This window comes from Perna viridis, chromosome 3 (assembly GCF_037379345.1).
Source record: "Perna viridis isolate PV_CMFRI_1.1 ecotype Kerala chromosome 3, ASM3737934v1, whole genome shotgun sequence".
Classification (NCBI taxonomy): Eukaryota; Metazoa; Mollusca; class Bivalvia; order Mytilida; family Mytilidae; genus Perna; species Perna viridis.
The window spans coordinates 27,738,316-28,254,349 of NC_142447.1; the positions used below are offsets into that span (position 1 = coordinate 27,738,316).

The following is a 516,034-nucleotide window of genomic DNA, read 5'->3' on the forward strand; positions in this document are numbered from 1 at the left end:
GGAACCAAGATTCTTGCGGAAATCAAAAGAAAGTAATTCAGGGACAAAGACCAGACATGCAAAACAGACACAAAAAAACAAAGAACATAAAATAACCAAAATAACCAAAATAATACATACAAAGTAACAGAAGTAAATGAACAACTCCACTAAAAACTGGTAGCATGAACTTAGATGAAACGGTAGGGTAAGCGTCCTCTGCTTTTCTAGAAACACCCGCTGAGTTGCTCATAAAAAGTCAAGTCTGGGTAGACTAAAGAGGAAAGGAAAACTATGTCACATTGAACAAATCAGTTTTCATGGTGCAGATGGATACACCGATCAACGAGTTCATGATGACGACCATAACTTCTGTAATGATGACTTCAGTCGTGTAGCATCATCGGGTGCTGAAGGATGTTGCCACAGAAAAAAAGGAAAGAGTAATCAAGGGAACCAAGGTTATAGTGGTGATCAAAAGAATGTAATCCAGGGACAAAGACCAGACATGGAAAACAGACATACACAACAAAGACAAAGTAACCAAAATCATACATACAAAGTAACAAAAACAAATGAAAATGAGCAACTAGGACTCCACTAAAAACTGGGAGCATGGACCAGGTGCACCGGTAGGGTAAGTGTCCTCTGCTTTTCTAGAAACACCCGCCGAGTTGTTCATAAAAAGTTAACAATTCTTTATTCTTTATCTCAAGTTCTTTGGGGTAAATGCAATGCATAAAATCCCCGAAACTAAGATTGTTTAACAATAATAGAAGTATGAAGAATTGAAAAATCATAGGTTTTAATGCTATTGTATTTTAATAATAACAATAATAATTTGAATAAGGGTAACAACAAAATTACTGAACACTAATCTGATTCATAATCAAGTCAAGCCAAAAATAAATCTTGCAAAATAGAGCAGCTGGTACCGCAATGGTCCTGACTTGGTACAGACACTTCAAACGAAATGGTTGGTTAAATCTAGGTGTTAAAGCGCGCTAAACCTCCCTCTTCCATTTCGGCTTGACTATACCAGTGGTGATTAAAAAGCATTTGCATGCTATTTTCATAATAGGTAAATCAGCGGTCACACCATGGCCAGCACAAAGAACATTTACAAAAACAATCATTACTCATTGTTTTAGAAGAAACTGAGTATTTTTCAACCAAGGACTGATATCTAGAAAAGAATTTGGTGAGAGACCTTTTGGTAGAATTTATTGCCCATGGACCAAATGCTAAACAAACGATTAAACTTCTGTTTAAGTCCTAGATACATATCCCTATGAGTAATGAATATATGACACTGATGTTTCTTTGACTTTTAAAGCGGGAGTATTTTAAAATTAAAAAACAGGGATGTAATCAATTGCAGCATCTGTGATCACAAAATTAGAGTGAAAACATCAGCCAAAATATAATGCTTACTACCATACTTTAATTGAACAATCACAAAAAGAGTATACTTCTGAAACAAAGATAACGAGGAAACGTAATTAAAGAAAAAAAAAAACAGATACGAGTTTTCCATGTTTCTGAAATAATTTTGCTATAGTTAGCTTCAACATAAAACGCAGCAATATATCTATAGAATAAAATTACAAATTCATAAATGCATTACCAAATTATCGTGAGTATATTTGAGTATACAACTTGTATAATTATTTCTTCCGAGAAAAAAAACAAAACAAAAATGCTCGTGCAAGGTTGTCAGAATCCATACCGTTGCTACCATGTCTACTTTAAAGCAATAAAATAGAGAATCATAATTGTTGAAAAGATATACTTTCTACAAAAACAAAGAAAGGTGTCGTGCAGAAAGTGGACAAAATATACTCAGCAGGAGGGAAAATGCAACACTTCCGTTAATTACGTTCAGATACCCATATCTCAGTTGATTTGAATAAAACAATGACTGAAATAAACCGAATATTTGACATTTGATTAGTGGAGCTCGTTCTGTGAAAATGAAGACTTTCCATTTTTTCTTTTTTGTTTGTTAAAAACTGACATTTTTTACCCAAAATGTCAAAATAGAACAACCTTTACTTTCACGTGACATTGGAGCAATGAAATTAACATACATTTTTCAAGTAGTAATTTCTAAGCAGCTTCATAAATTTTGATATGTAGGTATTTTGAATAATCCGATCCAATATCCTATTTATAGAGACATAACTAAAACTAAAGCTCGTCCGTAGGTTGGGAAGTAATTAGATGTGAAGTAAAAATATTACTTCAATAGCGATCACCGCGGTTTCCCCAGTACGGTTTCCCCAGTACACTATCGAAAAAAAAGTCATGTCCCGGAAGTAACAGAAAATGACTGTCCATACGGAGAAAATTCATCGTTTCCTTACCACAACCAATCTTATTAAAAGCCGACCTTCCAGCTCCGGGTTTTCTGTTATGTCGCGTGTGAAATAACAGAAAACCGGGAGCTGCGAGATCGGCTTTTAATTAGATTGTACGACAACGGGAAGGCCAGGAGCTAGACTTCGGTTGTCAGAGGCTTTGTATTGCGCTTGCCGTAAGGAGTATTTATTTTGGTGCTGGGAGCTTATCTCCAGCACTATTCCCAGGTATAAAAACTTTCTGGAACCAATTTTACTTATTAAAAGAAGTGAATATATGATCTCTCTTTAAAAATTCGGAAAAAAAACGTGGATGTAAATATGTGTATCTCCGCTGCTCCACTGTTGCTGTTGTCAAAAACCTAACCGCCTCGGAAAAAATATATAACTCCGATTGTTTTATCGAAATCAAAGCATAACTTTTCGAAGATAGGAAAGGAAATTGTCTTCTTCTTGGAATTTACAACTGTCAGTTGCGTCTGAATTTTGTAGTATACCCCATCCGTGGAGAACAGTATAAAAATAAAAATATTATTTTAATATGAAGTGTTCAGATTTTTGTCACAATATGACATGGGGTGATGTCAAGACTAATGAAAGTAGTATTTATGAATTCCAAGGGCTATACATTACATACTTATTGGGATTAAATATTACTCCCAGATGCTAAGTACTAACTTTGCGTATCCAGATTCAAGGCTGATGGTTTAACCCCCACCTTTTCGTACATGGGATTCGGTCCGTTTTAAAAGCGTGCGCAATACGCCGGCATGCAAGTACCAAAGGGATTTCTTAAATTGGATTCGGACGCCGAGTTGTGAATCGTACGGTAGTCTCACCGTCATTTTTAAAGCTTACGCTGGACTCTATGGCAAGCAAAACTGGACAAAAATGCTGATTATTAATATTAATATTTTGTTATAATTATTTCTAATTCATTTTTTAATATTTATAATTCAATTATAAATATTAATAAATTATAAATATTTAAAATTCAAGAAAGTAAACAAAAATGCCTATTTATAAATATTTATACATAATTATAAATATATACTATTGAATTATAAATATTTATAATTAAATAACTCTATATAACAATAAAGTTGAAAATGATAGCACTTTCCGGGTATCCTTTACACCCTTCATTCCGTGCGTTGTAAAGCTAGGATATCGTGGCTTCGGCAGGCAACTCGGCGGGTTTTTCTAGAAAAGCAGAGGACGCTTACCCTACCGGTGCACCTGGTCCATGCTCCCAGTTTTTAGTGAAATCCGAGTTGTTGATTTGCTTCTGTTACTTTGTACGTCTGGTTTTAGTTACTTTATGTTCTTTGTTGTGTATGTCTGTTTTCCATGTCTGATCTTTGTCCCTGGATTACATTCTTTCGATTACCGCTATAGGTGTAATACCACTATTTCGGAAATCAGTCACCTGCACATATAGTAGTTCGTAATGACACGAAGTAGTCCCAATATTGCACCCTATCATTCTCCTTGTTTAGTAGAGGTATACAAACTTGGTGTCATCTGAAAGGTGAATTAATCAGCAATACTCTAAAAGCTTCATTTTCTTTATTCAGTGTAGGGTAAAACAATTCTGAACAAAAACTTTAGGCCCCTTGATATGGCTAAATTTCAAAACGAAAGTTGTGATTTCTGCACTTGTCTACTTTCACTTTACCATTCTTTCTTAGAAGGCACATGAGGCATGTTGATATTTTTATGAGAGTTAAGGTAAAGGGTGACCATCATAAAGATACCCCTATAGCACCATCTGTACTGATGTGAAAAAAATATTGAGCCTTATAAAAAGCTGAATTTAACATAGAAGGTAATGGAGACCAGAAATAGTGGTATGACACTTATAACCTTGGTTCCCTTGATAACTCTTTCGAGCAGATAATTTGACTGTCTTTTTAGATGTAAACCACTAAAATCCCCAAAAATCTTTCGTAACACAGTGTTAACCAATCAACTGCACTATAGGAGTGACGCTGACAATCACCTGACTATTGCTATATTTGTTTAATTGGTGGTTTTCGCGCTAACATATGTACTCAATACTGATAGACCCGGTTTGCGCTTATAAGTGGTACTTGTTATACACGACGGACTGAGGGGTTTCATAAAGTCATTGACTCTCATTTACGGTCCCTCACGGACGGTGCGCTAACATATGTAATCAATACTGATAGACCCGGTTTGCGCTTATAAGTGGTACTTGTTATACACGACGGACTGAGGGGTTTCTTAAAGTCATTGACTCTCATTTACGGTCCCTCACGGACGGTGTAAAGCAGCAAAGCGTTTACACAGTCCCCCGGCATAGTCATGCCGGTGAATGTGGGTCATGGTGTATTCGGGGAAATTAGTTGTCATGTGACCACGTTCATTCATTGAATTCATTAAAAGCATCAGACGTGATTTTATGTCGATCCGTGACCTAGTAATCCAATTTGTGATCTGCACGCTGTACAGCCTGCAGCATTTGCTGAATCTTTGACCCAGCGAAATACTATTTGGAATAAAATCAACTTTCCAGTGCAAAAAAATAACGTTATGTTTCCGATAATCATTCTAAAATTTTGTAGAGTCGGAAAGAAGGGATTTATTTTCATTTTTATTTAAATTTTGAAATAAGTCGTAGTCAGGTGCGTAGCTCAGGCCAAATTGAAGTGTAGGCAAAATTACGGCAGGGGGGTCTGGGGGCCGCTTAAGGCCTCCAGCAGGTCCAGGGCGGAGTCCTGGTAGGGGGTCCAGGGGGGGGGGCACCGAAGCTCTGTCCTGGATTTATTTTATCTCAAAAAAAGAAAGAAAAATTGGCAAAATTAAGTACAGGCAAAAGCTTTTTTGCCTAACGGCAGCTACGCGCCTGGTAGTGCCACCAAATCAGAATACAATGAAAACCAAATCCTTTTGTGATTCGGCGCTTGAGATATTTTTTTGTTTTGACGGTGTTGGTCAAAACAAACATTTTTTTTTATTTCGATGGGGTAAAAAAATTATACCGGCATGTGTGTTTACAATCAATTAGAAACATAAACAACCAGTATTTCTAACTTTTTGTTTCCATCTAGGATAGAAAAAATCTTTGGGTTTATTTTCTTCTTCAAAGTTGCATTTTATTAAGTTGAAAATGGTCCATATTTCTTCACATTTTGCTGGAGGAAAAACTTGGGGTCCAAGGTTAAATAGGACCTTCCTTTTACATATCTTTCATTTATGTTCCATACACGTACGCGTATATCATGCATATGAGCTTTTTGACGTTTTGTTGCAAAACACATGGCATTGAGGAATCTGTTAATTTGGAGGTAGTTCAATTAGCTGTCCATTACTGTAACTTGAAGTTTCGGGTACTCTACATTATACATTTAGAGGTTATGTACACGTAAAAGTAAAGTGTACATGTAAATACATTCCCAAGGAGCTCCAATGATTTTAATTTTGCTATATATGTACATGTCAGACTGCATGTACTAACAAATCTTTATATGATTTTTAATTTAACCATTTTCTGTTTAAGACTTCATGCCAATACAGTAAAGTTTGTACATGTACATAAAAATATAATTTAGTCTCCTTCATACTTAAATATTGTACACGTAAAAATATTTTTTTTTTAAGTTTTGTTAAATTGTGAAGAAGATTTACAGGATATAATGAAATGGAGGTTCTAAATGAAAGTTAATGACAGTGTTGTGAAGTGCTGAGTGTACATACATGTTATTATAGTGAAGGAAAAATGTATTATAGTGAAGGAAAAATAGACAAAATATGGAAATTTTATATTTCCATTAAAAGAAATAGAAAGAATGCTTAATTTGAATAAAAGGAAATATTATAGATTTTATAAGAAAGTGAAATTATAATGCTTAATTTATAAAGAAAATTCATACTAGAAGAATTGAATAAAATTAATGTAACCCTATAAAACGGATTTATGTTGAAGAATATAATTTTAAATATTAACTGAAGTTGGAAACTTGTAAATAGAATTAAAAGTTAATTATATACTTTCACAGATATTTTGTACATAGTATTACGTAAAGTTTTATATCAAAGAGCATGTTAATTAAGTCTCTTTTGTAGGTACTAGATGTCAAATACTTTTAGCTAATAAAGACTTTTATAAAGTAAATAGATAAATCCAAGTAAAAAAATTTCAATTGTATTTGGGAAGTATTTTAATTTAAAGGAACAAAGGGAATTATTTATCTTCTTTGTTTATAGGTAAAAGTTCGATAATCCGTTTACTAGGGACGCTAAGAATTAAGTCAAAATGATTGACAAAAGCTTAAATGGTCAGCAGGTAATTGATGACCAATGAAATTAATTATGGGAAGTCGTTTTAATTACTATTTGGCATTTCATTGGAGAAAATAGAAGAAGTTCTTAAATCCAAAGGTCATGTGACTAAAATTTCGAATATCCAAAATTATGTTTTAGCGTCACTTGATCTTTGGAACCTGAAAATAAAACATCATTTTACAGAACTTCTGTCTATTTTAGGTAAGTTAAAGTAATATTTAATTTAACATATGATTTTGAATTAAATAAGTTAATACTAAATTTATAATTAATTTGAGTCAAGATTTATTAATATCTGTTGTACTTTAAGGACAAATTGTATATAATATTTTAAATACAAAATGGACTCTTGAATAGGTCTTATAATGTTAAAGTTATCTGTAAATAAGTTTTATGTTAAATGTGAGTTATTATAAGTTTTTAAGATATTAGTTTTAAAAGTTGTTAAAAGGTTAAATGTTTAAAAAGAGAACATTACTGAATTACGGAACTTATCATATTTACTCCGGAATAAGTTTTATAATTACTTAGTTCATGGGAGATAATTTTGAGTGTAAATTTATATTGCTAAATATTCTGAACAAGCACAATCTTCAAAACCCTAATTTTAATGAATACTTGAATAAGTTTAACTTACAGAAATTGCAGAAATGTTTGAAGCCTGGAGACTAAGGTATTCATTATATAATGTAGCTATATTGTTATTTAATATGTTAATATTTTGAATGCTTAGAATTTAGATTGATCCAGATAGTAAAAATACATATCATTACTTTTATGTTATTAGCAAGTCTTACATACAACATTTTAATTATTAGAAATATAAAGTCCCTTTTTCAATTTAGAGTTTTAAGTACATGTACCTCTTTTGATTAATGAGATAACTTTAATTTAGGAAAAAGGCAATTATTAAGAAACTACATTGATTTAGTATTGTGAATTATCTGGCATGTTGAAAGAAATATATTTAGTTATGCAATTAATGAAAATATGCGAGTTAAGCTCTTGAGTTAGGTCCACCCCTTTTTAATGAAATATTACTATTGAAAGTTACAGAGTTAATTCCCCTGATGAGTTATTCCCCTTTGAAATAAGTTGTATGTGAGGCTGTAAAGGTTGATAATTGTTTATTGATTTACTGATGCATGATTTATTCATAATTGATTGTAATTGTTTATTGAATATATAATGTAGACTTGATCTTTGGAACCTGAAAATAAAACATCATTTTACAGAACTTCTGTCTATTTTAGTAACTTACAATACAGAAAAGAAAAACCCCCCTACAATCAGCACAACAGTTTATGGTGGAGACAAAAGGGAACGATCCAGTACCTCATAGATAAATACACATGAGTAAGCCATCAAACTATTTACTCAGATCAGCAGGATTAATTCCAGAGGAAACAGCAGAAGAATTACTAGTAGTCGATCTTGGAGGAGAACAGAACCAAATACCCGTTAGAATCAACATGCCTGGTAATGATGAGGTAAATATTGTTCAATCAATACCAGTACAGCCAAACAAATTTAGTGGCAACATAAAATCAGACAATTGGGTGAGACAGTTTATAAGATGGAAAAATCTTCAAAAAATATCCGATGAGCAAGCTTGTTATGCTTTACCCTTCTATCTTGAAGGAGCCGCTAAGACATGGTTTGAAGGATTGGCTGAACCAATTCAATCTAACTTTGATCAACTTACAACAGCATTGAAGAATAGGTTTAAGAATACATATGAAGATGACGATATTCTTCTTGCACAGCTACCAACAGAAAAGGCCGTAGAATTTCTAGATAGATTGCAAATAAAAGCAAACAATCAAAACATTCCAGAACACTTATTACTAAGAATTGCAAAGAAAGGATTACAAGCCTCGTTAAAATCCATTATAGTTCAAAGAGACCCTAAAACAATTGATGAGTTAAGGACAGCAGCAATAATTGCTGAAAAATGTCACCAAGAAAAAGAAAACGAGAAAACACAAGTCAGTGCTATATCAAATGAAAACTTTCAATTTTTACAAGACACTATAAATGTTCTGACTAAGAAGGTAGAAAATTTAGATGTACTAGGGGAAAATAAGCGGCAACAACCCAACAACAACTTTGGCAATAGTTATCAAAATTGGGACAATCAGGGCAGTAGTATGAATAATCAAAATTGGGTCCCAAGACAAAGTAGAAATTGGGGTCAACAAAATAGAAGTCGTGGTCAGCAAAGTAGAAATTGGGGTCAACAAAGTAGAAATTTTGACAGGAAGCCATTTCAATCTAATTCTGGTCAACAAACCCAATATTCAGGTCAAAATAAAGCTTCCTGTACAATGTGTGGTATGTACAAATGTTCAGGCAATCCAGACAATTGTTTTGCTAGGGATAAACAATGTGATCAATGTAAGAAAATAGGTCATTTTGCTAAGATGTGTAGAAGTATATATAACAAGTATGGTGAAAAGATAAGGTATTAGGGACGCGCGCCCATTTTTAGGCGCTCGTCTAGAAGTGGGCATAGTGGCAGGAAACATATCAATCTGATAACACCAATGGATAGAAATAGGATTAATATACAAATTTTAGATGTTAAAACTAATGGACTTGTAGATACAGGTGCTGCAGTATCTTGTGTTTCTTATGATTTAGTTCAAAAGTTTGAAAACAAACTAAGATTAGATAGAGCAGATATTCCTAACATTTATGGAGTTGGTGGTGAAAAACATAAAGTTAAGGGCAAGGTCATGCTTCCTTTAAATTTTAAGGGATTAATCATAGATTATTCATTTTTAGTCATTGAAGACCTGCAACATCCCTTAATCTTAGGAGATGATTTTTTATTAGCAAACAAAGCAAATATTCATTATCCCACTCGTACTCTGTATTTGCATGAAGGAACTGTCCAAGTCGCTTTAATCAATACACAAGTTGGCAATGCCAGAATGGCAAAAACAATAACAATACCAGGTTCAAATATGTGTGAATTGCCTGTTATTATTCCAAGAAAATATTTAAACAAGCCTGTTATATTAGAGCCAGTTTCATATTTGGAAAACAATCAACTTATGGGTGCCTGTTGTTTAGTTCAAGCTAATAGGTCAAGTTCAGCCTATGTGAAAATGCAAATTATTAATCCTAATAGAGATCCTGTCACTATCCCCAGAAACCAAGTTGTTGCTATGGTATCGCATGTTGATATAAAGACTTTACAAAATCTTTCAGATGTTGAAACGCAAAATATAAATACAAATAGTGTTTCTAATTTAGAAACTAAACAAAGAGAAAAATCAAAGAAAAAAAGTAAACTTGATTTTGATCTGTCATCTGCAGAGTTGACAGACGTTGAAAAGCAAAAATTGAAGAAATTTTTAGACAATAATAGAAATGTCTTTGCTACTGATTTGTCAGAATTAGGCCAAACAAATATATATCAACATGAGATACAAACAACACACGAGATACCAGTAAGAACACCTCCTGATAGGACTACTCCAGTTATGAAAGAAGAAATTCAAAAACAAGTAGATAAATTATTAGAAAATAATATAATTAAACCTTCTACATCCCCTTATAATAGTTCAGTAGTACTTGTCAAGAAGAAAGATAACTCTTTTAGGTTCACAATAGATTTTAGAAAGGTCAATGCAATTTCTAAAGCCATGTTTTATCCATTGCCGAATCTAAATGATGTTTTTGATACTATAGGTGCTGTTAAACCCAAAATCTGGTCTAGTCTTGATATGGCCCAGGGGTATTGGCAAATAGAATTACACCCAAATTCAAGACATAAATCTGCCTTTGTAACTCATAATGGGGTATATGAATGGAATAGAATGCCCAATGGGTTGAAAAATAGTAGTTTTACCTTTCAAATGGTAATGTCTCAAATTTTACAAGGCTTAAATTGGAAAAATGTTTTAGTGTATGTAGATGATATTTTGATTTTTTCTGAAAACTTTGAAGAACATTTGACACACTTAAATCAAGTTTTTGACAGATTAAGGAAAGCAAATCTAACATTGAAACCTTCAAAATGCCATTTTGGTGTTTCAAAAGTCAAATATCTTGGTCATATTTTGTCCAAAAATGGAATTCAAGTTGATGAAGCCAAAATTAAATTAGTTAAAGAACATCCAATCCCTAAAACTCAACAATATGTTAGACAATTCCTAGGATTGTGTAATTATTATAGGAAATTTGTGAAAAATTACTCTAAAATTGCAGTTCCAATGAATGCTCTATTACAAAAAGATAAGCCCTTTTTATGGACTGCTGATTGCCAAAAATCATTTGAAACACTTCAAAATGCTCTTACTACAGCTCCAATTTTGGCCTTCCCTGATCTATCAAAATCATTTACCTTGACATGTGATGCCTCAGGGTCTGCTATTGGATATATTTTAGGACAAGTTGATGAAAATAAATGTGAACGTGTTATTTCATATGGTGGGAGAGCTTTGAAAAATGAAGAAAAAAATTGGACTATTAGTGAAAAAGAATGTTTGGCAGTTTTAGAAGGGATCAAACAACATAAAGTTTATTTATTAAACAATAAATTTACAGTTTTTACAGACCACAAGGCATTAATATGGCTTCACAAATCAAAAGATACAAATTCTAAACTAGGTCGTTGGGCTTTACAATTACAGGACTTTGATTTTGAAATTATTTATAAAGAAGGGAAAAATAATCAGAATGCTGATGCAATTTCTAGAATTCCATACCCACCCCAATCCCCTGAACCGAAGGACGTGAATGAGCAAGATAATAATGACTTAGGAGAAAATCCTTATCCGATTATTAATTCAATGTCACAAAAATGTTCTCAAAATGAAAATAAAAAAATTAGTGAGGGATACATTGAAATGAGATTTGAATATGGACATGATGATCCAATAGTTGCTTCAATTGTTGAAAATAAACTTGATAATTTATCAGATGTTGCAAAATTACAAAGAGAATGCCCAGAATTAACTGACATCATTACATTTTTAGAAAATGGCACTTTACCAAAAGATGAAAAGAAAGCTAAAACTGTTTATTTTGATAAAGATAACTATAGACTTGGCCAAGATGGTGAATTAATTCATCAATGGTGGCCTAGAACTAAAGGTGTACCTAGAATAGAAGCAATGATAGAACAACTGGTTTTGCCTAAAATATTAAGGGAGGATGCTTTATTATCCTATCATGACTGTAAAGCTGGAGGTGGCCATGCAGGTATTAAGAAAACTTATGCTGCTTTACATTTGAAATATTATTGGCCAGGAATGTATCAACAAGTTTACTCTTATGTAATATCTTGTGATAAATGTCAAAGAGCAAAGAGACCAGCACATAAACAACCAGCTCCTCTAATGCCGTTGCCTGTAACTGATACTTTTGATCGTTGGCATATGGATATTTTGACTACACTTCCCACTACAAAAGAAAACTATAAACATATTTTATTGATAGTTGATAGTTTTTCAAAATGGTCAGAGGCATTCCCCCTTAAAACTCAAGAAGCTACAGAAATAGCCCATATTCTTTACAATCAAGTGTTTACCAGATTTGGTTGCCCATCTAGCCTGACAAGTGATAGAGGTCAAAATTTTTGCTCAAAACTTATTCAAGCCTTGTGCGAGCTTTTTCAAGTTACCCGACACCATACTAGTTCATACCATCCCCAGTCAAACTCAACATGTGAACGTATGAACAGTACTATAGGTCAAATTTTAAGAACTTACTGTGATCAAAATCAAATGAATTGGGCAGACTTAATCCCTAGTGTTATGATGGCTATAAGAATGTCACCAAATACTGAATCTACAGGGTTCTCCCCTTATCATATGGTTTTTGGAAAAGAGATGAATATTCCTTTTGATATTTCTGTACTTCCAAAAGACAACATGTCTAAATCTGCTAAGGAACATTTGCATCAATTGATAGATCACTTGAAAATAGTTAAAAAAAGTTTGTAAGCAAAACTTACATAAATCTCAAGAAAAATCCAAACAGTACTATGACAAACGGTCAAAGGAACCAAATTTTAGAGTAGGTGATAGGGTCCTACTTCAATGTATGAAAGTTCCAAAAGGACTTTCACCAAAATTACATCCAAAATGGATAGGTCCATATTACATTACAAATGTAGGTCAAAATAATACTTATAAGCTAAGAAGAATGTCAGATCATAAAATTGTTAAGTCCAGAATCCATGCAAATAGGATAAAACCATATGAAGACCCAAGAAATGTTAGGGAACCAGTTAGACAAAATAATGATGATTTAAATGATAACAGTTCTCAAAATGATGATAGCATAGACATAAAAAAAAATGATGATGAAACTCAATTGTCAAATAATGTAGATGATCCAAATTTAGGGCAAGATAACCAAAATGATATTGATGACAATGATCAAACACAAAGTGAAACTGATAATGATAGTGAATTTTTAGCAGAAAAATTGGTTGCCAAAAAGAAAAGAAATGGTAAAAATTATTATAGAGTTAAGTGGGTTGGTTATAAAAAGACCACATGGGTCGCAGAAGAAGATATAGGTGAAGGCTTACTAGTAGAATTTTATACAAAATACACTAAAAGTGGCAAATTAAGAAAAAAGAAACAAAGCAGTTGTTTTACAAAAGCAAATACGGAATAAATAAAAATAGGATGTATAAAAAAAAAAAAAGCAAATGAAATAAGCTATATATGGCATAAATAGAATATGATGTAGAATTATATTGGATAAAAGCAAATAAATGGAAATATGAAGTAATTCGAGAAATTAATTGCAATTTACTAGCTAGTAGGTAAAAAAAAAAAAAATAATACCATCTCAATACAGTGAATAAAAACATAAGATTTGAAATTGATAAGAATTATGTGCGCACATAAATATCAAGTATAATAAGAAACCAATTTAAAGAATGGAGCAATTAAATAAAAAAAAAAAAAAAAAAAAAAAAGACAAACATCTTAATGATTTGATAAATCAACCTTATTTTATTTGAATGTAAAATGCCTTAATCTAATGTGTGTTATAACTTCAATAACAACTTAAATGCTCACATATATATAACAAAGTAATTTGAACTAGTTAAAACCATAAGAATTTAAGTTCCTTAAATTAGTGCTAAATGAAGCTGATCAATTCATTCTAACTTGGCTTTAACAAACTTTAAATTTTATGTTGTAGGTGACCAGACAGGTGCTACCAAGCTTTAGACCATTTGTTATAACATTGAAAGTTATTTTCATGCTGGCATTTCTTTTGAACATACCTCAATCTAAGGCAAATTCAATATTACGGTTGAACTATGGAATCCTATTTGAAAAACAAGCTAATGTGCATTTTAGCAATGATGTCTGGATGCATACATTTCAAATAAGATTACCCGTTAAAAAAGGGATGAAATTGATAAGTCCCTGTAAAGGAAAAGACTTTTGCAAAAATTTTAATAAGCTAGCAAATGAATTGAATATACTCCAACTGCAAACAACAAGAGAACTTAACCAAACAATAACCACTTTGAAGAACATAATTCCAACTAAAAGCAAAAACAGTAATGAAAAAAGAAGGCAATCTTAGGATTTATTGGAGAATTATCGAAATCAATATTTGGTACAGCTACTGTTTCTGATGTAAAACTCCTAGCTCAGCATATCAATGCCCTAACAACAAGAACTGTAAAATTAACCAAAGAAATGGCTATTCATTCAGATCACCAATCATCATTTATGTCAATAATAAATAAAAGAATTTCAAACATTGTTAATGAAATGAAAGACACTCATGATGAAATAGATTTGTTGCAAACTGTTATAAGAAATAACACAAAGGCACTTGAGAAATTATTTTTTACTATATCTAACACAATTTTAAATACAATTACTCTAAATACAGAAGTTAAACAAAAATTAAATGATTTGAAACTAGGAATTTTCAGTTTAGTTGAAGGAAAATTATCTCCCTTGTTGATTAAACCAGCAACTTTAAGAAAATCTTTAAAACAAATTGAAATGCAATTGCATCAAAAATATCCAGGATTTTATATTGTTCAAAAAAATGTAAACTATTATTATTCATCCCAAGATTTTGTATACTCAAAAAAAGGATCAGATATTTTTATTATGATAAAAATCCCAATAGCATATAAAATGGCAAAATTTGAATTATTTTCAGTCACTGCTCTTCCAGTCCCACTAAACACATCCTTGCATGCTACCCAATTAATGGATGCCCCTGAATACTTAGCTTTGTCCAATGATAAGAAGACATATTTACCCCTTTCAAGTCAACAAATTATGAAATGCAAGAATTACAATAACAATATATACTGTCCATTATTACAATCATTTTCTGGAAGTGGAGATTCATGTATAGTATCTATTTTTAATAATGATAAAGATAAAGTACAGTCATTGTGTGATTTTAGATTTTTACACAACAAAATAATGCCGAAAATTATGTATTTGAAATCTTCTGCAATAGTTGTATATAAAATCCCACAAATTTCAATAGATTGTTCAGGAAAACAAATTTTTCATGAAGGTTGTGATTTTTGCATAATGAATATTCCTTGTCAATGTTCAATTGCCACAAAATTATTAAGTTATCCCCCCTCAATTACTTCATGCAAAAAGTCAAATAATATTACAGTTGTCCATCCCATAAATCTAGCATTGTTACAACAATTTTTCACTGCAAAACAATTGATACAAATAAATGGTAGTTCTACTTTTGTAGAAAAGATGAGTATTAATGTTCCAGACTTTAAAATTTATAATCATTCCTATTCTTCATTTTTGGTAAAAGATCAACAAGATCATCTTAGTCTAAAGAAAATGGCTAAAGTTTCTAAAAAGGAAGGAATTATTTTTCAAGATTTGGCAGAGCCTTTATTAGATGGTCAGATAGATATAGAAAGTAATTGGCCAAATCTTAATGGTACACTTGGTTTAATTGGAACTTCTTTAGCCAGCATTATATTTATTTATTGTATTTGGTCATTTTTCAAAATTAGAACATTAACAACAACAATTTTGATTTTAGAAAGAACAATTAATGCTCATTCTGCTTCTATACCACCTTTTATTTTTAAACCAGAAACCACAACTTCTAACTCTGTAATATCTCACATGTTTGATCAGGAATTTAATATGAATTATGTTTTATTAATAATAATTGGTATTTTGATTGTATTTATTGGACTTATATTATTTAAAAGAAGAAATTCAAAATCACATTTTACGTATTTAATGATGGAGATTACAACTGGTACTGCTTGTCTTCAAGTTCCCCTTATTAAGATGCCACTATGTCCTGCTTATTGGGAAATTAATATGCCCCCTTCTGTAGAGTCACTAGAGGTTGTTGGTACTTTTCAACCAACTTTATTAATTACATGGGATGAATTTTTGATCAAAAACAAAATAAATGAGAAATCATTAACTGTTCCTAAAATAATCAGATTACCACTCTTTCAAAGTTTACAGCTAAAACAAATTTTGAAACAACCATACTGTGTGTATATTCTTCTAGTTCATCAAAACCTATTTAAAGTCTTAAATCATGAATAAGGTCTTTTTTGCCTGACAAATTTTCTACCTTATTTTTTTCTTCTCTCAATATTGTTAAGTTTTATAGTGATAGGACATCAAAACATGACTTGTGCCGTATATATTCAAAAAGGACATGGAAGGAATCATCAATATTTTGGACGACAACAATATCTATATTCGTACATAATGGAGGACACCGTGTGCTATTTCGTTCAAAAAAAAAAAAATATCATGGATTATGTGTTACACAGATTATCAGCATTGTGATTATATTATATATCAAAAAGTGAATTTGTGATGTGATAACAAAAAGTGAAAAGGTGATCGTCACCATACCATATTCAAAAGGATTAGTTAGTATTCATTTAATAAAAATGAAATACAAATTGCATGAATGATTGACTCTAACCAAACAAAAATGATACTATATTCTAAATTCATCCCAAGGTAACTAGTTGAATTCTTAACAAATCTTGTATTAGGTATATCTATAGTATTATTTTTGTTTGCTCTTTGCATGCTTAATTAACAAATACAATTATGATCATTTATTAATCCAAATATGTATGTATATTTTTATTATTATTATTTTTGTTTTGTTTCTATAGATGTTCAACCACACATATTTCTTCTCTTCAAGCCGGGGAAAATGTTTTAAAGAACACCTAAGATGCAAAGAAATTTTTGTTAAGCCAGGAGCTAAATTAGAAGAATTGGCAAATTTTGCTTACCAAAGACTTCAGGCAGTTCAACAACCCAAAATAGTGTACATAATGGCAGGAATACCAGATATCTGCACGAAATCTAAGGCCCCAGCATATGAAGAAAGTTTTTACAATTTAGATGACAATGATAAATTATTATCTATGCAAAATATTTTAAGTCAAACAAGAACCAAATTAGAATCCATCAATTGTAAGGTAGTTTTCGTAACTATAACAACCATGAGTTTTCATGACTGGAATATACATAGACTTAAATGTCACAATACTTCAAAATTATTATATTTAACTCAATATGTTGACATGCAAAAGCAACTTAATTCAGTTCTTCACCAACTGAACAAATTCATTACAGCTTCAAATGAAGATAATAATCTAGTTACACCATTTCTTCATACTTATGTACATAAAATTATGGGAGAAAGACATTATTATAGCTACTCAAAATTGGTTGATGGTGTCCATCCATCTGCAGCCTTAGCAGAAAAATGGCGAAAATATTTAAAAAGAATTATGAAGATCAATGAAAGACTTGTAATCGAATAATCAAATTATAGTGGAAGCATCTATAGAACAAACATTGTATATAATTCATTTATAAAACATTATATATTTTTTCTAACACATATATGTATATATATAACTTTGTAGGAACAAAGTCTTCAGTTCCATAGGGTATTATAGTGAAGGAAAAATGTATTATAGTGAAGGAAAAATAGACAAAATATGGAAATTTTATATTTCCATTAAAAGAAATAGAAAGAATGCTTAATTTGAATAAAAGGAAATATTATAGATTTTATAAGAAAGTGAAATTATAATGCTTAATTTATAAAGAAAATTCATACTAGAAGAATTGAATAAAATTAATGTAACCCTATAAAACGGATTTATGTTGAAGAATATAATTTTAAATATTAACTGAAGTTGGAAACTTGTAAATAGAATTAAAAGTTAATTATATACTTTCACAGATATTTTGTACATAGTATTACGTAAAGTTTTATATCAAAGAGCATGTTAATTAAGTCTCTTTTGTAGGTACTAGATGTCAAATACTTTTAGCTAATAAAGACTTTTATAAAGTAAATAGATAAATCCAAGTAAAAAAATTTCAATTGTATTTGGGAAGTATTTTAATTTAAAGGAACAAAGGGAATTATTTATCTTCTTTGTTTATAGGTAAAAGTTCGATAATCCGTTTACTAGGGACGCTAAGAATTAAGTCAAAATGATTGACAAAAGCTTAAATGGTCAGCAGGTAATTGATGACCAATGAAATTAATTATGGGAAGTCGTTTTAATTACTATTTGGCATTTCATTGGAGAAAATAGAAGAAGTTCTTAAATCCAAAGGTCATGTGACTAAAATTTCGAATATCCAAAATTATGTTTTAGCGTCACTTGATCTTTGGAACCTGAAAATAAAACATCATTTTACAGAACTTCTGTCTATTTTAGGTAAGTTAAAGTAATATTTAATTTAACATATGATTTTGAATTAAATAAGTTAATACTAAATTTATAATTAATTTGAGTCAAGATTTATTAATATCTGTTGTACTTTAAGGACAAATTGTATATAATATTTTAAATACAAAATGGACTCTTGAATAGGTCTTATAATGTTAAAGTTATCTGTAAATAAGTTTTATGTTAAATGTGAGTTATTATAAGTTTTTAAGATATTAGTTTTAAAAGTTGTTAAAAGGTTAAATGTTTAAAAAGAGAACATTACTGAATTACGGAACTTATCATATTTACTCCGGAATAAGTTTTATAATTACTTAGTTCATGGGAGATAATTTTGAGTGTAAATTTATATTGCTAAATATTCTGAACAAGCACAATCTTCAAAACCCTAATTTTAATGAATACTTGAATAAGTTTAACTTACAGAAATTGCAGAAATGTTTGAAGCCTGGAGACTAAGGTATTCATTATATAATGTAGCTATATTGTTATTTAATATGTTAATATTTTGAATGCTTAGAATTTAGATTGATCCAGATAGTAAAAATACATATCATTACTTTTATGTTATTAGCAAGTCTTACATACAACATTTTAATTATTAGAAATATAAAGTCCCTTTTTCAATTTAGAGTTTTAAGTACATGTACCTCTTTTGATTAATGAGATAACTTTAATTTAGGAAAAAGGCAATTATTAAGAAACTACATTGATTTAGTATTGTGAATTATCTGGCATGTTGAAAGAAATATATTTAGTTATGCAATTAATGAAAATATGCGAGTTAAGCTCTTGAGTTAGGTCCACCCCTTTTTAATGAAATATAACTATTGAAAGTTACAGAGTTAATTCCCCTGATGAGTTATTCCCCTTTGAAATAAGTTGTATGTGAGGCTGTAAAGGTTGATAATTGTTTATTGATTTACTGATGCATGATTTATTCATAATTGATTGTAATTGTTTATTGAATATATAATGTAGACTTGATCTTTGGAACCTGAAAATAAAACATCATTTTACAGAACTTCTGTCTATTTTAGTAACTTACAATACAGAAAAGAAAAACCCCCCTACAATCAGCACAACATTATGTTGGTTCTGAAACCAAATAATACTGGCAGTGCCTCTGGATATATTGTATACAGCTGCAAAACAAGTACTATAGTATACAGTTTTTGTACAAGGAAACATTTTTCAGGCTACAAATGTATAAAACTATTTAGAAGTTGATGAAACTGTTTTATACAAGATTTAGTTGAAATATTGATTTTGAAGCGTTAGCTGTGAGCCTGAGTTTCGATGGATTTAGCCTTGAAGTCCTTCGTATACCGGTATTGTTGTAATGTATTAAAATAAGCCGATTGTGTGAGAGATGGGCGGAATTTGTTTTGCATGCTACACGTGCATTTATGTCTAAGTCTGAATTATGTATCTTAAGTTATAGATTAGATTTGATAGCCAAAACAATGCGTTTAGTTCCCAGGCCATAAAATAACACCAATACGATATTGCATTGGCGACAAGGATGGTGATTTTCTCTATAAAAAATCCAAATAGAGGATGAGGATTTAATTCCGATAGAACTTTTAGTGAAGATTAAATTCTGATATATACCTGATAGGATTAAATTCCGATTTCACATTAAAACAATGGCTGGACATTTGGACTTGCATGCACCAGAACCGTTCAAAGTTATTGGTGAAACAAATTTTGCGAAATCCTGGAAACAGTATTTAAAACGGTTCGAGTATTACGTAAAAGTAACCGGAGTGTCTAAAGAAAAGAGCTGTGCTACTACATATAGCTGGACATGAAGTACAAGACATTTTCGAAACATTTCCAGATCCGGGAACCAAATATAATCAAACTGTTACGGCACTGAACAATTATTATGAACCAAAGAAACAAACAGTTTGAGAGACGTATGTTTAGGAAAGCTAAGCAACACGACAGAGAAACACTAGATGATTTTATTGTGAGAATTTCAATACTCTGTGTCACTTGTGACTTTAGGCCAGGCCAACGTGAAGATATGATTCGAGACCAAACTGTTGATGGGTGTAAATCAACCGAATTAAGGAGGAAACTATTAGCAGCGCAAGGAATAACGTTAGAAAAAGTTCAAAGACTTGATAGAACATTTGAATTAGCTGTAACACACTTAGAGAAGATGGAAAATAGCAACAAACCCGAGCCGTGTATGGAAAGATCTAGAGATAAACAAAATCGGACAAAAGCCGAAGCAATTCAAACCTCGAGGTGCTCCGAAATCGTATCCGGAAAACAACAGGAAAAACTGCTCAATGTTACAGATGTGGAAATACGGGACATTACGGTAGAGATTGCAGAATATCTCGAAATATTAAATGTAGTAAATGTGGAAAAAAATTGCAAGATAAAATCAACAAAAAAGTTCACGCGATTGAGGACGAAGAATTGCAAATATTCACATTGTATAGGAAAAAAACAATGCTGTCGTTCCGTTTTCTATTGAAGGTAAAGTTGTCGATTTTCTCATGATTCAGGGGCTTCTATTAACGTAATAGACAGGAAAACATTTGAGAAGTTAAAGGTATCAAAATCTCAAGCTCAGAAATGTGCAGTCAATGTATTTCCGTACGGCAGCAAAACACCTTTAGAAATGTTTGGCAATATGAAATTAAGCATATCAAAGATAGCAAGCATGATGTAGAATTTCACATAATTAAAGGAGATGGAAGGCCGTTAATTGGCTATAAAACTGCTACTGATTTATGGATTGCTCCACATCGAAATGTTAAATAGTGTCAACAACCTTTCTAACTCCAACACAAGACACGATAATCAGTTCATTTGAGGACAGATTCCAATGTCTTGGTAAACTTAAAGACTTCAAATTGAAATTACACATAGACAAATCAATAAAACCTGTTGCTCAGCCAGTACGAAAAATTCCGTTCAAAATGAGAAAACAAGTAGAAATAAAAATAAAAGAACTGGAGGATTCCGACGTAACAGAGAAATTCAGTGGTCCGACACCATGGGTTTCAGGCTTGGTACTAGTGCCTTAGAAAAACAATGAAGTCCGTCTTTGCGTAGACATGCGACAAGCAAACGTAGCTATTCAGAGAGGACGTTTTCCGATTCCATATATACAGGGTGCTCTGCAGCAAATGAATGGATCTGCGATATTTTCTCGACTAGATCTAAACCAATCTTTTCATCAGATAGAACTAGAAGAGGAGTCGCGTTATATCACCACATTCGTATGTCACAAAGGCCTGTACAGGTACAAGAGACTAATGTTTGGAATTAATTCTGCACCCGAGTTACACCAACGTGTTATTGAGCAGACAATACAAGACATACCAGGTTGTAAAAATATTGCCGACGATATAATCATTTATGCACAAAACCAAGAAGAACATGGTGAAACACTTCGTGCCTTGCTTACCCGATTCCGTGAAAAGATTCTAACCTTGAACCGAGGCAAATGCGAGTTCAACAATTGAAATTCACGGGACATTTATTATCAAAGGATGGTGTCCAACCTGATACAAACTTGATCGAAGCATTGCATAATTTCGAGATGCCAACGACACCAGCAAGTGTCAAATCTTTCTTGGGATTAGTTATTTTTTGTGCTAAATATATTCCAAATTTCGCAACAATTGCTGAACCGCTTCGCAAGTTGACAAGAAAAGAAGATGAATGGCATTGGACTGCCGAACAAAAAACGGCATTTGAAACACTAAAACAATTACTCACAAGTGCCGAAGTAATGGCATACTACAACCAAAATGCCGAAACAAGTATCATTGTGAATGCGTCTCCTTTTGGTATAGGACCGATCTTCACACAAAAGCAAACAAATGGTGACTATAGGCCAGTGGCCTACGCAAGTCGAACATTAAGCCCGGTCGATAGAAGGTATTCACAAACAGAGAGTTTACTGGGGAATCCGTCGTTTCTATGTGTATTTGTATGGAATGGAGTTTATGGTATTTACTTACCACAAACCTTTAGAACGAATTTTTACCGCAGCACATGAAGCGCCGCCACGCATTCAAAAATGGGTTCTAAACCTACAAAATCACAAGTTCACAGTGAAATACCGACCAGAATATTTAAATGCAGCTGATATGTTGTCATGTTCGGCAATGAAAGGCAGTGTAGGAGGTGATGGTAATGAAACAGAGAATTACGTTAATTATATTGCAGTCGGTGCATGTCCGAAAGCGACGACTTTGAAAGAAATTAAAAATGCATCCGCACGAGACAAAACAATGAATCAAATTCGAAATTGTATTGCGAAAAACAAGTGATCTAAACCAGGACAGATGAAGCCATTTTACCTTGTCCGCAAGGAACTAACAGTGCAGAACTCTATAATCCTCAAAGGGGCAAAAATAGTGGTCCCAAGTAATCAGCGAAAACACGTTCTTCGTCTTGCTCACGAGTCGCATCTGGGGGTAGTAAAAACAAATCAGTTACTGCGTGAAAAAGTTTGGTGGCCAAATATTGACTCCGATGTAGAATCAATGATTCAAAGTTGCCATACTTACCAGTTAGTATCAAATCCGCCGCGACCGCCAACTGTTACAATGTCAGAGTTACCTGATGGTCATTGGGAAAAAATAGCAATCGATTTAAGCGGTCCGTATTCAAACAACGTATATCTGTTAGTAGTTAACGATTATTATTCCAGATTTCCAGAGGTTGACATTATAAAATCCATTTTGAGTGCTACAATCATTAACAAATTGCGCCGAATATTCTCAGTCCATGGATTATGTGCAGAAATAGTTTCTGATAATGGCAGTCAGTTTGTGTCGGACGAATTAAAGCGTTTCTTAATGATAATGGTAAAGAACACACCCATGTCACACCGTATTGGCCACGTGCTAACGGTCTTGTAGAGATTAAAGAAAACTATACGCGCCGCATGTGCTGAAGGAAAAAACTGGCATGACGAATTGTACGATCCTATTATTGTACCGTGCACGCCTCATTCAACGACTGGATATGCTCCCTCATCTCTACTATTTAACAGAACTGTAAAGGTCAAATTACCTTGCTTGATCAAAAACAATGTGCACAAAAGACTGAAAGAACGAGATGCTAAAAAGAAAGCTGCCGAGAAACACTATGCCGATAAGACAAAAGCAATGAACTACAAGAAATTCATGAAGGAGAAAATGTAATTCTTACAAAGAGAGGTGGAGATAAACTTTCAGCAAAGTTTGAAAATAAAGTGTACAAAGCTGTAAAGCAATGTGGAACAAGTGTCCATATGAGGTCAGATAACGGTCCAACTTTCTATAGAAACGTCTTGCATGTCAGACCGTATTACGGACAATTTACAAACAGACAAAATCGGGATGACTATTCCGCTAATGATTGACCATCAAGATATAAGAAGAGACCTCGACGATTTTTAATGACTTTGTGTCCGCTTAATAGACACTGCAGTGGGACTTGAACAAATGATTAGCGTTAGTTTTGTTGTGTGTGAGGGGAAAAGTGATAGATTTATTGACTCATTTGGGTAATTAAAATTTCTTTAATTTGAAATGAGCATGTACAAACCCGAAATCTGCCGACATGTATGTATATATTTAATATAGTAGTGTCACCTTAAAAAAATGCGATCGTACATGTATATTAGTATTGTGCTGACAGCGATGTCCGCGTCGTCGTCGTTAATATTCACTTGTTTTTCATGCGATGACTATTATTGTTGATCAATTTTTTAATGATTTTTTATAACTACGTTGTACTAAAGGAAGGCTCATATTTAATTTGGAGTCATGGGTCAACACATGCAAGAACACCTTCAAGAAAGAAGCATTGTAATATGTATGTGACTTGTCTTGTGGTTATTGTAAGCCATTGTGGAGTTTATTCCCCATTTATTGATATCAGTAGATATAGTATTATATGTTAATGGATATTTATCAACATGTGTATAATTCAGTTATTGATAAGAATAAATGGGGGAGTTTTCTAAACAATGCAAACACGTTCAATACAAAACGTATGTATGTTCAAATCTGCTCTTTAGGCAATACCAGTCTGTGTCCATACTTGTTCATGTATAAATATTTATAAAGATTTTAATCTTTTTAAGAAATAACGCTGGAATTTTACATGACAAAATAAAAAAAAAAACAGAATGTCTCGTTTAGTTTCATGTTTATATTTTCGCGCTCTGAAACTTTTTTGAAAATTAGGCATTTTTAGTCCGGAAACGATCCAATTTTTAGATTCTTCATTCGGCTTTCTCTTTCGCCGGCTGTGTTTCTTCACGTGCAGATCTTCAAAAGACTTGACAAACAGCGCATTTAGCGTTATATATATGTTTATAAGAAATCTTCGAAGGCTATTGATTAATAAGCATCAGCATTTCTTAAACCGAAAAAGCACCACCGATTTCCCGAACCACGTCAAAGACAATAGATATTTTCAACCACTCGTATTTCATTGTAGGCATTTGGTGATTTCAACCAGTTGTCTACCTTGCATTAAAAACAATTCAAAACACAGACCACTGAGTACATTTAAAATGCCTGAATCTAAACCATTTGAGAGACTGCCTTTAACGGTCACTCCAGTTAACTACAACATAAGACTGAAGCCAAATTTGAAGTCCTTTACATTTGAAGGATCTGAAGATATTGACGTTGAGGTATGACAATCACACAATGTCATGATTTGTATTTAACAAAAATAGAAAGTGTTATATACTGGGGTACCCCCATTCCGTTGGTCAAAATAATATTCTTCCGATCGAGTGACTGCTTTAATCAGAATGTCAAATGTGGATCATCTCCCATTATTGTTGTCGTACCCCAAATCTGTGCATTTTCGGTTCAGAGATTAACAAGTATGGGGAGCTATATGGGATACAATACATTTCCACTAAATAAATAGAAATATGCTAGTATTGGATTTATTGAAACAAATATAGTAGTGGACAAAAATAACTATAGAATATATTTTGTAGTCTATTTAAAGAGAAATATTTATATGTGAGAATTTAAACACTTCATCATTTAAGGCAAATTATTTCAAAATGATGTTTATCTTATTTCAATTCCTATTCAAATAATCATTTTATTGAAATTGATTAGGAACTGAAATCATTTAGAATATTTTAGATTACTCTAAATTGATATACTAGGTGATCTCAATCATTAGATTATTGAAACTTGCTAATTTTTAATTAATAAATATTTAAATATTCTTATATAAGTATATCAATTACCATTTTTGTGCAACTTATTTTTCATTTGATAATTCTAACTTAGAAAATTAAATCATTTAAACATTTGAACAACTTTAACAAAATCATCAGCAGCAAAAAAAAACTGAAAAACAAAAAAATATCCATTCAGTACTACATTGAATGCAGATTTCTAAGCATCAGGGTGATACTGTTTTTCTTCATTTTTTTTATATATCGGTAAATAAAAAAAATATCTCAAATTAGCTTAAATTTGTTAATTGTGAAATTTTTTTGGTGTTAAATACTGCTTAAATATTAAATTCCATTGAATTTTTGTAAGCAGAATGTATTTAGGATGAGGGAAAGTATGTTTGATATTTTAATTTGTCAGATCCTCAGAAAATGTTCATTTTTTGTAATTCTGGCTATTCATAGTTAATTCGTATGACACATGATGTATTTTGGTCACGTGATTGTTGTTTGAGAAGCTTTGTAAATGGCAGACGATAAATCAGTATGGATTGATTGGTTTCATGCATATTTTCTACATTTCTAAAAGGGATTAAATAATATGGCATACTTAGGAAATACTCTGTGTTGAACTTAAAACTTGAAAATTACCTGGAATACCGGCAATCTGATCTTTCTTGTTGTTTTCATGAAACAGGCCAGGTTCAGTATCTGCAACCTCTGACCTCTGACCCAAGCACGTGCAATCAGTTTCGTATAAAAAGGGATATTAATAATACATTGGAACTAGGTATACATCGGAAAGAGGGTACAGCAGTATATTGTTCATGTGTGAAACAAGAAAAGAATTATTATGAATCAAGTTAAGTTACTATAAATGATTAATTTGAGGTAGGCTTGTGCGTTCAGTGCGAGCAACCATTTATTAGCAAGTTCCTTTTTAAATAAAGTTGATTTCATGTCATTAGCCACTTTTGCTAAGTTGGATATAGGATATTTTCGTCAGCAAATTTCTTGTAATTATATTGGTAAAAAATGTTTGGTTTAACCACAACCAGAAATGGGTTTTAGGAAAAATGTCTGTGGACTTCCCATTAAATAACTTTTAAGTCTTAGAAATGTTTTGACTACATTTCAGAGCTTCAATAGATAGAGATGTAGCATTCTGCTTTGACAAAAGCTTCTCAAATGGTTAATGTGATAAATTTTTAAACAAATTTCCTAACATTAAAGAGCTAGCAGCTTCGCTCCCTTATTAGCATTGTAGATATTACAGAGCTCAGACCATCCAAATTTTATATATATTGAATTAAATACTGGAGAAATTTTGTCTGACATATCAAAAGAGTTTTCTGGACTTTTCCTAACTTGATAAAAGGAAGTTTTTTATAGAACTGAAAGGATTGTAGTCTTATACAATGTACGTTACATTGTTTTTGTACATATACTTGTCAATGTAGGGCTTTTGGGTTGCTTTAGGTAGTGTTGTGAGTTTTTTTCTTGATAGGTTTCTTATTATCTTATTACTATAAAGTTAACCAAAATTTAGAAATAAGAACTGTTGTATTTTTAGCTGACCTGGCCGAAAGCCATGTGAGCTATTGCCATCATTTGGTGTCCGTCGTCATCAACAATTTTTCAAAACTCTCCTCCTCTGACACTACTCGACCAATTTTAACCAAACTTGGTATGAATGTTCCTTGGGGTATCCTGCAAAAAGCTGATGTGGGGATTTTTGATCTGTTGAAAAACATGACCACCATTACTAAAAATAGAATATAGGGGTCAGACATTAGTTTTTGGCATATATCTCCAAAACTGTTACGTTTAACTAAATTCTGACTGGGTAAAAGTGTTCAGCATGATGAGATCTATCGGTGGTCAGATTTTCATTTTAATCCGTTAAGCCATGTTAGAGTTATTGCCCTTTTTCAACATTTTTTGCCATTTTTTATGTTATTTCTTTCAAAAATCTTCTCCTCTGACACTACATGACCAATTTGAACCAAACTTGGTATGAATGTTCCTTGGGGTTTCCCGCATAGAACTGATGTGGAGATTTTTGATCTGTCGAAAAACATGGCCACTGTTACTAAAATTATAACATAGGGTCAGACATTAGTTTTTCGCATATAATATCCCCAATACCGTTAGGTTTAGCCAAATTCTTTCAATAGCTGAAATGATCCATATTAGGACTACAAAAGTCTTCAGGGAAAAAAGTTGTCAGACAATTCTTTGTAAGATTTATTGCTCTTGAAAAGGGAAAATGACAGGTTTTTTTTTTGTTTTTTTTTTTTTACAGTTTTCAGCTAATATCTTGAAAACTATGGTAGATAGAAATTTGTCTTAAATTTACTGCCCTTGAAAGACAAAATTCAACCAAGTGGGCTATTTAGAATCCTGGGAGCCTCTTATTAAATTTCAGGATGCATGGAAAACCCTGAATGCTTTATTATTTTTAACTTGTGATGTCAGTTTGAATATGTACATGTAGGATCATGATTTATTAGTGTTACAGTCTATGTTCAAATGGGTTCAAGGTCTGTATCGTGTTCTAGCAGTAATTTTCCTACAAAAAAAAACTAATGACAGTTTAATGCTAGCAAAAACTTATAAGTTTTTCTACTTCAGGTTGTAAAGGCTACAAAGGAAGTCACTGTCAATTCAGTTGAAATAGAAATTCAGGAAGCTTGCTATGTTGCCTCTGGTAATGTATTTTATTGTATTCTCATAACACAAATTCTCTCAGGATTATAACATACATAGTTGATTTGTCTAAGCAATCAATAAAGATTATTGAATAGAACATTCTTTAACTTAAAACAAACAAGAAAAAGTGAAAGAAATAGAAGAGAAAGTTGTAGTTTTTGTTTTTGATTAAAACGAAGGAGGAAGTAAAAAAGCTAAGGGAGGTAATTAAGCATACATATACATAGAAGATACTGATGTGTGCATGATACATACTTGTTGGTGTACATATTAAAAGAAATATGTCGTGTTTAATTGTGCTAATGAGGTTTTAGAAAAGCAAAATTATTCCTCTAACTTCATAAATTTCAATCTTGATTGTCTGATAATAACTTAAACATGTATTAGACCAGTTGTCATGGATATTGACCTAACTGTAACTTCTCTAAATGGTCAATTACACATAGATGTATGCTATTTTTCTTTCTTATTAAGTTTTGGCCCATTGTTTTTTTATACTTTTAAGATTCTAGTGATACAGTGAAAGCTATAGTTTCTTTCAATAAAGAAGATGAAAAAGTTTCTTTTACATTCCCTACAGAATTACAGGTAAAATATTGTTTTCATGTTTACCTATAAAACTTTGTTGAAAGTCAAGAAATAGTGGTAAGTTATTTATCACAACAAATAATTTTCATGGCTCTTGAGAGTTTGCCTTTTTCATGAAATTATCAGTTGTCTAGAGATTTTTAAAGTGGTTAAAGATATTGACTTGATATTTTCAATGTAGTTATTTGTAAATGAATCTACAATTGATTCCAGTTTGATGAGAAATATATTTACAGTTATGGCTCTTCAATTTTGTATGATTGTTCAGAGACGATTCATTGCTAGGTGGCAATACTCTGAGAATCTTGTTTCTATATTGTTATAACAAGTTGTTTGAAAAAAAACTATTTTTCATTCCAGAAACAAAATAAATCACCAGACATTTTGTAAGAGTATGTGCAGACTCCAAAAAGTTGTTTAAAAGCTATCCATTGTATTGTACTGTATGCTGACAAGGGAAATTAATATTTTTTTTAGCCTGGAAAAGGAAGACTCAGTGTAAAATTTACAGGAATTTTGAATGACAAAATGAAAGGATTTTACAGAAGTAAATACACATCACCAGATGGTGAAGAGAGATATGCTGCTGTGACACAATTTGAGGTTAGTGGATTTTTTTTGTTTCAGTATCAGTAGTTTTTACTATTTTCATATAAATTGATTCTATTGGAGAAAAATTATAACTTAATGACAGTGCTTATTGAAAAAAGCCCTCCCCCCTCCATCAAAAGAAACAAAAAAAATACACTGGGTAGGTAGGGTAATTGGAAACACATAACTTTCTTAATGTGGCCTAATCTGTCAAATATATTGAAAAAAAAGGAACTTTCATATTTTATGAGCATTTCTAATGAAACTTTATTAATTACATCCACTTTTCTGTATTTAGGCTACAGATGCCAGGAGGTCTTTTCCTTGTTGGGATGAACCTGCTGTGAAAGCGACTTTTGATGTTACATTGATTGTCCCAAAGGATAAAGTTGCACTGTCCAACATGGTAAGATTTATATGAATTATAATCTCTTTAATTTTCTACAAATAGAACAATGTACTAGCATATGTGTATAAAGAGGTAATGTGATGTTATGATTAGGTATTTCTTAGCAATAAATATCAAATATCATATCCTGTGACTCAAGGATTGGGAAGGCAACACGCCATGCCCAATTAGAGCATTTAAAGTTATTCTGGCGTATTGAAGTCCATTATTTCTGTGCCCTAGTGTGCCCCTTGTAAAATCTTGCATTTACTGTTCAATTGGGAAAAGGAGATTAATCATGAATTATGCTACCATTAGCTGAATTAAAGTTTGCTTTCATAACATTCTGTAATAAACTTCACAGATTCCTCATTTCCGTTTTAGGTTGAGTTATTTGTATCCTCCAATCAGATGCTGCAATTGGCTCATACAATTCTAATTTTAAATATTTTGTCCTTGCATTCAATTTCCACTTGATTACCCGTAACTTAAGAGGATTTTTTAATCTTTAAATTAAAAAAAAGCATTAACTTTTATTTAATAACATTAAATAATCCATCAATCGTTTTATTAGTGACATTTGTGTTTTATAAACCAATCTAATTGTAGACAACAAACCGGAACCATGTGCATGGTGCAACTAATAACCAAAAAGAGTGAAAACATACAAATACAACACACTGTTACTGACCCAAAAACATTATTATGGAGTATTTTAATGATATTTTTGTATAATTTTAAAATCACAATAATTAACAATGAAAAATAAATAGTTGATGTTAGTATACAAGTGATTGTCCCCCCAAATTCTTTTCAGTAGTTGGTTGAAATTAAGTTTGTAAAGGGCACCAAATTTGAAAACAGATGACCCATAATGTTTCCATTTAGACTCTTGTTAATTTGACTTGTTATGTCTAAAGTTTAAAAATGTGAAATGAAATCTTTTATGTAATCTTACCGGTATTTCATTAATTTATTACAAGATATCCTGGTCCCAATGGAAAAGAAAAGGTGCATTCAATATTAATACTTTGCTCAATACTGTATAATTTGCAAGTTTCCAATACCTATGTGGTAACAAGGTCCGCTTCATGCATTTAGATAATTGTTTTTTGAAGTGGGCAGCTAAAGGGACTCAGTCATATTGTCAAAAAATTCTTCCCAATTCTTTGTGATTGGAAAGTCAGGCTAAGTCTAGCAATCATTGAAATATACACATTAATGACTTGTATGAATATGTAGATTAATAATTTAGAAATCTGTTCTTTTTTTTACAAAATGGGTTATACTGAAGAAATCCTCAGGGTACCAGTATAAATGTTTAGCAAAGACTTCTTTTATTAAGTCAATTATGCACATTATGTAAACTGCCCTTTCCTGCTATTTGTGCCATTTTACATAGTTTTCAAAAAGATTGGGTGCTAAGACATGTATTGTCCTTCATCAATCAACTTTATTAAAATAGTGTGGTTCTGATGGGATAATGCCAAACAGGGCAACAGTCCTCCTGCTTTGTTGAATAGAATTAGTATGAAATTTTACATGTATAATTCTAACAGAGTTTCAATTATTGATACAATTTTGTGGAATTTTAACATTTGTCTGTGTGTTGCCTAATTTCGTGATTTTTGTTTTTTTGAATTTCAAATTTTTAAATGAAATGTAAATTTGTGATTTGTAACTTTCATGCTCTAATAAAATGAAAAAAATAAATTTTCCATGTATTGAGAAATTGATACTTATGAATATTATTACCTTAGTTTATTTTTCTGCTTACTAACTTTTGTATTTTTTAAATAAACAACTGTCTTTGCTTTTATATTTTTCAGCCTGTAAAGTCTGAACAAGTGTATGAGGGTGATGACAAATGGAAAGTCATGACTTATGAACGATCACCAATAATGTCGACTTACTTATTGGCTTTTGTTGTTGGAGAATTTGACTATGTTGAAGGCAAGGATGCTGATGGAGTTTTGGTTAGAGTTTACACTCCTGTTGGTAAAAAACAGGAGGGAGAGTTTGCCTTAGATGTGAGTAAATTTCACATCTTTTCTGCGACGCTTTTCAGTATAAGTAGATTAATGACTTTAGAATGTTTTTCATTTTATAATGCATTATTTCATGATGTTAATATTACAATATAACTTCTGTCCACAGTGTAAATTGAAGACTTTAGTTTATTTTTGCTTTATAGGTACATGTAGCTGCTTATGATTACTGGTTTTTGTTATTTTCATATACATTTGAGAAATGGTAGCTGTAATTAGATAAGGCCAAATAAAGATGATGTTTGTTTTCTTTTACCTTACCCACCTTACTTTTCCAGCTAAAAATATTGTATCCTAAAGTTCTTTTTTTTGTAATATTTCTGTAACACTGTTAAAGAATACTTCTTCCATAGACTGATAATAAAATAGTTAAAAAAATCTCTACCTTCCTAACCTATTTTTTTTTCAAAGGTGTAATAGGAAACACACATATTATCTTTTGTTTGCCTAAGTGCTTTAATAAGAATGAATTTGTTATAAATAATTTATCTAGAAGTGGATTTTGGTTTTGTTTATGTAACCTCACTTATAGTCTCATTCTGTCATTTTAGGTAGCAGTCAAAACTTTACCATTTTACAAAGATTACTTTCAGATTGCATATCCATTGCCCAAAATGGATCTTATCGCTCTGGCTGATTTTGCTGCAGGTAATCCTCTATGCATAAGTTAATTCATAGAAAGCATACTTTTTTCCGGCAAGATTTTTTCCATTTTAAAACTCCCTTTTTCATTCAGGATTTCACTGTTACTGTCACTTGCATAGAATGGGGTATATAGTATTAGGGGTGTCCTCCTGTCTGTCTGCCCTTCTTTCTGTTATGCAGAGGGAAACCTTTCTTTATCCATTACTCCTACATCACTGAATGGAATTAAATGAAACTAGAAATCTTTATTACATGATCCCATTGTGCACCTCCTATTTTACATTTCAATCCAAATCAGTTTAAGGGTTTCACACAAATCTTGACTTTGTCATCTATGAATACATGGAAATTGGGGACCCATCTCTTATCCCTTACTCCTCCTACACCCAATGAATGGAATTGAATTGAGGTCAAAAGGTGCATATTATGTATAATCAATTATCAACAAAAAATGCTGAAATGTCAGCAGTGGATTAAGTATGGAAATTGTGGAAAATCATTGAAAAAAAAAAAAAAAATTAAATTAAGATAATAAAAAAATCACCATTAAACATACATCATATATTTAAAAACACCAGGATTTAATCTTGAACTTGATATAATATAGCAATAAATTATGCGATAAAAATTAATATGGTGCCAAAAACTTACTTGAAGATTTCAACAGAAATGAAATTTACCTCTGTAATTTCAACCCACTCTCACAATAGCGTAACACTTCCATTTAGATGAAATGAGTTTTATTGAAAAAAGTTATATTTATGTTAGCTGTACCTGCATGGATATTCTTGTACCTTGAATATATAGGAATATAGGACATACTTTCATAACATTATTTAATTCTGTATTGAAAATCAAAGTTAAATATGTTTTTAAAATGACAAGCCAAGGCATTGTTACAAGAGCACATTCATTATCATATTTTAGTGTACTATGATTAAAAAAAACAATAGAAACCATCCATTTGTAGTAAAGGATTAACTAAATCAGATTTTATTCAGAGTTTGGTTCAGACAGGTTTAAATATGATTCATTGCTGATTCCTCAGCTACCAATACGTTGTGAAACACATTTTTTAAATCACACTGGAAAATTAAGATATGTGAAAAACCTGAAAAATAAAAGTAATAATTAAATCTGAAATTCAAATTGGTTTGCATTATGGGAATTATATACTTTACAGATAACTTGAAAATGAACTGGCATTTTATATAGAATGTGAAAGTAACAACAATAACTTCACAATGCAGTTGATAAAATGGATTTCTGATTATTAGATGTCCAGAAAACTCATAAAATGAGACTATTAAGGCTGCCACTTTGAAGCTAATTCAGGGAGGTCTTGAAATATAGAAAATCTTTTCACTCAATGAACACAGGTGTCAGTACTTTATTACACAAGCATAAATTTATGAGTTATGGCTTTACAGGTGCCATGGAGAATTGGGGATTAGTGACTTACAGAGAATCAGCATTGTTGGTAGATCCCAAGAAATCCTCGGCCAAAACAAAACAGTGGGTGGCATTGGTTGTAGGTCATGAATTGGCTCATCAGTGGTTTGGAAATCTTGTCACCATGGTAAGATATTTTCAAATGTCTTCTCTTAAACTACTGGACAGATTTTAATGAAAATATTCCTTAGGATCTCCTGCACAAAAATGTGTTTGAATTTATGATCCTTTTAAGAAATGGCAGCTATGTCTATTTATATGTCATTTGGGGTGGGGGGAGTAAAGCCATTTATTTCTTGTTATATCTCAAAAACGATGATGAGGGATAGCAAAAAATGAAGGTAACCTCTGTCTTTGGCTTAAAGAGCTCTAAAAAGTCTTTATTGGGTCAAAATTGTTGGAGGTTTTAATCTTGAAAGTCGAAAAATGTTTTTTTGCAGTTTTTAGCTAATATCTTTAAAACTATCATAGATATAACAAAACACTTCCAATTGATGAAATGATCCCTAATATGAAGTCTACAAAGTCTGTAGAACAACACCCTGTTAGAGTTATTGCCCTTGAAAGTTGAAAAATGAACAAGGTAGAAATTCAGACTCCTGGGAGCTTCCAGTTGGTTTGTGCCTTAAGCAGTATTGTCAGTAAAGTATCAGTCATAATTACAAAAAAAAATAAAATGTAGTGAAAGCATTTTTCACTATCCCATGGTTACACACTCTTTTCAGAAAACATATATTTTGCCCTACAAATTGGGGAGGGGGGGGGGGGGCAGGGGGGATCTGAAATTTAAGTCGTTGCCTCAATTTGTTTGGCTGTCACTCATTTCATCTGTTTGCTTTCATGGAATAAGAAAAATGTTACAAGAGAGCTTTTTTATTAAATATTAGACCCCCCAAAAAAAAGAAATGTCTGTCTTACCTTTCACTAGTTTTTTTTTGGTACTTAATGCCCGAAAGCTTTTATGGCAATTTTGGCTCTATCACTATTAAAGTTTTGATTGTTTCCACATCAATTCAATGTGAAATGTTTTCAAGAGATAAAATGAAAAAATGACCTACCTGCTCAATTTTGTTTTGCTGGTGACAGGAAATAAGACAATTTTTTTTTGGACGGGGGAGGAGGGGGTCATTTAAAAGAAAATATGTATTGTTACTCAAAGTTTTGAATTGAGTTTTGAGGGCACATTTTGTTGTGTTGTCATTGCAGACAATAGTCTCAACATTTAGTTTATTAGAATGCATAGCTAAAATTTTATGCAGTTGACACCACTGCATCAATGATAGTCTCTCATCAGCCATAGTAAACAATACCATATGTATTGTATTTATCTTACAGGAATGGTGGACCCATCTTTGGCTTAATGAAGGTTTTGCATCCTGGATAGAGTACCTGTGTATTGATTTCTGTTTCCCAGAGTTTGATTCCTGGACACAGTTTGTAAAGAATGATTTAGGCCGTGCTCTAGAGCTTGATGCCTTAACTAACAGCCATCCTATAGAGGTATTTCATTTCTTCACTTTTCTTTATCAGTATTTCAATGGCCTCGGACAAATGAGTGTTTGTACAAGTTAAAGTTGTTTTACCCCACAAACAAATTTTTTAGGGTAAAAAGAAATCTCCATGTTTGTCCTACGAACTTGTAATAAATCTTTCAATTGGGTTTAATAAGACATTATCTGAAGGTTTGGCATCAAACATGTACACATATTGTATGTATAAGTGCATATAGTGAAATTATGATTATGCACCCATCAATTTTGATGTGACATATTATGGTATACAAGTGAATAATGCCACGGAACTTAAGTATCCATGGTTATAGGCTCCTTTTGTTTTCTATATAAAGTTTTGATCTCACATTTTCCACTTTTGGCACTTTTTCAAGATGAAGGTGGGGTGGTTTTTCCTTTTTCATGCTTTAACTGAACAACAATTTTAGCAAATGCTATGAAACTTTGAGGTATTCTTTGTATTCTTGGTCATATGCTCCGTTTCATTTTTTATAAAATTTCAATTTCATGTTTTCGATTTTTTGGCACTTTTTCCTAAAAAAAATTACAAATTAAAACATAAAAAATTGGCCAGTGTGAGATATTTGCCATCATTATGTATCAGTCATCTTTAAATTATAAAAGTATTGAAAAGGTTTTGAAGGTTCAAGTGTTAATGGCTTTGTAGGTCCAACAAATATTGTCCCAAAATGAAAAATATAGGGACATAGAAATGCATAATGTTTGGTATATGAGACATCAGACTTACATGTGTCATGTGCTCATAGTGCAGCTCTTTATTATTAGATGTTTTGCAAATGGAATCATCCAACTTAAGGGTTTAACCAGTTTTAAGTATTACACTTTTATAGTGAGGTCACCTACAGTTTTAATTTTACTTCTGCTTCATTCCGCAAAGAAAGAAATTAAGATCAGAAATTTAACAACGCAACTTTCTGTAGTACATGTATAACTGTTTTATAACTTTTTTTTGGGGGGGGTATCAATTTCTTGGATTGTGTAATTTCATTAAAGAACAAATTCAATTTCCAGATGAAATGTAAAATACCCAATAAACACTGTAATGCACTAAGGAATCCACAAAAAAGGTCCTTAAAATATATACCAAGTTTTAAAAATCAATGAAAAAATGGTACCAATGAATAAATGAGTAATATACAGTCATTAGTAAAATTGGTTGTAAGTCATGTTTAGACCAAATCAGACCATCAGCCATTTTGTATCTAACAGCATTTCTTAATTATAAACTATAAAAAGACTACAGTATTTCTTAATGTTCTCATCTTACTGGTAATTGATTAAGGATTTATTTAATTTGAAAAATAGTATGTTCAAAAGTTGTACAAGACATATTCTAAAGTTTTTTGCACCTGCCTTAGTGGAGAAATGATAACTTGTTTTTTGTAGGTACCAGTTGGACATCCATCAGAAGTAGATGAGATATTTGATGCCATATCTTACAGTAAAGGTGCATCTGTCATCAGAATGTTACATGATTATATAGGAGATGCGGTAAGATTTGGTATGGTGAAATAGATGTGTATCCAGCTTAAGTTAAATTGTCTTGTTCAAATCATGAACTGATAGTGAATTATTTTTTAGCTAGTTATTTATTTATTGACATCTTAAGTAGCAGTCTTTATAAAGATCAGACAGGAGGTGATTCACGGATGTCAAAACACCATCAAACTCAGTTTTATTTCTTGTTCAGAAACAGTTATAGATCATATAACCAGTCTTAGTTTTGGGGGTTGCAATTTTGAGGTAAAATTTATATAGATTTTACATGAAATTAGGTCTCACTAACCACTTCCAGGTCAAATGGCCACCCCCTATGTAGTACCAAAAACACTGAACCTAGACATATGCATTGTAAATGCATTATTTGTGTGTATTATGATTAAAAGTAGTCAAAATAAAGCTGAGAATGTGTACTTTAAAATCATATATGTAATTAACTACAAATGTGTATGAATATTGTTTACATGTGTGAGTAATTTGCCTCCATGCTGTCAGTTAGCAGAACAGGTAAAATGTGGATTTTCAGTATTATTTATTCAAGTAAATTTTGTGAAGAATTTCTACTATCATTGTACCATTAGCATAATGATTTTGGAAGCCTTATTTTCCAAGCTTCGCAACAGTATGCAACTTTAAGGTGTCATTTGTTCTGGGAATTCACTTTGAAAATTACTTTTTTAACATGTTAAGTAATGGAAACGTTAGAAGTGGTTAGTGAGACCTTAGGACTTTGCAAGAGTTATTGGTCTTGATTTGGTTGATTTTAGTGGGAAGTTAAAGTGTAGTTGTCTGAAAGTAAAGATCAAAATACAGAGAGGACAATTGTAACATCGAAATATAGCATATGTACACCAAAAAAGCATCATCTGATCCATGAGTTTTTCTACACTATAAATTACTTTACCATGGGCAGTGTCTGAATTTTATATGGACTGGTACTTAAAAATGTTTATACTGTGTTACTTGAGCAGTCAAAATGAATTTGCCACACACACACGCACACACACATCATGTATGGTCACTGACTGAATATGATTTTTCTATTGTGATGTCACAAACTTTATATTGTTTTGAAGTTATCAGTTTGCTGCCAGCTTTGAAAAAAAAAACCAAAACATTGTTTTCTTTGTTTAAATCATCATTTTTTGTTTAAAATTTTGTTGCAATTTAAAGACAATAACAGTGCTCTGACAATAACTTTTAGGCACAAATTCAGTTTGAACTAGTGAAAAGGCTCAGCACATCCTTGCATTTTCCAGCTTTTTTAAGCCTCAACCTTATATCAGATTTGTGTCAAGTCGGTGCACTATTATTTTCTATATTTAATTCATGTTTTTTGCAAGTATTTTTAGCAAAAGGAAAATTTGAACTAGATTTTACTTTTATTCTTCTCTTCCAAATAGAAAAATTAAGTAAGTTAAATTTACAGTATATTTTATTAATTCCAGGATTTCCGAGTTGGCATGAATGACTATCTGACGAAGTTTAAGTATAACAATGCCTTCACAGAGGATCTATGGGAAGCTCTGGGTAAGGCCAGTGGAAAACCAGTTTCTGATGTAATGACAACATGGACAAAGCAAATGGGTTACCCTGTTATCAAGGTATTGACACTTCTTTAATTGTTCTCAAAATGATGTTGATGTCAAAGGGATTGAAGGACAATCATTGCTTATTTAGTTAAGAATTCTTAAAGTTGAAAAATGGGACAGGGATTCTTATATATAAAAAGAGATGGGTTAAGAATCAAATATGATATTTAACTTGCCTATTATAAAGTTAGATACATGTATGCATATAATAGTATATAATATTGTGATTTTTGTCAGGTTACAGAGACACAAGATGGAAATAAAAGAGTTTTGTCCCTTACTCAAGAAAAATTCTGTGCTGATGGAAAGAAACCTGAAGGTGAATTATTGTAGTTTTTGTAATTTTTCTTGACAGATGATTTTTTTTCGATAGGATCTTTTGTAATTACCCTATGTCTGTCGTACTCACTTACTATTGACTTTTCTTGAATAATCTTCTCTGAAATCATTCAGTCAATTATTTCAAATTGGTCACCAGTGTCATTGGGTATCTACTTTAAAATATATAGATCAAGCATAAAATGGTCCATATTGCTATCTTAAGATAATATTTGTTGAGTCACCAATTTCTAAATAGATCTCTAAATCTTTTAAGAGGTACTTAAATAAATGTGATGTTCCTTCTTTAGCTTGCAGAACTCTACTTATGATACAGTAAGGTCAAAGTTGTATGATGACTCCTTATGAGAGTAATTGCCCTTAAAAGGCACAAAAAGATACTTTTTTTTTTATTTGTGTTTTTTAGTTTAAAATTTGATAATCTTAATAGATAAAAAGAAACTTTCCATTGTTGTAATGATCTTTGTAATCAGACCTACAAAAGTCTGCATTGGGAAAATGGCAAATTGAGTAAATTCAACCAAACTGTCATTAATTACTTAACTTCATGACATGTGCAGGAAATATTTGCCACACATGTTTAGAACTTAATTATTGATCTTAGAAGGTCTAGTGAGTCCAGACAACTTTTGACAAATTATTTAGTCTGTTTACCAATCTGGTCAATACTTCCACATCCACCTTCAGGAGGTAGACCTAGGGTAGAGGACATAACTCTTGAAATCAGGGATATGTTTGTACCATATTCATTTCACAAAAACCTATCAAGCTTTCTTTTGAAACAGAATGAAATAAATCCAAGTTACTTTGATGCTTACCTGTGATTGATGTCAAATGCTGAGTACAAATATTCCAATGATTTGTAAGAGTTGTGTCCCTTACCCTAGGTCCAGCTTCTTAAAACCTCATATTTTGAAAGAATATATATATATATATATATAAAGGTCTGAAAAATTTCCAACGATGTTAGAACTGTCAAATTTGCGATGCAAATTTTGGTCGTTCCCTCCGTGGGACTCGAACTCGTACCACTGTGAGATCTATGGCAACACCGCCTGCACAAAGTCCAGCGCCATAGACCACTCGGCCAGGTAGGCTATATAAAAATATAGCTTTCGCTGACCGGGTCATTCCTCCTTGTAGGATTTATCTAGGGCTCTAACTTAGTACATGATGTATGGTAGTACGGGACAGTTCATCTAGATGTTATTATGTACAATAGAGGATCAAATTAATGATGCATGTCGCAACAAATCAATATTATACAAACGTTTCAGAATGTGACGACTCTATTTGCTACACTGTTCCATCTAACATCGTTGGGAATTTTTCAGACCTTTCTATACGTTTACATATCTTCCCTGTATCAATTTGATCAGTGTAGCAAATAGAGTCGTCACATATACATATATATATATATATAGAAAGGTCTGAAAAATTCCCAACGATGTTAGAACTGTCTAGCCTAGCTGGCCGAGTGGTCTAGGGCGCTGGACTTTGTGCAGGCGGTGTTGCCATAGATGTCACAGCAGTACGAGTACGAGTCCCGCGGAGGGAACGACCAAAATTTGCATCGCAAATTTGACAGTTCTAACATCGTTGGGAATTTTTCAAATAGAGTATATATATATATATATGGGCAAAATTTTCAGTCAACAAATGACCTTCTTCAGTGCCTTAAATAAACTGAGTGTGTATGAAATGAAAGTAAATGGTCTGTGAACACAACTCACTACCTAATCAGGTGAATACCAGTGACGTATAAAATTTTACCGACAGTATCAAAGATCTTGAACATTGTGCTATAGACACACGTTGTGTGTTGATCTTGAATACTGAACTATAAACTAAAAATACACTGTTATAAGAAACTATACAAAATAGGAAGAACTTAATGTTTTTTGTTAATTCCGTGTGGGTGTAAAACACGGAGTTCTTTTATCCAAAATCCCTCCCGATTCACTCTCTGGAGATCGCTCCAGATCGTGTTTTGTTCCACGATGAAGATTTTCATTTTGTTAAAATCATCAAGGCAGTGGTTAGGTAATCTGAAGTGTTGACTCACTGGGAGTAAAGGCTTTTTTGTTAGGTCGCTCCTGTGTCCGTTCAAGCGCTTGTGAAAAGGCTGTTTAGATTCACCAACATATTGAAGGCCACATATATATATATATTCTTTAATATAATATATATATATAAAAGCATTACCTTATGGTTTTTCTGATCATGAATGCATTTATGTGTTGAAAATTTGAATTGTCTGGGTTAAGCCATCCTTTCAATGAAAAGGTTTATTTTTACCTAAGCAAAAACTTGCACTCAATAAGAGGGCTGGAAACTGGTAAAAAGTCAGTATATCCTATTTGTCCTAGTATCTTAACATTTTTTAATTTTGGTTGCCTTAAGTTAGCAAGTGAATGGAAAGATAAAGGTATTAATACTTGGTGCACCTGGTCCATGCTCCCAGTTTTTAGTGGAGTCCGAGTTGCTCATTTACTTTTGTTACTTTGTATGTATGATTTCAGTTACTTTATGTTCTTTGTTGTATATGTCTGTTTTCCATGTCTAGTCTTTGTCCCTGGATTACATTCTTTTGATTACCACTATAACCTTGATTCCCTTGATTACTCTTTTGATTACCGCTATAACCTTGGTTCCCTTGATTACTCTTTGATTACCACTATAACCTTGGTTCCCTTGATTACCGCTATAACCTTGGTTCCCTTGATTACTATTTGATTACCACTATAACTTTGGTTCCCTTGATTACCACTATAAACTTGGTTCCCTTGATTTCTCTTTGATTACCACTATAACCTTGGTTCCCTTGATTACTCTTTGATTACCACTATAACCTTGGTTCCCTTTATTACTCTTTGATTACCGCTGTAACCTTGGTTCCCTTGATTACTCTTTGATTACCACTATAACTATGGTTCCCTTGATTACTCTTTCATTACCGGTATAACCTTGGTTCCCTTGATTACTCTTTGATTACTGCTATAACCTTGGTTCCCTTGATTACTCTTTGAAATACATTTGAGAAGGAAAATCAGGACATTTTCACGTAATAAAATAATCTTCTATAATTGCTTTTCCAGCGGAATACAAGTGGATGGTACCAATTTCATTTTGTACTGCATCAAGTCCTGAGAAACCTGTGAAAAAAATCCTTTTGGACAGTTTGTCAACTGAAGTCACCTTAGAAGATGTCAAACCAGGAGAATGGGTGAAGGTATTTATATATATAAAAGAAAAGTTCAAAATATGTAAGGGCTATATAAATAATATACATGGTTTATTATGATTGTAGTTTTAGCCAAAGTCATTTTATAAGACGAACAGACTTTTTATCTTATAAAACTGTTAATCTGAGTCTGAATTTAACTTTATTGGACCATAAAGGAAGGCGTGTTACCTCAGTAGGACTTATTATTTTGACAGACTGTGATTATATGGAAGATCTGATGGAAGTTGTATAATGGAAAAACAAACTCTGTCATATTTGAATGTTTTAAAGCTTCTGGTAACAGCTGATGTCACATAAAGCTAGAGTAGCCTTACCCTACATTAAATTTTATCACACAGTCTTCGTTTGTTTTTAATTATTTAAACAATAATACAGCAAATACCAGGTAAAAAAGGATCTTTTTAAATAGCACTAACTGAGAGTTATTATAACACCTGTTAACTACATTGGGGGTGGGACTTCCACAGAAAAAATGTAAGATTTAGTAGGAGGTTTTTAGTTATTACAACTATGTTTTCTGTGAAAAATACTACCAAATACGAATTTTTACATGACAAAATTGTTTAACGTAAATTATTCAACTTTTTTGCAGCTTAACTGGGGTACTATTGGAATGTACAGAGTACAGTATTCATCAGAGATGCTGAAATCCTTGATAACTGGCATCAAAGACTGTAGTATTGCACCTAGAGATAGACTTGGGATACAGAGTGATCTTTTTGCTTTGGTAAGAAATCACATATTCATACATGTATGCATATAATCAGTACTTGATAATTTTTTTTTTGAAAGGTCTTTTTAAAACATATAGCCCTGACATTATGTTGTGTAGTTGATTCAGATAATATAATACTTTTACAGGTCTTTAGTCTCTTTTAAAGCAAGCTGAAGGATGCTACTTTCAAAGTTTGACTATTAATTACAATTTCAGCATCATCAATAATTTCTGTATTTTTTTGGTGGTTTGGGGGGGTGGAGGTAGCATCAGTTTCTTTAAGTCTAGGCTGCATTTTATTTTTATATCAGTGAAATCCATTCATTCATAGATTATTTGTTTTAGGCTAGAGCAGGGCTTGTTTCAGCTGTTGATGTGTTGAATGTTGCTGAAGCATATACCAATGAAACAGATTACACTGTATGGAGTGATCTGTCACTCAGTCTTGGTACACAAGGATTACTGATACAACACACTGATGCTGCTGAAGAAATGAAGGCATATAATCGTAACCTGTATAGTACTGTGTTTCAGAAAGTTGGATGGGAGGCTAAGGATGATGAAGGTAACTGTAGGAAATATGATGCAGAAGGATTTGTGAAACTTAAGTTGTATGTCAACTTGGTCATTTCAATTTTATAGTTAGAATTATATGTTTCCTTTATTTTACTTCTATTTTTTCCTTAGAAATACATAGAAAATAGACAATTCACAGTGATTAATAAAAATAGTCCCTTAATCGTGGGCAGGGCCTATATAAATAGCTAGATTATTCAGTAATATTTGCTCCTTCTTAAAAGATATTTTGCAAGATTTTCAGTTGTTTAAGGTACTTCAAGGCTTAATGAGGTTATTATATGAGGAAGGCACTGCCGCCATCTGAAATGCCAGTGAAAAATTCACAATTGCACAATAAAAATGAGTGCTGTTGTCTTGTGACGAACAAGAATTTCTGTTTATGCAATAGGTTTTGCACATTAAAGGCATAACATTTTTACTGTTTCAGTAGACATTATTGATTTCAAATAATTGAATCTTATCTTAACAGTGAAATCATTTTGTTGGCTTCAGGACAATTGATTTGTTATATGGTGCTTTTGAAATAAATCTACTTCTGTTTACTTTCCCTTATAAAATAAATACAAAGTCTTATAAATCCTCATTTATGGCTCTTTTTTCAGTCTAACAGGGATCGAAATTAGTCTAGATATTTTTCTAGACCACAGGTCTAGTAGACAAAAAAAATACCTAGACCTGCAAACAAGCCACTAGGCCTGATTTCAGTCTTGATCAAAACCTGAAATGAATAACACAAGGTGGTTTGTTTTTAATTAAAGTGGCATTTCATTCATTTTTGTTGTGTGTTTTTTTTTATTGATTTGAAGTCAGGTTCTTTTAGGAAGGTAATTTTCAAAATAAATGTATAGAAATGATGCCAACTAATGGGCATTGGAACTTAGAAGACAACATAAAATATTATCTTAGAACTTGAAAGGCAGCAAACTTTCAATTGATTAACTTGCTATGACACAACAATTTTAATTGCAACAGTGAACACAATTTTATTTATCATCTGGGTCTAGCTGAAAGTCAATGTTAGGTTCAAATTCAGACTCAGAGCTTGCATGGCATGGTGAATATCACTAGCATTTATGTGTTGTTTAGTCTATTCATGCCAGTCAAATGTATCCTATTTAAAATTTTTTGTTTCGGTTATAAGTTTGCCGTCACCATTCCTAATAGTGTTATCACGACAATATTTACAATACATCTATTCCTTTTGCGATTTGTATTGAAGCCTGAAACATTTGGAGCCTCCTCGTCGAGTCATACACTTTATTTTGTTCCCCTATTTCATAGGAAAATCGTTTTTGAGGGGTAGGTTTTGATACCCCTTCAAAGTGTCGCCACTTGTTTACTTTCTTTTGGAACTACTCAGTTAATTTCCTAAACTTCAAATACCTACCTTTGTGAGAAAGTCTGAGAAGTTCCTACTTGGTTTACCTTGACATTAATTAATTGCGATGTATTTTTGAAGTATGCCTCTCAAATTCCTTAAGCGTTAAAAGAATGGAATTATGAAATTAATACTAATTCTGGGTACATTTCTGGAAAATTCTTCTAGACCACCGGACAGGTACGGTAAAGCATTTTGCTAGACAGTGACTGATTTTACTGGACACAGGCTAGCGAACCAATAGTAATTTCGAACCCTGGTCTAAGTACATTACCTAATATTTTGTAAATAATTCACATTGACAGTAGAACAAAACCGCATTCTGTTTGGTACATAAAAAAATGAGAGGCAATGGAATGTTACACAATTAAAGTAGCCGTCTTTTAAAAATCAGACAGGTGATTCATGCATGTCAGAAACCTATTAAAGTCAATTTTTTTTTTAATTCAGAAACAGTTACTGATCACATTACCAGTCATTAATTGCCAGTTGGTTGTTGCACTTTTGATGTAAAAGTTACATAGTTTGTGTATAAAAATTGGCACTTAGCAGGAGTTATTGTTCTCGATTTAGTTTGATTAGGTTGACTTTCGTGGGAAATTAATGTAGCATTTTCTAAAAAATATACATAAAAAAATATAGAAAGGATTACAACAAAAACAATAACAACTGACGATGTATGGCTTAAAGAAAAAATGATAATGTATGGCTTATAGGCTTGCCGTTCTGTTTGACATATTTTGATAAAATTGCTAATTGTCCTTGTGAATAGTGCACATTTCAAATTAAACCTTTTGCTCTGCTTTGAGATTAATTAGTCATTTTTGTTTCATTATAATTAAGTGGATTTTTATGTAGAAGTATACAGAAATGTACAATTGTATACTGCATGTGAAACAAGTTGGAGTGTGTTTTTCCCACAGCCTTCAAGCAGCACTATATTTCCTATAAAATCCCTGTTTTTGACAAGCCCATATAATCCACATATTTTTGCCTGAAAAAGCCTTTTTCTCTATATTAACCCTATAAATTCAATTAAATTTGTCAAAAGTTGATTATTTATTGCTGTAGGAAAATATAACAAGAATATTATAATAATGCACCACCAAATCAGATGATGAGATTTGTACATGTGGCATATCAGATGGGATAGATGTTTTTGTCTACATACTGTTAGGACATTGTGTATGAATGAATAAATTATGGTATAGATTCTGGTAATAATGTTTACATTCATATTTTTCTCTGTAAATCATATGTATTGTTATTTTGAATTATAAATGTGTATTAAACTACAGGTCCCTTAACTGCAATGCTGAGAGATTTAGTCCTTACTAAGTTAGGTCGTAGTGAAGAACCATCTGTTGTTGCTGAGTCTAAGAAAAGATTTCTAGACTTTTATAATGGACAGACTTTGACTGCTGATTTGAAGGACTCTGTAAGTATTTAACAGCAGAATTTTGTCCTTTCCACTTTGAAGTACCTGTACATGTTTTCAGGCTAGTTTGACATAATGTATTTTTGCTCTTTGGATGTCAGGTCCATGCAGTTGAATATCGTCCTACTAACATAGGTTAAACATGATGTAAGGTCACTTGAAGCAAGGGTAATATTCTCTTTGTGAGCTTGCTCACGATATTTCTAATTAGTTTAGTTCTCATTGATTGTGAATAACAGCTATCATGCAATCTTTTATATAAAGTCCTAGTAATCATTTCATTGTTATTTATAGGTTTTTATAACAACAATGTCCAATGGCAATGAAGATCTGTTTAACAAAATGTTGGAGGTAAGGTGATGTTAATAGAGAAACAAAAAAAAAATTAGAAATCATTGTAAGCAGAATATAAGATACAGTGCTTTCCATCAACTGTGCACTGGCGTCATATTGTGAAATAGATAATAGACAAGCACTTGTTTTCTGCATACTAAAAATATCAACAAAGAATAGAAGACATATTTGGCAAGTTTCATCGGATATTTACTACTAATTTAAAGTCCAATCATTAAAAAGAATTCCCTTAGAATAAGGTAAAATCCAATTAATTGACTTGTTTCGCAGGGATTCCTTAATGTGTAATGATCCATGACATGACGACCAGTGTAAACAAAACAGTACATGTGATTCAGAATATCTTACCTGTTACCAATTTGCATATGTTAGCACAAAACCATATTCCTAGTTTAATAAACCTTCAATGAAATGATTCATTATATGCAAATATATCTATATATAGAAAAAGCAAATTTGTATCTTCCATGACCACACTCAAAAGCATCTGCTTGAATTTGACATAGAAATTAGTGCTTCCTACTAATTGGCTAGAATGTTTTCTAAAGTTGTAAATAAAGGGAAGACTTTATATTGAGAACTTGACATTTTGACTGAAATGTAGAGACATTTACAGGAAAATAGTTAAATATTAAAACATATTACTGCCCAATCAGTTTATTTAATTAAGTACCAGTCCATATAAAATTCAGACTCTACCAATGGTAAAGTTATTCATAGTGTAGAAAAACCCACCAAATAAGATGAAAAACTAATAAGACTGGTTATGTGATCAGTTACTGTTTCTAAACAAGAAATTAAACTGAATTCGGTGGGTTTTTGACATGCATGAACCACCTTCTGTCTGATTTTTATAAAGACTTCTACTTAAATAAAACTTGCAGGGTTAAAAATCACATTTTTTTTTAAGACATTACAACAACTACAATTCAAACCCTATTTTTCTTCTTTTGATGATGGAAAGTAACTAAAACATTTTGCTTTATTCAATGAAGGTTCTGATATTTTTTTCCGCCAAAGTATAATTTGAAGTTTCAAAATCATTCCTTTATCCTTATACAGGTGTTTATTCTAGGCATTCACATAGTTATTGGAATTTGATTGTTTACAAAAAATACAGCATGTGTTTTCTAAAGACAAAAAATAAATCAAACTGCTTATGCCAGTGATAACATAGAATTGTTTCCTAGAAAGGAACAGATATCCATGAGGTTAGATATATAAAAGACTGCATGTCTTAGGTGTACAGATATTCCTCTCTGCTCTGTAACATTGATACCCTCATGAAAGAGGTTCAACCTTCAACATTCATGTATGTGTCATTTTTTCAATCACTTGTTCCTACTCATAAAGAAGGTTACAGCCTTTTTTTACTGTATAACGTATATCTTCAGATAATATTCTATTTTTGCTACATACTTTGCATACTGAGTTTTTCAGACTTGCATATATTGTGAAGTCAGAATTCAGTCAGATGTTGTTTTTTTTTTTTTTTATTTCTGTAATTTATTCATTAGTACATATTTTCCAGTTAAAAGTTTTATTGCAACATGTAACAATTGCATGTTAATGAAGCCCTGAATTAAGTTAACCTTGATAGTTAGTACTGGTAGGTTTGCCATCACTTCCGTCCACCTTGATAGTAAGTACTGGTAGGTTTGTTATTACTTCATTTCACCTTGATAGAAAGTACTGGTAGGTTTGTCATCACTTCATTTCACCTTGATAGAAAGTACTGGTAGGTTTGCCATCACTTCAGTCCACCTTGATAGAAAGTACTGGTAGTTTTGCCATCATTTCAGTCCACCTTGATATTAAGAACTGGTAGGTTTGCCATCACTAAAAATCCACCTTGATAGGTAGTACTTATAGTTTGCCATTACTTCATTCCACCTTGATAGGAAATACTGCTAGTTTTGCAGTCACTTTAGTCTACCGTAATAATGAATGTGTTTGCGATCACTTAGGTTCACCTTGATTATGAGTATGCTTCAAGCATACAATCAAAGTGGACCTAAGAGATCGCAAGCATACTCAAAACAGCTATCACTTCAATGAAATGTTTATCTATCGTCATAAACATCTTATATGTGCCCCTGAAACTAATAGTTTGGGGCATATTGTGTTACCCTCATCCATAGGTCCCTCCTATAAATCTTCCTATGATAATTGAAAAAAATGAAAGATAAGTAAAGTATTAAACTCCCTTTTAACATTTTGAAAAATTAAAATAACAGAAATTTACTCATGAAAAAGGGTGATATTTTCTACTTTTTGCACATGAAAACTAAAAAAAACACTTGCCCCAATTAAAATGAAACTTTAGGAAAGTATATATATATCCGTAGTGGTAAGCTCCCTCTTGTTTTTGAAAAATTCTAATTTTTTATTTTTGAAGTACAGAAATTTATTCAAATAAAAGGAATTACGTTCTTAGTTTTTGCACAATAAACTGAAAAATGCTTGGATCAATTTAATTGAAACAATTGGAAAGTGAGTATATCCATAGTGGTAAGCTCCCTTTGAAAAATTCCCATTTTTGTTTGAAAAAACTTGCAATAACTCCTGTGATACGCTCAAATTTTGGTGTAATATTAGATCTGTATCTTCTGAGTCTCTGAGACAGTAAGATGTTTCTTGGGTTGTCCTTCATTGAGTATTTTGGCAGAACAACTCTGTCCATGTGGAGTGTGGGGACATCACTTTGTCTAATTAGATACTGCTTTCTTCTAAAACTTATGAGAATTGAAATAAATTTATTCTGAGCATTTTATTTTATAATGTCTGTCTTTAGTTTGATGTTGATTATAGCTATCCTGTCTGAATTGTGTATGTGTAGTTTGTTAAATTTTTCACACCACACTCTTGACAGAATAATGTATATAGCATAATCATAACTATAAACTTTCTTTTTATTGTGGTACTTCAGTTAATGAAATTGAGTGGAAAAAAAAAACAACTGCTATATCATGAGCACTAACTTCATCTAGCATGTACTGGTATTTTGTTTATTTTTAGTTGTATGATAAAGCTGAAAGTCAAGAAGAAAAGAACAGAATTGGTAGATCTTTAGGTGCAGTAAAAGATGAAGCATTAATCAAAAAAGTCTTGGACTTTGCTATGTCAGTAAGTCTTTTTTCACACATTTCACTATTTTTTTATTTGTTCAGTCTTTGATTCTGTTCATTATTAACCTGGGAGATAATTTAATTCAAGGGTTATTATATTTAACTCCATTTGTAGGGGGGGGCAATCTCTTTGTATGCTATGTTCACAGTATTTCTAATTGTTCTAAAGCATTGCAACAGTGGAGCATAGTAATGATGTTGGTCCTTCAGTCTTACACTTGTCTTTCAGGGCCTAAAATAAAATAAATTGTTTATTCGCTGTTGCCACCTGACCCAATAAAAACATTGCCACTTAAATATTTCAATGGCAGTTTGCCAACGAAATTTTTTTTCCCGGAATATTTTTCATGCCCGTACCCGACTCTGGTCTTTTAGACTGTTGTCTAAGCACTGGTACGGCAAGTGAAATTGATCATGCTGTCAAGCCTGGAAGTGACCAGAACATGTGCAAACAGCATGGTTGACAATGTCAACATTCTGTATGGAAGGAAAACGAAAGGAAAGGGATGAATCCCTATTTATTCTTTGTTGTATGAACATTCGTTTAACATTACATTGCAGGAGATATTGAAAGAATTTTGGGGTAAAAGTCCATTATTTTACATGTATACCTGCCTAGTAAAGTCGGGCATGGTGAAATCAACCTGTCTGGTAGAATCAGACAGTCATTGCCTGACACAGCAGTCCCAAAAACAACTTGCTTTTTTGTAAGATATTTAAAAAATAGTTTATAGAAGCTTATCAAATTTCTCCCATTTATATTTCAGTCAGGCCCTTGCATTATCCTCTCAAAAGAAATATTTAGCTGTCATACAGATATTTAAAAAAGACTTTACAATATTTGTATTTAGTCTTAGATGTTCTGAGTCCCTCTGTCTGCCCAAGGTTCATAGAAGATTTCAGAACAAAATAATTTTTGTACCCCTTTTGAACATATCTACTGGTTAGGTAATGCATATTTATGATGGCCCAAAACATTTCCAGTTGTCAGAGTGCCCCATCCTGGTGTCCAACTGTACGTCCATCTGTCTCTGGGGTATAGTACGTATTCTATCTAGATATGTATGCAATAAGTAGAGTACTTGCTAGCACCCAAATTCAAGCAAATAATTTGCAAAGGCTAGATTTTTTATGACCAACGTATATAAACAAAAAACACTCTGAGATGCATTGTATTTAATACATGTTGCTAAGGAAGCTACTATTTAGCATATAAACAGATGGTGACTAAGGACCAGGAGGTGCATAATTTGATACATACAAGATTGTGTTAAATGCATAGGAAAGTAAACAAATAAGATAGATTAACACAAATTTATTAAAAAAAAAACACAACATATATATATTCTGCAATGCTGTTTTAAGCTGATGGAAGAAAACATATGCAGCATATTTAATTTGACATGCAGAAAAAGAAAGATATTTTTAGGCTTAGCCCAACTCTTCTGAAACTGCTGAAAATATTTTGTGCAAATTTTGTAGGATTGTTAGGCACCATACCTTGCTGATTACACTGTACCACCATTTCAATTCAAGTAATTTTAAAGGAGTTGTGAGACTCGGATCATTTTCCTGCATTGCACACTACAGTAACACTTTATAGATGTAACTCCATTGAAACTGCCTGTTAGATTTTGTTTAGATCTTTTTGGATTGATTGAAACCATACTAAGTTGATAAAACTGCACCACCAATATGCATTTTAATTCGACAAATTTATGGGAGTTATGGGACTTGGATCTTTTTTTTGCATTGTACATTATATTGATACTTTGTGGACACAAATCCAGTGGTCCTTTTCACAAAATATTGTAAGTGTAAAATTAGTTGTAATTTATGTCGTCATAGTATACCAAAGAGTTGTGACATTATAATTATTTTGATCTTACAATTTTTAGCTCACCTGGCCGAAGGCCATGTGAGCTATTGCCATCACTTGGCATCTGTCGTCGTTGTCATTAACAATTTTTCAAAACTCTTCTTCTCTGAAACTACTTGACCAGTTCGAACCAAACATGGTATGAATGTTTCTTGGGATATCCTGCATAGAACTGGTGTGGGGATTTTTGATCCATCGAAAAACATGGCCACCGTTACTAAAAATAGAACATAGGGGTCAGACAGTAGTTTTTCGCATATATCTCCAAAACGGTTAGGTTTAGCCAAATTCTGACCGGGTAAAAGTGTTCGACATGATGAGATCTATCTGCGGTCAAATTTTCATTTTAATCTATTAAGCCATGTTGGAGTTATTGCCCTTTTTCAATGTTTTTTTGCTATTTTTAGCTCACCTAGCCAAAGCCCAAGTGAGCTTATGCCATCACTTGGCATCCGTTGTCGTCTTCATCATGGACAAATTTTAAAAAATCTTCTCTGAAACTACTTGACTGATAGGTTTTAAATTTGGCATGATTGGTCCTTAGGGTGATCTGCACAAAATGACCGTTAGGATTTTTGATCCATGAAAAAACATGGCCACTGTTACTAAAAATAGAACATAGGCGTCAGATTGCAGTTTTTTGCAAATAACTCAAAAACCGTTGCCTTTAGCAAATTTTTGGCACGGGTAATATTGTTCATTATCATGAGATGGACCTGTACCAAAATTTTCAAAACGATTGGTCAACTGATGTAGGTGTTACGACCCCTGAAACAGTTTTTTTGCATTTTTTGCATGTGCAACTTTGAAAATCTTCTTCTCAAAGTCCATTGCACAGAATGCAATGAAAGTTGGCATTTATGTTCCTTAGGGTCCCCCACACAAAATGAATGTTGGGATTGTTGATTCATGAAAAAACATGGCTGCCATTACTAAAAAATAGAACATAGGGGTCAGATGGCAGTTTTTTGCAAATAACTCAAAAACTGTTGAAAAACATGGCTGCTGTTACTAAAAATAGAACATAGGGGTCAGACAGTATTTTTTCGCATATATCTCCAAAACGGTTAGGTTTAGCCAAATTTTGACAGGGATAAAAGTGTTTAGCATGATGAGATCTATCTCCAGTCAAATTTTCATTGTAATCTGTTCAGCCATGTTGGAGTTATTGCCCTTTTCTAAGTGTTTTGCTATTTTTAATGTTATTTCTTTCAAAAATCTTCTCTTCTGACACTATTTTACTAACTGGAACAAAACTCGGTATAAGTGCTCCTTGAGGTATACTGCATAGAATTGAAGTGGGGTTTCTTACAAGAGTTATTGTCCTTTACAGGGGAAAATGACAGGTTGTTTTTTTTTTTTTTTTTTACAGTTTTCAGCCAATGACTTGAAAACTATGATAGATTTAGACTTTCATTTACTTAAATGATCCTTATGATAAGTCCTATCAAAGTTTTCTAGAGTCAAAATTGTTGGACAACTTCTTGTTTAATTTATTGCTCTTGAAAGGCAAAATTCAACCAGGTGAGTGATTCCGGCTCCTGGGAGCCTCTTGTTTGTGATAAAGACCACTGGCATTTCCTTTCTTGTAAATACTCTTACTATTGCAGGAATTGTACATGAAAAACGAAAACATTGATAGGTCAAATATAATGGTATTTCCAATTCACAGAGAGTTATGAGTACATGTAATGTATAAGATAGTGACAACATTTTTTGGTTTTTTAAAGGACAAAGTGAGATCTCAGGACACTGTATTTGTGATAGGAGCAGTGACAGGATCTGTCAAAGGGAGAGAATTAGCTTGGCAGTTTACAAAAGACAACTGGGACACACTTCACAACAGATATGAAGGAGGATTTCTTCTATCCAGATTAGTCAAGGTATTATTTAAGTTATAGTTAAAGTAGTCATAAATGAGTAATTATTTTGTCATGGGATAGGCTTATCCATTAGAGTTTTATCCCTGGGGATTGCTGGTACACATATAATGACCATGAGTTATTTTTATTTTAATAGGACAACGGCCATAACTTTGTTACCTTGCAGAGCCATTTAATGCACTATGTTTAGGCTGATATCCTCAAACATTTTTTTCTTAATGTCATGAAATCAGTTGTAGAATCAACACAAATGAAATTCCTCTATACTTTTAAATTGGTAAAGCACCAAATAAATCATCAATACTAATAGTTGGGTATAGAAAATTTCAAAATTGACCTAATTGTGTCAGCCTTCGAGGGTATATTTCTGGAATGATGAAGTTTGTGTCTTAGATTCTCTTAATTTTCCAAGGATTTTCAACTTGTAGCAACATTTTTGTAGTAATGCACAAATTTTGATATAAATGGGAATAAAATATGGAAACTGTTATTAATGCTGCTATTAGAATTTTATGTAATGCTACAAATTACCCCAATAAGAGATTTCAACGATGTCATTAATTATATTTCTTACTGTTTAATAACATTAAGCAATCTATTAATTGTAGTGTACAACAGAAAACTTTGTAACAGAGGACAAGTACAATGAAGTTGAGGTAACTATATATTTTATTCAAAGAATCTTTTTTAGAAGGTAGAAGGTTGCGGAGTTTTTTTGGTAAGAAAAAGCCTAAAAGAAACTTTGAACCTTCTATTCACAAGACCAAATGTCCCATTATTTGATGTCATTAAATGAAATTGAATTATAGCACATTCCTAGAACATGCAATCAAATTAAGACATGACAGCAAACATCACATTTTATAAGGTAATTGTTTCATTTGAGCAACCAAATTACATTTATTGATGATATATGGTTATTGACAGTTTATAGCAATTTAGCAATTTATAACAATTTAGCTCTGGCTACTTTTGGACCATTGCATGAACTTCCTGTTGAATTTGATCATGATTATGGGGTACAGAACAGTAATAAACATTTTATGTACAGTGAAAACTCTAAACCGAACACTGAGAAAACCGAATTTCACTCTAGACCGAACTAATTTCAAAGTCCCATAGAATTTCCTATTCAAACTGTAGTAATTTTACTTGACTACACCAAATCCTGTCGATTCTGAATTCCGAACTCTTTCTGTATTTCTTCCCTCAATTTATAAGTATTTAATTAACTGTATAAACTGACCCCTGCCAATCAAAAGTTAATTATTTCGTTAATTGATCCTTGACACCTTTGAAGTCAAATTATAACTGATCACTCACCTGTAATTAATATAATGCCAACAGGTAAGTACATTATGGTTAAATGAATGAATTCAAACATTAATTAAAAGTGAAATCGTTTATAAAATTGATTTTAATTCATCTGAATTGTCATCATGAGTATCATGTTTTTTTTTCTGTCTTGGACATGTGATTGATTGATTACGCATGCGTATTTTTGCTGTATCTCTCTGCCTTTTAATACAGTTAAAATAGCATTTCAATCTTTTCATTTCATCTTCTTACATGTCTTATCTGTCATGTACTGCCAATTCAGTTTACAATCTGAACAAAGTGGCTGGAAAATCTATTTTACTTTTTCACCGTTACACCTGTCTGTCATAATATTATATTAGAATCTTTTGCAAATTCCATTTTAATAAGCAGACCAATTTTCGACACAAATTGTCAATAAATTCTTCATAAAATATCTTAAGGGGAACAGTTTGACTTTGTCATAACATTATAAACAAAATAGATGAATATTGGTCAATTTTCAATATGAATTTACTGCCAGTTACTGCTTTTAAGTCTTAAAGAAGATGGAAACTGTCTGGTTGTAAATGACACTGAGAAAACCAAACACCTGTCTAAACAGGACAAAACCTTAAGTCCCTTTGCTTTTCAGTTTGGACAGGTTTCACTGTAAAAGTAAACTTGATAAAAAAAAATGAGAAGGATTGCAGCGTAAAAACAATAGCTATGTATCAACTAGAAATAAAAAAAATACTGCAAATATGGCATGAACCTTCATTTTATCCCTATTATCAGCTTCATCCATAAACTGATTATTGTTCATGTACGTGAACAATCTTTTTGGCTTGTGAAGTTTACTTTTTTACTTGTGAAATTGTACGTACATGATTTTGTATGCGAAAAAAGTTCTGCAGTATGAGTAATGGCATGCTGAGAATAAGATGAAACTTTCAGAAAATCTTTATCACATGATGTCATTGTGCACCTCCTATTTTGTTTCTCCATCTAAACAAATTTTCGGGTTTCTTATACATGTATGGTTTCCATGGAAGGGGTACCACCAAGTAAGCATTGCTTACAGTTCTTCTAGTTAATTATTATACCCCAAATTAAAGAGAGGGGCTTAACTGCCTTCACTGTGTGTTTATTACCCTTCTCACTTTTAACTCAATTTCTACTGGATGAAATGTTTGTTTTATTTGTTGTATGACTGTGAGACTTGGTACAATTAAATGGGGTAGTGTGTACAACTGCTTCTTTGAAAAAAAAACTGAATTAATCCCTTCAGATTGTCATGAAACTTATACACAATCTTTACTTTACAATGAAGATGATGCATATTAGCTGAGAGTACTTGTAAAATAGGTTTTTTTTCTTGAGTCCTATTCTCTGTTTTTATTCAAATTGAACTATTTGAATTTCTGATGCTGCCATAATGTAGTAGTTAAGTTATTTTTGGAAGTCTTCATCTTTTTTGTGTGAAAGGAAATTTTCCCTAATTTGTACTTTTTACCTGCATTGCCAAAGGCAGAAGCATGTTTAGGAGTTGGGGTAACTCAGTTTGTTTGTATATAACACTTCAGCTTGTCAAGCAACTCTTCTGAAAGTACTCAACAGAAATTCCTGAAACTTGATATGTAGCAATAACACTTTATGTAGTTGTGCATATTTAATCTCTAATTTTTATGGGAGTTATGCCCTTGAACTTTACCATAGATCAAAATGTCTCATCCTGTTATCACAACTCCTCTGAAACTACTCAACAGAAATTCCTGAAACTTGGTATGTAACAAGATCATATTTACATATTTATAAATTTTATTCTCTACACTTTTGTCCCCCGTGACATGTCGCGCCATCCGTCCGTCCCCGTTTTCCGCACTTTTTATTGTTATGAAGAGTTACAGATCAAGTTCAACTTTGGTTACGGTTGAATGATTTTTATGGAAGTTACGGCCCTTGGACTTAGAAAATTTCAGTAAATTTAAAGTTTTCTGCACTTTTTTTTTTGCAGGGGACATTGGAACTCTATTCTTTTATTTCTCTAAATTTAATCGGAGGTATGCCTCTTTGAACTTAGAAATTTAACATAAATCATTATGTATCAGCTTATCATCACAACCTCTCTGAAACTACCATACAGAATTTCATTAACGTTGGTATGTAGCAAGAACACCACATGTAGTTGTGCATATAATCAGGAATTTGGATTCTCTAATTTTAATGTGAGTTATGCCCCTTTGAATTAAAAAGAAATACCAAAAATCATCATATATATATGCTTGTCATTCACTTCTAGTCAACTACATAACTGAATTTCTTGAAACTTGGTATGTAGGAAGAACATCATATGAAGTTGTACATATTATCACGAAATTTTGATTCTTTAATTTTATAAGGATTTATGCCCCTTTGAAATTAGATGTTTACTGAAAAGCATTTTCTTCAACTGTAAATCACAGGTGCAGACATTGATTTGTCTAGCTTGTTTCCTTTGATCTTGTTGACAGATATTTTTCTGTCTCATGTACATGACAAGATGTTCAAAAATATCTTTCAAAACATTGGGACTGATTGTGCCTTCATTAGGCTTTCTTAAGAATTTTCAATGAAAATGACATTACACACTAACAGTTTCTAGTTGCAGTACTAGATTTGTTGCTGAAAGTACATTAAAATGATCAAAAATTCAATTATTAGATTACTAGTCAACTTTCCATTTTGATACTGACAATATCCTGTGGAATATCTTGATGAGGGTGTGAATCAAAATCGAAAGTTACTATTATTTTATGTATAATCACCTAGTCAGGATGTTAAATGCATTAATGGAAAACTTTGAATTTCTCGTGTTTATTATTTATGTTTTGTCATCTTGCAGAATTTTTTCAAAGACCATCCAGCACCAGCAGCAGAGAGAACAATAAAGCAGTCCTTAGAAAATATTGGCCTTAACTTGGAATGGATGAAAAGAGATAAAGATGCTGTTACAGCTTTTTTAAAAAGCAGAGTAAAATGAGACATTCACTCTTGAAATGCAGAATCTGAAAAAAAGATTGGACTTATTTTATTCTGGAATTGAAACTTTGCAAATTTAAAAGCATTTTTTTTTATTATTATTAATAACATTCCCAACTACTTTAACCCATTTTTTTGTAATGATCATTTACCAATGCTGTTCTTTAACTGGAATATTTATATGGGCTGAAGTGCTATATACATGTATCAGATCTCATGATTATCAAGGACAGTTATATTTAGAATTGATTATTTGATTGACATATTGTAACAGATAGTTGTCTTATTTTACATTGATCACTTTTGTTGATGGTGTTTGAATCATAATGTGTGTGTATTGTTATGCATCAACTAGAAATATAGAAGTAACCAACTTACATTGGAACTCTTTTTGTTGGGTGGTGCACCACAATCTAACATGTAACATCTTTAAAATTCTTAGATGCACATAGTTTAGGTGATACTGAAAAAAAATCCAAAGTAAAAATCTCTACAGCAGTTTGTAGGATATACATTGAAAACAGTCTAAATTGAACCCTAAATACCCATGAAACTTGCCTAAACTGAACCCTAAATTTTCTTAAAACTTGTCGTAACTGAACCCTGAATATCCCTAAAACCTGTCTACATTGAACCCTGAATATCCCTAAATTCTGTCTAAACTGAACCCTTAATATCCCTAAAACCTGTCGAAAATGAACCCTGAAAATCCCTAAAACCTGTCGAAACTGAACCCGGAATTCCCCAAAACCTGTCTAAAGTGAACCCTGAATACCCTAAAACCTGTCTAAACTGAACTTTGAATAACTCTAAAACCTGTCTTTACTGAACCCTGAATACCTCTAAAACCTGTCTAAACTGAACCATGAATACCTTAAAACATGTCTAAACTGAACACTGAATATCCCTAAAACCTGTCTGAACTGAACCCTGAATATTCCTAAAACCTGTCTAAACTGAACCCTGAATATCCCTAAAACCTGTATAAACAACCTGAATATCCCTTAAACCAGTCTAAAATGAACCCTGGATATCCCTAAAACCTGTTCAAACTGAACCTGAATATCCCTAAAACCTGTGTAAACTGAACCCTGAATATCTCTAAAAACCTGTTTAAACTGAAACCTGAATAACCCTAAAAACTTATCTAAAACAAACACTTTTTTGAAGTCGCCTTAATATCAATTAAAATGCATTATGATCCTTGGTATACTGGACACCCATCGAAACCAAGCAAAATTAACAGTCTAAAATGGGTTGTTTCAGACAGTTTTTGCTCTAAAAAAAAAGGATGAACTTGTATTATTTCTATACTGAAGTTTTTAATAAATGACAGAAACTTTAATACAGTATTGGAAGTCAATTCTATATAAACACAATTTTTTTATAAATATTTTCAGGAAATCAAGTTGTCATGTGACATTCTCAAAACTGATTCTTTAAACTGATGTATATAAATCAATATTGGCACCATTTTTATTAGGATAGAGGACCCTTCAGTTTCAGTACATGGATGATCTGCTTATTTAAATAAATTTAGATAAATTCTGATTACGAAAATTGCCAAAATTCATCAAAGGAACCCCAGAATTATTAATTGGGATAATACTAAACAGAAAATACCAATTTTTTACAGAAGCGTAAATACACTTTGGGTTTTGACATGGCAAAATATGTCAATTTAAGCGATTTGTCAGTGGGGTAGGGATACTTTTTTTAAGTTTACCTCCAAAACCCTAAGTGTTACGGTAACTTTCCTGGTACCATTGTAAAGCTGAGACATTGGGCTACATTACGATACCTTAACGTCTTTAGTTTGTTCTCACATGCTGTCCCAGGAAGAGTTAGACGCTCAAACAAAAACAATCGAGTCAATAAAATCTTGGCTTTTTGACCCAGTGGGGTACAAATATATGCTTATACTGAAAAAGAATCCGAAAATATTCTTTGGCGACAAATTGATTCGGTAATGAGAGGTATAAAGGTACCTAAAATCCCCATGAAGTTGATGAGTGGGGGTGCATGGTGGACCCTCCCACTCCATGGACTATAATATTGTTCAGCATCATCAGATCGACCTATGCCTGAATTTTCGAAATGAAAACTACTGATGTAGGAGTTGTGGGTCCTGAAACATTTCTTAATTTTTTTCGACCTACAATAAATGGGGAACAAATTCCACAATGGTTTGCCATAACCATAAGACAAGTCATATACATAACAATGCTTCTTTCTTGAAGGTATACGTGCATGGATGTGTTGAACTTGGTATGTCATGTTAAGAATTGACCATGTCACTTTATGTACTTTAGCTTGGTAAAATTCTGGACTCTCAGTTTTTTTAATTAACAGAAACCAACAGTGTGGTATCTGTTTAACATGGATGGCCCCAATTTGAAAACGGTAGGGGTCATAAACTCAAAATTAAATAGGAACATTCCTTTAGTAGTTAGTAAAATCATATCAAAATTTCATTACAATTAATCAACCATAACTAAAGCCACGGCACGAAAAGCAAGTGAATATGGACGCCGACTATGACACCGCAGTCAGCACCATACCAATATACGAGCGCATTTTTTTTTTACATATATAAGGTCTTTGTTTTTACACAGTCCTAGTTAAACAGTTCTCTATCAAAAGAGAATATAACTGCAAAACTGTAAAGTTTTCCCACCTGCAGTCATGTACTCAACAGAAAACATTCAAAATTCTTATGAATCAAAATTACAATGCCGGTATACGAAGGACTTTAAGGCTAAATTAATCGATACTGGCTCACAGTTAACACTTCAAAATCAATATTTCAACTAAATCTTGCATCAAACAATTTTATCAACTTCTAAATAGCCTGAAAATTGTTTTCTATACTATAAGTACTTATTTTGCAGCTGTATAAAATATATCCAGAGGCACTGCCAGTATTATTTGGTTTCAAAACCAACATAACGCGTATGTACATTCAGTACTTCACAACACTGTCATTAACTTTAGAATCTCTATTTCATTAAATTATGTAAATTTTCTTCACAATTTAACAAAACTTAGTTATTTTTACGTGTGTAGTATTAATGCCTTGATACTTAATAAAATCCCCACCCTTTTAACAAATGTTTAAGTATGAATGTGACTAAAATTGTATTTTTATGTACATGTGCAAACTTTACTTTATTGGCATGAAGTCAGTTTATTTTAACTTCGCCTGCCTCATTCCTCAAGTTTTTTTAAAAAAAGCAAATGGAAAACTTTGTGGGCGATTCAGGCTTTCTTGAGCTTCTAGTTAATGTTGTTTCTTTTAAAAATCTTCTCTGAAACTACTAGACCAGTAAGAACCAAACTTGGTATGAATGTTTCTTGGGATGTTCTGCATAGAACTGCAAAGGTTTTTTTATCTGTCGAAAAACATGGCGACCATTACAGAAAATAGAACATGTGGGCCAGGCAGAAGTTTATGGCATATATCACCGAAACCGTTAGCTTTTACCAAATTGTAGTACAATGTAATTGCCGAAATGATCTTCATTTTAAAGGCTTACAAAAGTCTGCATTGGGTCAAAGTTGTTGGATGACTCCTTGTTAGAGTTACTGCCCTTTAAAGGTGAACAAAGTTAGTTTTTTTTTAATGTTTTCAGCCAATATCTTTAAAACTGTTGGTATAGAAAGTAACTTTTAATTACTGAAATTAGTTTAAACAATATTTTATTCGGTATTAAGCTGAAATGGATTAGTGAAATGATCCTTATGACAAGGCCTACAAAAGTGTGTGGAGATCCAAGTTGTCGGATGACTTCTTATTCGAGTTATTACCCTTGAAAGGCTAAAAATTATGTTTTTAGCAGTTTTCAGCCAATATCTTGAAAACTATGAGAGATAGAAAGAAACTTTCAATTGATGATATGATCCTTATGATTAGTCCTACCAAAATCTTCTTTGAGTCAAAATTGTCTCACAACTCCTTGTTTGAGTTACTGCATTTGAAAGGCAAAAATTTAACCAAACAAGTTATTCAGACTTCTTGGAGCCTCTTGTTTCTATGATAATAAAAACTTGCAATAATCAACGAAAAGACCGCTTTACATTGTGATACAAGTTTCATGTAACTTGTATCATGCAACATAAAATACCATGTACACAGTAACTTTTTGGTGCATCATGCAACTTTTCTAATATTGGAATGGAGCATTCTGTGATACAAGTTTCATCCAACTTTGTATCACTGACCAATCAAAAATCAGTTTAAGTTCTTATAGGTCACAATACCACCAGTAAATCACATGATAAATACAACCAAGAAGAAAAAGAAGGACAAGGTGTAGAAACAGTTTAGAATAAAGAACAAATGGAGACTTACTTCTGTTATTTATATGAACAGAACACAGGTTTGCGGGACACTTTAAGTCCTGATGCAATGCTTCCACAATTAGAATAATACATCCTTTCAAGGATCTCCATATTGGCGGGAATGAAAAGTACACAAATTGTAGCTTGCAACTTTAAATTTGAAATACCATGTAAAAGTGTTTGTATCATTATACAAATGTTGCATGTAACAAAAGGGCCTATACATCATACAGAATACATTGTAACATAAATTATCATAAGCATCTAGCGTGTTGTATTACAGTAGGTAGTGTCATTTACTCTTGTCTTTATTTTTTAAAGATTTTAAGGTTGATGTACAAGTAAATGATAGTTTTGTAGACTATTGATCTAACTTGTATCTTGTTCTTTCTTAATGATTGTTTCAGCAGCTCTTATTCCAGTCTCATAAGCACCATGAGTTGTTGAGTAGTAGTTATAACTTGTGGCTTCACCAGCAAACAGGACTCTAGGATTCTACAAAAACATTCCAATAAACTGTATGACACACCGTATTTGTATTTATTCCAATTTATACATATCTTAAAAAATCAGTGGATATCTTCTTTATTATCTTTGTTATGAAATATTTGATAAATGATATGATTTAGCTTATATAATTTTGTTAATAAGATATCTTATATAGTTTAAGAAATCTTATAATCTTTATGAGATATTTTTAAGGCAAGCCAAAGTGGACAAAAATCAATATTTTGTAATATCAGAAAATGAATTTTTAATATTACAAAATCATTTTTTAAATATTAGAATTTTTTTAATATTAGAAATTCATTTTGTTATATTCAAATTCTTTTTTCTAATATTACAAATTCCTCATATAGTTATATTATAAAATATCACACATTTTGTAACTTAAATTAATATATTTAATCAGTTTATTATATACATGTAAGTGATCAAACTAAATTATCCCTTTTACATCCGGGGAAGTGGATATTAACTGTACCTTGTTTGAAGGAAGTGATTCACACAAGGCTTCATAATCACATTCATTGTTACGCACTGAAACGTAGCTATATCCTCCACGTATGTACTGATTGCTTTCCCATCTAGATCTGAAAGTGAACATCGTATAGTAAAACATATATTCTGTCATCATAATCAAATCCAGCTATCACTGACAAATAATAAAAAAGTAGTAAAACTCGAAGAATCCATGTCAAAATTTACAGGTGTTCCATTAAATTACCACAAAAACCATAAAACAAGTAATAGCAATATAAAAAACCATCCTTGTATCTATTATCGAGTCCTTTCACTCGATTTTATTTCATTCTTTAATTTCTTGTTGTTCATAAAAAAAGCCTAATAAGTCAGTTTTCAGTTCTTCAATCAATGAAAGTATTATTTTTACAATCATTTTGTTTAAACATGTGCAGCTTGAGGTCAAACATATAAAAACATGTATAATGGGCGGGTACCTAATTGTACAAAAGTCAGTATGTCAAAGGCAAAGAATAGGATCTCTGCTTTTTAATAGATTTATCACATAGAGCTACAACGCATGCACACCTGTGGACCATTTCTGGTTCTGGTATCCTGCTGTTTTTACAAAATTTTCTTAAAAGCGCAGTTCCTATTCTGGACAATTCGTAATCACTTATATTGGCCGAGAGTGTTGCACCTTCACCAGCGATCCAACAGCTTAAAACATTCGGGCGACCTTCGCTTTTTTCAAATCCGGTCAGATCTAGGTACCATGGATTTCCGTCTGCCTGTAAAAATGCATGCTTAAGTCAGTAGGATGATGTAATTTTGCATCTCGCTTGCCCCGAGTGTCCACAAACTATTGCACTTGAAGATGTGCAATATATTGGATGTTGTTTACTTAAAACCATCGTTTTGAATGCGATACAAAAGCATTAACTCTATTATATCTGTATGGATGATTTTTCGTTACCGGGGCGGATTCGAAAACTTATAAAAGGAGGATTCCAATCCAGAAATTTATAAAAGGAGGTTCCAGGCTATCGTTTGGCCATTTTAATTTTGCCGAAATTTTCCAACAAAAGGAGTTTCTACCTTACCCCATCCTTGAATCCGCTTGTGTTTTACGAGCAGCACGGATGATGTCTTGCAGGAAGCAGGTATAACCACACCTCCGGACCACCCAAGCTCACACCTGGTATTTATGGGATTTGTTTTGTGTGTGTGTGTGTGTGTGTGTGTGTGTTTTGTGTGTGTGTGTGTGTGTGTGTCTGTGGACTTCTTAGTTGTTGGGTGTTGTCCGAATTGTACTTTGTTGTCTTTTTGGTACCCTTTCGTGGCTTTATTCATTTGATGTCCCTCTTGTTTGCAAGTTCGATATTGCTACTTCTTGAAACAGATACTAGTATATAAGAGATTTTGAACAGAGGAATCCATGCTTTTGTCTGTTATTTTTGTCTGATGGTACACAAGATCATCACAAATTTCTAACAAAAAGGCGGGGTCCACGCGTGCATCAACTATACCTTCAACATTGTTGTTGTTTGATTTTCTTCTATCTCCTTTCGAACTTCTCCGCTAACTGTGTTGTTAAGCCAAACAAACTGAACACCGCTGAAAAGATCATTCCAAAAGGGGGTCTGCCATATGAAGAATAGTTTGACAGTAGTTGCAAAACCAAAGTTCCGAATAGATATCGATTTCCGCTCTGGTAGAGGAGGGGAAAACATCGAAGTCATGTTTTCCTTCAGGTAACCAATAGGCACCGTCACTATAACATATCTGGCATTGAAAAGAGATCCATCATAACATTCTACAGAACTAATACGTTGATTCCATTTTATTAATTTTACTGGTTTGGACAATCTGATGTTTTTCTCTGGTATATCTAATCTAAGCACGTCAATCACCGTCTGAAATCCCGCCTTTAAGTCAACTTCGCCATGTCCTTCATACACCGAGTAACGACCGGGAAATGCAACATCATCTAATGATTCACAGCAATTATCGGTCAGTTCCCACTTCAAGCGCCACCTATATAGGGCGCGCTTTATTCTTGCGTTAGTTTCATCGTCATCACATCTTTTTAAATACTGATCAAATCCTTCGGCAAAGTGTGAAGCGAATGACTTTACTTCATTTGATTTCGTCATATTTTTCTTCTTCATAGCTTCGGGTAAAAGTTCAACACCAATCTTTTTAGTTGACGCTTCAGCAAGCGACAATTCATATAAGTCTTCCATTACATTAGAAACTTTGGTGACCGTATCTCTGTTGACTATGTTACCATTTTCTGTGCGAAATTCTTGTTCGTCAAGCAAGCTTGCTGATGAATGGCTGATGTATAAACTCTGTCTTTGTCTCAGAATCAGTTTATGACTTGCTGCTAGGTCGTACAATGGATTCCCTTGTTGACCGTGAATCCATTCTGCACCTAAGTCGATGTGTCCATAATCTAAATAGATTAATATGTGTAAAATATATATATTGGTGGTAATTGCTAAGAATGCTTGCCATACTAGTATGTATAGATGCAGTTCACTGAAGTCAACACATATCAGATGTATCATTATTTAGCGTTAAAGGTTTGTCATTGAACAGAAAAAGACAGTGCAAACTATTTTGATATAACCATTTTCTAGAAACATACACGAACAAACTTCAGATAAATACTGAATATTTAATGTCAAAATCTTATTTAACTCTATATCACATGCTGTATCAACCCAATACTCCTATAACACACCAAGGGCCACCGGCCCGCGGGGTGATATAGGTCGAGGATTGATAAAGAAAGTGTTACAGATTTAAACATGTTATGTTCATTATATCCTATATTTTAACCATACTTCACGTCTGGTCTGTAACGGGTTGGAATATTACATGTCAAAATCAGTATCACATGCTGTATCAACCCGAGATAGGTCATGGGTTGATACAGTATATGATACAGAATTTAACATGTCATGTTCATTATATCATATATTATAACCATACTTTAAGTATAGTCTGTGTAGGGGTGTGATATTTTGTATGCGATATAGGTCTAGGGTGTAATATGAAGTATGTGATATAGGGTTCAAGCAAACACTTATAATTGAATACAAAAAGGTTGTATTTTAATTTAAATAAATGATATACATGATTTTACCTGTATATAGTGTTTTAATACGGCCACCGAGGTAGTCTTGAGCCTCTAGTATCAGTATCTTATCAACAACGTCGCCCGATAGAAGATGTCGAGCTGCAGAAATGCCTGCTATTCCACCACCGACGATAATAACATCAAAGCTATTGTTTTCCTCTGTGCTTTCCATGAAATCAGTTGTAGCTGCAATACGAGAAGAGTGGTAGTGTTGCGATTTTCTTTATGATGATTAGTTAGATCAGTTTAAAGTCTAGATTATCTTAACTCATATTAAAAAATAACCATCGTGAATCGCGTTAACAATAATGCCACTCTTTAGATGTGGAGTATGGTATCTTGTTCTTCTTTCTCCTCTATGGTAAACACTCATATCTGAAATTCACATATTCCGTAATAGGTGCATAGACAAAATTTGCATTTACCGAAAATTTTCAGATTTTAAAATTTGTGATTAATGTTGACCTTTATGAATAAATCTAAACCATATTTTATAAAGGTTACGTTAAGGGAATTCAATTGACGAATTTGGCAATTTTAAGAAAAGAAAGAAATTGTCTCTTAATACATATGGCACAAAACACAATGAATGTTCGTTATGATATCATACGAACATGGCGAAAAACATATAAAAATAAATGAAGTGGGTACTTACCAGAAATAAACGCTGATGACCAGGGTCAAATAAGGATTTTAAGGACCTTGTTTATGCATACGTGTACAAGCATTTCCTGATTGACCTTAAGGTAACAAGTACTTGATTATGCAAGAAACCATAACATATTGTTTACCTGTGTAACAAACAATATGTTTGTTTTAGTATTTGATACACAGCAAGAGCTTTCAACAAAACCGAGAAAAGGCACACGTGTTTTAGCTCTAAGTTGTTTACAAATGTTTTCTCTATTATTGGGGGATAAGTAACAATTAACTTTGCCTATGGTGTATGAATTAGTTTTTATACCATATAACTATTAGTATTGATTCTCAGGAGGGCTAGAAAATTGGAAATAAATCTTGTTGAGAAAAGTCTACGAAAAGCAATAGCTGTAATTAGAACACACAGTCAGAAAATATACTTCTGATGTGGAATGATAAAAAAATTATAATAATAATAAAGAATGCTTCGCTTAATACAACTTGATACAACCGCGAATGTCGAATCCTGCATTGAAAAACACTTCCACCACACTGGACAAATATGTTGTCGATTAAAAATCCAGCATTTTGTAAACATCTTCCTCTGTATATTTGGAAGATGATTTGGAATTATTTCTTACAAAGTATGAGGAATCTCTACCAAGAACTATATATTTGTATCTAGGTGTACCATCTTTTTTGGAAAAACAACAATGTATAATGTTTTTAAGACGGAATTTTAACTGAGTATGGGGAATAGAAGTATACAGTGTTGAAAAATCATAGGTTTTAATGCTATTATATTCAGATAATAGTCTTGAACTGATTGTCTCCAAAAGATCTTTCGAATTTTTCAGGATTCACATTGAATTAATACCACTACAGGAGTAACAAGTGTTGTGGTAAGACTGCAGACCCTCTTTGACAGTTGTGAGTATAGAAGTTAAAAGTTTTGAAAGAGGTTTGGTAGTACATTTTGCAGATCCAGCTATGAAACGTTTGTATGGATTCTTATGGAGTTTAGGAATCCAGTACATAGACGGTAAATCACAATCATCGTCCTTGGTAGAGAGACCAAAAGAGATAGCACATATTTATGGTTTTTCACAATCTCTTCTTTGGAGAGAGTGGTAGCAGTATAGGTCTTATCACTGCTATTATTTTCTACGTCTACCTCTGATAATAAACATTGGACGCAGAACGTTTTGCAGACAAAAACAATGTTGTTTTGGACTTTGTCTGCTGGTACGACAACATATTTGTCATGTATAGTAGACAATGTTTTGCTACATCGGTGTTTTTGAAAACTGATGTAGCCTTGGCACTCATTGGCCTATTTAAAACTTTCATTCGTTTCAAAATTAAATACCTCACGGCCTTTAACCACTCTGACAGAGAATCAATGTCTTCTTCTTCTCGTTTTATCCATTTTCTTGAATAGTTCTGGACGGCATCCATAAGAACTTTAAAGTTATAATTCCAATTTATGGAGCGTGGTTCACGGTACTTGGGACCTTTAGAAAGGATATTACGCAGAGATTCGTTTTCGATAATGGTTAGGTCTCCCGTAATGACGTGACCAGAGGAACTATATTTGAATGGAGAGGTTTTGCAAGAACAGTCAGGTGGTTTAGCCTTGAAGTCCTCAATCTCGAGGTTCTGCAATAGCCTTTTATAATTGAAAATTTTGGATGCAATGGGTGAAGTATAGGAATTTTTTGAAATATGGGGGAATTTTGTTGGTAACGTTTTTGTGATGGAGGATGTTAGCCAAATTAATTGCATTTATACCTTTGTTGACAAACGGTAGTGGAAGAAATGATCGTTTTTCTTCATCTTGACTTTTCACACAAACTGGTTTAAGGAGTCTGTGTAAACCAATATCCAAAATGATGGCAACAAGTCTGTATAATGATGAGGTGGGGTCAGAAACAGGAGTGTAAAGACTTGTTTTGTAAAGGGAGTGTAGTAGAGTGAGAGGTATAGAATAAAGTTTGGTTCTAATGTGATGAAGTCCAAGAGGTTTTTGTAGGAAAGGAAGGAGACCATCTTTGGAGACATCATGCAACTTAGGTGACGTATAGTGACGATGACCATGACTCCTTTCCCGTCTTGGATTTTTGTCAAATAAATTCATCACATTTATGCTATTGTTATATTGGCTAGAAAAGTTTCCGATACTTTTGATGTTGTCATTACATCCGTAATGTATTGCAGTACCTAGTCTGCGTACCCAGTATTCGTCTCTTTCCCTATGATAGTTTTTACTTAGAACGGGACTGTTCGTATGATGGTAAAGTCTTCAGTCTTTGATTTTCTATATCGAAGAAAGATATTTTTTATGTAGAATCTGCCTTTGTTGTTGAAAGATAACACAACTAACAGCAATAGGTAAGGAATAAAAATAAAATCTATACCATCGAGGTGACTGTTTTAGTGAGGGAAACCTTTACATTCAGATTTTATATCAACTTATGTTTTTGAGAGCTTTAGAGGGATTAGAAGTTACTGTCCGGAAAAAGACCGAAAGAGCAAGCTAGCTGATTAATGCAATATGTCAACTATATTGACCTTATATATATATGTTTGTTACATCTCAGGAGCGGGTCCAAAAATTTATGAAGAAGGGAGGACAGGCGGGGCGGTTCCGATCCATACATGCAATTTAGACCATTTTAGCACCAAATTTGGGGGTGTCCCATGTGCTTTTATATTGCTGTATAATTATGCCTTCGTGTATTTCATTTCAACGTTCAGCTGCTGTTTTTGACTTAAATATTATCAAAATAACATATAAAATAGAATATCGTCGATACTCATAAAAAAACATTCTTTTACATCATTTATAGATAGAAGAGTGTCAATAAATATATATATATATAAAGAAACTGTTGTATTTACACAATGAAACTTACCGCTTGAGAAAACTATACCACTTTAACTTTTTAAAGGTCATTTTCTATTATAATATATATCTCCACCAAACTTGATTTCCGGTTTTCTCTAATTCTATGTTTATTTTTGCTAATCCTTCTTAGGATTACTTTACTATGTATATATGTTGCATAGCACATTAATTTTGTCAATTAACTACATTTTTTTTCAGAGGTGTAAATGCTTTAATTGTCTGCATTGTGTTGACATAGAAATAATAAGTCCGATTCAGATAATTTACTACACCAGAAAAGCAAAGCGTGATGTGTCTGTATGACAATCTTTTAAGAACGCCAAATTTTTATTACTTATGATCAGAAATTCTACCTCTTCGTGAAATACTAGTGGATGGCCAATTTACTTACACGATCGTCGACCCCTCTAGCTCTTTTCTATATACTTTTTATTGAGAAAAAAAAATGCATCGATCACGGGGAAACATAAATTAAACAAAACAAAAAAAGAAATAAATTTTATGAAATCAATTAAGAATTATCCACCTGCACTTGGGTCCAGGACTTATTTTTTGTATTTTATTTAACCTTTTTCCCAAAAATGTCGAAAATTCATCAATTAACCATGGTCAGCAAGTTCTGACGAAAATTTTGCCATTTTTCGCAATTTTGACCCCCTCCCCGAAATTCATATAAATACGTTACCATACAGGTTAAAAATGATGAATTTTCGACTTTTTGGGGGAAATATAAAAAAAAACAAAAATCCTGGAAACTGTGGAATTATCGTTTAAAAATTCTGTCACGGATTGATGAAGATCCCTCGTAATAGTCTTCATCAATCAGTGACAGATTGGACATCATGAAAATACAAGTCTCTGGCCTCTATAATTCCTGAATGGTTCAAATAGCCCCCAATATTCCTTTTGTGGTATGTGCCAGATCCAAAGATTCTCAAAAGAGGGGCCCGGATCTGTTTGGGAGCAACCATATGGGGCTTTTATGGGGCTAGGAACAAATTTTTCGTCCTGGATATTTTTATTTTGAGTTAAGACTATCCTGACTTTTTATTTTTGATTCCTGCCTGTCCTGGATTTTTTTCATGATACATGTATACAAATATGAGAATTAAGTGTTTACAAATAAGAGGCTCACTGGAGCCTGAATCACTCCCCTGAATAAATTTTTGCCTTTCAAGGGCAATAATTTAAACAAAGATTTGTCCATCAATTTTGACTCAAGAAGACTTTAGTAGGATTTATCATAAGGATCATTTCAGCAATTAAAAGTTCATTTCTTTCTATCATAATTTGCAAGACACTGGCTGAAAACTAAAAAAAAACGCCATTTTTCACCATTCAAGCGAAAAAACTCTCACAAGGAGTTCTCCGACAACTTTGATCACAAATTCTGACATAGGGTGATAATGTTCAGCATGATGAGATATACATTGTATCTGAGGTCCAATTTATGTTTTAATCTGTTAAGCCATGTTGAAGTAATTGCCCTTTTACCACATTTTTTTGCTATTTTTCATGTTAATTCTTTTCAAAATCTCTGACACTACTTGATCAATTGGAGCCAAACTTGGTAAGAATGTTCCTTGGGGTGTCCTGCATAGAACTGATTTGGGGATTTTTGATCCATCAAAAAACATTGTGGCTGTGACTAAAAATAGAACATAGGGGTCAGACAGTAGTTGTTTGCATATTATATCTCCAAAACTGTTAGGTTTAGCCAAATTCTTTCAATTGCTGAAATGATCCCTTGAAAGGCAAAAATTTAACCAGGTGAGCATTCACGCTCCTGGGAGCCTCTTGTTATGAATAAAGTCTCAAAGCTCTAAATTGCAAATCGCTTATAAAAATCAAAAGGGAGCTAACATCAATTAAAATAAACAATTCCACAGTGTTTCACACAAATTGGTGGCAGTACAAATGTATTTTTTAGTTCTTATGCCAAGTGTGAACGACAGATGGACAAACTCCAGTATACCTTAATAAGTCCTGTCTTAAAAGACAGGCATATAAAAAAAAATGATTACAGAAGTGTGAGAGGCAGAATTGGCATCACAGTGGATCTGGAGGAAGTGGGAAATTTTGGAATGCAATTTAACTATAAACATTTAAGTAAAAGGAAAACAGATTTAAAATTTTAAATAAACAACATTCAGCAAAGTGAGGGCAGCAATTTAAATGTACATCAGCTGAAACATCAGGGCCATGTTGGCTAGTGTTGGGAATGGGAATCGATTAAAATTTATGGATTGATGATCGTTGCATCAACATCAACCAATGATAAGTATTTGGGAGTTTGATTAAGATGACCCTTCAAAACTATATTGCCAGAATGCCTCCATAACGTACATGTAAGTTGAAAATTATCATAAATTGTACATGTATCTTATGTACTTGTAAATGTGTGAAACCATCATCAATAAAGCCACATGTTGATTTGAGGCCTGTCCACCCTGCCGATAGAAAACAAATAGAATTGTCTAATGTTACGGTTAAAAATAGAAAAAAATTGTCTGTCAACATAAAGATGAAGCCAAAGAATAGAAAAGATGACCTCAAAAGAAGGATAAAGACAAAATCTTAAGACATGAACAAATCAATCTAAAAATCTTGAAATCGATCATTGAATCGACATTCCCCAAATGACCAATACATGCAACTCAATGTTCCTGATGACTGGTGCACCACTAACGTTAGCCAACCAATTCAAGACTTATCAACTGAGCTGCTGCACTTCCGGTGGTTGTTATTGAATAGTGCCAAAGAAGGACTCTACCCTGCTGTTGAATTGATGATGGAACTTGATTAGCAACCCTTTGATGTTTACAGGGTAATATGTACATATACATGTACATGTATTTCTAAAACATTTTAAATTTTAAGTACCAAGTTTTTTATGTCTACATGTGTACATACAAGTACACTCCTACACCATACTAATACATATGCAGTTTCTTTTACACTGAAAAAAAAAAACAACTGATGTTTATCTTTTAAAAGCATTTATCAAAATAGAATATCCATGAACTTCGAAGAAAATTTGCATTGACAACCAAGTTTCATCCAGAATCATGCTTTATGCATCAGAACTTTAATTCAAAATCTAATTACAGAATAGCAATATCAACATCACATTGCATCTCTCATGACTGTCATTTCTATCCTATTGAGAAAATAAATATCACAAAGGATGGCTCACTCTGCTTCTTTGTTTTGAGTCATTCTCCTTTCATGCCTTTTTTCAATTAACTGTTGAACCTCCTTGTCCATTTTCATATATGATGTCTTTCTGTAAAGTTTGTTTCCTATGAAGATGGAAGCAGGAATCGCTACAACAGCAGCACATACCATAGCCATTGGAGAAATCGGAGGGAAAATGGCTTTCATGCTGTGTCTATCCTTCAAAGTTCACCTTTAAATGTTAACGATCAAATATTTAAGCTTTAAGTCTCATTAGATTGAATATGTGCGTTAGCTTACTCATTAACAGTTTTGACTCCAGTATCAACAGTCTATTCCGAGTTATCCGACTCTGCAACAACCTCAACAAGTTTGTTGTTTTTGTTTAAATGTTCCTGAATCAATGGTTTCCAAACGTAATTACCACCAATCACACCTAAAACGACAGCTACCACGATGTCTAGTTTTCGGAGTCCTGTCCTAGGTCTCAACATTAGTAACAAATATCGATACTAAATCCCTGGTGTAGCACCGACCTTGGTCTTGGTGAAGAAATACAATCGGAAATGTAAGAATCCGACTAAAATCAGTTTCGACTTCGGTATTACACGACAATTTTCCGTATTATTCCATCATTATCCACTTTGCGACGAACCTTGCATTTTCTTTAGAATAGTTAATTCAATTTTAGAATGGGAAAAGGAAGGAAATGGACAAAAAAAAAATAAATAATAATAATAATAAAAAAAAAATAAATAAATAAAAATAAATAAAAAAATTCTATTTGCTAATTTAACACCCTTCATGACAGTGCAGTGCCCAGGATCGAAATTAATGCAGTTCACAACAATCCCCAACAGATAGAAATTGGGGATTTTAATGGAGTTTTCATATCATAACTCATACGTTATGCCAGAGCTTACCGTAATTACGCTGACTTTTTGTACCGCGCTAGCTTTCTTACAATTAAGCTACTGGAACATGCTTATGCTGTTACACGATTGAAAGTTTTATGGTCGTCATCGTGAGAATCACTCCGCTAAATACTAGGAGCGTGGTACACCGGTAGGGTAAGCGTCCTATGTTTTTTGGAGAGTGGTGGTGGTGGAATAACCCTTTTCAGACAGAATCCAGCGTAGAGTCTTAATTTTCGACCGAGTCCCATTTTTTTTCACAACTCTTGCGTCCGGTACTCGCACACGAGAGTACGGGTGCTAGTTAAAATGGCACTTGGTCAAAATGGCATCTGGTTAAAATGGCACTTGGTTTAAATGGCACCTCATATAGAATCTCGCCTACGGAAAAGGGGTTATGTCCTCTTCCCAGTTGCTCATAATAGGCCAAGTCGGACCCAGTGTAGACGAAAGAGGATGAGGAAAACTACGACATGTTGAAAAAATCGGCTCTCATGGTGCAGATGGATAAACTGTAACGATCTACGAGTTCACGATGACGACCATAAAACTTTCAATCGTGTAACAGCATAAGCATGTTCCAGTAGCTTAATTGTAAGAAAGCTAGCGCGGTACAAAAAGTCAGCGTAATTACGGTAAGCTCTGGCATAACGTATGAGTTATGATATGAAAACTCCATTAATTTAAACTCATGCACTGGAGGGATGTTGACACCGATGAAAGGAAAGTTGACAATACGGAATGAAAAGGCATCGCGTTTGTAGTATAATTTGTCAATAGATTTCCTTTTCCATCAATATCTAAGTGTGCGTCGAGATATGAGGCTGCCTTCAAAGTGTCTGTCAGTTAATCTCAGTTAAGTTCTTTGGGATAGATGCAATGTATAAAATCCCCGAAACAAGGATTGTTTAATGATAATACGTCACCTTTATAGCCGAAACTGAGATCAAGGGTTCTGGATCGATGTTCCTTCCTTCGGATCAGATTAACTATAAAGTCAGCTTCATTAGAGTGAAGGAATAGGTCAGCGAATAAAGGAGCACAATCTGTTCTAATTAGAATGCCGACCATTTGTTGAGAAACGCGTCACTGGGCAAATATGTTGTAAACAAAAAAATTCCAGCATTTTGAAAACATTTCCCTTGGTATATTTGGAAGATGATTTGGAATAATTTTTTAACAAAAAAATGAGGAATCTCTACCAAGTACTACATATCTATATCTAGGTGTACCGTCTTTTTTTTTTTAGCAACAGCGATGCATTATGTTTTTGAGTCGGGATTTTAACTGGGTATGGGAAATAGTAGTGCATGAAGAATGAAAGGTTTTAATGCTATTATATTCTGATAATAATCTTGCATTGAGTGTTTCTAGAAGATCGTTCCAATTTTTCAGGATCCAAATTGAATTAATACCACTACGGTAGTAACAAGTTTCGTGGTAGGACTAGAGACCCTCTTTGACAACTGTGAGTACTAGTATATAGAAGTTGAAATTACTTTTCAATGATCCTAAAAAGTGAAATGGTGTTTCACAAACACGGTTACCACAACTTAAGTTATAAATAAAGGCAGAGCAGTTTATTTATTATCTAAGTGTAATATGATGTGGACACGCTATTAGTATTTAGTGATTTATTTTTTATATATGAAAAAGTAATTATAATGATACATAATAAAACTGACGATGTTATTTACTCATATTAAAGAGTTCAAATTAATAATTAAACCATGAATTTGTTGGTATTCATAAATGTCTTCAGCAGACACGAGCCAAATGAATAATCCTTTATCATTCAACTTTGTTAACTTATCCAAGATATATTTCTAATAGTGGAATTTCTTAAGTGACTGTAGTTTTATGGCATTTAAGTAAGAAATGGATTTCATCCTCGACGGCATTTTTGCCTAGATCACATATTCTTCGCAGTTAGTATATTTTATACCATCCTCTCTCGATTTTGATATTATGGGCACTTATTCTAAATTTAGTGGTAATTTTTCTTTAACTATATACGCCCCACGTACAGTTTTAATAATATTTATCAATATACTTAGTCAGATTTTTAAGGGGGAGGTTGTGATCATGCCAAAGTACTTGAACCCCGTCGCATTTTTTTTAGCGCCTGTCCCAAGTCAGGAATTTCTGGCCTCTGTATGTCGTGTTTGGTTTTCACCTTTAGTTCATTTCTTATATTACTTGAGTATACAAGAGCAACTCTTTCGCTGTACCCATGTATAATGTTTTGGGACCAGCTGCAGTCTGTCCTGTGGTATGAAAATTTCCGCGTCGTTCATTCTAGTCCGATGGGTGGCCTTGGGCTGACATTTTCATCCCGGTCAGGTTGTTGTAGTCGGAATTCAGTGAAAAACGGAGCCAGACGCGATCCTTATGTCTATGTTTTGTGACAGTACGTGATTTTATCAAACTTTTTTGATAATCTACTCGTTCAATTAAGGTATTAAATTAAATAAAAATATAAAAAAGTGTTTGTTATATTTTTTTCTTGCTAGTTGAAATAACCCCAAATTGACGCCCGTGGTCTTGAAAATAACCTGTAAAAGATGTCCTCCATTTTCTTAAAGCTAGCCAAATAGATTTGGTTTTAATACGCAAAACTAATACTTATAACATTAAAAAACAATTTCACATGTTTGGATCTTGGCAATAAAAAAAACTAATGATATTTGGTGATGATTCTCATTGACGTCCCAGCTTCGTAAAAAGAATTACGGTCTCTCAAATGAGTTGGCAAGTTAATCGTCGGATAAAGATGAATGTGGTTATTAAAAAGCTTTCCGAAAATTGAAGTGGTTCCGAAAAAGTACTTAATTTTTTGGTATTCTTTTGCATAAAATTTCTATTTTTTATTACCATCATCTGTTACAAGAAAGATCAACAAACTTGGATTTTGTTCTACTACAATTTTGGATTTGACAACATGGATCAGGGACCTTATAATACTAATAATGTTATTCCCTGCATGGGTATTACAAGAGGTTAATTTGTTAACTTCGTTCATCTTTGAAACAAAAGGACATATTGTCTGTTATCAGTATGAGAAAGGAGGTAAGCTTTTAGTCAGATTATTGATTCATTGGGATGAATAAAATGTTGATCTGAGGATTCAGTCAAAATCATCAGCACATTATTTATTGTATTTTGTATATTGCCCTGTATCTTCCAATGATCCCCCTATATCTCAAAGAAGATACTCAGTTTTGACAGTCAGATATGCTTTCAGATTGGATTAAAAATGTACAAGATAGTTACTAGACTAATATTTCACTTTCTCTAATATTTTGGGATTAAAAGAGTGGTTATTTTTATTATTTTTGTTAATGCTTTCTACGTAAAGCATTCTATGTTTGTGTGTATGAATGAGGATGACTTTTTTCTATTTCCAGGAAAAGCAACTAATCTAACTGAAAAGTTTTACAATGTTAAATGATTTAAGCACCTCCTAACTCGCTCCATGAATTTGATGAAAACACAGGAAAGTCATGGACTTCATGTAGATGTGCATGAATGAAAATAATTTGTCATGTCAGAGCAAGGGGAAATTATCTACATTGTAGCTTAGGTTTTAACTTATGTATTTACATGTGGCCATTTTTATTTTTTGAGGGACCAGTATTTTAAGATATGACACCCAAATTCTTTTATGAAAATAATAGAAATTCAAAAATATGCCTAAAATTTTTTGCTCTCAAATTTTCAAGACATACCCCTAACAATTTTTTGTGCATTTTATAGGGAAGAGATAGAAAAAAATTTGCAGTCAAATGTTTAAAAAGGAGCATAAAAATTCAACTCTGCATCATAGTTCATTTCTCACTTTTGGTCAAGTCTACAATGAATTATTCCAAACTCTGTATAAATTCTCTCCAACAAACAAAATAACACATTGAGTAATATTTATTTACATGGACACTACCATACTTATATTTAAGTTACTAATAATAACAATACACAGGCAAATTTATTTCACTTGATTTTCACCTGAATTGAGCAAATAAAATAAGTGACAGAGTTCACGTGAAATTCAGGTGAATGGAGCATTCATGTGAAATTCACACAAAAAGTTCACATGAAATTCATGTTAATTTCATGTGAATTTCACATGAATTTCTTGTGAAGCTCAATTAACATGAATTTCATGTGAAAAATATTTGCCTGTGTACACATCTTTAAATCATAACAAAGTATGTTAAATTTTAGTTGTGTTTAGTAAAGCCTTGTTGGTCAACAAAGACCGCAGATTGGAAGATGGTTCTGGTAATTTGGAGCCTGGAAAATAAAAGAATTTATAAAGGTATTAATATGAAAGTAATGATTCCTTTATATTAATACGGATTCCCAACATAACAGTGACCATATAAACTATAGAACTCTCTGTTGATGTACGGTATTAAAATTAGAGTAACGTAAAATGTGAAGAAAAACGTTTTTTTTTTTAAATGTCTAACATATTGGATAATTCTTTTAACAAGTGAAGGAATTATGGTTTACTACCGGTAGTCTTAACAGGGTAGGAAACTGACTCAAATTCTAGCCAGTCCTGAATACAATTTTTCAATATACTTACTATATGGCTATATAGATTTTTGCTAAAATTGGCCAGCCCTACCAAAAAATAGCCAGTGTTGGGCTGGCGGTCAGGCTACAAATTCTAACTCTGCGGAAGTACAATATTGTAGGGTAATTTACTCTTGTAATCAGCTTTTTGTTGATTATTTTATCAAACTTCAACCCATTGAAGACACTGTAAACAAATCTGACATATTAATTTCTATTAAATGTTAAAGTAATATATTTTATAAGGGGCTTATCTTAACTTTGTGTTAAACAGTACCAAGTGGTTTGGTTTTAGCTCTAGGAATATAAAACATATCAAACATTTAGTGCCCTGTCTGATGTCAGAAATGGTTTGTTTGTTTGTTTGTTGGGGTTTAACGTCCGAGCAGCAATATTTCAGCTATATTCAGATGATGAACATGAAATGGATGATAAAATGAACATGGAATGAAAAAAAAAAAAAAAAAAAAGGATGGGACACAAGGACAGTAGGGTCGACAAATTTTGATTGCCACTGGAAAAAGGGGGGGGATGGGTAAGGTCGGGCAATTTAGCCTCCTGTGGCGGAGCGCAAAGGTTCCTACTCCTATCGAATACCACAGCAGGGTTCTTTAACGTGCGAGGAACGTGGCATCTTTCCCAACACGGTGCACCACTATGGTTTGCGGTCAGGTTTTCCGTATTATAGCCTGACAACCCCAGCATTTAACACGCCAGGGGTACCCCATTCCACCACCTGGGGCACACATCCCAGTTGCTCTGTGGGCAGAGCGCCTAGCCCCCGGCTAGGTTTCTGAGAACTATTTAGTCGCCTTATACGACAAGCTTAGCGCTGCTGCATGCCTATTCTTTTAACACCCGGACCTGGTTAGAAGTAGTCTTCTACCAGTAATTTGTTTAGAATAGAAATATTTATATGTGAAATGAAGCACATATTTATTTCCCAATAGCTGATATTTTGCAGTTAACTAAAATCAGCTATCCATGAACATACTAACCATTATGTATAAAAAGTTTTAGCCCAGTGTGACTTGTTGTAGGGTCAAGGGTATCTAAATCAACAGCATCTACACTTTTATTGAATTCAAACTTGGCCCATCTGTAACCAGTACATCTCTTAGCACCAGGACAGCTCTGAATCAAGTTCTGGATAACTGGATGTGACAGACCAAAAAACTCAGCACCTTTTCCTGTCTGTTCTAGGTATTCAAGTTTCCTGCAAATAAAGTGTAAAATAAGTAAATACTTTAACACTTCTATATAAAGTATACATTCTATGAGTTATTACCATGATTCTCTAAATAAAACAATTATTCTTCACTGATCCTATTATTAATCATATTAAGAAGAAAAAAAATGACTCATATCCCATATTTTACAACAGTATTAAAGGTCTTTGTGTTTTCATGGAGGTAGTTGCACTTCTTTTCTTCCTCTGACCTCATTACATTATAAGACCTTTTGTGCTATTCTTCTTTGCTGGCTCAGACACCACTTTCTGTGAAATAAATGCAACATTTTCCTACAAAACCTCAGAGTTCCACAATTTTTTTTTTTGGGGGGGGGGGGAAGCAGAGGTTCAAACTAACATTCAGGAGTGGAACATCCTGGACTTTTTGAAGATTCTTACCAATGGTCCATTTGAGAGAAATCAGGAGTCAACGAAAAGTGTCAATTAAAACTGTTATAGGTCAAAGACCCAAGTAAATGAAATTTCAAAGATCAAAGGTCAGAAAACCTTGGGACTACCAGTGTCCACCACTAATTTGAATCCCTAGAAAGTACTGCTACCTAGTGGAAGTACTGAATGAGCTTGCTCAGAAATGGTATTTACTCTAATAACCTGTTCCGGTTCTGCCCAAGTTGACAAGGAGTATTTTTCACTGAAGTTTTAATGGGCTGTATTTACCTTTCCCTCAAAACAAGAAAAAAAAAACAAAACAAAACAAACAAAAAACAACCAAACAGTGTATTGACACATGTATATAGGACTTACTTGGTCTTCTTCAAAGCCTTAACTAACTGATTATGGCAGTCTGAGATTGATTTGCTACAAAATACAATGTTAGGGTTCTCCTCTGAAGCAATCTCAAACTGAAATGGAAAAATATTGTTCATTACAAATTTTTAAAGTAGTATGATATTTTCAAGTTTAAAACAGAAACTTCACAAATTCATCATAGACCACCTTGGACTTCAGTCCAGTATAAACTCCAGTTTCACAGGACCAATTTGGACAGAATACAGACTTGAAGGATTCAAAGAGACAACAGGGAAGTGGAGATTGGTCAAAATTGAAAATAAGGACATTGTAAAGTCAAAGACATTGAGGTAAAATCCAAATGTCCACAAAAAATGTGAAAGAAAATCAGAGACTAAAGAGAACCATCCTGGAAAATCATCAAAAACTATTAAATGTAAATACTATTTTAATCTGATGTATCTGCCAGATCAAAATATGTAAGTGATAATGGGGGATGATATTTGCTATATTAGAACAAAAGTACAAGACAACTTGAACTACAAGGGAGACAACTTTCAAAATAGTCATCAACATAGCTTAGAAAAACTTGTTTTGTTTTGCTTCATAGAGGGTAAATAACAAGTATGGCAGGTTACTTTATGCTGTTCAAGATACATACATGTATTCTTAACAAAAAATCAGGGACAGGATTTCTAATCAAAAACAATAGTCAGAAGTACTATGAAACTAATGTGAGATTTTTATTTAAGCAAAATGTGACTAAGGTGTAATTGCAATAAAAAATAATGTGTGTTTTGAAAAATTTGTCCTTCAGTAATTTTTTTCACAGAATCATAAATGTTAAATTATTGTGCATGTTATAATTTTCAGTGACCAAAGCAAACAAAACAAATAATACCTAAAAAAAAATGTATTTTGTCATTTTTTTAACACAGAACAAGGCCCTCAGAACAGTAAGGCAGCATAATGAAAGCCTATGTGTGGCATATGACAACATGATAAATGCTTTGCAAGGCATAGCTTGAAACAATTGCAGATTGAACCCAGAACAGGTGGGGCAAGTATTGACACACCATTCAAACTTGATAATCTTGATTTTTGATTGTGATTAGAAATTTGACACAGAATAAGAATATGATCACTAAATTCTACATGGTTCCAGCCCCAACCTCCAAAATCAATCCTAACTTTCTTTTGGGATAGAATTTCAAAGAGATCCATTCCCTTTTACCAAAAGTTATTATCAAGAAATCAGAAAACATTCTGGTCCCTTTGTGACCCCTAATTCTTGTTTGACTCATGTTATTCAACCATACATCAATCCCAGCCTACTTTTAAGGTACAATTTAATTCACTTTATTGTCTTACATCAGTAAAAAGCTTGTTTTAGTCACATAATTCCTAATTGTTTCAAGTCAAAGTCCCAAAAATGAAGCCTTCCATTGGTGGTATGACACTTAGTGGTACAATTTTAAAATGATCCAATTACTACTGTGAAAGTACTTTTATTTTTGGATATCCATGTTCATGGTTTAGGAAAAAACGTTAGTTTGCAGATTCTTGAATTCATGGATTTGACAACTCCATCTCACAGACGTATTAGAAATTTTCTTTCCGTTGGTTTATCAAAGCCACGAAAAACCTCAAAAATTAATACCACACAAACAATAATATAGTCAAGTTATTGTCTGGAAATCAGGCAAATGCAAGTTTTTGGCCCCTCCTTCAAAAAGGGTTAGGGTCACAACCCCTTAACCCCAGTTACCAACTTACCTTTTAAGGTTTAGAGCCTTGTCATAAAATTTTATAAAGACAAACAAACTAACATTTATGCTATGGCATGAAACCTAGTGTAGAGAGACAATGACATGGGCAACAACAGTCCCATACCATCTTCCATTAAAAAAATTGTGTTGTCATATAAGAATTTTGAATAATTTCTACTTGAGGTACTTTTTGTGGTTTTCATTATGAAAATAACATCACACAAAAATTTAAAAAAATTTGCCTTAGCTTATACAATGTATACATTAAGAAAGGATAGTCACATATTAACAAAGGAATGTACAACAAATCTACCTGGACAAGTCATGATTTTCTCTGCAAAAAAAAATAAGAAATCTACAATTGGAACACAATCTACAAGAGTAATAACTGTTACAGTAAAATCCTTAATGAAAAAAAAGCAGAATTCCTTTTTAAATCTAAAGAAAAATCTTGTCTGCCTGACTTCTGTTTACCTATCTACAGTGAATTGACCAATAATGATACTTACAATTGGTCCTTTTCCACCATCAGATATTTTACATGTGTACAGACATCTATTGTCTGGGTTGTTAACATCAACATAAACCCTGGTACTGCAGAAACCTTCAGGGTATATATTGGCTACTGAATGAAATCCAGGTCTGTCATATACAATCTGTAGATAAAATAAAGACATATGTATTGCCATAAATCAGTGGACTACAATTATATAAACATGAAGTTGCACGTGTTGCCATTCTAGTTATAACCCCACTTGTACAGAAATTTGATATCAGACAGCAACCAAAATCCCTTACAACATATGCCCCATCTCTATGAAGCAACAAACCAAATCTATCAGATATCCATCCATTGGAAACCTTGATTTTTGTGTTGAAAATTTTCTCTATCATTCCACTTAATGAAAAATTGCAAAGTTCCAAAAAACAAGAAGTTAATATCTGACAGCACCAAAAATCACTTACATGATATGCCCCATTTACTGAAGCCACACACCAAATTTGAAATCAGTTTTTCCATTGGAGCCAAGATAATTGTAACAATATTTGGATGGAAGGAATGATGGACTGACAGAAAAGGTGATTCAAATATCTGATGGTGGAAAAAGACCAACATGATAAGTGGAAGTATGAAAAAGTTGGGATGAATGCTATGTAAAGAACGGAAATCAAAACCCTATTAAAAAAGCAATCAAAGTGCTGATAGCACTGGGGGCTTCTGATTCTTGTGAAAATTGTAGCATGAACAAAAAATATGTGATGTTATATAAAATTATGATCATACATTGCATTTTAAATACTATTAAGAACTGTCCTTTGTTTAATATGCATAAATTGAAAGTCAATCCATACTACTGATCCTTCACACACGTTTACAAATTTTGTTCCATTTCACCTTTTTCCACATTTTTAAATCTATCCAAAAGTTATACTAACAGAGTATTTATCTTACAATATGATTAAACTTTAACAAAACCAATTTCAGCTTAAGAAAATAACATCCTTAACACAAATTTTCAAGAACTAAACACTTTTAACAATTTGAATTTTCCCACCAAGTTTACTTGGTCAAAATCACTGCTCTTCACTTCCTGCTTATAAATGGTAAAATATTAATGATAGGATGGAGAATATGACTTATAACTGTGTTAAAATGAAAATACTTCACACATTTTATGCTTCCAGACACATAACTGCAAGAAATAAATTTCCTTTTAAAATGCAAATTTATTACTAAATATCTAAAGGCCAAAAAGGAGTCCCTCAAATCTTGAGTTGATATGAAGATTAGATCTAATTTTATATGCAGAAATAATAGAATATTATTGAGCTGATTAATCGAAAGAAACATATTTACTGGTTATCAGAGAGGTATTGAATGATATAAAAGGAATTACATTTGGACTAAATTTTTGTGTAGTTTTCAGAAATAGTAGGGAAGTTCCAGTGATGGACTGGTGACATAAGGTATTTCAATCCTGAAGGATCAAAAACCCAAAAAGTAGGTTACATGTAAATGTTTTATATTGGCTTGACATGTATCCTAACATACCCAATGTTTATTAAAAAGAGGTCATTTCTATCTGCGCTAATCAATGAAACAAGTTAAAAGATGTCAGTATCAACTAAAAATTAAAGTCAACTATCATAAGGGTTAAAATAACATAACATACTTGAATACTATTGGACTTGATATGAGGCAGGTGTAACTTGTAGGAGGGCAAACTCATGAGCTTAACAGGCAATCTAAAAAGTTCATAACTTGATGTTTACATCTAGTCTCTGGTCCAAAAAATAAAAGCAAATATTGATGTATTACAATATGGCAAATTAAATATTAACCTCTCCTATACTGTGAATAGTCAGATCTCCAATGTATAATGGGAATACAGGTCTACCAAGGTTATCTAACTGTAGTGGTGGTATCACTTTCTTTGTGGATTGATTCTTAGAACCTTTCTTTACTGGTTTAGGTGGTGGAAGTCCTTCTGTAAAAATAGAAGTAACTGAATAGTCTACAGAGGAGACTCAATTTGAATGATATGTCACAATATAACTCAGTATCACATACCAGTTAATGGTTAAGCAGATGCTATTGATTTCATGTTGCAGGTAATTAATGTTTTATCTTATTTCTTTTTGCATGTATTACAAAATGTTTGAAAAAGTAAGTAGTTTCAATATTTTTATCCATTTAAACTAACTTATACATGTGTATATTGAGTTATACCTTTATTTCCTAAGTAACATGTTTTTTTTTATTAGATAAGAAATTTCATTACCATCTCATTGACAAAACTCTGTTATGTGACTGTGATGTCATTAACTTTCAATATGGTCTACTTGTTAAATTTTGATTCTAAAAAATTAAAACTATAAGTAATTTTCTGTCCATTTGAAATAACTTCTATATCTGTGGTGCACACTTAAAAATAATCTGTGATGCAGTAATTGATATATCAGGTAGTTGATTTTTTTTAATAAAAATTTTAAAATCTGCTACCAGACAGTTAATTTTCCCTTAATAATGTGTTATCTAGTACAGTCTACATGGTACTGGTCCTTATCAATTATATATATTCTTTTTTTCAGTATACCATGTGCAAAAAATTCAGATTTCTACCTAATATCTGTTTTGTTGTGGGTGGTCTTTTCTTCTCCTGCTTTTTCTTTGGCTTAGCTTTACCCTGTACCACCTCAGGTTCTTCCTTAACCTTGACAACAGTGGGTGGAGTCTTAATGACTGGCATATCAGACTGGGACTGGTAATGCAACACTTTTCTCAACAGAAATCTGGAATTTGTAAACAAATGTTTGCTACATTATTAATACTGTTAAAATTTTGCGCCGATTTCACATCATTTTTTATTGGATATTATTGAAATTGTGTTTTAAAATCAAATACACATGTAAGTTTCTTTTGGCAGTCAAAAACATTCATACAGATCTTAAACAATTCACAATAAGCTGAGTCCATGGTAAAACAAATGGATAATTGTTCTGGTATAATGCACTTTTGCTATCCTTCAGAAAATACAGTAAATCAATACAGCTTCTGTTCAAAACAACTAAGGTTGAATTTTGAATAGTAGACAAAACAAACTGTATTTAGACACAATTTGTGTCTTACAATGCAAATCAGAAACCTCAAGGTGGATAATTTCTTCCATTAGAAATATATGTAATACCTCCTCTCCTCTTTGACTTTTGCCACCTTTTCTTCAACTCGAACAACCTCATCACATATAGCTGCATTCACCTAAAATAACAACGTACAAAATGTTGTCTTTATGAAATTTACCGTACATTTATTCTTGTAATATCCCTCTAAATACATATATCAATTAGATACCGGTATATTTTCTCTTTAATTTCTGACATTGATTTTAATTTTAATACCCTTCTTCAACTAGAAATATTCATAAACAGACAGATTTTAAAAAATATTAGTGCAGTTTAATGCTTATTTTTCAAAATCTTACCTAAAATGCATGTACATAGCAAAATAACAGTGATAGTTCTTTGAGGTTAGGTAAGGATGAGAACAAATAATGGAATTTCAGAGAAAATAAACCTACAAATATCAAATCTTTGATGACTTTCTTCAACCTTTTGAATTTTCTGTAATACTGTTTCTGTTGCAAGGATCTTGCAGATGGTCCATGGGTCTGCCTGGAATTATAATTGCATAATGTTCTATTTAAGTATTTCAAAAAATATCTGAATTAGTACATTACACATGTAAGCTATGTGTACAAATGTATGTAACATGAACAAAAACTCAAACAATTCACAAAGTTTAAGAGTATGTAATTTAGACAGTCCAGACAATACTGTGTATTTATTATACCTGTAATTCTGTATACAACAACAAGAGGTTAGGTGCTACATGCTACTGGTATATATTACAAACAAAACTGTCAAAAAATACATATTTGTGTAAAATTGTACCTTAGAATTATTAATTATGCTATTTTCATGGCAAACAAAAAAGGCATGAATATCAAGCATTCTGAGAGTATTGCATGGTAATGCAAAGTCCCCAACCAGAAGAAAAATCTGTCGATGAGAATAGCATATAAACTTCATGCATATTTGTTAACAAAAAAGTGTGGAAAACTGAGTTTTTGCATTAATTTTCTAAATCCAAGGACCATAATGCAGCAAAAAAAAAAAAAAAAAAAATCAACAAATTGGGGCAAATTTCAATCTTGATCTGTAACTTGTCTAATAAAACATAAAGAGGTAGACCTAGGATAAGGGACACAACTCTTACAAATCATTGGAACGTTTGTATTCAGCATTCTCCATCAATCCAATGAAAGCATCAAGGTAACTAGGACTGATTTCATTCTGTTTTAAACGAAAGCTTGATAGGCTTTGGCGAAATTGAATATGATACAAACATATCACTGATTTCAAGAGTTATGCCCTTTACTCTAGGTCTACAAATGTACCTCTTTTAACACTACAACAAACTTAGTATTTCAAAACAATGAAAATTAAAACCTGTGAATATGTCTATTTGACAAAATCTGTGAAAATAAATATGTTTACTAATCTAGTGAATCTTATATCACTCTGTAAACATAAATTGTACAGTTTAACTTCAAAAATGTAATAAAATCATACTGAATTAGTTTTACACTTTTAACAAATACATGTACCTTGAAGGTTGTTGTTGCAGTAAGCTTTTTCCAGCACTTTGGCCTGATATTTGACCACCAATCTGAAGTAAAATACAAAATGTTTATGAACAATTTTGTTTTCACACATTTACTGTGTGATATATACAGTGCTTTTCCTGTAGCTATGAAAGAAGAAGCACTCTTTAAATGTCTTTCATAATGGCCAAATAATCAATAAGGTGGTTGTGGTCATTGTAAAACGGTATAGAAGTCGAAAAATTGTAAAATGAAAATTAAGGATTGTATGCCACAACAGAAGATAAAGTCAGACCATACAGCTCTGTGATTTTTATGCAATATAAATGTCCCTCTAAGAGGCTGGTAAATTTTGTAGGGTCAAAATATAACCAGAAAACGTATGGTGAATATGTCAAAGAGACAAAAACCCTAACTGAATAAAAATATCAGCCCAACTGGCAAGGCCACCCATTGGTCTTCAATAAACAACGAGGACACTCTCACACCACAGGGCAGGCTGCAGCTGGCCCTAAAACATCATTATACACAGGTACAGCAAAAAAGTTGACCCTATATGCTCAAGTAATATAAAAATAAACTACAGGTGAAAACCAAACAAGACATAGAGAGGCCAGAAACTTCTGACTTGGTACAAGTGCAATGTGTTGGTCTTAAAATACTTTTGCGTGATCACAACCCTCCCCCTTCAAAACCTGGCCACTGTGGAAAAACTGTTTTATTTATTTTTTAATCTTTGGAGGTCAGAAAAGTCAATGGAGAAATGAACAAATCATTGATCTTATTATACAGATACAAAAATGTACAAAATGTACCTTTGTCTTTGAAACACTGTAGATAAGTCAATGATTTCTTCTGTCACCTTGTGTTAAGTAAATATAGAGTGCAGTGTTCCAGCTTGGGTCTGAGGGCAGAAGGGTGCTGGTTCATCAGGAGGGCACTTTATCAAACATGTGTACGCTTGGAAGAGCGTTTATCAGCTGTACTTCCAATGCCCATTTAATGTTACTTAGGGGTAACTAGGCAGCCATCAATCAATCAACTAACTATTCAGTCAAAAATACATTGCTTGAGTTGACATATTCCCCATTTCTTTTCTTATTCATATATTTACATGAATATGCTATTTATTTGATAGAAATAAATGTTTTCCAATACTTATTTGTCTTTTCATTTTTGTGTTTGTAAATGCTGGTAGGTAGTTGCTATCTACAAGTAATAACTGGAAATAAAAACTTAAGTGTTCATTTTCTTATACTTTTATTTTATTGGTAAGACAAATTACATCATAGTAATGTAGACAATATTAAGATGTAACAATAGATGAGTAAGTAAACCTTCATGTTGAAAAACTGATAAGCACTAGAACATAAAACAAAGCAAAAAAAACAATGTTAATAAGTTATCCATTCAAAGTGAAAGTATATAAGCATAAAACAATACAATACAAAGTTAAACATACAAAAAAGACAAGTAATGGAAAGCACAAGCACAAAGCATATCAATTCAAAACCCTACTGAAGTGAACTATACAATGTCAATACAATCTAACATGAAGTACAAAAGTAAAGCACTATAAATAAGCACAAGAACTCAAAACTTAGACATGATAAGCAACAAAACACTATTATAGTTGACATTGTACAAAACATCTAACAATAAAGTCTTTATAAGAACTGATAAGACAAAACATTTTACAAAAGTCAATATCACAAGTTCATATAATTCACTGGACTATCTGTTGGAGTCTCCGATTTTTAACCTTAAAGAACTGAAGTGTCACAGTGTCTATTAGATCTTTGAACATTTCACCAGTACAGTTCATCTTGATTTTAAGTAGGCAGTTCAATGTTGATGTCTTCATATTGCTGCGGTGACTGGTCTTTATGAGCTTTACCTGTGAAAACACCCATTCAAACTCTGCTGTGCTCAGTGGTAAAGTTGCAGCAACTGAGTAGAGTCTGGAGGTCAGCAACAATGGGTTGGTAGGATCATACAACTGAAGTAACTGCTTGGTTGTGGGAAAGCCATCTGTGGTGTTTTGCTTGTTTGATAGTAACAGGTGCCTGGTTGAATGCAATCTGTACGGCTTTAAGACTGGTTAAATTCAGAAATTTCCATACATGACTGGTTTCATTTGCATAAAAATTTTTTAAAAATCATCACAGAAATTCATAAACAAAACGTGATAAGATTGAATAAAAATTTGAAATTGAATCGTATGCATATCAGCAGTCAACTTTCTATTCTGAAAATAAAAAATCTACTTGCAAGTTCACAATTTGTGACATATTTTAGGTAAATTTTATTCAGTAGAAATAGCAAGTACCGAGTGGAATCTCTGTTGAAGAACGAGGTTATAGAACAATTCTGCTTTGCAACTTTCTGGTTTTCACTCTGAAGTTGAGCAAGACGTCTCTTGTAAGAAGGCATTGCTATCGAATTACGATTACGAAACTTTATCAAAAAGACTCGCATTTTATTAGTATCTTCGGCTTGGTTGACATTTTGAGTGAGAAGCACGCTCGAAAAAACCGTTAAAATGTGATCAAGAAATTAATCCTAAGACCATTAACAGTGATTGTACAAACAGCGACATCAAAGGATTAAATTAGTTAAATTGTAATTTTACCTCACTAAATGATAATTGATTAACGACCCAAGCCATAAAATCAGTCAATGATTGACCGGATATATGCACCTGTTGAGATGTCAATATTGCCGACGGCCTATTCATAAAACGGATCATCTTTATCATATTGGAGGCACATGGGACCGATGCACATAAGGGGGAATTTTATATTTTACAAAAAAGGCATCAAGGGCGGCTGAGAGGGCACAGAGGGTGGTGGGAAGGGCACCAAGGGCGGTGCCCTTCTAAAAAGGGCAGGCTGGAACACTGAAGTGATTCACTGTACCCTTGTGCAACATCAGCTTTACATTAGAAACTCGTCCAGTAGAAATGACCATCAAATTATCTGTATCCACATACAAGTAACTTTGATAACACCATATTACAGTTGTAAAATACTAATAAGCTTAAATGTATAGAATTTGTGTAAAAATTCATCATACTGAATTCGTCAAGGCAAAACACTATATCCAGTGTGGGAAACCATTTTTTCCCCCAACTTGCCATACTGGCTAGTGGAATATTGATCATGCTAGCCAAATTCAACTAGCCAAATTGTTTTGTTTTTTTTTGTCTGTATTATCATCTGTTTTCCGTTGGATTTGACTGTCTTCTGCCTTTCTATTTCTTTCTTCAACTATCCATTTCTGAACTCATATTTTAAAAATAAAATTATATTTCAATAGATTCATCATTATGAAGCAAGAAAACGTTTATGATTTGCCTCTTGTTCATTTTTATTTTGACAATAAACAACTAATTTGCAAGGTAAAATTTCATAAATTACCAAGACAATTTCGTTTGACTACTAATATGAGATCAGGACATCGTAGGTTTTGGCACATCCCGTTTACCGGAAACCAAAATGGCTGATCGTAAACAATGCTTTACAAGTCAATAAAATTGTGCAAAATTCACTTGACATATTCAAGCTAAACTTGTTAATATGTAGGGAACATATTTTTAATGTATGATGTTAAGGGATGTTTAACTGAATAAGCTATTGGCTGGTTAACTTTCCTTGGAACTCGCCAACAAATGACGGTCGCCATATTGACGAGTGTAAGCTAATGAGAAATTGCCAAATTACACATCTACTTGTATTTGGCGAGCGGTGGTTTCCCTCACTGTATATCACGATCCATTGAAGCTTAAGAAACTGGCAAATTGCCATCTTATACAAAAATGGTTTAAAGAGGTCAATGGTATTTGATTGGAACTACTCTGATAATTAAAAAAAAAACTTCTGGTTGAAGAGATTGTGTTAAAACCCTACTCTATGCCAAACCCTAAATTGTTTGACCATTAATTTTACAATCATCTGGAGTGTCTGTGACCAGCTCAAACTTGGGAAAAATCATAAATGGCATGAAGCCTAGATTGTATTTCTTGAAAAGGAAAATTAGCCCTTTACGCTTCGATCCTCACTCCCCCAGGCTATATGTTCCCCGTGTTATTTTACTTATAAATTTAAATTAAAACTGGTAATCCCGCCATTGTACACAACACTACTTCTCTAGAAGCATATAAATACATATGAAACTTGTAAAGAAATTTCAGCAAGATGACCAAAAAATTGGCAGATTGGCTCTAAAATTTGGTTTCTTGTAGGGAGGTCGGTAGTGCGTTTATCGATTTTCTTGCGAGGGCAAAATTCTCAATTTTGAGTCAACTTTAACACGTTAGAAAATGGTCAAAAATCCATTGCATGACAATAAAAAATATATGTAATTGAAGTTGAGACATTTCTCTTTCTAAATATACAACTTTCATTGTTATTGGAGTTGATGGTCATTTGGTACAAACGTTTGAAGTGACAATACTTAGAGAAAATGGCCGCCTGAAAAACTATGTGTCAAAGATCATACCTATTTCAAAATTCATTCCGCAAGCTATTACTAGACCGATTTTCTTCATTTATGGCTTAAATTTGTGGAAATATCTTCAATTTTGATAATCCGGTTGTCAGGCTAATTTTTTTGTTCAAAAACATATTTTTGTACACAACACTACTTCTCTAGAAGCATATAAATAAATATGAAACTTGTAAAGAAATTTCAGCATGATGACCAAAAAATTGGCAGATTTGCTCTAAAATTTGGTTTCTTCTTGTGCTGAGAGTGTGCATGGAATTACAACCAAACATGTGAAACCTCTAAAGATTTGATCAGACAAAGAAGCTCCAAGACTTAAAATTAGGGTATGAACTTATGTCTTTTTTGGGGGGGAGCGTTTCAGAATTTAAGACAATTGACTGTTTTGACATACATCATTACATGTCTTACTAATGATCTGGTAACGGTAAATCCTTTTCTACGCTATTACCTTTCCAGACAACAAACTTATTTGCTGTGCTGCAGATTTTTGTAAGGATTGTTTGTATAAATTTGCCTGGTATTCGTTCAGAAACACAGAATTTTCGCTAAAAAGACGTTTTTCCTGAGCCATTTTCCTTTCTTGTTGACATCTGTGTTAATTTAGTGCTTGAAAACTCTTAATCCGAATAACGCTTGAAAACCTAAAATTATGAGTGCATATACGAACCTAAACCCAGTATGAAACACAAATTTACTAAACGATTTTTTTTAAACAATAATATATGTTAAAAATTTTAAATACCAGAAAAAACTTTATGTACAAGGGAAGTTCAATGTTTAAATTTCCTATGCACTTGGATTACCATAGTCATTTTTTATTAGATAATAGTATATTATAGAAGTATAATATAGGAGAGTTTTTCGTGATGTCATCACTTACCTGTGACTTGGTTTTGGTTGGCAAAAAATTCATTGAGTGGCATGGGACATCAACTTTAAATCGTCATAACTGAAAACATTCTTTTGGTTACTTTCACTGCCAATAAAACTCTTTTTATCCATGGAATATTTTAAATAAATATTCAATTATTAGACTATATGAGCATAAAATTTTTAAAATAATTTTATATGAAAATAGTGGTTTACATATAAATATCATATCAAATTCATTTTTAAAGTAAAAGTTATGAATTCACATACAAAATATGAATTATATTATCTAAATTTTACTGAACCAAAATTGGATATAAAATAACAAAGTTACAGTTTTGAAAATTGGGATTCTTATCATGAAATTGTCAATTGTTTATTAACTTATTAAGTCAGGAAAACTCAGTTTTACTTAAACTTTGTTTTAGAAAAACAATCATTAAAAAAAATCTTTTTAAAACTAGCAAATCAAAAAGGCTACTTTGTTTTCAGCCTAAGACATTTTTGTGTTTAAACCAAATTTGTGTTTCATACATGTAAAAATGACTATAAAACATTGACCAACCTAAACAAGTTCTGACGAGAACAATAAAAAATGTTTAGTAATCATACCTATCTACATTCCCAATTTTGTGGGAGACTCCTGTAATTGAAATCTGTCTCCTACAAGGAAAATGTCTTCTGCACGGAAAACAATATCAAGACTTGGCATGAACAATTAATCAGCATAATCAGTATTATCTTATCAAAGTTTTGATGTAAAGTTGAACCATCACATTTTGAAAAAAATATACTAGTATACTGTGGAAAAGTGTGTCCCACAAAGTCTTCCACATAAAACAGTTGACTTGTGAAAGATCTTCCACATACCCGGTACCCAGTTTCTGAAGTTAACAGGTGTGTTAGTAATGTATAGCTCATTTAGCCACTATTTTGCCATTATTTTAAATATCATTTCGAACAATGCAATTGCATTATACAGTGTAATGATATTGTCTTACTATAGAAATACACAATATATCTGTCTGGCTATAATTTTTGCTACACGATTACAAAAAAAACTTATAATAAAATAAAAGCTTGTTTGAACTATACATTTTATTATAAATATAACAAAATCAATATCACAGATATTATATACTGAGGAGCCAAAACAGTTCTTGTTGTCCATAGTCCTCAAAATATTGTAATCATAAAATTTATCACCAGCTTTCTCTTACAAATTCTGTATTTTATTAACATGTTCATCAGCATTTATTTACACAATTTCAGAAAAGATGATATGCTATCAATGATTACTGCTTTAACACAATTATTTCATTTTTCCCAATGGAAACACCACAAAAAAGTTGACAGTATGAAGAAAATGAAAGAAATATACATTAAGCAAATTTTATTTAATTATTTTGCTTCATATTCCATGGTATCTGAAATTGGTATAACTGATTACAAAAGACCTTCTCAAACCTAATCACAATTCATTAAATTTAATACAAAATTATTGCACACAGAGAATCTACCAGAAGTACCCTGATTTAACTACAGATGAAAAAGAATTACTGTAAATGTACCTGTTACAGGGCAAATTGGAATCCAGAAGGATTCGGAATCCTCCTAGGGCAAATCAGAATTTCAATTTGTCCTAGTCCTAGCAGAAATTGAGATATCCCGATTTATACTAGGGGGATCCGGATCCCACTGAATTTCTCGTAGGATCTAGAATCGGACTAGAAATTTAAGTTAGTAAGATTCTGGACTGTCCTGGCATTTTAAACTATAAAATTTTTTGAACACTGAATTCAAACTACATTTAATAATATTTTATTCAATCGAGCTACAATATGTGATCAAGTTAAAACAATAAAAACACAACTTTTTCAATATTTTGAACAATTTTAAAATTTTCTTAAGAAACACTTTACTTATTGCAACACTTAGTAGTAAGATTCTGTTTGTGGCATTTAGTTGAACATATTAGCTTTGATTTCCGACACAAACATCTCAAAGAGTTACATTTGCCATTGCAATTGCACATGGATGAAAGTTGACAGTCCTTGTGGCAAATTATCCTCATATTCCGCTAGTTTTTCATAAAACAATCTTTTATGGTCTTCCATGTTATCACTTACCATTTAATGATAATAAATGACCACAATTTTAAACAGAGTTCAAAGGATTAAAAGTCAGGTCACGGGGATTATCCAATTTGGGATCAATAAAATATCTTAAATACTTTTTTAATAAAAGATGATTAGACAATTATTTTATCATTGTACATGTATAACCAAGACATTTTCAGTTTTTTTCTTTATTTACATGTATTATAAGTTTTTAATGTACACTCATTTAAGTCAGGACAATCCGGAATCCTCCAAAGGCAAATTGGGATATCTCAATTTGTCCTAGTAGAAATTGGAATTCTGATTTGTACTGGATTTAAACCAGTGCAAATCAGAATTCCAATTTCTACTAGGACAAATTGGAATTCCGATTTGCCCTAAGAGGATTATGGATCATCCTAGATTCCAATTTGCCCTGTAACATACACATGTACTTCAGTAAAATTATAAATGCATATCATGCCAACAAAGTACTTTGAGTTGTTGCACCACTAGGGTAGGTCATACCTTATATTTCTGCTCATTAGAATTTCCATCTTTTCAGGAAGGTTCTTTGACAAACTTGAAAATTTCAATAAAAAAATAGGTCACCAACTTGATTCTGAGATAACTTATTTTGTATTTATCATGTTTTCAGGCAAATTATTTCTGCTTGAAATGGACTTTTAAAAATCTTTACATTATTTTTTTTTGGTCAAAATATCTTTTCAAAATACTTAAAAATGGGAAACCTGTCTAAACCAAGCCATGAAGACATAGAAAATCTTTTTTAACAGATATTGCTTTATGTCCAATTAAGTTATTTTCAATGCATTTTACCGGTAAACTTGTATAAACTGAAAATCTGTCTAAACAACAAAAATCTTTCAATAAAAAAGGATTGAATCAGACAGGTTTCAATGTATCAAACACTAAAAAGAAACCAAAACATATATCTGCACAAGTTTGAAAGATGACCAAAAAATTCTTTATGTAATAGGTTAAATCTACCTTTTTAATTGATTCCATCAAAATTTCAGTCATACATGATTGCTCTTTTAAACAGTTCTAAGTTAAGCAAATTTCTCTTTCAAAAATATACTTTCTATCTCCTAAATACACAAATAGCACCATTATAAAAAATGTATTGCACACAAAACATGACCTAAACACTAGTTCATGAAAATTTCCTCTCTATATCGTGGGGTAAGAACATATGACAAAAAAACTTGGCTATATGTTTACTGGTAATGACTAGTTTTGTCATTTATTCAGCAAATTCTTCTAAAGAATTAAAAAAAAAACAACCCTGAGTTTTCTTTAACCAGACTAAATAGTAATATCTTTGTAAGAAGAAAACAATTAACATTAAAATGTGAATTAGAATGTATTATCCAATAATTCCAACAGTTTTAGCTTTGGTCCCATGTGGCAGAGATCAATAAAACCCAAGTACCATTTCACTCTGAGACATTCTGTACTATTCTGACCAGTAGATATATGTCTGTATAGAAAACGGTGGGATCTTTTGGTTTATATATCCATTATCATCATCTGCTATGGTCATCATTGCTTCTTTATAATCACTGAAAAAAACTGTTCATGTTACACCAAGAATTATAGTTTATATACTCTATTTTTAAAACTTATAACACAATAAACTAGCTCTAATTGTTGTTTCTCTGCATTCTTATCAATGCATTACCGGAAAAAATTCTATTTGAAAAATATAAAAACTGTGATAGTCAGTGCACAATAAATATAATGTAGAGCAGTGATTTATCAAATGTTCCCTGTGTAATAAATATTTATAATTCACATGAGAAATATTTTCATTAATTTCACACTCAGACTTTCTCCTGCCAAAACATCACAGCACAAATATCAATCAGCTGATCACAAATTAATTTTTTGTTGCTGAAAAGGGCAATAAATAATGGAGAATATCTATATAATAAAAAGAGAAATCAATTGGCTATTGTGAATAACCCAAATATATTTACTCATGCCAAGACTGCTTGAAGAATGAACTTGTGATCATACATGTATTTACTCATGCCAAGACTGCTTGAAGGATTAACTTGTGATCATAAATTGTATTTTGGTTTAATATTTAATCTTTCCAATAATTTATCCAACTATAAACAGCTTCTCTGAACACGTTCTTTAGACCTTTTCCCTTATTCTATCTTCAATGATACAGTTCATTGCTTACCTATTTAAAACTATGACAACATATCCATCATCAGGACGTTTAAACGCTACACATTCTAATACTCCACAGGATGCTTCTATCCTGATAGAACCCTCTGGTAAAAATTTACTGAAAGCATACATAATTAACGTACCATGAAATATTAATGTACAAGTATAAATTAGGTTAAATCAAAAGGTAGTACTAAATAAACCAGAGGCTCCGAGGAGTCTTACCTGGTTCATTTTTTGCCTTTCAAAGGTAAAGAGAAGTGCTCCTACAACTTTGACACAATGAAGATGTTTTAGGCTTTATTGTAAAGATTGTTTTGTCAACTGAAATTTTTTATCTATCTACTGTTTAGCAGGTAATTTCTGCAAGGTCCTATTTTAGCATGTCTTAATGGTCTGTCAAAAAAAAAAACACCAAAATAAATTCCGAAAAATATTTACTCTGAGCTTAAGTACACAGTGCACCACTCAACAGTCGCTAGATATGCAAAAAATATGTTTACTTTTTTACTTCATAGTTACCTAGTTTTACATCCACCAAAATAACCCACCAAGTGGTATTATACTTTTCAAGATAATAGCAAAAAAAACTGTAACTGGAGACTAAAAAATGCATGAATCATTCACCTGACTTGATCAGCAACATTCAATTTTCATAAAGCAGCCATGTTCATCTTGGATAAAAATTAACCCTGTCAGAGAGTAACCCAAGGCAACCAAGATTCTAACGGAAATCAAAAGAATGTGTTTCAGGGATGGAGACCAGACATGGAATAATAGACACACACACAACAAAGAACATAAAATTACCAAAGTAATACATACAAGGCAACAAAAGTGACTGAGGGACTCAGATTCCACTAAATACTGCGAGCCTGAACCAGGTGCACCAGTAGGATAAGCATTCTATGCTTTTCTAGAAACATCCACTGAGTTAATTATAAAAAAGTAAAGTCCAGGGTAGACGAAACAGGAAAGGAAAACTATGACAGGTTGAACAAATTAGAATTAGATACAGCTTAACATCTATTAAGTAGTCATCTTTGGGCAATGGAAAAAAAATAGCTGTCAATAGAGGTGACCTTTCAAAAGAGGTTTGGTCAAATGCTATAATTTTCAAAGTTCAAAGTGAACAGTTGAATTGATGCATATATATACTTTGTGTCAAACTGATTTAACATTATTTTATTACTTATTACCTATCAGTAAGTAGATTTCAACATCATTTGACAATTCCATTTACTTTACACATGCATTTGTTTTTATTAGCAATATCAATCAGGCCAATCAATCATTAAATCACTGACACTTAGGCAACCTCATTTAAACAATTGTAATACTATTTGTAATTCTCAGGTTTTTTACAGTGAACGAGCTGTAGATTTAAATCGTTCCAAATGTATGACTGTTATAAACAAACAAAATGTCTTTTTTGGACTAAAATGGATGACCACTAACCATGTTCAAAAGGAGGCTGCTGAATGGAGATAGAATTTATAGGGCTAAATTGAAAATGAAGGTTCAATTAAGTTAACTGCTTGTTTGAGGTGACTTGACTGTAACGGCAGGGGTGACTGTATATGCAAAAAAAAACCTTCTGTCTGACCTCTATGTTCTATTTTTAGAAACTGCTGCCATGTTTGTCGACGAATCAAAAATCCCCACATCAGTTCTATGCACAAAGCCCTAAGGAACATTCATATTAAGTTTGGTTGTAATTGGTTCAGTATTACTAGAAGAGAAGGGTTTTGAAAAAGTAAAAATGACAATGACAACTACAGATGGCAAGTGATGGCAATAACTCACATGGCCCTTTGAGCTAGGTGAGCTAAACAAAGTATTATTTGGCTTTCAAGGGCAATAACTCTAACAAGGAGTCATCCTACAACTTTGAATGAATTGAGACTTTTTGAAAGACTTATTGTGAAGATCATTTCATCAATCAAAAGGTTTTTTTTTATCTGTATCTTTTATTGTTTCAAGCATTATATTGACTAAAAACTGCAAAAAAATATGATTTTTTGCCTTTCAAGGGCAATATAACTCTAACAAAGAATTCTACAACTTTGACCAATGAAGACATTTATAGGGTTATTCAAGATAATGAATGTGGGTCACCTTCATTTTTCTCTATACCTCATAGTCTTTGAGATAACCTTAAAATAAGGGGCTTTATGCCTAAGTTCTATAAATGGATATTGGGGCCATTTTTTAACAGATCAAAAATCCAAACAAAACTTTTGTACAGGACACCCTAAGGACCATTCATGCAATCTTTCATTAAAATCAGTGAAGTAGTTTCAGAGATGATGTTTGAAGTAAAAAGTTTACTGACAATGACAACAGATGCCAAGTGATAGCAAGAGCTCACAAGGCCAGGTGAGCTAAAAAGTAGCAAGAGGCTGTCAGGAGCCTGAATTGCTCACCTGGTTAAACTTTTGCCTTTTAAGGGCAATAACTCTTAACAAGAAGTTGTCTGACAATTATGACTCCATGAAGACTTTGGTAGGACTTATCATGAGGATCATTTCATCAATTGAAGGTTTCATTCTATCTATTATAGTTTTCAAGATATTGACTGAAAACTGTAAAAAACGTAATTTTTTGCCTTTCAAGGGTAATAACTCTTATATAGAGTCGTCTGACAACTTTGATCCCTGGACACATTTGTAGGCCTTATAATAAGAATAATTTCAGAAATTGAAAGTTTCATTCTATTTATCATAGTTTACATATAGACTGAAAACTGTAAAAAAAAAAAGTCATTTTTCACCTCTCAAGGGCAATAACCCTTACATGTAGTCGGCTGACAACTTTGATCCCTCAAAGACTTTTGTCAGCCTTATAATAAGGATATTTCAGCAATTGAAAGATATTGGCCAAACCTAACGAATTTGGAGATATATGCAAAAAACTATTGTACGACCTCTATGTTCTATTTTTAGTAAAGGCGGTCATGTTTTTTTAACCGATCAAAAATCCAAACAGTCATTTTGTTAAGGATACCCTAAAAAACAAAAATACCAACTTTCATTGAATTCTGTATACTGGGTTCATACACCTTTTTTTGTTCCAATTTTCCAGGACTTTACTGGGACTTTTCAAGGATTTTTAAAAAATATTCCATACCCAAAAACCACAAACACTTGTGGATCTTTTTTCAATTAGTTTTTCAACTATTGTAAGCATATTTATGTATGGCAAATATTTTGAATACATTCATAAAGCTGGTATGTGTTACCATGACTTCTAACAGGAGCAAAATCTAAGCTTCTTAAGTTCCAGCTTTACCCAGATTAGACTGCTTTGACCTATAAAAAACTTAGCACCAATTTTGTGAATATTTCGGCCCTTCAATATGTTTTGGCCAACGTAGCTGATTCCCCCACGTTTGAAATGTCAATGTCTTTTGCACAGATTGTGCACCTAGCCTTTCCTGCACCACCTCCCCTCTGAAGCTTACACTTGTATTCTTTTTCAACCCACTTGGGTTGAAAATTAGTTTTCTGGCATTTTTTTTTTAAGGTCATGATGTTTTGACACCGATTAAATATGGCTCCCTTTATGACATTCACAAACGGAAACTAGTCCTTGAACACTTACAGATTATTCCTTCTTGACTTAACTTCCTGAACCTGAGATACAGAAGACTGTAGATTGCTTATTTCAACAACTAATAAAACAATATGTCATTTGAATAAAATTCTATGACTTTTCAAGGACTTTTAGCAAAAATACAGGAATCAATGACTTTTCAAGGCCTTTAATTTTCAAAATGAAATTCCATGACTTTCCAAGGATTCAAGGACCCATATAAACCCTGTGTATAGTGGTTTCAAAAATGTCCAAAAATGACAATAACTCCAAAATGGGTCAACAGATTTTCACCAAAATTTGACTGCAGATTGATCTCATCATGCTGAATACTTTTTCCCAATGTCAGAATTTGGCTAAACCTAAAGGTTTTGGAGATATATGCAAAAATCTGCTGTCTGAACACTATGTTCTATTTTTAGTAACAGCGGCCATGTTTTGAACCAATCCAAAATCCAAATGGTCATTTTGTTAAGGATACCCTAGAAAACAAAAATACCAACTTTCATTGAATTCTGTATGGTAGTTTTTGAAGAAGATTTTTGAAAGTAACAACATTAAAAATAGAAAAAAACAACCAAAAAGGGCAATAACTCCAACATGGGTCAACAGATATCACCAAAATTTGAACGCAGATAGATCACATTATGCTGAATACTTTTATCCATGTCAGAATTTGGTTAAACTTAACAGTTTTGCAGATATATGCAAAAATCTGCTGTCTGACCCATATGTTCTATTTTTAGTAATAGCAGCCATGTTTTTTTTATCGATCAAAAATCCAAACAGTCGTTTTGTGCAGGATACTCTAAGGAACAGTCATTATAAATTTCATGCAAATCTATTCTGCAGTTTCAGAGCAGAAGATGTTTGAAGAAATTGTTAATGACAACAATGACGACGTCGACAACGGACACCAAGTGATGGCAATAGCTCACATAGCCTACAGCCAGGTGAGTTAAAATGAGTTCTTCTAAAGAGATTTATTGTTTGCTTTTCTTCACTGTATGGACAGATTAACTTTCTAATTAAAGGTTCCTTTTCTATAGACAAAGCAGTACCTAGAAAAGCAGAGGGTAGGTTACTCAATAGATGCCCACGGGCCAAGATGCTCACAGGCTTTGATAGAAATCAGGGTGCATGTTGACTCATTCGGGTAGTTTCAGTGTTTTTTCCTTTTTTTTTTTTTGATTCTACCTCAACTTTCTTTAGTTGGTTGAAGTTTCTTAAATCAAGCACATGATCTTACAATCTTATCAAAAAATGCTGAATAAATCTCTAAATTATAAGAATTGATTTTTGCTTTAAACCTGCATTTCTTTGGATTTTTGTTCTTGACATATCAATTCATATTGTATGTGAGACGTGCATCTTCCCAAATTTTTCCAAGTTTAAATTAACAAGTACAAACCTATACAACAGCAATTAAATAACTGAAAAACATTTTAGTGTTTTCAATGGAAATGCTCTTGCAATTTCCTTATTGGTATACCTAAAATGTCCCATTGCATAGAACATCGGCTGTTTATAAAACTCATCATTGGCTGCATTTACTATGATAGGACTGTCCACAAAATTTTTAACCCAGTTTGGTCCACCTTTCATATCTAAGGCTAAATTCCAGTCTGTCCAACCAGTTACCCAATGATTCAAATCCTAGAAGAGAGAATGTTTTATTGTGAGAAGTCCATACCTTTGTTAGTGTCTGTTTTTAACTTGTCTATTTATACAATGTAACTACATACAGTATCCACAAGCTATAAGATAAAGATAAGAAATCAAGTATAGAGGAAAAGACAAACTTAAAAAGAGACAACAAAATGCATTTATACAATTGTGGGCTATGGTTGCTCACATACATTCACTACTGTTCAGAGTGCATAAATTACAAATTTATGCCTAATGTAAAATAGTAAAATCCTTCTATTTTTGGATTGAGATCTTCCTAAATATTTGATTCTAATGCTGCTAATTAGAGATAACTCCTTGAAACACATTTACAGCAAGCATATCAAAATATGCAATATATATGATTCATATTTTTCCTTTTAATAATGTTCAGTTTTGTTTGAAAGATGAACAAAGTAATGACAGTATTGCCAATAACCATGTACATGTACTCCCTATATCATAAGGAATTAATATTGTAAACTTATTTCACACAACTGTTCTCCACTGTATTAAAGTTTTTGAAGACAAATTATACATTCATAGAGGGAAATGCATAATACTTTATATCAGGAAGTCTTCCTATTTACAATTGTACATAAATTTCCTAGCTTGAATTAAAAAGAAATCCAGAAATAGAAAGTAACTTCACACTGAACATTGAACCATGACATATGTGAAAAATAATTGGGTATTTTGGGGCACTGCAAGGGGTATTTAAATTAATCTAACGTACATACATGATATATATAAGTAATTCTAGATGTTATCTTGGTAAGGAAAGACATATAACTAAAATCCTTTATAAATTGACAAGTGTGATGCCACATGCTTTCTTTCAATCTATTTTGATGATCAGCACCCAAGCTGACAGATTTAATACATTGTACTGGCATTCTTTCATGTGTCAAATTGATTCCTTATTAGGGTGTCAAAATATACTACTAAGTAAAACAATTTTACCTGTAATTGGCCTTTTGAAGTATACTTTATGAAAAAAAAAGACCAGAAGGGAAGGGGGACATTATATTTTAACACCAATTTCTCTCTTTTTTTTTAAGATCTAATACTTTAACTTTTCAGGGAAATATTTGCTGTGTCTTTTCTTAAAATTCTTTATGTAGCTGCAAACTCAGTGAAAATTAGACACACAAGAAAAAATCTGATAAGCGGAAAGAAACAATACAACAACCCTTGACAAGCTTTGGAAAACTTGTAAAGCCAGACCGGTACAACTGGAATCATAATCCCTTTTCACATAATAGGGAGAATTCCTTAAAAGGACAAGTTATGTGTATGTATACCGGGTAATCATTCTACATGCATTAGTATGCCAAAAAATAGGCAACAACAATTAAAAAAAAACTGCAATGAGGTGGACACCAGCAGGAAAAAGGAATAGAGGTCATCCAAAAGAAACTTGTAGAAAACCAGTGGAGAAGAAGATGGCAGAGTGTGATTGGAGTTGGAGCCATATCAACACAATGGCAACTGACAGACAGAAACAGCAATCCTAAGTAAAGCCTAATGTACAATCCAAAATGAAGAGGATTGGGTAGGTATTAATAAAAAATAAAAAAAAAACTTTTAAATAAGTTAAATAAGCATTTAATACTCAATCAAAATTTGGAGTACAAAACGGGTGCATCAGGTAGGGTAAAGACATTATTTCTAGAAAACTACTTTAAAATTTAACAGATGTACAATCTAACTTTCTAACATACCTGAATGATATCATGAGCATATCTCTGAGCTCTTCCCCAATCCCCAAGAGAAACTACAGGTAGAGGCAGCAATGGTATATGTTCTACACAGGCCTCTGTACCAAAAATAAAGAAACCTGGGTTGTTCTTATGAGTCAGATCCAAAGATGATATTGGAGCAAGTCCATCCAGATACCAGTGTACTGCAACACCTGATACGTACTGCCTAGCTTCTTCATCTTCATATATCTGAAAAAAAATATTTTCTTTTTTATTTTATTAATATAACACACCATTCTTCAAATGTACAAGGGCACTGTAGAGATACTGGTAATTCAAAATGACAAGATGGTGCTAAGAATACCCCACTTCACCATTTCTGTCAAACCTGGAAAGGGCAGACATGATACAAGTCATCATGTAAAACCAATATACAAAATATCTAAGCATTCCCTATGACAGAAGCAGAAAAAATCTGTTACAGAAAAGTGTGATAGATGGAAAACATGATTGCATAAATGTGGATATGATAATACATAAGATAAGAACACATTGAATCAATAATTTACAAATTTCACAAAAAGTTGTGTAAAATCAGTAGTAAGTAATGAAGAAAACAGAAATAACAGGGGAATGCCGGGATGGAGGAATGGACTGACTTACATCTACTTAAAAGTAGGGGTAAAACAATCATCCCTCTACCCTGTCACGTTTTCCCACACCTTATTGAGCATACACTTATGCTATACTTACTATATCTGCCCAGTAAGGCAGTAATAACCTCTGATCATCCAGAACCATTAGTTTGACATCTTTATATCCTGCTTCATGTAAGGCAGGACCAAGATCCTTTTTTATAAAGTCCCTTTGAGTCTGTGCTGTCCATCCCATGGCTTGGAATGTAAAGTTTGCAATATTGCCATCAGTGGGTTCATTCTGGGCAGTTATTCCCCATAGCCTTAAACCTTCCTTAGCATATGCATCTAAAAATCTATACAAAATACAAGGTAGGTAGAACTGTGAAATGTATTTTAAAAAAGCTTCAAAATACACCAAGGACACACAATTTTCAAATCTGGACTAAATACTGAGTGGCATTTTCACAATCTAACAATGACACCCTTAAAACATTTTTTTTTTTAAATGCTTGACAATGAATTGCCAAAAGGCCAAATTAAAGCAAAAAAATCCAAATCTGATAGATCAGTTATTAATGCTTAAAGCAGCAATATCCAGCGAAACTAAAAATACAAAACAACTCACATTGCACCAATACACACCAAACATGAAATCATCTTATGTAGGAGCAGAAAAGTAGGCAATTAAAATTCCTATATACATATTTCTATAAACCAAAGAAAAGTGTAATTGAAAGTGTGACAGACAGAAGACAGAAGGTCGGGCTAAAACTGCAAGAGTTTTCCTGCCATTTTAAATTTTCAAGTTTTCTACAGATTTCAAGGAAGAAACCAATTCCCCTTTGGTCTATTCCTGATTTAAATTATTTCTCAACTCTCTAAGGTAAAAATTAAGAATTTATCATGCTAGCTAAACCTCACATGTTGAAAATTTTAAATTTACCATCTTGAGTGGAGATATAAATTAAACCATTCATTACTGAAGGAGAATCTGTATATAGATCCTTCCTTCCTAGTGGAGATAAACAAAAACCTTGTAAGATTTTCTGCACCTCATATTGACATTCAGCACATATCTATTACCTACTTTACATAGTATTGTGCCCAAGCCTTATAAAACTGCCCTCCAGGTTGCCCTTTTAATGTGCCCTGTCCTGTCATATTGTCATTTGTTTTCATCCAAGCTGGGGCACTCCATGGGCTTCCAAATATCAGTAATGTTCTGTTACTTAGTTCTTTTGCTCTTTTCAAGTATGGCACCTGCAAAATAAATAGCATGTAGAAACTAAACAGAATTGAGAAAAAAGCAAGGGACAAAACTACAGTAAATTCATGTTATTAATGAGATCAACTGATTTCAACAAAAGGGTATAAATATCACAAACTGTAAGTTATATAAAACAACTATTCATCAATTTAAGCAGTGTTTTACAACAGTTTAAAGGACACAGTCTTGAGAGTGATAGGATAAAAGTTATCTTACATATGAATTATTAAAAATCATTACACTGGAAAAATTCAACTGTCTTACTTTCAACTGATATATAGTTAAAAAAAAAAATTAACCTTATATTTTACATCCTCCATGGCCAAAGAAAACTTGGTTTGATTGAAATCCTTGTCATTATCATTGTAGGAGTATGGGTGAGTTGAAAAGTCACAACTTGCCATAGGAATTCTGGCAACATTATATTCTAGTCCTGAAATTACGATTTAAATTTAAGGCAGAAGTATAAAAAATAGAACAAGTTATTGCATGTATAAAGCAGGGGGCAATTACACTATACCACAAGTTGATTTTCCCATTTTCTCTTTCTGTGGTAGACATTTCACATTATTATCATTTTCAACTTTTTAGATGACTGATACAACATAAAAGTTTAAATATTTGTTTCTTTCAGGAAGGACATGTTGCCTGGAACAGAAATTATAGAAGTAAACAGAATAATTGTTTTCAGCAAATTAGATAATAAAATGCAGGTCAAACCCTAAACAGTTGGATTATCAAGAAAATACTTGTTTTTGGCCCCCTTTGTGGCCCTTATTCTTACTTGGCTCATATCACAACCCCAAATATCAATCACAGTCTTCCTTTTGTGGTATGGGACCTTGTAATAAAATGTATATGATATCCATACATTTTTACTCAAGTTTTTATTTTGACATAAGGAAAATGCTTGTTTAAGGCTTTTTTTGGCCCCTTATTCCTCCAAGGTCCAAGTCAACCCCCAAAATCAATCCCAGTCTTCCTTTCCTGATATTGTAACTGGAAACACAATTTCAAAGAGATTCATTTACTAATAGTCAAGTTATTGTAAAGACATGTTTTATAAAGATCTCCTGACTAAAGCTAAAATTATTGCACAAAAACCAAGCGTCCATGGCCAACAACAGAGCCACACCAATATACGACCGCAAATTGTTCATAGTAGTATATAAACTGTGTGCCTTATAATGGTTAAAACACAGTAATTTTCTTGCGTCTTAGTTTTTTCACTTACATGCAGAAGGTCATTAAGAAACCCAACACATTTCCTCTTTGTTACTAACCATCATGTGAATAGTATGCTTTTATGAGATTATCAGCTGTTCCACTAGAAAGACTTGCAATATTGATCCCAGCAGCATCTGTCATTGCTCCACCAAACCCAAACACTTTCTGGTAGGTTACATTCTTATTCAACTTTATTACTACAGAAAGTATTGTGCATAATGTATATAGGTAAGTAAAAATAAAATGAACTATCTCTAAGTATTGAAATACTTGGAAACCAAATAAGATCAAGTTTATTGCATGTACTAGTACAACTCCCAATTGATCCAGTTTTAAGAGGTCACAGCTTTCAATTATCATCCACAAATCAACTTTTCATTTTTCAATAAAATAAAATTAAAAAGAGGGATTGCAAATAACTGTAAAATATTTATGTGCTAAAATTCTACACAAAAATCCATAAAAGAAAGATTATAAACTAAATTACATAGTACTCACAGTTGGTATCAACAGCTGCCATTTGTTCAAAATAATATATAATTTGAGTGAGTCGTCCCCCTTGAGCTGCAGACTGGTATTGGGCATAGACAGACTTCCCTCGTTTATACACCTGCTCAGGGTAATCACAGTAAGTAGAATTACAGGCACAAACAAAAGAACTGGACACTCCAAATGTCTTCTTGTTACAAAAAGTCGGTAGACCAAGTACTGAAAGGTAAAATCTTTCCTAAAATCAATCATGCTTTCTTGTTGTTAAAAAACAAATCAACATTCTTCATCTTAGTACTTTACATACTTTTCTCAAGGTTATTCAAAAAATGGAAAAAAATCGTAGTTAAAACTAATTCTCAAATCCATTTATTTTCATTTGAAAAAAATATGATTTTTTTAAATCATCTAATTTCAACCAATATTAGATCTAGCTGTGTAGTATTTGGTAATTGTTTATATTTTGTAAAATGTTCTGAAGAGATATATTATCAAAAATACATAGTTTGTAAACTTCTCTGTTAATCATTAATGTATCACCTTCGTACATTTTGTCCCAATAAAATAATATGAAAATGTTCAAAACTTTGCTATGATATGCACTCTTATTTTCTCACAATTTGTCATTGGAATTTATAGTAAACATTAAAACATGTTCAATAATGGAAACACTTCAAGTGATTAGTAAGACCTATGGGGAATTTCAGTTCTTCAAGGATTGTTTTTGACCAAGTTATTCGAAATAACCAACTTGAAGGCAATTCATGCTCCAAGAACCGCAAAGTGGTTTACGAACAAGTGTAAACTGCCCTTAAGTTTGTTGTGCAGGCACAACTTGGTCAAGATAAAAAACAATCCTTACAATTTAATTTCCAATCGATCTTGTTAAAATTAAGACTTGCCTTTGCATGAAAGCCTTATCTGGTTTGACATTATTTGAATTGTGGAATGTGGACTGTTCAAAGTTAAAGGCTTCACAGTACCAAGGTTATGGAAAATATGTGTGTATCTTGCCCAGGTGAGAAATAAACAATCAAAATAAATAATTAGTAAATAGCAGGAAAATAGTTAAGAGCACTAAAGTGTCCTTTTCACTATCATACAATTTGCACCATTTGATGTATAAGAATAGTACAAGGATAGGATACAAGGATACAAATACCTTTTTCACAAAACTAGAGTTTCATCTGAAGTATCTTCCCAGCAGAATTCACCAGGTGAAGATGCAAATAATGGTGCAGTCAGTTCATGTCCAGTACAAGTACTGAACAAAATGCTGACTGGCCACCTTTGCCCGGCCTTTCAATTAAAAGGTAATTCACTATTTTCTCAAAAAACATCTTTAATTGAAAATGGTGCATTCTTTCCAGGAAACTATGCTAAAAGTGTGACAACATTCCTGTCATCTCAGGTTCCAGATGTTAACACAGCATGCTGCATTTAAATGAAAATTGCATTTGTACAATGTATGTTCCCCTATTATTATTTTTTCCATAAAACTGACCCTAATTACCTGTCAATGGAAATAAATAATGTGTGTGGTCAAGTGAACATGAGTTTTAACTCAACAGGTAAGAGCCAGGTATTGTTCATTTGAACAGGAACATACTGACCCTGTTTGAATACTTGATCATCATTATTGAAGGTCAATGAAACAGTTGATACAAAATAAATATGGTTCGAGAAATGCAGCATGCTTCCACAAAAAGAAAATACTTTTTAGCTCAGTAAGGGTCATATATTGGGTTTGTTTTGAAAAGTGATGCACAGTTCTCACACAAAGATTTAATTTTGAAAACAGTTAATAAAACATCAATTGGTCTATCCTTGTATATGTCAATTAGTGGTTCTCCCTGACCTGCATAATGTACACTACACTCAGCGACATTTGTTTCTCTAACACTCAGGTCCGACCTGAGTGAAACTTGGTGTTACACCAACATATTGAGTGTTTACCACCCAGATTCCACCTAGCCAACACCACCTGTTTGTATATTGCAATAGGCGTAAAATTAAATATGGCATAACAGGGAATTAATTGTAAGATATGATGTATATTGTGTTTCTGTTTCTCATGTAATTCATAGCACTCCAGTTCAGATAAAAAATATTGCCATGTCATTAAAAATTTGGCATCATCTTTTTTTTATATTTTGTACAGATTTATTATTTGTTGATGTGTTGCTTTTTTATTTACAGCTACATCCAATGAGTAGAAACATTACTTCATATTTTTATCAAGTAATAATGCAATCTTTTGTTATTTTAATTTTGTGTTTGTAAATTGATAATTACTATTTATAAATATAAATAAAACCCTTTGAAAGTATTTGTTATTGTAATTTGATTTGAGTGACAGACTTGTAAAAACAGTCTAGTGACGCTTTTAGTTTCTGATAGTTTTAGTCAGATCAATGGTAAAGGAAAACTATTGACCAAACTTTACAACAAGCCTAATGACTTTTCATTCAGAATAGTCAACTTTCCTTTCATCTGAGGCAACATCCCTTCAGCACCTGCGTTTGGAGAGTTTATATCACAATTCATATGTTGTGCCAGAGCTTGCCAAAACTATGCAGACTTTTTGTATCATGCTAGAATTCTAACAAATAGGCTTCTGGAACTGGGTTATGTTGCTACAAGAATGAAGTCATCACTACAGAAGTTTTATGGCCTTCATCATGAACTCGTGGATCGTTATGGTGTATCCATCTGCGCCATGAAAACTGATTTATTCAACATGCCATAGTTTTCCTTTCCTCGATTGTCTACCCGGACTTGACTTTTATGAGCAACTTGGTAGGTGTTTCTCGAAAAGCAGAGGACGCTCACCCTACCGGTGCACCTGGTCTATGCTTCCAGTTTTCAGTGGAGTCCAAGTTGCTCATTTGCTTTTGTTACTTTGTATGTATGATTTTAGTTACTTCATGTTCTTTTGTTGTGTATGTCTGTTTTCCATGTATGGTCTTTGTCCCTGGATTACATTCTTTTGATTACCACTATAACCTTGGTTCCCTTGATTATTCTTTAAAAATTGACAAGCTTTTCCAGAAATAAAGATACTAATTACAAGTCCCAAGACATCTATATAATGCGTACACAAGAATTGTTAAGTAGAAGCCCTATATAAGGACTGGGAACATAGTCAGTAACAATTATTAATAGCTTATATATAAGTTACAAGATGTTGATGCTGACCTGTGTTTACTCCCGTATAAAAATAATCCCTTGACGAACCTCACACATATATAGTTGTCCATTTTTAGAAATTTAAATGAACACATTGTTTACTATGTCTCCGATGTCTGTCTGGTCATCACATGGACTGCAATTAGTTATAACAAAATACAGGACAGTTATGAAGTGTGTATCAACAATAAATAACTTATTTTTTTTACAATTTTCATGGTATAAATATATGTCAATCTTTAATACCACATGCTAATCATCTCAACCGCTGTTTTATTGTGTCTTGGATTAAACCTGGACAAATCAACTAGTATCGATTTCAGCGATTTGATTAAGAATTTTCACATGTCCTCCAGACTCCCTAGTGATTTTCAGCGGTCCTAAATGAATTTTGGAGAATCAATGACCTGGGAGCTCGGGTACTAACGTCCATATTGACCGCAGAGATCAATTAGATTAACTTCACTGTGCTGGGCGATTTCACATCCAGGTCATTGATTCTCCATACACAATAAACAACCTGAATATATGATGTCCAAGATGGGTAGATGTAACACTTAATTACACACTGTGAAAAAAATATGACTGCCTGGTACGAGATCACAATTAATACCCCTTGACTGTGGAAGTTGTGATTTGGTCCTATGGAAGAAGGTAAAAATTTAGGACATTTGGCAGTGGTCACTTTTCGTGTCTATGGGGTCTCCGAAGCAAAGTTGCTAAAAATAAAAAATGATGGTGAATTTTTCTGGCACTCTTATAGAAATCTGCTTTTATACTTGTTTCCATATAGGTGAAGTTTTATTGAGTTTGTAGCGGTGGAATTTTTTTTATATGTCAAGATGAGTCTGTTGAAATGCACTACGAAATTAATGGTGTCCTCGTACCTGACACTGTGTTTAACCAACTCACATGGATTTAAAACTCCAACTTGAGTGTTAGAGAAACACAAGTCACTGAGTGTAGTGTAGTCTGGAAGATAGGTAGGTCTAATCAAAGAGCATCCTTGATATCATACTCATAGGACACATGTCATGTACATGAAAACATGCATATAGTGTAGACCATTTCTTCACATGCACTTATAACGTGATAACTAATGATAACACAAGGGGCTCGAATTTTTTTTTCTGGGACAAGCGAGATAAGCCACAAGTCTAATCCCTTTTCGGATTCGGCGCTGGATTTATTTTTTGTATTGACCACCTCGGGCTCGGTGATCACAAGTCCAAACCAATGGCAATGCTCACGAAAATTCAGAGCGACCTGATAGTCACGAATTATAAACATAAGAACCTGTTACTATAACTGAAAATACATAAGTATTATATGAGAATCAACCATGTACCGATTGGAAATATGCAGTTCAAAATAAACAGAATATCTTTTCCACCCATCTTGTCATCTGCTAGGGACTACCTAACTTGTCCTAAGTCATGGATTGCACAATACACAAAATGACTTGATGATATAATTTATTTGATTTACTCTTCAATAACCTTTTTTCTTGGACGTCTTTTTCCTATATTTAACAATTAACAAAGGAATTTGATAAAAGATTTTTTTCTATAATATTGGGGAAAAGATTGAACGGAATATTGAATTCTGAATTTAGCAACATCAAAATTTATTTTGTCATGTGACCATTCGAAAATGGCGGAAGATACGAATCATTCATCATTTAGCTGTAATGGAAAAGCCCTTTTTGAAGCCTTAAATTCAGACAATTTTGAGTATGAATACAATGAATTATACCCATTAAACCTGCTCATTTATTATATCAATATATTAATTTACTCATTCTGACGTGATATTTCATCAAATGTTTACATGTTGTTCGTTTCAATGTTTGGCTGAACAAACTGTTAAATTTTCTCCTCAGTGACAGTCACCTTTTTGTCACTTTTGGGGCAAGACTTTATTTGTTTCGGTATATTGGGGAACATTAAACCCTTTATTTCTTATTTTCAAGCTTTTCTGCTTCAGTTTAAAACATTTGTATGAATGCTTCTTTGAAAGGTTTAAAAATATTACGATTCGAATGGACACATCTCTGGTCGCCATACTTGAAAATGAATATTTTCTGTTTTAAATTTTAAATAAAATCAGTTTGGGGGTTTCACCTAGCATAACATGGACTTCATCAATTGTTAATATGGGGACAAGGGGGCCCAATCTCTTCCTTATTCCTGCTTTACCACTTAATGGAATTGAATAACTTTCTCAGAATCCTTTTTACAGATTCCCGTTGTGCACCTTCTATATTAGGTTTTGATCAAATCAATTTGGGGGTTTTACATAGCATAACACAGACTTTGTCATTCAGGGATAAATATTAGCAGTAGCCTATGGCTACTAGATTTTGAGCTCGGCTACCAAACTTTTGGGTAAAATTTTGTTGAACGTATAGAAAATATTAAACAAAAATATGGTCTGGGCTACCAGCTTGTATTTCCTAATCTTCACCCCTGTAATTTGTGATTATGGGGACAAGAGGGTACCCATGCTCTTTTCTGTTACTCCACTGGATGGAATTGAATAATTTACAGAATCATTTAATGATTCTAGCTAGGATTTGAAAATAGTGGGATGCAGGGAAGAGGGCACTTTAACGTGTAGCATGTTTTTTTTTCAACAAAAAAGGGGCATTGATTTTGTATGTTTGTGTTAAGTCAGTAATTTGTATGATTATTACCTGTTCCATTTTCCACCTCCTATTTTAGATTTTGGTCCAAATTAAAATTGAGGTTAATGATGTTAAAAGGTGCATGTTATCAATTGGGGGAGTGGGGGTTAGTTTTGTCAAGTTGGTGAGCATTGCTCCCATTTTTCTAGTTAGAGGTGTGATGGGCCCTGCCTAAAATTGACAAACTTGAGTTTTCAATGATAGAAAAATAGTTGAAAGCAATGCAGAAATTGATTTTTGTAACACATGAACTAGCAAGTCCTGTACAAACAATCATACTTTAAATAAGTAAGGCAAATAATCAAGAAATGCACCTTAAATTTGTATTGTTCTGTTCAATGAGCTGCACTCCCTCTAATTTTATGTCCTTGGTCTACCCTGATTCTTATCAGTGCACGATGTTATTTCAACCATGGATGATGCTCTAAAATTTAATATTCAGACAAGACATTTTTCCTGTCACATGCCTGTCCTGTAGATGTATAGAAAAAGCCATTATGCTCAATGTCAGTATGGTAAACTTGCATGATGATAAAAATGTATTTTAAAAGCATTGCCATTTTTTTCTGTAGTTGTTTTCTTTAATTTGTTGAACAGTGGCTTGATGAGATAACCCTCAATTGTACTGCCTTAGACCTTGCCCACATCATAATCATAAATAATTACATGTGTATGTTAATATTTACTGTTTCTTATTTAATTGTACCATTTTATCATTCAGTTAAATAAATTTACATTTTCTGTTCTACCAATCATTGTGTGTATTAGTTTCACTGTGGTGACATACACATCCTTTCCTAAGAGTTATGCCCAAGGAATCTTATATGACATTGAAAGGTATTGATTTTTCAAAACTTAATAAGAGTTAAAAAGTCTTTATGGGTTATGTGTACATGTATATTGAAAGTTTTTATGGTCATACTTGTAAGCTTTACATGTACATATACATACCAATTTAATTCCTATTTTCAAACTGTATGTTGTAGGTTGGCAGAAATTTTGTTACGGAGAGGGGCCAATCCAAATGAAATACTCATTGTTGAGGGAGTTGCACCTATGCATATTGCTGCTGGCTTGGGTGAAGCTTTTGTGAAATTACTACTTTTTCATGGTGGAAATCCTAATGTTAGGTAGATACCAGTCTATGATATTGTTTGCAACACAGTCTATCTGTTTTTTTTTTTTTAACTTAAAAAAGTGAAGAACATGTGCCACTTTAAATATTTGTAGTGAAATATTTCTGGAATCTGAGAGGCACAAATTATCAATACATGTATGCCATTATACATGTATTAACATCTTTCAGAAAAGTATGCATTTTGATTGAGTTTAATGAACTCATTTCAATTGCTAAACTCTCTACACACTTAAAGTACAAATGTTTAACATATAACTATCAATGTAAAAAAAACAGGATAGATTGTCGGATATTTGGTTGTTACAGACTTTGTAGTCTGGCAACTTTTTTGTTATGTGGATGTTTATATCCACAACACATAAACATCCAAATAAAAAAATGTCTTCACTACTACGACATATAATGTTACATGACTACTTTATGGAACAGTTTAGGAGTTACTGATCCTTTAGTGTAGTCATATAAGTAGCATGTGGCTTTTGCAATTAATTAATTGAATTTTTCTAACATTCAATATATATTTTCTTTCAGATCTGCAGATGGAATAACTCCATTACATGTTGCCGCAAGTTGGGGAGATATTGAATGTTTACGGCTGTTATTATTGAGTGGTGGGAACCCATACATCAGGGATAGGGTAAGAAGAGGAAAATATTATTAATTCAATCAGTGTCACTCAGGCAATACAGGTATTTGCATGGTACATTTTTGCAGGTATATGGTCTAGACCATATGCTTTACCTATTTGGTCTGGTCATACACTTTCTGCCCAAACCTACATACAATGTATAAGTTTGGGGGTCATCAAGCTGGACCTTACAAATATTTAGACCTTATACAGTACTTATGATTTGACAAAATTTGTAGATTGACTCATTATTGTCTTCAAAAGATAGAATTTTTTGAAAATAATAACACATTAATTTCACCAAAGCAAATATCAATATGTTTCATGGATGTATGTTGATAGCATTGATAGCAAATTCCTTAGATTTTTACATTTGTAAAATAGGCTTTTAAATGTATTTTTAATTTGTTGAATTCTCTATTTATAGATACATATTATTGAAACACAAAATGTTTATGCTTTAATTAATATTGGAAAATTGTTAAAGTGAATGATAATGTTACTTTTAGATTTCTATAATAATTGATTACCCAGTTGGGAAGTAACGATGCATCTATTCACCAGTGCATCAGGATCTTTTCAGAATTCTGTGCCTGGGATATTGATATCAAAACCAATTTTGTCATTTTGATCTACCAGTAATTCCTCAATGAATTAAATTTAAGAAGAAACCAGAGTAATGACAACTGGAAATAATTGTGTTTAATCTGTGGTTTGAAAACACTGTTAAGAATAAAAACTAGTCATTACCAGTAGAAGTTACAATATGCCATTTTTAATAGTTGGATAAAATTTCATACAAAGAATACAAACATGAAATATCCTGATACAAATCAGATCTTCCTTCAAGACACATGATATGCACCATGTTATGACATAATAGAATTGTTACAACTCTATTTCCCAGACCATATATTCACAGTATGATCATGATACAAATATTAAAGAATGAAATGGATCCAGACTGAAGACACACATGCCACTAAAATAATCCTCCTGATATTCACTGTTGTATGCTTTTTTATGTCAGGATGGAGCCAGTGTGATAGACTCAGCCAAAACTTACCACCATCATGGTTGTGTGGCTTTATTAGAATATTTCTGCCTTCTACTCAATATGGATGAAGACAATATCTCAGCTGCTCCAAAATTTACATATCAATTCAGTAAGTTAACTTAACTAACCCACAATTATTAAGTTAAAGTACTTTTACTTTTTTCCCGATGTTATAGTTGACCATGATTTTAACTTGCTGGACAAGCCAAGTTTAAACATTGTGTGTCCACGGGACGCATCTTCACAATATCAGCTGTATCCTTACATCAGTAATTTATTTAAAATCATTAAAACTATCCTAAAAATCATTGAAAAGGGCTGTTTTTTGACAACCTGGACAACCATAAGTTTACAAAGTTAATTACACATGATGTTCATCATACCATTTTTTACAAAACAAAATTATATTACGAAGTATATGATAAAAAAATGTGACAAATAATTTCAATCTCATTTCTTTAACAAATGTGACAAATGTGTTAATTGCTGTCTAAATAGGTAAGGGTACATTTATGACAAGTAAATAATCTCTGAAGAGCAATCAGTTAGTGTTTGACAGTTAGAAAATGAATCATGATTGAATATACTACTATTTTGTGATCATCCAATCATTTTCTAAAGATAATTTCTACTCCTACTCCACAATTAATTTGAAAGTACTGTCATTTTAACAGGTCTCAAATTTGTACAACCACATGTGTAAACAAATTTTAAAGTTATCACTGTTTATGCAAAATGAGTAACCTCCCTTCACATTTCCTGTAATTTCAACAGTGCATTATTTTTCCTATAAGATTTGTTTGCAAAAATTAAAAAAAAATACTATTCCTCTAAAATTGTGATGATTTTGGAAATTCATTATCAACAATCTTGAATATTTGTTACATTTCCTAATATACTGCACCTCACAGTATGCATTTAATGAAATGTAAGAGTTTCCCAAGTCTTCTTCTACCTATTCTCTAGAAACTATACAGCTTCACACCATCACAAAAATCCAAGTTAGGCTAATTTGGACAAATAAACTTGCTGTACTGTAAATCTTCAATTTCAAAACTTGAATCCTAACCCCCTGTCAACTGACAACACTGGGAAGAAGTAAATATTTGCTCAATGTATTCTCAAATAGTAGAAATGAATTTGAATGTAAATAAAAGTTTTCTCTCTTTTTTTTTTATTTGATAAAACTTAGGAAATTGAATTAGGTTTGGAGGAATCCAACACGTAAAAGTCACTTACAAACTTCAATTTATTATAGTGCATGCACCTGTAGTTCAACAGAAAAAGGCACTATAATACTGTAGTTATTGTTTCATTCATACATTACTACAGTAAAACCCTTGCAATTTGCAAAATATGTCCGGAAAATGTCAGTTCACACATTGTCCTGCGTAAAAAAAACAACCCATGTGGATTTTCAAAAGTTGGCTGGTATGTTAGTATTATAAATGTAGTTACATGTAGGTACATTGACCTAAATACACATTATCTTAGTTTATGATAATTCTTGCATTAAATGGACAGAAAAATCTGTCAAATTTTGTACTTTTTGATAACTTTGCGGTCATATTGGTGTCCATACCTAAGAAACAACTACATATTTAGTAATGCATTGTCTTGCTCTTTTTGGCACAAAATACATGTATTATCAATACAACAGATAATTATGTATAAGACTCTACTGACTTTGATATTACAGGGAAAAATTCTAAATAGGATTGTATTTAGTCTCTTGGATGTAATATTTTATATTTGCATTTCAGAAGGCCCATTGTCTCATAAAAGTGAACATAGATTCAAAGAGCAAGAACCTAAATATCTTAACAGTTTTTATAAGTCTAAATTGACATCCAATGGGGATTATATTGGTGAATTTCAGAAGTGTTTGAATCGTCTTGCTAACATGGAAATTTTCTCAGCCAACAGTAATGCCTGTCTCAATGTAACTTCTCCAGGCAAGTATTTACATGATAATGAATGATAAAGAATGTCAATGGGAGGTAATTCTGATTTTGAAATGTATAGGTCTCACTAACCACTTCCGGGTCAAATGGCCATCCCCCCTATGTAGTACCAAAAACACACTGAACCTAGACATATGCATTGTAAGTGCATTATTTGTGTGTATTATGATTAAAAGTAGTCAAAATGAAGCTGAGAATGTGTACTTTAAAATCATATATGTAATTAACTGCAAAAGTGTATGAATATTGTTTACATGTGTGAGTAATTTGCCTCCATGCTATCAGTTAGCAGAACAGGTAAAAATGTGGATTTTCAGTATTATTTATTCAAGTAAAGTTTGTGAAGAATTTCTACAATCATCGTACCATTAGCATAATGATTTTGGAAGCCTTATTTTCCAAGCTTCGCAACGGTATGCAGCTTTAAGATGTCATTTGTCCTGGGAATTCACAGTGAGACTTTGAAAATTACTTTTTTAACATGTAAAGTAATGGAAACGTTAGAAATGGTTAGTGAGACCATAACCTGAACCGCAAATCAAATATTTATTTCTATAGAAATCTGCAACAAGAGAAGTGTTTTAAAGGTACATATATATGAAGATAAATGTAATTTAGGTATGATGATGTTGATTACAATTTTGTCATTTTCTTTAGGCTTCTTGAAAATCCCTGCCTGCATTTGCTATCCGATTTCAAATATTTCATAAGTTTTTGAGTTATGTAATGTGTAAGTAGTCAAAATCAATTGCCATCACTTTACATCTGTCGTGGCTGTCATCTTTCGTCGTCATTGTTAACAATTTTTTAAAACTCTTTTTGCTCTGACACTACTGAACCAATTGGAACTCAACTTAGTATGAATATTCCTTGGGGTATCCTGCATAGAACTGATGTGGGGATTTTTAATCTTTTCAAAACATGGCTGCCATTACTAAAATTAGAAGATAGGGGTCAGACAGTAGCTATTGCCATCACTTGGTGTCCATCGTCGTCATGGTTAACAATTATACAAACTCTTCTCCTCTGAAACTACTGGACTAATTTGAACCAAACTTGTTATGAATGTTCGCATATATCTCCAAAACCGTTAAGTTTAGCTAAATTTCAAAATCATTATGCTAATGGTACAATGATGATAGAAATTCTTCACAAAATTTACTTGAATAAATAATACTGAAAATCCACATTTTTACCTTTTCTGCTAACTGACATCATGGAGACAAATTACACACACATGTAAACAATATTCATACACTTTTGTAGTAAATTATGTATGTGGTTTTTAAGTACTGATTCTCAGCTTTATTGTGACTACTTTTCATCAGAATGCACACGAATTATGCAATTACAATGCATAGGTCTAGGTTCAGTGTGTTTTTGGTACTACATAGGGGGGTGGCCATTTGACTCGGAAGTGGTTAGTGAGACCTTAGCCATGTTGGAGTTTCTGCCCTTTTTTGACGTTTTTTGCTATTTTTTTTGTTATTTCTTTTAAAAATCTTCTCTGACATAATTTTATCAATTTAAACCAAACCTGGTATGAATGTTCCTTGATGTATCCTGCATAGAACTTTGGTGGGGATTTTTGATCCATCAAAAAACATGGCTGTTCGTACTAAAAATAGAACATAGGGGTCAGACAGTAGTTTTTTGGCATATATCTTAAAATTTGTAGGTTTAGCCTAATTCTTTCAATAGCTGAAATGATCCTCAATATTAGGACTACAATAGTCTTTAGGGATAAAAGTTGTCAGATGAATCCTTGTACCCCGTGCAGGTCCGGGTGTTAAAAGAATAGGCTTGCAGCAGCGCTAAGCTTGTCGTAAAAGGCGACTAAATAGTGCTCAGAACCCTAGCCGGGGGCTAGGGCGCTTTGCCCACAGAGCAACTGGGATGTGTGCCCCAGGTGGTGGAATGGGGTACCCCTTGTGTGTTACATGCTGGGGTTGTCAGGCTATAATATGGAAAATCTGACCGCAAACCATAGTGGTGCACCGTGTTGGGAAAGATGCCGCGTTCCTCGCACGTAAAAGAACCCTACTCCCGGAGTAGGAACCATAGGGCTCCGCCACAGGAGGCTAAATTGCCTGACCCTACCCACCTCTCCCTATTTCCAGTGGCAGTCAAAATTTGTCGACTCAATTGTCCTTGTGTCCCATCCCTTTTTCATTTCATCAACATTTCATGTTCATGTTATCATCAATTTCATGTTCATGGTCTGAATATAGCTGAAATATTGCTGCTCGGACGTTAAACCCCAACAAACAAACAAACAAACAAACAAATCCTTGTAAGAGCTATTGCCCTTGAAAAATGACTTTTTTTTTACAGTTTCCAATCAATATCTTGAAAACTATAATAGATTTAAAGAAACTTTTAGTTGTTGAAATGATATTTATAAGTCCTACCAAGGACTTCTTCAGTCAGAATTGTTGGACAACTTCTTGTTAAATTTATTGCCTTTGAAAGGCAAAATAAAAGTGATTCAGGCTCCTGGGAGCCTCTTGTTTGTGAATGTCTCCAAAACCTTTAGGTTTAGCCAAATTCTGATGTGGGAATAAGTGTTCTGCATGATCAGATCTATCTGTTGTCAAATTTTCATTTTCATCTGTCAAGCCATGTTGGAGTTATTGCCCTTAATCGACATTTTTTGCTATTTTTAATGTTATTTCTTTCAAAAATCTTCTTCTCTGACACTACTTGACCAATTGGAACCAAACTTGGTATGGATGTTTCTTGGGGTACACAAAAGATGTGGGGAGTTTTGATCCATTGAAAAACATGGCTACCGTTACTAAAAATTGAACATAGGGGCAGGATAAGAAACTCACTCAAATTCTAGCGTCCTGAATACAACTTTTCAATACATTTACTATATGGCTGTATAGATTTTTGCTCAAATTAGCGAGCCCTAACAAAAAATAGCCAGTCTCAGGCTGGCAGGCAGGCTACTATTTCTAACTTTTCGCATATTATATCTTAAAAAGTGTTAGGTTTAGCCAAATTATTTCAATTCCTGAAATAATCCTTATTATAAGGCCTACAAAATTTTTCATGTATAGAAGTTGTCAGATGACATCCTTGTAAGTGTTATTGCCCTTGAAAGGTAAAAAATGACATTTTTTTGTTTTTTTTTTTTACAGCTTTCAGCCAATATCATGAAAACTATGATAGATAGAAAGAAATTTTCAGTCGCTGAAATGATTCTTATGATAAGTCCTACCAAAGTCTTCTTGAGTCAAAATTGTTGGACAACATCTTGTTAAATTTATTGCCCTTGAAAGGCAGAATTTAACGAGGTGAGCGATTCAGGCTCCAGGGGGCCTCTTGTTTAATTTATGGTCAAATTTTGAAATTTTATCTCATTGGTTTCAGCAACCCTAAAGGCAGAACATCTTTCAACTTCTATTTAAGTTTGAATTGTGTGCATTATTGTGTCCAAACCGGTTGTTGCGTCCATAATGAACTACATGTATAAGTCCATATAGTTTATGTGTATCAAACATTTATATTGTGTCCATACATTAACTTGCCCCAAGTTAGCAGAGTTCAACATGTTGCAGTCATATTATGCTGTACTTTGTAAAGCTTATTTTAGATGGTAAATGAAGAATGAATTAGAACTTTTAAATATGTACTTTGTAATGTAATTTGCAGATCATCCAGTTATCTCAACAAAAAGAGAATCAAGCCCTGAAGTTTCCATGCATGTGCGGTGGGCGGAAAAACTTACAGAAACATTACCGTATATTAGAGAGAGGTCATGTGACATTTCATCATCATCATCTGATACTTTTATTACCTGTTCTGGTGACGAAAAAGACCATGGAGATAAGTTTTTTCCAGATTTCCTGAAATCGTATGAAGATCATAATACTTATACACTATCAGACCCTGGTAGTATAGAAACACAGTGTATGAATGATCTACCTGTCATTTCAGAAAAAAATAACGAAATGACTCCAAAGTGCACAAAAATGAGAAGAATTGGTGACAATATGAATTGCCAACCTGAGAATTCACATTGTTTTAGAAAAGATAGTGTATCAAAAAAACACTCTTGCGGCAAACCACAAACCATTGAACCTGATCTTAATGATAGTCTTATATCATCTGATGTCAGTTTTCTGTACAGGGATAACAAACAAAAGATGTCAAATTCTGCTGGAAATATGAGAATACATGAAGAGGATTTTGATACAAGTAGTGTATTTTCAGATTTTAAGTTCGAAGAATTTGACTCACTGCTCACAGATGATGATAGAAAAGACCATGTGGTATCAAAGAAAAGAGTTAGCTTTGCTGACAAGGTTTTTTCCACTGAACCTAATTCTTATTCGAATAAAATTTTACTTAATCAAAATGTGGACAAAACTGTATTGATGGATCGATTACTCCGACCATCATTGAATTCTGAAAATTCAACTTCAAATGATTTCCTGAACAATAGTTTCTGTATTCCCTGTATGCCAAGAGAGTCTTTAAATTCTACTGTGAGTGATGCCAGTACTGTCGATTATATATACACTGACACTGATAATGGCGTACAGTTAATAGAGAGACATTTACCAAGTCTTCAAGGCAGTGCAGGGAGTGGGCGACAGTCTCTTGACAGTGTCTGTACTGTTGACTCTCAACAGACAATTTTGTATGATTGGAAGGCTTATTCAAATTCTTCATCATACTCTGATAATGTTATAGTTCCTGGCTCTGTTGACTCTAACATTCTTACTGAGATCGAAAAACTTTCAAATTTACAATTACGAACAGAACTGCTTAGCAGGGGAGATGACCCAGGACCAATTACTGACCAGACACGACAAGTTTATCAACTTAGGTTGAAGAAGGCATGTTCAGATCCTAACTACCTCAAGTTATGCAAATGTCAACCAGGTTTGTATATTAATATTTTGCATTTAGTTTCCATGGTTTGACTCTTACTGCTCTTGCTAGATAGCTGAAAGGACTTTCTGGTTAATAAATTTGGTAGTCCTCAAAATTATTTCATGGTCCTGTCTTTAGGTCTAATAAAGTTTTAAAAGTTAATTTAGGTAGCCCAAAGGCTTACCAATTAAAATTTGATAATAGTTTTCTCTAAAATAAGGTAGACACAGGACTACCAGACCTTTTTTAGTGTCGAAACCTGGATTTCATTGAGTGATATTGGGATTTACATCATGTACATGACATGTACATGTACAAATAGAGATTTTTAGCCTTAGAAAATAGTTAAAATGCAATTATATACTATATTCTAGTTTTTAGAAGTCAAACCACACATTGATACAGTGAAACTGGTCTAAACCCAATCCTAGGAACAGGCACTTTTAAAACCCATTCATATTAGTTTAAATATATATTTAACCTACTGGTAGGTAAACCAAACACTTGTCTGAACCGAATAAAGTATAAAGTCTAAAATGGGTGTTTTTGTCAAGGACATACATTGTGTATGTGTATCCCACTGAACTTTCTATAATGTGTGTAGAACAGTATTCCACAGACCATTGTCATAAATTGTGTTTCAGAGTATTCCAGTGAACTATCCAAGGCATTTATTTGTTGGGATCCATCTGGTTTGAGAGAATTAGAACAACAGTTGATTGCATCATATGATAAAAGTGATAGAATATGGAGGGAAGGAAAATTAAAATCTTCATTCAATTACTTACTGTTGGACCCAAGGGTAACATTGAATTTACCTAACAGGATTCATTCTTTAGGTACATAATATTTACTGGTATACCTTAGAAATGTATAAATATGTAGAAATATCTAATTTTGCTTTATATTTCATACACCATAGGACCATTTCCTTGACTGAAAGTGAAAGTTGTGAAAATATTATATTCATTGTTGGCCACTCAATTCATTTTTATCTCCACAAATGCCTATGTTTCAGACTCATACACTTTTTAGTGCAGTGGAGGGCTAAGTATTTTTTAAAACTTGAATAGGCTTGGAGGATGTACAACTATATTAAATACAACTATATTACCGGTATATATCAATGTAAAGAAGAATTAATGTTGTTTTTGAACATCATACTTATGCAAAAAGAAAATATGCCTGTTTCCTGCTACCTACACTAATTTTTTGTGCCTACCCTACACATTTAATGGCCATTTTGACCCAAGCACTGTTCAAGTCTAGATTATTTCCCCTTCAATTCAATGTAAAATGTCTTGAAAAATAAAATAATTTCCCTACCTACCTACCCTTTTTTTATTGCTGGTAGCAGGAAACAAGACTTTTATTTTGTTTGGCCTAATCTAAGTGAATCTGCAACAATTAGTGATTAAAATATGTGAAAATTTGCACCTTCTCATTTTGCTATTGTTGAAGATTGAATTAAAAATGTGTATGTTTTGTTTCTTATTCAGTTCTTTTGCTTTTGGGCATTTAAAAAAAAAAATTTACACACATGGTCTTTACATGTCACCTGTTCCCCGATACCTTAAATGTGCGATTTCACTAAAATTACCAATCAAAGACAAAGTGTATGTGGGTTGATAGTTCTTTGACCCCACCTCTAATTAAACAAAATAGCAGAAAATTTACTGTTTCTGACTGAGGTAAGTACATGCATGATATCAAAAAAAACTACATTTATTTATCTTTCCGTTGATATATGATATAGCAGTATTGAGTTAAGCCTCAATACTCAAGGGAGTTAACTTGTAAACAAAAACACTTTTCCATACTTTTTGGCAGCACTATAGCCTTCTAACAATAGTGATCTTTAAGCTAGTTAAGTTAATTGCATATTTTTTGCCACTGTACTATCAAAGGGAGAATAGGGCATGATTTAGTGGCTTGGAGGCTATTATTGATTTTTTTATATAATGCTCATATGTTAAGTAGCTGTCTTTATAAGAATCATGCAACATCTTAAAAATGTGGTACACCCCAAAAAAAGGCTACATATTTTTATTTTTGATAGTAAGTTGTTTTATGGGTCTATACAATGTATTATGGAGGTGATAATCAACATTGAAAATTTGATAGATTCTATTGTATTTGAGTGTTTATTTACAGAGTTATCTCCCTTAATTTTGAAATCTACAGTGTATTCTATACAATTTTAATCTCTTAGGAGCACAGGTTATATGAAAAACCGAATGTTAATTTCTGTTTACTATGGCAATTTAAACAAAATATCAAAAATAATATGTAGGCTTTCAAACCATGAATCACATTTTGCATGATTCTTAGCTGGAGTGCTACTTAATTCTTGTATACATGTACTTGTTTAATACCTATATAATGATCTACATTTATTGTATAGATTGCAGTGAATTGTTGAATGTTCCTTGTGTAACCAATTTCGATAAATCACATGTGAAATAAATTCTGTAATTTTACTTTTGTACTTAACAACCCTTTTCTCTTGTGGAGTTATTTGATGTAGCTGATGATTTTAAGAATCAAATCTGCCTATCACAAATTTAAAATTCATTTGAAAATAAGAATAGATTACTGGTAAAATCTTTATTAAAAGAGATAAGTATTTGGTTATTGTGAATAACCAAAAAATAGTTACTCATGCTGAGAATGCTTGGAAATTTACCTTACAGGTTCATGTACTTGTTATGTTAAATTTTAGTATACTTTGGCACTCATGATCATATTTTTGTTATTTTTTCTTCCCAATGAATTATTCTTTTATTAACATTACTTGTTGTTTGTTTTAGGAGATGCAGAAGCTTTTAAGGTGTTTGTTGCAGCCATATTTTACATTGGTAAAGGAAAGAGATCAAGGCCATATTGTCACTTGTATGAGGCTATAAAACAGATAGAAAACCCTAAACCTGATGTAGGAAACACATTAAATCTGCTCTTATGATGATTGCTATAATGATTATACTTTTATTTATTGTCCCTGTTCCAACAAAGTTATGGAAATGTATATAGTATGCTACCAATGGTTTAAAGTGAATTTCCTTCAATAGATCATAGGTCAACGGCCAAGCTCACAGTCACGATTTTACATGATAAAAAAATCCATTCCAGTGTTTAAAATTTCTTACTTTGAAGTTCAATTATTTTCATTAAAACTCCATAACATTTTTTTTCACAATTTATAGTTATCAGTTTATCATATTTTAATTTATATGTAGTTCTTCCATGTTTATCTTCTATATTAATTTTTTCTAGGTTTGTCCAAAAGTGAAGCACATCCTAGAGATCTGGAAAGAAAATATGGGTGTAGTATCCTTGCACTGTTTCCAGAATGTCATAGCTGCTGAAGCTTATACAAGGGAGGCTGCAATGATTGATGCTATTAGTGAGTGAATAGTTTTTTTTAGAACAATAGCAAGCAGATATCTTGTAATAGGCTTATGTGCTCAATTGCTGCAAAGTGCAACTTTATTAAAGAAAAATATCCTCATCCTAATTTTCCCCTGCCATTTTGAAACGACCATAACAGCTGTTTTTACTGTTATCAGGTTTATCACAGTTGTCTATAACACATTGAGTAAATACAGTATTAGGTCTGAATTTGGTGGAAATAAAAGAACAATCAATATTCGTATGAATTAAAATATTTTATCTGTTTTTCACTATTGAACCTAAGTAGTTATTCCATCCATGGGCCTCCAGTTAACACGATAAACTTCAGACGGACCAATTTTATTTCAGAATTTAAGTCTACCCTCCCATGAAGTGTGTCCTTAAAATATTTTTCATTGTAGTGTCCAGAGATGGGGTAATTGTAATTGTACCCAGTAATCAGCTGTAGTCAATTACATTTCTTTGAGTAATCATTGTAATCATTAATCAGTCAAATACCAGATTACATGTAATTTAATTTAATCAATTACTTTTCAAAATACCCTGTAATTCTGATTACTTTATGATTACATTATAATTAGAATGGAAATATTAAAGCCTCAAATAGTATCTATGGATAATGCATTATGTCAATAACAAATAAAGAGTAATATGATTGTTAATCATTCAATGCTTCTTTGTGTAAATTTTATTATTTGTTTTTTTTTCTTTTTTTTTTTTTGTGAAGATATTACAAAATGTTAATTCAATACCAACAAGTAAAAAAAAATCTCAATTATTATAATGGAAAAAATGTTTGCAAGAGTTATCAGAAGATCTTATACAATTGTTTTAATGAACCCTATCCCCTAAAATTTCTAGCCTGGAGTTTTTCTCTCTATAAATAGTTACCCTAGCAATACAAAAAGGTCAACACAGTTTCTACAATAGTACAATGCAGATTTTATACATGACAAAGTTAACATTATGATTTGAATTGTTTGTTTTTCTAGGCATAAACAGACTAACCAACAAAAAGAGAGGAGATTATTATGGACTAGCTACAACATGGTCCCAGAAAAATAAAAGACGACTTGGGGTCTACTTCTTAAAGAAGGCTCTCACTATATTCCAAGGGGAAGGGGAGCGTCAGATTCTCCCAATGGATATCAAAGTTGGACAGTAAATTGTTACCAAACAGTCTTTATGTCATATCATTCAAGGTTGTCAACTTTGTAATAGCAGGTCATTTTTGTTGCACTGTCTTTACAGTTATATCTTTGAAATCCTTTCATGAACTTAACCAAAGTTTTGTGTCTGTAAGTAATAATGAGGAGAAATGTTTAACAAATTAAATGTAATATTATTTTTGTGCAAGTGTAAATAGAAGTAGAAATTTGCACTGTGAACTCGTTTTATTTTTGCTTTTGGGCATCATTTCCATGTTTTCATTGATTTGTCAAAGAAAATAATGAAAACTGGATCTAACAGTCAAAATAAAACACACATGTAAAACTTTTTCTACAAACTTTAATAGGTGGTCAATTAATATCTATGAATTTAAAAATTCTTAAAGTAATAAAGTTTCATTAAACAAAATGATTGATTTCACAAATAAATGCAAGCTCTTTCTTAGTATAATCAGACAGAAAAAAATGCTGAAGTTAGGTTATGGTTCAATCTTTGAATTATGCAAATTATTCTTTTAAAAAGCAACACAGGTAGGTTATATCTTAAACCAGCTTTGAGCTTAGATCTTTGATTGTGTTTACTGAAATTGTGATGAGTGACATAATATCTTTTGAATACTAGGAGTAAGCATACTTAATCAAACTTTTAGTGAGATATGTAAGGTCAGAATAATCATGGTGAAATCCAAACTTGTATCAGTATGCAGTATTCAAACTCAAGCAATATTGAGGAATTTATGGTGAAACTTGTCTTAACAAAACCCAGAATGAACCAAAAACCTGTCTAAACAAGACAAGTTTTGAATGCCAGTTTAAATGATTTCAAAAAGGGGTTTGGTTTGGCCACATTTTTTGGATTATTGAGGGTTCGGCTTAGACAGATATCACTGTAATTAATGAAGCCACTTTGGACCAATTGATCAAGCAATAATACTTTGTGTATATGTAATTATTTTGTGTACAGAACACTTTTTTGTTGGTCACCTTGATCATAGTTTATATTGTTGGTAAATAGAGTTTTTGCATGGTTTTAAAAGTATATTTCATTTATATCTCTTGTGCTAATTGTATTGCAATATGACCTTCCTGGTGCTTTTGTTGTGTGTGGTTTTTTTTTCATGCTGATAAAATTGTTATTAGACTGTGACTGAATCATTTGTTTAATCTGTGTATATTTTTATATTTTAAGTCAGAACTTATTGTCTGTTTTTGCATTACTACTTCCCCCACTTTGCAGGTTGTATATAGTGCTATCCCCCAGTAGAAAATTTCTAGGAATGTGATTGGCTAGGAACAAGTGTTTACAAATCCCATATTCCCGAGTATTGGTAGGCAATACCCAGATATTACTAGCCATTTCCTTGTAAAAAGTCACCCGCTATTTAGAACTAACTCAATTTAAAAGATTTCAGTGAGATTTATGTTTTATGTTGACTTTTGGGTAGAAAAGAAGAAAAAAAACGTGTAGAAATTTTTCTAGCAAAATGAAAACCATATTTTCAAAATTTCTCTACTTAAATCTGCTGTTACACTAGATGTAGTTGTTTTGCTTTTGTCCCTGAACTGCATATATTTTTATCCCATTATTTGCAAATTAACTTTATTGATGTCATGTAGCTATGTTGGCATTTACAGAGAAATACATGTATAGCTCTAAAATCAAAATTGTTAAATTCCTAAGAAACATTTCTGAAAACCTCATATTTTCATAACCTGCAAAAGGTAGATCCCTACATTTTAATAAAAACAAATGATTTTCTTAAATTTGTGACAATATCAAATTTTAACCAAAGAAAACATTACTTACATTGTATATTTGGTTTCATTCTGCCATCTGAGAATAAAAAAATACATTATTGGACTAGAATTGAAGATAAACTTGTAACAAGTTCATATTTGTACCTTCAGTACCCTACACCCTTCAGCTATGCCTCAGGACATACTTTGGTACTTCACGTGAAACAAATCTTCATATCTACCTTTAAGAACGTTTTTGATGTCTTTTCATCGAAACGTTTGTCTGTAAACAACTTTTTTGTTTAAGTTTTCTCTTTTTGCAAATCTACTTAGCACAGCCACTTAATATTGTGACAGGTGCTTTATATAGGCATGCCATATCAGGAGATTCCATTTCAGACTGAAGTGAGATCAACTTCCTGTGTAATGACTTTGTTTACATTTTGACCTAATGATAACCTTGGTTGGGAGTTTTTCTAGTTTTTTAAATTTTTTTTGTTTAGAAATATATGATTTCTTTTGTAACAAGAAAATGTTCAAAAATATCATTTGCGCATATCAAAACTGACTTTGATAGAATCATCTGAAGAATTACTTAACTTGTAAGGATTTTTTTCTAATGTTAGGAACTTTTAGAATTAAATTGTATATTTTACTTTCGTCTTACATATTTTTGACAGTTGTATTTTGATGTATGTGTGTTCTTCATTCCACACATTATATGAAAACTAAAAAATAGTATGGTTATCAATGAAATTTGTCAAAAAAAAGTTGTCTCACATTTCAATTAGGTTTTAGATTAGCAACAAATTGTTGCCAAAAAAGTTACCAAATCTAGATATTGGGCTCTAGACTTGAAATAATGAAATGTCAAAATCATTTCCATGGAATTTTTTGTTCGTTTATTAAATAAATGTTATAGTGTTGATTTATGGTTAGTTCATTGTAATAATACATTATTTACAGTCCATTTATATGTTCTCTACACTATAGTTTGAACTTAATGTATATCAAAATATACTAACTGTATTGCTACAAGTAGCCATTTGCCCTCACCGCTTGTCAAATTTTAGGTTACCTATATCCCATTATTCCTGTACAATTTATCAAGCAAAATGACAGTGTTAAGATTATCAAGTATATATTGTGGCAAGCTGGTTTTCTGAATACAAGCAAAATCATATCGCCATTCCTTTAGTTACTTAATGTAATTTAAAAAAAAAAAGCAAGCTATCTTTTATATGCTAGGTTATGGTACTACAACTGTTCCAGAAGCTATTTTTTTTATTATTTAAGGAGGTAGACTTAGGGTAAAGAACATAATTCTTGAAATCAGTGATATGTTTGTATCATATTCAGTATAATCAAAGCATATCAAGCTTTTGTTTGAAACAGAATGAAATCAGTCAGAGTTACTTTGATGTTTGCATGATATTGATGTGAAATGCTAAATACAAACGTTCCAATGATTTTTAAAAGTTGTGTCCCTTACCCCAGGTCTACCTCCTTAAGATACCTTATAGTGCAGTATTCCCGTCTACTATTTTTCATATATGACTATTGAAATGGCAAGTTTGCAGAATATAACCTTGAGTCCTTGAAGTTTGCAAAATATAACCTTGACAGTAGTATACATATATTATTGCATGTTATGCTTATTCAATAGATAATTATCAAACTTCAATAAAGTAGATAGATAGTTTAATTTTCATATTTTTAAATGTGTGGCAATGAACCATTTTTCATATTTTTAATTTCTTTACTTTTTTGTTATTTTGATTTGTTGTAGATATATCTTTATTGTTTGTTTCTCCTTGGCCCAGATCATGTATAAATTAGTGTATTTTTACACATCATCATTCTTGTTAAACCAATTATCATGCCCCAGCTCAACAAGTGGGTGATATATTGGAATCACTTAGGTAATCCGTCTGTCTGTCTGTCATTCTGTTTGTCAAAATTTTGTTACAGTTATATTGACTCCAAATGGATGGATTGATTTCAAATTTTGGTATGTTGTAAGTGATTTTGGTCGTTGTCTGATATCAGCTGTCTGTTTGGTGGGACTTTTTGAGTGGATCGATTGGGGGTGTATCTAACACAGCACCACATGGTACTTAATGTTTTGAGTTATAATTATCTTCATATTTGATATTGCATAAAGAATGATTAAATTTTATGTCTGTATGATGTGATCTTTTGTAAATGGAATGTCAAAGGTGTACTTTTCCATTTATAGAAGTCTGATATATAATCATATAATATTAAACAAGTCTTTAAAAATAAAAATAGCTGACGCTGTAAAATTTGTTCTTTTTATAATTTTCTACATTTCATTCAAGAAATAACATATTGCATGCAATTCTAATTTTCAATACAGTTTTTTTTTCCTAACGCAACTAAGTTATCAGTATTTGGCCAATACGGAAACAGAATTGCGATCAGGTGATTTCCGTTTCCATGGAAGAATGTCTTTAGGGTCAAAGGGTAAAAAGCGAAACTATACTGACTGCGTTGGAAAAAAAATATGTTGTGAATTGAAGATTATGGGGTTTTTTTTTGTTTGAAATTTATTTAAAATTATTTTGGAATAGTTTAAGGGCTGTGTGCTGATTTTACATATATTTTCTTATATTCAAGTGAGGAAAAAAAGTAAGGTTGACACTTTTTGTTTGCTAAATGTGTGCATAGTGCGTAATTTCTTTTTATTGAAAAGGAGTATTATATTCCATGCAATCTCTGCCTTTTTGTTTTTATAAAAACAGGTACTTAAAGCCATTCTAGTAACTTAAAAAAATATGATTTTTTATTGAAAATTAATGTAATTGCGAATAAAGTGTAATCTAGAATTGTTATACAATTGATCTACGTATTTGTAACTTTTTAAATAATTGCCATGCTTAGTGATTGTAAGAATTAAAATTGCATGATTGGTTTTTTTATGTAATTTAAGTTGTTTTTTTTCAATATTGGAAAATAATTTTGTCATACTTTGGTCTAAAATGATAAAATTGCAATAATAAATGCATGCTATGGTTTCTGATATTTGCAGTAAATTATCTTTTCTGTAATTCATAAAGCCATCATTTAGAAATGTTATCATGAGCTCATTCCAGTAATTCAAATGTTTTCATGGTATTGAAATGTTTTTTTATATAAAGGCAGCAAACCATGAACTTGTTATTGATAATACTCTCATTGACCTTTATTGTACTTTTATTTGATAATACACCCATCTTTTGGGTCTTTTGAGTTTAATGGGGTATATTCACTAATTCAAGTTATCCTACCCTGTTATTCAGTGAAAAATTTTCCATACCCACAAATAAGACTAATTTACATCAAAAGAATTAATTTAATATTTTTGGAGATGTAACAGCATTTGTGCATCTGCAGGATATGATAAGTCTGAATATAGCTGAAATATTGCTGCTCGGGCGTTAAACCCCAACAATCAATCACTAAAATTGATAAAAAATGTATCCAAAAAAATTTTGTCCCCCACTAATTTTGAAAAAAAAAGTTGGATGAGAATCTATGATTTTTTTTATGGCCTTAACTTGAATCTTTCCTACCCTACACACCATTTGAAGCATGGGGACTGAAGTGCTAAGCAAGGTTGATAAATACTCCTCTAATAGAAATATCTGGTATAAAATTATCTTATTTTTGGCATGAACTATTTATATTCTATATACTACATGGCATTCCAAGTCATTTTTCTTTGTAATATCTTTATCTTTTTCACTACTCAAGTCTTGTAGTGAGAAATTTGCAGCTCAAAAATTATAATAGTTTGGTTTATTTTGTTACATTATAAGATTTCTTTTATTGTTAGTTATGGCTTTTTATGTTGTTTTTGTTTTGTTTGTATAAAGTTGCAATGTACAATAAAAGAATTTTAATCTGGAGTATCCTTTCATTTTGTCTCATAATCCAATTACATATATACCTGTCTCAAGCCAGGAACTTGCCCTGTGATAGTCTTTCAAGGGGAGATAATTGGCAGAAGAAATAGAAATGTAATGTGAATTTCAGTTTATTGTAGTATCACAAGATAAGTCATATATTGGTGATATACACTTTTCTTTTTGAAATATGGAAGAATGTCAGTTAGTTTATATACCTTTTTTTTTTTAATAGATTGCATAATAATCAAATTCCCTACAAAATCCATACAAAATCTATTAATTAAAGGCCCCAATGCAGAAAGTGTAACTCAAAACAAATTTGAATTTCCCGCTAAAAATAGATTTATCTCCCCTGTTTTATTACATATGCTTCCTTTAAAATGTAAACAAAAACAACTGAGAGATTCCTTTTCACAGTTTATTTTATTTTAGGGACGGTATTAATAATTCCATGCTTTTAAAGTATTGTGAAGCAGTATATAATGTACATGGTGTATGCTAAAATGTTAAATTCTGAGCTCTTTCTTCCTTAGTTACATGTATAGTATATCTGTATTATGATGATCAGAGTGAGCTCATAAGTATTATATTGTTTTATAACTAAAAAGATTCATGGTGTTTATTTTTGTTTGTTTTTTTTTTTTTTAAATAGCCTTAAATTAAAAATCCATATTAAAGTAAGAAACATAACAGAGGGTTTAACACCCCCCCCCCCTTTTTCACATTCCTTTTTCTGCTCATTTTTAAAATGTATGCAGCTACTCCCACATATGGGAACTGGACGCAAGAGATTTTTTAAATTGGACTTGGACGCAGAGTTGTGAATTGTAAGCTGGACTCTGTCTGAATATAGGTCGTTTACTAGACTTGTCACTATTTTTAGAGCATGTCTGGAATCAAGGGACAAGGGGCCCAGGCATTTGCTTCATGTAAAAAAATTGGTGGTCACCTCCTCTTCCTCACTTATAGGAAGAGGAGGTGACCACCATTTTTTTATATGAAACAAATGCCTGTGGCAAGGGGGTTACACCCACATAACTTTAAATAATTTCGATAGAATTCTGGCTAATATGAAAAGGAAAACACAATATTATATAACTTAACATCATGAGAAAAAAATTATATACGACAGACAAGAACCAGACAAAGTATATTGTTTCCATAAAATATGTTGCAGACTTGTTTATTTATTGAAGGGGAGGTAACTCAGTGTACATTTTGTATTGAGCTTCATTATTCAAGCTAACATTAATCAATATTATCTTTAGAGTTTTATCAGTCTATAATCCAAAATCATTGGCTTGTTAAGGGCACTCATACTTTTGACCCAACAAATCTGATAAGCATAATATAAGCTAGCAAATATTTACTCCTACAACTAGTCTCCTACAGCATAAGAGGTAGGAATCTTTTTCCTCTATACTCTAAATCAGAAAATACCTGCCTCTAACATATGTGGAGTTCAAACTAAAGATACAATTTTTTCTCTTCTGACTTTTTCAATGGAGTACTGTAAATTTTAAATATTTCGAAAAATGCTACTTCATTATATGGATAAAATAAAAATATTTAGTTTTTCCTGCTTGAAAAAAAATCATTGATTTATTGGTAGTTTAAATGTGTCTAGATAATTAGAAACAAAATTAAAAAAAAATGATATTAAATATATTTTGCTTTCCATACTTTGCATAATTCAAATTTTATGTTTATTATTAGCTACTGAATTGAAGGCCAAATTAGAGCAGCAATGAAGAACTTGCTATTGCTTGCTTTCCTATACTTTCTGCAAGGATTGCCATATGGGATACAGTCACGCTTTTTACCAATTTACTTCAGATCACATGGCATGTCTTTGACAGACATCAGCATGTTTAAACTTTTATTGATACCATGGATGTGCAAAGCTTTATGGGCACCTTTTGTTGACAACTATGGCACAAAGAAACTATGGCTGACTTTGAGTATGGCTGGTCTTATTGTGACTTGTGTTTTAGGTGTTTTCACTTCACCAGACAACATTTTAGAACTTGCCATTGTATTCTTTCTATTTAATCTTATAACCTCAACTCAGGATATAGCAGTTGATGGGATAGCAATACAAGTTTTATCCTCTTCTGAACTGGCATATGGGAATATAGGACAAGTTGTCGGATACAAGTTTGGAGCAGTATTTGGAGGTGGTGTCCTTTCCTGGTTAAGTGACTATCTAGAATGGAGTTTCTTATTTATATCTTTAACAACTGTGTATGTTTTATCATTACTGTTTGTACAAGTGTTTATTCATCCACCTAAAGCTGTGAAATCTGAGGATCAAACTCAACCATCAATCTCACAAAATTCAAATAAAAGATGGCTTCCAGATATAAAATGTACCATACATCAGATATACAATACTCCTGGTACATTGTGGATTATGATTTTTGTTTTGATTTATAAATTAGGTGAGGAAACCACACAAATTAATGATTCTATATAACTCATCATATCAGCCACATCCTTTGAAATACTTAACACCAGATTATGTATGAATAGTTATCACATGTGTGAAAATGCAACCTTATTTGAAAAGTGCATGCACTTCAAAAGAATATTGAGCACTGAGGAACTGTAAATCTGTGGTAAATGTAATATTGTTTTGTAATTAGCATTACTTTAAAAAAAAAGTTTTCTTGGGAGGAAAGCCTGTATTGGAGGTAAACCATGGTAACAAAAATTATAAAAAAAAAAATTCATACAAGAATTGATGACATAATTTAAACGAAAATGAGTTAAGAATAGGTCCATGTTTTTATTCATTTGCTCCGTTCACACTAACCTTTTAAACTTTTATCAGATGAAGTTACTAAATCTTCTGGTAAAAAAAATATGAAGGTAGAGAGGAGATAATTCATATTTTTTCGCTTCGCATAACAGGTGAACAAGGAGCCCTGAGCATGGTGCCCTTATTCCTGATAGATAAGAAAATCCCTGCATCTTGGGTAGGATTTTGGACTGGTATGGTTGGACAAGGTGTTTCTATTTGTGGATCTGTAGTAGGAGGATGGGCTATATCACATTTAGGGTAAAAGTGAAAATATTATCATTGAATTGTAACACAAAGACTTTTGTCCAAGTTTTCTTGTTAAGAATATAAAGAAATTATATGTGGCATACATATTCATGCATAGAAAAATGGAAAAATAAACATTATTAGTAATTTTACCCCTCTGAAGATAGGCTTAGTTAGAAATTTTACCAATATTGGATTCACAAGCTGGTATATTATTTCTTTACTCAGAGAAGGAGTGTTTTATAATCTCTCATTTGTAATTTATTTCTCATGTTTGATTCAAGTCATTAGGTTTTTGATTTATCAAAGTACCTTATATCGCCGGTCTATCACTGGAACTTCCCTACTATTTTGAACACTACACAAAAATATAAACCGAATGTAATTCCTTTAAGATCATTCAATACCTCTTTTATAACCAGTAAATATGTTTCTTGCAATTATTCAGCTCAATAATAGTCTATTTCTGCAAATAGAATTGAGATCTAGTCTTTATATCAACTGAAGATTTGAGGGACTCGTCTTTAGGCCTTGAAAGATATTAAGTAATAAAATTGCATTTATGAAATTTAGTTCTTGCATTAATGTGTCAAGAAGCATTAAATGTGTTAAGCATGTTCCATTTAACACACTTATCAGTCAATTTCTCCATCCTTTCTTCAATAGTTTTCCATTAATGAACAGGAAGTGAAGAGCAGTGATTTTAACCAAGCAAAATTGGCAGGAAAATTCAAATTGATAAAAGTGTCAAGGAAAGTGTATTCTTAAGCTGAAATTAGTTTTATTTTAGTGCATTGTATAATAATAATATGTTACTTTAGTTTTTTGAACAGTTTTAAAAATTTAGGAAAAAGGTGAAATAGAACAAAATTTGTATTTGTGTGTGATTAGTTGGATCAGAAGTATGGATTGACATTCAGTTTATACATATTAGGGAATAAACAGTTCTTGATATTAGATATGAAAAATGCAAGTGTATGATCACAATTTTATTTTACATCATGTAATCTTCAAAATTTTGTCCATGCCACAATTTTCACAAGAATCAAAAACCTCCAGTGCTGACGGTACTTTGTTTTCTGTATGTCCATAACTTTCAATATATATAATGCTTGATGTCACTATTTCTTGAACATTCAGTGCAAAATTTGTATTTAAGGATTGCAAGTGACTTCCTCTTCTATTCTTTTTTTAAGCATTACATACTTACATTAATTAATTTTTTGAAGCTGCACAACATTCAAGACACTGAAGTTGACATGTCTACTTCGAACAGTACCATTAACATTACAGTTACTAGTAGTATGGACATGGACAGAAGAAAACAGCTCATTCTTGTCGAGTAAGTTGGTATATGATTGTAAGTACTAGATTCTATAAAGCAGTTTGATTGGTTAATAATGTCTAATTAATGTCTTATAAATTCTTGAGTTTGATGAAGCTTCAAAACTAAAACCTCCATTTTCAAGAAAAACACATTTCGCAAATAAGAAAATAGCCAAATAAATTACTAGGACTTAATCTCTTCATTATGGAATTCATGTCAAACACAGTATTAAGCAGGACAATAAATAGTAACAAAATCAAGTATATATGCTAAAGCATGAAAATAAGTTTGTAAGCAGTAAATTGTAATCCTATATGTGGTGATTTATTTCAGTGGTTTCTGTACTCTCTATGGCAGCCATGTTGTTGATAAGTGGGACAGTTACTACAGCATTATTCACACTAATGATGCAATGTTCACAGAGAGCACCACCTACAGTACAAGCTACTCACTACACAGTCTTGGCCACTCTTGAGGTCATGGGAAAATTGACTTTCTCTGTATTACTTGGGCCATTTACTGAAGTTTTAGGATATCAATTCATCTTTGTAGTATTTATAGTGTTGACAATTTCTGTATTGTTTTTATTTAGGGATTTTCCAAATGTTGGTGTTAATGAGTCTATTGTTGTTGATAAAAATAGTTGACAAATGTAAAATTTAGTAAATAAAAATTTGACTCATATTAATACTATCTTGTTGAATCCTTACTCTTACACAAATGTATATTACAAGTTTCAACTGGTGATAGATTTAACTTGAGCTGCATGTTGTTTGAAGATAAATTAACAAAATTTTAATACTCCTAATATTGTTTCTGGACACGTACACTATGCATTTCAAATTATTAGGACCCTCTTTCTTTCATGTCAGTCACTATAATCTTATTTCAACCATTTCAGGCCAAAATGATACATTTGATCAATTCAACCCAGCATAATACTGGACAAAAACTGAACCAAATTTTTAATGTGTTAGGTGAGTGAAGTAACACTCTTAAATGCAGAAATCACCCTATCTCCAAAATTATTGATGGATTCAGCTACCAATTGTAAATTCCTTTGCCTGACATCAGATGAAAAAAAAAAAAAACACAACAATTTTGATTTATTTATTTATTAATAACAAAAACTTTAAAGGGTGTACAAAGATTCATAAAATACAATTTCAATAGAACTTTTTAAACTCTAACAACAACATATATAAACAACGGATGGAATAAAAACAATTACTTAGGAGTACTGAAAGACAAAATGTGTTAAGAGTTGATGGGTTAGAGTGAATCAGGAGTAGATAGGTCAGAGAAAATCGTGAGTGGATAGGTCAAAGTTAATCAGGAGCAGATGGGTAAGAGTAGAATAGGAAAAGATGGGATAGAATGAATAAGGAGTAGATGGGTCAGAGTAATGATGCACAACCTTATTGTCATTTAGATTGGTCATTAAGTAACCAAACACACTTCTAGTGATTAGGAAAGGGGTTTTAGGAAAAATTTTACTCTTTCTGTCAAAACTTTACAAGTTTTCCAACAAAAGTGGAGCAGTCAAACCTCTGTACCCCTACTTTGATCCACCACTGGTTACATACTCTTAAAACACCACTCCTAAAAATTACTTGCCCTCTATTCAAGTGTTCTTGGAACCCAGTTAAAAAAGAAAATCTAAATCAAAATTTTGATAAAATATTGTAAAATTAAAATTGTAAAGTAAGGCCTGTGATTTCCATACTTCACTTTAATTTTTTTTCCACTTTTAATGTCCTGGTAAGGGATGATTCTGCCTAAGCCATTACAGATGCCATAACATTTGTAGTAAAAATGTGCAACAATTGGTAATTTGATAAGACCCGTTTATATACTATGAAAGTACTATTAATCATGGGGCACAAATTTTTGTGGTTTTCATGGATAAGCCAAGCCACGAAATTTGGTTCCCAATGAAAAGGAGAATCCTTTGATGTGTATACTGAAAACCTCAAAACCACAAATTCAAGAATCCATGAAATTGTGTTTCTTCCCTATTCCACGAAAAATTGGTATCCACAAGCTTAAGTACTTTCACAGTAACTTCAAAAACCGACAATTCTTGAACCTGTAAAATATGGTATGTACAAGAATTTTGGAAGATTTATAGGTGCTTACATGTACTTCAGCTGTTACTAATTACATTCTTCCACCCTGTGTTATTGAAATCTCAAATTTCTTCAAAATTGAGAAAAGAAATGTTTTCATATGTGATTTCTCATAGAAGTAAAGAAAGTCTCAAAAAATAAGATCTATACCTTTCAAACAAGTAAAAAATATATAAAATATCTAACAATTACAATCATTTCTATTACCACAATGATCATGTCATGAACTTGTGCCACTGACATAAGTAATTTATAGAAGATCATTTGTACAATATGGTACATGTATCATATATCCCACATTACTATTCTACCCTACAAAAAATATAATTTAATATATACAACAATATGCCATTTTGCATATTAAATACTCTGTGGGACTGGAATGAAATCACATTTTAAATAAACAAAAACAACAATCATTTTAAACCGTTGGAAGCCATTTAAAGAAGTACAAGTTCAAGCCTTAGTAAGAATAAGGCAAAAATTGGGGAAATATAACACATCCATGTCAAAAAAAACAATGACCTGACAACATTACACTATTTATATTTGAATCACTGAAGATATTAGGAAATTTACAATATTAAAAAGTTGAGGTTTTTGACATTTATATGCCCATGAAATATTCATTTGCAGTGCATTTCAATGAAATTATGATTAACTTCACCAAAATAATATGGACAATCTTAATTCATTGATTCTGATGAAACAAATAGTCAAATTACAGTCAAATTGGTGGGTTATTTCATACAATCATTCAACTACTGCCTGATTCTTACAGGAGAAAAGGATTCAAATGTATTTTGGTAAATTTAACATCTTAATTTTTTCTAATAAGTTTGAAGACAAATTAATTTCTTGTCAATGCTAGTGGATCTTACCTTTTAGAAACCATATAATCCATTAAAAATACAGCATACTATCAAGAACCTGACAACATGCTCATGCACAGATTAGTTCTTTCAGCTTAGCGAACATTAGTGCACATTTTGTAACCCTCAGCAATGACATTGTTTTCTACATTATTTATGATCCATACTTGAGCTATAAATGTGTGCAAGCTGTTATAAATAAAGAAGTCTCTATAATAGTTTGAAGGTGTTTCATAGACAGGTACCCATGAAGCAACAATATATAACTTAATATCAACAAAGGAAATAAGGAAAGATCGTGTTGATTAAAACATCATCATGGCTTAATACACCAAATATGGCAAAATAATATACTATTCAGCATTATACAAGACAGCACTTTCCAACAGAACACATACAATTGAGTAGATAATTCTTTCACTTCATTTCAATCAGCATAAAATCATTGTTGACCTTATTTCATAAACAAATGACAAAGTCTGCAACTTTGTAACCAATTGAAGCAAAGATCTTACATGTGGTGTAAATGTCAATTACATAACATCCATGATACATAACATTAAAAGCTTTGTTGAGTGCAGCACGAAACGACCACAGCCACTTGAACTCTGTTGAACTTGGGATGAGTGTTGACACAATTTTTGTTTTTGACACACTTTAACATAGGGACTTATAGTTCATTGTGGACACAACAACTGGTTTGGATACAATATTGCACAATATTTTAAATTTAAATTTAAGTAAAAAAGTTCTGCTTCCAGTCATTAAAATCAGACAAAAAATATAAAAAAACAGTCTCCTAAATATGGCAATTTGGCCCCTTTGACCCATTAAAAAAAAATGAGAAATATTAAAATGATTATTAAAAATGCCAATATGGGCTTCCAGAGGGAATATAATGATTTTTTTTTCTAAACTGGGCCAGAAATAAAGTCTATTTTTTGGAAAGTAAACCCTTTTGCCTGTTATAACACAAAAAACCAATCTGATTAAAAATGCAGGCCTGCTTTCATAAGGAATCTAATAAAAAAGATTTCAAAATTGCACCAAAATATCAAAAGTTGTTTCAGGGTAGGCCCTACTTTGACCTCTATTGATTGAAACTTCTATTTTAAATATGACAAGTATTCTCAACATAGTACTTAACAAATTAAAAAAAAGAACTGTCAAAATTAAATGAGAAATAAACCTTCTAAATCAATTTTAAGTAAACATCTAATTGCCCCCTTTGGCCCCTTTTTGTAGAATGGTAGGGGCCAGTGACCCCATTTTCAATGGCAAGCTTCCTCTAGCAGCAAGTAACAATAATAAAAATTTCATGACATTTCGTTCACTACACCTTAAGTTATCATTGGAAACCAAAAAATTAAAAACAAAGAAGAATCTGACAACAACGACGATAATAACAACAACAGCATGAAAACATAATGCGACTGGAAAAATTGTGGTCATATAAAAAACAAATCGGAAATGATAAATATAAAACAATAGGCTATAAAAGCAAACCAGGGAATTTGATCTGACATACAAAAATAAAATCATTTGGTAGAAAAATTATGTTAAATTTTGGCGATATCATATATTTTCAAGTAAAATACAAACTTTACAGCATTAGACTCTTCAGTATGCTTTAAATACAGCCAGACCAGTTAAATAGAAACCCGAATATATCTGTCTAATCTAAACTAACCATGTACCTCAGTCCTTACAGACCAGTCTCTAATACGAATCTTGCGCTTTGAATAACAAAACTACCAATAAATCTTTAAAAATGTCAGTTCAGAACAGATTTATTTTAACCGGTCCCATTGTATAATATCATTCTAGCTTCTAAGGTATGATTCTGCTTCAATATACATTTTGCATGGTAAAAATTTCAACAATGGCTTTATGTTTTCATAGAGGTAGAAAGCAAGCCATGAGGCATTGATTTGGATGATTTGTATGATCTAACAGAATGTAAAGATGCCTGACTTTTGGCCATAGATCTGTGAGTGATATGGAAGTTTTCATCATCTGTCTCTATCCGTGGTGAATCAGATAGAAAACTTTCAGAGGAAAATGGCTGATCTGTGATGAAGTTATATAAGAGCTGGTTGAACTTATCAGGTGTTTCCATCATTAACATGTGGCCTGCATCTTCAACAATTTCTAAGTGAGATCCATAAATAGTCTGCAAGGTGAAAATAATATAATAAAAACTACACAATCTACAAAATATAATGACTGTCATCTGAAATACAATCCTATATATTAAAAATGAACATGAAAAATACTAGTAGAGTATTATTTTGCCAGTATTGTGCATTTTTAAGGCATTATTCAATCATTCACAGACAATATACAAATAATTTTGCTTACTAAATATATCAGTTTGAAGTGTCAGACTCATAATATTTTTACATCAGTGAATTTCACCATAGACTGCCAACTTCAAAACGAAAGATTGTTCTTTAACCAATTATATTTAAGCTGCAAGTTTTTAAGTTTCATTATAAATGTAAACTAAATGTAGGGACACAGAAACAAATAAAAACTGCAGGATAATGGAAAGCCCAATCCTATACAGTAGCTATGTAATTTCACAAAGGTTGTGGAAAAATACAATTGACAGATGTTGCAAACAATTACATAATCTTTCAATACCTTCAACATTTCTTCCTCCTCTTGTAGACTGACAAGTTTATCATGTCGACCATAAACTAACAAAGTGGGAGTACTGATCCAGCTGTGGTATAAATCATCTCCATCAGGCCAAAACTGTCCATTCATTACATAGCTTAATACATATGTAGGGACATCAAATGCCCTCTGTCTCTCTGAGGCACTTTTAAAATGTGGATGGAAAGCACCTCTAGAAAAAAAAGTCTTTTTTTTTTCAACATGTTCTAAGAATATAATGTAATTTTATGAAAAAACAAATTTTGGTCTTACAATTACATGTACATGTAGTAAACTATCAGCACCTGTACTGAATGGGATTCAAATCATTAAATTTTTAGTAAGTACATTTAGTTGTACCAGCATATCAATGGTCTCCATTCTGGAGGTCTTACAATGTAGATGATAAGTATACTTTCATAATAAAAAAAATTATAACACTAAAATATATGTATTCAAAATCAAGTACTGATAAGATACTCTTGTCTGAATTAAAAATTCTCATGAAAAAACATGTCTGCAAAATTCCATCATACAACTTATCATGACAAATCTTTAACATTTATCTATCAGCAGTACATATTTCGCCTAAAAAACATTACAAGTACAATAGGTACAAGTGTACGATCCAGGCATAATCTAGGATTCAGTGAATAGGAGAAGTGACTTCTCCCTTCCATGAGTGATAGGGAGAAGTGAGTCTGGAATGGGGAGAAATCATACTTCACCACTAGAACATTTTATCCCATTGATATGAAGTTGTATCATAAGGACATGTATTCTAATAAATAATAAACAAATAAGATAAGTTTAATACTGTAATTCCATTTTCTATACTAGCAAATGAATAAGTATATGTATAATAAGTAACTTTAAATTAATATAGGAAGTCACTTCTCCTATTCACTGAATCCAAGATTATGCCCTGGTACATGTTTTACTAAGGAATCAAAGGGGTTTCATTAATGTTTTGGAATTCAGATACCTTTTTGTAATGTAGGATGTACATGTATTTTTTATCATTTTCTTTTATTTAAACACAAATGTCCATGTGAAATTTCAAAATTCTGGGGGCACCTTTCAGTAGCTTTGAAGGGTAAAAGTACAATGTATTCCCTATTCATGAAATGTCTGGGATCACTTCATGAACAATTATCAAGTTTACTGTCAGTGTGAACATGCATATAAAATGATGTCTCCATGTTGCAAAGGAAGTCTTACATGTAGGTTTTAACTACTAACCTTTGGAAGCCAGCATTTACACAAGGTCTACAACAAGCAAGAAGGCATAAAGGTAAGGAGAAGACACCAGGCTGCGGAGCAAGAGGTGTAGGCCCTCCTCCACTCACTAACACCAACTTATAAACCCATCTTCTTCTCTCTCTGGCAATCACAGTAGCAAAGGCACAACTGAAATTATTTTTATTGGAGAATTATATACCCTATATCTCTTTTTTTGTTATGATACCTTTATAAATTTGTAGTGTATCACCTGTCATAAATTTCAGTAAAAATTGTCTAAACCACAATCTGGATAATCTTAAAGCCGATCTAAACCAGACACTTTTTAAAGTCCCTTTACATCAATTCAAATGTATTTTGAGCCTTGGTAAACTGAACCAACTAGAAATCATTGAGATGAAATACATCTCTGTGGGTACCATTATGGCAATTAAGATATGTGAATTTGATTTAGAGGATCAGCTCACAACAATAGACAAAAAAGTTACAAACTGGACAAGAGTTTGTCCACAAAAAAAAAAGGTAATTGACCTTGAGGTCAAAGTTCAAGGCCATAAGTACATGTAACTATCCATGGTATGCTACACATCATTTTTACATGATCTACCGACATGTCAAATATCAAAACCCCACATCAAAATACAAAAAAGTTAATGTCTAGGCACAAGTTGGTCACTAAGAAACAAATTTGAACTTGAGGTCAAAGTTCAAGGTCATAGGCCAATATTCATGGTACACAACATATCATCTTTAATTGATCTACCAAGATGCCAAATATCAAAAGCCCACATTGAAAGACAAAAATAGTTATAGCCTGGACACAAAACCAAACATCCCTTAAATTTGGGAAAATAAAATATTCCCTGAAATTCACTGTATTACTAATACACAACATTGACATTAGAATAAAATGTGATGATAAAAAATATATGTAAACAGTTTGTTAATTATTTATGTATGTCAAAAACTGGCCAAAGACAGCAATGGCAGAATTTCGTTAAACAGGAAGTAGATGTCCTACCGACCTGAAATCAATTTCAATAATATGGGACCAATACCTGACGCTAGATACATGTACCAAATATCAAGAGGCTGCAATTAGTAGTAGCTGAGAAAAGTGTTCCATGTACGATAATAATTTCCCCTGCCCACTTGCCCGACTTACATTCACTATACTGTAACTATACATTGTACTATAACCCCAATTTTCACTGTGAAATTCGGTCATAAATGAATCACTGTTGCTATAGAACCTGCCTGGAGTATAGAAATAGCTGTACATAAACTTAAAATTGTACTAAAAGACTTTCTTTAAAACCCTACATGTATCCAATATGTAGACCATATGCATAAAAGAAACTAATGAAACACTAGTGGCAGATCCAGAAATCATCTGAAGGGGCACAAAAAATCTTTGTTAATCATGTACAATGTACACTGTATGACCAATCAAATAATATATTGTATACATGTACATGTATGGATACATGAAGTATTGTTTGTTCCTTACAACAAACTTACCCATATGAATGTCCAATTAATATATTTCTCCTTTTGCAAAATTTATCAAATATTTCTGTTGTATCATGAAGTATTTCGTTGAATGAATAAGCAGACTTCTTGTCAGGAGCATCGCTTAATCCATGACCAATTAAATCTATGCATATTATTTCAACACCTAATTTTTTAAAAAAAGCTAATTGTGCATTCCATATGTCTGATGATCCACCTACACCATGAATAAAAAATATAACTAAATCTTTGTCAGATATAGCTTTTGAGGATGTTATGTTTGTCACTTTGGATACAGTAGCTTTTGAGGATGTTATGTTTGTCACTTTGGATACAGTAGCTGACTTTCTTGGAGAAGATATCGATTTAGGGATGTTCTTTGAAAAGTTTTCTTTTGGACTTATGTCATTTTGATTTCTCTGTTTCCGGGGCGTATATTGAGATGGTGGTAATCCATTATGCATAGCTACACTATTATTTGACCTTTCACTTAAAGGCTCTTCAGTCTCTGCTATAACACTATGTGCAGTTGAGGGTTTCTCCCGTTCAAATGCAACTTGAACAGCCGAAGAGGACATGACACTTCTCTCTCCGTGGGACAACACAGACGCCCTAGACTCAGAGTACAAATCAGTTGCTTCTTTATTGCTAAGGGGTCTTGCGGCTGAGTTTGATTCAATATCCTTTGATGCAATATTTGAGACATTAAGTTCAGTCTGTTTGGATTTAATATCTTCATGATTGGAAAGTGTGGAATTTGGTAGTTGATCAGAATGAATTAGTTTCTCAGTTCTACTGATCTGGACTCCTTTAGATATATCAGCACTGTTCTTATGAATGTGGAATCGTGGTGCTGTTACCACCCTTGGTGTTGTCGCCACATTTCTTAAATTATCAAAAAATATTTTGAGCTCTTTTTGAAGAGCCTCATCTCTCGGTGTTTCATTGATTCTTCTTATTCGGAGTTTTCTATTTGGACGGATTTCAATAATGTCCTTTAAGCCTTCACTACTTGGATGCACCTTCATAGCCCTTCGTCTGTCACAGCAACAACAGCCATCTGATTTTTCTGACATAATCTGTATTTACCCATGCTATGGTGACCTGTCAATAAAATTAAAGTAATCATAAACAAACCTGAAGTATAAGGCAAAATACACAAACAGTTTGTTTTCAAATTAAAAGTATAAATCTATAAAAGAAGTATTACATAAGCACATTTAAGGAACATATATACTTGGGTCAGCTACATCTGTTTCTACAATGTAGATATATGCTATTTATGATATCCCCAGATATTTCTCAATTTTAGGGCTACAATGCATAAATTTGTAAGTTGTATTTACCTTCTATGAGCAATTATTTGGATGAAAACAAGACTGCACAATACAATTACATACATTTGTACATGTACATCAACTTCTCTGAAATTACAGCTAAAAATTTATCTGTTTTGATCCAAAATTCATTTTTGCAAAACTTTTACAGTAGTTACCTAGAGACCAGATAACAGTGATATATTAAGCTTGGCCTTAAAGATTTATTGATCTTTGCTTGTTATTACTTTTGCACATCCGATTTGAAATATGATGTTAAATATTTTATATTTACAATCTTTTTGTTGAAGCCATGTACTTCCAATTCAATTACCGGTCTTTGATAAATCAATATCTCCATTTATAACAAACGATAATTTGTTTTCCATTAAAGATCAAATATTTTGTTTTACTTAGTCCATGAAAATATGGTACATTAGAGCAGCTTCGTATAATTTGTTGAAGAGTTTTTTTGAGCACTCTTACTGATACAAACTTCCATTTTACTTACATATGTATAGTATATATCATTTAAAGGATTAAGTGAGCATACAATGTACCTAACACCCCCACATTGAAGTAAAATCTGGTTTAAGGGTTAGAGACATTCATAAATTGATTATGCATATAAAAACAATTTAGCTTCCTAACTGTACTAAGATGGAAGTTTCACTGAAAAGATTTTCAAACACAATTCAGGAACCTAAATGTGGATAAAAGCTCTCTGAATGTGCATGATACAACCACAGCCGAATATCTAAACCAACTACAAAATGTGCCCTTACTACATACCAAGTTTGGTTTCAATTCTGTTATTTTTTAAAGGAATTCAGTTGCTACAAACTAAGTTAAAAATTTAAGGAATCAAAATTTCCTGTAAACCTGACTTCAAAGGTGCATACCTCCCACAAAATTTGAAGGAACACAATTCTCTAGTAATATGAACTACCAGTACATATATACAAGTATATTGGTTTCCTTAGTCCATAAATTTCTGTTGACTAGTTGAGAAATAGAAATAAAGTGCTTTGCAGGGCACAGCTTGATATGAACACTGAGGTTGAACCCTGAACATTAAGGAATCACTTTTCTGGTGCTCGATTATAAAAATAAACCTTGAAATTGTTAACATTAGAAAATTTTACATAGTTTGTCATTTACAAAATTTATTTTGCTGGTAAATAAGCAATGTACTAAAGAGATGGATTTTCACATTTGAAATTTTGTACAACTGAATCAAATTAATTTTTGGTTAACAAAGCAATGGCATCTACCAGGGTCTGACTAAATTGGAGTTGATGTTATGACTTGTACATGTATTTGTGGAAAGAAAGGATGGCTATGTCTGGTTGAGCACTTTCTCCTTTAAAAGAACTACTTAATGAATGTTTCACAGTTACTGTTATTTACTTACTGGTCAAAGAATACTCTTTTCTTGGGGCTACATTTTTTTTTTGTATTTGAAAATATTGATATTCAATGTAGAAATTATTGTCTAACACAGAGGCCCACAGCACACTCTCAACCATTTTCCTTATAGAACTACTACAAAGGAACATAATAAAAGAAGAACACTAACAAATGACAATTATCTATGCTTTTAAGTGGGAACAATACATATTTATTTATTATCAAGCACAAGTCATTATCAAGCAGTCTAGAAAAAAATGACAGGATATGGGAAAATAGTGACAGCAAGATCTTTTAAATATATTTACATACTTCATCCTCTTACATACATTGTATATGTATGTTACACCTGCCTCCTATTATTGCAGAAATTTGTACTAATTAACTGAAATTTCTTTAAAAAATCTAAGAAATCCATCACAATTTAAAGAAGTCAGAAGACATCGCCTTCTTGAAAATTATCATTCTCAGCTTGGGCTTCTAGAACGTAAGAGGTTGGAATTCCGTTCCATACTCAAACTTGTTAGGATGGCACCATACACGAAGTCAGAAAATAGCTTGCCTTACAAGTTACATGTATAACTCAGGTTCGGGATACCTGAAATACCGACACCCACAATTCATTCATGATCAAAACGGGTCATCGCAAGATAAAATTAAATTGAATATCGAGATAGTCAATTCAAACTATACATTCAAATAGAAATATTTGTATACATGATTGTTTACCTCATCCAAGAAACGAAAAACAAAGCCCAGCAACAGTTTCCGGTTTTAGAGTTCAAAACCAAAGTAAATAGTGCAAAGATTTTTTTGTATTATCCACCTACTAAATTGAAATACGCAGATAATTTTTTACCTTTGGTGAACAAAATATTTGTTTTGAATGAATCATGATAATATAATTTCATCATTTTAAATAAACTTTATTGTAAAGTAGTTTATCTAAAGTGAAAGTGAAAGTAGCGGATGAATATTAGATGGACAGAGGTGCTCGTCGAAATGTTCTCAGCATTTCTTCCAAAATTCTCAAGGTTTCTAAAGTTTTTATGTTGTTTTTTTTATATTAATGATATTTTTTTTAATAAGCATTAGCGAAATAGCTTTAAGAAAACAATACACACAGTTTGCATATTTGCAAGATCTGCCCTTGTTTCATCCATATACTCATTTCTTTGCATTGTCATTGTTGGAATCAGAATTTAATTGGTGAAAATAATGTAACCAGTTAATTGACAAGAAATTTCAAGCTCCTTGAAGCGGCAGACATACATTTCCTCTCTTCCTATCCGCTGCAAACAAGCCTTATCAGGTGTTGTCCAAATCATGTGTGGATCGTTATGGTGTATCCATCAGCACCATGAAAACTGATTTATTCAACGGGTCATAGTTTTCCTTCCCTCGTTTGTCTACCCCGGACTTGACTTTTTATGAGCAACTCGGTGGGTGTTTCCAGAAAAGCAGAGGACGCTTACCCTACCGGTGCACCTGGTCCATGCTCCCAGTTTTTATTGGAGTCGTGAGTTGCTCATTTACTTTTGTTACTTTGTATGTATGATTTTAGTTACTTTATGTTCTTTGTTGTGTATGTCTGTTTTCCATGTCTGGTCTTTGTCCCTGGATTACATTCTTTTGATTACCGCTATAACCTTGGTTCCCTTGATTACTCTTACAATTGGATAACATTGCGTAAAATCATTAACTTTTTTCCCGATTTTGCAAGATTCTGGCATTCTTTGAGAGGGCTGACTGCAGCATTTAGTAGTGTGAATTACGAAGGTCTGACACTATTCGGAGCTTGTAGAAGTGCATGTATAGGGGTTTACCCAGGTTCAGACACAACATATCTCTGGTGCAATCTGTTCTGTTTTCTGGTATGAACACTGTTATATTTTGTTGCACTCCTACTTCTCAGTGTAGGATGATTTGTGTTAAAATGATCCATGCACTCACACCCAATATGACCTATTTACAGAGATCTCGGTATATACCTATATATTCCCGAATTTTGATTTTTCTGCAAGGAAAAATAGGGGCGTGCATGTATCGATCAAATTTTATCAAGGTCAAAAGGTGTTTACTAACATATTCAAATCACCTCAAAATTCCATGTATGGTGCATTTTTCTTTTTATAAGTTTGCCACTTTGATTTACTGTACACTCTAAAAATCTGTGTACACATTCTAAATTAAATTCCTATTTTAATATTGATTTTCAAATTACAATAAACCTCATATTACAATTACATTTTCAAATTACAATAAATCCTCAATCAACATTCTCTTATATGCTGATGACATTGTTTTAGTGCAGAAGGTCAGTCTGGTTTACTACATTGTTTAGATAAAATGTGCTCTTATTGTAAATCATGGAGACTTGAGGTCAATGCATACAAATCTAAAGTTATTATCTTCAATTCTAATGATAAAACACATGAAAATTCATTTATTTATAACAATTTGCCTCTTGAAACTGTAACACATTATACATATTTGGGTTTAACCATTAAATATAATGGAAATTTCAATTTAGCAATAAATATTTTGATTGACAAAGCTAGAAAAGCCGATTTCAAAATAAAGATAGTTATGGGATTAAACAACCCATGTAGACTTTTAGAGAAACTTTTTGACTCTTTGTTTTCTCCAATTATGCTTTACTGCAGTGAAATTTTGGGAAATGAATTACTTCTAAAGAATACAACAAATCACCTTGAAAAATTCCATACTAAATTTATTAAAGAACTACTTGCAACTATGCTTGTTGTGTAGAGCTATGTAGATTGCCCCTGAAATGTAAAATTGATTTTTCAATCATTGGATTTCTAAATCATATTTATTCCAATAATACTACTCTTTTATACCAAATTTTTTATATTACAAAGGATTCAAACACTTGGACAACTAATACCAAAAGGTTACTAGATACCTTGGGATTTGGCTATTTAATGAATAACCCAAGTGCACTAAAAATAAAGTTACCAATGATTAAACAAAGAATATCGGATCAATATTTACAAGAACAAAATTCATATATCAGTAATTCTTCAAAATTATCTTTTTATAGAAAACTTTATAGGTCTGGAATTAGACCAAATTATATAGATGATTTGTCTAAACTGGCTGAGAGATCCATGATATCCAAAATAAGAATTAACTCTCATCAGCTTATGATTGAGAGAGGAAGACATCTCAATATTCCAAAAGACAATAGAATATGCCCTGTATGCCATATTAACATTGAAGATGAAGAACATTTCTTATTGGAGTGTGATTTATACAACACACTAAGAGATGAACTAAAGCTGAAAATTTGTTCTTTATATAAAAACTTTGATATGATTAATATTATAAAAAATACTAAGTATATTGTTTAACAGAAAAAAAATCAAAAATTACTGAGGTTTTCTTCCAATTTCATGTCAGATTGCATGGAAAAAAGAAAGTCTTATCAATTGATATATAAATTGTATTTTCATAACCCTTTATAACTTCAATTCAGTAAGCTACATTTTTAACTACTATATAATATATATGAAACATGTTCAATTTATGTAATTTTAAGATTGGCCAAAACCACTTATTGTAACTGTGTTAGAGCTAAATAAAGTTATTTATTTATTAAATAAAATAAACAGAAGTGATTTACCGTTGAAAGTAGTTTCAGTCAAATGGAGTTGATGATAAAAACTCTGTTAAGAACCTGCACTTGATTGCTTGACGAGATGTGTTATTAATGGTCCCATATCATTCTGGAGAGATGAATGGGAAGAAATAGTGGACATTTTAAAAAGAATTACTGGTAGAGATATTTACCTGTAATTTGTTTTTGAATAGACTACTTGTAGAGTACTGTACTAAATTGTATGTTATTTGAACTTTAGCTGTACAATTTTTAATTTACTTTCATGATTTTGGTAATGAAACTATGTTGATTCAAATAATGGAATAATGACATTATACTCCACGTATTAAATAATTGTGTCTAAATTGTTGGCTAAATAATAAATCAAGTAAACAAGTTTTAACTCTGTTATTGAATTTTCCTCAACTCCTGAAATGATTTTTAGATAACTGTTTACATGTATTATACATTCGGTATTGTACATCAGAAACTATCTTCAGGCCTTCTCAAAAATACCTTTGTTATCATGTCACTCAGCCACACTGAAGATGCTGTAATAAAAGAAACTAACTACATGTATGTTAATGTATGTGCATAAATTCCCAGTTCTGAAGGAAAAATCCCAAATGGACTGATGGGGGATCCATTTGGAAAAGTTCATAATCATCCCTGGAATAATGTTTTGCTTTGTAGGAGACATTCCTTTATAAAACCAGATGATAATTTTAAAGTGTTAGTCACTGTAAGAATAGCCAGTAGGTGAAACGTATGAAAAAAAACCATCTGTTTGTTGGTGTAATTTGACTATTTGCACCATTAGAATCAAGGAAAACAGACAAGATTTTCCATATCATGCTGGACCATTGAGTAATTGAGTCTCATTGAAATGCACTGAAAATTAATATTTTAAGGTCAGATAACTCAGTCAAAAACCTTATTTTTATGAGATTCTATTGAATAATTTCTGAGCAAAGCCAGTGATGCAGAGATTAAATAGTGATATTTTCAAATACAGAGAGTATCCTTGAGTGATATTACATTGTCAGATCGGTGGGTTTTTGACATGCATAGGAGTTTGACAATGTGATAATTACTTAGGATCTTGGACAAATCAAAATTTTTAAGAACATTTTGTAATTCATTGCCACTACTTTAGTTTGCATACATATACCCCCAGACTGTAGGAGTGATAAACGCTTCTACATTGCCAATTCACTCAAATTTATGCTGTGTTATAGATCTGATATTGTTTATAGTTTTCTGTGTTAATATTTCAGATTGGTGACTCAATCTTGTCAGTCAGTATCATCAAAGGAACAGTCATTCAAAGGACTTATATCTTCTTCTAGTTTAAAAAACAACTGGAATGTAGCTCAATCATCAAATTTGGATATACAACATGGGGCAACTAGTAAAATTCTACAAAATCACTTGTGTGTTAACCACCAAAGTGTTCGATTTAGAAAATACAAAGGAGGAGAGACATATAGACCAAGTGCTTGGAGGAGAGCACACAAACATGGATTTGAAAGAGTTGTTTCAACTCCAGGACTAAAAGAAGCCCTATGGAGGAAAATTTTAAAAGGCAGAAGAGAATTGTTTATTGTACCTAGGTTTATGAACTACCCTTTAAAGAGTAAAAAAGCACAAAAGGAACTACCTATTCTAAAGAAAGGACTTCCAAAGTTTTATCCTTATCAAAGACAAGTTAAAGTCTGGAAGAAAGTGTGATGTTCATATTATGTAGATTTGCTTTTGATGCTAGCATTTTTAAGTATCATAATTAAAGATATTTAATGTAATGATATCGTTTAACTATTCAGTGAATGCCATTATCTGGGCGTGCCACCACTCACATGGCTAAAGAGAATTTTTGCTCAAGTTGAGGGCTCAGTCTCCAGTTCTCAGCTGTTGAAACACTAGAATAAACATCCTTTTTTTAACCAAACTTGTTGCAAACTTGATGATTTTTTGCTAAAAAAACAAATTCCAATATAATTTATTAGCCAAGCTAAACTTAATTTCCATTATGCATGTCTATTATATACATTTATATCAAGATGACAACCTTTTTCATTTTAAAATCCAAAACAAAGGCAAGAATAGCAATATTAAAGCCCAAAGGTACTAACAAATAGAAACAAGAGGCTCTCAAAGAGTCTGAATCGCTCACCTGGCAAATCATGCCCTGTTAACTAAGTAAGTAAATGTATCAAGCTTTGTTACCATGTTAGACAAAAAATAACTGAAAAAGAGCATCTACTGATGAATGCTGTAAGTTCAACTGAGTACCTAAGGCTGAGGCATTGTAAAATGTTGGAAATGCTTTCAAAGTGTTTTTAGTACCTCTGGAAAAAAAATGGGCAGGAGCCTTCAATGCCATGTTAGCCCACTATACTTTTGCTGAAAAAGAACATAAGAAAGTAAAATAATGGCTATACGACATTTTCATCATCACTTCAACTCAGAAGACCATGTTTACTATATAAACCAAATATCATTGAAATTAAAGCAAGAGAACAAATTAGCCGGACAATGGCAGCCATTTTGAAAATGGTTGCCCGGAACAAATTTTTGTTATCACCATTCAAATAAGAAAACCATGTTTTCCAAATAAACCAAATATCATTGGAATCCAAACAGTTGGTAAAAATGGCCACCAATTAGCAGCCATTTTGAAAATGGTCGCCTAACATAACATTTCATTACTGCCTGTCAACTAAGAAAATCATGATTATCTAATGAGAAGCTTTCATCTTTCATTCTTCAATAGTTGAAGAAAAAGTAGCAAAAAAAGAAAGCATTTTGACTCTTTTGTTCTATTTTTAGTTAAGAAGGCCATGTTTAATAAAGTTAAACAATCAGTTTGTGCAGGATACCTTAAGGAACAATAATGCCAACTTTAATTAAATTTTGTTCCATGGTTTCAGAGAAAAAGATTTTCAGAGTTTTACATGTGAAAAACAACAAGACAAATCTGTTTCAGGGGCCATTGGGTGACAAATCATTTTGAAAATTTAGACATTGGTCCGTCTTCTAATGGTGAACAGTATTACCCTGTCAGAATTTTGCTTAATTCAACTGTTATTGAGTTAATTGCAAAAAAAACTATTTTGACCCCCTATGTTCTATTTTTAGTCATAGCAGCCATGTTTTTTAACACTTCAAAAAATTTAGACGATAAGTTTCTGCAGGATACCCTTAAGAAAAACCATATCAAGTTTCATTCCAATTGGTTGAGCTGTTTCATAGGAAAAGATATTTGAAAACGATGACACACACGAAATGATGACACTAGCTCACATCACCTTCAGGGCAGGTGAGTTAAAAAGGAATGCACTGTCATAATCAGGTTACATACATGTAAGTAAATCCCCAAGGTTGATTTATAAAAATTGTTGTAAGTAATGATGTCACAATACTACATGTATTTCACCAATTTTACATTATGAGACTGTGAAATTGACGGCTGAATCTCAAAGGTCCTTGTTAATTTACCTTCAAGACTTTTTGCATCAAACCTCCTGCAATGCAAATCAAGATTGCAGAAGATTTATGCCAAAAAGGGGTTGAGGATTTTTAGGTGCAAAACCATATATGTATAAAGTTCGAAATTTACATAGTTTTATTAGCAATTTTCATAGTTCTTCTGTACAAAATATCTTAGGTTTTCTGCCCAGCATTTGTTTCATACGTTATTTCTTTAATTGATAAATGCATGTAAATGATTCTTGAATCCGTGAACTTGTGTATTTTCCCTAAACAACAAAAATTGGTACTTTCACAGTAGCTAGAATAAAAGACATAATGTTAACAAACAAGAGGCTCCCAGGAGCCTGAATCTCTAACCTGGTTGAATTTTGCATTTCAAGGGCAATCAATTTAACAAGAAGTTGTCAAACAATTTTGACTCAAAAAGACTTTGGTAGGACTTATAATTTCACTTATTGAAAGATTCTTACTATCTTTCATAGTTTTCAAGATATTGGCTAAAAACTACAAAAAAAATCATTTTTCATCTTTCAAGGGCAATAACTCTTACAAGGAGTCATCTGATAACTTTTATCCCTGGAGACTTTTGTAAGCTTTATAATAAGGATCATTTCAGCAAAAAAAAAAAGAATTTGGCTAAACCTAACTGTTTTGTAGATATATGCCAAAAACTACTGTCTGACCCCTTTGTTCTATTTTTAGTACCAGTGGCCATGTTTTTCAACGATTCAAATATCCCCACATCAGTTCTATACAGGATTCATACCAAGTTTGGTTCCAATTGGTCTAGTAGTGTCAAGGGGAGAAGATTTTATAAAAAAATAACATTAAAAATAGCAAAAAAAGTCGAAAAAGGGCAATAACTCCAACATGGCTTAATAGATTAAAACTAAAATATGACCTCAGGTAGACCTTATCATGCTGAACACTTTTATCCCATGTCAGAATTTGGCTAAACCTAACAGTTTTGGATATATATGCAAAAAACTACTGTCTGACCCCTATGTTCTATATTTAGTAATGGTGGCCATGTTTTTCAATGGATCAAAAATCCCAAAATCAGTTCTATGTAGGATACCCTAAGGAACATTCATGCCAAATTTGGTTCCAATTGGTCAAGTAGTGTCAGAGGAGAAGAGGTTTCGAAAAATTGTTAACGACAGACACCAAGTGATGGCATTAGCTCACATGGCCTTTGGCCAGGTGAGCTAAAAGCAACATTTTATAAGATACACATCTCTTATGGTGAAAGTACAATTTAAATTTTAATGGTAAGATATAATTTATTGGTCAAGAAATAACAAAAATAAAGCTACAATGCATTTTAATTCTACATGTAACTGGCTCTTGTAAACAAATACATCAAATGATATTAATTTGTATGACAAGATTATAAAAATTAGTTTACAGTAGTCACTACCCAGCCTTACTTATGGCAATTTATTAGTTGTATATATTATCTTCAAGGAAAAGAGCAAGCCTTTCCAAGAATTTTCATTACCAGATGAAGTTAACAGAACAATTGACAAGATTTAAATTTTCTACTTTTAGACAGAGATTAAAATACCTATGGAATAATACAAAATAAGAATCCTCTTGTCAGTTGTCCATTTAATATCAAAGGAAGTTCATTAGGTGATGGTCATTTTATCAAGGAAAGACCAATATTATCCGCTAAAGTTAACCATTTCACTTGCTGTAATAGTAATCAACATCTTAATCCTCACAATCCTTCATACCCTGTTTAAACTGGTTAAAGGAGAAGCATTAGTGAGAGCATTGATAATTATATCAATGTTAAAAAGGGAAAACAGCAGTTCTCAATCTAATTGACCTTGTTACTCTGTGTGCTGAGCTAAAATGTGCATTGCTGAGCAATCTGGTAAAGGTGATGCACATTTCAGTTGTTTTCCAATAATTGATGCTTAACAAAGCAATAAGATACAAGAAATCAGTACACATTTGTAGTTTTGAAAATGATTATCTTTGGCATATTGAAAACTGCTGAGGTGATTTCAACAAGTTAAAAGTTTTGGACCAAAATGATTTATTTTTTTTATATCAAACTTATCATTCTATATTCAAATAAAAAACTCCAAAAATGTAAGTTTGGAATCCTGCCACATTTTTGCAAAAACTAAAGTAAAAAAAAAACATCACAAATTTCTTTGTTTAACTAAGTTTTTATTATTAACGAATTACAATACTGTTATATGTTGAAGTTCATTTATTTATTTCTAAAATATATTTTTTTCACTGAATTATCACATTTTTCTGCTTTCACTTACAAAAATCTACACATAAAAGATACCCAACATGGAAACCAGTTGAATATAATATGTTACATTTGTATACCACAAAAGCTAAGATTAAGTATAATTTTTTTACATTAATAATAAGAAAGCATATTAGAGAGCATAAAATGAATAAAGAATAAGAATTAATTATATGATACCTCAACCAACAGCTTGTTCAGTACCTTAAAAAAAGAAACCAATATACAGATGAAATGATAGCTTAATTCATTTAGCAAATACATTATATATATGAATTAAGCGTCTCAGAATGTGACGACTCTATTTGCTACACTACTCCATCGGATCAATGCAAATTTGATAGTTCTAACATCGTTGGGAATTTTTTTTAGACCTTTCTATATGTTTACATATCTTCCCTGTATCAATTTGATCCGATGGAGCAGTGTAGCAAATAAAGTAGTAAGGAGAAAAAAAATTTGTTATTTGGTCTTGTTTACAAATGAATAAAAAAATAAGTAATTTCAACAATACAACATAATATAAATATATTCACTTAACTAATTCATTATTTTTCTCACACACTTTCACATCATTTAAATACTGTAAACATATTAATTTTGTGATGTACTAGTAGAATAGTACCTGTGATATACTAATAACTTTTCCAAACCAGGAATATATATTTCTTGACATACTCCATGAAAATTACTATGTTTACAGTGTGCAAGTCATTCAAGAAATTTTGAAGCAGTCTATTGCACCAATCCATTATGCTTATTTAGCCCATGGCAGTGGGGGTCCAAACTGAACAAACACACAAATAGAAGGAATGTGGTTAGAAAGAAAAGTCAAAGGATTAAATAATAACTTACAAAAGCATTTAAAATACAATGTACATAATCACACATCACAATCTGTTTTAATATACTACTCAGTACTGTTTAAATTGCTTATACGTCGAATAAAAAAAAAAAAAAAGTTAGTAATTTTTAAAAGAAAATTTTTAAGCATCCTTGGGTTTTCCCTTCAAATAATGCTATCATAATCATGAAAGTTGAAATCTGATAACTGATTAAAATAAAAACACCTGAACAAATAGTAAGATGGTAGAATAGTCTTGTTGAATGTCTACATGCAGTAACTGAAAGGAAAACAAGCAAATTTTAGTACATGTATTATGATTATTACAAGTTGTTTGAATTTACTAGTTGAACAATGTCAATTGTAGGACAAATGAGAAGTGTCAACTTAATGGAATTTCCGGGCAGGACCAATGAGAAGTGTCAGGTTAATGGAGTTCCGGGCAGGACCAATGAGAAGAGTCAGGTTAATGGGGTTCTGTGCAGGACTAATGAGAATTGTCAGGTTAATGGGGTTCCTGGTAGGACCAAGGAGAAGTGTCAGGTTAATGGGGTTCTGGACAGGACCAGTGAGAAGTGTCAGGTTAATGGGGTTTCAGGCAGGACCAAGGAGAAGTGCCAGGTTAATGGGGTTCCTGGCAGGACCAAGGAGAAGTGTCAGGTTAACAAGCTTCAGGAATATATTGATGACAGTATCAACTGTAGTAAACTATAAAATGCTCACATACATTTGTATAAAAAGAATCATTAGTTCCTAAGAAAACTTTACTTGTGGATGACCTATGAACTCAAATAGTTTTACCTGGCAAAAAATGTGACATGTTAAAGTCCCTTGCAAAGTACTGAGTCTTGAATATTTTGCTATACCATACCAGAAGCAAATGTGCTGCATCAGGATTTGAACCACTTATCCCATATCTAAGGGCTTTAAAAAATTATTGATTCTCATAATTATTTTAAAAATACCACAATTTTTCTGGTCACAAGTCACCATTACAATTGGTACATATTGATAATTAAAAAGCCATGAAACTAAACTTTTTAAATGAAGTGTTATTGAAAACAAAACGATAGGCAGATATAAAATTTATATATACACTTATGGAGGTTAGCTTTACAACCAAAATAATAAAATGCTCTGCTTGTGCAGCTTGATAAAACCCCAAATTCACATCCCGATAATATGGACAGTATATCCATGTTTAACACACCTCTAAATTTTAATTTTGATTTAATATTTGACACAGCATAAATTGAATCATACTATACTTTATTTTTTTATCCCTTATTCTTCTATTTTTATTAACACATCCTCCAGAATCTTTAAGAACCTTTCATTTGCCTGAAAGTACTTAGGGCTATTCCCCATAAATAAGAGTCCGGGGGTCAGAGCGCCCATGATATCTTGGGGTACCACCAACACATTAAAATTAAGATACAGTATAAGTGTTAAATAGAAAATTCTGTGATTTTACCCCCCAATCAACACATTAATAAATCACTGGTGTTCTGCCCCTTGAAACACCTTTTTTATGGAATAAGCTTTAGTATATAGCACACAGAACCATTCGCCATTACTCACTTTTTTCTAATCTGAATATTGACATTAATGCAGGTCCCAAATAACCCTTTTGTAATAAGATGAATAAAAAAAAAACTTTGTATCAATGAATAGAGAATAAAGAGTCTACATGAAACGTGCATAATAACAACCCTATCAAACTAAGTAAAAAATCAGCCAAGCCTATAGACTAAAAATAGGAATTTCATCTATCAATGATCAACAAATAGAGAAGAGTTTACAGGGAATGTGTCTAATAACAACCTTTTCAAACTAAGAAAAAAAAATACAGCCAAGTCTATAGACTAGTAATATGTATTTTATCATGAATTTAACAAGTGCAAACTTTTTGGGACATTTTTTGGCTCTGACAAAATTACTTAAGGGTTTGGAACCATAATACCCTAAATCAATTATAACATGACTTTAGAAAATTAAATTAAGATTCATCAACTATTACTAAAATTATTTGACAACACAACCACTCCATTATATGACTGAAAAAAAAGGACAAGACATGCATGAATAATATAAAATTACATTAAAAAAATCAAAAAAATATACACAATTGTTTAGACCACAAAGTAATATAAATACCTAAATAGCACAATAATCATTATGTTTTGTGGCAACTCCATTATGAATTTTTTAAAATGTGTATTGTCATTAAAAGGGTCTAATGTATCAGTAGTTTTATCAAAAATATCAGAAACGATACTCATGATTTTGTACATAGCATAAAATCAACAAGTTCTAGTAACTCACAACAAATTCAGGTTAAACCTTAATATCAATGGGCATATACATTTTTAATTTGACGTAGATTTTACAAAGACAGAAATTGATTAACATTATATTTAGAACATGCTTAAGTACTTAATTGTTAGTCAACTATAACATCACCTACCTATAATAGGCATTAGCAAATACAATAGCAGTAATTTCAAAGACATCAATCTTTACAAAGTACATGTAGCTTTGTTAACATTATATTTCACTACAGTACATGCATGTATTACCTTAAGGAGGTAGACCTTGGGTAAGGGACACAACTCTTAAAATCATTGGAACGTTTGTATTCAGCATTGTACATCAATCTCATGTAAGCATCAAAATAACTTGGATTGATTTCATTCTGTTTCAAATGAAAGCTTGATAGGCATTGGTGAAATTGAATATGATACAAACATATCACTGATTTCAAGAGTTGTTTCCCTTACCCTAGGTCTACCTCCATAAATACATACTTTTAAGTTTTCAGTTAATTTTCAATTAGCTTTTATACAATACAAATGTAATATATATTCTTTAATGATAAGAGTACACCAAAACAGGTCTTTGATCCCTTAGCTATTATATGAAATTAAATAAAAAGCAAAACCTAAAAACCATCAATCACATAGGGTTAAGCTTTAATAAGGTTCACTTTAGATGTATAGAAATACGAAAAGTAGACATCATCAACAAATATTAATAAGTTCTGGAATGTAAATTCAGTCTTCAGATTCCTTCACAAATTCTTTAGCACTGTGTTTTTTGTTGTCAAAAGGTTGAAGATGAATCTGAAAAGAATAAACAATGTTTTATATACATCCTAAGATTTATAAGTAACTAGATAAGGTATCTGTATCAAAGTACAAATTTCCTACTTCAGGATAGGATGTGACTCATATACTTGTACATATACCTGTATGTGTAAATTTCAACTTTCAAAGTGGTATTCATTAATCCTTTTCCTTTCCAATTTATAGGTCAGACATTTATTCTTCTCACAAAAAAAACTTGCACCTTTTCTGAAGAAAGGGATATCAGTATGGGGGCTTACCTTAAGGAATATATCAACTTCATCACTTCTACTGAGGTATGGAAAGTTACCACCTGACTTGAGATGAGCTCTCTTGGCATCAGGATAGCATTTGTACAACTCTTCTCTCACAGAATGAGACAATGCACAGTCATCGAACACCTGTAATTATGAAAAAAAAAAATATATCCCTTTTATACCCAGTAAGTTTGATTTATCTATGATGACCATGGTCATGGCTAGTAAATATGGTTAGAATTCAGGATTTTTTTTCTATTTCTGTCTGTTACAAACCAGTTATGTGGAAGGAGTTATTAAGAAATAAATCCCCCAAAAATCACTCAGGATGCGACATAAACAGCCAGTCCTCAGCAAAACAATGATAAAATGGTGTTTTTGTGATTTATTTCAATTCTTATTAGACCAGTTTTTTTGATATTTTTGAAAACAGGCAGCATGTGTGTTGCAATATATGCAACTGATTTGGATCAAAATTCTGTTATGATGTCAATTAAGTTGGGTAAAACTTATCTGTGATGTTGGAGAAAGGGCATCATAGGTCTGTGACATAGTGTCATATGTTTACCATTGTTTAACCACGGCTTTGGTCTAAAAACATTGAAGCACATCATATGAAAATAAAAATAATAATACTGACACATGCCTACACTTACAATCAATACAAGACACAATTTATCAGTCCAAGTTTCCACTGTAAATGTATATTAAAGTTCAGCTAAAATTTTATTGAGTACTTTATTTACCCTAATTTTCCCTACAAAAAAAAACAAGAGCCACAGGACACTTACATCCATAATTGTGATAGGTAGCTGTGATATTTTCTGAGGTTCTACATAACAGTTCATACAATTTAATGTTAATCTTGAGGCTAACTCATTCTGTGTAAGACTGTCAAGCTGCAATAGAAATATAATTTCTAAGGGTATGAGGTAGAACCAGTAACACATCAATATCAAGATACCTTACGAAAATAATTGTCAACTTAAATTGTGGAAAAATGTACTACTTCATCTTTTGCAGTGCATTGCTCTGGCTAGCATAACAGACAATTGATATTGGACATCAACTAAAATCACTATAAAGCATGTATGATATATTTATACAAAGCCACATACCAAGTTTGATATCAATCCATCCACTGACTGTAGAGATAACTACAACCAAATTTTGACAGATGGATAAGGGATTCAAAAATACCACCCAATTGTTGAGATGGTTGAATATACCTTTGGGCTATTCCAGTAAAATTTCTCTGAAAGGGGATGGAACCCCACAATTCAAAAGGAGTACCACCAGAGAATCAATTTCATTTTTGCAATGCATTAAAATGAGTAAAATATCAAAAATTAAAGTTTTTTTTTATCTGCAAAAACATATGTCTCCCCTGTCCCACAAACTGGATCCACTTGCAATATCCACCATATCCACAGAACAGCTTCATAAATTTCTGTTGAGAGGCTGCAGAGAATTTGTGCTGACCAGTTCAGTAGTTTTAGAAAATGTAATTATATGGATTTTTAACAAATTTCTAAGTTCAAAGGATCATAAATCGTACAAAAATTATGGGGTCAAAATTTCCAGGTAATATGCACTACATATTCTACATATTCTTGTTACAGATGGACAAGCCAAAAACAATATGTCTCCTCACCAAAGTTGGGGAGACATCATACCCCAAATCAAGGTTTAAATATCAAAGTGGCCTCCCACCCACTCCAGGAAAATTTTACTGGAATAGGTCTTACCTTTTCCACCAGAAAATCAATAGAATCACAGATACTTGGATCTACTGGTCCCTTGTCAAAATTCCCCATTACCATTTTCTTAAGTACAAGTGCTGGCATCATCCAAAAGCTACAAAAATCATAAATGACATGTTTTATTATATATATAAGAGAATCAATAGAGTTAAGATAAGAAAGATCAATCATTTGATTAAAATGAGTTCCATGCTACCGTACTGTAATGGATTGTAGATCATGGAGAAATCTCACAAAACCAAAATAACATTTTTTCTAGTATATTTACACATCTTACAAACATGCTTATTACTTTGGCTGACCAGTCTTTTTGATTAACAGAAACCAAATGACTGGATTAAATATAAAGGAAAAACCAAATGCTGATGACTAATGAATACTGAATTCTATTTACAATGACTTATTTTGAACACAAGTATAATCCTGATCACACTTACGTCGGAGCTGAATTTGTTTGGTTAAATATGGTCGTGTCATAGAAAGTATTGCACAACACTAAAGATGCTACTCTAGGTGACCTGTGGGTATATTCAGCAAACTTCTGAGCAAGGAAACCTCCTAATGATGCACCAAATAAATGAACCTGAAATAAAGTGACAATCTTATAAATTTACATATACAATAAGATAATCAGTTCTCCTGCTCATTTACAAGTGTTATTTTGGTTATTTTATGTCCTTTGTTGTGTGTGTAACTATCTTTGTTTGTCTCATTATTTCTGAAATAATTACCATTTGAATCCTGGTCCCTTGATTTCCTTTTCACACTCAATAACAAACATTACCTTTCAAACGCATTTGCATTAAAGATCAAAGAGAAAGAAACCTTTGATATTTTACAAGTTTGCGATATTTTTTATGAATTTTCTCCATTTATATCACCGGCGCATATAACAGAAGAACCTATTTTCGTTTAAGTAAGCATAGGAACAAAAATCTTAAAAGAGCGCACTATAATTTTATTATATTTCCTATGTTACTTTTATATACATAACAGGAAAAGTATGTTTTTCTTTCATTTTAGAAGTATTACAGTTGAAAGACAAAAACTATTTTCCAATACCTACTTTGTCCAGCTGTAAATGATCTATGAGCTTCCTGAATCCTTCACAAAACTCTACCATCTTCCAATAAGTTGGATATTCTACCTGTAGAAAAATGATAGTATATATCAGTATTTTTTAAAACTTAATAAATCATCATTGATTCATTAAAACTACCGGAGCAATCATGTACAATGTAGTTTACATTTTAATTGTAACAGATGCCATCTAAAAAATATCTTAAGTTTCTATGAACTAGGTATAGCAGAGTCTAGAAACAAACAAATCACTAAACTGAATACTAGAATACTGACAAAGTCAAAAAGAGCTCTGCCACAATTAAGTCTATGTGATGGTAAATTGGTAATTACATATAGCTTACTTTGACCCTTTGTGTACCAGTATGTGTTTAAAAAACTAAAAATGAAAATTATTCCTTTTTTACCATAACTTGCAATGCACATCATCATATGGTAAATGATAATTGTACAAAATTTCAGCTCATCTTTAAGAAAATTGTTGAAGGATGGAATGAAAACTATAGTACTATAACACACATATCAGGGTAACTATTAATCAATTAACTATTTCTCCCAAAGATTAAAGATTCAAATAGATTTAAGTGTAAATAATTACAATTTTTACTATAGTACTAAAACATATACCATTACATTATTTAATACTCTTTTTTACTGGGCTACTGCGTAACTAAAATTAATTTTATATCTGTTTACTTGTAATTATTTGGTACATTTATAATGCTCATGATAATCAAGGTTTATACAGCTGTTTTGGTTTCCATCTTGAAAAACAAAACAATTCTTCAGACAAATGGAAAATGCCACTTCACACATTTAAACTACTAACATCAAGATTTCAGCAAATATTTTATTTTATTTTTCATACCAGTATTTGACCATTTAAGAGTATCTTACTGATAAAACCCGGTACCCAGCTCCAGTAAGTGCTAAAATCTGTCGGAAGAACACATCAGCTGTACCACTGGCTGGAGGGAAACAGACTAGAGGACATTTCACAGAGCGTGGGCCAGCATCATAAACCTTCCATTCCTTAGTTGGATCATCATCAACTACAAACTGAATAAAAAAAGCAAATGTCAATATTTTATGATAAAATTAAAAAAGAAATTCAAATAGAAGAAATAAATATGATCTAAATTATAGGGTATTGTAAAATCACTAAGAGGCCTTCAATAATGTACAATAATTTCAGACCTCAAGGCCTTTTACAATGTTTTAAAAGTTAGTGTAGGATTTTTATTTTCTTATAAATTCTGCTGACTCTACATTAACTAGACTTCAAGACCAGCTATTTGATGTAATTATAATGATAAAGTGAACAAATAGTAACAAATATTTTAAGTACATCATTTAGAATTACATGTATAATTTTGGGGAAGTAGAAAGATATGATAACTATAGATTACATATAACTTCACATGTTTAACAATTTTACTTACATGTTGTAACAAACTTATACAATACAGGTATTCAGACAAAGCCTTCTCACACAAATTTCATACTTAGTTGAATTGAATTAAAATTGTTTTAAAAACAAATGCTATGAGAAACTTTGTTGATATGAACAATTGTTTACTTTGTACATTGGGTTAACATGTAAAAGTTAAGTTATATTGACATCCTTAAATTTTGAACATCTTATCTTATGGTAAATAATACATTATTTGTATATCATTCAAGTTACCTTTCTCTGTGAAACTGAGGATCTAAAACTTTGGTATTCATCAGACTGTGATAGTTCACTTGCCATAGTTTATTTTACAGCATGCATCATATAGAATACAGACCACTTTACCATAAAAACTTTGAACCCTGAAATATTACAATAATATGTGAACATTGTGCAATCAAAATGTTGACTGTTTTCTAGCTAGTAAAACTTCCAAGTGGTAGTAAGGTCTTACATCATCAGCATTGATTAATGTACATTGTATATCTTTTTTATACTGGTATACCAATGTTGTTACAAAGGTATGCAGAAAAAATAATTAATATTTTTTTAGTCATTATGCAAACGAAACCTGTTTGCCTCCTGAATCATTAGGTCTACTTTCCTGTTTGTCTCAGGACTCCTTTCACATAGTCTAGTGTTATAATTGTTTATGTTGCATCAAAATACATGCACAATGTATGTTGTAGCTGAACAATAAAATTATAGATCTTTTGTTTCAGAAATTATATTTAGTCTGTTTTAAAAAAATTCATCAGGTTCATAAGTTTTAATTGTGGATAATGAACAACTATAATTTGTAAAACCAATATTCAAATAAACAATAAAAAAACATCTTTGTTTATCAAGGAAGCACACATTTGATTTTTAGGGGGTACAAATGTAGGATAAAATTTTCTATCCAGCCATTCTACTTTGAGAAAAAATAGGTCCTGCCAATTTTTTTTCCTTGGATGCAAAGGGCTGAAATTATTTTCTATTACATGTACATATATAAACAAAAAAATTTTAGGACGATGATAGATCCTGCCTTTTTATTTTTCCTTAAGGGCTTTCCTTTCTTTTTATTTCAAATTTGATAACAAGCGCCGAATAAAAATCAAATGGTACTGGTAAGAGAGTAGATCTCGTCATTTTAAAGACAGAGGCCAATTTCCCCATTCTGCTGACCAATGAGTTAAATATAGAAGGATTCGCATCTCGTAAATTATTGCAATATCTCGCATGGCGAGATTTCAGAATACTAGCCACAGCTACTTGCCACCTATACAGTCAAAATTAGGTCATATAAAACATTGATATTACAAAAGCAGAGGAAGCTACAGCTATAAATATACACCCTTAGACCATTTTAATCAATTCAAAACAAATTTTATGATGATCGTTTGGGTTTTGAAGAAGGAGAACTTTAATTTAGAAGGAAATGCCTTTCTCGAGGGCATGACTCAGGCCACCATTTTTTATACATCAACAGTTGGTCAAATAAAAACTTTGATATCACATAAGAATGGGAGACTACAGCTACAAGATTTCTTATTTACACCCTCAGACCATTTCTGATCAATTTAAAATAAATTATATGATGATAGATCAGGTTTTGAAGAAGGAGTTTAAATTTTCAATGAGAAGGGTTGGGGCTATGCAGTCAGGAGTCAAAACAAAGGCTTGTATAAACGTTTATATAACAAATGCAGGGAAAGCTACAACTATAAAACTTCTTGTATACACCCTCATACTATTTCTTATCACTTTTTGACAAATTTTATGACGATTGATCGTGTTTGGAAAAAGAAATTTGAATTTTTAATGAGGAGGGAAGTATGCCTTCGAAGGTGGGACCAAGTTGAAAATTTGATAGGAGATTTAGGTCTCGAATATCGAGGTATTGATCAAAACAAAACATTGAAAAAGTCTGAAGGCAACTTGAGGTGGGATATTTCGATTTGTTTTTCAAACCATATAGGTCAGAATACCTACATTTATCATGACAAAATGTTGATGCGATGGAAATCATCCACCATTAACAAGGCATGCTCAGCATCAATGAAATGCATCGTGGATAATCTCGCTGTATATCGCCACACACAACATATTTATTATCGTACTATGTAAAATAGCACGAGATTCCAAATCCAATCCTTACTACAGTCAAACCTCGGTAGCTCGAACTCCAAGGGACCATTGAAATGTGTTCGAGTTATTGGGAGTTTGAGAAATTGAAGTTCGTATATTTCCAGATATTTTTCGGTGCCGGTCTGAGTTCTCCTTTATCGTTAGAAATTGCCTGCTTCCTACGAAGTTGTTTTAGTTCGTGGATCTTCTTCATTCGCTTTCGGAAGATTATGTTGATTTGTGGACATTAAAAATGTTGTGTTTCCTTTTTAAAAACGTTCAGAGTTTGAGTTCCTTGGTCAATAATTTGTTTTCATCCAATTTTCTTTCATGCTTTTATCATACCGACTTCGGAACATTCTCGAACTTCAATTAGTGTTATGTTAAAGATCAAAACTACCTAATTAGTGATGACATAAATTTTACTGGTAATTAACTAAAATGACACTGATTAATGATAGGGTTTCAGTTTTTCACACCTTTTATTACCCAAGCTGACAAAATTGCTGTCGAGTTCGAGTTAGTGAGGGTTATTCTCTAAGATTTATTACTGAACGGAACGACTAGTCAGTTTGAGTGTTCGAGAAATCGAAGTTCGAGAAGTCCAAGGTTTTTATATTGATTATGTAGGAGAAAATTTTGGTACTTTGAATTGTGTTTGAGAAATCCAGGGTGTTCGAGCCATCCGAGTTTGAGCAATTGAAGTTCGACTGTATATATAAATCCTTGTGCTGACCAAAAATTAAATGTGTAATCCTCAATGAAATTATTGTACGAAAGCTCATTTTTAGTGCAAAATATCAACAACATGTTAAGACATTCTATCTTAAAATTTAGGCATTAACATGTTTCATAACAGATGACAAAAAATCTGTTAGCAAGAATTATTTGACAACAATAACTACTCTTTGACCAGTAGTTCCTTAAGCTAAAAGATCAAATGCATTCATTGTCAGCTCCTGGAATAACGGTTCATTTCATATTTGCCAAATTGTATTAAGGTATAAGACATTGAGGTATAGAGAAAGTGGTGAGAGTTAGAAGTTGAGGATAAAATTAAATTAATAAAAAAGTCCGAGCATTATTCCATATTTGTATAAATAATGAATGTCTATCCCACATGGGCCATTTTATAACATACTTTGTAACATTATCTAAACGTAATGGGACATATTCAAGTTGGAATGCTAGTGAACCTCTCTAATCTCAATCAATGAAGTATAATATTCATGGAGTCTGGACAAAGCAGATTTGTGTTCAGTCTGCGTGTAGACAGACAAATCATGTCAGATGTCAACAAATTAGATTAATTGTGAGTCCACGTTCGATTTAAATACATTCTATTACATATACCTATCTGGAAAGAATGTATTGGTCCTACAAAGTTCGTTACATGGTTTACAATATGAACATCTCAAAATATCGGTTCAATTTCTACTTTCATGTTCACCAAACTTTAACCCGGAAGTGAGAATCACTTGACCGGAAGTTCTTAAAATAAAATTGGTCAGATGACAGAATAGTCGTAACCATAGCTTCAAGTTATTTAGCGGGAAAAAATAAACCTTCTAATTCGGTATCGTGCAAGATGACAGAAGAAAAACAGAAGATGCCAATTTTAATTGCTGCAAGAGAAAAAGGTATATATATTATTCTTAAAAATTAAGGAGATGATATTTGTATAATGATTTAAAGAGTAATCGAGGGGACCAATATTATAGCGGAAATTAAAAGAATGTATACTAATCCAGGGACAGAGACCAGACATGGTAAACAGACAGACACAACAAAGAACATAAAGTAACCAAAATAATACATACAAAGTAACAGAAGTAAATGAGCAACTCAGACTCCACCAAAAACTGGGAGAAATAAAAATACCTAGAGATGTCTGCATGATCGAAGCGAAGATTTAAATTGAATGCACGAGCAAAAATAATGAATAACAATAGGCTTAAAGTATTTCGATTGTTACTAGAATAAAATTATAATAACCAAACCCCTAACATTTTTTTAAACTTTCAACTTTCTTAAACAGGGTTTGACTTTAACTGCAACTTTACAACATACGTAGTCTAAAGGACTAGGCCTTAAGAAAAAAAATGTCCTTAATATGTAGTGATAGTCTTAAGCACCACTAAGTGGTCAGAACAATTTAGTTTGGAATTTTGTAAATAGCATGCGCAGAGAAAAATGACATTTTCTTCAGCGTGTTGTGGTTGGTCATGAGATTGTAGAAGTAGAGTTTGAAGAGGGGGGTTTGCAAAATCCTGCAATTTGAGCACTCTGGAAGGCATATCAAAGAGCATTTTTTCTCTATTCTCTAGATAGAGTAACGAAGTTAGATATGGTGGTAATGAGAAAAATAGATGAAGAAAGTTTGGAAGTCGATGTTTATTTTAACAGAATTGATGGGCTATTCCCCTAAACAGACAACGAGTTTGCTATATTTTGAGGTCTTGAAAATCTTTCATTTATTGGTTTGCCCTGTAACTTATTTGCACCTCGTGTTGATAAACTTTCAGGTAGTATAGTACTTATTAAAATCAAATGGGCATCGGACTATCGTACTAACGTTAGTGTCGAACCCTGTGATAGTTTCAAGCTTCAGGTCTTGTCAATTTGACTGTTTCTATTCTCTACACAATTTTCATGAATTGGGCAAAACTCTACATAGTGATCAGCTTAGGACCATACAAACTAACTTTTACAAGTTTACATAACTTGATTATCCATGGAGCGTAAAGAAACATCCTTCCTATTAGTGAAAAAAAGGTTGGTTCAATTTCATTATCTTGGGCTAAATTATTGTCTTTTTCAGGCCCTGGACCAGGTCGATATGCACTGCCTTCAACGGTGGGCTTCGTCAAGCATGATTGCACCAAGGACATGAAGCCTGCCTACTCATTTGGAAGACGGTTGTATGCTGTGGATAATGGTAAGATATTACATTTTGTGTGGAAGTAGTGTATTATTTGGGGGTTATTTTGACAATTGATATAGATACAGCAATGAAACTCTTGAAATATGGAAGTACGTATAATCAAGTGTGTAAATGAATACTATCTTTTTTTCAAAAATTGAAAATATATTGAAAGCTGAATGATTTGTGATCAAAGATTAGTTTGATCAATGACATGTCATCGAACCATTGACTCAATTTGTCCAAACGTCACAAACAGCATTTATCCATTATAAGTAATGTTTTCTAATTATGTTGACGACGATGATGATGTTGATAAATATTAATGCACGACTTATTTTTTTGTAGAGTAAAATTTCTTATTGTTCCATTATTCTATATCTTAGAAGCACATATTCGAATCTATCAACGCCATATAACTCTTTGAATGTCAGACTTGTACCGGTATGTGTTGTTTTCAACCAAATACTGATTGATTCTTTCTGATTTACAGTTTACAAGAAAGATTGTAGCCCTGGTCCGGCTTATTATATTGATCCAAAGATAACCAAAACGGGGAGTGATGGAACGCCAGTTTACTCCATGTTGGCAAGGCAACGAGATCCAAGTAAGTCAATACGTCAAGTCAGTTATAAGTTAGATTAATGATACTGTTAAAATAGTAAAATAAAAATAATCACATGAATGTTATCAGAACATAATAAATTTATCTGAAATTTGAACGAGGTTATTTCAAAAGTCAAAAGAACAGATGGTACTTTCTGGAGAGGCAAAATATTTTTTTTTATATCAGGGACAAAAGGATTTTGTTTATTACCATCCTTTCAAATGAATGAAATGTCTAATACTTTCTTCATCCTCCATTTTCCATAATTTTTTTTTATTTTATCATATCAAATCTCTTGGAATTCTGCTAATGATATTCTATCAAATGGAGGCCCAGGTATCTGTGGCTCTTAATTCTTGTCAGGAAAAGTGTATGAAAACTATCAAATGACATGTTAAAGAATAACATTAGTATAGAGCCTTCATTTGTTTTAAGAGAGAAAGGAACAGTTAATTGAACTGATTTCACTGGTCTAAGTTGGATACTTAGAATGTCAAAGCATAATAAATTTTGATTCTGTCAATGTTAATGTTTGACCTAAAGTTTTGTTGGCCTTAGACATTTAGGATGGACAAAACATTTGTTGCTTCTATTGATTTTAGTGTGCATTTCATTTGTTTAATTGGTTAAAGTTGAAATAGTATTACTAGTTAAATTAAATTATTTCTATTAAATTGTTTAAGTTTTATTTATAACCTTAACTAAATAAATTTTCATTTAACTGATTCAATATGTGATGGAATGTTAGATAACAGAATACTAGATTTTTTTATTATTTTAATATATTTGAGTTGATATTTAATACACTGGGTAGTTGCATGTTCATTTTAAATGCTTCAAATTGATTTATGTTTTACTTCAAATGAATGATTTTTTTTATTTTTAAGTAGTACTCCAGCTAAGAATCATGCAAAATGTGATTCATGGGTGAAAAGCCTACATAATTTTATTATTGATATTTTGTTTGAATTCCCATAGTAAATAGAAATTAACAATCGGTTTTTCATATAACCCTGTTCTCAGGGGATACAAATTATATAGAATGGACTATAGATTCCAAAATTAAGGGAGATAACGCTGTTAATGACACTCAAATACAATAGAATCTATTGGATTTTCAATGTTGATTATTTCCCTAAGGGCAGACAGTTTTCAATGAATAATAACATTTCATAATATAAAATCATAAAATAATTTAATCACAAAAATAAAAATATGTAGCCTTTTTTTTGGGGTGTACCTCATTTTTCAGATTTTGCATGATTCTCACAAAAAACAGCTACTTAACCATTTGCAGCTTAGACAGCAATTAAACTCAATAAGTCTTTGTTTAATTGATTGAAGTTTGTATTGAATTTATTTGTAACTTCAACTGACTCAATATTTTGAACTTAAATGAAGTACACATAGTGCTTGAAGTGAAATGAATAAATTGAATTAAGTTTATGTAGCATATATTGTATATTGAATCAGTATTACATAATGGCTTGAAATGTATATTGTGTCAAAATTTGTTTTTAAATTGATGATGATTAAATATTATTTAAGTTATATTAACTATATCATTGTTGATACAATAAATGGCACTAGTTTATATAGCAATTAAGTTAAACTTAATCATTTTTCACAATTGATTTTTAGCTTATATATCATTGTAGCTAAATTTATTCATGATTTTAAAATTGATTGATTTTCATACATATTTATATGGCAAGCCAAAGTGGACAAGAGGAATCAAGGGAACCAAGGTTATAGCGGTAATCAAAAGAATGTAATCCAGGGACAAAGACCAGACATGGAAAACAGACATACAATGTACACAACAAAGAACATAAAGTAACTAAAATCATACATACACTAAAAACTGGGAGCATGGACCAGGTGCACCGGTCGGGTAAGCGTCCTCTGCTTTACTAGAAACACCCGCCGAGTTGCTCATAAAAAGTCAAGTCCGGGGTAGACAAACGAGGAAAGGAAAACTATAACCGTTGAATAAATCAGTTTTTATGGTGCAGATGGATACACCGTAATAATCCATGAGTTCATGATGACGACCATAAAACTTCAGTAGTGATGACTTCAATCTTGTAGCAACATAACCCTGTTCCAGAAGTCTATTTGTTAGAGTTCTAGTGCGATACAAAAAGTCTGCGTATTTTCGGCAAGCTCTGGCATAACGTATGAGTTGTGATATGAACACTCCTTACGCAGGTGGCGAAGGGATGTTGCCACAGATGACAGGAAAGTTGACAATTCTGAATAAAAAGTCATCACGTTTGTCGTAAAGTTCGGTCAATAGTTTTCCTTTACCATCAATTTCTAAGTGTAGGTCAAGATATGAGGCTGACTTCACAGTGTCTGTTGTATCCTTTATCTCAAGTTCTTTTGGGTAGATGCGATGTATCAAATCCCCGAAATTAGGATTGTTAAAAGATAATACGTCATCTACATAGCGGAAACTGAGATTGAAGGATCTAGCCAAACGATATTCTTTGAGCATTTCTATGGATTTTCTAATATATGAGCATTTTCTAATATTAAAAAATGATTTTCTAATATTACAAATTCATTTTTTTAATATTAAAAATTCATTTTCTAATTTTACAAATTAGATTTGTTATACCACATAACACTTTTTTAATAATAAAAATTCAATTGAATTTCTAATATCAAAAAAGCTATTTTTTAAAAATAGAAAATCATTTTGTAATATTAAAAATGTGACTGATTTTGCAGTGTTGCAAAGTGATTTTCTAATATTACAAATTCATTTTCTAATATTACAAATTCAATTTGTAATATTATAAAAGGTATGATATTTTACAATATTACTATTAAATCAGGAATTTGTAACATTAGAAAATGAATTTTTAATATTACAAAATGAATTTCTAATATCGATTTTTTTTCTAACATTAAAAAAATGATTTTGTAATATTAAAAATTCATTTTCTAATATTACAAAATGTTAATTTTTGTCCACTTTGGCTTGCCATATATTTACATCAATTTATTATTTATATTATTGAAGTTTATACAGCATTTAGGTCTACATTTATTTTATTTTTTTTTTTAATTTATTGATGTATTTATTATATAAGTTCAACCAAATCTTTATTCAGATAACTGATTGTAGTTTAAAAAGCATTTAAGTTAAACTTAATCATTGTTTATAATTAAGTTTGTTTATTTATCACTTAATCAAACTGAATCATTGTTTTTTGTAATTGATTGAAGTTTAAATAACATTTATTATATTACTCATTATTTATATAATTGATTGAGGTTCATAACTGAATCAGTAATGGATTTAAGTTTATTTAGCATTTAAGTTAATGTGAATCATTACTTATATGACTAATAATATAGATAGGTGATAATGAATTGATTTTACTTGGCATTAAATTGCTCTTCAATTTATTGAAGTTTAGTTGAACTGAATACATTTTTTTTGGTTAAATGTTAGAAAGCTTTCAAGTAGGGTTGAATGGGTTGTTTATGTTACAGCATGATTTGTATATAACATTTAAGTAAAGTTTAATTGGACACTAATTCACGTACTAGTATTTGATTGAATTGGTATGACATTTAAGCAAAATTGAACTGAATTAACTGATGCATTTTTTAGGAACAGTTTTGTTTGACTGAATAATTGTTCATCTAATTTATTAAATTTAAAACATTTTTGTTGGACAAATTACTAGAAATTGCTTATATCATTGATTGAATGTTATTGACACCAAATAGTACCTTTGATAGATCAAACTTTAAGGGATTAGAGTAGAATTATTTTGAATTTGAATTATTCTTTTATTTTATTGAGTGAATTCTATAAACATTTAAGCTGTAAATATATCATCCTTATTTGAACAGGACAATCAATTGAAAAGTGTACTTTTAAAGAAAGAAGAACATTTGCAATATTGATGATGCCAGAATGATAACCATATTAAATACTTAAACAAAACAGGCTTTCCTCATGAAGTCTAATAGGTATATATTTTTAACAAATATTTGACTTAAGAAAGAGACAATTAGTAAACCTTTTTTTTCGCATTGCCGGGTACCCATGGATACATTCATACCATAATGTGACATTTTGTTTACTTTGTTTTATTATAGACTTATTCAAAACCCCAGCTCCAGATAGATATTCACCAGAAAAGGCCCACCCACAGGGGGAGCCACATGCACCCAAACATTCCCTGGCATCAAGATGCCGGTATCGCAAATTGGATCCAAACCCTTCACCAAACAAGTACAAACTTCCTCCTGTAATTGGGAAAAACCAGCCATATAAACAGGAACCGCCAGCATATTCCATGGTCAGTCGACCAATGGTTGGCTGCTACTTAGAGGATCTAGCTAAAACCCCAGGACCAGGAAGATACATTACTGTTACAACTGATTGCACCAAGAGGAGAGTGCCACATTATTCCTTAAGATATCGATGCTTCATGCCTTATGATAATGTTAAAAAACCAGGACCTGGAGCTCATCGACCTGAAAGGGTCATCATTAACAAGAGAATTTCACCCAAATATTCCCTTGGTATTCGACACTCTGAGTATGTGTGTCCAATGATAACAGAGTTTTACATGTAGAAAAATTCAGAGCAAACTATTTAAAGAAATGATTTGAATTTATATACAATCAGAAGATAATTTAATCTAAGGAAAAATACCTCAAGTGATACAAAAAATGAACCATGCCACTCCAATAAAAAACGTATATGTTAATTATGAAGTTGAATATTTTTTCAATAAAATGCATTTTACATATTTTGCTGTCTTTATGATAGTTTTTTAGTATAAACAACTGGAGTGAAATAAATTTGACTACATATACTCTTCTAGAGATACCCTGGTTAACATTGCTATATATCTGCTAATCCTCCCACATTAGTGGGGAGACCCATAAAATCAATGAAAAAATTGAATCTCCTTCATAAAAAGTTAGATTTCTGGGAAGTTTTTGGATAAAACTACTGTATCTTCTGTGAAAAATACTAAATAATTGAATTCTTACAAAAAAAAATTGCTTTTACTTAAAAATTCTCCAACATGAGACAGTGTCAATGGGGGAAAATCTCACACATGAATCATTCCAGGGACGGATCCAGACACTGAAAAGGAAGGGTGCTGACCAGGATTCCTCAGGAAAGGGGGATGCTAGCACATTATTTGCCATTTATGGTCAATTTTACAAATGAAAATGACAAATTTTCCGATAAAAGGAGGGGTGCCAACCCCCCACATCCTCCACCAGGATCTGCCACTGCATTCCAAAGGTTAACAGGTATGTGTTTCTATCTTGACTAGTTTCAACTGGTATGAATAATCAACATTGAATAAAGTCATTGTTAATTTTTTTTAAATGTAAACAAGTATTCCAACCTCATAACAGATTGTGTAAATTTCAAGACAAAAACATGTATACTTTTCACTTTTATTACAAAAATATTCTCCACAGTATAACATGAATTGAGAATAAATATATAGAGATTGATTGATTGTTGGGGTTGAATGCCCAAGAAGCAATATATCAGAGAGAAACTATAAGCCATATTACAAGAGCATAATATAAAATGTGGTGTAAATGAATTAGGAAAGAAAAGGTTGTTGAGGATTATGTGATTTTGATATAAAGAGAATTTAACAATTTTACTTTGAAAAAGAAAATCCTGATGCCAAGAGTTTACAGTATGTTTTAGCTATTGCAGTTATTGTGAAGTTCTTTTTTCTACAATAAACAACAAAATCTGAATTTACTATAAACAAGTCCCTTGCAACCTTCAAGTCTTTAGGTGAGTGATATAACTAAATATTACATGTTCATGTACATGTACAAGTATTATATAGTACTCTCATTTTTAAAATTTGGCAAAAATAAAGCTGTACATTTAAAATTAAAAAACATCATAGTTTGATTTGAAACTAGACAATACTTCTAACAGGACTAATACCCCCACAGCCTGTTGAACCCTGTATATTTGAGGGTTTAAGTTGTAACAATCCTGCAAGTTGTTCAGGACAACACAAGATCAAGTTTTGCTGAAAAAAAAAAAAAACGCCTAAGTTCAACAGCTGTCATTTCAACAATTTTTTTCCAAACATAAATTCCTGACAGAATGCACATCTCCATGTGGTAATATTACATACCATAAAGTTTCATAACAATCTTGCAAGCTGTTAAGAAAATAATTTGGACAAACAGGCAGGGTGAAACCTAACTTTGTATGGGGATATAAAAGTGTAAGTAAGCATTCATTAAATATAAAATTGAAAGCTTGTACATTTAATTTGTATACTGTAAAAGGTATGATCCAGCAAAATAATTCACATACATATACAGTAAACACATGTATAATTTAATCCCTGAATAAACCAAAACCTTGTATCAACCAGACTCTCTAGAGTTCAAACATTTCAGTTTCCATTCTTAAGAGTGCCTCAACTGAACAACTGTTTAATTTGTTTTCCTTTTACTTGAACTTGCCTTAACCAAACAAATTCTACCGTCAAAAATAAGTTTGGTTTAGGTAGGCTTCATTGTATGTATAATGCAAAAATATAAATTTACAGAAATGATAACTGACTACTTTCTGCTATTTCAAGCACAACGATTCCTGTAGTTTAAAAACTCTAATTTTGCAATAATAATTAAGAAGTACAAACACTGAAATAATACACTGGAAATGCATGATATATAGCCTGATGAAATGTTTAAAAGTTTTCAAAATGGTGTTTAAAAATGGCTCCTTCAACTTTATTCATGTCCGAACAAGCTCTATCAAGACTATTGGTTAGTGGAGCAGGACCACAACTAAAAACACCAAATACATTCACCTGTAAAAAAAAAAAACAGTACAATTAAAATGTGTATAAAATAAATACACAGGAAATGTCATTATAAAAGAGTAATCTAATAAAGATACTAGTACCTATATTAGGGCATAAGATGTATGCATATGTATAATAAAAGATTTGATGTCATCTGTTATTCCAACAGATGTCCATACTCATAGTTAGAAAAACAACAATGGAACTACAAAAAGCTAAGGGGAGCATTGAGGACAAGGTCAAAAGAAAGCACAGTGGTATACTAAATAGCATTAATCAATAGACAGGTGACAAGAAACTAATACAGAGAGGTTTTGACACTAGACATGTGAAAAATCAGGTCCTGTTTTTTTCAGAAGTAAGTCATGCAACCGAAAAACACATATTTGCAGTGGCGGATCCAGGGGACCCCAAGGGGCCTGGCCCCCGTAGAAAATTTAAAATTGCAATTTTTAAAAATTGTTGAAAAATTGTGTGTGTTAAATCATGAAAAACACTCAGAAAGAAGTATAATTCAATAGTAATCCAGCAAATTAGTTATTTATTATGATTTTTTTATCCTCACCGGCGATCCTGTCTAGAATTTTTTTGGCTCCCCCCCTTACCTAAATCTCTGGATCGCCACTCATTTGTATCAGAATCTATTTTCATATAACAACAACAGAAGCTGTTTTTCAAAAAGAAAGTTGATAGTTACATTTTGGTGTTCTAGCTTTATGTTCTTCAGTATATCTTGTAGCTTTGGTCTTCCAAAATGGGTTATAGCACTAAGTCCTGTGAACAAACTTCTCCCTGCTACTTTCTGGAAATGTCGCTCACATATATACTGAAAAGTCAAGAAGTTTACGAATCATCACAATCTAAATGGTTTCCTAGCACTAACAATAATATTAAAAAACATTTTTTGAGGTATAATGAAATAAAGTACCACTTAGTGGTATTAACATCATTAAAACTTTCCGTTTATACCAGGCAAAACATGCCAAATTGAAAAGTCTCTTAAAAGTGTATACAATGTCAATGAAGTTACATGAAGTAAAAAGTAGTTAGTTAATGATGATGTGCCCCACCTCCATAGAAAACAAACTTAAATTTGAAGTGAAAAACTTTTGAACATCATACAGAAGAACAAATAGACATGAAATATTTGATGATTTAATTTGATAAAATAGCTAATTATTTTAAGAGGAAATTGGGAATACTATTAAATGAAAACACTAACTTGTACTATATAAATAATATAATAGGTAAGTTGGTGAAAGAGCAAAAAATCATTGTCTTCCTGAGGCATGCCTCTCAGCTATAAGTTATTTATTTCATTATACTGAATGTTCCATTTTCATGAGAGAGTAATAAGATATGCACAAATTATTACACTCTGAGACATGTGAAGAATATTACCCTCATATTGAACCAATCAAAGTACAGCAAATTGACATGAAATATAATAAAGTAAAGATGACTTACCAACATGGTAGTTCTAATGTCATATTTTTCTTGGAACTGTGTAATAAAAATATGGGTATCAACAAATCCATTGACATCATTCTGCTCTACTTCTCTGATAATGTCTGTCATCCACTCAAACTGTTTCTGGGTTCTAGTTACCCACAAGAAGTAAACCTGAAATTCACAACTTCTAGTGATAAATTATTCTCACTGTGTCATTGAAATTTTCAAATATTTTTGTTTCTGTTCAAGAAGTGGCTTACTTTAAGTAAATTATAACATTATCTTTGAAGAATAATGCTTATAAATAAACAAGTGAAACATTTATAATTAAGAGAAAATTCACCTCATTTACATAAAAAGTATTTAGGTTGACACAATCAATTATCTGTTAAAAAAACATGTAAAATAAAAAAAAAACAGACATAATAAAATTGCATTTCCCCTTAAACAACAATGCTTTAACCACACTTTGAAAAATACTTGGCTAAAATATCTGACAAGTGCCAATCTACCATTTAATTTACTATGATTTGATATATTTAAAACTAAAAAACAAACCTTCTTGCATGGAAACCTCAGAGTATCAATCTTTGACTTGTGAACAATATCCTTCAATATGGATGCAAAAGGTGTGACACCAATTCCTCCTCCAACCAAGATGGCAACTTTGTATCGGTACCAGTCTTGGTGGCCTTCTCCATAAGGTCCATCTAAATACAGCTGCAAAAAGACACATGTAAGTGTTATATTTACATGGACTTGGTAAACAAAGTAGTTTGAATGACTTAACTTCTAAGCAGGCTTTAAAAAGGTGTAGTGCAAATCCTGGAAGTTTTAGTGTTCTAAACATTTCTTCATGGTGTTACATGCTCTGCATTTACCAAATACATTCTTCTGTCATTTTAAAATGATTAAAAAGATTATTATGAAATATAATTTTTTGTATAATTTACAATGTACTCAAATTTGTTCTATTATATCATACTAAAATATTCAATATAATCTTTTCAAATGCAGCCAAAAAGCAGTCTCAATATCTTGCACCAAAAAATCATCATTTTACCTTAGGAATTTCTTGACCTTGTTCAAGGTTGTTAGGGTCATACTCAGCTCTGAGGTTAGTAGTCCATGGTCCTACAGCTCTGATATGCAGACTCAGATTCTCTTCATGTGGAGCAGAGGTCAGAGTGAAGGGATGATACTCACTGGCCCCAAGGTTGAGGCAGGATATCCTAACCCATTGACCAGACTTGTACTCGAAGTTGGCTGGTCTTTTAAATATCAGAGCAGTTACATCTGTGTAATAAAATGGGAAGTATTTAAGTTTTTATTAATCACACTAACATGTATACTTAATTGCTTTTGGAAAAGAACATTAAGCTTCCAAATAATTAAAGTTTATGACTGCCGGTATTTTTTTGATCTTTCAAGATTTCTACAAAATTTCACCCTCATCCTTTGAGTGATTTAGGAGTAGTTGCACTTACAAGAAATCAGGACACACCCCCAAACATTTATTGCGGAAGCATAATTATTTGATAAATTTCAAGTTATTGCATATCACAAATCCAAATGTACATGTATATAATAGGCAGCCTGTTCAATTTTTCAATGAGGGCCAGATAAAATTGGTGAAGAAAACTAAAAACAAGGATACAGTTTTCTACCACCAATACTTACAAATCATAATAATTCCTTAAAGCGTTACTGAGATGCTGTACAATGTGTAAATAAACACATAGACTGACAGCAACATACCATAATAATAACCCACAAAGATGGGCATAAAAAAACACATACCTGATGGTAAAATATCTGCCTTCTTTACAGAGATTTCAATGTTGTTTCTACTCAAACTCAGTAATTTGTCAAACACAAAAATAATAAGAGGTGGTAGAAGAAACCATTGGAACAATGGAGGCTGTACAAGACGTCCTGATCCATGTAAAATTGTCAAGATGTACAGAATGATGTAAAATGAATGGGTTGTCCAGAAGGCTTTGAAGGCATGGGCTCTAGCATAAGGCATTGCAAACACATACATGATGATAACTACTAGTGTTGCTAAGACACCAGTAAATCCTGAAACAAGATGAAAGTTTATTTACTTTTTAATCTCAGTAACTTAATTAAATGTTAACTGCTAATAAAAAAAATAATAAAGACAACTGCTGAAGAAATGTCTGTCACCAACTAGATATCATTGAGATGGGAACTATCTCTGTGGGCCCCTCTGTCAATAACATGTGGTAAATAAGCTGATATGAAGCATTATTTGAAGTTATTACATAGTCTCTTTAACATTATGACATACCCTCTGGTGTTAGTTAATATGCATGACAAGTATAAACTTCTAAATCATAACAGGTCTCAAGATGTAGAGCGGACACGATCTTTACCACAGGACATGGGGTTGTCAACGGAAACCAAAGTTTTTGTCCTTGACCTTTGACCTAGGAAGTTGTACATACATCATGACACACCCTCTGGCATTGGTTAACATACATGTCAAGTATAAACTTTGAAATCATAACGGTTCTCAAGATATAGAGCAGACATGATCTTTACCACAGGACATGGGGTTGTCAACTGAAACCAAATTTTTTTACCTTCACCTTTGACCTAGGAAGTTGTACATACATATTGACACACCCTCTGGTATTGGTTAATATACATGTTAAGTATAAAGTATGATCACTATGGGGGGGCCTAATAAAAAGCTTTACATACAATTGAAACGGTCAAACTGAACAGTTTTGAAAAGTAAGGACACACCATTCAAGCTTGAAACAGCTCGGAATTTTGAAATTATAAATTTTTGACACAAGATAAGAAAATCCAAAATCCCAGTTGCTCCTCTTTATCCCCTAATGCCTGCATGCTTCCAGTCACAACCCCAAAGATCAATCTCAAACTTCCTTTGTGGATATGGCACTTTGTGGTACAATTACAAAGAGACCAATTCACTGTTAAATACCATAACAGTCAAGATATTTTAAAGAAGCAGGCCATAATCAAATATTATCTTCTTTTATGGTCAAAAGCATTACAAATCTAAAAAAAAAAAATCTTTAATTTTGGTTAAGCAGTTCTTGAATCATCAAAACGTCAAAGTGTGATGAAGAATAGATGAACATAAGCATCAATAGATTCCTCTGACTTGTACAAATAATAGATAAACCCACCTGTAATTGTAGTGAATGTCCAATACTGGAAGGAGGCTAATACATCAGTTCTGGAAAATTGAAAAAAAAATAAGATGCACAGACTTTTACCAATATTTTACATGCAAAAATAAATAACTGTACAATTTCACCTGAGGATATGTTGCTGAATGTTGATTGTTATATGCAAATGTTTCCCCTAATAGTTTTCAACACTGTTGAGAAGAACTAATTTCCATTTTCAGTGGCTGATCCAAGGGGATGCATCTCTTCTTTTTATTGGAAAATTTGTCACTACCATGTGTAAAATTGACAAACAAGAAGCTCCCAGGACCCTGAATCGTTCACCTGGTTGAATTTCGACTTGCAAGTGCAATAAATTTAATAAGAAGTTGCCTAACAATTTTGACTCAAGAAGACTTTGATAGGACAAACAAGAGGATCCCAAGAGCACGAATCGCTCACCTAGTTGAATTTTGCCTTTCAAAGGCAATAAATTTAACAAGAAGTTGTCCAACAATTTCGACTCAAAAAGTCTTTGGTAAGACTTATCATAAGGATCACTTCAATAATTGAAAGTTTCTTTTAATCTATCATAGTTTTCATACTGACTAAAAACTGTAAAAAAAAAAAGTCATTTTCCCCTTTCAAGGGCAGTAACTCTTACAGTGAGTCATCTGACAACTTTCATCCCTAAAAACTTTTGTAGTCCTAATAATAAGGATCATTTCTGCTACTGAAAGAATTTTGCTAAACCTAACAGTTTCGGAGATAAGCGTAAAACTACTGTCTGACCCCTATATTCTATTTTTAGTAACAGCGGCCATGTTTTCCGATCGATCAAGTAGTGTCATAGAAGATTTTGGACAGAAATAACATTGAAAATAGCAAAAAACTTTAAAAAAAAGGGCAATAACTCCAACATGGCTCAATGGATAAAGATGAAAATTTGACCACAGACAGATCTCGTCATACTAAACATTTTTACCTAGTCAGAATTTTGCTAAATATCAAATGGCTGTGGTGAGAAGTTGAAGAGAATTCTGGTTAAAAAAAGTGACATATGGACAGACAGCCAAGAGTACGGGAATAACAGTCATGAAATAAAAAAAATTAAATGAGGATAACAAGAATGAAACATTAATCTAAAGACTTTAAAATTTTCCATTAAAAATATACATTTGTAGTGGTAAAAAATTTAAGATGACTTACGCCCTGAAATATTCAGTGAAGAAACAGTTGAGATCACCAGATGCTTGTGTTGAGATGTGATACAAGTTTACACCATGGCCAATAATATGGACAGCTAAAATAAAGAATAAATCATTCATTAAGATATTTGACTTGTTCATAAGAATGTTGTAAACCACTGATAGAAAGGAAAGATAATTAAAATTCCATATTCAAGTATAAACTATTTAAAGCACATTTCACAGTTGAATGTGCTGATATAAGCCCAACTCTGTTTTGTTTGTAAATTTTGCACAGTTTTTTTGTCCCACTGCACTTTCCCATTCCTACTAATCATGATATTTTCAAATCATAAAGGATAGCAGTTTTTTGGGTATTAACATTGATTCGCTCATAGAAATTAAAACATTATATTTTAAAGCAGTTTTCTGCATTACATGGCTTATTGTATAACTTATGATGTATTGCGGTTCTCTACCCCACATGAGAAAAATTAGGATTGATTTTACATATGATGGGGGCAGAACTTTTTTGTAAGTTTAAACTGGTCTTGAACTGGCATGTCAGTTAACTGCTGGTAGTCCATAGTTTGTTCATTTGTGTAATTTATATTCAATTTCTTTATTTCCTTTGTAACCAGGGATTCAGACCTTTTTGAACTGATTTTTAGGTGTATTCGACTGTGTTGTATTTTTTTCCATAGTGGCCAGATTTTAAGAGGGGGTTATAATCAGCCCAAATTACTTTAACCCCACCGCATGTTTTGCACCTGTCTCAAGTCAGGAATATCTGACTCTGTATGTCTTATTTCGTTTCACCTTTAGTTTATTTTTTAAGTTACTTGAGTATATAAGGGCAACTGTTTTGCTGTACCTGTGTAAAATGATGTTTTTTTGCCAGCTGCAGCCTGCCCTGTGGTATGAGGATTACCTCATCTTTCATTGAAGACCAATGGGTGGCCATGGGCAAATATTTTTATCCTGGTAGAGTTGTTGTCTCTTTGACATATACACCATACCTATTTTTGTTATATCTCCATTCGATGAAGTTACTGTATAAGCTTACAATGTACTTAGTGGTGGCATGCTTTTTCATCATCAAAAAGCTTTATTTAGAGTCAACATTTTAAGAACAGTGAAACATAAGCTCTCTTGAGCTTTTATAACAAACACAATCAGAATAAAGTATAATTAGAGTTTTTTAAGTTACTCTTAAGGAAAAAATTCTACCCGACTCATTCTTGTAGCACAGAACAAAATATCTTCCATCAAAAAGCAAACTTTTTCATGATGAAAGATGAAAGTTACTTCACTAAAACCGTATATATCTTACTTTTTTACTCAACTCAACTAGATAAATAAAAATACTTCTTATTCATATCTATTTTCAGTACTCTAGTTAGGAACTACTTCCAAATAAATTTTGAAAACAACTTCAATAAAAATACTTTAAATATAGCAAGTAATATAGTCATTATCATGGAATAAAACTGGTCTTAATTCTTGATTATAAAATGACAATCATCTGATGAATTTAGTTAACTAGATGATTGACAAAGACACTTAGATTTTCTATCAAACTTGGATTAAAATAACTATGAAATTATAGAAAGTATTAAAAATCTCCTTGTTAATTGCCGATTTAACTATCTACAATATTTCATGTCATAGTCATTCAATCATAGGAAAACTAACTCTATTCCCTGAAGTTAACTATATTATTTGCTGTAACACTTACCTGTGAAAAGTAAAGCCAGTGCTGCAAAGTACTGATGGAAGAAATGCATGGAATCCCAAGGAAAAAATCTGTGGAGGAAGGTCTCACGGAAAAATGTGATTGTATTACGACTCATAGTGACAAGTAAGGATGAGTAAGTGAACATCATAGCACTAGCAGCTCCTCGAGTAGTGGTTACACCATAACCTGCCAACCGTCTCAATCCTGCATGCTCTCTCTCAAATGAATAGTCTATAATAGGACATATATTTAAGAAAGTTGATCATTTAAATGTATCATTCATTGGTTTACTTAGTTCATATTAAATTGACAGCAAAATTGATATCTAAAATGCAATATCTTAACAGTATTACTGTAAGTATGCCATCAAATATTGACTAGATTTAATTTTAATAGATTTTCGAAATTCATTTGTATTAAATATATAATTTTTATTAACACCTTTTTTCTTACTTTAAGTACACTATTTTAAGATAAATGAATAATTAAATCTATGTCACTTTTCATTTTTTTTTTAAATATAAGCAGTTGTTTGTAGTATATAATTACATTTTGTACTTATGTACAGTTAAGTATGAAATCCACTTATTGAAAAAGTAAATCATATTTAATTGATTTGTTTACTATGCCATTCAATATCAACATTTATTTGTTTCAAATTATTTAGTTATTATTTGATATGAAAAGTTTCCATGCTGATAAATTAAGTGTTTAAAACTACAGGTGCTCAATTATGGACACTAAATGCAGTTTAAGTACCGTATTAGCACATAAATATTTTGTTTGATTGAACAGAGTAAAACATATATTTTTGTAATTCCTCATAATACTCACAGAAAGCTCTTTCAAGAAATATTCCAATCAAGACGAAGGTATACAATGTCAGCCAAAAAATCTGAAGATGGTACGTGGCTACCCACTGTGTAAAGTAATACCACTTCCTTGATAACTCTGAGGTTGGAAACTTTGATAACTTAGAAGGTACACCAGAAACTACACTTTGTTGTCTCCTGAAACTTATGTTCTTTGCTCCAGGTTTCCTGAAAGTATAACATAAAAATCTATGTCAGATACACTCGAGCTCCCGGTTTTCTGAAAGTTATTCTAAACATAAAAATCTGACATTTGATTCTGAACAGAATATCCAATGACTTTTATCTTAACAGCTCAAACATCCTACTAAATCAACATCTTTAAATGAAACATAAATCTGGTTTTCAACCAAACCCTATAAACTTTCAAATGTTAAATCAGTTTCTGTTGTAAAAAAAAAAGAGATTTTTTAAAATCTTGTAAAAGTATAATATATAACATTTAATTATTCTTTCATCAAGCTAACAATAATTCTATGAACCAAGTGAATTGGTACAGACAAGTATAGACTATATAACTGTTCATGTATTTATTATTTCTTAATTAAAGATGAAGTCTTATTTTTTACAAAAGGAATAATAGTTTACTTCAATCATTATACAGCAACATGCCAAAACTGAGTCCCATTTTTTAAATTCCTTACAGATTCTATATAAAATACACTTTTCCAAAAAAAATATACTATGAAGCTGTCTTATCACCATTCTTCATCAACAGAAAAATGAAAAATAAAATTTTATTTATTTGGGTTAAAGATTTAATTAGATAACTATGAAATAACAGTACATTGAACTCATTACAAAAAAGACATAAAAAAAATTTACTTACTTTCATAGGCAAATTGTGACTCAATAATTTTTCTTTTAATTCAAATAATGATATTTTGGAACTTAGCAATAAAAACTTAAAACAAAGGAAATGGTTTATTCCCCAGATATTTCCCTTTCATAAGATGTAAAGTTCTATAAATTTGCTTGCAGAATGGAAATACAATTGTTCTTGAAAAAAAAGTAATTTTGTACAGATTCTATGGAGGAAATTGAAAATAGGACTCACTTATGGCATGGGGCTGTATATTGCAAAATAAGTCAAATTCCTGGTAAAATTTTTCCCACAACATGTACATATCATAATTCTAAATCAAACATACAAACTTGAAACACTATCCATAGTCATCATGTGTACAGTATATAGTAAAACAATGCATGTATATATTTGAGGTATGCATAGTAATTTATTATACCATCACGCAATAATAGGTACTTCAGTTTGGCGGAAATTATAAAAGATGAAGGTGTGCCTAATTTGTTTATATAAGTTCGTTCTGGCATGTTTTTAATGCAATTTATTTTGTATTTTGAAGATAATGGTGTCACTGGACATATTACTGATGTGCTGAGTTATGTAGGTTATATTCAAAATTATAAGTATTTAGTGCATAAATAATTTATGTTTGCTTGAACAAAGTGAACTTAGAACATAAAATGTATTAACAAGAGCCCTCTAAGATATACGGTATGTGGAAAATAATTAAGCAAATTTTGGTGTCAGGAACGAAGAAGGAAGTCTGACAAAATGATAAACACATCGTGTAAATACTGTAAATTAACTTAATGAAAATCTCCACAATATGATTCAAGTATTTACGGTTATAATTTTAGAAAAGTGATTGACAAAAGTTCAGATTAACTCGTATCTGACAGGGCTCTGATTAATTTGATTTACAATGATACATTGAAAGGAAAAAGAAATCATACACATGTATGTAGTGCAATATTTGGCTTCACAGTTACATAAGTGACTCTCTAATGATTTCTTATATACATGAATTTAATTTTGTTCTTGCATAAAACTTTCCTGGATGTTACAGGAAGAATTGACCCCATCATTTTCTTTTTTCATTGAATGTAAAAGAAATTACACTATATTACCAGTATCTTGAATTATACCAACAAAAGTTTTACAGTCATATAATTTATATTTTCAAATCAGTAAAAAAATGGATATAAACAATGTGTTAATAAGTTGACACAGAATTAATTATGCATTCTTCTAGCATATCATACTACAAGATTTTTTCTACATTCATACATTTTTAAACCAGAAAAACAAATAAAAAGAATATCGTAAGAGAATTGAAAACTAAGTGCAGTGTATATAATATAATGCTACTATTTCCCACTTTAGTTACCTGTTATCTGGATGGCCACCCCTGAATAAAAGCTTTTTTTATACTTTAAGGCCTTGGCAACCACAGTTTGATTTTAACTTTTGATCATGGGGTACATATTACTTGCTTTTGGCTTGGCATACTACTTACATTTCAACTAGCCTTTCATCAAAGGAGCACAAAAATCATAGATAATCTAGGTTTATTTAAAGGCATGTTTTTATGTATGACAACAAAAAGTAATGTACTGAATGAAAGAATGTGAAAAAACAATGGAAATGAACTCTACATCTTTATCAATTATGCACAAACTCTTTGATTTTCTGGATTTTCCACAGGGAAGGGCTGGAATTTTTTACCCCATGAAATCTCAGTCCCTGCAAAAATAAAATGGTCCACACCAAATTTTTTCTTCATGTACATGTATATATTTTACTCCTTATTGAGTAACAAGATGCATTAAAGCATACATCAAGCATAATAAAATGTAAGCATGAGTATGCAATAAAGTGTTCTCCAATAACATGAGAATATTTCTGTCAAACTGCAGCATCTTAATTTGTCAAAACATGAATGTATCACCTTCAATCATATTAGAGTAAAACAATATTGTTACGCACAACCATATGCCCCCCACCACTGCAAAAAAAGAAAGTGCAAAAGCCCCATAACTCCTGTAAAATTTAAAACTTCTCAAAACAAAATTGTGGGGCAACATTATCAACTATATATGGTGAATAACAACCCCACAAAGCTTGAACAAAGTCCATTCAGCAGTCTCCGAAGAGTTGCGTTCACAAAGTATTCCTATAGTCAACCATGTAAAAAATCAACATAAAACCATAATCCCTGTAAATTTGACAAATCAATATGGTGGTTGAATATAATCATCTACATATGGTTGAGTGGTGACTAACAACACTATAAAGTTTGAACAAAATATGTTCAGCATTTTCTAAGGAAATGCCTCCACAAAGGTTTCCTATAGTGAACCATTAGTAAAAAATCAACAAAGTCCCATAACTCCCCTAAAATTTGCTGAATCAAAATGGCAGTTGAATATGATCAAATAAATATGGTGACTAACAATCCTAACTACAAAGTTTGAACAAAATCCATTCAGCAGTCTCTGAGAAGTTGCACCTAGAAGGTTCAGACAGAAGCATGGACACCTGTAAGTCCCCTTCCATGTTGCGGCTGGGGACAAAAATATGGTAGCTAATGGTAGCACTTTGATTGTCAACTTGACAGGAGTTATGAGACCATATACCTGTGGTAGATCCAGTGATAAAAGAATAGGTTTCAAAATATGCTGTTTTCTTTAAAGTTTGATGATTAGAGTTTACCTATTTAGAGAGTTGACTTAAATAGAAAAAAAAATGAATAATTAAAAAAAAAATAATGTTGTGTACATAAACTGTGTAACATCATGAATTATGGGCATAATAGAGATGATGGTATCTAATGTTTTGCAAGAAATAAGTGTAACAACAAAATTACCGAAAGCTAATCAAATCCATAATCAAGTCAAGCCCAAAATAAATCTGACAAAAAAGGATATTACATCACTGGAATAGCTGGAACCACAATGGTCCTGACTTGGTACAGGCATTTCATACAAAATGGTGGGTTAAATCTAGGTTTTACAGCATGCCAAACCTACCTCTTCCATTTGTGGCGTGAATATATCAGTGGTGAATAAACAGCATTTGCATGCTAAATTACTAGAATACTGCTAACATATTAAATCATTAGAAGTCAAAGCAATTAACAATTTCACAAAGTGCTGTAGACCTTGATATTTACTTACATTGTGTTGTATCCCCTAACTAAAGTAGATCCTTTTTCCTTCAAAGTCATTTTCCTTCCAGGTGCACTACTTTTTTCTTTACTTGGCATAGTAATTCCTAATAAAGTATAATCATTTTTTATTTGTTTTGACAAAATACAATAATCTTAAGTAGTACTCCAGTTAAGAATCATGCAAATTCTGTAATATGTGATATTCCCCCAAAGGCTACACATATATATTTTTGTTATTAAGTTGCTTTATAGGTCTGTATGATGAAATGTATAACACTAATTCCAATCTGCCTGTTCTTAAGAGATAACTCACATTGAAAATCCAATGGTTTCAACTGTATTTTATTGTCATTTATATAGTTACATCCCTTTATTTTTAATTATACAGCACATTCTATGTAATTTATATCCCTTATGAACAGTGATTTTGAAAAAAAACAAAACTGATAAACTGTAATCCATTACCTTCAAGATTCAGAGTAGCTTTTTCCAGAGTGTGAGCATATTCCTTGGATGTGAATATCTTCTTGAAGTCTTCGAGGGTCATGTCACTGCCTTCTCTTACACCAGCTGTTCTGTACATAGAACTAACCAGCTGAGTTAGCTGATTTTCTTCAAGGGAGGAATCTGACAGTTCTAATAAGGATCTGCAAACAAGTTTAAACATAGCTACTATGGAATGTCAGTCAGTTAAGTAAGAATCACACAATGTTTGAAGTTTTTTGTAGATCATAACATGAAAATAATAGGACAAAAAAATATCATTTTGTCACAATATAAAAATCTCAATTACAAATATGAAAAAAAAAGCAGAACAATTATATTAAGTGATTTCTTTTAAAAAATGTTTAAAAAATTGTACCATATTCCATTTTTACAAATATATGATTTATTTCTAACTTAACATACCTATTAACCCTCCCACATTTAGGGGAGACTCCACAAAATCAAAGAAAAATCTGGATTCTCCCACATGAAAATGTAAGATTTGTGGGAGTTTTTTTTTTTTATTAAAATTGATAAATAAATAATTGAATTTTTCCATTAAAAAAAACTTACTTTTACATAAAAATCTTCCACGTGAGACAGTGTCAATTAGGAGAATTTCTCACATAAACTATTCCAAAGGTTAAAGGAATGCACAAAATCTTCATCAAACTTGATCACTTTCTTACCTGATCATGAGAGCAAACTGTTTCTGGGTTAGAACACCACGCCTGGCTGTATCATACATTCTAAACATCATCTCTACCTTACTTTCACCATCATCTGTAATTAACAAACTGATTAACATTCTCTTAACAGAATATCATCACAATTTTTCAATGAAACAAGCATTATTAAATACTGGTAATAAAAAAAAATAAATACTAGTAAAACTGTGAGCAAGGCTCATTAAATCTATACCTCCGCTTCCCTAAAAATGACCTTGTACACAGAAATCTTAATCGTAGACTAGGTACAGAACCAAAAAAAGAAGACTTTTTGGGAATGAAAATTTAATGTTTAAAGAAATTATGGTATTTTTAACCCTAATTGGGTCACTGCCTTTTCGAAATATTATCAAAATCCATCCCTATTATATTCAAAAGTGCTATGTTCATGTAATGGGTAACCTTGAATTGTTTAAGGTTGAGTGAATGTCGTAAGAGCCTTCATGGTTTCTTCCCAATAACAGAAATTTGAAATAGTTTAAATAATATTTTATATAAAGCTGTAATCTGCATATAGAAATATCTTAAAAGCTTATCTTATCATTACATCGCCATATATCTAATCATTTTATCACCAAAAATCTAATCATTCCTTCCAATGGATGCTGAGAAATCTGTTACAGAAAATTTCCAAGAACCCCACCTGTAAAAGTTCTAAGTCGGAAAAAAGGAAGGAAATGGCCTAGAAAACTGGAAAGGGGAGACTCTGTAAAAGTCTTCATGCATAAGCCATATATTAAATATCTAATCATTCCCTCAAGTAGAAGCCAAGAAATCTGAGACGGAAGTACCAGGTATTTGTTACAGAATGAAGGACTGACAGCCAGAATGATGGAAGGACACCCATATCACCATATACCCCCACTTGTCTAATGGTGGCGGGTGGTCCAAAAAGTAATGAATATATTAAGTGAAGGATAATCAAGGAAAAATAACAAATGTGACTACCTACACTTGAGTGTAGTCACATGAATGGTCAATATGATAGCACTTTTCAGTGGGGATAGGTTTGGTTCTTTACCAGATGGGTATAGTAAAATTATTCATGTCGAAGAATTACTATTTTTTTTTATTGAACAAAGCAACCAAACAGGATTTGATTTCCATATCAAGCAAACATTCATGTAAATATTCACCTGAAGACAAAACCACAAAGAAGTCAAGAAACTCCTTGAAGCTTATGAATCCAGTTCTATCGGCATCGACAAGCATGAACATGTTGCGAACAAAGAGTGATGTAGGTTTGAGTTGCAGAGCCTCGGCAAATTCTGTCCTAGTCAACTGGATATCAGCAATCTGTTTTGATGTCTCTATATCCAGGATACCAACATCCATCATATCCATGTTAGCATGTTTGAAAGCCTGGAAAAAGTAAATAAATGTACCATGAAGGCCTATAAAAATAAGTTTTTGAAATACCATGTAGCACAAAGCATTTTCCAATACTGATCTAACCTCTTCACAGTCAATATTATTATGGTACTATCACTATATGGTTTATATGATACATTTATTCATTGCATCTATATAAGTGTCAAAGGTAGAATATGCTTAAATTTTGCATATAATTTTAAAATCTAAAAAATTGTCATATATAAGAAATTAAAAAAAACACACTCTTGAACCCTACTTCAATGTCAACCTGCTCAGACATTTTATTCCAGACCAACCAGTAATCACTCAATTTCATGGAAACATGCTTGCCTAAAAGGCAGTGAGTGCTGCTTTTTAAGTCTTTAGTATCGGTACATCTGGGAATAAATCCACAACCTCCAAAACCAAAATCTAGCAATTAACAACAAAACCACATTGAAGGTATATCCAAAACTTGTTTGCACTCCACACTTTCTTTACCTGCAAACAAACAATCCTGAAGAATTTGTCCAATAACTTCTGTCTTTGTTCCCTTGTGGTAGCATTCTTTTTGATAACCTCTTCCTTAAAGTTGACCTTTTGTAAGGACAAGCCTATGCCTCTCAAAAATGTCTCCAATTTTTGTATAAACTCTTGTCTATCCATGGCATCAGCAAACTTCAACATCTGTAAGAAAAGCATATAAACTCCAAAAACTAGTCATGTCTTAAATTTTTGAATGTTATTAGTATGTTTCTCTTTTCAACTTAATTCATGTCAAATTCTATAGTTTAAAGCTATATAAAACACTTGAACATTATCAGACTTTATATTATCAGTTACTATTTTTGTGAATTTGTAGTTTAACCATGATTTGCTTTCCTTTCAGTGAAAATGATGAATATTTAGCAAGTTTTCATCTGCTCAAATAACAAACAATATATTTAACAAATTATCAGAAAGGGAAATGTACTCAATGACTATGATAAATGTTTTCCCTATGTGCACATCTTAACAACTTATTCTTTACCAAGTCTATTTCCCCTTCGGCTCTGACAGATATAACAGTACCAGTGTCCTCAGAAATCCAGATATGGAGTTTATCTACTGTCTTATTCTCTCGACTTCGTAAGTCTATCATACGCAATGGCTTCCCGCGGCGGTCACTGACATGAATTTTCTTTCTATTATCATCCAGTTTAATTTTTACATTTCGTTCCCCTTCAGTTGGTCCTAACCACTCAATAGCTAAAAAAATATAAACCATCGATATTACACAGGATAATACAAATGTACTTATTTTGAATACATATTATCATAATTGTGTCAATAGAAAAACTACAGAAAAAAATAGTTAAGTGTCAGTCCCTGTAAGAATCAGGCAGTAGGTGAAACATGGTATGAAAAAGACCATCATATTGATAGTGTAATTTGACTATTTTCACCATCAGAATCAAGGGAAACAAACAAGATTTTCCATATCATGCTGGACAATTGAGTTACAATTTCATTGAAATGCACTGAAAATGAACATTTCAAAGGAGATAACTCTAAGATTCTATTGAAAAATTTCTGAGCAAAGCCAAGTGCCGCAGAGATCAAATGTTGGCCTTTTATAATAGAGAAAGTATCCTTGAATAATATTACATTGTCAAATGGGTGGGATTTTGACATACATGTTTCTGATTTTTCTCATTTTGCCTGATTCTTACAAACACTTACACTTAACAACACGGTGAAAGAAAAAATTGGAAACATTTAAAACATAATACAGTTTCTAAAACCAAACCCTAAATAAACTGGAAACCAGTCCAAAATGGAAACCTGTCTAAAGCAGGCATCTTCTGAAACCCCTTTATGTCAATACCTAAGTATTTTGACACTGAACTAACCAAACACCTAACTACACCTATCATTATAATAAATATCAAAAAGTACAGTTTAGACAGATGTAACTGTATGCTGTATCAAGTATAAATGTCAATTAACTATTGCATGTGTCATGATTATTATTTTCTGTACGCTTACACAATCCTAATATTTTTAAAAGCATATGAAATGATTATTGTACATTAAATATATACCAAATTCATACATTCAAAACTATGAAAAAAACACTTACTGATTTTTTTATAGTGAAACAGGGTATTTTCATATAAAATAAGTATTAATAGACAGCAAGTTGCTTTTTTGGTCATGCAAAACATGTAATGTTCAACTCATTCCCTAACTATTATGTCCCTAATTTCATTTTTTAACCCATCGTATCAGTCAATTGGTTCAAAAATATTCAATCAAAATTGCTAATTAGAGTAGTTATCTTTGTTTTAAGAGATGAGTGCCTCTATTGCATGTTTTCATCCTGGTGGGGTTGTTGTCTCTTTGACATATTCACCATGCATATCAATTCTAGTTATACAACATATTAAGGCAATATTCTGTGCTATGACAGTACATGTGTTCTAAACCTACCTAAATATGTGTTTGGTTCCTTTGCTTTCTCTTTCTTTGCAATTCTTTGTCTTGCTTTGATCAAACTTTTCTCTCTTATTTTAGCCAGACAGAGCATTATTCCAATAGTTGCTAAAAAAACATAGAAATACAATTTTCCACATAAACAAGTAGATCGTATGATTTAGCAGACTTAAAGCAATCTTAGTATATTTGATGGCCAAGAATAAAAATATAAGACCAAGAATATTTTTTGGTTGGATGTGAGGTACAGAGTAACTTAAATATCATGAAGTGGATGAGTGGAAAGGGTGCACGGTAGACTCTTCATGCTTATGGATTGCTGTGAAAGAATTTATAGTTAATACTGAAAACTTTTACCAATGTCAGAATTTGGTTTAACCTAATGGTTTTGGAGAAACATTAAACACTCCTTATAACCCCACTATCTGTCCAGGCAGATATTGGTGTTATAATGAATTTGGCGATAAACTGATTTGATAAAAACCATAAGTTTTCTTGAAGATAGTAATATTGTAATGACTGACTGACTGAGATCCATAAGATAAAATGTGTAATTTGACATACATATATTTGATATGGAGTTAAATTTAATTTTTTGTGTGTGTTTCAAATATTATTATATTTGTTTACATTGCTTTGTTTGTCATATATGTATATTTTGTTCATTTACGCTTTGAATAAATGGATAATAAAAATTTGCCGGGATACCCTGCTCATCGTCGTTGTCATAAGAGTCCTTTTCAGATGAAATATCACAGGCAGTTCTACATTTAACGTGTAAATCCCGTAACGATGTGAAATAAACAGCAATTTGCTGCTGTGTGCTATTATGATGTTAAGTAGCATAATCTAAAATTTCTCTTATTTGACAAAAATCTTAAATATTTTGCTTCCTTTTAGGCATTGACATGTTGAACAAATAAATAACACAAATTTTATTTATTCAACTTTATTCAGAATGAAAACTTATCAGTCTGGATTGTAAAATTTAATTGCAAAGAAAATAAAAGTGTGTTTTCTCAACAATATATTAACTACTTTGACAGCTTATTGTAATCCACTTGACAGGTTGTTTATTCACCTAATTACGACCATATTCTTCTGTAATCAGTAATGTATAAATGTATTGATTGACATTGTGATTCAGGTTTAACCAACTTTATTAACCAATTTACAACAATATGCATAGAAATGCCCATCCTATTTGAGAAGGCAATTTCGACAACTAGTCATTACGAACTGGAAAATCCTACAGCCGGTCATTACAAAATCATAGCCATGCATTATAAATTTTAAAATGTGCATCAATACGGGACCATTACAGACTAAATCAAAATGGCGTACATTTCTTACAATAAGTGACAACTTTAATTAAGAGTGACCTAATAATTCAATTAATTAGATTAGAATATTTAAAGCTGATGAAAAATGGTACTTGGACTAAGTATATTGAATTTTTAGGTATGTCTAATCTTGTGCTTTAAATTTACAATTTGGGGGGGGATTATTGGAAAAGACTACAAAACCTTCATGAAAATTTTCATAAATATTTGATTCATCTAGACGTGAACTTATTTTCAATTATGGTGAAATCAAATGTATTCATAATAGACTCTGACTATGTCCTGAAATAAAGTTAGCTAATAAAAGTATCAATGCATGTCCTTTTCCATATTGGCTCTGTAACATGCCCTTGGTACTAACAATGGCCTCAAATGGCTGTAATGGCCATTACTAATACCTCGGGCATGTTACACGGCCAATATGGAAAAGGCCATACATTAATGCTATAGTAAAATGGTCGTTCGATCTTCAAGTATGTTGGTGGATGGTGATATGTATGTATCAGATGTATGAATCAACCTTCTTATGATTATCATAATAAGGTTACCAAGGTTTAGTTTAACTTGGTGATTATTTTTATCTATATTATCATTTATTCAACTGTATAAACATTATGGTAAAGACACAACATATTGTTTTAAGCTCATATCATTCATGGAATTTCGGAGGCCTGGTTCATGTCTTCAAAAATGATATTTAAACTAACACCTAAAAACACCTCAACCTACAACATGTAGTCGTGTAAACTTACCTGGAACGCAAAGGCCAAGTGTTAAGAAAGTCAAAGGGAACCAGATCTCACTTCCTGAGAAATAATCATAAGTCTGCCATGCAGTACAGTTCTCAATTATAGTGCGTTCAATGCCGTTTGCTGGAACTTGAATCCTGGTATTGATGTTAAGTTGGGCTGGTTGGGGACAAGGATCACTGTTGCCTAAAAAGAAAAAAAAATATTTCAAGGTTCTAATAAGCAATTTTTTAAAAATTTCTTGCTAACAATTACTTTAAGAACCAAATGAATGCAATTTCAATATTTAAAATTTAAAATCACGTTCTATCTTGATATCAAGAGATTCACAAATACAGAACTAAACAGATGATTTCAATGACTAAAAATTCATATGTCCCTAAATTTTTTTCACAGTGTGTAAAACTAAGTTAGCTTCACAATAATCTAATTCTTGTGGTGTAGTCTTCTGCCTACAAATCCAGTAACAAGATATTCAAAGAAAAGTAAGAAATGTCAATGACAACCAGTCACCGCTAACATGGACCTTTAGTCAGAGTGATCTTATAAATACTAGTTCAATAAAATGTTTTGGAGCAAGGCAATTAATTAATTAACAAAAGACTTGACTGGCCTGTACAACTTGATAAAGATAGCATTGACAGGTTTAGGGTTACCCATGTACATGTCCATATAAACATATATACTGGATATTTTTCATTTAAGGATTAAACAACAACCTGAGTGTATAAAGACATCAGCTTGAATTTCTGCCTGATTACCAGTGACCCCAGACTGCCCGTTTACCAATACATTTGTTGTTCTATCTATCACAACGCCAAGGGTAGTGCCTTCTATTTCCCGTATTTCTGCATCACTGAACAACCTGTAAAACCAAGGTCATGTTAACAAGATTGATATATGCAACTATATGTCCCAAAATGCCGCAAAAAAGAGCATGAGACCTGTAACTCTTGTAAAATTTGTAAAATCAAAATTGCAGTGCAATCTGATCAACTACATATTATGACTAACAGTTTTGTAAAATTTAAACTAAATCTGACCAGCAGTGTCCACTGAGTTCTGTCCACAATGAGTGCCTATAGTGTATTCAAATTCAACGAAGTCCCATAACTCCTGTAAAATGTGTCAAATCCATGTCCCCTTCTTCATTGGGGAGGGGGATGGGAAGGAACACCAAACATTTCCTCTTGATATCTAAAAAACATGCTTTTAACTATAGAGAAATTGTCCACCAATTATCTCCCCTTGAAAGGAGCCCTCTTTTTGTCAAAAAATCTTTTTTCCTTATTCTTTTAGAATAGTTTAAAGATAAAGTTTCAACTTTACATCAAAATTATTTGCTCAATGAAAATGCACGATATTTTCATACAAATTTACAATATTCTGAAAAAGATGTTTATTGTTATAGCTATGATCTACCCTTTAATAACCAACAAAACTATAAAATTAAGTTTCATCTACAATTCTATTTTCACAGTACAAAACTTACCCATTTCGTCTATTTTCATACCAGAATCTGTCACCATCTCTAACTCTTATAAACTGGTCTAACAAAATGGCAGTAAATAATGGACCTGGTCCATTAGCAGTAGTCTCGATAAGTCCACCTACCCACAAGTCCACATCTTCTGGTGATGTAGTATTTAGTCCTAAATTTGCATGTAAATTCTTTAATCTCTGGATAGCCTATTCAAATATTAAGTTAAAAATCCTTACCAACAGAAATATCTTCAATTAAATTGAAGTAACTGTAAGTAAATACATGTAAAATTATTAATGTAATTGTTCAATCAAAGAACAATATTAAAAGTTCATATTTGACCTAGTGCAACATACATCTTAATTGCTTATTCTGTTCTAATTCAGCCATCTAATTTTGGAAAAAATTGTGTTTATCAACATTAGTCTCATCTAGATAATATTCATCTGGCAGTTTCAACAAAAAAAATCCATCTTGAAACGATGAGAATTTACCATTTTGTATTTAATCTTGACAACAGCGCAATAATATCAGAATCAATTTTTTTTCCCAAAAATGATAATAACTTTCATGCAAATACAAGGATATATTGCATATAGGTCATTTTTTCTGGCTTTTCTGCTGAAATACCCAGGCAAATGCAAATATTTATTCAAATACCATATATATTTATACATATTCATGTTACAATTAAAACAACAAGAAATATCCAAAAAACAAATATACCAGATGTAAAGGTTCATCAAAAAATCTTATTGTAAATATCAAAATTGGATATCTTCTTAAGGATTCATAAAACCTCTTAAACTCCATTTGTTTACAAATAGAAAAAGAAAAGCTACCACTGCTTGAAGGAAAGCACTTCAAAATGACACTTAACTACATCCAAATTTTTTTGAATGTGAAAAAGACACTTTTAAAGTCTATTTATAAATACATACTTGGTTATTTGTATCAATATTGCCAGTATGCATAGCCTCAAAATTCTGCAACCTTGGCAGTCCAAAGGTCTCGCGGACAGACTGATAGTCTGGCAAACCATGGTCTCTACCTCGCTGTATATTTATGGCACCAAGATCCCTTCTTGAAAATTCTAGTGGACCAAATACATCTCCTGGAAGGAAAGTCAGTTACATACACTTAATTGTAACAAGACATTACACATGATTTTCTTGGTATTGTTGACAAAACTACTTTCCTGATGAAGTGAAAGCAAAATTTTACTGTGGTTATAGCAAGGTTTAAATTATTATTATTATTATTATTATTATTATTATTATTATTATTATTACAAGGTTCTTTTATAGTGCATTACATATTTACAAAAAAATACTCGAAGCACTTTACAACATACATTAAAAACATATATTAACCCAGAAACTAGTAAACTTAATTAACAGTAAAATAAAATTGTGAACAATAAAGGAAATAAAAAAATAAATCGAAAAAATATTAAGTTGCAATTTACAATTTAAAACCAGATTTAAAATGATCATATCAGTCATCCAAATAAAATATAAAAATTATTTACACAAACTTCAAATGATGTTTTATGGAAGGTTAAAAGTTATCTGTTATCAAACTTAAAAATAATGAAACAAACAGAAATTAAAAATTATTGAAAAGGACAAAAAATCATGTAGTGATGAAAAATTGTGAAGTAAAAATAATGAAATATTGAACAATGCATAAAAAGTAATATAACAAACTGTAAAAATGCAAAGCAATTTAAATACACAGTAAATAAATATCTCAACAGTGAAAGTCAGTTAATAAATTCTCAATATCAAAAGACAGCTAATAAAAATCTGAGACTCAATAATTAAACAATAGTTAAAATTTTTTGTACCAGGAACAAAAGAGGTTCCTTATGAGAGTGATTCAAAATGAGTAAGAAATCAAGAATCTTACACCTGTACAAGGGTAAGATTTAATCATTCTCTAGCTCGGCTGAGCCATGTTAGAGACCAGTATTACATCTTACCCAAGGGTGTCTGAAATTTACCAGCTACACAGTGCCTTACCCAAGTGTGTCTGAGATTTACCAGCTATACAGTACCTTACCCAAGGGTGTCTGAGATTTCCCAAACTTGCAGGAGAGAACAGTATTACATCTTATCCAAGGGTATCAGAGATTTACCAGCTATACAGTACCTTACCCAAGGGTGTCTGAGATTTCCCAAACTTGCAGGAGAGAACAGTATTACATCTTACACAAGGGTGTCTGAGATTTCCCAATCTTGCAGGAGAAAAGCTGGTGTTTGATTCTTTTTCTCACATTTTCTGATAAAATGTTTGAATTGAAATGACCTGCATTTAACATCTGATCATGACAATATCAGGCCAGTGATATGTCATAACAGTTTTAAAATTTAGGTCACTTCAAAACAGAATGAACAAACTGCAAGAAGTAATCAATCAATGGTAATTCTCAATAGAATTATTATATTAAAAGAATTTTCAAACGCATATTTGTTATCGGTAAGATATGATAGTACATAACTCTTTATTCAATCGTGACAATTTTTTACAGAAAAGCACAAGTTCTGTCTCAACTGGTTGGTGACATTGGGAAATCTTGCAAAGCTAAAAATAGGAATTTTCTTGTCTCTTTAGTGAGAAACAGCCATCAATACTTTTGTAATCATTAGTCGTTTCATTATAATTTGCAGTAAACACATTTTCTTCTGAGAAAGTTCTAAAATCACTCTGGCAGAAACCTAGCATCATTTATAAACTTATTTTACTAAATATTGGAAAATCTTTCCATAAGATTCGCTATTTACCTGCTAGATCAGCAACCATTATGTTATCTTCTCTTTCTGCTAAGGTTGAAGCCATTCCTCTGAACAAAGCGTCAACATCTTCTGTTACGGATTCCTGAAGAATAGATACATGTTATATTAAACTCTATTTGTAATATGGTGGCTTGTATCAATTTATTCAAAACTTCTTCTTTAATATGGAATAGAATTTATTAAAAAAAAAATTCATTGAATATAGTAGGATGTAACAAAAACCTAGAGTTAATGTGTCCATGGGACACAAATGTCCACTGCTTTCTTTTAAAATCAAACATTCAGTCAACAGGATTGTTCCCATAGTAGAGTTGATTAAACTCTTATCTAACGTTAGAACTTAGACAGAGGTCAAGAGGAAAGGAAGTGGAAGCTTAATAAAAGCTGCATAATATTAATAAATATCATTTTTTAATGGGGGGGTTTCAAGTATTTCAAGATAAAAATAATAAAATAAGGTAGATGATAGTATATATCTTTGAAATTATTGAAATAGTTATTGTAAAGGCCCCTGACTTCTAAAGGCAATCAAAAAGTACTACATGTATAAGGTTAGTGAAATTACCTGTGAATTCCAGTAAGCATTACATAGCCTTAGAGCATGAACCTCATTCGGTGCACCCGGGATGTTTAAACTGCTTGGTTTCCATGGGCATCGGTTATCTGTAGTAGCAGCTCCTCTGGTTACAAAAAAATACTTTTCAAATGTTAATTATTTTATAACACAAAAATTCAACAACTGATATGACTACACAAAGAAAATCTGTAGCCTAAGTTTGTAAAACTATTTGTTCAAACTTGCAAGGCCTGAATAAAATTTCACCTACTATATCATTGTTTTAATGAAATACATTTCATTTTAGCCCTTACATTATTGAAGTAATAAGTAAATGAAATATTTAAACTGTTTTTCAGTTTATAGGATATGTGAAACTAGAGGCTCTGGAGAGCCTGAATCGCTCACCTGGTAAAAAAAAAGTCTATATAGTTTTCTAAAGCTGGACTCTTGACCTTACAGTAATATTGTCACAAGAATCATTTACTAGCAATCAATACAGAACATCTTAGTTATCCTCCTGATTTTCATATTATAAATAAATCTCTAATCGTCATTTTCTCTCTTCAAGGGCAATAACTCTAACATTGAGCAACAGATCTTTATGAAAATTTCAGCATAGATCAGTCTCACCAAACTGATCAATTTTCCCCCTAGAAAATTAGGCTAAGCCCTTTGGTTTTCAAGTTATTTTAACAAGTTGTAAATTTTTATTAGTGGTGGCCATGTTTTCGACAGATAAAAAATGTAAAGGACATCATAACAAACATGCAATATTGGTTCACAATCCATCCTACAAGTTGTCTAAGAAGAGATTTAAAAAAAAATCCATTTAAGGATGGGCCAATAACTCATTCATTTGTCAACAGATCTTTCTGAAAATATCGGCATTCACATACATATAGGTAATCCCATCATGCTGAATAATTTTAATCCCTGCCAGATTTCAGATAAACCCAACTGTTTTTGAGTTACATGCATAATTCTGAAATTTGACCCCTATGGTCTATTTTTTAAAAACGGTGGTCATGTTTTTCACAAGATCAAATATCCACATGCATTGATTGCTAAACATATTCTATATAATATTAAGCAAAGTTTTGTTTTAATCCATCCAGTAGTTTCAGAGAAGAAGATTTTCAAAGTTGGAAAAGTAAAATTCAGGGAAAAACCCATTTCAAGACCTATAACTCATTCATTCGTCAACAGATCTTTCTGAAAATTTCGGTATAGGTCCATCTTATCATGCTGAACAATTTTACTCCCACCCTGATTTGAGCTAAACACAGCTGTCTTTGAGTTATTTGCTTAATTCTACAATTTAATCCCTATGGTCTATATTTTGTAATGGTGGCCATGTTTTTTGCCAGATCAAAAATCCCCATACAAGGATTGTTAAAAATACCATAAGGAACATTCATGCAAAGTTACAATCTATGGAGTAATTTGAGAGAAGATGTTTGAAAAAAATCTACGGATGAATTGATGGCAAGAGCCTTTTGGCCTTTTGGTCATAGATTACTTGATACTGTAGATAGATTAACTTGCACCAGTTCAGGAATATAAAGAGAATGGTTATGGTGAATATGTCAGACACAATAAACCCACAAGGATGAAAAATGTCAGCTGAAGCCACCCAATGGGTCTTCAATGAACTACAAGGAAATCCTGGCACCACTGGGCAGGCTACAACTGGCTGCCCAACTTACTAAAGTAACAAATTTTTCAGTCACAAAAGAATATTTAGTTTAGTTACAGTAATACAATTCAAACAAGGACAAAAATTTCTCATTAGAACATTGATTAGATTTGCCCATAATGCTTTTTTTGTGAGCAAAAATCTGCAATTATAATTGAAAAAAAATCATGCATTCTTAATGGTGGCAAACAGCAAAATTTGGTGTGCTCCTGATATTATTGATGTGACTTTATTGAATGCACCTTCAAATTTTATGCTATTTTTTCACACAATTCTTAACTTCAAAGCAACAAAAGTGTCATAAAATTCTCCAGTACCTTTGTTAAAAAAGCAATTTTTTTTTTCATAAGAGACTTTAGTTTAATGTTTGTTTTTGGAATATTTCATGCTTGAATCGATCATAAAAATTTAGAAAAAAGTGGTAGAAAAATCTACAATTCTATGTTATTCCTATGTAAATTTCCCATCAATATCAACATTTTTAAAGGTCAAATATCAAAAAAAAATCAATTTATGACCCCATATTATATTCTGATGTAATTTGTGGTCAAGATTAAAGGCACAAGAGGTCATTGTGTGAAAAAAAGTTGGCCCTGATAATATCTTTCCTGAACGATTAACTTTCAATTTTCCCTGATTTTTTTCCTTAAGAGTCTCTCTGACCAAAGATCTAAAAATTAATACTTGTAAATGATAGTAACTGCAATTGAATTTTCTTTTTGCCTTCAAAAACAAATTTCAACTCCCACAAGTTCAGTGTATCATATATTCCTAAATATATGAACAACTACACATAATGTTCTAACTACTTAAAAAGTTTCTTGACATTTTGTGCAGTAGTTTGTTGTTATAAACGTGTGTTGGACAGACAGACAGACAGACAAGCAGATGGACAGATGGACAGACATACATACAGTACAAAAACCAAAGTTCTCCCCACCAAAGTAAGGGGGAGACATAATCTGTCTATTTTCAACATATGAATGGGAGCACATATATAGTTTTGCTTTATGCCTTTTCCATAGGTATTCACCATCTTTGTCTAATAATCAACCTGATATATTGCTAAGCTAAATGAATGTGGTCTTTTTGGGGAAAATAGAAAAAAAAATTACTTACTTATTTTGTTTCCAATTGTAGTATAACTATAAGAACATTCAAAGCAGTACATATGTTCTCATCTATTTACTGCTTAAAAGGTAAGTTTGTTACCTTACATTCATGTTTATATTAATTGGTTAATTGACTTGGACACAATATTCTGAATATAAGCCAACCAGTTGTTACTGTACCTCCTTTATTCTACATCACAATAATTAAGTGTAAGTGTTTGTATGAATCAGGCAAAATGGGAAAAATTCAGAAACATGCATGTCATAAACGAGCTGACAATGAAATATCACTCTATTTGAAGAGACAATTATTGCACCACTAGCTTTGTGCAAAAAATTTTCAATAGAATCTTAAGAAAAATGAGGTTTATGATAGAGTTATCTGCCCTTGAAATGTTCATTTTCAGTACATTTCAATGAAATTGTAACTCAATGGTCCAGCATGATATGGAAAATCATGTCTGTTTTCCTTGATTCTGATGGTGCAAATAGTCAAATTACACTAACAAAATGATGGGTTTTTTCATACCATGTTTTGCCAACTGCCTGATTCTGACAGAGACGGACACATAAAGGCAAAACAAAATATATATACCTTCTCCACAATCCAGGTGTAACCAAAGTATGACCAAATCTCATAGCAGAAGTCTGGAACTCTTGGGTTATACCAGGGTGTACAGTTGGATCATATGCTATAAAATATAATTTGCAGCTTGAGCTATTTCAGTCTTTCAATCAATCTTTAACATAAATCTATGGCCACCTTTTTTTCTAATATTCTAACAATTAGCAGCTAATCATCAGACAAGATTTTTTCAAAGTTACAGAAACAGAAAATATACCCTTGCTTAAATACTGAGAAATAAACTTTATACATGTACCTCAGAGCAAATTATGAAGTTAGTTTTCATTTAAGTTTCTACACTGGTTTCTCCAATTCACCAAAATATAGTTTGACAGTAAAAAGAATTTAGCAGCTTATAAGACCCTTACTACAAGAATTACCTTCAAATGGATGCTGTCCTCTTATATCAAAGAATGTAGTGTTATCATTTTCAATAGACAACCATCGTGGTAGCCAGTCATAGAATGTGATTTTCTTGAAAATAGAAAAAGAAAAATACAAAAACAAGGAATTTTATATCTTTTTCATGATAAATCGAACCAAGTAAGTTACCAAATAACAACTACTTTAGTTAGTACATTTAACATAATTCTTTTAAGTCACACACATGTAGGTCAGTCTTGAAATATACATACTTAGCTGGTAATGATCTATATGTTGGAATTACTCATTTAAAAAAAGAACAACTTGAGGAATTCCAATAGACCATTTACATATTCGCCCTTTACATCCAATCTTATGGAAACTGGTTTACAGTTTTATAATAGACAATAGAAAAATATCTTCAGGGGCAGATCCAGGATTTTAGATTGGGGGAGGGGGGTGCACAGTTAAAATTTGGCTGAGCAGAGGGAGGCAAAAACTTTTTTGAGGTTAAATTTTTGAAATATTCTTCTAGAGTGGGTGCAATGTAGATATTTTTTGGGGTAAAATTAGCGAGAAATTAAAGTTTCAAACTAAAACTGCCTAAATCTACTCGACAACCCATGCTTTGCAAATTTTAGGGGAGCGCACACCCGCTACACCCACCTGAATCCACCCCTGATCAAATTTGAAGGCTACAAGAACAGTGAAAATTATGTGGAAATACATCTCGGAACATATAAATATCTGAAATGCTTCTATGATGTATGTATCAATTGATAATTCTTTGCTGTAATGGAATCAAGTTTCTATTCCCTTGGCTGTCATTTCAATGTCTCCCAATCTTATGCCTGTTGACCCCAGTTAATCTAAATATAATTGAAGAACTTTTCAAGAATGGAAGTGAAAGTGAAAGTGAAAGTTTTCTATTGTGTTATATCAGGTTATTTTATTTCTATCGTTTGTGATAAATATATTGTGTGTAAGAACCATTCAATTTTATGCTATTTTCAACATAGCAAAAGATCTTAAATACAGACACTGTAATGTGTGTATGTAAATGTCCCTCATGTAAGGACCAAATAAAACATACCTGATACGTTCCAACAACCATTTTTCTTGCTTGATTAAAAATCCTTTCATCAAATCTAACAAGGTCTTCCTCAGACGTCCAGCCATGTTCAACAGCAGTCTTGTTGGCATAATAGTTATGCCACCTGAACCACATGACCCCAAATGACAACAAAAAAGGGTTCTCAAATCCTCTAGGGTTACCAAGTCCTAAAACACAGATAATACAATTTCTTCTTGTTTCCTTTAAATCTTGAAGATGTTGAAAGTCAATTGTTATTTATATTTAATCCTGTCCAAAATGTGTTCAAACATTCAACGATATCAACTTCCAAAGATAAGTTCACAAAAAGAAATTGCTTTCTTCTTAATACGCACAAATTTATGGTAGCTGAATGTATTTGAAGTCCCTGTGTAAAAGAAAGGGCAAAACAATAAAATGAAATCATACAAAACACATCCTATCATCATATTGGTTTTTACAATCGAAATTCAAAACTTTAACACTTACTCCAGAAACGATTTACTCCACGAAGTCTTGTTTCCCTAGTAGTCTCCCTTGGGTTTGGTGGGTTGGCATATGGTAACCTGATATTGTTGATGGCAGGTAAACTGCTAGTGATTGGATGGGGTTTATCATTCAATGCCAGCAGACGACCACCTTTAAATTCTCGAATGGCATCTGTCCAGGCTTTAGCTGGTCCATACATCAGTTGTCCATCAAGGAAAGGGGTAATCTCAGTTATCTAAAGGACAAGAAATTACCAATGTAACATTTCCTGTCAATGCTTTAATGGAACAAACAAATAAAAAAAAGTGGTCTAGTCAAATGAGAATTTGACAAACCATGAAACTTCATACCCATATATAAAAGTACAACATACTTAAACTATGAACCTGTTGGTTTCTGTGTAGTAGCAAAAGCTAAACCAGACCAATACATGTGTGGACCTGTGTCACCATCAAATATTTGTCACTGTCTTCAATTTGTAAATAAACACTATAAAGCAAATTAAAAGAATATGAAGTAGGTAACAAATTTCCATGTGTAATGTCCTAATGATAGCATATACAGCTGAAAAAATGGCTAAGTTCAACATGTTAAAAATGTAGGAAAAAATCAATCTCATTTCCCTGTAATAGGAGGTGCATATTTTCAATGTGTATTTAATCACTGTGCACACTTAAAAGAACGATGGTTCAACACCTTTTGAGTTACAGATTACACAAAATAGGTACTTCTCACAACATAAAGTGAAAAAAAATGGGTAAGTTCAACATCTTATGAATGTAAGAAAAAAATTAATCCAATTTCTCCATAATAAAAGGTGCATACCTTAACATGTTGTATCTAATCACTGTGCAGAGTTGGAATAACATTGGTTTAATACTTTTTGAGTTACAGATTACACTAAGTGAAAGCCCATTATGTGACAGAAAGACCGAGTGGAGAGGCCACTAGACCTGTGTCACTGTTGGTGTAACAGATTAAAACAGGAAATTCCACTCAGTGGTGTAGAAGAAATAGGATACTCCTTCAGGGAACAGAAGAAAGGAAGTGCAGACAGAAGGAAGGACAGGCACTCCTGCCACAATATACTCCCAACTTCGTAAAAAGGGAGGGGGATAAAATAAGTACTTGTTGTCTAGGATTGTTTGGTGATTGACCAGTTCTAAAATCATATCTGGATCTCAAAAATGGCAGCTGTACTCCTCCTTTGCCTTCAGGATCATAAAGGTCATGACCTTTAGGTACTTGTATGTTTTCAAATTCTCTTGGGCAACCTGGTCTCTGGGAATCCATCATCTCTTCAACAACTTGTTGTCCTGTAAAAAAAACCAAAATGTTCCTTCACTTTTCCAAATCTTTGCCCACTTTTTGGTAATTTTCAGATGAAAGTATAGAAATTAATGGAAAAAGAAGCAGACAAAATAAAGCAGTTATTTCATTTTGCAAGTTAAAGCAAATACAAAAACATCAAACAAAATGTCCATGGAAGTTGAACCCTCAATAGTTGGGACAAGAATGGACAGAACATTCAAACTTGATACAGCTCCTAATTTCAATGTTTGACAAGATTTTGGCCAGATAAAAATTAGCAGTTAAACATATGAAATAAACAATTTCTACAAAGCAGAAAAAAAAATTCTTACCCCCTTTTGGTACTTAATTACTAATACCTCCCATTTGCAGTCTTTAGTAGTACAATTTCATAGAGATCCATACACTTTTACTCAAGCTACTGAGATGACAAGGCTGCTATATCATTATATTACCCCATGTTATTTGTGGTCTAAATATAAAGTTAGGCTGTGCCAATGAGGGTTGGAGCTACTTGTACTCAAATAACAAATTTGACTTAAGCGATAACTTCACCACTATGTTGTCATATTGTAGATATCTTGACCAACAAGAATCGGCAAGACCTCCTTCATGGAGTCGTTCATGTTTTGACTGCGAATCTACATATGTAGGGGATCAGTAACGTGCTGTCCCTATAATACTACAGAGCCCTGACAAAATGCTGATTGATTGATTGATTATTGGGGTTTAACGCCCGAGCAGCAATATTTCAGCTATATTCAGGCAAACAAAATGCTGAAAACCATATCTAAACATTAAAACTTTTTCATCTTCTTTGGTAAAACAAAATGGGCAAACTAAAGTTATCAAACACTGTCTAAATCATAGCAAATTGCAATTTACACAATACAAAATCAAATATAAATAATCAAAAATAACCTCTGAGAGATGTTGCCATTTTAAAATATTGATGTAGAGGAGGTTGAAGTACTATTAAAACTGTAAGTCCTTCTAACTTCATTATTGAAAGAGAAGATTTTCACATTTCTTACATAGAGAACAACATACCATAGTAAGTCATCATAGCATTTCTTCCTCTAGTGGATCCTAATCCCATAGGTCCTCTCAGTGTAGCTGTACTCAGGTCAAATGGATTAGGTCTGGTAGGTCCAGCCATATGGTACACGCCATCGGCATATCCAACTTTACTCTTACGTAGCAAGTGGGTGTCTTTTAAAAATAAAGGAAAATCAAGTCTTACACTTAAAAAATAAAAGATTAACTTTTGAAACAAAGATCTCAGATTTTCATTTAAAAAAATGTGATAGAATGGTACACCTGCATTGTAGCATGTAGCAAATTATTGACATGGCTATAAGGACTAATTCTTTACCAAACTGCCATTTCACAAAAAAGTCTAAGGTTAGATCCTTATTGAAAACAGTACATTCTGCGAGTTAATAATGCTCTTGCATTACAAAAATTTCAAAAGGCAGTATGCAAATCAACAGCACTCACATCAAATTTTGATAAGATAATGATATAATAAATTAAATGGATAAAGTTCTAACTACTCACCAACAGCCCCCCAATCAGGGTTGATAAGATTATTATACCAGCCATCTAATGGATGAAGTTCTGGATCAGGCTCTTCCTCTTCCTGGCAACCTGATAATTATTAAAGAATAATCAAGGGAACCAAGGTGATCGCGGTAATCAAAAGAATGTAATCCAGGGACAAAGACCAGACATGGAAAACAGACATACACAATAAGGAACATGAAGTAACTAAAATCATACATACAAAGTGACAAAATAGTACACTAAAAACTGGGAGCATGGACCAGATGCACCGGCAGGGTCAGCCTCCTCTGCTTTTCTAGAAACCCCTGCCAAGTTGCTCATAAAAATTCATGTCTAGGGTAGACAAACGAGGAAAAGAAAACTAGGACACATTGAATAAATTAGTTTTCATGGCGCAGACCAATACACCATAACGATCCACGAGTTCATGATGACAACCATAAAACTTCTGTAGTGATGACTTCAATCTTGTAGCAACAGAAGCCTATATGTTAGAGTTATAGCGCAATACAAAAAGTCAGCGTAGCTTCGGCAAGCTCTGGCATAACATATGAGTTGTGATATGAACACTCCATATGCAGGTGCTGAAGGGATGTTGCCACAGATGAAAGGAAAGTTGACAATTCTGAATGAAAAATCGTCACATTTGTCGTAAAGTTTGGTCAATAGTTTTCCTTTACCATTGATTTTTAAGTGTAGGTCAAGATGTGAGGCTGACTTCACAGTTTCTGTAATATCCTTTATCTCAAGTTCTTTGGGGTAGATGCGATATATCAAATCCCCGAAAAAAATTGAATCAAAGCTCACTTTTTAGTTTAGTCTCCTGGGACAAAAGAATAGTGCTAAAGCAGTACTGAGCTTGTCATAAAAGGCGACTAAGAGTTCTTAGAAATCTGGCCAGTGGTTGAATGCTCAGCCCACAGAGCTGTTAAGATGGGTACCCTGATGGCTGAATAGAGTATGGTAACCCTCTCTTTGGAGGTTGTCAGGCTATAAGAGGATATCCTGACAGCTAACCATAGTGAATTCTTGCTTTTTAATGCTGTTTATACTATATACAATGTTATAGACCAATGTTAAGTCTTTATAGATTCTGTTTGTCACAGCATAACCGCTCTATATTGTAAAATTTTGTAAAGGCTCTGTTTGTAACCGTTGTTGGTTACGCTCACCCCTATATTGCTTTATATGTCACCAGTGACAAAATGCATGCAAACTAAATTAACACCCCGAAATCAGGACATATCTTGCAAGAGAGTGAGCAGTAAACCTAAATTTACAAATTGTGGATCTGTCAGATTTAAATGTAAGCAGGTCTGCATCCCTACCTACCAACCCTACAAAATTTCAGAGCAGTGATCGGAAACACAGTATTATTTTTTTATCGGCCTTAAAAGCTTTGGGATACCTACAATACCGACTCCCGCATTACGAATTCCTATGAGTATGAAAGGCTAAAAATTGAAAGCAAAATGGTACGTGATAGACAAGATACTTTGAGCCTAAAGATGAGGCTTAGGCTAGCGAGTTGTCTGTGAACTGGTCACTATTTTGTGGATTTTAACGTTTGGGGACTGCAGCAAATAGATATGTGAGATTCCAATACACGGTTGAGGGGGGGGGAGGGGGGTAACTTAACAGGTAAAAAGGTACGGGTGTGCCCAACCATTCATATAGGCTATTCTGATATATATATATATGTAATGCATTTATGTAACCCATTCATATTAATCCCTTTTGGGATTCAGTGTTCGTAGCTATTTTCTGATTTGGCGGCCAAATCAGAAAATAGCTACGTACGGACACTAGTACTGATTCCCAGAAGGGATTACTATTCATATATATTCATACCGTTTATCAGTATTTATATGTTTACATATCACAGTTTGATGCGGATCAGAACATATGACATTGTATCTATTAAGACTAAAGCTAATTGGATCCCTTCCGGCTTATCAGTCTTGAGTGTTAATCTTTATTTACTTTGATGATTTTAAAGATGATTTAATTGATGTCAAATCGGTAACCATGTGTAAATATATATGCTACTTAAAATTTTTAACCCCAATCACATATATACTGCAACCATCCTTTTCATGTATCATGATCACTAATAATAAAAAGGCAGACCTATATGGGCCGCACATCTGTATCTACCCATTGAACTGAAGTTACTTGTAATATTGAAATATCTAGATAGAAAATTACATCTAGATGAAAATAACGCTATTTTGACATGAACGGCCACTCATAGACGTTGACAGTGTTAGTATCTCATCTATAAGCTTAAATTACGTGCTGGGGCTCCTGCAGGCTCTTAACAAAAATATTACATCTTGAATAAATGATACTATTTGTGATAGTAATTTTCCAAACAGGCTTAAAGAAGCACAGGTTGTACTTTTATATAAAAATGTGATCCACAGGACAGGAAAAATTACCGTCCTGACAGTATTTTACCAACGATATCTAAGTTGTATGAAATGGTTCTGTCTGTTCAAATGACAAATTATTTTGAAAGCATTTTTCATTCTTTTTATGTGCTTTTAGAAAAGGTCATGGGTGTCAGACCACTTTGCTGAAGCTCCTTGAAGATTTGAAATCCGCACTTGATAAAAACCAGTATGTGGCAGCTATAATGGACCTTTCGAAAACTTGATTGTCTGCAACATGATATTTTTAAGTAAACTCTCTGCTTACGGGTGTGCCTCATTGCTCTATATTCAGACCTTGCTTTGTAACATATTTATAAATGATATATTTTGTTTTATTGAACAGGGAACTCTATATAATTATGCTGATGATAACACCTTGTCTTATGCTGATTATGACTTTAATAATTTAAAAACTGTATGCAAGCCAACCCTGAAAAAATTCAGGCATTTACTATTGGTAACAAAACTCATGATATGAGGCCTGTTTTTAATACTGAGTCAGCTGTAATAACCTATGATGATGTCAAATTACTTGGGGATCGATATAGACTATCAACTGACTTTCAGTCAACATATGAAAAATATATATCGTAAGCCTCACAGCAACTCAGTGTGCTTAAGCGCATTGGCTGCTACCTCTCCAAATTAAATTAACTTACCATATTTCGTAATTTTATTCTTTCGAACTTTAATTTTTATTCTTTGGCATGGCATTTTTGCACAAAAGTAATACTGCTAAATTGGAAAAAAAATACAAGCGAGAGCCTTGCGGTTTATATATGAAGACTATGAGAGTACATATGATGGCTTATTAGATAGAGCTTAAGAACCATCGCTTAAGATCAAAAGGATGACTTTACAATGGCTATAAAGTGTTTTAAGATTTTAAACAAACTGTCACCGCCATGTTTACAAGATCATTTTGTTTTTAAAAACTCAAATTATAATTTTAAATATTCAAATATTGTAGAGATACCAAGAGCTAGTACGAACAACTACTGATGGTAAGAACTTTTTAATATGCTGCAGCTGTTTTATGGAATGACCTACCCGATGATTTTAGAAAAATATCAAATTTAATCCATTGAAAAACATTATAATATCTTGGGATGGAAAGAACTATAAATGCACGGCATGTGCTGACTCCATCTAGGTAATTTTGAATGTTTATATATACTTTGTTTTGCTTTAACGCTTTTGTATTGCTTTTATCACCTCAGTTTTTTTTTTAAATTGCTTTTAGTTCTAGTACTATTTCTCATCAGCTCTTATCATCTTATCTCTGTAACTATATGTCTCTGCTATCAGCAAGACCTGATGAATCCAAAAAATATAGCTGAGGTGAAATATATTTGTACTTTAATCCACTCTGCCTAACTGATAACTATTTGAAGACATTACATCTGAAATTGAAGATATTTTTTGTTGAACTTAGCGAGCTTATGTAATAAAACTCCGAGTGGATCCCCAACGTACTTGTATTTATTCGAAAATTAAGAACTCGGGCAAAACCATCCATCACAAGTTGGACGTCGGATCGTCTTCGAACCCTGGATCTTCAAGCAATAGGCGAGCTCTCACTCAAATATGTGCACCCGTATGAAGACGACTTTAGCTGCATGTATTATTTGATAGTATTAGGATCAAGTGTCTCTGGGTGGATCGTTAGGGTGGCAAGATGCTTGAGCCAGGGACTTATCTAATATTTGCTCCAAGGGCGGATCCAGAGATTGTGAAAGTGGAGTTCATGCTATATAACTTGGACGAAATTTACAATTTTTTTTAACATAAGAGGATTCAGACCTAGGGAAACAGATGGTCGAGCGAAGGTAAAAAAAAAGGACAGTTTTGTGAAAAATCAAGACATCCGATGCAAAAATGATTAAATGTTTATTTTGTTACCAAATTTTAGCCAGACGTAGGCTTTGTACGCCTTCCTACTCCTGAGCTCCATAAAGATGTGGACCTTCCTATATATACTAGTAAATGAAAGTATGAAAATCGATATGTATTATCAAGACAGACCTTGAAATTGATAAAAAGGGTCCGATCTAGAATTTTGCAAATGGAAGGGGTCCAAGCTATCATATATCATTCACTTGTCTTTAAATCTTGCAAACAACAACAACAACGACAAAAGTGAGTCCATCTTTTATACAGCTCTACAATACTCGACATTGAGCTTGTTGATATACATGCTCGAGAAACCCCGTTTCCTCTTAGGAGGAGATTAAATTATTTTTACCGTCAATTTAATGCTATGAAAACCCAAAATATGTGAATAAAGAATCATAGAAGGAAATGAACTTTGTGATTGAATTGTTTGCCAAGTATTGTTTATTGAAAATTTTATGTTGTTAGTGAATGCCTAATTCACGTAGAGATCGATGGTAAAGAAAAACTATTGATGAAACTTTACGACAAACGTGATGACTTTTCATTCCAAATTGTCAACTTTCCTTTCATCCCTTCAGCACATGCGTAGGGAGTTTTTATATCAACACTTCTGGAGCAGGGTTGTTATGCTGCAGAATTGAAATCATCACTTAAGAAATTTTATGATCGTCATCATGAACTTGAGTATCATTACGGTGTATCCATCTGCACCAAAACAACTGATTTGCTCAACGTGTCATAGTTTTCCTTGTCCATTTTCGTCTACCCCGGACTTTTTATGAGCAACTCGGCGGGTTTTTCTAGAAAAGCAGAGGACGGTGCACCTGGTCCATACATGTTTTTAGTGGAGTCCGAGTTGCCCATTTACTTTTGTTACTTTGTATGTATTATTTAAGTAACTTTATGTTCTTTGTTGTGTTTGCCTGTTTACCATGTTTGGTCTTTGTCCCTGGATTACAATCTTTTGATTTTCGCTAGAATCTTGACTCCTTTGATTACTCTTTCAAATCCAAAGGATGTGGACATTTGGAAAAACTGCATGTTATTCGAAAACAATTCCACTATCTGAATGCAAATCGAGTACAGATAATCCAGTATCACCATACGTATAGGGAATGATTTGATTCCCCAAGCCCTTCTGCCTTTTCTTGACATCTTGCGGTAGCCACATGTAAGGCAAATGACTTTATAAGAATATGACCATTTTTTCAAATAGTTTGGATATCATTTCAAATACACGCCCGATGCACACTACTTAGGTGACAATATTTTAACCTACATGCCATTTTTCTGTTAAGTCGGTGATTGTTTTGTGCTAAAACTATCTTCCTGTTCTATGAAACAGGAAGAAAAAAAAAAATAAAACAAAATAGACAAAAACCCCAAAATTGTAAATCTCCAATATATGCGAGGAAACTATTTAACTTGAAAAAAAAACCAAAAACAAAAACTTAATCAACCAAACACTATTTGTCTTACCTTTCTGTTAAAAAAATAATTGGTCTTTTTACTTTTCGTTGTCGATGTAAAGAATTGGAAAGCATTTTTTATATATATACCAGAAACAAAAGCGAACGACATTTAGTTACACGGTCACCAGTGGTTTTTTTTTTTAATATAGATTTTAGTTTAAGTTAACTTTGAAAATAACAATGATTGTATAATTAAGTGAAATCAATTGAAGTGACTTTTGAAAGAATGTTCTGGTTACATGCGCCTGTTTCAATAGCAGTCAACTATATATTGTTCACTCTGTGAAACAAGAGACTGTCCCGTGCGAGTGTGTGTAATAAAGGCAAAATTGTGTCTTTTCGATTGTTGACTCTCTTATGTCAGTTTTATGTCAGAGATACACAAAATTCATGGTAAATCCGAACACGGTATAATACAACGCGGCTCGTAATCGCACAAGTGATGAATCTTAAAAAGAACTAAGAGGTTAGATGCAGTTTCGGTAACAAAAAAGACTTTCCTGCAAAAAAAAAAAACTTATGAAACTCACCGACTGAAAACACCAGGAGAATAAGAACGACTCCAATTGACAGATCCATTGCAGCTCATACCCGGTGAACCAACGCTTGTTACGATGTCTGAGTGAATCTTTTCCGCTTTTGTGATTCAACTGACAAACAATAACGGAAAACAACACTTTAATAGTCTTATCAAACTTATAAAACGTTATTTTGATATGTTTACAAACGGATTGGGCCTCTTAATCTAATTTGTAATGGCTCTTCTCCGGTCCATGCAATTATATCCAACACATCTTCTCCCTAATCTTGGTAAAGGTTGATTTTAAAAAAATCTGTTCGGGTTGTTTTAATTTTATACCAGGAGCAACATTCTTAGGATTTGTTGGCGTGGAAATTACGTAAACCGAAAGCTCGCTTGCACACCCTCTCTAATGACATGTCGGATTAGCCGCTAATACCTCCGCATTATACGTCCGAAAGAACACGGTCCTCTTTCAAACAACATATTCGAATAAATCCGGATATAATAATGTGCATGTATTTCGCATTTAATCTTTGTGTGTTCTGGTTTTGTATGGTTTGAAACAGTAAGCGTTTGTTTGTTTGTTGGAAACAGTAAGCGGACTGGAATGATACATACACGTATGAACGAAAAATTATATGCATGACTTTGACTGAAGTGCTGACATAAGACCGTTCATTAGTTATAAGGTTATTCAAAGACGGACGCTTTTTTTTTCTTTGCCTACCTCAAGAGGTTTTCACTTATTGAAAAATGTAGGTCACCATGGGCCTACTCAAAAGATGCTAGAGTACTACTTAAATACTTGTGATGACGAAAATCATGAGCCGTACAATAGACCCTTTTGTGGTTAGTTGGTGAGCATGCTCAATATACACTTCCACGAGGTAGGGCTTGGGTAGAACAAAGGAATTTTCCTCGCGGAAGTGTATATTGATCATGCTCTACGCATGCTCATCGACTACCCTACAGTTAGCACAAAAGGGTCTATACATTGTTTCGATCATAATGGTATGCCTACTGTACACCACAGACCTGTAATTAAATTTAATTATATGTTTCTGTATTTACATTTTTTTGTTTTTGTTTTGTGTGTTCCGTTTGTTGTTCTTTTACAATCCCAATCTGGAACAGATACAGGCGCAATAAAATTATGTCACTGTAAGCAGTAGTACACACTCTATTGTGTATTAAAAATAATAACAAACTGCAAAAATTTTAATAACTGAAAGTGAGTGAGTAAAAACGCGAATGTGGAAGGAGTTATAGTGCCTACTGAACATGAATTACAAAAAATATATACAAAATAGGAATGGACCACTCCAATTGTGCATGATACTGGTTTTTTCAATATGACGTTTTGTCGATAATGCTAGACTTTTTTTTCAAATTTGTCTATGTCGAAAACGTGTGCTGTCTTCTGTAACATAGGCCGACAAGTCTGGATGATATATGATTTACTTTCCCCATGTGATTATGAGTAATAGCCAAGTGCACGTATTACTCAATAGCAAGGGCTTTATAGTAAACTGCTATAAAAATTCAAGCTAGTTATGCCTGTTTTATGAAAGTGTGGTCTTCGTGATATCACTCATGTCTGAATGATAGTTAGTAAGCAGGTATTTCATTTTCTAGATAATAACGGATTAAGTGTACAGATCACGAATGACTATAAAATATTCAACACTTGCGTCATAAGAAGATCGTGGTCAATAAGTTATAAATGACATCGACAGATTAAAACAGGTTTAGACAGCAAATATTACATTTATACTGTCCATATAGGTTTTTTCCTGATATACCTGAGACCTATAATTAAATTTAATTACAAGTCTACCAGTCTATCTCGTATATCAAAAACCCAACATGGACAATGCAATTATTTACGTGATTTTCTCTAAAAAAATCCCGACCCTTAGTACCTGTGCGTGAGATGATTGGTTATTAAGACTTCAAGATATAAAACGAAAAAAGAAATCCAACCGGAAAATGCATGATTAAGCTTGTAGGCTAAAAACCACTAATTCCACTTCCCATAGGCTTCTATGCTAATTTCACAATATTCAATGGCTTCTCTGGACTTTACCTTAACTTTAACCTGCAGATGACTATATATCAGCATGATTCTACATATGTCAGCTCACAATCCTCAGAATGGCATGTGGGGTTAGCAGACTTGCAGTGCAGTACTGGTCACCGGAAGTGAAGGGTCTATAAATAGCATGGGAAATCCCAGTGTTTTCACAAGATAGGGGTATATTTAAAAATCATTATGGAGATTAGGCTTCACATCACAAGAAGCAAAATGCACCTATAAAATGTACAGAAATGTTTTTCCTTTCAGAAACTGTTTAAATTTTTTAAATAAGATGAGAACTTTTTTCACAGCACTATGAGGAACAGGGGTAATTTCTGCGTAGGACTATTTTTGCGTACGTTCCAAATGCTCATTGGTTGAATTGGTGGTCTGTAACCTGTAAGGCTATGAACATTAATGCAAAACAGTAAAGAAAAATAGCAATATAGTAAACAACCATTCCAAATTCTTAAATAAAATACTGTATTGGATCAAAGCATTCATAATGCATCTCAAATGTTGAGTAGACTTGAGTTTTGTTTTGAGGAGACAAAGTTCTGAAAATATTGTACTTATAATTAATCTCTAAATAAATACAGTACATTACGTACCAGTGAGTACACAATAGGTTTGTAAGTTATGGCATATAATAAGAAGAGCATAACTGATTATCATTAATATTTATTGAATTTTGTAACATATACTATTGATTAAAGAGAAATCTATATAAATTGCACCAAACAAACTTCATCAAACAAGACCATCTAAAACTGTTTCTGTCTACAGTAAAGTCAGAATGTTGCATTCATACTCCCATCATAGTAAACAACTCAATTTTTTTAGAATGTCTGGCATACATTAAAAATTTAATAAAATCTACTAAGTTCTTTTTTAATATATTAAAATTAATTGCAACAAACCAATTTTAGCTGGCCTTATAAGACTGATACATTATTCATACAAATATATTCCTGCCACAGAGAAGGCACTGGATCATAAGGTTGTAAGTTTGATTATCATAATATTAAAAAAGGTAGAATATAATAATATTAAATAATTGAGATGTCAACATATTTATTCTATACAACATGCATCAAAATTGTTTTTTATGTTTCACAGTTCTACTGTACTTCATACTTTTGCTTTTGACAATTAGTTTGGAAGTAACTACCTATCTATATAAAATTAAGACACTGTCATGAATGGTTGAGGTGATACATGGTGCAAAGAAACCCATCATACAAACAATATTTTTTTTGTTATTCATACACTATACTAACTATACTTCTTTGTACATACAAATCTTGATTTTTTTTTAAACAATACAGTCAAACTCAAGAACGAAAACTCTTGCAAAGTACCAATTTAATATACAATCTATATGTTTCTTTTTCCTCAAAAGTGGAACAAACAAACGAAAAAATTAAGACTGTTTATGTTGTGTGTTACCAGTTTCTGAATTAGAAATAAAAGTGGTATTGGTAGGAGTTTGACACACATGAATCACCTCCTGTCCAATTTTGATCAAGACTTCTAAAATACGTTGGACATGGTTACACTGCTGCAGGTATTTGTCTATAAATGAGAATTGTATTCCTGAAGATATTTTTCTGCATAACTTTTATTCCCTCAATATTTGATTGACACCTCTGGAGTCTGGATATATTTAATAAATTGTCCTATAAAATATGTTTAATATGCTTAATGAAATATTTAAAATAACAAAATTTGACAACATAGTTCTAATTCTTCGCAGTAATTCATAAAATCTACATATTGGATTGAATTCTATGTATTTAATCTATTATTGTAAAAAGCTAAAAAAAGCAAAAAAAGAGGGACACATTTATTTCTAGATTTTCTGGTGTCCTGATTTAATGGATGTTTTCATTTCCTATCAATTCAGAAATTATTGTATGCATCAATTATTGTGATTTTGTTATTTTGGGCAAAATATGATTCAAATTTTCTTGATATAAAGAAAAATTCCACATTAGCTAAAACTAAATTTTTAAATTTTGCTACACATTCACATTTTTTTGCAATTACAAAAACATCACAATAATTTTACAGTAATAATTAGTTTATTTTATAACAATAATCATCACACACAAAAACTGTGAAGTATTTACCCTATTTAGATGTGTGATATTATGTATGCAAAATTAAAATGCCTGATCTCAAAATCTGAGAAATGATAATGCCACTGTCACTTAAGTTCAACCCTAGAGCATGATACAACACCAAATGTTGGACACTCACTTAATGATACCCTTCACACACAATTTTGCACATGAATACATTATGTACAAATATAAAGCCATGAAACCCAATCGTCATTCACACTATTACAAATGTGCACAATGACATCATTTTATGAAGAATGTGTGCTTGTTCTTTTCACACTCATTCTGCAGTTTCAGATGAGTTGTGGATGTGAAGATAATCATTTGGTCAACAAAATCCATGTTTTTCAACAGTAATTCTTAAATGTTATTCAGGTGGAAATGAAGAATAGGAAGTGTACTATGATCACATGTGATAAAGAATGTGATAGTTTCATCAAATTCCATTCAGGGGTTTTGCTGATGGAATTTGGCACCAAGAGATTATTGGGCTGTTTACTGTACACTTCCGACATTTTAACGCATAGGATGAAATAAACAACTGCTCTGAAGCACATGATACCCTGACTATCTTTTATGATGTTCAATTTCACATTATGTTGAAATAAAAGTTGCAAAATAATGCAAAAAAAAAAAAAAACAAAAACAAAACAAAAAGGGAGCTTCCTTCCAATTAAAAAATAAAAACTGTTACTAAAACATTATTTAAATTACTCATGGTTTTTTGATTTATTGAAAGATAAATAGATGGTGGACATTGGAATTAAAAAAAGTGTATATATAAAAAAAAAGAAATGGAACAAAACTTGATATGGTAGACTTGAAATTGTGTTCTCTGGAACACTGTAGGTAAAAATAAAAAAAGGCATTAACTTTGAAAAGTTCATTACACATGTGCACAAAGTGTCATGACAATGTGAAAAACAAAACCTGAACCAAAGGCATGGCGATCAAGAAGGCAAAAAAAGGCTGAAACTCTTTCATTTACCAAAAATAATTGATCAGGCAAAAAAAAATATACAACAATTCACCACAATCAACCACACAAAACTGGCCTGTGAGTTTAAGAGTTGATTACAAATTGCCTGCCAAGATTCCCATAAAATGAGTATATACAACACAAACAGAATTGTCTACAAAGCAAAATACCTCAAAAAAAACAACAGCAAACTAAAAAATGAGGTAAAGCCATAAGCATACAGGAAGCACCATCATAAATCATTGCACAAGTTGTTTTCTATTTAATCTACAGAATGAATCTGTGCTAAAAATTATCACTGAGTCCTTATCTGATCAAATACATTTTGTATAGTAAAGATTAAAACAGTATCAGGTTACCAGGTTAAAATGAACTTAAAATAAATACTTTCCTATATGAAATAACAAAATGTCAAATTCTGCTAAATATCAAGTAGCCAAATCCACACTCTCTTACCTGCAGTAAAGGAATAACTATTTCTACTTTTTTTTGTCTTTAAATGCCATCAACAAAACTAAACAGTTATATAATAACTAATAATCAACTAAAACCCTAAAGCACATATCAATAACTAGAAGAAAATTAAACCTTTTTACAAGTGCATGATATCCACCAATATCTAGTTTCTTTAAAGTTAGGAAAACATTTTGAAAGTACCCTTCCCACATACTATTGACTAATTCTATTTACAAATCATAAATTGATTTTGCACTTGTATGTGCAACAAAAATACATGAGTTGCGGTAAAAAAAATCAGTAAATATTTACCATATCAAAAAATACTTTAAAATGAATACACAAGTATTGGCCTTGATAGCATCACACTTGGTGTAGATTAGCAAAATTAAAATACTGCCTTCCCTAACTGTTAAAGTCCTTTGTGAAAAAGGGCGAGCTTGGTCTTTCAGGTTTTGGTTTATATCTTTACAATAAAAATATCTAGGGCTAGTAAAAACAGGCATCCAAGACAGTAGAAAATTGAATTAAAGTTTTTATTGTGCAGATACTTTCTAAATGAAAATTTTCTTCTTTTTTATACAACATGTGTGCTTTCACACCAGTCTTGAGTACAAAAAAGAAATGACTTTGTATGCTTCATACAAACAGTAATGTTTTTGACATTTGTTTTTATTTACATTAACCTCAGCTTTGTGCAAAAGATTTTAGTAAATGTATGTACAATAAACAAAAACTATAAAATAATCTGTACAGAAATTTGCTACAACCTAATAATAGACAACCACATAAATGAACAATGTACAGGCATGACTAGCTCTGTGTTAGAACAGAATGAAGATTTAATGTACATATCTACAAAATATAACAAATAAATTTGATCTAGTGGGCATGTAAAAGATAAAACAAACTCTTGTACAACCATATCCTGTTCTTTAACAAATCAATTAACTACCTTTATATCAATTGTTTTCTGAGTAAAAACATGCCTCACTTGATCATGCAGCAATACAAGGAGAAACCTTAAACAAGGCACCACAAAACCTTTTGTTTAGCTAGACAAATTAAATGATTTATCACTATAAACAAAACAAATAACTAATAAATGTAGAAGTAAAAAAATTGTGGAATGCTAATAAAATGTGTTTACTACAAAAGTATCTAGTAAAATACATGTATACTATTGATAATGTAGGATAAAATGTACATATTTGAAAAACTCATCCTTTTGAAAATTAGCTTGACTATGACAAGCTGCCCATTTTTTATTTAGAAAATGAAATTCTTGATTTCTATAGAAAACATCACTTGAATCATTGCCTACAACTTAATAAAAAAAAGACAAAAAGAAATATTTCGATACTTAAATAACAATTTTGTGAATAAAAGTATATCTCAAAATACATCTTCTTAAAAATGGTCTATTATTGATCATGAAAGTCATCTCATTATAAGTTATATGTCTTGTTGCAATTGGGTATATAAATGGCACTTGTATATAAGAAAGGTAATTCATGTTTTTACAACAATGAGCTAATGTCTAAAAATAATTATGTACAGGGCAATAATTCAAAAGAATTATGAGTTTAATTTTAAAAAATAACCCATTCCCATAAAAAACAAAATGAACATGTGCAGAATTATCTCCCCTCTCATAACCATGATTTCTTTTAAGCATAAACATATCATTCTGTAGTATAAACAACTTTTTCTGTTTGAAAAAGAACTTTATATTACTCCCTTTAGTCATTATACCAATAGAGATGACACCTGGTGATTATAGTACATGAACTTCCTGTCTTAACAAATCTTACAAGAGGTGGCTTAATCAATGAATATCTAAATATAATGAATTTATAAAAAAATATTTTATTAAATGACTACTTTGATTAAATCAATTTACAAAAAGTTTCTTACAGAGGTACACCTTTGGTAAGGGACATAACTCTCACAAATCATTGACACATTTGTATTTAGAATTTTACATCAATCTCATGTAAGCATCAAAGTAACTTGCACGGATTTCATTCTGTTTCATATGAAAGCTTGATAGGGTTTAGTGAAATTGAATATGATACAAACATATCACTGATTTCAAGAGTTATGTCCCTTACTCTAGGTCTACCACCTTAAAATGTAGTACAAAATTCAATTTGATGTCTCTAGTTTACACTGTTACAACATAAAATGTTATATCAAAAACTATGATATATCAAATACTTTAAAAAGACTTAAAATACACGTACAACATTAAGCAAACAGTTAACATTGTAAAGAAGTATTATGCAACCTTATTCATGCTTTAGAACAAACTTCAATTACATATCTTTCATAAAAAGGGACATAAAATAAACTTCAAAACAAGACATGAAAAACATAAGAAACTTCAAGGTTGATCATTAACAGATAAACTTGGGGGAAGTGTGAAATAGAAAACCATACATAATACGTCAGACAAACTAGAAGTTTATTAAGATCTCACTTAGAGTAAAGATAGAAAAATATTTAACACTACTTTTGTGTTTTACATTATTATCATGTTTCTGTCTGCAGTCAAATCTGCCTTCCAACAGTGATGAAATGTAACCCAAGATCAGAACATTTCAATCTGTCTGTAGAGATTTTTCTATTTTATTATTTAAGTGAGCCTTTATACCTGCTCATCTTTATGTCTCTATATCAAAAAATCAATTAACAACACATAAATATGTCAAGGATTTGTTTGTCTCCATCAAGATTGATAGGTATTAACAATGAAGTAGGCTTACACATAGAATGCAAAAAAATGAGCAAGTAATATATGCTCTTGTAACCAAAAAAACTTTTTATAGATAGAGATTGTATTATTGGATTTTCATAGTGAATCTTCAGTAACACTTCGATGATAATGCTAATGCAACAAAATAATGGAACATTTTCTCTTATTTTTCACCAAAAAATCAGTGTGAAACAAATAATTACATGGACGAAGATAATCACTGGTATAACAATATGTTATAAGGTATACAATAAGACAAACTTACAACACAGAAACACATAAACAAATCCTGCCTTTCCATTGTGGATTAGAACTAGATAATGGTTTGTTCCTGTAAAAAAGGGAAAAGTCACCTAAGATAACAAACAACTAAAATCAAAGAACAGATTCCCGTGAGGTGATTGTTTCCACTGGATTGAGATTCTCAGATTCATCTACTTGTACTTCTATGTCCTGATTGTTTTCATCTGATGGGAAGGCTAAATCTCTACAACATGGACAGCATCGGCGACAGAACAATACCCATATGTAAACTATTACACATACCCAACTGGATCCCATTTTCACCCAGACAGCAGACCAGTTAAGTCCAAACTTGTTAATGTCTGATTCGGCAGGTCTGAAAAAAAAATTTAATATTAATGATCAAGTGATTTCCCCTTTTTTCTTGGGTATCTCATCTAAGTGACTCATATAATGACCAATATGATGTATACAATGTCATGGTTTGAATATGACCATTTCATGTTTTCAGTTAAAGAAAACAGACAGTTTGTTTCAATCAAATCTGTAAATCAAAGTAAAACTCGTCATGACTTATATACACACCTATTTACCATACAGTGAGTAATTTTTGTGAGATTTAAATTTTTGCTTGTATGAGAGTTTAAATAGTGGAACTGCAAAATTAGAAACATGCTAAATTTTCTCTATATGTATAAATATTTTTAAAAAAATCAATACTCCAAATATAAAGGAATACAATATCCTTCATAAAGAACCTGTGAATTTTCCATTTAAGAAAGTTACCCAATGTATGGTATCATAACAATAAGAAAAGAAGAATTAAAGTTTGGGAAAATTTAACCACATGAATGTATTTCTAGATAAGTGTTTTTTTAAACCATGGTCATGGGACATGTAATTTTTTTACATTGGTAAATTAATTTGTACTGGTCCCACCCCAACGGTAAATATTGCCTGGTCCCTAAAGGACATACAAACAGATATTATACACATAGTATGTTATTGTGAAAGTCATAAATATCGGAAATAATCTGTTAAATGTTCATGAATATTTAATTGAAACAAAATATTTTCCTTTTCTTAACTAATTAATCGTAATTTATTATTATGGAATTAGAATTTCCCTCACCTATGGGCACCATTATGATCGGTTGAGCTGTGATGTCACGAAGTTGGTTTGTTAAGTGCAAGTAAATAGGTAATTGATTATGATGAATGAAGGAAACCCAATTTCGGACTTCCCCCCTATAATTTCAACCAAATTTTACTGAAGAAGAGATTGAGGCACAACCTGAAACAAATGTCAAGACAAAATTGACAAACTACTGGATGTGCAGCTAGAAGACTAATATGTGTGAGGAAAATCTGATGGCTACTTCTGAAGAATGCTCAAGTTGCTGGTCAAAAACTTTTTGAATATTTCTCTTTTATCATTTGTACAATCAGAAGCTTGACAAGACAGCTTGCTTTGGTGATTAGAAAAATAGGATTGTAGAAAAAATTATGGAATATCCTTTGTTACATATAATATGCTGCACTTGTATCAGTACCAAACCGACTTGGTGACGTCACAAGCTAATTGGAAGCTATATGTATAAAACAATAACGTCTGCGTATGATTTTCTTTTAGATAGAAGAGTTCTGCAAGATGGCTATCCACATGTATTTCAAAGATTTCGAATTTTGCATAGCCTTGTGAATTTTACAAAAGCCTGTTTTGCATTAAAAGTTATTTATTTCTGTTTACTTGGGTACGATTATTCATAAGAGCGTAACTTAATGCAAAGGTGGTCTTTTCCTTTAAGAGCTGGCAAACATTTAAAAAAAAAATGGTTCTATAAAATATTAATATCTATTATTTTTGAGTACATATCATAAAGCATTCTGTCCTTTTTTTTTTTTTACCTCTAAGAAGGTTTCACTTGATTAATATCCACAGTTTTTAAATGAACTTTAAGGAGGTAGACCTAGGGTAAGGTACATAACTCTTGAAATCAGTGATATGCTTGTATCATATTCAATTTCACCAAACCTATCAAGCTTTCATTTGAAACAGAATGAAATCAGTCCAAGTTACTTTGATGCTTAAATGAGATTGATGTAAAATGTTGAATACAACATTCCAATGATTTGTAAGAGTTGTGTCCCTTACCCTTGGTCTACCTCCTTAAAATGACTAAAATTTCTGTCATTCTGTCTAAATTACTGTGGAAGAAAATGATATTACTTTGTGAATATTGCATGCATAATATTCATAGCTGATGATTAACTTAATACTACTTGAAGTAGCATACTTGAACTCCTACATACCTGTACCAATTAGTTAACTGCATCATCACATATAATGTGGCAAGACAAAACACAAAATGGAAAAATGCATAGTTGTAAACAGTTCCATTCATCTCATTATATTTGACTTTTTGTCCTCCATCCTTTGTAGGATTGTGTCCTAAGGAACATTCATAACAAAATAAATACATATGAAAATAAACTAGCATTACGCCTAATTATATATGGTTATTGCATGAATATTGGGAAATAATTTCCAAAATAGAATTTTATACTGCATGAGCTTGTGAGTGCATTTATATTCTACATGGAATAATACTCTCCAATATTCATGCAACAACCTTTTTGTTGTATGGGTCATTCTAAAAAAATGTGCAATGATGTCCCTGTAGACTGGTTGATGGAAATGATTTATTAAATATACAAAATTTATGTTTCTAATGTGTTCTGGCCTAAAGATGGGAAAAAATATATAAAATCATAACATATATATGTTAAAAAAAATTCCCACCCTGATAAGTAGGCATTTGTTGCTGTTTTTTGCATGTCCCTGGCACACTTTTCAATCTTTACAATGGTCCAGGAATCTAAAAATGCATCAAATATTACACATAAAGCCAATAATTTAGCATGCTGATTTGTAAATTTGATTTTGTAACATTCAAAAATGCCTATATCTTATAAACATATTGATTTTTTTTTGCGGTTGAACATGTCCCCCCTTTTTTCTCTTTGATATAACACCAAAGAAAAGTGAGGGGCATAGTTTGTCTTTCTTTGAATAATATCTCAAAAAATAGTTTTGCCCCTTACCCATAATCCAACCTAATCAAATAGCAGACGATGTTTTGCAGCAGAAATGTTACAATGATTTAAAGTCAAAATATGTAAGTACCAGTGACTGCTTAACTTTTTTTTTACGGTCTTTTGTCTAACATTGATATACAGTCAATAAAAAACTAAATTAATTAATTCACATTACTGAAATATCACAACAAGAGGTAACAAATGATGACATGTGTTTTCTTTATGAAGAGTGCAGTTATTTAAATTTTGAATGGAAATATTTTTGTTTGTCGAGGGTGTACACAGGCAAAATTATTTCACATGATTTTCACATGAATTGAGCAAATAAACTAAGTGACAGAGTTCAAATGAAATTCGGGTGAATGGAGCCTTCACATGAAATTTGTGTTTAGTGAATTTCACATGAAAATCCTGTTAATTTCATGTGAATTCACATGAATTTCACGTGAAGCTTGATTAACATGAATTTCACATGAAAAATATTTGCCTGTGTAACTGTCCTTGGTGTAACAAGAAAAAAATGTTACTCAAAGGACTAAATAAATTAGATGAAAGACTTTTATAAATTATCATATATCTAAAGATGGAAAACAAAATGTACAAAGAAACAATACTTTATAATAGATAACACTGAACAAACTAAAAAACCAAAGCTGATACAGTAATTGTATATGATTATAGCGTGTGTTGTATGAAAGACAATTTTTGTTAGACCAAAGACAGTTAGTTTATTTGTCCACGGAATTTTATGCAGTAACAATCAATTCTGTCTATCATTAAGTTTATATTTTTCAAAGTAATTATATTTTGATCAATTTACACATTTCTTATTTAAGAATCAGATATTCCTAACACTATCTCAGGGGTACTTTTGAAGGAAAATGGTTCTGCAAGTTTTTGTGACACCAAAGACAGAATGTGTTACATCAAAGACAATTATTTTGTTATTCTGTGGAAATGTATGCATTAATGATCCATTTTATTTGTCATATAGTTTATCTTGAAAAAACAACTAAAATTTTGATCAATTAACTTCTCAATTACGAATTAACGATTCATTAGACTATTTATGGGTTTCCTTTTGATGTAAAAGGGTTTTGCAATATTTATGTTATACCAAAGATGACTTTTGTTACACAAAAGATATTTATTATGTTATCCCATGGATATTTATGTATTAATGATGCATTTACTTTTCTTTTCTAGATGATGTTCGGTTTTCAGTGTGTGTTTTGGTTTTTGCTTTCTCTATCTAAATTGAATGGTATTTAATTGGAATGCCAGGAGTTTCTACAGTGTTTGATAGGCAGTTAATATTCTTGAAAATTGTCCTTGGTGTAACATTCAAGTCTTTGGTATAACAAATTTGTCCACAGTATAACACACAGTAAAAAGTTCTAAAATTGCATGATGGAACATTTCTTTTTAAAATTGTATTGTTGCTTCACACATACAATATGGTGCCATAACAGAAATTCAAAGAATATTTTGACATCAAGCATTATTCTGGAGATTTTATGTGCTTGATTTTGACTACATTTCACACCTGGATATGAAAAAGACCAATAACAAAAATCATGAAGCTTAAATATAGTTTTCTTTCATAGTTTTGAACCCATATTACATTGTAAATTGACTAATGCTTAAAACCGGTCTTTATGACTTATTCCTTTCTTACAATGACTAAAACAATCTGTGTTATACCAAAGACATTTGCTAATGAATTCAAACACACATCTTAACTTTAGACAGATTTCTACTCTACTTACTGCGGAGATATTTTGGATGATAAATATTTGGAATCCGTAGAATAAAAAACCTAGAACCATTCGTTTCTGCAAAATTATTTTTTTTCAAAACACCAACCCAGGAATTGAACATATTTTGAGAATGACCCTTATAGTAGATGCTATAAACATAAGTAAAAACATACATTTTAGTAGCAGATTACATCATGATTTTGAAGCTAAATGGCACCCAGTGTAATATGGAATTACATTGCATGCCAATCTTACATTGCTGTCTATGGGGAAAATATATTGATTTATTGAAAGAATTTTTTTGTCTGTTGAGACAGATTCTGAAAACATTTTTGAGTTTAAATTTTTAGGATGAAACAAATTTTACTTACGATTACTAACAGGACAGCAATCACAGACCTCGTGTTTAGGATTGAGTATCTGAAAAGCATTATAAATATCAAAATGGCTATAGAAGCTTTACTGACAATTAGTTATAAATATCAAAACAGTTAGATCATATATAAGCTTTACTGACATTTAGTCATGCTACATTTACACTAAATCACTATATAAATTCAATTTCAGGGTAAGTTCTGAGAATATTTTTTAATTTTTTTTTTATTTTTAAATAAATTTGGTTTGAGAAAAATAGTGAAAAATGTCAGTTTGTTTAGATTTTAGCACTTGAGTATTTACAGGATAATAAATTGGAGTATTAATACAAAATGTATCTAAAATATGATAGAATACAGTTACTTAAGGAGGTAGACCTAGGGTAAGGGACATATTTCTTGAAGTCAGTGATGTGTTTGTATCATATTCAATTTCACCAAAGTCTTTCAAGCTTTCCTTTCAAACAGAGTGAAATCAGTCCAAGTTACTTTGATGCTTACATGAGATTGATGTAAAATGCTGAATACACATTCCAATGATTTGTTAGAGTTGTGTCCCTTACCCTAGGTCTACCTCCTTAAGGAGTATATAGCATCAGTTTCAATCAGAACTACTCGGCCATTTCTACTACACTAAAAAATAACCTTGGACGCAGAAAGGAGAACTTCTACCCAAAAAAATTCTGGAATTGTAGTCTTACGTGAATCAAAGTAATTCTATCCACCAGGTGGCATTAAAAATTTTGTTTGGTAGCACTAGAAATAAAGAAAGCAACTCTTCCAGGAATATTGGCACGAAGTGAGGAGCTAAGAAAAAAAGTAATGGTAAAAAATTCAACCAGTTTTCGAATTGCATGTCAAATTCCGGACAGATCTATTCGTCTAGTGCCTCCGAGGTTTTTCTTTTGTGTAACTAGAAAGACTGAGGTGTTCCGATTGCATCCGTTTGTGTCACAAGTGATCATATATTACCAGTATTTGCCTATACTTTCTCTAATAATGATAATTTTCCTATGCTTTCAGGTTTCCATATGTAAATTGTTGTTTTTGTCTCCATTTAATGGCCTTGTCTTTGTCACTTGAATTCCAAATTACATAATTTCCTTTAACTGTAGTTGTCATTATTTATTTTCAAAAGCATTCTTCAAATGTCACATATAACCAAATTTTTGCAATATTTCTGCCTTCTGTAGTGTCAAGATAACACTTTCTGGACTTATTAACCAATGTTTGGGCTAATTGATAGATCTTGCACCTTTGTGTCAGAAAACATGATGCTTTAAATAAAAATTGCAATACTTATTTCAAATTAAACCTTACAGAGCAATGGCAAATAAAACAAATTTTAAATCTCTGTGAATTTATCTTACCAAAATAAGTGTACCTACTCATAGCTCTTTTACGAAACACAAATGTTTAAAAGTTAATTTGCAGTTTGGCTATATGTCCAAATACAATTGTCATCTTACCTCCCTTGAATTTCTTCTGACTCCCAGCTTATGTGATTCTCTAGAAGACGACAGGCTATAAGAACACAAATCAGATAAACTCATTAATATGATACAAGCTGTACATAATTTTTTTGTTTAACATCATAATCATCTCCCTTTAGCAATATAGTGAGAAATACTAAAAGCAATCTTTAATGTAAGCTTTTGGATTTGTATGTTGTCAGTTTTGTTGGAAATTTGATACAACAAGGCTGAAAATACAAACGCTATTGTATTGTATTGTTGCTACAAATCTAAGCTACTGATGATCTATGATTGTTGTTGTAAGTTAATAAATTTTTACTATGGCAATTGTCTTAAAGTCTTTGTATTACTTTTAGAATATAGAGTAATTATATATAGTATTGTTATGGGTTTTATGTTTATTGTAATGCATTTTTTTCATACCTAGCATAAACAGCCATAATGAAAGTGATGACTAATCCAGCATAGGCTGATACCATGTCACTGTAAGCAAAGGTCGGCGGAGGTCGGCACATGAAATGCGTTGTATTGGCAATTACATGAAAAAAGTCTTGAGGTCCTGATGCATGGTCCATCTTACGCAGGACCTCATTATTAGAGAGTGGGGCAGGACTAGTCATTGTTGGGTCTAGCTGTCTCATTGCTTCTAATACTCTGGTTCTGACAGTTTCAATTATCCTAGTTACTGTAATATAATAACATCACCATTTCTTAAGCAAGAAAAATAATAATTTTGAGTCTATATCTATATCTGTATATAAAATTTTGAAAAAAGGACACACAAATGACTGTATAAAGTCACATATTTACTCTTCTTCCGGCTTCACTGTTTCTGCAGATAATCATGGTTGAAGACTTTGTTCTATGTTGTATCTTTAAATACAAAACAGTGCATTTCCAACTTCTTGCTTTTCACTATTCATTTCAACCTGTGTGGATAAATCAAGAATCCCCTTTTTTCTGCTATATGTATACTACATAACATTCTGCTGGCAATAGTACTCCGAGAGTGAAAAAAAAGTAATTTCAAATCTTAAACACTTGTACAAAGTTTACAAAATCAATTTTATTACACTAGAAAACTCAACAAATCACCACTATTTAAACATATATCTACCAGACTTACTTTCTTCTGGTGGTTCACTAGACAAAGCCGACCAAGTGAGATACATTACATAAGTACTAATAACTGCAGCCTGTAGTAAGTTATTATTCCTGTTATCTAAAACAACATTAAAGATCCATGATAACTCATTTATCAATGTTTAAAACATACCAGAGTACCATTTTTAAAACAAGATTGATACATAGCAAAAAAAGTTAATTTGTTTTTCTTTTAAACTATTTCTTGAGGGAAGGCAACGCTGCTTATATTTTTTATGTCATTACGAAAACCCTGAATTTTATTATTTACATGATTAGAAAACATTTAACAATACAATTAAATTTTATTTCTCAATTTTTCAAAGACTCAAAATATTAGGAACAAAAAGCTATTCTTCAAATCATTAAAGGAATATGCTTAATTTTTCCTCAACTTAAATACCTTAAAAAAGTCATGAATTAACATTTACAGATAACACAAGAAATGTTTACTTAAAAGATCAATAGAAAACCAAGCATCAGGAAAAGCATTATCAAACCTTCTAAACTAAACTCATAACTTACATTTAGTTGCCACAGGCAACAAGGTCATGAATGTCAAAAGAGCACAGAGACCACAGTTTACACCGATGAACACTTTATTATGAGTACAACCAAGGACACTTGTGTAGTTAAAGAAAAGCATGATAGCTCCAAAGATACAGATAGCATACAACAAACCAGCACAGACAATAGTCCCTGAAAATATCAAGTTAAATTTTTGCAGCATGCCATTACCAATAAATCTAGAAAAATGTCTAACAGCAAGCCATTGAAGACAGGAGTTATTTTAGTTTAGAAAATATGACTAAATGGAGTAATATTCATTAAAAATACTTTGATGTCTTCAAATCAGGCACTGAACATGCCTTTATCCTTCTTTCACAATGTAATATTCTGCAAAAAAGTGATATAATATTTTTTTCCATTTCTGGTAATAGAAACAATTGCATTCCTTACAGAAAAAGTTTCATAAATGAAACAAAATCTTTTCAATGTAAATATTTCACTTGAATTTTCTACCAAACAATTAAAGCATTAAATTTATTTTTGATTTCAAAATAAAAATCTTAAAAGTACTTACCACAACGACCAACTAAATTTGATCTGTTTTTCTTCAGTCCAGTCCTTTGAAAAGGATGAAAAAGATTTAGTATATAAAAACAACAGTACAATGTTAAATAAATCATGTATTAGATTTAGAAATTTTCTCAAAATGTTATAAAGGCAAATAAGAGGACTAAGATGTCTGGCCAGTGGACAGATGTTTTGCGAACAGACCTTAACCAAGCAAGATGACTATTAAATAGGGTAGTCCTTGGTAAAGGGGGTTATCAGGGAAAAGTTGAAACTTAGCAGGGACCGCAGTGGACCAATGTCTTTGACTGACACTATGCTTTATGTACATTAAGGATCCTGATTGTAAACTGAACTGAGAGTGGCCCCTAAAAATACAAAAAATAACAACCCCTACCCAACTCTCCTATTTTCCAGTGGAATTCAAAATTTGCTCTCTCATGTTTTCCTTGCCATCCCCTTTTTTCAAATTATTTTTTTTCTACTTGTTTTATACTGATTACACATGAAGCATTAGCAACTAGATGATAAGCAAACAATAATCAATTATTGATCTGAAATACTCCTAGAGTTAACAAAAAAGATATGCAAACATATGATTATCTTCCTATAACATACCATGAAGCATTCCATGAATGAGAAAAATCCACCAGAAGTATCAGCTGTAGCAGTATAAAGATTGAGCCTCCTACCATACCTACATACATCCAGTCTGAAAACAGATAAAACATCCATGGCAAATTATACTGGTAAATATAAAAAAGGTGCTAAATTTAAAGAAAAGAAATTGTGGCATTAATCACATTTCAGTAGTAAGAGTCCAAAGTTTTTTACAAGGAATATTAAAGCATGACCCATTGAAATTCTGAAAGTCATCAAAAATGGCCAATACTCAAAATTACAATCCCAATTACTGCAAATAAATGAATTATATATACTTTCAAAATGGCTAAACAATGAATTCAATTTGTATCATAAACCTAACTTGATGGGTATAACAGTAATTAGAAAGCCATAATTCTTATATACATATATAAAGACGATACATGATAATGCTGATAAATATTTTAAGTTACTTACATAAACTATATTCTGATGGCACAAAAAATGCTCCAGCACAGCAGCCAACTAATAACAAAAACTTCCATAACCAACATCTACAATGATTTTGCTCTATATCAAAAAGCTATTTTGAACATTACCTACATGTACATAGTTATAATGTTTATAAAACCACATGCAGCTTTAGATTGTTATGCAAATTAATTTGCTTTATTTTTTTTTATTAAACATTATACTGTTTCAATTTCTGTGTCAACATCTCCCTCATAAAAATGAATCTCTTCTCATTATTTTCATTGCAAAACAATTTAAATCAAAGGTCAGCTATATACACTTCTGTCAACTCAAATTTTAATTTATCCATTCTTCACAGTGGAGATATTATGAGTGGAGTCACAGTGTCTCCACTCTCTGCAGTGGAGTCACCCTTTCAAAAATTGTTTGTAGTTTACTACTCCTGTCTTCATACCAAGGTATATTTAATGGTTCTAGCAGTTTTATAATATTTCTCAGTTATGAACAGAAAAAAATATTGAAAAGTAACAAAATGGAGCAATCTTATTCTAGTTTTTGCTTTGATGGAGTCACAGTGGAGGACATGAGTGACTCCATTGTGAAGAGTGGAGAAATAAAAATTTTGGTTGACAATAGTGTATATCTTACCAGTAATCATACTCAATATGTCCCATCTTCTAACACAAAACCTTACCCATTATGGAAAGTTCCCCTCCACTGACTACTAGATGTTATACACAGTGTCATCATGCACATGAAGAAACTAAACACCACCATTCCAAAACAGAGTCTGTACACAGCTTTATACCCTGACAACATATTACAGTTGTGGCCTGCATTTAGTTTTACACAAGTTTCATTGAATCCTGGAACCTACAATGTATGTAGAAGATAATATTTAGTATAAAATACTCAGTTACCAATAGAGTAAAACATTAGTTTGAAGGAAACAAAAGTAACAATATCAATACATGAATTTAAATCAATTCTGTGAATCATTAAACTACTGGGAGCTTCAAACATGCATAAAAACTTTTTTTTTCAACTGGGACAAAATTATACATAAAACCCAAAATTTGCAAATGTTAATAAGTATTTAACCTCTGTCGAGAGTGTGCTAATAGTTTTTAACTGTAATGACTTTAGGAATTTTCAGAATAAGATAAGCAGTAAAACAGAATTAATTTGTATTCATTCTTGAAATCATCTAATTCTTGTACTCTTTTAATCATGTATGTGATTGTATGAAAAAATTCTTACAGCACACACGTGATAGTATTATATGTAAATACACATGTACTTACATTTTCCATGATAGCCTGTTCAAAATTAGGAGATAACATCAGACATGCTATGATGAAACCCAAGACGAAAAAAATTGTGTACATCATACGTGTGCTAGTTGACTCATTTATCGGTGGCAAACAGAAACAGCAAAGGCCACATGATGCTTTCCACAGGCAACACTGGGCCTAAAATAGAAGAAAACATAAAGGTAACCAACTCATACTTCAGAAAGTACATGCATATTCATTATATGTATTAAAACTCTTGAACAATACAGCATAAATTTTATTGCACACATCGGGGCATTTGCAGGGTCAAAACAACCCAGCACAAATCAACTCTAACCTGGAAGCCTGAGTAATATTTTTGTTCCACAAGTTTCTCTCAAATATAATCCCGCATCACCAGGGCATCTTCTGTCTTTCAATTGGCTGAGCAAATTTGATGTTATTTTATTTACTTTTATATGTTCTAATTATATTCAAATTTAAAGAAAAATGTGTTTAAATATTTTTTTAATTCAAATTACCTATAACTTCTTTCGACATAAATACTCAAGAATAAAGTTAAGTTAGATAATCTAATCTTCGTTTTTATTTTATTTCATAAGCGGAAATTTACTCATATATTGTGCATATCCATCACTGGTGACCCGAGTCTATATTTTTAGCAATCCTAGGGACACTTATGATACTGACCAGGGAACCAGATTAAAATCGACTCATAGAGAACAGGTAATCGAGGCAAAATGACTTGATACCATATGTAAGCAAAAAATGTACACATACTAAACTAAATGTGACTTGTATTAATAGGAGAAAAATTGGTGAATCATGAAACAGGTAAAGATGATTCCACTTAATTATAAAATTTCTTTCTAAGTATTTCTCCAATTTATCCAAAAAAAAAAAGCACTTGAAAGGGTTTAGCCTTTAGTTCTACACGAGGATTTTTACATGTATATTTAATTCCTTGGTCTGGACTACAGTAGATAAATTATGGTCATTTTTTGCTTTGTCCTAGGCTAAATGGGGAAAAAAGAAAGTCAAAGTCGTATGTTTTTTTTTTATACAGCATTTTAGTCAACAAAGTATGTTAAAGCTGTTTTATACTTGGGAAGAGCAACAGCCACCCATAGTTTGATTGCACCGTGTCAGTAATTTGATTGAAGTTCGAGTTGTCAGTTTCAAATTCTTTGTTGACGTTACGGTATTGAAGTGTTCATTTCAATTATTACTTTCTGAAATGGGTCTGTACCAATATATTTTGGTTTGTGAGAAATAAAGATATATAACAAGAAAATATTCAATAACAACATGCTAACGAATATGAATACCGAATAAATCACGAATTTTAAATGATATTGAATGTTAATTACAGTAATAATAAATGAGGTACTATCCTAATCAGAATATTGAAATCAACACTTTGTCACATCAGCGGAAGTTGCATGTGGTTATTGAAGGAGTAATAGAAATTTCCTAACCAACAAAAATGGGAAAGCTGAACGTTTCCATGCTGCGATACCTTACTAAAGAAGACTTCAGAGTATTGACAGCGGTAATTGTTCTCATTTGAACTAAGGAGTATTTCGAAAAAAAATAGACCTTAATGGGTATTGACTAAAAATTCCATTTACGATTTAGTTTTGTGCTGATATTTTTTTTAAAGAATGTCAGTTACAGATATCAGAACTTATCATTTATCATTCAGTACTAGATCTATATATGACTCCCTGACCAGTGCTTGATGATATAAACTTTGTTTTATATTGTTCTTAAATATAAGCATAATTGTTATTTTAACTTAGCTTCACATACATAACATATTGTTCAAATTTGAATTAAAAAATGGTCTACAGTTTTATTGACCCCTACCAATATTTAAAATTTGTAAAAAAAAAAAACCTGGCCATTCATATCACAAGACGACATCTCCGTAAAATTTTAATTGTTCCTATGCCTCAAGTTTTGGTGTTTTCCTTTTTATCATGTTTCATTGTAAAAGTTCAGTTAGGAAAATGAATGAGATTGTGCAGTGGGGCTCTAAGACAGAGTATAATTTTAACAACAAATATTTATATTTTCACATAGGCCCAGAAAAAGGTTACTCTCTGACCAATACATAAATTACAATACCTGTGAAATGTAATACTTCGGGACACAATTTTACATGTACATAGCCATCCTTTCTTTCCTTTTCCACAAATGCAATTCCAACAGTAAAAGCAATCAGACCCTTATAGATTCCGGGCCAATTGCTTTGTTAACAAAAAAGTTTTTTATTTTTATTTTTCTAGTTATATGACCGCAAAAAAAATTGCAGTTGTATAATGGTATGGTCACCCTTAGACACTTTGTTTCATGAGATAACTTGGAAATAAGTTGGTTGATCATTATAAAACTTAATGGAAAGGTTGCACTATACAGATGGGATTTTAGTGCATTGAATAGAAAGGTTGCACTATACAGATGGGATTGTGTTGCACTGTTTTGTACACAAAACTGACGTGGTCTAACTTTGTAAAACTTAAAAATGAAGGGTGAAACTTGGTGGAAATATTGATTGTGGGTAGTAGAATATTCGTACATAAATAGATGCAATACTTGTGAAGGTAAAGAGGTGAAAAATGCATGCTTTAAACTATCTGGAAAGATTCAGATTTAGGTTCTCTTCCCTACACCAACTGGCTGTTTTTCAGAAATGCAAAATTGTGCACAAACTTTAAGAATTAAAATCACGTACAAATGAGCAGAAAAAAGTACACTTTATATTTGCATTTTTTTGTTGCAGTTTTAAAGTGCCTGGTATTTTAGAAAACCTGTTTTTTGACAGTTAATTGTGAAAAGGCACACAAAATTTGTTACGAAAACCGATACATATTTTTATTATGTTACCATGGTTACATATTTTCATGACAAAATAGATAGGAATGTCTTTCTTTTTTACATAGGTCTCCATAATGTAAGATTTTGAGAAAATATATACTTTTTACAGGAAAAAAATGTTGGATTTGCTGTTTAAGTCTCTCAATATAGCTTTATTTCCTCAAATTGTCATAAAGTTATCAGTTATCAGCAGTGACCTATCTATATAGTGGAACCTAAGGTTCCGAACTGCAAAAGGAAGGTTGGTAATAAATTTAGGGGTAATGGCCCAACAGGCTTAAATTAGGGACCAAAAACAAGCATTTCATAGAATTTAACTATATATATGTAGCATGGAAACTACATATTAATGTTGAGAAATCTAACGTTAAAGTGTTCATCTTAAATGGTAAAACTTTTTCAACCATTTCAAATATGATAATTTCAATCTTGAAACACAGTGTCACATTATTGCTCTCTGGGTATTGTTATGAAACATAATGGCAGTTTCAATGTAGCCTTAAACACTTTAATGGAAATAGCTAGAACGGCATATTTTAGAATAAAAAAGACAATTGGGTTGAATAACCCCTGTAAATTACTTGAAAAAACTATTTGATACCTTATTTTTATCTATTTTTACTTATTGTAGTGAAATATGGGGTATATTCTCAAACATTAAAGATTCAGAACCTTTTGAGAAATTTTATCTCAAATTCATTAAAGAAATTTTGGGTGTACACTGCAAAACATCAAATGATGTTTGTGGAGCTGAATTAGAGCGAATACCTCTTAAAGGTAAAATTCTAATTTCTTATATATTTCTTAAATATTTAGAACATATATTGAGTGTAGATGGTTCTTTGGTCAAAGATATTTATATATAACTAAAAATATTTCAAATCCATGGGTTACAAAAGTTCAGATAATTTTACAAAACCTTGGGTTTCCTATTTTTGGTCAAAATCCTAATGGCATAAAACATTATGTAAAGCAATTAACAGTAAGGATTGTTGACCAATGCATTCAAAGTCAAAATGCCAAAATAAATGAGTTATCCAAATTGGATTTTTTCAGAAGCATTTACATTGTTGGTTACAGACCAGCTTACATTGATGCCATTAAAAATTTAAAAAATAGAGCAGCTATCAGTGAAATTCGCCTAAGTGCACATAATTTGATGATGGAAAAGGGTAGACATCTGAATATTGATAAGTCAGAAAGAAAATGTCAAATTTGTAAAGAAGAGGAAATTGATTGATTGATTGATTGATTGATTGTTGGGGTTTAACGCCAGAGCAGCAATATTTCAGCTATATTCAGGCGATGAACATGAAATGGATGACAGAATGAACATGAATGAAGAAATGATAAAAGGTATGGGACACAAGACAATAGGGTCAACAAATTTTGATTGCCACTAGAAAAAGGGACGATAAGTAAGGTCGGGCAATTTAGCCTCCTGTGGCGGAGCGCAAAGGTTCCTACTCCTATCGAATACCTCAGCAGGGTTCTTTAACGTGCAAGGAAAGTGGCATCTTTACCAACAAGGTGCACCACTATGCACCACCTGGGGCACACATCCCAGTTGCTCTGTGGGCAGAGCGCCTAGCCCCCGGCTAGGTTTCTGAGCACTATTTAGTTGCCTTTTACGACAAGCTTAGGGCTGCTGCAGGCCTATTCTTTTGACACCTGGACCTGCACTGGGCAAGAGGAAATTGAAAACGAAGAGCAATTTCTATACACACTGTAAGGCATACCAAACCAAACATTTAACACTGTTTCAAAATATGAATTTTCTTAATATGTTTCAGCATAAAATTGCAAACAAATTTTAAATCTAATATTTAACCATAATTCAGGGCGCATCCAAAAACTGATTTATGTTTATATAACAGATTGCCTTGATATAAGAAATAATGCTAAACTGTATTATTATCATATTATATATGTTACATGCTTCAACATGTTAGTATACAAATATGTTTGTATTTTCATTGCCATTGGACCATTACCATGTATTGCATTATGAAATGTCAATAAAGAATTTGTAATTAATGAATACATTAAAAGCATAGAAATGTTATGATATTGTTTTACAATATTTTTTACCACAATAGTCAAGACTGGTTTAAAATGTACCAGCCTTAACACTCAAATTCCAAACTTTTGATTCTTGGGGTTAAGGCTTGAATACCTCAGAAATAAGGGACCAAAAAGGGTTCAGAAGCAGAGTTTATCTTATGTTCAGGCAGTAACTTGACTATTAGTGAAGGTAACTTTGAAATTGTATTGCAAAGTGCCATAATACCAAAGAATGACTTGGATTGATTTTGGAGTTAAGACTTGTATTTTTTTTTAAAATAGGGGCCTGAGTCAAGCATTTTTCTCATGTCCATACATTAACATGAGTAAAGGTAAATGGATCCTTTTGAAATTATATTATTAGGTGCCATATCACATGAGGAAGACTCAGGTTGATTTTACGAGTTGTGACTTGAGCCAAGTAAGAATAAGAGACCAGCAACAAGTATTTTTCTGATTTTTGTATATTAACTTCTGTTAAAGAGAATGGATCACTTTGAAATTGTACCACAAGGTGCCATATCCATAAAAGAAAGGTTGGATTGGAACCATTTAGGAATAAGGGGCCATTCTTATCTTGTGTCAAATATCTAATTCTAATAAAAATTCAAAGCTGTATCAAGTTTGAATGGTGCATCCATACTTGCCTAAACTGTTCAGGGTTTGACCTGTGTGGTTGTACAAGCTGCACTTTGTGAAGCATTTTATTTACAAGGACACTATTTTAATTTTTTATCTGGAACACTGGCATTACAGTTTCTTCATTAATCATATAATTGTACCATGTAAAATCTGTCTAATTTTTTCATTACAGGTTGAGATGGGTCTAAAAAACCATGAAATTGTACCAACCCCTCTGATTGCTTCTATTGCACATTTACATGGAGGTGGATGCCACAAAGTTCTGAAAGAATTGTGTAAACATCGCCTTGTTGCTTATGAACATGCTGGGAGGAAAGGTGGGTTTTACTTAACTTTACCAAGTCCAAAGTAATTAGTATGAAATAGGTGTATCAGACTACAAATCTTACAAACATATGCATGTAGTTTATTTAACATAAAGAGTAAAATACTAGTTACCATCACAAATAAGTATTTACATATATGTATGTGAACCCTAAAAGAAAACTTGGTTATTTAATTTTTTAAAAAAGATGCTTAATTTTCCTTAATTTTATATATTTAATATATCGAATAATGCTAATCAAGAGTTTGCTTTCATTTCAAATTATCTGAAGTTCAGTGTAGACTGAAGTTGTGTGTATTATGTTAACAGCTGAAGGTTACAGACTGACTATTGCTGGCTATGATTATCTAGCTCTAAAAGCTCTTGCTGCTCGGGAGAGTATACATTCTCTTGGAAACCAGATTGGTGTTGGAAAAGAATCAGGTGTTTTATCTCATTATTCATTGCAATATATGTATATGTATGTATGTTCATTTTAGAGTAGTAAATTGGTTAAAAAGACTTTTCCTACAAAATTCTTAAATTAATCACCTTTTTACAAGTGAAATCATACATGTGTTATTACAATTTATTGTTAAATTGAAATCTAAAGGTCATCATCTTAATTTGCAACAATGAAGCAAAGTAAAAAAATAAAGGAAACGTAAATATCAACTAGTACTTTACAAAAAAATGAAAAACTTCCAAAGAACTCACAGCCCATACAATGATGATCAGTGGTTGGTTTTTACTTGATTTAGTGACAGTCACGTGATGAAGTGCTTTAAAGGTACAACTGGATAATTGACAAGGAGATATAAAACTTTCTGTCATATCATTAGTACCTGTGTTTAATAGAAAGTGTAAAAAATATATCTCAATTTTCCAGTAAACTGTCTTAATCACGAGTAGATCAATTTTCTCATCACCATTTCATGTGTTGTAATGTTAATCAACTAGATAATCAGTTCTTAGAAGTGAAGTTACAATTTCATTTAAAAAAACTGTCTGATGGTACATCAATAATAAGGAATTTTTTTGCAGTGGTATGAATCATTTCACTGAACAGATAATGCATTGTATTTCCAACACTTGTTAAAAACTTTTTTTATAATTAAACTTGTAAATGATTTACATGTACTAATCTGAATTTTTATAACAGGTAATTCTGTACAAATTGTACACCAACAATTGCTTAAAAAATCAGTTAAACTATTCTTGTTCACATGACTAATGAGTGATTGTCCTTTTAGTTGAAACAGGCCCATATTTTTGGTGGTTCCCTCCGCAAGACTCAAACTCGTACCGCTGTGACATCTATGGCAACACCGCCTGCACAAAGTCCAGTACCCTAGACCACTCGGCCAACTAGGCTATATAAAAATATAGCTTTCGCTGGCCGGGGTCATTCCTCCTCTTAGGATTAATTTAGGGCTTTAACTTAGTACACGATATATGGTAGTACGAGACAGTTGTCACAGTGGTACGAGTTCGAGTCTCATGGAGGGAACAACCAAAGATTTGCGCAATTTTGACAGTTCTAAATTGTTGGGAATTTTTCAGACCTTTCTATATGTTTACATATCTTCCCTGTATCAATTTGATCCAATGGAGCAGTGTAGCGAATAAAGTTGTAATTTCTTCATCTTTCATTTGATGAAGAAATTACAAACAACTTCTCCAGATGGAATAAACGAGAAAAAATAATCCATTTTTAGGTCATGGTCTAAGGCTGGTACAGCACTACATGCTATACATCAATACGCCGTACTACTCTATTTTGACTTTTTTTAATTGTTTTCCACAGTTAATTTTTATTTTTGATTTTGATAAAAAGACCCCCTTTGTTATTTTCATTCAGGCTCCTTATCATTTGCTTATGTGTGACTTTGATAAAGGTACAATCACCCACAGTGTAAGTGATTCAGCTTCTGAATCTGTTTTGATCTTGAACTTTATGAGTTTTATGCTTATAAAGTTGTATGAGTTTTATGAACATAAAGTTTTATAAGTTTTATGCTTAAGAAGGATATCAGTTATCCGAAATATTCAATATAAATTTTACCATCTTCTGGTGATGTTAAACATATTTAGACATTTATATATATATACAAAATTTATTTTGGTTAAATTTAATATCATATACAGTAGTTCCTTATATTTGCAGATATCTATATTGTTGCTGACAATGAAGATCATCAATATGCAATCAAATTTCACAGGTAAAGATTTAATTCTGATTTTCACTTTTTTGGGGTATATATTATATCATAGGTTGTTAAATATAAAAATTCTTTCAGTCCTACACACCTCCTGGTGACAATTTGTGAGAATGGTATCCATATTTAAACCATGATTCAGGTCATCTATCACTAAAATACCACATAGTATCAATCAGGAGATGTTACCATTATTGACTCATTGTTTCTATACTTCATTAGTACACTTGGCTTATTTGTCTTTTAATCAAAATGGGTGAAAATATGATTCTACCCTTTTTCTTTGCACACTTTAACTCTGGTATCAAATGGATGTATATACATGTATCGGCAAAAAAAAATTACCAAAATATCAGTGGTGAGAAGATTCAAATACGTCAAAATCCCCATAACGTAAACACATGAATTACAGATAATCTACATACACAATGTAGTGAACTGAATAAAAATATTACACATAAAAACAGAAGATGTAATAGAGTGGTTAATGTCACGGAAATCTTGGAAGTTTACAAGATGTTTGAGTTAGAGGACAATAAAAACTTGACATTTTTTATTGCATCCTGCTAAATATAAAAGGTTAGATATTACTGTCTTATTCCTTTTTATCAGGCTTTTACTGCTAGATTGTTAAAAACAAGTATTTTAATGAAGGTGTTACTGTATATCCCTGTCTGCCCTTTGGGTCTGTTGATCCACACATCCTTTATTAATGCTTTTAGGGATTTTAATGTGTTTTGGTAGACTCATTGTTTTTATGAAAGAAAGCTTCCTTTCTTTCTTCATTGTGTTTCAGAATATTTGGAGTTGAAGCGGCATGAACATGGGGATAAGCGACAAAATGGTCTTTTTATAACTGCAGTTGATTATTATCTCATAAACATTTTCCCACTTTTCTGTTTTCTTTTTTTCCCTTTATTTCTGATATCATTATTGTAAGTTCATTTTTTCAGATTAGGAAGAACATCTTTTAGACAACTGAAGAATAAGAGAGACTACCACAAACACAGGAATAAGGCATCATGGCTTTACCTCTCAAGACTTGCTGCAATGAAGGAGTTTGCCTATATGAAGGTATGACTATTTGATAGAATGTTAACATATGTGGCAAATGGATGCAGTTGTATGTAGATGTTAACTCTCATATTTGAACGATAAAGAAAAAAAACATAAAACATAAATGACGTTATACATAATAACTTTAACTTTTTTTGATGTTGTTGATTTCCAATATCTATGATTCTATGTCATTGTGGATTAAACTATCTTCTTTAATCTAGCAATGTACATGAGTGTTTTGGACTATGTGTGCCTTGTGAATGAGCGACTTCATTTATATTTATCTTCATATATAGGCTTTATATGAAAGAAAATTTCCTGTCCCAAAACCAATTGATTTCAACAGACACACAGTAATCATGGAACTTCTAAGTGGACATCCAATGTAAGACTTGTGTTTCAATTTAGGATTTGATATTTTAGCTTTTTTTTTCTCAAGTCCATTTTTTTTTACAAGTTTGTACAGTAAAATCTGTCTAAACAGTTTAAACCTTCAAAAGGTATTGAAACTTGTTTGTTTGTCTGGTTACACAGGTTTCTAGTTTACAAGAGTTTAGTTTTGACAGAGTTCACTGTACTTTTAATATATGCTAAATCTCTGAAGTAGTCTGCTTCAATTGGTTAATTTATGTATTAACATAGAAGTCAGCTTCTTGGATATTCATGTGAGAGGCTTTATATTTTTGAGGGATGGAGACTATTCTCATACAAAACAATGAAATTGCAGTATTGTGCACATTTGTAATGGTAGACTACAATGTTTGTAATGTTAATAGATGTTTATACACAAACTTATCTGGCAAATATGGTAAAGTTGTCATACTAGGTATGCTACATGGGTATTGCTGATAAATTCTGCATGACTTTACATATGATTACGAATCTTTGAATGTCTTCATTTTCACATGATCAAGATGGGAGACCTGGGCTCAACAGTACCGACTTCATCAAAGATATTTAAAAAGTTGGCTGGCATTTACAGTAGCACCATTTTCATGTTAAGTTGTTTAAAAACATTTCTAGGCAAAAATATTTATGGAAGCCTAAAAAAAGACCTGCTTTTTTATACCAGGTTTAAATAATACTGCAAATATTACTGACTTTTTAGCTCACCCGGCCAAAGGCCATGTGAGCTATTGCCATCACTTGGCGTCTGTTCATTAACAATTATACAAAACTCTTCTCCTCTGAAACTACTTGACCAATTGAAAGCAAACGTGGTATGAATGTTTCTTGGGGTATCCTGTATAGAAGTTTTGTGGGGATTTTTGATTCTTCGAAAAACATGGCCACCGTTACAAAAAATAGAACATAGGGATCAGACAGTAATTTTTCACACATATCTCCTAAATCGTTTGGTTTATCTAAATTCTGATGGGAAAAAAAGTGTTCAGCATGATAAGATCTATCTGGTCAAATTTTGGTTTTAATCTGTTTAGCCATGTTGGAGTTATTGCCCTTTTTAACGATTTTTGCTATTTTTAATGTTATTTCCTTCAAAAATCTTTTCCTCTGAAACTACTTGATCAAATGAAACCAAGCATAGAACTGTGGTGGGGATTCTTGATCTGTCGAAAAACATGGCAGCCTTTACTAAAAATAGAACAAAGGGATCAGACAGTATTTTTTCGCATATATCTCCAAAACTGTTAGGTTTAGCAAAATTCTTTTAATAGCTGAAATGATCCTTATTATTAGGACTACAAAAGTCTTCAGGGATAAAAGTTGTCAGATGACTCCTTGTAAGAGTTATTGCCCTTGAAAGGGGAAAAATGACTCCTTTTTTTTAACAGTTTTCAGTCAATATCTTGAAAACTATGATAGATTAAAAGAAACTTTCAATTGTTGAGAAGATCTTATGATAAGTCCTACCAAAGAATTCTTGAGTCAAAATTGTTTGACAACTTCTGGTTAAATTATTGCCTTTGAAAGGCAAAATTCTATCAGGTGAGCGATTCAGACTCCTGGGAGCCTTTTGTTACGTGCTGAGTATTGAAGTAGTCATAGATACTTTTGTTTTCTGAATAAAATAGTAGATATGGGCTTACTTTGTAGGTGCCAGGTGAGAGAATTAAGTGATCCAGCTCAGGGGTACAGTGACTGTATGGACCTCATTGTACGTCTTGCCAACTGTGGTGTCATACATGGTGATTTCAATGAGTTTAATTTGATGATCGATGACCAAGGAAATCTAACCATGTATGATTTTCCTCAGATGATTTCAACTTCCCATCCTAATGCAGAATGGTATGTAATTATTACAGCACATACAATGATTATGTTCATGTCATAGAATTGGTCTTCATTTGTAAAATGACAATTACTTGATGAGTTATCTTAAGTAAGTTACTTGACAGTTGAGAAGGAGACTTAAACTTTTATCAGACAATTCATTAATTATTGATATAATTTTGAAATCTCCTTCTCAATTGAACAACCTAAGGAAGTTTATCTGGTGATTATTATTTAATCAATGGCAGACCATGTAGTTTAATGAATCTTGTCACTGTATGTGCTGTAAGAATTCATAGAAATGCAATCTTTTACACGTATGTAATATGCACATGTAGTGACAATATAAATCACCATAATCGCTATTTTCAAAAGAGAACTCATGGCATTTTAATGCCTTGCATAAAAAAGTTTCATATATGTAATGATGATTAAATATCATAAATATATCTTAATCTAAACCAATGCCTTGCATAAAAAAGTTTCATGATTAAATATCATAAATATATCTTAATCTAAACCAATTCTGTCCTCTATGATATGAATCTGATTTAATGGTTCTATTCACAGTGCATAATCAGATACTTAATGATATATTCTTACATTTATTTCACTTCCAATCTGATTTTTCATGCACTTTCATTAATTCTAGGTATTTCAATAGAGATGTTACCTGTATAAGAGAGTTCTTTTCTCGCCGATTTAACTATGAAAGTGAACTTTTCCCGAAGTTTTCTGATGTAAAGTGAGTATGTTTTATTTATTATATTTAAACATTTACATGTTCTTTTATATAAAAATAATCAAGCAATGATACAAATATGCAACCAGCGTTCTATCCTGGTCATTATAGTGCTGTTGCTAAATTTTAGCACTGCACTTTCAGAAAATAATTTTAGTTAGAATGCAGTTTAAACACTGTTCAATTTTCTTTTTTGAGAAAAAGCCTGAAAACTGTTTTTTGCCAGTTAGCACTCTGGCTATTTAAGCTTTATGGGGAGAAATTTGTACATTTTAAGTGGAACAAGAGCATAGAAAAGTCAATGTTTGGTCTGGTTTACAATGCAGTTATAATAGAACATACTGATCACTGTATTGCATGCATTGGTGATAAAAGTCAGTGTATGTAGCAGGCATGGGAAAAAGGTTACCACTTAGTGATGGTATCAGGCATGATAAAAGAGGTCACAACTAAGTATGCAACAGGCATGTGAAACAGGTTACAACTTTTAGTGTATGTATCAGGCATGGGAAGGATGTCACAACAAAGTATATGCATCAGGCATGGGAAAGAGGTCACACTATTGTGTATGTATCAGGCACAGGAAAGAGGTTACCACTTAATGGTGGTATCAGGCATGATAAAAGAGGTCACAATTAAGTGTATGCATCAGGCATGTGAAACAGGTTACAACTTTCAGTGTATGTATCAGGCATGGGAAAGAGGTCACAACAAAGTATATGCATCAGGCATGGGAAAGTGGTCACAACAAAGTGTATGTATCAGGCATGGGAAAGAGGTCACAAATTAGTGAATGCATCAGACATGGGAAAAAGATCACAACTTTGAGTATGTATCAAGCATGGAAAAAAGGTCACAACTTAGTGTATGTATCAGGCATGGGAAAGAGATCACAACAAAGTATATGCATCAGGCTTGGGAAAGAGGTCACACTATAGTGTGTGTATCAGGCATGGGAAAGAGGTCACTTTATAGTGCATGTATCAGGCATGGGAAAGTGGTAAGCTAGTGTATGTGTGGTACATGGACCCTTGACAGGAGATGTTGGTCATTTATGTGTCTTTCTGTTACGTTACTTTTTACTTAGAATTTGAAGAAGTGTCATCATTCTGTTACAGTAGATTGTGTTCCTTTTGTTGTCAGGCCATATAGAGCTTACTTTAAGGTGTGTTTATGCTTGTTGAAGGCCTTTCTGTGATATCTGAAAGAATTTACCGGAAAGTTATACGCTGGTGCATTTTTTGCATTTTACTATATCAGTTATTTTTTCCAGAGTTGGGTCTGACTAGACTACTGAGTAGCCAGGTAATTAAACTTGGTGTCTCATTTTGTAAGTACCATTTCCTGTATGTATGACTTGTCACTTGTCTGTTCCAGACGTACAGATGACTTGGATGTTGAAGTGGCTGCTAGTGGTTATACAAAGGACATGGCCGAGTCTTTTGATGAAGTATGTATGAGGAGGCTTTTTCATTTCACTTATCAGACTTAACTTATTAAGGCAGATAAATATTTAAAGGGTGTGTAAAGAAATATTGGTACTTAATTTTTTAAATGTATTTTTGAAATATTTTTAAGAGGAAAGGTATTGCTTCATGTAAAAAAAACTGTGAAAAAGATATTGCTATTGTTGAATTATTGCTTTTTAGTTGTGGATATTGCTATATGATAAATTGTTGTTGTAGGCAGCAGAGGAACTTAACATATTGAAAGGACCGGAGGAAGAAGATCCTGAACAAGGGGAGGATGTTGGTGAAGAGGAAATTGGGGAATCAGATGTTAGCAGTGAAGAAGAAAAAGATAACTTTACACAATTGAAAGATTTGGAAACATCTAATGAAACACACAATGAAGAGTTGTTAAATAGATTTCAAAGTGACAATGATAATAAAGAAAAGGATAGGCCTAGTGTTGGGGATGATAAACTGCATGAAGGTCTGACAAATAAAAATGAGGAGGACTTAAGTGAAAATGAAGACAAACTTGAAGATCTTAGTGCAATGAACAGAGACTATAAGCCATTTAGAAATGAAGAAAGCATGGGACATGTTAATGAACATTTAATGACTCGACAGAGGAGTTCAGACAGTATGTGCAGTACAGCTTCTACAGTAATGGACAGAGATATTGTGAGACAAAAGATTAAGAGACAGATGAAATCAGAAAAACAAAGACAGCAAGCTAGAAGAATCAGGAAGAGTGGAGAAGCATCAGCTGTCACAAGGAAAAAGAGAGAGACACAAAGCGACATTAAGCAGAGCATGGGTGCTGTTTGGGGGTTATAATTCTATTTTTTTAAGCATATGCTATAATTGTAATGCTAATTATATTATAAGAAGTATGAAATGTAGTTTTATCTTAGTTTTTAGGCTCTCAGGGAAACTATATATATAATGTGATATTACCAGTATGTGGATTTCACGGGTAACTTCTGTGTACCTTCAAGACTTTATTTGTGGAGGTAATTACAAAAACCATGCCACTGAACCTTAACTTGATTGTGACCAAATCCTTCATTTTAAATAAAATAAGTACCAAGAACAAACTGTAGAAGGCAGAGAGGTGAAAGGTCAATCAGGGCCTAATCTAGAGAGAGAAATGACAAAAATTTCTTGTTTGTGCTCACTTCTCCCAATTGTCTTTCACAGTGAGAAGTTTTTGTAATGGATTACACAGATTAAGATGTCAATATTGTTATTTTTTCAAACAGAACTGAAAAAAAACTTCTCCTTGCCATCAATGTCTAGATTACAATGGTGCCACCCAATACTTCAGATAATTAACAATAATAAAAAAATGTTGGAGTTGCTTAATAGAGTAATAGAAAAAAGAAGAAAACTATAATAAATATTTATTTAACATGATGTACAACGTATTTTTACACAATCTGTATAAATAACAACAAAAATAAAAATACAGTTCAAATCAAAATCATGCAACTCTTTTTGACAATATTCATTCATTTGTACTATTTAATAATTCTGATATTGAAGAAATATATTTTCAGTTCTAATAATTTTTTACAGAAAAATGAAAAAAGGGAAAACAGGACTGGATACAGTGGAGACATTGATTGCATTGTTTTACCGTCTACTCAAACAGTGCTTCAGTGTACCAGAATAGTCATTTGATGTGAATTAATATAATAATTGCACACTTATGAAATGCAATGATTTTACAACAGGGAGGGAGAATATTGGGAAATTGAAAGTAAATATACAGTAAAAAATTAACCATAACAGTAAAATCTGAAAGAAGCAAAAGAAAATGTAGCTACAAATATGTTAGAAGGAGTTGTATGTAAAATTCATGTGCAGTGATTATCATAAACTTAAATGAAAGTTGCTTCCAAAGATTGTCTTTGACAGTGAGAAGTAGTTTTTGTAATAGATTACATAGGTTAAAATGTCAATATTATTATTTTTCAAACAAAACTGGATTATTTTTTCATTCTATTATATAGTTTATATTCATCTATTCCCCCCCCAAAAATGCCTACAATATAAGACTAAAATGGGGTGTACCTGTAGAGTTGCATATACATTGTACATGCGTGTCATTAATTTCTTACACTTTCTCTTTCAAACGGGAAGTGTACATTGTTCCCAAAACAATTTGTAATTTTGACCCTAATGTATTATACCCCACATTGACCCACAGTGGTATTGAACATTTGTACTTAGTGATTCCTTACATTTAGTGTATGAAACTTTCTATTTAATCATTATTGTGCAATTAGCTGTGAACTGTGAAGATCTGTACTAGAAACAAGAACTATATTGAAACTTACATCATTTACCATACTTATAAAATATGTACATGTAGTTTATAGAAAAAAATCACACTAGTTGTTTTACATGCACAGAATCACAAGCTTAGTTTAAGAAATATATTCTGCTCCTAATTCCCATTTAGTTAATTTTACCTGTGTTAACCAAACTTCTGCCTAGTTTACACAGTTGTCAATGCTTTAATGTCCTGTTTTTTGCCAAGTTTTTCATTTCAAGTATACAAAAGAGATGAATGTTTTATAAAAATCAGTTTGTTTTCTTCGATCCACCATCACCTGATGTCACTTCTGTTTTGGAGTTGGTATCATTCTAAAATAAATGAAAATACTTAAAACCACAATACCACAAAAATTGGATACAATTTTTCTTCCCCGACAAATATGATAAATATTAAAGTTTCTGTTAGGACAGTGAAGTACCTTCTGTTACATATATTACATTGTAATAACATGGCATGGTTGTGTAACATTCGTTACATGTACAAGATATGCTCCCTAGTACATAGTAGTCAAGCACTGCAAGCAGTTTTTTAACATGGTGCCATTTTAATGAAAATATTGAAAATTTCTTGTTTTATACCTGTTATAATAGGCTTTGTAAGGAAGTAAATTTTCACCTATTTACTAAATTTATTTTAGAGTATAATGTGGTACATTTTTATGCATTTGGTCTTGAAATAAGGATTATTTTATTCAAAAAAATATCATGAATGTGTAAGTTTTGTTGAGCATTATTGGTACACATTTTTTGTTCTCTTTTTTATTATCTAACTTTGTTTACCTCATTAGATTTTGTTTCAGAATCTTTGAAAGGGCACTTTCCACCAGTTTCCTGAAAAGAAAAAAATAAACAAGACACTATTATTGAAAAGCGTTTGCAGAACAATTTGTGTTTTTGAAATTAAAATACATGTACATCTGAAAAAAAAATTAAAAATAATAGTCAATAGAATTAAAAGAAAAACTTATTTGTTGTACATGTATAATAAAATTGAATTGCAAAGAAATTAAAGTAGATCATGGATTGGCCAGACCAAAACATGTCCCACAAACTTCTAAATTTGGTTCATGTGTATTATACCAACAAACTTCTGAATTTGGTTCTTGTGTATTATACCAACTACTTTCAGTTTGAACCAGTCGCAAATACCATAAAATAGAGTATAGTAACTTTCTGCTAGGCATTGACTGTAACTGGAATAGTGAGTGTTCTCCCCAGGTCCTCAAAGTGCTGTGCTTTACAGCCCTATCAAGTTTGAGCACTGGGCTATTGACCTCAATACTGTGCTATATGCTACCAACGCTATGCTATAAAGTTTAATGTAAGGATTAAAAATCAATATGACAGGAAACGTGTGTGCCCTGAAGTCATTTACAGCATCATACAAGGTAATAAGCTCAATTGATAGCAGTAAAGAGCTATTGTCTTTTTGATCACCGCATGACTGCATAATTATGACACTGCCGACAAGATTGATTCTTACCAGTAATCAGTCCCCCCACCTGATAAGCTATGAATAATTCATACACATGTAAACATAAACAGCAAAGAACGTTTTGAATACACAGTACTTAGATTCTTTTGATTTCCCTCAAATAATGGTTTCCTTTTTGGTGTGGTCTAAAGTGTAACCCATACCCAAGTAATGTTTTGCTAATATATTCATTTTTATGGTATGTAAAGAACTGAAAATCGCACGAGATGTGGAAAAGTCTGTTTCAATTCATTTCTAATCAAGAAAATGATGTATATTTTTCTAATATTTCTTGTTGGATCGGTTTTCTGAAGTCAAAAGGTCTAAAATTTGTAACTGGAAGTTACTGTACCCAACTAATTATTGACTGTTTTTCACTTTCCTATCCAAATTTCACAGTTTTCTAAAATCATTAAGTGGTTAAAACTTCGCTTTAAGACTTTGTGTAAAGTTTTGAAAGATTTTATCTTGTTTTAAAAAAGAAGTGATTGAGTTTGAATTTTGAGTGTACCTAGCGTCAATCCCCATACCAGCAAAGATTGGATACGATCTTATTCAGAACAAAAAAACAAGGTCACATAAACAGAGTCTGATGCGATTTAAATTTATCGTCTATGAAAATTTTGTTAATACCAAGATGTTCTTAAGTCAAATATGCATTAAAATTGTACAGATAACAAAAATACTGGAATTTGATTTTGGGTACGAGAATTTCAGGTTACAACTGACCTACCCCATGTTATTTACGCACCTTTTCTGTGTTGTTCGAATTTCCTGGTAAATATTTCAGCATTGATGGGCAACATTTCTCAACAATAGGTCTCAAATACCTATGAAAGAACCATAAAAGGAAAGGAATTACTATACAGGGTACACAAACCATCATTCGAAGTGATTATTGCAAATTTTCTTAACCGGAAATGATGAAACCATTGTAAACGTCTACCAATGACGGCAATGGTGCGTTTGAAAGACCTAATCAGGTAACCTGGAAGCCCGGGTAATATTTTCGTGATGTTTGGGTTTTTTTTTACGCTCTTGACTATCCTTACGGATCTTGCACGACCGTTCCTTACGGGGATTCTGTTAGTAATGCCGGTTAGTGGTAGAAGGTAGCGGAGCCCAACCTTCGGGACACCTGACCGAAGAACTCGGAGTATGTCCTAGCGGCTGGGCTGCTGTGTTGACGCTCTGGTCTACTCCCAGACCCCAGTTGGGTCGGAGATCGTTTCCCCACTGTAACTTTTTGGGAGTACGTAACGTGTAGTGGTTATTTTCATTCCACAATTTCCTCTCAAATATAACCTGTTACCTTAATCTGGTTCCTTGGTCAATATCACAAGCGACCCTATATATGTCACCAGCGATGACATCCTCCCAAGACAGGGTTTTGCGTCCACCTTTGCTCCGTCAAACCTGACTTCAATCAATCATATTTAGAGTAATAAAATTATCACTTTTTCTTTGATCTTTGCTTCTACAATCGGTTTGCCTTTTCATTTTTCATATAGGACACAGTTCCACTTTCCATGCTGGACCAATTATTTGCTGTGACACCTCAAGAACATACAAAATGACTACCAGAACAACCTTGTTTGATAAGGCAATGATATATTTTATCATTTGGTATTTTATTGAAAATGGTATATAGTACATTTGATTAATGAAAAATGTTACCTGGGACAAGCTGAAAGAGTAATCAAAGGAACCAAGATTCTAGCCGAAATCAAAAGAATGTAATCCAGGGACAAAAACCAGACATGGAAAACAGAAAAATACAACAAAGAACATAAAGTAACTAAAATAATACTTACAAAGTAACAAAAGTAAATGAGCAACTCGGCCTCCACTAAAACTGGGAACATGGACCAGGTGCACCGGTAGGGTAAAAAAAATACATCGTAGTTGATGTAAAACTAAAAGGCATTATCATTTTAAAAGAGTAATCAAGAGAACCAAGATTCAAGCGGAAATCAAAAGAATGTAATCCAGGGACAAAGATCAGGCATGGAAAACAGACAAACACAACAAAGAACATGAAATAACCAAAATAATACGTACAAAGCAACAAAAGTAAATGAGCAACTCGAACTCCACCAAAAAAACTGGGAGCATGGACGCTTACCGGTAGGGTAAGCGTCCTCTGCTTTTTTTAGAAACACCCACCGAGTTGCTCATAAAAAGTCAAGTCCAGGGCAGACGAAAGAAGAAAGGAAAACTATGACTACAAAGCAACAAAAGTAAATGAGCAACTCGAACTCCACCAAAAAAACTGGGAGCATGGACGCTTACCGGTAGGGTAAGCGTCCTCTGCTTTTTTTAGAAACACCCACCGAGTTGCTCATAAAAAGTCAAGTCCAGGGCAGACGAAAGAAGAAAGGAAAACTATGACACTTTGAATAAATTAGTTTTCATGGTGCAGATAGATGCACCGTTCTAGGATCCACGAGTTCATGATGACGACTATAAAACTTCTGTAGTAATGACTCTCAGAAGCCTAATTGTAAAAAGTCTATAGCGCGATATTAAAGTCTGTGTAGATACGACAGGCTCTGGCATAACGTGTCAGTTGTGATATGAGAACTCCATATACGTAGGTGCTGATGGGATGTTGCCACAGATGAAAGGAAAGTTGACAATACGGAATGAAAAGTTTTTGCGTTTGTCTTATAGTTTTGTATATAGTTTTCCTTCACCATCGATCTCTATAAGTGCAGGTCAAGATATTGGACTGACTTCACTGTGTCTGTAATATCCTTTATCTCAAGTTCTTTGTGATAGATGCGATGTATAAAATCCCCGAAACTAGATTTTAAACGATGATACGTCATCATTCTATAAGGCGGAAACTGAGATTAAAGGATCTAGCTAAACGATGTTCCATCTAAAGTCAGCCTCATGAGAGTGAAGGCATAGGTCAGCTAGGAGAGGGGCACAATTTGTTCCCATTGGAATGCCGACCGTTTGTTGAAAAACGCCTCCACCACACTGGACAAATATGTTGTCGATAAAGAATTTCTACATTTTGAAAACACCTTCTTCGGTATATTTGGAAGATGATTTGGATTTTTTGTTTACAAAGTATGAGAGCAATCAAGGGAACCAAGGTTATAGCGGTAATCAAAAGAATGTAATCCAGGGACAAAGACCAGACATAGAAAACAGACATACACAACAAAGAACATTAAGTAACTAAAATCATACATACAGAGTAACAAAAGCAAATGATCAACTCGGACTCCACTAAAAACTGGGAGCATGGACCAGGTGCACCGGTAGGGTAAGCGTCCTCTGCTTTTCTAGAAACACCCGCCGAGTTGTCATAAAAAGTCAAGTCCGGGGTAGACGAAAGAGGAAAGGAAATTCATGACATGTTGAACAAATCAATTTTCATGGCGTAGATGGATACACCGTAACGATCCACGAGTACATAATGACGGCCATAAAACTTTTGCAGTGATGACTTCAATCTTATAGAAACATAACCCTGCTCCAGAAGTCTATTTGTTAGAATTCTAGCGCGATACAAAAAGTCTGCGTAGTCTCGGCAAGGACTGGCATAACGCATGAGTTGTGATATGAACACTCCATACGCAGGTGCTGAAGGGATATTGCCACAGATGAAAGAAAAGTTGACAATTTTGAATGAAAAGTCATCACGTTTGTCGTAAAGTTTGGTCAATAGTTTTCCTTTACCATCAATTTCTAAGTGTAGGTCAAGATATGAGGCGGACTTTACATTGTCTGTAGTATCCTTTATCTCAAGTTCTTTTGGGGTAGATACGATGTATCAAATCCCCAAAATTAGGATTGTTTAAAGATCATACGTCATCTATGTAGCGGAAGAGTAATCAAGGGAACCAAGGTTGTAGCGGTAATCAACAGAATGCAATCCAGGGACAAAGACCACACATGGAAAACAGACATACACAACAAAGAACATAAAGTAACTAAAATCATACATACAAAGTAACAAAAGCAAATGAGCAACTCGGACTCCACTAAAAACTGGGACCATGGACCAGGTGCACCGGTAAGGTAAGCGGAAACCGAGATCAAAGGATCTAGCTAAACGATATTCTTTCTTTCGGATCAGATCTATATCACCTATAAAATCAGCCTCTTAAGAGTGAATGAATAGGTCAGCAAGTAGAGGAGCACAATTTGTTCCCATTGGAATGCCGACCGTTTGTTGAAAAAGGCGTCCACCACACTGGACAAATATGTTGTCGATTAAAAATTTAAGCATTTTGTAAACATCTTCTTCCTTCTGTATATTTGGAAGATGATTTGGAATTTTTGTTTACAAAGTATGAGGAATCTCTACCAAGATGTTTTTAAGTCGGGATTTTAACTGAGTATATGGAATAGAAGTATACCGTGTTGAAAAATCATAGGTTTTAATGCTATTATATTCTGATAGTTGTCTTGAACTGATTGTCTTCAAAAGATCTTTCGAATTTTTCAGGATCCACATTGAATTAATACCACTACGGGAGTAACAAGTGTTGTTGTAGGACTGCAAACACTCTTTGACAGCTGTGAGTATAGAAGTTAAAAGTTTTGAAAGAGGTTTGGTGGTACATTTGCAGATCCAGCTATGAAACGTTCTTTGTATGGATTCTTGTGGAGTTCATGAATCCAGTACATAGACGGTAAATCACAGTCATCGTCCTTGGTAGAGAGACCAAAAGAGGATAGCACAGATTTATGGTTTTCCACAATTTCTTCTTTGGAGAGTGTGGTAGCAGTATAGGTCTAATCACTGCTATTATTTTCTACGTCTTCCTCTGATAATAAAGATTGGATGTAAAACGTTTTGCAGACAAAAAACAATGTTGTTTTGGGCTTTGTCTACTGGTACGACAACATATTTGTCGTATATAGTAGACAATGATTTTGCTACATCAGGCTCCTTGAAAAGTGATGCAGCATTGGCACTCATTGACCTACTTAAAACTTTCTTTTGTTTCAAAATTAAGGGCCTCACGGCCTTTAACCACTCTGACAGAGAATAAATGTCTTCTTGTTCTCGTTTTATCCATTTTCTTTCATAGTCCTTCACGGCATCCATAATAACTTTAAAGTTATAATTCCAATTTATAGAGCGCGGTTCACGGTACTTGGGACCTTTAGAAAGGATATGACGCAGAGATTCGTTTTCCATGATGGACAAACCTCCCGTAACGACGTGACCGAAAGGACCATATTTGAATGGAGAGTTTTTGCAAGAACAGTCAGGTAATTTAGTCTTGAAGTCCTCAATCTCGAGGTTCTGCAATAGCCTTTTATAATTAAAAATATTGGATGCAATTGGTACCAATTAATTATGAGGAATCGCTACCAAGAACTACCGTGTACCGTCTCTTGAGGAACAATGATGTATAACGTTTTTGAGTCTTGATTTTAACTGAGTATGGGGAATAGAGGTATAAAGAAAAATCATAGGTTTTAATGCTATTGTATTCTGACAATAATCTTGAATTGAGTGTTGCCAGAGGAAGACTGTACAAAAAAAATAATTATAAAAATTTCAGTTTTGAGTGATCGAACGCAAGGAAAATATTGTTCGGATTGTTTTGGATTTATTTTTATTTCGATCATCGATTCCCGAGAATATACGAATGGCTCTGTGCCAAGCACTTCCGCTCCAACTTTGACATGTCAGAGGATATGTGATGCTGAAATTTTAAATGACAATCAGAACGTTTATGACAAAATTTGTTTATTTTGATGATAATTTAGTATCTTAACCTATGTAGTTTCTAAGAATAGCTTCTTCTGTAATGAGTAGAGGTTATGCAAGACCGAACAGCCGGGGCTCGCTTTTCAAAAAAGATGATGACTATGCTCAGGTGCAAAATGTTAAAAAGTCAAACGTATATGTATTTGGGGATGCAGATGTCGAGGAAGACGAGATCGTTGAGTATGAGATGTCAGAAATGCGATCTAGAAATCAACGAAGTAAAAAGAAAAAGGAGAAAGAGGAACCGTTATATTTTGACAGGCAAATTACCGAAGGAGACACTCTACAGAGTTTATCCTTGCAGTTTGGATGTCCGGTGTGTATTGGTATAATAGCGACAATGCTTAATTTTTTACCTATTGTCACAACAGACTCTTTCATGCTAATTTTTTGAGCAGGCTCTGTTGGTACAAAACTGTACATGTACACTACTTCCGCTAGATTTCCAGTAAAAACTCAGTTCAACATTTTGTATGTTAAAGTGTTGCAATTACCTTTGAAGTACCAATTAAGTCTGCTAAGAAAATTAGCACAAAAGGGTTTATTTATCATAAATTTGACTCGAAACATATTTTTTTAAAAGGTCTAAATTTTTGTTTACTGTTGTCAAAGAAAAAGCATCTTGGTGTATGTACATTGTATCAGGGATGACAACAATGGGTAGTAAAATTGTCACATATATAGATATGATACCTTTTAGAATTTTAGATGTAGGCATACTACATTTTTGGTCTGCATCTGTATACAGCCTGTCACTTGCAAGATTTGTATACACTCTAAATAATTGTGGATCCTGTATACCATTACTGAATAGTATTTACTACAAAATGTAAATATATTTTGGTTATATGCTGGTGCAATTGTTGTGTTTCATATTGGTTCTTTTTTTAACAAATCCCATATTTCAGCCGTAAATTTGTTTAAAATAAAATGAGGATTCAAGAGAACATCCTTCACTTTTTAATTCATACGAAAAATGAAAAAACGTTGACCGTGTTCTAGTCCAGCCCATGCATGTGGTTGCATACGTGTAAACTACATTACTTTATGAGGATTTGACAAAAAAAATCAAGTTGAAAGGTTCATGGAGGTTAATAACCAATTCCTTTCTAAAATTCTTTTGTCTCAGTCTGATTTCAATCTGTTTTATTACATGTATGCATTCTTTGTATGAGAGTTTTGGAAACTTACAATTACAATGACCTGCATGTACACTTGTACCTGAAAGATACATTTAATATAAAAAGTAACCAATGCTTTTGTGAGTAATAAGTAGTTGAAATGAAATATGAAAAGAACCAGTGCACAATAAAAAGAAATGCTGACTGTTTTCTGAAAGCTCAAGACTTTTGCACACCATGTTCACTGCTGTCAACCTTAACCTTTAGCATACAATTCCAGTGTCAATCATTGTTTCCACAATTTTTACATTGAACGATTCATTCTGTTTTGTATTTTCAGGTGGCTGAGCTTAAGAGAGTGAATAATTTCATATCAGACCAGGATTTTTATAGCCGAAGTTCAATTAAAATACCAGTGAAACGATATTCATTCCTAACTGAATTAATGGACCAAGAAAAAGAAAAAGAACCCCCAAAGAAAATGAAAAATGGAATGACTATCATTGATGAAACTGAGGAAAAAATTGCTTATAGGGGTTTAAGTGAAACTGACACAGATTCTTTACATGATCTGAGTGATCCTGAGACCCAGCGCCAAGTGATACGGACCATAAGTATCAACGATACATTCAGAAGTCAGTCAAGAGAAGCCAAAGAATTCTTAAAGAACATGGACAAAGACTTGTCAAAAATAAGAAATTCTAGGCAGGAAAGACAGTCTTTAGATGAAGTTGTTTCTCTGTTGACTAGTAGAACAATTCAGCCATTTCCCAAGAAACCTGCAGCAGTAAACTGGGTTGACTGTGGTGTGCGATGGTGGACTATAGTTGTTGTTATTATAATTGTGGCCATATTGGTCCCTTTAATCTTTTTGGTATATTATGAAATAATGAACAAGTCATGATGACTTATAAATGCTAATATATATGTAAAGTTATTTTTGTGATAAACTATTTGTTGGCAAGTATGAATGTTTATGGTGTACATGTACATGTAGTTGTCTTTCAAATTCATTTGAAGATTGACATGCTGTTAAAATCATACTTTAAGATTAATATTGATGTGTACAAATATGGCTATATGTTCTGTATTTTGTTATGTAGAAATTTTTTATGAAAGCTGGCTATTTTGTTAAGAAATTTTATTTTTTAAAAACTTTGCCAACTTTCTCAAAAAAACTTTTTTTCTTCCATGTATCGACAGGGGGCATGTTTGAAAAAGGACATAAAAATCATTTCTAGAACTATTGTGTTAGAACTAAATAGGATCCAGATGTTTCCCAACCATTCTCATTGCCAAACAGCCTATAAGGCTAATATTAGTTTTCTAAATGGTGCTACAATTTTGGATTAACGAAAGATACAGGAAGAGGCAAACCGTGACTGATGATAGATATAATGGTGAACCACTTTTAGAGTGGTTTTCTGTCAGAGATTTTTTGTTACTTTCTTTTGTATACCATAGGGTATGTAAGTCTTGTTATTTGACTCCGTGGTTTCATGAGAATGGGTCCTAATCTACCATTCAAATGCATGGAAACTTTGTCATTTACAATAAAAAGGTGTTGAGTTCAGAATTAAAAATTAAACATTTTCGATGTAAAAATACCAATAAAAATGTCAAATATATATTTCTTTGTGATAAAAGTGTTAAGAAAAACAAAAAATAGAAGATTTTGCATTGATATGTAGCATCCTGAGATCCCAGAAGTAAACAATAAAATGCAATCGGTCTTTGGATTTCAATATTTTCTACACCAAAAATTTTGGCAAGGAAAATGAAACTGGAATGAGACTTACTACTCCTACTGTGAGAAGTAAGCTCTACCACTTTAGATGCAGAACAAAATGTAAAAATATTTTCAGACTAAAAAGTTATTTACTGCCACTTTTAAAGTGTCAGTGTTAAGTCATGGTATGTCTCTTTCTGCAATGTAAATCATCTAAACTTTTTTATGATTTCCTTGCCTTTCAAATGCTTAGATCTTTCATAGTAATATTATTTTTTTCTGATCAAGATTATGATGATGATACACTAGTGTGAAAATATGTTTCTATACAACCACAGAAATATTTGCAGTTATTTAAAGGTACATGTATAGCTCTGTTGGTCATGTCATTGTCAAAATTTTCCATAGGTACATGATTATATCTTTGGCCAGCTGTAGACTGCCATGTGGTGTGAGGGTTTCCTGGTAGTTCATTGAAGACCCATGGGTGGCCTTGAGTTGACACTTTTCAACCTGGTGTTTTTTTTTCTCTTTGACATATTCACCAAAGCCAATCTTGATACAAAAACAACCATTTGCCTAGTTTGCGGGCTATAATTTGAGTAAAAGTGAATGGATCTTTATGAAGTTAAACTGCAAGCTAAAATACCACAAAAGAAGGTTTTTGTAGATTTAAAGGGTTGTGGCATTGTAGAAATTAGGAGTCAAAAATTTCTAGCACTTATGTCAAATGCAAATTTTGAAGTTCTTTGACCACTTACATATTGCTCAGAATTTTATGCCAAATCAAATGCTTAGCTACAATACAAATTTAGAGTTGTATTAAGTTAAAGAAGTTTAATTGTTTGTTGGGGTTTCCAGTGGATGATTTGTCTCATATGCTATCATACCACATCTCCTATTGTTCCAAATGTTGTAACCATACTTGTCCCAACTATCTGTGGTCATATCAAGCTTTGCCCTAAAACATTTTATTCAGATTTTGTGTTATAGTTCAGTTATAGCATTCATAACAACAAAAATGCTTGAAAATCGCACACTGAACGATGCAATTTTGAATTACCTTTTCCAAGCTGTTGCATTAATTGTTTCCATATGAATGGAGCTATGTGTATTCATAATTGGTTTAAAAAAAATCTTTAAATGGTTGTTATGAATTACTTGATCTTCATGTTCACTGTATGTCGGATTAAGAGTTATTCTACAGTATACAGTATACATGTTCTTGTCACTAAAAATAATTCAACCTTTATAGATATACTATACTTATAATCTCTACTTGTAGTAGACTGGACTGAAAGCTGAATTATTGCTAATTTAGTCATCCAAAAGCAGCCTGATGTACTTCTAATCAGACCTGTTACCTACCAGGCTATGAATTTAAGAGATCAATTTACCAGTATATTGTATTGTTCAGTATATTTAAAGGGTTAATGCTGTAAATTGATTTATTTTCTCCCTACTATTTACTAAATTTAAAGGAGTCTTTTGGGTTTACTATGTACACTGCACACGGGTGTTTTATTTTGCAACATGTGTTGGGCCAATTTTACCATTGATACGTTTCACGATGGAAAAGAATTCATACTGAAGAACCACATTGAAAATTGTAACTCTTCAATATATAAGAGGAAATGCATGGTTAGTGTTGTTCTATCAAATGAGTTGTAATACTAGTAGTATTATATTATGCTTAAAATTTTAGTATATTCAAGTACAATTTTTCTCTTCAGTTATGTTAAAATGACAAAAAACTCACATTACACATGTAACTGTACTGAATACTGAATATATAGTACTTACAAAAAGTAAGTCCATTTTACATATCAAAACTATAATATTAGAGTGTTGTTTTGTGGCATTGGTTCAGTTACGCTGTAGATGTAGGGTTATATCATTACCATAATTATAACTGTTTATAGTACTTGTGGTGTAATAGTTTATTTATCATACACACCTGCAATTAGTTTTTATTTAGCTAATGTGTAAATGAATAAAAAGCAGTACTCCAATAGCAACACTCTGAACTATAGCTTTGAAATTTGTAAATTAGCCATTTGGTGTGTATATTATAAACAAAAGATTAAAAAAACAACAGGTCTATCTTTATTGAGATGGCTACTTGTAGTACATGTATATTTTTTTTAATTTTAAACTTTCAGATTACGTAGCCTCTGAACAAGTTTGTATTTACAGTAGTAATGTGAAGATAAATACTGCATATTCAGAAGTTATGTTGTGCATCAATTAGGCTATTGTGATAGTGTTAAAAATGCAAATTTAATTTTTGTGATTTTGAGAAAAATCCTGCATAAGTTATTTAAGAAGTTCCAAATGCGAGTTTCAATGACAATGTATTATAAATTCAAGTAAGTCACATTTTTCGCAAAAACAATGACTCAATTTTACAGTTATTACAATGTACATTGTACTTGAAACTGTAATTGAGGAAATGAATTGATGTCATGGGACCTACCAATCTATGCATCATCTTTACATCTCTCATACTTTCTTTTAATTGCTTACTTGTGATTCACTTCACACACTTTGAATCCTTTTTTAGTCAAGAAAGTTCTTTTATTACAAGTAATCTATATTACCTTTTGTGCAATATATTAATCCTGCATTTATAAAAATTGTTCACATATTATAAGGAATTTAATTTTCACTTTCATCTATTTCTAAGCTTCCATACATGTGTTCATTGTATGACATGTGTAGTTGTTTCTTTAAGATGAATCACCACAATATGGTTGCATTGTAGTTAAAATGTTTTTCAAATTGATTTTTGTTGTAAACCTTGAAGACCATGATATGACTGTCAGATTAAGCCTTAAGTTTTTTAGTGCAGTGCTGGACCTTTTCTCATAATCTAATTAGACCAATGCTTTGTGTCTAAAACTTAGCGGGAATGTTGGTAAAGCTGCCCCATTGGGCTTTGTCACTGCCATTTTTTAATTCATTTTTTCACACCTGTCTATTGAAGGAAGTTTTGCATGCTATGCAGCTGTCTATCCATATTATGATAGCACTGGTACCTCAAAATAGCTTGAAGGATTCTAATGATTTTGTATCCCAACACACATAGTGGCAAGGTATTATATGATACCCTCCGAAATGTTGAGTGTCTATCCATCTGTCAGTCCATCTCCCTATACGGTTTCCTGATGATAACTTGAGAAATGATCAATGAATTTTTTTTGACACTTTGCACAGTTGTTTAGTACCATAAAATACAGGTTAAAATATATTTTCAACAAAATCTTAAATGCAGTTTTCAAGCAAGGCCATTTTGAATATTTTGACTTTCCCCTTTTTTCACCATTTAATACATGACAGGGTATGTTCCATTGATGCAATATTTAAAAAAAACACGATGACAAGAAACTCTCATTGTTTTTTGTTTTCATTTTTTAGTTATTAACTTCACATGATGAAAGGACGGGCAAGCAAATCATGAGCTTTAGTTTAGCTACATGTATTTAAATTCATCTTAACAGAATATTTCATGTTGCTTGTTCCACTACATTGTAGACATGGAAAAAAGATTGATTGTAACAAACCACATATCAGTGTTAATTTAGTTGTGTACTGTGATACATCAGTTTATTGGGTCATCTATTTTCTTGCATATACATGGATATTTTTTTTCATGTTCTGTTAAAAGAAATGATAGATAATATTACATTTAGACAATGAAATGTTCTTTTTGGTTACATATATTGTACTTAACACTATATATTCATATGCTCACTGAAAAAATGTTTTATTCATATTTATGACAAAAGTAATGTGTAAAGTAAGGCATTACATAGGCAAAGTTATGTAATATAATGCATAACATCAGGCAAATAAAGTAAATGCAGTGATCAAATTTAATGGGAAATACTTGCTAAATGCATGTTAAAATTAAATTTTGCTAGTGGAATTTTATGTATAATATAGGTAAAGTCCTGAAATAACCCAGAAAACTTAAATTTGGCAAGTGTTAATTTTCAGTAATTGCAAAATTTAGCTAGTGGAAAAAATGTTGAAATTCAATCCCTGTAATTGTAATGGTACATTGTTGGTCTACAAAGTCATGGTAATATTATGCATTACATTGCAATGCAATTGACCCCAAGTCTGATGCTCAGCTGTTTTATTAATACAATATATATATATTTTAAGTTTACAATGAATAAAATTACTTTAATTTGCAACAAGCATTCTGATTGGTTGGTTCTCTTTGAGCAAGGCAGGTTATTTCATATACACATGTAACCTGACTTGGTACTAGGACATCATTAATGGTGATTTGTCCAAACACTGCAATTCAAATAATCCCAAACAAAATACTGTATTGATAACAAATCACTTATTAATGTTTGGAAATTAAATTATAAGAAATGTTTCTAATTTTTGAACATGTTATATTCAACAACTTGGTTTGGGCCAGTTTACACTTTTTATGAACTGCAAAGTGTGAACTGTCGCAAACCAGGTTATTTCTTAGAATATATTTAATAAATATTACTTTGTTTCTCCACATTGTACCTAAGTTAATGATTTATATTTTCATGTCTTCTTAAATTTCATTACAATGTTGTTAAGACTAATTCTCCACTGTACAGGTGAAATATTGACTAAATCTCCCTTGTGAAACCCTTCAGATGTTACTTAAGTCAGTATTATAGGTAGAGGATAATATATGTAGATTTTATTTCAGAAATGAAATTTGCTGGACAAAATAAACAATGATAAATGTATAGTTGTTATCTTAATGAATGTACAGTGAAACTCATCTTAGAAATCAACTCTATTCAGGAATAACCTGTCTAAAAAAAAAACTGTTTATAATACCCCTATGATAATGTGCATTATATGTAATGATTATAATGCCCATATGACTATGTAAAGTACTCTATGTAAAAAAATATGACCATGATTGTACTCTATCTTGGAAGTTTGCTGAGGCAAGATCCACACTACACCAAGAATCAACTATGACAACTAAACCAGGTCATGCCAACCTTATTTTATCTAAAAATAATAAAAAGTGAATTTGTTTTAGTGCTGGAATTTAACTTTATTTTTTGCGAGAGTTGTAAGAGTTACTCTGAAAAAATTCTACATGCATCAGTAATGCATTGTTCAATGACCGTGGCTGTGAAAACAAAATAACTCCTTAAATGCTAAGCAACTATAACAAAAATCTAGCAAGCTTTACTGGATTGACAAATGATTTATTTAATTTTACAAAAAATACATCAAGAAAATGTTATGGGTGTGAAACTGATATGACTCTGCAGTTTTGACTTACAACCATGGTAATGGAATGTTTTGTCAATGATTATGCCATGTAATTGTGTACCAAGTTTCATGATTATATAATCTAAACAAAGATTTGGTCTTTTTCTGTATAATTTCTGACCTGTCTGTTTAATTTTTACTCTAGTCTGTCCTGGATTTACTTAACTGATCATCCAGGATTTTTTTAACGATGCATAATTGCCCTGCCTTTTTATTCCAAATTTGATCCTAGCACTAAAAATCAATTGCTCCATTATAGCTGAAACAGAACTTAATTGCATCCCCCACTGTGGCATCTAGGTTAAGTTTATGAAAATAAACGAGCGAGGATGCTTCTTGTTGAAGTGAAGTATTGGATAAATAATAAGTGGTTATGATTTATGTATTACAGTGTTAGTTTTTGAGGAGTTGCATCTACATTTGAACTTTTTGTCCAATCACTGCAACAAAATTTTTCAAAACATAACGGCAATGTAGTGTGCAGATTAGTACTTCAAAACAATACAAAATACCAAATATCAAAGGATTCCATCACATGGTTTCCGAGTAGTTGCATCCACAAAACCTAATGGATGGATGCCTACAATTACCATGCCCTTTTATCGCTAGGTATACAGTTCTGATATGATGAGTGGTATATTGTTCCTGAGAGGAGTATTGTTGGCTGAAATCTAGCTTCCTGCTTGACGAACTTATTATATTTGAAACCCAATATATTCTTCATTGCTTCATGTGTACTGGAACCATATATTTGATCCCAGAAAAACATATTCTATAGGATACTAGTAACATCTTATTTAATGAAATACCTTAGGATAAAACTTCACAAGGAATTATCTTACGTTTAACAGGTATTGTGTTTTTGACCTATCTGTGCATCCTTCACAACTTGTTGCCTGGATAGTGCCTCTATTTTTACCGATTTCCTTCCAACCTTGGATAGGATTAACTTTGACAGAAATTTTTTCAGAAGGGGGACTTAAATATAGTAAATTTAATGACAGGTTTGCAGCACTTTTTTATGGATGTTGAATGATGAGTAGCTATAAAAGCTTGATTTTACTTAAATCTTTTATGAATGACCACTGTTTATTTGGTATAGAGATTTCTAGAGTGCAAATATGTGCATGTGGGGTATTGTGTGTGTGTGCACACTAACATTCTTTAATTAGTACACAAATCTACCTACATAGTGACCTCTCATAATGGTATGCAGTATTCAATAGAACATTAAATTTAAAAAAAAAATACCATCAGATTACATGTATATAATAAATATTACAAAAAAAGACTTCAAATTGCATGTGGGACATGGATTTGACTTTAAAACTGGGAGAGTTTTGGAGAAAAGGGACTACATTTTTTTTTATTAAAATAAAAAATAATGGGAACTTCAAATATTACAATGTGGTTAGTATTGAAGTTTAATGATTGTCGTAGGCAATTAAGGCAATCTGATATCTAATATGAATATAAAATTTAGTTCATTAGAAGCAAAACAAAATAATTTCTTTTATATCAAATATCAATGACATGTATTTTGTTTTCAAATACTACTACATACATGACCATGTACATTTTCTGATAGATAACTTACATAAATTTTTAAGGCATTCTTTGTTTTTAAAAACAAATATGGACCTTCGTTATCATGAATATATATTTGAATATAAGATCAAATAGGCATGGTAAACTTTATACATGTAATGTATAATTTATCATGGGATAAGATTTAAGTGGATTTTTTTATTCTTTGTGATAGATTTTCTGTGAAAGAAGTTTTTCATATTGGATAAAAAATCCTCTTGAATTCCATCCCTGAGAATTATTCTGGAGAATAAAATAAATTGTTAGTGTAATTTCACATTGTTTGGTAAAATGCTAATGACCAAAGTATATTGTTTCAGTTTAATTTATAATGTTTAACATTGTACAAATAATTTTTATAACAAACAATTTCATGTAAAATAAAAAAAAATCATATTGAAGTTACAGAATTTCAGAAGTTTTAAGTAATGAAACAATGAAGATTCACATTATGTATTACTAGGTGTATCAATTAACCATGCTATGATATGTTTGGAGCTATAGCAATTTATAAATAATATATAACATATAAGGAGGTAGACCTAGGTAAGGGACATAACTCTTGAAATCAGTGATATGTTTGTATTATATTCAATTTCACCAAATAATATATATCATTTATGGAGTTAGACCTAGGGTAAGGGACATAACTCTTGAAATCAGTTATGGTCTCACTCACCACTTCCGGGTCAAATGGCCACCCCCCCTATGTAGTACCAAAAACACACTGAACCTAGACATATGCATTGTAAGTGCATTATTTGTGTGTATTATGATTAAAAGTAGTCAAAATAAAGCTGAGAATGTGTACTTTAAAATCATATATGTAATTAACTACAAAAATGTAAGAATATTGTTTACATGTGTGAGTAATATGCCTCCATGCTGTCAGTTAGCAGAACAGGTAAAAATGTGGATTTTCAGTATTATTTATTCAAGTAAATTTTGTGAAGAATTTCTACTATCATCGTACCATTAGCATAATGATTTTGGAAGCCTTATTTTCCAAGCTTCGCAACGGTATGCAGCTTTAAGATGTCATTTGTCCTGGGAATTCACAGTGAGACTTTGAAAATTACTTTTTTAACATGTAAAGTAATGGAAACGTTAGAAGTGGTTAGTGAGACCTATATATTTGTATCATATTCAATATCACCAAAGTCCTTCAAGCTTTCATTTGAAACAGAACGAAAACAATCCAAGTTACTTTGATGCTTATATGAGATTGATATAAAGAGCCTGAATACAAACGTTCCAATGATTTGTAAGGGTTGTGTCCCTTACCTTAGGTCTACCTCCTTAATAATGGTACTTTCTTCTTGAACATTCACTGCATAACCAGTTAGTTTTAAATTCATCTTCTATATCTTTTTGACATCACTGCCAATGATTTTTTAATGAAACAGCGTAAAATGAATCTCATCTGTCAATGATTTGAAATCAATAAAATTAGCAGATACTTTAAATTGGCATGTAAAATACTGCTACTTGTATTATGACTGCAAAATAAATTATAACATATGGAGAACATCATTTTTCCTAATACATTGTAGATTCTAGCTTGTGAAAACATGATGTCCAACATATAGTGATCAAGTCAACACATACAGTCCAATTCACCCGCTGGTTTATTCGTGGTTAACCTCTGTTTTAATTTCCAATGAAATTAATTGTCTACCTGAACCACTATTATAACTATCAGCCATATCAAATATTCTTCATATACTGAAGAAGCTGTTACATGGGGTCAATAAATAGGACCATCACCATCATCGTCATCATCATCATCACCATAGTTCTCGCCATTATCAAAATAAGGTAAGATATAGTCTGTTTCCTAAAATTTGATAAAATGAAAAAATGAATTAGAAAGACAGGCTGTAAGTAATATTTCGAAATTTATGTAAAAGTTTATAAACCAATACAAATTTATAATTTGTTTAATACATTTTAATGCTTCTTTACCTAGGCTGTAGTATTGGCAACAAATAGGACAACCACAAGACTAGAAAGCTGTAAATAAAATGCTTAATGCACCTTGATATGATCACAAAAGACCAAAAAATAAAACAGGGTCCAAATTCTAAAACCTTAATAACGGGTTGGATTAAGCATATTGCTGAACCCCAAAAATTCAATATGTTATGAAATCGATCAAAGAGTGATTTTGGACCATCCATTGGACAAACTTAATCAAAAATCAGAATTCTTAATTCAATTTAAGATTAGAAGAACCACATTAGTTCATAACTTTAAATTAAATAAACCTCATTGGAATTGGTCAAGAAATAAATGATTTTACAATTTTAGAAATGCTACTTTTATGGCCTGTAAATCCTAATAATGTAAAGGCCTCTTGCTGCAACACCTGAGATATGGCAACATAAAAAAACAAACCTCCTCTTCTTCAATTTCATCATTATCTTCAGGTTCATCTTCTACTTTCTTCTGAGTTTTGTTTTCTTCATCTTCTTCCTCATCTTCTTTGTCTGTCATGATTTCTTCCCTTTTCTCTAATTTCTGTAAAGAGATTTTATTTTTTCTCTCTCCAACAGTTTGTTTTAAGAGCTTTATGATAAGAGAAGAAATACATAGTAATAGTATACCAGTAGATAAGAGTTGTTGAAGAAATATACATTTCGTAACTTATCATATTCATGTACCTGGCAATAAGAAAACAAATACAAATTACCCTTCAGTTTTTAATGATTTCAACAGTAATAAAAGTTCGGGATCAAAAATATATTAAGAATGAGCCCTATTAGACTTTAAAGTTCATTGCAGGAAATAAATTACCGCACAATAATTATTGCTAAAGTAATATTTATTATACAGATAATAAAATATTTTCCTTGTTAAATGAGACCAAGTTTGTATTGACTAGTTTATTAGTACATCTCTCTGTATATTCATGCTACACACACATGTAACTAGGATCCTTTAATTCATTTTTTTTCTAAGTCCGGGATCTTCAATCTCTTTCATTGACATTTTATGGAGGACCTTTCATTTTCCTACAGTAGACCTTTGATCTAAAATTAGAAAAAAGCTTGGACCTAATAGATCCTATTACTTTTGGAAGGTTTGCACCCCTGCTGACTGTTAAGTTTTTCACTAGCTTATTTATTACTGAGAGGCATATATATTACAGTTATTAAAGTTAATAAAGGTGACTTGGACAAACCTCTAATGTCTTACTGATGTCCTTTTCATCAATTTTCCCTCTTTTCCGTGGAGGTATGGTTGGTTTTATCTCTTTGCTAGAACCAAATTTCTTCTTTTTCTTAACAGCTGGCTTCAATTCTTCTGGAAACAATCTCCAGTCTATACAATACAGAAATAATGTTGTATCAGATATTATAACCAAAGTCAGTCTGTCAAATGTATATACATGAAATAAGCTTTGAGTAATTTTCAAGATTAGATTAACAGGTAGCTCTTAATTAAATGTAAGTGTTGTCAACCTTATTTTTTGTGGCAACATCTTCAAAAGTTGTTTTCAAATCATCCAAAGAGTAACAAGTTTTACTATAATCATAAACAATTTATGTATTTAAATATTGAAATTCGACAAAATATTCCAAATAATAAGTGAAACAAAGAAATGTTTTCAATAACTCTGTTTACATTGTAATATAAAGCATGAGACTTAAGAAAGTCTGAAGAGTTAAAAGTGAATGAAAGTTTACCAGGTTTCCATTGTCCTAAAGCATCTTGGCCTATTTGATATTTGTCAGAGTATCTATCAATGTCCTTCCTTTTCTCACTAGACTGAATGTAGTATGGAGATTTTTTCATGAAACCTATAAATTCCTTCTTTAAAGCACAAATATATTCATATTCTTCACTTTGTTTCAGGGGTACTGGTTTAAACTCTTGAGGCTGAAATAAAACAGATTTGAAAGAAAACTAAATCAGATTCAAGTTATTCAACATAATGTACATAAAAAGATGTCTAAGGGAAGTCGAGATAACTAGGATTTGAAGGGTGGTAAGCAAAAGAGCATCATCGGAGGATAATGACTAGACAGGGACAGTAGACACACACAACAAAGAACATGAAATAACAAATATAATATGTACAAAGAAACATAAGGAGCATATCAATCAGTTTAAGCTATACATCTTCAGTTTAGCTTTATCATGTAGACGGTTTTAAATGAAGATAAGGTCATATCATTAAACAAAACTTAACACTGATGTACATCATGAACTGTAAAGATATACAATTTTATGTTTCTATTTCAGGGGTTTAAATAAGTACCGGTAGGGAAAGCATCTGTATTTTTATAATTATCTGCAGAGTTCCTAATAAAATGTCATGTCTGTTGTTGACAAAAGAGGAAAGAAAAACTATGACATTGTGAACAAATGGATTCACATTGTGCAGATGGATACACAAATGTCAATTCACGATGACGACCATAAAACTTTGTAGTGATGACTCAGATGACTTTAATCTATCAGCAAAATAATCCTGTTTCAGAAACTTAATTATAAGACGTCTAGCATGGAATAACAAAGTGCTTCCCAGGGGGAAGCTTTGCACAACTGCAGAGGTTGAGCCCTGAACTATAGGGGCAAGTATGGACAAACAATTCAAGCTCATACAGCTTTGAGGTTTGAATTTGATCAAACATTTTTCACCTGGTCCATGGTCCCAGTTTTTTTTTGGAATCCGAGTTGCTCATTTGCTTTTGTTACTTTGTATGTATTATTTTAGTTACTTTATGTTCTTTGTTGTGTATGTTTGTTTTCCATCTCTGGTCTTTGTCCCTGGATTACATTCTTTTGATTACTGCTAGAACCTTGGTTCCCTTGATTACTTCTTATCACAGTATAAAAATTTGACCAGAATCCAATGGGCCCCCTTATGGTCCTTAATTCCTAAATGTCACTCAGTGGTACTATTTCAAAGAGATGCATTGACTTATAGTCAATCACAAAATGACCTTATCCCAGAATGACCTTAGATCAAGGTAAAGATATTTTGGAACAATATTATTGTGATGTGACCAAGCAGTCTTCGAATTTCTTGCTTTCTAGCCAGTGTATCCTAACTAAAATTCTTTTCAGATTTAGGGTAGGGGTTTGTTGTCTGAAATTTAAATGGCAAAGACTGACCAAGAGTACATAAGTACAGACCAAGTAATAATTGTTACTTGAGTTCCAAATGAAAACCCAGTTTGTATTTACATTTAATAGTATATAATCACACCAGATTCAAAACTTGAAAACATGAAACTTCCTTACACTTTCATTGCTAACCTTCAACTCTCCAAAACTAAGCTCAAACCTGTTGAACGAGTTTAGGACAGTCAAAACAATAAATCAGGCAAGCATGTAAATCTACGATCCATTTGACCACAGACTTAACCTGTCTTAATTACATCTGTCAGTAGACAGCTTGTAAAAATATCATTAACTAGATTAGCCTTGTGTTATAAAACTTCTATGTACAGAATACAAAAGATTGAACTGGTCAAAGTAATTATTTACAAAAATCTTTCATTATAAACATTCATATGGAGTAACATTGTACATAATTAAATTCTATGAAATGCTTGTTTTGACAGGCCCTATTCTAAAACTCTTTGGGCCACAATCCCCACATTAATACCAACCTTCTTTGTAGTAGTTTGGAACCTTGTTGTAAATCATTAAAAAGAACAACCAACAGACAACTAATACTTAATCAAGTTATACAACATAAAACAAATTTTCTGCAGACAACAATGACACAGATAACTATGACAGCACCATACCATTATTTGATGTCAAAGTTTTTTGGATAGTATTAAAAGTCTATTTAGTTTCAGCAAGCTCTAACATTAGGTATGAGTTGTGATAGGCTATGAAAACTCCACACGCATGTGACTTGCTGAAAGGGTCTTATCACAGATGAAAGGAAAGTTGACAATAAGGAATGAGTAGTGATATTACACTGTCAGTTGGAACAGGAACTTTCCATCAACTGAATCATTAATAATGTCATAGTACAAATTTATAGCGAGCACCGCAAAGCGGTGTGAGCTCTACCACTATTACTTGTACTTTCTAAATTTCCCTTAAGATTCCCCAATATACTAATGAAAAAAAAGTCATGTCCCAGAAGTAACAAAAAGTGACTGTCCTTACGGAGAAAATTCATCATTTCCTTCAATCAAACAAATAAAAAAATATAGGTTGAGATAACGTTTATGTAAAAATAAATTCATCTTTTCTAATAGTTTTCAAGTCTTTTTCTAATTTGTTTTACTTATCTAAAGAAGTAAATTTTATGTTTATAAAAACTTCGGGAAACATGTGGATGTATGTACATGTATCTCCGCTGTTGCTGTTGTCAAGAACCTAACCCGCCTCAGAAAAAATATAACTCGAATTATATTCTCAAAATTGAAGCATACATGTAGCTTTTCTAAAATAGGAAAGGCAATCATTTTCTTGATTGGAATTTGCAGCTGTCATCTGAATTTTGTTTATGTCACATGATAGGTGTAAAATATTCCCACCATCCGTTGAGAACTGTAATATTTCCGGTATATGTAAAGATTGATCTAACAGGCCAAAACTGAAATGGGTGTTGCTAGAGATGTCCTTAAGGGATAAAAATGTAAAGTATTGCGAAGTGCTGTAAAGTCATTGACCATTTTGAGAGCGAGGGGAAAGGGGGGTTGTAGGGTTGGATTTTTTTTTTTTGGGGGGGGGAATATTCAAGTTATTCATTTATTGAAAAAAAAAACTCCCCCATTAATTAACGAGACAGATTTTCAAATAGAAATATTGATTTTGCTTGCTGCTTAAATATAAATAAAAATATTGCACTCGCAAAGCAAAAATTTTCATCCAGGTCGACCCTCCCCCGCTCTGTAATGTACTTTGTTATATTTACGAGTCTCGCACAGAAGGTACATGTATGATAAAGCTCACGGTGCTCGCTGATTTAGGCAATGCCTATCCCATATTAGCTATGTGTAGATTTGGTTGTTTCTTTTGAACTGAGGAATAAACTGCATGTGGAAAGTAGTGATTGAAAGACAGTTGAGGGCTCCTGAAGTGTGACTATTCATGCAAACTCATATGAAACTGTGAAAGAAACCCTTCCCTACTATAAGAAAAAAAAACAGTAATGAAACTGACAGAGAATTTGGCATTTCAATAAATAATTTGTTCTCTTGAGTATTTTGGGTTACTAGCTGCACCATTTATATCATTTAGTATTTACCGGAAACAGTGGTGGTGGTTGAAGAGTAGTACCCTGAATTATATCCCCTTTGTTTATTCCTAGCGCTTCGACATTAAATGACACCTGTCTCCCCCTTCCTCTTCCTCTACCAGCCATTCCGTTTTACTGCTGTGAAACTGCTACATGGAGGCTGCCATCTTAAAGGGGAAAATTATTTTATAGTCTGTCAATTAAAATATTGTCAGTTGAAACATTTTATGTATTTTCCTCTTTCCAAAAGAATTATCTAGTGATGCTTGGTGTGAGAAATATATTTATCATTAAATGATACTGTTAAAAGATTAGATTAAATGGAATCAGAAACGGAGTAGAAAGTATGACCGGAAATCGCATCCAGAAAATAACTGCTCCAAATTTAACCTTGACCCAGGAATAACAACAGAGATAGCTGCAATACACTGAAATTCTTGAGGAAGCCCTGTATACTGACTCTAGTCTTTGAGCAGTTGTTGAAAGTCTTATCTCCAAAAATAATTCAGATAGAACGGAATGTATTAAATGCCATAATTATTCAACCACTAACTTTCATAGTATATAACTCTGTTATTGCCATTTGTTTTGTTGTGTAACAGTAGTCAGCATGTCAACTACTGTTAGACTATGCAGCCATCCAGTTCGTAGTGTTGTTGTTAACGCAGTGAGGAGACAACCAGGTACTATATAATTTGTTTATAATTTAATTTTATGTTACCTAAAGTTCTGATTAGCATTGTAACCTGTTGGGTCCGTACCAGATCAATTTCTGGGTAGTGAATGACTATCTTTATTAGAAATGTATGATTAGCTACGCACACCTTACTGTGATCTAAATGCCTTGCATCTGTCTAATGTGCCTCTGGGTGCCTTGCTGTCTAACAATGCGTTCTTACAATGTGTCCCTAGATAAGTGATGTGTAAGGATATGACACCTTCAAAATTTGGTTATAACCCTAAGCCTTCTTCAGGCTATGCGATGATACACAGATGTAACAGTCCTATCCTTCGAATCATTATTACCTTTAGTAGATATGAGAACCAGTTAACTGCAATCAACTCGCTATAACCAACTACTAACTACTAATGGGGTTTTTAACATCCTTGACTACCCTGTCCAGTCTCATATGGTGACATGGACGACACTTTACTAAAGTGTAACAATTGCTTTTATACCATGTTTGGAAGAGTCCATCTAATTATTTGGGTGATACAAAAAGTGGCTATCATCAACGTATTTTACCCTGCCAGGGTAAAGCTTATCACTTTGTATTTTCTATAATCAATTTCCGCATTTAGCTATCGTATCTGATCCGGGTGTGACTTACATATCAGAGACTCCATAGTAATGTGTAAACAAATCAAAATCGAAAGTAGAACAATTAAATTGAGTATTAATACATAGAAAATCCACCTACTTTGATACCATTGAAAGAGGTAAATGTTGACAGAGGAGAGAAACTGCTATCAATCTCATCCCTAGTAAATTTCGTCACAGCATTCATGAATTCAAACTTATCATTTTGCTCTGTATGACCCCAGATTTGTCTCCAAATAACCTTTTGATGTCAATGAAATAATGTAATTTTAAATTGTGACATCATTGATCTTTAAATTTAAGAAGAAAATGATAGGAAAATATATTATTTTCGCCAATGGTGTCCACAAGTGTAAATATGTCTATTGTACATGTATACTGGTAGTTTAACTTTGTAAGCTGGTTAACACTTGAGTGGTCTTAACAGGCATGTTTTGTGTATATGTAGTTGTAACCATAGTCATCTTTCCATTTATTAACTGAATTTTAGTTTACCGTTCTAATTTCTATGTTACATTAGTATTCCTTACACTGGCAGGACATTTTGGGATGGTGGTAGTGGTGGTGAACGGCCCTTTCTTTCAATTCCACCAAGTGCTAATTCTTTCATGACATGCATTGTATTTTCTGTTGACATGCCCTTTTTTACCTGGATTATCCTGTCCTTTCCAAAATATTCAGGGAACACTATACATGTAAGAAAGTTGAAAGGATTTTATGACTATGAAACAGTGATTTTTTCATTGTGAAACATTTTTCAGAATGACGAAAAATTTCTGACCTCATTTTGTCATGTGAAATCTTTGAAAGTACAAAAACAATCAAAAGTTGAAAGCCCAAAATCAATTCAAGTGGTGAAACTGACAATTTTATTAGCCAAAGCTAATTACAGCCCTCAACAGGTGTAAAAATTTGTTTAACATCAAATTCGTCAATTATGCTATTCATAGAGTGGAGTCAATTTTGATCACTTGACCACTCGTGCATGACATTGAAAGTCAATAAAGGTCAAATGCTGATCTAAATTGCTGCTGGAAATTCCTTTACTTTTCATTAAGTTTGCATCAAAATTACTTTAGAAGTTTATTATCATTTATATTGGTACATCGAAGTTGAGAGTGTAAACCAAATGTGGGTTATTGTAGTACAATGTAGCATGTCCGCAACATCTATAATCATGAAAATGTCATTTATGCTAACAATAAAATCCTCAGACCCCATTATATTGATATTAATTATACATTGTGATTGTGAAACAACAACATAAATTTGTCATTTACCCAGTCTGATTCCAATTAGCTCATACATGTTGTACATGTACATGTTACAGTTGAAATTGTGCTGAAAATAGAATACCTGGAGGCAAAATAATAGGGGAAATACTGATTTGAAAATATTTACATGTATGATTGATTGTTGTGGTTTAATGCCCGAGCAGCAATATTTCAGCTGTATTCAGGCGATGAACATGAAATGGATGATAAAATGAACATGAAATAATGATGAAATGAAAAATGGGATGGGGCACAAGGATAATGGGGTTGAAAAATTTTGATTGCCACTGGAAATAAGGGGAGGTGGGTAGGGTCGGGCAATTTAGCCTCCTGAGGCGGAACGCAAAGGTTCCTACTCCTATCCAATACCACAGCAGGGTTCTTTAATGTGCTAGGAACAGGGCATCTTTCCCAACACGGTGCACCACTATGGTTTGCGGTCAGGTTTTCCGTATTATAGGCTGACAATCCCAGCATGTAACACACCAGGGTACCCCATTCCACCACCTGGTGCACACAACCCAGTTGTTCTGTGGGAAGAGTGCCCTAGCCCCCAGCTAAGGTTCTGAGCACAATTTAGTTGCCTTTTACCACAAGCTTAGCGCTGCTGCAGGACTATTCTTTTGACACCCAGACCTGAACAGGGCTATTTAAATGTAAATGTGTCCTAAATTTCAAAACTGTGATGCATGTACATGTAGTACTGATGCTTGTTAAGGCTAGCAATTGATCTACATAAAATGTTATTTACATCTGTAGCTACATTTCACTAGATGTATTTTTGTGTTTCTACAAAGGGTGAAACAGCAATTTTTTTTTTCAATATTAGAGAAATTTTGAATTAAATCAGGAATATAATATGTAGTCCTTGATTAAGAAAAGGAGTGGTAAGGGACTTCTTTTGTTTTTTTTTATGATTAAAGACTATGGAGTACTCAGTTTTTATTGAAGACATCAGAAATGCTTCTATACTGATGTCACATTCTAAGAAAGTAGTGCAAATTTTGTTTCAACTACAATTTCTCCTATCTTATCATTTGACCTCAATGTGAATGAAGAACTTTTCTGGAATTGGAGTGACTGTGAAAGTTGTCTTATTACGGTAGAAAACAAAAACAAACAAAAAACAAAAACAAAAACAAAAACAAAAACAAAAACAAAAAACTGTGGCAAAATCCTGCTTCCTGAGCATCTTCAGGGATGTATTGAAGCCAAGTAAAATACATTTGTAATATAAAAAAGTAAGTTATTTTTTTATCTGACTTTAGATAGCCTGGCATAATTGTATACATGTACATTCATTAATTTTTACTTTGTGAAACTTTCACCTGCAGATGTTTTAAGTAGTCTTAGAAATTATGTTGCAAGAACAGTTGTAGTGAACATGGCTTACTGTTACATTATTCAGTGAGTGTTCAGGCAATTGTTTTCAAATAGGGCAGTTTTATGTATTTTGATATACAATGTATGACTACATGTATTTTCATGCAAATACAGGTACTTGTTACATACACTGTATATACATGTGTGAGCAGTATCTTCTTTAATATTTTTAATATTTTGCTATTTAGTTCATTATGCACACGTCATGTCATGTATACTTCTTTTTTTTGTTATGGCAGTTATTTGAATGGAAACAAATCTGGTGTCATGGCAATCACTTAAGTATACAAAAATGTGTAAATGTATAAATCTCTATGAAATTGTACCATAATAGAATTTGGGGGTTGTAACTTGAACCGTTTACGAATTGGTGTCCTAAAAGGGGCCACAAATAAGCATTTCCTGATTCTGCATGTTAAGTTGAGTACTAGTGATTGGTCTCATTGAAATTATTCCAGAATGTCCCATATACCACATAAAGAAGGCTAGAATTAAATTTTAGGGGTTGAAACATTAGGGAGTTAGGGGCCAAAAAGTGACCACTTCCATTCTGGTCAAATTATTTTCCTGTGTTGAATATTTTATCACAGTTTTTAATCACAATCAAAATGCAGTGCTGTATCAAGCTTTATTGGTGTATCCATAGTTTCCACAACTGTTCTGGGTTGATTTCTGAGATTTTACCAAACTGTGCCCTGGGAAGATAATTTAATTTTTTATGAAAGGTAGACAAAGGAAAACAAAAGGAAAACTATACATTCACATCTAGTGTCCTATTCCGATAAACTGACTAACTCATTACCATAATTTTGTTTCTAACATATAGTGGGAGTATATCTGTTATGAGTAAGAATAACTCACTGCATTCCATTTGGGTGCTAAAATTGGCAACCATTTCCATAAGCCAGACAATGTTTGCTTGTTGCCCCCTATATAAGGCTCATGAATGTTCTTTTGACAGCAAAAAAGGAAAATATCAAAAGTAATACAATGACTAAAAAAATGTATTAACTTTTATACACAGTATAACTACCAAACCATGTACATGTATAACAAAGCACAGAATTAATAAAGAAAATTAAAATTAAAATGGATGAAAATAAACTAAAACACCAGATGATAATAAAAGCATTAAAACATTACTATAAAAATACAAAGCAATCAAAGGACAAAATAAAACAACAAAAACTCTGAGTATTCAGAGAAAATCTGAGAGATTTAAATCATCATGTATCATGGATTACCAATTAGGTCAGTTTTCAAGTCTCTTTTAAAACATTCAAGTTTTTGACAGTTTCTGAGCTGACATGACAGATTATTTGATAGTGTCACTGCCACCTTATTGAACCTTCCATCTCCCTATATTACTTCAGAAACCCTTGTCTGGCAAGTATTTTCTTACTTGGTGGGGTATGAAGAAACAGAATTCCAACCTCTTACATTGTAGAAGTATCCCTATGTCTTTGTCCTGGTGGAAGGTACAGTTAATAGACAACTGATTTCGATGGTAGGGCTCTTGCAGGGGTGTATGGTTTGACAAGTTCTGACAAATATCCAAAAGCAAGTTGGTGAAGACATTTGAACACTGACAAATGACCTTATATGGAATGTGATATTCAACAGGAAGCCTATGGAATTGGATCAGAACAGATGCTTTGTATTAGTACTTTATAGCCTGTGTTACAAGCCTGCCTGCAGTGTTTTATACGGTTTGTTCACTCCAAAAGTAGGGCATTGCTATATTCTAGTCTCAATGTAACTACAGAGTTCACGTGGATCTTGCACGCATCTTCAGAAATAAACGGACCAGTACTACTACCTATCCGTCGTACCTGCACAAACACATGTAACATAATCTTACAACAGTTTTTCTGTGGTGTCAGATTTGTCAAGGTACATCCTGAGATTTTTGTACAACGTCTGTATGTATACTTCATATACGATGTTCCCTTCGAACACGATTTCCAGTTTTATTTATTCCGTTTTGGGGATAAAAAACATTAGTTCTGTTTTGTCTTGGTTCAGTTTTAATAAAATTGAACAAATCCATTTTCGAATACCTGTGAGACATGAATGCCATCAACCGATCCGAATTATTAACCGAAATATCAACCCAGATTTTCGACGTTCTTAAAATATAATGATCTGGAAATCGTGCGCCCATATAGTATGAAGCATAAAAAAATTGATGCCTGTTGAAACTAGAAAAAACTATGAGCAATGCTCACTAAATCTATACCCAGCTCCCCCAAAAATTGATCATATACACAAAAATCTTAATTGTAGACTAGGGGTACAGAACCGAAAAAGATTTTTTTATCCTAGTTGGGTAATTGTCTTTTTGACATGTATTCAAAATCCATTCTTTAAACATGAAGTAGGTGATCTAGAAAGCTGGAAAAGGGAGACACGGTACAAGTCATCATGCTTAAGCTGTATAAAAAAAAACTAATCATTCCTTCGAATGATTGAGAAATCTGCGACGGAAAATTTCCCAATACGGCACTTGTAAAAAATCTAAGTCGCTCGGAAAACAGGAAGTAGATAACCTAGAGAGCTGGAAAGGGAAGACACTGTACAAGTCATCATGCTTAAGTTGTATAAAAAAAACCCTAATCATTCCTTCGAATGATTGAGAAATCTGCGACGGAAAATTTCCCAATACGGCACTTGTAAAAATTCTAAGTCGCTCGTAAATCAGGAAGTAGATAACCTAGAGAGCTGGAAAAGAGAGACAATGTACAAGTCGTCATGCGTAAGCCATGTAACAAATACATGTATCTAACAATTGCCTTCAGTAGAAGCCAAGAAATCTTTGACGGAAGTATTTGCTACGAACGGAATGACGGACTGACACGCCCATCACTATATAGCCCCCACTTTTCAAGCGGGGTATACAAATACCATTTTCAACATGCACCTAATGGAAATGTACCGGAAGAACACTCAGTCATCTAACGGCAATGGCTTTACTGATAGCTGTAACCAAACGCCCTTTTTCGGTGTTACAAGTTCCTTAACTCTGGAACGAAAATCAGATACAATGAAAAACAAAAGGATGTTTGATTTATATTTAAATACAAACTTCAAATGTTTTTTGTGTGTTAAAAGTGACGCGTAGATGGACAGAATCATGAAAGTCTCGTCAAAAGAATTCGGAATTCTAAGATACTCAGCTGCGTTCTATAAATGGGCCATCAACCAAAAAGTGATGTCAGTCAATTATTTTTTTAAAAAAGAATTTAGGTCTAAAGACAGTGGAAATATGTTCCAGTATCTACGTCAATTACTTTATGCTTTTAAAGTTAAAAAAGTTGTAGTTTTTCATTCTTTTGTTAAAATCTGTTTAGAAAGGTGGGTAAGGTCGGGCAATTTACCTTCCTGTGGCGTAGCCCAATCATTATGGTTCCTACTCCGATAGAAAACCACGGAATGGTTCTTTGACGTGCGAGCAGCGTGGCATCTTTCCCAACACGTTGCACCACTATAGTTTGCGGTCAGGTTTTCCGTACTATGACCCGACGACCCCCAGTATGTAACGTGTCAGGAGTACCCTAATCCACCACCTGGGGCACACAACCCAGTTGCTCTGTGGGCAGAGCACTTTAGCCCTCGGCCATGGTTCTGAGCACTATTTAGTGGCCTTTTACGACAAGCTTAGTGCTGCTGCGGGCCTATTCTTTTGACACCCGGACCCACACTGGCTGGAAATGAAAGGTAATTTGGAAATCAGCATTGGCGATAATTTTTGTGCATGACAAAGTATAGGGAATGATTTAGTGTTTCTAGAAAAGCAGAGGACGCTTACCCTACTGGTGCACCTGGTCCATGCTCCTAGTTTTTAGTGGAGTCCGAGTTGCTCATTTGCTTTTGTTACTTTGTATGTATGATTTTAGTTACTTTATGTTCTTTGTTGTGTACATTGTATGTCTGTTTTCCATGTCTGGTCTTTGTCCCAGGATTGCATTCTTTTGATTACCACTATAACGTTGGTTCCCTTGATTACTCGTAAACAAAAACGGAAATTATTTCAATATATGATACACTTGCACATGACACGCAACAGACAGACAGACATGTAGTGCAATTTAAGGAACGACCCAGTATTTTTATCTGCCCCATGAAGTAATATGTACTCGGCCATATGCTTTACACTATAATAACTATTATTTTCAAGTGTGTCCCGTGGGTATTGAGGCTATTTCAAATGGACAAATATATTACAATCTTTCGTCATAACTTAAATTAGTTAAACAAAAATACGGATAAATCGTCAAAAGAATGGTTGGTGACGTCACTGTCAGACAGGACAACTATATTAGACAAAAACTAAACAATAAAAAACAATTAAATTATTTCTTTATAACTAAATGTTGACTTTGGAGCGTTAAAAAAACTGCGCTAGAGTAGCATACGCCTCCAGTAATACAAATAACAAACATCGAAAAATAATAGAAAGTTTGAGATCTAGCTATGGATAATAATGAATAAATAATTAAATCCATCAAAGCGTTTTCGAATGGGCATGGGGGCGAACGACAATTCAACTAAAGACTTCCACATACAAAAAATGTAATTAATTGACGTCTGTAAGTTTGACTATTTAAAGCATTGTATCGTCTGCATGCCTCCACGATTTATGTGCAGTCCGACTAGTGTAATATACTAGAATATGCATATTTAATGGTTTGAACAAGTCCCGGTGAACAGGCACTTGTTTCTATCAATGACCGATTGCTATCAAGTATGATTATATTCATATTAAATAGTAACCGACCGTTGATAGAAACAAGTGTCTGTCCCTGTGGTCTGATTTCGCTAACGCCTTATAATTAAGCACAGACAACATGTGTCATCATCTTCCGTTGTTCGACGTCGTTGTTATTAAAAGGAACGACGATGTCACAGTCGATTTGTTCCAAGCAACGATACGTAATAATGACAGTCATGGGAAATGATGACGCTTATCCCTGACTAAAGGTAATTATCAGCAGCGTTTTTCGGAAGTATTTAAAGTATAGGATTGTTCTAATTCCTGTGATCGAGACTCGAAAATTTCAAAATTGAGGATGTCATTGTTGCATTGGTCCCGAACTTAATGCCTTTTCACTTATATTTTTTTTTTCTAATTTCGAGTTTGATGCTGGACCCTTTCACATCAAGATTCTGTTCTATTCCGTTTTGTTTTCTGCTTTGCGTCGACTATTTAATTTCTTACCTGTCACGTTCCTCTTTGTTTCGTTGTCTGGTTTTGTTGTCTTTTTTCATATTTCGTTTCAAATGGATTTTATTTCGATTCTATTTTTCAGACACACGCTAGAAATATGCCGTCAGCTTCGATAAGGTACATCTGTGTTAAAAGATGTGCGAAGAAGCTTTGGGATTCGCGTCCTCTATTTGATTTTTCCGGCGGTATGTAGTACGCAAAAAGTGAAATTTAAAACTCGTTAGAGTGGTTTATTATCATAGCAGTATAGCTGTCCTATCATGCCTATAATGCAGGCCTATCAAGTCTTGAATCATTTTGAAGCTGACTTGGCGGTATTTTACTTTGATCTATTGCTTTTTGTCTTCGATCTTTTAAACTTATACCAAATGTTTGAAAACTTGACAACCCTGATGATAACTTATCAACTACTTTTAAGCAAACAAAGTGTTCAGGTTCAGGCAACTAGTGTTTCAACTCCCAAAGCTTTTTGGGTGGTTTTGCATGCTTGTTTCCATTTCAATAATCAAATTGCTGAGGCATTAGTCAAAGAAGACTTTAAAAAACCATATTTTATTGAGACTTGTATTTCTTCACTGACATAAGTACTGAAACTGCTCAGAAATATATAAATATCAGAAGGGTAAGGGTTATTTCATTACTTGCCTTGGTTTTTTTCTGAATTAAAGGGAAGATAATGATACCGAGAATATCAAAAAGAAAACAGACCTAATAAACTTGTTTATTCTTTGAAAAATCATTCATTTCAATCTGTACTTACTATCATTCAAGTTGAAATCCAATTTAAAAAAAAAAATCATACTTGTTGAAATGAATGTGTCTTTTTGACTGATCTCATGTTTCCACTATCTCTTTTTAAGACTGAGTAGATATTGCCTGTAATCAAGCACAAGATTTCTCTTTGACTGGTGTATATGTACATATACTTATAGGTTCTACTATTAGCAATAAAAATTTGTATTCAGCACGGATTTGTGAATTCATTTTAAATGTATAGTTATTTAAAAAAAAAAGTTTAATAAAAAGATTTGTTGGAACCACAATATAACCACCTTTGATGGACTCAATACCCAGTGTTGGTGTTATGGATGGTCTTTGTTTACACCAATCATAATCTGATGCAACTTGTTGATGTTAATTTAACAGTGTATTAATCAATATTTTGCTTTCACTTTCAACACATGGCATTTAAAAGGGAATTCATTCTATTTATTTTTTTTGCTATCTTTTATGTGTACAAGTAATATCCATTTTAACTATTCAGTTTTATTTTTTCTTCAGAACTTGTGTTTTTTTGTTATCAAATTGAAATGTATATATTGTTAAGTGATTGGTAGAAGTGAGTTGTGAATGTACAAGTGTGAAGTGTGTTGTCTTCTCAAATTATTTTCATACAGTTATGAATTTCATATTATATATGTATATATAATACCCATTTGGACTCTAGTCCAGTTGTTAAACCCTTAATATATTCCAAAAAATATTTAGTAAATAAATCGCTTCTTACTATGGAAAACAATTTTTTGGCAGGTTACTAATATTCATGGTTTTAATGCTTCATTCAAACCACAAATTTATATTCTTCATAAAATACAAGTATCTGTTAAAAAATTAAGGGTTTACTGATATTCAGAAGTTCAAAAACCCATTAACTAACCAAATCTGGACAAATTATTACAGTTGATACACTGGAAACTGAGGTATTTTCGAAGTACATGTATATAATTTTGGTAAAAGTAAAAATGACAGGAAATTTCAGGAGTAAACTCTGCCAGCACCTCCCAAAATTACAGGGTACAATCAACAAATTGACAAGGCACAAGAACTAAACATATACACTGAAAAATAACGAGCATGAACACTTCATTAAATACCTTAACATGCATGATTTCTGTAATTTGTTTAAGATGCAACTTACATTACCAAAACATTTTGAAATGTGCAGTATTCCTAACAAACTAAAGTAGTCAATAAAAATATAAATTAACTTTTCTTTAATTTTTATTTTAGCATGTTCACAAAAAGCTTGCAGGAAAGACAGTACTGCATGTCACAAGGTCTACTCTGTGCCATGTGGATGCCGCCAAATGAGTACTACCAACTTTGGGAATGGCACTGGTAGTTTCAGCAGTGGAGGAATGGGAGCAGGAGGCACTACAACTGTCAAATGTCACAGCTGTGGCCATATCAATACATTTGAAGTAACAGGCTCTGGTAAGTTTGAGAAGGATTATACTATATATATTGCATTTATATTGATGAATTGAAATAAATTTTACTTTAATACATTTTTTAAGTTATTTTTATAATGCATAGTCAAGTATGAAATTTTCATACGTTCTTGAAGCTTGAGAGATATTTTATCAGTGGTCATTATTTTTGGCATTAAGTACAGATCCATGATAGGGTCCGGAAGATCTTAAATTAAAAGAGACATGTTATAGAACATTTAATGTTCTTCTAAACAAACCCTTAATCCTCAGGATGTTGAAGAAATGTTTTATATTCCACTCGCCAATTTTCCAGGGTTACAGTTTTCAGCATGTCAGAATGAGAACTGCAGAAAACCATTGCTGAATGGATTAAATTTGGGAAACATTCACATGGAGTTAAAAAACAAGGAAGTACGGGAAGATGATGCAAACAAAACTCCTAGTCAACCACCTATACCCTACCCTAGAAAGGTATGTAGCACTCATTAAACTTATATTAAATTTATTTGTATCTTCCTTAAGTGTTTGAGGTGAGTTAGTTGAGTTATTTTCATATCAATATATTAAACTGGGAGTATAAAACCTTTAAGTCACTATGTTCTTTTTGCAATAATGCAAATAACAATACAAGTGTGAAGTGGATTTTTTTTATATAAAAACAAATACCTGTTGAACTTAGACATTTTTTCCTGCAGTACGTGCTGTTATAGGAACTGTACACATTCGAGAGAATTTGTAATCCACACTACGTTTTTTTTTTCTCGACATTCTTTAATAGTGTTTATGCTTTTATTGAGCATATTTATGTCCTAAAATTTATGCTGGTGAAACAGGCCTAGACAAGTATTTGTCTTTTTGTTCATATGATGTTATTGCATTGAATTCAAACCAAAAAAAGCACATTTTTTTTCTAGCTATGAAAAAATGGAAAAAAAACTACTTATCTAGGAGCAATGGAAAGATTTTAAGAAATGCCTCCCTCTCATTTGTTTTCTTGAAAGATGGTTTGAGAACTAAGAAATTACCTTTGTTCAGTGTAACAAACAAACGAATACCCTACTAAAATAGTTCATTAAAAAATGTACAATATACTTACGTCCTAATGTGGTCGTTTTATAGATACAAAAGATTGGAAATTATTATTGATAAATGCTTGATTGCTGCATAATACATGTACATTTATGTCTGTTTCAGATTAATGAATATTTGGATCAGTTTGTGATAGGCCAACCTAGATGTAAGAAAGTTTTAGCAACACAAGTTTATATCCATTACAAAAGGATTCGACATAACTTTCCAGAGCAACCCAAGACAGCTGAGCCCTTTTCTGGTGATCTTTCATTGAAAACACACGAATTTCATCAACAGTTAAAAGGTAAAATGAGATTAATGTTACAAGTTCCAAGGAAAGTTAATCGGCCAACAGGTTATTTTGTTAAACCATCCATTAACATCATACATGTACATTAAAAATATGTTCCCTACATTTTAAGAAGTTTAGCCTGAATATGTCAGGTGAATTTTGGCATGATATGCACAATTTTATTGACATGTAAAGCATTGTTTACGATCTGCCATTTTAATTTCCTGTAAATAGAATGTGCCAATACCTAAGCGACGGTCCCAATCTCGTAGTACTCAAACGAAATCATCTATATAGTTTCAGTCGTTTGAATATGTGAATTAGACTGAAATTAATTTCTTCTGAATTGTCAGTCCATAGGGGGCGTTATATGTTCTGCACATGATTGGGAGTTTTTTTTTTTTTTTTTAAGCGGTTAATTTCATTCAGCGGGACAGGGTCCTCTCAATTAGTCTAGTAATTTTTTTTTTAACTGAATTTTGTCTATCTGATATTGCTTTTTTCTTAATTATAATTCTTTTTACTGATTGATGTATATAAATTTGATGACCTGATAATTACATTTATAATGTGCTGATTATATAATTGGTTTATAACTATATTAAACCAGCCCTCGGCTCTGTCATGTGGTTATTAACGATATTAAACCAGCCCTCGGCTCTGTCTTATTTGGTTTATAACTATATTAAACCAGCCCTCGGCTCTGTCTATTTGGTTTATAACTATATTAAACCAGCCATCGGCTCTGTCTATTTGGTTTATAATTATATTAAACCATCCCTCGGCTCTGTCGTGTGATTATAACTATATTAAACCAGCCCTCGGCTCTGTCTTTTTGGTTTATAACTATATTAAACCAGGCCTCGGCCCTGTCGTGTGGTTTATAACTATATTAAACCAGCCCTCGGCTCTGTCTATTTGGTTTATAACTATATTAAACCAGCCCTCGGCTCCGTCTATTTGGTTTATAACTATATTAAACCAGCCCTCGGCTCTGTCTATTTGGTTTATAACTATATTAAACCAGCCCTCGGCTCTGTCGTGTGGTTTATAACTATATTAAACCAGCCCTCGGCTCTGTTGTGTGGTTATTCACTTTAAGTTATTTTTCTCTTATTTTGTCATATGTATGACAGATATCTAGTGGATATGCTATACGTTACTAATATGATGGTATGATTTTGTTGTTTGTTCTCTATGGCGTTAAAGGTTGAAGAATGGTAATTTATGATATGTTATCTTGCAAATTAGTTGTTTATTGTCAACATAAAAATGAACAAGAAGCAAATGGTAAACATTTTCTTTTTTCATAAAGATGAATCTGTTGAAATCTAATTTTATTTGTAAAATATGAGTTCAGAAATGGAGTACTTATTTTTATACTGTAAAGTACATGAAAAACTTCAATGGGAGGGAGTATTCGAAAATGGAAAAGTTTTTGATAAATTTTAAAAACTAATGAAAAGATAGCTGAAGAAAGAAAAAGAAAAGCAGAAGATAGTCAAATCCAAGAGAAAACAGATGATAGTACAGACAAAAAAAAAAAAAAAAAAAAACAATTTGGCTAGTTAAATTACTATTTGGCTAGCAAGATCAATATTCCACTAGCCAGAATGGCAAGGTGGGAAAAAAAATGGTTTCCCACACTGTAAGTATCATCTGTTTTACAGGCATTATAGTAGAATTTTGCTTCACAAATGTGGCCATTTCATGCAACATATTGGCTGTCTTTAAGTAAACACGTAGAAACTTTTTTTTAAAAATAAGACTACATAAATGGCCAACCTCTGGTAAAAAATGATAAAATGGACTGAATTAAACCTTGCTATAAATTCACGTTTTGTGTAATTTCTGTCATTGTGTATTGCTTTTTGATCAAAATAAACATCAATTCAGTTTTTCTGTCGTCATGTTACTATCAGTTCCATTTTTCTTGAGAATCAGCATATTTATTGTTTTCATTTCTGGTAATTTATGGTAATCTTAAATCAGTTGTGAATCCATCATTCTCAAAACCTATCATTCATATTTTCTCATATCATCTTTCTTTTTCTCTTCTTCTATGTACAGATATTGCAGCAAAGAAAATGAAAAGTACCTCAAGAAAGTCCAAAAACAAAGGTTTTACAAAGCACCTGTTCGTACATCCATCTGACAAGTTTTTACCCAGTCAGTCTACATACTTCAGTGGTACCATGTCATATCTCTATACCATATTTCTGTCTCATTTACCTGTTTCCATTTCATTCTTTCTCTGTGCTTATAAATTGCAACAACTCTAATAACTAGCTACATTCTGTTTTATCATTGACCAAGAAACAATTACCATATACATTAATGCTTTTCTATTGAAGTATTTTCTCTTCATATTGTTTTATTCTTTTGGTATGCAAATCTTCATCATTGCATCAGTTCTATATGACTTTACTCTGATTTTCACATTCTCAAACGACTTTCTTTCATTACTTGAACTACTTACATGTAGATGACTGTGATGCCTGTAATCTAACCATTTCGTAGAGGGCTTAAAAACATAAACTACATTAAAGTAAGGAAGTTGTTGTGTTACCTGTTTCAGTTTATAACTGGCGGACTTGAACTGATGTTACATTTCATTTCATGGACCTTATCAGTAGGGTAACAATGCATTCAGGGTCAATATAAGTAATGTTCAAAAATTGAGCTTACTCAACATTGTCCGTTCTATACAATAGTATGCCAAAAAATTAAGTGTTTTTTTTCCAAAACATTAGTTGTCTTGTCAGTCATTACACTGAACAATTTGCAGATGAAGCACACCTTTTTGTCAGAATCCTTCCTTTTTAGGCTTTTCGAATAGATTTATCATATGAGCTCCTTTCCTATAAAATCTCACTTTTCTCTTGGGACAGCCTATGCTTTTCAAGGTCTCCTGCCTGTGGAGTGAGACGTGTGTCTCCTCGGGTTGACTATTGTTCACAATTTTTTTAATGTGTAATAGTTTAAACTCTGAATATTAGAAATATGCCGAATGACAAAGTCACAATTTTTTTCACATTTTGCTTCATATGTTTAATGCAGTGATATAATTTGACAGCAGCCCTTCAGGCCAACAGTCCTCTTGGACCAGCCCCTGGTACTCAACAACACCAACAACAACCAAACAACACTGCCAGTAATACTGTAGGGTCTAATTTTGACTTCACTAAAAATACACTGAAACTGGAGAAAAGTAATATTATAATCATTGGACCTACTGGAACAGGTATGTGTGTTATATGGTATTGTAGTACAGGTCTACCTGAGAAAGATGCAGATGGTGATAAGTCCAAATTTTTTGTTAGTTTTCTCAATAGAGTAAATGCATTTATTTTTTTTAATTAAAAATGTGGGTTTCTGTGTGAAGTGGAATTTTTCTGGAAATTCTTCAAATAGATTTTATCAGTCAAAGAGACCCTGGCTTGTGCTATAGTCAGACAATCTTAAGCAGTTTTAATACAAAATAAAACTAATTTTGTTTCGTGGTCGGTTTTATTTTGGTAAATGAGCATTATTTTAAAAATTCTTAAAATTGCAGTACTGAAATGGATGACATCATGATCAAAATTCATTTTATTTGATTGAGAGTATGTAACCATTGGTCAACAACAGTATGAACAGGCACTGTCATTGACATACATTGTTGTAATCTTATAAACATTCATTTTCTTTTAGGCAAAACTCTCCAGGTTGAAACTTTAGCTAAATGTTTAGATGTTCCCTATGCTAAATGGGATTGTACCAATCTAACACAGGCTGGTTATGTTGGTGAAGATGTGGAATCTGTTATTTCTATGTTGTACCAGAACTCCAACCAAGATATACACAAATGTCAGCAAGGTTTGTCATTGTCATATAGAACTTTAACTGGTCTACAATTTGTCCTTTTATAGGCTTAGGCCATTTATAAATACTAACAGACCATTTAATCAATAGAGCAACTGTGTTTTGAATATTATTCATCTTTTTTTTAATTGTGAGTAAAAGATAGATTTTGATGTTTATTCAACTGCAAACCATTGACATCATTAAATGGTAGTGTGCTGTCGATGTTGTCTGTACAATACATGTACCATGAATATAAAGGATTATATCTCTTTGAAACTGTACAACAAGGTGTCATACCATAACAGGGAGGCTTGGGTGGTGGTATAACAATTAGGAAATTAAGAGTATAAAGGGAAAAAAAAAGCGTTTTCCCACTTTAGCACACTTTGATTCTGGTCAAAATCTTATCCTGTATCAAACATTTAATTGCAATTCAAATTCACACTTGAAGAGTGTGCATACTTGCCCCTGCTGTTTTTGGGTTTGACCTCTGTCGTTATATCAAGCTGTGCTTGCAAAGCATTTGTTTATGTTGTAAAAGAATATCATCTTTTTCAAAAGAATTGTATGAAAGAAGAAAAAAAAGTATTATAGACCATTTTTTTTTTTTTGCTTATTCCAGGCATAGTTTTCCTTGATGAAGTTGATAAATTGAAAAGTACAAATGTGAGTGGTGGTGTAGTTCGAGATGTTGGTGGTGAAGGAGTACAACAAAGTTTGCTCAAGTTACTCGAGGGGACGGTTGTCAATGTTCCAGCTGATAAAAATTCTAGCAAGAAGCTGAGAGGACAAGAAACTGTACAAATTGACACCACAAATATATTATTTATTTTATCTGGGGCTTTCAATGGATTGGAGAAAGTGGTCAAGAATCGAATGAAAAAAGGAGTAAGTGTCAAGTAAAGGCAAATATTTAATTTACATTTGTAGTATACTTTATTTCTTTTGAATTGAGAATGAAGGAGATCTGATTTTGATATGTAACTTATTGCAGAGGATTAATAATTAAGTCCCCTTTTAAGCCTGTGGTATAACAAGCTTTTCACTCCAAATTTGCCAATTTTTGTTCAGCAATTTTATGAAACAGAGTGAAAAATGTTTGTATGCAATGAGTAGCAAGTCTTAGGGATTTTCTAGAAAATGTTATTTCCCCTCCCATAGAATTATGAGTTATTTTTTTTTTAAATTAGGTCATATTTTTTAAATGAATGCTCCACGTGTGGAAAGGAGTTATGGTTTTGTTTAAAAAAAGATATGGGTTCATATCCTTGGAACAGCAAGTTTTTGATCCAAAGTGACATATTGTTTTTGTAATATTATCAAGTTTTGACACATTTTGATCTCTTCTTGAGGGAACTAAGTTGAAATGGCAATAGAATAGTCTCCCTTAGCTCATTAATTAAACAGAATTTTGGTTGGTACAAAGTTTACAACTGCATTATTACAGGAAGAAAGTCAGGTTTTTTTTAGTATGTTAATGCTTTCAATCATCAAAGCCAAGGCAAAGCTATGAAATGTATTGTAAAACAAAAAGATTTACTTTTTGTTACGTAATTATTATTTTCATTTCAACAGAATAGATGTTCATGGGATTTAACTTTTTTCAGTATGCCACTTTAGACATTTTTACAATAAAAAAATGTACATTGTGGTGGGAGGGGATGATTTTTTCCAGGATCTAAATTAAATAAGTTGTGGTCATTCAGATTAATTCAATAATATAAGTGGTGGGTTTTGAAATACTTCAAATTATATAGGTGGTGGAGTCTAAAAATATGCGCTTTGTGAGTGGACTTGGTATGTTATAATGTTTATCACTGGAATTTTATAAAAAATTTAGCAGAGTGCTTGTAAATTATACCTCTACACTATTACTGTGGGTCACCTTGTCAATCTGTCTGCTAATTGACTTTGGTAACATATTTTTTTAGTTTTTACTGGACTATTTGGTGTATGTTTTTGAGCATGTACTATAACTCTCCATTTCAGTTTTCCTACACTTCAACATTCTGTTTGGAGTATTACATTGTTTCCTGGTTATGAGTATGCTTAGCATGGTAATGTGTTACTTATTGTTATATATAAAATTAGGATAGCACAGTGTAAACATGAAATTATAATGCCTCTGAAAACTGATTTAAACTTTTCACTGTTTCTTTTAGACCCAGTCATTTGGATTTGGAGCTAAGGGAATTAAAAGTGAACAACAAACTCAATCAGAGACTGGTCATAAAACTGTGGTATCAGATCTTAAAAATGCTGAATTAGAAAGAAAGGAAAATAATAGACTTAGACAGGAAGTTGAAGCCACAGATATTGTTCGTTTTGGATTCCTCCCTGAATTTGTTGGTCGTGTACCTATTATCGCCACTGTTGATGATTTAGATCAGGATGATTTAACGAGAATTCTTATTGAACCTAAGAACTCTATTATTGCACAATTTACACAGTCCTTTGCATTAGATGGGGTAAGTTTAGATATATTTTTTGGAATGGAAGGTAGAATGTCAGTGAACCGTTCCAATGATTTGTAAGAGTTGTGTCTCTTACCTTAGGTCTACTTCCGTAATGAGGGTAAATGTAAGACAAAATGTAAGTCACCAATTTGAATTCATATCCTGCTAATGAAAAATATTGTAAGTATAAAATAAGTTATTAAATTTGTCGTCACAGTTCTACTTTCTATTATGGTATCAAAACTTTTTGTTGATTTAACACTTACAATCATTTGTTTAATTGACTACTGAAACACAAAAGTAATTTTTGTTTTACCTTGAAATGCTTAAGAGTTCATATATATGGCTATCAGATTTGTGATTTCATAAGTTTCTGGGAATATTTAAATGCAAAGGTATTCTTTGTCAAAGTAAAAAAAAAGTTTTGTTTGGAATTTTTAAGTGTAATACAATTCAGTTCATTAAGACAGAGAATATTTGTCACACTATTATTGCACTTGCATAGTATATTAGAAATAAGCTTTCTTTATAGGTTGAATTGGAATTTGAATTAGAAGCTAGAAAGGCCATAGCAGAAAAATGTTTGGAAAAGAAGACAGGAGCCAGAGGTCTTAGAGCTGTTGTGGTAAGTATCAAAAATGTTTGGAAAAGAAGACAGGAGCCAGAGGTCTTAGAGCTGTTTTAGTAAGTATCAAAAATGTTTGGAAAAAAAGACAGGAGCCAGAGGTCTTAGAGCTGTTGTAGTAGGTATCAAAAATGTTTGGAAAAGAAGACAGGAGCCATAGGTCTTAGAGCTGTTGTAGTAAGTATCAAAAATGTTTGGAAAAGAAGACAGGAGCCAGAGGTCTTAGTGCTGTTTTAGTAAGTATCAAAAATGTTTGGAAAAGAAGACAGGAGCCAGAGGTCTTAGTGCTGTTTTAGTAAGTATCAAAAATGTTTGGAAAAGAAGACAGGAGCCAGAGGTCTTAGAGCTGTTGTAGTAAGTATCAAAAATGTTTGGAAAAGAAGACAGGAGCCAGAGGTCTTAGTGCTGTTTTAGTAAGTATCAAAAATGTTTGGAAAAGAAGACAGGAGCCAGAGGTCTTAGAGCTGTTGTAGTAGGTATCAAAAATGTTTGGAAAAGAAGACAGGAGCCAGAGGTCTTAGAGCTGTTGTAGTAGGTATCAAAAATGTTTGGAAAAGAAGACAGGAGCCATAGGTCTTAGAGCTGTTGTAGTAAGTGTCAAAAATGTTTGGAAAAGAAGACAGGAGCCAGAGGTCTTAGAGCTGTTGTAGTAAGTATCAAAAATGTTTGGAAAAGAAGACAGGAGCCAGAGGTCTTAGAGCTGTTGTAGTAAGTGTCAAAAATGTTTGGAAAAGAAGACAGGAGCCAGAGGTCTTAGAGCTGTTGTAGTAAGTATCAAAAATGTTTGGAAAAGAAGACAGGAGCCAGAGGTCTTAGAGCTGTTGTAGTAAGTGTCAAAAATAGACCAATGAGGAGTTCTACTTCATTTTGACTACATTATGAAAACCTTATTGTACAAAATTTCTGATTAGATGAATTGCCTTACATTCATATTCTCGACTTAAAAAGAGTATGGTTACTACAAATTTATAACAATATTTTTATATGTGAAAATAAATCCAAACAAATGAACAAATATTAGACAAAAAAAAAAAAAAAAGAACAAAACAAAATGGAAATTGAAGATCAAGATGTTTAGGTATTTACAGAATCATTTTATTGCACTAAACAAATCATATTTTACATGCAATTACCTTTCATTTATTGCGCCATTTCATTGTAAATATTGAAACTGTTTATTTCATACGTTCTTTTTTTCCAGGAAACTCTTTTAGAAAATGTTCAATATGTTCTCCCTGAATTAGGGCCATGTAAAGTTATAATTAATGAGGACTTTGTAAGAGGAAAAATTCCGGAGCCTCACATAGAGAAGAAGCCTGATGATGATAGTTCTGAAGAAGTAGAAAGAGCCACATCAGTATAAAATATGTAGTGCTCTTATTTTATTCATGATTATTGATATTTTCAGGGATTATTAATGTTCTGTTCATTTTTAGAATTATACCTGCTGTCAGTTTACTTTTTGTAATAAAATTTAATCAAAGGAAATCAGGCAGATTTGTGATTTTTTTGGTGGGTAGTTTATTTTGCATTATTCATTATTATTTACCTTATATATGTAGACTTATTTAGATGTAACACAATTTCTTATTGTTTTTATCCTCGTGTTATTGGCTCTATTAACTCAATTTAAACTGACTGACATCTTGCCATAAAAAATTCAGTTTGAAGTTTTAAGGAAATTATAAAGATTTTTTAATGTTTGTGTGAGTATTCTTTGATCCCAAATTTTACTTGCAGAATAAAAGTTTGCCTAGAAAAGTAGCTTGTGTAATTTTTGTCACTTTTATTCCATCACAAAAAAAAAGGTTTTAAAGTACATAGTAATTTAATTGATTTGACTACTTATCGTTCAATGTGTATTTGGTTTTTGCTTGTCTGTAATTAATGGTCCTGATGAATAGATGTTAATGGTCCTGATGAATAGATGTATTCATTGTGTTAACAGTCTGTCTACTTTGGCTTTACTAGTATTAACAAGCTAATCTCTTTAATGATTCACAATTTTCAGTGCAATGTTTTGTTTTGTTATAATTTGTGATGTACTGATTGTTAGGTGGTGGATATTTTGAAACAGCTTTGGATATTAAGAATTTTAGAAAATTGTATTTAAGATTATCTAGTATTATCTTGGCAGTCTACATTTGATATCATGATTGTGGGTGTTTCCTCTATTAGAACTGTCTACAGAGCCATACTTTAGCCAGATTTTGGCAGATAATTTGATTAACTTTATATAGCAAAATCACTTTGATGTCAGTCATGTAAAGCATGCAGGAATTTGGCATTCATTAGACAGGTATTGTTGTTTGACCTGCCAAGATATAAAAGTTTTGACTCTTATGTTCTGGGCTGCATTCTTTTCCTCTTTTGAACTGCCATTTCTGTATTTAACTTCATAGACATATTTTGTTGTTATTTTCTGACTTACTGCTATTTTTCAAAGTCAAAATGGAATTCCAACCACTAACCTTTATGAAGTAAAGCTAACTATGATTTGTCTTAATATTTTGTGATTTTTGTGATGGGGCTATAGATATATGATGAAGATTTGCTTAAAATATTTTCATCATGATTTATCAAAGGAATCAGAATTTTTTAAATTTAAACAAAGTGGCTACAGTGTAATGACATATGTATATAATCGAGAAGTCTATTGAACTAATAGAAACAAGTTAAACCGTAACCTTTTTTTGTTTCAAACACTATGTTTACTTTCTCATTTATGCCTTATCTTTGAAGTGGATAGTATGTTGCATGTTAAAAGCTGAAAAGGTAATTACTCTGAAGTATTTTTTTTCTCAATCAAACACGTTTACTAGGGCAGTTCATTTTATTCCAATAATTTAGGTGACCATACCATATTTCATACATGTACATATAAAGTCTTTCACACCTATGTTTCTGATTACATGATGGGATGAATGTATAACTAGAGATTGAATGTACTCTTTAATACACATGTACATATATTGACATACGTGGGGAAGTTTGTTAAAATATTATTACATCTGTTTCTTCCTGGCTTCTTATTTTTTTAAGTAAAACAAAAATTTCCCATTTAAATTCCAAATTTGTATTATTTTATGCGTTTTGTTAGTTTCAGAAAATAATATTTGACAGTTTAAAAAAAAGCCCAACTTATTTATCATCGAAAATTCACTTATAGATAGTGAAGGTTTTATCTTAGATCCTCTGATAATGGTAGAATAGTTCTTGTGCCTTAGATAGTATTTTCTCTGATAAGCACACCTAGACTGAATGTCCATTGGAGCTATTGTGATCACTATTTTTATTCATCTGTTACATTCGTATGTTTTGAGTGTATGATGTATGAATAAAACCAGTTGAAAGTTCGTCTTCATCTGTGTTTTTGAAGTGTGGTGTGATAATTAGGAAAGTGATATAATCAATAATATCTATCATTTAATAACGAGTTGATATGGTGCTAATGCACCTCTTTGTTATATCTGAAAGTAAATATTCCAAGGGAAATAACCAATTATATCAATGGATCGATTTTGTATTAACATTTCCATAATTGTTTAATACAATAATTTAATACAATGTTTTATACTAAGACATTCTTTATTATTGTCATTATTTATCCTGTTGGTCATTAAATTGTTTCACCTTTTATTTCTTACTTTTATTTTTGGCCATAGTATGGTCCTATATGAATATATCATCATCATTATACAAGTAAAATTCTCGTAAGTAAAAGAACCCCTGTTTTGTCTTAGGCGAGCATGCTAGCCTGGAGTGGGAAAGGATGGGTTTCAGTCACAACAGACTTGAAAATTGGTAGTCACTTTCTCTCTAATAGGATAGACTGACAGAGTGATGTGTGCTTAATAAGGAGTCAGGATAATGTGTCCGAGATTGGAGACGTGTCTACCTGTGGGCTGTTGATTGTGTGAGCTAAAACAATAAAGGTGGGGTGCAGCGTGTCAGTTAAGAACAATTTAAAGTAGGGTCTTCTCGATTGGCCAAACATTCTCGTCCTGAAAATCATCTGCCATTAAAGGTGTGTTTACACTTATTGAAGACCTGGTGATCTCTGGGAGTATGTACTACTTTTGTATTAATGTTATAGGCTGGTGAATTTTAAGCTCACCTGGCCGAAAGGCCATGTGTGCTTATGCCATCGCTAAATGTCTGTCGTCCGGCGTAGTCGTATGTTAACTTTTTCAAACGTCTTCGAAACCACTAGACAGAATGTAACCAAACTTTGCATTAATGTTCCTTAGGGTATTATTAACAATCGTTGTGCGGGCATTTTTAATTTGGCAGAAACTTGGCAGTAGTTACTAAAAATAGGCAAAAGGGGTCAAATTGCTGAATTGTGCAAATAACCCCAAAACGGTGTTTTGCTAAAATCTAGCAGGTAGTAAAATTGTTCAGCATGATGAGTTGGACCTATGCCGAAATTTTCAGAAAGATCTGTAGACTAATGAGCGAGTAATGGGTCATGAAATGGATTTTTTCCCGAATTTTGCATTTCCAACTTCGAAAATATACTAGTAGGATGGACTGTAACAAAACATGGTATGAATGATTGTTAGGATATCCTTAGCAATCTGTGCGAGATTTTTGATCTGTCGAAAGACCTGGTCACCATTGCTAAAATCAGGTTTAGCGAAGTTTTTACGGGGTAAAATTGATCAGCGTGGGGAGACGGACCTATGTCGAAATTTTCATGAAGATCTGTTGATCGCTATTAGAGTTATTGCCCTTGAAGAGTAGTAATTGACTGAGAGATTTATTTTGTAATATGAAAACCTGGCGGATAACTAAGAAAGGTCAAGAGTCCAGCTTCGGAAAGCTTAAAAGACTAATTTTAACAAGGTGAGCGATTCAGTCTCTCTAGAGCCACATTTGCGTTTACCATATCCATTCCTTTCTCTATAAGACATTAAACCGCTGTCAATAAGAACGCTTTTCTTACCAGTGAAACTAGTCTTTGCTTCCAATACTTGATGAAGTCACGAATTGCCAATCTACAATTTTGTATATGTTTTCTGTTCGCTTCATTTCACTTGTTTCCTTCAATTTTTCTTTACTGATGTTCTAATGACAATGAACTGAACGTATCAGGGTATTTCATGAACTTCCAAATACAATAATGCATTTACAACCTCACTAATATTGCATCAAAATATTCCAGAATTCAGTAAAATCTGACATTATTGTGTTGTTCATATGATTGCATCCATCCTACTCATTTTAACTCGTGTTTTAAAAGTTATTCTTTGGTCCATAAGTTTGGTTTTGGACATGCGCCATTGGGACCTTTATTTCTTTGGATTCTTCTCCAGTCTTAAAATTTTTGTTCAAACGAATTTGTTTTATCCAGGGAAAATATCCCCTCTGTCAACTAATTGTACCAAGCAACTACAGTGTCCATGGAGATCAGATGCTATCATGACCAAAAAAATAAATAAATCTGCTCATCAAAACTTGTAAATCCTTGGGCTATTTCAGTTTAATTCAATATTTGGATTATCAAGCTATTTAAATTGAATCTCTCTTTAATACATAAATTAAATTTAAGTACATGAGAAGATTTGAAATGGAGAAATGTTATCATTTGGTACTATGAAGCTGTATAGGCTGCTGCATGATTTGAGCTACCTGAAGTACTTATAACCTAAAAAGCCACACTTTAGATTTCCTGATCCAAGCAAGTATATCTGTTCACTATCTGTAGTGTTTGTAGAAGTCAGATTTAAAGTATTGGGGTACGTTTGACCCACCATTATTTGTTACATTTCAAATGGATTAGATAATGATGAACAGCTGCATTTAAGCACCTGTAACACCCTGTATTTGCTGTTGATAGCCACACAACACGAAAAATTAAATCGAGGTAAATAATGATAAAAAGATGATCCCGTCTGAAAATATTCTATTTTTTGTTGATTGACAGTTTTTTACACAAGGGTGAAAATCATAACTTTTTTTCAGCAGCAGCCGGAGTAAAAAAATAATTGAAAATCTACATTGTTAAACAAAGGTGAAAATATTTAATAAAATAAAAAAAAGATTGGTGCTCTTTTTATCATCAACATGTGGACGTACATATGGCATTTAGCCATTGAAGTCTGTCAAAAGTCGGCATTGGGCAGATTAAAATTGAATTAATTAATTGATATCAAATTCCCCTTTTTAATAACTTTCATAACACATTCATCTAATATCGGATATACAAAGGTTCTGTAGTGCATTTATTTTAATAATAATATAATACATGTCAATATTGATATGTGGAAGACTTTTGATTTATCACATCTTGTTTGCATTTTTAAACAATTCAAGGAACTGGAACTTCTCCGTCTATTTGAACTGATTTTGTCATTGGCATAATAAGAAGGAGCAGAACAGACGAAAAAGTCGTACCGATTATAAATATCCAGAAAAAGAAACGGTCGATCACCTCTGCAGCTTCTATCCACCGCTTTGAATAAAAATCTGTCTTTTCTTTTTCTTCATCTCTATCAATAAGAACTTGCAAACGACGTAAAATTTCTTCAAGTTCCCAGTTCCCTTCATGTAAAGGGGTTTGTGTGGTTGTCACTTTTTGACTTGGTCGTCTGCTGTGATGATTTTGATCATTTTGGCGGCAATCGCCATTTTCATAGTCTAGTAAACCACACCCTGAATCGTTTGAGAATGTCGTCTTCATGTTTAGATTATATCCTCTAGAACTTAACGGAATCATTTGAAATTCCGATGGGAGCTCTTTCACTAGATGAACCATTTTAAAGCACATTATTCGACCCAGCGCCATGACAGTGGTTCTGAACCAACGAGGAAGATCGACCTCACGGAAACCTCTTTGATTTATATTTGAGGTAAATACGGCTAAGACAACAGAAACTGAAGTTAAACTCATAACAGTTGTAAGGTATATCCCTGCAAAATGATATAAGGAAAAATGATTACTATACTGTTTATTACAGGATAAAATTCGATGCAAGGACAAATCTAGCATTCAAAACCATACAACATGTAGCCAACCCTTTGTTTCCTGTTGTGGGATTCATACGAGAAAGAACTTTTAACTTCAAAAGTTCGCTATACATTCGAATTGGAAGACGCAGATTATAATCAAATGTTTGTTTTGACATGTAGTGTTGAAAGACTTCAGCATTCCTTTACCACTGTAGATATTCAAAAGTTTCAACATGTCGCTCTTCAACCAGACACACACTCATCGGTGTTAATGATTTCATTGTACGCAATGCTGTATTTCAAAAAAAAAAAAAAAAAAAAAAAAAAAAACAAGAACAAAAAACAAAAAACTTATGGATGTTAGGTAAAACATCTATTTAAACATTGTAGTAAACAATTTTACAAGAAAACTCAAAACGGAAATAACACACCATGACACAAAAAGCTACAGAATATGCAAAAAACATATAGTTATTTCCAGCAGACGACTCGAGTTTGAATCGTTACACAATTAAAACAAGCACTTATTTATAGTTATATTACTAAGACAAGAGATTTTAGCATATATGAAGTGTAAATCTTACAGCAATGACACTGGGACAGCTTTTCCAACTTTTATCATTGTTAATGTTGAAGAAATCTATCTGAATTTCCATATTTATCTTTTTATGTAAATTATTGATTAAATTTCCATTCTGTCGTAACTAAAACAATATGCTTTCGTCAAATTTGGTACAAATGCTAGACAAATAAATCTTTATACCAGCTCAGAAAATGGTAAGAAAAATATACACAAATTAACCAGCCGATAAAGTAAACTGATTAAACACTCTTTTATTGTTTGCCATTGTCATTCCAGTATTTAAAATTAGGAGAAAAAGAGCAATTCAAACATTCTGAAATTGCGAATCGTTTCTACAAAAAAGTAATGCTTACCTATTAAAGGAACGAAATTCGACGTTGCTGGCATATTTTCAGCAATCAAAAGCATAAAAACAGAGAAAGCCAGGAGGACGGTCAATCCGAGAGTAACTTTCTCTCCACTATCAGGCCTCATCCAAAATCCCAGTAAAGTCAGGACTGACAACATTATACATGGTATCAAAACGTTATATGTGTAGTATAGGGTTCTACGACGTATATGTAACATAAATGTTACATCGACGAACGGTTCTGGACAACAGGTATACACAATTATATTTCGGACAGATTTCACCCCCACTAATTCCCACTCGCCATTGCTGACAAAGTTGGAGAGATCTACTCCCTTTTTACTATCGAAGACATCGACTTGGAAACCATCGTAGGCCCAAGACCCCATTTTCATTTTGCAAATTTGATCATCAAATGGATAGTAAGTTATGTCAATGCTGCATGTACTACGGAGTTTGACGATTGGAGGCCAGAAAACGGTACCATCATAAGACACCATTGCCAAAGCCTCCATATATCCATCTGTATAATCCTCAGCACTGAAATTTGAAATAATAGCTAATATTCATCAGCTTTACTAAACAACACAGTCAATGTTGATGTGTAGTATTCTATACTATAAATCATTAAGCATTAAATTGGTTGATTGATTACATTACTTTTAATGTCTTTTAGGCGCTAAGCTTTAGTAATGATGTTTAATAAGAAAGCAAGTGACCTCTCACAGAAATATCATTGCGACTTTACAGCCTGTGAATATTTTTGTTTTGTTTCTTTTAGATATAATGACATAATGGCTAATTATGACGTCGGTTTTAAATCAAATATCATTTAGCTACCAACTTAAAGAACACATTTATATGATTCTAATAATTATTATTTTTGTATTATAATCGAGGTATGAAATAGTTTTATACACTGTTGCAAAGAAAACTGAATGTAAGTATTAATGGTCATTTTACATTGGAATATTGATATGGGACTGAATGGGTAATGGAACAGATATAAAAGCTTGCCCATATGAATAAAGTAGCACATTTCACATGTATAGTATGTTAGGAGTTGTTCAAATGCCTTTACAAACCTATTGTATGTGACTATATCTGGTAACCATATACTTTTGCATGGCATTCTCAGAACTTTTAGTCCATTATAGTCATCTGGGTTCCAATGCAGCTTTTCATCATACCAACTCTATAGAAAAGAAGAGAAATACCATGGCAGTCGTCCAGAGTAAAGACCATTGCATATACAGTTTGGGATGAGAAGCAGTGAAAACAAAATCGAACAACGAAAAAGACGAAGCAAGACTTGTAATCTTGTAAGTATTAGATGTAATACAATCATTATCATTCATTGTCATGTAAGATGTAGGTTTGATTATGAACTTCTGTCCAAAAAAAAGCCGAATTCATTTGACCGCATATATTTTCATGAATTATATAAATTATAAACATTAGTGTTAAAAAGTTCTTTGCACTGTATATATATTTTTTTGAGAAATATGATATTGACGGAAACAGTATAGCAAAAGGTAATGACCCGTTCAATATTTGTCAGATTTCTGGGCCGGTGCAAATGTATAATTGGATCCTCTTATAGCTGGGCAGAAAGTTTCTTTTAGAATTGTGCATGTGCTTGGTAGAATTTTTTTTAAATTAAATTGTTAAAAAAAGAAAAAAAATCAAAAATTATATGCAAATCTAATTACCAAAATATATTAGGAAAGGATCCTTATTTATCTCGCATGCAGTAAAGGTTTTAAATATATATATTCTTGGTGCAGTTTCAACAATAAAAATATAGTTAATGGTAAACAAATCTATTCAATGAATCATGTAAAATATATTGCTGGGCAACAAGTTTTTCTGCTTTGACATTTAACTCGATCCGTAGATTTTTTTTTCTCTCTTGGCGGATAAGCATCAAAGATAAATATAAGAAGGAAGAAAAACCGCACCGGCCCAGTATACTTTGATAAATATTGAACGGCCCATAACACATACTACAATCCGTAACCAGTTAGTAGAAGGTTGTTAAAGAATTTTTTTGGTAGGAACAAAAATATCTTCGAAGTATATTGGAAGTTCGTGAGAAAATATTAACACAAAGAGAATATTTTATATATCAAATTATTGTTTATACAAACTGATGTTGCAGTTGTCTTTACTTTTTAAGATACCGGGCTACAGTTCCACAAAATGATGACAGACATTTTGCAGAAACAAACTGTGACAGACGAACAGAACGACGGACAGATGGGACAAACGTTTACACTGCAATATTTGGAAATTTGGGGATATCTATTAGCATACATCAATAATTCACCCAAAGCTTTGCAATGGTGCATTTACACCAGCACTATAAAACAATTTCTCCAGATTAAAACAAATTTGTCTCCCATCGTAAGAATCACATGGGAGAAGTGAGTTAAATCAATTTCTGTCATCATAAAATTAATTATCGTGTTAATCCAGATTTGATTGCATAACACCAAAATAACATCACTAATTTTAAACCTCAAAACAGCTTTACATCATTAAGCATCAATTAAGCTGTTCTTTCAATCCTATTAAACCATTCACTTGACGTTCAAATTACATCAATTTGAAAAGAAAATTAAAACTACATGACATCCGTTGGAATTTGTTTTTTTTGCAAACAGTATAAATATTCAAAAAAAAAAAAAAAAAAAAAAACACCAAAGAGCCTTGGGGAGTCAAAGGTTCGATGTCCCTCTTATCAATTTTAATCCAGGAGTTCTACTAGATACACAATTAACAATCGTTGAAAACTACTATTGTTAACAATAGTATCTCCTCGTTCAATGAATTTCAACGTAAAACATAACTAGAAAACTGTTTAAAATGTGATTATTGTTTCTAGAAAAGTAGAGACCACTTACCCTACCGGTGCATCTGGTCAATGTTCCCCGGTTTTTAGTGGAGGCCGAGTTGCTCATTTACTCTTGTTACCTTGTATGTATTATTTTGGTTATTTTATGTTCTTTGTTGTGTTTGTCTGTTTTCCATGTCTGGTCTTTGTCCTTGGATTACATTCTTTTGATGTCCGCTAGAATCTTGTTCCATTGATAACTCCTTGGCAAGCTTTTACTGAACACGCTCAAAAGAAGGCTGTACGGGATATAATTTCGTATGAATGCTTACGCATATGCATTTTATACTTCTAAATGCATATTTCACAGTTTTTGCAGCTCCTTGCTGTTTGGTTATTTATACCTTTCTCATTGTCTTGATACTGTGGTATGATACTGACCTGATCAAGCCATATATTAGTTGTGATCACCTGGTTCTTTTCATCCTAAAATTATACAGTATGTAACATTTGTATTTTGCTCACGCTAAAATACGGTATTTTGATTATGTCAGCTATTAGCAATCTCAACTAGACACAATTAGAAATGAACGTAGATCTTTCATTCAATAATTAATTACAATTAGAGAATGGAAGAAAACAAAACGAAACACACGAAAACAATTTTGGAATTATCACGACATGATTCCAGAAGTCACCCCTTCTTGAATATTTCAAAAAAAAAAATCCTAAACGAAATAAAAAAAAAAAAACATTAAAGGATTAGCTACGTAGTATGGTATTCTAAGTATAAACATTATTACATATTCGTAGTCACTGTTTTGAAGTGATATAGACTCCATGACATGAAACTCACCACGTCAAAAATCTGAGTTAGTGTTATTCCTATGGTTACGTTGACTGGGTGCGAGGCGTTGTAAACTGGTCTAGTATTTGGATCATAGTTATTCATTAGTACCATATATAATCTCTGTTCGTCCGTTAGTTTCGGATTCGTCTGGTTTATACAGACCTGGGTTTCTATAATGAGAAAAAAAAATTCATACAAAATTTTGAAACAACTTCTTTATTTTTTTAAAGCAATAGTAAACGCCTTTTGCAAAAAGATACAACTCAAATGATAGAAAATATATTTGAATACTTTATACAAAATCGAAGATAAATTTTAATAAAATAAGCATTAAAAATAGCTTTCGAGCAAGTCGTGTTTAAAGTAGAAAAACTGTGAATAAGATCATCATAAGATAAGAATAAGATAAAACTGAATATAAAAATAACTACTATATATCGCTTTAGATCGAAACCTTCAAGTAGAAAAAATAATGACATAAGAAGGAGTAAATAGTGCCACATAACAGATTTTACGGGAGAACAAGTTCTAACGAAGCGATAAATAACTTGTATTATGGGGTCAATTAGGCAATGCTACAAACAGAAACAATTTTACTGGCATTGATTTAGAGCATTTTCCTTGTGCTTTATGGTACACAATTTCGAAGTGGTATCAGCAATGTTTTTTTTTGTTTTTTTTTGTCTGCCTTTTCTCTCTCTTGCTCATTTCCCATTTTTTATTTTTTCAATAATTGCGTATATTAGCATTTTGAAGGTTTCTCATATCTCAGATGACTGTTTATTTTGTTTCATTTCTCTGTATTTTCTAAAAGTTGTTTTTATTGTATCTAGAATACAAGTTACAACAAGGCTTCTATAAAGATAAGTGCCATGCAATTAGCGGTTGCCTTTTGATGGAAATTCTGATTGCTGGTTATGAGTTATCAGTGTTTAACCCTTACTATGCCAAAGAGCCTATAAATAGGGTTTTCATACTCCCGTATTTTGCCAAAAACCTATATATAGCAACTGTTCCAAGTCGATTGTTTTGCAATAATGTCATTGACGTCACAGTTCTGAACGTGATGATGTGTGGGGTGCTTCACAGGGTAGACTCTGCATATTAAAACAACGTCTTATTTCTACTCGTCGTTATCTATTGATCAAATATTCACACATTTTATTTACTTCTCTTTGTTTTTATCTTCAGTGCAATATACTTAAACCAGCCTGCTCTTCATGAATTTCGTGCAGGGAACAAAAAATAGAACGTGTAAAAGAAATTACCAAAAAAAAAGAAAAAAAAAAAAAGAAAAAGAAAAACAGAAACAAATACATTGTGACGATAAATTTTAAACTATATAAACATATAGTTTCAACGATGCATTATGCACATGTATTTATTATTGATAAAATCGCAAATATTGCACAATGATTTCAATTAAGTTGACATGGATAGCACGGAACATTTTGTCAACTGAACATATGGTTATGAAAATTAATCTTCTCACATCTACTAGTGCCAAGTATTCAGTAATTAGGGAAAAGAGAACATTGGCATGAAGGTAATTTATTTATTCCTAGAGGTTTTACCAAATTTTTGAGGATTCCTTTCAATATCCCGAATAATAAGCTTAATTCGTAAGTTCAAAATCAAAAATGAGATTCTGACAGAATTGTACTATGCAAGATTCATCCCCTCCTGCTAACACGAAATAAAATCAATCAATACATGTGACTATGTCAAAATTAGATTATTAACTTTCTTAACTGCTAACATAAACAAAACATTTAACCAAACAAAACATTGCAAACTATATAGTATAGAAAAAAAAGAGAAACTGCTCCTATTTTTTCAGGTTTGGAACGCAGAAGGTGTCATTTCATGCATAGCCCCATTAGTTTGGATACATGAAAGTAATGAGTAAAGTCTCTCACAGGATTTGTTATAAAAATACACGTAGGTCGAATTCAAATAATTTGGTTGTTTATCTTTAAAGTACGATCGTTTTTACTTCTGTTTGTTTCTTAAACTGTACCTATTTAAGGAGAATGGATATGAAATTCAAATTACTTCTTCTTTGGTTGATGTAATGGCTTATTATATCCCTTTTAAATAAATATCAGTGTAAATATAGCGACTTGTGAAATCTTTTTGTGTGCTAACTACGGGTTTTTAAGTATTAAAAAAAGGTTTAATGTAGTAAATAAGATTTATTTAGAACATCGACAAGTTGAAGGAGTAATCAAGGGAACCAAGGTTATAGCGGTAATCAAAAGAATGCAATCCAGGGACAAAGACCAGACATGGAAAACAGACATACACAACAAAGAACATAAAGTAACTAAAAACACTTCTCGTGAAATGTCTAATTATATTCTTTTTACGTATTTTTACTTTTTTTTTCTTTTATATTTTTGGGTACATTTTTATGTACGTAAGTACGTCAATACCTATATGTACTAAGTTGACAACTTGACATCATAAAATATACTCAAAAACATCCAAGTGATGAATATTTTACGTCTATTTCTTTCTTCGTTCGATCACCCCGCCGTTGTGCCCTTTCTAATGACGTTACGTTATTGTCGACGTCATAAGCAGGACAGTTGAATTTGAATCTTCAAATTCTTCCGCCCCGTGCAGGTCCGGGTGTCACAAGAATAGGCCTGCAGCAGCGCTAAGCTTGTCGTAAAAGACGACTAAATAGTGCTCAGAAACCTAGCCAGGGGCTAGGCGCTCTGCCCACAGAGCAACTGGGATGTGTGCCCCAGGTGGTGGAATGGGGTACCCCTGGCGTGTTACATGCTGGGGTTGTCAGGCTATACTACGGAAAACCTGACCGCAAACCATAGTGGTGCACCGTGTTGGGAAAGATGTCACGTTCCTCGCACGTTAAAGAACCCTGCTGTGGTATTCGATAGGAGTAGGAACCTTTGCGCTCCGCCACAGGAGGCTAAATTGCCCGACCTTACCCATCCCTCCCTTTTTCTAGTGGCAATCAAAATTTGTCGACCCTACTGTGCTTGTGTCCCATCCCGTATTTCATTTCATCATCATTTCATGTTCATTTTATCATCCGTTTCATGTTCATCGTCTGAATATAGCTGAAATATTGCTGCTCGGACGTTAACCCCCAACAATCAATCAATCAAATTCTTCCTTGGCAAAATAAAGGAAAAGCCTTGGCACTCAAAGGGTTATAGACAATAACAGTCCACTTATTTTACATAGAACTGATACGGATGAGGCATAGAACCGCGGGAAAATGCGAGGATGTGCCGAGCATTTTCACAGATACCAGTCGAATTCGTATATCAAAGTTTTTGTCAAGTCAGTGCACTGTTATTGTCTTTATACTGCAACAAAATTTTGAAAGGAAAATGAAGTTTCAAGCAAGAAAAAAAACAACTTCAAAAACAATACGTTTGTGACGTCACAACAGAAAGTTATACTCAGGGAAATGTTTTGCTCATTTCTCCCTACATTAGGCCGCCCTGGATCATGGTCACAAGTTAACAAAGCCATATAGCATCTTTCACGTATTTGATAAAACGCTATTTATCTTAAATACACCCAACGTCCTCAAACATTAAAGTGTCTGGTTTCAAATTAATAGACTAATAGAAATGATGAAAATAAATGGAATTTCATCATTGGTGAACACATTCGGAAGTAAATCCGATAGAACATATCGGGAAAGCTGATGAACGATGTTTTATTGATGGCTATGAAATGTGTTGTGGAGAAAGCTGAAGCATTATTTAGTCATGGCTAATGTTTATCTAGGGTTTTGGATCAAACCTTAGAACGAATAGACTCATTTGGTAAAGAATTTTGTGAGAGCATGGGAAGAAAAAGAAATATAATGGTCAGTTTTGAAAATGTTACAGAGACCTCAATACATTACATATGGAGACGCCGAACGATGCATTATTTGATAGGAAAATAGTAAAGGTAACGAAATATTTTGTGGTATTGTGGCTGTCAATGAGTACTGCCAAAAATGTTATAAATTTTCTTACATTGTCATCAATTTCTTAATTTTTATCACTTGCGTACTATCGATTTTTTCGAAATTAAATTCAATTCTCACAGCTTTTCGGAGGATTGTCTGAACGTTAAAAAATTGAAGGTCTTCCCTTCTTTCGTATAAAAAAATCTGAGGAAACTTAATCTGAGACGTTTTATGTCCAAATTAGACTAGACGATACTTTTTAAAATTCGCTTTAAATTCATTTAACCTCACGATTAGAAAGCTTCTATCTGCCGGTTTTTAATGGTTATTGCGAATCAGTTCCTTTAGATGGATGATCATCTCCTATTCAAGTAGCACAAGTTGGAATATGTATCAAATTTTGAAAAATAATATGCGTTTTATATACACTAATTGCTTTCCTATTTCGACTACCCTGGACTTGACTTTTAATTTATGAGCAACTCGGCGGTTGTTTCTAGAAAAGCAGAGGACACCTGGTCCATGCTTACAGTTTTCAGTGGAGTCCGAGTTGCTCATTTGCGTATCTTACTTTGTATGTGTTATTTTTGTTATTTTATGTTCTTTGTAGTGTGTGTCTGTTATCCATTTCTGGTCTTTGTCACTAGACTACATTCTTTTGCTTTCCGCTATAATCTTGGTTTCCTCGATTACTCTTTCAGTAAATTATAATTCCCAAGGTAAAATGTTACAGCCAGTAACTAAGTGCTTACAACAGATAATAGAAATAACTCCGATTTGGTTTTGTTACTTTGTATGTATAATGTTAGTTACTTTATGTTCTTTGTTGTATATGTCTGTTTTCCATGCCTGGTCGTTGTCCCTGGATTACATTCTTTTGATTACCCTATAACCTTGGTTCAATTGATTACTCTTTCTGAAACATGAATGGATCAAAATCGGTCTGTCGAAGGTGATATATTTCGGAAATGACGTATGCTGTTAGGGGGAGATCATAGATCTTTTAACGCAGAAGCGCAGTGAGTTTTAATGGACGTCTCACATATACCCTATAGTCGAGACATGACCAGCGATATAACAAAACTAGAATAAAATATATACCCATTTTCTTTATTATTGAGCATGCCTTTTTATTGTTATAAAGTTAAGGACTCGGTGATCCTTACTGCCTACTTCTTTTGTAAAGTATCTTTGGGGGACAATTCGATTGATTTATCCTTTCTTAGTTTATTATCTCATTATTGGGAAAACCTTATGCGGGCACCTGTCGCCAAAATTGAAATAAAATTACACTTGGTCAAATGAACAGTATTAATATTAAAACATGTTCTTATATCTTACAGTTTTGTGAGGGCCTTTAAGAGTAAATGGCCGTAAAGTCGTTATTGATTTCGGATAAAATTCTTTAATGTCTTTTGAATGATTGATGTACAATATATGTATATCGTAACGAATCATGATAAACTTGACAACGACACAACGTGCTAAATTATTTGATAGATTACTATACATTGACAGAAAGGTTCTTAAAGAATTAGGTATAACAGGATCTAACAAGACTTTCAGAACAGGAACGAAGATATCAACAGAGAGTTTTCTTTTCTATCATGACGTAACATCAAAGTTACTGCTGACACAACGGTAGATGTGTACTGTCACAGGGCATTTGAAAGTTTTGCCCCCATTTTGTGCATAAATGTGGAAGAACTGGCGTTCATTTCATCTCAAGTTGTACGCCAATCCTAACTACCAACGCATATAATATTCAGTGACTAGATACTATGAAAAGACTAAATTAAATTTATTCTTCTTCTCTAAGAATGAATATTTAAGATATTTGGAAATTTACATTCATCAATTGTCCAGGTCTCAATATCGCTTTGACACAAAATACGTTTATAGGATTTTTATTCTTTTAAAAATGAAGTTTTAAGTCACAGTCAATTCATTTCTTACAAAAAGAAAATTTATGTTGTAGGAAAATATAATGCCAATAATGATCTACCAATCATGGCTTTAAAATTAGAAATAGGATTTAATGTAAACTAAATTTGTTTTGTATACCACATTCGATACATATTTTAGAAGCATCAGATGTAGATCACAAGATAATGTCCCTACTTACGATATAAAATCACAAAGAAAAATAAGAATCTTGTCATTTGTAAAACAAATTAACAAAACTCGTTTCGTATGTTAAAGCTTTAGTTGAACCAATGAAAACTTTATAAGAAACAAAAAAGGAATCCATGTACTGTGGTAAAAAAGAAACAAAAACAAAAAACAAAAACAAAAACAAAAACAAAAACAAAAAAAAAATAAAACAAAAAAAAAAATAGGTATTTCTAAGAAATTTTCATGCAATAACCAAGGTATGTACTTACTATTTAATGCAATGAACTGTACTGACGTTTAATCGTAAAGTAGAAACTGAGAGTGGGAAAAAGGGTTGTGGAAGAGCGATGCAATATATCGGGATTGAGAATGCAAAAATGTGAAGATGCGAAACTAAAACTGCTGCTGTAGTATATGACAGTGTAATTTAGTGATAAGAGTCTACATGTATTAAAAATTAATCATTTGAATTTTAGAATATATATAGAAGGGTCTGAAAAATTCCCAACGCTGTTAGAATTGTCAAATTTGCGAAGCAAATTTTTGACGTTCCCTGCGCGGGACTCGAACTCATACCGCTGTGACATCTATGGCAACACCATAGATGTCACAGCGGTACCGTCAATATTGTTTCAATAGTTGCTTTAATAATGCATAGGCTATTAAAATTCAGAATCGATGTAAGAATGTACAACTGAAGAGGGTAAGAAATTTCTGTACGTTTGCTAGTAGAAGTAGAAATGTCAAATTTATTTTGAGAATTTATCATATCTTACACCGAGTTGTAATGTCGCATGTTACTACAAACTTACCAGTAAAGACGACTACAAACGTGGAAAGAAACATAAAACATATAAATGCACAATCCGGAGCTGTTACCATGACGTCACATCACTTAATTTTAACCTGAAATGGAAACGCAGTTTTTACTTGTAATATAAAATGATTGAAAATACTGATGAATATCAAACAAAAATTGGATAGATTTATAACCTAAAAGTAATAACTTCTAAAACAGTAAATATTAACAAGTAATTAAATGTATTTAATCAAAGAACAAAAGCAAACAATAACTAGACAAAAGACAAGAATACCAACTCAAAACTACAAAAAAAAAAAAAAAAGATTTCAAAACAGCGAGTGGTTAATTCATGAAACCATTGCTAGCCCCCGACACCGATGTTGTTATAATGTCATTACAAGATATCAACTAACACATAAAACGGTTTGTCAAAAAAAAATTAAAAAAAAAACAAAACAAAACAAAATTTTGATTTTGTATTAAATTGTCTCTTGAACAAGCTTACGTACCTACAGCGTACATATTAGACAGAAACCCTACAGCGAACATATTAGACAGAAACCCTACAGCGTACATATTAGACAGAAACCCTACAGCGAACATATTAGACAGAAAAGTAGGTATCATCTTTGTATAATAAGAACCATATAGATTCATATAAAACACCAATAAATACGCATATGACTAGCCTACCTTGTTTGACCTTAATTCTTTTGAACCAGTAAATAATCCACGTTATACTTACAAACCAATTATATTCGATTACACATTCTGAACAAAGTAATAGAAAATCAAAACTATCAACATGCTCTAACATCTGTTTACCTGATTGTTCTAAAGGAAAATATCAATGTAATACAAACTCGCTACGGAGAATTGATTTAATTGAAATTGTGGAAAAATGTGAAATAAATCAGTTTGAGGTTTAACATTAGAAGCCTGAATGTGATTACATTCTACCGTTTCCCAATTGCTGAAGTTATGGAAACATACTCAAGCAAGAAGATATGGAGGAATGAGATGAAGATAAATGTTTGTTTCTTATTTGATTAAAATAAGTAAAATAAAAACATAAGCTAGAACACTTTGACTGCCAGTACTGAGGTTCGATGTGTTATGAAACCTGGAATAACCCATTAATTCCATTGTTTATGCCTGACCCAAGTCAAACCATAGCGGTTGCTTCCAACTTTTCAGTTTTTTCTTCATATTGCTTTTTTATATAGACTTTTCATCTTTTGACTATTACTCTTGAATATTGCATAGAGTTTGCCTATTTTGGTGGTTTTTGTTACTCTTTACTTCACACTATCTCTTACCACATTAACTAGAAGAAGGTTGTTGTGACATCTAAGGCGTACAAAAACTCAATATCAATATCATGCTTAATTGTTCAGAAACCTCATTGGTATCATTCTAACATAAACATATTTTCTCCCATTCTAATCAGCATGGTGATTAAAATGCATTTGACTTTTTGACCATTTAGCGTTGATTCAATGTCTGCAAGAGTTTTCCTGTCATTTAACATTTCCGATTTCCGAGTTTTCTACAGATTTTATGGGAGAATAGATTCTCCTCTAATGATTATGATATTTTAGCGGTTGAGAAACATATGTCTTCAGATTGCTGTCGCAACAGTTTATTATAGATATTTTCTATCATAGAATTACATTACGCTATAGCTCATTTTTAGTTATCTATTTTGCTTGATCATTGTTAACCTTTGTTACTGTTTGTTGCTAAATAAACTGACATTACAGAGAACAAATTGGAACATAAGTTTCAATAAGTTGTTTTGAAAACACACGAAAAACATGGTTTTTATATGCTTTTCCTTTTAAGGACCGCCATGAAAAACATATGAAAGAGTAATCAAGGCAACCAAGGTTACAGCGGTAATCAAAAGAATGTACAGGGACAAAGACCAGACATGGAAAACAGACATACACAACAAAGAACATAAAGTAACTAAAATCATACATATAAACAAAGTAACAAAAGCAAATGAGCAATTCGGACTCCACTAAAAACTGGGAGAATGGACCAGGTGCACCGGTAGGGTAAGCGTCCTCTGCTTTTCTAGAAACACCCACCGAGTTGCTCATAAAAAGTCAAGTCCGGGGTAGACAAACGAGGAAAGGAAAACTATGACCCGTTGAATAAATCAGTTTTCATGGTGCAGATGGATACACCATAACGATCCACGAGTTCATGATGACGACCATAAAACTTCTGTAATGATGACTTCAATTTTGTAACAACATTACCCTGTTCCAGAAGCCTATTAGAGTTCTAGCGCGATACAAAAAGTCTGCGTAGTTTCGGCAAGCTCTGGCATAACGTATGAGTTGTGATATGAACATACGCAGGTGCCGAATGGATGTTGCCACAGATGAAAGGAAAGTTGACAATTCTGAATGAAAAGTCACCACGTTTGTTGTAAAGTTTGGTCAATAGTTTTCCTTTACCATCGATTCCTAAATGTAGGTCAAGATATGAGGCTGACTTCACAATGTCTGTAGTATCCTTTATCTCAAGTTCTTTTGGGTAGATGCGATGTATCAAATCCCCGAAATTAGGATTGTTTAAAGATAATACGTCATCTATATAGCGGAAACTGAGATTAAAGGATCTAGCCAAATGATATTCTTTCTTTCTGATCAGATCAGCTATAAAGTCAGCCTCATAAGAGTAAAGGAATAGGTCAGCAAGTAAAGGAGCACAATTTGTTCCCATTGGAATGCCGTTTGTTGAAAAACGAGTCCACCACACTGGACAAATATGTTGTCGATTAAAAATTCCTCTGTATATTTGGAAGATGATTTGGAAAGTATGAGGAATCTCTACCAAGAACTATATATTTGTATCTAGATGTACCATCTTTTTTGGAAAAACAACGATGTATAATGTTTTTAAGTCGGGATTTTAACTGAGTATGGGGAATAGAAGTATATAATGTTGAAAAATCATAGGTTTTAATGCTATTATATTCAGATAGTATTCTTGAACTGATTGTCTTCAACAGATCTTTCGAATTTTTCAGGATCCACATTGAATAAATACCACTACGGGTGTAACAAGTGTTGTGGTAAGACAGCAGACCCTCTTTGACAGTTGTGAGTATAAAAATTAAAAGTTTTGAAAGAGATTTGGTCGTTCATTTTGCAGATCCAGCTATGAAACGTTGTTTGAATGGATTCTTGTGGAGTTTAGGAATCCAGTACATAGACGGTAAATCACAATCATCGTCCTTGGTAGAGAGACCAAAAGAGGATAGCACAGATTTATGGTTTTCCACAATCTCTTCTTTGGAGAGAGTGGTAGCAGTATAGGTCTTATCACTGCTATTATTTTCTACGTCTACCTCTGATAATAAACATTGGATGTAAAACGTTTTGCTGAGAAAAACAATGTTGTTTTGGGCTTTGTCTGCTGGTACGACAACATATTTGTCATGTATAGTAGACAATGTTTTTGCTACATCGGGGTCTTTGAAAACTGATGTAGCCTTGGCACTCATTGACCTACTTAAAACTTTCATTCATTTCAAAAATAAAGACCTCACGGCCTTTAACCACTCTGACAGAGAAATCATATATTTAGAACTATCATATAATTTATGAAAAAAAGATAAATAAAAATGAAATGGTAATTACATGACTTCCATAAGACTTAATGTATGAAAAAAGGTACGATTTTCATAAAATTTAGAAACAAAAAAAAAATTGTTTTCATGTGATTTTCTAGGCAAAAGAACTTAAATTTCCACATTGGTTCTAAACATATGTAAACTTCCTGTGTAGAGAAAAAAAGTGTCATTCAACAATATTCCCATGATAGTGATTAAACAACGAAATGATATAAATACAAAATTGATATCCATCTATCCATCATTATATATGAGAAAATCAAATATTTTATGCATAAAAATATTGCTTCCTACGAATTGATGAAAATTGCATAACTGATTGAATTAAAGATATAATATACAATGTTACTATTAATCACTTTACAAATAAGTTGTATAACCCCAGGTCACATGATTGTATGATATGTGAAGTTTTGAATCATCGTAATGCACATGGTTTGTATAGAAAAGTACTAACTTAGAGTACTAGTAAAGAATAAGAATACAATTTGATTGATTGATGAAATGGTTTTCAACGCCCATACAGCAAATAAGAATTCGAAAGAAATATTTCCTTGATTTAGTCTGACAAAGAGGAAAACAGCTTACAAGAAGCAACGCATATGAAATCATAAGCAGCAAAACAAAAGTTTTCTAAGCCACCATACAGTTTACTTAATTGACTTTTTTGTGAGCAAGAACTTTGCATTTCAAAAGAAGTAAAGAATATTCACAATAAAGTAATTGTTTTAATGGACTAGAATACCTTATCAACGACAAACACATTTTTGCGTTATGAATCTCTTTCAAATAAAAAGATGGTATCAAGTCATATTTACATACACCTCAGGAAAAATAACACAGTACATGTCCTTTGCAGCATCAGATTGTTGACATTAACTAAATGTGTATTAATGTGACAATGAATCAGATTTCAATTAGACTAAATCGTTTACAAAATCAACAGTATTTAAATAATATCAAATTACCTTTCATTATTATTACAACTGATCAATAAAGAAATACAAAAATAACATTAAAACTGTAAAGTGTATTCATTACAGTATTCTCGTGAAATAGTTCACGTATTTATGTCAGCCTATCATAAATAAAGCTGTACATACTGAATATTGCGACAATAATTATATTATAATTAACTAAAAAAAATGTCAATCGGTAAATAAGAATAAAAACGGCAATCAAATTCAGTGTCTGCAGACAAAAGAAATGTCATTTCTTTCATAACTTAATAATTATTGAAATTCATAGAATGAGAACGAACTGTAATATAACATTTCAATATGACCAACATATACCACTGAAAGAAGTTAAATATAAGATTAGTTTACTACTCCCCTCTGTTTATACTGTCGTCTAAAATGAAGTAGATGTAGTAAAAAAGTTAATTGTTGTGCAATTTGCAGTTACGTGTTGATCAATTGTGCTATTTTCGGTATGTAGATTTTTTTATGGTTATCATGAGGCTGATACGTTGAATCAAAAATAGCCCAAATGAATCGTGTCTAACTTTATGATACACAACAACAGGTTGTAAAAAGATACGCACAGTACTACAGCCAACGGAACACATCGTCCTAAATTCTATTTTTCATACTTTGACCTCTTTTTCTCTCCAAGTTGATTCAATTGCCAAGAAAAAAATAGCAAGTCGCGTTCAGTTGGTCGTAGCACAGTGCGTATGATTGTACACCCTTAACAATGCAACTGAAATACTATTAATGCAGTTCAAAATCAGTATGTGCAAAATTGTATCGTTCTCATTAAGACTGAACAAGACAACATAGTATCTATGTCATTTAAAGGTACGTATGTTAAAAAGTGGTTTTATTGAACATAAGTTTATCTCCCTTGGGTCTCATTTATTTCATGATTGATACATCTTTCATATCATTCAATCAAAATTTATACACCACTGTACCAGAAAATCAATGCATAATGATTTAATATTAAGACGTATTTTATACAATTGTAATGAAATATTCCTATTTTAGAGTTAAAATACACTTTCACTTGACGAAACTACTTTATTTAAAGGTTACAACTATAATCAAAATTTTTAAGTTAGTAAAAACTTTAAAAAAAAATCTCTGTGTCAATTTATATTTCCTGATTATAAAATCACCTTGATTGAATAGTAAGCATCATCGTAGTTTGTGTTAATCTGACGAATCAACAGCAGAAATGTAATCCTGATAATTTTTTTTAACTGATTAGATAAAACAATATTGGTGTTGTACTTCTGAAATGTTCCTTTAAAAAGACACTGTCTTAGTAAAGGTACAGGCATTTACCAACAGTTACAGGTAAAAATAATAACAAAATATGCTAGATTTGATTTTAATGCCCAGCAGGAACAAATAAGAGATAAACTAGCGATTATTAGGGATTTATATTCAATTATAAATTATATGTTATGAATTCAAATAGGAATTTAGACAGAAAAGCCTTTTAGTGTTTGTATTTGTTCGATCCTGTCACTAAATTACTGAATTAGGTAAAACAAAATGAAACATAAATAAAAATCGGGTTATTTTTAAAATGACAATGCTGATGTTAGAAATATTTATGAGAGAACAAATAAAAATATAGAAACAAAATCTTGCCGTACCTGTATCTAGTATATCATTTTAAAGTTAAAAAATTCTGATAAACAAAAAAATACATACTTTTGGAGTTTCGTAACCTGATGATCAGTGGACATTCCCTATTTTATTGTTTTTTCCTTCATTTTTTCAGTCATCTCATTACTATAGAACACTTTTATAACTGATGAAGGATTCTTTCTGTACAATTTAAGTAAGTAGTGGAGAGGTCATAAGCATAAGCAGCAATATGAGCGTTCGTAAGTGATATTTCTGTTATTAAATAAATCATAATACGAAAAAGCAGCATGAAAGCTATATTGTTTATAAAAAATGTTTACCTTACCTTTCTAAATGCTTCATATGCGGTGTTCATTTAGTTTCAAACTGGAACAATGGGTGCATACAACAACTTAAATAGTCTTCAAAAATGACATTTTGTGATGTCGCATTTATAGAGTATATGACCCAAGAACAAGAATATCAGATTACGTCCATCATAATTGAAAAATTCAAAATGTGATGTTACATTATAATCAGTTCTATCATTTGGCTTAAATATTATAAGAATCTTGATAGATCAATCCCTCGCCTTTTGTCCATATTCATTATATAGAATATGCTAATCAATATCATGTTTAATTATAAAAGTAGTGTTTTATTGTACCTGTTAAATCATTTATTGGTAACATAATTACATTTGTATTTACTGTACTTTCAAGTAATGTAAAAAAGTTTAAAATCACAAATGTTGTGATCAGTATTAACGTAGATGCACATCTATCGATTCACACATATCACACAGTGCACCATTACTTTAAACTACCTTTAATAATATACATTTTTACAAATAGTCTCAAATGAGTCTTGTAAATGGATTGATTGTGATGTTCACATTCAGCCAACAAGTGTTTATTGAGGATTTAAATATATCATTATACTTTTTAATAAAGCAGTTGTGAAAACCGTATGATTAGCAAACGCTTAAGTTCGGCTTTAAAAGGATTTTATAACTCAAATATTGCAGGCACTGTAAATAGCATAAATTAAAATCTTAATATCGCGAATACAGTTTACAATTCGTAGGGCAGGTACAGAAAGATAAAAAGAGATGTAGATTTTAAGTACTAAAACGTAGACATACAAATCTTCTGTTCATCTTTTCCAGTGTAATATCTGAAAACAACTTAAAATTATCAGAACTGTATTGCAATGTTAACTTAATTTAATTAAACAAACAAGGGCGATGTATTCATATGACACCTCCTAATGAAAGGATCATTTGAAGCCACAGCCGAAAAACAAAGTCAATAAAAATGCAATCGGAACTACTCGGCCATTTCTGCTACACTAAAAAATAACCTCGGTTGCAGAAAGTAGAATTTCTTCTTAAAAAATTGCCAGAATTGTAGTCATACGCCAATCAGAGTAGTTCCATCCACCAGGTGGCGCTAAAAATTTTAGGCGAAGCGAGGAGCTAAGAATAAAAAAGTAATGGTGAAAAATTCAACCAGTTTAACTATAACTTTAGAATCGGATCGGTCAAATTCCGGACAAATTCGTCCGCCTAATGCTTCCGAGGTTTCCTTTTGTGTAACTAAAAAGGCTGTGGTGTTCCGATTGATAGAAATGGTGACGCCAATCTGCAAAAGTCACGTAACAAATGACCCCAGATTGGTGATTCTTTTCAGTACCATAACTTGCATTGAAAAATCGACTCCTTTTTAGCGTCATCGATTACAACGGCAAAATACACAGTTATGCTGCGAATTCAGTTTATCAATAAAGTATACCAAAACAGAAGACAAAATAACCCACAGAAGAGATCTGTCAGCTTTTACCAGACCACCCCTTAAAAAAAATTTGCCGCCTTACGAAATAAAAATAACGAGAGCAGAGGACGCTTACCCTACCGGTGCAGCTGGTCCATGCTCCCAGTTTTAAGTGGAGTCCGAGTTGCTCATATGTCTTTGTTGCTTTGTGTGTGTGATTTTAGTTGCTTTGTGTTCTTTGTTGTGTGTGTCTGTTTTCCATATCGGGTCTTTGTCCCTGGATTACATTGTTTTGATTTCCTTATAAAATCCATTCATCAATTAAAGTTAAATAAATGCAGTCCACTGGGATAGAGTAACTAAAACAATACAGTAAATGGGATCATAGGTTAGTGCACCGGTGGGATAGAAATTTACTGAATTCCATTTTGTATCTTAGATATTAATTAATTAATGTGTAGTTTGATGTATCAAAAATATTTTGCGATTATTTTGATTGCAACTACGGATGCTAAAATGTTCTGTTGAACTTTGCGATTTTCAGAAACCGTTTGAATATATAGTTAATTTGCAGTCGAGCCAGACTGTTTACACAGGAGTACTTAAATAACAATTTGTTAGTTCGATTTTTAGAAGACATTGGATTTTTTCTCTCATACAGAATGTCCTATTCACCTAAATAAATACAGAAATAATGTTTCCAATATAAATAATAGTTGTTAACCAAATATATTCAATCGAAAGAAAATTAGCTTTATTGATATTGTCTACTTCTGGCGATAAAATCTAAGATATATTTCTTCTCATAGTGATTGATGGCTAGTTTTCACATCAGACAGCAGTTTAAATCAGGCAAGAAGAAGATACATTGACAATACATACACTAATGCTTTGTTTTTGAGCACATGTATATTTAGGCACACTTGTATGAAAAATATTAAAACATCTTCGTGGAATCTTATGAAAATAAGGAAAATGTTTTTGTATTTATGTTCGTTTTGTTTGCTGGGGTTTAACGCCCGAGCAGCAATATTTCAGCCATATTCAGGCGATGAACATGAAGTAGATGATAAAATGAACATGAAATGATGATGAAATGAAAAATAGGATGGGATACAAGATAAAGGGGTCGACAAATTTTGATTGCCACTGGAAATAGGGAGAGGTGGGTAGGGTCGAGCAATTTAGCCTCCCGTGGCGGAGACCTATGGTTCCTACTCCGGGAGAATGCTTTTCTAGAAACAGTTGCTCAGAAAAAGTCAAGTCCGGGGTAGACAAACGAGGAAAGGAAAATTATGACCCTTTCAATAAATCATTTGAAATAATTCCTTTTTTCATTTCACTGAAGTATGCGCGGAAACATTGGATATTTCTTAAGTTGTCAAACGAGGTCATTGTTTAGTTAAAAATGAAAAGCAAGCTATCGTTGCTGTTTCATAGATTTATAAAACAAAACATTAACACTTTTTAAAAGCCTTCTTACATAAACTGTTTTATCATAATTGAAATTACATGGCTCAATTGTTTCATTTTCTATCAGAATTGCCTAATCCGAAATGCCAAATTTTATAGTTCTTTCAACATTTAACATGCCACTTACAACATACATTGTGCTCTTTACGATTCTTCAAAGTATTAGAAACATCACAGCACCGGTGGTCGACTACAGTTTCTAATAAAAGTAGTATTAAACACAAAAATATCTGAAATACTGAGAACAGGTACGCGTTATTGAAATACATTTTTTATCCTCTATAAAAAGATCCCTTAAGTCTTTAAAATGTAAATAACAAAAGTGATCAGAAACAAAACACTACTATAAAACACTTACGCAGATGAAATTATTAATAATTGAGACTCCACAAATCGTTCGATTCGGAGGTTTGGGTGCGTGTTTTCGTAAGAAGGCAGAATTCTTTCTACTATCTTGTAAAATCTTAATGACGGGTTGTCAAAACAAAAAAAAATTGAACATATTTCTCAGTAAATGCATTTTGTACTTTGCAAAATAAAGATCTTCAATAGGAAAAAATAACACTAACAGGATACGACGCAAGGTATGCAAATATATGTTCGCTACCCTTCTGATTGTTTGCAATCGTTTCCGAAAAATATGTACTCTACGAGAAAAGAATCTAAAATCAATAATTTTAATCTTAAAATTTCCTTCTCCGTATTTGTGCTCATTTCTTTCGGGATGTTTTGACTTAGCGAACCGAACTTTTCCATACAGTTTTCTGAAGAACCACCATTGATATATTACATTTTTTTTCATATAATTAAATGTCTGATGTTATTAATCTCACCGGAATCGTATGATGAAAATTAAAAGAATTAAATTAATGCCATGAGGATATTAGTGTTTTCTTAATATTTCAAAGTATAGCAATTAGATTTTCTGTCATTTTAATATTTAAAAATCGTCAACCCTAAGATCACGCACATTTGAACGAGATTAGATAATTTAAATATACTATTAAACACAAAAGATATAATTTGAGAAACCCGTAAATCTTTATGAATGATTTATGTTTACATTAAGCTATTTCTTCCATACAGTCACACACATTGTAACGATTAATCTGTCCCTTTCTTTGGGCACACTGCTCATTAATGCCAACTGAAGTCAAACAATATCAATTATCCAGTAAATTATTTGAGTACATTTAATTCCAACATGAATCATAGCTCGTGTGAGAAACGATACACTTTTTCACTGTTTCTTCTTACTAATAATTGCCAATAACTGGGATAAATTGAAGTTTCTATCCTCAAAACTTGTAATCAGAAAACTAAATTACGCCTTTTCATATAACTTATCAACTTATTTTTATCACGATAGAAATGCGTTTGCTAATTCGCCAATAAGCTGAGAAAACATTTGATTCATCGATGACAAAATACTGAATTAATTTCAAGGAAGAGGATCAAATTGAGTCTTTGTAGTCAAAATACGTGACCATAAAATTTTAATGAGATGTTTTTTTTTTAATTAATTATATTATTGTTATCGAAGGGATGTGAACTGTTTTGAATGGTAGAATTTTTCATTTTGTTTTAAACAGTCAGACAAAAATATGATGATATGAACACTCCATACGCAGGAGCCGAAGGGATGTTGCAACAAATGAAAGGAAAGCTGACAATTTTGAATGAAAAGTCATCACGTTTGTCGTAAAGTTTGGTCAATAGTTTTCCTTTACCATCGATTTCTAAGTGTAGGTCTAGATATGAGGCTGACTTCACAGTGTCTGTATCTTCTTTATCTCAAGTTCTTTTGGGTAGATGCGATGTATCAAATCCCCGAAATTAGGATTGTTTAAAGATAATACGTCTATATAGCGGAAACTGAGATTGAAGGATCTAGCCAAATGATATTCTTTCTTTCTGATCAAATCAGCTATAGGATTCTTCATTTGAACAAATGCGACTTAGCCTAAGAGCTTGACTAAATGGTATACCCTTAGTCCGGTGAGATGGATGACAGCTCTTAGGCATAAGATATTGATGTGTGTCTGTTGGTTTGGAGTAAAGGTCCATGGAGAGCTCTCCCCCCGATAAGGTGCTGGAGGTATCGAGGAATGAGATGTTAGTAGCAGATGTTTCGTGAGTGAACTTAATTGAAAGGTGTTGATTGTTGACACGTGAAATAAAATTGTTTAGTTCTTCGTCATGTGTCCACTTCATATCCACGTCGTCAATAAACCTATACCAGGACAGGTTTTTTCTTTAGAGGATTCAAGTAGTTATTTTTCAAATTTTTCCATGAAAATGTTGACATAAGACGGAGCCATTTTGGTACCCATGGCTGTTGCCATTTTTTTGTACATAATGGTCTCCATTAAAAGTAAAATTGTTCTTTTTTAAAACCATTGTGAGTAAAGTGACTAGGCAGTCAGTAGGTGGAACCTTGACCTCCCGAGAGTCCCATACTTCTTTACAAGTTTCGATACAATCAGAGTGAGGAATGTTGGTATAGAGAGATGTGACATCCATAGTGACCAGAGTGGTGTTTGGTTGAAGGGGATTCAGAGCCTGCATCTTCTGTAAGTAATCAGTCGTATCTTTTATAAATGATGGTTTTTCAACATGTGAGCGTAGATGAAAGTCCACGAATTCCGAAATTTTCTCTGTTGGATGGCCGTTAGCAGAGACTATAGGTCTACCTGGGTTGGTGACTTTAAGAATTTTAGGGAGTAGGTAGAATCGACCAGGTTTAGGATTTTCAGGTTTGATATATTCAGGAGTTTTAATGTCAATGTGGTTATTTTCGTACATTTCGTTTAACTCAGTTTTAGGGACGATCTTGAAATAGAACGAGTTCCGATCCATAATTTCGTTACAGGTTGTTGGGGTCAAGACTATCATTAGCTAAATTTTACAAAAGTCTGAACAAAACCAACATTAAATCACTTAAACCAAGATCAAGGTATTTGCGTTTTTTTTCTTTTTCTTTCATTCTTTGATTTTTTTAAGAAGGGGTAATATTTAGTTACAACAATCAATAAATATTCATATTAAGGGTTACAATCTTTGCTGCGGTAACAGATTTTTATAGGTTTCATAATAAGTAAAAGTTGAATATTGAAAATATCAACTAAATTTATGAAACTGTTTTCCTATATAATTCCAGTGAAATATTTGGTCGATTGACTTCCGGCATCTGCAATGTTTTAGCGACCGTCCGCTGTGACGTCACCAGTTGTTACAGAAGAACTGCATAAAATAGTCGAAATGTCGCTTTCGATTAATCTGCGTTCATCGACTTTTCGTCCTAACCACACAACAATCAATCACAACGGCGGATTTTTCATATCACTATTTCTAAATATATTGCCGTCTAAGAAGTACATAAAACGATCAAATCATAGAGAATATAAAAGTTACCAACATGTTGACAGTAATCTAATTAAATATAAAATTAAAAAAACAAATTAAAAAAAAAACGCACACACGCGAAAATAACAACAACAACAGAAATCAAATAACAATAGTTTATGTTACACTGAAAGAGGAAACGTCCTTACTAAGATATTTCATATTATCAATTTTGTTTTGTATACATTGAAACATTATATTCATTGGTAGGATTTCTCAAGGGCAACTTAATGTTGTCAGTTAAAAAGCTTCTTTCAATATTGTTCTAAATTAGACAAATATAGAAGATTTTGATCTGATTTATACTAGGACGGACTGTTCGAAGCAATTTCAACAATTTCTGGATTTTAAAAAGAAATCCGATTGCTTTAAAAAACGTTTTTCAGTGAATTGCATAAAATCAAGCAATATAAATCTTATGCATTCACAATAAATCATTTACATTTTCTATTTAAAGAAAGCAATACCTACTGGTGGGTAACATTTTTGGGATTTATTGGAGACGGAAAAAAATTATATGTTATACGGTCAACAAGTAAACATATTGTGAATGAAATTCATTTATATCAATTAAGTTGAAATATACAAATATTTTATCAAGTAAGAGTTTACTTGAGCCGAGTCCCGACATCTTACAAATGTACGTAATAATGAACATTAATTCAAATGCACATGTTTACACAATAAAGCTTAAGCATTTCAGAATAAACAGATTGCTGTACTTGATATTAAAATAAACAATCACAATGGTGTAAACATGAAACCCTGCAGAACAACTTAATCGCTTGTGTGGTAACATAATTTTCTCAAAGTGTGCCAGATATTAGAAAAGCAGGAAAAAATCTAGTTAAGGTTCAGCGGGAAGTGCAATCATACCGATTGCGTTAATGCCAACACATAATTTAATTTTTACATAAACACGTAGGAATATCCCCAAGATAGTATCTAGTTCATCGCAACTTTAAAAACTTTAAGGATAAACCATTGCTTAATATAAAACTTTGATTATATTTTAGGAAGTATATGTCTAGATAGTATTTTTATTTTCTACATTTCATTCATATCAACTATAAAAGAAACTGTATTTTACAGTGGATATCATATAATCCATATTTTAAAAAACAATGTTTTTTTTTTTATATATGCCTCAAATTCTTGCGATTTCATTTGTGTAGGAATAGCTAAAGTATTATATTAAACAAATTAAATTAAGTTAAATTTCTTTTGCACTAATTTGCTCAAATGTTCCTTGGCGATATTTAAAAAAATACTCTTTAAAATTCTATAATAGTAAATCTGACTTACCGGAACCAAGAATAATGTTGCTGCGAAAGACAGATCATTACATTAAAATATCTGTTACGTTTAATGTAGCAGAATGTCGCTCTAATCGGAAGGAATAAATACACTTATCGCTGGCTGTTATATTGAATCCATGAAAACTAAGATGTTGGAGCGATTTAATCAGGTCTGTTAATGTTTACTGCGATCACAAGGGATGAGTTGGTCATAGGCTATACCAGTGAGTGATTTAAGCAACTTCATTATAATGTCAGTGTGATTAATTAATCACAAATTGCAATATCAATAAACCATTACTGCAGACTGTTTTATTTTTGCTTTTTCTCATTCAACTTATAATGACGCAATATATAAAAGATCAAAACATGTTTGCTGAATCGACAGAACTGCATGCTTTATTAAAAGCCATCTGTATGATAATTGTGACGTTATCAGTATGAAACCTGCCAGAGTTGTTGGGCAAAACAGCAATAAAGGGGAAAGTTGATGTGTCAATAAAACGAAAACTAAATTAAAAAATATTTAAAAAATAATAAACATTTAATAAAATTAAAACCAAAAAGATGACAGCAAGTATAACCGATATGCAGGCTTCTTCGAAGCAAGATCAAATAAACATATAAGGTACAATTAAATGTTTTGACGATACTGCACTATCAGATGACAAAAGACATCATTTTTAGTAAAAAATCACTGGGATAAAGATTTGAATAAAAATGGAACTAGGGTACTTACATACTTTTTAATGTAAAACAAAGCCTATGTTTATAATATTTTGTAAATTGAGTTTTGCAAAATGAATCCATACGAAACTATTTGAAAATTAATAAACTATTAGGTTATTTATGGATACTTTCTTAACATGATAAGCGCTAATTATATATAAGAATATAATAAAAAGTATCGTGTACAATTGTGCAGACCGTGTCGTGTTAAGTCGATGAGCATGAGTGATATATACTTCCATAAGGAAGGGCTAGGGTAGAACAAAAGAATTTTTCTCGGGGAAGTGAATATCGAGCGGCTCCACGCATGACCATCGACCATCCAACAAGTAGCATGTTATTAAACAAACTATTAAAGGAAGTCTTGACAGTCATTAGGACGCTTACCCTACCGGTGCACCTGGTCCATGCTCCCAGTTTTTAGTGGAATCCGAGTTGCTCATTTGCTTTTGTCACTTTGTATGTATAATTTTAGTTACTTTATGTTCTTTGTTGTGTATGTCTGTTTTCCATGTCGGATCTTTGTCCCTAAATTGCATTCTTTTGGAACAGGGTTATGTTGCTTCTCGAACAGGGTTATGTTGCTACAAGATTGAAGTCATCACTACAGAAGTTTTATGGTCGTCATCATGAACTCGTGGATCGTTATGGTGTATCCATCAGCACCATGAAAACTGATTTATTCAACGGGTCATAGTTTTCCTTTCCTCTTTTGTCTACCCCGGACTTGACTTTTTATGAGCAACTCGGCGGGTGTTTCTAGAAAAGCAGAGGACGCTTACCCTACCGGTGTACCTGTTCCATGCTCCCAGTTTTTAGTGGAGTCCGAGTTGCTCATTTACTTTTGTTACTTTGTATGTATGATTTTAGTTACTTTATGTTCTTTGTTGTGTATGTCTGTTTTCTATTTCTGGTCTTTGTCCCTGGTTTGCATTCTTTTGATTACCGCTATAACCTTGGTTCCCTTGATTACTCTATTAAAATAATTGAATGATATCGATTAGTATGGTACAAACCAGACAATCATTTATTCAAGATTTAGTACTCCTTTTCTATTAGTCTATTACTGATACAAGTGTCAAAGTATCATAAGTAGGTTATGATTACAAAACTTGACTGGTTGATTGATCCATCCTGTCTCATTGGTCACATTATTCCACGAGGAACTATTTAGAACTCTATTTCTGTAAGAGAGACAATAAACAGACAATAAAATGACATTTTGTTACAATACCATTGTGACTGATAACTTTGTTACGTTAAAGATCAATTCAGGTATATTATGACGATCGAAGGGTCTTTACATAATGTTTGAGAGTACTGGTTCATTTCACTTTCGAGTAATGTTCTAGACTTGAAATATCGTAAGTTGAACATTCCCAACAGTATAACTAGATTATTACAGACATTATGTATTTTTATACATGTACTTATTTCCATCATGAAACTAGAGGCAGATGCCATTAAAAAATTACAATCTTTTATACAGTTACAGATATTGTCTTATATGAAAGAGTAATCAAGAGAACCAAGGTTATAGCGGTAATCAAAAGAATGCAATCCAGGGACAAAGACCAGAAATGGAAAACAGACATACACAACAAAGAACATAAAGTAACTAAAATCATACATACAAGGTAACAAAAGCAAATGAGCAACTCGGGCTCCACTGAGAACTGGGAGCATGGACCAGGTGCACTGGTAGGGTAAGCGTCCTGAATCTGGGAAAAAAGAAAGTCTATGGTACACACTGTTCTGCAATTTTGGTAGAAGATTGGGACATTAGGTCCAAAAACATGATCTCGTCCTTTGATGCCTGCATCTAGTGTCCTAATGTTGAGAACCCTTTATCTAAGCTCTAAATAATTAGACAAGTCAGTGGAATTAAAAAGTCATTGACAGGTTAATTTAACAAGTGAAAATTTACGGAAAAAGCTATAAAGATAACATTAAAATCCAACGTTAAATTTACAATGTGACAATGTGATGTGTGCAAACTATTTGAAATTAATTAGAAAATCATGCTTTGTCAATCAGTATTAACATTTCCATAATCCTCTCCAACTTTAAGATGAAAATGACAATTTTATTGCTGGAGTGAAAATCCTGTTCCATGACATGTGATTTATCACTAACAATTTTTAATCTTTAAAGTTGTATCTCATGAACAAAGGCATCGTATTTAGCAAATTATTAGGTTTTTAATGGTATATTACTTACAAGGTAGGTTGAAATAAACATATCAATACAATCAATGACGAAATCATATAAAGTAACAACCCAGATAGTTGAAATCAAAGCAGGACCTCGACATCGGTGTCTTAAAATCTGAACTTAAATTCTTAAAAGAGTAATCTAGAAAAGAAAACAAAATTCTAGCAGAAATCAAAAGAATGTAATCCAGAGACAAAGACTAAGACCAGACATGGATTACAAACACACACAGAACAGAAAATAACCTAATTAAAACATACAAAGTAACAAAAGTAAATGAGCAACTCGGACTCCACTAAAACTGGAAGCATGAAAATTAATTAACAGAACTTACGTAATTCGACAATATGGAAATTTATTAATTACATTTACCTTATTGTCAGATCTCAGATCTTCAACCGAGATAATTTTTATTTTTTTGGTGTAATTGATGGGAGAAAGTGATAAATTATTGGACAGGTTTTCTTCATGTAACGAGCAGATATCCAAAACGTCAGTGACGTCAAATATATTTTATGGTAAACATATACGGTGTATAGTGGCATTTTTAATGTTGGAAAGTCTTGAACATTATTTCAAATCCGTTAATTCAACTGTCTATATCTAATATATAGATTGTTACTATAAATCAGGTAAAAACGTTTTAATTTTGATGGAGTTCTTCAGGACATAAAACTTGACTTGTATTCATATGACTTATTTCCGTTTTAACAAGGGGACTCAGATCTTTTTGAACTGATAATTGTGTAATATTTTCCACAGATGTCTGATTTAAAAAAAGAGAGAGTGTTGTGATCACGCTTAAGTACTTTAACCCGGCCGCATTTTGTTGCACCTGTCCCAATTCAGGACTTTCTTGCTTCGGTATTTATTGTTTCGTTTTCACTTTCCGTTTACTTTTATGTTGCTGGAGTATATAGGGGAAAGTGTTTCGCTGTACCTTTGTTTGTTTGTTTGTTTGTTTGGGTTTAACGCCCGAACAGCAATATTTCAGCTATATTCAGGCGATGAACATGAAGTGGATGATAAAATAAACATGAAATGATGATGAAATGAAAAAGGATGGGACACAAGGATAATGGGGGTCGAGAAATTTTTGATTGTCCCTTGAAATAGGGAGAGGTGGGTAGGATCGGGCAATTTAGCCTCCCGTGGCGGAGCCCCAAGGTTCATACTCCGGAAGAATACCAGAGCAGGGTTCTTTAACGTGCGAGGAACGTGGCATTTTTCCCAACACGGTGCACCACTATGGTTTGTGGTCAGGTTTTCCGTATTATAGCATGACAACCCCAGCATGTAACACGCCAGGGGTACCCCATTCCACCACCTGGGGCAGACAACCCAGTTGCTCTGTGGGCAGAGCGCCCTAGCCCCCGGCTAGGGTTCTGAGCACTATTAAGTTGCCTTTTACGACAAGCTTAGCGCTGCTGCAGGCATATTCTGTTGACATCCGGACCTGCATGGGTCCTGTACCTTTGTATACTGTTGTTTTGGGACTAGCTGCAGCCTGCCCGGTGGTGTTTCCTCGTCGTTCATTGAAGACCCATGGGTGGCCTTAAGTTGACATTTTACCTCGTTGTTGCAGTGACATATTCACCACAGCCATTCTCATTATAATGTCGACTGAACACGAAGAACATTATGAATATGTTGTGTTAAATATGAGTTCAGTTTCCCATACATTATTCATCGAAAAGAGCCAACAAAAATTATTAAATAAATGGAGAAATACGGACAGATAGATTCAAAATTATAAAAAAAGCAGGAACAAGTACAAAAAGCTTCAATACGGAAAAACAGGACCAATATGTTAAAACAGGTCCAATACTAAATTCCGGCACAATGATGACGTTACTTTCATTGTTCAACTACGTACAAAACATCATTGTTTTGACAGTTTTATATACCTCAGATTTGTGGAGCTATGTATAACTGTTACATTTTTATGTAGAAAGGTGGACATTCTATTAGTGTATGATAACATAATATTTTTACATATATAGATAATATAGTTATAAAGATTGTGTTTTATGGGTATTTTCATATTGTTCCTGTACTTTATCCTCATCATGCTGTTTTGGGCTTGTGATTTGCCTTATTCAAATTTATATGTTGTCGAACCAATACGACAGTATTTGAACATGATGTGTATCAAGATGGAAAAACACACTGTAAAACCCTATCATATGTTCATATTTTTGTGGGAAAATTACAGGTAAGAATCAAATAGCCATTAAAATTACACAAAATTTATATAAAAACAACAAATCAACAAAACTTACCGCAAATGATAAATGCATATCGTAACTCAATCTCCAAAACAGAGGTCCTGTATCTCCCACGTCAAGCAAACACAGTACTGGGACGAAGGAGCTACCAACCTCTGTTTTGGAGATTGATCGTAACCTATTTATCGTCTAGAAACAAATACCAACATACCTTTATTGGACAACAAATCCCAGAATTATTATCTTCTTGGTATATTATCAAATACTAACTTCTTACGGTTTTTCATTGATTCTTTTTATTTGTTGTTCTCTTTCTTACCATCTGGGTTTGTCTTGATAATTTCTAAAGCGTGTTTAGCATAGACTTCAGGATTAGTATCTTCATTGGAAAAAAATAAATAAAAAGATACTGAAAATGTTGTTCAGAAGAATTTGACATTTGTAGTTTTCTTCTTTAACAAATGACGTCATAGCAATAAAATGATTCATGAAACAAACCATACTAGGACAGACACATATATTTTATGAAATAATAAATTAAACATAAAACCTTTCAGTTGTATCCTATGCTATTAATTTGGTAATAAAAATTACAACATTTGATTGCACTGAAAATTAAAGCGTCGACTACTCGTAATATAAAAAGAAATATGGTTTAAATCGATTTTTAGCTTGTCTGATATTCTTAAGTTGGTTTTGTTGATATATCCCACCTAGCGAATTGTCTCGTGAATACTGTATAATGTATAAGTGTGCCATGTATTCAGTTGCAGTCGTTACAAATACCAGACGACAGGAAGTGATTCGCGCATTTAAAAAAAAAAACTCATGCGCTAAATCCACTTTTAATTTTTATTCCACATAACAGGTCTCAGTTTTGTTTTCCACTTTTGAGATAAAAAATCATATAGATCGTTCATGAAATTTGAAATATGCAGGAGTTATCGAACTTGATTTTGTTAGATTTGGTTGCATTTAATGGGAAATGAATGAAATGTTTTCTAAAAAATACATATCTGAACACAGAAGGACTATCCTTACGTCAATGTATAAAATATGTAGAAGAAAATAATATTGTTCGGTTGGATTTTCTTTTCTTTTTTTTTAATCAATAACAAATATCCAAATGTAGATTGGAAACTAGCATTTTAAATAAATTTCACCACCAATTTTTGCAAGGGATATTTTTTTGGCGGAAAATAACAACCATTCTCATCTATCTCATCTACCTCATCTTCTTCACTTAAGAGAACACTGTTCCGTATGTATCTTCATGTACTATATTTCTTTTGTAGCGGTAACTAACAGTTTGTTTTAAAGATTAGTTGTAGAGCGCTGTAAACCAGAAAATAGACTAATATATTACTAGCAAAACAATAAACTAAATATGTATTCACCAACTCAATGACCCCAAATTATATCAGTTTTTTTTATCACATTTATCAAGTTTTGCAGTATTACAAATTTCAAAATACCTAAAACACTGAGGCTTCATTCCTTGTATTGCATTTAGTAGAACCTCTCAGTGATTGATTTGGCTTCCTATTTCGATATTTTTGGTTTTGAGTACTTCTTGAATACAATTAATTTTTAAACTTATCTTCCTTTATATTTAATTCTATGATGCTGATGAGAGGTTAATTCTCGAAACACGTGTTTATATATGACAGGTATTTTTATATGTTATCAAAAGGTAAGCTTCGGGAAATGTTGTTTTCAATTGGATCGATGATTCTCAGAATAAAAAGAAATGACATTATGCAAACATTGTTATTTTAAGCCAGTTTTAAAATTTTAAGAAATAGAAATAAAAGTAATAAAAGGATTTTTGCATATACAAAATCGACATTAAATAAAACGATGGCACAAAAAAGACTTTTACAGCCAAAATCATAAATATATATCAAATAAAAGCAGCACGAATAAGCAAACAAGACTATAATATATATAATACAACTTGTAGGCAAAAAGAAAAAAATAAAAACCCGCTGATGAAAAAATTAACACCAAGCTGCACATTTCATGTACATTACATTTTAGATAAAAAAAAACATGACAACTTCAAGCAATTTACTGTTTTTAGATCAGAATAAGTTTATCGCAGGTACACACATAAGTGATCAATATTTTGATTGACATCAATTTACTTCTATAAATATGGGAAAATTATAACAATGCCCACAGCGCCTGGTACATCTGACTGATATCAATATAAAAAGAAATGAAAAACCAAAGGAACATTCAGTTACTTGGCGTGATGGATGTTTTTATTCTCACATGAAACGAAGATTGTTAATCGACCGGTTATTGTGAATAATAGTCTTAATTGCCTCTATCAGAACAAATCTGAAAGTGGAAGCAGAGTACCTACATAACGATGTTACTGTTTATACCATGCTGATGTAAGACACGGTGAACAAAATGTCAACAGCAATTGCAGTCTTAAAAATGCAATTGTCGAATTTTGATAAACAAGCTTTTTTGTAAAATTATGAGCAACTCGGCGGGTGTTTCTAGAAAAGCAGAGGACGCTTACCCTACCGGTGCACCTGGTCCATGCTCCCAGTTTTTAGTGGAGTCCGAGTTGCTTATTTGCTTTTTTTTTTACTTTGTATGTATGATTTTAGTTACTTATGTTCTTCGTTGTGTATGTCTGTTTTCCATGTCTGGTCTTTGTCCCTGTATTGCATTCTTTTGATTACCGCTATAACCTTGGTTCCCTTGATTACCCTTTCAAATATTGAAGCTGGTCTAAACCGAACCCCTTTTGTACTAATGAATGTATTGGATTAAGAGTTCTGTGTTCTGTTTTCCAGTGTTCAAAATGCATTTGTTTAAATGAAAGTGATTTACAAAAGTGGCTGGTATAGACAGGCTTTCTTATTATTCGGGGTTCGGTTTAAAGAGACTTCATTGTATTTGTCTTTTGGCATTAATAAACTTTTGGTTCTGATTTTATTTATATAAACGATTCTTTACGAATTTGACTATTTGACTATATGCAATAAAATAAATCTACGTTTTGTACAGAACAAGTAGTGTTTTAAAACGCTTATAAAGAATAGATCGTTAATTCTATTAGCGTTGCAAAATATATTTTCACGATAAAAAGAAAATATAAACAATTACAATTGGCAATTTGAAGTTGTTAATTCATTTTGGAAGGAAACTAGGTGTCAATCAATCAGGTACCATTCATGTAAAATCCCGTGTTACCATTATGAAACGTCAACACAAAGTATATGAACAGAAAGTAAACGAATAAGAATGAAAAACCTAAAATCAAAGACAGAAGAGATGAAATGTAAGACAAATGACATATAGAAAAGTTAATGTTGCCGATTGCATCTGAACAAAAGTACGAAAAAAATAAAAGATATACAAATCTAAACTTTCTTCAATTATACAATATTCAGTAGTAGAATATGATGGCATGTCCAGCGGTATAACTTCTGTCATCATGCAATGGCGAAATACCAAAATAAAATTCCTTTGGCTGGCCTATGAGGGGCATGGTTACAAATACAATACGGTCAAGTTATAAAGAACACGTTGCTATTTCTGATATGTTCCTTTTTTACCTCTTTTAGTGATGCAAAAAATGAATACAACAAAAGGAAAACACTGTGTGCAAAGCTCACTGAAACATCCTCCACACACACACACACCCACACACACACACACACACACACACACAAGGAAAAAAAAGATAAATATAAATACAAAATGTCCTCAAACACAAAGTTGATGGCATCGCTTAAGTCCGAAATCGAATCAAACGATAAAGGATATCAATATGATGCTCCTGTCACAACAACGAGTGGATATGATAAGATATATATATCCCTAATTTCAAAGCCGGGTGATATAATGATGATTGTATGACGAAAACGCAATATTAAAACGGTAAAATGTAAAACAGACATGTAAAAAAAGTATTTTTTTTTAAATATTTTACAAACACAATTCAAACAAGAAACATTCCTAGGTAGAAAAAAATAAAGCTAATCATGTTATTTTTCGTCTATAACGGAATGCCATTTATTTCCATATTGATATATTTACTTTCATGGAAAATCTAACTGTTTCAAATTTTCAAACCTCAGCATCTCCCATATCACTGAAACATTTTCATAGTCTTACTGAGTTTATTGTTAAAATTGATTCTGATTAAAAAGAGCAATTATTTTCCAAAAGAGCCTGGCATTGTAGTTTATAGCTTCGTCAAAGAATTTGATTGTAAAGATGCTACAATACCAAATTTAAAAAAAAAACCACTTAATAAAGCTTTCCAATTTCAGAGTTTATATGGGCATTTTCTTTTTGAAATGGATGCTTTTAAAGATGAATTGGCTTCAGACAGGTTTATGACAAAGTTATATAATTCTTCATTTACTATGGCGTTTTAGCACTGTTTCTTGATTTATAAGAATAAAATTTGAAAATAGGTAATAAACTTGCCATGAAGAGATTAAATTGTCGATAATAATTGATCTAAAAATAACGTACGTAGGTTTATATAGAATTTTAAGAAACGCAGAGGTGTAAGGTACTTGTTTTGGGGAAATGGAAGTCATTTAACGACGCTTTCTTTCTGCAACAGAAATAAATAAATCTACATGTATTTTATTAAGATGCTACCCCTTAAAGATAATTAGTAGGTTTGTGGCTCCAATCACCAGGGTAGAGGTGACGATGCGTCTACTACTATCCAGAAGAACTATTTTCATCATAAGAAACATCATCAACGACACCTACTAAAATTATGCAGTGGTACAAATATTCTAAGTTAGGCATAAACTTATCGTAGATTGTTTAGATTCTTTGCAGGATGCCTTGACATTGTTGCAGTTGAAGTAGTATTGTGTTCACTATTATATAAATTATCTTTTCTTCAGATGTTTTATAACCTATATGTGTTAATTTGGTTCACTTACGATTTAATTATATTTTTGCAGAAGGAGACAAATTGTGTGTCTTCGAAGTTATGTTAAGAAGTTATATTTGCATCTTCTTTTTTTCTTTTGTTGACAATTCGGACACCAGAACTTTTTTCTGTTATAAAATTAAAAGAAAAATGAAGTGTTCAAGCATATCAGACTTTTGCCCAGAAAACAACTCCCTCGTGGGAATTATGATTTTGTTTAAAGAGCAATATAAAATTGTTGTTTTTGCTCCTTTCAATGAGCACCAAAATTTTGCTTTTGCTGAAGATTTTTTTCTGAATGATATATTCTATTACCATCGTTTGCACATTGATATTATCAGTAATATTTTATGCCTACTAAATTTTCGAAATAAAGAATAGATGTACATCGAGTTATTCCAAGAAAGACTTGTAAGCTTTGTCTATTGGTCCTGTGAGAGATTAATCAAGGGAACCAATATTCTACCGGTAATCAAAAGAATGTTATCCAGGGACAAAGACCAGACATGGAAAACAGACAAACGCAACAAAGAAGATAAAATAACTAGAATATTACATACAAAGTAACTAAAGTAAACGAGCAACTCGGACTCTGGGAGTATGGACCAGGTGCGCCGGTAGGGTAAGCGTTCTATGCTTTTCTAGAAACACCCGCGCGAGTTGCTCATGAAAAGTCCGGGGTAAACGAAGGAGGAAAGGAAAATTATGACATATTGAACAAAGCAGTTTTCATGGTGCAAATGGATACACCATAACGATTCACGAGTTCATGATGACGACCACAACACTTCTGTAGTAATGACTTAAATCATAATCTTGTTCCAGTAGCCTTATTGTAAGAAGTAAAAAAAGTTTGTGTAGTCTCGGCAAGCTCTGGCATAACGTATGAGTTGTGATATGAAAACTCCATATGCAGGTTCTGAAGGGATGTTGTCACAGATAAAAGAACATTTGACAACATTGAATGAAAATTCATCACGTTTGTCGTATAGTTTATTCAATAGTTTTCCTTTACCATTGAACTCGTGGAAATTGGTCCAAAGCTTATATTTAAAAGTACTAGAAGTGGTAAATATAAAGTTAATACTATAATCCCGTCAATGAAATATTTTATACGTGAGTAGTATGATTATGAAATGATGACGCACTATTATTGCCACGTTATACTAAGTTTGGTAATATAGAACTTACGCAAAATACAGTCTGATAAATATGGACTATATTGTCGTATTTTGATAGTAGCCACCTGAATGTAAAGTGGTCCTCGGTTATGTATGCTTTTGAGAATTTAGAATGAAAAATCAATCGAGAACGAGACTTACAAGGTGATATATTAATGAAAAACTACACTTACCAGAGTTGAGTAAATTTTTGATGTGTTGATAAACAAGAACTGTGTTGTTTAATCCCATATGCTGTGCTGTACTCCTTTTTCAGCAATTTCCTTTTGATGTAAAGTGTTTAGCCTTGGCACCACAGGGAGTTGGATTTCAACGCAATACTGGATGGTTTCTAGGCTTACTTTAAAACCAAATTATTTCAATTCACATGCACTTCAGTTTCATTACGTGATATTTAGAGGTTCTGTTTCCTTGATATGTATTATATATTACAGCAGATAACCTTAAAAAAGCTCAATGTTTATTTGGGGATTACGATGCCAATGCATACTTGAATTGCATAATTATCATTTAAAAATTGTTCATGATCGTCAAAAGGAAATTGGTAACCAAACCGTAAACAGTGTAATGGTGGTCATTATATAAAACACAGTTAATGTTCCATTAACATTAATATGACCACTGTTGCTTTATTTATCAGGCAAATTACATCTATGTAATGTCAATCATCCACTTAAAGTTTACATACAGTAAGATTATGTTTTCTGTTGTTTTTATACAATTTAAAATTTTGTTCTAAAAGACGAAAATTTACCTTCTGTCATTATTTCATACAACAAACGTCGATGTATCTTAAAAAAAGTTGTTACTACCTGACAACTTTTTAAGCTATACACCATGAAGTTTCTAATCTAAAAGCTTGTGTCAATCGGTTAACAGCATATGAAATGATCCCAATTAAACAGGCATCGCTTACGCTTTCATTATCTTTGACTTTTATAGGAGAACATTTGCTAATAAAAATGTGTTGTTACAAACAGTGCAATGAAATAATCGTGTCATTAACAGTTGAATACCGTTTAAAAAGATCAAACCACCACAAATTTTACAATGATAATTGAAATAAAACAGTGACCCCTGCTTTTTACAAGACATGTGCAGTTCATATTTTTTTTTCGGATTAAGTAGAATTGATTAATGCTTGCAATGGGAGAAATAAGTAGGAAGAATTTATTTTATTACCTATCCATTTGAGGTTTTACATTGCAATGAATACTTCATTCTATGCAATGTTTCTGTTTTATGTCATGGTTTTATTGAAACACAAGTTCTAATGAATATAAGATTTAAATTTAAGAGTAGACCGTGTATTTACTTTTGTCATAATTTTCCTTTTCTCTTTTGTATTGTTTTGAAAATTTTAGTACAATATCTGGTTCCGTTTTTAAAAATGTGCTAATAGCCAAAGACCTGTACTATTTCAATACCCACTTTAGGTAGTACTCCAGCTAAGAATCATGCAAATTCCGTAATTAAAAAAAACCACATCTTTATTTTCGTTATTAAGTTGCTTTATGGGTCTGTATGATGAAATGTATAATCATTCATATCAATATAATTTGTCTACTCTTAGGAAATAATCCACATTAAAAATCCAACAGTTTCTATTGAAATTAAGTGTAATTTACAGAGTAATCTCCCATAATTTTGAATTCTAAAGTACATTCTATATATTTTTTATCTCCTAAGGACAAAGGTTATATGAAAAGCCAAATGTTAATTTCTGTTTACTTGAACATTTTAAACAAAATATCAAAAATAAGAATATGTAGGCTTTCCAACCTTGAATCACATTTTGCATAATTCTTATTAAGTGCTACTTAATTGTTATGTGGGAGTTATGTCTCCTTGAAGTTAATTATTTTGTAGAAAAGACAACCATTTGTTTACCTTGATGAACTACTAAATATTTATGTTAGTGTTAATTATACTTATTTCGTGATGTAATGTTAATTTAGCTGAACTTACGTTTACATAAGCAAATACGGGATATGGGAGAACTTTCAAAAATGAAAACAAATCTCCATGTGAGTGGATTTTGGGATTTTATTTTCTTAAGTATTTTCACTAAAAGCTCAATCAAATATTTGTAAATATTATTTAAAATTGATTATGTTTGCAAACGTGTTAAGACCAGAACCAAGTATAAACTCGATTACAAGACGTTTTGCTAATTTGTTTGTTGTAAACAATACCGTTTAAAAGATCAATTTCTTGGTTTACTGTAATAATTGCATTGTTTTAAGTAGCAGTCTTTATCAAAATCAGACAGGAGGTGATTTATGCATGTCAAAAAACTAACCGATTTTATTTTTTTTTTGTTGTTCAGAAACACTGATCACATAACCAGTCTTGATTTTTCATTTGGTCGCTGGGATTTTGAGGAAAAAATATATAGATTGTACATAAAACTCTGCAAGAGTTATTGTTCTTGATCTTGTTTGAACGGGTTAATTTTAGTCGGAGATAAATGTATGATTTTCTCAAAAGTACAGAACTGAATATGGAAAGGACAACTGTTACCTATAAATATAGCATTTGTAGTCATCGTTTGTTCAGTGGGTTCTTAACAGTGAATCATTTTGATTTGGGCATTGTCCGAATTATTTTATAATGACTGGTACTTATAGTAGTATCAAAACTATCAAATATTCATTTACTATCAACCTGAGTTACAGCATATGAATTTGGAATAGATATGTCTTTGGTAAAATATCAATAAAAAGAGATTTTAGGCAAGTCTTGCTCTTTATTTATTCAAGTCGATGATTACATGGTTTTGGTTATACGAGGTTTAATATCTAAAGACCGATTAATTATATCAGTTTTTTTTTACCGTAAATTATACATCTATACTCCATTTTATCATAGAACTGAAGCATTGATAAAGGTTTTACACTCATTTCTTGTTTAATAAAATTGATTTGAAGTGTCATTACGACTTGAACAAACGTCATTAAAATGAAACTTGACGACTTCTATCATCTTTCAAATCCAAATCTACGTAAATATTTCCTACAATTTCGGCAACATACTTTTATAAGATCATATGCAACATATTGTCCTGATAAATAGAATTCCTTTTGATTGTACAGAAATCTGTTACAAACATAGTTATGCAACATCATCCCAAACAAATATTTGTTAATTATACTAAACAATAAAATTAAACAAACATACTTCACATTTTTCAATACGTTTCGTAGCATTATGCGATCCATGAGTTATTCTTGTTGATTTAGTTCGGAAGATAAAACGAAGGTTTTTTTTCTTAGAAACCCTTGTTTATGTAGTCATAAATATGTAACATCATGTTATTAGATAATACCAAATTAGATATATTTATTTGCGTTATGATTACAAAGTTCTTGAACGAAAAAAGGTTAATTGAGAGCAATTGAACTGATAAGCAATGCGTACAGTCAAATAAACATACAACCAACAGAGGATGTAAAAACAGATGAGCAGTTTTCGTCATGGAACAATACAATAATATATGGATAGAATCAAACCTTGAGTTTATTCTTAAAGATCAGTAGTATACGCAATAAATGAAAAAAGTTCATACACAAGGTATATTATTTTGAATACTGATGTGATTTTGACTGGATGCAATTTGATGCTGCCCATTTGTGTTAAAGTATACCGAAAATAATGAACCGTAATGTAAGCGGGAGGTTTAGCGCGATATAAAACCTGGTGTAACCAATCCTTTCATTTTGAATGCCAGTACCAAGTAAGAACCATTGCGGTGGTTTTCCAACTTTCCGGTTTTTGCCCTGATATTGCCATTTGTTATACCGACTTTCCTTTTAGATTATTCCTTTTGATTACTGCATAGATTTTATCAGTTCGGTGATTTTATCCTTCATTCGCTATTAGTAGAAAAAATAAACATCCGCATTTGTTTTGACTCAACTGGATAGATACGGAGGTTTTCAACCTAAAATACGCGACAACTTTAAGAAGGTTCCAAATACATCCTTCTCCGGATATGAAAGACAATTTAGTTGCTCGATATCCATGAACATTTTTTGTTTGAAAATAATTCTATTTGATTTTTTATTCCCTAAATTTTTCGATGTTAGTTGACCTTGATTTTGTTAATATGAATAAATTCTTTCTTCTGCAGTTGTTCTAACCTAGAAAGATGGATAATCAATATTTTCCTATTTTTCCGTGCTCATAAGTAAGATTAACTTTCCTGCTTCTCAAAATACATCCACCAATATACTTGTATCCATTTCCCAATGAGGCGACGTATTTTGAACATATGCCTCTTCTTGTATATGATATAAACAGTCTGTGGCAACCATTACGCTTGTAGAACTTCCACCAATAATTAGAATTTTAGTTGCGTTGATCATTGTTTTCTATACAATATAAAATTTAAATGTTTGATCGTATAATGACCCAAACAACAGATGTTCACAAATAATCAAACAAATCGACAAAAGAAGAAAAGTTCAAAACAAAGTGAGACTATAGTCTTTACAGTGTTATGTGAAATAGGTTAAAAAGTCTTGACTCTTATAACTTACAAGTTAATGAAAAAGTAGGAATTCCATTTAGGGAACGAAAACAAAATTCGAATCATTTGTTTCATTAAAGAAGAAGAACCATCATTTACAATGTAAAAAAAGACGACGATGATATTCGGAAACAGCAGTATTGCAAAACAACTATCATCGTTAGACGAATTTAAAATCTAAAAAAGACAATAATGAATTAATTATTATTTGAAATGATACAAATTAAGTTAACAGCAGATACAATAAGAACAAAATTATAAATGACATAAAGGATTTGTTGGTTAGGCGGAATGAAAAACGGGAAGGTTGTTTAACCCGCCAGTTTTTATATTTCACCATTGTATGGGATTATTTCATTCAGCCTTAGCTTGTCCTTCACTTTTTTCCGTTCTGACAAATAATTGGCAAAAATGTCTTTCATGCATATACTTAATTTGACAGAAACATTGAAAACAGGAGAAGATGCTAACAAAGCTGGTGAACGTGATAAACTTTATTTGTTTGATATACCTTTTGATTTAAATATATATCAGAATGCTACTATATTGCCTTCGATAAAAACATGCATATGCATTTTTCATTCAATCAAAACGCAGGTTCAGATGTGAAATCGTGTACAAATGAATGGAATGTTTACGAAATGAAACGGAAAGCCATTGACTTTGTCGTTTACTTTAGTCAATAGTAATCCTGTAGTATACTCTATCAAGTTCTAAACCAAAACTTTAAAAACTTATGCATAACTGAGTTAAGAATTGTATGTTGTTTAAAACATATTGACCATAGGACTATGTCTTGTATGAAGAGATGACATCAGACTATGTCTGGTTTGTTTAATCACCTAAGTTATATAAATAGCTTAAATATATGACTTTTGGACTATGCCTCGTTTGAGGAGTTTTCTGAGGAATATGTCTGGTTCGTAGAATTTATCTAAGGACAATGGCTGGCCTGAAGAGTTGACTGACCTAAGGCCTATGTCTGGTTTGAGGCGTTACCTTAGTGCAATGTTTTGTTTGACGAGTTGACCTAGGAACAGCGTCTGGTTTGAAGAGTTGGTCTAAGGATTATCTTTTATTTGAATAGTCGCCGTAGTACCATGACTGATTCAATTAGTTGAATTGAGGACTATGTCTAGCTGAGAAGTTGATCGAAGGACTATGTCTATTTTGAAGAGTTGAACTATGGATATGTCTGCTTTGAAGAATTGGCTTATGTACTATGTTTGGTTTTAGAAATTTTACCTGACACAATTCTATTCATCATTTTCAGGAAAATATTTCCAAACCAACTATGGCGCGCCAGAGAACGGGGGAAGGGGGTCTGTTAAATAATTTTGTAAAGATCATGTATAGTTACCTGTATAATGACCACATTGGAACAAAATTTAAATAAAAAGGTTATCATATAATTATGTGCCTGGGATACATAACTTGTCCATTTTACATATGTGCCCTCAGCTATGGATCAACTACAACTGGTATTAAATTGTTTTCTTTTTAATCTTTCAGGGAAAAAACACTACTGTTGTGTGTGTCTGTTTTCCATATTTGGTCTTTGTCCCCGGATACATCTTTTGATTTGATGCTAGAATCTTGGTTCCCTTGCTTATTATTTCAAATGACCGAATAAAAATGTGATTGTCGAATTAAAGCAAATTTACTTATTTGGTCCTGAATGAAGTACTGAAAATGCAAAGATTTATCATTGGCAGACGATTACGACACAAACAAACTGTATGCTGCAGTAAAATAGTACTCCGATAAGCATAAATTGAGTCGTAGTTTAATTGTATTGCCAAAAGTAGACTTTTCATTTATTGCCTTTTTCAGTCCATTAGTGTAATTTGATATTTCACAGACGTTTTCGCTTTGACATGTTTATCATGTTATATTTATTTAGGGTGATAAGACGTGTAAATAAAGGAAAAATTAGGTAACTTCAGAAGGAGGTGTTTACATATTTGGGCAATCTTGGATAAAGCTGATAATGATATACTGTTATATAGAAAGTTTACCCATTTCAGTTTCGACTTTATTTATAGGACCTTTTATATTTGATCTATCGGAACTTAAAACCGAGGTTTTCGTTGTGTGTAATATATTAATGAAAAGGGAATAACTTCGCGTTTTAATCACTGTACATTTTTTGTATCATCATATCCGTATACAATCTCATAGCAAATTGGTAGCATCTGATCTTACTCTAATCAGCCACTAATTAATCAAGTAACTTCAATAAATATAAGGAAGGATTGTTAGAGCCTTTAGGTAACAGGAACTAATCCAAATTTACTTTTTAAATTAATTTACAAAAAGTCGAACAAGGACCAAAGTTTGATGTTAAGATTTTAATAGTAAAATATTTAAACAAATGTGAATTTAATATCTCTGGTTATGGTTTACTGGTAGAGGTTTACATGCAATTTCAAATAATTGCATGAAATACAGAAGAAAGTCAATTAAAAGTGCGATATTTGAAAACTAATTGGATAGTATTCAAAATTCGAATGTTAAGAATAGTGATGATCATTCCCAATACATAAAACATACCAAAGAATGGCGGGGGAGACATTTTCCCTGAGAATAACTTAATCCAAAAAAGGAAGAAATAAGAAAATAATATTCTTAAAATACTTTTGACGCTTCAATCGCTTTTTGGCGTTTTCAGTAGAATTTGAAGTCTTATCTTTATCCATAATTAGGTATAATTTTGCAAAATATTAAAATCCCTGAACACGTATTTACACATATCATAAAACTTACTGTCCAAGTACGTCAACAGGTTTATAATTGCTTACAACGGTTTTTCCAACATGATTTGATTTGTATCGTTGTATATTACTTCCGTTTCTGCTTATTATGCTTGATCCGTTAAAATAAACAGTAAATTTTGATCAATAGACAGAAATGAATAAAATAATTCTTTTGCATGGTAACCACCTTTGCTGCAAGTCATCTTTATTGTAAATTCAATGCATTTGTTCATATAAATGTTTGGAAAGGTAATTACATCTTTATAAATATTTATCTTGACTTGCTTTTCTGCATTAACTTGTTATTAAAAGAGAAGTCAAGAAGAACTACGTTTAAAAGGAGCATTGCCAGAAAGTCGTACAGTTTATGTACACAAACACCCCATATATCTTTACCTTTCTATTGTGGTCTTAAATCACCTTTATTTGTCTGGTATGATGCACATATTTAATGGGTGCATGATTATATTTTAAATATTGTTGCAGGTATACTGTGTTCTATACAGTTCATGTGGCCATGTACATTTTAATGAGATATTCACTGATGTGCTCTATTATTCCTTTTTGTTCCATTGTTTAAAAAATTTACTCTATTCATTATATATATATGGCAATGTTGTTATCAAGTGTTACCTACTTTATTTCGTTTTAGAATTTGTCATTACCGATAACAAACATTTATCAACCGTTTCTTAACTTCATCATGAATTATGGATCATGGTACGTGATCTTCGTGAAAAGAATATTGGTTTGATGCGTGTAATATCAACGGTACCAATGTCTTAAGTAAATGTTATATTACATAGCATAATTCTAAACAAATGAATAGACTGTACTTCATATATCATTATTCTTACATGGAGTGGTACATAACTCTTTTCGTGTTTGAGAAATATATATTTTATCGTTATTACAAATATTAATATATAATATTGTGTCGTCTATAATAACATATTAAAAGCATAATAGTTGTTACTTGTAGAGAGTTAGAGCGTACTTACTTATAGAAATCCTGAATAGATTTAACGGGAATTTAAATTGATTCACAAGTTATATATGAAAGACCGAATCAACAGTTTATTCACCAGTATAGTTAAATGTTGTGCCACTTTGATTTTTGTATTGTTGTATTGAACGAAAGCATCAAATGCACATCAACCTAGTACTGAAATGGAAAAACAGGCAATTGGTCAGGACATTGTGGCTTCAGTTCAATCCCTGCTAAAAGGTAAGGTTGACATAATGAAATATGTAAATGAATAGAATTTGTTCATTTTATATATTATTGTGGATTTTAGAAATATGCTTTAAACGCGGAATATTTTTACGTTTTTTAAATATTTTAAAGTTGTTTCAATAAAAAACGAGGCAAGAGCAAATAAAAGCACATATTTAAATTCTATGAAAGAACCATAATTTGAAAGGCACTGTTTTTACTTTCTCGTAATTCAGTCAAAATTTCAATCAAAATTTGTAAAGTTTCAATTAAAAAAAATGATGGTCAACTGATGTGAACAATGGTTAAAATTCCCACGAACGAAAGTACTTTCACAGTAAAAATCTTTCATTGTGTTTAAACCTGATTTCTCTTGAAATAACGTACAATGGAAAGCGAATAACATACATATATAAAACTTGCATGCTTTAACATGCAACGGAGACGGGCCAGAGTGAGCATGTCATTAATTGTCATGTAGGTTGATTAAAAAACCGGTTTTTTTTAAGTTGTATCATTTTACAACTCAAATGATTTTTTATCCATTATATATCTAACAACGCGGTAATTACAAACCATATTTCTCATTCAAACAATCATGCAATATTGCGTTACAGCTTTGCACTTGTCTCCCCTTTGTGTAAATACAGAGTAAGAATATTCAAAAATTAAAATCAAAGTTGGAAAAAGAGCCAATTATCTTTTTTAAAAGAATACTGGTATAGTTCTTAATTATGATTTTAATGATCCCCGGCCTGATCATTCTATATTTTTCTTATATTATATCTTAAAGTGTAATGTAAATTTTCGATCTGAACAAATGTATGTGCAAATTCAATTGCAGATAATATCGAAATAAAGCTGGAAACAATGAGGTTTTAGCTAATTTTCCTGTACCCCAAACAAATTGTCTCTCTAGGGGTCTTTTTCCCCTCAGACTTGTGTTTCAAAACTTTATATCTTCATTTTGTGTTTATGTTGTTTAGGGGTCATATCTATTATGCCCGAAATCTATTTTAAGATAAAATCATAATCTAATCAAATTACTTAATCTTATATTAGTGCATCAGAGACGTTTTAATTGAACTATGGCTCCTTTAGAGTGAGAGCATACTGATAATATGTGTATTCAATAGCTTGTGATTGCATCTTGTGACTGTATTGAGTCATAATATACATAACAAATGTACTTTGTACGTGTAAACATCAGTTAATTATCGTATCAGTTCGGTTATTTTTAAAAGATAATTTCAAGTTTGGAGGTTTAATTCTTGTGTTTAATGTTATCCGAATAGTAGTTAATAAGTGTACAAATGAATGTCATGCAAGGATGCGGTGATAATAAGGTGTACCGAGAGAGCGACCAAGGGAACCAAGGCCATAGCGGCAATCAAAAGAATGCAATCCAGGGACAAAGACCAGACATGGAAAACAGACATACACAACAAAGAACATAAAGTAACTAAAATCGTACATACAAAGTAACAAAAGCAAATGAGCAAATCGGACTCAAAAAATTTGGGAGCATGGACCAGGTGCACCGGTAGGGCAAGCGTCCTCTGGAAACACCCGCCGAGTTGCTCATAAAAAGTCAAGTCCGGGATAGCCAAATGAGGAAAGGAAAACTATGATCCGTTGAATAAAACAGTTTTCATGGTGCAGATGGATACACCATAACGATCCACGAATTCATGATGACGACCATAAAACTTCAGTAGTGATGACTTCAATCTTGCAGCAACATAACCCTGTTCCAGAAGCCTATTTGTTAGAGTTTTAACAAAAAGTCTGCGTAGTTTCGGCAAGCTCTGGAATAACGTATGAGTGGTGATATGAACACTCAATACGCAGGTGCTGAAGGGATGTTGCCACAGATGAAAGGAAAGTTTACAATTTTGAATGAAAAGTCATCACGTTTGTTGTAAAGTTTGGTCAATAGTTTACCTTTACCATCGATTTCTATGTGTAGGTCAAGATATGAAGCTGACTTCACAGTGTCTGTAGTATCCTTTATCTCAAGTGCTTTGGGGGTAGATGCGATGTATTAAATCCCCAAAATTAGGATTGTTTAAAGATAATACGTCATCTATATAGCGGAAACTGAGATTAAAGGATCTAGCTTAATGATATTCTTTCTTTCGGAATAGAAGTTAAAAGTTTTGAAAGAGGTTTGGTGGTACATTTTGCAGATCCATCTGCGAAACTTTGTTTGTATGGATTCTTGTGGGGTTAAGGAATCCAGTACACAGAACGTAAATCACAATCATTTGGTAGAGAGCACAGATTTATGGTTTTCCACAATCTCTTCTTTGGATAGGTCTTATCACTGCTATTATGTTCTCCGTCTACCTCTGATAATAAACATTGGATGTAAAACGTTTTGCAGACAAAAACAATGTTGTTTTGGGCTTTGTCTGCTGGTACGACAACATATTTGTCATGTATAGTAGACAATGTTTTTGCTACATCGGGTCTTTTAAAACCAACCGATGTAGCCTTGGCACTCATTGATCTACTTAAAACTTTCGTTCATTTCATAATTAACGACCTCACGGTCTTTACTCACTCTGACAGAGAATCAATGTCTTCTTGTTCTCGTTTTATCCATTTTCTTGCATAGTCCTCGATGGCATCCATAAGAACTTCAAAGTTATAATTCCAATTTATGGAGCGTGGTTCACGGTACTTGGGACCTTTAGAAAGGATATTACGCAGAGATTCGTTTTCGATGGTGGTTAAATCTCCTGTAACGACGTGACCAGAAGGACCATATTTGAATGGAGAACAGTCAGGTGATTTGGCCTTGAAGTCCTCAATCTCGAGGTTCTGCAATAGCCTTTTATAATTGAAAATTTTGGATGCAATGGGTGAAGTATAGGAATATGAAATAATTGGTATGGATTTGTCTTTGAAATATGGGGGAATTTTGTTGGTAACATTTTTGTGATGGAGGATGGTAGCCACATTAATTGCATCTATACCTTTGTTGACAAACGGTAGTTGAAGAAATGATCGTTTTTCTTCATCTTGACTTTTCACACAAACTGGTTTGAAGAGTCTGTGAATACTAATATCCAAAATTATGGCAACAATTCTATATAATGATGAGGTGGGGTCAAAAACAGGAGTGTCAAGACTTGTTTTGTAAAGAGAGTGTAGTAAAGTGAGAGGTATAGAATAAAGTTTGGTTCTAATGTGATGAAATCCAAGAGGTTTTTGTATGAAAGGAAGGAGACTATCTATGGAGACACCATGTTACTTAGGTGACGTATAGTGGCGATGGCCGTGACTCCGTGATTTTTGTCAAATAAATTCATCACATTTATGCTATTGTTATATTGGCTTGAAAGGTTTCCTATACTTTTGATGTTGTCATTGTATCCGTAAGGTATTGCAGCTTAGTATGCGTATCCAGTACTCCTCTCTTTCCCTACGGTAGTTTTTACTTAGAACGGGGCTGTTCATAGGATGGTAATTTTTTTTCTAAAATACGAAATTTCATAGAGAGGATTGAATGATCTTGTTGATTAAAGTGTTGATAAACTCTCGGGAATTTGGTGGTGTTAATTCCCGAACGATGACCGGACATTATTTTGTTTAATCGTTCTTACGTTTCTCCGACATATACTAAACCACATAAGTTGCATTCTAATCCATATGAAGTTAGATATTTTTACCAATTTGATCTTAAGAACAAGCGTTTCTGTATATTTGCTGTGTTTGCTATATATTGGAAAGAAATTTTTAATAATTTACAGCGCATGTACATAAAAACTGATTCTGGAAATGGATAACACGAAATGTTGGTATAACAATATCTATTATGCTTTTCAAAAAAGATTGAAATTAATGATACAATATCTGAACAGCCTTTTCTTTGTTTTCTTCAATGAAGCAGCATTCTGAATTATATCTTTCCTAGTTGTCATCAATCCTTAAAAATTGGTCAAATTCATTGCGAATTTTCAGGTCATTTTTTGAAACAATTCATAAAAACGTGTCAGTTGACTGTGTCGCAGTGTGTGTAATAAACTCCATGCATGCTGATCATACATATTTGGTCATAATTATGATGCTCACAAAAACTATACAGGCTTAGTAAAGCCATCAAATTGTTGTCGCAGTCATTTTCATTTTCCATCCAATGTTCTCGTTTTCACAAAAAAAAACCCCAAAAAACTAGAAACTACGTAAATAATGTATAAACAATTACTTGTAATGACCTAAAAAGTTAGACTATCCAACCTAATTATCTTGGATTGTTATGTTTTTATTTTCTTAAATTTGGAAGGCTCATTTCAGTTGTTTACAAGTTGTTGCATGATGTAATAATAGATATTTGAAATCGATTTTTCTACAATAAATCGGTACAGACTCGTTGTAAATGATTACCGCTTGCTTGATACTGTTATCCATTGAAATTGAAAAAAAGGTTCAATTTGCTATTAAAAAGAGAAATAACCTAATTTATTTTAATTGGATTGACTGGTGTTGCTGTAGCATGGTTTGTTATGAAATAGAATGATACAATATAGAGTAATCTTTTACATTCATTTACCGCTGATGATTTTAATATTCTTCCATAACAGAAGAAAGTGTTCCAAGTATAATAGTTGTAAACAGTATTAAACCGCTCAATCATTGATGTTATTTAAGTATCGTGATCGTTTAGCATTATAAGCAATTACTTGCCGAATCGCATTGGTTAAACATTTGGATGAATATCAAAGAAAAGTTTTGTTGTTATAAAAAATCAAAATAGTATTTCTAGAACATTCATTTCCTTGTGATTGTCTGTCCTGCTTGAGTCGCATTAAAGAAGATTCGGTGTATCTACTAAAAATTGTGTCGATTATTAGAGTTATTGATCTTTACAGGCAGCACAATCATGTTTGTTGTGGTTTTATGCTAACCACTTGAAAAGCATAATACATGTAAAAATAAACTTTCTATTGATGTTATGATTCTTATTACAAGGTCAACAAAAGTCATCGAGGGTCGAAGATGCATGGAAACTCCCTTTTAGAATTATTTTAAAGACTTGTTGACCAGGTGAACGTGAGATCTTTGAATAGCCATCTTTCCAGGGACCTGCTAGACACTAACCATACCGTTGCACCTGGTACATGCTCCCAGTTTTTAGTGGAGTCTGAGATGCTCATTTACTTTTGTTGCTTTGTACTTACTATTTTGATTATTTTGTGTTCTCTCTTGTGTGTTTCTATTTTCTCTGTCTTGTCTTTGTCCCTGGATTACATTCTTTTGATTTCCGCTAGAATCTTGGTTCCCCTCATTACTCTTGCTTATATATTGGTAGGAAAATCATTTTTGGGAATTATTTTTATCATTCACACATGAACACAGTTCCTAAAGGTTTCTTTGGATTTTCTGCAAATATATATACATTATAATGTATTATGCTTTAATTTGGTAGAAAGAAAATGCTGTTGAATATTGAAAATATGTTCTGAATATGAAAGAATACATTTTCTACTTAAAACCACATGCGCGTATGTTTGCGACCACTCCCTCTATTTGCTCGAGAAATTTTTTTTTCCATCCGATTGATATTTAATTCGTATTTTTGCTGGTTTCTTGACCAATTCATGAAACATATCACAAAAGAATGGCTAATACCACTATCTTATAAAAATCGACTCGGGTAGTAGTATATATGTTTGATTAAGTAGCACTCCAGCTAAGAATCATGCAAAATGTGATTCATGGCTGAAAAGCCTACATATTTTTATTTTTAATATTTTGTTTGCCATAGTAAATAGAAATTAACATTCGGTTTTTCATATAACCCGTGTTCTTAGGAGATATTATATTGAATGCACTGTAGATTTCATAATTAAGGGAGATAACTCTGTAAATGACCCTCAAATACAACAGATTTTCAATGTTGATTATATCCTAAGAGCAGACAGATTGGAATGAATAATTAAACATTTCATGATATAGACCCATAAAACATTTTAAATACAAAAATAAAAATATGTAGACTTTTTGGGATTGTATCACATTTTTCAGAATTTGCATGATTCTTACAAAGACAGCTACTTAATCTGTTAGTACTATTAACAATACGCAATTTAATGTCCAGTCGACCTAGCCAAAGATTGCATGATGTTATTAACAAAATATCATCGAATTAAATTTCTGACAACCTGACATTAACAATAACTGTATTTTCACGAGTCACACATCAAAGTTAGAACCGTATTATTTATCTATTCGTGTTTTTATAAGAACAACTTATCTATACCCGAGCAAACATATGGCGATTTGGTCCACATATTATTGTCACCATAAATAGTATGTTTGTGTACAAAAATCAATTAAATTACCGATGACGACGATTATCTTGCAAATTTATAAAAAAATCTTAACGTAAATTGTCAAGATCAATTTGACCCGGTTTTCAATGTGACCCTCGGTTTTCTAGATTCATGTAACGAATTCATTGTTGATATCCGCTAATTTGTTATTTCAGTGACGAACATTTTTTTAGTTTGTTGCAGTTTGTGAGTACAACCAACATCGGTTAAATTATAAGATAATCCATGTACATGCCAACATGAAAATATATTCACAAGCAGGCACGAGCTGTCCCTTATCTTTGCTCCTTGTCTTTGTTTTATCATCCATGTGTCAAAATGCTTGTCTTGGTTTGTTTGAGGTCTTAGTTTTTATCTCATTATCCATAGCTTACCTTTTCATTTATTAATTTCGTGTTGTGTTCATGATTAATCAAGTTGCACTTTATTATGTCACTTGCTAATTTCGGGTTTTTGATAAGAGATTAGGCATCACAAATGTAGTCGCATAGAAGTTTGAAATATACCATTATCCTATAAATGACATACAGGTTTATTCAACTAATCAAGTTAAATAACGATGGTAATTTACAGCAAACTTTATAACGAGCTTTTGACCTTTATGATTAAAGTAGATATGTAAACAGGTGAGTAATATTCAATTTTTTTAGTATTTTTTTTTTTATCATTTATCATTTTAATAGCTAAAACGTTTAGTCTTAAAGCAATCCAATAGTTTTTTTTCCCAAAAAATGAATTATCAATGTTGGCAATTCAATGAAGAACTGATAAATGCGAAGAACGAAAACTAGACAAGACAGAAATCCAATCACAATATCGGTATACAAAATACAGAATGTCAGCATGATATTCTAATACTTAAAAATGCCCCCCCCCCCAAAAAAAAAAAAAAAAACAAAAACAAAAACAAAAACAAAAACAAAAAGAAGAAGAAGAAGAAGAAGAAGAAACAAACAAACAAACAACCAAACAAAAAAGCATGACTTAAACATGTGTAGAGGTGTTTATTTTCATGATAATTAGTTGCATGTCTAGATAAGCATATTTTGATTTTGTCATTGTACCGTCATTCTTATATCCAGAAGTTTATCTTTATTATGATTTTAAGCGGTTTTCTATAGGAAAGGTGATGAAGTACAGTATCATGTTACCCATATAGGATGTTGTTTAAAGTAGTTGTCAAAGTTTTTGATTTATTGGAAATTGGTGCTACGTTGGTGTTGAATTGGTGCTTAATTTACGTCAGTTATGTAAGTTATGATAATTAAAATAGTTGGTGCATAGTTGGTGTAAAATTGGTGTTGAAAGAAAAGCATATAAGGGCTTTGATTTTCAGTTTTAAAAAAGATTGGAGATTGAAATTTAGTAGTGGAATAAAATGGGATAGGTGGCCAAAAAGGAGAGAAGGAGAGAGGAGGAGTATTGCAGATTTTATGTTTAGGAATATACGGTTACAGACTGAATGTAAGATTGGGATTTATTTTTATGTGGTTAAGGGATGTGTTTTTCGAGACAAGTGATGCGAGAGGAATATTATTTTTGAGAGTTGTAACTTGCCGTAATTGGAAGTTAACTCGTTGTTGTTGATGATGTTTGTTTGACGTTTTGACGTATGCTTGCCTTAACAGGAAGTACTTGTATTCCGGACAATATGTTCCGAGGTTCCAGACAATGGTCCGAGATTATTGTAAATGTTTGACGTTAGTATAACTTGCCTTAACAGGAAGTTATCGTGTTCCGGAAAATGGTTCGCGGTGCCGGACGGTGGTACGAGGTCGTAGATTGTATGTGTTGCCTTAATAGGAAGTTATCGCTATATGGAGAATTCCTCGATTGTTGATGTCTGTTGTATTGCTCCCCTGTACCATATGGATCCCATCTGTATTAAGGAATTTGAGAACTAAGACGTCACACGAAAAAAACTAAAGCACTAGCAATATAAATTCCCACAAGAAACCGGGAGTGACATCAGGTGCTCCGGAAGGATAAGCATGTTCTTTTCTGCCAATCTAAACAATACAAGTAATGACCTACATTGAGGTAATAACAAAAGAAACCAACATTTTTTTTTTCTTTTTTGGACTCCTTATACATCGACTTTATATTGAAAATAATAGCAATGTATACACTTCCATTCGTTTTCATTCCATTAGTATCTTGCCTATTAAAAGAACTTCATGGGAGAAAGAAACGGCACGAATAAGAAAGCAATGAATATTATAAAATGCAAATGCAAAAAACAAATCGTTAGAGTAGGTTGAGAAAATTGAAAATAACCATATTGTATTGCATTATATAAGTAAGATGCCTAATGTTTGATATCTGACTAACTTTTTTTTCATACTTCCATATCGAATATTTTGTTTTATTTGACCTTTTATTTTTAAAGATATCTCAAGTGTATTATTTTACTGATTTATGAGTCAAAGAAAATTATTTATTACTTGATGCGCAAAAAAATGATTCCCCCTTTTGACTTACTGTAATGTTCACGTTTCAAAGTTACATTTTTCATTATTTTTTTCCTTAATTATCTTTTAGTTATTCATTTCAAAGGAGTGCTCATTAATTTTGGCCACTATATAATGTCAGGTTTTCTTTTAAATTCAATCTGGTTCGTTTCAAACTTCTGATAAAATGAAAACATTACACAACCCACCCAACTTAAAAGCGCAAATGTCGCGATTAGAAACTATAGATAAGCTGCTGTTGATCCAATTAATCAAGCTAAATTGTTTTGTGTGACGCAAAGCAAAAACATTTGTTACCATTAAAATTCAAAACTTTCAAATATTTAACTTAATTCATCTTAGAAATATCTAAATATAGATGCATCGACATAAATGTTCGATGCCTACCGTTTAATGGATTATGCATAATATTTTAGTATAACAACTGTACTTCATAATAAAAGGACGAAGTTCACGTAACGAAAATCAATACAAATTTAATTTTTTGCATTAGAAGCACCAAGAACCCGATTTCAGTCAGACAGGAATTTCACCAGTAATACCGAGTAAGGATCTAGTTTCGCATATTTATAAAAAACAAAATATTTATATGTTTATAGATTACAGCTAAAACGTTTTATTTGATTATGATGAAAACTATATCATAGTTGACAAAAAACTTTAAAAAACATGGTAAAATTATCTTTTTTAAATATCAATATCAATATCAATATGCATGGTACCTTTAGTAGTGCTACAGGTATGGCACCTTTTGTACATGTATTGCTACTTGTATTGTACCTTTGGTATTGTTACTTCGCTTTTACGAATATCTTTCGGAACGAACATCTACGATAGATTAAGCATATATTGTAATCAATCTATCCCGTAATTCCCCCTAAATACATGTTGGCTTTTGAAACAACGTCCTAACTTTGAACACCATACCTTTGGTATTGTTTAACATACAGATTAATTGCGCATAAAAGTATATAGTTCGGAAAAACATGTTTCAATAAATAGTGGTACTATTGACCTTATCTCAAAACAGCTGCATCAGATTAAGAAGTCGATATCAAGAATTCAGATTTTCCATTTGAAGACCAACCTTTTCTGGGTGTTTGTTGCAACAAACGTCAAATAACTGTAATTGTATGACCCCATAATTAATTTTTGAACATATCTCAAGATGATCATGTTTTGTTGTTTGATTTATTTAGATTATTCATACAGACTGCACTAAATGCACAATAATCTGATGACCGAATACATTTCTTTCAAAGCAGTCATGATATTAAATAAATTGATTGAAAAAATATTTAAAATGTTTATATACGAAGGAGTAAAGACCAATTAAATGATTGGCACCTTGCATAATGTTTTCGGTTAAGTTATTTAATTAGTGTTTATTTTTGAAATGCTGTTGATGGAGAGCGGGCCATTTCAGTGTAGTAAAGTAAGTAAATTATGTAATATTTTAATATTTCTATATACACGCTTATATGACAAGGCAGATGTTGAGATTTTGATCCTTTGGGGTTCTGATGATATTTAATTATACACTGACACTTTGAAATATGTCAATTAATCATGTTTAGAGTTTTGAGACAATTTATATCAGAATAGTAACCTTGTCGTTGATAAATGACAAAAGTTTTTTTTGTTTTTCTTAATAACCGCCACAAGCTTGTGATATTTAAATATTCAATACATGTATAGTTTGAAACGGATAAATTTATTGAGTTGGGTCTGAGGGGTCGCCAATTTGGATCTGAGTGGGGACTTTGGGCAGGGGAGGGATTTGCAGGCTTTTGGAAACTAAAATAAATATTCTCGCCCTGAGAAAAAGAAAATAAATATTCTGGCCTACACCTCCTACAAGAGAAATCTTGTCCAAATACACCATACAGTGAATTGGAAATAGATTATCTAGCCCCGATGTGGGTTGATAACAAATTTTCTGATCCTCAAAATTTCAAAAAAATAAATACATGTATACTGACCACACAAACAAATGGTTGTCCCCTAAAACTGTCGAATAATTGGTTTACATACTTTGAATATTAAGCACATTAAACATGAAGGAAACGCTTACAAAAGTTCACAAAAAGTGAGCAGTAAGCATTTCAATGTTTAAATACATTTGTAGATCTGATCAATATAATTTTGTACGGAATAATTACAGAATCAAATAAATCTACCAAAGCGTCAAAATTAGACACATATATATTTTAGAAAATGACCAAACAAAATGTTCTTAAACTTTGAGCGAAGCCGCCGAAGACGTGTTTAAAGATGTACATGTTCAGTAATAGATAATCTTTACGACTGGTGCTTGGTACGTAATTTGGTCAGTTTGCTTTTTCACGTATTGTACGTAGTCTAATTTGGTCAGTTTGTCTTTTCACGTATTTTCTAGAATTTTGATATTACTTCTTAAGTACCAGTCTTTATAAAAATCAGACAGGAGGGGATTCATGTATGTCAAAACCCCACGGAATTCACTTTTATTTCTTGTTCAGAATCAGTTACAAACCACATAACCAGTCATAATTTTTCATTTGGGTGTTGCACTTTTGAGATAATATATATATATAGATTGTACATGAAATCAGCACTTTGCAAGAGTTATCATTCTTGATTTTGTTTGATTTTAGTGGGAGATAAATGTATGATTTTCTCAAAAGTACAGATCTGAATATGGAAAGGACTGTTACGTAAAAATATAGCACATGTAGATTGAAAAAGCATTGCTTGTTCGGTGAGTTTTTCTTCACCATGAATCACTTTAATATTGACTGTATCTGAATTTTATATGGACTGGTACTTAATATTTAATGTAAAACTAATGCATATATGTAGTGTTCTACAATCTGTTTAAATCAGTTAAGCAATCTGTTGATTGTGTAGAAAATTACATTCTTTCTTGAAACACTGTGCTTATAAAATATCATAATACCAACACGTCATCTGAGCATTCAAAATGACAATTCACTAAAGGGATGTACGTTTGTAGAGGGAAAGTTTTGAGGAAAATCGGTAACCTGCAGTTGACGGGTTAAATAATTCGAATGACCTTACACAAATGCTTTAATCCTAATTAGATTTAAAAGTGTAAGGCCGACTATGACAGATGTCACAAGACAAACAGACCATTAAAATGTAAGTTTATAAATGACACTTAATGGATTAGTTTAATATGATTAACTTACTTGGCATTAATAAATTTAATGTTGGCAAATGTTCTTATATACTTTAATTTGAAAAAGTTAGTAAAGGAATGATTGTTATATTTTTTTTCGGTCTATGAGGAAATAACCGCAATCACGTGCTGTGTAGCATGTTATTTTTAAGTGTGCACCACGGACATTGAGTTTTTTTTTCAAAAAGACAAAAATATAACAGTAATTCCTTATAATTTAATTTGAGTATCAAAATTTAAAAAGTAAATCAGCAGAAAAGGTTGATGACGTCACAGTCACATAACAAAATTTGATCTATGAGATGATGGAATAATGTTTTATCCAATCAGTAAGTTTGTTACATTTAAAATCAAATTATGATTCAATAAAAAATCCGCTAAATATTCTCTTTAAAAGACATATAATTTGCCTAATACATCAAATTTCTTTAAAAGTACATTGTAAATTATTCAAGCTCATGATGAAACACAATACATCGCATCATTTACTAACAAACTTGACTAAAATTATTTTAATCTAAATTATAATCGTAACGGTAAAACCAACCTGTATACGCGGTGTCGTTATACCAAACTCGCAACAACATAAAAACAACTAATGCACTATCAACATATAGCCACATACCAAATTTGAAATCAATTCATCAGTTTAAGAGTCGAGATGATATCGACAAAATTTGGATGGATAGAATAACCCAGGAAACCACGATTCTAGCGGAAATCAAAAGAATGTAATCCAGGGACAAAGACCAGACATGGAAAACAGATATACACAACGCAGAACATAAAGTAACTAAAATCATACATACAAAGTAACAAAAGTAAATGAAAAGTAAACTAAAACTGGGAGTATGGACTAGGTGCACTGGTAGGGACGGACAGAATGAAGGGCAAACATACAAACAAACAGTGATTCCAGTATACCACCCGATCATTGATAGGGGACATAAAAGTGGACTGCATTGTCAGACGTTACACATCAGGTATAAAGATCATGGATAATTATTTTATACTTGATACTTTAATTACATTAAATGATAAATATGTATCGTGATAAATAGTAATTCCGTGTTTAAAATACCTGTTAAAATAATGACTTAACTTAATTGACTATTATAATAGACGTATACGTTCAAGTAATATGTATTTAAAGATGACTCCTTTAATTAAATTCTGCCTTTACATACATATGACGAAAACAGAATCAGTATGATAAAGTTCCTATTTGTTTCTTTATAATACCTGAATTGATGTTCGGCTTCCTATTGTTTTAATTATTTATTTCTCGAAGTCAGCTATATCACAAATCTATCGTAAATGATGCATTAAACATTTCTTTTGCTTTGAAATGAGTGTTATTTTTTTTTCATATTGAGCTTACATAAAGCAGTAGTTTTTTGTTGAGAAAATGAGCATGTCGAAAGCCTCTTAGTGGTTTTAAACAAAAGCAGTATTAGTTGTCACAGTGTTGAACTCTTTTAGCATTGAAGTTGTAAACACAATATTCTGAGACAATTATACCTACCATGCAAAAGTAAGTAGAACAACGTTCACATTTTCGTTTACCTTAAAGCAGTAATGCAGTCGTATGTAATGAGTTTAGATTTAAGGCATAAATAAGAAACAATAATTGTTTTCACAAAGAACACTTATTAACGTAAAGAATAAAGATAAAATTCATATTAATTTGGCAGTAAGAGAAAACGTTAAATTAGACAACATCAAACAATTCTTAGAACGTTAATGGCCTTAGAATTTATAAATGACCAACAGGTTGATAAAGGTGACTTGTTCTAATTTTTCCCCTTTCTGTTGAAAGAGATTTTTGACAGATGCTAGATGAAAATGGGAAAATCTCGAAGAGTGCAATTAGGCAAATAATTTGCTGAATGAAAACCCCATTTTGGTGTCATAGTGTTCTCCAGCAGATTTAACTTTTAAATTTAGTATTGATTAAGGGAAAACGATGTCAAGGAAACTTGGTCTAAGTTGTGATCGATATTTTATGGACGAGGGAAGGTCTTGCTGATTACAAACGTTCGAAAAGGTCAAATACATCGGCTATAAAATTATATCATGTAAAATGTATATTTCATTATTTATAATTTTTATAAGCGTTGTAATTTACCACATTATAAAACCTACATACAAAAAAATAATAAATTTTAGAAGAACTATATTAGGCGATCTGTTGAGTATTGTCATGGACATTTGAGCCAACAACACTAGATATGATGGACATATCATATTTTTTTGTCTTCTATAAGTTCTTCGTGGATACGACTCCCCCCCCCCTTCTCTCTCTCTCTCTCTCTCTCTCTCTCTCTCTCTCTCTCTCAAATCATTTAAAAACGTTATATAGGTCAACATCTTACAAATTATTAATTTGATATGCGTATTTGAGTTTGGTTTGCATGTTACCATTACCAATCGTGTATGAATTATTGGTCGTGTTTTAGTTATCACTAAATTGAAACCTAACGTGATTTTTTTTCTCTCATGATAACAGGGTACAAAGAATTTTATGTTGAATAAATACTTTTCCTTGAATACGATTGACTTCTTTCGTTTTATCTTCATAGCACAATTCGAATACCATCCGACTAAAATTGGTACGATCTTTTCCAAATACAAGAAGGACAAAAAACCTTGAATGACTACCACAGGGGAATACTTAAAAAGTAAATCTAACAAATGCAAAAGTAGTAGCAAAAAATTAAACTTTTGTATCAGTAAAACTTAACAAAATGTTTTCACTTTTTCTTTCAAGTATATTGAAAAGAGGCTTTGATAACCTATATCTTTAACAAAGTTACCTTGTGTTGATAAACTTGAAACAAAATAAATTTTATTGTTTTCGCATCTGTTTGTAATCATTTGTACACGCATTGCGGCTTGACTGTTTCTCTTTTTGATAATATTGATTTTATACCGTACGGCTGTATATTGGCACTTGTTAGTAATTGTTCTTAATTAATTAATTAATTATATGAATTAAAGTGGATTTAATAAAAACAACGGTAAGATTAACAGCTATTATTTTCAAAACTAAAAAAACAGATAAAATTAATGACACTTTATCACCGATTGTGAGCACAAACATAGAAACCACCTCTTTCAAGAACCGTTGATAATTTTGCGGGGATTTTTCTAGAAAAGCAGAGAACGCTTATTCTGTCAGTTGATCAATTACTTTTGTTTCTTTGTACGTTTTATTTTGGTTCTTCCATGTCTTTGTTGTGTGTGCCTGTTTTCCCTGTCTAGTCTTTTTCCTAAGAACATATTCTTTTGTCTTCGGCTCGAATCTTGGTTCCCTTGATTAACCTATGCAGAATGATAATTTTAATTGCAATATGTTATTTCAGTCAATTTTCCAATCATAAATGAAAAAAAAAAAAAAAAAAAAAAAAAAAAAAAAAACAACCAAGTCTCTAATTTTAAAGTTACATTAAGTGAACTAAGTAACTTGTCTAATTTTACTTAATTAGAACTATATTTATCTTCTTGGCCATTCTACCGGTTTACAAACCGCATACCGCATTACAAAACGCATTGTTTCTTTTCTACTGTAGAAATGCAAAATGTGTTTGTTGTAGCTGTAACGCTCTGGTAGTTACTTTGTACAGACTTAATCGAAATCAACAACGGCTACAAAGTCATTTAACGACATAAAACAAAGTGCAGGATGATCTTATTCATTTGGCATGAACGAATTCAAAACATGATTTGGTAATCAATTAAATGTTGGGCTAATTATTCACTGGCACATTCCCGGCATTGAGCACTAAAAGACTTGATGAATAATGCGAAATACTCCAAATTGTCACTGAAATTGAAATGTCATTGAGATAACAGTATATTGTGATGATCGATGAAATCCTTGACTTATTTGGTTGAAATAAGATGAACAAACAACGATTCAATGCTCCTACTTGAAAAGTCAAATAAAGTACTCGAAAAATGAGGTGCGGATATAATTGACTTATAAATTATTACAGCATATATGCGCATGATATTCCATATCACAAGTCATGTTTTTCCGTAGTTCTATATTTTTATTTGTCTTTCATTTATAAAAAAGTGAATAACCTGACGTTATGGAGTAAATTGGAGTTAAATGAGAGAGATGTGAGGTACGGAGTGGTGCATTGAACATGGATAGAAATGAGTCACTAATCTGTAAATTACACACTGATCGGAAAAGTATATTCCTGCGTGATTAGGCACCAGATCATGTGTGCTAAATTGTCTGTAATTCCAGGAAAAATATCATAGTATCAGGTTTATATGTAATGACATTATTACATTGTATATTTCAATATTTGTAAATTAATCCTTGACCTCATGGAAACTTTGCGCTCTAGGGTGGTTAGTAATAGTTTTCCCATTTAAACGACCAGAAAAAAATATCCATGAAAGCGTGATTATTTATTTGTTAATATGGCCCATTAGGGTTTTCTGTGATCGCTATAAAATTTGAATTGTAACCAGTTAAAACATTTCTTCAGCTGTTGCCTGCGTAATGATGAGAGTAAATAATCAATTATACTACAAAATTGATTAATCTGTCTTAAACCGTTCGAGAGGTAGCGATCGTACATAGATGCACTGGTTTAGTTGGACTACTTCATTAAGTCATAGTAATTTAGCATGAAAATATTAATGGATTAAAAACTCTATTTATATGTAAGTATATATATATTTGTTCAAAAACTGTACTGTACTGAAGTTTCTGATCAACATCTAATATAAAGTTCTTTTTTTTTATTTTGGAATATTGTTTTCTGACTGTATTCATTCAAATTAATTACTTCATCGCATAGGCATATTTTAATTGAATTACAAAATTCATCTATTTTATTTATAAAAAGAGTTATAACATGGCTATTTTGGTATAATTGTGGTTTGAATTATGATAATGTATATACATAACATAATTCATATGACATTTTTCATAAATTGTAGTACACTTATGTGATCATGTTCATCACAAAAATGTAATTTCTTTTTCGACGCAAAACAAAACAAAAGTAATAATATTTCTCTATTAAGCATAGAGTAACATATAACAATTTGAGGAGGAAAATTAAAATCTTTATAAATTCAATTATCCTTTCATGCATATTTATATTAACTACTTAACATTGATTACTGCTAAGATTGTAAACAATATATTTCACGATTTGATTATGTCTTGAATACATTATTCAATTCACAGTAAAGTGAATACATTATTGATTTGCCTGTATCTGAAATGATTTAATCTTGTTATCTGGAATACATTTTGAATTTGACTATATTGTGAATACTTCGATCATTTGACTATATCTTGAATACATAATGCATTTACTTGTATCATGAATATAGTATTGATTTACCTCTATTTTGAATACGTTAATACATTTTTTACTTGCCTTAATTTTTACTACATCATTACCCGTATTTTTACTACATTACTTATTTGTCTGCATCTTGAATACCTTATTCAGGGTATATGATCATCCTTTGCTGTAGTTATATGACTGTATTTACTCAAATCTTTTTCCTTGTGACATGTCGACGTCTGTCGGATCTGAACATTACATTCAAATTGCTGATCAAAACGAGTGAAAAAAAAATGAGCTTAATAGAAACACAAAGATCTTCATAAAATATCACAGACAAAAAAAGTTTCATTGGAATTTAAAAAAATAGTTTCATTATTACTGAAGTGGAGAAGTTTTCCTTTTCTGTAAGTTTGAAGTCATTCACTATATACCATAATGCTTATTTGTCGTTCTATATGCATATTGCGCTAAATGTTGAACAAGTGGCAACAAAACTCTTTGATATTATGTTTACGAGAAGACAAAAGACAAATAACTGCTCATCACTGACTACTTTAAGATTTCAGTTCAAATGTGTTTTCTTTTGGAGTTGTAGACAAAATAGGGAAACAAAACAAAAACACAAAATAACAAAAACAAAAACAAAACAAAAACAAACAAAAACAAAAACAAAAACAAAAAATTAATCAACAAATCAAATGCACGTTTTAATGTATGTTGTATTGACTTCAAACTTTGCTTCGTACATCCTTTTTTCCAGGATGATATTTTCCTTTTGTCATATATTTGATTCTGTTTTGTCCCTTTTTCGTCAAAGGTAATGTAATTATCTGATGACAACATTTAAATGTTTCATTTTTTTAATCTTGGTAAATATTAGTTAACACGAGATAACAAAAGTTTTCTTACAGATGAATGTGTCATGAATTCGAGATATGATAAAGATAAACAGATCTAAAAGCATTACGAGTACTGTCATTGAATTCATGTGGAATATTTGCTTTCTTTTTTAATCTTTGGGTGTTTTAAACGTAGGTGAAAACCTTGTTATACTATGTATATCGTTGTTCATTGATTGTAGAATTATACAAACAAGAATAATTAGAAGATTTAGTTTATATATTTTTATAACGAAAAAAAAACAAACAAAAAAACAATAAAACTTCAGGGTTAAATGCTCAAACTAAGAATTCTATGTAATGATTTCCACTTCTTTTTTTTTTAAAAAGAAAAACCTATCTATTTTAATATTTTTTAAAATTTAATTGGGATTGCTATAAGAACGGACATACTGCTTCAGGAAAAATACTAAAATATACCCAAAAACGAGAAGCACAATTGTATAATTATGACAAATGATGGTCTTTGACACTCCATGGCGGTTAATCGAGTCATTTTCTTTCTTTACCATATGAGAGACAACCATTACTTACTCTATACTCCCTTCGATCTATTATATTCAAACACATTATTACCGAGTGTTTCTGATTCAATTCATTCATTCTTGTCTGTATGTACAGCTTCACTGCAAAGGAGACAACTGTGGAATATTCAAATTATCTGCTGTTATGCTTTTAATTGAATGATGCGTTTTTCGTTTCTTAAAAATGTTTTGATTTGTTGACTGTAATTAAGTTTACAATGTTATTTTTGTGGAAAATGGATTAATGAATTTTTAGAACGTTTTTTCTGATTTATAATATAAGGTTGATAAAACCTGAAAAACGACGAAGTTTAATATACTGATACTTTTCGAATATGTATCCCTTGTACAGTTTTACACCAACAAAGAATTACTTTCTTCACAACTTAACGGGCAAACTTTAAAGATGTGAAATATAAAGAGAACAACATTTTGTTTTTTTGAGGTTATATATACGAAACTGGTAAAGATTCTTATACTTGTTACTTCCTTTCAGAATAAAATCAAGCTTTCAACGGTAATTCTTAGGTCAAATTATAAATTTGTATTGATAACCGTTATGATGACTTCGTCCTCCATCATATAGGTTGTTCACTTTCATAATTCGTGTAAAAAATCGTTGAAAAAATTCAAATGAAAAACAAATCGCAATAAATTCATGGAGCAAAATTTTGATTACCTACATACATAACTACCGATTCTTTGATCTGTGTGTTTTATTTTGCTGTTGGATTGAGGTTTCGAATGAAAGGCGTATCGTTTGAGGCCAGAAAACTCAGATTGTGATTGTTGTTTGTAATGGGTTTGTAAACTGTTCTTTTGCGTTGCTTGGATGGCTGAACATCCAATTTTATCTAAAGGACAGGGCATCAAAGTTAGAGAAGTTAACGAGAGCAGTCTGTTGCGTATCTATTCAACAATAAAAGATAAAATAAGTTCCGTGTTTTTAACATCAACAATATATTATTTTGAGTTTTAAAGAACTTTTTAGTTAGTGACGGCTTTTGTCAGACCAACTGTTTCCTTAAAAATCAAATCATGGAACACGTTTGATCTCTATAATTGCTGAAGTAAATACGTAACTAGACATAACGTCAGTATAGAAGTCTAGTTTAAATGATTTCATTGTTCTTGGATTTTCAACTAAAGTTGGATGTAGACGTGCACAAAGTTTTTTCTTCTACTTCAATGTGTTCGTATAACAGAATTTATGGGAAAATCTTTTTGAGGTGAGACTTTTGATAACGTTTAACTCCAACTATCCATATTTATATTTTTAGAAGTTCGATTTGCTCATTAGTTTTTAAGTTTTTTTATATTCTTCTTCGATTTTTGTTGTATCTTTATGTCTCCGCTTAGTTGGACTGGTTTTTGAATATCATCTTAATAATGTTCCTATGATTTCATGTTTATTTAACATCATTCAATATCAAAGTTCGTAATTGGTTGCAGGAAATATTCTAAAAAATTGAATTGCGTATGTAAACAGACAGAAAATAATTAGTTGGATCATTGCATGATACTTTTGCGACTGTAGACTTACAAAAGTGCTGTAAAATCCAGAAAGCATGCAACTAACAATAAATAAACATCGACATACAATAATCATGGTTTGTTTTATTTGTTGACGAAACGTTTTCTATTGTTGTCGACACATTAGGGAGTTATCAACAAATATCTAAATTAAAGCAGTAGTACTCCTTATAGAGTTATGCCATTGATTGAGAGTGATTTGGTTACGATTTTGTCTACAAAAAGTGCATAAAGTATCATTGAGCTGTAACAAAACCTATCTGTTGCATAATAAGTAGTTTGATGTTATTATCAAGATGAAGTTTGTCTTAATTATACCATTAGTAGAACAATTAGGACTTTATTCAAACGGTTGTGTTGACTCTTTACTTCTGTTAACAAAGATCATTAACGCCTGTGTACATGTTTTAAAGGGAAATATCACATTAGCATTGATATACGCATATTTGATAATGGTAGAAGCGACAGGACTTGTTCATCTAAAATATAAACTACAAACAACAAAAACAAAAACAAAATGGCAAAGATTTACCTTAAGGCCTCTGTTTACTCTTTGAATTTACATGTGCTTTGTTTTAATTAACACGGTGCAAGTGATGTGACAAGATTGAAATTAATGAGATCAACTATTACGTAATAGAGAGATAGAGTACTGTAGTTTTATATAAGCTGCGTTTCAAGCCCTCTGTTTAGGACAACGTCATTAGGTTACGACAATAGAAGAATTTCTCATAAGTATCAAATTCCTTTTATAGAAAATACAGACACTATGGCATTCAACCTAAGCTGAATGTTGAGACATTTAGATTCAATGTAGAAAATGTCTACTTTAGAAAAAAATATGGTCAATATTGACTATCATAAAGGGTTACAGTGAGTAACATTGTTAACGTCAGGGAATAGAGATCGTGATCCCTTGGTGAAATGACCATTCCAAGATGATACAGGTGATTTAAGCATTCTTTCAGACACAGATAAAATACATTTCGGAATGATAGAAAGTTTAAATCTACTTAAGAACTACCTTGGGATATGTTGATACGACAACATAAAGATCTTGTCTCGTAGAACTATGGAAGTTTAATATCTAGATATCAAGATATTAAACTTCCAGTGTGGAACCCATATAAATTATAAGGTTGAAGAATTCTTTTGTAAATATGAATTTCATCAAAATGAATGGAGATAGATTCGTTCTGTGGTAACGTCCAAGTGCTGTAAAGTAAGTACAGTTATTACTATTAGACAGCACTTGATAACCCAATAAAGTATTGTTTGACTATCATAACTTGTAATATAAAAATGCCCAGGAAATACGCTATAAATTTTTATAGCAAATCAACTTGACCACTTTCTGTAAGGTGTGTTCACAGTGTGACGTTAATATTAAAGTGAATCCAGGAATCATAAGGCTATTAACTCATTATTTGCTCGAATAATGTCATTTTAAGACAAATATCGTTATTTACAGCTATTTGCTTGTCAAACTCTATTGATTTGAGAATCAAATTGACGAGCAAGTTTGTTTTCTTTAAAAAAAAGATATTTGGTTTCCCTTTGGAGACAGCTGTATAAACAAGATGAAAGTTGAATACAGAAAAGGCGTACATTACGTATAAAAAATCATGTTAATTTTAAAATCAATTGTAAATGTATAGTATGTAGATCATTATCTTTGTAACAATGGTTTTATATGGGAAAAAACAATCAAAAGATTTCTATTGAGACCAAAATCTAGAAACACTTGGTGTAAACGACATATTTGCATGGTGTACGTTGGCTGCTTAGTATCTATAATAATCTATGTCTTTGGGTCAAATTTCTAATAATATCTTAACGGTTGCATAATATTATTTATTAAACCACCATTCAAAGTAACGGTCTACTTCGACAAAACAACAACCGAGTCTGACCTTGGAAAGAGAACGTGGGGTGACTGATAAAGATTTTTAAAACTTGAATATTGCTTACATTTGTTTTTTAATGTACAGAAAACAGCAACAACAAAACAAAAGAACACAAAATGCTAATAATATTTTTCTTGCCTATTCACATCATTATCATCAATGCTTTAACCTTATCACGTGGTATCAAAACAAACCATCCAGCTCCCCTGTATACCGTTATCGGTAGCATGACAGTATTGGTTGTGTTTTAGTGGGCGAAAATTAATAACGAAGACAACATCAAAGATAAAGTACTATGTTATAGATATATATATATATATATACCGCTGTGAGAAATCTTCCAAAACATTGAACTTATTTATATATTTATATCTTATCACGAGAATCGTAATTGTTTTGATAACAAAGAATAACAGTTAATGAAAAGCGATACCAGAAATCTTCCGCGATAAACTGACTGTTAAAAAAGTTAAATTGACGTTTTGGTATCATTTTCTTCCAAATGTAACGGCTTATACTTGTCTTATGTATAAATAATAATTAAACAGATATTTCAATCGGTTCAACCAAATGTACGTTATTTTGGCACATGTTTTGACATGTTACAAAGCTCCCTGAAGTGTGAATAATGTAAAAAAAATATAACAAACAAAAAATTAACAAACTATTACACAAAGTATGAACAATTCACTATCTACAAAAATTGTTAACCGATTTCAGTAACTTGAGACATTTCTAATTTTAATTATTGCTAGAAAATTAAATTGCATTTCTTATTTTACAGAGATTATTACGGTTTAGCGCGCTGTAAAACCTAGTCTAGATTTAACCCACCATTTCGTTTGAAATGCCTGTTTCAAGTCAGGACCATTGCAGTACCAGCTGTTTCGCTGATGTAATATATATTTTGCCAGATTTATTTTGGACTTGACTTAATTATTGTTCGGATCGGTGTTCCGTAATTTTGTTGTTACCCTTACACTACGTACACTTGAACTCAATTTGGAATCACTGTCACATTAGAATTAATATCACAACAAGAACACACCTTTTTTCCGACGCAGTCGGTATAGTTTCGCTTTTTACCCTTTGACCTTAAAACCGCTCTTCTATGGAAACGCAAGTCACCTGATCGTACTTCTGAGTCGGCTATCTGTTTTTTTCAAGATTGTACTTGTTTTATTGATATTTGCACATAAAGTGGTTGATCTTGGTTACAAAAATAAAATGATTGTACAAGTACTGAAAATTTCATCCCATAATTAGTGCAATGAATAGTGAATACATTTACTGTAAAAAATCATCCCGACATACCTCATCGATTAAGTTAGATATCGGTTGCTGAACTAACACATATCGAACAGCGGTCGATTGATGTACTGTGGCTAACTAAACGCTGTTATAGATCAATCTCTTCGAAGAAAGAACGCTAATTGGATATAATTTATCGTTCAAAGTGATTGAACATAAAAAAGTCTTCAAAATAGGTTTGATTTGCTCAACTTAAAAGAATTTAATAATATCAACCAGGCGCGTAGCTGCCGTTAGGCAAAAAAGCTTTTGCCTGCACTTAATTTTGCAATTTTTTTTTTGAGATAAAATACATCCAGGAGAGGCATAAATGATGCTCTAAAACGCTATCTCCGCGGAGCTTCGGGGGGGGGGGGCTTCGCCCCCTGGACCCTCTATCTTAAGCGGCCCCCAGACCCCGTGCCGTAATTTTGCCTACACTTCAATTTGGCCTCAGCTACGCGCCTGTCAACTAAATTAGTATAATCTGCAGGAGTTTTGAATATTTTGCTTTATTAATTAGAATCATTCAGATATGATTTCAAACTATTGATAAATAAAACGAGTTTTGTATTCGATCAACAATGATATTATATGATTAAACCAATTTAGTTTGATTTTTAGTTTTTTGTAATATTCCACGTCGTTATTAATTTAAAACAAAATTGTACAGCAGTACTTATTTTGCAAAGGTAAAGAGTCAGTTTTTGGAGAAGTGTCTTAATCTTATCCGGGTAACAGAAACCATGCAGTTGCTATTATCAAACTCTTCAGTATTGCCTGCCGTGTTATGTTCACTGAACCGTGTAATTGGGATTGAAAGGTTACAGCACGTTTATGCCGAATATCTCTTATTTGTTTAAACTGATTATTCCGAATGTTTAATAAATTGTTTCTTCATCTGTTTCAGAAAGGATGAGTTTTAAGTGATGATTTGGAAAAAGTGAAACCTCTGTGTATCATGTTGATAGAAATATGAAATGTGGTGGAGTTAATGCATTGGCTGCTTTGCTTGTTCTCTGCCATTGCGCAATATATAGAGGTATGTTCGTTGAGAAACAGAACCATTACTTCTTTTGTAGTATAGATATCCTGATGCTGCACGCTTATATATGCAAATTCCCAGTTACGTTTTACGTTATTGTCATGTTTGTAAGAATTTTAAAAAATTGTATTATGCTTCCTTGGTGCAGCGGGTATAGAAACGACTTACCAGTGTTTTAAAGTAGCACTCCAGATAAGAAAAATGCAAAATGTGATTCAAGGTTGAAAAGCCTACTTATTATTATTTTTGATATTTTGTTTAAAATTTTATAGTAAACAGAAATTAACATGTGACTTTTCACATAACCCCTGTTCTTAGGAGATGATTATTATATAGAATGTACAGAAGAATTCAAAATCAAGGGAGATAACTCCCACTAAAGTACAATTGAAACTGTTGGATTTTCAATGTGGATTATCTCCTAAGAGCAGACAGATTGGAATGAAAAATTATACATTTCATCATATAGACCTATAATAACATTAAAGACAAGAATTAAAATGTGTAGCCTTTTTGGGTATATCACATATTACAGATTGTGCATGATACTTACGAAGACTACTACTTGAATATTCAATAGCAGTAAAAAGGCGAATAGCGCTATATTATATTGCAAAAAAACAATTGATAAACTTACAGGTACACTATTTGTTAGAATAATATCTACCTCGGTAAGAAATCAATATGATATTCCCTGAAAATTAAAAAAAAACAACCCTGATTTCTGTTTCAGTAACAAATGGACAGAATTTGACTGATGAGCAACGGTTGCTGTCGATTCTGATGAAGGACTACAGTAGTGAAACACGTCCAGTGTACAATGCTTCTCACATTGTTATAGTTCGACTAGGAATCTCACTTACACAACTTTTTGATGTGGTTCGTTTTGATTAATCGCTTTTTAAACCAAGATGAAAACTCAACAAAAGAAAAAAGTTTCATCTCAAGTCATTTCCAAAATCTGTACTTTATACCATTACCACGTTTGACTAATTTTGTTTCTGGTGTTAAATGGGTTAATGCGTTTTTGTTTAGAATTTTGTCCTTTCTTGTTTTTTTTTCTATTTTCTATTATCTGTCTTTATGAGGTCAATAATAATCATTTCTACTATTAAAGTGGTTGCTTTATAAAAATTACAGTAGACATTTTTGGGGTAAACAATGGATTTTGAATTTTCAAGGTTTTTTTGCAGGATGAAAAGAACCAAGTATTAGATCTCAACATATGGTTGGATCAGGTAATTATTCTATTTTTAGACAAAATATTTAAAATTCAAAACAAGAAAAGACGGCATGCATTGAATCATAGGTTCTTCAGCATTCACTTGAAAAACTATTTTACAAAGTTGAACTTATTTATAATTTCAAACTATCAAAATATGTATGCAAACTTATAAAAGATAAAAATATGTACACAATAATGACTATTCTCCTTGCCTTGAGAACACCGATCACCTGTCTGCAGACGACTACCGCTGAAAAAAAAAAGTAAAACGGAATGTCGGAATGTATAGCATCTAAGAAGAATACAATTATGATATTGTTCTCTTAAAAGGAATGGATAGATGAAAAACTGTCATGGGACCCTGAAGATTACAATGGATTAGAAACGCTCAGAATTCGGTGTACGAAACTTTGGACACCTGATATCATTCTGTATAACAGGTAATACAAACTTAACAAATAGGCCGGACGAATTAACTGCTATTGTTACCGGAACACAAATCGTTGCATGCCCTCTGACGCAAAAATTAACTTGCATAATATTACGTGTATACACGTACTGTGTATATATCCAATGTACTGAAAACTGTGGATGGAGTTATTTGGACTACATGTACATGTTATAGCAGGTAACAAAAACAATAAATTGCTAAAAGAAAACAATGATCTGTGTAGTGATAACAAAACAAGACCCAGTTAACCGCGGTTGAGTGTCCTCATTTTATCTGTAATAATTTTTTTCATGAATTATGTTTTCTCAAATTTCAGTGCCAACGATTACACTAATAAATACATGGAATCGTTAACAATGGTCGAATATAACGGGAATGTTTTCTGGCCACCAATCGTCAAATTCAGAAGTACCTGCCAAATTGACATTACTTATTTTCCCTTTGATGATCAAATCTGTAAATTAAAAATGGGTTCGTGGTTATACGACGGATTTCAGGTGGACGTTACCAACAGAACACTTGATGTTGACTTGACAAACTACGTTGAAAATGGTGAATGGGAACTTGTTGCTACAAAAGCAATAAGAAACGTTGTGGTATACCCATGTTGTCCGACTCCGTTCCCTGATGTGACATTTTATCTACATATACGTAGACGAACATTGTACTATATGTACAATGTCATAATTCCGTCAGCCATGTTAGCGTCCTTGACCTTGTTAGGATTTTGGCTCCGTCCTGATAGTGGAGAAAAGGTGACTTTAGGATTGACAGTGCTGTTGTCTTTGTCAGTTTTTATGCTCCTTATTGCTGAAAATACTCCTGCAACATCGTTTTTTGTTCCATTGCTTGGTAAGTATTTAAAAACATGTGAGATACTTTGCTATAGAGCATTTCATGATCAGATCATTCAGTTACTTAATAAAATACTTATTTAACACAACCATAAGTTTTAGAGGAGATACAGGTTCGATAACTATTATACATATACCTCTAAAAGTTAATACATTTGAAGATTCGTTGAAAAAGCGCAAACTCAATACTGTAAATGAGTTAATATAACTTAAGGATTTACCAATAACTGAAGGACTGAATTGCATTGAACCTCATGCTAATAGGAGTTACACTTTCAAAATCGGGTATCCTGAGTTAAAATACAGGCAATAGATCTTCGGCTAATAGTACTTTAATTGAAAAGGTTTTAGCGTTTATGAAAAATGTACATTGGAACTAAGAAGCTAAGCCACGATAATAAGCCAAGGATGCAGAATTTATCAAATGGGGAGTGAACGCCCGTATGAGCATGGTATAACACCCAAATTCAGTCGATCAAAGCGGTTGTTTCCTGAAAATATCAAACACATGAAAATAAAGCCGCTTTGAGGTTATTGCAAACCATTTCACCAGTGCAATCAAAAGTTTTACCTAATTTACACCTTTCCTAAATGAACTTAAATGATAACAGTCTCTAGTCTTTTTACCAACTTTGTATCTTATAGTATTCTATTATCTTTCCAGGAATTTATCTCATCACCGCTATGTCGTTTACTTCATTATCAATTATATTTTCCGTCCTCGTGTCTAATATTTACATGAAAGGATTACATGATCCAGTGCCTCTCCCGAAATACTTGAAAACTATAGTGACATTTCTATCAAAAATGATGTGCATGAAGTTGTATCACATCCCATACCAACATCGACCTGCAAGAACCCGTTTAGTGGAAACCATTTACACGGGAGGCGGGAGTTTCCGGAAGTTACCGATGACCAACGGAACTTCCCGAGTCTGTGATAGTTTACTCTTCGTCAAAAATGAAAACGAGGTTAATTCAAATCAACAGAATGCATTTAACTTATCACAAGAGAATACTCAGAAGTTTCAAGAGGCTGTATTACAAACTTTACAAAATCTCATCGATCGAGAGGATGAGAAAGACCGAGAACAGAACTTTAGAAATCAATGGCAGGAAGCGGGAACAATTATAGATAGGTTCATGTTTTGGATATTTCTGGTTGGAACCATGTCTGGAACCCTGTATTTACTCATATTCCTACCAATGAGAAAGAATGTTAATTTGACTCTTTGAAATATGCGGCACTTCAACAAGTGTATAAGGATGAGTCCTGAATCGATGCCTTTGTGTGCGTTTTATGCGATATTAAATGAAGCTTGTGTTAAAATTTTATGCCGGTGCCGAAGTATTCTTGCTTATTTTTTGTCTTCCCGAAAAGACAAATTATTATGGACAATTGACTCAATTGGTGCATATGATATTTTTGTATAGAGGATTTATTTTCGAACGTAAATATCAAATTGAGACCTGAAAAAATATTAACGAGAAGTGTTGTTTTTTTTTTTTTTTGGTTCCTTAAGAGATAGAGGAGTGTATTCAGTTCTACGAATGAGATATATAAGTTTAAAAAAAATCTAATTCTAGACTCCTTCAGTAATAAGCAACTTAAAACTTTCATCTTTTGCTGTGTGTAATTTTTTATCGGAAAAAATGACAAAAGTTTTCAAGTCCTTATCTCTTTGCTTATCACCAAAAAGTTTCAAATATCAAGTGTATGACCTCGGAATTGTAAAAAAGAGAAATGGTCAGAAGTATACCATTGAATGCCAAACACCCATCTGAGAGCGCTAGCCAATAAAATACTTCTGGTAAAACTCAAGCAAATAATAACAAAACAAAATATACGTAAAAGAAACAACAAATAAAATGCCTCGCCGGGGCGGGGGACACACACACGCGTGCGTGTATACCTGCAAGCCAATAAGCTACTGTCTGGATGTGGCACGTCAATGTGATTAGAGCAACACATTTTCATTGTGACTTTATTGTTGGATGACACGCGACAATCTTTTGATCACATTGTAAAGAGCACTAACATTTAATTGTTCAGACAAACATATGAATGTCAAAATATAAATGGAAAATAACATTATCGTTCCAATAACGTTAATACATAGGAATTAAACCTATGATCTTGGAAGCATTAAGAGCCCAATTTCAGTTACCATGTTATACTGAGTAAGGATCTTTACTATTTTCGTATCTTTTCCAAAAACAAAATGTTTACAGCACAGATCTTAAAGTTTTGTTGAATCGTGAATAACAATAATTTTATTAAATGTTGAACTGCAAAAGGCAAAATTATATTTTAAAATTACATCTATATATTTTCAACTTCGCCATCTTACAGTTTACGCCTCTTATTACGAAAACCCACCTTTTCATAAAATTTCACAAAAATTGGGGCAGCACTTTTGAGTTATTGTGTGGACGACGGGCGGACGGACATCAGTTTTCAATAAAACATCTTAATTATTCTAGAAAGTATTAGTTTACAATAAGCTCTACAACCAATGAGGAAAAACAAGTTTTGATACCTCTGTAATATAATTACAATGTAATTGTAAAAGCATATGGGATTCATAAATCCCTTTGCATAAAACACGGGACAGTTTGTATCAAATGATGACTCGTGCCGTATCCATCTCATCTTTAATGTTCCTTTAAATTTTAAGAATGGCATGTATCCGTATATACAGACATTTCTTCAATATTATTATAATACTTTCGTGTATGTCCAATCTAGACCCTAATTGTCATGTCAGGTAAAGCAAGGAATTAACTATCATATATAAATTACTTGGTAAAGCGACAATGCTGTTTTAGCACTAACTTCCAACCGTTCAGTTTTTCTGTTGTTTAGTATTTTAAAAAAATTAAAATGTATATCCATAAATGCATTAAATTATGAATATAAACAAACCGAAAATGTGGAAGTGGACATGATGATACTACTGTAAAATTATCAATAATATATAGTTTATATGTACATGTATGGACAAATTACCTGCTAAATCAATCCTTCAATCAACTAAATGAACATGAAAGAAAAGAACGTTTAGTTGCAGAACACCAAAGAAGCATTCATCCTAAAGATATTTTGTTCATTGAAGATTGAAAAATACAAGAAAGATGCTGTGAGAAATCTTCCGTAGACTTGCAGAAAAATACCACTTTGTATGCAATTCTGTTACATAAAAGTACTCTTTTTTTGTTTCATGACAAAAGTGTATGTATCAGACCACCTTTTGACAGTTGTTTTAAAGTTAATGTAAGGGTTACTTTAAGAAAATACTTTGAAGGGCACAGCTTGATACAACTGCAGATGTCAAATCCTAAACAGTTTGGGGAAGCATGGATACACCATTCAAACTTAAAACAGCTTTAAAATTTAACAGAGATCAGACATTTGGCATCAGATAATAATTTGAAGAATCAAAGTGGGCTCTGTTTGGCCCTTAATTCCTAAATGGTTCCAATCACAACCTTCAAAATCAATTCCAACCGTTTTGGGGCATGGCACTTGGTAGAACAATTTCAAAAAGAGATTTGTGCCCTTTTACTCAAGATATCATCCAGAAAACTACAAAATGCTTGTTTTTGGCCCCTTTGCGGTCCCAATTATCTTTAAAATCGGCTCACAAGTCACACACCGAAAAACCAATCAAACATTCCCTTGTGTGGTATAACATCATGTAGTACAATTTAAATGAAATCAATTTACTCAAGTTATTGTTCAGACATCAGGGAAATGCTGGTTTCTGACCCCCTTTTAGTGTCTTTTTCCTAAACTATTAAAATCTTAATCCCTAAAATCAATCTCAGTATGACCATAGTGATATAGAATATTGTGGAACAATTGCCTAGACATCCATTTGCTTTTACTGGAGTAAAATAATTCAATTCTTCGAAAAACTTGTTTATGAAGTTTAACCAACTAATGTCCAACAGCATCATACCATTATATGACCCCAAATAATATAAATAAATATAGACAAAAAAAAAATATATAAATGATATAAAAAATGCATAATCACTAATGTTAGATTTGTTTCATTTGTACTGAATTTCACTTCTGAACACATCAAATTTGTTTATCCACCCTGAGGATCCTTGGCAAAGTTTCGCATTAAATGAAGTAAAACTTCTCTTTGGGCTTGACTTCCGATAAATCTGGTGAGAGCCTCGATTCCAGTACTACCTACTAACTCTTGAACTTTCTGTACTAGTTTTTCCTTTTCACTGTCTGATAGATTATATAACACTTTAATCATTGAATCATAGTCATCAGCCTGCCAGTAGCCTAGTACTGACCCTGAAAATGGGAAAATATACTTGATATAAAAAAAAAAAAAAACAAACAATAACATAAATATACCAAATTCTATGAAATTGACAAGAAAAGAGATAAGCTTCGCCTGATTTCATGAAAAAATTCAAACTGATATTAACCTCGAATCCTTCCAGAATTCTATCTTGGACCAATAAGTCAGATCATTTAAAGTTGCAGATTTTAGAAGTTTAAAGGATAAGATTAAGTTTGAAGGATAAGAGTAAATTTTCAAGTTGAGATTTTGTTATGAAACCTATGGTATTTTTATACATGAATGTTTGTGTTAGTTCTTTCATAAAGACAAAAATTACATGTTTTTTTCTTATTCATCAAAGCATTTTGGTATTGCCAATTTATTTGTTTTACAGAGGGACATGGTAAAAAAAACATGGAAGAAGCCAATCTTAAGTTCCACTGAATTTTGTGAGCAATTTGCCTTAAAAGGGTTGGATACCATTCATTAATAAGATTCTAACATCTATCTATGTAATGCTGCAAGCAAATTTTTCAAGGGATAACTTTTGATTCCAAATAATCAAGATATGGCTTTATTATACTTCATTTGGGCATGATTCTTTCTGCAGTTAGCAAAGGAGCAAAGGAATTATGCACATTGCTAGATGAACTTTACTCACTTCTCTGTATCCATTAATGTATAGACATTAAGATACAAAATAGATACATTTTGATGATGGTCAAAAGGTAAGAAATTAACAAGAGTGAAATAGCCATATATAGATCAGTAATTTATTTCATTTCATTGACAATTTATTTTACTAAATTCCCAACTCAATTATGTAAACATACACTGGTTGCCAAAGATGTTCAAACTACAATACTTGCCTGCTATTCCGCCAACTAAAGCCCCAGGTGGACCACCAACAACTCCACCAATTGCTGTACCACAAGCACCATAAGCTACCTGCTTAAATATACCTTCAATGGAACATGAGTGCAAGGTAATTAGTGACAATTATCATAGCCACATGTAGATGTAGCTTGATATTTTTTCTCACCAACTTTTAGCTACTACTAGTCTAAGAGCAACAACTCTATAACAATATACAGTGAATTGGGAAGGAATTTATAGAACTATTGTGCACTAAAATGTGTAATCAATCAGTTTCACATGCAATCTAATTAAAGTTAGATCTAAATTGCTACCCCTTTTTTCTATGTTGCATGCAACATATAAAACAAGTACTATCTTTAAAAAAGATAGCCGATGCATAATTCTCCCTTTTTAATACCAAATCTGATTAAGATTTTATTTGGTGAACTGTGTGATCACTGTACTATGGTTCATATTTCAGTTATTTTATTGGTTCAACAAGTGAACTATTTCTATTTATTCAATATAATTAAATATATAAAAGTGATAGAAAGTATTCCAGACACCAATGCCCCCTTGGTTTCACATTCATCTCTGATGTTCAAATCTTAAACAGAGAAAAGAAGGTACCCTTCTAGCTAATTATTAACATTACCTTCTTAAGTTCTAAAATTTTCAAAACAATTCCAAGACCTTACATTTCTTACTGAATACTATAGACCTGCAAATTAAATACAGATCTATGTGGATACACACCTTTAGCACTTTTCCTGAGATCTGGATTTGTTGATAGAATCTCCATTAACTGGTTATAGTAAGGGATAAAAGCCATACCCATTACCCCTGCTGCCATGTTTTTACTCAGTGTAGTAATAAGACTGAAAACAAAAACAAAAAAAACAAAAAAATTATAACTGGTCATAACAAGGGAACAGCTAATAGATTCTGTAGTAGAGATGGCAATGTTCGAGAGTAAGCATGTTTATTTCACTCTATTTATTTTGACCTTAACTGAGGACAATTTCTTTTTTTTTTTTTGATGTATAAATTGTTATAATCCAGAATAGTGGGATATTTGTACTTCATTTCTAAATGGCAGACTATGTAATAATATCACATTTCACAAGTGAGGCTGCCATCAAAAACATTTTGTGGATACATGTACCACATTTACATTGCTCCGTTGAACAAATGAATTTTTAATTTTTTTTTATTTCATTATTGGTATGCCTATGTGCTAGCCTTTTACATAGTCAACTGTAAAGATTGTAATTAATTGAAGAACAGAATTTACCAGCCCTGGTTTCATAAAAAAAATCTTCTGCTTTTAGGGATATTTCTGTTCAAGTTTTATATCATTAGACTTCAAGGCTGAGCTACCCCACACAGCCTCATGGATATCATCTCTCCCTTACACTTGACATAACTAACTTCCACACCAGACTGTTTATGGAAGAGTCCTTTTTTCACTTTTTTTAGGACATTGATACAAAGTGAAATAACTAACAGATCAGACAGACTGACAAACTGGTTGCCTACCTCCTATAGAATAGGAAGAATATCCAACCTTTTTTCCTTAGAAAATAAAAGTAACTGAACCTGGGTAAATATCGGAAAAATGAAATGCTTCACAGATGCAGCTTAATATTACTACAGGTACCAAATTCTAAACATTTAAGGCCAGTATGGACACTATAACTAAACTCAGCTTAAAACATCTTTTAATTTGGACATTGGTTAAATATTTGACACAACATAGTTTCTAAACTATGAGTGACAGTGAAATGATCTTACAGTAACAGAACCTTAAAATCTAAATGCAAAGTTTGTATTATACAAAGTTAAAATTCATTACAAAAAGGGAATCATTTATAATAAAAAAAAATACTAATCATAAATGTGTTTAAATTAGTTAAATAAATTACAAAAGTATAAAATTTAATGATAAATGTATTTGAGATTAGTACCTACATTTTTTGTCCTCTTCTATGGAAGAAATTACCGAAAATTTCCAGCAGTTACATCTATTTATATAATAAGCTCAAAATTGAAATTGAGTTATCTCCCTTCATGTCATTTAGATATATTTGGTTTCTTAACCCCTTACTTCTATGTGGTCAAAGCAATTATAATAAAAAATCAGTCAGACCCTTTCATTCACTATAAGGTACCTTCCACATCAACATAGACCCATCAACTGCATCTCAGTTATTGGCAAAAATCAAATGTTTACATTAATGTAAATTTGTTTACTTACAGAATAGGTATTGCTGGGTATGACGTAAAAGGTTGTCCTACTGTACAGAACAAGTTAATTCCATTCGAACAAGTAAAAGTTAATCATACTTGCCCGGGGACAACTAAATTTTATTTATTTTTCAACAAGCATTTTACTTAAGGACAATCTATATTTCAATTTGGATAAGTAGAATTTACATCAACTTGCCTGATAGCACAAGGTTGATAAAATGTAAACATCATATCCTGTATTGAAAATCAAGTTATAAATAAAATGCCTTTTGGTGCATTTTGGGCCCATTTGGGCCCCTAATTAACTGACCATAACACCAATCAATTCTTTCCTTTCTTGTAAGAAAATTTGTTGAAAACTTTTATAAAGATACATGTTCTAATATTCCAATTTATAAAGTTATTGCTTGAAAACCAAGTGAACAACAAGAGCATTCAGAATGACATGAACAATGACAGCTCCGTACCATTATACAACAGGAAAACTTTTGAGGTTGTATATTAATTACTAAAAAAAAAATGACTGAGTAATTACATATCATGAATAACTTTAGTTTCAAAGGATAAAATGTTTTCTGTTCTATCACTCTTTAATAAGACCACAAATCAATCTGTCTGCTGTGTGAGTTATTTCCCTTTGCATATTGATAAAATGTTCAAATGCCAGGAACTGAAACAGGGACAATTGTAGTAAATTTAGTATCGTGTTTAAGAAAGAAGTTTATATTACTTATACATTGACACTTGAATATTTAAGAGGAAGTAAAATAAATGAAGGGAATTCGTGCAGGATATAAATCAATTTATGAATATGGTTAATTTTTATTGAATAGTACAATTTAAACTAAAGCAAGAACTTTGATGAAGCACCTTAAAATCCTTGATAAGTCCACTTTTTATTGTTTTTGAAAATATGTGAGCCCTATGACCAATCTTAAACATATTCCACTTTGGATTGGATAGATGGTGCAATAATGTTTGCCTGAAGTTCATTATGAAAAATATCCTTCTTGTTTGACTTTTCTTTGAAATAAAAAACCTCAGGATATTTTCCTCATCAAGTCAGAAGTACATGTATATTCAGTAAACAAGGTCTTGCTAAAACATTCTGGTATGGAGTATATTGCAATCTAATTAAAAGTTGATCTTGCATTGCTCCTGGTTTTCTGCTATGTCACATATGACAAATAAAAAAACTGACATAACAAAAAATGGGAAATAACAGATAACTGGGAGCAATGCGAGATCAGCTTTTAATTAGATTAAGAGTAGTTGTACCAAGTACCCCATGCACTGATATGTGTCTTCTATAAATTTTTAAAAATCATATCAAGACATGTATAAAGAAGCAGACTATGAGGATATTGAAAATGGATGCAAAATTCACCAATAATTGAAAAATTAAAAAGGCCCACCATTCTTCCTTAAAATTTTACATGCTTAAATTTTCAATTTAAAAAAAGGTAAAATATTCTGTGCCTGTAAGATTCAATAAGGTACATTTACAGAACAAGGCCAGCAAAGAACTCAAGTGCACTTTAAATCAAACATACTCCTGTCATATATGTAGTTTGCTGTTTCAAACCAAGGGAATGCAAAGAGGTTTCTGAATGTGTTATTTTTCTGTGAGATGGTTTAAGTTAGCACCTGTCTTACATGTACATGTATGTAAGCAAAAGCATTTTTCAACCTAATAATACAATGAATCTGACAATTGTCTTACATGTACATGTATGTAAGCAAAAACATTTTTCAATCTGATATTTTTCTGTGACCACCAATTGTTGTATTATCAACTTGGGTTCCCTATACTTATGACCAGAAAAAGAACGCAGTATGCACCTTCATTCAGAAGCTTAAGAATAGCATCAGACAAATCTATTTTTGTACACTGTTCGGGGTTATTGTAAATGGGATTGAGAATCAAACAAATCTCAGTTAACATTTACAACAAATGGACTTAAATGATTAAATACAAATTCAACCATAGCTTTTAAGAAGACAGGGATGGCCAGAGTCCACAGAATGATGGTCCCCAAATGTTCATGAAAATGATGATATCAGTTTTCCCCACAATCCTTAAGAATGCCAGACAATTTAGCAAAAAGACATTTTGGACCACAACCAAGTGTATTAGAACAATTTCCACCCTACAATGTATATATCAGGAAGATTTACACCCAATTGGAAGGTAATTAAAATTATGTAACAGGGCTGACAAAATAAATGGTACAAATTTATGTTTCTGTGGGAATGTTTCAGGTTTCATCTGTCTCACACTACTTCCAAAAATCAAAGGACACCCTTTCCTTTCCTCATTGTCACTGATTAGAATTTTCAAGTCACAATTGATAATAAGTTTTTATTGCTTATTGGCTCTTAATTAACAAGACCCCCCAGCATCACCAGTGTCCAATATTGTACCTACTAGTGGTTTTACCTGTACAGTTAATTATCACACACAGGTGGGTCATCTCAATATTTTAGAATTACTATATAAGTAGAATACATTAAAAAGAAGTCTTTTTTATATAATTTAGGGTTTGAAATTTTTAAGTTTGTATAATTAAAATTACAAAGATATTTAGTTCTTAGGGAATTTATAGATGAATTAGTGTATTAACCAGTATTTTAATTAAAAATACAGGCCTTTCATTAATAGGCAGTAGCAGGTACATTTGTACTTTTAGCCTTCTAAGCTACTGAAGGTAACTCCAGAATTTTAGAATGTCAAATAGTTTTATAAAAGAAAATGATGACAAGTACCTTCTCCAAAAGAAAAGGTACCTGAATTGCAAGAAAAATCTATGGACATATGATTTTTATGTTAACTGAAAAAAGCCACAGGGAAAAAAGTCCCAATATTTGCAAAGAAAAAGTCACAGAAAAAATATTGATGTATTACAGTACTTGAAATCATACATAATCCTAATTAAAACATTCTACATTCTAGTAGGTAAGGCTTAATGCACATGTCAATTTGAGCCATATTTTCTCAGTTATTTTCATTGAGGTGTGTAATGACCATTTATTAGTTGTAAAGCAATCAAATTTCCTATGCAGATCGGTCCTGAATATTGTCATCTTCTGGTAGATGTTGCCTTTTTTCAATATATGTAAAAGATGAATTAAGAAAACAAATGGCTTCCTTGCCAATGAAAAAAAAAACTGTTTTGTTAACATGTTTCATATTTCATTCCTTTCATTATTCATTTTTTTTTTGGATACAAATGAAACTTTCATCTTTTCAGATATGTATGCAAATATAATATAAAATTATTTAATTTCAGTATTAAATGATATATTAAAATGAATGACAAAATACAATTTTTTATCTTTTACAGTTGATATGTTCCATAAAAGCACCAAATACATTGTACATGTACATGTATAAACTGTAACTTTATATTTCCTGTTACCTTGTCCCTACATTTGATTTTTACTGACACACCTACATGTAATCCTAATGAAAAAATAGAAAAAAATATAACTGAAATGAAATTCCCTTTTGAAATTAAATTTTAGTCGGATTTTATTTAAAAAAATTAAATTAATAAAATTTTTCCTCTATTGGCATGTTAAGATAGAACACCAGACACTTCGCATTTTATGTATTCTTTTAACTTTGAATAAATTTATCATTTAAAATGTCCTTTTAAAGTAGAAATAGAAAATGCATGTACACATGTATTTCAATTCAATATTCATCACTCCAGTTGCTCATTTCATATCAATAATAAATTATTTAATTTTTATACACACAATTATGTGTTCTCAAGCACTAATTAAGTCAGTTTTTACCTTACAGGTAAATTACTTTTCTACAATCACCTGTCCTGGTGGACAGGTAAATTTTACCTGAGACACCAAAATTTATTTATCAATTAGTGAGTTGTATATTACAAATAACAGAATCAATTTCAAAGGATTCATATCTGGCATACCAGGTATTGGAGGTATGCCAGGTATTTATCAGAGTATGCTGTACTGTATATCGAAAAAGGGTACAGGGGCTAGTTTTCAAGATCACCGGACACACACTTTCTGAGGTGTGTCCGGCAATCTTGAATAATCACTGTACAGAGGTTGTATCTAGACTCTAGTGATCTTGACGACTTGAGCAATTTAACACCAAATTCTTTTGATTGTAGCTGGTAGTAAATGGTAATCTTTTGTTGATATACATAATTCGATCAAAAGACTCCCTCCCTTTTCCAATTTCAAACAAACCTGATTAATATTAGTTCAATTATCATGTAGTGAAAAGATCCAACTTGAGTTCATTATAAGTTTGCTGAATCAAAAATGAAAGTAAAATCTAGTGAGAAAATTGATTTGTAAGAGACTATTAAACAAATAATATCATAATAATAATTTTGAAACAAGGAGATTTTAAACTAGGTCTTTTTAAAAATGCGACAAACCTTTCCAAAATATAGAAAATTGTAGCCCTTGTGACACACAATGATCAATTCAAAATGAAAGTAAGACCAACAAACTGGTTCCCTGTAAAATTTCCTACTTATGGTTAGTAAACCAGTTAAAATACTAAAAGGTGGACAGGATTCCGTGAGAGCCTAACTTTCGAATTACTATCTTTTAATCCCCTAAAATAATAATAATAATAATAATAATAATAATAATAAGAAGAAGAAGAAGAAGAAAAAAAAAAAACAAATATTGTGGTTTAAAAAAAATCCAGATGCAACACTTCACAGGACGAAGGTGTGAGGTTACAGTTAAAGGCACACTGCAAAGATTTATACGGAAGCTCTAAAAACTAAAGGAGCCACAGGGCTTGAGTTTACGAGTTAGATATATTTGATGTATGGCCATTGACAGTAAAATGTAAAATAAATATTGTTTTGTACAAGCAGTGACGATTTCATGTCTTAACTTATATCAAGCTCCTATGGAATACACAAGTATCATGACAATATCATGAAAAATCGCACATTTGAATATGCTAATTCTAGATTAAACATCGAAAATGCAAGAAATGAAAACATTTCTATGTAGTATTTTTTATATTAAATATCCTTTTTTTATAATTTCTCGTACACTTGCGTTTTACTTGACATAAACGGTAGAAAATCCGATGCGCACCAATAGAGCACCTAATTTTAAGACCCTTTAAAGTAAAAGAAATGGAAGTTGACGCAACTAACTTTAATATCTGCATTATGTAGTTAATGTTTTATCACAAATAAATCCTCGATTCTCGTCGCAGCTATAAAAAACAATATCTTGAAATATTTTAGGACATGAAAAAGACAATACTTACTTCAATGACAACCACAAAGACTTATTGCCGATTGTCAACTATGCTGTCCTATCACGGTAGCTTGCTTTTTTGCCTCGTAGCACATAATCATATGTTTTGCCACAAATTTCGGGCAATCATTCCATTTTCTGTCCATAGATTTAAAGGGGCTTAAACTAAGGCTACTTGGACAAGGCAAGTTGTAAATACATGTATAAATTATTAAGTCCACCATTACCTAATTAACCGTTATATCAAGTGTCTCGTGATCAGTATGTCACAAAATTAATGTTCTTCCTCCTTCGGTCCGATATGACATCCGATGAATAGAAAGAAGCAGGAATTCTCACCCTTCTGAATCGCCGAGTTCCATCCGATTTTTATGAGACCCCTGGTGCTTGTTTTTTATTTGATGTAATTTGAAATGTATTGTACATGACTTGTTACTTGTCAGTTGTCTAATGTAGTATTTTGGGTAGAGTAAATAATAAGTTGTATGCATAAACATATATTATACAGACACTATCATTGTACAGGACAAAAGGAAACACAGTTAATATTTATTTCAGTTTGTTCAGAGGAAATGGATATTGATGATTGGGGTATAATTTAAAACAACCGACTTCAATAGGGTAAAACAAAATAAGGTGTTTCCTGAAACATCAATACCATCTGAAACCTACAAGAAAATATGGATTGTCTTTCTTCCGCCAATGTTTGAATGAAAAGCATTTATGTATTTTTAAAGGTTTAAATATATGATGCAACTATTGCATCTGTATTAGGCGCGGGTCTAAGAACGGGCGCACCGGGAGTAAGTCCCTTCTAAAATTGGTAAAAAAAAAAAATTGCATGAAATTTTGTTTTCTCCTCACAAATTCGAACTCCATTTTTGGTTTAAATTTTGTCCTTTCAACGCTCCCTAACTCGAAATCCTGGGTTCTCCCATGTATAAGTCAGTTTTAAACATGTTTTTTTTATATTTCTATAAAAAAAAAACAACGATACATTGACATTGGCGTGAGAACTTCTTCTATTTAAATATCTAAATGTTTTTTCCTTCGCTCTTATGAGGCTGACTTTATAGCTGACCTGATCCAAAAGAAAGAATATCGTTTAGCTAGATCCTTTAATCTTAGTTTCCGCTATGTAGATGACGTATTATCTTTAAGCAATCCTACTTTTGGGGATTTGATACATCGCATCTACCACAAAGAACTTGAGATAAAGGATACTACAGACAATGTGAAGTCCGCCTCATATCTTGACCCACACTTAAAAAATCGACGGCAATGGAAAACTATTGACTAAACTTTACGACAAACATGATGACTTTTCATTCAGAATTGTCAACTTTCTTCCTTTCATCTGTGGCAACATCCCTTCAGCACCAGCGTATGGAGTGTTCATATCACAACTCATACGTTATGCCAAAGCTTGCCGGAACTACGCAGAACTTTTGTATCACGCTAGAATTCTAACAAAGAGGCTTCTGAAACAGGGTTATGTTGCTACAAGATTGAAGTCATCACTACAGAAGTTTTATGGTCGTCATCATGAACTCGTGGATCGTTACGGTGTATCCAACTGCGCTGTGAAAACTGATTTGTTCAACGTGTCATAGTTATCCTTTCCTCTTTCGACTACCCAGACTTGGCCTTATTTTGGAGTCCGAGTTGTTCATTTGCTTTTGTTACTTTGTATGTATGATTTAGATATATTCTTTGTTGTGTATGTCTGTTTTCCATGTCTGGTCTTTGCCTCTGGATTACATTCGTTTGATTACCGCTATAATCTTGGTTCCCTCGATTACTCTTTCAAGAGACTGAAAATTTAACGAACAAAATATAAGACTACTTACATCGACTGATCGAATTTGAATTAAATGAGAGCTAAAATTAGCCGAATTCCACTCAATAATATTAATAGGACTTCACTAATGAAGTAATGTTAAACATTGCATCACAATAAGCACTAACGCGTACATGTTTTGCCCTTTGTGAAAGCCAATTACTTGGCCAGGTTGTATATTCCTGATATTGACGATGCTTCATCAGTATTTCAGTTCAAATAAACTGTAGTTTAGGACTCAGTTTTCTGTTTTGACCTCTGTCATAACTGAACGGAAATGCCGAAACTCAGCGTTATACATAGAAACCCCTAACATTAATTTAGGAATTATTTGTCCAGTTTGAGCACCTGATGTTAATCCCTGTGTTTTGCGTGTTCATAAAGCTAATTCGTATTTTTTTGGTGCTATCTTGTTTTCGTTATCTTCAGTTTTATATATTTATAAAATTGTATTTTATTCTGTTAACTACATCATGTATGTAGATCGACTCTTTTTCCTGTATTCACATTTGTATTTGGATTTCGATATCTCTGAAATCTCCGTCTATTTTGTTGTATTAAGCATACATTTTTACTTTGTTATCAGTTATACATTATTTATAAAAGCAATAATTCATCCGGTTGTACATGTTCAATTACAACCATTTTGAAGTAATTTAAAAAAAAAGACGTCCGAGTCCGACACGTCAATCTTTGCTACAAATATATATGCTGGTCAACATTGACTGCTATCACGGCCCTGGTTTGAAATGGATTAGTGTGTTAGATATTAATGACCAAATGAAAGTGTAATTTGTTCGAAGTGTTAAATGATAATGCCAACCAAATGTTTATGCATTTCTAGCATACCACTAGTACCTGAATTACCATAGCCACTTGACAACCTTTAAAGGAAATTGACATCCTCAGTGAAATGAACATGGTGCTTTCATTTCATCAACGCTGTGTTATGTTTGTAAACACGGCTACACGCTAAATTACTATAGAATAGAGTGCTTGGGTGTGATTATAGCTCTCATCGCTGATTGTTTCTGTGTAATATCATCCATTTCCTTTGTAAACGCGTTTTCACTAACAGCTAATCCAATCTTTCCTATCAATGTTATTGAATTTCAATGAAGATGTTCCTAATTCTAATGTTCGTCAATTGTTTGTGTGACACGAACAATCGTGTTCAATCTAAATTTTTACAATTAGGAGACAAATAGCGTCGATTAACCATAAACATGTTTTACATCAAGCTAATTATTTTCTGATCTTAGACTCTTAATTCATCTAATACCAGTCCATTATATGTCATTCAGAGGCGAAATAAAATAACATATCACATCTCAAAAAGAATCTGTTAATTGATTTCGCTTTAACTTAGTGCCAACGTCTTTATTTTTTTAACTTCAAGTTAAAAAAATGATATGCGAAGAGTCACTGGACCAAGTACTTTAATCTGATTTGCAGCATTGCATACATGCTTAGTCTATTATTTGCAAACAAACTGTATTCGGAAAACTGGTGTATTCGAACTTTATGACATTTTCACTGTAAAGAAATTGTGTACTGTTTACATTGACTTTTAAGGTAAATGACATGCTCTATAAAAGTATGGGTATTCGTCAAAATTAATTAAAATGAACAAGATCAGTCCTTGTATAACTTTCCTAACTTATATTTTCAAGGTGATTGAAAGCCGGACCTTTAATATACAATATTCTTATCACAATCTGAAGCACCCACAATATCTCAAGACGCCGACAGTAGTTTTATACATGTATCTTTAAAAAAACAGACAATAGTGCCCTGTGGTGCGAGGGTTTCCTCGTCGTTCATTAATGACCAATGGATGACCTTAAGCTGGCATTTTCATCTCGATGGGGTTGTTGTCTCTTTGAAGTATTCATATCTATTCTAGTAATATAATAGTATAATACATAGCAAAGCATTATTTACATTTGTTTTAAACTCCCTTCTTAGCATGAATATTATGAGTTATTGTCCAACGACTCGCTGTTAAACTAGACATTGTCAGACTAAACGACTCATTGTTAGACTAGACGATTCAAGTAATATTAGAATATACGACTCATTGTTAGACTAGACGACTCATGTAATATTAGAATATACGACTCATTGTTAGACTTAATATCCCAGTGCTAGACTGGACAACTAAGTGTCAGACCAGACGACTCAGTGTTAGATTAGACGACTCTGTGTTAGACCAGACAACTTAGTATGTAGACTTGATGACTCTGTGTTAGACTAGACAACTCATTGTTAGACCAGACAACTTAGTATGTAGACTTGATGATTCTGTGTTAGACTAGACAACTCATTGTTAGACCAGACAACTTAGTATGTAGACTTGATGACTCTGTGTTAGACTAGACAACTCATTGTTAGACCAGACAAAGTATGTAGACTTGATGACTCTGTGTTAGACTAGACAACTCATTGTTAGACCAGACAACTTAGTATGTAGACTTGATGACTCAGTGTTAGACTAGACGACCCGGATTTAGACCAGACAACTCAGTGTTAGACTAGACCACTCAGTGTTAGATCAGACAACTCATTGTTAGACTAGATATCTCAGTGTTAGACCAAACAACTCAGTGTTAGACTAGATCACTCAGTGTTGGACCAGACAACTCAGTGTTAGACTAGACGACTCATTGTTTGACTAGACGACTCATTGTTAGACTTGACGACTCAGTATTAGACTTGACGACTCAGTGTTAGACTAGACGATTCTGTGTTAGATTTGACGACTCAGTGTTAGACTTGACGATTCTGTGTTAGATTTGACGACTCAGTGTTAGACTAGACCACTCAATGCTGGACCGGACAACTCAGTGTTAGACCAGACAACTCAGTGTTAGACTTGACAACTCAGTGTTAGACTAGACGATTCTGTGTTAGATTTGACGACTCAGTGTTAGACTTAACGACTTAGACTAGAAAAGTCAGTGTTAGACTCAGTTATAGACAAGACTCAAGTCTGATGAAGTGTAAAAACACATATGTTGTTGCGAAATAATATTCGTTCCCCAGGAGAACTTTACGACCGAGCGGATAAGCGCTTTTTCTGGAATCCTTGGTTAATAAAACGGATGACAAGAACAAATGCTACTTTTGAAAACTATAGTAAAAAAAAAACAACAAAAAAACAAAAAAACAAAAAAAAACAAAACAAAACAAAACAAATCAAACAAAATAAAAAACAAAACAATACAAAAAACAAAACAAAAAAAAAACAAAAAACAAAAACAAAAACGGAAGAAACCTTCAATATGTCACTTTTGCAAATGAACGATGTAAGTTTTTTTATATTTCCCACACATTTTTCTTCCAACATTTAGTTGTAATCAAACCATGATCTTTAATCAGGAGGGCACAAATTAAGTCTTCGAATAAAAGATTTTATTTTATTCCAAAAATTGGTCTAAATGGAGACAAACCTTCAAACATGATTATAGTTATGTTCCGTTAGTATAAAGATATCATAGACGCCTTAATGTAGGGTATTTAGTACTTAATAGTCATTTGAGTCGTGTCAAAATAAACTATTTAATAATATTTAAATGCAAGTCATTAAAATATGACACTAATTTGATAAAAAATTGAAATTCTATATAATGATTTAAGAAAAGCGTACAAGAGAAAAACATATTACCAAATTGTACAATTTGGATCTGACAGTTAGAAATGCTCAACCTTAAAGAAACATGAAGCTTATCTCCAACTGAAATCATAAGATTGCGATAATTGGTGATCGTAATAGCCAAATTGTGTAATGGATACTTGCTATTATTTCTCGTCTTATTCACCTGTCAATCTTAAAGGAAAATTTGCCAAACTCTGTAAAGAGTTCAATGTCATCAATGACAAGAAGCGGCCTTAAGTTTATTAATAATGATATTAATAGATACCCTCTAACGTTATTAAACCGCAATGTAACCGTATATGTAATTAGCCGTATTATTGAATGATCTGCTTTGTCTTGAATACAATAATGTCTGACCATTACATGGAAACATTTCCGTTCAGGTTATATTGAAATTTCAACGTCTTCAAGCAAATATAAGCAGGAGAAATTCCTATCGTGCTTTTGAACATCACTTGCTGATAAGTGTGAGTCAGAGCAGAGGACGCTTACCCAACCGGTGCACCTGGTCCATGCTCCCAGTTTTTAGTGGAATCCGAGTCGCTCATTTGCTTTTTTTACTTTGTATGTATGATTTTAGTTATTTTATGTTCTTTGTTGTGTATGTCTGTTTTCCATGTCTAGTCTTTGTCCCTGGATTATATTCTTTTGATTACCGCTATAACCTTGGTTCCCTTGATTACTCTTTCCCATGTAGAGTGCACGGTAAATATTACACACAAGTACTCTTTATGTACATGTATATTGTAACATTAATTTTGAAAGAGAACTTCTGACTGTGGAAAGTCGAATGACATAAAATAGTTTTGATCACAAACCATCGCTTCTGAGTTTTCATTTTCTAGTTCATTTAGTAATCTCAATGGATTGCAAGACTTTTTTAACATGCCATAAAAAAGGGTTAAACTATATTTATTTTTGATTTAACTTAGGAAGAGGTATCCTCGAATCCCTAGTACCTGTGTATGCATGTATTTTCTTGAATATCCAATTAAATCTAAAGCTTGTGAGACATAGTTCATTAAAGAAGTTAAAATAGAAGACAAAAGCACCATGTAAATGTTTGTTCGATACGGAACTGCAACGTCAAAGAAAAACTAAAACATTGATTGATTAATTGTTGGGGTTTAACGCCCAAACAGCAATATTTCAGCTATATTCAGGCGATTAAAAAACTAAAAAGAAACAACATAATCTATCAAATAAAAAAATCAAAATTATAGGCACACAATTGCTTAAGTAAATGTATCTGTAAGGATCAGACAAAATGGGGAAAATCAGAAACATGCATGTCAAAAACCCACCGGTCTGACTATTTCATATCACTCAAGGATACTTTCTGTATTTGAAAAGACCATTATTTGATCTCTGCATCGCTGGATTTGCTCAGAAATTTTTCAATAGAACCTTAGAAAAATGAGGTATTTGACAGAGTTATCTGCCCTTAACTGACACTTAATAACATAGAAGTCATTTTCAAATTTTATGGAACTGTTGTAACACTGAAAAATAAAAAAAAAGTGACAATTCCTGTTTCTAACAAGATACCGCCATACCATGGCCTGCTTGTACAAGCCCGATAAGTAGAATGGATAATTACTACAGTTAATTATACTAGCAGCGGACACCTTGATATTGGTCATGTCATGGTGACGACGTTAATCTAACATATCTTTGTCGATGTAGTTTTTGTAGGCAAAAGTGTATGAGGTGAGTGACCAATAACTCATAAAACTGGACCCGCTGTATTGTAACTTGGAAAGAAAGGATAGCTGTCAATTTAGGGGTTAGAGTAATATGACTTGTCAAAGAATTTAGTTGAAAACTTTCTGTTTTCTGCAACTTCGAGATAAAAGTAAAAATAAGAGGCAGAATCCAATGTGTCTATGTTGTCCTCAATTTCAAACTCACATTGATAGATGAAATGAAAATAGTCACCAAACCTTGGATTTTTTATCGATAAAAGTTCATGGTGAAATGAATTTTAAAGTATGCACCATACCATTGATCTGAATTAATGACAATGTCCATATAACACGGGAAACAATAAAAAAAATCGCGCAAATTAGCTTCGCCTTACTAATAATTCTTTTAAAATGTCATAAAATTTAACTGGATGGTCAAGGAGTTGGGGATAGAACAGTGTGACGGCTGAATGAAAACACAAGTGGATGGACATTGTGACCATTATACACCGAATGAAGTGTTACCTGTCTGTTTCTCAAACATTTGAACTAAATATTCATTCTACTAGAACGCCTCAGATTATGACATAAATAAACGAAATTTTTTGTGCATAGATTGATAATTATTAAATCAGTTGGACTTTTGAATGTAATCTTAAATGAAAATCAAGTTCTTTTTTTTTATTTTCCCTTCACTGAAAGAATGTTGCATAACGCACTGCATGGTGTTCTCGAGTTTCGTCATCTATTTAATATAAATATATTTTTGTGATAAAACTATCTTGAATTGGAACTACAACCGCATCATCCACTTGATTCGGTATCATAACCTATGTTTTGTAATGATTAGGTTCTTAATGAGTCTTGATTGATTTTAATAAGTAAACCTTCTTGCACATGAAAAAATAACGAAACAAATTTTTAACTTCACTTGCAATGCATTCGATGTATAGTTTAATTATACAGCTAATACAATTCAACTTCTACGAAGTTTACACAACTGGAAGCTGTAGGAGAAGCGAAATCAAGGGAACTAGTATGAAAAAGAACATAATCGTAGGATAACGACTAGACAAGGATAACACGACATCCTCAACAGCAAATAATTACATTGACAGTCAGTTGCGTTTACTTCTGACTAAATTATATCCTGTAAGTAACAACATAATTGAATTTCGACATTTTTAAAGAGGGGACAATTAGAATGGAAATGTTAATACTAATATCAAAAGAATTCTAACATTTTAACAGGATATACATATAAAGTTATTTTAGATTATTTAGGATTATTATTCTGTTTGAACTCATTTCATGAAGTATTTTATAAATGCGTCATGTGCGAATTATCACGTATTTCAATATTATGATATTCTCGTAGAAAATAAATATTATCTTTACTGTAATTTGTTAAAATCAAATGGACATTGTGATTTTAAATGTGATTGTTCCGCTCAACTTTGGGCGTCTTAATTAGTAGTAAAGCTTTTTTGTAATTGTATTGTATTGTACAAAGAACATGACAATGCAAATATTACACGCTCTTATAAACAAAAGTAAATGATCAACCCATTAAAATCCGGAGCATGTATTAGATGCAAAGGTAGGATAAGAAAATGGGAGTCAATAAATGACTCATCATATCGAAACTACATACAAAACTATAACTTATTCTTTGAATGGAACTAAAATAAAAGACATGAACTTTATACTTAACAAGATATTTTTACAATGTCAAAGTCTTGGCTAAACATGATAAATTGAAAATAAGTGAAACCCAACATATCAATGCCAAGAACAAATTATGAAATCTGTTCAATAGAACCAAAAAAAAAAAAAAAAACAAAATAAAAAATAAAAACAACCCCCCCCCAAAAAAAAACAAAAAAACACACACGCACACAAAAAATATGGTAAGTAAAAATCCCCTCAAGCAAGAAAAACGATGCTGGGGCTATGGATTCTCTTATTAGTTTTAGTTTCACATAAAAAGTACCACAGATATCGCGGACGAGGATAACGTTGAATACGAATATAATAAAGTTTGACAATATAAGAATATTCAAAGTAGCATTCAAAAAATAAAGACATCATCATTTCTAACTAATATATTTTATTTATGATACGATTGTTAAATGGTTTTACACTTCATATCAAATATAATCTTATGTTGTACGTATAACAATCAACGTCATTCAAATTAAATATTAAACTTTGTTTATTATTATTTTTCGCCAAAATCCAACTCCGAGACAAATATATAAATGTATTTAAGGAGGTAGACCTAGGGTAAGGGATACAACTCTTGTAAATCATTTGAATGTTTGTATTCATCATTATACATTAATCCCATGTAAACATCAAAGTACCTTGAACTGACTTTATTCTGTTTCAGATGAAAGCTTGATAGGCTTCGGTGTAATTGAATATGATACAAACATATCAATGATTTCCAGAGTGATGCCCCTTACCCTAGGCCTACCTCCTTAAGAGGGACTTAAAAATCAGACCATTAATAATACATAATGAAAAACATTTCCAATGTTGAACATATGATTCCTTTATATGCTTTCATCACCAGAGCTAGATCATGTAATTATCAGGTACATACACAAACTAATATGCATTGATGTAGAGGATATTACCTAAACGTCTTGTTAAAAAGAGGTATATTTAAAAGATTTTCATTTAAAAAAAAAGCTTTCTGCATTGTTCTTATAGATTATTGATAAGTCTCTGGATTTTAGGAGTTTTTTATTCAGGGAGAAAAGCAACAGGAGGGATTTACAATGAAATTTAACTTTAACTTGGTCGTCGCTTATACGACGTCATTACAGTTTTGATCAGCTTTATATTTGTCAACGAGAATAAAGTACTGACTTTAGTCGCTAAAGATATCGAAGTTTATATCACATGCATGAATCGATTTAGGTTCAGTTTGATTTATGAATTAGGTTGTTAGTATGAAATCAACACCTTTAAAGACCGCCCTTTGCCACTGAAGTTTGATTAGATTTAAATGAGTTGTTGACCCACTGTGACTGCACTGACATCAACACCATTCCGAAAGACGTCAGTCACAGACATTATGGGCGGAGTTTTATCAATTAAATCAGTTTCTTTGTTCAAAATAAAAATGATATTGATTGCACCAAATAAAAGAAATCATAAAATTTATTTCTTGTCGAAGCGTTGGTCCGATTTTCTAGGTGACTGAATATTATGTCCATTATCGGTTTGTGGTTTTCTTAGGAAAATGACAATAATGTCCACTTCAGCGTCTCGACAGACCTCTGGATTTACCATTCAATCAATACTGGGTGAAACACAATCATCGTCTCATGACGATGAAACTGGAAACAAAAAATCAAAACAAGATGACAGTGTGAGCGATTCTGACAGTTGCAATGAATGTTCACATAATCAGACAGTAATCGTGAAACCGGAAGATCGATTTCATTATGGAACTTATGATGCATTTTCAAATGACGCTTTCATGCAAAAACTTCATTTTGCGCATTACGGACGAATTCTGTCTCAAGAATACATATCCCGGACACATAACGATTATAGAAACTTGTGGAGTTCAATTCCTGTTGACGGGACAAGTTCTTTCCATCTACCGTATCAAGTTCACGGAGGCTTAAATTCTAGAAATCATTTAAGAAGTGGCAAGTATTTTCCATGCTGTAAAATATGATATGAACTCTTAATAACTTTATTTAGAAGTGATTTACTACATTCATCACTAATTGTCCTTAGTCTTAATTGTTACACAATGCATTTTTGAGGAAAAAATATTAATTCAAGTTTGGCCTGCTACTAACACGCTAATGTCTTGTAAATGTTGGAGTGCACACAGGTAATACTATGATGCTTACAAATTTCAAAGAAATATGACATTTTTTTCTGTTTCTCAGTATTTTAATAACATATAAATAAATAATTAATTTCTGAATCCATAAAATTTTTTATACGTATCAATTGCATATATTATCATAATAAATATATAACAAAACTTAATTTAAATCATTGAAACAGGATATTTTATTCCTTTTTCAATGACTGAAGCTTCAAATTTGAAAATATTTCAACAAAATGCGAAATTTATTAAAATAAAAAAGCACAGCAAAATGATTTTATTATAATAAACAAATATGTAACTAAACATTTTCAAAAAAAAATATATTGAATATATTTCACAATAATTAATAATATAATCGTGCGTATAAGAGCATGTTAGGGTAAGAATGTTTTCTACAAGAATGTTAGTGTACGGTAATTACATGAGACATTATACTCAGATGAAGATTACAAACAAAATACAAAAAGTAAGGAAATAAGGTTTGTTTAATCGTAAATAAATGTCTTAATTTCTCGTTTAAAGGAGCAAATCCAGAATACCTTTTTTCACATTTACGGAAACCAAAACGTGTGAGGACTGCATTTTCGCCATCTCAACTTTTACGTCTAGAACATGCCTTTGAGAAAAATCATTATGTCGTTGGACAAGAAAGAAAGGAATTGGCTGCTGGATTAGCTCTAACAGAAACACAGGTAAATCGTAAATGAATCCTAATTATTTAGGTTAATTCAATAGTAATTACCTACGTCAAAAACAGTTAAAAAAACGTACATATTTAATGTAAGGAAAAATGTATAATGAATCTCGATTACTACTAATAATTACAAACAGTAATTGCTTATGAAAGACAGCTCATCAAATTTACCTAAACATTAAATCTTAATCATTGAGTTTTACTAAGAGCTAATGCTTATGTGGTATATGTTGTCAAATTTTATTATTATTTTATTATTTATCATTATAAGCTTATTAGTATGCACACACACAAGATCATCTGATTTGAAAAAAAGATTTAACGTATCAGGTTAGGTGTCCAGTTCAAAGTGCATCATCATTTACCAAGAATTCGGTTTTCTTTCATTAACAGATCTAAAAGATGGATTTCCTTTCAAATGATTTCCTATTATCACAATTTTCATAATTGACTTTAAGTCATATTCTCACAAATGTCATCGCTGCATGTGGCTTCGTTATTCCATGATTAATTAGTATTCAAACAAATTCATACAGAACAAAAAAAATATAAATCGGCAGATAATTAACCTATGAACTATTTTCTAATGCAGCCAATTTTATGCTGTGCATTCGATATAAAATACCTCATATGTTATTATTAACTAATGCAGCGTAGTAAAACATACTGTGTATTAGAGATCAGTATCACGATAAAACAGTCATTAGCGCATTTCATAATTGCACTATGAAATTGATATATATCAAGGAGCTAAAATTTCTGGTGGTCTTGTAATTAGTAATTTGACATTTCATGTCATCGACAGATAAGCTTTGTTATCATTCTATGTTTCTTGATAAGTTGTTACATGTAAAAACATATAAATACAACTTGAAAAAGCGTAAGCATTTATAAAAGGAAAATCTGCTTTGCAATTAATTGTACCATTCGCATTACAAAAATGAAACATACTGAAAAATTATAAAAAATACAATTAACAAAAATAACAAAAACACACTATTGCCCAAAAACAGAGTGTTTTTTACAGAAAATTTCCATTTCTAATGTTTTTTTTTAATGTAATTGTTCAAATATATTCTTTTCGTCCATGATTCCATACAATTTAATTCACAACCTTTTTTATATCTTATTTCGAACCGTTTATCTACTCTGTACACTTCCCTGCAGTAAGACACAGAGGCCTGGGTCCTTAAACGTAAACATTATGGTATCTACATTTATCTTTTACTAAGTATTGTGCATTTTAGTTGTCAGTACAAAATTTTAATGCTGATTTGAAAACTTTTTGGTGGCTATAGAGCTGCTCCGAACTCAGTTTTGAAGAATTCAAATTAAGGGTGAATATTGGAACTCATTTTCTATATTTCATACAGACAAAAAGACAAAATATTTTGTCGTTTACGCGTAGCAAACGAGATAACCTTGAATTATTTGTACTTTTGAGGATAACTAAATGCAACTGTTTGCCATCTTGAATGATTTATGGTGTGTAAAAGGGTTTTGTTAATAGTTGTTCGTAGCCATATAAGCATGAGAATAACCCCCTTTAACAATAAAAACCCTGTCACTCAGTTTTTGTCTAAAGTCAAAATCTGGCATGATATCTCGACAAGATCGGATCAGATAAACTTAATTTAGGCGTCATTAACAATACTAATGAGGTTCTGCATTATTCTCATTTCGACATGGAGTTGGTTAATAACATATACTATTTCGTGTAACAATAGAGATTATATATGATCGCTTACCGAACGTTCAGAGTGTAAATTTTATCTACGACTAACCACCCAATTGCAAATTATTTCATTTGCATTTGTGTCTATCGCTTAATATTTATAATCTCTTAATGTGGACCGATATACAACGAGACAATACATGCCAATGATGATAGTAACAAATATTGTATTAGTCAATACTATTTTACATAATGAAATTTTAACTACATTCGCATGCTATGGTTTCGTTATTTCTTCAAATCCGTTAACTAAGTTGAATATGGGAACTAATGTCAATTGCATTACCCAAATGTTCATAATTACGTTAGATATACTCCGGATTTATACTATTCTACAGAATCCCAGTAGAAAATCAGTCAATGCCGATGTTCTTAAATTATATTACATATCGGCATATCAAACTTTCTTTTTTATTCATGTAAAAAGGTGTTTTCTGCAAAACAAAGTTATTGTCTTCGATTTCAACGTTATATTAAATCATATTTGTTTGTTTATAAACATGAACCCATATGCTTCCAGAAAAATCGTTTTCTTACATACGTAATAATTGTTTTTACATGTACCATTTTTTGAAAAATAATCAAATTTAATCCATCAACACTTAGTTTTTTCATTAAGCATGCGAATAAACTTGTGTAAGAAATCAATAGATTATTATTTTGACATAATTATGACAATTTTCATTTAAGATTAAACAAAGACTCCATTTATGTGTTGAACAATGAGTTAAAATGAACCGTATTGAATAGACTCTGTTATCAGATAGCGTGTTATTGTTCATTACAACTTTTTGATATTGAGTACCAGTTAATGACTGTTACATCAACTGATTATGATCATTTATCAACAATTAACTACTTAATTTTTATTTTTTATGATTTATCAATAAGTCAACTATAATTAAAGTGTAAATTGACTCTAATTGTGTCATTATTTTGTTTTACAGGTCAAGGTTTGGTTTCAGAATAGACGAACTAAACACAAACGAATAAAAGCTGAGGATGAAATGACCAGATCGTTAGCTAGAAGCCTAGAATCGCGGGAAACAGAACCTTTAGACGAATCGGACTCGGGAAGTGATTTAGATGTATGACTGTATCAAATTAAAACTTATTTTGTATATTATAATAAATGTTTTGTCATATAATGCATTCTTTAATGAACAAAATTATTTTTGATTTGCGTCCATGGAAATGAGTTTCATGCAAGGCAAACATTGTATAAAATCTGTGACAGATAAGTTTAACATGATTGTTTGGAAAAACTGAATCATAAAAACGCACAAAAGAGAAGATTAACTCCTCAATATGTTGCAACCCAGGATAAAATTATCAGTTAACGATGACACAAACGAGCAAACATTTGAATAAAAGCATCGCAAAAAAATTTGGGCAAACTACTGATACTGTGACGAACGCGTTTACAATTGATGTACATCTTCAATATATTAGTACGCACTTTCATTTGTCACGACTCAAATTAATGGTGTCTGAATTTCTGCTTTCGACCTAGACGGCTTAGCTAATTACAGAAGAAAAGAAGATTGAGATATAAACACACATACAGTAATTAGCAATTCTGACATAAAATAGTAATTAATTACAAAATAATAACTGGAGGTTATATGAGGAGCTCAGGTAGAGTTAGCGGCTGTTCATCTTAACGACATGTTTATGCAATCGCTGACAGAAAACTGAAAATTGAAACTTTTATGAAAAATATGTGTTCAGAACGGATTTGGACGTACTTAATTCGTAGACATTTAAAAAAAAATTATGACGACTTTTAAAAGGGACACTTCAGCCTAGAAAGCGCCTACCATTGTCACCAAGGAGTTATAGCTACATTGTTTTTTTTCTGTCGACTCTAGTAAATAATGTTCACTTTTCCACAAAATGCATTTTTTATAGATTCCGCATGTTAAATACTTATCGTCTTCGCGACTAGAGATTCTTATGCTGTAGCAAGGAAACTCCAAGCATCTCAGTCTTCGGCGATTTTCTCAGTTTCACCATAGGTCTTTCCGATACTTCTGAACTCACCTGTCATGGTTCTTGTCCAGATTTTATTTTGCTTACAATCAGATGATGACCATTTTGCATGAATTGTGTAATGTTGTTTGGGTCTCTTCTACTCACATTCCGGAACCATCTTGATCATTCTTTGAATCTGGTACAAGATGCTAGTTCGATCAGTTTTTTTTATACAAAGACAGATAGGAGGTTTTCCTTGGCCAACAGGATTATTCATGAATTCCTCAGGTATTCACCCTGAGACCACGACCGTTTCTGACTATCATTTTGGTGTTATTCCAGCATTCAGATCCATAGAGGAGAATGAATAAGACATTAACTTTTTTCTTCAGGCTCATATTACTGCTCTTCTATATTTGGTTCAGTTGGTGCAATGGTATATTTACCTTTGGGAGTTTCCGATATCTTTGGAAATTATTTTTTTTATGCTTATAGTTCTTAGCAGATATGTAAAATTTTCTACTTAATCTAGCGGCTCATTGTCAAAAGTAGGTGGTGGTTATGAGATAGTTGCTTGGTGTTAGTCTTCACTTTTTCTCTCAATATTTTGACAGGAATAGAAAAATTATCTCGGCACGAATAATAATTATGTAAATGCAAAAAAACGATTCTGATATATTGAACCATATACCGGATTGTTTTTCATTGCCCCCCCCCAAAAAAAAACCCAAACAAACAAACGAACAAACAAACAAAACAAAAAAAAAAACCCAAAAAAAAAACAGAAATTGGTAACTATTATATATGGAATGTAAGTTTCAAAACATTAACAGACTTACAGGCTGCTGCTTCCGATAATTTACGACATCATTCTTTTCTTGGTGTAATAACTAGCTGGTTCTGTTAACCATTAAAAGATATAGATATTAAATTAGTAATCATAATTAGACAACATAAAATTCTTATTACTATGTACTTCCAATACTTTCCAATACGGGTCTTCTGTAGAGGGTAGTAACGAACTACTGTCGACAACCGAAATAAAGATAAGATTGTTCCTATATATAATAAATACTGATAATTTATTTCTTTGAGATTTATGTTTTTTTGTAAATTGAACAATGAAAATATACTATGAATTATCTCATACTCAATTCTTTTCTTGTTATCAACGATGAGCAACTCGGACTCAACTAAAAACTGGGAGTTGCTCATAAAAAAGTCAAGACCTGGGTAATGAAGGTAATGAAATAAAATGGCATTTTGTCATACATTCCTCTATGGAGTTTTTATATCACAACTCATACGTTATGCAAGAACTTGCCATAACTACGGAGACTTTTTGTATCGCGCAACTTATAATTAGGCTACTGGAACAGGATCATGTTGCTACAAGATTGAGTCATCATGAACTCGTGGATCCATCTGACCATGAAAACTGATTTATTCAACGTGTCGTATTTCCTTTCCTCTTTCCTCTACCCCGGTCTTGACTTTTTTTAGCAACTCCCAGTTTTTAGTGGAGTTCATGTTGCTCATTTACTTTTGTTACTTTGTATGTATTAATTTGGTTATTTGTTGTGTGTGTCTGTTTTCATATCTTGTTTTGTCTCTGGATTACATTCTTTGATTTCCGCATAAAGTAATATGCAAACAGAAAGCAGTCAAAGTGTCATTATTAATTTCACGGAAAACAAAGAAACAAAGTCGAGATAAACCAGAGGTTCTCTTGGAGACTGGGCGATGCTCATTGATAAAACCTAGATGTAAGGAAAATCGGGAAAAGGTTAAGTTTCCACTAATGTGTATGCACAAAGAGTAATAGCAACTTTAAACAGCCAAAACACCCGCAAAAGTTTTATGAATAAAAAGTTAATTTTGCAAAAGAACTAATAATTGCTGTCAACAACCCTATCAATGTTTGAATGATTTCCAAAATTATTTTTTTAAAGAAATTTATACTTAGAATTTGGTCAATAAGAAGGTACTTAGGCGTCTGGCAGCCAAACAGACCGTTAAAAATCAGTTGTTTGTAGAGGGGCAACCAAACAGCATGCCTGCCAAGTTTAAACAAACTAAGTCAAGTTGTATTTGAGAAGTCGAACAAAGTTTTTGCTCGACCTACGTGAAGAGCAAGAATTTGTTATAAAGTTACTAGAAATTTTTGTCTTTGTGTGCAAAAAAAAATGTAACCCACAAATAAAAGAATAACACTCACTAAGATTGTAAGACCTGGACAAATTACCAAAAAAAACCCCTTAAAAATAGTTACTTCAAGTACTTGAAAAATGATCATCGCATTATGAATTGTATCATGTTTATCATGTTGTATGGAAGCTTTGTATGCTTTTCTATACAAAGGTCGTTGAACAAAGTATTTCTCAAAAAACATATTTTCAATTTCCATTTATCATTTACTTCTAGACAACAAATTGTTTTTTAAGGACATTTTCTTCTCATTTATGGGCAAAGGACACAGAAATAATACATTTTGTCTAGAAGGTGAAAGAGAGAAAACGCTCCAGTTAAAATCACAAAGGTAATATTTGTCAAACGTATAATCTAATTACAAAACCAAATAAATGAAAGGTTAATACTTTAAGTTTAGGTCCTTTACATTTTAATAAAATTAGAATAATGCAATTGTAAACATTTTAAGAACATTGAATGCTTACACTATTTGAGACTAACTAATAGATGAATGGAACTGTTGCTTTCAAGTCCATTTCACTAAGAGATTAATTGAACTAATCATTTATGTAAAGTTGCACTTCAAAGTGTGCGAAATGTAAATAATTAAAGTATGCCAACCTCATAGGGAACGTATTTGATAAGGTTTGTGATATTCTCTATGAACCTTGATTCAGAAAGAATTAAAAAAAAAGAATGTTTTAACTTTTGAAGCAATTACTTATAAACATTGAGTCTTTACTGTGCTAATCAGATATAATTGCAATACTCTCATGCAATTGCCTCAACACTCCAATCTGCGAAGAAACTAAAATTTGTTAAGTACCTATTTTCGAAGTTCCTGCAAACTTTCAAATTTAACTCTTTGACACTCTAATATATAAAATAAATATCAACAAATTTAGATGTTTTGAAAAACCGCGAAAATATCCACTGTTCATAGTACCATCTAAATATACATTAACACATATAATATACTACTATATACTGTCCATTGTACATATTCATTCAATTAATACTGAATATTACATGTCAAAATCGGTATTATATGCGGTATCAACCCGAGATTCCAATATCACCCCAAGGACCACCGGCCCGCGGAGTGATAAAGGTCGATGGTTCATGCATACCCCATGTAATACAGAATTTGACATGCCATTTTCATTATATCGTATATTTCAACTATATTCTAAGTATAGTATATGAAGAGGTGCGATATGTGATATGCAATATAGGTCTAGGGTTTGATATAGGGTATGTGATATAAGTCTAGAGGTGTTATATAGGGTATGTGATATAAGTCTAGAGGTGTTATATAGGGTATGTGATATAAGTCTAGAGGTGTTATATAGGGTATGTGATATAAGTCTAGAGGTGTTATATAGGGTATGTGATATAAGTCTAGAGGTGTTATATAGGGTATGTGATATAAGACTAGAGGTGTTATATAGGGTATGTGATATAAGCCTAGAGGTGTTATATAGGGTATGTGATATAAGTCTAGAGGTATAATATAGGGTATGTGATATAAGTCTAGAGGTGTTATATAGGGTATGTGATATAAGTCTGGAGGTGTTATATAGGGTATGTGATATAAGTCTAGAGGTGTTATATAGGGTATGTGATATAAGTCTAGAGGTGTTATATAGGGTGTGTGATATAAGTCTAGAGGTGTTATATAGGGTGTGTGATATAAGTCTAGAGGTGTGATATAGGGTATGTGATATAAGTCTAGAGGTATGATATAGGGTATGTGATATAAGCCTAGAGGTGTTATATAGGGTATGTGATATAAGCCTAGAGGTGTTATATAGGGTATGTGATATAAGCCTAGAGGTATAATATAGGGTATGTGATATAAGTCTAGAGGTGTTATATAGGGTATGTGATATAAGTCTAGAGGTATGATATAGGGTATGTGATATAAGCCTAGAGGTGTTCTATAGGGTATGTGATATAAGTCTGGAGGTGTTATATAGGGTATGTGATATAAGCCTAGAGGTATGATATAGGGTATGTGATATAAGTCTAGAGGTGTTATATAGGGTATGTGATATAAGTCTGGAGGTGTTATATAGGGTATGTGATATAAGTCTAGAGGTGTTATATAGGGTGTGTGATATAAGTCTAGAGGTATGATATAGGGTATGTGATATAAGTCTAGAGGTGTTATATAGGGTATGTGATATAAGTCTAGAGGTATGATATAGGGTATGTGATATAAGCCTAGAGGTGTTATATAGGGTATGTGATATAAGTCTAGAGGTATGATATAGGGTATGTGATATAAGTCTGGAGGTGTGATATAGGGTATGTGATATAAGCCTAGAGGTGTTATATAGGGTATGTGATATAAGTCTAGAGGTGTGATATAAGGTATGTGATATAAGTCTGGAGGTGTTATATAGGGTATGTGATATAAGTCTAGAGGTGTTATATAGGGTATGTGATATAAGCCTAGAGGTGTTATATAGGGTAAACGATATAGGGTTGAAACAAACACTTATAATGCATATACAAAAAGATATAGTTTGATCTAAATATATGATATAAGGTAATAACAAAATTACTGAACTGATGAAATACAGGCAGTACTTAAAAATAGTATAAAAAGGAAAGTCCGTATAACAAATGGAAATATCAGGGTGAAAACCGGAAAGCAATAAGAGACCACATAAGACGCTCATTATGGCCATTGCATACAAATTTTAAAAAAATTATGCAGCTTACATTAGTTCCAATGCAATGAGTTTCCAGTTTAAAATGAGAATAGCATGACCATTATCATAAAAGAAAAATCATAGTAATTTCACTATCATTGGAAACAAATTCTGATTAACAAACTACGCCTGCTACTTAGGACCAAAACTAAACCCCATTTTCTCCTTTACTGACACAACGTTGTATCTAAATATAATAAAGTGAAAATCTGTTCGTCGATGCCTTTCATCAAAGTTACCTTAAGTAGAAAATTCAGACAAACGTTAAAATAAAATGAAAATTCTTATGAAAATATCTGTTTATATACAATTGCAGCTCTTGATGTCTTACTGGTGGTATCACTGGGTGATAGCGATATACTGTATGGGAGTATATGAATTAAAACTTAATAACCCTTAACAAACAATTTATTTATTCTCAATAGCTCAAAGGAATAATCGTTAGTACAATTACGATATTGCACAATTTGTTGTAATTGCATCAATTATATTTGATGCATTTTTAAATTGTGTGGTATCTTTCAGATCTCTTTATTGTCATATTTTAATAGGTATAAATTTAACGCCAATTGAGACCTTTTTGGTAACCCGCTCTCAATGATACCTCCTTTTTCAGTAAGTATAATAAAAAGACAACTCTGAATGATAAATTACGTCTAATTATCCTTGATGGAAAAAGATTAAATCAGAAATTGAGTAGCATTAATAAAGCTTTCACACGAACCGTCCCTGTCACGTCGGATAATCTTCAAAGCATGTGAACGTACGAAGGTTACTTTGACCGTTTCCTCTGGCGCTTCTGTGACAAAACTATCAATTTGTATCAGGAATTAGGAACAAAATTTATTTGTCCCTAGATCTAAACTGTACTTTTTTAATTTCATATCACTTTTTATTGACTCTTGAATGAAATGTCTTTTATGTGTCTTAGCTTTGCTGTCTATTTAGTTTCACTTATTGAAAATCGATGAATGGGCACTAGTAACAACAAGATTTCGGAATATTTGTGATAAAATCCCTTCCTTTTTAGTTTTTTTACGTTTTCTATATATCAGTTTTTTTATATATTTACATTGAAAATTTTCTTCAATCATTGTCAAATCAAGGAGTCTGTTTAGGAAAATTTACAGTTTTCACCTTTATTGTTATATCACTTGAGTATATAGGGGCAAGTCATTCGTTGTACTTGTGTTTAATGATGTTTTGGGGCCAGCTGCATCATGTCCTGTGATGTGAGGGTTGCTTCGTCGTTCATAGAAGACCAATGTGTGGCCTTGGGCTGACATTTTCATCCAGGTGGGGTGGTTGTTCTTTGACACATTCACAGTACCTATTCTCTTTATTTACAGTACATTAATAATCCACATACGAAGACTAGACTAGACCATGAATTACAGATATTACATACATCAAACCTATTATCGTTATATACACAAAGAAACTAACAAATAAACGAGCAATCCGGACTGAAATATTGGATTTTAGGCAGATGCTCTGGTAGAATAAGCATCATCTAATCTTCTTGTAAAACCCGTTGAATCACTCACATGAAAGAAGGAAAATAGACCATCGTGAGCGAATATATTTCCATGGTGGAGATGGCCAGACAATATATAGCGACCATTGATTGCATGCCGTGGACCCTAAAATATTTCAAGTGATTACTTTTAAATTAGCTTATTTGCTAGAACTGACGCACGATACATAAAATCTTTATAGCTTCGACAGAGCCATAACGGAGCTGTGATATAAAAAAATCCATACACAGGGACAGAACAATGAAAACAACCGCGTTTGTCTTCTAGTTATGTTATAATTAACACTTCTTCGTCGATCCCTTATAGAAGGTTAAGATTAAAGGCAGAGATCTTAGTGTATGTCCTTTATCAACGAATATTGGATACGAATGTCGCCTATGTAGCGGAATCTGAGGTCAAAGTTCTGCTCAAGTGCCGTTTTTAACCAGTTCTTCTCTATATTCTTTCTCATAAAAGTAAAGAGGAAAAAAGCCCAGGAAGCAATTGATATCCATCGGTATATCTTAAAAAGATGTAAACATGTAGTCGATATTCATTTATATATGTACATATATATGCATATTTTGTTTGTTCCGTCTTTCTTTAGAACACAACAAGAACGATAGTTAGCTAAACAGAATACTGACATTTACACGTAGATAATCTTTACAAAAAATATGGAACCTTATCATTGATTGCATTTTTTAACACATCAATACATGTACATGTACAAGTAATGTCTATTCTAATTCCGTCAGTTCAATTGAGGACACTTGGTAGTATAGTATCGAATAAAGGTGCGTAAATATTAATATCACATTTTATCCTGTATTAAAATCGCATTCATTAGACCTTGTTAATTTTATTTACGATCTTAATATGATGTTTTGTTCCATGGTTTGCTGATTTTGAAGAAAGAAGCATCATATCAAATTTTGTTTCTTAAGATTGCATTCACAATTGGTCATTGTCGACATTAGAATATCTGTACCATGTCTAGGACTTTTAAATGGAGACAGATTAATGATATATGGCGTTATCAACTGTTGGTGCATTTGTGCATTTTAAAGTTAGCTATTCGATATTTTAAGTAACCATACTGTCAAAGTAACTTTTTTTCATATCATTATTTCTGATAATGTGTTTATAAATCATTGTGTATTTTACTAAATATTAGTATAAAACAAACGTCTGATGTTGGTGGGACTGTGAGTTTTGAATTAAGCCCTTTTGTGCTATTTAACCGAGAAATATTCGTATTGACCTTGGGGAAACAAAGTTTGTTGAATTCCGCAAATGTCCAGTGACGATTTGGTTAGCCCCAAATACCCCTTGGTAATTTCTATTTAGATTGATTTACGATCTACATACATTGAACACCTCTTGGTATCAGTTTTCACCAAGTAAAATTAATCACTAGTTTAAACATAGGTTCAAAGTCATTTGTAACTATTAACTTGAATTATATTGTTAATAGTCCAAATTATTTTTGTCCGCCCAAACATTTTAGTCAAAATTAAAGATGGGTTTTCACTCCGTGCGTGAATATCGCGATTTCGGAATAACAAAGTGATCTCGACACGAGAAGTACTGATTTTAGAGTATTCTAGTAGACTTAATATTACTAAAACGAAACAATTAGACTCCAACAATCAATCAATTGTGGCCGTAAATGAAGCTTTAAATATAATGACATCAGTAATTCGGAGGTTGAAATTATAATGTAGCCAATAAATCTTCATTTAAATGCAGCTGACAGATGTTATTAGTTACAAGTTACTTTTCCATTTCGGTCATTCGAACCACTGAAATGCGTTGAGGTGGTTTTGAATGCTCAAAAACTAACTATGTGGCATATGTCTTCGCTCTCTGTCTTGTATGCTAGAAAAAAATGATACCAAGTGAAGTACACATAACGGACATCAAATTATTAAATATAACTAAGGTGAAAAAAAAATCAAATTACTAGCAAATTAAAGCTTATATAAGCAAGACTGAGACAGCGGACCAAACATAACGTTAGCGATGAGGACAAGTGTTTTGTCTGTGGAATAACAGTTATTTTAGGATTGAAGTCCCTAAGCAAGAACAAAAACTTTTTATATTTGGTTAAAAAGAGTAATCAAGGGAACCAAGGTTATAGCGGTAATCAAAAGAATGTAATCCAGGGACAAAGACCAGACATGGAAAACAGACATACACAACACAGAACATACAGTAACTAAAATCATACATACAAAGTAACAAAAGAAAATGAGGCTTTAAAAAAACTTCATAACATTAACCGAAATATTTTAAAATCAATATTTTCTAGAATATTAAACAATTCTTGTGTAACCTTTTTTTTTCCTCTTGCAAACTTTGTTCACAATTGCTTAATGTTGTTTGTGTTTCGGCTTGTTATTTCATTTTACGGTCTTTTCTCACCAGTGCTTAAACTTAAGTCTGCAATGATATAAAACTGTGTATTAAATTTAGACAACGGAACAATGCTTCAAAACATTTTGGTTCGGAAAAGTTGCGACCGTTGCTTTTTCACATACGATAATGTTAAATTAACAATGATAAAAATGCTAAATTGTTGGACACAAAGCCTCAAACTTTGTTAAATGAACATAAATCTTGAAATTATAATAATAACACGAATGTAAAGTTTGAGTATTATATTTTTATACATGAAGTGTTTATACTGAAATGAGGGATGAAATTATTTTATGCTCAATCACATTTTAATCGAATGGAATTTTGAAATATTTTCGCAGTGAACGAGATTTGATGAAAGAACACATTAATGAAAATACATTCTCCTATAAACCTAAAACCTGTATCTGTTACAACATAAATGCCATGAATGATAGAACGATCGTAAATAACATCATTAATAAGGAAAATTACAAGGTAAATGCCACATGGAAAATAAAGCTTTATGTATATAAAGGCTTTAAATGACTTCCTTACTGTGGAAATTTACCCTGTGTCACCCTACTCAATTTCACAGCTGTCGTAAAACACATTAACTTGTAAAATACGCATTTTGCAGCTACCGCGGGATACCTGAAATGGGAACCGAAATTATAGCCATTTAAGGATACAATAAACATAACAAAATACCAATTAAAGACTAAAGTTTCCCCATTTAATAATAATTATCTGTTTATTTTGACACATAATTAATTCTGTACATTTATAAAATTATTCCGGTACATGGTATTCATTTCAAGCCTAAGAAACTGCACCCTATGAATTTAACAAAATGATAAGGATCTAAATATAAAAAAGTCAGCTTGAAACAGTAAAGTAAAACACTTACAAAGTAAATTTACAAAAGTGTACAGATCGTGCATATATTCTAGACCACACAAGTAAGATGAAGTTGATTCGACCAAACGAAGGAAGGACGAATATACTAGAGAAAACAAACAACAAACGGAACACTCATCGAAAATTTGTATAAAATAATATGACAGCCAACCAACAAGTAAGGTGTGTAAATATGTATATATACAGCGGATTTTATATATATAATGATATACGTTACACTTTGAAAATTTGCATTATTGCATTATTTTATATATATATGTATTCTTTTTCTTTGCCTTTCTCTTTTTATTGTTTTCTTATATATAAAGCAAAAAAAGACCATTTAGATAACGGACGGGTGATAATCAATTTCATTTCGATCTCGTTGCACAAGACACCAAATCTTATTCTAACAGAAGTGTAGTTCCGTTCACTTCAATATCAGGCAATAAATAGAAGGCCACAATGTAATAGATCCTTTGACGTACTAAGGTAGAACTCATCGGTGCTTCCAGTTTGATATATTAGGTTTTCAGTTCTTCTATTATAAAATTTAATTCTTGAATCTTGAATTTTTTTATTATTTGATTCTAATGCCGTTGATGAGAGGTTACTCTTTGAAACACGTCTTACAGCATACCAAAATTTGCATTATTTTTGTTTGATATTTTTGTATACAAAATTATGTTGTAGAAGAAATTACAATTTTCGATATGATATCAAATATATGAATTGATTAATCTACTACTCAAGTTAAAATAATACTTCCAGATACAAATGCATGTCGCTGAAAGATATGTTTGTTTTAATGTGTGTCTACCTGCTTTGTAACAGAAGCTATATCATCACATTGAGTATAAATCAACTGCTGAAAAGGAATTCATTTCAAGTAGAATAGAATTGTTAAACACTGGGTACAAATAGGACTTGGCAGCCGAACACATGTCGACACCTGCTTAAAGAAGTATTAGTTATTATCCCTGGGATGTTCCTAAAGACGTGACCAATTACTAATACTGATATAATTGCTGGGCCTTTAACTGTCAATCAAGTACTATAGAAATAGCCTGAATGTTTTTGTTCATTAATTGGTGTTATCATTATCGATATTTATAAAGATTTTAACATTAACTGCCTTGTTTATGACCGTAGCAGATTCTTCGATTGACAGCTAATTAGTTGTAATAACAGTTGCCTTTTGTACACGAATTTAACCTAATCATGGCTAATTGAACCAATTAATTTGATTTTAAGAACCCTAATTTTCTTACTGACGCCCTATCATTATACCATCCCATAAGTCACTACTTCCAAGACCTATTTAGATAGTGATATATGAACAAGGACATAATGACTTAATGAAAACCTCTACCAGGTGGCATAGTGTATAAGCGATCTTAAACTTTATTAAAGATATCAATTTCAATAAATTAAGAAAAAGCGAGGTGAATTCGAGTCCATGGCAGTTTTCTCAATTGAACCATACTTAACGTAAATTAATTGTATATTAACCCGCTTATATGTACATTAACCGCAAAACAAGGTATAAAAGAAACTATTAGTCCTTCACAATAAAAATAAAGGTTCAGTTATGTTTGTATTCGATTCGGACCCTCCAATTAGCTGTGAGGTGAGGGTTTGAATGCAGTAATTTGCAAATTATTGTTTACTTGTTTATGCAATGCTGTATGATCTTAGACAGTAATAATACATAAATGCCTTCGGTTTAAAATCCTAAATTTGTTCCCAGTTGTTTTTTTTTTCAAAACCGCTTCCTTCTTTGGACTGTTTCTTGTCGAAACTACGCAGACTTTTTTTTTATCGCCCTATAACTCTAACAAATAGGCTTCTGGAACAGGGTTATGTTGCTACAAGATTGAAGTCATCACTACAGAAGTTTTATGGTCGTCATCATGAACTCGTGCATCGTTATGGTGTATCCATCTGCACCATGAAAACTGATGTATTCAACGGGTCATAGTTTTCCTTTCCTCGTTTGTCTACCCCGGACTTGACTTTTTATGAGCAACTCGGTGGGTGTTTCAAGAAAAGCAGAGGACGCTTACCCTACCAGTGCACCTGGTCCATGCTCCCAGTTTTTAGTGGAGTCCGAGTTGCTCATTTACTTTTGTTACATTGTATTTATTATTTTTGTTACTTTATGCTCTTTGTTGTGTATGTCTGTTTTCCATGTCTGGTCTTTGTCCCTGGATTACATTCTTTTGATTACCGCTATAACCTTGGTTCCCTTGATTACTCTTTTTTACCTTATTTTATTTTGATGTATATGAATTGTTCCGTTATTCATATTTATTACAATATTCCGATATGTTACAGCTGAATGCATGTGAATTTCGTTGTCCTGAGTTTCAACGTCAATGGAAGAATTTTATTTCTCTTCTTTTGTGAATTTCAATCACGTTAAAATACAATACACAAAATTCAAACCTCTGAGGTTTCGTTTTGTTTTGGTATTTGACATGGCAAGGCTTTTCGCTTACCATTTCAATTTCGTTAGTAATGAGTACTTCATGATTAAGTTTTTTGACTCGATTTTACCTTGTTGAAGTTACTCTTTGAGTAATTAAAAATCATACCGAAATATTCAATATTTATATTTGATCGGTATAATTGAAATTCCAAGCCAAGATGTCTATCATATTATTGTAATACTTAATGAACTTATTTAGGTGCACAAATTTGTCACTATTTATTTTTTTCAAAAATCTGTAAATCCTTGAGCTGGTTCGTCCTTTTTTAAAATTAAATTGATCAGTTTAGTTGCTACTATTTTTTTTTCTAAAGTTCTCTTAATATCGTTTGCATGCAACATGATCGATGAAAATAAATCGCTTAATTATTTATTTGTTCAAATCAAATTATGATCATCTGAACACCTACATACTGAAATGCTTAATGGGTATATAATTGGTATTTTTTTATTTACAAAAAAAACCAAAAAACAAAAATGGTGTCAACCTGTTTCGCCAACATTTAATGAATGTTCTATTTAATCATTGAGTGTTTTGGAGTATTAGCAATCAAAGCCACTATATATCCTTTTAATGCAATTTTTCCTTCTTCTGTACCAGTGTATCGTTTGCGCTCCTTTTACTTTTACCTACGTGAACTTATTTGCGACATAAATTGACTTCTAAAATATAAATAAAATGAAATATGATAAACTTGTGATATGTAACACTTTTGAACAACCAATGATAACAACTTTTATTGAAGATGAATAACACGCTATTTAATGTTGTCCTGCATATAGTAATTAGAGAGAATCGCTTCTTTTATATTTCTATTAAATTCGATTATTTCTTAAACAAATTGTACAGATATTCTGACGTTTAAAAATAATATGCGTCAAAACGTCTAAGTTCAAAAAGGCATCGGGAACTTTTACTTTTGAAATGGAAATAGTAAAATGTCTTATGCATTACAATTTGGATTGATCTAAATGTACAATTATGTTGTATACTATCTTTCATAAAGCTGTATATATTGGCTAATGTATATATTTTTTATGTATGAGATATTTGTAAACATTTTCATATCTATATACATAAAGTGAGAGGAACATATAATATTGAATTGAATTAAATAGTAGATTGAAAATATGAACTTTTAGATAGTCATCAAATGATAAAGAAAAACAGAAAAACAGAAAATATTTTAATGTTTATTTTTCATGTGTGGTCAGTAGTCATATAAGAATAATGAAAAGACTTTTATGTTATTCATTGAAAATAAGTTTAACAACAAAATTACCGAACACTAATCCGATTCATTATCAAGTCAAGTCTAAAATAAATCTGGTAAAATAGATATTACAACACCGGAGCAGCTGGTACCGCAATGGTCCAAATTTGGTACAGGCATTTCAAACGAAATGCTGGGTTAAATCTATGTATACAGCGCGCTAAACCTCCATCTTCCATTGCGGCAAGACTATACCAGTGATGATTAAAATGGATTTGCATGTTATTGTCATAATCGATAAATCAGCGGTCACATCAGCACAAAGAACATTTTACAAAAACAATCATTACTCATTGTTTTAGAAGAAACAGTATTTTTCAACCAAGAAAGGATATCTAAAAAATAATTTGGTAAGAGACCTTTTAAGACGCATTTCCTCATACCCCTGATTCAGGAGTCTGTTACGCAGATATTTATGGCGTTCAAGGAAATCAGAGTAGTTAGTACTTGCTCTAGCGTAGCGAATCAATTGTGAAATATAAACACCATATGCAGGAGATCAGGGAACATTGCTGCACAGGTAAGGAAAATTTATGGTATTAAAATTAAAGTCGTCTCTTTTATCATAAATCTTACTGCTGAGAAGACCACTGTTGTCAAATTCGATATCTCTGTTTCTGTAGTCTCCTTTATTTGGAACACTGGTGGATATATATTGACCATTTACCAAAAGAAGGGTTGTTGATGGACAATACATCATCACTATATCTGTATGTAAAGTTAAAGGATTTAGCATCTTTTATTTTTTTATTCTTTTGCGAGGTTCTGCAGAAATTCAGTCCCGTATGAATATAAAAACAAATCGGCTAGGAGAGGAGACAGTTAGTGCCCATTGAAATGCCAACTTGTTGAAAAATAGCTCCTCCTTTGCCAAACATGTTATCAATGAGGAAATAAAGCATATCGCAAACCTGATTTTCTGTGTAGCATACTTTGCCCTTTTGCGATGTTTTAGAAAAATATGTGGATTTGTAATCGAGAACAACATAATTTTTTGAAAAGCAAAAGATTTACGATTAAGTCCTTTCAAACGGTATTTCAATTTATCATGTGGTAACGTAGTGTAAAGAGTTGAGAAGTTTGGGAATCCAATACAGGTAAGGTAAGTCCCCACAAAATGAAGTGAATTCTAGAAACCTAGTAAATAATTTGTACATAGGATATATGGTGTCTATGCAAAACCCAAATTTTTTTTTCTTATCTTCTTATGAAACTTTAATGGTCAGTTGTTTTTTTTTGTCCCTGACTTGGATGTATGATGTCTATGCCAACGTCTTTGCAAAGATGTGGGCACTACGGTTTAAATATATTTTGTCGATTCAATGCAGAAATTTTTTTGGCACCTTTTAAACATTTTGTTTACTTTTAGATAAAATTAAATGATCATAGGTCTTATTATGGTCTAAGGTTTGGTCTTATTCTTCCTAAGTGTGATTATCAAAGATGTCGTAAGTTAAGACACATGTTAAGTGGGGGTGTAATAGAGAAAGCTAACCCTTTTGGGTATTAGGTTCTAAATAAAATACTATGTAGGGCTTCGAAAAATGTAGTACTTGTGCTTTCGTTTCCATTTGAGTTTTGATTTAAAGAAAAACATTGATACACTACCTCTCATATACAATTAATCCCTTTTTCAAAAGTACAATTTACATAATGACGTAATAACACCTTGTGACCATCATAATCATATCTTTATAACTATGGTATAAGACAGCTTTGTTGTGTAACTTAAGCGTCGTCTAACGTTACACAACAAATAATAAGACATTGATTAGAACGGTCATATTTTAATCAATGTCCGAATACAAGTCTTATGATCCGTCTCAGGATATTTTTTTAAAGCATGTGCACGAACTGTTGACACAAAGTGAAGACACTTTTCAATGTTGAGGTTGACAAACAGTGTTTTAGGTAGACCAATTAAGCATATACAACAACCAAAGTAAAACCATTACTATTAAAGCCTATGATTTTAAAACACTGTATACTTCTATTCCCCATACTCAGTTAAAATCCCGACTTAAAAAAATTATTCATCGTTGTTTTTTCCAAAAAAGATGGTACACCTAGATACCAATATATAGTTCTTGGTAGAGATTCCCCATACTTTGTAAGAAATAATTCCAAATCATCTTTCAATTATACAGAGGAAGATGTTTACAAAATGTTGGAATTTTTAATCGACAACATATTTGTCCAGTGTGGTGGACGTGTTTTTCAACAAACGGTCGGCATTCCAATGGGAAAAAATTGTACTCCTTTACTTGCTGACCTATTCCTTCACTCTTATGAGGCTCTCTTTATAACTGATCTCATCCAAAAGAAAGAATACCGTTTGGATAGATCCTTTGATCTCAGTTTTCGCTATATAGATGACGTATTATCTTTAAACAATCCTAATTTCGGGGATTTGATACATCGCATCTACCCAAAAGAACTTGATATAAAGGATACTACAGACACTGTGAAGTCAGACTCATATCTTGACCTACACTTAGAAATCGATGGTAACAACTATCGACCAAACTTTACGACAAACGTGATGACTTTTCATTCAGAATTGTCAACTTTCCTATCATCTGTGGCAATATCCCTTCAGCACATGCGTATGTAGTGTTCATATCACAACTCATACGTTTTACCAGAGCTTGCCGAAACTACGCAGACTTTTTGTATCGCGCTAGAACTCTAACAAATAGGCTTCTGGAACGGGGTTATGTTGCTACAAGATTGAAGTCATCACTGCAAAAGTTTTATGGTCGTCATCATGAACTCGTGCATCGTTATGGTGTATCCCTCTGCGCCATGAAAACTGATGTATTCAACGGGTCATAGTTTTCCTTTTCTCGTTTGTCTACCCCGGACTTGACTTTTTATGAGCAGGTCGGGGGGGTTTCAAGAAAAACAGTGGACGCTTACCTTACCGGTACACCTGGTCCATGCTCCCAGTTTTTAGTGGAGTCCGAGTTGCTCATTTATTTTTGTTACTTTGTATGTATGATTTTAGTTACTTATGTTCTTTGTTGTGTATGTCTGTTTTCCATTACATTCTTTTGATTACCGCTATAACCTTGGTTCCCTTGATTACTCTCCTACAACATGTCACATCAGTCACTTTTTTGTGTAGTAGTTCATATTTTAATCCATCACTTCTTAGAAGTTGTAATAGGGTTCTAAATAGATACGGCTATATGCAATTCTCAAACATTCAAACCAATCACCTCCCGAGCCTATAATATTTAAGTCATTTTTATACCTCACTGAAATATATATATATATATATATAGTACATACGAACTGTGGAAAATATTTTTCTCAACAAATTTAAAAACTTCTATTATGATTAGTACAACTGTATTAATTACCGATACTTTAAATTATTCAATTTAATTGTTGGAAATTACGTAAATATAAACAACAAATACCAACATAGTTAGCTATTTAACACAGCTCTGTTACTTCAATAATTTTAACATCTATAGAAGTCAAAATATCTTGTAGTAATGATCAATTGATATCTTAATATTCAAATGAGTTTAATTGTGTATCTAGATGTTCAAGTAGCTCATCCAATATTTAAGAAGACAAAAAAGAGTTGGTATGTCTGTAGAAACAGATCTGCAGTAATTAAATGAAATTATTTTAAAAAAAGTGACTTTTTAAGAATTTTTTTCTCGAAGAAAAATCTCAAACGGACTATTCATGATATGAATACTTATTTATAACAAGGTAAATCTAACTCTGTATATGTATAGAACTCATTTCTAAATTTCAAACTATCCATTTCTATAATTCAATTACTTAGTAGAACAATACACAAAGACTCTATTTGTGTATATAGGTTAAATCGCGTAATAGTGTGGAAACATGCGAACCTTGAGATGATTACAGATACATCTAACATTCATATTGGTAGTACTTTTTAAATAAAAAGTTGTTTGGCAATGGAAAGGTCTCCAATAGATGTCCCATTAACAATTGACATAAGTATATAGCAATAATGACACTTCCGGTACATAAATGGAAGTCTTCGATATTATTTGTCAATGCTCGGCTATTTCGTGTTTTAAATATATTGATATTGAATATTCAGAATACTAACTTACTTATCTGACGTCATTAATTTTGTCCAAAATATAGTGATTAAGTATAGCCATGTCGATATTTTTCCGACTTTAAACAAAATATATCATGTTACGATTTTCTCAATTACATTTAACAGTTAAAAGGGCGATAACCTTTACGATTTTTTATATCATTAATTGACCCAATACTTTTATTCACATGCTCAAAATAGAAAAGAACTATTGATTAAAGTATTTTGATTGAATTAACAATATGACAGATCTAAATTCGATAATACTTGTATAATTTTTAATCTGTTTTTAGCTTTTTTCATTACCCAGCAACTATGGTTAAAATCAATATAATTAACAACATATTAAAGTAACATGGAGCCTTCATTTTTATTGTACTTGGCTATGTCTTTGAGTTCCAATGTATCTGATTATATCTTTGGGTTCCCATGTTTCTTGCCATGTCTTTGAGTTCCAATGTATCTGATCATATCTTTGGGTTCCGATGTTTCTTGCCATGACTTTAGTTCCGATGTTTCTGGCTTGTCTTTGAGTTTCGATGTTTCTGGCCATGCCTTTGAGTGTCGATGCTTTAGTATTTTACCGCCGATATTTTAAAGGCAAGCACATTTTATAAGATAATGTTTACAATGTTTAATAATTGGAACAACATTCTATTGAAGCGATAGTCGTTCTAAATATAACAGTGATCGCAAGAGGCTTCTTCTGTTAAAATAGTTAAACAATGTTGTAAGTGATTTAGTTACATAAAATTTGTTAGATTATAAATCATAAGGAAGTTTTATAGGACAGGATAACTTACTCCTTCTCTTACAGTGACACGGTAATAAGTTGAAAAAAACAAAAACAAAAACAAATCAAGCATTTACTTATGAATACAAGGCAATAATAATATATAATAAATAAATACTGTTGTTAGAATCGCGGCCGCGTGCCAACACATTACCAACATTTAATAAATTTGACCAAACACTTTTCTGCAGTATATCTTCGTTTATCGGCGTGTTGATAAAGTAGCAACTTTCTATCTTCTTAATGCATTAAAAACGTCTACTGCATCCTAATGTAACAGATTAAAACGAGTCTTAATTATAAAATATCGATAAAATACATGACTGTTTAGTGTTAAGTAATTGCCTGTTTACAACTAATTATGATAAAGATTAACCCGCTTGTCAAGACTAACATTTGGATCTACACTTCATTGTCAATTCCGTTGACAAAGGTCCAACGTTCGGATGTAATTCGACGATGTTTAACATGCAAACAATGTATCTGTCTTAATGTTTGTCGCGTAGAATGTATTTTTTACAAGCTAAATGGAATATTTCACATGGAAGACAATGCCTAACACGGTAAAAATGAAATATATCAGTATTTAACTAATTGCATCATTGTGATTACGGTTGATAGCTGATTAAAACACTGTCCAGGCTCTCGAACAATACAGAATGTGAACTTTATTAATTCTTCTTATCAAAACGCCGTTCGTTACCAATTTTGATCATGTAATTCTTTGTTTCATTCATGATTATTTTGTTGGATCTATGTATATTTAACTTAAATAGAATACATGCTTTACTATGTGTTATCGTAATTCCGTTTGTTGCAATAAACCAAAACTACTTTGATTACTTATAAGTATGGAGCACAAATGCGGAAACATATACTCTACTCGCCCTGGTAGAATGGCAAAATAAAAACCTACAGTTTTTCCTATTTATTGCAACAGTAAAATATCCAAAACTGCAGAATAATCTTTAACATATGCAAAGAATACGTGCCATGTTCCGTACATTTCATTATTTTAGGCTTTGTCTATGAGGAATGGAGCTATTTGTACTAAAAAAAATTTGACTTTTCATTTTTTTGTTATAATGCACAGCAATGTTGTTATATCGATAATATTCAACCAAAGTAAATATGCAAGACTTCCTATTACACAAGATGTGCGCCTGCGATAAAAGTTCAAACAATCATTTCCTTACTGCATACGTCATTTCCGAAATGTGACACTTTCGACAGAATGATTTTGAGCCATTCATGATTCAGAGCATCTTTATTTATCTAAGAGGAAGTCGCTGAAGTTTCGTCCTTATCGACAATAATTTTTTATATTTTTTTCTTGCACAATCGATGACATCTGAAAGAGTCTGGCATGATAAGCTACATTCCATATACAACATACAAAGAAAATTTCGTGTTTGTGGAAAAACCATGAACAAAATATTGAAAATACAGTAGTGTTTAGGAATACTTAATACGATTTGTTACAACATGAATTCCGTTTCCAACCAGGGTGCGTTTTTTAATCTTGAATGATCTAGTTAATATGTTACACCAGGCTTGTATTGCTTACAACGTATATCTACAAAAAATATAAGCTGGCTTTATTGTATTTTTCGTCGAAACTCCTTTAAAGTTTATCATAACCTTTTGACAAATATGGCCTAAATTTTACGGCAAAATTTTTTTGACTACAGACAATACTGTGCATCTTTAGATTTCAAACACCTTAACATATACCCATTTAGAAGCTTATTTCACAGTACATGTACTCTACAAAGGAAGTCCTTGTAAATATCCCAGGTTCAAAAGTAATGGATCGACTATGTGTAGTCAATATATAGGTTTGAGATGTTTTTCGCTAAGAAAAGGGAATTTTACATATAGAAAGTCATAATCACATTGATCGTAAAGTTTCGATTTCAAACATCTTGTACCATCTTTATTTAAGTTAAGTTTTGGGTAAGAAGCAGTCGAAGGCGTATCAATTGTCTCTTTAATTCAAAGTTCATTTGTGTTGAACAGATATAAGTTGAAGCTAAAATTATCCAGAGATATTTCATAATTTACATATCAGATTTTGAAATTGCAGGACTGGGCATTTCGTTTCTCTTTTCTTTTCTGCAGTAGCCCTTGAAAAACTAATATGACAAGAATAAAGGTACAAATTGTTCAAATGTGGTACACACTTGTTCCCAAATGTATTCCAATAATCTAATAATGTAATTTTTTTTGACTTTTTGAGAATCTCTATCAGATTCACGCCACTTTAAGTGTAGGCATTATCACAGTAACTCATAAGTACACCTTTAATTACCGTAAGCAAAGTAGTGAGGAGTATAAATATAAATGGGTAAGTTTTGTATTTGGCAGAATCAGCAATATAGGGCAACATCCCTTCAGCACCTGCGTATAGAGTGTTCATATCACAACTCATACGCTATGCCAAAGCTGGCCGAAACTACGCAGACTTTTTGTATCGCGCTAGAGTTCTAACAAATAGACTTCTGGAACAGGGTTATGTTGCTACAAGATTGAAGTCATCACTACAAAAGTTTTATGGCCATCATCATAAACTCGTGGAACGTTACGGTGTATCCATCTGCGCCGTGAAAACTGATTTGTTCAACGTGTCATTGTTTTCCTATCCTCTTTCGTCTACCCCGGACTTGACTTTTTATGAGCATCTCGGGGTGTTTCTAGAAAAGCAGAGGACGCTTACCCTACCGGTAAACCTGGTACATGCTCCCAGTTTTTAGTGGAGTCCGAGTTTGCTTTTGTTACTTTGTATGTATGATATTAGTTACTCTATGTTCTTTGTGTATGTCTGTTTTCCATGTCTGGTCTTTGTCCCTGGATTATATTCTTTTGATTACCGCTATAACCTTGGTTCCCTTGATTACTCTTTCTATTTGGAACTAGTATCCAATACTTGTAAATGGAAAGTAGATCATATTATCATCAATCAAAGTAATGCCAAAGGATGTTAGCACATATAACCAGGTGATTGCTATTTATGTCCTTCCTCGGTTTAGTTCTAAGTGAATATGTCGGCTTGTCAAGACCCATTTTCTTAATTAAACAATTTATGTAGTCTTTTGCACACAAGTACTATGCTCAGTTTTCACCTTCAGAATTTAGAGAAACACAGGTAGGTTAATTACGTGACATTTGCGTGCTCAACATGGTTCACGATTTCATCCTTGCATATGCTATTAGTTGATAATTTCTAATAAAATCCTCTGGAACATTTTAGTCAAATATACCATGGCTAGTCCTGCCTTTAGACTCGGACTAGGAGGCAGTCTATGAACTTTGATTAAGTAGCATTTTAAAATATTTTAAATATTTGTCTGATAGTAAATAATGCAATGTTTGCGATGAGTAACATCACCGATGAATTTCTATTAAGAAGACAAAAAAAATAACATTGCATTGTAACAGAAAGTTTTTATTCAAATAGTGGTAATATTTCAAAAGAGAAGTGAATTAGGAGGGTGTCCATTAAAGACCCAGACAGAGAGTGACGCGCATGCAAAACTTGTTTCAAAAATATTTTATACATTGAAAATCACAAACTTATGTCTTCCAAAAAAATGTTGGTTTGTGATTAGCTAGAATTAAAGGAATGAAATCAATCGGATAGAAAGTACAAGAAACTTGAAAATAAATGAAAATAACTATTTGAACGTCAAATTTTGGTCGATTTATTAATGAACTTCAAAGTTCAAAGTGTGATAAGTAAAAGATATTCTGAGTCATCCATGACAGAAAAATCCAAAAATTATCTGATATCACAAAAACTTTTACATTACATTTGATTAAAACATGTGGAATGAAATTAACTTTGTGCCGCCAGTGTAACAGGGTATTCCTGGAACAGTGTCATAATGAATATATATGTTAAAGACGTCGGGAGTTTACAGACACTTCTATATAGTTGTGAGGCAAATGTAGTACTAAGCTGGTTCCATAAAATTTCGACTGGAACTAAGTGTATCCCTCAAACGTATTCATCTAGAAAAAAATAAGTTTGTTGTCCTGTTCTGAAGACTTTTTATTTGGATTTTGTCTCTCTAGAACGAGTAAGGCCAAAGTTTAAAATGAATAGCGGTTTATGGTGATACCCCCGGTAATGAAAAGAAAATTTCGTCTAGTTCTCAACCCTTTTATTTAGTTCATGATGTTTCGTATGCAATGACAAAACTTTATTTCAAGATTTGAATGGAAAATATTTCGTTTTTGACTTTATTCACCGAGAAATATTATTTAAGACAAAAAAAGTTATAATACGATATAGTTTAATTTCTGTACTTAACGGTGGGTTTTTCGTTTGGTAATCTTCTTATTGTTGCATACATACATATCATTTAATGAGCTGTACTATAAGATTAGTTCATCGAAATCCGAAGTTTACTCGGTGTTTTTCAATAATCTCTTTCTTATTAGAAAATTCTTAAAAACTGTTTTGGTTTTCACAACTGATTTTGTTCGATATTATCTGGCTTTGAATAGGTATGCTAACATCAAATTGTTTCACTGAAACTGGAAAAAAAATCAAATAAAATCAACCTAATATCGAAAATTGGTTCGTCAGCAATGTTCACAATACTTATATATTTATATGTGACATTTAAGTCTGCTTATTTGTGAATGATATAGAAGAAAAGTCCCATTATCCTTCCTAACTACTTCATGGCATAGTTAGATTTCCATCACCGTGGTTAATGTTTAAGAAGTGCATAATACATAATTTTAAATGGCTTTTATATATTCATGTATGGTTTAAATCATATAGAGATTTGTATAATATACGGAAATACAAACGGTGAAATCTAGTATCGTATATGTTTGATAGGAAAACGGTCAAAATTAAACATTCAAACCGTGATGTGTACCAAAATCTTTTATCCAACGTTGAAAAACAGTGGCAATTTTTTATTCAAATAGCAACAATCTCATTATCGACTAAAACTTTTGCATTTTTAAGGTATTTGAGCAAACGCGACAGTTAAATTGCATTTTAATACAAAACATTTTCTGGGTAACGTCGCAAAAAAAGGACTGAGAAAGGCAATGACAAGGCAATGAATTTGCGAATCTTGTTAGTTAGTGTCTTAAATTGTAATAAATGCAAATGTCCAAAATACACATAGATATGTCAAAATTTAAGTATGTAAATATAAAATGATAACACTTTTAAGGAATTCCATAATCTACCGATGAATACACAGGACGGCTACTTTTGTGAACTCAGATATAATTTTGTACGTCTCGAAAAGAAACTGTTTTTGTCTTTGAAGGGAATTTAGGGTTTAGACTTTTTCATATCTCAAATACAAGATGTCGCCCATCTTGAACCAAGCGACAAATTTTGATGAATTAGTAAACCACGTGAGAGACGTGATGATGAATTTCAATCGCCCATAAAATGCAAATTTGAAAATATTAGGGCAAATTGATATCAGATGAATTCATAGAAGATTTATATTTCATGTTAAATGAAGATTAGGACGTTTTCATATTAATTTCATCAGAGAGACAGTTCAGCATACAGTGTAAACATGATAATAGCTACCATGCTGCTTTTGGTAATTAACAGGAATAAATATATCAAAATTGCCATAGAATGGGATATTATCGTATCAAATATACCTACTTCACCGAGGCAATTATTTAGCTATGGTGATGGATAATGGGTAAAACGTTTGGTCCTACTGGGAAGAAAATTATGTAGTGAAGATACCACGAATAAGTGACGTTTTCTATCAGACTCGACCAGGTGAGTGATATCCCTGGACAATTAAGGCTACCTAGGTCGTACAAAGATTAGCATAATATTACATCGATCTTTGCAGGAAATCTGAAAAATCAACATTTTGCAGAGCTTGTATGTTCAGACCATGTCAGAGATTTTAATGTTATGTATTGGTTGGTTGATAATCCGAACGAACTTTAGAACTCAGTAAAAAGGGTAATTGCTACTGGCTTTTTATCAAACGTTTTCAGGTTGTTATGGTGTGTAGAGCAACATCTGACAGTTGTCATGTGTTCCAGACATGTTCTAGGTACTGTGATAATCTCACCTTTGTGTTTTCTTACATTTTTATAAATTACTTTCAGCACAGTTCAGCAAATGAATCCAAGTAAATCAAGTGAAAAAGCCAGACAAATAAAAGGGATCTTTGGGCCAAGGTATATTCTAATTACGATGAGAAAAGCATCTTTAACAACTAATAATAATCATGGGGCCCCGGTATATTATCATTACGATGACAAAAACATCTTTAACAACTAATAGTGATCGTGAGGCAAAGGTATGTTTTTTATTTCGATGAGAAAAATATCCTAAACAACTTGTAGTGATTGTGGGGCCCAGGTATGTTCTCATTTCGATGAAGAAAACATATTTAACAACTAATAGTGATCGTGGGGTTCATGTATGTTCTCATTCTCATGAAGAACATCTTTAACTTACATTTTTTGTTCAATTGATCTGGTGTACTTACTTATCAATTGGATATGATTTCTGTTGAGAATTGTGATAATTTGTAACCCTGAAAATCTTTTTTGTACAAAAAGTAGCAGTTCATAACTTTTTTGGCAAACTGTGGCAATACTGTTCACTAGATGAAGAACATTAATGATTTTTGTTAATAATTTTAACGAACTTAAGAATTCGAAAAAAAGGGGTAACTGCTACTTCTTTTTAATAACATATTTTAACATAGTAACAAAAACATTGATAAAATGCATTGTTTATTTGAAGTTTTTTTAATTTTTATCATTAAGATATGATTTAGAAATGAAATGTAAATTGAGTTGTTCGTCAATGTGTCGCTAATGGACTCTTTCATAAATAAAATTGAAATTTTGATAACATATATTTACAATAAAATGATGATTTGTTATAAACTTCTCAAAAAGTACTCAAGGGAATCAATATTCTAGCGAAAATCAAAAGAATGCAATCAAGGGACAAAGACAAGACATGGAAAACAGACATACACAACAAAGTACACCACATAACCAAAGTTATGCACACTAAACAACAAAAGTAAATGAGCAACCCGGACACCACTAAAAACTATGTACATGGACCAGGTGCTACAGCAGGGTAAGCGTCCTCAAGAAACACCCGTCGGGTTGCTCATACTTATTCCAGACCGAGGTAGACGAAAGAGGAAAGGAAACACTATGACACGTTGAAAAAATATGTTTGCATGGTGCAGAGTAACGATCCACGAGTTCATGGTGATGACTTTAATCTTGTAGCTACATAACCTTGTCAACACCCTAATTGTAGGAAATCTAGTGAGATACAAAAAGTCTGTGTCGTTACGGCAAGCTCTGGCATAATGTACAAGTTATGATAAGAAAATTCCATACGCAGGTGCTGAAGGAATGTTGCCACAGATTAAAAGAAAAAATATAATACGAAATGAAAATTCATCGCATTTATTGTATAGTTTTGTCAATAGTTTTCCTTTACCATCGATCTCTTAATGTAGGTCAAGATATGAGGCTGACTTCACAGTGTCTGTAGCATCCTTTAGTTCAAGTTCTTTGGGTTAGATAAGAAGAATCAAATCCTCGAAACTAGGATTATTATACGATAATACGTCGTCTATATATCAGAAACTGAAATTAAATGATTGATTGATTGTTGGGGTTTAACGCCCGAGCAGCAATATTGCAGCTATATTCAGGCGATGAACATGAAATGGATGATAAAATGAACATGACATGAAAAGAGGGATGGGCCACAAGGATATTAGAGTCGACAAATTTTGATTGCCACTAGAAAAAAGGAGGGATGGGTAGGGTCGGGTTCCTGTGGCGGAGCACAAGGGTTCCTACTCCTATCGAATACCAAAGCAAGGTTCTTTAATGTGCGAGGAACGTGGAATCTTTCCCAACACGGTGCACCACTATGGTTTGCGGTCAGGCATTCCGCATTATAGCCTGACAACCCCAGCGTGTAACACGCCAGGGGTACCCCATTCCACCACCTGGAGCACACATCCCAGTTGCTCTACGGGCAGAGCGCCTAGCCCCCAGCTAGGTTTCTGGGCACTATTACCTTTTACGACAAGCTTATTGCTGCTGCAGGCCTATTCTTTTGACACATGGACCTGCACGGGGCTGAAATTAAAGGATCAAACTAAACGATGTTCTTTCTTTTAGACCAACTATGTTGTCGATAAAAAATTCTAGCATTGTGAATACATCTTCTTCGGTATATTTGGAAGATGACTTGGATTTTGTTTTAAGTATGAGGAATCTCTATAAATAACTACATATTTGTGTCCACGTGTACCGTCTTTTTGTACTAAAAACGCAGTATAATCTTTCTGAGTCGGGATTTAAAACTGAGTATGGGGAATAGAAGTATATAAAGAGTAAAAAATCAAACATAGGTTTTAATGCTATTGTATTCTGATAATAATTTTGATTTGAGGGTTTCCAGAAGATATTTCGATTTTTTTCAGGATCTACTTTGAATTAATACTATTACGGGAGTAACAAATGTCGTGGTAGGACTGGAGAACCTCTTTTACAGCTCTGAGTATAGAAGTTACAAGTTTTGAAAGAGGTTTGGTGCTATATTTTACAGATCAATCTATGAAGCGTTGTTTGTGTGGATTTTTTTGGAGTTCATAGACGGTAGATCATCTTTGGTAGAGAGACCAAAAGAGGATAGCACAGATTTGTGTTTTCCATTATCTATTATTTAGAGAGTGTGGTAGCAGTATATATCTTATTACTGCTATTATTATCTAAGTCTACCTCTGATAATAAGCATTGGATATAATACGTTTTGTAGTCAAAAACATGCTGTTTTGGGCTTTGTCTGCTGGTGTGACATGTTTGTCATATATTGTAGACAATGTATTTACTGCATCGGAGTCTTTAAACACCGATGTAGCATTTACAATCATTGACCTCACAGCCTTTAACCACTCTGACAATCAATGTCATCTTGTCATATTTTCTTGCGTAGTCCTACACAGCATCCATAAGAACTTTAAGTTTTAAGTTCCAATTTATATGGCGTAGTTCACAGTACTTGGGACCTTTAGAAAGGACCTTACGGACTTCTTGACTTCTTACCAAACATTGTAGACGGAAGATTTTTTCCTGACTATACCTTACTTTTAATTAACTTGACTGTATTTAAGAATAATTGAATTATTCTATGTATAAAATGATCACTCTTACCTTTTGCTTGTCAACTGACATATTAAATATCTTTGATAATGCGACAGCACTTGCCAAAAATTTCAGTATACAACGTTTAGAAATGCATAGTATGCTTGTAATTCAGTGTCCTCCTTGGCTTTGCAGATTGGTTGTGAGTTTGGAAACATTTTGCTACTGAAGTTTATAAACTGGATAAACTAAAGTCTGTGCTGGTGAGAATATACCACTGTCTGTGTCATAATTAAATCATTTTGTCGGTATTATTTATGTAGATTGATGATCTAATATCTGGTTCTAAGACACAATTTGTTTTCAAAATTTTAATTGGACTGGCATTGACCCCAAACTTTTACTATGTTATTATACAAATTCAAAAGATTGTCGAAACAATTTTGACACATAATACACTATATAATGCACAGCCGTTCAAACTTTCTAAACAGTTGATTTAATAACCTTTCTTTTATCTTTTCGGTTCAATATATTTTATATAAAGTATATAAAGATAAGAAATTGTAAAGGCATGAAAAATATTTTTATAGCTAATGTATTAAAATGCCATCAGAAAAAATTATGAATCTCTAAATTGTTTTTGTTTATAATTATTATTATGTAATTTGTCAGTGAGGTCACACAATACAGATTTCCCTCTCTTCGATTAGTCATTATCTCTTCCTAGAGTGCAGTAGAATAGCTTAGTCAGCCAGGCATCACTGTTGTAAACACGTAGGCGCCATCGTTTCAAAACGAACATTCTATGATTCTGTTGACTATTTGGTCATCCTATCTTGGAAAAAACATGATTAGATTTGATTTAATCGTTGAAGCTAGAAAATGTTTCGAAGACTTGTTTAGTTCTTAATCGCAAATACAATAATGAATAATCACCAATATGACAAATTATCTCGGGGGGAGGGGAGGGGGGGTAGACTGTGTTCATCTTTTTATCTATTTTTTCCGTCTGTTTAAATTTTTTGTCTGCATATTTAGATTTTCTTCATTAAATAAAGACACGAGTTCATGTTCATTTATAAAGGATTTCGTGGGAGTGAGCTGACTTTTGCTGTCATGGGTGACTTCCGCTTAATTTAGGTTGGCTGAGGGGAAACGCGCATATCGGAAACCCGCTTGTTAAAATATCAACCTGCAGAAACTTTTTAAACCCCATAGTATATAAGTTTTTAAATTAACCACTTTTGGCCTTCTCATTACCATTTAGCTACCTTAAGGCATATCAATAAACAACGTTGATTGTTTTAATGGTGCTTTTATGTTTTTTTTTTTTTTTTGATTTTTGTTGTTGTTTTTTTTTTTTTGGTTTTTTTTTAATTTTAGGAAATATCGTTAGAAGAAATGACACATATAGTCATGGGGTTCTGAAATTCAGTTTTATGGTCAATAGAAATTGTTCAACGTTTACATCATTTATTCAATTGGTAATACAATGTGTATAAATAAGATGCAAAAAAATTTGAAGTATATTCATACAAATATCCTTTTAGCTTTTACCGGAAATGCAACTTTTAATGATTCCAACCAAGGAATGTGATATGCGTAGACATCAATTTTAGGAGGTAGACCTAGGGTAAAGAACAAAAATCTTAATAATCATCGGAACGTTTGTACAAACATATCACTGATTTCAAGAGTTATGTCCCTTACCCTAGGTCTACCTCCTTAAATGCATTTTTTAAACAAGAAAACTGACTACAACCCCTAGTTTTCTTGTTTTGTTTACACACTAAACATAGTATCTATAAGTCGCCTATGTAGTATTTGTAAATGAGTGTAAATGCAGCATTACTTCGAACACAAATATTTTATTGGCGATGCATAAGCACTTTTTAATTTGTTTTCTTATTAAATGGATAATTAAGCATTATTTTGGTACATACAGCTTTCGAATATCTTACATTTCAAATATAAGAATTAATAAGTAATGTTTGATGATGTTTTAATATCAAACATTGATTTGGAGTTTCATCATTGACCAAGTTTTCTGTACTTTTACAGTAACTGTTAAAATAATGACGAGAAAAAAAAGACCGTATATCTCTAATATGAAACGTATCAGTAACGCCTTTAGATTTTGTTTGTTTGTTGGGGTTTAACGTCCGAGTAGCAATATTTCAGCTATATTTAGACGATACGACTTTCGAAGTTACTAGGTATGAAATCATTCAATTGTAAGGACACTGACACTTTCATATTAGAAAGGGAAAGTTACAAAGACTCCTTTTTATTCAAATTAAATCTTTGTTCTCAGACACCATGGTACAGGTTTTACTAAGTTGCATAAATTTTGTTTACCCAGCAAACAAAACTACCGTCCAGACACAAGATCATGAATCTAGTCAATTAGAACAATTAAGTCTTCATTCGGATTTTTATTTATTTAAGCTTTCCTTGTTCACTTCGCGGGAATTGTTTCAATTTCATTTGTTTTCTAATTTGGTACTTGGCACGACAGCTGAATCACGGAGACCGGAAACCATTTGAAGCCATTCCGATGTGGTAATCCGAGTATTCTAAAGCTTAAAAATGTTCTTTGTGTTTCGTGAAAAAAACAGAATAGTGTTAATTGATCTCGATCGATGGCAATTTGGATCTGAAAAGTAACATTGCACAGAGTTCCCTTTTGATTCAATCTAAAATGAAGATAGATTAGGGATTTCAATTCGGTTCTGCACAAACATTCAGCGTTAATTATCAATCCATTTAAGCATTTTAGTCAACACCATGAATATCAAGTTCCATTCAATCATATATAATATATCACCACGGAACAAGTGAAGCTGTGTTTATTGAGAAAATACAACTTTATTATGGCACATTAGACCACGGAATCTGTAGAAACGGTCGAATCGGATACCCCTTTTAAATGAAAGTTGGGCACAATTCTATGCAAGTCATTTGTAAACCAATACACATAATAAATACTTGTCTAAATGATAATGCAGTCGATAAGGAAAACTATAAATGGCGAAAACCGATTAAAGATCCGATTTAAAATGTATTTCAAAATTATGTGCGTCGGAGAGTGAATTGTGAATTGACGCTATTGTTTCGAAATGAACAAAATCTCGATCGGAAATAAATTAGAGAATAATAAATGCAAATAATTAGTTATTTAAGTTACTTTGTTGCGATGTAAATTGCTGATAAATAAATTTAATTATTTTTCTATGGAAATATGCACGAGGTTGTCAAGATAGCAAATGTAATTAACCACGTAAATGTGAAACTGCATTCGTTTGCTGATTCAATTATTCCATCCACTTTTTGTATCAAATCTCAAATTGATGGCAATTAGGCTTTTAAACTGACATATAGAAAATAATTACAATTCATTACTTGAAAACGCTTTCGACATTTTCACTGTTGCATCAGAATAGGATTGGGATCTTACATTGCCCAAAAAGTCTGCAAATAGTATCGTTTTGTTTGCTCTATTGTTACTAATTTATAGACACTTAAGTGTTGTCTTCTGTATTAACTTCAGTTTTTTGCACTTTTAGATTGTAAGACGCTGTAGATTAACACGTTTGAAATGAGTATTGTAACACAAGATACCATTTATAAAAAAAATATATCTAAAATAATGAAGACAAGACAACTTATATCTTTTTTAATGCCAATAGCAAAGAGAGTTCTATGATGTATCAAAATGTTTCGAGAATGTACAAGTCCAATATCATTATCTCGAATGTAAATATCATTTATAATTCTGTAACTGCAATTCATTGTTATCTGTTTTTGGATTGTAATGTATAGTAAAGCATGCGCATATGTATTTGGATTATACTATAATGTTCCAAAAAATACACGTGTGATAACGAATGTTAATGAATATTAAATACTACATGCAATGCATAGCACCAACGAATTCACTCGTTTTTTTTACCATTTAGTTTAAGGCAAAAAATATGTATTAATATTTTGTAAGACAACTGCTTACTTCAGTTCACAAAAATCTTCCTCACTTCATATACTGTAGTTTTAGAGCGAACTCGAGACTTAATCTGCGTTGTCTCCCTTCTCACATTTATATTGATTTATGTTCAAAAACTTATGAGTGAACACAATCATTTTTGTATGTAAAGCAGTGAAGTCATGCCTAATTTGAATAAAACGTAATTTTCGAATTAATAGATTAATGATTTTTTCATGTTAATGTTTTCTAAACAAAAAGTGTAAAACCACCATGGCACATTAAGCAAAGTTTTGTCACACGTCGTTTGCAATTTTCGGGATATTATACGCGTCTATATATATGTATCATGCATGTGTAAATTATGATTTTACGGAAACCTACGAAATGAGGTATTCATTATAATGACAATATATTGAATGCATGAACGCAACAAATATGTCTTGACGTTTCTAATCCTTAATGATTAATGTAAGAAAATACTTCCTTTTTCTGAACAGTAGACGAAATAAATTATACTTAGTGTTACATAGTTATTTTCAAAATATAATTTTAATGAGATACTTGCCATTACTTATTTTTAAATTGATATTATAAATATATAAATGTGACATACTCAAATTGACAGGGTACATTAACTCTAAAAATTGCTTAAAAAGTCAGTATTTCTTTATGTCAGCTATATTTGCACACTTTGAACTTAAGATACAATATTATAATAGAGGAAAATAGATCTTTCTGCCAAATGGAATGTAATAAAATTTATGTGTGAATTGAACTGGAAGCTTTTTGATTATTTACAAAATTTTCAGTATAAAATGACGAATATTTTTGGAGGTGAAGATAACAGAACATAATTTTTTACTCATAATCTGGTACGGAATACAAAACCAAAAAAAAAAACATAAGCTCTGCAGAGCACAACAAAACGACACATGCAATTACACAACGTCATGCAAACCTACAAATATACATGCAGATACATAATACACATTAATATTTAAATACAAACAGCATACGCATATTAAGGAGGTATACCTAGGGTATGGGACATAACTCATGAAATCAGTGATATGTTCGTATCATGTTCAATTTCACGAAAGCCTCTCAAGCTTCCGTTTGGTTTAAAATGAATCAAAGTTAATTAGATGCTTACATAAGATTGATGTAAAATGCTGAATACAGACGTTCCAATAATTTTTAAGAGTTGTGTCCCTTACCCTAGATCTACCTCCTTAAGTTATTGCGATGTTCAATCACAACATGAAATAAGCAAATTGTTAAAATAAATTAAAGATATAAATAGCTAAGCTTTATGAACCGGATCTGCCGGATCCGCATCTGCATAGGATGTCATTCCAGTTATAAGTTAAACTCTGAAACTGTAAAACGCTGGTTCCTTTGCGAATTTTGTCGGGCAGCTTATTTCATAATGCGGCTCCCTTAAATCAGAATGAATGTAACCCTAAGTTTGTAGTTCTTACCTGTGGTATTTCCACTGTATTTACCATTCTAAAAAAATAAGATGTATTCTTTAATTCAATTATATCATGTATGAAGAGATTGTTTAGATCTAAGTTTAAAATAAAATTTCTGGAGCCACTGTTCGTAATCTTCTTATTTGATTTGTTGGTAAATTAGATTTCTCAAGTAAAATATCATTTCGAGCTATTATAGTCTTCGTAAATCAACCTCAGGGCAAGTTCTTGGTTTTTTTCAGTTTTTTTTAAATATTTATCTTCCAAAAAAAATGCCAATTAACCGGATAGTAATTAACATTTGACATGATGGAAGAATTATACATAGTAAGCCTCGCCAATTTTGTTAAATGTTTTTCAATATGTTTCAATACATTTCGCTGCCTTGAAGTTTTTCTTGCGAATATCAAATATATGTTTATTAAATTTAAATTAATTATCCATTGTCACACCTAAGAGGTTGACTTCTTCTTCACATTTAATTTTATTTCCATCTAAATATTAAATAATATATCCCCATTTTTAGTCTTTTCCCTATGGCAATTGCCTGAAATTTGTCAGGATTAGCCTTCATCTGATTATTTCCAAATAATTAATTCACATTTTACTTCCAAATTCAAGAGTTTTGACTAATCCTTAATTCTAACGTCTTTTCCTTGTTATGACAATTTATTATCATCGGCATGATTGTATAAGGTACATTCTTTCATAAAATTAAAAATTTGATTTATAATAAATTAAACAAGACAATAAGTATAGACCCATAAGATACTCCTTCGCGGATATTATTTCATGTGCAAAATGTATACCAAGTTTTATACATTGCTTTCGATCTTATAAATACTTTGAAATAAGTCTTAGAGCATTAGATGACTATCCAAATGATTGTAGTAGGTGAAGAATTCTTCCAATTAAAATGTTAAAATCTTTGACTACACTTTACTTTTAGAATTGCACATGGAATAAATGGACAAATCTTGCAAAATATGTACACTCCAAGTAGTCATATCAAACAATTAGGGAAATTATTTATTTTAAGGGAGATAAATATAGCAAATGAACGGAACTCAAGGTAGTAAAAAGAGAACGTATAAAAAGAAACAAACTTTTTTACGAAAAAAAAATGAGATGCTTGATAGCATATTCTCAGTTTGTGTAGAGATTGATTTCGTGTTCACATACATGTAGTAGCTACTTAAGAATATATATATATATATATATATATATATATATATATATATATATATATATATATATATATATATATATATATATATATATATATATATATATATATATAATATATAATGATATATATGACACTATGAAAATTTTTATGTCAATATTAATTCTTTAATTGAGCATTAAGTTAATGGGTATTTAAAAGGCAAATCTATCATTCGTTTCAGTTTCATTTTTGATTTGCAGTTTGTTCGACAATATATTTTCTTTTTCGTACAATTCTTCTGGTTCTATTTTCTTCTTCTTCTTGTGTCTAGGAATCATCAGACTTTCTAAATCAAGGGTTCACAGTGCCAACGGCAACCTTGGTTATGTCGATATTCAAAACATTAAAGCCAAAGGACAAAAAGATATCAGAACAGCAAATGACACACACACACACACACACACACACACACACACACACACACCAAAAACGCCTATTTTTTATCCTGGACAATTAGATTAGAAGCATCATCAGCTATATTCATGAGCTACCGTAAATGAATTGTAAAAGGAGATTGTCTCTAGATGCATTTGATATTTTCATTCTTATTAAGCCAACGTCGTACTTTTATATCGCATATCAAGAAACTGATTCAGCATTGTATAGTAAACAATTAAGTACTGTTGACTACCTTATCGGTGCATATGGTCTTCGATCCAATAATCTGTTTAATTGAAGATTGGTAATTCACATATTTATGTTTAGTTTATTCTTGTCTTCGTCTGCTTTTCATGTGTTGTTTTGATGTTCTTGTCTATTTTTGCACTCGTTGAATTTGTGCTTAATGTTCTTGATTAAAACATTGAATTTTCTTTCACCTGATTTTTTGTATTTATTTTTTAAAGACTGCCCATGTAGAAACGAGGCAAATCCTGTGATTAAGCTGACACAGGGTAAATATCATCCAACATTTTTCCAATGAATGTTAACTCGTTTTGATGCCAAGAAGAGCAGGAATTTGTCTATATAAGAAATGGACGACTCAGAATATGTGTTGAAAGTTTAACTGAATTATGAACAAATAAGAGTTGTAATTTTCTAGTGCTTTTTATGTATTTAATATCATTTGATTTGAATAAACATTCAATTTTAGAACACATGTGTTTGTGATCTCTAATGAATGAATTTTGTTTTTGGAAATAAATCTTCTTGGGCTGTGCTACCCACTGCTTTGGTCTTCGATTGACATCCTCTGAAAAGGGCAAATCGTTGAACTGTTATATATACATGTAGGTCTGCGTGGTTTTTCAAAAGGGTAGTAATATAATTGGATTTAATTCTTTTTTCTATATGCCAAAACAATTAGTTTTGCAGCAATGTTATCTTACCTGATATCTTCATCATAATTGTTTATAAAAAAATAAATCATCGGAAAGCGTCATTTTGCACCAATTTAGAGGAATCATTTGCGCCACAAACCTATTTGTTAATTGTTTGAATTACGCCAGAATTGGGAACTCATTTGCTATACTTGTTAATGCATTTTGTATAATATTATGTATAATATTATGTATCATGAATGTATGAAACATGTATGAAAACAGTAGACAGGAGCAGACATTACTCTGATGTAACTGAAACTGATTTATTCAACGGGTCATAGTTTTCCTTTCCTCGTTTGTCTACCCCGGACTTGACTTTTTATGAGCAACTCGGCTGGTGTTTCTAGAAAAGCAGAGGACGCTTACCCTACCGGTGCACCTGGTCCATGCTCCCAATTTTAGTGGAGTCCGAGTTGCTCATTTACTTTTGTTACTTTGTATGTATGATTTTAGTTACTTTATGTTCTTTGTTGTGTGTGTCTGTTTTCCTTGTCTGTTTCCTTTGTCCCTGGATTACATTCTTTTGATTACCGCTATAACCTTAGTTCCCTTGATTACTCTTTCTGAGAAAGAGAACATTTTTCTATTAGTATGCGAACAGCAAAATAAGTCACCGAGAAAACGTGCTTATAACGAGTTCAAAGTTCAAAGTTCCATCCCTTTATTTGAACGTTTCATTCGGTTGGTTGTATATTCTGTCTGTTTATAATTTTACTTTTATGTGTATTGACTTTGAATTAAGATATAAAAATTATTTGAATATTGATTTGTAGCTCTTTCTAAAGATAGAAATCAAATTATTTATAAGAATGACTGACTATTCTATATTGCCTGTGTCTAACCCGGATGAAAGCGGAGGGGAGTCATACTAATATCTACAAAATGTGAGCAATTTTACCATACTTTATTATACAAGTGGTGTGATCGAATACAATAATGATTGGCGCAAACAAGTTTTTTGTGAAAGTGGGTGACGCAAAAAGTACGCAAAACTGGCGCAAACTGTTATCTTCCAAATCATCCATAGTTTTGCATTGAAGTGATATGTATATACATTAGTATAAGTCTGTTCTGTTTTTTTTATTGTAAGAGTAATAAGTACATAGCAACAAGTGGAAATAGTCCATACATTGAGCTATATTCAATTCTCTTACGCGTAGTTACAGGAAAAAAATAAAAAAAAACTTATAGCAACTGAAAACAGATAGTCAGGAAATGAAAGACTATAGAAGCGATTCCAGCATTGAAGATATTTCTTTTTCATTATAGTGACATTTTCCACGGTTTTGTATTTTGCTAACTAAACTAAGTGTGTGTGTGTGTGTTTTTTTTTTCAATATTACCTTCATTATTGAAAATAATGTCAGTATGTATCGACTTAGTGCTACTAAATAAAATTTTTCCATTACTTTATTTTTTGTCATTACTTGGTTCTTTGGAATTATTACAAATAGATAAAAAAAAAACATCATGTTGCAAAATACAATGTCATGCAGTTATAGATACGCCTTTGCGATGGTTGTATTATGTAAGTATTATAACAGGGTATCAGATTATGCATGCACATGATCAGGTATATAAAACGCGGAAGTAACAAAAAGAGATACGATTAGAATTGTTTAATAGTAGTTTACGAAGTCACTTTGAATAGCAAGATGTCACCTATATGAATTATTTCACAACAATTATTTCGAATTTTCCTCATTCAAGTTCATGTTTTGATCATGCTAACACTGCTGTAACTGTATAGCAAACGTAATGTGTTGATAATACAAAAAATTAAAGGAAATAAGGCGCCATTCAGTTGATCGAAAAGTACTGTTATAATATCTGTAAGTGGTGTAGTTTTTCTTTAAATGATATACACATACGTTATCAGCATTAAATTTTACGGTTGTAATAAGTATGTATCAGAGTTGTCTCTCTTGTAAACTTTTTTCATTTGACGTAGTCGTTTCCAGTATTATTGAATGTATGCAAAAATCTTTTCTGAATACCTTGTTCTATAAGATATAGCAATACAACAGTTTATTCTAAAGAACAGAATGGTAAGAGTACAATAATGTGGACAATGTAGCCATTGTTTCAAGACTGTATTCATTATTATGGATTTCTACAATTATTTTCAATTTATCCACTGTTACAACGTTTTAAAATTTTAATACAAATGTTTCAATTCCGTTTTCTGTTTTGTTTCACATAATAAACAGAGCATTATTACTCTTTGTTATGACATTATCAATATTTAAACTTTATTTGTGATTCTTATCGATAGAGAAACGGAAGTACATTTTGTGATGTTACAAATAGTGTATCACCTTAATTATTTGCAAATCAAATAATTGTTTTTGTTGTAGATACAAGTATCGAATGAGAAACATGTTTCATAATACATGATATTGGAAGGCGTGATAAATATCATCACCAAACCACAACATCAATGTGATAAAAGTGATATAGGCTCTGTCAAGGACGTCAGAAAATTACATAGTTCTTTTTATCGGTAACGTGACAATCAGCGTGACCTTATTCTTTAAATATGTTCACGAAAAGTTTTGCAAGAGCAAAAATGAAAACATTTACAGAAATACCACACACATGCATTAGCAGTAATCTGTAAAATCGTGTCATCTATATGTCTGATAACAAATATTTATATATTGTAGACAAGATCCGTACGTTTATTTGGTGTTTAACTGATTTAAAACTGTTTTTTTTTACGTTTAAAGAAGACTTTATATTTAGTATTTAGCGTCTGATAAGCAAATTACGGCTTGGTATCTATCTTGTCTTGTTTTATTTATTCTACGTTTTAATCATGCAGATATATGACATCTTGACGAAGTATATTATTATCTTTATTATTATTATTAATATAGTAGTTGAAGTCTAAGCAAAATTTTGTGTGTGTAGGTTTTTCTTGTTTTTTTATATTTTCATAACCCAATCTTTATGGCTAGACATATGTATGATTTTTTTTTCGTTGTATTAACTTTTCATTTAAATCGGAATAAATAGGGACGGCCATTTAGATAATATTAACTCTAGTTACATATATAATTATTATATTTATATACTAATATTGCACATCTTGTCACTTAGTAACGTCATATTACCCGTCCTATTGCAATCACAGAAAACTTTTGTTTTTTAATTATAAATCTAAGGGTGAACGATAACATCTTGCTCTTGTTCATCAAAATCACTTAAATCACAATCGCTCTCTTGAGGCTCTTCAGAACATGGTGAAGCCATTGAAGTGCCACCTTCTCCTTCTTCTGATTTTACTCTTTTATGTTTAGTTCGTCTGTTTTGGAACCATACTTTCACCTGAAATCAGACAATACAAGAGTAATCAAGGGAACCAAGATTCTAGCAGAAATCAGAAGAATATAATCCAGGGACAAAGACCAGACATGGAAAACAGACAAACACGACAAAAAACATAATGCAACTAAATTAATACATACAAAGTAAAAACTGGGAGCATGGACTAGGTGCACCGGTAGGGTATGATTTTTTTTAAATAGACAATCAACAGAAATATTATCTAACGTAGGATCGAATTTATGTATATTCAAATTTACTTATTCGAACTATTTAGCACACATATAATTGTCTGCGTGATTTTTCTCTAGTCCTGCCAAGCATGTTGAATTAATTACAATATTTTGATAAAATATTTTTTTATCTTAACCGTGAATTCTACAAGTTTACATTTTATTCATATATTTTCTTGCAAAAATCTTTCACAAGTATCGATATATTTCATGCATAAAATGTTCATTCTTTCGATATGATATGAAATGTATTTACAATATACATGTAATTATGAAAATGTTACTCACAGGTAAAATAAAGAACATAGTATTTGATATTTCAATATATTTTTAGCTTTAAATGCAATTATAGTGATATAATTTGTAAATTACATAATACGTGTTGCACTTACAAAACTGATAGTAATACGGGCATGATAAAAGGTATCACTGGTAAATTCGAACATGGGTCAGTCTACTATTACAAAATGTGTTCAGTGAACCATCTGTTGGAATATAAAGTAACGGAACCTCCCTGGGGTCTCATTTAAATGCACTATCAGGTACTTCATCTTACAGCCACTCAACAAGGTGTGACTATCTGCAAATGCTTCGACGATTAGAAGCAATATCGGAAAGTAATTGAACATCCACATCCGATTTTATTTTAATTAGCCGTAAATTGGTCTTTGAGAACTGACAATGTAAAATTAGATGATAATGTCTATCAGTGAGCTATATGTCAGACTGAACCCACTTGGGGGTTTTAAACTACAGTTGAAAGCACGACCAAGGAAGCAAATTATGTAAACGTCTTCATCAATTTTATATAAACGATGGAATTAGATAAATAATTGACATTCAAAGTTACCTTGTTTTCTTTGGTTCTTTGGTCAATGCATCGAGAGTGACTTCAGAAAACGGATGACCAATTTAATGAAATAAAAACAGATTAAGGATTCAAGCACATGATCAAGAACATCTGGTGTCTTGGGGTTTCTACTACCAAGGTCATAATGTCTTATTTTGTTCCCGACACATTTCGAGTGAAGTGATGGTCCATCTTGCATTTGAGATGATAGTGGTTTTATTAAATTAGGGTATTGCCTGCTTTTTCATATACTATCTTTTTAAACTTCATTGTATTTAGTACAGGTATGAGACTGTGCCTCCTTTCTGTATTGATCCGCCCTCAATTTAAATAAATATATATATATATGCATACCTGTGTTTCTGTAAGGTTAAGTTCAGCAGCTAAGTCCTTCCGCTCTTGTCCTACAACATAATGACTTTTCTCAAATGATTTTTCTAACTGTAAAAGCTGAGACGGTGAAAACGCAGTTCGGATTCTTTTTGGTTTTCTGTATGGTTGAAAAAGGAAACTAGGTGCAGCAGCAACTGAAATAAAAAAAGTTGATTTTTGTATTGAATTATTATATATCCAATCTAAAATATCCAATATATGCCTGCTTTTAAATGATGGAGGCCTTTAATTGACGAAAACCTTCGTGGAATAACACATTCCTTACACGAGCCGCATATGAATTTATCAAATAAACAATAAACCTATCAAGATATCTATATCGTGTCTAAAAGTAAGATTTTAAACAAATATAACTTGAAAATGAACGATGCATATTCTTTTTTAACGCAAAATTTATCACATGGCTTCCGATTAATGTCATCTGGAATTTTCCATTGCATATTATACAAATGGAAAATATCATTTGCGACTTTCTTTGATGTATAAGATGAAAAATGGACATCATATGGCCAGCTTGTACAACAGAGGCTAATGTTAAAACGCCTACAATTACGCAAACTCTGTAAAGTATTTCCTACTAAATAAAACACGATTCTCATGAATTCTTTCATTAATACTAAAAGCGTCATGATGAAAAGCGTTTCTTCAATTATTTCTACTTAGTCATTATGATGTTTTGTGACACTCCCACTAAATAGTCATGGGGTCAAAGAATAGTTTTTTCACAATATCTACGTATACGTGCAACTTTTATTTGTTCAGCTGTGTGCAATTCTTCCACATGTTGCACTTTTTCATTTGGATTTCATGTTTCAGAATCTTTTTCTCGAAATTTACATTGAGTGTCAGAAGTTTTTGACACCGAATGTGAACGAGGGTACCTCAATATAATACGAACAACCAAATCCGCTATTTAAAATTCCTTCTTTTTCTAAAATAAGAATGTTTAAACATATCAGTCTTGATTAATACCTTGTCTGTGTGACAGTTTTATTTCTCCTAATTAGTGAGACTGTCGCACACAAGCCCGTGACCCTACATTAAAAAGTCTCATTATTCCTGTTAATCACGTGACCTCAGTCTGACCAGAATACGTAATAGATCTGGCCTAACCGTACAACACTGTATTTTGAGGCATATAAAAACTATTAGTTCGTTCGAATCGAGACAATTGAACGTTTAAATCAGTTTTCGGAAAAATCAGTTTCGCACCTTTTGTCAGTGCTGTGATGACTTCATGGTTGTCTCGGTAGTTAAACCGATGTTTTTTTAGTTAGTCATGAAACTGCTTGAAAGTGAATGAAATATAACTCACTCCGTTGTTGGTACCTAAGGTTAATGTACGTGTGATTTACTTAGCTGTGCTGTTTAGAGCTTATTTGTCAGAAATGTACTTATTCATATCAAGTCCCCTAAGTGTACTGTTATCAACGCAATGCGGTGATTACAGAAAGTATAGGCAAAACACCTGCTTTTTCACGGGCATAAGTTTCGGTCAATACTTAATTCTAAATTTAAAAACAAATGTATTGAACTTGTCGTTCGTTTTATAATTTTACGATGATGTAAAGCCAGCGTCAATGATTTACAAAAATACATGTACTATACGTATTTTACAAGTATACAAATTAACTTCGAATTCATTCAGAATCCTATAATCCAACATTTATCGATTTTGTACCACTAAACTAAGGTTTTTCGTTCGTTTTGGCAGAATTGATTTATGACTATATTTTCTATCGATCAAATCTACTAATTGCTAGTGGAACGACAGTTTGATGCCACTGAACAAACATATTAAGACTATTTTAATTTTATGATCGCAAATTACTTTTCAAATTTCAACAAAACCTTTGTTAGAGAACATTAAAAATAATGAAAGAGAATTCATCAGCGATGTAAATTGCTATTGATGAAGAACGCTATTTAAATCCATTCAATTTAAACATCATTATGTGAATACACTAATTCGATAATGATGGATTTTTTTTTGTTGTTCATTATGTTATTTTAAATTTGCTCTCGCTCGAACAGATAAGGTGAACAGGTTAAATTCATTTGTCTCTGAATTCTAATAAATCACAACATTTTCTGAAACAAAAGGACATCTCTAAAAGCTTTAAATTGTGGATATTAACACCGATTTTCTATAATATTTCAAATTCATTAGGGTTAATATTCTAAATTAAACACTGAGTCAATATTTAAACAATAAAATGATAGAAATCTCAGCCTTAATGTAATATAAATAGATTAAAAGGATTTTTCCAACTTTCATCAACACAAAAAACTAAGAGGGAAAACCTTTTAAACGATTTCTTAGGTAAATAAAGTTCTGAGGTAAAATGAATTTCATTAAAGATATTTCAAAGCTTTGAAACAAGACTTTTTTCGCTCTCTTTTTGCGAGACAAATTGGGTGTTCCAACCGACCTCGTGTACAATTACGGCACTAATAGTCTAATGGAAGATTTTCTGCAATAGGAGAACCTTGTCTAGTTCCGATACATTGTCTTAGGTCAAAGATCACTTATTTTTTCACAATGATGAAATATTTATATGGTCTTTAAAATTGATAAAAGCGTTGTCACCGTGTGACCCGTTCCCTATTTTAGATATTCAATTAGAGCAGACATTTTGGACCCGTAATCTCATACGATACAGAAAGTGTTCTAAATGATGGTCTGCATATCATTTTGCAAAAACAATACTACAAGCTACATTTAATTGATTTAAATACCCTAATGATTGTCCAATTAAAGATATATTACAAAATTTAAGGGGAACTGTCCCTCCCACTCGTAAACCAGAATCAGATAGGGGCCATATCTGAACTTCGTGTGGAGCATTGTAACTTGATAGAATATATAGCAATGTTAAAATATTTGTTTGAATGAGAATACCCTTAATAAAGTTTTGTTCTAAAGACAATTTAATTTAATGGAGCACATTATGAAATCCAATCCTCCGTAGAACCCGGGACACACACATTTTGGCTATTTCTATTATTAAGAGATAGATATTAGGTTATCCTTGTTTAGTAGAGTACAAGTTGCTAAATAAACGGTCTTTATGTGTACCATTTCGCATTTACTTTAGAGTAATGTTAACAAAAAATGTGAATTAAACTGTTCAAGTCATTATTCCCACATGTTTAAATATTTTACCAAAGACTTTTTTTTTAAATATTGTTTGTAAACATGAATTTATACTATTTAAATTCAATATACATGTAAACGAAATGTTTTGTCCCAAATTTAATTTCAAGTATATCAATCAATTTCTACATTTTTGGATCTAAATTGTTCAGTGTAATTAAAACGAATTATTATACATATATAATATTAGTAAATAAATATATAAATGTTTGTATAAATACATAAAAAAAATATTAATAGGTAAAGAAAATAGTGAACGATATAATCAAATCTGTGTGACTTTTTATCACTATTGGTATAGAGCAAGTTATGTATTTTTCTACATACAATAGCTGTAAAATAAGTTTATCAAGAAATATCGACTTTGTAAATCTATTAAATAAAATACAATAAAATATTTAAAATACAAACTGAATTTCTAACGCTAGTTTTTAGATTATATAATTGTAAATTGCGTGACTGAATTAAAGCATAAATTGTTTCAGAAATAATTTCATGTAGAAAATGGGTTAAAAATTGAAACAAAATATCAATATTCAAAATAGAACTTGTTGCGCTTCTTAAAAAAAAGTGTGCAGATAGTGCATGCTATAAAGATAAACTTACCAGGGTACCTTGGGTAGTAATAGCCCGGGTATCTGTCCCACGGGTGGATATGTCTTCCTGAGTTCAGAACTAGGGGATGAATCGGTGACGGGTGCTGGAGTTGAGATGGCACAGATAGTGAATGAATGTTCAAGTTTGACAGTGGATGGCGGCATACACGCGGTGCCAAGTATGTGCCCGTGGCACCTGCAGATAAAATATCATGTAAGTGTTTTAAAGACTGAGAGGCGGCATGATACGGATGAGAAGTGTCATGGCGAAGCAGGGCTTCCTCAGCAGACGGTAATGTCTCCTTCCGCTCGTTCAAAATTTCGAACAGTTCTTGCCGCTGATGTCGCACGTGCATATCGGAATCATTATGCCGACAATTTTGTTCTTTTTGGTTGCTACTTTTTTCAGTCTTTTCTGGTTGTTTTCCCATGATAGAATCTATCGTGAATCCAGACATTTTCTTCGCAGTTTTCTCCATTACTATTGACACAAACTTACAATCAACACAGACTCTTCATCACAACACCAATTTAAGTAGGTTTATTACACTCTATCTATAACTTGTTTTTTAACACTAAATGGTAGATTTATTATTCACATTAACTTCTGTGGTAAACTGCAGTGGTTCGTTGTTTAAGTGTGGGCGGGAACTAATCTGTTTTTCTGCTGCATTAACTCCGCCTCTTCACAACAAACCAATTAGAAAGCTATTACATCTTTGTAAAGGCGGTAACACTTGTGGATCGAAAGTACCATAATAAAAGATCTGAAATTTATTAATTTTTTTGCATTCGGTTATAAATCTGGTATAACGATATTATCTTTCGATTTCAATAAACAAATCGCGACCTTTAGTGAACAAATTGACGCGTGTTATTGAACAAAACTTGATTAAATTAAATTACTCTAAAAGTGAAATAAATAAGTTAAAAACCAATAATTTATGGACCTCGGTACTACCTACACGAACACAAAATTAATTGAAATATAGATTTAAATTCACCTTTATTTGCTTTTTTTTTTTATGAAAAGACAAACCTGACATGCATTTTTTTCTTTTTCTACCGTTGTTCCGTTCTCATGTTATTACTTAATAAATCTCGATTTTACTCCATAAATGAGATTGAAACTTATCATTTTATTAATTTCAATTTTCTAAAAAATGATAATTCAAACAAAGAAACAATTGTAGATAAGATATCTTGATTGCTATCAGTTCATATGAAAATTTATATTTTCTTACAGAAATATTATAAATTTTCCCTTTGTTGATATGATAACGAAATAAAACATATCGAATGTTGTGTAATTCGAGACTTTCTTTGTCTCAAAATAAATTAATACATACATACTTGCTGGAGAGGGTGAAATTTCATAAGTGACGTTTCAGGAGAGTTAAGCGGGTAAAAATCAAACTACGAATATTCTGACGAATATTTTCGTTTTTATTACTAAAAGTTATAGCCTGTAACAGCTGAATATAGAAACGACAAATAAATGTAAACACATAATGTATTAGAATGAACAAACTCCATTTCAATCATAGAAAAAGAACACATTACAGATTCATGATATAATTAGTACGTTTCTAAATCTTTGACTGATTTTTGTTTAAATTGCACTTTTATTAGCTCATATACAATACACTTGTGATTAGCTTAATTATGCATGTATATCATTTTCAAATTCAACACTTTTTATTCAAAGTCAAACCAGTGATTTACTCCATTAATTTCCAGAAAAAAGTGAAGAATGAAATAAAAATATATAAAAAATGTTTGAAAACCTTTTTGTCTTTCTTTACTTCCCGTTTGCATTATCAAAATTTACATTCATGTAATTACTGTTTGTTTCTTTACTACTTCATTTTTTGCACACATATATTGTAAAATCCAACTCAGTCACGGCATGTATTTAAAAATGTTCTTAGAATACCCTTTTCCCTTCTGAATCCTGAGTATTTGATAAAGGTAAATCTATATATCTATAATAATAATAATTTCCATTCATTGAATTATGTCTAACATAAAAGTATTTCATACAAGATGTGATTGGCGTCAAGATTGGTTGAGGATAAACAATGCAGGCCAGCACACAAACTGGTTTATGGTTAACAGTGCCTAGCATACAGATTTGTCGGGGGAGGGGTGGGGGTAAGAAGTACCTAGCACACAGTTCGGTTTGGGGTAAGCAGTTCCAAGCATCCAGATTGGTTGGGGTAAAAAGTGCCTTGCTTGGGGCTAAGTGTCTTATAATAAGATTGGTTTAAATTTTTGGATATGTTTGAATGACTTGCAATGAACGTAAAAGGTTCTTCCGCATTTCAAACCTCATTATACTCACCAGAAATTTCAGGGGCGGATACAGGAATTGGAGAATGGTGGGCATCAGTGCTATATTTGTTACCAAAAATGCTCAATTCTCAGAGGAGGACTACATTACCATTTCGCTTGGCCTTTTGTGTTTAACTATTTTGCGAAGATCTCATTTATAGCGCTATATACTCTTTCATTTTTCCTATTCCAAACTGACTCTCTGCTCAGAACATTATACCTATATCAAATATTTTATCAAAACAGTTTTCTTTTCTTTCCTTTACTTGAGGCCAATTACTTTGTTTTCTTTGACGTTGGACAGTATGGAAAAGTATCAAAATCTATGACAAAGAAATCTTTGATAGTGTCAACAGGGCTTCAAAAGATGCGAAGCTGACATAATCGTACGTATCGGAAAGCGATGACGACTATAACGGAGGTAAAACAGAACATAATGTGCATGAATATGACCCAAAATTACAATGAAATGGTATATTTTCACGCACATGTACACAGAATAAAACTGGAACGGCACTGATTTGATTTTTCCCTTCTAATAACTATATATGAATATGCCTTTAGGCACATGCATGGAGCACACTGTTTTACCGCTGTATGTTTGTAATATACCTCTGGCAACTAAGTTTTCTTCGCAAACAATGTCAGCAAGTAATTTTTAAAATTCAGTGTACAGCTATATGCTGATATTTTTTAGCGCGTCTCAGCCTTTGGGAGCTGTCACACATCTACTTTCGGTTTTTCTAGAACGATTTTTGGCTTGTTATGGTGCTGGTCCCATATATTTTAGCACTTCTTCATTTGAATGATTGAACAATCAGTGCGCAACTACATTTTAATAGGTTGTAATACGTGTAAGCATTTACTCGGTTGCAAATATACTTTCTGTGAACAATTTGTTGCATTTAAAGATGTTTGTCCCATGTATTTCAGTCAAAGTCATTTGAATGGTTTGTATTCAGCATGCGCTTTATCTTGACTATAGCGCGTATAAGCTTTTAGATTCGGTTGCACATCAACCTTCTCCTCGCAGGAACAAATTAGTTTGCATTTTAGGGTGTCTTTTTCATAACAGTCTATGGAAACCTTCATTAGAATGATTTGATGTTCAGTATGCAGTGTTATCCTGATTTGATGTAGCGTGTAGAAACTCTTCAGCTCGCTCTGTCGGAGCGATTTTGATGTTTTGTGGGGATGTCTTTCTCAAAAATGTTCATCACAAACTTTTCAGGAATCCTTCAGTGGAATGATTTGAAAAGCAGACACAACCACCATACAAATAAGTTCATCGTTAAGCATACTGGTATTGTAATACTTCGAAATTGTTTTGTATCCTTCCAAAGCTGAAAATTGAAAACAAAATACATACACAATAAAATTAAAATGAATCCGGTAGATATAATTGGCTTTATGAATAATATTGAATTATAACGCCGTTGGAAGCTCTGAAAAGAACGTAAAATTATACATAATTAAACTTTCGAAAACAATGTATGGAATGGACAAATGGAAATTGTGAATACGTCAAAGAGACGACAAAATCAGGATGCACAAATTCAGCTCAAGGCCTCCCATGGGTCTTCAATGAACAACGAGGAAACCCTTATACTCCAGGGCTGTATACGGCTGGCCCTAAAACAACATTATACACAGGTACATTTTTATAATTGCCCCTATATAATCCAGCAACATAAACCGAGAGTGAAAACGAAACAATACACACAGAGGCCAGAAATTCCAGACTTGGGACAGGCGTAAAAATGCGAAAAAAAGATGACAACCTTTCCCCTTTCAAATCTGGCCACTGTGGAATGATACCTTACTAAAGCATTGGTCATTGGTATAATCTTGCGTATCAATATCGAATATTTAGAGATGCCAACTGTCTCACGCAAAATAATGGGGTTGTCTTTAGCTATCTGCCTTATTCTTTTTTCAAAAGCAAGTGTTTCACTATAAGGTAGGGGTTGTCACGTTGATTTACAAATGATACGAACAAAACAGTGTTTGCATAATAATCTATGGGCATTCCTATAGTTGCAAAAGTAATGGATTGTATTCTATATAATCATCTCAAGTTGTAACCGAGTAACTTTTAAAAACCGCGGTGGTTTGTGAAGTCAGTTCTTGTAGCAGTGATTACTGGTATAAATGTTGAAATAGTATGCGTTTCCTATAGTCCACACCGTAACATTGTCAAGCGTGAGAAATGAACATGAACAGAGCAATAATATTAGTCAAATATTTCTGTAGGACGTTAAGGATCGTGAACCACTAATAAGGAACTTTTCGGTTCAATTTTTGTTACATTTTTCAACAATTAACAGCAAAACTGCAACTTTTACAAACAAAGCAAGGTATAATTCGGTCATTTTTATACAGTTTATTAAAATAAGAACAAAAACATGATATTAGTTAAACATCTTGAAAGTTATTCTTCATTAAGAAATAGATCTTTAATTGTCTGGTAAATCAAGGAAACTTGTAGAAATCTTAATAAGATGTGTTCACTTCCGTGATAAATGGATAAGGTGTAGTGTTGCCTTTGGCATTTCCCTACCAATTGTTGATCAAACTCAATGTAACATTACTTCATGTCCTTTGTAAAAGCTGGTCAGTTTGACAGACATCATTTGTTTGTAAAAGTTGCAGTTAAGTTGTAATTGTTCAAAAAGTAACAAAAATGAACCGATGACTCTAAATCAATGGTTCACGATCCCTAACTACTTGACTTGTATTATAGGAGCTGTTCACGTTCATTTCTCTCGCTTGACACTGTGGCAGGGTGTAATTGAAACATGCATTAGGTTTTGCATCAATGCAACATATCGTATTTCTTTCTTTCAGCATTCCCAAATAAAAGTGTTTCATAAGTAAATCAAAACTGCGTATTGTTAAATAGCGGGAAACGACAATATGGTATGTTCCAGTTTTGTTGAACTTTTTGTTCAAGACCGAATCTGTAGTATTTTAAGATAGTCCGATATGCTAATGAACCATATGATATTGTTTTTATACCTGCATACATATATACTATATGTTAATAAATATGTAATTTCATATTGGCCCTGTTATAGGCTTGAGGTCTGTCATATTGGTCGAGGCGGTCGTATTGGTCCCAAGGCATTGCCGAGGGCCAATACGGCTGTCAAGGCCAATATGATTGACCGAAACGTAAAACAGGGCCAATCTGAAATTACATATTTATTGACAATTTTATTAACCAACTCAACTAGATGATTTGTAGAACAGTAGTTTTCGTGTTTTACCAAGAACATGTAGGTTTATTTAATTACTTGCATTAATCAGTCTTAAATATCCTTTTTGTATAAAATAGAAGATTTTTTTGTGTTTCTGCAGCTTTTAGTCCTGGTGATCAAAGTTCCTGAAATAACACAATTCTGAAAGAACATTTTAGATATACAATTGTGCAATTGAAATTATATTCTGCTCTTTTGTTCTAGGCATTACAATAGAGTTGTCAGGTGTAATAAATTATTGGTTAGCATATAATAGTTGTGTTGGATTTCTTTTTTTTTGTTGGTTTTGTCTGGTTTATGTTACAAAATGTATGTTTTTATATTTGGTCTGAAGCTCTTAATAGCTTGTGATTGAATTTGAATGACATGCCAAATCAAAATAAAGTTTTCTTACCTTATTCTAAGTTTCTTATTTGTTTGGTTAATTATATACATGTTTATATACATATGCATAAATAATCCAACAGGATAATGAATATCTAATATCTAATTCAAAATGGCAGTGTCAAACGACTGGACGTTATGATGCCGTATTGGCCCTGGTTTGATCCATATTGGCCCTCTTTTTTCATATTGGCCCCGTATAGATGCCCGGTTTGAATTAATATCAATTGGTCAGTTTTAGACATAGTTCAACGTATTTTGGGTAGTTGGTTAACAATGAGTGATTACTGCACTTTTACAAACAAAACTACATGTAATAAGGTCGTTTCAAATGGTCCAATTTTCAGTTACCGATAATGATTCTAAAACATAGGGAAAACACTCGCTAATCATATAGTTCACAGTCTCATCAAGAAAACTGAGCAGAGTAAACATTTTTTAATCTAAATTGATTTAAACCTAGGAAATTACTTTGTTTTTTATATTTATTTTTCTCCAGTGTTCTAAACAGTTAACTGTTCTTCTTATCTGTTGTATGAGTTATTTCCCTTTTCATGAAATGCCTTAGAATCAGAGTGAAAGCAGTACCTAAAAAAAAGGAACTATTTGCATAAATGAAAATGTACTCGTAACACCACTTGTGTTGTACCATAAAATAAGCATGCTAATCAGAAATGTTCATGCAGTTTATCGGAAACGTTTTGTCAATGTGATTCATGAGACGTTATATGTATAGATATTTTAGAAGTGTTTGTTTTGAATCGAATGTCTATAATGTACATTATATGCACGTGAGAACGAAGCATTAGTTTGGTAGAATCTCGGTAAAACGATTTAATCTTTTAATCTTACAGTCTAATTGTCGAAGTGCTAACATTCTCTATACCTTAACGCCCATGATGTTTTGCATTCTGATAGATAGTTTTTCTCTTGGAAATACATTAATTCAAATGAAAATTACATAGACAGTTGAAAGTGTAAAATTTACCACAGCACCTGTGTATATCAATGCTGAAGTGATATATTTTAATAGAAAAAATAGCTTTACTTTGGGCATATTACAATCGTCAAGTCTGATATCGAGATAAAATTCACCTTCTCTTGTGAAATAGAAGACAATTAGCAAAATCTTCTCGAACAAATAGATACAATCCGAAAAATATTTCTGTGTGTGAAATAAAACAAGTCAAATTAGTTATTCAGTCTAACAATACGATACGTGTAGTTAGCACGGAGCTGTATCATATTGCAGTTTGAGAACGCGTACCATATTATTAACGGGCGAAAATAACCAAGCCTCTTACAGTGACTAAGGCCAATTTTACGCTAATAAGTCATTATCTAAACAGAAATTACCCCCTTTTAAATAGATCGTGTTTTACTTTAGAACTATTAAATTTATTATGAGTATATAGGAGTGCATATCAAGTTGATTATACAACTTGCTAGTACAGATTTTATGAGTTTGGAAAGGAAGGGTATTATTACACTGTCACTGTACCCATTTGGCACTGCTAACTAGATCGCACTTAAGAAATAAATAAAAATTTCGGTTATTTAATTCACCCGATGTATTGAACACCTGTGAATCTGTGGAATGTTTCTACAGCAAGAGAAAACATATTCAGTTTGTTTGAATGATTTTATAGAACTGTGAAGATTTAACTGCTGTTGATAAAGCGCTTGGCTATCAGGCTGAGTGTTAAATATTGCAATAATAGGGTATTACATGCGTAACCCAATCTCTTCGCATCTGAAACTTTTTTGGTACCATAACAATTAGTGGCGAAAGTGGAAAAGACAATTTGACAGAAAATATATGCATATCACCTACTTTCTTTTATCTCTGCCTTACGCTTTCTACTGATAAAAATACATAAATTATTGTAATACCAACAAGAAAATCGCCTTACTAAGTAGAAAATCAATCCCATTTAGTGAACATAAACTGTTATGAATATGTTTTGATATGAGAAGTGATCGGGCTAATTAAGCGTGCGTACAAAACATCTGCTTGCCGCACTCCTTTTACAAAGTCAAATGACTCGTAATGATCGGTATTATTACAGTTTCAAATACAAATTAATGAACACAATTTTTTTGAATGACGACCGCAGATTGCGAAAACGAAAGTACACAAGCACATATAGTGGCTTAGAATATACAATAGAATTTTATTATTTATTATAATTTACACAATTCTTGAGATAGTACAATGGTTTTTATAACATGATTAAATTCACTGCGAATAAGCGATAGACATGGTTGTTTTCCAATTTTTGTACTTTATGTTAACTAATTGCTTCCTTATTCAAAGTATAGTAAAACATGTTGGATAAGCGATTTTGATAGATTCGGATTTACATAACCTCTGGCCCCAAACATATTTATTATGATAATAAGAAAAGGTAAAAATTGCTAAAGTCAATACTCTTAGGTACGAATAACATTAGAACAAAGGGTCTCAGAATAATTTTAAATTTAGCAATAGTACTTATGATTTAGTAAGAATCCAACTCAAGTAACGCCATACCTAAGCTCTTTGTTACAAATCTTTTGTTGCAGTGTTTTGATGTGTGTGGGATGTGGTGACAAACACAAAACAACGCTATTTAGAAATATCTGTAACTTGTGTTGATTCATGTTGAAACTATAACACTTTATTAGATCGATTTGTTTTCATTTCTCTTCATAAAAAATTTTGATATTTGATAAAAAATATAATTAAGACTTCTTTTCGGTTTTCATTTGTCCCTGAATCCCCGTTTGTATTTAATAATTAAAGAAACGAAGAATACCATTGATGTATAAAATTTATTTGAACTACCTCCGTACGCCACCTACTAAATTAATTTAAAAATTCTCAGTAATTGAGATTATCTGAACTTTTAGATTAACACAAGAGTTGTTGACGTCAAAACTTTCCTTGATTTTAATACGTGTTGTTTGTTTGTTTGATTTTTTGTTATTTGTTTTGTTTTTTTTTTCTTGAGAGGAATCTACCAGGAGCCTTTTGTGTAGTAATATGTATGACAAGATCATTTGGCATAGCATATGATGAAAACAAGTATAAATCAAGTGCGACAAATCTTACCTCTAGAGATGCATACTCCATTAGATGTGAAAAATCTCCCCAATGACAGAGAAAAAACAATAACTTTTTTTTTCACTAAAGATTACAAATTGTCGTGTAATGTATGTGTTGACATTGTATGTAGTACTCCACAAAAACATCAGACACTGCCAATAGTAAAGTGATTTATAATGTAGAAAAATCCACCGTACAGATGATGGTTTTTCACTCTACATATGCTATATTGTTACATAACGATAATGATTTCAGTACCAGATCGGCACTTTTGAGAAAATCATACATTTATCTGCCACTGAAAATCAACCAAATGGAACCAAATAAAGAACGATAACTCTTGCAAAATGCCAATTTTATATACAATCTATATATTTTTTTATCACAAAAGCGCAACATTCAAATGAGAAAAAAACTCAGACTTGTTATGTGATCAGTAACTGTTCCTAAACAATAAATAAAATTGAATTCGGTGGGTTTTTCACATGCATGAATCACCATTCTGATTTCAGAAAGACTGTTACTTAAACAGTAATCAAGGGAACCAAGATTCTAGTGAAAATTAAAAGAATGTAATTCAGGGAAAAAGACCTGACATGGAAAACAGACACTCCCAACGAAGAACATAAAATAACCAAAATAATACATACAAAGCAACAAAATTAAATGTTAAGGAGTACTCCACTAAATACTAGGAGCATGGACCAGGTGCAATGGTAGAGTAATCGCCCTCTGCTTTTCTAGAAACACCTGCCGAGTTGCTCATTAAAAGTCAAGTCCAGGGTACACTAAAGAGGAAAGGAAAACTACGACATGTTGAACAAATCAGTTTTTACGGTCCAGTTGGATATTCAAGTACCACATTAAACTTTAATCAAGTAAACGATTATAAGTCCTTAATATTAAATATTTCACCAACCTATATCACACTGAGTACTAAAGAATCTGATCATTGGAAAATTTTGATTTGAATTGTAAAACAAGCCAGATTACACACTTCATAAACGTTATGGTATCTTTAGGAACATCCTGTGGACTTGTTTCTTGTTACCGTCGAACGAAGCAATTTGGAACCATTTCGAGATAACGGTTTCGTATAATGTACATTATAGAACATTCATATATAAATTTTGTAATTATTCGTCGGTAAAATTACTGTTAGGGAGTTGTTAATGAAATCACTATGGGTCATCCATTAGAACTTTTAGATTATAAAGCAGTAAGATCAATTCCTAAGTGGAATAATAGTGAGTTAAATAGTAAAAAGGAATATAAATAAAGACAATTTATTATATAAATCAACGTGAATTGAGAATAAAATTATCATCGATACCACGGACAATTAATAACGGATGTTGTCGCTTACGGGCGGTCATGAATCTTTATTAGCCATTCCACAGAGGAAAAGGGAGTCCTACAAAGCAGATAAAGATGAGTTTTAGTAATGTGTCTTTAAAATTAGTCAGTTGTGACACGAACGAGCATTTTCGTAATTGGATGAATATATGTCACAGTTATAGTAGAGAGGCATATCGATTAACGTGTACTTTTCGACTTCTGTTTATCATTATGCCTATTATGATTCCTATCATAATGAAAGGCAAAATATTTTCTATCTTTAAAATATAAGAAAACGATTGTTATATTTTTTGTGTATTTTTAAGACACCATAGCATTATTTGCAAACATATATCCGAATTCAAACTGATGACAAGCATGAAAGGCAACACATTTAGAATCGTTAGAAAACGTCACTCAAACAAAAATGACCACCAGATGATGCATGTCTAAATAAAGATCATGTTATTTGCTCGCTTTCATCTATTTAATACAACTTTACATACCCCGTTAAGTAAATCAATGTTAGTTTAAAAAAATCAAAATCGCATATTCAAAAGATATAAGGTCAAGAAACGTTAAACTGTTGTTTGGCCAACCGCTTTTCAACTGTACCTTAACCGCGAGTTCATTGCATGTAATTAATCAAGTATAAATTCATTGTCATATCTATTTGTATATATTTGTCCATAATTTCATAAATCAACCAAACGTGTAAACACAACGATTAAGAAGAATTAAAGCATTGTCCGTTACATCAAAACGCTAAGGTGATCATCTTCACCAACTGTTCGGGTAACACGTGTCATTGGCCATTGTTATCATGAAGTATAGTGTCGTTTCATCCCCTTTAATGTTTCATCACATATTTGGTTGAAGAAAAATATCAATTTATAAGCATTAAAGTGTTCTAATGCATTATGTTAAGTCACAAAAACGTGTCTATTCAAAAGTTATCTACTTTCAATGTTCATGCATTTATTTTGTTAATCGTTAAAGATGGGCTACCGTAATGACAGTACAAGATGTTCAAAGCATTGTCCTCGCTTCTATTCTGTTACAATATTTGTAAGGATTTACTACACATGCATAATTTGTTCCAGTATAAACTACAATGGAAGATTTATTGAATCGACTAAATCATTTAAACCTAACTGGACTTTATATTGGCCATTTCTGTAGTTGTACTCTTACATGAGGAGGTGTAATGCTTATGAGGACGATACAACACGTTTTTTTCATTGTTTACTGGTGGCCATCTTGATTTTTTTATTTTGTTAAGATGTACTTTACAGACTAATCTACAAGTTTTACCATATTTACATGTAAAATTATTGAAATTGCCACATTTTTCAAGGATGGTGTCGTAACTACTAGCATGTGATTCTTTTTTTCAAATTTAAAGTCGTGTCTGTTTAAAACATCCCATACAAACAGAGCTACATATATATTTTATTGTAATTGTTAAGAGGAATAAAATCGAAGAATTTTATTTCATATTTACTTTAATTTGTTTCCTTTTGTTATGTTTTGCTATAAAAACTGTAGAGTGTACAGTATGAATAGGAAATCGCAAAAATTAACAAGTAAGCAAATATGCGAAATAACGGGTTTTACTTAAGGATGACAACCAATTAGAAAACTTGTTACAAATCAAATTGAATTATATAGAAATACAATATATCCATCTCTTGCCTAATTTTAAACGTAACTTGTGTTTTAAAACAATTTTTCCCTAGTATTATGCTACAGAAAAAATATAGATTGTGTATTCAACAGCTGTTTTGTTGTTGTTTTTTTGCACAAAGTAGTCTCCTTATTCGAATCTTCGGTATTACTATATCGTGTATACATTGACTATAACATTTGACGGATTATCCCACCAAACCCAACTGGGGTGATGACGACTTCAACTAAAATAGATAATTATTGTTTATTGTCACTTGTTGTTTTCTTTTTCGACTTATTTTAAAGGTAAATCAAAATATTTACACAAAAGCACGATAACTATTGTCATTGACGTTTTGTGTTCGATATGGCCATTTCAAATAGAAGTTCGAACAGTTAGTTTGTCAATGATAGAACACAGTTTTCTCTTTGCACAGTTGTATTTGCTGATGTGTTTGATGACAATACATAAGCTTTGTTTAACTCAATAAAAGTCTCAACAATTACTTTATTTTACGGAAATTCGTTTTCAATTGTATGCAAAGAAAAAGTATCAGAGGAACTTTCCATGATAACTAATCACAACTAAAACATCTGGCGTTACGATTTACAATAACGTGCAGCTACTTACTGATTACGTTTTGCAGTTGACTTGAAAGTCATAGTACGTTAAGTAAAATTTATTCGCTTTGCACACTGATAGCCGTGTAAGTCTATGATAATCTATATTTACGCGAAGAAACTGGTTCTGTTTTGCGTAATTCTTCACAATTTAGCAAATGAATCAGACTAACTTGATATTTAGCTTAATCTACGGTTAAATGTTTTGTTTTATTGCTTCAGCTAGTCTCATTTAGTCGGCAAATCTATAATAAATGAACTAAAAAAAATGCAAAATATTGATTTTAATTTACAAAAAGAGCATCCTTCCTTTTCTCGACCTTCTTTTGAGTAAAATGGATCTACATTGACAGAAAATAAAAGAGGGGATTTCAGATTTAAAAAGAATAACTCCAGTAATACAGCTATATCTTCATCCGTTAATGTATGTTAAAATATAAATTTCATCAACTCTTTTAAATGACAAAATGTCAACACACATGTAACTTCCAGACTTTAGAATCATTATAGTCATCTCCCACACAAATGTAAGACAGGATCTATTCAATTCAGTCAAAACTCATATCAAACAACTGCAGACTTATAAATTCTAGTCTGATACATACACATCAGATGCCAGTAATCTGTAGAAAAAACAGGAATAAACACGTCATATCGATAATAGGGGCACAGGTACAGTCATATGGTCACATCGATAATAGGTGCATAGGTATATAGTCATATGGCTATATCGGTGATAGGTGCACAGGTATGGACATGTGATCATATTGATAGTAGGTACACGGGTATAGTCATATGACCATATCGGATATAGGTGCACAGGTGTAGTAATAGGGTCATATCGATAATAGATGCTCGGATATAATCAAATGGTGATATCGCAAGTACGGGAATAGTAATATTCATGGTCAAGGGCAAGCACGGTAAAAAAATAGAATCTTGAAAGGTAAGATGGACAACGGCTAGGCAAACAAAAAAAAATGAGACAGAAATAATAAAGAATGTTCTGGGACCAAATGAAACACATAAAAACTAAAACTAAATGAGCTACCAGGACTTCATAAGTTGCCCATGCCATGCCCGTTAAGAAGAGAAAAAAAATATGCCAAATGAAATATTGAAAAGTGTTCTTGCACATTGTATACATGGGTATGCGATATGAAAACCTAGGAGAACTACAAATGAATAAAAAAAAACTGATAATTCAAAATGTTAAATAATTTCGTTTAACCCTGCCCCCCCCCCCCCCCGTATCATTTTGTCTTTTATTTGGCAAAGAAAAAAGAGCGTTATTGAGGAATCTGTAGGCTTGAAATATCCGAAAATTTCAAATGACAGAAACATTTATGAGACATTAGAACACGACCGTACGGGTTTGGAAGAAATTACGATCGCTTCTCCTCGTTATGAGATAACTATTTTGGATCTCGTTTTCTTATGGTTGTTTTCATCATGATTTTCATATATTTCAATTATTTAAAAATTAATGAACAATATTTGCCTTCTTATAAAACAAATGTCACTAAATCGTTATGACGACCAAATTGAGGGAAACGTAAGCCATAATAGTAATGAAAAAAAACAACAAAGGGATGACACAAAAGTAAGTAAGATAGTAACATAATATGAAACGAAATAAAAGTAAATCAATTAATAAGTAAAATGCAAACATTGAACAAAAATTGATCGCCGATCCATGCAAACCTAGAACACAGGAAAGGTTTTCTAGTTTCGAAAAAAAACTTTCCAGTAACGCTTATTTGATTTAGATACTTATTTGGCAATCCCGTGATGATGGCGTTAGGTGGATTCATAGTCTAGATTCGTAGATATTCTTTGAAGTGAAGAGGTCAATAATACAGAAGTTTAATTTGTCAGACGCTTGCTACGGTGCCGAAATTCTTTGTATCTCAAGCATAGAAAATTAAATTATTAGACGTGTGTATTTTTTATTTCATTTTTACTATGTTACAAACGTTGTTTAGAAGCATGAGACGGGCGACTTCAAAGAAATTACTTCCCGTATTTCTTTACATTAAAATTGATGTAGCTATAGAACTTTACAACTCCGTACTAAAAGGTGTGAACTTTTCAATAAATAAATCCATTTGCTTGACTAATGAAGTAGAAGAAGAAATGAAGAGGATCCATAACATCGGAGGTCTCCAACATAAAAATATAAAACGGTCTATCTGTAAATGGTCCACTCGATTGGTCCCGATTCAATGGCGATATGAACAAATGTATAGGATGCTATAAGTAACAAAAGGCTATGTGTGGGATTCCCGTAGAGAGGCACGCAACAGATACCGTAAAATGGTTTATCGTTGTTCCATTTTGTGAAGCATTTAACAGTTTAATGTGAATAATGCCTATAGCCCTTGAATTGGCGATGTTCTTTTCTAGTAGCTGATATAGTTTTCACAGTTTGTCTCCGTAACAGATTTACCTGCTCATTAGCCAGCTTGTAAGTTCATTGTAACTAAAATATAGATATTTAATGGTAGATATTAGACTGATATATATCATTTTGCATAAGTTTTTTGCGAAGGACAACTATGCTATGGCTTGTGAATTTGTTGACGCGTGGAATCGTGGATGCCGCTTGAAAACTTGGCTTTGGAAATGAAGTTGCCAAGTTTTAGTTCGTAGTTTTTTCTATATGTGTGCATTTGCGACATTTCAAATTAGTTTTCTTTTTACCTCTTATTGATTTGTTGTATTATTGTAGTTTCTTTTAATATTTCTTTCTCCAATATTTTTCCAATTACTAAGCACATAAAACTACACATCATTGTTATAAACAAAGATAGAAAAAAAAATAAGTAATTACTACATTAAGATATTCTTCTATCAACAAATTATAAAATGCAAATAGTCGTATGATTGAGCATCTAAATAGAGTTCCTTTAATTTTACTCCCGTTTAAATGTAATTTAACAATTGGTCCATATTATAATTATCTTGTTTTATCTGAGTAATTGGGTGAAGTGAATGGCAGTCACAAATACGGCCAAAATGACTTCTAAACGTCCCTTTTGCGTGTATTTGTTTTACATTAACGAGAGCCTTGATGTTGTTTATTGTTAAAAAGTGAAAATTAAACTTTGTTAATATCTCACTTTTTCACAATTATGTTCTGTATCATAGGAAAATAATTGCAGCAATTGTATCGAGCTAGGGGATATGTATCAATGCACGAACGAATTAATTGGCAATTGTTGGTGATGTTCTTGTTCATGTGCTCATTTGGTTACCATCAAAGAATTAATCCTATGATTGTGACCACTTTCGGCAATTAATTCTCAGAAGGGCATGTCAACCAGTGTTAACGAACCATTACTTTTTCACCTACAACATCTAACAAGGCATCACCGGAAAAAAATGTTTTCATTGGTGGAATATTTGAATTTCCGGTGACATTTAGAAACCAACATCGATATGGGAAAATCGTTTTGGCAAGAAAGAGTTTACTTGATCAAATTAGCTTGTTATGATGATCTATATCTTATTAATAATAGTGATTACAGTAAACACATAGGACTTTCGGGTCAAATTGGCATTTTAAACTTCTCGGATGAGCAAATTTGATAAAAGAGTTTTAGATAGTTACAATTAGATGAAGCAATTTCGTGTTATCAAGCCACTTCTTCAGTAATGTATGATGTTTATATTGTCATTCATTACAAACCAAGTTTTGTCGAATCATTCTCTGGTCAGAAAACGTATTATTTTAGGTAATTGTAAGTTTTACGCTATTAATTCCTATTTAACGCATTCAGTATAAGTTTATACTTAAGTTAATCTATATTTAATAGTATACTAAATGTTTTATGCGAAAATAATATGTCTTTTACGCATATTATTTCAAAACATAAATTACTGTATATTTATGGCCATTTTGACATGTCGGCAGTAATAATAAACGGAAAATGAGGCTAAGCTATACTTTGAGCTTTTGTGGTGGATTAACTAACAACAAAGAAATCCGAAGAGACGCCATCGACTACAAAAATATATGAACTTGCCCGAAATAATTTACGATTGGTCATGAAACGGACGTGTATAACAATTTTGCAATAATTATTATTGATATTCATTATCACGGTTTATTAAATACATTCGTAAAATACCTATTTAGTTTTTAATGAAACATCTTTACATACTCCTTGGAAGATGTTTGTTTTGTTTGTTTGTTGGGGTTTAACGTCCGAGCAGCAATATTTCAGCTATATTCAGACCATGAACATGAAATTGATAAATGAACATGAAATGATGATGAAATGAATGAGGGATGGGACACAAGGACAATGGGGTCGACAAATTTAGATTGCCACTGGAAATAGGGAGAGGTGGGTAGGGTCGGGCAATTTAGCCTCCTGTGGCGGAGCCCTATGGTTCCTACTCCGGGAGAATACCACAGTAGGGTTATTTAACGTGCGAGGAACGTGGCATCTTTCCCAACACGGGGCACCACTATATGGCTTGCGGTCAGGTTTTCCGTATTATAGACTGACAACCCCAGCATATAACACGCCAGGGGTACCCCATTCAACCAACTGGGGCACACATCCCATTTGCTCTGTGGACAGAGCGTCCTAGTCCCGGCTAGGGTTCTGAGCACTATTTATTCGCCTTTTACGACAAGCTTAGCGCTGCTGCAGGCCTATTCTTTTAACACCCGGACCTGCACGGGGCCTCCTTGGAAGAAGCTTTTATATTCATATATATCAATCGATGCAATGCGTGCTTCATGTCTGTTGCATTTTTATGACAATGTATATTTGTTCAGTCGAATATTTGTAGAAAGCGAAATCAAGGGCAGCAATGGTTGAAGCAAAAATGAAATAAGCATTAGCACAGCTCATACCTTATGCCAGAGCTTGCCTAAACTTTTTGTATCGCGCTAGAATTCTAACAAATATGCTTCTGGAACAGGGTTATGTTGCTACAAGACTGAAGTCATTACTACAGAAGTTTTATGGTCGTAATCATGAACTCGTGGGTCGCTACGGTGTATCCATCCGCGCCATAAAACTGATTTGTTAAACGTGTCATAGTTTTCCTTTCTTCTTTCGTCTACCCCGGACTTTTTATGAGCAACTCGGCGAGTGTTTCTAGAAAAGCAGAGGACGATTACCCTACCGGTGCACCTGGTCCATGCTCCCAGTTTTTGGTGGAGTCCGAGTTACTCATTTGCTTTTGTTATTTTGTATGTATGATTTTAGTTACTTTATGTTCTTTGTTGTGTATGTCTGTTTTCCATGTCTGGTCTTTGTCCCTGGATTACATTCTTTTGATTACCGCTATAACCTTAGTTCCCTTGATTACCCTTTTAAGATCACAAGACAAAAGACAAGAAATAAAAAGCAGCGCCGAACAACAAGCGATATATACAATCAGAAAAAATGAAATTAAATGAGCAATGCTATTATGACTCCACCAAAAGTCTTCTGTAGGTATGTAACATTATAAAGTTGTATCTGCGAGTTTGATGCATTTAAATCACTTACTAATGACCTAGTATCAGTTCAAATTATAAAAAATAGAAATTTGTGCAATGCGAGTTCAACTGAAAGCTGTGGGCATCAGTAAAGTTTGCGTCTTCTGAGTTTCTCAAATATAAACCATTTTGGAATAGTCCGATAAACCAGATTCATCTGTCGTGTACCATGTCGTTTGTGACAAGCGTCTTCACCGGTAGTTGGTTGATCGTACGTTAATTTGTGTCTATGTCATGAATAAGGACAATGTCATATTATTCTATGCAATCTGGTTTAGGTATGATAACATAATATACAGAATATTAAGTTGATAAAATGAATATATAGCAAATAAATTAATATTTCACAATTTGAAAAGTCATATCGTTTTACAAGTTACAAATGAATTTTGATGGTAAGAAAATAAAATGTTAACATGCTCGCTAATTCTTGCCTGTTTTAGATTTAGACTATATTATCCCGAATTAAGATATAGTGTAGACTAACGTACCAAAAGCATAACCTAATATGTCACACACTAGATATTGTGCAGTTTAAATAAGAATAGGACCATAAAGACATAATCTCAATTTTTTTATGAAAAAAAATGTCCATCCTATAAAGGTTGGATGTAAATAACAGAACATGCACTAACTCATTTCAGTTATAAATAGAGTAAAAAGTAAAATCAAAGAAAAAAATTATCAGCAGCTTAAGTTTAAATGAAACCCCAAGAAATATTTGGCGTTTTTTTTTCAGACTTCATGTCTCTGATTTCAGTTACATCATTGTGTGAATGTACAGAAAGTAACAGTACAGCCATCTGTGTTTCCCATTGTTGAAATTGTATTCTTTCCTTTATTTAGCTAATATTAACATGAATTATAAAGGATAATTATAAAAGTCTCTGTTATTAGGCTTCTAATTGCATTCTATTATAGCAATGTATTATGGGTAACATCTTGGAATATAACTTCGAGAATGGAGTCGTCTGCAGTATAAAGTATAAACTGGATTATCCCTTGTCAATTACAAGAAAAATCCTAGGCCATTCAAATGTCAGCATGAGTCTCTTCATTGGTGTCACATTAAAACGTTACGCATGTGTTGGAAGCGAGATGCACATTTATTTCATTTTGTATTATTTCATTTATAAATAAATAAAGACGAAATAACCTTAACTTGTATTTTGACTTTGTACCGAAAGGAAGCATTTTACTATTCAGTGAGGTTATTTGGTACTAAAAGGTTAATAGTTTGGTAACGGCTAATCACATAATTATGTTTGCATTTTCTGCCTTCTTCCTATACTGACACTATTGTGACCACGTTCAAAACGAATTCCAAAATAATGAAGAAAAAAAAAACAAGTATGAATATTTGAGATTATGTGATCACGAGACTGTCCATATACAAACCATGCAAATCCTATGAAATGGAATGTGTTCTGAAAATCATTATGACATCATGCAGGAAGAACAGGGATTTTTCTGGATCAAAAGTGGATGACTCAAGGTATATGTTCAAAGTTCCTCAACAAATCAACTAAAATATGAACAGATCAAAAAATTATTTTCTTTTATTTAAAATTGAGTAATTCTTTCTATGGAATTTATTTTATTCTCACAATTTCAGATAATCGCCAAACAACATCCGTTTTTGAGAACACATGAGTTGGTCATCTCAAATAGATGAAAATTGCAAGCAATATTTGGCATGTGCCACCAACTGCCTGGGGTTCCACTGACCCCCTCTTAATATCTATGTAAAAGTCATTATACAACAAAGCAATTACTCTCCTACAGACGCTGAAATGATAATAAAGTATCGAAGACAGTCAATAATTCTTATTTTAAAAAAAAATGTTCTGTAGTATCATTAGTTTAACCATCATCTGTTGATGATAAATTTATTAACATTTGTATTTGTTACTCTCTGTTAGGAATGCTGCTTCTGGTTAAGATTCTGTTGATTACATGCCGTGTCATTGGTTTGCATTTCTATCCTTTTTTGTATTAGGGACTATTATATTAGCTTGTATATATACTTGCCAATTGCAAACTTGAATTACGACACGTGAACATTGCTTACATTTTCGTAAATATAATGAGAATGAACCCCATCGGGATGCAAAATGTTACCACAAGGCCACCCGTGAGTTTTCAATGAATGACGAGGAAACCCTCACACCCTACACAAACGGACGTTTCATATCGGACAAACTCATCATATGTTCCGTTTGGAATATTCGAAAATTGGATCATATATGTATATATAAAACCTCAAAAATAAAAGCAAAACAAGGACAAAATTAATATTAAAAAAAGATATAGAGGAAAAAAACATTACAGTTGCGATCACTTCTAACCTCTCTTCGATCCTGTCAGAATTCGCTGTCATAGAACAGTTCTAAACTGTCAGAAACTGTTCTGACCCGCGCCACACCATGTCCGGGTCTGTCAGGACTTCGGACAAGCTCTGTCATGGGTCCTGACACCCTCCGGTCAGGAACTGTTCTAAGTAGAAGAGATACGTGGATTAAAAGTGTTCCTGACAGATTCTGACAGTCATTTGCTCGAGAATACTTCTCTGTCTGAATTACATGCAGTACATGTACGTGATTACGAAAAAAAAGGCGTAGCACCCGAATCCCGATTCGTACGACGGGAAGGAAGCCTTGCTATGTTTAAAGTTATTTTTTTCAATTTTTTACCCGACTTTTATGAATGGCATGCAGTACCAACAAAAATTATTGCCTGCCGTATATGTACTTGCTACGCCCCTGACTTTATAGAATTTAGGCTGAATTCTTTTTGGTTGCAGATCTAGACACCGGTATGATACAGATTACCTATGTATATATATATATATTGACATCTTTAAACAGTTTATACAAAAATTTTAGACCTGTTCACACTCAAACAATTTGAAAGAATAGGACCTTTTGAAGAATTTTGACCGAAATACATTAGTCGCAGTCACCCACATGGTAGTTATATTACAACAAAATGCATTTCAGTCAATTATTTTAAGCTCTCATGGAAATCAAAAGTGCTCGCACTCATACATTTTGCAAGAATAAGATTTTTTTTAAAGAATTTTGACTAAAAAAAAAGTGTCACAGCCACCCACATGATAATTGTATTGATAAATTTACCATTTTAGTCATTATTTTAGACCCTCAAGCAAGTTAAAAGTGCGTGCACTCATACATTTTGCAAGAATATGACATTTTTAAAGAATTTTGAGACAATATAATATGTCGCATCCACCACATGATAGTTACATCATGTACATTGAAAAAAAATAGCATTTTAGTCGATATAATTCTATACCCTCAAGCAAATTAAAAGTGCGCACACTCATAGATTTTGCAAGAATATGACATATTTAAAGAATTTTGACTCAAAATAATATGTCTCATCCCCTTCATGATAGTTATATTGAAACATTTAGCATTTGTCTTTAACTTTAAACCCTGATGGAAAATAAAAGTGCTCACACTCATACATTTTTCAAGAATATGACATTTCTAAAGAATTTTGACTCAAATTAATACGTCACAGCCACCACATGATAGTTATTTTGTAAAAATTAGTATTTCAGTCATTATTTTTAGACCCTGATGGAAATTAAAAGTGCTCGCACTCATACATTTTGCAAGAATATGACTTTTTTTTAAAGACTATTGACTCAAACTAATGTGTCGCAGCAAAACATAATATTTTTATTGAAAAATTTACCATTTTAGTCATTAATTTTAGACCCTCATGGAAATAAAAAATGCTTGCATTCATACATTTTGCAAGAATATGACTTTTTTAAAGAATTTTGACTCAAACTAATGTGTCAGAGCCATCATATGATAGTTATATTGAAAAATTTAACATTTCATTAATTTTAGACCCCCATTGAAATTAGAAGTGTGGGCACTCATACGTATGCTGGAATATGACATTTCTGTAGAATTTTGACAGAAATATATGAGTCACAGTCACCCAAATGATAGTTATATTGAAAAAATAAGCATTTTAGTCAATACTTTTAGACCCTCATGAAAAATAAAACAGCATGCACTCATACATTTTGCAGAATTTTAACTGAAATAATGGTGTCTCAGTCACTAATATGAAACTAACATTTTCAGTTTCTACATTTTCTGCATATAAGACTATGTAGGGAAATTGGAAGTGTTATCATATTTACTCATCTTCGTTGCTAAAATGGCATTTTGAAGAATTTTAACCGAAATATGTAGGTATCAGTCACCCACTTAATACAAAATAGTCAATTTAAACAAGTTTTAGAATGATTTGTGACCCTGATGTTATTAAAAGTAGCTTTCGCTCAAACAATACTTTGACAGTCTTGAACTTAGTGAGAATTACCAAACATCTGAAAGTTATCTGTTACGACTTTTACACTTAGAACAGAAACATAGACCTTTAATTTTGTAATTAAATAATTTGATTTAATTAATATCACGGGTGTATGACAGAATGTAAAGTAATAAAACTTAAACAATGATAATGTATTAACGATGAGTGACTGGACCGTGATCGACGAAAATTGGAACATGACCAACGATCGAGTGATTGTGTGATGATGATCACGACGAGCTCTCCATATATTAACTGGAAATTCAATGTAAATTTTGAAGTCAAGATTTGTTTCTTAATCGGGTTAGCTAATTTATATTAGTCACACAGTTTCATTCACTAATTGCGAACTTCCTGTTCTAAATTACGTCACACAGAATAGAAAGATTTAGTGTCAGGAACTGTCCAGGGGTGTGACAGTTTAGAACAGCCTTTCGTATTTTCTTTGTCACGACCCTGGACAGTTACTGTCAGGATCTATTAGGGAATAGGGCAAAATGTGTCCTGACCCAGGACAGCCTCTGTCAGGATTTCTGTTCTACCTGCTGTCTTAGAACAGAAATCCTGACAGATTCTGACAGAAATTAAGAGAGGTTAGAAGTGATCGCAACTGTAGTTACCGATCATGTTGAGAACTAAAAAAGAAAAAACCACAACCACAACAACAACCAAATGATTTGATAAACGCTGTGAAAAATTAATACCTTATATTTTTTTCCAAATGAGTGCGGGTAGGTCAAACTTAGATATTGGTATCTTTTTTTTTTGTTTAGTTAATAGCAACGTTAACAAAGCATTGCAATAAGAACATTGATTTTGGTTTTCCCATAGTAAAAAATATACCCTTTACAAATGTAGAATTAATGATAAAATCTTTTCTCGCAATTTGTGTTTTATTACTTTATCGGAGATTTTTTGTTTCACAAATAAATATTTTATGTAAAAAGCTAACAATTTAATCGAATGTATCCATTTCATATTCTAACCAAACCAAGAAAAATGAAATTGTCACGTTTGATGGTTACTAATTGGGAATCTCGATGATAAATTTAAGTTTATTTTCTCTCTTCAATTATTTCTACTTAACTGTATTTGTTTAATCATTGTCTGTCTGTTACCAAAACTGCTAAACTGACTCACATTGATGACGAGGTACGAGAATTACGTGCGAATAAATCAATTACCTCCCTTTGAAGGGATCATTACGTGCTCTCGGGATCACTGATTTGTTTAATCAACGCCATTTTGTCAACACTATTTGATCGGTAACGTTTTTCACCGCGTGATGTTAAAATGCCAAAATAGTCCTAACTGTTTGATAATAATGCCATAGAATTTTTTCACTAATGCATCTTTATATTTGTTTAAGTACTAACTTCCTGGCCAATTTCCGGAACAATTTGTGGGACCTATGAATTCAAACGTGTATAATATTGTTTCCCAATTACTATACTTTGAAAATAATTAGCTATATATTTGAAAAGATTCGAAACTACTATTATTAGCTGTGTATATTTGAATATCAATTAGTATAATATTTTGTAAATTTTAACGGACTGGATTTATTAATTTCGATAATTTTCTATAAAGCTTTATATTAATTTAGTGTGCTGTATAAATATTTGCTCAAACATCAGAACTTTAATTAACATTGATCTGATTTTAAAATTAAACAAAATTACTTTTATATGCCCTTCTCTTTGTCCAGAAAGTTATTAACATGCATGCTGACATTAAAATTCAATATACTATGAAATTGATGAATTCAAATTTCGAATGAAACACATTAGATGATAAGGTGGTAAGGAATCAGGCAAAACACTAACAGCTCAACAAAAAAAAAATAAAACAATTACATTTGCTTCTAGAAGTTTTTGCTGAAACTTAGCTTTCAATCATTTTTTGGGGTGATATAAACTGTCCCGTACTACCACACATCGTGTACCAAGTTACAACCCTAGATTAATCCTACGTGGAGGAATGATGCGGCCAGCGAAAGCTATATTTTTATATAGCCTAGCTGGCCCAGTGGTCTAGGGCGCTGGACTTCGTGCAGGCGGTGTTGCCATAGATGTCACAGCGGTGCGAGTTCGAGTCCCGCTGAGGGAACGACCGAAAATTGGCATCGCAAATTTGAGTTCTAACATCGTTGGGAATTTTTCAGACCCTTCTATAAGTTTACATTATCTCCCCTTTATCAATTTGATATGATGGAGCAGTGTAGCGAATAAAGTCGTCACATTCTGTGACGTATATATATATATTACATACCAATTTTCACGTCATAAGCTTTATCAGCCAGAGAGCTGTCTGATTTGAAGGATTATAAAATGAACTACATGTAGGGCTTTTAAATCATAACATTTTACCTTTAGTTACAAGTACATGTATATAATAAATGGGAATATAGGGTTTTTTCATGAATACTGGGGAGTATTATCCCAGTAAAATTTTATATTGCACTTTACGAGTGTAATATATAATTCTATGAGGATAACATTCATGCAATAACCCTTTTATTTTATGGCAATATGATTTAGTATTTTTTTAAATGAACATTTGTCACGGATAACATCACAAATTTTAACTATACTTGCACTTGTGCAATTTGATTTTTTTTTTCACGCTGATGTTGCATTTCTTTCTATGGGGGAATAATATTGTTAAAAAGATAATTTTATTTATTGCTCTGGACAATCTCCTATTCTACATAACGAGTAACTTTTATTTGAAAATTATGGGTTTCATAAGTTATTTGTTTTATCATAAGGTTTGTAAAATGTTTGGTTTCATATTGGTAAGCCCACCCAAGAATGTACATACTGATGTAGGAAATAACGTTCATTTTATCTGCTGGTATTTTCACTTCTTTCTATTTTTTAGACAAGTTATCTTTTAAATTGCGGAAAAGAGTTCTTTACCCTGCCATGATATGGCCCATCCTATTGAAATTTAATGTTTGCTTTTGTACCAAGTTGGCGAAGCGTTTTAATAGAAGCGTATGCAACACTTACTTCGAAAACATTTCTAAACTCAATACAGCAGTTTGATTTAATTACACCATTTCATCTGTTTAGGTACGGTTTGTGATTTTGAAGAGGTACACTGCACGCCAGGAACAATTTCAACTAAGAACGAGGGCGGGAAATAGACATCATTACAGTGGTAATCCCCTAATCCGGCTCAGTGTCAATGCTTCACCGATGACTGCTTTGTATTTTACTATTTTCTCAATTCCATTAAAAACCTATTGAAATGAAATTAAACTCTGTATCAACTAACAAAAAGTGGCATTGTGCAGCGGTAAAAGAAAACATTGGTGTCATCAGGCCAATATTGGCAATTTTACCTTTAATATTTCTCGTTTTGTATAAGTAAAGATGTAATTAAGGGAAAGATTTAAGTTATTCCGGATTTAAATGCATTCGAGGGAATGTTTTAGTTCAATGAGTCGGACTTAATACGTTTTGGTAGACGAACTGACATGAATAATAATGTGAATTGAAAGAACAAGGATCACATATGTTTGGCTCCAGAATATAGTACCGTCAAGTTCGTTTCCGATAGGATTAGGAACAATTAGACCTAATACTGGGACCAAATCACTTCAAATGGCCGTGCCAACTCGGTACATTCCGATTAATACACAACAAATAAACAAATTAAGGAATTAAAAACATCTGCAACAAAACGTAAACTATACAGAGGTGTTTAACGTAATAGTTGCAATCACATTTTAATATTTATGGTATTAGCAAAGAAATTCTATTGAAATAGGCCTACAATAAGAAATTGCTTTCGTATTAGGGAGGAATTTGTATAAAGTGCACTTAGTGTCGCTTAATATTTGTTGTAAATAACTTGTAATCAAGTCCTAAATAGACACTTTAGGAACTGAATATGAAAATAAACCAACTGAACGTTTAGTCGTGCTTTGAATGAAAACTTTATAAAGAACCATAACTGACATCTTGAAAAAAGGAAGATGGTTTAATGCTATTGAAAACAAGTTTGAAGCCAGTCTTAACTTTTAAAAGTAAACACAGTATTCTCTGTTTCTAAATAGTAAATATTTTAACAAACTCATTCAAGAATTTTTATATTCAATTTTCTTGTGGGAATCGTTGCAGAGAAAAAAAACCTACGCCTTCATTTACTGCTTTCATTGATATACATCTATTTTAACATTGTTTTTTAGAAGGGGCTTGTATGATTATCAAACGATAAACGCAATAGTGAAAAAAAAATCAATCATCATACGGGAAAACCTATCACGGTGGTTTCTGGAAGGGTAATCAAGGGAACAAAGATTCTAGCGGAAATCAGAAGAATGTAATCCAGGGACAAAGATCAGACATGGAAAACAGTCAAACACAACAAAGAACATAAAGTAACTAAAATAATACATACAAAATAACAAAAGTAAATGAGCAACTTTTACTTTCTTTATTGAAGTTTTGCTTAATTTTTTTTTATATTCCTATTGTAGCATATAGACTTTTCAAAGTTTGTTTCGTACAATTTTATTTACTTTATATTTAAACCGATAACAGCTTTGCATTTCGTACAAGTTCTGTGTTACATATTAAATGATGCCTTCGTTTGTTCTGTTTATATATTAGTGTTAAGACCATTCCCCATTTTTATTTCGCAATCTTTCTAGAGCTCTCTCTATTTTTTAGTTAGAGGCGCTTATTTGTTTAATGTCTTTTTCTAGTTGCAATTTTGAAGATGTTTAGAGTCAATACCATAATATATACGCAAAACAGAAAACACAATAATCATTAAACAAAACAGCTATAATGATATTAAATCCACACTGATATACCAAAAAGAATATGTATTTCCCTCAAAGGTGAGAAAATACAAAAAAGTGTTCTTCAAAAACATTAAAACATTCATTTTTTGGTGCTGTTATAACCATTATTTTTGTACTATCTATAAAATAATATTACTCAGGATTATGTATAAAAAGTTTGTTGCCATTAATTAAAAAAAACTTTTTCAACCCTAAAAACACCAAGATTGGGCTAACTTTTTTACAATTGTTTATGATTTCAGTGATGCATCACGGGAAGGACATGTTACGTATATCATCAAAATTAAATACTCAGTGATTCTCTCTCTTTCATCTTTTGTTTTTTGTGCCTAATTAGAATTATTGTTTAAACCAAATAATAACCATATACCTAAACAAAAGTTGCATGATAAAAAAAAAAGCGCGCGCACACACACACACACACACACATTTAGGGTGAAGAGCTAGTGTCTTCTTTTGTCATAAGTAATTTGTCACTTAAATGCTTTGCTGATTGATTATCGTTAAACAGATACAAAATGATCTAAGTTTTAGGAACCTTTTGAACGATATTAAACTTCTCAATTGGAGTAGGAAATTATTTTTTTGCTTCAAAATGTCTATTGCTGCCATCTTGAATTTTATGCCGACATCTATAATGTGTCAATCTCCAGTCTTAAATATGTACTCGTCATACTTTCATTAGTTTCCAATACCGATAATGACTCAAGTGGCTTTATTGGAGTTTCAATAGGAGAAGAGGAGGTCAACTATCATACCGATGCACCTAACTTTATCCTTATAGGATTTAGTGAAGTACAGAGGGTTTACAATGATTTGTTTCGTTTTCCCTTCTATTTATTTTCATTGTTTTGGGAAAATTCATTCTAATTGCAGAATATTTTCCCTTCCTCTTTGTACATATAGCTTTTGAAATTATATAGCTCTTTAACCATGCATGGTTCCTGCTGATTCAATTCATCCATATTATCTCAGTACACATTTACCTAGGAAAAAGACAAACAGACTCAAAATGAGCTTAGCCGTTTATCAGAACGGATCATTTCACAGTATCAAGTTGTTCTTGCAATAAAGCATAAACGAAATTGTCCATGAGACACAAGGTTTGAAGACTACAGACACATGTAGTTATTTATGTTTTAGGGACAATTTAACTATTAAACTGCTTTCATGCCTTTTCCCAAATATAGTAAGTCTTTTGTCTAGGGGAAAAATTATTCCGTTCAAAGTATTATGTGTCTGTAATAAGATACATACACTTAATAGAATATTATTTTCTTTCCAGTCGTATTAGGAAGCATAATGATTTCTTAACAAATAGCCGTTTGACCTTAATTACCAGAGGTTCTATCGTGTATGAATTCAAATAGTTTTTGGCATGCGTACGATATAATTAATTGATGTGTTTAGTTCTAATGTCACAGGTTTATTACACTCGAATACTTTCAATCTATGCTTAAATCAGAATCTTTTTCATTGTTATATTAAGAGTTAAAGAGTAATCAAGGGAACTAAGGTTATAGCGGTAATCAAAAGAATATAATCCAGGGACATAGACCAGACATGGAAAACAGACACACACAACAAAGAACATAAAGTAACTAAAATCATACATACAAAGTAACAAAAGTAAATGAGCAATTCGGACTCCACTAAAATCTGGGAGCATGGACCAGGTGCACCGGTCCATTTTATACAAAGCGTTGAGTTTGTTTGTTTCTATGTTAATACTTTAACTACTTTCTCCTGTGCTATCAGTTGTGTTTATGCTGGGTTGCGGAATATGATTTTCCTGTGCTATCAGTCGTGTTCATATTGGGTTGTAGAATATGAATCTCCTGTGCTATCAGTCGTGTTTATATTTGGTTGTAGAATATTAATACCTCCTTTTGTATTAAGCTAAGCAATATGTTTCAGACACCACAACCCCATCCAGAATCTGCAAACACGCTCGTGATTGTAATTTAAAACGTTTTGGCATTGGTAAATTGTCGAGAGAATGATTCAAAACCCTGATTCTGTAATTTTCTAAGATTCAGTGAATTTCGAATATATAATCCATTGTTTTTAGAAAATTCATTCTAATTATACAAGTATTATAAACAAGTTTTCAATACAAAAATACATCAACCACCCTATAACAGTAGCGTGAGGTCAAAAGACCATGGTATATATTATAAAAAAAATTATCTACAAAACGTAAATTGATATCAACGTAGAAAATGTACTACAATGTATAAGAATAAATTGACGAAGTATGATAAGGAACTGAAGACAATAGGTAAACACATCTGAGCACCAGTAGACAAGTTCATTTTAGACTGTTTGAACGTCACATTCCGAGTCTGAATCAGAAGACTCATGATGTTGCATTGCATAGTCCTCGTTGTCATGGAGATGAGATGACGAAGCTTCTCCGTCCTCACCATCTTCTTCAGTTTTAACTCTTTTGAACTTCGTTCGTCTGTTCTGGAACCAAACCTTTACCTGAAATAGAAATGTTTAATAAGCCTTGAAAAGGGATAGTTAAATCAAAAAGTTATCCTTTGGTGTTAAGTAATTAACGCATTAATTATCTTTTCAAATATTATTTTCAATGAGCCCTTTAATTCATTTTTAATATAAACCATTTTCAGTTCCAAAAAAGGAGACGCGATTTTATTGTCGATAAATTCGTTTCATTCTTTCTCTTTGTAATGCATGAATATTTGCTGTTTGATTATTTACGATTTTAGAATATGCCAAGTTAAAGTATACTCGTATCTAGTAATAACAATTACTAATGTTTACGACAAATTAAGACTGAGAAATAGAAGAAAAAGAACCCGTTTTGTTTTTAAGATATTTAATTGCATTCCTGTCTGTTTCCTAGCAAAAGTAAGTACAATATACAGTACAATTTTAGTAAATTTTGCCCTTTGTTGCACCTCTTCAGTTTCTCTATTGTATCGTGTTCATTCACTTGCAAATGAACAGTCAATTTTGTAGCCGTCTAATTTCTGATCATGTCAACGATCGGGACATTTGATAACTACTAACGCAAGCACGAGGTTTACACTGATTAAATATAATGAAGTCACTAAAAGAAGTGTTACTAATTTTTATTGTGGTTTAGTGTCTTGGTGCATTCGAAAAGTGACATTAGTAAAATGGTGAACGATTTATTCGTCATGCCTTCAATTTCAAATTAGTATTCCACCACAGGTTAACTGTCTAATAGAGTTTTTATTACCGTAATTGAAATCATAATCCGCGTAAAGATGACTACATTAACATGACAGGTAGTTCTAGGTACCATTTTCGGGACCCATGCTGATTGCAGGGGATCAATGTTAGGGTTGTACAATAGGCAAACGAGATCATGTTTACGCATTTATATAAAATCATCGTGTATTAGACCAAAAACAATGTATTCCTACATTTATCATTTCAGGAAAGAAATCAATTCTAATATGTTATATTTCTAAGGAATGGGTTGGTATTGAAATCCCCTAGTAAACCTTTTTTAATTTGAAACTAAATGGATTATAACTCATTTGAAATATGATTTGTGTCACACTATTGTAAAAGGTGGAAAGTAATTTTGGTACCCTATGAGGCGCTTTATAATCCACAGTGAAGGAATTGCGTTCCTTACTCCATCACTCTTTCGGAACTGGCGCCCTGCAGTGATGATGATTGTCTAATGACCTACGAAGCATACTTTCTTTCATACATGCTTATTTCTTATTATGAAATATATATTTTGACACCTGTCTTTTATGAGGGATATAATGATTAGAAAATTGATCAGATCATAAACTATTTATCACATCTTTAATAACTATTATGAATACTAAATACAGTCTATTATGAATAATACGGTCTTACTGAGAATCACGAACATTTCTTCGCTTATTCATTACTAAACAGCATCATATGGATATGTTAAAGTGTGATTTTATATTAATTTTCATTTTAATTTAAAAAAAACAACATAGTTCTGATTTGTTTACTTGCCCTCATAGAAAAATAAAAAAAAAACAATGTAAGAGTTTGTATAATCTAAAAAAAAAAAGAAATCTAACTATTTTGAAGTACAAAGTTTAACTAAATGACATTTTTAAAAATGCCTAGTGTAATATTTTTCCTTGGGAAATATTTCATACGTTCGGTAACATTTAAAATTAGGTATAAATAAAAGATTACATATAGTAAAGTTACAGTAGTTCATTGCCATTATTTTTTTTTTCTATAATACCAAAAAATAAGGGTACACAACTTCGAAAATAAAATTTGTATATATATATAAGTCTAAAGGAATCTGCCAACCAGCAAACGTAATGGGTATCGGATCGTCCAGTCATGACGATGCAGCACAAACAAAAAATATATAAGTCTAAAGGATTGTACAACGACACCGATAATGATGTTAACGCACTATAATAAAATATATAATGGGCAAAATTTTCAGTCAACAAATGACCTTCTTCAGTGCCTTAAATAAACTGAGTGTTTATATATAACTTATATATATATAATTAAGTCTAAATTACACTAAGTCCAACGCTTTAGGCCAAGTAGGCTATAAAATATAGCTTTCGATAACCGAGTGATACTTCTAGAGTGCAAACATTAGCACATAATGTAACTGAATAGGACAATCTCCGATGGGATTGGGTAAGACAGTAGAGGATCTGCAACATTATAGAAATACAGCCACACCAAGTATACATATAAGAGGTATAAATTTTTTATTTTGTTATTTTGTTATTTTATTATTATTTTTTAAATTTGTTTTAACTTTATTTGTCTTTATTTTAAAAAAAATACTCTGATTTGATCTACATTCATGTTTTTACATCAATAATTAGAATGCGATTGTTTGCAAACATTCACTCCCCTTTCGTATCTATTGGTTCCATGTAACAATGAGGTATTATGAAATCAGTGTGCAAATCACCTGATGGAACGATGTAAGTGGAAATTGATTATAACAGATATTTATCGAAAACAACTGATAGTAATAAAAATAGCTAATGTACTCAATACTTGAACTGATTTTTTTGGCACACTGTCATGAAAGACATTTCATACAAATTTTCGAAATATTCATCATGTCAAATATGACACAGGCTGATATTAATTAGCCACTCTGGCCGTATAATCGTTTCAAAAATATAATGAATCTACGATTATGATCAAATAATCAACTGACACGTAACAAAAGACAATTCCAGTGTGATACAAGACCAGCAATGTTATAAAAACTAATAACATAATTAAAGCAATGTAAAACAATTAACTCGTCAATCCTGTAATAAACCCATTCGATACCAGTTGACAGACTGCATGACAGGAAGTCACTGCGTTACATTGTCCCCCGCCTTACAAAAGCTTTGTCCTCATTATTCTTGTTTCAAAAGATTTGTCATTTGTACAACTTATATTTTACACAAGGAAAGAAAAATACATTTGAACTTTACAATTCAATTAGCAGGTAATGAGCATAATATTTTATTCACGTCATTGTTTTGTACCCTCGGTATCTGGCGAACCAATCTTTCTACTTGGAGATCAACTACGCTACGAACCATAATGAAGTCTCTATTGACAAGAATCAATTCATTTGTTCCGCCTTGTGACTTTCTTAACACAAAATATTGTTATCTATGTAAAGTTATCAGTACATCACAGGCGGGAGTGAGGTCTAAAATTTAATTACCAGCTTATTTTCCGTTTAAGATAAACTGTTGCATGCTTAAATGAGTTCCAATTGAATTAAATTAGAAATTGAGAAGCCAGTGTATTCTATAGGACATGAAACAATCATCCGCAAGTAAATAATTTACAGCAAGTCTAGATATACACTTGTTAGTGTTAATTACCACCAAAACGCCATATTAAATACCACTAGTTTTCGTGCTTCTTTTTGCAGATTGCAACAGGTTATCCTAATATGACTAATTTGCACGAAATATCACATTCTCCATTTTCAAAAGTATTTATATGTTTTGTCAATTTGTTGTAATGATATAGAGAAAGCCTCCAAAGGTTACAAATGCTTGGTTATGTGCCTTAACATTATCAAAAAGTCAGTAAAGCAAACATAAAACTAAGCTGGGCCATCAATTGAACAACAGTAAAATTGAATATACACAACATGAAAGACACCAAAGGATATTACAAAAAATACTTTACAATCTGCGTATAAAGTTCTAAAGATAAAAAGTAAAGAGGAAGCCGCCAAAAGGCAAGCAAGGATAAATTGAGCCAGAAAATTGAAGAGCGTCATCTGTTCAGAAATGCGGCGTAATTTAGTCACTTGAAGATTTATATTAGTAGCTAACTTAACTTCAAGTATCGTAGCCGGGTCCAAATCTATGTGGAAGCATTTCATAGCACAGAAAAGGGGAGGGATATATTTTAGTTGGTTTCAAAAGCAAGCATATTGACACCTTGGCTTCTTTAAGTACATTATAGCTACGCCACTGATTTCCTTATTTAGCAAATACAAGGCGGTATTTCGTTTACTTAAACATGTTAAAACAATGACTTAGAATACAATAATACACACTTTTTTATCAAAGCGTTTGATTAAAAATCCTTTATACATACATCTGTGTGTTAAATAGATACCATTTAAAAATGGTTTCATTATGTGTATTAAGATTTTGTATTTTTATGGGTTTATGTTAAGAAAACAATTTATATAATCCTACATATAATTCATATAACAAAGAATTATTTTTGATCTAATAATTTCAATTTTCGCCGAAAGTTAACACAAAAGTGTAGGGAAAAAACTTGTTAACAATAAAAAAAAAAACAAAAAACAAAAAAAACAAAAAAAACAAAAGAAGATAATTTTCCCAGTTATAGATTTTCAGACTATTTTTTTTAATACAATAAGTGGTTACATTTCCAATGCAACTGTCAAACATTGCTCTCTCCTTTCAACGTATGGGGTATGAATTTTTCCTGAATATTTCATATGTTTCATAATAAATTGTTTATGGTTGAATTCGTAATAGCTGTGCCATTTTTAGGCCAATGGTGCGTCACTACGGCTACATCCGTTCCACTGAGACGCACGTGCAAATGGAACATTAAATGAAAAACGCAGATGACAATGCTGAAGATACTGATGCACTACGTTTTGTCTGTTTTTATTGTTTCCAATAAAACAGTTCATTGCAAACACTGAATGCACATTATAGGAAAAATAAATTGCTCCTGCTAGGAGGATAAAACGCGGGACGGTTTATCGTTGCCATTGATGACAAACAATTAAAATTCATTTAGAACAATTAAACTTCTACCATTTTAAGTATGCTGCTGTGATTGTCATACTGTTTTAATACAGATGTGCATCATTTATTTTATTAACTTCTAACTTCATATCCGTGGTGATAATATCAGTACATCATATTTTAACATGTCAGAAATCTTCTTTAACGACATTCAACGAAACAAGTGATGTTTGATTTTCAAATCATTTGTTACTTCAATACTTATTTGTGCATGTTTTTTGTCTAATTTATTTAATATATATTTTCTTTATTAACTCATATAATTTTAAATTTTTCAATAAAAATATAATAAGAAAAATAATGAAAGTGATGACAGGCAATATGATGTGGGTGTAACCTGTAAAAGACGACGATTAATATATTGGCATTTTTAAGAAAATAAACCTATTTTTTTTATGAACATTATACAATAATGAAAGATCGCGGATTTAAAATTGCGCAAAAGATTGCGCATAAGATTGATCACAGAAACCGCAAAAAAAGACGGCACGAAAATTTCCCGCAAACAGTAATTGATTTCCTTCTACATTTTTACACCAACTAGCGAGATCCCTGCTCTGCATTACTGGTTGCCGAACGGTATATCATTTCATAACCTTATGTTATCCATTTAGGTTATCCGGTCACCAGTTCAGGTTAATTTTAACTTCCTGTCAGACTGAAATCAGGCTTTCAGTGCTTTTGAGGTCAAAAGGTAAATTCATATTGATTACCAGTATAAGTAAGGTTACATATATGAAAAGAAATATTATATCTTATTTTGCTTTTGTTTTTGTTTTTATGCAAGATGACAAAAAGATTGTTTTATTCACAATGTTGCTTTCGGAATGTCTTAACGTAGTCAGGACTATAGTATTTTTTTCCTAATTCAGGTTTATTTTACTTTACCTAACCATAATAATTGACGAGATCCCCCTTTTTACTATTCCATTTAACTGTTGCATTCGAATTCGAAAACCAAGTTATGATATCTCTTCATCGTACCTGCGTTTCAGTTAATCCAAGTTTGGAAGCCAGATCTTTTCTCTCTTGTCCGACAACATAATGGTTCTTTTCAAATGCATGCTCTAGTTTTAGCAGTTGTGAAGGTGAAAAAGCAGTCCGGATCCTTTTTGGTTTTCTATAGGGATGAAAGAAAAATCCTGCTTCTGGGTGACCTGTAATAAAAAAAAATACTGCCGTCAGAAAGATAAGTTAAAAAGCTTAAAAAACTTATTCTTAAAAAGTAAGCAATAAATAATATGAGCTACACACGAAACAATGAGGAATGCACTAGCATTGACTCATAAATAAACTCGTGAAAATATGAAAATGTCGGAATATCAAAAATGCAAAATCTAAGCCAGCAGTATAAAATGACAGAGGTAAAACAAGTCACACATAACATAAAAGAATAATTTTAAAATTATTTAGGATTATACGATAATAATTCCAATCTGTCATATCTTGTGAAAAAAATATCTAAAGTCGTCACTAAAACTTGAATATTTTATATCTCTATTCAATATGATCCGTACTATTTTGTTTGATTTTAAATTCGCCCTACTCCCTTGTAATGTGTTTGTCTGTGGTCCTTCTCACAAAAAAAAATCGTAAGTGTAAAATTAGTCGTAAGCTATGACGTCATAGTAAATCAAAGTATTTTGACGTCATAACTTACGACTAATTTTACTCTTACGATTTTTTGTGAAAAGGGCCACAGATTTGATACTGTGTTGTGTAGTGTTGCTTTGTTATCGTAGTTTTTTTTTGTTTGTTTTCCTGTGGATGTTTTTACTATTACAATACATTGATAAAATATATAAAAGCTGATATAGAACATGAATTTGAATTTTTCGTTTCATATTTCAAACGTAGAAATATGTTATAGTGGTTCTAGGTCATGCTGGATTCCACTTATACTTTCGCTAAGTTTCAGTAGTATTACTGTAATTTGTTGATGATAACTTGGCAATGTAGTTTTATCTAGATTATAAAACGTCTATTTTACTTGCTGTTTTGATTACATTTTAATGTGAAACAATACAATTATATCTCTATCTCTTATTACCCATTATACATTTAAAGGTATTTCATGTTTAGGCACTTTTTTTCAAATCAATATTACTCATTGTGAGTAAAAATATTTCTCAATTACTGGGAAATATAGGATGGTGCAATTACTCACGTTTAGTGGGTTAAAAACCCAGAGGTCGTGTGAAACAAGATTAATTACCGGTAACCTTCAACATAATTAGGTCCTCCTTACCGCCTATAGTATTGGGTAGAGGCGTTCCAAGACTGACAAAGGTTACCGGTGCCAGATAAAAAATAATGAGAGGTAACAATGGTTCTTTTCGTTTCTGTTAAATGTAGTGGTATCTGAAATTCATATGCCAGATTTTAAATCTTTGTACAGGTGAAAGAAATTTGAATATTATACAATATTAGTTAATTTAGGCCTTTTATCCAATTGTTAGGCGATTGAATGGTACTGTTGAACCAAAGGAACTAAGCAAACACCAATTAACAAATATACAGGGCTAAAGGTTTCAAATTTTCGTTTCTTAGAGAGGTTATTAGTGAAATTGAACACCAAAAACTTCACTTTTCCAGTTATACATTTAATAAATGAGGACATATTAATTGAACTATTTGGTAAATACTATCCTAATAATTTGGTGCCGATCTTAAAGAGGTTGTGTGTGGCACCACAAGAAGAATGACTCATTCTAATTGTCCACTTGAATTAAGAATAAGCACTTCATCCTTAATGTTGTATAATGCAATTTCCTTTGAACCTCTTCGTTCCTGGTACTGTTGGTAGGACTTATTATTTCACAGCACCATCAAGGTATCAAATAATTCCTCAGAACTCATATTATTCACTATATAAACAGTTAATTTGATAGGCTGATTAAGTAGTTTCATTTTTTATCAATCCAAAAAAGCCTCGTATAGTCGTAACCGGAGGACTAGGTCTACCTCATGGGAAAAGGTCCAGTAATATGTCACTTTTAGCAGACACGTGATCTGCTGTGTGATTCAAATTTCGTGCTGCACATTTTATTATACACCAGTGTCAACTTGCATCAGTAATAACTAACATTATGTTCTTAAATTGCGTAATTTGCATTCATAACTGAACTAATTAAGGCGTCTGGTTGAACAGAGAGAGGTTCGTATTGTTGGCAGAAAGCTATACACTGTGAATATTGTTCCATGATGCTGACACTAATGAAACGTGTTAAATTTGTTATTATCACCTCAGAATCAAATGTAATTCTATTGTTTGAAACAGAAATAGGGCGGACATGGTCCATATTTAATAATACTTTTTTCTAGGGTTTTTTCGACTTGTAATACGAAGAACAAGAACAATTTAACCTTTCAATATTTAACAATTATTAAAAAGTTGGGTAATTACTAAGCCTTTAGACAGTGGAATGTATGGTATTCCAGTAAGACACACACATGTCCAGTAGATAAAAAAACTTTTGATTCCGACTAATCAGATAATGAAAACATTAAGACATATATGTTTCGCTATAAGAAAATATGACAGAATCGTCAACAAAACAATCAAAACAAAAAGAAAATATTTAAAAAAGATAAAAAAAAATCATGAAAATCATCAAATTTATACGCACATTAAAAAGTATAAATAAAAATGCTAAAGTAGTATCAGTTTTTCTGCATGTACAGAAAGGAAAAATTGTAAATATCAAGATATACAAGAGATGTTGTATAATGAAATAAAAGGTGCTTAGTTCCTAAAGTGTATACAAAATGCAAAATATATTTCGTTTATTGAGAGCATCTTTCATTACCGAGCCATTTAAACAATGTAGGAAATGAAACTATGGAAAACCTATTTTTCAATATTATAAGACCAATTTGGTTATGCACATATGAATCAATTGCTTAAAGTATTTTTTTTTCAACGTTTAAAGAATGAAAAACAAAATGATAAAAAATGGTGTAATAGTCATGAATTGCAAAAAAGACGTAGTGATACAATCTTTAGCTATAATGTTCCACAATTCCGTTAACGGTGTGTCTGCAACAAAGATAAACTCATAATTCTATAAATTCGTCAATTTATACGTGGTGTTTTTATTAAAATCGCCGTGTATGTTCTTAGTGAAATTTACAAAGTAAGTTTTGGAAACAATTAGAATACACAATGAAACCCTGGTAAACCTCAGTATGTATAAGCTAAAACTGAGATTAAAGGTTGACCTGATAAAATTTGTCACTATCACGTTGTGAATTTAAAGAAAAAACTTTTGGACGGTAGTTCTGTCGTTTTCTATCACCCATAATGGATTCATAGAAATAACAAAATATTTTGCATGTATGCAGCTACGTCTTTCTTCCGATGAAATGTAACGATAGTATATTGAATATAAATTATAAAAAAATATAGCACCGAACTACACAATAAGCTTGATTTTACATACGCCTATTTATACAAATTGACCATGACTAATATTAAAACTCAAACATCAACCTCTTCAAGCTCTTAAAGTGATTGATTCGGACATATATATAAATGTTCAAATTTTTTATTAGTATATAGATTCAAGACAAAATTTTCGAGTGTTCAGGAGAATTCATAGCAAATACCATTTACAATATTGCACACTAAAATAAGTAAATTTGAAAGCAAAGGTAAATACAAAATACCGATCAAATAAATATTACAAATATCAGTATGCTGTGCTCGTTTTTGAAGGAACGACCTCTCATCAGCAAATTAAAACTGAATACTTAGAAAAAAATAAAAACAAATGTAAAGATGCCAAAAGTATAGACATAGGAAGCCAATTATGGCAACAACTTGTTGCGTATTGATGATCGTATAATGAATAATATACAGTTTATTTGTTAGTTTCCTTCGTGATTGGCGACTACAAGCGAATAAATTCAAGTGCATCGTCAGAAACAATTTTACAAGGGTGTATTTAGAAGAACGACGATTACTGAAGTGTTATGAATAAGAGTCCACAGATGTAACTTATTATATTTTAAGCTTAAACAGTTAGTTTATTTTATTCTATAGAACTGTCATTTTTCAATCTATTATGGGTTATATATCAAGATTATAACCATCTCTATGTGAAGCCCCTCAATGTTTTATTGCCATGGATATTAAATTAGCCGCGTGCTGGTTTCATGATGGAAATTTAAATCTTTATAGAGATCTTAAGTTAGATTTTCTGAATTATTTTCTCATTTTCACATGTAACTTGTTTATCATTGAATATGATATTTCTTTTGGAGTATTTTTCTTTAATTCCAACTTCTATAGTTGGATTAGTCGGTCATTTTTGCGAAATAATTGAAGATGTCCGGTAAACAATTGAAATGTATTAAATTGTTGCATCTGTTACGGATTTTGACGAGATAGAGAAATTATTTGATAAACGGGTGACGATAAAAGTACGTTAACATTGTTTAGCCAATCTTCTTCATTTAGTAATTGACAGCTTTGGTTTTGTGACAATAATTTGTAGCTAGCCATAACCCCAAGATGTCTCCTTCCATGTTTCAGTTTCACTGTGAAAGCTTACTGAGACATCAATTGTCATGGGAATGCACGTTAGATATATGAACATAAAGGAATTACATTATAATATTATAACACATTCCACTTGTAGTCTATAAGGCAAAACAAATGTAATGTATTGAAAGTAAATTTCATATATAGTCAGACCTGTCATGAACATTTGAAAAAATGGAAATGCGAAATATGGAACCAAAAACAAAAAAAAAACAACTAAGGAAAGATGATTTTAAATGACGTAGGCATCTACAGGAAAAACAAGAGTAGAGGGGTTCATTTAAGGATCATGTTTATTTCAACATTTTTCGGAAATGTAGTTGAAGTGCATATATGAATAAAAAAACTGCATTAAAACAACATATTTTATTTCATCTATAGTATTGATTTATCCAACAAATACATTAAAAGAAAGCAAGGAAATTCAAAACCAAAAACAAAACAAAAACAAAAAAAAAGAGAAAAAAAATAAAAACAGAAAAATGTAAACAATCAAACAAACCAAATACGAAGAAAAAACTCAAAACACAGTCTAGTAATAATATGCGAAATCGTGAAATATTCAATTTCAGCCTTAGTAATAGCTATTGTATAAGAAAACAAAATGGAATACGAAATGGAATCATTTCAAAATGATATTCGTCTGCATGTTGTTATTTATGAAATTGTTCTCTTTCGTACAGAAATACTATTGTAATGTTATTTTTTTACTTCCGAACAGTTTGTTTTCCTATGGCGAATTATTATTTCTTGGATATTTTGTAATGAAAAGAACAAATTAATTACAAAAAGTTAGTATTCTTTAGTCTCTTTTGAACAATGAAAATTTCTCGAATTTGACATATTCAGCACATAGTCTCTTTTTATATCGGTGGAACAACGCCATGCAAAGCCGATAAAATTGGTTAAGGGTCATAACTAGGTTTAGTTGTATTTCTTCAAAATGGTTTCTTTCAACGATAAATCTGAATGCAAGGGCGTATCATTTTTCCCATGTGCAAAAGTTCTTTACTTCTAATAACTGAATAATAGATATAGTATATAATCTTAGCACTAATCTACATTGTTTTATGAAAGCTCGTATGTCTAACTACCCAATTAATGAAATTAACAACAGGGATCAGTTTCAACGAATAACTTGGTGGTTCTTGTTAAAATTCTATGGAAGCTCATAAAACAATTGAATCGTGTCGGATAATTGCTGTTTTTGGGACAAAAACTCAATGCAATGGTATTATATCTTACAACTTAGATGCCTTAATTGAATATATGGAATTTCAGAGGCGTCGTAATTGTGTAAAAATTACCACACAAGTTGATATAAACAACAGTATTTAGAAGTCTAATAGAGGATTTTTGTCATTTTGCATGTAGATTCTGTAATAATAAATTTGGTCGTTTTTTGTAATTAGTTTACACACGTGCAAGTTCAAAATTTATATCACATGAAAAGCATTTTTCATCCTCCAGTTAAAAATAAAAAAAGAGTATACATTTTTGAAGAAATATGAAAGTCAATTTAATTCTTATAGCGCAATCAGAAGTTCTATGTTATCATACTGCACTAACACTATGATTAAATGTACTTTGAAATGAATATTTATTCATCCCAAGGTTTCTTATCCATGCGCCCACGCATTTAGTACATTCATTTTTTTAGGAAATAAACAAAACCACATTTAATCTTTACTTTTGTTTACATACAAACATGACAAATCTAATGTTCTAAATATTGATAATGATTAGTTGTGTATGTTTGTATAGCAGGAGACTGTATGGTAATAAACATGGAAATATTTTCATGTTCATAGCATTCAGTTTATACTTGTCCAAAATATTAAAATACATAATACATATTAATTTAAAATATCACGTGTATATGTGTGTTAAATGTATTTACACCGACTCAAATTGATACAGGTGTATAAAATGGATAACATATTTATTTAAAAGAAACATCTTTATACATCAAAATGATACATAATTCAAATGTTATTGTCTTTTTTCTTTTTCCCTCTCCGTTTAAAATGCTCTGTTTATTATAAGAAAAAAAGTGAAAACCCATAAAATGAAAAGTCCTTAACAGTGTTTCAAGGTGGTACCGGACAACGCATTTGCATAATTTTGGTTTATAATTACAATTTGGTTTTTATTTAATTTTATTATATTTTCCCATTAAAATGACTTATTCCCTTACCAAAAAAGTATTTAGTTATTCATTAACTGGTAGATCAATATTCCCTATATCAGCATATTTTCAATGTAAACAAACCTCTATTTGTTGACTTCTTTTGTAACAGATCAATATCAGAATTAGCTTCACACTGATGCTTTGAATACCAATCAGACATCTCCAAGTATTCAGAAAATATCTTTGTATAAACTTAAACAATCGATTCAGATTTTGGCATTTTGTGACAAAATTCTTCACTAATGTCATTGCAAAATTACCATCTTTAATATTTCACAGACATTAATACTTTAATTGAAAACATTAATAGATATATTTCAAATATAAAGTTTACCAACTTTTGGCTAAAGCAAACGTTTATCTGGACAATGTAAAAGATTGAGAATAATTTTGTTCCTTGATTGTTACCAGTATACTATGATGAATTGTTTAAGAAGATTGGGTATATTAATTATAATGTATTATTTTAAGAACACATTTAATCAATGCCAAGTTTGTGTAAAAGGGCATGCATGATCCTACAACTGTTTCGTGTATTTCTTTGGTTCTTATTTACAGTTTGTAAATAATTCGTTTTTTTTCTTTTCTCCTTTTTAGATAATGTTTAAACTAAATTAATAAAAACTCCTAGTTTTCGGTCTTATATTCGCTTCTAATAATGTAATTCGATCAAATTTTGTTTCCTTTAATCGATTTTATTAAATAAATCCAGAACCGAATTCTTTTCTACAAATTTATCTAATTTAGGCACAAAGGTCAAACGTTTTTAATAAAAAACGAAATTTGATTTATTGCCTTAAATTTGTCTTCGACAAGGCTATAACCCGTTTTTGCACACGATACACGAATTATAATTCTACAAAATGTTACGGGCAATTGCTTTCTTTAAACATAATCTGTTAACGCAATCCTGCTATAAAATTCAGAAAACGTCACGTTCTTTTTAGATAGCAAACAAAATAAGGTTTCACCATAATTTGAGTTACACAAACAAAATATTTATGAAAAATAAAATATTTTACTATGTGTATTTCCACTTATAATAGAAACAATATGTATAAATATTCATCACAAAATTATTCTCCATCATTTATGATTACAAAAAAATATATATTAATTGATATATACGAACAAATAAATTCATTCAATCCTCAAAACACTTTTTTTTTATTAATATTTACTTCTTCATTTCTGAAGTTGATCTTATTTGTAAAGCTTTCGTCAAATATCTTAATCATAATTCCCAAACAGTTTTGTTTATATTCATATGTATTGGCTTTGTGTTAAATGACAATTTTAAAAAAATAAGCATGAATATAGTAAAATTACTTACCAAATGGCAGACCAAATAGGCCGTTGTTATTTCGTGACATAAGCCATGGATACAAATTTAGTGGATCTCTTTGTGCCTGAAGCAAATTTGGATACGTTGGATGCAGTGGCATCGAAGTTGAAGGAGCTGGTATACCTCGTGAAAATGATGTCATTGATGGCAAAGGTGAATTTTGAAATGCCCATGCTGATCTCTGAAAATTTAACAAGTCAGTATGGCTTGTTTGTTGAGCAACTTGGTCGGCCAAAAGCAAGTTTCTAACATGTGGTGGCAGTGCTGGATGTAGAGGTGGTATTCTACTTGGAATCGCTGTTGTTTCTGACTCAGATCGTCCAGATCCGGTTGACGAGGAACACGTTTCATTATTATCTGTACGAATAAGAGAATCGATTGAAAATCCACTAATTTTACCAGTTGAACTAATTGGTTTCATCTTTTAAATAAATGTCTATCTTCAATTTTAAATAAGTATCGTTTTCTTCTATATGTAGTCTTACATTGACTTTAAAAGTCTTCTAGAAGAAAATGAAATTAATGTTTTCTCTAAAAAATCTGAGAGAAAATAGCACGACATAATGAATAAGGTTTCTTCAAATTGCACGTAGCATGGCTGATTGATATTTAGGCGGCACTGATTGGCTAATTTATTGGTCTGTCGTCTGTTGGGGTCACTGCCTTTCTGACAGAGGGCAGCACAAGCTCAGATACTTGGTTTAACTGATTACCTGTCGTTTGTTTCAATTTCAATTACAGGTAAACAATATATGTACATTAAAGACGTAGGAGGTTTTAAATAATATTAAAAGCATTAATAGTATTACTTAAATATTTGTGAAGTGAAAATACCTAAACAAACTTTTAGACCGTTTTAGAAGTTTACCGACTGACTGTTAATTTAAAGGAGTACAAATATTACTTTTATGGAATAAATGCTATTCTTTGAAATTAGCAGTAAATTAAAAGGGATGGTTGTGTGTTTTTATAATTATTATTATTATTATTATTATTATTATTATTATTATTATTCACCAATTCATTCTTTATTTTTTATTATGTTATAGTTTATATATATATATATAAAAATATATATATATATCATTATGAGTTTTTCATTTTTTTAATTTACATTAATTTTTTTTTACGTTTGTAACTTTTTGTTAGTTAATTTTTCTATGATGATACAGTATGTTTTATTTAACAATATGTTGATGTATTAATTATATAAAAATATAATTTTAATCTGAAAATTAGAATCCAACAACAAAACAATATTATTCAATTTAGCCATATCTCATATTAAAAAGGCAAATTAATTCCTGTTCACTTCTGACGCGTCTTGTGACGATTGCGAATTACTTTAGCGGAAACTGTCTTTAATTATCCGTACTTATCGCAGTTTAATAGGATGTTATCTTCAAAATTCCACTGGGAGCATACGGCACATCAGCAAATCAACCTCCGTCGCAATAGTATAATCGAGTGTTTCCACAGATGGGTCCCTTAGGTTCTAATGAAATCGTTTTAGTTTTGATGTTGTAAGCGGCGTTGCGATTGTTATAAGACTCAAGGCAAATAATCAACGTATCTAATGATAATGACACGGTATTTGTAGTGAACGCAGTCTTTGATTGAAGATCTAATTGAATGTTTACATACCCTACTTTGCTGGTCAAAGGGAACCAGTACATTGTTGATAAAACTACAGGAACTAATGTTTTGTTTGAATTTAAATACTTATGCACAAAAACGTTCAGTGAAATAAAAAAAATAACATTTTTTTACCTTACAACGCATGGAAGGTGTGCTATAAAACTGTTATAAAAACAACAATTAGATGAAAGTAACATTTTAATAATTGGTAGACAATCTCTTAGGTCAGTTTAAGAAAGAGTAATCAAGGGAACCAAGGTTATAGCGGTAATCAAAAAAATGCAATCCAGGGACAAAGACCAGACATGGAAAACAGACATACACAACAAAGAACATAAAGTATCTAAAATCATACATACAAAGTAACAAAAGTAAATGAGCAACTCGGACTCCACTAAAAACTGGGAGCATGGACCAGGTGCACCGGTAGGGTAAGCGTCCTCTGCTTTTCTAGAAACACCCGTCGAAAAAACGTTTCATTGAAATCTGTGAAATAATATTATATGTAAGTTGTTATCATCAGCCATTATCTAAAAAGTTTATTACATGTATAATAATTTACAAATAATACAATCGATTAGTATAGTAATACAAAACCAAAAATAAAAGAAGAAAAAATATTAATTCTTAATTAAAATCATAATTTTATAAGCCTTAAAGTTTTTGTGAATTCTTTTGCTTTTCCTTTTATTGCAGGTTTATTTTTGAAGTATGTAAATATAAAATATATGAATGTCGTAATGAATTATTATTTCAGATTAGCATCTACCTAAACTGAATATATAGAAATCAACCGGATATAGTGTGCTAAAATGTCACAAAATATGGGCTAAAACGTACTATGTCATATGACCTAGTAAATATGTAAAACAAATCATTAAAGTTTACAATAAAGATGAACATGATATTCATTCGCACAATTAAAAGCATCTAATATAAGAAGACATACTTCACGTATAACGTAAAAAAAAATAAAAAGACAAAGATATTCTCAATTTATTTTAGAACATAATTTAAATATATTGTTTTACCACAATCATTCGTGAATTTATTCAATGCTTCAAGCTTTACACGTATTTCATAAGACTGTATTTTTATATATATTGAATAAAGCTTACGAAGAGTAGAAATTAAACATAAAGGATTTCAGCACAATTGATTTGTTTTATATCAAACAATTTAAACACTTCCATCACTCCAAAAAGCACTTTTAATAAAATAATCGATTTTTACATAATCTTTTACACTTTATGAAAACCTTTCGGTGATCTATGTAAGTATTTACTATTATTATAAAGGCTATACGTTGGTGCATTTGTTGCGCATTAACTCATAATGTTGCCTGAAAATACAACTGTAAAAGTATCGGTTAATGTATTTTTGATAACTGGTATAAATAAAAAGGGTTATTGCCCTTTTCTGCTCTGTATGATGACATTAACCATCAAAAACAGACTGCCATTACTAACCGTACTTGTATAGTTTAAAATAATTTGACAAATTGTTTTGAAATCCTTTAACTATACGGTAACTTTCTTCTCTTCATTATCACAATAAGCAGATCTGGTTACAATAACTGCATTTCCTTTTTTTTCAGTAATTAAAAAAATAGGGTAACATATTAAAACGTGAAACTGTTCGCATTTTACACATTGTCATCTGATTATTATTAATAAATTATAAAGGGAGTTTCTGAAATGTATTGCTTTAACTGTTTATAGAAGAGAAAAATGGCCTATGATATGACGTATTTTTTAATGATTTAATGGACAATAAAACAAATAAATTCATATTTTTGAAAGTAAAATTTACTTCAAAATATAAGATATGTGCTGCTGAATAGAAACAATATTTAATTATCATGAAAACATATACTCGAATTAGGGAATATCGTTCGTCTATTATATAGGCATCGAAAGACTGCTGTGTTTTCCGGTAAAATCTAAAAAAAATATAAAGGTTTGTTCGGATTTTTATTTTGTGGATTTTTAGCGATATCGTATTTAATATATGGACAATTAACGTGTTTTTTCTGAGTACGATGCAAGAGGGTTTTAACCGATATACACCGATGCATGTAACATTGTTTCGGAGTAACTCTTACGATAATCTTTGAATTCGTCCCCCGTGGTAGTTTTCTGACACGTTTTACAGGCATAATAGCTCCATAAACAGTAATATTGCAGACAAAAATATAAGAATAACGAATTAGTGAACAAAAGGCAAAAAGGAACTAAATACAAATAAAATATGAATAAAACGTAAACATTTTGAAAAAAAAACATGAGCTCATATTTTTGGCCTTACGGCCTTCGTCAGGGGCAAAACGTATTGAAAAGAAGAGAAAACTGTCCGAGAAAACTCGAGGAGAAAAAATGTATAGTTGAACTCTAGCACTAAAACAAATTCTCGTTTTATTTTCTTAAGATGAAATGAAAAGTTCGTAGTCGAATGGAATAAGGTTGGCAATGTAAGGGGAAAGACAGTCTAATTATTGATATTGTTTTGATATCTCCATGTAGACTTTTATATCAATATCAATTTTCGGCTAAGCAAACCGGGTTCATTCTCATCAATTCTGATATATGAAGCTTACTTGAATTTACTTTACGATCCAGTTTAACAAAGTATCATTCACCAATTCAGATTATACAGCTGACAAAACTTGAATTTTTCAGGGTATCGAAGATTTTTATAAATTGAATTAATTTAAAAAAAGCATTCTGCTTTTTAGTCAAAACTTTTTTTATTGGGAATATTTTGTTTATTTGGATACTTAATCAGAATGTTTCGTTTGCAATTAATTCAAGTGTTGTTTTTGGCCACCAGAATGTTGTTTTAAAACTTGTAAAATAATCTTAAATTGGTCATCAACCCTGTAAATTGGTTTTAGTTAAATTGCATAAAATGGAATTCTTTAGCAGGGTAAATTGTTAACAAAAGCTAAAAAGAGTCGTTATCCATCTTCATATCATATTAACAGCCATTTACAACCTTAAGCATAAAAATGATACCCCCACGATTATTGAATTGGCTATCAAATATCACTGAAGCGATTCCATTACTAACAGGAACAAACTAATGAGAAGATAGAACATAACAATATTACAGAACTACATTGAATTGTTCGTTGATTATTTTTTGTAAGTATATGGTCCTTGTATTCTTATAAAGACGTCAGTGGACAAACCTTAATTTGATCAACAAATAAATACACATTTACAAAAAGGGAAATTGTCGTAAACCTTTGGATCACTTTACAAGTTAAGAATATAACAAAAATGCAATTTCATTGAAGCTGTACAAGTGTAGAGTAATTGTATACAAAAGATCATTTAAAAATGCTGTTGTGGTCAAACTAACGAATATCCGTGATTAATTCTCTTGGTTCAGGCATTCCTTTGCCATGGTTCTTAAGATGAATATCGCATGCACCGTTGTATTTCTTGACATCACTTGCCAAATTGTCAGATTGATAGACTTTAGACATGTATGCTCCTATATGATGTTTGTTTACATATGTCCGTTTGTAATTTCCGAAAGTAATATATAAAGTTTCAAATGAATGTGTTTGAATACGGTTTCTGTAGCTGTGAATATTGAAGTATTATTCGATCAAGTAAGGCATTGCGTCCTTTTTTTTTTAAATTTAAATTCAATATTAAAAAAATATTCATTACAAGTATGTGTAAAACAATGCTTTCTTTAAAATTTAAATTATCAATATGAAATTCAAAAAATCTGGGTTAAAATATAAAAACAAACCTTTGTTTTTTTATTGTTTGTTTTTTGTTTTTTGCCAAGTTTTTGATGCTAAAATATGAAAATGGTAGTTTGGTCTAATTAAATGCAGATGGTCTTGAATAAACAACACTTGATATAATATTACAATGGATTACCCTTGAATATTTAAACTTATTTTCTACTTAACTGTTCACCTGCAAAACAAACAAACAAACAAACAAAATAAGCCAAAAAAAACAAAACAAAACAAAACAAATTAACCAAAGCTAAAAGTTCTATTTTCGTGACGAACACTCACATACCTGTGTAAAAAAAAATTTGCTTAACATTCAGAAGTCTTTTAAAATCTGCACTTCAAGTGTCTCATATATGGTTTGAAATTAAAAAAAAGCCAAATATTTCAAGGAGAGGGGCAATCAGTTATGATATATAAAGTATGACAAAGGGTAGTTCCAAAACCTACAGAACTGGCAAAAGGAATCATCGCAAGGAAAGTCCGTATAACAAATATCACAGGAAACAATTCTAATATTATTTTTTATTAGGTAAGTATTCCTTTATTGGGTACTGTTACAATATCTGTCGTCCCAGTATGGATTGAAACACCGAATATTAATATTGATTTATTGTTACATACACACTACATACCATCCACCACACCTCACCCCAAATTACAATATGTATATTTTGACTTCACCCGTGGCTGCATGCTAAAATAATAAATTGTAATTTTCATTACTTATATTTTCTGAAAAAAATATTCGGAAATCTTGGAAAGAATATGCACGGTCCATACAACTTAATATTACCTAAAAATGCATTTTGATTATGATCATATGTGAGCAAAATAAGTACGATGAATTATTTCATTACATATTTTACACAAAATCGGCATATTTTTGTTATCTTGAATTATTGCACAGGATAATGAAGAACTCTTTTAAGTTGTATATAATACAATATAAAACACCCCAATGTCTCATTCAAAACCAGAAACTATACTATTATGGTGTAAAACACCTGATACGATCAAGAACACCTAATGATATATAAGAAAAAAAATGGTTTTAGATTTAAAAAAAAAAACGAAGTTGTTGACTGGAACAAATATAAAAAATTATGGCATTATTAAAACTGAAAAAGACGGATAGGAAATAAAAGTTTACCCTAATCATTCAGCTTGTTTTTCCAGTTTTCCTGTTAAGTAGCATTTTATAGAACACACATGCTTAAGGTTCAAATTTACAATATTCATACATTATAGAACCAAATGACATCCTTGATTTGTTTCTATCCGGGCAGAATTCTCACTCTTTGAAAAGAGGGTATTTGCTATCCGTTCGGATGTCAAATAATTTGGAACATATTAAACGAAAAACACCTGTATATTTGCAAAAAACGACTTTGCTAATAGTCCAAATCAAGGACATATTTACATACGTAGGTAGGTATATCGCAATGTACAATGGTCATTGTATCATCACAATAATACTTTTATAGTTAATACATGTAGTGTAAAACATTAGTACATATAAGTGACGTACTGAGAATACAGTTGTATAAGATGAAAGCACAATACAGTATCAGGGTATGAATATATAAACTACAAAATATAACCGAAATGTCTCTTATTAATTGACATAACAGACATTTTCGCTTTATTTGTACTACTTTTGTAAAAGATAAAGAGGCAATATTCCCTAACTTTATATAAATCCACATATTATGTGTACATAGACGAAAAATACCTTTAATTAATCTTTTTGTAAACTGCAATTGTTGACTCTTACTTTAAAAATTATTGTTGCAGATGTTATTTGCTTAAGACACACATAAATCTTACGTGACTCTATAAAAGAGATTTAGAGGTCAGTACTTGAGCTGTTATTGAACTCTTTACTGCCAAAAGAGGCGATTTCAAAGAGTCCTCCCTCCCACTTTGGTCAAATTATATAAGTAGAATTAGGAAAGTTCATATTTAAGGTGTGAATCAGCAAAGATGAGAAGAAATGATTGGGGTGCAAAAGTGCAATCTTTCTTTCTATTTGAATTAATTAATTAAGATCAAAGGTTAGGTGCCACTTACAGGGTTTGTTACTTTTTTCCACAATTAGTAGACTGTGCTTTGATTTAAAATGCACGTTACCAAACGGTTAAGACATTTTAAACAGTTAATCAATTAAAACGCAATGTGGGTGAGAAAATCAATTTAAGAACACCTTTTGATAACTTGTATAGATAATGTGTTATTACTAAATAATGAATGTCCGTGAAAAATCTAGCATGAATTATGTGTTTCGAATATGCGAACAAAATAGGACCGATTAGTTACGCTGGTAAGCTTTGTTTCCGTGTCATGGATTCAAATAATTCCATAATCAGTACACCTGTTTCACTTGGATTGAGAATCAATAGAAACAATGTCTATTTTTTTATAATTTGGTCTAAGATTGTTCATAAATGCGAATATTACTATTTTATAACCGTGAGGCTTCATAAATAAGTACAGATCTGATAAAAATTTAAACGAGTTTCTCGGATTTCCTATCAGTAAAATTCAATCTGAAAGCAAAAATATCACACAAATAAAAGATTTTTTTAATATACTCGAAACGAAATGGCGAAAAGTTGATACGTGTCATAAAATAGCAATAAAACCTAGATAAATAAGTCTGAGTTACAATTCACCATCAAAACAAATGAATTCAATTTGAAGTAGAAAATTTGTTTACAAATACTGTTATTTTTCTTACTGTTTTCTGAAATATTGAAACTATGACGTGGGTAAGCGCGAAAAAGTGATAGTTTAGCTTAGTTTAGTTTAGCTGGGAGTAGATTATAGCATGATCTAAGGTGTTATATCATCGAAAGGCAGACCTATTACTATATACACGGATTAGAAACAGCCGTCATCTTTCCGTGGAACCAGCATGGCGATTAATCAGTTTATGAACATCATATTCCATAAACAGTACCTATTACAATCTGCAAATAGATTTTCAGTTTGCTGCTTTGAAAATTGGTTTCTGAATTTTTCAAATTTGGAAAAAAATAACCTAAGAGAGATGTTTGTTCAATCCTAAAAGGCTTTATTATTTTTAAAGATTCACGTGATTCAGCTCGACAGAAAATTAGTTCCAGAAAAAAAAACACATTGATATGTATTTAATAGAAACAATTTGATTTAGGGTCGGGTAACAAAAGGAATAATATAGCTACTGTTAAAAGTGTTCCCAACTATTTTTAGACATAAATATGACTGGATAAAAGCATTACATAGGGTAGTTTTAAACCCAGAGTATGAAATTTAAGCAAAACAAATGTATTTAGTTCTGGTGAATAGACAAGTCTAAGGTGTCGACCCTGAATGAAGTTGAATTTTAGATAATATCTTGGAATGCATGATTAGCTCAGTAATTAATTTAAAGTACTTTTTTAATTGATTGTATGCTACAATAACCTTGAAAAGAGAAAGATAATGTATTGGATTTGTTAAATACAGTGCATTTTACACAACCTCAAAGAAGAAATTGTCAACCACTCTAGGTAAATAAAATAAAATAAGCCGTCTAATATGTTGTTTGGACATTTTTTTAATATATCTGAACTTCGCTATTCACCATATGAATCAGAAAGTGGGTGAAACAGTGTAAGTTGACTCTTTGCATCATTAGATTTAAGGAATAAGGACAATCATTTTGGTAAAATTAGTTTCATTGTAATGGGCTTTAAAGGGTACGATAAGGGCCATACTTGCCCCTTTTTATATAAAAAAATTGAAGCATGTGACAAAAATGCGAGATGCATTGTTAAATGGGCGATTATATCTTTTGTAATGGTTTTAAATTTTCACTAGTTCAATATTTTTCAGTTTTATTGAATGTGAAAGCCTGCCAAAAACTAGAAAATTTGGGAAAATAACATTTTTCAATGCTATTTTTTGTTATTTTCAAGGAATATTGTAACTGATTTAGATTCCTATAGCAGTTGCATTTAGAAATCATAAACACTAATTTTGAGTCGAGTAGACGGAGACATTAAAAAATGGAAAAATGTGCCAAAAGTGCCCAATTACAGCATCTTTGATGGAAAATTCGCAGATTTCCCATAATTATACAAGGGATCAAATTTGGACCTTATCGCATTTTGTACTTTCAACGTCTAATTAATCTGCCATTCTGATTTATCTAGTGGCGAAGAGATGCAATAGTGGTCAATTCAACTAGAACCAATTCCTTATTTGAAGGAATATTGTCAAATCGTTAGGTTTTTTTTACTATATATAAATATTTTATTTTTTTTGCATTTTGTCTAGTTCTTACAAAGACGTGTACTTACATAAAATGTTGGAAAGATTCATAGACAAGGTGCAACACATGTTAAGAAATCACAGTGTGTTTTATTTTGTGTAATTATGTTAATAGAAGATCATAAACAAAACCATGCCTTGAACCAAAGGCATGGGAAAAGAGGATTTTCTTTCATTTAAAATATTGCATTTGGTAATCTTTATTGCTTATAAGAAGCGTTGTTGGTTACGATGTAATTACCATATTAGACCTTTAGACAGTCATTACTTGGCTTTAACGTGTTAAAGTATATTTGAGTTATTGTAATTTTCCTTTTTTATTTTCTGTTACTTAAGGAGGTATACCTAGGGTAAGGGACATACCCCTTATAAATCATTGGAACGTTTGCAATGAGCATTTCTCATCAATATTATATAAGCATCTTATTAACTTGGATTGATTTTATTCTGCTTCAAATGAAAGCTATGGTGAAATTGAATATGATACAAACATATCACTGATTTCAAGAGTTATATCCCTTACCATCCTTACCATAGGTCTACTTCCTCGAAATGCACCATTTCAAAACAACATATTTTCGTCACAGTTTGGCCAAATCTTAGCCATTTCCAGAAAAGAGCATAGATGTAAATGCAATATGTTAAAAAGACTCGGTTTTAAAGTATTTATTTTCACTAATTTTTATGGTAAAGATAACAATATATTTTTACATTTGCCTTTTAAGATGAACATTTGGTGTCGTCATCGGTCTTTAACCTGGTATTACATGAATACATCTTGTCCAATACATGGTGTGTCTATAATAATTTCAAAAGTTGACAATTTATTTAACACAATATTATAACAAGAAAAACATCACAATCTTTGAAACTGTGACAATTTTTTATGTATTATACTTCTCGTCTTTCAAACGCATAAAGTCCCTTATAGACATGAAATTATTTGTTTTGCACTTGATTTATATCGCTTGTTGTAATGGTTTGTTGAAAATAAATTTACGGAAAATGAAGCATAGAAGCAACACATGTCTCCGTAAAATGAGGAAACCTGAAAAAACGGTAATAGAAGAAGGAAATCAAAATACGAATCACAAGGCGTCTGCACCCATAGGATACTTGGTGTATTCTGTTCCAGAAGTTCACTGTCATGTCTGGTGGTGAACTGGGGTTATGAACTTATCAAATTTATTACGATTCTCGCTGCTTAACTTTTATACCGAAATGATATATGGAATATTAATGATAAATACTTGTTGAATACATTTACTTCTTTTAGTTTGTAACTACAATTACAAAAGTCAGCAACACGTAATAAATTAAAACTAATTACTGTCACATCTAAAATGTTTGGCATTTCCAATTAGAAAATGTTGATAATTAAAATTTACAATATTAAGGCCATCAAGACATCGCTGCGAAGTTTCTTACATTGTACATAATTTGTGTCATTTCAGTCATAATTGTGACAAATAACTTAATAATATAACTCGAAATGACTCGGCGAAGATTATTCGATGGTGTAGGTTGCCATTAAAATTAAATTTAAGGCAAATTTGACGACACATGAAAAAATCTTTTCTTCGTTCTTAGTGATAGGTTTGCTAAAGAGCTACATTATCTGATGATCAACATGATAACTCACAATGTAATTGAAAATTTTCCTTGACATAAAAGACGATCACGGCGCACTTGATTGTTTGCTCACAAACTGGGTACCTGTTAAACTACATATTTTATACAGATATTATCTTTCTGGACAATAAAGCAGTAATTTTCATTTATTAATAAATAAAGGGGTTCAGAACAGCGTTGTGTGTTTTCCATGAATGCATACAAAAATTTTCCACCTTATTCAATTATTTCTATTTGAATCTAATGATATTGAATAGTGACATCTTGGTAAAATAGTAAAAAAATGCAGATTTGGATTATTTTATTTAAAATTTTAATTTGTTTTATTTAGTTATTTTAAAATCAGTATTCTAGATGCTTCATGTTCTCTACTAACTATGAAACTACATGATGTTTCAAAGTGACGCGAAGAGGTCTACCCTGAATTGTTTCCGAGTTCAGCATTACGTCGAAAATGCAATCAAGTATTTTTCTTCGAAATCAATAAGTAAATGTATTCTTCAAGCGATGGTAACATAGATGCACGATTAAGCTTTGCTTTAAAAATTTTTTTTTTTAAATAATATGAAGATTTGCTTTTAAGATATAAAAGCTTCAATCGTAATATAACACTTATAACTTGCTGTGTATTCCATCGTATGAAGATCTCATTATTCGAAATGCATGTGATGTTATTTTGAATTTAAAAAAATAGTTGCCATGAGCCAGAAACAATATCAATTTTCAACTCCAATTCTACATTGTCATTTCATTTTGAAATCTACTAAAACTTAGTCTCGTGATTTAAAACAATTCCGCTAAAGCTATTTTGGTACAATTTCGGACCTCCCAAACTCTGCATTCTTTTAAAGAAGTCATCTATATCTCACAGACAACCTAAATGAGCTTTAATGAACAATCTAACAAGATCTGATAGTAGTTTGGTAATTGAATATGATTATTTATGACTTCTTTAAATCTACATGACACAAATAACCATCTAATAGTATACCAAATGTTAATCATAACAAAGGATAAATACTACTATTGTGGCTTTATCCGGTCTTTAACTGGGGATCGTTTTCAGCCCAATGAACATTATGGGAGCTTCTATGAATTATCTCCAACTACTTGTTGGGTCTGCGACTCAGGCATGGCTGTTCAAACAACTCAACAAAGTTAGACAAGCTATGTTAAAGCAAACAAAAATGTGTCCGATCAATATATTCAATCTTTTTCCTCTTCTTCTTGTTAATATGGTATTTCTGCTTTCGACGTTACCTGTTCTTTATATCAAAATATTCTAAGCTTAAGATAAATATATACAGAAACTGACACTGTCAACACATTACAAATGAACCTGCTTAATTTCACAAAGGATGGAATTAACATTTCAAAGCGACATTTGGCAAACATGCAATGCCACTGTCATGTCAAGTTTGGCCATTTTAATGTCAAGAGTTTGAGTTGCTCAACCTACAATTTCTGGGTGTTCTTTAGAGTACGTAATTGATTTATAGGTGAGTTTAATAGACGAAGCTTCAATAAAGATTTACACTTCATTTAAGGTGAAAAAAATCAATTATCGAATCATAGGGCTAATTAAAACATCAAATTTCGGTCCATAACTCATTCAATCTTTATAATGCGTACGTAATGGTGAACTCACATGAACAATGGTAGAAATTCAAATTTGCAATCCATTTACTAAATATACTGAAATGTTTGGTGGGTGGTAAGCTTTTTCAAAAACAAATCTCATCTGCTGATATTCTGTTTAAAGGCGAATTCAAATATATTTGTCCATAAATATCATTTAAAAGATAATTTCGCCAGAAATGGACATTTAAAAGAAGAAATTCTTATGTTGTTTCCTTGAAACGTGGTGCTTAATTAAGTATTTTGAAACCATTTTTCACGGAAAAAAAGGTTTCAAGGTCTTTCGAATTTTTCTCAGGAAAGGAGTAATTACGGAAGCCAAGAGTCTATCGGAAATCAAAATAATGCAATTCAGGGACAAAGACCAGATCTGAAAAACAGACAAACACGACAAAGAACATGAATAACTCAAATAGCACATACAAAGTAACAAAAATAAATGAGCAACTCGGACTGCACTAAAAAATGGGAGCATGGACCAGGTGTACCGGTAGCGTAAGAGTCCTCTGCTTTTCTAGAAATACCCGCCCTGTTGCTCATAACAATTCAAGATCAGGGTAGACAAAAGAAGAAAGGGAAACTATGACACGTTAAACAAATCAGGTTTCATGGTGCAGATCGATACACTGTAACGATCCATGAGTTCACTATGACAAGCATAAAACCTCTGTAGTGATGACTTCAATCTAGTAGCAACATAACCCTGTTCCGGAAGTCTTGTTGCAAGAAGCCTAGCGCGATACAAAAAGTCTTGCGTAGTTACGGCAAGTTCTTGCATGAGTTGTGATATGAAAACTCCATACGCTGGTGCTAAAGGGATGTAGCCACATATGAAAGGAAAGTTGACAAAAATGAAATGAAAAGTCATCACGTTTGTCGTATTGTTTGGTCAGTAGTTTATCTTTAACATCGATCTTTAAGTGTAGGTCAAGATATAAGACTGACTTCACAGTGTCTGTAGTATAATTTATTTCAAGTTCTTTGGGATAGATGCGATGTATCAAATCAGAGGAGCATGCAAAATTGTTCACATTGGAATGCCAACCGTTTGTTGAAAAACGCCTTTACCACACTGGACAAATAAGTTGTCGATTAAAAAACACCACCATTTTGAATACATCTTCTTCGGTATGTTTGGAAGATGATTTGGAATTATTTTTGCAAAGTATAGGTAATCTCTACCAAGAACTACATATCTATATCTAGGTGTACCGTCTTTTTTGGAGTAGCAACGATGTATAATGTTTTGGAATCGGAATTTTAACTAAGTATGAGGAATAAAAATATATAGAGTTGAAAAAAAATTAAAAAATATGCATTTTATACTTGTATATGTTAACGTTATGTATTCAATCTTGCTCCAATATATATATATTACTTGTGCAAGATGCAACATGAACGACTCATGGACCAAACCGATTTTTGTTTACAACACATTTAAAATTGATCAATACTTATTATGAGAAAGAATGTTGTATTTAAAGAAGTGACTTCCACCTAGTACACTTTAGTTTCCGATGCTTTACGATAAGCACAATTATCGACGGAGAAGAAGGGATCACAGTGACTTTGTAAAAGTAGAATCCAGGTAAAACACTAAAAGTTAAATCTAAATATAATTATTCACTGATATGTAGTAAAGAAAAACACAAAACACAAAGACAAATACAACAACAAAAACAAAATTTTCACACACCAAATGATAAATAATGGTGACAGTTTGGAAGGCAAACCGTAGATGGTTGAATAATCTGAAGAAACTTATTCGAAAAAAAGGCGTATGCACTCTAAAGCAACGAAGAAATCATGATGGCGATTGGGCGAAATTCAGGCGTATACGGAACTTGGGTCCTTTTCAATTGCGAAAAAGCTCAACAGGTTACCAAAATCAACTTATATTTAAATTCAAAGATAATCACCAATCGATGAAATTATGGAGGCACGTAATACCTGGCATGAAACAACATCAAGTAGGGATACCACTGTTGTTAAATAAATGGTAACCTTATCACCGACAAAACTGTCAAAGCAGACGAATTCAACAACATCTTCGTTCTGCAAACCGAATTAGATTACTTTAATTTTCATATCCCCAATTGTCCCGTAGGAAGAAATGAGATCGATCAATTTGCAATTACAAAAACCGATGTTGAAAATGTACTCTAGAATCTTAACGTTGGGAAGGTATCCTGTTCCGACCATATTAGCCCAAGACTTTTAAAAGCCGCATATTCCGAACTGAGAAGTCCATTGTATAATCTTTTCAATTTATCACTTTCAAGGTCGTTCTTTCCCACTATGCAGAAAAGAGCTAATGTGACGCCAGTATTAAAAAATGGAAATGCGCCAGAAATCAAGAAGTATCGTGCTATTTCACCTGTCAGCAAATTTTCAAAATGTATGGAACGTTGTGTTTTGTGATATTTCCAGGGCTTTCGATCGTGTATGGCATGACGGTTTATTGCTTAAGTCACAACAGTGTGGTATAACAGGGTGCCTTTTGTGCTGGTTTAGAAGCTATTTAACTGAAAGATTCCAGCGCGTTGTCTTAAACGGTTGTTTTCCATTTTTGAATCCAGGGAGAGTCGTTGTTCTGCAGGGATCCATACTTGGTCCGCTATTATTTCTTTTTTCTATAAACTATATCGTTATCGACGTCAATGCATGTACCAAAGTATTTGCTGACGACAGTAGTCGTCTACGTGTTATAGTAGAGACTCCAGATCCATCAATGGGCTACACGATGGCTTGCCCGATTTAATCCTCAAAAAAAGGGATGCTGATATCGCTTAAACCCGTCCGACAGCTTCTACCCCCTTAACAGAGAAAAATTTTGATCTCCAGGAAGTGTTGAACCACACACACCTGGGTGTTTATTTCTCTGATGATGGTTCTTGGCATTACTATATTGAGTATATCGTTAAAAAAGCTTACACTAGGATCCGTGTCCGAGTGATTCTCGATTGGATTAACTGGTGGCACGAAATTAACATCTCTAGAAAATTTATATCGTGGAACCGGATAGGCAAAACTCGTTGATAGAAGGAGAAAATCTAAACTCGTAATGATGTGAAAGATGATGAACGATGATACCTCTGAGTATTTAAGTACCCTTAATTGTACCAAATGCGCGGTCAGACTTCCACAACTTATCCGAGATACGTACAAGGGCGTCTTTTTATCAAGTAAACTTGGTCAAATCTTGTATGCCAGGTTGCGCATGAAGAGCAGCTCTCTCAACGAGCATATGTACAGGAGTAACTAACCTGGAAGCCATTCCGAACTGTTCCTGTGGCCAAGTAGAGACAGGCAACCATTTCTTAATTGAATGCAACAAGAACTCAGAAACACTATTCAAACTTTGAGTTTTCAGTTTGATAGTAATGTTCATCTTAAAGAATCTGATGCTCTTACAATAAAATAAAATACTAAACTATTCTTGTAGGTGAATTTTATATTTTAAAAAGTAAACGATTTTTAGATTAACACAGTATTGTATGTTTTTTTATTTCCCTATTCCATAAATATATGTAAAACGAACGTATTAGACAATGCTGATTCAATGTGCTAAAATTTGTCATACGAAAGAATACGGATAAACATGAGCTTAGGCTTGTTTCCGAATTCTTATGTTTTTTCACTGTTGCATTAATTATAATCGATGCATTTATTTGAAATAAAATATGTTTAAACTAAAATATTGTTTTAATCTCTGAAGCAATCTGTCATAGTCATTGATTAATATATTGTTTTGTAGATATTCATGTAATTTCTCTTCCTTGAAGAAGTGAACAATATTCTTTAGATTTTTAATAACACAAAATTAAACTTCAATCGACAGAAAACTCAACAGATCGAAAAAAAAATCGGACTTCACTGAAAGAATTAAACCCATTAATAACGTTACAAGTAAAGTAAACGTAAATGGCATTTCTAGACATTCTGGTTGCTTTAAAAGCCAATGTATGATGTTCAAGAATATGGTTTATACAATATAGATGCGATAATAGTATTGTCGTTAAGGGGTTTCAAGATGAATGTTTTCTTGAACATTGTAATGACCAAATATATTTGAGGAGTCCGATTTATGAACACGCATAAATGGTCCAAAAGTTGGTTATACTTGGATAACTGGTCATAGGTGGAAAACAATATTGAATTCTTTGCGACCTTCAATTAATGCAATATTGTCATTTAAGACGAATGCATTTAAATTGCTTCGTTTTTAAAAGAAAAACTGCCACATAATTTTTTTTTAATTTCATGGTGTTATGATGTTGCAGTTCTGAATCAATCGCATTTCTCGCAATACTAAAAATTTCGTCATAATTTCTTAATAAACAGCTACCTGTTATGTTAGTAATGCCAAAGGGCACTTATGTTTGAGTATGCAAAATCAAGAATTTAATTATTCCAATCGATTGCAGTTTAAATTCTTCTTTTTATTGATAAGACCAATATCCGAAGTTTGGGGTAACGAAATAATGCAATACATACCAATCATATCTATTAAAAATTTCGATGTGCTGTACGCGGGTTTCAAGGAGTAATCTCCCATCAGCAGCATTAAAATCAAATCTAAATCCAAATGATATTTGTATAAAAGAAGTACTAAAACCATAGCTATAGAAATATTAAGCCACATCCATTACCCAGAGTTTCTATCATTTTCATTTCAGTGAATGAAGGCGCAGTGTTCTGTGTATTTTAAAATTGTAATATTGTAAATTGTGCAACATATGATAGATAAAACGATGAAATTGCAAGATTACACTTCGAACTTTGTAAGAAAAATATGAAAATATGAAATATCAGGTCGTAGGATCAATGGACGATTAATTCTTAATCCTTTAAATATTAGCATCAGAAATAGGATGGCGATGTTTTGGAATATCCATTTGCTAAATGATACAAAACTTCTGTCATGTATCAAGTTTTGTTAAAGTTACATAATAAAGATCCAGAAAAACTCAAATGGATTCCTCATATCAAATTTATTTTTGATAGTAATTTATGATCGGTCATCTAAGAAGGCGGAACACCGCTTACACAATAGCTAAATTTAGTGATTTAGTTCAGTACAAATGAAATATCAGTTTATGCAGCATTGACTGTCTAGTATGTTAAACAGGAGTTTGATGACTTAAGAGTACTTCTGACATAAAAAGTGCATTCTATGCTTACAACAATTATATATTTTTAAATCAAGATGCTCGACTTCAAATTGCTATCGAAATTGACACATGGTCAGTAATTCTAAAATAAACGAATATGCCATTACTGTACGTAGAAATGAAATAGGCAATGAATTTCATTACTTTTTCAGTTGTCAGGAACGAGAAAATTTAGAAATGAGGCAGACATGTATATATGTATGCTATCATTTAGAGTATCCATCAGGGCATAATTTAACAAATTCACTTAAAGTGTGTCATAGTGAATTGCGCCAAGATCAGTATCCCAACCTTTTACGTTGGCAAAGATTTATAAAGTGTAAATCAATTAATATGTGCGTTCTGTAAAACGTAGTGTATTGTTATATTATCATCGTAATAAACCAATCGTCAATCAATATAAATCGTTTCCCCACCATTTGGATATATGCATATATCACCATATACTCTGTATCTTCTTAATAGATTTAAAAGGATAGTAAACAAGCGCAGCAACCACTTGATTTTCTGGGAAAAGATATGGATTTTATTGAAAAAAAGTTTGCTTCCAATGTTTTTTGAGATAGTAATTTGTTTGAAGCAAAATTGGTTTTAATTAACCCTCAGCTTTCACCATAAATTTGAAGAAAACAAATTGTTGAAAACATTGTGACATCTATGGCAATACAGCCTTCACAAAGTCTAATGTTCTAGTCTACTCAGCCATATAAGCTATGTATATTTAAGAATATAGCTTTCGCGCTGGTTGGGTCATTCCTCCTCGTAGGATAAATCTAGGGTTGTAACTTAGTACACGATTAATGGTAGCACTGGTCAGATCGTTTAGGTGTTATTAGGACAGAGTATCATATTAACGATACATGCACGTGATCCTCTATCCTACATGACAATAATTTAGATACATGTGTATCTATATTTGCATCCTATTTAACAAAATAAAAAATGGATATACAAATACAAACCTTATTTTATCAGTATCTACTATACCTGAACGTATCTTAATTTGACATTTTCTCAGCAATATTAAAAGTCTTTACATTCTTACAAATAACCTTTTGGATAGGCTAGTTGTCGTTTTATAAATATGACGTATTGTCTTTAAAATTTTTTAGTTCAGGGGATTTTATTCATCGCCTATGCACATTTCTTAGTATTAAGCTTCTGGAATATGGTTTTTTTGCCAAAAGATTAAAGTCATCACTAAGGAGGTTTTATGGTCGTCATGATCGTTATGGTTTATCCATCTGCAAAAAAAGAACCTTCGCGTTGGAATATGTTTTCCTTTTCTCTGTCGTCTGCCCCGGACGTAACATTTTATCAGCCGGTGGGTGTTTCTAGAACACCAGAGTACACTTTACCTACCGGTGTACCTGGTCTATGGTCAAAGTTTAAATGGAGTCCGAGATGCCAATTTACTTTTGTTTCTTTGTGGGCGTTATTTTGTTCCATGTTCGTGTGTGTGTGTGTGTGTGTTTTTTTTTTTTTTTTTTCTCTGTCTACAGACTTTATCTTTTGAATATATTCTTTCGATGCTTGGTTCCCTTTATAACTCTTTCATTAAGATTATTATGTTACTGCTAGTAAATTCGACTGACAAAATATCTTATGGCCAAAAACACTGTAAACAAATCTACAGGTATTTCTACAGAAAGATGACGTTTGCTTTACCGATGCTGTTAAAGAATTTAGATTACTCATTTTCATTTAGGTATAAGGGTGTTCATATGGATTGTTGGATGTTTCTTTTTTTAAACAAGTCAGTATTGTTCAATGAGTTCCGAGTATATTAGGATGTCGCTAAACTTGTAGTTACCAGAAAACTAGAACTAAACCAACTATGTATGGTTACAATCGCTTGTACTTTTCCCATATTTTTTTCATTACTGGGTCATAACTACAATTTTGCTGATCTTCTACCTTTATATCATATTGCATTTGAAAACAGTTACCATGTTAATCGTAAAATATATCAGCAGACTATCTTGAGTTATAAGTTTTCCCACATACTATATATGGACCTGTTTCAACCTTTGAGACAGTTTAAAGACATGTTTGATATGACAATGACATCTTAATTTGTGTTCTGTCAATTGTATCTATTACATTATTAAAACTTAAATCAGCCCACCAAGAAAACGTAAAAATCTTTTATTTTAATTTGATAATTATCATAAATTTTATGAATATGAAAATTAATAATTTAATAAAATTTTGGAATTACTCTTCGTTGCACTTTGATAAAAAGATACTGCATTCAATTTGAACAAAAATGGATTGTCAACTGTCTTTGTTAACATATATTACGTGCCAATCTGTTCTGAAAAAGACACAATTAGTGACAATTTGAGTGATATAGCAGTAAATCGCGTATGTGACTGATTGGTATCAGTCCAAGACAGGACTTGCTCTGACAACTCTTTAATTATTTGATGACTGATCTATCAAGTACAAGGATCAAATCTTTTTGATTTTTAGTTTGTATTGTTGATAACATGTTTTAATGTAATATAGCAAATTTGTTCAATTCATAAAAAAATATATGTCCCTTCATTGTTGTTGATGGAGTTTTTTCATAGGCCATGTTAGAAATTTAATTTATGCTTTAAAGATATATTAAATTAAATGATATCTTTTCACTTACGTTAATTTCAGACAATGGAATAAGTATGAAATATAAAATGGCAGTTAACAATTAGAAAGCAGTACCAGAGTTTGTCAATGATGCCCAGACAGATCTTCGTGATGTCATGAACCAACCTGACGCAAATTGTTTTTTGTCTACATTGACAATATAACAACATCGTTCTAGGTTGATAATTAAATATTATTTAAAGACCAACTCGTTTGCAATAGCGAGTAGAAACGGCTTGATAGAAAAAAGAACAGATATGGTGAAACGGAACAAAAGCGCCAGCGAATAACCTAATTACCAAACAGTAAATATAGTTATAGAAATCACCAAAAGGTATTCCGTATTAGAATATAAGCGAAACACACCTTTAAGTATGCAATATTTTCAGGTTGGGCCTGATTATTTATTTTCAAAAACTGTCAGGTCCCCACCTCAGAATCAAGTCGTCGCCTCTATAGTAATATATCGTGGAATAAAGAGGGGACTCAAACAATCTAAATTATGAGAAGAGACGAAAGACATCTCACATATGCACTTGACATGTAGAAAATAAGGCTAATTTGGTATAAAACTGTTAAAGAGAACTATTTTTTGTTTCAATACAAATATTAACTTAATGCTATTTTAATACAATTAACTCTCTGTTTCGTTTCTTTATGATCTTCGTTGCAGAAATGAACAATAGTAAGCAAAAGCCAAAGAGCACGAATCGTCCGAGAAGACCAACTCCAACTTTCAAGAGGAAACTATACTGAAGGAACAAGTTGTAAAACAAAGATAAGCTTTAGGAAAATATGTAATTCTTTCGTGCTAGCATGCTATACAATGTCATTAGCCATAGTATTCATCTATAGATTTCGTTTTGTGATGATGCTGCAGTGATACAACAGGGCACCTCATTACATATGACACTGCCAAGTAATTACAGCAATCAGCTTTCTACTCTATACTAATTGTTCCCACAGGTCCTCATAAACAGAGACATGATGGACAGAATGCTCTATCCAATTACAAAAATAATCATCTAAGTAAATAAAAACCTCAGCAATGAAATGAAAAGTATGTTATCACAGATTTGTCAAAATGCAAGTATCTACTAATTTGCCAATTAGCATACGCTTAATAAATCAGTGTAGGAAATAAGCAGACCCTGATACCACGTGCGACGCCATATTTATTGAACCATGAGACAAGTTATCGTTCTTGTTGCCTTAGACCACCACACGTTTATGCACGTTAATGAAAATACTTCACTGAAATCGTAATTTGAAATGTACATGGAAGTGACAGTTGCTTTGACATTTATGTCTGTTCATTTCATTGTAGTAACTTTGAGTTTGTGCAAATTGTCTGTGTTAATTTGATGCGACTGAACATTGATTATGGTGGGGATATTATTTGTCCAAGTACTATTGCGCAATAATTTTCTTGGAGAAAAAGTTGAGTGAGCTAGGTAACTTGGAATTCATGTATTAAATGTATTCCGTTCATCACACTTTTCTTCATTCACAATATACCGAACATGGCACGATCGAGTTACTCGCAATGTTTTTCAAGAGCAGCAGAAGTCGTATACTTTTCGATTCATAAAGAGCATATAGAGAGTATATTTTTGCTTCTAGTTATTTCTTGGTTTTGTAATAATAATTATTTATTTATTGTAATGATAATAATTTGTATGTATGTATTTTTGTTTTGGTGTATTTTTATATATTTTTGTTCGTTTGTTTGTTTTTTGTTTTTT

The 516,034-nt window shown here is 32.0% G+C and overlaps 23 protein-coding genes and 1 long non-coding RNA gene across 55 annotated transcripts; 12 read left to right on the forward strand and 12 right to left on the reverse strand.

Moving 5' to 3' along the window:
- Positions 1 to 6,798: 6,798 nt before the first annotated feature.
- Positions 6,799 to 9,118, forward strand: LOC148621689 (uncharacterized). The gene is made up of 2 exons (XM_088576323.1): positions 6,799 to 7,320; positions 7,901 to 9,118. Exon 2 carries the CDS (start codon positions 8,000 to 8,002, stop codon positions 9,116 to 9,118), a length of 1,119 nt encoding a protein of 372 aa, XP_088432449.1. The 5' UTR covers positions 6,799 to 7,320; positions 7,901 to 7,999.
- Positions 9,119 to 24,626: 15,508 nt separating this feature from the next.
- On the forward strand, positions 24,627 to 58,243 carry LOC148621690 (puromycin-sensitive aminopeptidase-like). The gene is made up of 21 exons (XM_088576324.1): positions 24,627 to 25,051; positions 28,196 to 28,271; positions 28,779 to 28,861; positions 29,339 to 29,464; positions 29,751 to 29,858; positions 31,670 to 31,870; positions 32,440 to 32,536; positions 33,964 to 34,112; positions 35,321 to 35,485; positions 36,904 to 37,008; positions 38,466 to 38,621; positions 38,847 to 38,928; positions 42,047 to 42,180; positions 42,788 to 42,922; positions 43,256 to 43,475; positions 46,166 to 46,305; positions 46,600 to 46,656; positions 49,678 to 49,785; positions 53,397 to 53,549; positions 54,158 to 54,205; positions 57,730 to 58,243. Exons 1-21 carry the CDS (start codon positions 24,722 to 24,724, stop codon positions 57,865 to 57,867), a joined length of 2,811 nt encoding a protein of 936 aa, XP_088432450.1. The 5' UTR covers positions 24,627 to 24,721; the 3' UTR covers positions 57,868 to 58,243.
- A 4,188-nt stretch (positions 58,244 to 62,431) lies between these two features.
- On the reverse strand, positions 62,432 to 67,103 carry LOC148621691 (spermine oxidase-like). Of its 2 annotated transcripts, XM_088576325.1 has the most exons (6): positions 66,974 to 67,103; positions 66,325 to 66,504; positions 64,700 to 65,628; positions 63,759 to 63,961; positions 63,193 to 63,301; positions 62,432 to 62,702 (listed from the first exon to the last, which is right to left on the reverse strand). In XM_088576325.1, the coding sequence occupies exons 2-6, from the start codon at positions 66,488 to 66,490 to the stop codon at positions 62,577 to 62,579; spliced, it is 1,533 nt and encodes a 510-aa protein (XP_088432451.1). In that variant the 5' UTR covers positions 66,491 to 66,504; positions 66,974 to 67,103; the 3' UTR covers positions 62,432 to 62,576. The 2 variants fall into 2 exon arrangements, with proteins under 2 accessions (XP_088432451.1, XP_088432452.1); XM_088576326.1 differs by lacking the exon at positions 66,974 to 67,103 and having other exon boundaries at positions 66,325 to 66,538.
- A 10,756-nt stretch (positions 67,104 to 77,859) lies between these two features.
- On the reverse strand, positions 77,860 to 92,570 carry LOC148621692 (transforming growth factor beta regulator 1-like). 2 transcript variants are annotated; one of them, XR_015921228.1, is made up of 11 exons: positions 92,407 to 92,570; positions 87,453 to 87,514; positions 86,364 to 86,457; positions 85,974 to 86,044; positions 85,409 to 85,578; positions 84,628 to 84,773; positions 82,794 to 82,940; positions 80,531 to 80,628; positions 79,533 to 79,750; positions 78,105 to 78,246; positions 77,860 to 78,031 (listed from the first exon to the last, which is right to left on the reverse strand). XR_015921228.1 is itself a non-coding variant. In XM_088576327.1 (10 exons), the coding sequence occupies exons 1-10, from the start codon at positions 92,527 to 92,529 to the stop codon at positions 78,167 to 78,169; spliced, it is 1,209 nt and encodes a 402-aa protein (XP_088432453.1). In that variant the 5' UTR covers positions 92,530 to 92,570; the 3' UTR covers positions 77,860 to 78,166. The 2 variants fall into 2 exon arrangements, 1 of the variants encoding a protein (XP_088432453.1); XM_088576327.1 differs by having other exon boundaries at positions 77,860 to 78,246.
- A 1,331-nt stretch (positions 92,571 to 93,901) lies between these two features.
- On the reverse strand, positions 93,902 to 112,347 carry LOC148621693 (lysosomal acid glucosylceramidase-like). 3 transcript variants are annotated; one of them, XM_088576328.1, is made up of 10 exons: positions 112,256 to 112,347; positions 107,728 to 107,937; positions 107,286 to 107,426; positions 106,302 to 106,435; positions 105,823 to 105,995; positions 104,851 to 105,088; positions 104,119 to 104,346; positions 102,219 to 102,382; positions 97,143 to 97,250; positions 93,902 to 96,513 (listed from the first exon to the last, which is right to left on the reverse strand). In XM_088576328.1, the coding sequence occupies exons 1-10, from the start codon at positions 112,302 to 112,304 to the stop codon at positions 96,408 to 96,410; spliced, it is 1,551 nt and encodes a 516-aa protein (XP_088432454.1). In that variant the 5' UTR covers positions 112,305 to 112,347; the 3' UTR covers positions 93,902 to 96,407. The 3 variants fall into 3 exon arrangements, with proteins under 3 accessions (XP_088432454.1, XP_088432456.1, XP_088432457.1); XM_088576330.1 differs by having other exon boundaries at positions 112,204 to 112,310; XM_088576331.1 differs by lacking the exon at positions 112,256 to 112,347 and adding an exon at positions 108,881 to 109,043.
- Positions 112,348 to 112,552: 205 nt separating this feature from the next.
- On the forward strand, positions 112,553 to 133,495 carry LOC148621694 (uncharacterized). The gene is made up of 10 exons (XM_088576332.1): positions 112,553 to 112,640; positions 114,580 to 114,723; positions 115,263 to 115,368; positions 116,390 to 116,525; positions 118,180 to 118,371; positions 122,041 to 123,276; positions 123,912 to 124,106; positions 126,078 to 126,199; positions 126,541 to 126,670; positions 127,671 to 133,495. The coding sequence occupies exons 1-10, from the start codon at positions 112,561 to 112,563 to the stop codon at positions 127,841 to 127,843; spliced, it is 2,514 nt and encodes an 837-aa protein (XP_088432458.1). The 5' UTR covers positions 112,553 to 112,560; the 3' UTR covers positions 127,844 to 133,495.
- A 347-nt stretch (positions 133,496 to 133,842) lies between these two features.
- LOC148621695 (solute carrier family 33 member 2-like) lies at positions 133,843 to 138,559 on the forward strand. 7 transcript variants are annotated; one of them, XM_088576336.1, is made up of 5 exons: positions 133,843 to 133,932; positions 135,212 to 135,936; positions 136,409 to 136,556; positions 137,774 to 137,904; positions 138,205 to 138,559. In XM_088576336.1, exons 2-5 carry the CDS (start codon positions 135,243 to 135,245, stop codon positions 138,516 to 138,518), a joined length of 1,287 nt encoding a protein of 428 aa, XP_088432462.1. In that variant the 5' UTR covers positions 133,843 to 133,932; positions 135,212 to 135,242; the 3' UTR covers positions 138,519 to 138,559. The 7 variants fall into 7 exon arrangements, with proteins under 7 accessions (XP_088432462.1, XP_088432459.1, XP_088432460.1 ...); XM_088576333.1 differs by having other exon boundaries at positions 133,855 to 134,895; XM_088576334.1 differs by having other exon boundaries at positions 133,855 to 134,322.
- Positions 138,560 to 138,970: 411 nt separating this feature from the next.
- LOC148621696 (uncharacterized) lies at positions 138,971 to 170,518 on the reverse strand. The gene is made up of 12 exons (XM_088574089.1): positions 170,393 to 170,518; positions 167,162 to 167,289; positions 166,372 to 166,533; positions 165,461 to 165,541; positions 164,832 to 164,977; positions 164,380 to 164,488; positions 163,423 to 163,530; positions 162,635 to 162,775; positions 146,297 to 147,372; positions 144,776 to 144,943; positions 143,519 to 143,726; positions 138,971 to 143,045 (listed from the first exon to the last, which is right to left on the reverse strand). Exons 2-12 carry the CDS (start codon positions 167,225 to 167,227, stop codon positions 142,761 to 142,763), a joined length of 2,550 nt encoding a protein of 849 aa, XP_088430215.1. The 5' UTR covers positions 167,228 to 167,289; positions 170,393 to 170,518; the 3' UTR covers positions 138,971 to 142,760.
- Positions 149,970 to 154,440, forward strand: LOC148621697 (uncharacterized). The gene is made up of 2 exons (XM_088576341.1): positions 149,970 to 150,047; positions 153,916 to 154,440. Exons 1-2 carry the CDS (start codon positions 149,983 to 149,985, stop codon positions 154,367 to 154,369), a joined length of 519 nt encoding a protein of 172 aa, XP_088432467.1. The 5' UTR covers positions 149,970 to 149,982; the 3' UTR covers positions 154,370 to 154,440.
- Positions 170,519 to 170,554: 36 nt separating the features above from the next.
- On the forward strand, positions 170,555 to 177,310 carry LOC148621698 (ciliary microtubule associated protein 1A-like). The gene is made up of 4 exons (XM_088576343.1): positions 170,555 to 170,679; positions 171,861 to 171,977; positions 172,456 to 172,569; positions 176,692 to 177,310. The coding sequence occupies exons 1-4, from the start codon at positions 170,628 to 170,630 to the stop codon at positions 177,171 to 177,173; spliced, it is 765 nt and encodes a 254-aa protein (XP_088432469.1). The 5' UTR covers positions 170,555 to 170,627; the 3' UTR covers positions 177,174 to 177,310.
- A 695-nt stretch (positions 177,311 to 178,005) lies between these two features.
- Positions 178,006 to 218,496, reverse strand: LOC148621699 (dual oxidase 1-like). Its single transcript, XM_088576342.1, has 31 exons — positions 218,364 to 218,496; positions 212,025 to 212,114; positions 211,515 to 211,676; positions 210,282 to 210,469; positions 209,154 to 209,388; positions 208,665 to 208,852; positions 207,589 to 207,682; positions 207,179 to 207,275; positions 203,782 to 203,896; positions 203,205 to 203,298; positions 201,360 to 201,532; positions 200,428 to 200,624; positions 199,655 to 199,800; positions 198,939 to 199,121; positions 196,841 to 196,951; positions 195,399 to 195,616; positions 194,870 to 195,055; positions 194,152 to 194,377; positions 192,977 to 193,070; positions 192,267 to 192,448; positions 191,809 to 191,905; positions 187,790 to 187,995; positions 186,956 to 187,186; positions 185,240 to 185,333; positions 184,049 to 184,098; positions 182,664 to 182,945; positions 181,927 to 182,159; positions 181,422 to 181,583; positions 180,879 to 181,034; positions 180,109 to 180,237; positions 178,006 to 179,417 (listed from the first exon to the last, which is right to left on the reverse strand). The coding sequence occupies exons 1-31, from the start codon at positions 218,410 to 218,412 to the stop codon at positions 179,295 to 179,297; spliced, it is 4,791 nt and encodes a 1,596-aa protein (XP_088432468.1). The 5' UTR covers positions 218,413 to 218,496; the 3' UTR covers positions 178,006 to 179,294.
- A 2,602-nt stretch (positions 218,497 to 221,098) lies between these two features.
- Positions 221,099 to 239,499, reverse strand: LOC148621700 (serine incorporator 5-like). Its single transcript, XM_088576344.1, has 13 exons — positions 239,400 to 239,499; positions 238,305 to 238,472; positions 237,695 to 237,873; positions 237,004 to 237,080; positions 236,542 to 236,635; positions 235,931 to 235,974; positions 235,372 to 235,545; positions 234,830 to 234,925; positions 234,127 to 234,388; positions 233,698 to 233,752; positions 232,226 to 232,274; positions 229,309 to 229,447; positions 221,099 to 227,371 (listed from the first exon to the last, which is right to left on the reverse strand). The coding sequence occupies exons 1-13, from the start codon at positions 239,421 to 239,423 to the stop codon at positions 227,128 to 227,130; spliced, it is 1,605 nt and encodes a 534-aa protein (XP_088432470.1). The 5' UTR covers positions 239,424 to 239,499; the 3' UTR covers positions 221,099 to 227,127.
- Positions 239,500 to 239,719: 220 nt separating this feature from the next.
- On the forward strand, positions 239,720 to 252,783 carry LOC148621701 (serine/threonine-protein kinase RIO2-like). Of its 2 annotated transcripts, none has more exons than XM_088576345.1 (10): positions 239,720 to 239,847; positions 244,054 to 244,198; positions 244,516 to 244,629; positions 246,353 to 246,407; positions 247,358 to 247,478; positions 247,760 to 247,848; positions 249,519 to 249,710; positions 250,348 to 250,440; positions 251,815 to 251,887; positions 252,123 to 252,783. In XM_088576345.1, the coding sequence occupies exons 1-10, from the start codon at positions 239,782 to 239,784 to the stop codon at positions 252,720 to 252,722; spliced, it is 1,548 nt and encodes a 515-aa protein (XP_088432471.1). In that variant the 5' UTR covers positions 239,720 to 239,781; the 3' UTR covers positions 252,723 to 252,783. The 2 variants fall into 2 exon arrangements, with proteins under 2 accessions (XP_088432471.1, XP_088432472.1); XM_088576346.1 differs by lacking the exon at positions 239,720 to 239,847 and adding an exon at positions 241,814 to 241,952.
- Positions 252,784 to 254,331: 1,548 nt separating this feature from the next.
- LOC148621702 (UPF0729 protein C18orf32 homolog) lies at positions 254,332 to 256,654 on the reverse strand. Its single transcript, XM_088576348.1, has 3 exons — positions 256,454 to 256,654; positions 255,009 to 255,059; positions 254,332 to 254,537 (listed from the first exon to the last, which is right to left on the reverse strand). The coding sequence occupies exons 1-3, from the start codon at positions 256,586 to 256,588 to the stop codon at positions 254,475 to 254,477; spliced, it is 249 nt and encodes an 82-aa protein (XP_088432474.1). The 5' UTR covers positions 256,589 to 256,654; the 3' UTR covers positions 254,332 to 254,474.
- A 4,665-nt stretch (positions 256,655 to 261,319) lies between these two features.
- Positions 261,320 to 269,046, forward strand: LOC148621703 (lysM and putative peptidoglycan-binding domain-containing protein 3-like). Its single transcript, XM_088576354.1, has 2 exons — positions 261,320 to 261,764; positions 262,910 to 269,046. Exons 1-2 carry the CDS (start codon positions 261,489 to 261,491, stop codon positions 263,471 to 263,473), a joined length of 840 nt encoding a protein of 279 aa, XP_088432480.1. The 5' UTR covers positions 261,320 to 261,488; the 3' UTR covers positions 263,474 to 269,046.
- A 2,438-nt stretch (positions 269,047 to 271,484) lies between these two features.
- Positions 271,485 to 278,676, reverse strand: LOC148621704 (DNA-directed RNA polymerase III subunit RPC7-like). Its single transcript, XM_088576355.1, has 5 exons — positions 278,403 to 278,676; positions 274,867 to 275,059; positions 274,362 to 274,501; positions 273,575 to 273,697; positions 271,485 to 273,014 (listed from the first exon to the last, which is right to left on the reverse strand). Exons 1-5 carry the CDS (start codon positions 278,517 to 278,519, stop codon positions 272,925 to 272,927), a joined length of 663 nt encoding a protein of 220 aa, XP_088432481.1. The 5' UTR covers positions 278,520 to 278,676; the 3' UTR covers positions 271,485 to 272,924.
- Positions 278,677 to 278,761: 85 nt separating this feature from the next.
- Positions 278,762 to 301,740, forward strand: LOC148621705 (uncharacterized). 5 transcript variants are annotated; one of them, XM_088576349.1, is made up of 12 exons: positions 287,321 to 287,351; positions 287,681 to 287,783; positions 289,609 to 289,812; positions 290,125 to 290,282; positions 291,006 to 291,186; positions 293,245 to 293,364; positions 294,251 to 294,418; positions 294,868 to 295,032; positions 295,643 to 295,908; positions 297,183 to 297,488; positions 298,009 to 298,101; positions 299,303 to 301,740. In XM_088576349.1, exons 2-12 carry the CDS (start codon positions 287,696 to 287,698, stop codon positions 299,462 to 299,464), a joined length of 1,911 nt encoding a protein of 636 aa, XP_088432475.1. In that variant the 5' UTR covers positions 287,321 to 287,351; positions 287,681 to 287,695; the 3' UTR covers positions 299,465 to 301,740. The 5 variants fall into 5 exon arrangements, with proteins under 5 accessions (XP_088432476.1, XP_088432479.1, XP_088432475.1 ...); XM_088576351.1 differs by having other exon boundaries at positions 293,245 to 293,295; XM_088576350.1 differs by lacking the exons at positions 287,321 to 287,351; positions 287,681 to 287,783 and adding an exon at positions 278,762 to 279,076.
- A 2,509-nt stretch (positions 301,741 to 304,249) lies between these two features.
- LOC148621706 (neuronal acetylcholine receptor subunit alpha-9-like) lies at positions 304,250 to 332,605 on the reverse strand. 7 transcript variants are annotated; one of them, XM_088576361.1, is made up of 7 exons: positions 332,554 to 332,605; positions 316,541 to 316,634; positions 309,680 to 309,843; positions 309,265 to 309,309; positions 307,073 to 307,182; positions 305,992 to 306,527; positions 304,250 to 305,016 (listed from the first exon to the last, which is right to left on the reverse strand). In XM_088576361.1, exons 2-7 carry the CDS (start codon positions 316,608 to 316,610, stop codon positions 304,415 to 304,417), a joined length of 1,527 nt encoding a protein of 508 aa, XP_088432487.1. In that variant the 5' UTR covers positions 316,611 to 316,634; positions 332,554 to 332,605; the 3' UTR covers positions 304,250 to 304,414. The 7 variants fall into 7 exon arrangements, with proteins under 7 accessions (XP_088432487.1, XP_088432485.1, XP_088432490.1 ...); XM_088576359.1 differs by lacking the exon at positions 332,554 to 332,605 and adding an exon at positions 330,720 to 330,988; XM_088576364.1 differs by lacking the exon at positions 332,554 to 332,605 and adding an exon at positions 326,137 to 326,200.
- Positions 332,606 to 350,260: 17,655 nt separating this feature from the next.
- On the forward strand, positions 350,261 to 379,168 carry LOC148621707 (acetylcholine receptor subunit alpha-type acr-16-like). Of its 10 annotated transcripts, XM_088576366.1 has the most exons (10): positions 360,557 to 360,741; positions 361,943 to 362,046; positions 362,390 to 362,447; positions 373,462 to 373,572; positions 374,878 to 375,009; positions 375,746 to 375,891; positions 376,206 to 376,250; positions 376,568 to 376,677; positions 377,005 to 377,540; positions 378,207 to 379,168. In XM_088576366.1, exons 5-10 carry the CDS (start codon positions 374,943 to 374,945, stop codon positions 378,776 to 378,778), a joined length of 1,476 nt encoding a protein of 491 aa, XP_088432492.1. In that variant the 5' UTR covers positions 360,557 to 360,741; positions 361,943 to 362,046; positions 362,390 to 362,447; positions 373,462 to 373,572; positions 374,878 to 374,942; the 3' UTR covers positions 378,779 to 379,168. The 10 variants fall into 10 exon arrangements, with proteins under 10 accessions (XP_088432500.1, XP_088432497.1, XP_088432492.1 ...); XM_088576369.1 differs by lacking the exon at positions 362,390 to 362,447; XM_088576370.1 differs by lacking the exon at positions 361,943 to 362,046.
- Positions 379,169 to 379,511: 343 nt separating this feature from the next.
- On the reverse strand, positions 379,512 to 390,467 carry LOC148621708 (uncharacterized). 2 transcript variants are annotated; one of them, XM_088576377.1, is made up of 4 exons: positions 390,245 to 390,467; positions 383,467 to 383,588; positions 382,722 to 382,814; positions 379,512 to 381,860 (listed from the first exon to the last, which is right to left on the reverse strand). In XM_088576377.1, the coding sequence occupies exons 2-4, from the start codon at positions 383,561 to 383,563 to the stop codon at positions 381,640 to 381,642; spliced, it is 411 nt and encodes a 136-aa protein (XP_088432503.1). In that variant the 5' UTR covers positions 383,564 to 383,588; positions 390,245 to 390,467; the 3' UTR covers positions 379,512 to 381,639. The 2 variants fall into 2 exon arrangements, with proteins under 2 accessions (XP_088432503.1, XP_088432502.1); XM_088576376.1 differs by lacking the exon at positions 390,245 to 390,467 and adding an exon at positions 389,385 to 389,489.
- Positions 390,468 to 400,565: 10,098 nt separating this feature from the next.
- LOC148621709 (uncharacterized) lies at positions 400,566 to 404,852 on the forward strand. Its single transcript, XM_088576379.1, has 3 exons — positions 400,566 to 401,085; positions 401,802 to 401,971; positions 404,656 to 404,852. Exons 1-3 carry the CDS (start codon positions 400,671 to 400,673, stop codon positions 404,800 to 404,802), a joined length of 732 nt encoding a protein of 243 aa, XP_088432505.1. The 5' UTR covers positions 400,566 to 400,670; the 3' UTR covers positions 404,803 to 404,852.
- Positions 404,853 to 429,698: 24,846 nt separating this feature from the next.
- LOC148621710 (uncharacterized) lies at positions 429,699 to 432,743 on the forward strand. The gene is made up of 3 exons (XR_015920858.1): positions 429,699 to 429,839; positions 430,181 to 430,252; positions 432,550 to 432,743. It is a non-coding gene; the product is annotated as an uncharacterized LOC148621710 (long non-coding RNA).
- Positions 432,744 to 444,272: 11,529 nt separating this feature from the next.
- Positions 444,273 to 450,287, reverse strand: LOC148621711 (uncharacterized). Its single transcript, XM_088576380.1, has 3 exons — positions 449,787 to 450,287; positions 445,985 to 446,157; positions 444,273 to 444,550 (listed from the first exon to the last, which is right to left on the reverse strand). The coding sequence occupies exons 1-3, from the start codon at positions 450,253 to 450,255 to the stop codon at positions 444,383 to 444,385; spliced, it is 810 nt and encodes a 269-aa protein (XP_088432506.1). The 5' UTR covers positions 450,256 to 450,287; the 3' UTR covers positions 444,273 to 444,382.
- A 26,466-nt stretch (positions 450,288 to 476,753) lies between these two features.
- On the reverse strand, positions 476,754 to 494,121 carry LOC148621712 (uncharacterized). Its single transcript, XM_088576381.1, has 3 exons — positions 493,512 to 494,121; positions 485,427 to 485,599; positions 476,754 to 479,637 (listed from the first exon to the last, which is right to left on the reverse strand). The coding sequence occupies exons 1-3, from the start codon at positions 493,942 to 493,944 to the stop codon at positions 479,467 to 479,469; spliced, it is 777 nt and encodes a 258-aa protein (XP_088432507.1). The 5' UTR covers positions 493,945 to 494,121; the 3' UTR covers positions 476,754 to 479,466.
- Between the last annotated feature and the right edge of the window lie 21,913 nt (positions 494,122 to 516,034).

What these genes read in the sequence shown, in the direction of transcription:
- LOC148621689 (XM_088576323.1), top strand. Translation starts at nt 8,000, where the DNA reads ATGAGTAAGCCATCAAACTATTTACTCAGATCAGCAGGATTAATTCCA.
- LOC148621690 (XM_088576324.1), top strand. Translation starts at nt 24,722, where the DNA reads ATGTTTATAAGAAATCTTCGAAGGCTATTGATTAATAAGCATCAGCAT. An exon ending in AGAGTGATCTTTTTGCTTTG is followed by an intron (nt 42,923 to 43,255) that starts GTAAGAAATCAC and finishes TATTTGTTTTAG; the next exon opens with GCTAGAGCAGGGCTTGTTTC. An exon ending in TGTTTAACAAAATGTTGGAG is followed by an intron (nt 46,657 to 49,677) that starts GTAAGGTGATGT and finishes GTTTATTTTTAG; the next exon opens with TTGTATGATAAAGCTGAAAG.
- LOC148621691 (XM_088576325.1), bottom strand. Translation starts at nt 66,490, where the DNA reads ATGGAAAGCACAGAGGAAAACAATAGCTTTGATGTTATTATCGTCGGT. An exon ending in TATTAAAACACTATATACAG is followed by an intron (nt 65,629 to 66,324) that starts GTAAAATCATGT and finishes TAATCTATTTAG; the next exon opens with ATTATGGACACATCGACTTA. An exon ending in GAACCAGAAATGGTCCACAG is followed by an intron (nt 63,302 to 63,758) that starts GTGTGCATGCGT and finishes GTTCACTTTCAG; the next exon opens with ATCTAGATGGGAAAGCAATC.
- LOC148621692 (XM_088576327.1), bottom strand. Translation starts at nt 92,529, where the DNA reads ATGGCTCAGGAAAAACGTCTTTTTAGCGAAAATTCTGTGTTTCTGAAC. An exon ending in TCATCAAAGATTTGATATTT is followed by an intron (nt 86,045 to 86,363) that starts GTAGGTTTATTT and finishes TTGTTATTTTAG; the next exon opens with GTGAATGCAGCTATATGTGA. An exon ending in CACAACAAAACAGATATTAG is followed by an intron (nt 84,774 to 85,408) that starts GTAGAAATCTGA and finishes CTATTTTTACAG; the next exon opens with AAGGACTTCCACCACCTAAA.
- LOC148621693 (XM_088576328.1), bottom strand. Translation starts at nt 112,304, where the DNA reads ATGGGTGGAAAAGATATTCTGTTTATTTTGAACTGCATATTTCCAATC. An exon ending in TGGGCACAATACTATGTAAA is followed by an intron (nt 105,089 to 105,822) that starts GTAGGTAATAGA and finishes TATTTTGTATAG; the next exon opens with ATTTTTAGATGCATATGCTA. An exon ending in TATGCAATGGGACATTTTAG is followed by an intron (nt 97,251 to 102,218) that starts GTATACCAATAA and finishes GTATGCTTTCAG; the next exon opens with TAAATTTTTACCAGAGGGTT.
- LOC148621694 (XM_088576332.1), top strand. Translation starts at nt 112,561, where the DNA reads ATGGCGGAAGATACGAATCATTCATCATTTAGCTGTAATGGAAAAGCC. An exon ending in GTTATGCAAATGTCAACCAG is followed by an intron (nt 123,277 to 123,911) that starts GTTTGTATATTA and finishes ATTGTGTTTCAG; the next exon opens with AGTATTCCAGTGAACTATCC. An exon ending in TAGAAAACCCTAAACCTGAT is followed by an intron (nt 126,200 to 126,540) that starts GTAGGAAACACA and finishes AATTTTTTCTAG; the next exon opens with GTTTGTCCAAAAGTGAAGCA.
- LOC148621695 (XM_088576336.1), top strand. Translation starts at nt 135,243, where the DNA reads ATGAAGAACTTGCTATTGCTTGCTTTCCTATACTTTCTGCAAGGATTG. An exon ending in TGTTTTGATTTATAAATTAG is followed by an intron (nt 135,937 to 136,408) that starts GTGAGGAAACCA and finishes TTCGCATAACAG; the next exon opens with GTGAACAAGGAGCCCTGAGC. An exon ending in TGGGCTATATCACATTTAGG is followed by an intron (nt 136,557 to 137,773) that starts GTAAAAGTGAAA and finishes AATTTTTTGAAG; the next exon opens with CTGCACAACATTCAAGACAC.
- LOC148621697 (XM_088576341.1), top strand. Translation starts at nt 149,983, where the DNA reads ATGAATATTAGATGGACAGAGGTGCTCGTCGAAATGTTCTCAGCATTT. An exon ending in TTTCTTCCAAAATTCTCAAG is followed by an intron (nt 150,048 to 153,915) that starts GTTTCTAAAGTT and finishes TTAATATTTCAG; the next exon opens with ATTGGTGACTCAATCTTGTC.
- LOC148621696 (XM_088574089.1), bottom strand. Translation starts at nt 167,227, where the DNA reads ATGGCAAGTGAACTATCACAGTCTGATGAATACCAAAGTTTTAGATCC. An exon ending in CCTCAGTTTCACAGAGAAAG is followed by an intron (nt 166,534 to 167,161) that starts GTAACTTGAATG and finishes TTTTTTATTCAG; the next exon opens with TTTGTAGTTGATGATGATCC. An exon ending in TTGATTTTCTGGTGGAAAAG is followed by an intron (nt 163,531 to 164,379) that starts GTAAGACCTATT and finishes TTTCTATTGCAG; the next exon opens with CTTGACAGTCTTACACAGAA.
- LOC148621698 (XM_088576343.1), top strand. Translation starts at nt 170,628, where the DNA reads ATGACAGAAGAAAAACAGAAGATGCCAATTTTAATTGCTGCAAGAGAA. An exon ending in AATTGCTGCAAGAGAAAAAG is followed by an intron (nt 170,680 to 171,860) that starts GTATATATATTA and finishes TGTCTTTTTCAG; the next exon opens with GCCCTGGACCAGGTCGATAT. An exon ending in GTTGTATGCTGTGGATAATG is followed by an intron (nt 171,978 to 172,455) that starts GTAAGATATTAC and finishes TCTGATTTACAG; the next exon opens with TTTACAAGAAAGATTGTAGC.
- LOC148621699 (XM_088576342.1), bottom strand. Translation starts at nt 218,412, where the DNA reads ATGGATCTGTCAATTGGAGTCGTTCTTATTCTCCTGGTGTTTTCAGTC. An exon ending in CAAACAATCCTAGACAACAA is followed by an intron (nt 209,389 to 210,281) that starts GTACTTATTTTA and finishes CTTGTCCTTTAG; the next exon opens with ATAACTGAGATTACCCCTTT. An exon ending in GGAACCAAACACATATTTAG is followed by an intron (nt 195,617 to 196,840) that starts GTAGGTTTAGAA and finishes ATATTTTTTTAG; the next exon opens with CTATTGAGTGGTTAGGACCA.
- LOC148621700 (XM_088576344.1), bottom strand. Translation starts at nt 239,423, where the DNA reads ATGGGTGGCTGTTGCTCTTCCCAA. An exon ending in GTGGCTGTTGCTCTTCCCAA is followed by an intron (nt 238,473 to 239,399) that starts GTATAAAACAGC and finishes CTTCTATTTTAG; the next exon opens with GCCCAGTGTTGCCTGTGGAA. An exon ending in CATTCATGGAATGCTTCATG is followed by an intron (nt 235,975 to 236,541) that starts GTATGTTATAGG and finishes TCCTTTTCAAAG; the next exon opens with GACTGGACTGAAGAAAAACA.
- LOC148621701 (XM_088576345.1), top strand. Translation starts at nt 239,782, where the DNA reads ATGGGAAAGCTGAACGTTTCCATGCTGCGATACCTTACTAAAGAAGAC. An exon ending in TGGTGTTGGAAAAGAATCAG is followed by an intron (nt 244,630 to 246,352) that starts GTGTTTTATCTC and finishes TTATATTTGCAG; the next exon opens with ATATCTATATTGTTGCTGAC. An exon ending in CCGAAGTTTTCTGATGTAAA is followed by an intron (nt 250,441 to 251,814) that starts GTGAGTATGTTT and finishes TGTCTGTTCCAG; the next exon opens with ACGTACAGATGACTTGGATG.
- LOC148621702 (XM_088576348.1), bottom strand. Translation starts at nt 256,588, where the DNA reads ATGATGGTTTGTGTACCCTGTATAGTAATTCCTTTCCTTTTATGGTTC. An exon ending in ATTCGAACAACACAGAAAAG is followed by an intron (nt 255,060 to 256,453) that starts GTGCGTAAATAA and finishes TTTTCTTTTCAG; the next exon opens with GAAACTGGTGGAAAGTGCCC. An exon ending in CTGAAACAAAATCTAATGAG is followed by an intron (nt 254,538 to 255,008) that starts GTAAACAAAGTT and finishes CATTTATTTTAG; the next exon opens with AATGATACCAACTCCAAAAC.
- LOC148621703 (XM_088576354.1), top strand. Translation starts at nt 261,489, where the DNA reads ATGAGTAGAGGTTATGCAAGACCGAACAGCCGGGGCTCGCTTTTCAAA. An exon ending in CCTTGCAGTTTGGATGTCCG is followed by an intron (nt 261,765 to 262,909) that starts GTGTGTATTGGT and finishes TTGTATTTTCAG; the next exon opens with GTGGCTGAGCTTAAGAGAGT.
- LOC148621704 (XM_088576355.1), bottom strand. Translation starts at nt 278,519, where the DNA reads ATGGCTGGTAGAGGAAGAGGAAGGGGGAGACAGGTGTCATTTAATGTC. An exon ending in TTTAGGACAATGGAAACCTG is followed by an intron (nt 274,502 to 274,866) that starts GTAAACTTTCAT and finishes TGTATTGTATAG; the next exon opens with ACTGGAGATTGTTTCCAGAA. An exon ending in ATGAAATTGAAGAAGAGGAG is followed by an intron (nt 273,015 to 273,574) that starts GTTTGTTTTTTT and finishes ATCAAATTTTAG; the next exon opens with GAAACAGACTATATCTTACC.
- LOC148621705 (XM_088576349.1), top strand. Translation starts at nt 287,696, where the DNA reads ATGCCGTCAGCTTCGATAAGGTACATCTGTGTTAAAAGATGTGCGAAG. An exon ending in TCAGTCTACATACTTCAGTG is followed by an intron (nt 293,365 to 294,250) that starts GTACCATGTCAT and finishes ATAATTTGACAG; the next exon opens with CAGCCCTTCAGGCCAACAGT. An exon ending in AGAATCGAATGAAAAAAGGA is followed by an intron (nt 295,909 to 297,182) that starts GTAAGTGTCAAG and finishes TGTTTCTTTTAG; the next exon opens with ACCCAGTCATTTGGATTTGG.
- LOC148621706 (XM_088576361.1), bottom strand. Translation starts at nt 316,610, where the DNA reads ATGGTAACAGCTCCGGATTGTGCATTTATATGTTTTATGTTTCTTTCC. An exon ending in TAACTCAGATTTTTGACGTG is followed by an intron (nt 309,310 to 309,679) that starts GTGAGTTTCATG and finishes GTATAATTTTAG; the next exon opens with GATGAAAAGAACCAGGTGAT. An exon ending in GATATAGTCACATACAATAG is followed by an intron (nt 306,528 to 307,072) that starts GTTTGTAAAGGC and finishes TTCAAATTTCAG; the next exon opens with TGCTGAGGATTATACAGATG.
- LOC148621707 (XM_088576374.1), top strand. Translation starts at nt 374,943, where the DNA reads ATGAAATGTGGTGGAGTTAATGCATTGGCTGCTTTGCTTGTTCTCTGC. An exon ending in CCATTGCGCAATATATAGAG is followed by an intron (nt 375,010 to 375,745) that starts GTATGTTCGTTG and finishes TTTCTGTTTCAG; the next exon opens with TAACAAATGGACAGAATTTG. An exon ending in GTTTTTTGTTCCATTGCTTG is followed by an intron (nt 377,541 to 378,206) that starts GTAAGTATTTAA and finishes TTATCTTTCCAG; the next exon opens with GAATTTATCTCATCACCGCT.
- LOC148621708 (XM_088576377.1), bottom strand. Translation starts at nt 383,563, where the DNA reads ATGGCAGCAGGGGTAATGGGTATGGCTTTTATCCCTTACTATAACCAG. An exon ending in TCTCAGGAAAAGTGCTAAAG is followed by an intron (nt 382,815 to 383,466) that starts GTGTGTATCCAC and finishes GTTCCATTGAAG; the next exon opens with GTATATTTAAGCAGGTAGCT. An exon ending in TTTAGTTGGCGGAATAGCAG is followed by an intron (nt 381,861 to 382,721) that starts GCAAGTATTGTA and finishes TCCCATTTTCAG; the next exon opens with GGTCAGTACTAGGCTACTGG.
- LOC148621709 (XM_088576379.1), top strand. Translation starts at nt 400,671, where the DNA reads ATGACAATAATGTCCACTTCAGCGTCTCGACAGACCTCTGGATTTACC. An exon ending in TAGAAATCATTTAAGAAGTG is followed by an intron (nt 401,086 to 401,801) that starts GCAAGTATTTTC and finishes TCTCGTTTAAAG; the next exon opens with GAGCAAATCCAGAATACCTT. An exon ending in TAGCTCTAACAGAAACACAG is followed by an intron (nt 401,972 to 404,655) that starts GTAAATCGTAAA and finishes TTTGTTTTACAG; the next exon opens with GTCAAGGTTTGGTTTCAGAA.
- LOC148621711 (XM_088576380.1), bottom strand. Translation starts at nt 450,255, where the DNA reads ATGGAGAAAACTGCGAAGAAAATGTCTGGATTCACGATAGATTCTATC. An exon ending in TTACTACCCAAGGTACCCTG is followed by an intron (nt 446,158 to 449,786) that starts GTAAGTTTATCT and finishes TTTTTATTTCAG; the next exon opens with TTGCTGCTGCACCTAGTTTC. An exon ending in TTAACCTTACAGAAACACAG is followed by an intron (nt 444,551 to 445,984) that starts GTATGCATATAT and finishes GTCTGATTTCAG; the next exon opens with GTGAAAGTATGGTTCCAAAA.
- LOC148621712 (XM_088576381.1), bottom strand. Translation starts at nt 493,944, where the DNA reads ATGAAACCAATTAGTTCAACTGGTAAAATTAGTGGATTTTCAATCGAT. An exon ending in CCTATTTGGTCTGCCATTTG is followed by an intron (nt 485,600 to 493,511) that starts GTAAGTAATTTT and finishes TTTTTATTACAG; the next exon opens with GTCACCCAGAAGCAGGATTT. An exon ending in TTGGATTAACTGAAACGCAG is followed by an intron (nt 479,638 to 485,426) that starts GTACGATGAAGA and finishes TTTCTATTTCAG; the next exon opens with GTAAAGGTTTGGTTCCAGAA.